Source organism: Schistocerca gregaria, chromosome 2 (genome assembly GCF_023897955.1).
Source record: "Schistocerca gregaria isolate iqSchGreg1 chromosome 2, iqSchGreg1.2, whole genome shotgun sequence".
Lineage (NCBI taxonomy): Eukaryota > Metazoa > Arthropoda > Insecta > Orthoptera > Acrididae > Schistocerca > Schistocerca gregaria.
Genome location: NC_064921.1, coordinates 322940712 through 323517427, shown reverse-complemented (window position 1 = coordinate 323517427; position 576716 = coordinate 322940712). Strand labels below are relative to the sequence as shown.

The 576716-nt window shown below is 43.3% G+C and overlaps 1 protein-coding gene, 1 non-coding gene and 1 pseudogene across 3 annotated transcripts; all 3 read right to left on the bottom strand.

Moving 5' to 3' along the window:
• Positions 1-32054: 32054 nt before the first annotated feature.
• On the bottom strand, positions 32055-32172 carry LOC126337369 (5S ribosomal RNA; annotated as a pseudogene).
• Positions 32173-63255: 31083 nt separating this feature from the next.
• Trnae-cuc (transfer RNA glutamic acid (anticodon CUC)) lies at positions 63256-63329 on the bottom strand. Its single transcript has one exon. It is a non-coding gene; the product is annotated as a tRNA-Glu (tRNA).
• Positions 63330-220940: 157611 nt separating this feature from the next.
• Positions 220941-478956, bottom strand: LOC126336966 (T-box transcription factor TBX20-like). Of its 2 annotated transcripts, none has more exons than XM_050001175.1 (7): positions 478646-478956; positions 388023-388350; positions 303361-303634; positions 298144-298308; positions 235537-235613; positions 226963-227364; positions 220941-224125 (listed from the first exon to the last, which is right to left on the bottom strand). In XM_050001175.1, the coding sequence occupies exons 1-7, from the start codon at positions 478884-478886 to the stop codon at positions 223936-223938; spliced, it is 1677 nt and encodes a 558-aa protein (XP_049857132.1). In that variant the 5' UTR covers positions 478887-478956; the 3' UTR covers positions 220941-223935. The 2 variants fall into 2 exon arrangements, with proteins under 2 accessions (XP_049857132.1, XP_049857131.1); XM_050001174.1 differs by having other exon boundaries at positions 226963-227382; positions 478646-478954.
• Positions 478957-576716: the final 97760 nt, after the last annotated feature.

Here is a 576716-nt window from a genome sequence, read left to right as displayed (position 1 = left end):
TAGCTGTGGAGAGCAGGGGTCTGCGTTTCGGAAACCAGGTTTCCTGAAGGACAATGCAGAAAGCTTAAGAGCTGCCATAGCTCAGACAGGTGGTGGAAAAAAACGCCGTAATTCCACTGGAGGATGACGTTATCGTGAGGCTAGAAAGGTATGAAGCGTGCAAGGAGGCAGGTTATGTCTCAGGGTCACTTGCTGCAACCAATTAAGTATTTGTAGTCATTTCTATGGTGGATGAGGCACCAGTGAGATCCAGGTCCACAGGGGACACTAAGATCTCCACTGCATCCTCAGATGCAGAATTGATAGGGAGTGGTGGTGTTGGGGCCACCAGAGGGTCCTGTTTCTTAGCAGACTTCTTCTAAGTTTGCTTGCTCTCTCGCTTCTTTTAAGGGGATTGCTGGGAAGATTTCTCCGAAGCAGCTTCAGGCATGGAGGAAGACCGTGAAGCACTTTGTCCAGAAGCTTTTGGCTCCTTGAGCCATTGGCGAGTGTCTGCCATGGCATTAGTGGAGACTTTGGGAGAGAGAGCCCCAAGGGATCCCTCCCACATGAGAGGAGCTGGAGGAGGCTGTTGCTTCCCTGTCAGAGGGGAGGGGACTGATGTCCCCTGCATTTCGGGGAGTGTTGCTCCCGAAGTAGGTGCTTTAGGGGCAATGAACGGAGATTTGCTCCCTACCACCAAGGGGATGGATGTATTCTAGTGACCTGGAGGGCCCACTCTTCATGGCACAGAGTGAGGAACCACTGGCACTTGTGTGACGTAGTTGCAGCGTATGTCGATGTCAACCGAATGGGGAGCCATCTTTCAGATTTACGTTTAGCCTCTGTGTACGTCAACTGGCCCAGGGTCTTTACTCCATGATTTTCTGCTCCTTTTGGAGTACTGGGCAGTCTGGCGAGCAGGGGGAGTGGTGCTTTCGACAGTTAATGCAAATGGGAGGTGTTGCACATGGATTATAAGGGTGCAGTGGACGTCTGCAGTCTCGACATGTGACGTTGGAAGTGCAGCGGGAAGACGTGCCCGAACTTCCAGCACTTAAAGCACCGCATAGGGGAAGGTTCAAAATGGTTCAAATGGCCCTGAGCGCTATGCGACTTAACTTCTGAGGTCATCAGTCGCCTAGAACGTAGAGCTAATTAAACCTAACTAACCTAAGGACATCACACACATCCATGTGCGAGACAGGATTCGAACCTGTGACCGTAGCGGCCGCTCGGTTCCAGACTGTAGCGCCTAGAACCGCACGGCCACTCCGACCGGTGCATACGGGAAGTTTCAGGCAATGAATCACCCTCAAAGGCCAATATTAATGCACTGGTAACAACCCTGTTGTTTTTGGGTTCCTTGTAAACGCTCCGAATGAAATGAACACCCTGCCCTTCTAAAATGGCGCGGAGCTCGTCGTCAGAGTGCAAAAGGAGATTGTGATGGAAAATGATCCCCGGGACCATGTTGAGGCCTTTATTGGAAGTGACGGAAACAGGAATATGACTCAGCTTGTCATAGGCGAGTAATGCTCGGGATTGGGCTGGGGATGCGGTTTGAATCAAGACTGCGCCGATTCGCATCTTGGACAGCGCTGTCACTTCTCCAAATTTATCCTCAAAGTGGTCAACGAAAAACTGATGCTTCGTAGGTAGAAAGGAGTCCCCATCAGTTATGCTAAAGACCAAAAACCGAGGTGAATATGCCTCTCTCCGTTCTGTAGCCCTATGTTCCTCCCATGGAGCAGCGAGGGATGTACCTGTTGGCATTGTATTGGATCTTTCCGTTCTTAGTAACTGCTGGGCTGTACGGTCACCAGCAAGAGATGACTTAGTCCGTTTCATTGCAGGTCATCCGCCCCGATGCCACCAACCTAGGGGCTCTCCCCACGGGCGCCACCCACCTGCAGCAAAGGCTAACTGGCATGATGGCTGATGCCGGGAGTCCTGATGCCCCTTGAAGAGAGGCATGTACTCCTTGGCATACGTGGGGAGTTTGCAGTTCAGGCATCGGCAGTGCGTTCCTGTGTTTTCAAGGGGCTACCACCAAATGGGTACTGGCTACCGTGCTGGATATTGGGCGCAGAGAAATCCAGTATTGTCATGGGGGCGAAAGAGGACAGGAGACAACGGAAGAAGATGACATACCACGGAAAGTGTCCTCGCCCAAATAGTTGAATCGGAGGTGGAGATGCAAAGCCGTGACAAGGGATTCAGGAGATCGAATCTAAGGGCACTATGGATAACTCGTGCACCACGTAAGGCGTCCTTCCCCATATGGCCCGCACTTCTGTAGAATTTTTTAAGTGGCATCTCAAACAATAAAATGGGACCTGAACTCATAGGGCCGAAAAGTGTGACACTCCGTTTAGACGCCTCTTACGACAGGTAAAAATACGTTAGGCCTATTCTAACCTCCGGACCCACAGGGGGAGATTAAGAAGTCTTAATTAAAGCTTGTGGAGAGAGTCCTCTAACCACCCGGGGATTTTGACAATGTAGTGCCTCAATTGGACAGAATTTGGCACGATATTCTAATGCGTCAATTGTACAGAATTTGGCACGATATCCGTTAGGTCATGCAACAACTCTGTCAATCAATGCCAAGCCGAATAACAGGTTGCATAAGGGCCAGAGTTGGACCAGCGTGTTTTTAACTCGTTCATTGTCTGAAAATATTTCAAAAAATGGCTCAGGGCACTATGAGACTCAACATCTATGGTCATCAGTCCCCTAGTACTGAGAACTACTTAAACCTAACTAACCTAAGGACAACACACAACACCCAGGTATCACGAGGCAGAGAAAATCCCTGACCCCGCCGGGAATCGAACCCGGGCGCGGGAAGCGAGAACGCTGCCGCACGAGCACGAGATGCTGGCTGAAAATCTTTCTCTTGAATAAATCATCTAGTTTCTTTTTAGATTGTAATCATTTGTTTGTACAGAATTGTACAGAATTGCTACCGATTTCATTCCCATTCGGATAATTCCTTTGCAATGCGTCCTTTTTATTTTCCTTTTCGTCCTTTTTGTTTTCGAGTATAGATTCTTGGTAGACATTGGGTCGTTGGAGAAGATTTTCGTGTAGCTCCCTGCTCAAGACAGCCATGTAAACAGTGCCCTGCGTCGCTTGCAGACGTGACACACGTCGGCCGGTGGCTGAGATCGGTGCGGCGCCGTTAGGAGGCCTTTGGGGGCGGCCGCCGGGCCGGTAGCGGCCTCCGTCGCCATCGCCGCTCTTTTGAAGTGGGTCCCGGCCGACATTCCGCGGCGCCCAAAAACCGCCTGTAATTGATACCGCCGGCCCGTTAATTAAAACCCCTGCCCTGGCCTGGCGGAATGGGACGCACTGCTCCGAGCAGAGGCGCAGCGCGCTCGATGAAAGGTTTTTTCTTTACGACCGTTTCCACCGGAATCCGGTGGCTCGAATAGCTCCATCGGCGGCCCCTCTAACCTTCTACGGCCGCCGCTAGTAGGTCCGCTTAGTCGCGGAGGCTTCGCCTGCCAGGAATGTCAAGCGGGGCATGTGGCGGGCGTGCTGGTACTCTGTGGCGAGGGCACCCGCCGGCAAGCACGCGTCCGGGCTTCGGTTCTTGGGGCCATGGCTTATTACTCTCTCGCCCTTCCTGCCCCGCAAATACAAGTTTCATTCACCATTACTATTAACGTGCTACAGATGCCTGTGACTTTATGTGGACGTGCTGGAAAGCAATGCCTCCGAATTTTTTATTATATTCTCAACATCGGTTGAGGTAGCCTATTACAAGTCATCATATTACTCGGCCGACTTCCTTGTTTCGCTGACGCAAGTTGTAGCGCTCTGCCGCTAGAACTCTCCGAACTGTAGTACGTAATACGGCTGTGTGTAACGACACTACTTCGCTGCGTGAAAAACGGTTTGGTTTTATCGAGCTGCAAACCGCAGTATGCGTGCCTCCACTTGATATCCAAATAAGAACGAAAACTGTGTGCGCTGATGATTCTGTCCACATCAGTAATGTGCGACCTTGGGTTGTTCGTGCTGGAAACGTTGGTGCTAACCTCATAGAACTGTGACGGAATACGGAATAGACGATTGTGCATGGTAACCGACACGACTCATCGGAATCGGGTTAGTGAACCTATAAGTAGGGTGTTTAGGTTTTTATGTTGGTAAAGCCACGTACCGTTCTGTATGAAAATCACTGACTGTGCTATGTGAAGTCTGTGGCTGGTTTGCATTGTTTAAATATTTGCTACTGTAGTGTAGCGCAGTTGGAAGTTGGATGTGAGCAGCGCGTTGCGTTGCGCAGTTGGAGGTGAGCCGCCAGCAGTGGTGGATGCGGGGACAGGGATGGCGGAGTTTTGAGAGCGGATGATCTGGACGTGTGTCCATCAGAAAGAGTAAATTTGTAATACTGGATATCATGAACTGATATATATATATATATATATATATATATATATCGCGCTGTTCACATCCAACTTCCAACTGCCCAACACTACTATATATATATATATATATATATATATATATATATATATATATATATATATATATATATATAGTAGTGTTGGGCAGTTGGAAGTTGCGTTGCGCAGTTGGAGGTGAGCCGCCAGCAGTGGTGGATGCGGGGAGAGGGATGGCGGAGTTTTGAGAGCGGATGATCTGGACGTGTGTCCATCAGAAAGAGTAAATTTGTAATACTGGATATCATGAACTGATATATATATATATATATATATATATATATATATATATATATATATATATATATATATAAGGTTAGGTGACTCACCATATATATATATATATATATATATCGCGCTGTTCACATCCAACTTCCAACTGCCCAACACTACTATATATATATATATGGTGAGTCACGTAACGTTAGTTACCGCTCGATATATTTCGTAAACCACATCAAATAGTGACGAACCGATTTCATAGACCGAACGTAAGGAGAGGGGCTAGTGTAATTGTTTAATACAAACCATACAAAAATGCACGGAAGTATGTTTTTTAACACAAACCTACGTTTTTTTAAAATGGAACCACGTTAGTTTTGTTAGCACATCTGAACATATAAACAAATGCGTAATCAGTGCTGTTTGTTGCATTGTAAAATGTTAATTACATCCGGAGATATTGTAACCTAAAGTTGACGCTTGAGTACCACGCCTCCGCTGTTCGATCGTGTGTATCGGAGAGCACTGCAACATACATCGTGTTTCTACAGAATGATCTGCCAACGTTGCTCGAAAACGTCCCACTGGAAACGCGTCGACGTATGTGGTATCAGCATGATGGTGCACCTGCACATACCGCAATTAACACTAGGCTGACCCTTGACAGGATGTTCGACGGGCGTTTCATAGGACGTGGAGGACGTATAAATTGGCCAGGCCGTTCTCCTGATCTTACACCTCTGGACTTCTTTCTGTGGGGTTCGTTAAAGGAGAATGTGTACCGTGATGTGCCTACAACCCCAGAGGATATGAAACAACGTATTGTGGCAGCCTGCGGCGACATTACACCAGATGTACTGCGCCGTATACGACATTCATTAGTCCAGAGATTGCAATTGTGTGCAGCAAATGATGGCCACCACATTGAACATCTATTGGCCTGACATGTCTGAAGACACTCTATTCCACTCCGTAATTGAAAAAGGAAACCACGTAAACCACCTGTGTACTTGTACCTCACCCCTCATGGTAATGTACATGTGCGTCAGTGAAAAAGACCAATAAAAATGTTTTAGCATGTGGACGTAATGTGCTTTTCCAGTCTCTTCTGTACCTAATGTCGGTCACAGTTCCCTTTGGATCCCTACGTAATTCGGTGCTCTCCGATACACACGATCGAACAGCGGAGGAGTGGTACTCAAGCGTCAACTTTAGATTACAATATCTCCAGATGTAATTAACATTTTACAGTGCAACAAACGGCACTGATTACGCATTTGTTTATATGTTCAGATGTGCCAACAAAACTAACGTGGTTCCATTTTTAAAGAAAACGTAGGTTTGTGTTACAAAACATACTTCCGTGCATTTTTGTGTGGTTTGTATTAAACAATTACACTAGCCCCTCTCCTTACGTTCGGTCTATGCAATCGGTTCGTCAGTATTTGATGTGGTTTACGAAATATATCGAGCGGTATATATATATATATATATATATATATATATATATATATATATATATATATATATGACTTTTGAACATTATTAAGGTAAATAAATTGTTTGTTCTCTATCAAAATCTTTCATTTGCTGACTATACCTGACAGTAGTTAGTGCCTTCAGTAGTTAGAATCTTTTGTTTAGCTAGCAGTAGTGGCGCTCGCTGTATTGCAGTAGTTCGAGTAACGAAGATTTTTGTGAGGTTAGTGATTCATGGAAGGTACAGGTTATTGTTAGTCAGGGCCATTCTTTTGTAAGAATTTCTGAAAGTCAGATTGCGTTGCGCTAAAAATATTGTGTGTCAGTTTAGTGTCGATCAGAATAAGTAAAGGGAATAATGTCTGAGTACGTTCAGTTTTGCTCAGCTGTTTGACAATTAAATAACGCAGAGGTTTATCAGCACAGTAATTCATTAATTTTTCGAAGGGGATGTTACAGACCCATCAGAAAAAAATCGTCGGATAACACAGGCAGAGCTCTCAGAATTGTGGTTCAGGAGAGTTTTAAGCGTAATGGTGATGGCTTCCTTAACAACATGGTGACAAGTGGTGAGAGCTGGGTTCACCATTTTGACCCCTTAGACAAGAAAGCTTCAATGGTGTTCCTCCAAAAAGGATCACTGAAGCCAAAAAGTTCAAGACCATGGCATCAGCAGGAAAAGTCGTGCTCACAGCAATCTGGGATGTTCAACGTGTGATGCATTTGCTATTCATGCATTAAGGCACCGTCATAGGCTCTGCAAGGTACTGTGAGAGAAGATCAGAAAACTGACAGCACGGATTCGAAAATTTCGTCCCCACGTGGAGCAACCTCTCCTTCAGCATTACAACGCCAGAACACACACGACCGCTGCGACATTTGCAACAATCGGAAGCCTCGGGTGCACCGTCATTCATCGTTCTTCATACAGTCCCGACGTGGCCCCATCCGATTTTCATGTTTCCAAAACTTTCAAGAACAACTTCGAGTATTTCTCTTTGATAGTGAAGAATCGGTGCAAGCAGAGCTAACGTTGTGGCTCCCTCGACAAAGCCAAATATTCTACAGTGACTGTATCAACAAATTGGTCTGTCGTTGGCAGAAATGGATTCGTCACCAGTATGGCTATGTTCTGAAATAAATTTGTAGACATGAAGAAGAAAGACACAGAATGTTAACAACGTTTGTTTTATTTAATAACTGATAAGAGTTTTCTAATCCAAAATTCGGAGACATTAATTATCAGTACTCGCTCGCAATAATAATAGAAATGCATCCAAAAAATTAAGTGAGACAGAAAAGAAAGAAATGAAAAAGTCAGAAAAATATTACGTTCAAAAATTACGTAACAAATGGAAAATAGAAAGTAATAAAGAGGTTTATAAAAAAATGAGGAAAGGAAGTGTTGTTTTCCATGGAACAACGAGACAGAAATCGTAAACCTACCTGAGGTGAACGGAAATAACCGAGGAAGAAATAGGAAAAACAGAAAAGTTCACAGAAAAATTAAAAAGTTTCAAGGGCTCTCAGGAGAAAACAAAGAAAAAGACGGGGGCAATATGGACAGAAGAAAAAAGAGGACATCATAGGGCAAAGAATGATAAACTACTGAATGGCGAGTGAAGAGGTTGAAGACTTAAGTTATTTCACTTGGTCCTCAGCAGGCCAAATCGATAATAATCTTAAGTAACAGAATCTAGTATGTCGTCTTTATCAGAGACAAGGCTATCGTCAGGAGTACTCCAGGTAAATATAATATGACTACTATTATTCTCTATATACATAAATGATCTGGTGGAAGGGGTAAGCAGCAATCTGTGCCTGTTTACTGATGATGAAGTTGTTGTCGTTGAATGACTGTAGGTGGATGCAAGATTAATTATACACATTTTCTAGTTGTTGTGATGAACAGCAGCTAGCTCTAAGTGTACAAAAATGTAAATTAAACCAGATAAGCTGGAAAAACAAACACGAAATTATGGGTACAACATTAGTAGCGTCCTACTTGACACAGTTTCGTCGCTTAATTATCTGGACGTAGCGCTACAAAGCTATATGAAATGGAACGAGCATGTGAGGATTGTGGTAAGGAAGCCGAATAGTGGACTTCAGTTTACTGGAAGAATTCTGGGAAAGTGTGGTTCACCTGTAAAGGAGACCACATGTAGGACGCCAATGCGACCTATTCTTGAGTACTATTCGAGTGTTTGGGGCCCGTACCCGGTCGTATTACAGGAAGACATCGAAGCAACTCAGAGGCGGGCTGCTAGTATTGTTACTGGTAGGTTCGAACAGCACGCAAGTGTTAGAATGTTTCGGTAAGTCAACTGGGAATCTCTGGACGTAAGGCAATATTCTTTTCGAGAAACGCTGTTGACAAAATTCAGAGAAGTGGGATTTGAAACTGACTGCAGAACGATTCTACTGCCTCCAACATACATTGCGCGTAAGGACTACGAAGATAAGATATGAGAAAGTAGGACTCATACGAAGACATATAGTCAGTCGTTTTCCTTCGTTCTTTTTACGAGTGGAACAGGAAAGGGAATGACCAGCAGTGGTACGGGGCGCCTTGTGCCACGCACGATGCGGTAGATTGAGTATTGTGGTTGTTGATGTAGATGTAGAATGACATTAATAATAGTAATAACAATAATAATAAAATATAAGCACACTGGACCGATGGACAGTCATAACCAAGGAGACATCACTCTGATACCGCATAACACGGCAACTTGTTTAGATAATGACCTGAATTTGCCGAGAAGTAGAGCCCACAAGCTTCTTTAGGTATACTACATCCAGACGAAGCCACGCACTGGTGCAAAAAAATGGCTCTGAGCACTATGGGACTTAACATCTGAGGTCATCAGTCTCCTAGAACTTAGAACTACTTCAACCTAACTAACCTAAGGACGTCACACACATCCATGCCGAGGCAGGATTCGAACCTGCAACCGTAGAGGTCACGCGGTTCCAGACTGAAGTGTCTAGAAGCGCACGGCCACACCGGCCGGCTCTCGCACTGGTGATGAGTTCCCAAAGGGCGACAGATTTTCAAGAATTCAAGAATGTTCATTGCTACATATCATCCACTGTAAGTACTGAAGCAATTATTTACTTTGTGGTTGACGTAAGGTGATTAGGGGACCAATGTCAGGTGGGCTAGGGTGCCTGTGTCTTCGTTAAACTACTAATATATTCGTGCAGCCTTTTCAACACAGGTGTTGACATCTTGTCCAAGAAGACTGATTTCATTCTTTGCGTACAAGAGACGCCTGCGCAGTAACTGCGGTGGCAACATGAACTAACAACTCTAAAAAATAGACATGCAGTCCTCCAGTTAATTGCAATAAGCCAGTGTTATGAAGGGGACATCCGGCCGTAGTGTGTTAGCGATGTTGTGTCACAAATCGCAGTCGAGCAACATCTTTCAATTAAGTGTTCATGACATACTTCGGAACATTATGAAGAACAAAAAAGTGTGCAAAATTTCTCCCGGACATCTTAACTGTCTAACAAAAATAACGGTGCTTGGACGTCTGCTGCGACATATTGAAAGACAAAATACAGACGGTTCATTTCTGGAAAAAGCCGTCATGGGTCACAAGACCGTGTTACCAAACGAAACTACAACGCAACGAGTTAGGTGCAAGGTCTCCTCCGAATAGAAACGCGTCCGGTCGCGTCTCTTGTCCGTACCAAAGGGGGCACATATGTTTACCTTCCCTGCATCTTGTGTGGCTTTTGCCAACCCTCAGGCTTCGTCAATCTCTGTGCTATCTCGCACCAGTATGGCCGTACCGCTGCCGGTGTCATCAACAGGCAGGACGTGCGAAGTATAATCCGAGAAGTCTGGAAATGCCTCCAAACGAATTTCTTGCATGAACGCAATGTCCATATCTGACATTCGTAGGATATCGCACAGTGATTGAAGATTCACTTTCGAACCGATGGATTTGAGATTGGTGGAAACAATTCGGTAGGCCTGGCACAGGTTTGCAGGCGCAGGAACACATATTGCAACAGATAAATGTCGTGGTTCGACAACTTCTTCAGTATCCATGCACTCGACTTCCTCCAATTCACAGAAATGTAGTAATTATGTGTCGCTGAGGCGTTGGGCGCCAGCACAACCTCAGTTGCAGGATCTTAGCCATCATCTGCTCACAGAGATGGGCGAGGAGCGTGTCAGCCATTAGCACCTCCGAGGAGGTCAACGTCGGCATTGGCGCTGCAGTGGCAGGAGAGCCTTATTCACCTCAGCGACTATCGTCAGCTTGTGCCACTTTTGACACAGACGTAACAGCTGTAAGATGGCCACGTAATTTTTATTTTTGTACGTCATAGATGTGCACGTCAGAGAGAGAGAGAGAGCAAGTTACGTTACTGTTAAACAAACTTTGGTCTTCTCGTGGCACAGTCTTTGTTTCTGCGCAGTCTGATACGTTCTTAATTGAAATGTGGAAGGTGAAGGACGTGTTTAGAGGTGTTGTATTTACTTGTAATGCTATCCGTTAGGTGAAGAAAGGACAAGGATGATGATATGACGTGTACAATGCAAAATGAAAGAAATATAAATTTTAAATATAACTGTTTTTGAAGAGAAGAAGTTTGAGACACGACTGCCTCACTACGCATCTAATTTGTCGGAATGATTATTGTCAGCTAGTTAACTTGCTCAGAGCTGAGAGAAATACCACCCCATTTCCCAGAATCATGAAGTAACATATCAATCGATTAAGCTGTTTGATTTTTATAGAAATTCTCTGTTAAACCATTCTTCACTTCGTTAAGCACAGCATTGTTCATACTAATGTTATCTGTGAAGATCACCCGAAGTTTTACTGCGCCTTTTTGGATATGTATTTCATTCTAAAATCGTGGTCTTGTAATATTATTTCATAGGAACAGTCGTTCTCCTCGCTCCACTGTTTGTCATTACGAATTACAATATGCAACAGTTTGAATATGTATTCAGAAACAGAAATCTAGCTTAGCTGCTGCCTGCTTGCTGTTTGCTGTTGTGCTTTCGAGATTTCTGCAACAGTGTTGCCAAAACGCGAGGTAAGTGCAAGTTTTGATTAAGAGCAGATTCTTGTTTTACTTCAGTTGCGCTTTTAACATAATGAAAGTTGCATTCAGGTCAGTTACAGTTCAGTTCAAATTAGGTTCTCTTTAGTCAAAGGTTAGCATACGAGTTTAAGTAGAATAACAGTTTATAGGGATATACTTCTGGTAATACCTAGATTTTGTAGAGTGGGAGGTAAAGTTGCACTAAATTCTATAAAGAAACAACTATAGAGAGCATCTTCCACAGTGTCCAGTGTAGTGTATGGGCATAGGTCGCGTGGTTCAGTGGCTTCTATCAGCGTTTTATCGTCCTTCATCTGCCTGCGACTGTGTCATGCGGTCATCAGGTAGTGTCCTCCCTCTCCTCTTGCGCTTCTATGGTGATCGGTTTTTACGTGAGTGCCCCACCGTGTCGGGCTACGGCAAAGAGATCCGATGGTGTGACACGAACCCTGACGCGGTCACTATCATGGTGTGTCAACATTTGTGCCTCTATCGGCATTTTCATCACCCGTCGTCATTACTGTTGGGTTGGTTCAAATGGCTCTGAGCACTATGGGACTTAATAGCTGAGGTCATCAGTCCCCTAGAACTTAGAACTACTTAAACCTAACTAACCTAAGGACATCACATACATCCATACCCGCGGCAGGATTCTAACCTGCGACCGTATCGGTCGCTTGGCTCCAGACTGCAAAGCCTAGAACCGCACGACCACTCCGACCGGCGATAAAAAACATCACATGGCATCACTCCTAAAACTGAATTTCAGTGCCAATTTTCTGTAAGAGTTGGCCATTCTAACCGATGAAAACATTAGGATATGCGAAATAACCTAAGTAAGTAGAGAAACAATGATCATGCGCTCCGCGGCAGGACGTAAACGGCACGACCACGCCTCACGACTCCTCAAGCCAAACTGGTCTTCTTCAGACCACTAACATATTCACGCAGCCCTGGTAACATGCGTGTTGTCACCTTCGAAGTTAGGGTCGTAGACAGAGTGCTCATCATGAGCATGTACAAGGTGTACAACTTTGCTTCCGCCGTTTTTTCCCCAACATTTGAAGCTTTAACGAAACGAATTGGTTACACATGTATGTTCTTCCTCCCATCTTTTGGGCAGTGTACGAATCCCGCGTCGAAAAAATTGTTAATGTGTCGAAGCGATCTATTCGATCTACGAATCGACACAATTTGTGACTTCTTCATGAGATCGGTCAGCCAGGCCATGCGCCATTGATCTAAACAGGTGATAGTAAGAGGTAACAATCTCTGGAGAGTACGGCGGGTGGAGTAGGACTTCCCGTTTTCACGTTTCAGAGTACGTTTTTTACCTCTTTTGCAACGCGGGGCCGAGCGTTGTCGTGCTGCAAAATCACTTTATCGTGCCTCTGACTATATTGCGGCCATTTGTCTTTTAATGCTCTGCTCAAACGTAAAAATTCCGTTCAATAACGAGCGCCTGTGACTGTTTCACTTGGTTTTAACACCTCATAGTACACGACGCCGAGCTTGTTTCACCAAATGCAGAGCACGATCTCGGAGCCGTGAATATTCGGTTTGGCCGTCGACTTGGAAGCATAGCCGGGATATCCCCATTATTTTTTGCGTTTGAGGTTATCGTAATGAACCCATTTTTCGTCCCCGTTCACAATGCCATGCAGGAATCCCTTCCGTCCTTGCCTCTGAAACAACTGTTCACCAACACACAAACGCCGTTCAACGTCTCTTGCTTTCAGCTCACACGGGACCCAAAGTCCTTCCTGCTGGATCATGTCCATAGCCTTGAGACGTTTTGAAATGGCTTGCTGTGTCACTCCCATTAATCGTGCCAATGCGAGTCTTCACTCAGCAATGTCTGCATCTTCGGAAACATTATCTCTTCCAAAACTATGCTGGTCTACGACGTTAAAATCACCGTTCTTGAAGTTTTGAAACCAGTCAAGACACGTTCTTTCACTGATAACCATACGTTCTTGGCAGCATTCGATAAGAGTCAGCTGCTCTTTTCTTCATACTGAAACAAAACAGTAACACCTCCCGCAAATGACGAGAATTAGGCTCGTAAACTGACATTTTCAATCAAAAACAACTTTATGAAGCAGATACAAATCTACTAATGTTTGAATGAGGTTGTGTTGACCGAGATCCAAGCTAACTGCCTAACGTCTGCGATCTGTTTCTTTCGACCGCTACTTACCGTTGTCGCCACGTATCGGCAAACGGAGGAAGCAAAGTTGGACACCTTGTACAATACACCATCCGTCCAAAAAGTATCGAGGCTGATTTCATTCCTGGCATGAAAGCGACGTCAGCGCAGTAACTACGGTGCCAGCTTGTACTAGCAACTGTAAAAGCCAGATGTGGATTCGTCCAGTCAGTTGTGAACAGGATGTGATAGGCAGGGGACATGTGGCGGTAGTATGTCAACGTTTTTCTGTCACAAATCACAATGGAGCAACATCTGTCAGTCAAGTGATCGAGACATTCTCCGGAATATTTTGAAGGGGCGAAAAGTGTATCCAAAGTTTTTGCCGGACACCTTGACTCCCGAACAAAAACAACCATGCCTGCCGCAACCTTGTGGAAAGGCATACCGTGGATAATCCATTTCTAGAAAATAGCATCGTAGGTGACAAAACTTCGCCTATCAGGACGAATCTATCACGAAAGAACAAGGTACGAGAATTCACATCAAGGATCTACGCTATGACGACATAACAGGCATTCAAGCCAATGTGGTGCGCAAGTTGAACACATCCCAAAGGACTTTTCTGACAGTTTCACATAGCTGTATGAAAGTTCAGTGCGTTGTAGGAAAGGGGAGGTGGGGAGGGGTGGCTGTGGGGGGGGGGGGGGGAGGCTATGTAGAACAGTTGAAGGACGAAACTCACCTTTTCAGTGTTTCTCTATTTCTCGTAATTCCAGTGTCAGTGTCGAATCTTCTGGAACTGACAACATTAGTCACCGAGAATTTTAAAGTAAATATCATCGCTCATGTCTCCCGTAACTTGAATACGTCATGCAGGAAACACTCCCAAAACATCGCAGAATGACTTTCATCAAAGGACCACCTGCACCTCCGCACACCGCAGCTTAATTTCCGCATTGAGCCACCGGTGAACTTGACTCTTCGCAGAATTTAAAAAGACGGAAGTCGCAATTTATCGACCACACTTCGTGCCTGCTATTTCAGTGCTGCCTGGCCCACTGAAGAGGTGCGGCTTCATCAGCCGCTGCGAGCAATGGCCTTTGGTGAGGTATTCGACTTCAAATATGGTTACCTTCGCAATTTTCGCTCGGAAAGTGATTGCGGTATTCCTTTATTCCCTGACTGCAGCAAATCTTGTCTGGATTGAAACCGATTGTCACTGACAAGATGTTGCCCTCGTCTGGTAGTTACGATCTTTTTACGACATCAACCGATTGGATAAAAGGAGCAGGTCATATCCGAAAGGACTTCGGAGGGATGTACGAAGTTACAGGCCTATATCAATGACGTCGGTGTGTTCTAAAGAAGACGATTATGAACTTGGGAAACGAAAATATCTTCTATGTGATTTAGCATGGATTCCGCAAACATAGGTCACGGCTTGCTCTGTTCGTCCGTGAGGTACAGAGCACCTTTGGTAACGGCGTCCAGATTGACGTAATGATCCTTGGATTCCAGGCGACATACGGTACAAGTCAGCACTGTCTTCAGTGAACAAACTACTGGCTTACTGAGTATTAGACCAGATTTGTGACTGAATTTCGGAACTTCGTAGTAGACATAACTCAACCCGTTATTCTGAACGGGACAAAAATAACCAATGTGTAGGTAATTTCCTGAGTACACCTAGTGAAAGTTATAGGGCCACTAACATTTACAGTTTATAAAACCGATCCAGAGTGTAACGTCGGAAATTCCTTAAAGCCCTTTGCCGACGATGTTTACGTCTATAAGAAGACTGCAACGCCGGAAGACCGTAGTGGAATGCAGGAAGACCTATAGAATAGAAATAAATAAAATGAAAGTGCGTTGTATTTAGCCGCCTTTGTGTTACATTAATGCTCTACTACACACTTTCTTTCCTCGTTTGCTTTCAGATTCTGACGGTTTTATAGAGGCGCTCCTCATGTACCTCACAAAATCCTTTATTTCAAGGTAAGCTTTTAACTCACTTATTTCTTGTTTACTCCATTATGAAGAAATACAGCAACTGATTTCCAACAAATTTACACATATTTTGTGTGCCTTTATAGGGTCACAATGGTTCCTCCAAGACAATCGCTTCTTCCTGTCTCGTAGAGATCTCAAATATTACCCACTCTGAATACTAATTTTGATTTTGAGACTCAAACTGTACACCATTTAAATGTAATTCTTTACTGAACTACTACGAGGGTCGTTCAATAAGTGATGCAAAGCTTATTTATGTAAGCAAGTTGGTTGTATTCAGGATTCCAATACGCCATGCTGTTCTCCAGTCTTTTGGCTACAAACCCCTATTTTTCAACATAATCTCCGTTCAAATCGGCAGCCTTATGCCACCTCACTGGGACGGTCCATATTCCCTCATGGTACCCCTCTGCGGGTTGTCGTCGGAGCCAACTTCTTGCTGCATCAATAATCTCCACATCATCCACGCAGTGCTTCTAGCAAAGTGAATCCTTCGTTGGGCCAAACAGATGGAAGTCGGAAAGTGCAACATCCGGACTGTAGGGTGGATGAGGAAGAACACTCCAGTAAAGTTTTGTGAGCTCCTCTCGAGTGCGCAGACTTCTGTGAGGCCTAGCGTTGTGATAGAGAAGGAGAAGTCCGTTTGCATTTTTGTGCCAACGAACACGCTGAAGTCGTTTCTTCGATTTCTTGAGGGTACCACAACGCACTTCAGAGCTCATCGTTGCACCACGAGGGAGGACATCAAACCGAATAACCCCCTCAGAGTCCCAGAAGACCGTCGCCATGACTTTGCTGGCTGAGGGTGCAACTTCGGAGGACAGGTGTTGCGCCGCCACTGCATAGACCGAGGCTTCGTTTCCGGTTCGAAGTGACGTACCCGTGTTTCATCGTCTGTGACCATGTTAGAAAGAAAAATTGACGTGATCAACCTCATAACACACAAGCAATTGCTCATAGATGGTCCTACGTTGCTCTTCTCTTGATCGATTGAGAGTGTCCGCACGTTCCAATATGGCAGGAGGTCACAGATGTGTGGGGCCGATCAGCACACGGAAGATCGGACAGTTTTGCATGACCTCGTTTCGTTGGTGACAGACGCCTCGCCCAACGACTCACCGTGGTTTTGTTCACTGCCTGGTCTCCGTGTAGATTCTGCATTACAGACATTTTGAAAGCTGCGTATAGCATCGCCACTTATTGGAACTGCCTGGAACTACAGTGGCTGAACCAGGAATGTTGCACTATGTCCAACAACAAATTACGTCTTTTCTAAACCGAAATTGGCCGAGAAAAGAATGAGTCCAATTACTTATAGAACGCCCCTGGTAGAATTGGAGCGTGTCGTACCTAGAGGAGAGTGTATTTAAGGACTCATTATGTTCCTTGGTCGGTACTTGGGTGTAGAAACTGAGTTTAGAACCACATGAAGGAATGTGCCACAGATAATGCCATAAGCACTTTCCGATATTTTATACAGTTTTTGTGGTTAGACACGAGATTGTGTTTTGTGCATAATTTGTAAATATTTGAAGATGAACACATTTAAGTGCTGTATAATGTATTAAAACTATCTGAAAGACATTGTTAATTTTTCAGTTACAGGTTTCTATGGGCGGGTCAAATTACATTTAGTTTTAACACTAGTTGTGTATGTATGGTCGGTTCAGTCATACTTTGTGGCCCATGCACCATCCCCTACCTTGAAACACGGACATTTGACGTTTGCAGATGAGCTACGTTTTATGTCTTAACAATTTTATCTTTTTATGCTGAAAAAGGAAATTTGTGTTAGTTTTGAACAGCTTCAATTACAATGGTTCGAATTGCTCTGAGCACTATGGGACTTAACTGCTGAGGACATCAGTCCCCTAGAACTTAGAACTAGTTAAACCTAACTAACCTAAGGACATCACACACATCCATGCCCGAGGCAGGATTCGAACCTGCGACCGTAGCGTTCAATTACAATTTGTGTTTCACTTGTAACTGTTTTTTTATAGTACTTCTGCATTATTTGACATTACTTACTATTGGGACATAGGTAGATAAAGCAGAAAATAATTTCAAAAAAATGTTTTACACAACTGTAGTTTTAGGTATTTGCAGATTGCCCCCCTGATTTTGCAACATAGATATGTGAAATTCCTTGTTCCGTGACGTCGGCAACTCAGTAGCATTTCGAGCAAACGTAGGAGTGCCTAGTGTGTGGTGTCATTGACCAAAGGTTCCTATAAAAGCTGGTGAGAGTCGATGACTCCTGCTGTACATGACAATGTTTTGGTGGCTAACAACCGCAAAATAAGTAGCAAATGGTTAATTGTGGAAAGTGCTCTTATGTTGTCTTTGCTCTTTCAGTTGAACCTGGCCTTTTTTAAAAATTTGATATCATGTTCTGCAGACACAACTGCAGCGTTAATTTCCCTAGTTCAAATGGTTCAAATGGCTCTGAACACTATGGGAGTTAACATCTATGGTCATAAGTCCCCTAGAACTTAGAACTAGTTAAACCTAACTAACCTAAGGACATCACACAACACCCAGTCATCACGAGGCAGAGAAAATCCCTGACCCCGCCGGGAATCGAACCCGGGCGCGGGAAGCGAGAACGCTACCGCACGACCACGAGCTGCGGACGAATTTCCGTAGTTGTAACAAGCTACATAAAGCTTATATACAATCTGACGTTAAAATGGTTATTAATAGTATGATTTGTATTTGATCCCCCAAGTAAATGTTCACAAAAGATTAGAAATGAATAAAATGATGGCGCATTGTATTACCGAGTTTCAAAGTTGCTGCGGGTTTGTGTCAGTTATGAAATGAGTGAACAGGAGATTGCATCATTACCACATATTATTCACCTGTGAAGGACGATTACATACGTACACCGGTAATGATTTCGGTACTACCATATTTGAACACACGCATGAGTCATAACATGATGACCAGTGCTCGCCGATAAACAACAAAAAAATGGTTCAAATGGCTCTGAGCACTGTGTGACTTAACTTCTGAGGTCATCAGTGACCTAGAACTTAGAACTAATTAAACCTAAGTAACCTAAGGATATCACACACATCCATGCCCGAGGCAGGATTCGAACCTGCGACCGTATCGGTCGCTCGGCTCCAGACTGTAGCGCCTAGAACCACACGACCACTCCGGCCGGCGATAAAAAACATCACATGGCAGTGCGAGCACTTGACGCGATACAGAAAATAAGAAAGGGGAGCCAGGGCGATTGGAGAATCATTCTAGCGACAACCCGGATTGGAAATGGGGATATTCACTGATATAAGCGACTCTGAATAAGAGTAGGTTATTATGGTCCGGCAACTGGAAATGATCATCTCAGAAGGGGATGTTCGGGTGCTAGTGCTGTGAGCCTCTCTGAAAAGTTGTTGAAGCACGGTGAAACCACGTTTTGGTGACTGGATGTTGGACGTGCACACTTCGTCACAGAACGTGGACTTCAGAGACATGCCCGGTAAGTAAGGAGGATAGCGGAGATCTGTGGCAGATCGAACGACAGGGCACAGTTCTGGTGCGGGCACGAATATTTCGGAGCACAAAGTTCAGCAGACAATCTCTATGTGTTCCCACGTTAACCCAACGACATCGACAAGTCGATCTGCAGTGGGCACGAGATTGGGCCGTTGATCGTTGGAATCATCTCATATGAATCACGATTCTTGTTACACGAGCTCGATGGTCGTGTAGACATTCGTCGTCATGCAGGCTCATCAGTGTATTTGACACATGGTGATACCTGCTCAGTCCTTAATTATACTGTTGTTCCCAAACCGTAGGATAAAAATTATTTGTCCAACTAGATAAAGTTATTGTGCTTGACTATCTGTAAACGATTTCAAGGCACCCAGTAACATCGCAAATCTCAAACAGTTAAAAATAATAAATACAGCTGGCTGAATATAAAACTGAAAGTAAAAGAATATACATCTTTAGTTTCTACTGTAAGATGTTTAGCAGCATACGTTCGAAACCCTTGCAGCAAGAAGACTGTAATTTTTCACGAGCTATTAATTGCCATACTTTTAAACATTTTACTCGTCATTATAAGGCGAAACGAAGTGCGGCAATCAATTTCGTTCGACGTATTATTTACTAAGGCAGTCAACCATGGCGATGGAGATTTTACCGGAACAGAGGCACTCACGGTAAGTGGCGTATAAAAAGGAAAGTGTCACAGCTTCGGAGGCAAGTATCTCATGTATCTGCCATAATTACCCGATGACACTTGTCTATATGGAATCACTATGATCAGGAGACCCACGCTCAGCGACATACAGGATCTCAACGGATCCGGCGACTGACACCAAGAAGACAGACACTCGATGATTAAAAATGATTAATTTATAACTATACGAGGCGTAGAATTGGAAGGAGAATCAGCATTGGCCATATTTTTTGTTTTATTGTCGGCAAAATCGATTTTCGGTCACTTGGTGACCATTCTTAGTGCTGTAATATACAATTAAAATTGGTAGGCACTGGTATAAAGCTACAACCACAAGCTTCAGCTCTAAGCTTGTGGTTGTAGCTTTTCCTGACAATAAAACAACAATTCTATCCACTATTTGGTCGTGGTGCACACAACACGCCATTGAGTCGCCAATCAACATACGAGGCATATTCCGAAAGTAAAGTCCGATAGGTCGCGAAATGGAAATCACAATGAAAATCGGGAGAAGATTTCCATAGGTGTGTTCGAATGTGTCTCTTGTATGCCCGTCGATCGCGACACGTTTGTCTTTTCAATTCTGAGCGCACATGGCGCACGTAAAGATGCCTAGAAAACAGTCTCCCGCAGAGTATGAGTGCCCATAAGAGATTTCGCCTGATTTGATGGATCCCACACAACTGTCATGCATTTCCGTCCTCATTACAGTTCTCAGTAGCACTCTGCAAGGGCAACGAGGACGCCCCTGCAGCGTTTTCGATGGAAAGCGTTTGCTTCCTCTGATTTTCATCTCTACTGACATGAATCGCTGGCTATGAAGGCAACGCTCTGGCACAGATAACGAACTGCAGAAGAGCGTGAAGACTCTGCGAAAAGTGGAGGCGGCTGACTTCTATGACGAGGGTACTGGAAAGTTAGTACAACGTTACGACACATGTCTCAGGCGGAGCGGCGACTATTTAGAGACGTTGCTGGAAGATGTGGCTAACTATTGCAAATGAAATACTTTTGGTTTTCACTGCGGTTTCCACTTCGGAGCTTACTTTCGGAATACGCCTCGCAGTACATACGATGACGAGGTACAACACCCAGAAAATTTTAATCGTCATGACAACAGTTGCAGACGCCTACGTAGTTTTGACAGACATGATTCGCTCGGACGTACGCGATCCTGTAGCAGAGCCAGGTACCTTGAATCAGGATTTGGTCTTGTCTGCTGACAGTTCAGTGGTTACAAGGACAGCGCGACGTCTTCTGGACGCGCGGCAACAGAAAGAGAGAGCGCAGCGCTGATTGTTGTGGGCACAATGTCAACACTTTACTCAGAAGTGGCATCTCGTCGTTTTTCCAGGCAAGTCCTGGCTCTCCACAGAACGTCGTGATGGTCGTATTCGTATGTGGAACGAACGATCGTTGGCAAACCGCATTCGTCATCGTCCTAGGAACTAGGACATAGAGTGACAGCGTGAAATGCCACTGGCTACAGAAAACGATAACCTCTCGTTAGCATAGCAATTTAGACAGCAGCTGTTACTTATCACATGTTTTAAAGTCAGAATTTCTTCGTCATTTTCTAGGACCTCGTGACGTCTTTCAAAATCACGCAAGTCCTCATGGTGCACATGCTGTCCTGACCCAGATCGGTAAAGAAAATGTTGGTTGTTGGCCGGCCAGCACATTTTTCACCCAATGCTGAAATAATGGCAAGCTGTCACTTTCCAGCAACTACGGCTGACGAACGGCACAGAGTTGAAACAGGATGGAAAAACATCCACATAATCTTCCATCCAAGCTCAGTTCGACTAGATAACCTGCTGCGTTAGAACCCTTGTTTGTGCCAGAGATGGCAGAAAGAACCGGGAGTAATGCAAGGGATTTTTTCTTGGTGTGGGAGGAGACTGGAACGGGTTGCACTCAGCCTCATAATTCCAGTTGACGAGCGAGTAGTAGGGGCTTCAGGTCAAGAAAACTGACAACGGCAGGGAGAATGGCGTTCAGGCCCCAGGCGCCTCCATAGCGCATTTAACGGTGCCAGTGGCGAAGGATGACCTGCCTGCCGGTCGGTGCCAATAGGCCCGCGAGGGCCTGTAGGCGGGGTTGCGTTATATAAAAATTTATGTGTTCTTCCCATCATAATGTACGAACACCATTAGCGAAATTTCGTTCTTAACTATCCTTCCTTGTGTTACAGTTGTATTAGCAAACAGTGTATTTCATTTCTAAGGGCCACGACAGCTAAGTCTGCCGCAAGATGCAATGTATACTGAAGCGCCAAAGCAACTTACTTAGGCATGCATATTAAAATAAAGAGATACGTTTCAGCCAGAATGTGGCGTTGCCGTCGACAACGCCTATATAAGTTGTTAGATTGGTTACTCCTCCTAAAAAGGCAGGTTATCAAGATGTAAGTGAGTTTGAACGTAGTGTTGTAGTCGGCGCACAAGCATCTCCGAGGTAGTGGTGAAGTGCAGATTTTCCCGTATGACCATTTCGCGAGTGCACCTTGAATATCAGGAATTCGGTAAAACATCAAATCTCCAACATCGCTGCGGTCAGAAAAAGATCCTCCAAGAACGAGACCAACGACGACTGTAGAGGATCGTTCAACGTGACAGAAGTGCAACCCTCTCGCTAATTGCTACAGATTTCAATGCTGGGCCATCAATAAGTGTCAGCGTGCGAACCATTCAAAGAATCATCATTGATATGGGCTTTAGGAGCCGAAGGCCCACTCGTTTATCCTAGATGACTGCACGATACAAAGCTTTACGCCTTTCCCTCGTCAACATCGACTTTGGACTGTTAATGACTGCACACATGTTGCCTGGTCGGACGAGTCTCGTTTCAATTTGTTTCCGGCGGATGGACGTGAATGTGTATGGAGACATCCTCACGAATCCATGGACGCTGCACGTCATCAGGGGCTTTTCAAGCTGGTGGCGGCTTTGTAATGGTGTGGAGCGTGTGCCGTAGGACTGATATGCGACCCCTGATTAGTCTATATACGAATCTGGGAGGTAAAACGTTCGTAAGCATCCTGTCTGATCATCTGCGTCCATTCAATGTCATTGTGCATACCAACGCACTTGGGCAATTCCAGCAGGACAATGCGAAACCCCACACGTCCAGAATTGCTAGAGTGGCTCCAGGAACACTCTTCTGAGTTTAAACACTTCCGCTGGTCACCAAACTCCCCAGACATGAATTTTATTGAGCGGATGCGGGATGCCTTGCAACGTGCTATTCGGAAGAGATCTCCACCGCTGCACAGCCCTGCAGGATTCATAGTTTCATTTCCCTCCAGCACTATTTCAGACATTAATCACGTCAATGCCACGTCATGTTGCGGCACTTCTGCGTGTCCGCGGGGCCCTGCACGATATAACGCTGGTGTACTAGTTTCTTTGGCTTTTCCGTGTATATCTACGAATGGAAGTCAGAGGAAAGAAGAATGTGGTACGCCTAAAAGCAAAAACTTTTGACATATGTTTTGAATAGCGATGAAGTTATGAGTGCTAATATCGGTGAGCTGAATCTATCTCTGTTGGTGGAGGCAGCATGTTGCCCCAGTGCAAGCGCTTGAGCCGGGTCGCGACCACCTGCGCTGCTATCTAGCCGCCCATCGCCATGTTCTCGTAAACAATGCCATCAACAGGCGGCCCCACGGCGGCCGTCGTTCGTAACTAGATTACCCACCTCATCGACTACCTGTTTCCTGCCCTTCAGTGAGCTACAGGAGACGTACGGAGTCGATGATCAGCTGGCGCGATTACAACAGCATGATTTCACCGAAGTCACACGATACCCTAATGGGCGGTTCTTTGCTCTTCACCACCTGGCGCTGTTCATTATGTTAAACGATAATGCAGGATATTAACGTTCAAAAATACACTGCAGGGGGATAGCTTGTTTTAGCTGCCTGTAGGGCGTACTAGCTATATCTTCGGAACTACAAGTTCAAACTTCACAAATGTTCCCACGTTGGCTGTCAGTCAGTTATATAAAAATCAATGACGATGTCTATCGAGAACGTCACCAAAGATCGCTCTAATCGTTAACTATATGATTTATCACGATTGTTGACTTCGAGCCAGCTAGTTGCGGCAGCAAGAAAGTGGCACATTCTAATTGATCCAAGACTCACTCCTTTGTGCACAAAAGCTTCGGAAGATAATGATATTCTGCTGGGTATCAGGCTGCGTAAGAATTCTTTACCATGATGTGGCTCACGGAGCAACAGACTTACAGGTACGTAACACCAGCAGTGGAATTAAACATGTATGAATGAAGCGCTCGAGCTTGGCAGTATGGTAAAACGTAGTAGCTGACTGAACGAGATACTTCATCGCTCCATCACCAATCACTTGAATCAGTGCAGGTAAAAATAACAGACGCTGTTTCACTTCAAGACTTCCCGTCATAGTAAAAGCAGGCTTACTCTTATATTAATGATTAATGAAAACAACCACAGATTTATTTATAAACATTCATTGTGTCACGACGGGTTTCGTTCTTTAGGACGTCATCAGTTTGCTAAGTTGTTCCAAAACCATTACGCAAATGGTCTGGTTCTCACATGTGAAGTTAGAGACAAAATCCGGAAACCACGATCACAATAAACCTTCTGCCGATCGTCTAGACGAAGCATGGCCAGCAGACGTGGCATGCAGCGTACACACTTCACATACTTCATGAAGTTCTGTATGAAATCCCATGCACTGCAGTAGCTTAAAAAGACATGCTCAGTTGTCGTACATGGGCTCGTTTTAACCAGCTAAGAGTGACTAATTTCCCGTACTTGATTTTGATAGGATTTTTACATCTCCTCTGATTTTGATGTTATTCACTGAATCAACTCATTTTTACTTTCTGTTCGTTGTCTGGTGGAGGGAAGTTAATGGGAAGCCACCATGGATCTAATCAAAACAATTACATTTTCAAGTTCTAAGTGACATTATTCTGTACCTCATACTTAAAACTGAAAGAATGAAGGTCGGTTGGAGCTGTAGTCCAATATGAATTCCACGTAAGTATAGTGTAGCTCGTAGCAAGCGGAAATGAAATGGGTGTGGAACAATTAGGATCAGCTTGTATCCAACCACATACAGATGTTATATAAATCTAGAAAGTAAATGGAATGTAATATTTTGTTTATTTCCATTGTGTAACAAAGGAATTGTTTCTCTGTAGCTGTGAAGCAAAGAAATCAAAGGTGTATGTAGTGCTTTTTTAACCAGAAAACTCAGCAATTCTTGCGTGTACTTGAAATTGAATCGGTAGTTTAAATAAAGGAAAAGCCAACAAAAATCGTTTTTTTGGTCATTTTCTTACCAAAAGTGTGTTAGCATATAGAAACACATTGTGAATTATAAAAAGGAAACGGTAACCACTCATGTGAAAGTTTAGTCATGTTGTTGTTGTTGTTGTTGTTGTTGTTGTGGTCTTCAGTCCTGAGACTGGTTTGATGCAGCTCTCCATGCTACTCTATCCTGTGCAAGCTTCCTCATCTCCCAGTACCTACTGCAACCTACATCCTTCAGAATCTGCTTAGTGTATTCATCTCTTTGTCTCCCTCAACGATTTTTACGCTCCACGCTGCCCCCCCTCCCCCCCACCAAAAATGCTAAATTTTTGATGCCCTGATGCCTCAGAACATGTCCTACCAACCGGTCCCTTCTTCTTGTCAAGTTTTGCACCAAACTCCTCCCCAATTCTATTCAATACCTCCTCATTAATTATGTGATCTACCCATCTAATCTTCAGCATTCTTCTGTAGCACCACATTTCGAAAGCATCTATTCCCTTCTTGTGTAAACTATTTATCGTCCATATTTCACTTCCATACATGGCTACACTCCATACAAATACTTTCAGAAATGACTTCCTGACACTTAAATCTATACTCGATGTTAACAAATTTCTCTTATTCAGAAACGCTTCCCTTACCATTGCCAGTCTACGTTTTATATCCTCTCTACTTCGACCATCATCAGTTATTTTGCTCCTCAAATAGCAAATCTCCTTTACTACTTTAAGTGTCTCATTTCTTAATGTAATTCCCTCAGCATCACCCGACTTAATTCGACTACATTCCATTATCCTCGTTTTGCTTTTGTTGATGTTCATCTGATATCCTCCTTTCAAGACAATGTCCATTCCATTCAGCTAATATTCCAAGTCCTTTGCTGTCTCTGACAGTATTACAATATCATCGGCGAACCTCAAAGTTTTTATTTCTTCTCCGTGGATTTTAATACCTACACCGAATTTTTATTTTGTTTTCTTTACTGCTTGCTCAATATACAGATTGAATAACATCGGGGATAGGCTACAACCCTTGAAAAGTCCCCTTAGAAACTTTGTACAAGGCTGTGCTTAAACTGACACACAATATTTTAGCACAACGCAATCTGACTTTCAAAAACCCCTACAAGAGAATGGCCCTGACTAACATTAACCTATACCTTTCACAAATCACTTACCTCACCAAAACTCTTCGTTACTCGAACTACTGCAATACAGCGAACGCCACTACTGCCAGCTAAATAAAAGATTCAAACTACGCAAGGCACTAACTACTGATAGGCATAGTTAGCAAATGAAAGATTTTAATAGAGAACAAACAATGTACTTACACCCTGTCTCACTCCCTTCCCAACCACTGCTTCCCTTTCGTGCGCCTCGACTCTTATAACTGCCATCTGGTTTCTGCACAAATTGAAAATAGCCTTTCGCTCCCTGTATTTTACCCCTGCCACCTTAAGAGTTTGAGAGAAGAGTATTCCAGGCAACATTGTCAAAAGCTTTCTCTAAGTCTACAAGTGCTAGATATTTGGGTTTGCCTTTCCTTAATCTTTCTTCTAAGATAAATCTTAAGGTCAGTATTGCCTCACGTGTTCCAACATTTCTACGGAATCCAAACTGATCGTCCCCGAGGTCAGTTTTACCAGTTTTTCCATTCGTCTGTAAAGAATTCGCGTTAGTATTTTGCAGCTGTGACTTATTAAACTGATAGTTCGGTAATTTTCATATCTGTCAACACCTGCCTTCTTTGGGATTTAAATTATTATATTCTTCTTGAAGTCTGAGGGTATTTCTTCTGTCTCATACATGTTGTCAGCAGATGGTAGAGTTTTGTCAGAACTGGCTCTGCCAAGGCCGTCAGTAGTTCTAATGGAATTTTGTTGTGGTGTGCGTACTGGAAGACTTTCGGTACACACCCCATCAGATTATTGTACTTGTCGCTCTAACGAAGTAGGCGAGAGTCAGCAATATGTCTCGTGGTCTTATCGTGGTGTGCTTATCTTCTGCCGTTAGGTCAGACGACAGAAAGGCCACTTGAACGCTTAGAGTAGCTGATTGACGGTGAAAAACTTTAAACATAACTTGATTAATTTTCACACACATTTATTAAAATAATAAAAATCAATAGATATTACGTAACTTGATTCTGGATGCTGTTTACAGTTGACAATCTTAAGTCCTTTGGTCTTGGTACGTTAACCTTATTCTCACATATCTCTGATATTTGACAATGTGTCTATACATTTATCTTCATGGCTGTGTACAGGAATATGGTAATATTATTAGGCGCAGAGTGAAACTTAACTGCACACTAATGCAGACTGACTAATCGGAGGTCTGTACACTCGTTATAATACCTCGCGCGTTCAGGTACCACTGCGCGAGTGTTATCCGCGAGGACAAAAGGTTCTACGTCAGCAGCATTCTCATTGGCTGCGTTACATATTAATACGCGGATCGGCGGAAGCAGAATTAGGTCCGTCTTTATGGCAGCGCCATCTCGTAGAGCGGAGACGGACGAGTGCTGCGCCTGCGCTGTTGTGCTTAGCGGGGCGCGCCCAATTGGGAAAGTAGTGTACGCGCTGAATACGCGGAACTGTGAACACAACAATTGTGTACTCCGGGGGCCTTGTTTCGACTCAGGTCTTTCAGTGCTCTGTCAAACTCTTCACGCTGTATCGTATCTCCCGTTTCATCTTCATCTACATTCTCTTTTATTTCCATAATATTGTCCTCAAGTAGATCCCCCTTGTATAGACCCACTATATGCACCTTCCACCTTTCTGCTTTCCCTTCTTTGCTTAGAACTGGGTTTCCATATGAGCTCTTGATATTCATACAAGTGGTTCTCTTTTCTCCAAAGGTCTCTTTAATTTTCCTGTAGGCGGTATCTATCTTGCCCCTAGTGGGATAAGCCTCTACATCCTTACATTTGTCCTCTAGCCATCCCTGCTTAGCCAATTTGCACTTCCTGTCGATTTCATTTTTGAGACGTTTGTATTCCTTTTTGCCTGCTTCATTTACTGCATTTCTATATTTTCTCCTTTCATCAATTAAATTCAATATTTCTTCTGTTACCCAAGGATTTCTATTCGCCCTCGTCTTTTTACCTACTTTGTCCTCTGCTGCCTTCACTGCCTCTGGTTTAGTCAGTTTATCCAGATCCCATCTCCTTAAATTCCCACCTTCTTGCAGTTTTTTCAGTTTCAATCTACAGTTCATAACCAATAGATTGTGGTCAGAGTCCATATCTGCCCCTGGAAATGTCTTACAATTTAAAACCTCGTTCCTAAATCCCTGTCTTACCATTATATAATCTATTTGATCCCTTCTAGTATCTCCAGCATTTCTACATGTATACAACCTTGTTTTATGATTCTTGAACCAAGTGTTAGCTATGATTAAGTTATGCTCCGTGTAAAATTCTTCCACGTGGCTTCCTCTTTCATTTCTTACCACAAGTCCATATTCACCTACTATGTTTCCTTCTCTCCCTTTTCCTACTCTCGAATTCTAGTTACCCATGACTATTAAATTTTCGTCTCCTTTCACTACCTGAATAATTTCGTTTATCTCATCATATTTTCATCAATTTCTTCATCATCTGCAGAGCTAGTTGGCATATAAACTAGTACTACCGTAATAGGGCCGGGCTTCGTGTTTATCTTGGCCACAATAATGCGTTCACTATGCTGTTTGTAGTGGCTTACCCGCATTCCTATTTTCCTATTCATTGTTAAACCTGCTCCTGCATTACACCTATTTGATTTTGTATTTATAACCCTGTATTCACCTGACCAGAAGTCTTGTTCCTCCTGCCACCGAACTTCACTAATTCCCACTATATCTAACTATAACCTATCCATTTTCCTTTTTAAATTTTCTAACCTACCTGCCCGAATAAGGGATCTGACATTCCACGCTCCGATCCGTAGAACGCCAGTTTTCTTCCTCCTTATAACGACGTCCTCTTGAGTAGTCCCCGCCCAGAGATCCGAATGGGGGTCTATTTTACCTCCGGAATATTTTACCCAAGAGAACGCCATCATCATTTAACTATACAGTAAAGGTGCATGCCCTCGGGAAAAATTACGGCCGTAGTTTCCCCTTGCTTTGAACCGTTCGCAGTACCAGCACAGCAAGGCCGTTTTAGTTATTGTTACAAGGCCAGATCAGTCAATCATCCAGACTGTTGCCCCTGCAACTACTGAAAAGGCTGCTGCCCCTCTTCAGTAACCACACGTTTGTCTGGCCTCTCAAGAGATACGCCTCCATTGTGGATGCACCTGCCGTACGGCTATCTGTATCGCTGAGGCACGCAAGCCTCCTCACCAACGGCAAGGTCCATGGTTCATAGGGGGGAGTTGAATCATATTTGGAAATATTCGTTGGTCTGAAGAAAGTAACATATCCCAGTACCGAGTTTATCCACCCTCAGCACTGTGGTCTTGCTAATAACTGGTGTTCGTATTTGCTGTTCAGTTACTTAAAACATCTTGTTTGCAATGCATCAGAGTATTGTTTTGTCATGTCTGATGCCAATATTCTTCATTGATGGGAAATGGATAATAAGTATCAGTGCCTGCAAATGGTATGAGGAGTGATCTATGATCATGGAACCTGTAGTCTGTATGCCACCAATCCCTCCAGCTGTTATTGTCTGGTGATGAATCCCGATGATACCGTTGCGTCTTTACTCAAGGAGCTCCTCATTTGGGCTCACGACGTAGAGCGAACCCCGTTACAGATCTCCCAACTTCAGAAAAATCCAAGGAGGTACCGCTAATCAAACCAGAATCATGTTTTATCGAACGTAGCAATGCTAACCATTCGGCTAGAGAAGAAATCTTAGATTATCATTTGTAGACGAAATGTTTAATATATATTTTTGTAAGTGTTCATAATTGTCATGTTCTTCGTCTTCATAGAAAGACTGTTAGGAGTATAAGTGCAGAGGTGTATATTTGTGCCTGAGGACAGGATAGTCAGCAAGATTACATTAGTATTTACTTCATTTGCGGATTAATAATCATAGCTATTAGGAGATAGTAAGTTTTTAGGGCAGTTAATACCTCCTAGTAAATGTGGCAAGAGCCAACCGGTCAGATGTTTAAGTGTGTACATGTGAATGCAAAACGGTTAGTCTGTACTGACTGGTGTAGGCCACTTAGTGGTGCAGTTACGAAAATGCAAAAAATACCAGCTAGTAACTTATATGACGTGTTTAAGGAAAGACTGACAGACAAAAAGGGAAAAAAAGCAACTGGCACAATGGAATGGGTACATATTGGGGTACCAATGATCACACTGTCTGCACTTATACCCCTAAGGCCCTGTACAAAGCCGACGCTCTGACTTGAAAGTTACCTAATTTTAAACTTGTGTTTGCAGAAACCTCATGCCGCAAGGCATAGAAGTCGGTATTGATAGATTTTTGTCTTAAATTATACAGGGTCCAGCTCTGAAATGGCTCGAATATGTTATGAGACCTGTTATGTTTTAGAAACTAGTGCAACAAAGAACGTAATACTGGCTTAGCTGTTGAAGAATTACACGATTTCGTTCATGTCTACCTTTTGTTAAGCAGTAACTGAGATGGCAAGTCACTACCAGACTCAGCAGCAGAATATTGTCGTCACAGCTTGCACAGTGACGGTTTGTTATGAAACACGCAAATGAAACTATGCAGTGAGTTCTACAGAAGATCAGCAAAAACAGAACTCGACGGTCACAACGGCAGAGCTCAAATAGGTCTGCAACACTTTCTGGCACACAAGCAACACATAAACGTAAAAACACAAAAACATCAACACAGCAGGAAAGCTTGAAATCAGAGGCATACCCATTTTGTTTTGTGTATGTGCTTATTTCCTTCTTAAAATGCTTCTTCTGGAGATCCGTAAGCTGGTATTCTATACATATGAAGTTTGCTTTTATCACAAATCCCTAATAACAATAAAATACTAAGAGCTACAACTAATAGAATGCAGAAACAAAATCACCAATTTCCGGTATGGAAACTGGGAGTCTTTAGAATGAAATTAACTGTCAACTAACAACGTAGTGTCTTAACTTAAAGTAGACTGCAATCTACGCTACTTATCAGTCTGTCACCACAACGAATCTTTGGAACTCACGGTCGTCGACTCTGCTAACGTGCAAAGCAGCTGTGATCTTCCGTACCTCAATCAAAATACGAAAGTGATTAACAGTTGATCATTGGAGGGAACGATGAAGTCTGTTCACACGATGTGGATCCTGTGGCATCCATGTGTGTATACATTCACACACTGCCTATTAACGTGGAGTACTAGGTTTTCTTAGCAGGGTGATAGTAGTCTTAAAAAATTTATGCCCACTTTCGCATTTACTTTAGGGCCTTAAGTTGTGCGAAATACACACGCCGCACAGTGACAATGCATATATCGAAAATGAATCACGATTGATGTAACCGACGGCTGTTTGTGACTACTGACATCTGAGGTCGCAAATCAACACGATAGCAGTGAACAGAATAGAAGGCTTGAACAAGCACATTGTAGGTAAACGTACTGTGCACGAACTGCTATCAGTCAGTTGTTATTCTTATTTCTGTATAACTAAAAGATCTTGGGTACGCTACAGCTGTTTGTCATCACATCTCTGCCTTTCTAATCGCAGTCGATTTCATATACGCGTACGTTATCATCGCCAACTCACAAGCAAACACTTTGCAACTTAAAAGGTCTCGGTTTAGGAGGCAGATTACTTCATTCCTACAACCAGTATTTCGAATTTTATGCGAAATGATTAATAACTGTTTCATCGATATTACTTACGTCAAGGTGACCGGACGTCCCATATTAGCCGGGACAGTTTATTTTTTTGGGTCTCTGTCTCGTCTATTTTCAGGTACAACGGGACGCCAAAATGTCCCTTTTTTGTGGAAGTGACTTATCGGCATAAAACACCATTTAACTATCCTCTCCTCCCGGATAGGCCATCAAGGTCCAACGGTACCGACCGACTGCCGTGTCATCCTCATCCACAGATGTCAGTGGATGCGGATATGGACGGGCATGTGTTCAGCACACCGCTCTCCCGGCCGTATGTCAGTTTCCGAAATCGGAGCCGCTACTCCTCAATCAAGTAACTCCTCAGTTTGCCTCACAAGGGCTGAGTGCACCCCTCTTGCCAACAGCTCTCGGCAGACCGGATGGTCACCCATCCAAGTGCTAGCCCAGCCCGATAGCGCTTAACTTCGGTGATCTGACGGGAACCGGTGTTACAACCGTGGCATGGCCGGCGGCCCGTTTAACTAAAGTTCTCAAAAATTCAAAATGACCCGTTTTGCATCCTCTGATGAAAAATTTAAAGATACAGGGTGGGGCAAATTAAAGTGATCAGGAGAACAGTGTTCCAGAGTACAAAGAAGCACAGGAAAGGAAAGGAAAATGCAGTACTAACCTGGCTATAGCAGCTGTTTGAAGTGACCACCATTCATCTCTCGGCAAGTTGCTGAAGGTCTATCAAAGCTGGATTACTGGAATTGCTCCAGTCTCATTCAAAATGCTGCTCCAATTCTCTAAGACAAAGAGGGTAGTCGCGATACACCTTAGACTCTAGGGCTCTCCAGACAAAATAATCACCCACTGACAGATTAGGTGACCTGTGTGACCAGCTTGGACCGCGACCAGACCGACCGCTGTCAGGCACGACGATTGTGTAAATATGCTCTAAGGTTCGGCCAGCTGTGTGGGCAGTTGCTCCGTTCTGTTGAAATAACTGTAGGTCGTTTCCTCCTCCGTTAACGCTGCCACAAATGGTTTCAAAATGTTGGCAATGTAATGCGCCAAAGTCGGTATCTGATGAAAGAAGATGGGACAAATAACGCGGCTTGCAGACATTGCACACCAAACCCCAACCTACTGATCATGCAATGGTGTTTCGTGGAAGTTATGCGGATTCTCTGCTGCCCACAACCTGTGATTCTGTGAACTGACATAACCGCTCAGGTGAAACCAAGCTTTATCAGACATAAAGAACAGATCCGTGTCCAAGGTAACCAATGTTGTCAGTGAATAGCCACTCACCAAACTGGAGGCGCTGAGGAGCTTGTTCGACGTGATATGCCGGCTCTTGAGAAGGGTGTCGGTTCGATTTAGTAGGACTCTGAAGCATTTTATGGTGAACTGCAACACATTGTCTGGTGCGGCCACGTTTCGGAACGTTTTGCACTTGTTCAAAACATATTCTGTCTGAGGCCATTTTCGGACTGAGCGTTGCATGGCACTCTTTCCTGGCACTTTGATTCCATTAAATATCTCATCAAACAACTGGCAACACCATTTCTACGACTTTGGTGTCACTAAACTTTCCACAACGAACACCCACTGCTCCACCGTGAGCCCCTTTGCACTGCTCCACTCATACCAAACAGCCGTGAACATGTTTGGACCACATGGCGGGTGTACACGCTGTCTGCGCCCCACCGGTTGTGGTTATGTGCATACTTTTACGTCTAATCGTGTCTAACTTTCCGGACCACTTTTATCTGCGCCACCCTATACTAACAACTGACAAAGCAAACCGCTTCTTATGAAAACCAAAAAAAAAAAAAAAAAAACAATTTACGACTAGATGTTCGATGCAGTAAGTTTGCATCTACTTTCAGTACAACCGATCAAATGTATCACAACATACAAAGAACGAAAAACGTGAAAGAATGGTGCGTGAAAGTGCTCCATCTATCTCCATATTGAATAATTAAAAAACCCGTAAGTTTTGGCTATAAAGATATGAAATTGGAGCGTTCGCTTATCATACTGTCGATCACAACCTATCATTTAGACCAGTGGACTGTATGGCTGAAATTATCCAGTGTACTTCTACATCAAAATTTTCTTGTGGCCGTAGGAAAACTGAGGCAATAATAATAAATGTTTTAACCCCATTGGCCATGTCTCAACTAGAATGTGATTTGCAGAAAGCCAATTTTATTTCAGTAATGACGGATGCATCATACAATAAGAACGCAAAATTATTTCAGTTGGTTGTTTGGTATTTCAATCCTATTGAGGGCACTCCAGTTAGAATATTGGATCTGAAACCTTTGCTTGGAGAAACTTCATAAATCATTGTTGCACTTTTGAGTAAGAGTTTTAAAAGTAATGACTTAAAAGAAAGACAATCGCTCTTTGTGCAGGTAAAACGAACTGCAATTTTGGGAGTGTATAGAAAACTGGCGTCAACAGCGTCTTCACAAGTCTGAAAGGAATTTTAGAGTATATCTTACTTGGGATTGGTTTTTCTCCTCAAATAACCCACATTACTATCCAGAAGTCTGGTGATGCCATTCCTACTGATACTGAGGGTATTGTTTCTAAAATACGTACTTATTTCTGTATGTATACTGAAGGTCTGAAAATGTTAAGGAATTTTGTAAATTTATACACCAGGAGTACAACCAAGTTTTAGGCTGTAGCAAAAAAAGGAGGCTTGCTTTACTCACTGCAGCCGAAAGTTTTCTATGTGTGTTCCTCTGAAACCATATTTCTAATGCCAAAATAAATGTCAATTTGTTATCAAATAATTATGTCTTTAATTCATACCCAAGCATCAACTTTTCATACTTCAGTTCAAAGAGTACAGAGTGAAAAAATTACCGTTTTCGAAGTAATTTCTGAATTAAATGGTTTAAAGGCTAATTTAGTTTTCAAGGATGAAGACTGCTTCATAACATCAGCTGTATGAACGGTTCTTGATAAATTGTAAAACTAGGGTTTATGATCACAGATAGCAAAATTTGAATAATGTGTCCGTACATTTTATCAAGCTGCAGCTAAATATTTAAGCGAGTTTGTGGGAATGCAGTTGGGGAGCACTTCAGGGAGGAGTAGCTCAATTGAAGTAGATACAAATGAGACAAGATTTAATACAGTGAATTATCTCCTTCAACTAGAATACGGGCCTGTATGATGAGGGTGTGCGTACAAAACAGTATATATCACCGAATATGTATTATACAAATAGAAACAGGAAAAAAATCGCCTAGCGACTGTTGGGTAGGAATTATTTCGCATTGTAATAAGAACAATGTACCTTATACCAATTTTCATAACCTACTAGTATTTCTTCTTTGTTTTTACGAAACTAACGCCCCCACAGAACGAGTGTTTTCTCGTATGAACGATTAGTGGACAAATAACAATATCACATTTTAAGTTGAAACGTTGAAAGCTGTGTGGATTAATAGATGTAAGGTGAACTTTAATCGTGACAACATAACGTTGTGTGGTAACGTGGGCTTCTGAAGAAGATCCGGTCATCAGGAAAATACCAGTGGTGTCTGTCTTTTGCACTAATAACTTTGAACAGTTGTTTGGCTGGAGTGAATTCAGAGTTACTATATAATGTAAGTTATACATTACTTATTTATTATTAGTTTATAAATCTTCGTCTTTATGACGAAGCCATTTTACGCATTCGCTTTTGTCCCTCGTTTAGGTGAGAAAAAAATTTAAATGTGCCATTTTCTTGTTTCAAAAATATCGTCACCCTAAAGTAAGTGCTAAAATACACTCCTGGAAATTGAAATAAGAACACCGTGAATTCATTGTCCCAGGAAGGGAAAACTTTATTGACACATTCCTGGGGTCAGATACATCACATGATCACACTGACAGAACCACAGGCACATAGACACAGCCAACAGAGCATGCACAATGTCGGCACTAGTACAGTGTATATCAGCCTTTCGCAGCAATGCAGGCTGCTATTCTCCCATGGAGACGATCGTAGAGATGCTGGATGTAGTCCTGTGGAACGGCTTGCCATGCCATTTCCACCTGGCGCCTCAGATGGACCAGCGTTCGTGCTGGACGTGCAGACCGCGTGAGACGACGCTTCATCCAGTCCCAAACATGCTCAATGGGGGACAAATCCGGAGATCTTGCTGGCCAGGGTAGTTGACTTACACCTTCTAGAGCACGTTGGGTGGCACGGGATACATGCGGACGTGAATTGTCCTGTTGGAACAGCAAGTTCCCTTACCGGTCTAGGAATGGTAGAACGATGAGTTCGATGACTGTTTGGATGTACCGTGCACTATTCAGTGTCTCCTCGACGATCACCAGAGGTGTACGGCCAGTGTAGGAGATCGCTCCCCACACCATGATGCCGGGTGTTGGCCCTGTGTACCTCGGTCGTATGCAGTCCTGATTGTGGCGCTCACCTGCACGGCGCCAAACACGCATACGACCATCATTGGCACCAAAGCAGAAGCGACTCTCATCGCTGAAGACGACACGTCTCCATTCGTCCCTCCATTCGCGCCTGTCGCGACACCACTGGAGGCGGGCTGCACGATGTTGGGGCGTGAGCGGAAGACGGCCTAACTGTGTGCGGGACCGTAGCCCAGCTTCATGGAGACGATTGCGAATGGTCCTCGCCGATACCCCAGGAGCAACAGTGTCCCTAATTTGCTGGGAAGTGGCGGTGCGGTCCCCTACGGCACTGCGTAGGATCCTACGGTATTGGCGTGCATCCGTGCGTCGCTGCGGTCCGGTCCCAGGTCGACGGGCACGTGCACCTTCCGCCGACCACTGGCGACAACATCGATGTACTGTGGAGACCTCACGCCCCACGTATTGAGCAATTCGACGGTACGTCAACCCGGCCTCCCGCATGCCCACTATACGCCCTCGCTCAAAGTCCGTCAACTGCACATACGGTTCACGTCCACGCTGTCGCGGCATGCTACTAGTGTTGAAGACTGCGATGGAGCTCCGTATGCCACGGCAAACTGGCTGACACTGACGGCGGCGGTGCACAAATGCTGCGCAGCTAGCGCCATTCGACGGCCAACACCGCGGTTCCTGGTGTGTCCGCTGTGCCGTGCATGTGATCATTGCTTGTACAGCCCTCTCGCAGTGTCCGGAGCAAGTATGGTGGGTCTGACACACCGGTGTCAATGTGTTCTTTTTTCCATTTCCAGGAGTGTACAGCGAAAACAATGCGCTGTAAACTCAAAAACGTTCAATAAAGTGAAGCCTGCACTCTGCGAGCTACTCGTTATTTTCCTGCATACGGATATCATTAGTTAGCAGGTTTTTAATGATCATCCCATTGCCTATTTCTAACCGGCCGTAATAACGCATTGCCATTATGTGACCCATTCTATGAATCACTCTTCGTCATCTACAGAAAATTACTCAGTTCAGTTGTCGTAGATACAACCGTGCGGAACTGACAAGCTAAGCAATATGTTTGGTACAAGAACGTATAGATATTTTGTTATTTATTTTAATAAGCGTTTCACTTCTAACAACTACGTAAATTATGTTTAACAGGAGGTACGCTGAAATCAAGCTTTGGCACGTTTCAGTTTGTCAAGAACAGAGAGAGGTATTCGTAGAAGCTATTACAGTAATCGCCACTGCCTTTGTTACATTGTTATTAGTACTTTATTTTGCCTTCGGTTTATCGGAACAATGGTTCAGCCTCAACGAAGTATTTTTAAACTGCTATATCTGCTTCATCGGCTAGGAATTTTTCGCTAAATAGCAACAAGGTCAAGAGTTCTGATTGAATACAGTCATAATTATTTATTTTTACACAAATACGTTGTCGAAAACTACTTACCTTTATTTGTCCTGTGGCAACGCTATCTTCCAACTGGAACCACATCTGTTTTGTTTTGTTTCGTAAATTCGTCTGTTCCATGCTGCCGCTTCAGCCTAAAAATTCGTTCTGTTGCGGTATGTCTAATTACATTATTAGTGCGAAATTTTATAATGTAGCTTCCACTGAACTGAAGAAACCAAAGATATGTTATTGCCGACAGAGAACTCCAAAGACACACTTTTACCCGGTTCCATAGCACCATAGAGTAATAGCACCTTACACAGACTGTACGCATAGAGTGGAAATGTCTGTGGACTGAGCACTCGGTTGCGCAAAACAGATTTTGTGCTGTAACATACAATGCCAGCTCGGCCACGTGATATCGGGACGCCGTAGGTCTGCCCGTAAAGCACCCTGTACGTTTAGCATGTCATTACATTGCTAGTATGAACATATTCGCTTCCTAGGTGCTGTGGTCTCTGTATAAACGTTTCATAAACATCGTAACAATTTGTATTTGATACCTGGAATAAACAGGACTCTTAGCTCAGAGCTTCTTTGCGACAAGAGTCACAGCACATATGCACCCACTTGTTGGTATCTGGGTAAGCCGCCGCTATTTTACGATATTATACGGCAGTTAATTGTATTGCTGAGTCTGTTGTAGTACATTTTTGCTGTGACTGTTCTGCAGAACGACTTTATAGATAGTCAGTAACTTTGGAAGTGTCCGTAAAATTCCGAATATGCCACATTTTTAGTGATTGTACATCTGCTCCTTCGTCGTTTTTTCTCCAGTTTTTGTGTATTTATTTTCCTCTTTCTTGTAGACCAGCGCACCAGTTGAATTACCGGTAACAGTTTAACATTTTCAAATATTTATTTAGCCGCATTTTGTGCATTCTTGCACCACAGTGCACAGAAGAAGTGTAAAAAATTCGATCGCTTTTTGAATGTAGGCACTACAAAGCTAGACGTATTCGAAATATTGAAAGTATGCGGTATATGACACATTACGCTTCCCTCTTTCGGCCCCGTCTCCTCAACACAGGAGATTGCATGAACTTACACCACAGTTACACCTGTAACATTTATTTTAGCTCTTCAGTGTTATCTGTTGAGGAATAGACTATGTAAAACTATCAAGTGACGAAGACACCTGATGGCATCTATGAACTAATACTTTATTCTCGTCGATCAAATGATAAAGACAGTATATTGAAGGTATCGTTAAAGAAAGTAGCTGAATCTGTAGTTCCATTACACTTTGAGTGTGTGTGTTTTTTTGTCTGACTTTTCTTCCCCGTTATTTTGATTCACAGTCAGTCTGTTGATTTCTTACTGACTTACCTGAAAACCAGAACATACAACCGGGTGCGAGGATGCCAGTGTTGTGATAAAAATAAATGAAGGAAGTGTTCTGCACCAGACTTATGCAGGAAATGCATTTAAGAGAAATGTCAGATGCAAAATGTCATATTTTCCAGATTTAATGTACTTTACAGATAATTTCACCTCTCTCTCTCTCTCTCTCTCTCTCTCTCTCTCTCTCTCACACACACACACACACACACACACATACACACAGTTTTTCATCTATATTCTCAAAACTTCCAATACAACAAAGAATGGAATATTTAGAGAACAATTTCCTTTTTGAATAAAACGCGAAACTGTTTCTTTATGTTACATAATAGCATATGGGAGATACAGGGTAGCACAGTTAAAAGTAGCTCGTCTGCCCCTTTTAAATACAGTAAACAGTTACAACAATGGACAGTTGTATGCAATAATCGATTGTTAGCAATCTTCTACAGGCGTTTAAGTTTATTTCCTTGGTGAAGTTAGATGTTCCTTTTTGCGGTCTGCAAAATGACTTTCTCGATAGAAGAAAGAATTGAAATTGTTGAAGCATATGTGAAAACTGGTTCGAAAATGAAACTCGCACAATTGTCGGCGTCAAGTATCCAGACAGTGGACTACCAGCAAAGACAGAAATACAGAGTCTGTATAAAAATAGCCGAAGAATTATTCAGAGACCCAAAGGCGTATTTAAGTAGGAGCGTATTGAAAAGTCTTAATTTGAAGCCATGTCGTGTAACGGTTGTGTAGCTGTTAAGAGAAGATGACAGTCAAAAACGTGTATATTAAAGAACTTGGCTTTTCAATAACATCAATGATGCTTGGTTAGACCCTTTTCTTATGAAGCATGGTTTATCTTTCTAGCCAGGTTAATTCAAAGAAAAAGAGATACTTAGCAGTGGAGAACCGGAGCGTTGTGGTCAGCAGCCATTCCATGATGAAGAAATAGACGTTTGGTGCGATGTAACACGGACGCGCATCATTGCACCTATATTTTTTGACACTACCCTCAACACAGTTGCATATACGGATTTTTTTTTTTTTAAATTTTGTGCTCAACTCGCTGAAAATGGAAGAGAATACTGCTTTTCCCAGCAAGATGGGGCGACGTGCCACACATCTAAGGTATCTGTGCAACAAGTACATGATGTGTTCAGTAAGGAATGAACTGCCAATAAACATTTGTGGCCATCACGTTCGCCAGATGTAATAACATGTGATTATTTCCTGTGGGGACACTTAAAGGTAAGGTATATGAAACTAATCCACACACAATACAGGAACTGAAAGGCGACGTCAGCAAATCCGAACTTTACGCTGGGTGTATCTGAATATGCTTAGATGCCCGTAGCTATGTATTGATGTTGCAGCCGGTTACTTTCAACATCTTCTATAAATGTATTTTTTACTCTATTTTTATTATAAATAAATTGTAAGTCAATTTCAGCTCTTCGTTTCTGTAATTTCACTACATTACCTTTATACTTACACAGGCTACTTTTATCTGTGCTAGCCGGCCGGTGTGGCCGTGCGGTTCTAGGCGCTTCAGCCTGGAACCGCGTGACCGTTACGGTCGCAGGTTCGATTCCTGCCTCGGGCATGGATGTGTGTGATGTCCTTAGGTTAGTTAGGTTTAGTAGTTCTATATTTTAGGGGACTGATGACCACATATGTTAAGTCCCATAGTGCTCAGAGCCATTTTTTTTTATCTGTGCCAACCTGTGTATTTCAGTTTAAAACAAGCAAACTGACCATAAATTACGCAGATGTGGGCTATCAGCAATGAATAAAGAGGAAAAAAACTAACTCCTACAGGTCTATTTTGAGGTTCATCGTTGTGAAAAGAAACAACCAGTTTTTCAGTAATGGATGTCAATGACCTTTTATGTGTATGAAATCCAAGAAACTACTGTTGCAGATAACCAAAGACTTTGCTCAACAATCCTACATATAATGCACTCGTAACAACGGATTTAAACATTTATTCCAAAGTTAACCAAAAGAGCACATTACATCAAAGGTCTCATACAACATAGAACACTAAGTTTTTCTCCTTCTGTGCGTTTCTCTTTGCACATGTAGCAACAGCTGGAGTTCACCATTGCTGTTACGAATACACGGATGGTGAAAATGCAACAAATACTTCCAATAAGTTTCGAGCTCTGAAGAAACCATAAGAAACGGCAGCATTCCAAGGTCAAGGGGCAATCCCAGTTTAATGTTAACAACATGCACAAAACACAATGTTCTCATCATCCCACTATTGTAAATTTCTTTAAAACAGGAAATATCTGGAAGTGGCCTGCTCTCCAATGGCGTTACGAATAAAAAAGTAGAAAAGTTACTTGAGGAAGTTGGTTCATATCGCTCGTTGTAAATAATAAAAGCTACGACATATCACCTGGTTTATTAAGAGAGGGTCCATAGCCTTCGTACGATGTAACAGCATAAGACCCATTAACTGCATCTAACCATTTCCATGAAATGAGTCCACGAAAAAGTATGTAGATCCTAGTGTCTTTTTTGTCCCTAAACGATCTAAGTGCATCTTTTGCAAATGTTTCTGAAAAATTATTGTTATCGCAACTGAAGGTGCTCTACTTATGGCTTTGATCAATGTAAGTAAATGAAAATTATTAATATACGGTATAAGGGAAATCAAATGAAAACAAGAAAGCTGAAAAAAGTAAACTATTTATTACTCCAAGAGTACGTGCCAAAACTGTTAATGCTTTTCCCCCCCCTGTGAGACAAGACGGTCAATGCCCTCATGGAAAAATGTTTCGGTTGCCTATGGAACCATGAACGTACGTAGGTGTGAACATCTTCCTCAGAAACAAATCGACTGCCTTGAATGTCCTTCTTCGGGTCTCCAAAACTATGAAAATCGTTTGGGGAGAGATTGGGACTGTACATGGAAGATGTGTAATGAATGGCTTCCCAGTGAAACTTCTGCATCGTAATCCAAACAATATTTGCAGCACGCCTGGGTGGAATCATGGATCGGTAGCCATGTCTCACAGTGGAACAAATGAAATAACAGTTATGTCCATTATAAAGTTTACTTAGTTTTCTCAACAGTCACGTTTTCATTTGACTGCTCTTAAGTAAACAGCCGCCTGCAGACGGCCGGCCATAGTGGCCGAGCGGTTCTAGGCGCTACAGTCCGGAACCGCGTGACCGCTACGGTCGCAGGTTAGAATCCTGCCTCGGGCATGGATGTGTGTGATGTCCTTAGGTTAGTTAGGTTTAAGTACTTCTAAGTTCTAGGGGACTGATGACCTCAGCAGTTAAGTCCCATAGCGCTCAGAGCCATTTGAACCATTTTTTCGAGCCTGCGGAAGTGCCATTGTTAACAACCTCTGGAAAGTAGAATGGAAGATACTCAATATTTGTTTACACAACAGAAAATGTGCCGCAGTGTAACCAGGCGACCACCATTAGCGTTACATAGTACTAGTAATTCCAATTGTAATTTTAGGAAATCATTAGCAGACCATTGTCGGATTTTCAGACATGCCACAACAGCGATATTTATCAGTACAGAAGGAAGCCCAGTTTCAAATCATAATTACGTGCGTCAAGTGTATACCTGTGTTAAGCACTAAACAATAATCAATTTTCCTAATTAAAATTACAACGAATGTATTATACCAAGCCTGATATCATTACAACAGTTGCGAATATCTACATCTAAATATTTCACCATTTAACACTAACTGAAGTATAACACTTTTTCGACACAGAGCCTAAGTTTACAGACGCATTTCCTACACGAGAAACAAATACTTAGCTGTAGATAGTTCGTCATGTTTAGACGACAGGTGTTATCAGTTTGTCAGTAATGAAACGTCTAAAGGTAAGTACATACCTGTATACAAAGTCGAGAGACTATGCATAGATATTTTATGGGGGCTGTCTATAGACATGTAGCTAGACAGTGTGTGTAGAGAGTCTAGATACTTTGTCTCGTGTACACACTTGAATGTCGTGTTCCTCAATATTTACGAATTATGGCTGATTGTATTGAGATCGCGGCTCGTGCAGTGATATAATAGCGGATAAAGAAAGAAATCGAAAGAGGAGACGTTGGTGGAAACGTGAACTATTTGCGGAGAGGCCCGCTTTGGCTGCAGTTTACTTTCGACTCTGGAAGTAGTGACAGCGGGATTATTTCCACATTATTGCCAGATACTTGATTTTTTTTTTGCCTGCACTTCGATAAGTAGCTTCTTGTTGTTGCTATCTGTGTTTTAGGAATCACTAACTTTCCTCAAATATGACGCTGCGTGAAAATCTTCAGTCAGCTGCAGCACTTTCATCTGCTGGCCAAATTTTAATAAAGTGATATTTAACAATAAGAAAAATGAAAATAATAAAAATCGATGAAGCTTTTTCCACGCTGCAAAGAGAATAACAAATAACTGGAGGTCACATCCACCAACACTTCCACACTAAGAAATGTCGCGCAGCATTCTCTAATAATTGTCTCATGTCTCTCATTTCAAAAGAGAGTCAAAAGTTCTACAAATTCATTGCAAAGACGCGTCTATAGACAAAAAATGTCTCTCAGTTGCCTATATACAAAATCGCTCGACTGTCAGTAGATACTGTCTAGATACAAAAAAGCTCGACTTCGTACAGTAGTTTGCACAAGGCGTAATATGCGTTTTGTGTCTGTAAATTCACTTAGAGCTAATGAGATTGCACAAAATTAATTTCATGTGATATCGCTGTAGTGAGTTAGTGCAGCTTCCAAATGTTGCCATAGCATATCACATTCAGTAACAGAATGTACCCTCACAGATTTGAAACTGCAAATTTCCTAACACATGATAATTGCAGGTACGATATTTACTATTATTTTCATTCACTACGAGAAATATGTTACATAATACACATGTCATCAAGTGTTGCAGTATTAAGATAAGTCTTGCATCTGACATACGCTTTGGCTTCCACTGACTGATTTTCTATGTCTCTACAGAACCTTAATAAACGATATGCGTCTCTCTAAACTATAAGTGAAGTATCGCATAACCCTATGCTAAATATTCCCTGCCTAAATTATAATTACACCCGTACCAATAAACATAATGTTTTTCAAATACGCTTGTAAGGAGATTAGTGTAATAAGTGCAGATTAATTACAATTACTGCTTCACGTGGTGGTTACGAATTAACAACAACGTATCGTATTGTTGGATTTATTCGTTATTCACTCCGAAATGCGTATTTTTGTTCCCTGACATCAACAAAGGTCTGTAACGTGACATATCGTGCTTTTTAAATTCGATTGTCAGAACGCAGAGCTCAGGGGCGTTCTGCAATGTTCACAGAGAGGCCCGTAAGTTCCCGGGCTACAGGCGGTAACCAACTCAAAATCAAAGACGGGCAAATTTTGACTCTGTGTATTTTCATTATAGAAACCATCACATATAATACATTGTAAGAAAATGAAGCCCTACGGCCGTCCTTATGGTGTCATTTATTGACATTACCAATTCCGGAGCTTCAGTGCACCATCTTCAGGTCATAGATGATGCTGAAGGGTTTAACACCACCCGTATACACGATGTATCAGTGGCCAACATAACTGGTTTGCGCAGACTACCTGTCACTGCGCAGGCTACCTGTCACTGTGACGTTCTCTCCCGTAATCAACTGTCAGTTGATATTGTTCTACAATAGTATTTTTATTGCTAACCGGTTTTCGGCTTACAAAGCCATCTTCGAAGAACAAAAGCAAACTGGTGCTTTTCATTTATTATTATGTTGTTCTACCAAGAACCGACAGAAGATTCTGTTCATATGTCAGTTGATAGTTGATGCGCTTCAGCATCAGCTAAGGCCTGAAGGTGGTGCTCTGAGGCGCCAAAACTGATAGCCGTACATTAAATGACATTATAGCGAAGGCTGTAGGTGTCTCATTTTCTTACAATAGTAAACGGCCGTAGTCCCCCAGACTTCCACCCACAAGGATGGACGTACAAAACATATGATACAGTCCTCAGCACGTGAGTTCTCAGTCGGTGCCCACTTTACGTTGGACAATCCGCAAAAAAACAGATAAGAGGATATCTTAGTGACGACTGTCTCCGTAACAGTTTGCGCCTGACAACGTCACGCACATTTATTCCAGAAAGCATAATATCGTTCACAAAAAGAGTGCAATTTAACCAGACAGTTAAGCAGCGGACTGCACAGTATAAAATACAGAATACTGTCTTAAAAATGGGCTAAGAAAAGCTGCATATCCTCTACTTATCTATGATGTGTTTAGACCATTTGATTTCATCTATGTTTCCACTAAACTGTTCTACTGCGTTTCAGCTCAATTTCAAAATATCACTAAATTCTCGAAGATAGAGTTGTATGTCCAATATTAAAGGTAACAGATGTGTGTTGATTTCTATGAGCGTTGATTTTCCTGCTGTACAGCCTTGATCCTGTCGTATGAATAAAAGACATCCAACGAGTAGAAACATAGATAGGATTGCCATCCGTTCCGATATATCGAGACCTTCTTGTCCTAACATCCGTACAAGACCCAATCTTGTCCCGATTTTGCAAAACACTGTTGCGGGCTTGACTCTACGTCCATACTCTGTAAACGACGTGTGGTGCATGCCAGAGCGTACGTCCCATTGTACCAGCTATTAGGATTTTTTCCTGTTCCATTGACGTATGGATAGTGGGAAAAAATGATTATGCCTCTGTGCGTGGAGTAATTATTCTCATCTTATCCTCACGATTTCTGTGTGAGCTCTACGTAGGGGAGAGTAATCATTTAAAACCGGTTCTTTAAACTATTCATAAAGCTTCAGGAACACTTCACATCTGTCTTTAAGAGCCTGCCAGTCAGTTCCTACAGTAAATCTGTGACACTCTCTAATGGATTAAACAAACCTGTGACCATTCGTGGTGCTCTTCTCTGTATACGTTCAATATTCCCTGCTAGTTCTATCTGGTACGGGTCCCACACACTTGAGCAATATTCTAGCTTGGGTCGCACGAGTGATTTGTAAGCAACCTCTTTTGTAGACTAACTTCCCCAGTACCCTACCAATAAACCGAAGCCTGCCACCTGCATTACCCACGACTGAACCCATGTGAGCATTCCATATCTTATCAATACGAAGTGTTACACGCAGGTAATAGTGACTCATTGATATTTTAGTTATAGGATACTACGTTTTTTCGTTTTTGACATGCAAAATTTAACATTTCTGAGCATTTAGAGCAAGTTGTCAATCTCTGCAACATGTTGAAATCTTATCAAGATCTGACTGAATATTTGTGCAGCTTGACTTCATTATGGATAACTGCATCATCTGCAAAAAGTCTGATTTTACTGTTAATATTTTCTGCAAGGTCATTAACATGAACAGAAAGGGTTGTAACACACTCCCCTGGAACACACTCGAAATTAGTTCTACATTTGACGATGATTCTCCGTCCAAGATAACATGCTGTATTCCTTTATCGAGTCACGAACTTCACTTGATACCCCATATGATCGTATCCTTGACAATAAACTTAGGTGCTGTACTGAGTCAAATGCTTTTCGGAAATCAAGAAACACTGCATCTATCTGGTTGCCTTGATCCAAAGCTGTCAATAAATTATGTCAGAAAAGTGCGAGTTGGGTTTCACATGATCGATGTTTTCGAAATCCATGCTGAGTGCCATTGAGGAGGTCATTCTGTTCAAGATACCTCAAAGTGTTTGAGCTCAGAATGTGTTCTAAGATGATACCATGATTCGATTTCAAGGATATTGGACGGTAGTTTTGAGGATCACTTCTTCTACCCTTCTTGTAGAGTGGTGTGATCTGTTCCTTTTTCCAAGAGCTGGGCACGGTTTTTTGCTGGCGCGATATACGATAGATTATAGTTCAAATGTTCAAATGTATGTGAATTCCTAAGGGAGCAAACTGCTGAGGTCATCGGTCCCTAGACTTATCCACTACTTAAACTAACTTATGCTAAGAACAACACACACATCTATGCCCGAGGGAGGACTCGAACCTCCGGAGGGAGGCCGATTATAGTTAAAAGAGGGGTAACCTAGTAGCAAACTCAATATTCCATCGGAGCCTGGAGCTATGTTCAGTTTTAACGATTCCAGCTGCTTCTCAGCACCACTGACACTAATTTTTTGTTGATTCATCTTTTCAGTGGTACGACGATTAAATTGGGACAATTCTCCTGGGTTTTTATTTCGTATAGAAACATTTGAAAACGGAGTTTATTATTTGAGCTTTTGTTTTGCTATCCGCAGTTTCAGTTTCTATCTCATTCCCTAGGCTGGACACTAACTTTGGTGTCACTAACAGCCTTTACATACGAACAGAATTTCTTTGGATTTTGTGAAACGTCGTTTGACAATATTCTGTTACGATTGTCATTGAAGGCATTGCTCTCTTGACAGCCAAACGCGTTTCATTCAGCATCTCTCTATCTATAGCCCTTTGCTTTGTTTTGCATCTGTTATGCAGCAATCTTTTCTTTAAAAGTTTCTTTATAGTGACTGTATACCATGGAGGTTCACTCGCATTATGAATTGTTCTACTGCGTACATATCTATCCAGTGCGTGGCCAACAATTTTTATAAACTTGAGCCAGAGATCCTCTACATGCTCGTGACCTGTGCTGAAAGTTACATGTTTCTCGTTGAGACATGACCTTACTGATTTTTTATATACTTTAGGGAAGGTACATATCTTACTGCTTGTTTTAGCTGTCCTTTGTACTTCGGTAATCATTGTTGCCACAGGCGCCTCATGGCCACTGATACCAGTTTCGACGTGGACATCCTGGAAGAGCTCAGTTCTATTTGTTGCCATTAGATGCCATACATTTCCATCATGAGTGGGGTTCCTAACTTCAACGTAGTTTTCAGAGAAAGCATTTAGTACAGTTTCACTGGATGTAACAAAATTTTAATTTTACCAAGTAATTGTTGGATGATTAAAGACTCCATCGATAGTTACAGAACGACTGGGGAACTTAATACAAGTGAACTGAGGTTTTCTCTGAAGTTTTCGGTTACGTCACGAGATGAGGCTGCGGGGGGGAGGGGGGGGCGACAGAAGGATCCAATTATCATTTTATGTTCACCGCTGATACTGAGCATGCAACTCCACTTTCTGTCTCTAGGGATCTCTGTTTTTTTGTCTACTGCTACATACGATTATAATAATAATAATACGAGTAGTTTATCGCGGGATTTTCGAATGTTCGAAATTTCACAGTATATCACAATACGAACAGATATTGGTACAGTTAATGAAAGATTACGCAGAAGAAACGACGCGAACAGTAAAATATCCGAAAACAGAACTTCAATTCGACACACGGTCTTGTAGAAGCGGTCTCACACAAGATAAAATTCCTAAGTTACCTTTTACATATAAATAAACTTGCGTGTTGCAGTGATTTTTCACTTAGCGGGTTGTGTGCACACTTCTACATTGGCGTGCCGAAGAATAACACTGCAGAGTAAGTTTATTTCGAGCAAAATCGCAGCATCAACAAAGCACGTCTTCTACCTGTTGTAGCTAATAATGCTCGAGTATTGAAGTAACACCATCTTTTTAGAAACTAAACATGAAGAACAGGAGTCTAAAGAAATCCGTGGAATAAAGGTGGATTTACTTTCTTACGAAAACGAAAATCTTGAACGAAAGTGCCAACTGCTAAAATTATACGTGTGTTTATTTTCTATTCCCGCACACAATGCCACTGTGCGAAGAGCATTTTCGTTCATTTCGGCCCAGTGGACAGATGAAAGCCAACGACTGCTGGCAGGGACTGTGTAACCAGTCTTACAATGTCAGTTTAACTACAAACTGACTTGCTTGGAGTGTTATAAATATGTGAAAGGAAAAAATAATTGCTGAAAAAGGTGAAATCTTCCGCAAAATTAGTAAATAAATTTTTAATTCTTTTCTATACCCAATCTCAGAGTGTCCCGACGAGAACCCAGCTAGACATGGCAACCCCAGGCATGGAAAGCATCTATCGAGTTCCAGAGCGCATTCAGCAAGAGTTTCTGTTTTTAAAACATAGAAAGAGAATGTGTTTGTGTTGTGGAACCATCTGTCTGCCGATGCATAAAGCATTGAAACTAGCACCTTAACAACGTTCGCAAACAGGAAAAGAAATGAACGCGGAGTCTCTTGTTATTAACTTCAGCATTTCAGAATACGACTTGGCAACAACTACAAGAGACGCGGTGTAGTGACACACATCGGTAGGCAAAGAATGTTCCCACGTTTTAAACACTCTCCACACTTTTTTGAAAGGTGTTCTCTCTGCATTACAGTCCGACAACAATGCAATTCTCGGTTCTTCCGTTACACATTGTAATGTATCATGACGGCCATGAGGAGCTGCATTTACGATAACTCATACTACTTGTACGAAATCGAGTGGCATTGAAATCATCAACCCATGATCTCTGAGATAAACCTATCAAAAAGTTTCGCAAGAGATCATATAACGCAGCTGCGGAGGCCACTGAAGAAAAAGTGTGTCACGATGGCTTTTTCATTTTCTCTTTTATGGCTACTAATGTTGTTGTTGTTGTTGTTGTTGTGGTCCTCAGTCCTGAGACTGGTTTGATGCAGCTCTCCATGCTACTCTTATGCTGCGCAAGGTTCTTCATCTCCCAGTACCTACTGCGACCTAGATCCTTCTGAATCTGCTTAGTGTATTCATCTCTTGGTCTCCCTCTACGATTTTTCCCTCCACGCTGCTCTCCAATACTAAATTGGTGATCCCTTGATGCCTCAGAACATGTCCTACCAACCGATCCCTTCTTCTGGTCAAGTTGTCCCACAAACTTCTGTTCTCCCCAATCCTATTTAATACTTCCTCATTAGTTATGTGATCTACCCATCTAATCTTCAGCATTCTTCTGTAGCACCACATTTCGAAAGCTTCTTTTCCCTTCTTGTCCAAACTATTTATCGTCCATGTTTCACTTCCATACATGGCTACACTCCATACAAATACTTTCAGAAAAGACTTGGTTCAAATGGCTCTGAGCACTATGGGACTTAACTACTGTGGTCATCAGTCCCCTAGAACTTAGAACTACTTAAACCTAACTAACCTACGGACATCACACACATTCATGCCCGAGGCAGGATTCGAACCTGCGACCGTAGCAGTCGCGCGGTTCCGGACTGCGCGCCTAGAACCGCTAGACCACCGCGGCCGGCCAGAAAAGACTTCCTGACACTTAAATCTATACTCGATGTTAACAAATTTCTCTTCTTCAGAAACGGTTTCCTTGCCATTGCCAGTCTACATTTTATATCCTCTCCACTTCGACCATCATCAGTTATTTTGCTCCCCAAATAGCAAAACTCCTTTACTACTTTAAGTGTCTCATTTCCTAATCTAATTCCCTCAGCATCACCTGACTTAATTCGACTACATTCCATTATCCTCGTTTTGCTTTTGTTGATGTTCATCTTATATACTCCTCTCAAGACACTGTCCATTCCGTTCAACTGCTCTTCCAAGTCCTTTGCTGTCTCTGACAGAATTACAATGTCATCGGCGAACCTCAAAGTTTTTATTTCTTCTCCATGGATTTTAATACCTACTCCGAATATTTCTTTTGTTTTCTTTTCTGCTTGCTCAATATACAGATTGAATAACATTGGGGAGAGGGTACAACCCTGTCCTACTCCCTTCCCAAGCACTGCTTCAAAAGAAAAATACACAAACAGTAGCCGGCCGGTGTGGCTGCGCCGTTCTCGGCGCTGCAGTCTGGTACCGCGCGACCGCTACGGTCCCAGGTTCGAATCCTGCCTCGGGCATGGGTGTGTGTTGTGTCCTTAGGCTTAAGTAGTTCTAAGTTCTAGGGGACTGATGACCTTAGAAGTTAAGTCCCATAGTGCTCAGAGCCGTTTGAGCCACAAACAGTATATAAAACTGACGGTAGTATTCAATGAAACTTTCCGCTTTTACGAGAATGAGGTCGTGTGTTGTTATAGGCATACGTTTCGCACACTCAACCAAGTGGCCCCGGTCAGGGTGGAGCATTTGCTTTGCCGTTAGAGAACGACACGAACCTTACAGAGGTCACTTGCAGCGATTGCCGAATTATTGGTCTACAAAACAAACCTGCCAACGTGGTTATACACTCAAATACGTTTCGTTAAATATAGTAACAACTGCAGAAGCCTAGGCCCACGCAAATAGTAATACTTTGGAATTAAGCCAGATGCCACGTGCTGTAATAATTACTAACAACACATCACTCTCGTTTCTGTTTTTCGAACTAATAGGACAGAGGATGACTCTACAATTTGCAATTTAAATTTCAGATTAGTAGCAAAAAGTACAAAATCATAGTCCAATTTAATTTCCCTTTCATTTTGCTATTGTAGAGGGGTCAGTCTGAAAATAGATCAGGCCGTTAACGAAACTGTACCGTTGCTCATATTCGACTGTGGCTTTCTCCTTGATACATCTGTAAACGACTATCGTATTAAAAGGCAACCTTCGGGATGTTAATGTTCTGTGAAAGATCATTAGAACACTACATTTACTCTACGAGGTGCTACCCACAAGTTCCAGGATTTTGTTTGACCCGCTCATACAGCCGATAGATCAACCGAACGCCGCTAGGAGCAGCGTAACATACGTTTCATGCATTAGTAAGCCTAGCTGCTTTCGATCTAAGCAGATTTGTTTATTGTTTGTACTTGTGATTTTGCAGTGATCGACCGGAGAGAACAGCGTTGCTGTATCAGATTACATTTAAACGTGGTAAAACTACCGCAGAAAGTCATAGAATATTTAATGCGTGCCTTTAGTTATGACACTTCGCTTCCGATACAAAACTATGACTTTTTTAAACGTTTTAAAAATGACCGGACATCTGTTGATGATTATGAACGTTCGGGATGACTACCGGCATAACACCACAAAATATCAGCGCTATTCGGAATGCGATTGTGACACATCGTAGGCAGAACATACATGACATTTGTAACATCGTGAGATTATAATACGCCACGTGTCAGCGAATTTTGTCAGAAAAGTTCAACATGAGAAGGGTTAATGCGAAGTTAGTGCCACGACTGCTGTGTGACGATCAGTAAGAGCATCGCATGAATGTCTGCAGGGAAATGAAATAACTGCTTAGAACTGAGTCCGAATTTCTTTCTAAGACCATTACAGATGACGGTAGTTGGATTTATAGATACGACTCAGAAACGAAACAACTCATCCCAGTGGAAGAGCCCATCTTGACCTCGATCAAAGAAAGCCCGTCAAGTTCAGAACAACGTCATATCATTATTGATTGGTTTCTTCGATACTCATGGGATTATGCACAGGCAGTTCGTGCCTCGAGGTCAGACGCTTAATGGAAAGTCATATCGTGATGTCCTAAGGCGTCTAAGGGAGGATGTGAAAAGAAACATTCACAGAAGTGGCGCAGGAATGATTGGCTCCCTCACCACATCAACGCCAGACCACATAGAGCTTTCATCGTGCAACAGTTTTTGGTAGAAAAATGCTATACCTCTGTTCTTCATCAGCCACCTATTTCACACGACTTAGCTCCGTGCGATTTATTTCTGTTTCCCAAGGTGAAAATGAAGCTGTAGGTACGAAGATTTGAAATGATGAAGGAGACTCGAGATTCAAGCGGCATCGCAATTGACGCTGAACACACTGACTAAAAAGGACTTTCAGGATGCGTTCAGTTCCTGACAGAAGCGCTGGGTTCGGTGTCTGAACCAACAAGGACACTTCTCTGAGGGCAACCGTGATTAATAAAAATCTTATACGATGTGATGGTCTTTGGTGTCAAATTTCAGGAACTTTTGGCTAACACCTCTTATAATCGTAGCCTAGTGTTTTGATTAACTTAGTGATTTAAGCAAAATAATATGAAATGGAAAAGCGACATTCAGAGTAATATTTGCTTTGAAATATTAAAAAATGTGTCGGCCTGTCAGTGTTTTATTTGTCTGGGGCGGCCTATCACTGGACAAGAGACTGGATGTTGTATTTTGTTACCGACCGGCTTCACACCTGTCACTATATTTCGTGGAGGTAATGCTGTAAAATGCAAGATATTAGGGTCAGAGCAACCGACATCCACGGATCGCTTCCAAACATGGCAAGGGCGCTGAAAACCGCTTGTTAAGAGGTAATTACGCTGTAAGTTCGGGGCAGTGTATTGCGTCAATGTAATATTCTTCGGCGTTTCTTCGGGCTTCACATAAATTCAGCGAACTTTCACAAGTCTTAATATGGACGCTGGTTGCTTTTGGAAAACCTTCTCGTTATACGCCAAACCGTCGCTGGAAGGGCCTACAAATGTCCTGGCACGTTTACGCAAAAGAAAGAGATGAAATAGCATGTATTTCAATATCTTTCCCCTCTAGCACATTGAACACGCCTTAACAATTAGTAAATTAAACTCATTTTCAATATTTCGTGAACACAATGTTAATTGACAACTACTTTCGGACATACGTTTCAAATGGCTCTGAGCTCTATGGGACTTAACATCTGAGCTCATCAGTCCCCTAGAACTTAGAACTACTAAAACCTAACTAACCTACGGACATCACACACATCCATGCCCGAGGCAGGATTCGACCCTGCGACCGTAGCGTTTCGGGCATAATACGATGTCTGTTTTATTATAGTCAATATAAAGATAACGCATTGTCACTATCTGGGCCGTCTTCTTATCTTCTTGAAAAGTTCTGTCTACGCAATTCTAAATGTCAGTATAGGCCCTGTGCCGTTTAGCCTCACATATTGCGGATCCATATTTACAGAACGTGGACGATAATAGATTCGTTAAACGTTATCATGTCGAATGAGAATGGTATTGTGCCTTAAACTAATCGTTAGTCTTATATTCACAGATGAAGGTCTTGTTTTACTGAACTGTAGTCCTGCAGCACTGTCTAAAAAAGAAAGTCTACTGTTAAAGTTTGATCGACGTTTATACTCAGCAATATCCCCCACACTTTGTTAACATTGGGTTTAGTGTACGAGCATCCACCTCTGATATAAACCAGCTACTGAACATTATCACTAACGTAAATTTTCAGTGGTATTTTGGAACATAAACTGTGTTCGGACATTATGAAATACCCCGAAGAAAACGATTTATTGACAAATAGCCAGCGCGAATTCTGAAAATATCCTACATGTGAAACACAACTAGCCCTTTATTCTCACGAAGTAAGGAGTGCTATCGACAAGAGACGTCAAATTGATTCCTTATCTTTGTATTTCCAGAAGACTTTCGACACCGTTCCTCACAATTGTCTTCTAATGAAATTGCGTGCCTATGGAGTATTGCCTCAATTGTGTGACAGGATTTATGATTTCCTGTGAGAGAGGTCACAGTTCGTAGTAACCAACGGAAAGCCATTGAGTAAAACAGAAATAATATCTGGCGTTCCCAAACGAATGTGTTATAGGCCCTCTGTTGTTCCTGATCTACATAAAAGACGCAGGAGGCGATCTGAGCAACACTCTTACATTGTTTGCACATATACAGTTATTTACATCTTGTAAAGTCGTTGGTTGATCAAAACTAATTGCAAAATGATTTAGACACGGTATCTGTATATTGGTAAAGTGGAAACTGACTTTATATTGTGAAAAGTATGAAATCATCTACATGGATACTTAAAGAAATCCGACGATTTTCGTTTACACGATAAATCACACAAATCTAAAGGCAAATCTAAAGGCTGTATATTCAACTAAATACTTAGGGACTGCAGTTGCAAATAAGCTTATATTGAAACAATCTCATAGATAATGTTGTGGGAAAAGCAAACCAAGGAGTGCGATTTATTGGCAGAACACTTAGCAAGTGTAACAGGTGTACTAAAGAGACTGCTTGAACCACGCTTGTCCGGTCTCTGCAGGAGTATTGCTGTGCCGTGTGGGATCCGCGTCAGATGGCACTGACGGAGAACTTTGCAGAAGTTCAAAGAAGGGCACCTCGTTTTGTGTTATCGCGAAATAGTATGTATGTGTGTGCGTGTGAGGGGGTGCCACAGACATGATACGTGAATTGGGGTGGTAGCAATCATTAAAACAAAGGCGTTTTTCGTTTTCGCTGTCGCAGAATCTTCTTGCGAAATTTCAATGAGCACCTTTCTCCTCTGATTAAGACAATATTCTTTTGGCACCAAGCTACATAGGGAGAAATGATCATCCTGATAAAATAAGAGAAATCAAAGATGGCCCAGAAGGATTTAAGTGCTCGTTTTTGCTGCGCGCAGTTCGATGTTGGAACGGTAGAGAAACAGTTTGAAAGCGGTTCGATCAACCCTCTACCAGGTACTTAATTATGAGCTGCAGAGTAATCATATAGATGTAGTTGTAAACCAATTACTGATCATCGGAGTTCAGATACAGTACATAATTACTTCGCAAGTATCGAAGTACAGTCAACCTAAAATTTCTTAATAGGTAACGTGTGTCGTTTGTCACAACATCATTGCATCTGTGTCCGACAATGATGTGGTCAGTGATATTTAAAGAGATAATGTGCTAAACAGTGCGGCGGCAGCTGCACGTTATTCGGAACATTGCAAGTGAAGATTTAATGGCGTTAACTAATTGATGGTGGATTTTTGGATATGGGGATGTATGTCATATCTTATTCCAAGTATCTATCTTTTCTCATAAACGCATATTGTAAAAAGGGGAACTTCTATTTAACGGCTATATCCTGGGAGAGTCGTAAGATTAGAAGTAGTACCAGCAGGGATTCATGTGAGATTGTTCTGAATGTCTTGTAGGAAAATTCCTTCTAGTAGCTAGAGAACTGACTCATGACACCTGAGACCACTTTGTAACTAACAGACTCGAATTATCCTAATCATTTAAGGTCGAGGAGGCAATTGGTGATAGTAAGACTGTGGTAGCTTTAATGTCTGCAATTGTCACAAGTGAAGATTGAAATACACAGGAAAATAATATTGTATAGAAAGACTGAAAGAATATGAATTGCGGAGGCAGATAAGAAATCGTCTTCAAGTATTCAATTCTAAGGACTAAAATGTGGAGTACAAATGAATAAAAGTCTAAAACTTTGTACAGTATGCCTCAGACAATAATGTGACGAGTAAGAAGCGCTTCATACTGAGGCAGTATGATATACGACACGTTGCAATGAATGTCACGCGACGCGATTCCCATCGGTAAGACACTGGCGTGCACACTGGCACGGTAGGATATGCGATTCGATATGTAAGACGATTCGCCATACGACAAGCAACAAGACAGCACGATTCACGTTCCGGTTTCAGATTCAGTTGCAGTCTTGAGCACTTCTGAAGTGGACGCCGTTATTGTGCCTCGAAAACCTGAGAGAGAAAAGGAAGTAACGGTACACCCTTGTAATGCTCCAAATATCAAAGGGGGAACTACGGCCGTAATTTTTCCCGAGGGAATGCAGCTTTACTATATGATTAAATGATGATGGCGTCCTCTTGGGTAAAATATTCCGGAGGTAAAATAGTCCCCCATTCGGATCTCCGGGCGGGGACTACTCAAGAGGATGTCGTTATCAGGAGAAAGAAAACTGGCGTGCTACGGATCGGAGCGTGGAATGTCATATCCCTTAATCGGGCAGGTAGGTTAGAAAATTTAAAAGGGAAATGGATAGGTTAAAGTTAGATATAGTGGGAATTAGTGAAGTTCGGTGGCAGGAGGAACAAGTCTTCTGGTCAGGTGACTACAGGGTTATAAACATAGGGGTAATGCAGGAGTAGGTTTAATGATGAATAGGAAAATAGGAATGCGGGTAAGCTACTACAAACAGCATAGTGAACACATTATTGTGTACAAGATAGATACGAATCCCACACCTACTACAGTAGTACAAGTTTATATGTCAACTAGCTCTGCAGATGACGAAAAAATGTATGATGAGATAAAAGAAATTGTTCAGGTAGTGAGGGGAGACGAAAATTTAATAGTCATGGATGACTGGAATTCGAGAGTAGGAAAAAGGAGAGAAGGAAACGTAGTAGGTGAATATGGGCTGGGGCAAAGAAATGAAAGAGGAAGCCGCCTGGTAGAATTTTGCACAGAGCACAACTTAATCATAGTTAACACTTGGTACAAGAATCATAAAAGAAGGCTGTATACATGGAAGAAGCCTGGAGATACTGACAGGTTTCAGATAGATTACATAATGGTACGACAGAGATTTAGGAACCAGGTTTTAAATTGTAAGACATTTCCAGGGGCAGATGTGGACTTTGACCACAATCTATCTGTAGATTAAAACTGAAGAAACTACAAAAGGTGGGAATTTAAGGAGATGGGACCTGGATAAACTAACAGAACCAGAGGTTGTACAGAGTTTCAGGGAGAGCATAAGGGAGCAATTGACAGGAATGGGGGAAAAAATACAGTAGAAGAAGAATGGGTAGCTTTGAGGGATGAAGTAGTGAAGGCAGCAGAGGATCAAGTAGGTAAAAAGACGAGGGCTAGTAGAAATCCTTGGGTAACAGAAGAAATATTGAATTTAATTGATGAAAGGAGAAAATATAAAAATATAGTAAATGAAGCAGGCAAAAAGGAATACAAACGTCTCAAAAATGAGATCGACAGGAAGTGCAAAATGGCTAAGTAGGGATGGCTAGAGGACAAATGTAAGGATATAGAGGCTTATCTCACTAGGGGTAAGATAGATACTGCCTACAGGAAATTAAAGAGAACTTTGGAGAAAAGAGGACCATTTGTACGAATATTAAGAGCTCAGATGGAAACCCGGTTCTAAGCAAAGAAGGGAAAGCAGAAAGGTGGAAGGAGTATATAGAGGGTCTATACAAGGGCGATGTACTAGAGGACAATATTATGGAAATGGAAGAGGATGTAGATGAAGATGAAATGGGAGACTCGATACTGCGTGAAGAGTTTGACAGAGCACTGAAAGACCTGAGTCGAAACAAGGCCCCCGGAGTAGACAACATTCCATTGGAACTACTGACGGCCTTGGGAGAGCCAGTCCTGACAAAACTTTACCATCTGGTGAGCAAGATGTATGAAACAGGCGAAAAACCCTCTGACTTTAAGAAGAATATAATAATTCCAATCCCAAAGAAAGCAGGTGTCGACATATGTGAAAATTACCGAAGTATCAGTTTAATAAGTCACAGCTACAAAATACTAACGCGAATTCTTTACAGACGAATGGAAACACTGGTAGAAGCGGGGAGGATCAGTTTGGATTCCGTCGAAATGTTGGAACACGTGAGGCAATACTGACCTTACGACTTATCTTAGAAGAAAGATTAAGGAAAGGCAAACCCACATATCTAGCACTTGTAGACGTAGAGAAAGCTTTTGACAATGTTGCCTGGAATACTCTTCTTTCAAACTCTTAAGGTGGCAGGGGTAAAATACAGGGAGGGAAGGCTATTTACAATTTGTACAGAAACCAGATGGCAGTTATAAGAGTCGAGGGGCATGAAAGGGAAGCAGTGGTTGGGAAGGGAGTAAGACGGGGTTGTAGTCTCTCCTCGATGTTGTTCAACCTGTATATTGAACAAGCAGTGAAGGAAACAAAAAAAAAATTCGGAATAGGTATTAAAATCCATGGAGAAGAAATAAAGACTTTGAGGTTCGCCGATGACATCGTAATTCTGTCAGAGTCAGCAAAGGACTTGGAAGAGCAGTTGAACGGAATGGACAGTGTCTTGAAAGGAGGGTATAAGATGAACATCAACAAAAGCAAAACGAGGATAATGGAATGAAGTCGAATTAAGTCGGGTGATGCTGATGGAATTAGATTAGTAAATGAGACACTTAAAGTAGTAAAGGAGTTTTGCTATTTGGGGAGCAAAATAACAGATGATGGTCGAAGTAGAGAGGATATAAAAGGTAGACTCGCAATGGCAAGGAAAGCGTTTCTGAAGAAGAGAAATTTGTTAACATCGAGTATAGATTTAAGTGTCAGGAAGCCTTTTCTGAAAGTATTTGTATGGAGTGTAGCCATGTATGGAAGTAATCATCGACGATAAATACACTCCTGGAAATGGAAAAAAGAACACATTGACACCGGTGTGTCAGACCCACCATACTTGCTCCGGACACTGCGAGAGGGCTGTACAAGCAATGATCACACGCACGGCACAGCGGACACACCAGGAAGCGCGATATTGGCCGTCGAATGGCGCTAGCTGCGCAGCATTTGTGCACCGCTGCCGTCAGTGTCAGCCAGTTTGCCGTGGCATACGGAGCTCCATCGCAGTCTTTAACACTGGTAGCATGCCGCGACAGCGTGGACGTGAACCGTATGTGCAGTTGACGGACTTTGAGCAAGGGCGTTTAGTGGGCATGCGGGAGGCCGGGTGGACGTACCGCCGAATTGCTCAATTGGGGCGTCGATGTTGTCGCCAGTGGTCGGCGGAAGGTGCACGTGCCCGTCGACCTGGGACCGGACCGCAGCGACGCACGGATGCACGCCAAGACCGTAGGATCCTACGCAGTGCCGTAGGGGACCGCACCGCCACTTCCCAGCAAATTAGGGACACTGTTGCTCCTGGGGTATCGGCGAGGATCATTCGCAACCGTCTCCATGAAGCTGGGCTACGGTCCCGCACACCGTTAGGCCGTCTTCCGCTCACGCCCCAACATCGTGCAGCCCGCCTCCAGTGGTGTCGCGACAGCGTGAATGGAGGGACGAATGGAGGCGTGTCGTCTTCAGCGATGAGAGTCGCTTCTGCCTTGGTGCCAATGATGGTCGTAAGCGTGTTTGGCGCCGTGCAGGTTAGCGCCACAATCAGGACTGCATACGACCAAGGCACACAGGGCCAACACCCGGCATCATGGTGTGGGGAGCGATCTCCTACACTGGCCGTACACCTCTGGTGATCGTCGAGGGGACACTGAATAGTGCACGGTACATCCAAACCGTCATCGAACCCATCGTTCTACCATTCCTAGACCGGCAAGGGAACTTGCTGTTCCAACAGGACAATGCACGTCAGCATGTATCCCGTGCCACCCAACGTGCTCTAGAAGGTGTAAGTCAACTACCCTGGCCAGCAAGATCTCCGGATCTGTCCCCCATTGAGCATGTTAGGGACTGGATGAAGCGTCGTCTCACGCGGTCTGCACGTCCAGCACGAACGCTGGTCCAACTGAGGCGCCAGGTGGAAATGGCATGGCAAGCCGTTCCACAGGACTACATCCAGCATCTCTACGATCGTCTCCATGGGAGAATAGCAGCCTGCATTGCTGCGAAAGGTGGATGTACACTGTACTAGTGCCGACATTGTGCATGCTCTGTTGCCTGTGTCTATGTGCCTGTGGTTGTGTCAGTGTGATCATGTGATGTATCTGACCCCAGGAATGTGTCAATAAAGTTTCCCCTTCCTGGGACAATGAATTCACGGTGTTCTTATTTCAATTTCCAGGAGTGTAGTTTAGACAAGAAGAGAATAGAAGCTTTTGAAATGTGGTGCTACAGAAGAATGCTGAATATTAGATTGGTAGATCACATAACTAATGAGGAAGTATTAAATCGGATTGGCGAGAAGAGAAGCTTGTGGCACAACTTGACTAGAAGAAAGGATCAGTTGGTAGGACATGTCCTGAGACATCGAGAGATCACCAATTTAGTATTGTAGGGCAGCGTGGAGGGTTAAAATCGTAGAGGGAGACCAAGAGATGAATACACTAAGCAGATTCAGAAGGATGTAGGTTGCAGTAGGTACTGGGAGATGAAGAATCTTGCACAGGATAGAGTAGCATGGAGAGCTGCATCAAACCAGACTCAGGACTGAAGACCACAACAACAACAACAGTTCGGCTGTGGTTTCTCGAGAGGTCCGAGAGGTCTCTCAACACAAAAAAATTCCACGAATTCTACAGAATGAGTTCAAACAGTGTCCACTTTCAGGACATCTAGTATAAGCTACTCTGACAAAGCAGGACACAAATTTTCGATTTGCTGAGGATTTACTCATTACAATAAGTTTGCGTAAGTGTGTGAATGACACTACAAATTACAAATCGTTAAGTTCATTTTTTAAGACCACGTAATATGGTACTGTATTCAATGTGGTACATATATAAATAAAGATTAAGAATTAATAAACCTAGGATACATTTCTACAACTGTTCCGTTTCGCGAAGTTCTTTATGATACAGCTTGTAAAGTATTCAGAATAATTTTTGCTGAATTCGATGGTGTAGCAGTGGGATGTGAACCCAGCGTACGAGCAGACAGTATTTTTGAGAAACTGAAGGGGCCCACAATAATAAGAAAAATTCTAATGTGACTCCTCGGCTTCCTGCAGATGCTCAATCATAAATTTAACTTTCAGTTCTCTTTTACATGTGTCACAAAGTTTCCTGAAATAAGGGAGAACAGACTGAAAAACATCGAATCGGCATTATAAGCTGGTGGCTCTCAGTGTCTTTTCATTTTAAAAGTTTTTCATTCCCAGTTTCAGCTTGCATAGGCAGCGTACCAAAAAGGGAGAGACAACGCAACTTCGAACTCTGCATATCAGCCGGCAATACCGTTGCATGTGGTGTATACCTGACAATCTCGTCGCGGGCAGCCTTCATTATACCTCACGCATTTTCTCGAGCTTAAAAACATTTTCGATATGCTAGCTAGATTTTGTACTCAGAATTCTATCACCTGAAACCCACCAAACAGCTTCATTCTGTGCTGCAAACTTTTCAAAATACGCCCTGTGGTTTTTCAGTATCAATGTGTGATGTCAGACTGTGGGGAGCGTTTAAAAAAGATTGAATACTTTCCTCAAAATCGAATGAGGAAACCTGCATAGCAGAGAACAAGCACGAATACCAAAACAGTGTTTTATAAATTCTTAAAACGAAAAGTAATAATTTTACTTACCAACTAACTATAGAGGCTGATGTAATTTTGCTTAATCTACAATTTTTTTTTAGGAACATCGGATTACTTGAAGTTTCCCTTGGCATGTACTGAACGACGCAAGTTGCGTGGAGCGACAAGCATTCTGCGTTGCGCTGGGTGACACAGCAGAGATACATGTCAGCGTCATACAGCTGCCGTTCGAATGTGAACAAGTTAAGTCGCTTCAGCTATATTCCTATACGTTCTGCTTATGCAGGTTGCTTCTGGGTCTTATCGCAACTTGCATCACGTATGGTAGCGCTTATCGTCTGCTTAACCAAAGTCAAAAGCTAATTAGCAAATAAAGAAAGAGAAAGAAATACAAAAAGAAAAGAAAAAGGCTGAGCAACTCCAAAAGAAGGGTGTGGAAAGCAATGCGAAAGGTATTCAATGGATCTGAAGGCAGTGTATTGCCAAACGATCTGACTAAAAATCGTAAATTCTGGTCTCACCTAAAGTCAGCTAATCGAAGTCAACTATTCAGTCGCTCAGGTGACTGTATCAGTCCCGAAAAAAATGCTGACAGAGAATTATCAAATTCGATCTTCCCAAACTGTTTCATCGAGGAAATTCCTAATACTGTTACTACTTTCAAATCATAGTACGAACACCGAAATGGCACGTACTGAGCCAAGCGATTGCGGCGGAGCAAATCAGCCAACACTGCTAAAAAGTGGAAAGGCAATCGGACGAATTCGGTTGCCTGCGAACTTCTGTATAATTTATGCTGAAGGTATTGCGCCCTTTCTAGAAGCAATTTGTCTTAGGTCGCAGCCGTGGGTACCTACCGATAGGAAAAGTTGCACGTCTTTTTCATTTTCTATGATGGCTCGTCGGACAGATGTTCATAGTTGTAGTCGTATAGCTCTGACATCAGTCTGTCGAAGAACTATAGTATTTCACGCTCCCGCACCATGACATTTTTAAAAAAATCTTGTCCTTAACAATCAATAAGGACCTAGCAGAAAGAGGCCTTGCGAAGAGACTCGATCCATTCCTTCACGAACTCTCGAGTGCCACAATTAAAGGTGCTCAGATTGATGTCGGGTTCCTTGACTTTTGGAAGGCATCTTTCGGAAGGCATTCTATATCATTCTGCACTCTCATTTAGTGATCAAACTACGAGCTTAATGAGTATGGACTAGATTGGTAACTGTATTCAGGATTTCCTCGCATGTTGGGCTCAATATGTCTTTCTTAACGGATTAAAGTTGACAGACGAAAAGGTAATTTCCGAAATACCTCATGGGAACCTTGATGCACCTCTGTAATGTAATGCAAGAAACATGATTCCCTTCACAACTTCATTCACTGTGGTTTGTCAAGATGGCTAATGTAACTGTAAATGTCCTGTGACTAGGGCCTCCCGTCGGGTGCAAGTCGTTCGATTTGACGCCATTTCGGTGACTTGATCGTCGATGGGGATGAAATGGTGATGATTAGGACAACTCAACACCCGGTCCCTGAGCGGAGAAGATCTTCGACCCAGCCGGGAATCGAACCCGGGCCCTAAGGATTGAGATTCCTTCGCTCTGACCACTCAGCTACCGAAGGCGGACAAGATGGCTAATGAACCAAAAAGAATTATTAAGCAAATGTTGCAGTGGAATAGACAGTTGACAGCTAGAAATATAGGATGATTGTTTAATTATTACGAATGATATCTAATAGCAAAACACACTTTCCCTAAATACGCCAGCCGAAAGGCCTTTAATCACTTCATCAGTGTGATCAATGGTAGTCACCTCACTCGCTCTCAGTTCTCTGATTATGTTTCGGTAACGATTTGCGCATGATCGTTCCAGTTATTCGGTACATATTCACTACTTATTGGACGAGAAGCACTACATCTTTGTGGGCTGTCAGGAGTCATCTTCAGGACTGGAACAACAACTGCCACAGATGAGCCACTCAGGAGATTGTCACCGTGAGGCCGAGCTGGGGTACGACTTGCTCTAACATCTCAGCCTCTGATCCAGCATGCTGAAGTTAGGTCGGGATCAGCGAACAGCATGACATCAGAAGAATACAGTTAACTGATGGACAGCAGAATCAGTTATCACGACAGCCAACACCATAGCAACTTGCAGTACCTGCTAAGGCAACACCGTCAGTCATCATGGCGTTTGACAACTCCACAATGAAATGTGGGAAGTCAGTAGGAGCCGCAGGAGTAATTGAGCATTTCTGTGTCTTCTGAGATGTCCAGTCAGAGGACCAAAACAGACATAAGTGGGGGTCGTCCGCCAGGACCTAGCAGAGAACGGGAGATGCTGTCTGGATTGTAAAATTACTAAATAAACATGTCCTACAATTGATCCTTCAGTTACAGCGTCTGCCAAAGCGTCAATCAACATGTCACAACCATCATGAACACCCAGTTGGTTGTGGTGGCTCCCGTAATTTGGTATCAGAAGTGCTGACATAAGGGCTGTTGCGAGTTTCAGTGAACTTCGTTTTCAGCAGCCCACCAGCAGCCAACACCTGTAGCAGTTGTGGGGTGAATGGACAGCAAACACTAGTGCTTATTGGGGGTGTGTTGGTGTACCACGTCCAGAATAAGGCTCAGTGACTGGAAAGTTTCATTTGAGAAACCTACTGAGGCTGTAGACCTGCCTCATTTTAGGGGGAATGATTCTCACAATTATTTGTAATTTCATGGGTCATACCACACCTTGTGATAAGTTCATACCCGTAACATGTGCCACCTACAGATGATATCGTCATGAAGCAAAAGACTGTTCAGAGTGTTGCTGAGTTATGATTAGCTGCTGTAATTGAGTTAGATCTTAGTTGGGATTTGCTGTTTACAGGTAACTGCATGGGAGAATACCAGAAATACAGTTAACCGCAACTAGTGACGCAGTAAGAGTCTTGACAGAACAAATTAACAAACTAATAGCAGCAAATGAGCAGCAGAAAGCATATATTTCACGTGGTCGTACAGCACTGCAGTCGTTACAACAATCCAGCTCAAAAGTCGATGACTGAAAACTGAGGTAACTGTTTCTTGTATTTCTCTGGATCCCTCTACCATAAACGTGATAACTCTTTTCTCCAGTAAAGTACCAAAGGATATGAATGTGTTTACAAGTGCTGTCCAGGTCACAGCCAAGTTTCCTAATTGGTTGGAGGAGGGGAGTTTGCGGATGGCCAAGCTGAGTGATGCTTTGTGTTATGATGCTTTAAGCAGTGTACACATTTTCGAAATTAGCTGAGAGGTTACAGAAGAGGTTCAGGGAACATAATAGTGCCTGAATCTTAAGGGATAAGTTGAACACATAGACACAGGAAGCAAATTAAACAGTGGAGTATTGCGACGGGATTCAGAAGATAAACGTACAGATATACAATTTAAACCGAAGTCTAGGGGCATATAGAGTGCTAGTTAAGGAGACAGAGGGTAAGGCTTTGGATGTGTTCGTGCAGGGAGTTACTCCTGATTTTACGCGAAGGTTGTGAATGGAGAACCCTGAGGATCTTCCCACAGCACTTTGGGCTGTGACACATCTACAAAAAATAGGTGTGACTGGGACACCTGTGGATGAAAAAATATTCACGTCAGGTAAGGAGTGTTACAGACTTTGAAAGCAGTGGCATCTAAAGTAACACTGTCGCCAACACAATGTTTAACTGCCAGCGTTTTGCGCATAAGGCTTGGGAGCGTAAAGCCAAAAGACAGGACGAAAAGATAGATGGGAAGAAACTGTTAAACATGTAAATAATAGATTTCAGCTATCAGTCGTCCTTTTGAAATTTTATTGGCAGATCTAGATTTCAGCTGGACACTAGCCATCTTCAATGCACTACCATTTTTGATCAATGGATGTAATGCCTATTGGTCAGGCTTCGTTCACAGTTCAAAGAGTATTCAATGAACTTTGAACGAGGCCCGACCAACAGACATTACATGCATTGATATAAAATGGTAGCACATTGAAGCTGGCTAGTTTCTAGCTGAAATCTAGATCTGCCAATAAGATTTAAAAACGACGACTGATAGCTGAAATTTATTATTTACAAGTCCATAACAGTCGCTGCGTGCCACAGCCTCTGAATGGAGGGTAACCTGATGAACTGTTAAACAGCAAAGGGAATGTTCCTGCCATCGAGAAGCATTCCCCGCAAACAATGGTGCTGAGGCAGTGCACACAGTGGTGGATTGTTGCTTGTTGATTTGGATGAAAAACAATAAGTACAGATATATAGTAGAAATGGGGCACATGTTAGCCTGAGACTCGTGGACAATAGAGGACTGGAAACTCTGAGGTCCAGATTGCACACAGTAGTGAATAATAAGATAGATTCAGTAAGGAGAACACTGCTCGAGTTTGAGTTAGTTAATGTATTGTTTAGTGACCACAAGGAAGTGTTGCTAACTTTGGGGCAAGGATTTTCTGCAGTACTTGGGAGAGTACAGGTTAGGCACCATCCTAAGACTGACCTTTCGCAGCACAAGCTTGAACTCGTTCACGAAGGGTATAACAGTTGCAAAGGTTTCTAAGTCGCAAGGTACACCTATTGCTAAGGCAGTGCCAATTAAACTGCATACAAGTACATTAAAGGTGGTTTTGCATGACAGAGTACTGCCGGATACAGGTGGCTATTGATGTGCCGCAGCAGGATTTGTGCTTGGTAGAGATACTACCAAGTAACGTTGTGTTAAACGAGAAACGTTACATTATGTTAAGGGAGGTGGCAAATGGAAGAAATTTAAACTGGCAAGCTATGGTACCGATACGCTTAAATATCTTCAGACAAGTGGAAATGGATCTCCTGACGGGATTGGTAGTTGCCAAGGTAGAGGTTATCGAGTGTAGATTACGAAGTCAAACAAAACATCAGTGCATCCTCATTGTGGAATAAGTGTGGTCATTGAAAAGGGGCCTTACCCAGTGGTAGGAAGGACGTTCCCCGTGAATGGCATGTTGCACTTGACTAGTAAGATTTCTGTGGTCCGCATCACTCATATGAAACCTTTTCGGCGTGTAGTTGATGCTATAATACAACCATCTTCTTCTATGCGAAGAGAGGAGGAGCTACCACATAAAGCCGGAGAAAGGCGTAAAACGCTATATAATTCTAGGTCTAGGAATGAGTAAGGTAGATGTGTGCATACGGATTCTCTAGATTAATGTTATGTTATTTCCTTTCTTGTTCATAGAGGAAAATGAGGACTCACTGGCAATTCCTTTCTCCCAGGTGATGCCGACAATAATGCTGAGATAGGTTATCATGGTCATAATTTTCTAGCAGGCATTTCGGGATAGTGGAATACAAAATCTACCACTGGGAACTGGAGTCTTGTTCTCGAGGCAACTGGATGTACTCCTTAGAAGCCTTAAGTGATCACTGAGGCTTATACTTGGAATATTTGAAGTAAGAAACAAAGTATGTCAGTTGCAAGATGTGTTTTTAAATTTGATCATTGAAGCGACTAAGAATCAGTTGTTATCAGATGTGTGGGGTAAGTATCAAGAGCTATAATTTCGTAGCAGGGGTTAAGAGGTCAGGTGCAGCAACTGACGGAAGTCATTCCGAAGACACAGGTAGGGATAGAGAGAGGTTGGTTGGACGCAGGAGGTAAACTGCTCATCACTGTGTCTGAGACAAGTGACAGGGAAGATGTGGAAAATTTGAATTAGAATGACGTCTAATAGCAATACCCCTTCTCCAACAGTAAGAAATATGCCAGCCAACAGGTCAGTAGTCACTCGATTAGAAGGATCGATGGCATTCACCTTGTTCAGACTCGATTCTCTGATTACTGTTAGGTAATACCATGTGCAAGATTGCGTCAGTTCTCCAGTACATCTCCGCTCTAATGGCCGAGGATGACAACATCTTAATAAGCTGCCATAACCTACCTTCGAGACTGGAATGGCAGTTACCACTGATGAGCTATTCAGGAGACTGTCGCCATGACACTGAGCTGTGCCACGAATTTCTCTAACTTTGCAGCCTCCGATCCACGACCAGCTTGCTGAAGATCGGGTCAGGTTCAGCGAACAGCACGACACCACGACACGTAAGAGGCAACAGAATTGCTCATCACGAGAGCCGACAACACAGCAACACGCAATTCCTCTAGGGCAATAGCATCCGGCACTCCAAAACGTGGTGTGGGAAGCTGAGAGGAGCCGCAGGAGAGCCAAGCACTCCCGCATCCTCTCAGAGGTCCAGGCAGAGAAGCACAGTACCAGACTTAGGTGTCCACAGCTCATGGTCGTGCAGTAGCGTTCTCGCTTCCCACGCCCGGGTTCCCGGGTTCGATTCCCGGCGGGGTCAGGGATTTTCTCTGCCTCGTGATGACTGGGTGTTGTGTGATGTCCTTAGGTTAGTTAGGTTTTAGTAGTTCTAAGTTCTAGGGGACTGATGACCATAGATGTTAAGTCCCATAGTGCTCAGAGCCACTTAAGTGATGTTCCGCCCCAGGACCTGTTAGAGAACGGAGGACTCCGTCTGGATTGTAAATTTACTGAATAAACCTATCTTACAATTGATCCCCCTTTTACTGGATTCACCAACGTGTTTATGAATCTACCACGACCATCCTGAGTACAGCAAAGGCGTGCTGGCCCCTACATTTGCTTGGCCAACAGAATTAGCGAAAAGAAGAAAGACCTACACAGGATCATCGGTTGATGCAGGGACTGGCAGTTAACCATAAACGTAAGTAAATGTAAAGTATTGTGCCCAAATAGTCGAAGAGATCCACATCTGTTCGTAACACTAATGGTAATGAATCACTGAATACAGCACCTACCATAAAATACCTTCGAGTAACCATCCAAAGTGAAATGTTCACATAAAAAATGGTAGGAAACGCAGATCACAGCTTGATATTCATTGATTAACTCCTAAGGAAACGTTATTCATACACAAAAGAAGTGGCTTAGGAAACAAGAGACGCTCAACAAACTACAGTGGCAGTCGCTTCAAGAAAGGGGTGTGCATCAAGGTATGTTTTACTGTTGAAATTGGCAACTTATTACTTTCTTTCACATACTTCTTGCGAAATGTACACTACGGGAAGATAAAAAACTAGAACTCATACAGAGCTCTACCAATAATCGTTATTTGTATGCGCAACGTGCGAATGGAGCAGGAAAGAGGGGGAAAGATTAGTGGTCCGGAGTACTCCCCACCACAGACCATAATGTGGCTTGTAGAGCATAGATGGAGATGTATATATAGAGTCTTCCAAATTTGTCTCATTCTAGGACTAAAGGTAAAAAAAGGAAGCGTCGGATGCGACAGGATGTAGGCGCATAAAATAGTTAATGTAATCATATAATGGTTATGCGTGGATTGCGCTCTTTTATAATAAACGGGCAGGGAGTATTGTACCTTGGAATACTCCTCAGACATTCCCCTCTATAAAGGAAGTTTGATATATTTTCTTATTCCATTCTAACATGATAACAGTCACGGTATACGGGCTGGTTCAGATGGCTCTGAGCACTATGGGACTTAACTTCTGAGGTCATCAGTCCCCTATGGCTTAGAACTACTTAAACCTAACTAACTTAAGGACATCACACACATCCGTAGCGGTCTCGCGGTTCCAGACTCTAGCGCCTAGAACGGCTTGCCCACTCAGGCCGGCTACGTGCTGGTGTCTTTTTCTGAAATTACAGGCATTGTTCCGAGAAAGTAAGGTTTTTCCAAATCTGAGAAACTGTTTCAAGGTAACAAATTCATTAAAGTATGTTGTTGTAGTAGTGGTCTTCAGTCCTGAGACTGGTTCCCTGCAGCTCTCCATGCTACTCTATCCTGTGCAAGCTTCTTCATCTTTCAGTAGCTACTGCAGCCTACTTCCTTCTGAACCTGCTTAGTGTATTCATCTCTTGGTCTCCCTCTACGACTTTTACCCTCCATGCTGCCCTCCAATACTAAATTGGTGATCCCTTGATGTCTCAGGGCATGTCCTACCAACTGATCCTTTCTTCTAGTCAAGTTGTGCCACAAGGTCCTCTTCTCCGCAATTCTATTCAATACCTCCTCATTGGTTATGTGATCTACCCATCTAATCTTCAGCATTCTTCTGTAGCACCACATTTCGAAAGCTGCTATTCTCTTCTTGTCTAAACTATTTATCGTCCACGTTTCACTTCCATAAATATAAAAAACTGATATTATAACATTGCAAAAAAGACACAGGCGCTCCTGCTGATCTAACTTACAGCCTTAACGAGAATTAGCAAAGCAATAATGTCATTCCCACGTCTGAATGAATCAAAAACTCGTCTCTAAAACCGATATCAATCAGCCAAACATTATAGTAACCCTTACAAGAGTATTAACTTTGTATCTCCGTTCGAAACATATGTCATCTTCAGCTGTCACCGAGTGGAAACAACGTGACAAATCGATTGCATACCATATTGAACACTAGTAACAAATTTTGGTTTAGATTTAAATAAGGGTTGTGATGCGTTCTAAGTCACCAAAACTTTATACTGACTCCATACCAGGATATTACCTTCATCTTGCAAAGCAAACTATTTGCCTTCTTCTACTGATTTCAGATAATGTAGTAACCCAAATGCTTCACTTTATTTTGCAGTACAAAAAATTTGTCCGTAGATCATCACATTAGAGCAAAATGCAGCTATGGGACTTTAAAAATGGTAACAAAATGGATCAAAATGTCATTCACACATGTAGTTAACACAGAATAGTATGAACTGGAACAGAGTGGATTCCAGTGTAACAAAACGTAATGGGTCAGCGTGGAATGAAACGTGTCAGAACAGAATGATTCATAATGCAGTGGGTCGGAATGGTTTGGGTTGTATAGAAAAGATCAGAATGGATTGAAGCATATCATATCAGAATGAAACACAGTGGTTTGGAATAGAATGGAAGTGAATAGATTAAAGGAGAATGATTGGAATGGAATGGAATGGATAAGAATGGAAAGGATTGGAATGAAGTTGATCAAAAAGGATTGGAAAAGAACATAATGGAACAGAACAGATCAAAACAGAATGAACTGATTCTCAATGGAATGCAACAGAATGGATCAGAGTAGTATGGAATGGAATATAAGGGATCTGAAGGGAACAGCTGATCATCGTTTCCCTACCCAATGTTTTCTTTCAAGAGGTCTGTGTGAATGACATTCCAGCCAGTTCTGTTTTTTAAATGGTCTATGTGAAAAAAAATTGATGCATTCCTTTCCAAATCATTTTATTCTTAACAGTTCCCCTCTGTTCCATTCTGTTCCAAACCACTCAAATCCATTCCGTTTTTATCTGTCCTGATCTGTTTGGGTCCAGTCTGACTCATTCTGTTCCATTCCTTTCTGGTCCATTTTGGTTAGTTCCAACTCAAATTGTTCCATCCCTTTCTATATGAAACCATTCTGTTGCAACTCATTCCATTCTTAACCATTCCATTCCAAACTATACATTTCAGTCTCCTTTGACATATTCCATTAAATTATGTTCCGACCTGTTGAATTATGTTCCAATCCATTCCACATTAATAGGCTGTGTAAATGAAATTCCAATCACTTTTATTCCAAATTTCATGATACAGTTCCTAAATTTTACTGTAACATGATAATGTATTGACAAATGAACTGCAAGATAAAGTTAAGCATGAGTGTCACTGTAATGAATTATCAGCAGAATATGGAAAATATTGTACAATGAAAGATGAAATCAGGACTATAGTAATGAATCGGTATTATGTCTTGGTGCCTCTGAAAACTTCAAAATCCTCTTTTCTTACCTATACAAAATTGTATTACTACTGTCCAGTATACTATTCTATTAATGTGCCATGCAGTTTCCACTGTGTGATACTTGAAGATGACAAATGTTTTGAACTGAAATATGAAGTTATTATCCCAGTATGGGTCGATATAATGTTTGGCTGACCTAGATATCGATTCTAGAGGAGTATTTTTGATCAATTTAGATGTGGAATAGCATTGTTTACTTTGGTAATTCTCATCAACAAGCGCACTTTAAGCAGTCAAGTGGATCACCAGTAGTGCTTTGTCTGTTTTTAATGTTATAGACCTAATTGTTATGTATTTTTATGAATTTGGTGTAATAGTGGATAGTTTTAATTTGTGGTATAGGGATCGAACTTCACTCATCTAGTAATCAAGCTACATGTATTTTAATAAATAATGCGGACAATTTAAACGTGGAACTATTTAATTTGAAAGTCCACTGTGCTTGCCAAGTGTGGTACATCAATTGAACTTTAGTCGACAATAAATGTTGCTTAGCCTATCAATTTTATCAGTAGTGCGAATACACAAACCGTATATAACACCAAGACCTTATAGAACAACTGTCAACGGCCTTGCTACCGTGGTAACACCGGTTCGCATCAGATCACCGAAGTTAAGCGCTGTCAGACTGGGCTAGCACTTGGGTGGGTGACCATCTGGTCTGCTTAGCACTATTGGCATGGTGGCTGCTCTCAGCCCCTGTGAGGCAAACTGGGAAGGTACTTGATTGAGAAGTAGCAGCTACGGTCTCTTAAACTGACATACGGCCGGGAGAGCGGTGCGCTGACTACACGCCCCTCAATATCCGCATTATGTGACGCCTGTGGTCTGAGGATGACACAGCAGCTGGTCGGCACCATTGGGCCTCCCAAGGCCTGTTCGTGTGGATCAGTTATAGAACAATTAATTTACTGCAGGAGTGCCACATGTGTTTTGTTGCAAAGTACATCTGGATTAGGTCCACCATACTGGATTTTTAATTTAAAAAATTGTCAATTTTTTTAAAGGTTTAAATCTGTTTTTCACATGGAATTTCCAGCCAGTCTCATTTTGTATTTTGAAATTTTCTGCCAGTGATAACTCGAAATTTTGAATTTCCCACTATCTACCCTCTAGGAATTTTTAATTTCCTACCACCGTCAGAGCTGCAGTGCCATGACAACAGTGGTAACTAATGGCGGAAACTTGAACTATGGGTTAGAAAATACCTTGACATACTGCTGACTATGTTATACACAAAGATTAGAATTGCTGAAATTTTACCTTCGTATCATTATTAACTGAAATGCCATAAAATGCCTGACAGAAAGAATGATGCACCTTGAAGACATGGTCGTATGCTAATGTAACTTCGTACACTTGCACATCATTAATGGGCATGTAAATGGTAAGAGTAGCAATTCTCTGTAACAGATAGAACTATCATCAGAGTGTATTATTGTTGTTCATGTTTAGTGCTGTTTCCAGGCAAGATAGCATATTTAAAGGGCATGCAAAGTGTCAGATGCTAGGTGATCGCTATGGAGGACATGGCGATACCACGCTATCAGCACCTGACAAGTTTGAAAACTGCCTTGTAGTGTGTACCCATTTGGCCGACTGGTCGAATCGTGCTGTATCCAGATTTTTGGAATATTTGGATATGACAGCGTCCTGATGTTCGACTGCATGGGAAAGTGACAGTAGGAACTGGCCATGTATGAACGCCACAAGGGACGATCATTATGTTGTTCACTGAGCACACTCTAATCTATTCAAATCTGTACCTGCAACATGATATTAAGTAATGTTTTCCCCAACATTGTGTGTCGCTCCACAGAATTGGTCGCGTCCACAGCTCGTGGTCTAGCGGCTAGCTACATCTGAATCATGGGATCCCAGGTTGGGGGTTTTACCCTGCCCAGGGACTGGGTATTTGTGTTTTTCTCATCATTTCATCATCATACTTATAATTCTTGACAGTGGCCAGAATGTACAGTGAAAAAACTGAACTGTGAAAAAATGCGGACTTCGTATGGGCGCTGATAAGCACGTAGTTGAGCGCCCCACAAACTAAACATCATCACCATAAGACAGCATTGGTTGTAGACTACAGCAACTCACTAGTCAATTATTATCCCATGCCTAGTCTACCATTAACGCCACAACATAAATACTATGTTTGGAGTGATGCCATGACTGGGAAGCATTAGTGACATCATTTTGTTTTAGCAATGAAGTGTGATTCTGCCCTACCACATACAACCAACGTTGGTAAGCATGTCCCATTTTGCCAGTATGATGGACAGACAGAGTGGTGTATGCTTGGTCACATAGTGTGAGGAGTTGTCCAGTACGTCTTCAGTTCTTAGATAGTAAGGATTCAGGGAACTGGGACACCACAATGGTATGTCACGGTCTTGCTGTGTCTTCAAGTGTTACCTCTCATGTGGATATATCCTCGTGCTATTTATCAGCAGGAAATGTCTCATCCACACACGGCTTGTATCTCTGTGAACTATCTGTGTGATTTTTAGGCACTCCTCTGGCCAGCAAGGTCCTCAGATCTCTGATAGAACGTGTGCGAGACCAGTTCATGCATCAACTTCGTCCTAGTGCCACTGTCGAGGATATCAGAACCAGTTATAACAGTTGTGAGCCAGCTTGCCAAAGGAGAGAATACAACGGCCTTTTGGAAAGACACAAAGGTGTTACTCCTTGTCATAGTGTGGGGAGCCATCAGGCATGATGTCAGTTGAAAGTTGGTAGTGATTGAAGGAATTGTGACAGCGGAAAGATATGCCACCTACATCTTAATGTGTTATCTCTCCTGTGAAAGTCTTGCAGCCATTTTCAGTAGGACAGAATTGCCTCTAAGATTTACATGCGCGATTCTGAGGTACTCAAGATCCCAAAATCTGTCTCCAATAGAACATGTGTAGGACCAGTTGAGATGTCAACACCATAGCAGTGACACATTCCAATTTTAACTATGACGGGCCAGCTTGAACCAGGAAATGATACAATGGCTTTATAACAGTCTTACTAACCGAATCAGGGCGTTCAGAGAGGCCGGAAGGAGGTGGAACGTCATACTTATAAGTGGGCTCTTACTGCTTTTTTTTTAATTTGAGTCTGTTATGTAATCACTGAAATAATTTCACACACCATCTCAGACCATGAAGGTTCATTTCGTTTCCTCCTCCCTTTATGGTAGCTTCATCCACACTGACGACCTAAAATACTATGTCCCCTGACCATTATGAGAGTGAACGCCGCCTGGTGGCGGTAAGAGTGAGATGTGCACTAAAGAAAGCGTATGAGTGAAGCAAAGGCAAATAAGGATCATTTCAGCTACGATAAGGGCTGTAAGGGCTGCTCTGACCTAACTGACTGTTACGAAGCACAGATTGTAACAGCTTAGTGACAGGAAACAAACACATTTGAAAAAAGCAAAGAAATCTGATTGTTCACGTGCTACTGTTGTGAGCAGCTATGAAAAGCAGTTGGAAGACAGTGAAACCACGAGAAGGCGTAATGGTCGAAATGCATCAGGTTGGCTCCAGCTGTCGTTTCACTCTGATTATCATTAATTATTCATCAACCATGTGGCAATAACATTTTTTCCCTTCCTCTTTGATTACTTCAAATTTTGATAGCAGAATGTGTGATAGAGACAACCGCAGATAGCAAGCTAAACCTCTACAAAGTTAATCTGATTGACTTGGAGAATTTAGTTTAGATGTAGCACACGGCTGGGTAATTTGGTTCAATCTTGGAGAGCCATCTGACTAGAGACCACTTGCTAGCCAGGGGCTGGAGAGGTGCTCCAAGCTGACAAGTGAATCTGTGATCTGAAGATCCTGTCCGCATGGTGTAGGACAGCGCCCTGTAGTGACCAGTCATTTACGCAGGCGGTTGCGGACCAGTGCTACTGTGTATTTTGCGCCAAGGTAGCGTGTCAAGCTGACTTTTCGGGGAAACTGCTAAAGCAGCCAGCGAACAGATATCGCCTAATACCCCAGGACAATGCGCACTAAAGAAAGAGCTGGGAGTTTCAGGAAGACATATTCTGTTAAAATGGTATCATTCTATGCTTGCGGGCTGCATGCCAGACGCGGGTCGTGGACGAATAGAGTGAGGGTGGTCAGAAAGGTAAATAAGATCGCATTTGGATTGTAAGGCGACAAAACCCGTGTCAGCCGCAATTCGTTGACAAGCCACGAACTTTGTTGGCCCAATAATTTCAGAAAATAGCAAGAAGAACGATAATCAGGCAGTGCTAAAAGAAGGAGCTCCAGTAGGGAATCGGGTGCCATTTACCGAGTAAAGACACCGCAGCTGATGCTCGGATTGGTTAGTCCAGTAGCTCTTCTCAAGCGTGAGAGATTATAACTATATAGTTAAGACTCTGCCAAATTGGAGAAACAAGAGATTGGACATATTTTCGGAGGAGAGGGGCCACGTTTTGTGTCGAAGTTTCCCATTTGGACGTGAGTTTGCTTTGGTGGGGTTTCTATGGAGATCATGGAGCAGGGAGGATTTCTCAGACACTTAGCACTTGGTTTTTTAGACTTGCAAAGAGGCAATTGTTAGAGATACTTCTGCTTCGACTGGCTATTTGGCTCGGGCTCAAGCGTTGGAGGTATCGAGACGGTGGGAAAACGACAGGCGGCGCATGCAGTCAACGATGCAGTGGAAAAGAGCTGTCGTAAGGGCTTGCTGCCGAGTTGAATGGGAGATCAGAGCGTCTGTTACTGAACTATCTCAGGCATTCTGCGTCTTCATTATTCATAATTTCTCACTGGTAAGAAATGAAACACGAATAAAACTACGAAAAGTGGTTGAAATCTATAAAAGAGGCGCCACATGTGCAGGCATAATTTCTTGAGAACAAACCCTTCAGCTCACAATATTGAACTTGGGTCTATGCAATTGTCGTCCTCTAGGTTCCCTTGTTGACCCAACGACATCGACAGTGACGACCGTCATGGACCCAAGTTCATTGAGACAGCGTTGTGGATGTATGGAAGCTGGTCGTTTCTTGAGACATCATGTTGCTGGTCGTGCCCGGGGACGCTGCCACCCAGGCGATTTACTGCTCGAAACATGCAGCACGCCAGGAGCTCGGGCTGATGGGGGCAGAAGGATCATTCATATGGGCTTCTTTAGGATGTGGTAGTAGCTTAAAGTACCACGCAGTGAAATACGTGATTGTTATTGTAGGCGTCCCTGCGAGTGTGATACCTTTGCCGACAGCAACGGCGATGACATCCAGCAGGATAATTCCTCATGTCAAAGAAACCAGAATAGTGCAACAGCAGTTTAAAGAACACCAGGTCCGCACTCACAGACCACAGGGCCGTAATTTAGGAAATAATTTAAGGAAATAGCATGACCCTTGTGTAGGCATATCGTGCCAGGTACACTATGTGATCAAAAATATACGGACACACGAAAAACACACATTTTTACTATGACAGTTAGGTGGGAGGTGAGAAAACGGATTTCGTGGTCGACCGACTGCTCATAAGCCACACATCACGCCGGTAAATGCCAAACGCCACCTCGCTTGGTGTAAGGAGCGTACACATTCGACGACTGAACAGTGGAAAAGCTTTGCGTGCAGTGATGAATCACGGTACACAATGTGGCGATCCTATGGCAGGGTGTGGGTATGGGCGATTCTTTAGAAAACCCCCAGGAAAAGCATTTAAAAAAAAATTCCATAATAAAACAGACCCGCGGATTCCCAGCCGCACATACATAACAAATGGCTGAAATTTATCCTAAGATCCAGATTTCAAGCATCCTCGAAAATTTTATTGATATATTTCTCCGTTTCCGAGATACAGAGGTTCAGAGTTTCTTTCCATGTACACGTAAAATACGCACATAAAATCCTGTGTGAAGCGAAACCGCAGTTTATAAACTGATGCAGCACGGACAAATAAGTTGTAAAGTGTCTCCGTTATCATCAGAAGCATTCTGGGAACCACTTCTTTTTTGATGGGGAGAGCGGCGGGGAAATAAAATACTGGGATAGTCGACAGCATTCTGGTTGGAAGCATGTTGTTTTGCATTGTCTGTTAACACGGCTATTTTTTCCTTCCGCTCATCACTTATAAATCTAGCGAAGTTAGTTTCAATCAGTCTCCCTGGACTATGAAAACATTTTCTACTACGGTATCGCCTTCCACGCTTACACTACGAGCTTACAACACGCGCCGCTCTCAACGGAATCGTTGCGTTATCTAGCCATTGATCAACTTAGTTTCCATTAAGATTGACGCAATAGTACGAGATCTGCCCAAAAAATTCCACCACATGGTGTGTTGGAGAGAAATGCCGTTGGTATTCCTGTTAGATACTGTTCAGTGTTGTATTCACTATAGCTTTGTGGCGCACAGTTTGCGAATTTCGAGATGACAGAGTGAGAGGAGCAATGCATAGGCATTAACTTTTGCGTGAAACTCAAGACATTCTATACTGAGACACACCATATGATGCAGAAAGCCTACAGGGAATGAGTGTCGTCCGCAGCTCGTGGTCGTGCGGTAGCGTTCTCGCTTCCCACGACGGGTTCCCAGGTTCAATTCCCGGCGGTGTCAGGGATTTTCTCTGATGACTGGGTGTCGTGTGATGTCCTTAGGTTAGTTAGGTTTAAGTATTTCTAAGTTCTAGGGGACTGATGAACATAGATGTTAAGTCCCATAGTGCTCAGAGCCATTTAAACAATTTTTTTAATGAGTGCTTAAGAGGTACTCGGTGTTACAAGTAGTTCCACAGTTTAAAAATGGCTTGACGGAACTTAACTATGATCCTCGTTCACAACGCCCTTCGACCTATACCTATGATGCTCGTGCCAGGAAAGTCAACGAAATTGTGAGTGCCAATTTCATTTGCAACATGTCTTGAAATCCTGACATACCATCTTGGAATGCTTCGTGTTGCCTCCAAGTTCGTTCCACGGCTCGTGAGTCAAGACCAGAAAGATCTTCGCCTCGCAATCTGTGAAGAGCTTTAATGTCGCGCAAATGAGAACGAGATGTTCCTGAAGAGAATCATAGCTGGTGATGAGACGTAACTCTGCAGTTATGATGCTGAGACCAAGGTTCAATCTTCACAATAGGTCGGGAAAGGTTCTCAAAGACCAAAAAAGCTATTTGTCTTTGAAGGATTAGTTCATCATGAATTTGTGCCACATGGACAAACTGTTTATCGATGGTACTATCGGGACGTGTTGCGACGCCTGCGAGAAAATCTGTGAGGGATACGGCCTGAAATGTTGCGAGACAATTCCTTGCTCTTACATCACGATGACGCATCCGCACATTCATGCCTGATGTAGCGTGACTATTGCATAGAAAACGAAATCATTGTGCTCCCTCGTCCTCCTTATTCTCCATGCCTGGCCACTGCGGACTTCTTTTTATTTCCGAGGTTGAAAAACCCGCTGAATGAAGAAGACTGGAAACGATAGATGAGATGAAAGAAAATTCGCAGCAAGAAGCATACCAAGGCTAATCCCAGAAGTGGAAGTGGGATTGGGAGCGGTGTATCAATTGTGGAGGAGAGTATTTCGAAGGAGGCCCTGCGCAAGAAGCAAGAGGTAAGCGTGGAATACTTTTGTGGACGTAATTTTTTTATTATTTTATTTTTTATTTTTATTTATTTGTATTTATTTTTGCTGCCGGATTTCCTTGTGTCGGCCCTGGAGTGGAAGTCGTATGCACCATCCGTCTGTGTATCGCATTTTCTAAGCGGGAATAACGATTGATTTTAAGCCTCTAGACAAGCTCGAATCGTTAGCGACTACTAAAAGAACGAGTAAGTAAACGCACTGTTCGATTTATCTTCTCTGTTTCCCTCTATCATTCTTACATGGTAAGAGTCGCAGACTGAGGAGCAATTTTCAAGTATCAGTGAAATTTTTTGAGTCTAACCAGGGTTTTGTAGCTTCCATACTTTCTGAGGATTTGTCCAGTGTAGGTCGGGCATATTACTTCCCTATGATTAGTTTTAAGTAGTCCCTCCAGCTTAAAGCTCTTTGTGCCCACGCTGCCAGATATTTACGAGCAATCAATGTGACTGTTTTCAATAAATTTTCGTCATTGTGTAATAACATAACACTGAGTTTTTCCATCTATTAGTGCGAAGAACGTTAAGTTTCATTATATTCGTACACCAAGGGACTCTTTACAAGTCTTCCTGCATTTCTCCTCCAGGCTAGCTGTCCGCAGCTCGTGGTCTAGTTGCTAGCGTTGCTGCCTCTGGATCACAGGGTCCCGGGTTCGATTACCGGCCGCCTTGGCGATATTCTTCGCTCGGGGACTCGGTGTTCGTGTTGTCCTCATCATTACATAACCTTCCATGAAAGTGGTGAGATTGGACTGAGTAAACCTGGGGAATTTGTACGGGAGCTGATAACCGTGGAGTTGAGCGCCCCACAAACCAAACATCATCATCACCATTTAGGTTAACTACTGAAAACATCATCATCACCATTTAGGTTAACTACTGAAACTTAAGTGCATTATTCTACAAACCGGCTTCTTTTAGGCGAAACATCTCTGTAAGAAGATCCTTTTACATATGAGTTAGTTCCTACTGACATGTCGTTTGCGAGTAAGAGAAAAGCAGTAATAGCTCCATAAAAATTGATTTGCTTGAAAACGATACATGACTTTTCAATTCCTTTCTTCATTGTCTGTTCGTCGTCTGATATCAGTTGTAATGTGAAGTAAGGAGGTAGTGTTGAAGATGGTCTTGGGTGCGATGAAGGAATGAAAATAAGGAGGGGGGGGGGGGGGGTAGGGGAGATGGTGGAGGGGGATGGTCAAACTGTGTTTAAAATGCGTATACAATTTGAATCGGTAGATAAAAGATAGCTTCGGGTGAATTATTCTCACACTTGGCTATTTTTTCCCCTTGGGATTAGGACTTTCTTCCTACGAGAGCATGCTGAGTTTTTATTCTATCTCAATATCAGGTAGGTGTAACATGTCATGCACGTTTCTCGGTCGGCTTTGCCGCCTCGCTGGTGCAAGTTGCAACCCTCTGCCCCTAGAAGGCTCCGAATTGTAGTGTGTAAAGCGGCGGTGTTGTAACGTAACTATGTCGATGCCTGAGAGACCCTCATAAAAATGAAAGCAAGAATTCGAATAGTTTGTCCACACACAGAGCACTATCTCCTTCAGCACGACAATGTCAGAAGGCACACAAGTGCTGCGACACCTGCAACAATATGAAGCCTTGGGTTCACCGTACTCGATTGTTCTCCATAGGGTCCCGACTATGCTCTATCCGATTTTCATCCGTCGACAGAATTTAAAGAACGTCCTCGAGGACTTCAATTTGATAGTAATGAAGCAGTGCAAGTAGAGATGAGGTTGTGGCTCCGTCAACAGAACAAAACATTCTAGAGTGATGGTATCAACAAACCGATCTCTCGTTAGGAGAAACGTGTAGGCGCCAGGGTGACTGCGTTGAGAAATAAATATGTAGACGTGAAGTATAAAGACGTAGACTATTAATGAAGTTTGTTTTATTTTAAAAGCTGTAAGAGTTTTCGCGTAAAAAAATTTGGAGGCATTACTTTACTGGGCGCCCTCATAGTTGATTTCGGAATGTTATGCTATATAACACTGATTGGAAGTATGCAACATATTTCAAGATATTGTTTTTAGATCTATAAATAATGCAAACAGCAAAATTTTATGAACTTACGTTTCAGTAACTATTGATATGTTCTTTCCAGTTTAAAAAATGGTTCAAATGGCTCTGAGCACTATGGGAATTAACATCTGAGGTCATCAGTCCCCTAGAACTTGGAACTACTTAAACGTAACTAACTTAAGGACATCACACACATCCATGCCCGAGGCAGGATTCGAACCTGCGACCGTAGCGGTCGCGCGGTTCCAGACTGAAGCGCCTAGAACCGCTCGTCTTTCCAGTTCAGATTTTCATCGCTATGTATCCTAAATTGCTAAATATACCGCGGTTTTCACAGATTCCACTCCACATATTGTTAGTCAATTTGTTGTAGAAAAATGAATACATTACTTTTTATGTTTAGTAATTAATGCTGAGTCAGTTTTCAGATACCAACTTATTTGACGAGCATTAATGACAAATAGTTCTGCTGCCCTCTGTCTTTAACATTTCTAGTATGACTGTAACAAAGGTCTCTTGCCATAACGAGATGCAAGAGAAGGTATACACACTTTGCTAAAGGCACTGCAGGTTCATTTCGGGAAGCCATTCAGGAAGCAGGTCTGAAAGACTCGATCCAAGGCTTGTTGTTGTCATGTAGCCTGGCTATAATGTGCCTGGTGACAAAAAAGCATATGGTTCGACAGCGGACGGAATTTTGCTGATATAGCAAAGTGAATGCTGCTAAAGATTAAGCAGCAAAGCTTCTAAAGTGGTTCATTCTTAGGGTATGTGTGTAACTTTTAAAAGGGGCATTGTCCAAGTCTTAGCTAATGGGCTAGTTTCCTCTGAGATGAGCATAGCTTCAGGTCGTTACTCAATGCTTTGAACGTGCTCTTGTAGCTGTCACTGGACTGTTCTTCTTTTTATAACGTTTTCAGCTATGATAGCACCGTAACTCTATTAGATACAGCCTCTTCCTTGAAAATCAAAGTTCGATCGCTAGCACTCGATCCGTATTTTACCAGTTGCTTCATATGTTAGGATCTTTGTACATCACAGACTAAAAGTTGGTTAGAATGTACCGGAAAATGCACTTTTGGCTGCAACATAAAACTGCTTGATATTATCTGTCTCTTTTCATGTTAATCTTTTAGCTTGTGTTTGCTTCAATATCTTTCTTCTTGTAACTCAAAACTTCATATTTGATTCTGTTTTTAACGTCTGTCTTCATCATTCATAATATTTATTGTAACTCAGAACCACTTCTTATTTACAGTTACAGAATAGGTTTTGCGACGGACAGCTTACCTGAACTAACTCCGAAAAGCTTCATACGACAACTCTGATCAGCTTACTTTCCGAAAGTTTATTTAAAAAACATCAGAAGGAACTAAGAGGAAACTGATGTATAACAGTCGACATGCGAGGTCAAAATACCGTACAACAGGTAGTTAATTCACTTGAAATAGGGTATCTCACTTACATAAAACATCGATAAAAATGCATCGGTAACGTTCGAAACAATTTGCCGTGTAAAAATCCATTTACAGATCTATGAAAGAAATGCAATGTTTTGATACAAAAGCTGTTACAGGAAGAATCCCATATTCTGATCGCTAGTAGTACGATGCAGAAAAAAAGTTCGGTAAACATGGACTTTAAAATTCATAACTTAAGAGCTATGAGCACTTGTTCGCCTTCACTACTGTGAAACATACGAGTATCTCTTCCACTGGAGGCTCTTTGTTTTACAAAATACCTACAGAATACAACAAACAAATAAGCAAAGGAGAACACACTATTCTGTGACTGTGAAACAGCACAGAGTCTAATGTAATCTGCTTGATAATATATTCGACCTACACTTCAGAGTTATCGCTAAGGAAACTGCTCAGTATGGTGTTGATTCGCAGTAAGGCATGATTCTGATATTTTAGGGAATCACATACTCTGTGAAAGACTCCAGTTGGGCACGAATGCGCTTGCAGGCATTGTTGCCATGTTCCTGTAGTGTCTGTACGTCATTAACACCGCTTGCACACATTAAAGATTTCAAGTACCTTCACAACCAAAAATCCAAGTGATGAAGATCTTGGGAACGAGATAGACAACGTACAGGACCTTCCAGCCAAGTCGTTACCCATTACACATGTGTGTGAGGTGTTCTTGGAATTTCAGAGAAAATGGATGCTGCTCCATTATGAGTGAACCACGTCACCAGCCATTTGTTGCAATCGTACTTCCTCTAGCAGAAAAGGAAGTCGTTTGATAGGAAGTGAAGACACATTGCACCAGTCGAACTGCTCATTAGTATGTAAGGCCCTACTAGTGTACGCCATTAATTATTGTCCATTCACTAACGAAAACAAACAAGTGATCACACCTCTTAAGGTATTCATTTTAGAGCCAACGTTTAGCAGACGTTTTTGTCTTGTTTTGGTCCATATTATCACCTCTCAAAATACGGAATACTCTCTTTTAGCACCCTGCAGATAACAACCACAATCCGGATAACTTTGTATTTTGAAATTTTTGACTGCTTTCAGCAGTTCCTTCACTATGTCAGCCCGGTTCAGTTAACTTACTACTGATATTATTTGAACAGGACCGGAAACCTATGAACGTGGCCGGATAGAATTTCGGTCCACAGATCCAGATTAAAAATAGGTCTTCAGTCTCGTCTGAAACGGTGCAAAGTACAACTTGATCAGTAAAGCACTTTTTAGACCCACCACAGGACTTGGTTGAGGCAAAAGGAATGACGTCACAAGCTGTTGTAATAAAAAAACAACAATCTCGACTGAAGGGGGTCAGTCTCGGATGGTATTTTAGTGAGTTCGGACATCTACGGGGTGGCCTAAGCAACCTGCTGTGGTTTGGTGTGACGGCTTCAGACGACAGCGCGCAGCTTCTGGTCAGTAGTATGGCGGCTATAGTGACGATGCTTATATTGAAATTGTGCAAAATGCTTTTAATTTGTGTTGAATAATAATAAACAAACATTATAAAAAGTTTCTGTTTTTCACTGAAGTCATTCAAATCTCCTCATATGGCGCGGCAAGCTTGCAATCTTCGACAAAGGGACAACAAAAACGTACTCGAAGTAGATGTAGAACTAATATGTATGTTTGTGAATGAGGTAAAAGGCAGACAAGCAATTACTACAAGGCGAATCCAAATTAAATCGAGAGGAGCTTTCCGTAGGTAACTGTCTACGGCCACTAGATAATTTGAAAAAAGCCAATTTGTATCGTGAGCTGTACAATTGTGAGCTTATTGTATCGGCTTAATAACTTTCCTTAGAAGTACTTTTGTTAGAAACAGCGCTCCCTGAGGTTGTGTGTAACATTATTTTTCTTTTGTTTCAGTTGGGAAATACCACCTGCGTTGTTGGCAAAGAATGGGCCAAAATAGCAGCTCGTTATGAGGTCTGGTGATCTGGGTTGCGAGTACAAAGATGGTGGAAGGCTGAAAGAGGGAATCATGCAACACTGGATGCAAAAGCAGGTAAAAATTGCCATTCCAAGTTACTAACAACAGGGAGTGTCGCCTATGCAAGAAGAGCAGGAAAATCACCAACTTCGAGGATGCTAGAGAATCTTGACAGAGTTCGTGAAATGTTCAAGAGGAGCCAACATAAATAATTGTGCCAAGGATTTCGTGAAAGTGGTCTTTCGCGTTACGCAGTTGGAATGATTCTTATGAAAGAGCTCGCTTTTACGCAGAGGAAGCCACGTAATGTGCGACAATTGTTTCATGATGACTGTGATAGAAGAACGGAGTTTGGAGCAATTTTCTTGAGTTGGAATAACCATTGGCCTGAAGTTTTTGAGAACATTCCGTGGACTGAGGAAACAGTATTCTACATTAGAGGGTTTGTAAACAAGCATATCTACCAATATTAGACAGCCAAAAACCAACACGAATGTCATAGTATGGTGAGCTATCACATCATCCGAAGTTGTTGTTCCTTTCTTTCTGCGGAACGCAACGAATAGCGAAAGACACCTGGAAAAGCTGCAAGTTCGTGTATACCCAGTAACTTCACACTGGAACGACCAACAACTTCACTTCGTGCAGTACGAAGCTCTTGCACATTTTGTAAATGATGTCCACTAATGACTATATGATCATTTTCCAGGTCGTTAGATTGGCAGATGTGGTGCACATGAATGGGCTTCCCGCATCACAGATTTAACGCCTAGTTATTTTTTCTCTGCTATGGGCTGGGTAGGAGGTTTACAAGAGAAAACCATGAAACTTGAGTGAATTGGAAGCAGTAATATCTGATGTGTTGGCGAATGTTCCACGTAATATGTTGCAGGCAGCAGTATCGGGCGCAGTAGTTCGTTTAGAAACATGTGTAGAGAATGCTGGAGCATATGTGGAGGTTAAAAATGATGTTAAACAGAATCTCACGGAGTGCTGTTTCTAACAAAAGTAGTTACAAGAAAATTAGTTCATAAATAAAGCAATTGTGAATGTTTAAAACTAGGGAGTGGCTTAACAGATACCCTGTAAATTGTCTTTTTTTTTTTTTTTTTTTTTTTTTTTTTTTTTTTTGTAGCTTTCAGTTTTCTCCTGTGAAGATGAATGTAACAATCTAAAGCGTTAGAGAATATACAAGAGTACAGCTGGTGGCACAAATATGCGTTTTCGAAAAAATGAAACGAGAGGTCTTGTAATGGTACTTGAATTACGTAGCCATTACGGCACCTCACCTCAACCTCTCGATACCAGCAATATTTTACTGTGTTTCTTCGAAATAGTTAACATATTTCTGTGACAACATTCAGATTTGATTTTATTAATGTAGAGGTACTTTGATACATCGATATGTTTATATTGCAATGATATTATTCTTATGTGTATTCTTTGTTTTGTCACTATGATCTTTGACGTACTTGTGACTCTGATTTTTGGGCGCGTTAGCGGTTATTAGAGAGTCAAGTCTTGGTCGTCATGTTGAAAAGATGCAAATTGTAGTCAGTTTATGAAATGTCAACAGTGAGGAATATATTTTCAAGTATGTTTTATATTGAAAAGTGATGTTGCAATAATAGTAATTAAACAGAAGTGTAACTTTAATCCGGAGCGCTGATTACTTTTTTTACATCACCATTGTCTTAACTTGCAAAAGTTTATTCTTCAAGAATGGTTTATGAAACACATCTATAAAACTTTTGAACATCGCAGAATAACACCTAGGCCTCTTTGCACCCGAGCTGGGAATCATCGCCACCTAGATTTTCGGCGATTGAGCCATGAGTTCACAACGAGACAAGCATAGGAAACACGAAAAGATGAGTGCCTAGTTTATCCATTATTTCATGAAATGACTTTATTAACTGTGCTCTAATGACACATGCCACATAATATAACTTTGCTGTCGCCCAAAATGCAATATTTAACAGCATGAGCAACACTACAATCATAATTAATTTTGGACCTTTGTTGTGGTAGGATTGTTAGAGGCTTCAGTGAGTGACTTCATTCCAGACGTAGCGGCAGTTAAGCCAAGAGCGACACTGAATAAATCTGCTACACACCGCCGTCTACCACGGAAGTGCACGTGTGGCGTAGGCGAGATACGATCCCAGACTGGCCCGCAGGCGGTCGGCCGCTGCCTCACGCAGCCGGCGGGCGACGAGGTGGTGTCGACGGCCGCGATGGCAGCGCCGCGGCGGCGGCGGCGCGAACCTGGCGGCCTGCGCCAGCGCCGCCGCCGCCGCCTTTGATATTGAAATGTGCTCAAATTGTGGTCCAGGCGGCAGCGCCCGCGGCGGCCGCCACAGTAGCCGTTCCCACAGCCAATTAGCCTATCATCTGAATATCAAAGTCCGCCGGCCGCTCCAATTACGTCCGTCTCCGCTCTAATGGATTTTCAATCTCCTTAACTCACGTGTAAATGCTACATAAAACACCGTGTTTAGGCCGTTCTCTCGACTGGTTACAGAATAAATTGAATTTCTAAAAAATGAAGAAAGAAGGAGGGAAAGCGGGAAAAGCTTATGCGAGGGAACAGTATGTGGATATCCGTTGCGTGGCACTTTATTTTTTTTTTTTTCGCTCTGTGGCTGATAGACGCGTAGTTTTAGTGATACTGGTTCCCGCTCCCTCTTCTTTTACCGGCTCGGTGAGTTGCTTTACTGGCAGCTAAACATTTTCTAAATATGTCTCTCTCGGGCCGCGTGTGTCACGACGTTTTCGTACGAGTTATACGAGCGCTACTTAGCGACCCTTAACTTTAATATTCTAGCTGCATCTTTTTTGGAATGAAAACTTTCATAGCTGTCGTTTGGCATAAAATAAAAATATGGATCGCGTCCTGGCGTGATTCTGTCAGTGACTACATTAAGGCGGCTATAATGCAGCGAAGCATTAGAGGCCGCTACTGTGGGAAGACGCGCTGCTTTTCTTCTCGTTTCCTTTTTAGTTCCACTTCCCACAGACGCAGAGTACATTACAGTCCCATCAGTCCATAAACGACGACGCGCGACGATAAATATTAAAAGGACTTCATCCACTTAGCGTATCTCCGACAACAGGCGGAGCACGAATTATATCAGCGTGATGTTTGAGGCCTTCATTACGATAATGATATTTCACATCTTCAGCCTAATTTGACGCTTAGAATCAAGCACTCATAGCACATTAGTTCTAGCTTTCCGTTAGAATATATTTTCCAATAGTTTATGCGGCTGTGAACAGTACTTCAGAAATTCTACGCTGATTCATCACGATGGTGTTCCCGTTTTCAAGCAAGTTCGCCGAACAAGCACACATAACTATATCGCTGCCAGGTTTTTAATGGTCGCGTATTACGATCTGTCTCTTCGACGAAAATCTCGTCTGTAGGAATCAGCGGATATTCCGCAGACAACTATCGCTTGAAATTAGCCGGCCAGATTGGCCGAGCGATTCTAGGCGCTACAGTCTCGAACAGCGCGACCGCTACGGTCGCAGGTTCGAATCGTGCCTCCGGCATGGATGTGTTTGAAGTCCGTAGGTTAGTTAAGTTTAAGTAGTTCTAAGTTCTATGAGACTGATGACCTCAGAAGTTAAGCCCCATAGTGCTCAGAGCCATTTGAGCTATTTTTGAGCTTGAAATCAAACTCACGCTGTTCGTCTACGAGACCCAGAAGTGAGTACATCTCTCTACGTACGAATGTGCTATTTTCCATGACTCCCTGAATGTGTTCGGTCCCCGCTGTCGCCTAATGAAGAAAGTACTAGCGTACGTAACATTAGACCAGCTGTGTGACTGATTTGAGTAATTCCTAGCAGAACTAACTTGTAAGGCTTGTGGAGAGGAATTAGTACACAAAATTTTGAGTAGAAAACGATGTCCGGAAACGTACCATTTCCGTTCTGCAATGGTTTCAGTTCAGATGTTTAACACACCTAATTTTGCTTGAGGTATGGAATTAGGCGTGATGCAGTACAGTTATTAGGCAACAATTTGAAAGAAAACATAACGCAACACCCGTTTATCACTTAAGGACATTTGTTTCTATTAACACTTCAGCATTACGCGTTTTCATGTTTCCAAAACAAAACAAAAGAACCCAGCATACTGTGCGTACAGGACAGCATTGATGAATTACAACAGCAGCTCGATATGGCGACCACCAACGGTGTTACAGACATTGAACACGTCTCCTGTCTACCCCGTTGCACACCAGGACAAGCAACTCTGAGACTTTTCTCTTTCCCTCAGCAGTGGGTTCCTATTCAGAACGTTACGTACTCACTCACTTCTACAGGTCCTAGAAGTTCGTAACGGGAACTTCTGAAAACCCTGTGCAGAGAAATCAGAAGGTGAAGAAACCGTAGCGAAATACGGGAATAGCTGCAGAGGATCGGCGATTGGTGCCTGGATTGGAAGCTGACCCTCAACATTAGCAAATGTAACTTAATGCTTTAAATAGGCAGATATCACTCTTACAATTTGGTTACACGATTACCAAATAGTCAGTGAAGCTAACCGCATACGTTAAATGTCTGGAAGTATCCATACGGAATTGTTTAAAATGGAACGACGAGATAAAGCTAATCGTAGATGCCAGACTGAGAATCATTGCAAAAAAAGTGCAGTACACCTACAAAGAAGGTACCGTACTAAACTCTCATCCGACCGCTTATGTTTGGAAATTTAATATTTTCCGTGACCCGACCGCTTAAATGTTTAACACTTTTAACAAGGATTGACTACCACTTGCCATCATTAAGGAAATGAAAGCTGCTTTAGGATGAAAGTCTGTCCTGATGGTTTAGTTGTTCTGAGGATCCACTCATATTCTTCTAGGACATTTTCTTCACTCATCAGTTAACAGCACAAAAAATTAAAAACTCGACAGCGAAATAACAATCTCAAGTATGGTTAATTCACGAATGCCATGTAGGTTTCTACCTAACTTACTGAGCAGCCACGCACTTACATTTCACTAAATTCGCTCTCTTATGACATATTTGGTTGGTACTATGAACTTGTTGAAATGGAACAGCAGCATATATTAAGGGATACTATGAGCAGTGTATTGAGTCTTTATTGTCCATGACTGTCACAAAAATGTGGCTCTATATCTTTAGCCACAACCAGTCACATTTCATGATCGATTGCGGTAATGGAGACATATGCGTTCAGGAAACCCAAGGTAGTAGAACACCTCGTATGTCACAAGGATATCCTTACTATTCGAAAATAAATTGTGTAACTCTTGGCGATGTTAACTATTCGTTATACTGCTGCAAGAGCTAAAATCTTGATTAACAGAAAGCATATTTTCAAACCGAAGTGACGGTTTCCCTCGTTGGAAACTCCTCCTTCCCATTCAGGTTTAATTAACTGAAACCTAAGGAAAATCATCTTAGGTGTGATTGCGTATGGTATGGTAATTGCAGCTCCGTAATGAAAATGAAGTACAAGTAAAATCTGTTCAGTCTTGTGTGTTCCATCAACCGATTCCTATTGGGATATCCATGGTTTTTCCAAATCGCTTCAGGCAAATGCCATGTAGTTTCCTACCGAAAGACAAAAGTCGACCGCATTTATTGTCCGTTATTAAGCTTCTAACACTGAAACTATGCTTACGTTAAATGTTTAGTACCAATTCTTCATTTGCAGCTACAAAAATGGCTTTTTTTTCTCTATTTTTCCCCTGACGTGTTTCGCTTTATTGAGGTTAACCATCATCAGTGGTCTGTAAATAAGTTACTTACATTTTGATTTGCTTTGAGATCGAGAAACAGTTCGTTATCAATATTTTGGTCTGTACTTAGTGTGATTTTCGCTTGATTTCTCGCTTACATCGGGAAATTCCGTTTACTAGAACATCTTTGAGGTTTTCCTTCTTTAGAGACTGATAGTTATTGTTTAATTTTTAGTTGTTCTGTAGCACTATGCATTTCCTATATTTTTCAAGCCACACTTTTTCGCACACCACTGTTTTCTGTTTGTTTTTGTACTTCTAAGTGTGTGTCGTAGTTTGTGTGCTAGCAGACGGCATTTTCGTTTCGAGGCACAGAAAATCAAACTATAAAATAAAATAAGTAACTAAAAGAAAACTTTGTCTGACCCATGCTTGTTCCTTTTCTAGAAAGGTATTGGGGATGTGAATGCTACAGAAATTCACCAGTATTCTCCTACCGGTTCTAATTTTTTAAATCTCTGCTTAAAAATCATGTTGTAATCCAGGATCATACCACTATTTGGGCTATTTGGGAATTGTGAATTGTCAGTGCTAAAGGGGGAAAACCAATGGCTACAAGCAGATAAAGGCAAAGACAGCAGATTTGCTACTTGCTATTTTTCGTAAACTTGAATGTATTCTTATGATTTTGATTTATTGCTGTTTCTCTTTTGTTATTTAATGGTCATGAAAGATATTTCATAAGCCTTTGGGTAAAGTCTGCAACGTTCTTTTTGTTTAATTATTTCGAAAGAAGAAATCTGTTTATTGGTCAAATATATCTCTTTGCTTTATAATGGGAATTTGAATAAACTGATTTTTTATTGACAAAACCTAAGTAGCAGGGAGACGGCGGCTCCACTCAAATTTCGATTTCAAATTGATATGCAAATTAATTGAATTGATTAGTTATGTCCCCCTCCACGACTACACCCATCCCCACCCCCTGGACGACGGCATTTGTTTTTTTTAGCCTGCACGTGGGCCTGAGCCCTCTAACCCCTTTCCATCCTTCTCCTCACCTCCCCCCCACCTACTATGTTAGCCATAATTTCGAATTTTGGCGCGAATTTCGGAAGTTGGTGGGAATTTCATGTTTAGGTGGGAGTTTCCTTGTCAAAGGACTGTGCTGACGTCCCCCTCTCCCCCACCCAGAAATTGGCGCGAAACTAAAATTAGCACGGTCGTTTCTGGGACTCGAAACCTACCCCTCTGGGTGGAAAGCCCAAGTGCACCTCGCTAACATGATTATACCACCAGAGGCGCATGGAACTGACAGGAAATTAAAAATTGTGGTGCCCTTTCTGGGACTCAAACGCTGGTTCTACTGGATGGAAAGCCCAAGTGCATCCCCAACACACGGAAACTATACAGATGCAGGAGAGGAAGGTTAGTTTAGTGTACTTTATTTATTTTGGCCAGGAATATGAAGTAAAGATAGGACCTAATTACGTAATTAATCATAAATGTCAGGCTTAATTGCACAACTGTATGCTTAGAGCTACATACAGATGGTCTAAAATGGCAATACAGCTCAAAAATTAACGATACCACACAATTGGTGTTGCGTTTCTGCATCTACCGCCGTGCTGGTGGGGGTTGGTGCCTCTTCAGGTGTCATGTGAGATATAAGGGCCAGATCTACCCTCCAACTGTGTCACCTTGCTACACATCTCGTCCAGTTCCACCCTCAGGACCGCACTCTCCTCCACCACGGCGGGATTGAGTGCGCCAACTGTGTCGCCGGTGGCTTTCTGCAACGTTTTACGGAACCCACCATCGTCGCTTCACAGTGGCATGGCCCACTTTTCCTCCTTGAATGGCATCCATCTTGCCTTCTTGGGCCACCTCTTCATGTGTGGCGACCCCTTTCTGCCGCCATCAAAACTCGTTCCTATAGCATTCACTCAACTCACTCTGTTTCTACACAGGTTGCAGAATGTGGTAGATACAGCTCTCTCCGACTTCTGCTCAGTTCCGACTTAAATGGGGATGATCACATGCGCAAAACTGCAGGAACGGCGGGGCGCCGGCCGCGGTGGCCGTGCGGTTCTGGCGCTGCAGTCCGGAACCGCGGGACTGCTACGGTCGCAGGTTCGAATCCTGCCTCGGGCATGGGTGTGTGTGATGTCCTTAGGTTAGTTAGGTTTAAGTAGTTCTAAGTTCTAGGGGACTTATGACCTAAGATGTTGAGTCCCATAGTGCTCAGAGCCATTTGAACCATTTGAACGGCGGGGCAGAGTCTAAGGAACAGTTAGAAGATGCATAGGGGCTATCTAAAACCATGTTGGAATTTTACTGTAACAAATAGTTTTTTGGAGAAAGGTGTCAAGTTTCGAGTGCGCGAATGTGATTCACTAGTGGGTGTAATCATTAAAAAACTTCTGCATTAGAGCCAATGCAGATATGTGGTTGAATGGGAAGACTTGATTCCAAACTGCAGACAGAATTTATACTGGAGATTAACACTAGAGATCTGAAAAGCAAGTGTACATTTCTTACGACCTCAGTCAGCAAAACATCTACTGTACGTCATCATTCTCGATCAACAATCGCCTATAGCCCAGTGGATATATCGCAGAACCTCTGACGTGTCATCGAGACAGAATGTATTACAAATACTAGAGAAATATCTATCGTTGGCATGAGGGAGTTGCAAATACCAGCTTCATACCACGTTCCTTAGCTGAATCACTTTCTAAATTTGAGCTTACACTATCAGCAACGTGTAACGGAACTGTCGGTCTATTAATAAACACTCGACGATCACCGTCTATATTAATTGTGTGGGTAAACCACTTCATTCGAGATAATTCCATACCACGATTTATAAGGCTTGTATAGGTTTTAATACAGATATCGTTAGCGGTACTTGTGAGCACCTGTAGAACCAAGACCGTATGCGATAGTAACATGGCCGCTGCCATCGTGTTTCCAACATCTGGCGGCTTCTAGGACGATTCCGGACCGAGCGAGGTGGCGCAGTGCTTAGCACACTGGACTCGCATTCGGGAGGACGACGGTTCAATCCCGAGTCCGGCCATCCTGATTTAGGTTTTCCGGGATTTCCCTAAATCGCTCCAGTCAAATGCCGGGATGGTTCCTTTGAACGGTCACGGCTGACTTCCTTCCCCATCCTTCACTAATCCGATGAGACTGATGACCTCGCTGTTTGGTCTCTTCCCCCAAACAACCCAACCTAACCCAGAGATTACGCCTCTCTTTCTAAGACCATTGGTACCATGCGCAAAGAAGAAACTTATGAGGCATGTCCATCCATCGCAGATTTTCCTCAGTATTGTTTCGTATCGCCAGCAATCAGTTATTGGTGAAGTATTATACATAGTAATAGGGGAAGAGTGATAGATTCGCCTTGAGCAGCAGGCTTACAATGTATGTGGACGTTCCAACATGGGCCAAGAAAACGACTATATCCTTTCGCATGGGACGCTATGGATTTGACGTGGAAAACTGTAACAGCCGTAAGCGGAGTGTAAGATTCTTTTTTACACTACTTGTGAAGGAACACTAGAGGAGCCCTCTCGTATGATTAATAGTTTGCTGGATATTGTCTTCCTCCAGTACAGACGACGAAATATTGTGTAGATCTGCGCAAAGGACTTCGAGCATTGGGCTCCAGCTCCAATGGAGCAATACGGTATTTGTAATATGCTCTTTGACAACACCCAGACGGTAACTACCGAGTGAGGTGGCGCAGTGGTTAGCACACTGGACTCGCATTCCTGAGGACGACGGTTCAATCCCATCTCCGGCCATCCTGATTTCGGTTTTCCGTGATTTCCCTAAATCGTTTCAGGCTAATGCCGGCATGGTTCCTTTGAAAGGGCACGGCTGATTTCCTTCCCAATCCTTCCCTAACCCGAGCTTGCGCTCCGTCTCCAATGACTTCGTTGTCGACGGGACGTTGAACACTAACCACCACCACCAGACGGTAACTGTTTGTCGATATCTTGGAAGAGAGAGTCGAGGTGTATTCTTGTACGAGATTCTATTACAAGGAGTGCTATAAATGGTTAAAGTTTGGGTGCAGATAGTTCTCTCAAGACTACATCGATTTGACTCATGATACTAATAGGAATCGGCTGCCTCTATTCTCGATGACTCCTGACTGTTTCTTTTATTATTATCGTCACGATTGCGTGTTTAAAAAATAGGCCTTATTTCATACTTCATAACGTCTCTTTATAAAGTAGACATCACTTGATTTATAGCTCATCGTGGAATCTAGAAATGATAGTGTTTTTTTCAGACATATGAATAGAATATGTGAAACAGGATTACTGATCAAATTGATTATAAAAATAAATCGAAATAATCTGCTACTGTATGACAGAAACTTCACAGACATGTTGGTAGAGGTGAGTTGTGCATCAAAAATGTCAAATTTAAGCATGCAGCTGGTAATTGGTTTCGATGTAATGGAAGAAACGCATGGTAAAATCTTATAGGAGGTTCCATTACAAGACCGAGTCTCACGACTTGTTTCGTAAACGTCTGTATGATATAGCATTTCATGGTGAAACGAGACCTTCCACAGTGTAGAAAACAGCTTCGTCCTCTTCAATTATAGCTTCTTGTTGTCGAACGTAAAATGATTGTGTTTTTTCCCGTCATGTGAGCTAATGGAGTGAAAGATTGTATCCTTTGATGTTATTTGACGTGCCCGGAATGTTTGAAATCCACACGTAATCATCTGTTCTCGGCGGTGGTGCACTTCACTGGATGTCGCAATATAATCAAATGCGAATTGTACCCTCCAGTTGAACGTAAAAACTACACCGATTTCGCTCATAAAACTGTGCTTATTTTCGTGGAAAGTGGACACTTACTATCGTCGTGATTGGGTTTTTCTTTTTACAAGGTAGCTTTATTATAAGAGTCACGTGGTTGTAAAATACAAATGTTACAATCCAGTGCTCAGAGCAGCCTGGTGCACCCCCCTAGCACAATTGTGTTAGAAGGGGGTGGGGTGCACATGGGCCTTCCGTTCAGGACGACCATGGTTCGAGTCCCGAAAAGGGCATTGCCAATTTTATTTTCCCATCAATTCCAAGGGCTTCTGATGGTATAATTGTGTTAGGGTGGTGCACTTGGGCTTTCTGTCCAGAAGGACCAGGGTTCAAGTCCCAGAAGGGGCACCACCAGTTTCAATTTCACGCCAATTCCTGAGTGGGGTGGGATGTCAGCATAGCCTTGGGACAAAGCAATTCCCACCAAAATTCGAAATTCCCGTCAAAATTGTAAATTCCAGTCAATCCGGTAGGTGGGGACGACGGGGAGGAGCGTCGGGGGGGGGGGGGGGGGGGGAATGTGGAGAGGGTTAGGGGGCTGGGGCCGAGATGCAGGCTGAGAAAACACCTGTCGTGATCCGGTGGTGGGAGTGGGCGTGGTCTAGGTGGGAGTAGTCAGGGGGAGGGGGAACTAATTAATCAGTTTCATTAATTTGCATATCAATTTGATGTTGAGTTGGTGCTGCCATCTCCCTAATTCTAGCCTTAAACGCCGTTTCAAAAATTCAAATGAACAATTTAGATAGTAGACAAAATATGACATTTACCAGGAACAATTACATGACAGTACCTAAATTTTCAATAATAAATTGCACAATTGGTCGATATTTATTGTCTAATCTGTTCATAAATACTCATTCTATAATGTCCCGATCTATAAGTTGACTCCTTCCATCAGTGTCATTCAAAGACGATACTAGACTTACAGATCACTCCGAACTTCTTACCAAACTCGTTTTTAAAAAAAGTTAAACATAAAAATCTAATATTTTAGCATCATTGCTACAGAAAATTCCTGGTTGGGGAGTGGGGTAGGATTTCAGCACAGCCATGGGACAAGGCTACCAAAATTTGTACCCAGTTATCAGTAAAAAATAAAAATACCTGTTGTAGCCCCCCCGCCCATGAACCATGGATCTTGCTGTTGGTCGGGAGGCTTGCGTGCCTCAGCGATACAACGGCCAGCGATACAACCACAACGGAGAGGGATCTGTTGAGCGGTCAGACAAACGTGTGGTTCCTGAAGAGGGGCAGCAGCCTTTTCAGTAGATGCAGGGGCAACAGTGTACTGCGAACAACTGAGAGCGAAGGCAAACTACAAGCCGTAATATGTCTCGAGGGCATGCAGCTTTACTGTATGGATAAATTATGAGGCGTCCTCTTGGGTAAAATATTCCGGAGGTAAAATAGTCCCCCATTCGGATCTCCGGGGGGGGGGGGGGGGGGGGGACTACTCAAGAGGATGTCGTTTTCAGGAGAAAGAAAACTGGCGTTCTACGGATCGGAGCGTGGAATGTCAGATCCCTTAATCGGGCAGATAGGTTAGAAAATTTAAAAAGGGAAATGGATAGGTTAAAGTTAGATATAGTGGGAATTAGTGAAGTTCGGTAGCAGGAGGAACAAGACTTTTGGTCAGGTGACTACAGGGTTATAAACACAGAATCAAATAGGGGTAATGCAGGAGTAGGTTTAATAATGAATAGGAACATTGGAGTGCGGGTAAGCTACTACAAACAGCATAGTGAACACATTATTGTGGCCAAGATAGATACGAAGCCCACACCTACTACAGTAGTACAAGTTTATATGACAATTTGCTCTGCAGATGATGAAGAAATTGATGAGGTAAAATAGTCCCCCATTCGGATCTCCGGGCGCTGACTACTCAGGACGATGTTGTTATCAGGAGAAAGACAACTGGCGTTCTACGAGTCGGGGCGTGGAATGTCATATCCCTTAATCGGGCAGGTAGATTAGAAAATTTAAAAAGGTAATTGGATAGGTTAAAGTTAGATATAGTGGGAATTAATGAAGTTCAGTGGCAGGAGGAACGACTTCTGGTCAGGTGAGTACAGGGTTATAAACACAAAATCAAATAAGGGGATTCCAGGAGTAGGTTTAATAATGAATAAAAGATAGGAATGCGGGTAAGCTACTAAAAACAGCATAGTGAAAGCATTATTGTGGTAAAGATAGATGCGAAGCCTACGCGTATCACAGTAGTGCAAGTTTATACGCCAACTAGCTCCGCAGATGACGAAGGGATTTATGAAATGTATGATGAGATTAAAAAAATGGCTCTGAGCACTATGGGACTTAACATCTGAGGTCATCAGTCCCCTAGAATTTAGAACTACTGAAACCTAAATAACCTAAGGACATCACACACATCCATACCCGAGGCAGGATTCGAACCTGCGACCGTAGCAGCAGCGCGGTTCCGTGCTGCAGCGCCTAGACCCACATGGCCACCGGCGATAAAAGAAACACACACTGTAGTGAGACAGTGTGTGATTCGGAAGTTAACAGAAGCCACGAACCCCCTTGAAGATGTCCTCCGCAGATGGGGACGAAACGTCGGGTTACAATGCGAAATCCATCAGACCACGGCATAATAGCCCGGAAAAGAATTTTATTAATCATGACAGTTCCGGCCGTGAAAGTTTACATTTTGCAATGGTAAGACAGTGATTTAGGAACCAGATTTTAAATTGTGAGACATTTCTAGGGGAAAATGTGGACTCTGACCACAGTCTATTGGTTATGAACGGTAGATTAAAACTGAAGAAACTGCGAAAAGGTGGGAATTTAAGGAGATGGGAGCTGGATAAACTGACAGATCCAGAGGTTGTAGAGTGTTTCAGAAAGAGCATTAGGGAACGACTGACACGATTGGGGGAAAGAAATATAGCAGAAGAAGAATGAAGAATGGGTAGCTTTGAGAGATGAAATAGTGAAGGCAGCTGAGGATTAAGTAGTTAAAAAGAGGAGGACTAATAGAAATCCTTAGGTTAAGCAAGAGATACTGAATTTAGTCGATGAAAAGAGAAAGTACAAAAATGCAGTAAATGAAGCAAACAAAAAGGAATACAAACGTCTCAAAAATGAGATCGACAGGAAGTGCAAAACGGCTAAGCAAGGATGGCTAGAGGAAAAATGTAAGGATGTAGAGGCACATAGGGATAAGATAGATACTGTCCACAGGAAAATTAAAGAGACCTATGGAGTAAAGAGAACCACTTGCATGAATATCAAGAACTCAGATGAAAACTTAGTCGTAAGCAAAGAAGGGAAAGCAGAAAGGTGGAAGGAGTATATAGAGGGTCTATAAAAGGGCGACATTCCAGCAGAACTACTGATAGCCTTGGGAGACCCAGCTCTGACAAAACTCTACCATCTTGAGAGGAAGATGTATGAGCAGGCGAAATATCCTCAGACATCAAGAAGAATATAATAATTCCAATCCCAAATAAAGCAGGTGTGGACGTATGTGAAAATTACCGAACTATCAGTTTAATAAGCCACGGCTGCAAAATACTAACACGAATTCTTTACAGGCGAATGAAAACACTGGTTTCCGTAGAAACGTTGGAAAACGTGAGAAAATACTGACCCAACGACTTACCTCAGAAAACAGATTAAGGAAAGGGAAACCTACGTTTCTAACATTTGTAGACTTACAGAAAGCTTTCGACAATGTTGACTGGAATAGTCTCTTTTAAATTCTGAAGGAGGCAGGGCTAATACACAGGGAGCGAAAGGCTATTTACAATTTGTACATAAACCAGATGGCAGTTATAAGAGTCAAAGGGTATGAAAGGGAAGCAGTGGTTGAGAAGAGAGTGAGACAGGGTTGTAGCCTATCCCCAATGTTATTTAATCTGTATATTGAGCAAGCAGTAAAGGAAACAAAAGAAAAATTCGGAATAGGAATTAAAATTCATGGAGAAGAAATATAAACTTTGAGGTTCGCCGATGACACTGTAATTCAGTCAGAGACAGCAAAGGACCTGGAAGGGCGGCTGAACGGAGTGGACAGTGTCTTGAAAGGAAGTTATAAGATGAAGATCAACAAAAGCAACACTAGGATAATGGAAAGTAGTCGAATTAAGTCGGGTGATGCTGAGGGAATTAGATTAGAAAATGAGGTGCCCTAAGTAGTAAAGGGGTTTTGCTATTTGGGGAGCAAAATAATGATGATGGTCGAAGTAGAGAGGATATAAAATGCACACTAGCAATGGCAAGGAAATCGTTTCTGCAGAAGATAAATTTATTAACATTGAGTATATATTTAAGTGCAAGGAAGTCGATTCTGAAACTACACTCCTGGAAATGGAAAAAAGAACACATTGACACCGGTGTGTCAGACCCACCATACTTACTCCGGACACTGCGAGAGGGCTGTACAAGCAATGATCACACGTACGGCACAGCGGACACACCAGGAACCGCGGTGTTGGCCGTCGAATGGCGCTAGCTGCGCAGCATTTGTGCACCGCCGCCGTCACTGTCAGCCAGTTTGCCGTGGCATACGGAGCTCCATCGCAGTCTTTAACACTGGTAGCATGCCGCGACAGTGTGGACGTGAACCGTATAAGCAGTTGACGGACTTCGAGCGAGGGCGTATAGTGGGCATGCGGGAGGCCGGGTGGACGTACCGCCGAATTGCTCAACACGTGGGGCGTGAGGTCTCCACAGTACATCGATGTTGTCGTCAGTGGTCGGCGGAAGGTGCACGTGCCCGTCGACCTGGGACCGGACCGCAGCGACGCACGGATGCACGCCAAGACCGTAGGATCCTACGCAGTGCTGTAGGGGACCGCACCGCCACTTCCCAGCAAATTAGGGACACTGTTGCTCCTGGGGTATCGGCGAGGGCCATTCGCAACCGTCTCCATGAAGCTGTGCTACGGTCCCGCACACCGTTAGGCCGTCTTCCGCTCACGCCCCAACATCGTGCAGCCCGCCTCCAGTGGTGTCGCGACAGGCGTGAATGGAGGGACGAATGGACACGTGTCGTCTTCAGCGATGAGAGTCGCTTCTGCCTTGGTGCCAATGATGGTCGTATGCGTGTTTGCCGTCGTGCAGGTGAGCGCCACAATCAGGACTGCATAAGACCGAGGCACACAGGGCCAACACCCAGCATCATGGTGTGGGGAGCGATCTCCTACACTGGCCGTACACCTCTGGTGATCGTCGAGGGGACACTGAATAGTGCATGGTACATCCTAACCGTCATCGAACCCATCGTTCTACCATTCCTAGACCGGCAAGGGAACTTGCTGTTACAACAGGACAATGCACGTCCGCATGTATCCCGTGCCACCCAACGTGCTCTAGAAGGTGTAAGTCAACTACCCTGGCCAGCAAGATCTCCGGATCTGTCCCCCATTGAGCATGTTTGGGACTGGATGAAGCGTCGTCTCACGCGGTCTGCACGTCCAGCACGAACGCTGGTCCAACTGAGGCGCCAGGTGGAAATGGCAGGGCAAGCCGTTCCACAGGCCTACATCCAGCATCTCTACGATCGTCTCCATGGGAGAATAGCAGCCTGCATTGCTGCGAAAGGTGGATATACACTGTACTAGTGCCTACATTGTGCATGCTCTGTTGCCTGTGTCTATGTGCCTGTGGTTCTGTCAGTGTGTTCATGTGATGTATCTGACCCCAGGAATGTGTCAATGAAGTTTCCCCTTCCTGGGAGAATGAATTCACGGTGTTCTTATTTCAATTTCCAGGAGTGTATTTGTATGGAGTGTAGCCATGTATGAAGTGAAACGTGGACAATAAATGGTTTAGACAAGAAGAGAATAGAAACTTTCGAAATATGGTGCTACAGAAGAATCCTGAAGATTAGATTGGTAGATCATACATGAGGAGGTATTGAATAGAATTGGGGAGAAGAGAAATTTGTGGCACAACTTGACTAGAAGAAGGGATCGCTTGGTAGGACATATTCTGAGTGATCACCAATTTAGTGTTGGAGGGCAGCGTGGAGTGTAAAAATCGCAGAGGGAGACCTAGAAATGAATACACTAAACAGATTCAGAAGGGTGTAGGTTGTAGTAGGTACTGGGAGATGAAGAAGCTTGCATAGGATTGAGTAGCATGGAGAGCTGCATCAAACCAGTCTCTAGACCGAAGACCACAACAACACAGCCGAGACCAAACAAATTCTGAAAAATTTCGTTAATTCAGAACTAAAATAGTGGTATCGGGTTTAACTGATCAGCTTTTCCCATCCCTAGCCAGAGGTTTTCTGTTTTTAATCAAGTAACGATTTTACTCACCGATAAGAATACTTCATGGTGGTTTCTCCCGTAGCGGAGGATAAAAAATAATTCATGAAATTAGGCTTTAGACAACACCACAGACGTCTTGTTGTGAGAAATTAAGATTCTGGTCGCCAATACTTCGCTACATAGTAGGCAACTATCAGCAGGTCGCTCTGAAATGAGAGGCCTTACCAGAGTTCTTGGAAGGTTATGAAACGTCCCCTTAGAAAAATCAATGAATTACCGTGCTGATAAACCTCTTACATTATTTGACTTTCAACCAGCTGAGCAGAAATGAACGTACTCAGACATTTCCTCTTTACCTATTCTGATCAACAGTAAACTGACACACAATATTTTTAGCGCAACGCAATCTGACTTTCAATAATCCCTAGAAAATAATGGCCCTGACTAACATTAACCTATACCTTTCACAAATCACTTACCTCACAAAAATCTTCGTTACTCGAACTACTGCAATGCAGAGAGCGCCACTACTGCCAGCTTAATAGTGTTCAAAGGGCATAATATATATATAGCAGCTCATGACATCCAGACTTACACATTTACTGTCTCTGATGGACACACGTCCAGATCATCCACTCTCAAAACTTCACCATTTCTCTCCCCACATCCATCACTGCTGGCGTCTCACCTCCAACTGCGCAACGCTACGTGCCGTTTACATCCAACTGTCCACTACAATAGAGAATTTTTAAACAATGCCAACCAGACACAGATTGCACACAGCACAGCCAGTGATTTTCATACAGAGCGCTACGTGGCCTTACCAATATAATAACCTAAACAGCCTACTTACATAGCTCCCATGCTCCCCACAAAAAAATTTACAAATTGCTTTGGGCAGTGACCGATACAGATCTGAAAAAAAATTCATAATTACAATAACAAAGAATGGTTCTAATGGCTCTGAGCACTATGGGACTCCACATCTTAGGTCATAAGTCCCCTAGAACTTAGAACTATTTAAACCCAACTAACCTAAGGACATCACACCAGAACCGCACGGCCACCGCGGCCGGCAACAAACAAATCAAATGCACACACTTATTGATGCACTGTTGGTCAAAAGCAAAGATTTTCTCACAGTCCATAAAGACAGTCTTGATCATTCATCACAGTATTAATTACAGTTTTATGCACAAAGTCTGAGCACTAAAAGAAAATGCACACGGCTCTCAAAATTCCGCATCTCTCTCCCCACATCCACCACTGCTGGCGGCTCATCTCCAACTGCGCAACGCTACGCACTGTTAACAGCCAACTGTCCAACACTACAATAGCATATACTCCAACAATGCAAACCAACCACAGACTTCACACAGCAGAGCCAGTGATTTTCATACAGAGCGCTACGTGGCGTTACCAATATAAAAACCTAAACAGCCTGCTTACAAGGTATGTGGCAAAAGCAAAGTGTACAGATTGCCTAGCATGAGTTAAGAGACTCTTATGTATTATTGCAATATTCATATCTCTCACACAATATCTGCTGTTTATACGGATTTAAAATAGCTTCGGGAGGCAGTTGAACGATGCAGTAGTGCATGAAAGGAAAAAAAAAAAAAGTGAAGGAAAGAATATACATGCAGAATTCCTTGTGTCCAGAATGCGCAACATCAAAGCAAGTCGTATTAATATGTTTATCTAATTTTAATCAGGTGCATCAGCAGTTGTGCCTCTTCTGTACAATGGAACTCCAAAAACCATGGCGTTTTATGTGTGGCTATCCGATGTACGGCTATGGTTAGAGTACTTCCTATTACCGGAAAGCTAACGCATTGTATGCAGGGTGTTACAAGAAGGTACGGCCAAACTTCCAGGAAACATTCCTCACACACAAATAAAGAAAAGATGTTACGTGGACATGTGTCCAGAAACTCTTAATTTCCATGTTAGAGCTCATTTTAGTTTCGTCAGTATGTACTGTACTTCCTCGATTCACCGCCAGTTGGCCCAGTTGAAGGAAGGTAATATTGACTTCGGTGCTTGTGTTGACATGCGACTGATTGCTCTACAGTACGAGCATCAAGCACATCAGTAAGTAGCATCGACAAGTTAGTGTTCACCACGAATGTGGTTTTGCAATCCGTGCAATGTTTACAAATGCGGAGTTGGCAGATGCCCATTTGATGTATGGATTGGCACGGGGGAATAGCCGTGGCGCGGTACGTTTGTATCGAAACAGATTTCCAGAACGAAGGTGTCCCGACAGGAAGACGTTCGAAGCAATTGATCGGCGTCTTATGGAGCACGGAACATTCCAGCCTATGACTCGCGACTGGGGAAGACCTAGAACGACGAGGACACCTGCAATGGACGAGGTAATTGTTCGTGCAGTTGACGACAACCTTAATGTCAGCGTCAGAGAAGTTGCTGCTGTACAAAGTAACGTTGACCACGTCACTGTATGGAGAGTGCTACGAGAGAACCAGTTGTTTCCGTACCATGTACAGCGTGTGCAGGCACTATCAGCAGCTGATTGGCCTCCAAGGGTACACTTCTGCGAATGGTTCATCCAACAATGTGTCAATCCTCATTTCAGTGCAAATGTTCTCTTTACGGATGAGGCTTCATTCCAACGTGATCAAATTGCAAATTTTCACAATCAACATGTGTGGGCTGACGAGAATCCGCACGCAATTGTGCGATCACGTCATCAACACAGATTTTCTGTGAACGTTTGGGCAGGCATTGTTGGTGATGTCTTGATTGTGCCTCATGTTCTTCCACCTACGCTCAATGGAGCACGTTATCATGATTTCATACGGGATACTCTACCTGTGCTGCTAGAACATGTGCCCTTACAAGTACGACACAACATGTGGTTCATGCACGATGGAGCTCCTGCACATTTCAGTCGAAGTGTTCGTACGCTTCTCAACAACAGACTCGGTGACCGATGTATTCGTAGAGGCGAACCAATTCCATGGCGTTCACACTCTCCTGACCTCAGCCCTCTTGACTTTAATTTATGGGGGCATTTGAAATCTCTTGTCTACGCAACCCCGGTACCAAATGTAGAGACTCTTCGTGCTCGTTTTGTGGACGGCTGTGATACAATACGCCATTCTCCAGGGCTGCATCAGCGCATCAGTGATTCCATGCGACGGAGGGTGGATGCATATATCCTCGCTAACGGAGGACGTTTTGAACATTTCCTGTAACAAAGTGCTTGAAGTGACGCTGGTAACTTCTGTTGCTGTGTGTTTCCATTCCATGATTAATGTGATTTGAAGAGAAGTAATAAAATGAGCTCTAACACAGAAAGTAAGCGTTTCCGGACACATGTCCACACGACATATTTTCTTTCATTGTGTGTGAGGAATGTTTCCTGAAAGTTTGGCCGTACCTTTTTGTAACACCCTGTATATCAGTAAGATTCTGCTGTGAGCGACGAACAGCGTGTGTGCACTAGGCAGTGGTGTCAGGCGGCTGTGGAGGTGCGAGGAAGTGCGCGCTAAGTGAGCCGTCACAGCTTTATCAGGCGTCACCCTCGCGCACTTAACGTGCGACCTTATCTGTGACGTCACCAGAGGCACCACACTGGCGGGGCGAGCCATGGAAATATGGCACAGCTTGCTGACGACGCTGCCGCTGTGGGGCATTTTGACAAACTGAAATTGTGTGGAAACCCGGGTTTCGAAAATCGATTTGTGCATTTCAGTAGCATCGTCTAACTAAATGAACTTTCAGACCACAAAACTCTGTCGACTCGAAGACATAATCTGCCATTACTTCTGTCCCACACTTAAAGCTTTCGTTTCTGTCCTAGTTCAACCTTCATACACAGCCCCACGAAGCTCCATTACAGCCATTACTCCCCAGTGAACTGAACATTTCTTTCAGCAAGTGTATTCTCTCGACAAGTGACAGCCGTGACGCCGAACTGGGCAAGAGTACTTTATTCAGGTTAAACAAATGCTCTGTAGGGTTACAAGTTAAATAAACATAATAAATGCATATACATTGACATAAAAGGATAAAAATTATTTCCATTCAATGTTTCGCTCTAAAGATAGGACAGGAAAACAGAGAATTAAGAGGAAAAGTTCTGCACTGGGCTTGCTTAAGGACAGATGGATGATCGCTGCTGTGGGAACCAGTTTTTGCAGACTGCTACCAGTTCGACTGATTCAGTATGTTGTGTGTCGTTGTAGTCTACAGTCGAGAGACTGGTGTGATGCAACTCTCCAGGCTACTCCACCCTGAGCTCTATCTCTGAGCAACTACTGCAACCTACATCATTCTGAATTTGCTAAGAGTGTTCATCTCTTGGTTTCCCTCTACGATTTTACCCTCCACGCTTCTCTACAGTACTAATTTGGGGTTCCCTTGATGCCTCAGAACGTGTCCTACCAATCAATCCTTCCTTATAGTCAACTTGTATCACACATTCCTCTTCTCCCCGGTTCTAATCAGTAACTCCTTATTAACTAAGTGATCTACTCATCTAATCTTCAGCATTCTTCTGTAGCACCACATTTCGAAAGCTTCTATTCTCGTCTTGTCTAAGCTCTTTATCGTCCATTTTTCACTTCCATACGTTGCTGCACTTCATACAAATACTTTCAGAAAGCGCTCCCTGACATTTAAATCTGTACTCGATGTTAAAAAATTTCCCTTCTTCAGAAATCTTTCATCGCCATAGCCTATCCACATTTTATATCCGCCCTACATTGAACATCATCAGTTATTTTGCATCCCAACTTCCCAAATGACAAATCTCATCTATTACTTTAAGTATCTAATTTCCTAATCTAATTCTCTCCGCAGCACCTGATTTAATTTGACTACATTCCATTATCCTCGTTTTTGCTTTGGTTGATGTTCATCTTGTATCCTCCTTTCAAGACACTGACCATTCCGTTCAGCTTCTCTTCCAGGTCCTTTGCTGTCTGTGCAAAAATTGCAGTATCATGGGCAAATATGAAAGTTTTCTATAACTTCTTTCTGGTTTCTGTACAAACTGTAAATATCCTTTCCCTCCCTGTACTTTGCTCCTGCCACCTTCAATATGAAGAGATGGTGAATTGTTGACATGTTGATATTGCTGGAAGATGAGGAAAATAACCTTGTTGGATAATAAGAAGTAGCTTGAGTTGTATTTTTATTTATTGTCGTATCAATCCCTTGCCTCTCCTGAACAAAGATGAACTGATAGGAGTCCATTGCTACTTCTCAACCAAAAATAAAAGAATTAAAAAATCTCCATTTAAAATACTTCAGAAGCATTAAGTTCCTCTTCGTGTTTAGAATTTTTAAATATATTTTATACTCGTCATCTTAAAACAACAAACGGTAGCTTCATTAATGAAGAAGTTGAAGAAAGCACTGATGAATGGTATGAACCTGGACTGGAAAATGACAGAAGGTAGTTGGTTCTGTGCAGCGCACCGTAGTATCCAGAGGGTTAACGGTGTAAGTGTGAAGACCTGCCGTTTAAGGCAGGCCATAGTGTATTCGAATGTGTGTCAATAGAAAGAAAGTCGGGCCAGCGTAATAAAGAAGAGAATCGAAGAGTGAAGGGGAACCCTGCTGTGGGAAACGGTAGAAAGGTGACAGGAAGATCTGATGACGGGTATAAATATTGGGATGAATTTTATAATTTTTGTTTGCAAGTTTATTGGAAATTAATTGGGAGAAAATATGCAGTGAGTATAGATGCTTGGTGCGGCTGATGTGTTTAGGTGTGGTAGCGCACGAGGATTTGATGTTGGAAAAGAAACGGGGAAGGTGAGGGGAGCATTGGAGTGGAGAGGACACAATATAAGTAGTCTAGCTTCCCAGCTCATACAGGTTGCACGTTAATGTTCTGTGCGTTTGAGGATAAAGAAAAATATAACTAACGCTGGAGGTTACATGTTTTCTCGTACTCCCTATCTGCCATGTTCCATGAAAGATACTTTCTCTGACTGAATCTTGCTCTTTAATCTTTTCTGGTTGTTGTTCCTACTGGGACTTAACCTGTGATCAGGTGTCTCTACATTATACCTGCAACGCATGTTTGTGCTACAAAGGTGCGCAGTAGATAACACAGGCACACTTACATGAATGGAGAACATGGCGTTATAGCCAGAACCACACTGCTTAAGTACAGAACTTCCTTTGAATTGGTACCTCTTACTAAAGACAAACCATTATTAATAATGTGGCATAAATCCCCCAGAACAGCAGAGTATATGGCTGGGTCTCCCAATTTAAGGAGAGTTGTTAACTCTAATATGATTAATGAAAACCATCACAACTGTATTATTATGCGTTTATTGTGTCACGATCGGTTTCGTCCTTAGAACGGCCTCAGGTTGCCGAAATGTGCTGTTATCATGATGTAAGTGGTTTAGGTGACACGTGTAACAAAATCTGGAATCAGTTATCAAAAAATTCTTCTGACCGCCTGGTGGGAGCAGATATGATGTGCTACGTACGCTCGCTCGACTCAGCACATGCAGTGTACATACACAGCATAACAGTAACATTCTAACCATATCTGGTAACCACACACCTCATAGTAAGCATGCTAAGGGGAGTGTGTTCTCGTTCCAAGGGCAACCACGAGTTCACAAAACAACATGGGGGAAATTATATAGGCATTTAGAAATGCATTCAGTGTGGAAGGTTGCAGATTATGCGCCGAATGAGCAGGTTAATTATGCGTTGGTGAAACTCAAGCATTTGCTCCGGTTTTTACATAGACTACTCCACCGAAGGGGGTAGTTGTAGTACCAAAACTCACAGAAGCCCTTTTACTTTTTCTTGATTTACAGAAGAAGGTCTTCCACTTTGTCTTGATGTACTGTAGGGGAAAGGAAAACATGTAGTAATTCTGTCCTAGAGGAAAGTGTTGTGGTTGGCAGGAGAGCCAACCCGTCGAACTAAAGGAGGCCGAAATGCACGCGTTCTAGCTCACGCATGCTGGCGTGAGGTCTGGAACATGACAAGGGAACTAGAAGTGAGAAAAACGGACGTAGCTGGTGGAATACTTAACTTTAATCCATTAATGGTGAACGTCGCTATTGACGGTACATGAATTACAATCAATAATAACTGATAATGGCGCCTTGCTAGGTCGTAGCAAAAAACGTAGCTGAAGGCTATGCTAACTATCGTCTCGGCAAATGAGAGCGTAGAAGTCAGTGAACCATCGCTAGCAAAGTCGGCTGTACAACTGGGGCGATTGCTAGGAAGTCTCTCTAGACCTGCCGTGTGGCAGCGCGCGGTCTGCAATCATTGATAGTGGCGACACGCGGGTCCGACGTATACTACCGGACCGCGGCCGATTTAAAGGCTACCACCTAGCAAGTGCGGTGTCTGGCGGTGACACCACAGAAAGCAAGTCTGTTCGTCTCAGAATAATGCGTGGCGGTCGCTGAAGCCGAAAAAAAAAATCTGCCTTTCACAAAGAATTTTAGAGGGTCGATTGAAATTGGGGTCTTAAAATGGGGATGTTAAACAAGCACAGAAGGCACGTGCATTTGACTTTACGAGACAACGGTTGTGTTATATCCCATTCGTTACCACTGCATCTTGCGTGGGTGACGTCCTTGGATTTCAGTTATCGATAGTATCTGCCCCGTGTATGTCTCTGTTCCGTTGCCGGGCAACTGTAGGACGCCAGCAGCAGTGTGGAGAGGTGGAGGTCCAGGTCCGGCTTTCCCTAGGACGTGTGAGTCTCCGTTGGACCGAACATAGCTGGAAGCTGGAGGCCTAGCCTGTGGAGAATTACTGTCGCCATCACAGAGGTTATAGTTTAACAGTCAGCTAATCTACCCTTGGAGGAAGCAAGCCTGCTCAGGAAACTGTTGGGTACTACTGTTGTGGACTTTAAAGTGTGCCCTTCCCTGTGATTGCCAGTAATTTTGTTCTAAACTGAAGTGTGAAACAATGCATTGTGGTTCCTTTCGAATTTAGCTGGCAGTTGTGGTCGTTCCTCCAATATTCTGTTGTCAGCGAAGGCTCTTGTTTGTGTTTTTCTACGAGGTTCCGTGTGGTCAATTTTCTGGACTACACTTAACGTTCAATTTTTTCTGTAAGCTACTTGCCTGGCGTATTACCTATTCAGTGCTTGCCAGACTTGTTTTATTTATTTATTTTGTATTTTATTAGAACAGAGTTTAATTTTGCTTACGCGTGTGTATTACAGGATGGATTCAATAGTGAACCCGGAACAGGGCCTCAGTAAATGCGTTAGTTACTCTTGTGGCTTCCATCAAATCATTTCTGGTAATGTAAAGTCATCGTACATCTGCGGAGAATGTTTGCTGCACACTTTATGTTCTAGGCAATTCGCCGAGACGGTCTCCCAAACTTCAGGCCTTGTACCTGGTTTTGATCGGCCATGTCTGGTAGCCTGTATGCCCAAGGAGGCGTGTATGGAGTACTCTTAAGTTTCCCGAAAATAATTACCAGTACTTATCCTACATTCATAACCAAATTTCGTGTGAATCCCAAAGCAACTTCGTCCATTGTAAAAGTTGTTTGCGATCTCACTGGAGGTTGATGCTTTTATCTTGTATCTGTCCTAAAAGTCATTAAAGTTTTTTGAGTAGTAACATTTTGTTCCCTTAAGAACGGTCAGTATTGGCGTAAGGTGATCTTTAGGATCTGTTAACGAGTAACGCCGTTTTGGTAATTGCTAATTCTTGCTAGAATTGCTCAGTACTTTAAATCATTTTCTTCTGCAAAGAAAGGTGACTTTATTTTGGGTTCACCAACCTGCTGCGATCTTTGTGTTTTTATTTATTTTTCATTTGTATTTATTCTTCTTTTTAAATTGTAACTTTGTATCAATTCATTGTAAGAACTGTATTTGTGGCGAATCTTAGGTTTAACCGGCTTTACTGTCAGTCATCAGTGCTCCCGCTATTAAATTGTGTATTTTGCTAGTTGTAAAGTGTTCGTCTATATTCTGTTAATAAACTACTGTTTAAGTAAATATATTTTATTAACCCAGCACCTTACCACTCACGAACCAGCTCCATCCTACCTCAACCACGTGGAGAGCCACTGAACAAATATCATGACACATCACGAGTCAAATTTTCGGAAGAACGACGGTTCAAACCCGCGTCCGGCCGTCCTTATTGAGGTTTTCCATGATTTACCTGAATTGTTTAAGGAACATGTCGGGATGGTTCCTCCGAAAGTGCTTGGCCGCTTTCCTTCTGCATCCTTTCCTAATCTGGGGTAGGGCTTCATCTCTATGGATTCGTTGTCAAAAGGCCGTTAAAGACTAATTTCCCCGTCGAATCAGATGATAAGGAGGTAAACCAACGTTGTGCAAACCTCTGAGAGTCACAGGAATTTATTCTCGGGATCAGTTTAGGTAAGGATGACAACAGTGACCCAGTATTTAAAAGAAGGGCATCTCGTTTTGTATTATCGCCAAATAGGGGAGACTGTCACGCATATGAGACAGGAGTTCGGGTGGCAATCATTAAGACAAAGGCTATTATCGTTGAGGCGAGGTCTTTTCATGAAATGTCAGTCAGCATCTTGCTCCTACGAACGCAAAATTATTTTTTTCACGCCATTCTACATGGGGAGAAATGATCATTATACTTAAATAACAAAAATCAAAGATTGCAGAAAAGATTTAAATGTTCGATTTTTCCATGAGCTTTTCGAGAATGGAACGGTAGAGAAATAGTCTGAACGTGGTTCGATAAACCCTCTGCGACACACTTAGGTCTGAAATGCAAGGTAGTTATGTAGATGTAGTGAACGCATTTATTTCACACAAGATAAAAGGCGAAATTATAGAAACAATGTGCTGAATAAGAAGTAAGAAGTAGGACACATTTATATTTACTGAAAGCACAGTTTTGCAATCTTAGCTGCCTCATCTGGGAAAGGTACCGGCAACCGCAGTGAATTAACTGTAATCTGTCATATCTGTTTGTAATAAAACCTGCTTGCGCTATCGTAAAAGAAGTACGCTTTGACCACTTTTGTGGGTGTCGTTGATCATATCGTGTATGTGTAGCTACGACCCATATTTTACACCATAAAGCTGTCACATTTAGCAGAATTTCAACTAATTGCCTCCGACTGATAGTTCTTACCAGTCGGATCTTGTTTAGGCCAGCAGACGGGAATTGGCTGCGAATTTAATGAGTCAGTTTGAAAGGAGCAGAGTATCAGCAGAAGAATGTTGTTCTGTATCATCCTGCCATAAATGACATTCAATCACTTTGAGAGCCACATGGTATAATATGTGGCCACATACCAAGTGTTTCGTGTTGTATTTTTTAGAAATATGGCACACTGCAGCATCTTTATATTCTAAGAAGGTTTTCGCACTATCTCTTCTGAAAGAGTGCTATCCGGTTATCGCACTTGACACTTAAAGTTCCTGTTAAATAGCCACCTTATCCTGGAGAAATGTACGCTGCACGATACCAACTCCACAAGAGGAAAGTTCGTGCCGAAAGCTTCCTCGCGTGAGTAGAGAGCAAAACCATAATTTATCGTATTTTGCATTCCGCTTTTACTATCGTTGATAGCAGTTCTTCGCGTGCAACTGTATCCCGAAGTAGGGATCTAACATACAATCTACTTCTTCGGGCGCTGTTCGTATGAATGAACTTAAGACGCAGTAAAGCGGTGAATGAGGCAGAGAACGCAGTGTTAAACTCCGGTACAGTTTCTTTTAGTTTAAACTTTTTTTAATCTCACCATAAACTATGTCAAGCCATTTCGGAATGTAGTTACTATCGCTGTCAGTGACAGTTTTATTTTATCAGAACCTGAAAGTAAATCCTACAAGCAGTCAGTAAGCTTTGGGATCAGTTGAAGGATCTCTAATTGCTGCCCTGGCCCAGACTTGTGGAGGTGCGAGGATCTTTCAGTAAATAACGCACCACATCTTTTCTTTTAGAATATATTTAGTCTCAAGAGTTCGAACATGGAGTGCCGCACGGTGTAGCCGCGCGGTCTAGGGCGACTTGCAAAGGTCAGGGCGGCTCCCCCCATCGGAGGTCCGAGACCTCCCTCGGGTATGGGTGTGAATGTTGTCCTTAGTGTAAGTTAGTTTAAGTTAGATTAAGTGGTGTGTAAACCTAAGGACCGATGACCTCAGCAGTTTAGTCCTATAGGACCTTACCACAAATTTCCAAAAATTCGAACTTAGTAACGGTGAATGGCTTTTTCTCCATGTACGAGGGCATGCTAAGAAGTAATGCCTCCGAATTTTTTATGTGAAAATTATTAAAGCTTTTCATATAAGGGTAACGTTATTAAAATTCCTCATCTTTATTCTTCGTGCCTTTCTCGACGCAGTCACCCTGGCGACGAACACGTTTCTCCCAAAGAGAGACCAGTTTGTTGATACAAGCACTGTAGAATGTTTGACTTTGTTGACGGAGCCACAGCCTCACCTCTGCCTGCATTGCCTCATCACTATCAAACTGAGGCGCTCCGAAGTGTTCTTTAAGTTCTGCAAACAGACAAAAAACGAATGGGGCCAATTGTGGACTATCTGGAGTTAGCGATCCTAAGGCGTCTGATTGTTGCAGATGTCACAGCGCTCGTGTTTGGCGTGGCAGCGTCATGCTGAAGGAGAGCGTACTCCGTGTCCGAACGAACTCTTCGAATTCGCAACTTGATTACAGCACGCTGTTTGTCACACCGCAACACAGTTACATTCCAACGCCATGCTACACGTGGCACAGTTCGGTGTCCTCTAGCGGATGCGGGCAGACTAAAGATGTAGAATATTAATAACATTAGTTTTAGTTTAGAAGCTGTAAGAGTTTTCACATAAAAAATTCGGAGGCAATACTTTTCAGCACACCCTCACACAATTTTCCCACATGGGCTCCGTCAGCTTCTTAGGGCCTTACAACATGTATTCGTAGTTGGTAAAAGCGCTTTTCCTGTGCTCGTTGGCATATTTACCCTGTATGAATTACGCTCTCACCATTTTCAAAATGTGTCCCAAGTAGAGAATTCTGATGCGTCCCCAAGAGTGGTAGCGCCAAGTCAAGGTTACATGGAAGATGAGGCTATTGGCGATGGGTTTTCAGGTTTCGAAACATGTGGGCAAGGCACAATCGAACACGCTGGAAACGATTCTTGAGTTTGTTTGGAGTCTTCACCAATGCCTCTGAATTAAAGATTGGCCCTTTTCGGAATACATCCACAAGAATGACAACATCATTATTCCAAATGAATGTCATCACGACTTTGTGGGATATGCCCAGAATTTCTACTTTTTTGTTCATAGCGGGTGCTGCCACTACAGTGACTGCCTTTTTTTGTTTCCGGCTCAAAATGAGGAATCCAATTTTGTGACCTGTATTGACAGCTGACCTCAAACTGCTACAACCGTTCTGATGAAATGGCTTTTTTTTAAATTTTGTGCGCTTTTCTGAGCTTTCGTGTAACCAGCCTTGAACACACCCTTAAGTATCCAATAGTCACAGTGACTTCACATTCATTTCCAGTGCTCATCAGTAGCTGTAGAGACAGTTGTCGAATTGCGGTGCGCTAGTTTGCACGAATAATGGCATCCGCGCGATTCACCATGTTCGGAGCATATGTTATTACAAGACGACCAGAAACTGGCCGATCATTGAGCTCAGTTCCTGCTTTTCGCTTTAACTCTTTATTCCCATCGCCCAATACTTCTATCAACTGTATCATTAGCGTGCACTGTGCAAAAACATTCGTAGATGTTCACTATTTTTTTTCACCTAAGAATTCAATTACAGCACGTTGCTTGTAACAAGTGTCTCGCGTAGTCGCCATTTTGATGGTTCACTGCGGCTCTGTAATTTTTCAGAATTACTCGAAATTTCGCACATGTGCTGATGAAACTTCAGATTTAGGTCGTTTTCCTGCAATTTTCCAGTTTCAAAACGCTGCAGAAAAAAAGAACCACTGCGCACAACGATATCAAAATTGAACACCAAGTTACAGGGGAAATGTCACGAAAAAAGTTAACGAAACTTTGTCCAATAATGGGCGCTGTAAGAGTCAGAATACGCACACAAACAGACGGACGGCACACGGCTGTCCCTCAGTTTGGGCCCGAGAAGCCCAACGTGACTATCTCCACGAAGGATCGTGAATTGCTGGTAAAGCTCTTTTCAAAGAATCGCCAGTAGCTCTACAAAAGTTCCAGGCGGTCACGGGTATAAAAAGAGCCATTGGTCCTATGTCTGCTAAGGGTCTCGTCAAAATGATTACTAAATTCCAAAATACAGGTTCATCTGAAGAGCAGTGTGGCAGAGGGAGGAAATCAGTTGATCCGGAGTCTGTCGAACATATGACCACAGCACTGCAGGAGGGGTCAAGCGGTCGTGTGCAGACATGGAGTGCTCACGGAATTGCCCGAACGTTGGACATGCCTGCTAGTACGGTGCATACATTTCTACGAAATATCCTTCATTGCTGTCCGTGCAAAATTACCCATGTTCAGGAGTTGCTTCATGTTGACCTGCCAGCAAAACAAAGATTCGTTCTAGGATTTCTTGCTCACATGGATCTGCGTAATTAATGGCGATGGAACATTCTGTGAACAGACCAAGCCCATTTCAATCTTCATAGGCATGTGAATACGCAGAATTGCAGAATATGGGCAACGGATCAATAGGTACCACCTCGTTCTGGAAGGGTGACCGTGCGATGCACGGCTAACGAAATAGTTCATCATAAGGGCTTGTTCTTTCGAGGAGATTCGTCTTGCAGGTCCTGTTACCTGTACCATCGTCATCTTCGTTTCCCCTCTATCCAACTTGTGGTCGGGTTGGGGTATCAGTGGTACTTCGCGACTTTACTCGGTCTTTGCACCATTGTTCAGGTTTCTCCTCCTTAAACTCATCTTTATTGTATCAGTCCATCTTGTTTCCGGTCTTCCTCTTGGTATTCTTCACTCTCTCATCCTCTTCACATGCTCAAAACATTTTAATCTGTTCTTTTCAATTTTCTCAGTCAACTTCTCCACTCCAATTTCCTTCCTAACATCATTTTTCACTCTGTCTGTCCTCGTCTTCCATAGCATACTTCTCAGAAACTTCATTTCACTGAATTGCATCCTCCTCTCCTCTCTTCTATTCATAGTCCAAGTCTCTGAGCCGTAAATTAGTATGGGTGTGAAGTAAGTCTTGTATAGCACCAGCTTGCAATTGATTGGCACTGTACCTATATTGTCATTGGTAAACGCTATGAAAGTCTTCTACGCACCGACGTCACTCCAACAATTAACAGCGTGGATGTGTAAGTAGGATAATGTTTATGCAAGGCGGTGCTCCTCCGCACATTACATAGTCAATGAAGTGGCTGTTCCAGAGGAATTTCTGAAGTGAGAGAATTATCAGCCGCCATTTCCCTATGGCCTGATCGTCCAGTTTATCTGATCTTATTCCGTGTGGCTTTTGCTTTAGGTTTGACTGAAAGACGTTGTGTTCAGCGCTCCAATTAAACTTATCTGAACTTTCTGAACGTGACCCCCTTGACACTTCTATCTGCTGCGTAACATACTGTTTCCCGATTACCACTTGTGGCAGAAAAAAGTGGATAGCATATTGAACTTTCCTCGCGCCAGCCTCGCGACAGTTAGAAATCAATGTCATTTTGCTTTTTATGCCCTTTTTGCCCCCAGGATAATTCAGAACCGATATCGTTTGTTTGTTGTATGTCGGTTTTCGCCAGAGGACAATTAAAAACAAGTGCCATTATTTTTTGTGCACTTTTGGCCTCAGAACTATTAGATTGTTCCCTTCCGTACTGTTCAACTTTGCCATGGTGAAAAGGCTTACCTAACTAAAACTGCCCCAACTGTTGACTTCGGAGCTTGCGTAGCCATGCACATTCAACGTCCGCAGCTTGTGGTCGTGCGGTAGCGTTCTCGCTTCCCACGCCCGGGTTCCCGAGTTCGATTCCCGGTGGGGTCAGGTATTTTCTCTGCCTCGTGATGACTGGGTGTTGTGGGATGTCCTTAGGTTAATTAGGTTTAAGTAGTTTTAATTTCTAGGGGACTGATGACCGTAGATGTTAAGTCCCATAGTGTTCAGAGCCATTTGAACCATGCACGTTGAACAATACGGATGGTACAATGTGATACTGGAACCATAGCCGTCTACTACGATCCACATGTGATATGTAGCCGAACCCAATTTACTTTAAGACCGTTACAGCGCCATCTATAGGTAAAATCTTCCTTAATTATTTCTGTTAAATGACATTCCTCACTGTGTAAATAATAAGTTGTTCAAATTTGACGTCATTCGGAGCAGTGGTTCTTTTTCTACAGTGTTTCGAAAACGGAAAATTAATTATGGTCACTATACATTGTATACTGAAGAGCCAAAGAAACTGGTTGTTGTTGTTGTCTTCAGTCCTGAGACTGGTTTGATGCAGCTCTCCATGCTACTCTATCCTGTGCAAGCTGCTTCATCTCCCAGTACCTACTGCAACCTACATCCTTCTGAATCTGCTTAGTGTATTCATCTCTTGGTCTCCCTCTACGATTTTTACCCTCCACGCTGCCCTCCAATGCTAAATTTGTGATCCCTTGATGCCTCAGAACATGTCCTACCAACCGATCCCTTCTTCTAGTCAAGTTGTGCCACAAACTTCTCTTTTCCCCAATCCTATTCAATACCTCCTCATTAGTTACGTGATCTACCCATCTAATCTTCAGCATTCTTCTGTAGCACCACATTTCGAAAGCTTCTATTCTCTTCTTGTCCAAACTAGTTATCGTCCATGTTTCACTTCCATACATGGCTACACTCCAAACAAATACTTTCAGAAACGACTTCCTGATACATAAATCTATATTCGATGTTAAGAAATTTCTCTTCTTCAGAAACGCTTTCCTTGCCATTGCCAGTCTACATTTTACATCCTCTCTACTTCGACCATCATCAGTTATTTTACTTCCTAAATAGCAAAACTCCTTTACTACTTTAAGTGTCTCATTTCCTAATCTAATTCCCCCAGCATCACCCGATTTAATTTGACTACATTCCATTATCCTCGTTTTGCTTTTGTTGATGTTCATCCTATATCCTCTTTTCAAGACACTGTCCATTCCGTTCAACTGCTCTTCCAAGTCCTTTGCCGTCTCTGACAGAATTACAATGTCATCGGCGAACCTCAAAGTTTTTATTTCTTCTCCATGGACTTTAATACCTACTCCCAATTTTTCTTTTGTTTCCTTTACTGCTTGCTCAATATACAGATTGAATAACATCGGGGAGAGGCTACAACCCTGTCTCACTCCTTTCCCAACCAGTTTCCCAAGAAACTGGTACACATGCCTAATATCGTGTAGCGTCCCCGCGAGCACGCAGAAGTGCTGCAAAACGACGTCACATGTATTCGATTAATGTCTGAAGTAGTGCTGAAAGGAATTGACACCATGAATCTTGCAGGACTGTCCATAAATCCGTAAGAGTAGGAAGGGGTGGTTGCAAGGCATCCCAGATGTGCTCAATAATGTTCATGTCTGGGGAATATGGTGGCAAGCGGAAGTGTTTAAACTCAGAAGAGTGTTTCTTGAGCCACCCTTTAGCAATTCTGGTCGTGCAGGGTGTCGCATGGTCCTGCTGGAATTGCCCAAGTCCGTCGGAATGTACAATGGACACGAATGGGCCCGAGGTGATCAGATACAGTAGAATGCTTATGTACGTGTCACCTGTCGGAGTCGTACCCCGACGTATCAGGTGTCCCATACCACTGGAACTGCACTCGCCCCACACCATTATAGAGCCTCCACCAGCTTGAACAGTCCACTGCTGATATGCAGGGCCCATGAGTTCGCTAGGATGTATCCATACCCGTACACGTCCGTCCGCACAACACAATTCGAAACGAGACTCGATCGACCAGGTAACATGTTTCTAGTCACCAACAATTCAGTGTCAGAGTTGACGGACCCAGGCAAGGCGTAAGGCTCTGTGTCGTGCAGTTATTAATGATACACGAGTGGGCCTTTGGGTCCGAAAGCCCATATCGATGATGTTTCGTTGAATGGTTCGCACGCTGACACTTGTTGATGGCCCAGCTTTGAAGTCTGCACTAATCTTCGGAAGGTACACTTCTGTCACGTTGAACGGCTCTTTTCTGTCGTCGTTGGTCCCATTCTCGCAGGATCTTTTCCTGGCCTTTAAAATGTCAGAGATTTGATGTTTTACCGGATTAATGTTGTTCACGGTATACACGTGAAATAGTCGTACGAGAAAATCCCAACTTCACCGCTACCTCGGACATGCTGTGTCCCATCGCACGTGCGCCGATTATAACACTGTGCTCTAACTCAAATATTGATAGCTCGCCATTGTAACAGCAGTAACCGATCTAAGAAGTGTGCCAGACACTTGTGTTACATTAGCGTTGCCGACCGCAGTGTCATATTTTACCAACAATAAAGTTGACCTTGAAACTGATTTTTATACTCTTATAAGTGAATAAAAAATCTGTTTCAAGGTCAACTTTATTAGTTAACAGTAGTGGTATTAACGTACCACTGCAATGCTTCGTCAACGTTATTATCGTCGTCGCCTTCGGCGGTATGTTCCTGTGTATAGGTCATTGAAAGCAATAAACATTGACCTTCCTGGGCAATTTAATAAGCAGCAGCTTTTTGGTGTCCCAGTGTTTTTCGTGGACTTAAAATGCAGTTCACGTATGATGTATGAGCAGTGTTTGGAGACAGTACATGCTTGACCTTGGCTTTTGTATGGGGCCGTCATGCAGACTATGGTGGCCTTGAAGTTTTCCCTGATGCAAATATTCTGGCTTGGAAGACTTGGAGTATAACGGAGAGAACGGGACAACTGGCTAAGATACAGTATGGTTCCTTGGTTCCAGACAAGCAGTTTTCGCTGTCAACTAGAAGAAAGAAGCTTCTTAACTCTGACGAGTATTTGTTTATTTGGGCCAAAGTAGGCAATAACAATTGTAAGATTAAGATTGTAGGTGACTGTATGCTGAATTATAGACAGTAAAGTTGACCTTGAAACTGAGTTTTTATTCATATCTGAATTGAATGTAGATAATGAGAGGGCTGTTAGAGTGGGCCATAACAAGGATATTTCAGGTAACAACGAATGTCCGCATTCCATAGTGTACAGCGCCAGGCGTCATTGAACAGCGACGCACACCGCCAAGAGGATAGGCACGCAACATGCTATCTGAGCCGTCATGGTAGCAGATGTGCAGGGCAACGATTTCAGTGTATTTGTTGCATCGACCAAAAAGAGACGTCAGACTTCAGTTTTATGATCTTTAGTTGCAAACGCTGTAGTCGACATTATTGCGGATATTCCAGACGGGACAAAAATACTCGTTTTCCGCCTCTTACTGGGACCTGAAGGTGTTGTTCTAGGCCGTGCAAATGCCTGTTTGACAGGCATTGCGTAGAGAGCAGCACCTGTCCATACTGTGGAGTCTGGTTTGCCCTGCGTCAGTGTATCATCAAACGGGGACACTCTTGTGTTTGTTACTTGTGCAGCGGATAGGAAATAGAGCGCTATTCGTGGGAGAGAAAAGGAGACATGCACTGTTACGGGGTGGCGGATGAAAATACTGACGCTGCCCAACGTTTGTGTGTTCGGAAGGTTCCGAATCGTAGAATGCCACATCCACACACATTCACTGCCAAGCACATGTCCTTACGACGGACTGGTTCACTCGACGTACGTTTTCCGTTGGCACGTTTTCGCAGTAGCACATATACATTTAAGGCCTACTTCGAAACCTGTTGTACCCTTTTTGTGTTACAGGTGCGAAGGCCTGACGGACGCGGTCGTCGAAGCACAAGCGTACACCAGGGCTTGAAGAGAAGCGTTGGCACGGCTAGGAAACACACCCTCAACAAGCTCGCGGTGTGTTGTACGGGAAAAGGGTGTTAGCCATTCCAGAATTTAGCGTATGTGGCATGAAGACGATTTACACCCCTACCACCTTCACCTAGACGATATTCCACGTAGAACTGAATTTCGTCAGTGGATTTTGCAGAAGTGTGCCATTTAATAAGACTTTCCTCACCGTGTACTTTTCACGGATGAGGCACCATTCGGACGAGAGGATATGTTCAAGAGCCACAATAAACCTGTGTAGGCAAGGGGAAAATCGGCACGCCACTTTTGATCGCGGTCACCAAGATAGCTTCTCTGTTAACATTTAGGTCGGCTTGGTAGGCGATAATGTGATCGGTCCGTACATGTTCCCCCGGCAGCTTAACGCCAACAGATACTTAATCCTTTTACGAGAAACTCTCCCGAAGTTGTTGGAACATGTTCTACCCAACATGCGATAGCGAATGTGCTAGCATCACGATGGTACACCTGCGCTCTTCAAACATGCAGTGTCAATGAACTTGGGTGAAACCTTTGGTGAGAACTGGATAGGGCGCGGTGGGCATAGCCTGCACGTTCCCCCGACGTGTCGCCCATGATTTTTTCTTCTGGAGCCACCTGAAATCTGTGGCCTACGAAACATCCACTGAGAATGATGAATAGCTGGTAGCCAACATAATGGCAGCCTCCGATGTAATTTCCACTTTGCCAGGAATGTCTGAAAGTGTGTGACAGTCAGTTCAGTGCCGTTGCAGGGCGTACATTCGAGCAAGAGGGCGTAATTTCGCGCAGATTTTGTAACTGTTTTCAAGTAAAGGTTATAAAACGTCACTGGGACTTCAAATTTACCTTGATGCCACAAATGCGCTGAAGACGTTACCGTGCAGACGAGCTACCACGACGACTCGAATGGCATGTTGTGTGCCTACCCTCTTGGCGGCGCGCGACGCTGTTCAACGGCGCCTAGAGTCGAACGCTAAGGGAGGCGGACGTGGGTTGCCATGTGGAATGTGCTTGTTGTGACGCACTCTACCAGCCCCATAATCTTCTACGCTCATATCAGATACATCATATATACAGGGTGGGCCATTGATCGTGACCGGGCCAAATATCTCACGAAATTAGCGTCAAAGGAAAAAACTGCAAAGAACGAAACTTGTCGAGCTTGAAGGGGGAAACGAGATAGCGCTATGGTTGGCCCGATAGATGGCTCTTCCATACGTCAAACGGATATCAACTGGGTTTCTTTAAATAGGAACCCCCAATTTTGGTTACATATTCGTGTAGTACGTAAAGAAACATGAATGTTTTAGTTGGACCAAATTTTTCGCTTTGTGATAGATGGCGCTGTAATAGTCACAATCATATGTTTCACTATTTTAGACGAACAGTTGGTAACTGGTAGGTTTTTTAAATTAAAATACAGAACGTAGGTACGTTTCAAACTTTTTATGTCGGTTGTTCCAGTGTGATACATTTGTCAACTTATCATTTCTAGGAACGCATGCTGTTACAGCGTGATTACCTGTAAATACCACATTAATGCAATAAATGTTAAAAATGATGTCCGCATTAGGCAATACGTGTAACGACATTCCTCTCAACAACGACTAGTTCTCCTTCCGTAATGTTCGCACATGAATTGACAGTGCGCTGACGCTTGTTGTCTGACGTTGTCGGTGGATCAGTATAGCAAATATCCTTCAACTTTCCCCAAAGAAAGGAACCCGGGGACGTCAGATCCGGTGAACGTGCGAGCCATGGTTCGACGACCGATCCACCTGTCATTAAACATGCTATTCAATACCACTTCAACCGCACGCGAGCCATGTGCCGGACATCCATCATGTTGGAAGTACATCGCCATTCTGTCATACAGTGAAACATCTTGTAGTAGCATCGGTAGAACATTACAAGGAAATCTGCATACATTGCACCATTTAGAATGGCATCGATAAAATGGGGGCCAATTATCCTTCCTCCCACAATACCGCACATACATTAACCAGCCAAAATCGCTGATATTTCACTTGTCACAGCCATCGTGGATTTTCCGTTGCCCAGTAGTGCATATTATGCCGGTTTACGTTACCGTCGTCGCTAAATAGAACGCGTGCCAAAAATCTGTCACCGTCCCGTAATTTCTCTTGTGCCCAGTGGCAGAACTGTACACGACGTTCAAAGTCGTCGCCATGCAATTCCTGGTACATAAAATATGGTACGGGTGCAATCGATGTTGATGTAGCATTCTCAACACCGACGTTTTTGAGATTCACAATTCTCGCGCAATTTGTCTGCTACTGATGTGCGGATTAGCCGTGACAGCAGCTAATCTTGGACTTACTTGTTCATAATCATTTGTTGCAGGTCGTGGTTGACGTTTCACATGTGGCTGAACACTTTCCGTTTCCTTAAATAACGTAACTATCCGGCGAACGGTCCGGATACTTGGATGATGTCGTCCAGGATACCGAGCAGCATACATAGCACACGCCCGTCGGGCATTTTGATCACAATAGCCATACATCAACACGATATCGAACTTTTCCGCAATTGGTAAACGGTTCATTTTAACACGGGTAAATTATGACGAAGCAAATACCGTCCGCACTGGCGGACTTTTACATGATACCCCGTACTTATACGTTTGTTACTATTACAGCGCCAAATATTAGGAAGCGAAAAAAGTGGTCCAACTAAAACATTCATATTTCTTTACGTATTACACAAATATGAAATAAAAATGGGGGTTACGATTTTTAAAAAATGCTGTTGATATTTGGCCCGGTCACTATCAGTGGACTACCCTGTATATAACACGCTCCACAAAGGAATTATCTGAATGCCACGGAAATCGGTACATATACAAACGTACAAATAATTACAATTTGAAAAAAATTATGATTTTTTCTAAAGAAATACCCCTTGGCATTGATTGGTAGAGTTTTTGGATGTCCTACTGAGGGATGTCATGCAAAACTATGTCCAATAGGCTGGTTAGATCCTTAAAATCCCGAGCAGGTTGGAGGACCCTGACCGTAATACTCCAAACTTTATCAAAGGTAGAGAGATCGTGCGACCTTTCTATCCAAGGTACGGTTTGACAACGACGAATCTCATTTAATAAGTACAGTTGTCTTCGGTGATGGGTGCCGCTTCCAATGGAGCCTCGATGACCAGCGAAGACATGCCTGGAGACTCCTCCGACAGATTTAGGTTACCAGCATGTTCTCACTCGCTATACGGACCAACAACCAGGAGTGATGATCTGGTTGCCACTTCATTTTATTAGCCGGAGGCCTTTGGTTTTTATCCGCGGCACCCTTGCCGTACAGCGGTACGTCGAAGATATTGTTTTGCACTTCATTGGCTACATTCAACAAGATAATGCCCGACCGCACTCGGGCAGAGTTTGTTCTGCTTCTATTGGTTGTGAAACCCTACATTGGCCCTCAAGGTCACCGGATCTCTCCGTAGTTGAGAATGTTTGGGGCATTACGGGCATGGCCCCTCCAGCCATCTCCAGATGTTGACGATCTAACGCGCCAATTAGAATTTGGCACCATATCTCTCAGGATATCCAACAACGCGTTATTGACTTACTCGATTTGTGAAGCTCTTTCTCTAGAATATATTTGTGTGGGAGGGTCGGTGTGTGAGTCGGTGTCAGATCTGTGTCTTTACCGTGTGAATGGCACTTACGAATAATTTGCGAATGCTTGTGGAATGTCGAGTCCCGTTTGTATTATTACGGGAGAGTGTGAAAGGAAAGGAAGAAAGAGGATAGGCGGTACCGACGAAAAATCCAATCAATGAATCACCATCGATAGTGGGCGTTCAATTGACGAGACGTTTCTAGATTCCGTCAGTACAGAGACAATTACTATACTAGCCTTGGTGTCCAAAGTCTGGTTTGGTCTCTTACCAAAGTTCGAGCAAAATTCTTTACGTTTAGTGACTTTCGGATTGCTGTATGACGGTTTAGTTTCTCTAATGTGTAGGATGGAGCTTTCTATCAGTATCTGTGGGAGTAGAAGGAAAACGAGTACGAATATGAAGTGACACAAATAGCATGCGTACAGTGGCGACAAAAGTTTGAGTAACTATTTCTGTTTTCAAAAGAATCTATGCTTCAATACCATTTCATCTAAGAAAGTCGTCATTCCTCTTCAAGTCACTGAGTGATCGAATATGCGTCTTGGCTGTGTCGTACTACTGTTGTTGGTCTTCAGTCGGAATTCTGATTTGATACAGCTGTCCAAGCTAGTCTACACTGTGCAGGCCTCTTCAGCTTCTAATAACCAATGCAACTGAAATGCATTTGAAGTTGAGTACTGTATTCAAGTCTTTGTCTCCCTTCACAATTCCCCTCTCCCCTTCGTTCCCATTTGTTTCCCCCCACGCTCCCTTCGATTACCAAACTGACAATTTCTTGATGCCTCAGATGGGTCCTACCAACTGATCCTTGCTTTTAGTCGCATTTTGCCGTGAAATGAGAGCACTTCTGTCTTCTCGTGCAAGCTCTGATACCTCCCTATGTACGAGAAAGTGTTGAAAAGTAATGCCTCCAAATTTTGTAAGCGAAAACTATTAAAGTTTTTTAAACAAAACAGACGCTAGTAACATTAAACATCTTTAATCTTCATATCCAAGTAACTGCAGCCCTCTGCCGCTAGAGGACTCCGAACTGTAGGTTGTAATATGGCGGTGTGTAACGTACCCATGTCAGTGTGTGATAAACAGCGTGCTGCATCCAAGTTTCGAATTCGAAGAGTTCCTCTACACACCGAGCACTTTCTACTTTATCATGACAATGCTAGACGACAAATGGATGCAGCGACATTTGCACCGATCCGACGCCTTGGCTTCACTGTAATGGACCATCCTCCATAAAGTCACGACTTTGCGCCATTCGATTTTCATGTGTTTAAAAAACTTACAGAACATCTTCGAAGATTTCAGTTTGATAGCATGAAACGGTTCAAGCAGAGATGAGTTGTGGTTCCATCAATAAACGATTCTCCGTGACCATATCAATACACTGCTCTCTCGTTGAGGGAAATAGATTTGTCGCCAGGGTGACTGTGTTTAGTGATAAAAATCTAGACTTGAAAAATAAAAGTGTAGACTGTCAGTAACGTGCATTTTATTTAAAAAGCTTTAACAAATTCACATAAAAAGTTCGAAGGCGTTACTTTTCACTACTCTCTCGTAACTTGACACCATCAAAACATTTTCTCATTCGAAGAGGAAAGTTGGTGATTAATATTTCGTGAAAATATCTCTTTACGACGAAAGTATCTTTTGTTTTAATGATTGCCATAGCATCTCACGTATCATATCAATGAAATTCTCTCCCCTATTTCGCGATAATACAAAACAAGTTGCCCTTCTTTGAACTATTTGTATGTCCTCTATCAATCATAAATGGTATGTATACCATACCGCGCAGCAATAATCCAGAAGAGAAGATACAATCGTAGGGTAGACAGTCTCTTTAGCAGTCCTGTTTTGTCTTCTAACAGTTTTTGGTTCGCGTTACCTACAGAACTGTGTGGGCGTTCAAATTTAAATTGTTCGTAATTGTAATCCTTGGTATTTTGTTGAACTGACAGCCTTTAGATTCGTGCTATTTGACATGAAACCGAAATTTAACAGATTCCTTTTAGTACTCATGTGGATGTCCTCACACTTTTTTGTTATTTAGTGTCAATTGCCACTTTTTGCCCCATATGGATAGACTATCTTGTCTAAACTGTTTTGTAATTGGTTTTAATCTTCTAATGAATACAAGAAATCTCAGAGGTTTGCTCAGATTGTCTCCTAAGTCATTTATATAGATTAGGAACGGCAGAGCGTCCTTAACTCTTCCTTGGGGAACGCCAGATACACTATATGATCAAAAGTTTCCGTTCACACCACAAACATACGTTTTTCATATTAGATGCATTGTGCTGCCACCTACTGCCAGGTACTCCATTTCAGCGGCCTCAGTAGTCATTAGACATCGTGAGATGGCAGAATGAGGCGTTCCGTGGAACTCAAGAAATTCGAACGTGTTCAGGTGATTGGGACCCACTTGCGTCATACGTACGTACGCGAGATTTCCACACTCCTAAACATCCCTAGGTCCACTGTTTCCGATGTGATGCTGAGTGGAAACATGAAGGGACACGTACAGCACAAAACCATACAGGCCGACCTCGACTCTTGACTGACAGGGAGCGTCGATAGTTGAAGAGGGTCGTAATATGTAATAGGCAGACATCTATCCAGAACATCACACAGAAAATCCAAACTGCATCAGAATCCACTGCAAATACTATGATAGTTAGGTTGGAGGTGAGAAAACTTGGATTTCATGATCGAGCGGCTGCTCATAAGCCACACATCACACCGGTAAATGCCAAACGACGCCTCGCTTGGTGTAAGGACCGTAAACATTGGACGATTGTACAATGGAAAAACTTTGTGTGGAGTGACGAATCACGGTACACAATTTGGCGATCCGATAGCAGGGTGTGGGTATCACGAATGCCCGGTGATCGTCCCCTGCCTGCGTGTGTAGTGCCAACAGTCAAATTCGGAGGCGGTAGTGTTATGGTGTGGTCGTGTTTTTCATGGAGGGGTTTTTTCAGCCCTTGTTGTCTTGCTTTGCGCTATCACAGCACAGGCCTAAATTGATGTTCTAAGCAACTTCTTGCTCTCCACTGTTGAAGAGCAATTCGGGGATGGCGACTGCGTTTTCAACACGATCGAGCACCTGTTCATAATGCACGGCCTGTGGCGGAATGGTTACACAGCAATAACAACCCTTCAATGGACTGGCGCGCACAGAGTCCTGACCTGAATCCTATAGAACACCTTTGGGATGTTTCGGAACGCCTACTTCGTGCCAAGCCTCACCGGCCGACATCGATACCGCTCCTCAGTACAGCACTCCGTGAAGAATGGGCTGACGTTCCCCAATAAACTTCCAGCACTTGACGGAACGAATGCCTGCGAGAGTGGAAGCTGTCATCAAGGCTCAGGGTGGGCCAATGCCATATTTAATTCCAGCTTTACCGTTGGAAGGCGCCACAAACTTGTAAGTCATTTTCAGCCAGGTGTTCGGATACCTCTGATCACATAGTGTACGATGTCTTTTTCACCCGATGACTGTCCGTCAATTACTACGAACTCTGAAAGAAAGTCACGAATCCAGAGCACAACTGAAATATTGTTCTATGGGCACGTAAGTTTTAGTACAGTGCTTATTTATGTATTTTCAGTGTTCATTGTGTAACATAATGCATGAAATTTTTCTTTTTAACTATTGGTTTGCAAACAGCTATTTCACTTAAATTGAAATATAAATAAAAAGCGATTTGCATATCAACTGCTGCCGCTCCATATACACCACGCCCTAAAATTATTCAATAGGCAAATACTACAGTTGATACTCTATAAGCACTGTATGTTTTCTGACAGAAAGGATGTATCTGGTTTACAAGAAAATGAGCAATTTTTCAAAATTAGACGCCAACCGATGGTCGGTTACCATTTGTAGCCCCATTAGTGTGTGTACACAGTGCAAGTAAACGTTACTTTCTCTTTTCATAACACCGCCGGAAAACACTGTTTGTATTCAGTCCATGCGCCAGACACGCAATAGGCCCTGTCTGCTGCCCTACTTTTCTGAAATTAAAATGAACTTGTGAAATGGCTCCTCGTAGCGACAAGTGCTAATACGGCGTTTAACGGCAGGTGGTTCGCCATTTTTCGGGCTGCTACCGCCGCCGATCAGGGTCTCCTGACAAGCTGTCGAGTATAAATTCACTTTCTAACCGTTTTTAATGAGAGCCGGCGCCTCCTCTGTCGGTGATCGGAGCCCCCGCCGACAAACAGCGCACACCGCCCGCTCCACTGCTGTCGATCAGCTGGTTGCAAAAGCGTCGACACCAGGCACGGACAGAGGACCGGCGAGGAAACACACGTGCGACACTCAGCGACGTGGAGTGGGGAACAGGCAGGGGCAGGATGTGGCCGACAACTCTTATTCTGTCATTATCGTCGCATTAGCGCAATTACTTTGGAAACGTCCACTTAGCGTCTTCGCTGGCTGTTCTCCGCGTGTGAAAACAGATTACATCTGTACCTGAATTTACATCTAAATTAAAACGGATATCTGCATCTAAATTACCGGGGTATTAACATTTACAGAACACGTGTCGTCTGTCAATCTTCTCGATAACATTCATCCTCCATCTTAAACGGTAACAACTGAATTAGCTATTTCCATTCTCGGTGACTGGGCGTTATTTCCTTATGAGGCTATTATCTAGTCTAAACTCTGACATTACTTACGGTCTGTACAGTGCAACATTGCTATTTTTTTTTTTTTTTACAACTAATACGGTCGCTGCGATTTGCTTCTGCAGTTACTTATGAAATCTGAAACAGTTTATTTCATAAAATGCATATCTCGTCACGTTTTGGTTTTTGCGTGTGATAAAAAGTGTTCTATGACGAAGATTTCAATTTTTTTTAAGTTAAAGGTTTCATGCTAAGTAGCAACTAATATTTACGATTATTTCACTTTCACGCATCTATTCCACTGGTAGAAACATTTCAAAATTAAGGGAGAAAAAACCGAGCTGTGATCGTCTGCTCCTTTTTGTTCAGCAAGACGATAGCGGGGATAGCCATCGAAAGATTGAGGGTTCTATTCGAATTGATTCTGCTTGAAAACAGAAAACATTTTATTAAAGTAATGGCCGTAAAGAAGAGGATGATCAGATAGCATCGTTTTACACCATTAGTAGAAATTACATTATTTGAATACCTAGAGAAAAAAATGGAGAAGCGATATGAGATGATATGAAGACCTGCAATCTATATCAGGGAAGAGAAAACTTAGAAATATCAGGAATAGTTTAGGAAAGTTTAGTTGATCCATTTACGAAACGGCGTATAAAAATCTAGTACACTGTTTGGGGCCCGTATTGCCCTATATAAGTCGTTGGAGGACGCAATAGACATGCTGTTAAATTCGTAAAGGATCACTACAGCCCTGAGAAAGTGAAACCGAGGTCCCCAGGGTATTTAACCGGAGTAAGAAGAATACCATGATGTTCTCGTCACACCCTCTTGGATAAATACAGAATTGCTATTCGAAGTAGCCTGTACAATGGTTTTACTGACTCCACTTGGATGAATGATGGATGGCTATGGTGTTATGGGAGCTCAACAGTGGACTCCACTTAATGTGGGTACATGAGGATAAAATAAGGAACTGCGGGAGGGATTATACCAGGTAGTGGATAAAATCCATACCACGTTCTCACCCCCAAACGATGTACAATGAGTTGTAGATTGTACTCTATGGTGTTAATACGGTAGCTTCACCTTCTAATCTAGAGTTGTTGAATATACAATGTAACTTCTTCTGTCAATGATTCCCTACCGACTTCGTTCTTTATCATTACTACGCAGCTCCACGATTCAATCACTTCCAGTTTTTTTCACTCTGAACTTCTACTGTCCACTACTGTGCTCCAGAATCATAAACTAAGTCCTCCTTTCTCAGGTTTAAGCCAAATTGTAGAGGAGATAGTTTGTTGAACATTCTTTACCCCGGCCATCGAACGAGAGATGGGTAACAGTGGTAAGACAGTGGACTTGTAATCGAAAAGTCTATGTCCGGATTTAGTTTTTCCTTGAATTCCCGTCTTTCGCTTCAGGATATGACCGGGACGATTCCTTTGAAAAGTTAGCCGATTTTCTCTCTCACGTTTCCAAATCAGACATCGTGCTCTATCTCTAATGACAAACTTCCACAAGACTCTAAACCCTCATATTCCTTCTCTCCTTCATTCGCACCATGCTGCTATATCTCAGCTAGTAGTTAACAGAATTTTACAACTGCTGTTCAGAAGAGATCTACACCCCCTCGTATTCTTAAGGATTTATGCACTGTCCTGCAGGATTCATGGTGTTAATTCCCTCCAGCATTACTTCAGACATTACTCGAGTCCATGCCACGTCGTGTTGCGGCACTTCCGAGTGCTCGCTGGGGCTGTACACGATATTAGGCAGGTGTACCAGTTTCTTTGGCTCTCCATTGTATGTTCGTTTAAATGTCTCTTGTTGACCATAAGATTCCTAATTAGCAATGTCATTTTGTTTTCATGTTTGTAAGGACCAGCAATAGAGATTCAAAGTTGAGCTCTGTATGACATCGCCTTCTCTATGTTGTGTTGTTAATGCTGAGGACATCCTTTAGATGAAATCAGGCTTCCAGTTTTTGGTTTTTAGGGTAATTTAATGTAGCATATTTTGTTGTATCTGCTGTTAGTTTTCGTGAACATCAGACTTATGAGCATTTCTTTCTCTCTTTGTAGTTAGGCTATCTATAGAACGAGAATTTACTTCTGTGTTTCCTTTTCCATAGTGAGTTGTACATTATGTGGATTGTGTGTACGTCTACGCGATGCTGGTTTATTTTTTCTGGTGTTACATCTATCAACACACGTCCAACAGGCGAAAGCTGAACTGTACATGTGAAACGTCCCTTTTGAAAAATTTATACACGACTGTGCTTAAACTGAAACAATATTTTTAGCGCAACGCAATCTGACTTTTAAAAATCTCTACGAAAGAATGGCCCTGACTAACATTAACCTCTGCCTTTCACAAATCACTTACCTCACCAAAAATCTTCGTTACTCGAACTAATGCAATACAGCGAGCGCCACTACTGCCAGCTAAATAAAGGATTCAAACTACGGAAGTCACTAACTACTGATAGGTATAGTTAGCAAATGAAAGATTCTAATAGAGAACAAACAATGTATTTACCTTAGTAGTCATTATATATATATATATATATATATCAGTTCATGACATCCATTCTTACAAATTTCAAAACTCCGCCATCTCTCTCCCCAAGTCCACCACTGCTGGCGGCTCACCTCCAACTGCGCAACGCTACGCGCTGTTAGCTTCCAGCTGCCCAACACTACAATGGCAGACAACAATGCAAACCAGCCACAGACTGCACACAGCACAGCCAGTGATTTTCAAACAGAGCGCTACGTGGTGGCGGCGTTACCAATAAAAATACCTGTACAGCCTACTTACACATGCCACCATAACAAGCAGAAAATGATAGTTTGGCTTACTGCAGCAGATGACAATACTACAGGCAGTAAAAGCACGTTTAAAAATGTACTATGGAAAGGCGAATGCAGAACTGTTTTGAAATATGCACATTTATGGTCGTGATATGACATAATGAATTGCACAGCACAGCAAAATAGCTTCCACCACGACACAGATTTGAAGAAGGTTACATAATATCCCAAGTGTGGCGCCGTATACACGGTGTCTTGGCCATTTTAGCTACAAACGAAAAGAGCGAGAAGAGGGCGATGAAACAAGCCAATATATGTCCGGAAAGCGATGCTTCCCGCGATGTAACGTATGAACAGGTAGAATCATGTCAGTGTTACGGCACGTTGATTTCTACAGCTACATTTGCATTCCTCATGGCGATATGGTGCCCACGTGATACATGTACAATTGTGTACACAGCGAACTACCATGTTGCTGTCCGGGAATACGTAGTACAAATCTTGGTCAACAAATGTGTAGGTCACGGCTTGCTTCTGGCGTCCCCCAGACTCGAACCCGTTGGATCTGTCTTTTTTTGTGTGGGTGAGCCCTGCCGTTTCGTTTCATCTTTTCTGCCCCCTTAAAATGCTGGCACTTCGCTAGATGGCGGGAATTTCACATAGTTTCCTATGTGTTACCGCTGGCGCAGGGTCTTGAAAACACGTCGGAGCGTGTCGAGAGGGGCGTGTCTCGGTAGGTGACACGGACTGTGGTCGGTCCGTCGAATGTGTGGGCCGTTGGGTCTTTTTGGACGCCGACCGGTTAGTTGTGAGTGTACCGTTAGTGTCTGAATCGAAGTTTTCACCACGCCCTTCAGTGTGGTTCTGCTGAATTGTCTTCCCTTATATCCATGCTGTGCGCTTTTGGATGGTGGATGACATCCGAAGTTCACTGAGGCTTTTTGCAGATGATGCTGTGGTGTATCGAGAGGTTGCAACAATGGAAAATTGTACTGAAATGCAGGAGGATCTGCAGCAAATTGACGCATGGTGCACGGAATGGCAATTGAATCTCAATATAGACAAGTGTAATGTGATGCGAATACATAGAAAGATAGGTCCCTTATCATTTAGCTACAAAACAGCAGGTCAGCAACTGGAAGCAGTTAATTCCATAAATTATCTGGGAGTACTCATTAGCAGTGATTTAAAATGGAATAATCATATAAAGTTGATCGTCGGTAAAGCAGATGCCAGACTGAGATTCATTGGAAGAATCATAAGGAAATGCAATCCGACAACAAAGGAAGTAGGTTACAGTACGCTTGTTCGCCCAATGCTTGAATACTGCTCAGCAGTGTGGGATCCGCACCAGGTAGGGTTGATAGAAGAGATAGAGAAGATCCAACGGAGAGCAGCGCGCTTCGTTACAGGATCATTTAGTAATTGCGAAAGCGTTACGGAGATGATAGATAAATTCCAGTGGAAGACTCAGCAGGAGAGACGCTCAGTAGCTCGGTACGGGCTTTTGTTAAAGTTTCGAGAACATACCTTCACCGAAGAGTCAACTAGTATATTGCTCCCTCCTACGTATATCTCGCGAAGAGACCATGAGGATAAAATCAGAGAGATTAGAGCTCACACAGAAGCATACCGACAATCCTTCTTTCCACGTACAATACGACTGGAATAGAAGGGAGAACCGACAGAGGTACTCAGGGTACCCTCCGCCACGCACCGTCAGGTGGCTTGCGGAGTATGGATGTAGATGTAGATGGATGCTGGCGTTTTGCACCGGCCTGAAATTATGTAACAACGACTTCATGGTGTATCAATGGTTGGTATTTCTCGCGCTAAGATATGCCCGCTTCTGTGATTCTAACTTTAGGGATCTCAAAAGAACTTTTTGCCCGTTTAATGATTGCTAACCACAACTGATCAAAAGGTGTGTGCTTGCCATTGTAAGTTTTGCCTTACTGTTTGTTTGCGCCACAAGCTGAATGGCACCTTAGACCGGGTGGTTTTCAAATCAGTGTTATTTTCCTGTGAGCTAGCAGAGAAATTGTCGTTACTCTAGTGTTTAGTGAAATCGTGTATTCTGTGCTGTTAAATTGTTCATAAGCTCTGTGATAAACCTGGTTTATTATGTGGTGGTTTTTAAGGCCTTGGTATATTTTCTTGGATTTATTGTTTAATCTTTTATTTAAATTTGTCGAACTAATAAATGCCGTTCAAAACGTGTTTTAGATCGTTTAGATCCAAGAAAGAGAGCCTCACTTATAAAGGCAAGGAATTAAGTACCACCTTCTGTTTCTCATAGAAATTTTATCTTGGTGCAGACAAACCTCTGGCTGTGCAGCCTAGGAGACTTAGTCACTGTTGATCTTCTTGAATTAGCTTCCTGGGATTAATGATTTCACCGTGTTCAGTCAAGTTGTTTTGGAGGAGACGTTTACTACGCCATCATTTTACCGTTCTATATTATTAGGCGGTGTTTACTCTGTGTAGTTTTGAGTAACTCTACTGTTTGCGTCTGATGGCAGATTTGAACGTGTTATGTCATTAAGTTATTAAGACGTGGACGAATTGCATTTTGTTAACTTGTATCTTTTACCTTATGTTTCACCTGTTTGTTAACAGCTCTTAGATTTACGAGTTTTCGGTGTGTTGTTCGGAGTGGCTCTCGGCTGCGAGGACCCCTCGCTGTTGTGCACCGGCATGGTGCTTTCTGAGAGTGTTTGTGGCTGCGCAGCATGAACTTAGTGGAGCTGTTCCTCCTAGCAGTGTATTTCTTACGTTTGTTTCGACTAAAGTGTTATTTACAAACTCATCTCTTAATATTTTTCGCCATACATTTTACATTCTCCTGAAATGGGTAACATCATCCGATGTACGATTAACCTTCAAATTTTCTCAATCAGACTATTTCAGACTGTGCGTATTGTGCTAATACACTCCTGGAAATGGAAAAAAGAACACATTGACACCGGTGTGTCAGACCCACCATACTTGCCCCGGACACTGCGAGAGGGCTGTACAAGAAATGATCACACGCACGGCACAGCGGACACACCAGGAACAGCGGTGTTGGCCGTCGAATGGCGCTAGCTGCGCAGCATTTGTGCACCGCCGCCGTCAGTGTCAGCCAGTTTGCCGTGGCATACGGAGCTCCATCGCAGTCTTTAACACTGGTAGCATGCCGCGACAGCGTGGACGTGAACCGTATGTGCAGTTGACGGACTTTGAGCGAGGGCGTATAGTGGGTATGCGGGAGGCCGGGTGGACGTACCGCCGAATTGCTCAACACGTGGGGCTTGAGGTCTCAACAGTACATCGATGTTGTCGCCAGTGGTCGGCGGAAGGTGCACGTGCCCGTCGACCTGGGACCGGACCGCAGCGACGCACGGATGCACGCCAAGACCGTAGGATCCTACGCAGTGCCGTAGGGGACCGCACCGCCACTTCCCAGCAAATTAGGGACACTGTTGCTCCTGGGGTATCAGCGAGGACCATTCGCAACCGTCTCCATGAAGCTGGGCTACGGTCCCGCACACCGTTAGGCCGTCTTCCGCTCACGCCCCAACATCGTGCAGCCCGCCTCCAGTGGTGTCGCGACAGGCGTGAATGGAGGGACGAATGGAGACGTGTCGTCTTCAGCGATGAGAGTCGCTTCTGCCTTTGTGCCAATGATGGTCGTATGCGTGTTTGGCACCGTGCAGGTGAGCGCCACAATCAGGACTGTATACGACCGAGGCACACAGGGCCAACACCCGGCATCATGGTATGGGGAGCGATCTCCTACACTGGCCGTACACGTCTGGTGATCGTCGAGGGGACACTGAGTAGTGCACGGTACATCCAAACCGTCATCGAACCCATCGTCCTACCATTCCTAGACCGGCAAGGGAACTTGCTGTTCCAACAGGACAATGCACGTCCGCATGTATCCCGTGCCACCCTACGTGCTCTAGAAGGTGTAAGTCAACTACCCTGGCCAGCAAGGTCTCCGGATCTGTCCCCCATTGAGCATGTTTGGGACTGGATGAAGCGTCGTCTCACGCGGTCTGCACGTCTAGCACGAACGCTGGTCCAACTGAGGCGCCAGGTGGAAATGGCATGGCAAGCCGTTCCACAGGACTACATCCAGCATCTCTACGATCGTCTCCATGGGAGAATAGCAGCCTGTATTGCTGCGAAAGGTGGATATACACTGTACTAGTGCCGACATTGTGCATGCTCTGTTGCCTGTGTCTATGTGCCTGTGGTTCTGTCAGTGTGATCATGTGATGTATCTGACCCCAGGAATGTGTCAATAAGTTTCCCCTCCCTGGGACAATGAATTCACGGTGTTCTTATTTCAATTTCCAGGAGTGTATTTGGAAACTTTGAGCATACTGTCTCTAGTGGTCAGTGCTTGAGATGTTTTTCTAATTATTTGATGTCACTTCCATATTGTATTCAGTCCATGCATGTAACAGAAAATCTTGCTGGATCGTAACTCTTGGCACTTAACTTTCATGGCTGGTCTGTTCTTAAGACTGAATGTTTGGACTTGTGATTTAGTAACAGCATCTGCAGATGTTCATTTTAAAGGCTAGTCTGATTAAGATTGAAATTGATTCAAATTTGTTTTTTTAAAAGTGGCGATTTGCTCTTAAGATTTTGGGACAGTAATTATTTTCACTGTTCATGCGACCAAATTGCCTTAATTAAGAAATGTCTTACTTATTATCTTATCCTGTTGTTCAGTCTTTGACATGGCTAATATTGTGTTCCGTTGATTAGTGTAGTGTGTAGTGTAAATAAATGTGAACTGTCAAAGGAAAAATGATGCGATTATCGTGGGTCTGCCCTACCTAATGTGCTTTTCTTTTCTCATTTTATGTAAGTGGATTTCAGTTGGGTCATTTAAAAGCTTTGGTCTATTCCAGGTATGTTGATTGGGTCAATGAAGCCCAGGAACGTATTGAGGCTGGCTATCAGAGCATTCAGAGCACGCCTCGGATTTCTGAACACGTACAAGCATCGATGAGGAGACGCACTAAAGTCTCGCTTAAAATGTTCAAATGTGTGTGAATTCATAAAGGACCGAACTGATGAGGTCATCGGTCCCTAGACTCACACACTAGTTAAACTAACATACTCTACGGACAACACACACACACACTCATTCCCGAGGGAGGACTCGAACCTCCGGCGGGAGGGGCCGCACAATCCGTTACATGGTGCCTCAAACAGCGCTGCCACTCTGGTCTTCTGGAATGCTTATAATGTGTTTGTCCTCAACTACGTATGTAAGTTTCGGTACTCCCTTATAAGGCGGTGATGTACTCAGTCGCAATACATTATATCGGAGAACCCACTGCTTCGTACACATGTGTTTATTAGAACTATTTGCTTGTTGTCATTTACTCGTTTGTATATGTAACAGTGAAACAGCCTTTATATTGTACTGTGACTGAACTACATCGCTCGGCGCCGCCAACAGTGGAATTCACGAACACGGTACTAGGAAAGACCTCCAGTCCTGCTTAAGCCTCTGGACGGTGAAAGCCACTAGCCAAAAGCCAATTAACTAACGAAATGGCGGCCTGTTGAAGGTACCTGAGGGTGAGTTTTAAGTACGAAGACACTGTCTGGACATGACTTAATAAATGTTCAGAGAATGCAACTATATTCGAAAGTCAGTATAACAAAAGGCAGCTAAGTTCTACATTTTGACAGCTCCAATTCTGTCCTGCTATTGAATCTGCAACATAACCGTTGACTGGGCTTTAAAGCAGTTTAGACAACCAGTGGTTCTGAATATCCTCATAACGATCCCAGTTACTATTTGTGCTCATTTATATAAACGTATTGCTTGTTTAGCCTTAGCAGATTTGGTCCTTGAGGCCCGCTCTTGTGGGGAGAGGGACAGACGAGAATCAGATGCAAAGAACGTGAAAGGGATGGCTATTGTGATAGGTGGTGGACTACAACCAATCTTCTGAAGTTTGAAAGGAATTTAATTAATCTGATATTTTGATGAAGATTATTCGAAAGTAGGGTTCCATACACAGAAAATAATTTAGGGAATATGGCAGTGTTAAGAGATGGTACAGACAGAATTTTACTTTGTCGAGAAAGAGTGTTTCTGCCGTGGTGTTCAGATATAAGTGCACAGTTTGAAGAGAAATAAGAGGGAGTGCAGTGACTGTGAAGATTATAGAGCAAACAGGGAATGATAGTCTCTACGCTTTTTGGCACGTACCCGTGATAATTATTGTGATGTAGATAAAACATACGTCACAAATGTATTGCATACAAGCATTCATCTCCTGTTCCGGCCTTAGTGAGCTTTCGTGCGAAATTCCTCGCAGGATGGCATCACCATAGTCAAGTATGGGAAGTATTTGTGTCTCGACGAAGTTTTTTTTTAAGCTCGAAAGTAAATACTTTTTCATCTCTCTGTAATGAGTGAAGTGACCCTGACAGCTTCTTACAGACTGCAGCTCTGAGTTCAGCCCAGTCTAAGTGATATTTCACAATTATCCCCAGGTTCTTTTTAGAAGTGAAGCTTCTGTGCCGTTTAGGATTCATGGCGGAAGAGATTCTCGGAACAAGGGATAACAACTCCAATGCGAGCAACTAAGGCGACTCACGTAATTTTCACACCTAGATATGCTCAGTGCCCAATCTAACAGGGCAAGCAAATCGGTATCTACATGCTGGATGACTGTGCACGGGTTTGTTAGACTTGCACTTAGATATAACTGAATGTCGTAAGCGAACAGTTGATTTTTGCTATGAAAGAGAGTAGCTGACAAATTTTTGACGTACAATGAGAAGAGTAATGGACCCAATACTGATCCTTCCAGGCTGCTGATACTACAAAGCTCTGTTTTCACTTTTTTGTACAAGCATTACACACTGTTTGCGAGATGTAAAGCACGATTGCAATCAGTGTAGAGCAGCTGATGAGAAGTGTTGAATTGTGTGTTTAGCAAGCAGAATATCGAAGTCGACAGTGTCCAAAGCTTTGCTCACACCCGAAAACCATATAACAGTCAATTTAATATTTTTGTCTTACGACTCAACAGCTGTTATGAGATTGGTTGTACTTACAGTACTTGTTGTTACTTGCTTTTAACGAGAATGTTCACATCTGGTGTGTGTTTTGATTGTGATAGCATTTTGCACACGTGCGTACTTTTATTTTGATACTTAAGTTAGCTGACTATTTTAGATTATAGTTTAGAATTCGTTTGTTTTGATTGGCAAGCAACTTTAATTTTACTATTTGACGTAACAGTCACGATAGATGCTATGTGCTTAGCATTAACTGATTTTCATTCACGTGTCAGTGTTACCTATCGTCTCTATTTTATTTGATAAAATTTTTCGTCATATCTGTTCATATCTGTGTACGTGTTCATAAAAGTATGACATCGACTCTGGTTGACAAGCGTCATTGCGCTCTCGGGTTTATGTTCGTAGTATGTCAGATCTATGTCATTTTTCCGCCATTTGTGTTTCTTCCACCACGGTTCTTACATGGGTCTTGACTTAAGTGTTTATCGTGATTTCAAGTGTTTGTCACTTTTTAACCTGCGGTAATAGGTGTTTTAGTGTAGTTTTCCAAAGAGTGGACGGATTTATACCAACATAACTTTTTGGTTTTGTAATGTAGGTAGGGTACAGTACTGCCCGACATTGAAAATAGGTACAACATTCTTCGTTATTCTTGTCAGAACAACATATTTTTTGTAATAATAACTCAATTTCAATTAATACACCAAAGCCAGATACCAATGTAGGAAAGAATGACAATTTATTTATTTAATTGATCACATGTGCACTCCCACAAAATAAATCCCTACATCCAATTTGGTGAGATCTGCGAAACGAATGAATGTATGGTCGTCTGCTAACCACAGATGGTGAATGTGCAATATGTGATCATCTTTGAGACGGTCCTTTGGTCTCCTTTGGTGGAACCAAAGAGACGAAATTTACCTGTGCTTTGAGCGCCTGAAATGTGGCTGACCAATACGGTAACAAGGTGTTCCCCCACCTCGACGGAGGTGCGAGATGACCTGAAGAACGGCCATGTTTCAGCACTCTGCCGCTGGATCTTGTGTTGGTAAGACCTGTCTTAGGTGTGCTCCGTGAAGACAAAAGAGTGGATAGAATGGTATGCATGTGGAATACTTAAGAGTAGTTTGGAATAAAAATTTCTCTGTTTCAGGAACTTTTGTGGGGAGAATTAAATGTCAGGCAGGGGATCGTAGTAATCTTCGGAAGTGACCAACGGCCACAATGAAAACACGTGTAGCAATAAGTTGAAATACTTCCGAGTGCTAAGTAAAGCTGAATTACTGTTGTGTGTACTGTAAGTTGGAAATATTTAAGAAATGGCGTGTGCAGGACTTGAAATTAGAGACGAGTACTTCCACATGGTGAGTACTGTGTGAGTCTCAATCTGTGTGTGAGACAAAGGATAAAGTGAAGTACTCGTCCATGGTATCAGTTAAGGACTCGCGTGTGTGATGAATATGTTCTTAAATATTACTTTGCGTGTTATGTTTCCGTGTGACGCTTGATTCAAACTATAATACTCAGAGAGAAGCAAGGTGAGTCAGCCGTCTATCCAGCAACGCCACTTGGCTTTCATTGTGCAGAAAGACGTGCATACGTGCATGTATCCTCCAGAGTTCGTAGTAGGAGAGAAAAGTTACGAAGTGGGGCAGTGTCGTGTGAAACTGGGATGAATACTAATTGAAGTGGGAAAGCTGAAAGTGAAGTGATTATGACGTTGTGACTATTCTTTGTATTGTATGTTGCTAGTGTGATGTATTTCATGAAATTAAAGTATGTGTGGTTGGCATGGGAGAGTAACAAGATAGTTTCAGAGGCAGTGGGTTATGCATGTTCCTTTTTGTACCACTCGGTCTGGAGGAAATTACGTGATGATTGGTGTGTGAGTCGAAGTGTGAGATATAGAAAAAAAAAGATCCACCATCTTATCCAGAAAGTGGACTGTAGTATTAGATAATTACGAGACCATTAGATAAAGAATCACCAATGTAAAGCCATACCCACTGGTCGGAGTTTCCCATATGCTTTTCCTTCGAACAGTATGCTGTCATGATATCCAGAATTTATAATGTGTGCGCCATTCATATTCAGTGCGATGGCCACGTGTTGACCAAAGCCGTTGGGTAAGAAAGAAATTGTGATATTGCCAGTGCGTGGTGAACAGTAAGAGTTGTGTAAATTACTAATAGTCAGATGTGCGTTAGGCGTTATCCGTTGCGTAATATTCAAACAGAAGAATAATTTGTAACTTAATTGTGAGTACTAGAGCTCATGTTACTTGATAAATAAGAATGAATCCACTCGCTTGGCAGACCGCTCATCTTGCAGGCCTGACTGCTTGATGCCACAGTATGAGCAAGGCATGTGGGTGCCTCTCATGTGAACTTAATGTTGTTAAATGATAACCATTGTCCCACATAAGTAATTCTACATTCTTATCTTTCTGTATGATCTAATTTGTAAACTTTGTGTAATTTATTGGGGACAGATTGTTTCCAACATCTGACGATGACAGAATGTCGAAATTACAATCGTAATACATATAGACAATAAAAGTTTTTGGTATAACGTAAGCAGAATGACAACTTTCTGTCAACTGTTGTTTGTCCATAGTTTGTCCCACTCCTTCAGTCACTTTTATAACAGCAGTCGTCATGCGGCGTGTCGTGTAAGAGGTGTAGTTCTGTTATTAATTATTGCCACCAAAAAATTAAGTGAAGCAATTAAAATTTTTTACTCGTATATGTGTACAGTCTCATTGCATATCGAATTCCACGGTATCACGCTGCTAGAGGAGCCAGACGAAATGGCACTTCATCAAGTTTTAGGAATGACACCAACTGCTAAGTTTATGTACTAGGTGGTGAATAAATAAATTCAGCAACATTAAGGGCTGAAATTGTTGTCATTTCCAGGATACTGCAGGACTGTGGACAGAAGTAAACATATAATAACATATCAAATTTCTGCCGTACTTACTGCAGAGCGACCAAGTATCACTCACCAGGTGAGTATGATACTGTCTCGTGGAACCATCACCGCACACGAGAGACCAGTATTTTCCTTCCATTCACAGGCGTGTCTTCGATCTCTGAACTGCCTCGACAGTGTGGTGGTCCATACACTGAGATCCTCACACAGGGGCGCTCAGGGCAGCGCCGGTCCCGCCTCCCTCCACAGTTCGGCCAGCCACATGATTTACTCGTACGCTAGACCAGATTTTCACCAGGTGAAACTTAATAGCCACGTACGCGGCGTAACGGCTATCATTAAGTCGTTACACTGTTCTAAATTAAGGAAGACGTTTTGTTTTTCTCGACAAAACGGCTTTTTAAAAGCACAATTATTGCTTGTCAGCGTCGCGGCGGCGGGCTACCAGCAGACAATTCCGGCGCGGCGCGCGCTTTTTCTACGGCCGCGCTCAGGAATTAATGACTCGAATCGCTTCTTAAGGTATTTCTTGTAACTGTCCGGCTCCACGGTTACGGCCCGCTATAAAGCGAAGCGCCACGCAGAGTCTCGGTGGATGCCGGCTGGAGGTACGTGAAACGTGTCCCGACTTGGCGAGCAGACCTCTGCTACTGGCATTGCCTTCAGACAACGTAGCTGGCAATAGATACATAAGTCGCGAAAAAGTGTTGGCTATATAAAGATATCGTATAACTTGGCCACTTAGTGACTGGGTTTTACATGCAGACAACAGACCGCTCTGGCTTTTTATTCTTAAACACTGTACCTGTATTCAACATCCAACATGCACGTCCGCTGTAGTGCGTTCTAGCGTAGTACTGCCGTAAGTAGTGGAAGCCACAAGTACGTGCATCACACATGAGCTGATCACAAAGTTATTTTGACAGCAGATGGAAAATTTTCTTGTAGATTTATTTTAAACCTCCCGCTAATGCCGATAACTCTGAATAGTTGACTGTCTGCAGGGAAGTTGACACAAATAGGTTATACGTGCAGACGGCTGGGTATAAGAATAAAGATTAAAAAAATTTGTTTCAACTCTCTCACGAGGTCGCTGATATGGAGTACCTTGCAGTAGGTACTGCAAGACGTTTGTTTTTGGGGATGTCCTGATTCTTTTGATTACATTGTGTTTAAGAGGACATGTGAAAATGCCATGGCAAATGGACAGATAGCAATATAGCAAACAGAGCTTGGTGTGCCGTGATTCTACTGCTCGGTCAGCACACACTTCTTACCGGTCATCGAGTACACAAAGGCTAACCTTTCATCCTGATCGCCTACTCGATGATAAATGGTTCAAATGGCTCTGAGCACTATGGGACTTAACTTCTAAGGTCATCAGTCCCCTAGAACGGAGAACTACTTAAACCAAACTAACCTAAGGACATCACACACATCCATACCCGAGGCAGGACTCGAACCTCCGACCGCAGCGGTCGCGCGGTTCCAGACTGTAGCGCCTAGAACCGCCCGGCCACTCCTAGAATACCAAGTCATATAACATTCATTATTCCTTCTGGAATATCTTGGCCCATTCGAGTCGTCGGTAGAGATTTACGATAAATATTAAGACAATGGATTTTATTTGACACATAAAGTAAAATCTTTAAAAATCTATAGTATCCTTTTATGAATCATAATCTTTGAACTGACGGACTAGATATATGACTAGAAGTATTGATTGATATGCGGTACAGTGCAAGAAATCATATAACAACTGCTGTAAGCTATCAAACACATATCAACAGGATGAGAGTCCCTCCGTGACCACTGATGGACAAGAATGCCGTTGCCGGTTTAGGTGGAGCTAAATTAAAATCGGTGCCTCTGTCTTAAGTCCAGTCAGTCGTCAATGTCTGATTATGACGCCAATAAGGATAGGAGATTACGACGAATTTTGTAACTTGAAACATAGGATAAATTATCAGTACAGGATCCAAATTAAGTGCATCTTGTGTCTCATCATCGTAATCATCATCAACAACAACCAATTCGATCAGCTGATGATTTGGCCTCTTTGAGTCGGCGTGCAGTGTAGAATTCCTGCAGGTCCTTCTATTTCTGTTGATCTTGAGCTTCTCGCTGCCAATTCAGTCAGGCGGTCTTTTGTAAGTCTCTGTACCATCTGTCCAGTGGTCTTCACCTTTGTCTTTATTTTTTTGGTAAGCTCCACTCCAATCTAGTACCTGCTTTGACCACCTGCCATCTCTTCTTCCAGCAACGTGAATAGCCCACTGCCATTTCAAGGTATTCACTGTTCCCATTATGTCACTGACCTTAGTTGTCAGCCCGATATCATCTGCTTGTTGTCTGTCTATCTTCGTGCAGCCCAACATTGATGTTCCCACTCCGCTTTGGGCTGCTATTAGTTTTCTGACAACGAACTCATTTGAAGCCCATGTCATAGCCATAAGTTGTTATTGGCATTATACATAGCTCAAAAACTGTTTTCTTCAGCTAACCCGAAGTCTTGGACCTCAAAACTGAGAAGCATCTTTCACAAGCTTGCCAGCCTAATTCTATACGTCGATATATTTATGATTTTGGATCTTCTTTCGTATTTATCAGATGACCCAGATACAATTATTCTGTGACCCTCTGAAATTGCGTAGGTCCAACAGACATATTTCCATCCAGTGTCCATTCATTCATCACGATCTTGATTTTATCATGGTTCACTTTTAGACCAGCTTCAGAGGATCGGTTCTGTATTATGTTCAAATAGTGCAATATCACCCTCGAACCTCAGTATATTTAAACTCTTTCCCAGAATTAGGATTCCATTGTTTTCCAATCTAATTTAGAGATTTATTTTTCTTAGAGAGCTGAAAATATGTTTGGAGACGTAGGATCACATTGTTTTATACCATTTTTGATAGGAAGTTCATTGCTTTCGACGACTACATTCATAAACACTTTAATACAGGTCTGCTCTATTCCTTGCTCTGTTAGTGCCTCAAGTGCATCTTATTGACTGGTCGAATCGAATGCTCTCCAAAATCTGTGAATGTAAGACAAAGGAGGTACACATTTGTTCTACTAATTGTTTCGTATATTGTGAGGATATGATCGATTGTACTAAACCCTGCTCGGAATCCTGTATGTTCAATGGGTTGAGCCAGGTGGAGTGCAGTGTTCAATCTGGTAGTCAAAATTCTAGAAAAACTTTGAGGAGTATGGACAGGAGGCTCATAGAGCGATGTTTCTTTACATTTTTAGTATTAGCTTTCTTATTTACTAGGATTATTTTGGGTTTATTCCAGTACCTTGATGATTTTGCACTTCGCAAACAATCTGAAAATATTTTTGCTAAATGCTTTATAGATTCGTCATCCATCAGCTTTAATATCGACTAAGAGGTCATCACTACCTGGAGCGGTTCCTTTTTTCATCCTGTATATAGCATGTTTGATTTCTGAGAGGAATATTTCTACAAATGCGAAACAGAAGCGTTCAGTTCGTCTAGGTTTAAGATCTCATCATTGACTTTACTGTAAGGGTACTATTAAAGTGCTCAGTATATTGGTGTATTTCTTTCTTATCTGTAATTCAGCCCTGGTCTGTGTCTAACGCTATTAGCTGGTTGTTTCCAGTCATAAGCTTCCGCTTGTTTATTTTTAAATCAGATTTATTTTCAAAACGGGCTTTTAGCGTATCTTCTTCGTACTTCTTGATGTCATCTTTCATCCTCTTTCTCAGAGCCTTGTACAGTTATGAATATTCTGTCTTATCTTTGTCTGTTTCTACTTTCAGTTTTGTTCTCGTCTGCCAAACTTATCATTTTATTTGTCAGTTTCTTTGGTTGATTTCGAGATTTACACAAGCCACGCACTGTTCACTTGTTGAGATTGATATCTTTATTACTGCTTCTGCTTCCTCTTTCCTTATTTTGTGATTATTGATTTTTTTTCTTTCTCTCGTCATTAGTTTGTCTTTCATGTTTTGTATTAAATTCAAATCCTGCACTCTTAATCAGTAATCATTGTTTGTGTTCAATCTGTTCAGCACAGAGATATCTTGAACGTCTTGAGGCCTGTTGGTTAGAAAGAAGTCTCTTTCACTTTTCATTTTAAAGCTGGGACCCCTTTAAGTTCGTTTGCGACTGGGATGCTTCTTGAAGAAAGTATTCATAACAGGTGTTTTTATGTATTGTGCAAACTGAACTAGTCTCTCACCTCTGTCATTTATTTCAGCTATTCCAAGTTTGCCAATAACTGAATCACTTTCTGTGTACGTTAGAACTTTGGCATTAAAATCACCAATTATTTATAAAAATAGTCCCTCCCTTTTCCGCGTGTTTCTTTCACGCACTAACAAACGGTTCCTGTCTCATCATCCGAGTGACTAGAAGTAAGTGCAAATGCTAGAAGTGTTTGGATTTTATGCTTTTCTGATGTTTTGAGGACCAAACGTGCAATTCTGCTATACTTTACCCCTGGAAAACATCATAACTCACAGATGAGAAGCACAATCCGCCACGCTTGCTTAGAACTAATGGCGATCTGATTTTAATGCCACACATAACGTGGAATACAGACGCCACCCATGTTGCTAGTTTGTTCTACCCTAGGTATTTCATTTCCGATGAACCAGCAGTATGTGATAGGCTTTCCCCGATGCGTCACCTGCGTTGGCGCCTGATGGGGAATTAGCAACCCCAACAAGTAAAAAATAGATCACACCAACAAAGTTATTCCTTGGCAAAAGCCTAAATTTGCGTATCCAGCGATGTGGTCCAGAATTAAAAGATGAAAACTGACAATATACTGTTAAGCAGATGTCACTATTTTAGTTACTACAAAAATCGAAACTTATCATCAAGTGACATCAACGCACCCATTCCACAAGTAATAACCTGGACGTGCAGACTTGAGTACTTAACACGATCTACTTCGTAGGATAGAATGAAAATGTCTAGCCGTTACTCCAAAACCAACATACAGGAAGTAACTGTTGTAAGTTGGGGAACAAACGAGATAATATAACAAGAAAGATATGATTGGATGCTGTATTCGAAATTTTTATTAATAATTAAGAACTAACAGAAATGCTACCAGTGCTTTAAGGCACATTTTATTAAACTTCCTGGCAGATTAAAACTGTGTGCCGGACCGAGACTCGAACTCGGGACCCACTGTCGGAAGTAAAGCTGTAAGGGTGGAGCGTGAGTCATGCTTGTGTAGCTCATATGGTATAACACTGGCCAACGAAAGGCAAAGGTCCCGAGTTGGGGTCTCGGTCCGGCACACACTTTTAATCTGCCAGGAATTTTCATATCAGCGCACACTCTGCTGCAGAGTGAAAATCTCATTCTGGCACATGTTATTAATTTCTAGAGAATGAAACTCAAAGACAGGTTAAACACGTGTTATCGACAGGGATTCGAGTCTGACACTTTGACTTCCGCAGACAACATTGTAGCAAACTGAGTAATCAAGTCCCACGCTCAAAGCTTCAGTCTGCCAGCAGCTTTCTTGTCTTATTTCACAAACTCCCCGTATCTCTCAAAAATGGTTCAAATGGCTCTGAGCACTATGGGACTCAACATCTGTGGTCATAAGTCCCCTAGAACTACTTAAACCTATCTAACCTAAGGACATCACACACATCCATGCCCGAGGCAGGATTCAAACCTGCCACCGTAGCAGTCGCGCGGTTCCTGACTGAGCGCCTCGAACCGCTAGACCACCGCGGCCGGCCCCGGATCTCTCCTGACTACATTGGTGACCAACTACCTTCTGAAAACGTATATCACACCACATCCTAAGCTACAAACATTTTGAGTGAGTTGTGATGTGTTACTGGATATTACTATAAGAGTGGCCTTGGGCAACTCACAATTTAAACAGTCTTTAAGTTGCATTAATATTAGTCAGCAGAGTGCATGATTCATCCCTGTGGTAAAATTTGTTGTGATTATTAGTGAAATATTTTAAAAACCTCGCATTCTGTTACATGGACTGTGGAAAAACTGGAACACAAGAGAACCTAAGCATCCGAAATGTCTGCTGCAAAAGGAATGTTAAAAATTAGGTTGACTGATAACATGAGGAATGAGGAGGCTATGCGCAGAATCTGCGAGGAAAAGAGTACATAGAAAACACTGTCAAGAGGAAGGGACAGGATAGTACATCTGTTAAGACATCAGGCAATAACTGACTGAAATTCATCGATCAAATAATTGATTATGTATGTTACAAATACTACTCTGAAATGAAGAGGTTTTGCAAAAGAGAGGAATTGGTGGTGGGCCGCATCTAACCAGTCAGAAAATAAAAACTGTAATAGACGGCCGCCTTTTACTGATTTATCGTACTGTACTTGGCTATAGAACAAATACAAATACAAATACATTGATAAATAAGAATAGAATTGCGAAACACTTATAAAATGACGTGATGAACATCACATAATAAACACACAGAATTAAGGTATGTAGCATGTGAGAATAGTTGTTGACCGCACATCGATGTCGAGATATGGTATCTACTTTATAGAATAAGGTGTGTCTTCTACAAAGTTCTCAGCTGATCCACCAGTTTTTTTACACTTGGATGATATGGTCGAGTCTGCTCAGGTGCTCCATTGCCACAATTCGGGCTGTCCAAAAGTCTCTATTTATAAGGCACGGCCTTGCGTCGTAGTGGTCGCTTCAAATGCAGTTGAGTATAGTTCAGTCCTCTTTTGGGCAGTTGAATCTTTGAGTGCTTTTAAGAGAGCTGTTATGAAATGATGATTTCTGATTTCTCCCTGTTCTTTCTGAACGTGTCTATTAGGCTAAAGACGTTCTGTTCTCACATGCAGCCCTAGTTCCATATTGGCTTCGGTGATTTCAAATATGTATTTGGCAAATTAATAATTACTACAGCTTTAATTGGTGCATTCCTTTTGTGGTCTGTCCGTAGAAATTTTCCGCACTCTATGTGGGGAGAATAGACTGTTACGTTTACGTTTTATCAACGTCATTTGAAACAGCCAGGTACCAGCTAACTGTACCTAGGCCACAACGACAACGTAAGGAAGAGTCCTTAGTTCCATTCGAATATCCGTCAAAACAGAAAATAGTTACGAACGAAGCATACGTTACGACAAGAAAAATATACTATGCGTCAGAACAAAGAAGCTTTTCCAAAATTAAAACGATCTGTAGAATAACTGCAAGAAACTGCGAGGAAATTTACACAATTTGGAAGCAGGAAGTAATATTCATAGAACGAAATCCACCCGTACCCATAACCCTAATGTACCCGTCATCTTCGTTTACGGTGTAATAATCAGACATTTGTCTTGTGAGTAAATTTAAATTTTTCAGAAGATCAAGAAGAAAAATCTCGATCATAACATCAGAAGAAACAGACTCGCAAGACTGCAACACAATTATGGTAAGCTATTCAGCTAAACTAAAGGACCAGGAAAAGGTCATGAGGCATGTTGACAAAGGAGAAAAATGAACTACAGAATAATTATTTTACCTGATTGAAAACAGCAGTCTCGAGGTACTGAGAGGGATTTCTGCAACAGAAAATCAGAAAAATACAAGCAGCTTTATAAAATGGGGAGCTACAGTCCTTGAAATTCGTGATAAATTGAATTTGAACAAAACGGCCAATAGCTATTAATTAATAATTTGTTCACACTTTTCGTTTCTCTGTGTTAAAGCACCAGCTTCACATGTTACCACATAGAAAGGAAAACACACTTATAATTTAAATAATTAAAAAATTTAAAGACAGGCAATGAAAGTGAATCTCAATGAGAAGTTACAGTAGTGTGACATATATTAGCAAGCGGAGACGTCTCCAATGATCGTAGTTACAGAATACAGCCCAACGAAGAGGGATTTCAAACTACCTTCGCGCCTATCACGTGTTGTGGTCTTCCATGGTTCACAGACGCCTGCAGTCATTTGTCGATCTCCGCCAGTTTAGTATACAGATGACCGTCTCCAGCCCTATACCCTAGATAGTATCTAAAATTCATGTATTGATATATTCGGACATTCAGGATACGTTAGACGGTTTATTAATCTGTTCTTCTGGTTTCCTAGTTTTTCCATAATAAATGGGGCGTCCGACTACCTGATATATTCATTGTTGTTCCTGACTAGTTTGTTGTTGTTGAATTTTTGTAATAAGGCTTGTAACTTTATAAGGTTTTTTAATATTTTTAGTCCTTAGTCTTTACACAATTGACACATGGATGCACGTGTAGGACCAATAGGTTAATTAACTTGTTGCTTCCCGATTCTTGATCTTGTATAGCTTTTGCCTTCTGGGAATTATTTCGCTTTGTAATATTGGTACTGCTTAATGTATTACGTTACTCAAACAGACGGTCTACTGGTGGTTTCTTAAACTATGCTTCTCGTATTACATTTTAATAATATCTATTACATTTAACAGTGATTCTTTGTGCCATAATGCCTCATCACCTACAGTATTTGCCCCAATGTTATGTGCTAGATTTATCTACGATTCTTTGTCTCATAGTGCTTCATCTTGTTTACTGTTTACCCATAAGCTGTGCGTCTTGCTATTTGACTACTTCCCATCCTCACGGGGTTCGATTCTATGACTGCGAAAGTTAAGGACAGCTCTGTGTGGTAATGTATGTGGCCCTACTGTAAGTACTTTTTATTTAGATTTATTTATATTATCTGTACTTAATTTTTAATTATATATTTGTAAAGATGCTTTGCTTCTATCTAGTATCACTGGAAGATGCTGCTTCTCGCAGTGAAACCTATCGTGCGAATAGATCATCAATTAACGACTGTGTGCGCTTCTAATGAAGTTCAGTTTCTCAGAAACATACATTTTGATTACTTGTGTTTCTCCCACCAGTGACGGTTCACCTCTTACGCGCAAAGTCTGTTAGCACTCCACCATAGCATACCAAAAACCTCACTCGGCACCACTTTTGGTGGTGATGGTTGGGTCTTCGCCTTTTTTGGTTTTGGTGAATCCACACATATCCATTGGTTGTTTTGGTTCTTTGTCTCGTATTCATAGCCGTACACCCAGCACTCAACCATGGTGATCGGACACCTAAAGAGGTCATCTAGATCGGTCTGAGAGAGATGTAACGTTTTCACTACAGCTTCAGTGCGGCGGGCTTTTCCATTAGGCGTGAACAGTCTCAGAACCCAGCGGGCGGAGACCTCTGTCGTACTCTAAATGTCGTCCAGTATGTTGAAAAAACTTATCCGTGAACGATTTTCACTATCGTATCGACTGAAAACAGCAGAACGTGAAGTACCAGGGCTCTCATTATTCTTGAGATTCTCGGTTCCTGCGACTTCGTTCATCGTCGTTCGGTTTTGTTTGACCGCAATGGGAACGTCTGCGAAAGCTAACCACTGTGCCATACTATAGTGCGTTTTTTTGTACAGTCCGTAATTTCTACGTGGATTGTTGCTGTATTGTTACGGTTCGAATTGCTGCAAGATACTCTACTTTTTTGGTTTTGACTCCTCTAGTGACAGGATAACGGTGTTGGTTCGCTGATTTCGGTGTGCAGCTGGATTGCAGACATGTAATGGTAAACAAATGGTTCAAATGGCTCTATGGGACTCAACTTCTGAGGTCATCAGTCCCCTACAGCCTAGAATGGCTTAAACCTAACTATCCTAAGTATATTGCACACATCCATGCCCGAGGCAGGATTCGAACCTGCGACCGTAGCGGTCGAGCGGTTCCAGACTGTAGCGCCTAGAACCGCTCGACCACTTCGACCGGCTGGTAAACAAACAAAGACTTATATTTTCGCTGGTATTTAGCATCGCATTTAAATTACTTAGCCTTGTGTAAGTCTGCGATGAAGCGGTATTCACGTGGGCGCCATAGAATCACTCGCAGAGTGCGGCAAGTGCAGAGGCAGCAGCGGGAGCGGCGGGCAAGTTGGGTGGCAGCGTGGCGGAGGCGCGTGTCCACCCCTGCGGTCCCCAGGGCGGCCGAGTGATTCCGGCAGTAAATCTTGCCGCCCTCTCGCCGGCCGCGCGCCGCCCCAAATTGGATTCTGATTGCCGCCAGGGAGCGACTCAACTGCCTGTGTGCAGATTGTGAGGGTGGCGGGATCACTCCATTTAGGGGTTAAGCTCGCTTATGTGGCACTGGAGCAGGCGGCACCGACGCCGACGCACTTGCGGAGGGCGCCGCGTTGCAGGCGTCGCGCGACTGTTCCGGTCTCAGCAACCTCTCCCGTGATTTACGTGCTTCACAGAAACACCGTCACAGAATCCGCACAGGAGATCGCACTGTACACGAAATGTAGGTGTTAGGTGTCTTCATCATTTGTTTTAAAGTAAGTTTACCGGAGAAAATATTAAAACGCCCTCAGTACATGCCTCGAAAGGCCCAACGATACCGACAGACCACCGAGTCAGCCTCAACTTATAGGCGCCGCTAAGATGCAGATATGGAGGGGCAAGTGTTCAGCAAACCACCCCCTCCCCCCACCTCTCGTTGTCAGTTTTCGTGACCAGAACCAATTCTCCTCAACCAAGTAGCTCCTCAACTGGCCTCACAGGGACTGAGAGCACCCCGCCTGCCAACAGCGGTCGGCATACCCGGACGGTCACCCATCCAAGTGCCAGCCAAGCCCGACAGCTCATAACTTCGACGATCTTATGGGAACCGGTGTTACCCCTGCGGCAAGGCTGGGCAAAATATTAGCCAACTTTTGCAGAGAACGCTTTGGAACGTTACAGATAATTTATAACTGGTACGTAGCGGTCATGTGTTCCCCTCCGCCACGTCTCCCCGCGGGTAAAATAAGGCACCGCAGTGAGGTGTGTGTGTGTGTGTGTGTGTGTGAATCGGTCCAGTGAATCAGTGATGTTATAGGGCTCGAGGTGGAGACGCATGGGAATTGCAGAAAGCAGATATCGTGTTTGAATGCACCCTTGACTACACTGCAAATCAAATTGTCCAGTTTGTTGATGCATTATCTACATCTACATCCATACTCTGCAATTTTACTGGTAAGCTCCGATGCGGGATCAAAGCCCTCTACTTTTATCTTCATGGTACTCTCGGGAAATACACGTAGAAAGAATCAATATACTCTGTGACTCTTCCAAGAACGTACACTCCAGAAACTTTAAGAGTGAGGCACACCATGATGCACAACACGTCTCTACGAACGTCTGCCATTGGAGTTGGTTTGTTATCAGTAGGGGAACAACGCTGGTATCACTGTACATTGCGGGTTGCCCACATCAGGGGAAAGTGTACCTTCAGGGGTAAACCTATTGTTCTCTTTTGATTGACGGGTCATACGTATTCTTCAGTTAAGATGTTTTCCATGAAATCCTCAGCTATCCTCCTATCCCTCCTTCTCCCCCTCACCCTCATTCATCCCCTTCCCTTGGGAACTGTCCTCACCGATAGAAAAACACTTTTCCGCCGATAAAATACGAGGGTTGTCCAGAAAGTAAGTTTCGATCGGTCGCGAAATGGAAACCACCGGGAAAATCCGGTAAAGCTTTAAACAGATGTGTTCGAAATTGTCTTCAGTATGCGCGTCGATCGTGTCGTGTCACTCTTTTCAGTTTTGAGTGAACTGTGAGCACGTAAAAATGCGTAGGGAATAGTGTCTTCCGCCAAGTATGAGAGCCCGGCTAGAGTTTTCGCCTGTGTCATGCAGCCCGCATAACACAACTGTCGAGCAGCTCCTTCTTCATGCCGGTTCTCGTCCGCACACAGTAGGGGCAATGAAGAAGCTCCTGCAGCGTTTCCTATGACAAGTGTTTCATCACCCACAACTCAGTCCGTAATTGGCTCCCCCAGAGTCTCATCTCTGCTCACAAGAACCGCTGACTATGAAGTCAAAATTCTTCCACAGGCAACGAGCTGCAGACCAGTGCAGATAACTGGCCGAAAGCACAGGCGGCTGCTTACTATGACGAGGATATTGGAAAGTTCATACAACAGTACAACACTCGAAGTTGGAGCGACGACTATGTAAAGAAGTAGGTGGAAGGTTTACCTAACTGTTGCGAATAAAACGTTTCTGGTTTTCACTGTGGTTTCCATTTCGCGACCGATCGTAACTTACTTTCTGGACAACCCTCGTAAGTCACAGCAGTGAGATTGTGTGTGTGTGTGTGTGTGTGTGTGTCTGTCTGTCTGTCTGTAAGAACCGGTCCAGTGAATCAGCGATGTTATAGGGCTCAAGGTGGAGATGCGTGGGAAATTTCAGAAAGCAGATATCATGTTTGACTGCACCCAATTTGTTGATACATTATCTACATCTACATCCATACTCCGCAAGACACCTTGTGGTGTGTGGCGGAAGGTACCAGTGTCACTTCCCTTCTGTTCCCGTTCCAGTGGTTCACGGGCATAACGATTACTGGGAAGCTTCTATGTGGGATCAAATCCCTCTACTTTTATCTTCATGGTCCTCTCGCAAGATATACTTAGAAAGAAGCAATGGAAAGAAGCAATATACTCTGTTACTCTTCCAAGAATGCAAACTCTAGAAACTTTAAGAGTGAAGCCCACCATGGTGCACAACGCGTCTCTACGAACGTCTACCATTGGAGTTGATTCCTCACCAGTAGTGGAACAATGCTGGTATCAGTGCACATTGCGGGTTGCGTGCATCAGGGGAAAGTGTACATTCAGGGGTAGACCTATTGTTCTCTTTTGACTGACAGGCACTACCTATCGTTCAGTTAAGTTGTTTTCGATGACATCCTCACCTATCCTCCTATGCCTCATTCTCTTACTCACTCTCCTCCATCCCTTCCCTCGGGGGACTGCCCTCACCGATAGAAACACACATTTGATAACAATTTGATTGAATTATTAGTTAAATCAATCGATTAATTAACTCCTCCCCCTCTGTGAAACCCCAAATACTCTCCCTTCCCTCCCCCACCTGGAAATTGATGAAAAAAAGACTCAGTTGATTGGCCATTTTGTGGTAAATCGATTACAGTGTATGGATTATTGTTCAAACAATTTAGGGAATGTGTAGAATATTGTTTATTTAAACGATTTATATGATACAAGGCGATGTTTGAAATATAGTTTATCATTTCCTTAAAGAATTTGTCAGAAAATTGACTGTAGTGTATGCAATACTGTTTATTTAAACGACTTACAGGATACAAGGTTTTGTATGGAATAAAGTTTGGATAAAGAAGTTGTCAGGAAATGGATTTAAAGAATGCAGCGCTTTTTTATTCTGATCGATCATGGAAACGTTGAGTAGGCTTAGTTTATATTCGCTTCTGGAATCAGGAATGTTAAAGGTCTTATTTTTTATTTTCCTCACTTTTCGAAGCATACTGCTGTCTAAGGACAGACGGGAAAATCAGAACAACTATGTATTTAAAAGTTCATGACGTATTTCGAAACCCACCGCCACTTTATGCAGATGGACAAATTACTAGAACCTCAGCGACAAACTGTTTTGTGCAGATCGAGAAAATATACAGCAATCATACCGTACTGACAGTGAAGCCTTGCAAAAGGGGTCTACTGATCATGAATGGAATTAAGTGCGATGTAGTAGCCACCGTTTGGGGTCTCTCGTGTGTGTGTCTGTCGTCAGGTCCCAGCAAAAAAGGTCAAAACCGACCAATGTCCTAATTATATATCATGTTACTTAATACTTCCGACCGCGAACCGCATATCGTCCTCCTTTGATCTCGTGTCTCCCAAACAAAGCCTCAAGTGACGGCATTCTGTTGACTGGGAAATTCCAGGCTCACTTCCTGTCTCTGTCTTTCCCAAGAGGCCACTCCTTGTTCGTCTGTATGAACCAACGTCCCAAAACAAGCAGACAGACGTTTGCATCTCTCTTCAGAATACAGTGCTCCTATTGGCTAATGTTGGAGACAAAGGGACAACTGACGTAATTTCAATATCAAAAATAGAGTGAAGTAAGCCATTTTTATTACCCTATCAAATTAACTGTTTAACAATTTACAGGAGTCAAATAGATCGCTTAAAACACTCACCTCAACCTTACGATGATCCTTCTTTCTAATAATACATATTTTCAACGTTCGAGTGTCACACACAAACATTATGCAAATCAAATAATGAAATTCCTATCACAAATTGATAGTAGCACTAAATATATCCGAGGTCTTGTATGCACCAACGTTTGAGAGAACAAACATCCTTCTCCAGCACAACGTTCCACTAAACACATATAGTGAAAAAAAAAACCTACCGACCGCGCAAACTAGGAATCACAAAGCGCGCTATTCCCCATCTACAGGGTAGCCCCCGTCCCTGCCTACTGGGAGAGAGGTCCACACGCTTGCATTCCATGCCTGCCGTTACCGAAGGCATGCGTGCACGCAATACAGCTATGGGAAACAATAAATTGATCAATCGGGGATTTGACGTCGGTACTGGGTTTTTAGAAGTACTATAGAATTCCTAAATTGGTTCTCTGCATTTCATTTGGAAGGAGAGAGGAAGTTTCTACTGTGTGACAGAACAGAGACAACAGCAAACACCACTGCAAGACAAAGTCCACAGGTGATGTATTGAGAAGCAATAAACATGACACACTTAAAACGTGGTCTAGTCTGTAGCAATAAGTTGTCGAAGCTGAATACCAGAGATCGCTATCAATCGGGAATCTGACATCACGCTTGGGTTTTTAAAGAACTGTATAACCTCTAAGATGGTTCTCTCTGCTACATTTGGAGGAAGGCGGAGGAGGTGGAAAGTTCTACTGCATGACAGAATAGAGAAAAGAAGGAAAATACAACAGACAGACAGAGTCCACTGTGATATATTTAGGAGCACTAAACATGACACACTTAATCCACGATCCGGACCGGAGCAATAGTTGCCGTGGGTAGATACCTAAGATCGTTGAAAGACTCGAACATGCCGCACAAACTTCCCAGACGTCCAAACGCACCTCGCCCGTCCTGGTACACAGCTGGCACCGACATTCAGAGGTCGGTGAAAACTACCGCCATGATCACAGCCACAGTAGTGGCTCACACGCGTGTGTAAGCCAGAGTGCGCCACGCCTGGCCATGGAGGGCACCCGGGGAGGATTGGAGTGCTAGGAATTCAGATGTTCATTAATACATTCATCCATCATTTTGGATCTTCTTTCACACAACACATGATCGTCTGCTTTTGTAAAGCTCAACCAACGTACTGTTAACTTTGCCAGCCCTCGCTGCCATGGGCAAGATGAGACAGGTCGGCGCATTCTTTGTAACTGGTACCCGTCAAGGGCTGAGTGAATCCATTATTTCCTGTTGCTGACTGCTCGTCACCACTGCTGCAGCCAGCCATAGTGCACTGCGAAACAAGCAGCTACAGCCTGGACGTATACAATAGTCCTAAACACTTCCACCCTGACATAGATCCCCGGTTTAAAAAATCCATTTTACCCAATATGAGGCATCTAAGTTGTTCCCATGCACCTTGGATTTCTTAGGTCCCATTTTTTTAAAGTCATTGTCGTAGAAAGAAGAAATCGAGGCATACACGCTTTTTCACATTGCTGAAGTATCGTTACTTCTTGTGAAAATTATGTAACACTATGGCATAGGCCACATTTCCTCTAAGTATTATCTTATCAGGTAGGAAAAAATCTTTTTTTACCTGTTATGTCGTGCATCATAGGACTAGAGTATTAAACTCAGTTTTGTCTCATGATGGAGTGCTAAGATCTACTACCTACCACTGTCACAGGACGCCTCCTCACTTTTGGACTCTCTCTTAAGATAACCAAATGCCTCGTAACTTACGAAGTCTCCTAAGGTAACAGCAGAGAGAAGTTGGAAGTATAAGGTTTATGCTGCATATCACTTTATAAATTCGATAATACATCTTTTTTTATTACGATTGTCGTCTCTCCCTTTGTAGACAAGAGATTCTAATATCGTTAAAAGATATTACGGGAACGGAAAGAACGCCAAGTCAAGAATCACATCCGTGGTGCCCTAGCCATCGCCTCCACAAGCCAGGTGGCATGTCAGTGATATCAAATTGATAGGCTAATTAATTAAATTGATCATGAGAGTCACTTTGAATGGCGAGTAATTTTTATTTTTCACTAGTCAGATTATATTCACCAGATAGTTCACATGGGAATCCCTGAAGGGAAGATGATGTTCTTCCCGAGGGACACTACTGAGAACCGACACTTGAAGCTGACCACAAAAGGACTCTACCAGTGGCGACATATTTCACTTAATGACCGTGGTATTAAGCACAATACAGTGACTATGTTAATGTCACTCTGCATAAAATGCATCTTGGTTCCACAGGCACACACAGGAGTCGCTGACTGCATTTCACTTTCTGGTAGAAATGCTGGCTGTGATTTGGAATCAAGTCTCTCCATTCAACCACATACTTGAATTGGATCCTATGGACACATCTTTTAAAGATTTACAGCCACTTGGGAATGATACTCATGTCACCCTCATATCTCGATGCGAGTCACCTTTTTTGAACCTATTTCCTACCTCAGAATTCCTACATAACTTTAAATACTCGCTCTGCATCTTGCAACTGTTCCTCAGTTTCTGCCCATTCCGGCCGTGCAGCTTCATCCATGTGATTGTCCCAATTTCAGTCGGAAATGAGCCGAAGTCACAGAGAACTATATCTACCACTTTTTGCACCCCGTGAGAAACAGCCTTAGCTAATGTGACGGGATCGTCTTTTTTGACCACTTCGTGGAAATGGTGACATTTTGTCATAGCTCCGCCAATGGTGTACGATGCGTAAGGACAGCACCAAAACGAAGCTTTCTCCAGCAACACGAGGTAGTACAAAAGACAGTATGAGAAATGGAAGAAGGACTGGAAGAAAGACAAGGATTTTGCTCCTGCATTGCTCTTTTTCCAAACTACATACAGGTACTGTGGTCTGAAGAAGATATGCGTCCCTCACGGTGCATTCAAATCTGTCTACCAAACATTGTATCATCATAATTTTGTACCATCCAACAGAGAAAATCTAAGAACTATAGAAGCCCTGCCAACTTCATCTGACAGAGAACTTGATAAGATTTTACCGCATGTCTCTCGTCTGATATGTCGGAAACAATCACCATTTGTGTGCTGGCATCCAGCACATGTTGTGATCCTATGAAATATACAGGTATTGATCCACTGGAGCAGAAGGTCAGTGATCGAAGCCGTTTGCACAGACCAGTGTAAAATTTCTTCATCTGTACTGTCGGAGGACCACATCCCACAGACTATCAGTTGCATGGGAGGGTCCCTGTTTTGTTGTTTGATACATTGTTTTTTCTGCTTAACACTTCAAAACAGTGTATTCCTACAGCTTTGTACACCGCCATAAATTTTGTTTTTTGCACCAAGACTTTGAGGTCTGTGTCATGATGTGAACTGTCATTAACATGTTTTGATCCACTGGCTCCCACTGAAAACTGGACATTGCACAATGTAAATCACTATGCTGCTGCTCCCACAACACACACACACTGCATTATTGAAATGAAAGACAGTCTCAATATAAGGAAATTGGAAGAGTTTCATGGCATTGCAGAGCGTTTCCAAACATGTATCCGAGAGTGATTGATGACCACTACATTTAAACTCAACTTTCACGGTGGCCGTGTAGCAGATGGCTTAGTGTTCCATTTCGATTGATCCCTCACATTGCAGTCATGTAATCGATCACTGTTTAAGTGCTACCCATCTTGCCCCTCCACCAAGACTCTCTCTTCACCTCAAATAAGTAATGTCAGTCAGTCATTATGCTTTCCAATTCCATCGCTAAACCTCCCCTCCATTACTTTTCGAATACCATATCATTGCGAATGTAGATAGAAGACTGAACAGTGTGTCCATTCATTGTTAATTCTCTAACACATACACCAAAGTACACCAGACAGTGATCTAGCCCTTTGGTCATAGGGCGTAATTTACGATTATCATTGCCTAACTTTCCCTATGAAGATTGGAGACGCAGAGCATTCTTGCATTCTTAGGATAAAGCTAGAAATTGAAAGATCTCCTCACATCGTTTTTGAGAAACGCACCAAACGTCGATCATTTGCTCGTCTTCTTCCATTTCGCTACAGTTTTCTTGCGTTGCACTTTCTCTCTATATGGCACCATCATTTGCGAGAAGTTTCATGAATCTGAGACTTTATGTGGTAGGGCATTATGTATATAGCGAAAATTAATGGTCCCATATCAATCGTTTGAGCCTGCCGGAAGTTAGTTTTACTTCAGAAGACTTCGCTCCATTGAGAATGGCATGCTCTGTTCTGTTTGCTAGAAACTCTTCAGTCCAACCACTTAGTTCGTCTGATATTCCTTACGCTCGACTTTTGCTTACAAGGCAGCAGTGCGGAACTTTATCGATGTTAAGAGACACAGCATCTACGTGATAGCCGGTCTCTACTGCCTCGTGGGTCTCGTGCGCGAAAACAGTAATATCATAAAATGTGCCGATAAAACATGTTCCAAAGTTCCACAACAGATCGACATCCGAGATATGGGCCTATAGTTCTGTGTCGGTTCGACGCAATTCATCAACGATACTTGTAATGAAACCTATCTGATTAGCTAACGATTTAAAATACGAGCAAAAATATAACGTTATATTACCATGTTGAATACACAGCCTAAAACATTATAATAATTCTGTGTGACTTATTGGTTCACTGGCCTGGTGCTGGTCTTTCTACTGGACGCCACATCGGTGACTTGGGTGTCCCTAAACTACCCCAGATCTTCAACTGCGGAAAGGTGACCTACAGTTTAACGTGGAATCCAAACCACTTGTCGTTTCTAGAGACTCTTCCCGTCGTTAATAGATGAAGGCTGGGTTGGAATGCAGACTGAAAAGTCCAAGGCCCGACCGAGATTTGATCCCACGGTTTTTAGTTTCCGGTCAAACATACTGTGAAGCAATGTATTGGGACGATATCTACGGCAATGCTCGAAGTAGTATAAGAGCAAGGTCAGAGAGAGCGTAGATGGCAGCAGAGGCGGACAGAACACAGACGAAGACAAAAGGGAGGCGAGAAGGGTGATGTCGAATTACATGAAGAAATAGCGAGATTATTAACAGTGTTATGACAGAACATGGAAAGTGCAAGAAAGTGCGGAATACTGAATATTAAGGTACATGTTTAATTTTGACGGTATGCAACATAATGAGTAAAGGTGGTGCAAGAGATAAATTACCTCCAGAAAGGATCAACGCAGCGCGGTCACGTCTCAAGACAACAAAGAACCAAATGTTACTGCACGAGTGCAGAACTCTTCTTCAGAAGAAGAAGTCGACTTTGGAATGCCAGTCGTTTGCATGTCGCACAATCTTTACATAAGTGTCCTTGTAGTCATAATCCATTAATAAGCAGAGTCTGATGCAATAATAGGTAGAGGCAGATAAATTATTCATTATACATGACTTTGTATGCCAGGATAACTAGTGATGTAATGATATATGCATTATACATGTCTAAGTCATCAACAATACATTCTCCTTCACTATTCACAACCGTCTCTCAGCGCTAGGATAACGTTTCGAATCCGCTTCGATAGAGATTACGTGGTTTTGTGGCGAAAAGTTCGGAGCGCATTTTCATCCGGGAAGAAAGTTCCTTGAAGAGCGAAAAACGTGAAAATCCGAGGGCAATAAGATGGGTGCGGAATGACTTCCCCACCCAACTCCTCTACAGTGTTTCTTAAAGTCTAGCACGACGCATGCGAGTGTTATCGTGGAGTAGCTTCACTTCACGCAGTCTTTCTGGTCGTTATTTTTGGACTGCGTCTGCAAGACGTCTCAGTTGCTGACAATAAATGCCAGCAGTGATGGTTACACCTGGGGGAAGCAAGTCGTAGTACACTACACCGTCGGTGTCCCACCAGATTGCATGAAAATACCTTTTATGGAATCACGCAGGTCTTTGAAGGAGGGAACTGCTGCTTTATTTAGGCTCAAACATTCCTTTATTTTCCTCATGTTAGCATAAAGACACCATTTTGCGTCACTAGCAACTATACGTGATAGGAATGGTAGGAGCTATTTACGAGCCAATTGATGGCAAGTAAGCACAGATGCACATCTTGGTAATTTTTGTGATCTGGGATTAGAACATGCGGTACCCATACACCGCATATAAATGTCGCACAATGGTGGAATGATCACTGTTCATTACATTTGGCCGTTCTCGAGTGCACTTACGTGAGTTAATGCGGTTACACGATCTTCATCAAAACCCGAAGTTCTTCTTGAACATGGAAAGACGCTAATTTCACAACGATTCTCCTTAAAACGAGAAAGCTGTTTTGTTGCTGTACACTGTCCCATAGCATTATACCTATACACGTCGCAAATGTTTCTAGCTGGCTCAGCTGCTTTCACTCCTCTACTGAAGTGAAGCAAAAGAAGTGTTCCGATTTCTCCACTTGGCACTCCATTTTCTAGCGTCCACAGCTGCACTCCCTGTCTCCAGATGACAAAATGACACTATGTAAACTCAGGTAGTAGCAGAGAACTACAAATGAAACACGAGAATCGATAAATAAACCTATAGCACTCGGAATACCGACATGCGAAACAAAAACGCTACGAACTTATGCACCAACCTATCATTATTAATATTAATGTAGAAATAGAGCGGAATGTTGAGGATATAGTCAAATTAAAAAAAAACATAAAATAAAAGGAATAAAATAACGTAACCACATCATACGCAAGACCTTGACAATAGTCTCAGTTCTACTTTTACATCTACATCTACAATCTGCGAAGCATTATGAATTGCATACCATAGGCTACGTCCTATTGTACCATTCACGTATGGAGCGATGAAATCCAGCGAGTTAGTCAGTCCATGCCACCTCAAGTTGCCGCACTACGGCGTGCAAAAGAATGCCCTACACGAGATTAGAAGGTATCTCAAAATTTTTTTTTCTACCTCAGTGTAAGAATTGTCAATGATGGGAATGTATGCTCCAGTCGGACGAATGGAATCGGCGCATAAAAATAGGGAGACCTGTGAGAGATTCGCAGAAAGGAGCTGTCGTGTTTGAACGTATCCATAACCACACAGTGAACGATGACGCCCGATTTGTTGGTGTATCACCGTGGAATATCCAACGTGTCTACAAGGAATAGTATAGTACTCGCAGCCATGAAACATACTAAGAATAGCGGTCGTAAAGGATTCCTAACCGACAGGGACCGTAAACGTGTGACTCGCCTTGTGAACGACAATCACTTTCTAACCGGACAGGAATTGCCGCTGCCAGTAAATCCAAGTCTATCTCTAACAGTCTCCGAGCGACCACTGAAAAGCAACTGCAGACGGTGGACGTTTGGAGCCGGATGCCTCGCAAGAGGGCGATTGCTCACAGAGGTACATAAAAGCTGCACGGTTACAAAGGTCCAGCCAACACATGAACAAGACACCAGTTGACTCGAGGCGTGCTGTGTGGTCCGAAGGGTCGCGATGTTTCCTCTTCCTCCGTGTAAATGGAGAAGGCGTCGAGCGCAACGGTGGTCCTGTGATCGAGGGTTTAGCCTGCCGTGTGTGTGGAGGGCGTAGTTCGGGCCTCAGGTAATCATGTGAAATTTTGTGGGTGTGCCACGGGCCCACTCAGTCAGGCTACTGTGAAGCTCAACCGGTTTTCAGCATTATGGCGACAAAGTGTTGTTTTTTCCTCTGCCTCTTCATGGCGAACATTATGCGTACATTTCCATCTTCGAAGATGAAAACAACCTTCTTCACAAAGCTGTACGCAGTCCTGATGGTTCCAGTCACCAAAGTGTTACTTCACTTGAGTATATCACACAACAAGAAACTTGTTAATTGTCGTCCTCCCCGAACTGAGGCTGTTATCTGGGGTATGGATTGGTAAACGAGACACTAAATGTAGCAGACGAGTTTTGCCATTTTTGGAGTAAAGTAACTGAAGATAGCAGAAGTGTAGACGATACATAATGTAGAGTGGCACTGCCAAAGAAAGCGTTCCTGAAGAAGATAAATTCGACATCAAATATAGGCTTATTTGTTACGAAGTATTGTTGGAAGGTATTTGTCTGGCATGCACCCCTATATGGATGTGAAACACGGACTATAAACAGTTTAAACAATAAGAGAATAAAGGCTTTTGAAATGTTGTGCTACAGAAGAATGCCGAACATTAGGTGGTTAGATAGCGTAAGTAATGGGGAGATACTGAATAGAAATGGTGAGACAAGAAATTTGTGTCGGAAAAAAGAATAAAAGAAGGGATTGGTTGTGGGGGGTAAAAATCATAGAGGAAGCCCAAGAGACCAAAGCACTAAGCAGCTTCGGAAGGACACAGGTTCCAGTAATTATTTGGTCATGAAGGGGCTTGCGCAGGATAGAGTAGCATGTAGAGCTGCATCAAACCAGCCTTTGGACTAAAGGCAACACCACCTTCCAGGTTAGAGGTGGTGTTATGCGGTACTGGTGTGACGCCCTCTGAAAGTGACAAATTTTTTGTCCACTGTAGACGGGTGTGTATACAAGCGATACAACAATTCTTACCACACAACGGACAGCAGAATATGAGGGGCTATCAAAAGGCTGCCGTTCGAGGGCCGTATAGTTCAGAATCGATATGAAAAACCGCCGTGAGCGTTGAGACAAACATCCTTATTATGCACCGTGTTGAACATACCAGTTTGGTAAAGCATCGTGTCCTGCTGCGTTAAGAAGTGCCTAACTGTCTGCTGCACGTCTTCGTCGGAGTAGAATCGTCGACTCTTCAAGGCCTTTTTCTAAGGACCGAAGGCGGGATAATCGCATGGGAAGAGATCAGGACTCTGGAGTGATTGCTCTAGTGTCTACCACTTGAATTGGCGTAACTTCAGAGTTACGAAATTAGCGATATGAGGACGTGCGTTATCATGAAGCAGCAGCACTCCCTGGCACACCCCTTCCACAGTGATGGTTTTCAACAGGCACGCTGCACCATACATATTCTTCATTCTCCGATGGATGTCTAACGGTGTTTGTCCTTCAGTAGTCAAGAAAAGAATAACAGCATGTTATTTTGGATGCTTGTGGTAATAATATCAACATACCTCACGTTTCCGCATTTGCAGCACGCACTTGTAACAGACAAGAAAGCGTAGATGTCTGTGCTTATCTATTTGCATCGGAGTCGGCTAAGTTTCGTATTGTATATACTGCGACAACGCCCTCAAACGGAAATTTTTTGATCGCCACTCATACTATACACGGGCGGGGCCGAGAATGGATATTGCACCAGGTGTACTGTCGTAGATCAGACAATACCGTGTTTCGGAATGCTATAAGTAACCTTTTGAAATGGTTACTACGGCGGCAGAGCTAGTAAAACATTTTAGCAGTACTTAACTACGCAGGAAATTGTATTTAGGATAAAATTATTACCTTAACAGAGCTGCAGTCTTGATCTTGAAAATCTATTTTATACAGCGACACAACAACGCAATCGTTTATGGAATTTCGTACGAAAATCAGCAGAAGTAATCACATTAATCAGGGTCATAAGCGTCATACGCGGCTACGGACAGGCCGACAAGTAGCTTAATAAGGCCCTGCTTCCGGAACACTATGTCACATATAAGTACCAAAAAAATTTTGAATGAATGATCCGCAGTTGTGTAAAATACTATTATTCAAAGTCACGACTGATTTCGTATCAGCTGAAGACGCATTCTCAGGTGACAGAGAACCTGTTTAAATCATAGCGGGAAGTTAACTGCCTTAGAGCGACTCTCCATCATTCATGTCAAGTTATAAACACATAACGCGCTGAAAGCTATGAGCCTTAGTTAAAATGAAGAAGGGTATAGCACAACAGCCACTTAAAAGTGCGATGCGAATGACGAGTGGAATGAGGAATGGAATAGAAGAAAAAACGACAAAGGGGACATTATAGAGCGATACCCTCTGTGATGCAGGTAAGTAACTGGCATACGAAGCAAACGATGTGAAGACGATGTTATACAACTACTCCCCGAACAAAATTCAATCACGGTCATTTTAAAAAACAGTTTCATCACTTGGGACTGATTGACAACCGTCTACGTACGTGTGCAGAAGGAGAAGACATGAACCATACAATATCAGGATGTCCCGAAAAGAATGACATGACAGATGAAACACTAAATTAACTGAGCACTATGGATTACATAGCTTCCCACTGCGACACTACTCGTTTGGGAGCAAGACACATTAGGACTGACAGCGTATCACTACTTTATATTTTCACCTGAGAGTTTTTAAAGTCTGTAAAAGTGATGTATCTTCCTTGATTATATTCTCTGAGTGTTTGTGTTGCCTGCTGTAAAATATCGTCGAGCGTTCCTTCCTAAAATATATTTCTTCGTCACGGAGTACTACTTCCGTTACGTGCTCGAGTCTTGCCATTAAATCTTAGCGTGTATCTTGTATGCAGAGTGCAAAAACTTATTCCTATACTGCTTTTCTATTTTTTTTTAGGTTTCTATCTCCTTTTTTTTTAAAAAAAAGCTGTTATCACTCTAGCACTATTACAGTCTTTGGGGATACTCTTGCTCAACCAACATTAAGTTGACGTAGATGTAACATCGTTCCTTTATATTTCAGCAATTCAGCATTAATACCGTTTCTTCCGGTCACTTTTCTGTTCTTAGGCAAAGTGAAAGCAGATATTATTTCGTCAGACTCTATTTCATTTTCTTCTAAATTATCTTTAGTTTGAATGTTTGCTAGCACTTTACTTAGTCAAATGGTTCAAATGGCTCTGAGGACTTAACATTTGTGGTCATCTGTCCCCTAGAACTTAGAATTACTGTCCAATTGTGCTCAGAGCCATTTTAACCATTTTCCTCACACCTTTACTTCCGCCACTACCTCATCTCCTATCGTCCAAGCTTCGCAATTCTCCTTGCGACTAGCACTCGTGTAAGATAGATTATTGAGGAGGTACGGCTTAGCCACAGCTTGTGGGGTGTTTCCAAAATAAATTTTTCCTGTGCAGCGGAGTGCATGTGGATAATAATCTTCCTAGTAGATGAAAACTGTGTTCCAAATTAAACCTAGAACTTGCAATCTTCGGTTTCCGCAGGCAAGTGCTCTCCCAAAAGAGCTACCCAAAAATAGTAACTATAAGTCCTCATAGCTTTACTTCTGCCAGTACCTAGTCTCCTATCTTCCCTAATCCAAAGCATGGAATGATTGAAAAGGTCTACAAACCCTGTAATGGTGCAGCTGAAACGCCTCCCCTCTACGTGGTTGTGGAGAGGAGGAAGATCCAAACCATGTGTACCCACAATGTCCTCGGAACACGTTACACATAAATGTGTTAGTAAGTAATCTGGCTTTTGGTCTTCAGTTTACAAGTAGTCTCCAAACATTGTTAGCATACAACGATACAGCAAGGTATAAAATACAGTGCGAGTTTGTCAACAGTGCCATCATCCCCATATAGCTGTCTGATCTGCTAAACTAATGCTCTTAGCAGTTAGAGCGCCAGGAGAAGATCAAATCACAGTTAACTAACTATATTTCCATGTTCTACTCAGCAGAATATGTAACGGTCAAGCTATAAATGCATGTCACTATGCAACTCCTAGATGCATGTGTCTGAATACTGATGTATGTATACATACGGCTGTAATACCCAAACCTGCTTCTTGTATACTGTTCTCATGTTCTGTCTAGATGGTATTTATAGGCCTGCAAAAATATTCAATTCTCTTTCCACAGCTTTTGAATTCTTGCAGGGCATACAAAGGAATATTTTAGTGTTAGTGTTACCAATTAGATTTTTATAGCATACTACCTCTGTGTATCGTGTGTTACATTTTCGTCTCGTTTACACATCCCAGTTCACTGTGCATGTAAAATATGTTTAATATAGAAATCTTTGCTCTGTTATGTCTATGCAGTTTCGTGTCAGGGTACAGCTTACACTAACGTATACTCTGAATTCTCAAAACAAACTGTAATATAATATTTCCAGTCTTGGGATGGCTGTATGGGCTGAACGCATTTCGAAAGCCAATAAATTAAAACAAACAAACAAACAAGTTCCACCTTTAAACTTGCAGGACCGCAATAGAACGTAATGTAATTGCCTACATATTTATGAGTTGTTGCTCATGCAAAGGCTATTCGGAAACTAAGGTCCGATAGGACGCGAAATGGAAATGACATTGAATATGTGATAAAGCTTTCCGAGAAGTGTCTCAAGTGTGCCTATTCATCACGTCACATCGCTCTTCTCAGTTCCGAACACACAGTGAACACGTAAAGATATCTAATACAATAGCGTCTCCCACCAGATATAGCTGCCCACTGAGAGATTTCGCCTGATTTGCAACCCTGCGTAATATACCTGCCATGCATTTCCTTTTCAATTCTCGGCCGCACACTGCAGGGTCAGTGAGTATGCCCCTGCAGCATTTCCGATGGGAAGTGTTTGTTCACCCACCATACTTGGCTTGCCCTGATGTTCATCTCTGCTCCCATAAACTGCTGATTATGAAAACTACAATTTTGCACAGACAACAAATGCAGACCAGTGTAGAGAAGTGGTGGAAAGCACAGGCATCTGCCATGTATGATGAGGGTACTGGAAATGTAGTGAAACGCTACGACAAATTTCTAAGTGGGAACGGCCACTACGTAGAGAAGTAGCTGGAAGGTGTAGCAAACTGCAAGTAACACAGTTTTCATTTTCAGTGTGGTTTCCATTTCGCGATTTTACTTTCCAAACGTATAAAATCAAGGATAGCTGTACAGTTATCGAAAAAGCTGTCTATTGAAAAAATATATACGCTATTGCGTTTAGTTTCTGTATGCTGCGCCGGCCGGGGTGGCCGAGCGGTTCTAGGCGCTACAGTCTGGAACCGAGCAACCGCTACGGTCGCAGCTTCGAATCCTGCCTGGGGCATGGATGTGCGTGATGTTCTTTGGTTAGTTCGGTTTAAGTAGTTCTAAGTTCTCGGGGACATGACCTCAGAAGTTAAGTCGCATAGTGCTCAGAGCCATTTGAACCATTTTTTTCTGTATATTGTGAAACAGTCCTGCCCCGAAACGAGGTGAATAGTGGTCTTTAAGGACAATTCTGAAGCGATGTATTTGGCTCATTATTAGTGCTGGAGCCTAGATTCATCTCGACAAAGCTCCAGAAGGCAACAGAAGACCGCCGTGGCTGCAGAGCCCTGTCTCGGCAGCAGCCTAATGTATTCAATATTCTTCCCTGCGGCGGTTATGATTCTATCCCATTAAACATATCCCAGGGGGCGGGCGGGGCGGCAGGCTATCGGCTGTGGGGTGTGGCGGCGCGGATTACGAGGCAGCAGGCTCTCGCAATACGTGCGCCCCTCCTCCACACACCCACACCCACCCTCACACATACACAAACGCGCGCGCGCTCACACACACACACACGGCGGCGGAGGCGGCGGCGGCGGCGGCGGCGGCGGCGGCGGCGTGGTAATTTGTCGGAGTGGGCGGCGAGCCGGGGGCAGCCAATTTGTCGTGCGCCGCTCCCGCCGCCCCCGCATTGTTCTCGGGCGTCGGCGCAGCCCTTTGCAGCCTCGCCGGCGCTGCCGCTCTCCACCGAGGGCGGTTCACCAGGAGCAGCACCATAAAAGCCGCTTTTCCCGGAGGCGGCGGCGGCGGCCGCAGTGCCGATTCGCCAGCGCGCCGCGGAGAGGGAGGGCGGGAAGATTGCAGCCGCCCGGCCCCGCAGACGCCATTATTTTATGCGTATTTCGGAAGCCGGCGATAGAGTGCAAAGTTGAAACCATTAGCGTCTTATCGCGCCGGAATTGCCCCCATATTTCTCGGCCTATCTTAATAATGCATCGGCCCCCGGAGTGGCCGGCGCTCGGCGCTCGGCGCTGGCTCTCGGCTGGCGGCAGAGTGGCCATCATTCGCTATCTCGCGATTGAGGGCGGCCGGCCGAGGAGAAGGAATGGGTTTCGCGCTCGCGGTGTGAAGGATTCCTCGCGGGAGGCATTAGTGGGGGCGGCGAAGGGAGGGCGGCCTGCGTTGCCAGGCAACCCCGGCCAGGTAGCGCCGGCTGCAACACTGTTGCCACGGCGGCGCCGTCGGCGGCAACGCCGCGCGCCTACCGCCGCCTCGCCAGCTTTCGACGCTCCCCGTCACTGGCGTCGTCCACGCGGCGTCGTCCTACGGTGCCACTGCTGCAAGCAGAAGCTCTGCACGAATGCGTCTAGATGAGTAACAGAAAATTTTGAAAGTGAAGAAAAGGCAACAAAGGCAGGAAGAAAAAAAAGCAGTTTGGTTTTGTATGGAATGCGTGATGCACAACTGTCTGTACATTGCCTGATCAAAAGCATCGAGATGGCTCATAGTGGACTGCTTGAACTCTGGTGAGAGTGTCTGTGGAGGAATGACAGCCTATTCTTCCTCGCCGGCCCTTGTGGCCGAGTGGTTATAGGCGCTTCAGTCCGGAACCGCGCTGCTGCTATGGTCGCAGGTTCGAATCCTGCATCGGGCGTGGATGTGTGTGCTGTCCTTAGGTTAGTCAGGTTTAAGTAGTTCTAAGTTTAGGGGACTGATGACCTCAGATGTTGAGTCCCATACTACTCAGAGCCATTTTGAGCCCATTTTTCCTCAAGAGCTGAAACCAGAGAAGGTTGTAATGTTGGTCAATGGGGGAAAGATAACGATCTAACTCATTGCAAAGATCTTCCGTTTGATTCAGATGGAGATTGTCGCCAGGCAAGTCAATTACAGGAATGTTATTGCCCACAGACCGTAGCCTCATAGATGCTGCCTTATTAAAGGGTACATTGTCAAACTGATACAATCATTGTGTTCAAAGGGAGTCTCTACAGGGTGTTTCCGAAAGGGCGTGCAAAAAATTAGCCAGAGATAGGGAATGGTTCAAATGGCTCTCTGAGAACTTTGGGACTGAGGTCATCAGTCCCCTAGAACTTAGAACTACTTAAACCTAACTAACCTAAGGACATCACACACATCCATAGCCGAGGCAGGATTCGAACCCGCGACCGTAGCGGTCGAGCGGTTCCAGACTGTAGCGCCTAGAACCGCTCGGTCACCCGGCCGGCAGATAGGGAATGATCCACTGAAAAATTTTGGGTAGGGAATCTGAGGTCGAAGATGCCAGCTTAAGAAGATAATAGGAATAAAAACACATTACTGAGTACTTTTTTTACATTACTTAAGTTAACTGCAAATTCTGTAGTTGACCCAATGAACGTACCATTTATATTGTGCCTTACAAAATGTGCTGAAACAGACGGCCATTATCCTCAATGCTAGCATGACATCGACGAACAACATTCTGACGCACCCTGAGAAAAATCCCTCGTGTGTTTCGGATCACACCAGAGGCAGCTACACTTCTGGCAACTAATTCCAAAAGGTAGGAGACTAGATACTGGTAGAAGTAAAATTCGGAGGACGAGTCGTAAGTCGTACTTGGGTAGTTCAGTTGGTAGAGCACATGCTCGCGAATGGCAAAAGTCCCGAGTTCGACTCTCGGTCTGGCACAGAGTTTTAATCTGCCAGGAAGTTTCAAATCAGCGCACACTCCGCTGCAGAGTGAAAATTTTATTCTGTAATTCCATCTCCATACCCACTGGGGTCTCATGAACAAGAGACTTTAGATACCTAGATAGAAAACAATCAAGGGGATTCAGCTGAGGTGACCTCGCAGGCCATGGAAAGGTCTCCCCCCTTCTAGTCCAGCGAGCATGATATACAGCGTTGAGATGGTTGCGGACATTTACAATGCAGTGATGCGGTGCAACGAGATGTTGTATCCACATTCTTTCATGAACAACCAAGGGTACGTTCCTCAACAACTCAGGTAGATCTCTGCACGAAACTCAAGTACACGTGGCCATTCAGACGGCCTACTTGCTAGTAATCAGTCTCGTCCTCCTAGTTTCCTTGCAGGAAATAAACAATGTACATGTAAATGAACGGCACAGTACATGTAAACTCTTGCACATGTTAGGTGTTAATAAGTTGGACAACACTAATGCTACACAAAGCGCTAGACAAATTTACTCCCGTATCTCCGTGAGTTGACTTCTCCGATCCCGGATTCCCTACCTCAAATTGTTCAGTGGAGCATTCTCTATGTCCTGTTACATTTTTTCACACTCTTACGGAAACACTGCGCATAGTAAGAAGTATAAAATGCTATAAAATGAGGTCATATTCTCCTGCAATTAGCGCTTCTTAAGCACAGTAAGGGTACCACACCTTAACCACAAAATCAGTCACAAAGCATTACACCATCTCCTGACTGTTGGCAGTACACGTGATAGTAGGTAAGATTCTCCAGGCATTCGCCAAACCTAAATCTCCCCATCGGACTGCCACAGGGTATAACGTGACTCAACCGTTTCCAGTCATCCACTGTCCAGTCTTTCCGCCACCTCGAGCGTCGCTTAGCACTGGCCATAGAAATGTGTGGCCTATGAAGAGCTGCTCGACCGTTGCATCCCATTCCTTTTGACTCCCTATGCAAAGTTATTGTGGTGACTGGATGCATGGGAGAACTTGGAAACTCACTGGTGATTCCTTCTGCTGCTCCCCTGCTATTTTTACGTCCTCCATGTCAATCAGTACAAGAGATCTGCTCGACCTTGGTTTAGTTGCGGTTGTTTCTTCCCGTTTCCGTTTCACAATGACATAACCAACGGCCGAAATGGGGTGCATTAGAAGGACTGCAGTCCTCATGTTGTATATATTATTCAGATGACATAAAGTGACTAGTCTACGTTCGAAGGCATTGAATTGTCGTGTCCGGCCCATGCGGCGTTCACGGCTTCTTTACTGACATAATAATACTCCCCTTTCCTTTTTAGTGGAGGATCCGTCCCTTGTAGTATGTAGTGGTCAACTCCGCATCGATAGCGTGTCCGGATACGTTTGGTCACATAGTGTACGTGTCATTATTGTAGAGCATCATTAAAAGCTTTTCTTTAAAACAAAGCATTCAGTACAGATGCAAGAAAAAGTAAGCATATTACGCTGTGTTTGTGTGAACCAATCGGAATATATAATCAGTGCTTGAAATACTTTAGTAGCGTAGAGAGTACCGTCCTCTGCTGCCACAAGCTGCTGTAATTTGACATGATGGACTGAACAATGTATGAAATTTTTACTACTGTTCTGGTGCTCTCTGTATATTAGATATCGCAAGCATTTTAGTTCTCATTAAATCAGTGGTGAAAGGTTGTTATTGTTTCCTGCTTCTTTGGGAACTCCCGACACCGATACTCTGGTAATGCATACGATACTACGAATTCATCGAATATTTGGCACTGAATCGATATCGTATGTACCAAAGCAAAAAATCAATAGCCGGCCTCTGTGACCCAGCGTTTTTAGATGCTTCAGTCCGGAACCATGCTGAAGCTACGGTCGCAGGTTCGAATCCTGCCCCGGGCATGGATGTGTGTGATGTCCTTAGGTTAGTTAGGTTTAAGTACTTCTAAAGTTCTAGGGGACAGATGACCTCAGATGTTAAGTCCCATAGTGCTTAGAGCCATTTGAACCATTTGAAAATATCAATACTGACACATATCAGTAATACTGGATCGCTCCAGATTATGCGAGCAATAATGGTAAGGGATTTAACACAGATCAGTTAACATCTGTATAAAAACATAAATGGCATGGGAAACACAATGTTTTCTAAACAAGCAGTAACTTACTGCTGGTAAGTGGAACACGTATGGGGAAGTCTAATAAGACCGGTTTCAGTCTATTTACAGCTATCTTCAGACGATTCTCCAATGGTGCAGGCAGAGGTGATATACAGAGCAGGAACCATTTGTTGAGAGACGAGCGGCGACTGATTACGAGATAATTTGGTAAGGTAGGAGAGATTTAAAGCTTATTCCATAAAGCACAGAAGAAACATTTGGAAAGAAGCAAAACTGCGACTCAACGGATCGCACTTCTAGCCTCCAGTCAGCCTCTGTCCAGTTTTTTCGTTGTTTCAGGTTTTCCTTTACTTGCTCACCGACGATATACCGCTCTATTAACCACTGTGGGAAATGGCCTTTTACGAAGTACCCTACTCCAAATCCTTTCGTAATGTTCGCACAAAAGCTGGTTGAGATGGACCTACGTTCAGTAACAGCAGCAATTCCTTTCGAGTTTGCAACTCATTCTCATTGGCAAGGCGTGACACTCGCGCCAGTCCCTGCTGGTTGCCATCTTTTTATGACCATCGTTCTTACGCCGTGTTACATAGCTGCAAATAGCGCACCATTGCTTGTACACATCCCTTACGCTAATAGAGGCATGTAACGAATGTACTTGGACCAGGCTTCACCATTTCCCTGCTTTTTATAACGATAACAACATTAAGTATGCCAGTGCATAAGATTACATTCACACCGTGCGGATACACACTTCATGCCATGCCCCTTTCAGACCCACTGGCTACAACTTTTTACATTAGATTTTACTGTCTTTCATTTGGAACAGAATTTTTCCTAGTGGAAACCTCATGCCCATATTTCTAAATGTTCAATCTTTTTACCATGTACAAGTGCTGCCAGCTGTTTACGCTTCACTAAATAAATATCAACAAGTTCAATGTAGCAATACGCAGCAGCTCGTGGCCGCCAGAATATTCGGAAGTGGTTAGTTAGTTAGATTTCACTGTGTATATGATCATTACTATTATTTTTATATTGCATGGTAATTATTGAATCGCTATTTCATTTATTACAACAGTGAATATTTCAAAATTAGTTTTTAGTCCATGAAAAGGAGCCAAGTTTACAAAGTATGTTTTGAAAACGGATGCACATCGCCACAACAGCCACCGCCCGGGACAGGGAACAAGAATTGCAGTGAATTACTAATTCATGGTACAAGCGGTAAATTGCTCAAAAGGCACTGTAGAACTGAAATATTCAAAAATCACCCTCAAAATCTTCATATCCAGTCATCCACAAGAACGTGAATTTCTTCAACAACCCTTCATTATGTTCAACATTGCCGTATACCACGTGTGGTGCACAACATTCCTAACTCTAGACAAATTTCTAAGTTAAGCAAACAGATAACTCAGTGAGACAAATTGTAAGTGGCTTAGCGTATTTAACATCCACGAATTATGTGGGAACTCTTCCCAAAACGTGCTTGCCTGGTGTCTCTGTGGCTAACTGTAGTTTTCTCCATCATGTACTGAACAGTAATAGTACCAAGAATCAAACAACAACCTCCCCAGACAACAAACCGACCAAAATTTTTCGCATGTCTATCTCCCCTCACAAAAATGAGCGGAATCCACAATATCTCCAGCTGATCCAAAGTCCTTCAATTAGCTATGTAGTATCAGTCTTTTATACACGTCGCTCGAGAAGGGGAAGTTGGAAGGCAGCTATGGTTTTCTTAGTTCACTGTTTCAAAACAGATACAGCGATCTTCCAAGATAAAATACTCTCCAAATGAGTCTCCTACTATCAGTCTCTATATTCAGATCATCGATTCTCAGATATGAATTTCTGTAAAATTATTTTGCGACTGCAACCTAATGAAGTACACAACAAGCCCTAACTCTTCCTCAGTCATCACTACATATATCTCATTCACCTGTACAAAAGTATGGAAGTACATATCATGGATGACATTAAACATAAAAGAAATAGCATTACCAATTCGGAATAAATCATATTTTAACAGTATAAGTTAATGTTACCGTAGGACAGAACATAAAATGCGCATTACTGAAAAGACAAATTAAAGACAGTGTATCACATCACTTTCAAAAAACTTAAATTATGCCCTCCTGTACATCAGGAACAGTATATTCCGGAAATGGACTGTAACTTTGCACAAGGAAGCACGTTTTGGGTACAGTTCCCATATAATTCAAGGATGTTAATAGACTAATCCACTCATAATTTGTGTTATTGAGTTATTTGTTTGCTGATTTCAAAAAATTTTATTTCAAAATGTTAATTTTGACCATTCTGTCATCAAATCCTGGTAACTTCCCTCAATGCATTAATTTAATTGTTACTCCAGTTCAGAAATTAAATGCAATAAACTCCATTTATCATTATATCGGAATACTTAGGTCCATTGAACCATCACTGAAATATTGTCACCATAATGTCAGCAAACTGTTTAAATGTTGTATTCCTCAAAAGCAAATGATATATAAAAGGGTAATACTGTAATTGCATAAAGCCATGTGTGTATACAAAGTAATCTGAACCCACAAGAAGAAGTACTGTACAGATAGTCTAGAATTCTGATCGACAATACTGGTTTGGAACTGATAAAAGAGTAAATATGTGGCCAATAATTTTACAGACAGATGCAAAATTTTATCAAGACACTGTGACTCTGCACGAGACTCATTAAACTGAACTTTTAATAGCAGTTGAGCAGAAGTATTCCAAGAAACAAATATCCTTTGACGCTACACCGATAATGAAAGATGTTCGTTTGTCTGGAAATGCTTCAGCCACTCTTATAGACAGGAAATTTTAGTGATATGGAAACTGAAATATCTAATGCGCATGGAAACATTTCTAACGCTATCTGACTCGAATAATTCCCCTAAAATAATCAGCCTCTATGCACTTTCATATAAATGAATACAACAGTATTATAAGGGTCTGCTTATCTTAGAATAGCGTCAGTACCTAAGTAAGTAACTCCGTTCCAAAATAAAGTAGTATCCAAATGACTCCTTAATACTTGTATTAACACAAGTAATGGCCTCACATAACTTCATGTAATAACATTTTTCTGCTGGAACCTAATGAAGCACATAAGTAAATAAGTTCTTGAAACCAACGAGTGGTACTAGTACGTTTTCGCTTTTCGCTTAAAATGTCCCTGCTCTGGGGTTATTTACCCAAACATGTACTCATCAGATGACGCTGAATTCATTAGCGAAAAAAAATCATTCAAGAGAGCGAGAGCAACAACATACCTCGTACATGACACAATAATAATTCAGTGACACAGTATTACGGCACATATCCCATCAGTAAACAGCAGCACAGTGACGTACATCAACGTACCTTACTCAGTTCCTGAAAAAGTAACTAGTATGCAAGAGATTGTGCTAAATTCTACCGTTTATTTCCAACGTTGCCTCGTAGTACATAACTTAATCGTCAGAATGGCTTTCGTCTCGCTGCTGCTTCCTCTCAACTCACACCATCAACCTGTTTTAATCACATTGAAATAAAGGGTTTATTTACTTATCTTAGAGCAACAGCAGCAAACATTGACAAGTATATAAAGTTTAATTTTAGTGTATGTCTAGTTAAGTATTTACATATACTTTAGTTTTAATTTTTGGCACTAATTATTACTTTGACTGATATAATAGCAAGTTAAAAAAGACAGATACATTTAATCATAGTTCAATATCTAATGATTGAAGCCAACTAACAGCTGAGGGAGTAGCATTAATGAAGTCACTATATGGTCTAGGGTACTTCCCCTGAGGACAGTCTCTAATAATATGTTGAACAGTTTTTTCTTGGGCCCCACAGGCTGGGGAATCTCGGAGTCCCCATGTGCATCATAGCGTTGCACCTGGCGTGGCCAACTCTTATTCTGTTCAGCCTTGTTTACTCACTTCTCTGCAGAAGAAGTCCTGGTGGGATGGTGCTTGGCTCTTGGATACCTTGATTTGCTATTGCTGCAGCGTTTCACCTCTTGCGCCACTCTTCTTTAATGTCGAACTTCTTATCGTTTCTTCCATTACGCCACAGTATATTGCGAGACTTTAAGCGGTCTGGGGGAGAGTTGCTTAAGACTGTATGAATTGGGAGGTCTTGTGGGTAGTCGGGGTGGTGTAGTTTCCTCCATTCTCGATCGATTGCTTCTTGGCGTCGTAATTCAGGTGGTGGGATGTTGCTGATGGTGAGCAGCCAGGAGATTGGGGTGGATTTTAATATGCCCGTAATAATCCTCATCGACTCGTTCAGATGTACGTACAGCTTTCTCGTGTGGGCACTTTGTTGCCACACTGGAGCACAGTATTCGGCAACTGGGTACACCACAGCAAGTACTGCAGTACGTAGAGTCGATGCGGTGCATTTAGGCTGGAAATTATGTCTAACCTTCTGTTGGAAGTAGCACCCTTTCAACTGCTGGCTTATAATTGTGTTGTTTAGATGGAATGAGCTAACTACCGCCTTTGCTGCATTTGGATAGAGTCTCCACGCCTTGTAGTATGTGTTGAGAGTTTCTAAGTCTCTAGATAAAATAGCTTCTCCTTCTTCAAGTGTGCTGGTTTGTACTTCAATGGCAAGGTCGTCGGCACAACAAAACTTTGCGCTAGCAATGTTTGGCATGTCAATGGTGTACAGGTTGAAGAGTAGGGGTGCTAGGATGGATCCTTAGGGGAGCCCATTTTTCAAGATAAATAACTTGGCCTGTTTTTGCCCAACGCTAACTTTGAAGTAGTGGTTGATTAACATATTTCCCACAAGTGTCGTCAGTTTCTTACTTGGGACATGCTTTTTAACTTCAGCAGGAGTCCATCTAGCCACATAGTGTCATATGCCACCGACAGATCAACAAAGGCCACTGCTGACTTTAGTTTCTTTTGGAATCCAGCCCCCCGGCTTTTCTCATTTTCGTTGTTTTGATGGACTTCTGCCCATTCCACTAATTTTTCTCCATTTATGTTACGTTTGTATAACCGCAAGTTGTGTGGTGGCTATTGAAATCACCTAGATACATGCACGGCTGGGGTACACATCGCAAGACTGGGGTGGGCCACTGGACGTTCTGTGGTTTTTAGACTGAGACAACAGTTAAGCTACGCAGCTGCAGGGTTATCACTTCTGTGTCACTGATCAATTGGCAGCACACTCCTTCAATATCAGAAACCCAGTTTTTGGTGTACATGATGGAGCCATGTGTAAATGATGGCAGGTATCCCATCATTTCGTAACTTGTAACATTTCTCAATAGTTCCAACGGCTCTGAGCACTATGGCACTTAACTTCTGAGGTCATCAGTCCCCTAGAACTTAGAACTACTTAAACCTAACTAACCTAAGGACATCACACACATCCATACCCGAGGCAGGATTAGAATCTGTTACCGTAGCGGTCTCGCGGTTCCAGACTGTATACATTTCCCTTTGCTATATTGTCTTCGTTTATATGGGGTTCCTGGAGGGCTATAATATCAGTGCCACGGACTGTGGCCAGTTTGCTCAAGTAGTCACATTTTTGTTTTGTCAATCCTTGTACACTGATTTCTAAAATACTAATACTTTGTACAAAATTCTTCATAAGCTTAGTCTGGCTCTGAGGAGAGCCTTTGTTGTAGTGTGTTTTCTTGTGCTGTTGTCTTGAGTAGCCATGAGAGATGGATCTACACTCACGCTAATATATTAAGGATAATGCTGATACATGGTGAAACAACTTTCTGGTGTGTGGTTTGCGGGTTTAAATCACCTCTGGGTATGACCATGCGGTGCATTTGATCTGCGGTCGTTGCAGGGTGGCGGTGGCAGCAGTCCACATAAGCAGAGGTTTGTTGGTGCATGTCAGAGTATGGTGCAGCGACTGCGTGTGCAGACGTTTTCAGACGTGCTAATGGTGACAGTGTGTTGAAAATGGCTGAAAGAACACGTATTGATGACGTTATGAGCGGTAGAATACAAGGGCGACTGGAGGCTGGTCAAACACAGCAGGTCATAGCAAGGACGCTCCGCGTGTCACAAAACGTTATCTCACGATTATGGCAACGACTCCAGCAGACAGGAAACGTGTCCAGGCGCTACAGTACGGGGCGTCCACAGTGTACAACACCACAAGAAGACCGATATCTCACCATCAGTGCCTGCAAACAGCCACGGATTACTGCAGGTAGCCTTGCTCAGGACCTTACTGCAGCCACTGGAACAGTTGTCTCCAGACGCACAGGCTACAGACAGTTGAACAGACATGGTTTATTCGCCTGGAGACCTGCAAGGTGCATTCCACTGACCCCTGGTCACAGGAGAACTCATAAAGCCTGGTGTCAAGAACACAGGGTCATTGGAACAGTGGTCCCAGTTTACGTTCACGGACGAGTCCAGGTATGGTCTAAACAGCGATTCTCGCCGGGTTTTAGTCTGGCATGAACCAGGAACCAGATAAAAATCACTTAATGTCCTTGAAAGGGACCTGTATCCAGATCGTGGTTTGATGGTGTGGGGTGGGATTATGATTGGTGCACGTACACCCCTGCATGTCTTTGACACAAAAAATGTAACAAGTCAGGTGTATCGGGACGTCATTTTGCACCAATATGTCTGCCTTTTGAGGGGTGCATTGGGTCCCACATTCCTCCTGATGGATGATAACGCACGGCGCCACCGAGCTGCCATCGTGGAGGAGTACCTTGAAACAGAAGATATCAGGCGAATGGAGTGGCCTGCCTGTTGTCCAGACCTAAACCCCATCGAGCACATCTGGGATGCTCTCGGTCGACGTATCGCTGCACATCTTCAAACCCCTACGACACTTCAGGAGCTCCGACAGGCACTGGTGCAAGAATGGGAGACTATACCCCAGCACCTGCTCGACCACCTGATCCAGGGTATGCCAACCCGTTGTGCAGTCTGTTTACATGTGGATGCTGATCATATCACATATTGATGTCGTGGTACATGCGCATGAAACAGTGGCGTTTTGTAGCACATGTGTTTCGGGAAGGTTTCCTCAACTTATCACCAATACTTACAGATCTGTGTCGTGTGTGTTCTCTATGTGCCTGTGCTGTTAGCGCCAGTTTTGTGTAGTGCCACGTTGTGTGGCACCACATTTCGCAGTTATCCTGAATTTATGAGCATGAGTGTAGTACGGCGGCCGCTAGTGTAGACTTTTCGCCGTCCTGCCTTAGCAGTCCATCTTGGACTGGATCTGCCTAGTAAATCACTATTCAACATGTGTTGTTATTAAGCATTTCTGAATAGGACGTACCCCAGATTCTGACAGGACGATTCAAGAATGGTACCAGATTGTGTATACACAGATATATCGCTCTGCTTGAAAAGGGCTTTATCCCACTCATGGTAAATGTGTTTTTGGGATTTCGTTAGAGCGACGTCATTTTTGAAAGGGCTTTACTCATGGAATTACTCCCTTTCAATGGCGACTGTCTTCGCATTTTCTCTGTCGAACATCTAATGCACCGTGTGTTAAACTTCGCGTTTCGTAGTTCAACTGTTGTTATTTATGAGCGTGTTGTGAGATGTAAAATTGCCTCAGTTATAGTCTTGGAATGTAGTGAAAGTACCATGAATCTTTTCTTTCCAGGGATGTCCGTTGTTTTTAATTCTGAAAAAGCTTTTAGTGGACCAGTTCCTATTAACAGAAACAAAATGCAAGACATACAGCGTTAAGATGATTATATTCAGCTTGAATGTAGATATTTCTATGATGATTTGATGAAATGGCTTGTAAATGACAGTGCAGCTGCTGATGACGATCACTGATACCATTCTGCTTTGATTAGAGATACAATATCATGAAAATGCTCGAGTAAAAAAGAAACAATTAAAAACACTACTGAAAAATAATTTGACCATGCGATTGAGTTACTTCCTCAAGAAAAGGAAGTTATTTAAAAATTTTCTACTTATTTTTCTCAAGGAGACAGCAAAACTTAGCACTTGCCGTAACGGGGAAATAGCCATTTCATTCAGTTCTTCAAACATTGGAAAACCCATCCTATTACATTCCATATACTCATCCGCAGAATGTTTTCCTGAGTTCGTAAAAACTTAAGACTTTAGAATAAGGTCCTTTCAAATATGACTGTATCAGTTGTATTATTCGTCATAAACTACAACGTAAATTACAATCTCACAGTGTGAATCCTATTCATACAACAGTTTCCAAACTCAAGCTTTTATTTTCGGAAATATAATCCAACACCATCCAAACAAGCTGACCTTACACTTCTCGGGGAATTAAATGAAGATGATGGATGACCCGTTAAACACTTCCATCGTACGTCAAATGTTGAACGAAGTTTCGCACATGCGAAAGTTTTGTGCCAAAACGATGTCGAAAAACCTCACAACTGAGCACAAGGAAAAGCGAAGAAACGTGTGCGTTGATCGTCTTGGGAGGATCACCACTGATCACTTGTGGTTATATCGCGTGATCATAGATGATGAACCCTGAATTTTTCGTACGATCCTGAGACAAAGCGGAAAAATGAAGTGTGGCACGCTGAGACACCTCCTCGACCGAAAAAAAGATCGAATGAGCAAATTAAGATCAAAACAATGCTGATTTGCTTTTTTGTCAGTGGCGGTATCGTGCATTAAGAATTTGTTCCTCCACGACAAAAAGTCAACCATTAGGTTTATAGATATGTCCTTGAAAGGCTCATGAAAAGCGAAAATCGAGTGAGATTGGAAATTGCAGACTAGAGGATGCTGCATCATGACAAGTCCCCATGTCACACGGCCACTTCCATCACCGAATTTTTGACCTCAAAAGGCATTCCTGTTGATCCACAGCCCCCTTATTCCCTTGATGTGAACCCTTGTGACATTTTTCTTTCCAGCAATTGAAAAATGTCTCGAAAGGACGTCTTTTTCGGGCTCTAGAAGACATCTAAAAGAATGTGACTGACATGTAAAAGCCCTACCAGTCGAATCCTTTCAACGCTTATACCAAGATCCGAAGGTAACTGTTTTCAAAGGGACAGTGTTGTTGTTTGAAAAAAATTAAATCTTTTCTACATAAAAAGTCAGTCTAATTACTTTTCTCACGGACCTCGTGAGTACCTTAATTAAATTAGAGAGTTATTTTCAAGTTTGTTCTCCTGTGATTAATTGTACAAGTTCAATTTTGCTCTGCCCGTGGTGAGGGGCAGATATTGTAACTATTATTGTAAGCTATTTTATATTCCGGGCAAACGCGGCTGTTGGAAGGCATGATATTGGGAAGAATAGTAAATGTTTGTCTGAATAGTACATTTTGACTAGGAGCTATTGGCATTACTATGATCTTTCGACATTGTTTACCTGACGATGCGGCGTAAAGGCGCAAAACCGGTCGTGTTTTAATAAACAACAATTTTACCACCTGTCAGCGGAGTTCTTCCTAACATCATATTATTGTAAGCTAACCAGTTCTGTATATTCTGGATTGAAATTGGTCTGAATGATCGTTTCATTATGTTAAAGGATTTTATGTTGATATTCATTTGTTAGGCGCTGCCTTCCAGAACTGCACTGGGCGTTAAATGAAGTTCTATTGTCAAGAAGAAAATTTTATCTTTAATAAATTCTTTGTAAATTTTGGCCTACATCTGCACAAAAACCACACTCCACCAGAATTCTACGCTACTACTCTTCTGGCAATACGTATTTATCGATTGATTGTCCGATCTGGATGGTCACTGATCTCAGTGAAAGGAAGTTTTAAGCATTAACCTTCATTGTTGATATAGTCAAGTGTTTTGTACATGATTCTTCTCTTTTCTGTGAGAGGAGCTAAACTGGGGAAATATTTTGGCCAACTTGCCGGTGGAGGTCATTTGAGGTGGTTGTTTCGTTCTTAGAGGTACTGGCATTCAGTATGTGATGGAGAAAACTGCAGTTAGTCAGAGAGAGGCTACGCAAGCACGTTTTGCGAAGGGAAAGAGGAGGAGAATCGAGGTCTAGAGAAAAATTTGATTCAGAAGTCTTGTCAACTGCTGCCACTTAAAAGACTGATAATGCGTTGAGCAGTGGTTCAGATGGTATGTATAGAGACAGATCAATGTGTAGCAGCCAGTGAACTTAATTCTAAGATTTATAAAACCAGCAGTGTTTTCATGTATGTGTATGAAGATGGTTCTGGTGTGGTTCATCCACATGAAGCTGCTAGTAGTTGGGGCATATCATCAGATCCTGCTACAACTTCTACAGCTTGCTCAACTCAAGTCTTGTTGCAAACCTTGTTCACCCAAGTACGAGCAGCCCTTAGCGGCTCGCCATCTTATTTACATCTATTCATGACGTCGCCTTTCCTGCTTATATTTTTTAAAATGTGACTTGTAATTACTGCATCTCTTTCCAGTCAGTACAAACTTTAATTTTATTAATGTATTATATACCTAATATGTTTTAGAACAGTTAGTTTAATTCTGAAGACACCGCTCATAGTAGCGTCGAAACCTGGCCAATTTTGACTTAATATTAGTGATCGAGGGCTTATTTGTTCTAATATAAAACACATGTCTGCAAGTTGCCTAGTGACATTTTGGTTTGAGTCGCATGTCAGATGTGGTGGTCAAGTTCTGTAGACTCCTACCTTCAGAGGGTTAATCTGTTCTAACTACAGTATAGATCCATATATCCGACATCATTTGATGATTTATGTGATACAACTTAAGTCTAGTGGAGCAAAGCAAATTCCGGTTAGCGCACGGTTCACCCCACTCTGTGTGCAGCGATGTGACGCCGTTTACAATCTGCTGCATGTTGGCAGTTGATGACTGGGATAGGTTCTGAAAATAATTTAAGCATTTTGGAGAAGACACTCTAGTGCACTCATAAAATGAGCGTCGCATGTGTTCGATGCATCAGTATATTGATGGTAAAACTGAAGGGCTATATCTTTTGCAGAACCAGATTCTACAAAATACAGTTGTTGCAAGTATAGATATTTTCTCGTTTTAAAGCATCATTTATACTGTCATGATTTTTCTTGTAAGTAGTGATAAGGAACTGCAGTTATATGTAAACAGGTATTGCGGAGTCACCAGCCTTTACGCTACCTATTAGCGATCCTTGTTGTACTAATGAAAGAAGAAAAAATTTATGAAACAGGTCTTACGCTAAACTGTGTGCGTTATCTGATCAGTTAAAGTGTTACTAGTCTTGTTATAAATGTATTTAACATTTCTTATGCAGCATTAGAATGGTTTTAATACTTGCAGATACATTAAAAAGAAATTACTTTACTGCTTTGATACTCACTCGGTTTTTAAGTAGTTGATTTAGTGTAAGGATTACTTTTGCTCCATGGTCGCTTTCATTAATAAGTTCTATCTTGAGACTCTTTTCCAGTATAAATTTATCTCTGTTCTGGTTATATTACGGTACTGTATCTAACCATGACCAGAGGCGGCTATTGAACTGGCTACCGAACCGCTAAAATGAATGTCTTGAAAACAATTCATTGAAGTTTGGCGACCTTTACTGTTACTTGCGAAGTTTGCTAAATTAAAAATTGAAATAAAAGTTTGTGGAAAAATTTTAATCAAACTGTTTTGTGGCCTGGTACCTTACGCTCACCCAAATCCTCGCTACTAGTTTCACATTTGATGAGCTATGTATGGCAGATGCGTTGTCTTGTAAGTTAAGTGTGACATGACCGCATCGTCTTACTATTTACAGATACATTTGAAGGTGGGCTGAGTTCTTCAAACCTGGTAGTGTAAACACATTGGTGAATAAATAACTATACAATAATCCTCATTTGCTGATGTAACCCCTTAAAGAATCTCTACCAATGGTTTATGTTTCATGTTTACATGTGTTGTAGGCAATATAGCGTAGTTACATTCCATTTATTAGGGAATTTTAATGCACTCAAGGACCTTGATTCGGTATCGCTGTAATGTCAGGTTCGAGCTGTTGCATGAGATGCTGATGGCGTTCTCCTAAATACGGCTGTTGGATTACATTATACATCTCATAAAAATATTGCGTAATAGGTTGAGTGTCTGACAAAATCTAGAACGCGCCTACAGTTATTTGTGGCCATCAAAATGATCTTTACTTCTATGAATATTGTGGAATACATTCTCTGCCGAGTTGAGCTGTACGTTGGCATGTGTCCTAAAGTAAAATTGTATATTACTGTTTCCTGTTGGTAACTGCAACATAATAAAGTAGTTCAGGAACAGTGTTATCACTTACCAAGTAGGAGTAGAACTTCTAAAATGCTCAACACCTGTGCCGGAGAAATAGGCAACAAAGCATCATATAAGGTTCTTGGCCTACATTTATGATTGGTTACATGCTTCATTCGAATGTACTTGTTTTATACGATCTTATTCAACTGTGTTACAATTTCAGTCTGTGTGATGTCCTTATTTCTTGTAATATCGTATAGAGGAAAAAAGTAGTGCCCTTCTCTTCTCGTACTTCACTTTAAAGAAAGTGAATGCCTTACTAGAAGTAAACAGCTTCTATAAGGTGCTAATATATGCAGCATTAAACTTTGACTAGTACTAATGAGACTTTTGTTTGTGGTATCAATCAAGGTCGACAACGTGTTTATTGAAAGCGATGTCGCAATAGGCAAATGGTGTTTACGGCAATCGATGCCCCACATATTGTCTACCATACAACCACAAATCCCGTCTCCAGAGGAACGTAGTAAAGGACTTTCGGTGTTCAAGGAACGGGCACTAAAGATAACTACGTGAATGGAAGTTCATCCGCAGCATAGTAAAAAAAAAAAAAAAAAAAAAGATTATGAATACATTTCGAATAAGTCCGCGGCCATATGACAGTGAAGCGCATAGTAAAAACTATTGATATTCAAGAAAGGACAAGGCGCACTTGTTACAGAAGATGGAGTTTTCGTGTTTTATGAAAGCTCTATACTATTTCCAAAAAGAGGTTCAAATGGCTCTGAGCATTATGGGACTTAACTTCTGAGGTCATTAGTCTCCTACAACTTAGAACTACTTAAACCTAACTAACCTAAGGACATCACACACATCCATGCCCGAGGCAGGATTCGAACCTGCGACCGTGGCGGTCGCGCGGTTCCAGACTGTAGCGCCTAGAACCGCTGGGCCACTCCGGCCAGCGATACGATTTACAGAGAGGGCATTGTAGTAACCTAGTACGTTATGCACATCAGACTGCGAGCAACAAAGATTACTGTGATTTCAATCGGAGCAGTGGTTGGTTGCATAACTTAGAACAGCGCTACAGAATTGGAAGGCCTTAAGATAACGAAATTACAAACAGAGCGTCTACTTGACGATAGTCAGAAAACTGCAGAATCGGCTGGAAAATTTGCAGATCAGATAAACAAAGTTACCCCACCGTTCATAAGGAATTTGTTTTAAAATCCGACCAATCAGGATTTGAAAAAGAAATGCATATAAAAGGAACCCTGAAAATTAGAGGTATCAAGGGTGTTGTATCATGACCAGCTAACATTAATGCCTTAATGTATTCGTAAACATTTGTGTCGACTGTTAATGTAGATGGTAAAGTGGCAGGAATGTTATTTATTGTGCTACGAGAAGTTGGTGTGCTCTGCTCCCTACGATTCTTTCTCGTGTGCGTGACGTCGCAAGGGAAATAGGGAATATTTACGTTAATGCAAGCAAGAGTGGGAAAATGGGGGTAGGAGAACTATAACTATGGTATAGTACTAATTTTGGCCAACAACTGGTCAAAGGAACTTGCTTTTGCTTGATTCCTGGACTGGATGTAAAAATCGTACTGCCTTAGAGCAAACTATCCCTCCTGAAAAGTGTGCGAATTGGAGTTCATACCATCTGGAACTAATGCTCAGATTCCACATTTGGATATTTGTTTTTTCCGTGGTATAAATCATATTATCGCAATATCTGCAACTACACCCTAAAGGATAGCCAGTTTACCGAAAAGCTCCACGACAGACTGTTTCGTATTCTGATGCATGCCATCAAATTCCATCAGTTCTCATCGACCTGTTACGTCACTGTGACTGTATATGCGTTTGTTAAGAGTGGATTCTAAGCTGAACGTCTTGCACGGTTCATGGCTCCCAAGCAGTTCGCCTTCGATCCTGTTGGGGCAAATCTTTGTGATCCCTGTGGCGCGCTGTTTTTCATCCGGACTTCACGGTGTAAGCTAATGGATCCTTTTGAACATTTCTGGATATAGACGATGTCCATTTTGGGAAGTTTAATACATACATTCAGCAGAAGAATGGTCTCTACACTTACCGACCACTCGTTTCCTGTCGCCCTCCTGATGCAAATGATGTCATAATTGTTAACACAACACTTTTAAATGAGCCTTACTAAAGATTGAATTTGCGACCTCGCACTCAAGGGGTTCCTTATTGATGAAATTCAAGATTAGTATGCTGGTTGCAAGGGGCAGGTTTTATCCCGCCACCCTTCAATTTCTCTATCTTACTTTATTTTTCTCTCTCTGTATATACAGGGTGAGTCACCTAACAGTACCGCTGGATACATTTCGTAAACCACATCAAATACTGACGAATCGATTCCACAGACCGAACGTGAGGAGAGGGGCTAGTGCAATTGGTTAATACAAACCATAAAAAAATGCACGGAAATATGTTATTTAACACAAACCTACATTTTTTTAAAGGAACCCCGTTACTTTTGTTAGCACATCTGAACATATAAACGAATGCGCAATCAGTGCCGTTTGTTGCATTGTAAAATATTAATTACATCCGGAGATATTGTAACCTAAGGTTGACGCTTGAGTACCACTCCTCCGCTGTTCGATCGTGTGTATCGGAGAGCACCGAATTACGTAGGGATCCAAAGGGAACGGTGATGGACCTTAGGTACAGAAGAGACTGGAACAGCACATTACGTCCACATGCTAACACCTTTTTATTGGTCTTTTTCACTAACGCACATGTACATTACCATGAGGGGTGAGGTACACGTACACACGTGGTTTCCGTTTTCAATTACGGAATGGAATAGAGTGTGTCCCGACATGTCAGGCCAATAGATGTTCAATGTGTTGGCTATCATTCGCTGCACACAATTGCAATCTCTGGCGTAATGAATGTCGTACACGCCGCAGTACATCTGGTGTAATGTCGCCGCAGGCTGCCACAATACGTTGTTTCATATCCTCTGGGGTTGTAGGCACATCACGGTACACATTCTCCTTTAACGTACAACACAGAAAGAAGTCCAGAGGTGTAAGATCAGGAGAACGGGCTGGCCAATTTATGCGTCCTCCACGTCCTATGAAACGCCCGTTGAACATCCTGTCAAGGTTCAGTCTAGAGTTAATTGCGGAATGTGCAGGTGCACCATCATGCTGGTACCACATACGTCGACGCGTTTGCAGTGGGACATTTTCGAGTAACGTCGGCAGATCATTCTGTAGAAAGTCGATGTATGTTGCAGCTGTTTGGGCCCCTGGAATGAAGTGAGGACCAATGAGGTGGTCGCCAATGATTCCGCACCATACATTTACAGTCCACGGTCGCTGTCGCTCTACCTGTCTGAGCCAGCGAGGATTGTCCACGGACCAGTAATGCATGTTCCGTAGATTCATTGCCCCGTGGTTTGTGAAACCCGATTCATCGGTAAACAGGTAGAACTGCAACGCATTCTCTGTTAATGCCCATTGAGAGAATTGCACTCGATGTTTAAAGTCATCACCATGTAATTGCTGATGTAGCGACACATGAAACGGGTGAAAGCGGTGACGAAGCAGTATGCGCATGACACTACTTTGATTCACAAGGGGAGGCCGCCAATTGTGAAATTCAGACTCGATTCATACTGCGCATAGTAAAAGCTCATGGCCAGAGGTGTAATGTTGCAAAGCACCAAGATGCACTTCTCAGCCGTTGTCGAGAAAATCGACAGTTAAAAGACACCGTTGCGGTGAAATACTTTCTACGATTAATAGTTTTGTACAGCGTCGTGGCGCAGCGGTTAGCGCTTGGGTTCTAATCCGAAGGTCGCCGGATCGAATCTTGTGTCATGCAACTTTTTTTTTATTATTTGTTTTTTATATATATAATTCCCGGCAATCAGTTGCGCAACATTTATGCATATAGTAATTTGTTGAAAGTCGTTTGTCGCGGAAAAATAAAACTTGAAATAAAACACAATATCGCAAATAATATTCAAGTGGATACAATTTATTGAAAAGTTCGGTATACACTCGCACATAATTAACAATTAGTGACCAGATGTAGCTGGAGTATCGGACGAACCAGAGTGATAGTTATCATAGAAACATGGAAAGCAGAAAACAGCACGACATCTAGCACGTCTGATAAACGATGCGTTTTTACAAGAACAATTGTTTTTTAAATTATCTGTTGGGAAACACACCTGATTGACATTCTGAAAAATTGTTCTATCGTTCGTCCGGTTTGATGCATACCACGCGTATCGTATCATATCGGCAAAAATCGGAGAAGACAATTGGTGGTGGACGATGGATTTGATGTATCTCAAATATGTGTACATTTGAATTACAAAAAATACAAATAATAAAAAAAAGTTGAATGGCGCGAGATTCGAACCGGCGATTTTTTATTTTTTATTTTTTTTTTTATTTTTTTTTTTTTTTAAAGTTCAGGCACTCACACATGATCAACTTCGCTATCCAAAATTCCAGGAAATGTTCAGATCTGCTTGGACATATGCAGGATTATTTTTTTTTTTTTTTAATCTTACTCTAAACAGAATATACAAGCATTTAGAACAATTATACACAGTAGTAGTTTTGTAGAGTATTCATCATTCATCTGGCGTCGAAAACAACTAATCTTTTTGTTCTCTTCTTGTACATAATTCTGTAGCCACATTCTCGACATCGAATTGGGTCGCGTGCTCTTATTTCATTTTCATGATGACATTCTCCACATGTGTATACCATCGGGATTTTAACTTGTTCCTTTGGCTGGTCCATGGCCACCTGCACAAAATGTCAGAAATCTTGATCCCAAATTCCATGACATTGTTGAATGAAAATAAGCAAAGTATACTGTGCAACTGAAAGACCTCCGTTTCTCTCTCACAGCGTGGCCAAGGTGTAGGAAAAAAATTAAGACAGAAGCAACAAAAATCTTCCTTAGTTGATGAAGTGCATTTACGTTATACTCTACACGCGGATCCTTATTGAAAGTTTCTTTGTTGCTACACTGTATCGCTGTAAGTACAATTGTTGGTAGAACTGTTCTACCTTAGATCGCTGTGACAAACCTGTTGAACACAAGTTAGATCTTCTTCGCACCACTACTAACAGTAAGCAGCATAATGTTGGCCGTCACACCTCGTTGTGGATCGACTCAGTTAAGCATTCAAAATCTTCAATTAACTAACAACAATCATTTGTTTGGTCATAAAATTCATGCCCGTGAGAGTATTAGCTGTAATAGCTGTAATCATCCTAGGTACATAGAACATATTTTTTTAAAAAAACAATGTAACGCCAGATTTATTATAGCCCTACACTGAGCGTGAAGAATGAATAAGTAACTAAAAATAAAAATGTTTGACCCCGACGTGATTTTTTTTTTTTTTTTGAGAACAAAGTTTATTTACCACAACATAACAGTATGACAGTGGTATCAACACATGTATTCAGACAACAAAAACAAGTTCCTAGGCAATAGCCTTGATTTAAATAAAATTAAACAGTAAAATGAACTAGAATAGTACAATGAATTTATAGATTGGAGCGACTGGTGATTACCCTGTGAAATTTTGTCAATAAAGCATTTTTATAAGTTTTTTTTAAATGTTTAAAGGGAATTATAGGAATTAAAGAAAACGCCCTCCTGGCAGAACAGACAAAGCAGCATCCGCGTCCCGCCAACTTGTGGGTAGACGCACACCGAATCCCAAGGCAGTCAAGCATGTTCCAGGCACGTCTTCACGAAGAATATTGCATTTTCCGGTACATGGGACTGAGTCCTGGTATTACACACTCTCATTGAAGTCATCTTCTCATACCTGGGACACCCCAGCTGCAGGGGGGATCGAAGAAGGCACTACCCAAAAAGTTGGCATAGTACTGACGGTATCGCGGATGGTGCATGAGAAAAGTAAAGCGATCTTGCAGGAATGTCCAAAAATCAAGAACACTCTTATCACCTTCATGGAACAAATAAGAGATCGAGAGACCTTTTATCCAGATCACAGCGTTGGTCTTCGTACTTGGGAAGTATGTCTCATCTGGGAACAGAAGAGATTTCGGTGTAATGGCATGGGGAGCCGTACGTAGAAGAAAGGCAAGCATCTTCTGAATCAGCTGCCACACCTCTGCAGAAGATCCACACATCAGTCGATGTTCGTCCGTATCAAGCGTTTGACAGCGAGGACACAGCGGCGAATCTGTCATTTTTATGGCATGTAGACGAAGTTGTGTCATGTATTTTCCATTAACGACCAAATACCAGGTCGCACGTGCGCTCGTGTCTAGGTATATATGGTGTACAGAACGCCATACCACGGGCCATGCGATCGTAGGATATCGCCTTTCCACAACATTCCGAGTGTGATTTCTCATCATGATTCGGTAAACATCACGTGCCATAGGGGGTCTGGTACTAGGCAAGTCGGCATGGACATAACTGTATTCGATGAAAAAGGTCCGGATATGTGAGAGAGGGGAAGAAATATGGGCTACTGCAACGGGTGCCACTCGAGAGGGAGGGGCCACTTCATCAATCAGGCTTCCCGATAATCCGTTTCGGCGGCGGATCCACGATTTAACCATCGTACTTACATAAAGGGCAGCTGCTCTCGCTCGGACGTTGACAAGGCCGAGGCCGCCATCTCGAGGAGGAAGTGTCAGCGTGTCGTAGCGGACTTTGAAGATAAGACCCGCGCTAACAAAGTAGCCGAACGCCGCCTGAAGTCTGTGTGCCATTGCCTTTGGCATCGGTAAAATCTGTGCTAAATGGGGTAGTCGCGAGACTAGATGAGTGTTAACAAAATCCACCCTTTGTAACATGTCCAATGCTCTCAGGAGGTTGCCACGAACGTTCGTGCGGATAGCTTGAAGCAGGCGTTTGTAGTTAAATGAGATCGTGCGCTGTATATCACGCGTGAAGGTGATCCCCAAACATTTGAGCTTGTCCACTAATGGCAATGGTGCCACACTCTCAGCTGGAAGGCCTCTACCGACGGACATAGCACTAGATTTCGTCAGGTTCACACGACTGCCCGCAGCAGCCCCGTACTGGTTGATCCACGCCAGTGCCTCTCGCACTTCATCCTCCGATAGAACCAAGAACACCAAGTCATCTGCATAGGCGCGGCAGATGAAAGAAGTCCCCCTCATTGTTATGCCTGTCAACCGGCTCCTCAAACCGTGTAATAGTGGCTCAAGGGCAATGGCGAAAAGCAGCATCGACAGCGGACATCCTTGACGGACCGACCGCATGACGTTAATAGGGCCCGCCACACGGCCATTGACCAGCACCCGCGACGTGGCACCTCGGAGAAGCCGCAAGACGAGGTGTATAAACCTGTGGGGAAAGGCCATCCGTCGAAGTACGTTTTCGAGAAAGTCATGACTCACTCTATCAAAGGCGTGGTCGAAGTCCAGTGTCACTAAGGCACCACGACTGCGACAGGTCATGGTCAGGGCTATAACGTCACGGTAATCGCTGAGTGCCGTCTGAATGTTACTATCACCTCCAAAGCACGTTTGATCCAGAGAGATAACTTGAGGGACGACGCGCCTAATGCGAGCGCCAAGAATCCGGGTAAAAATCTTGAAGTCACAATTTAACATGGTCAGCGGCCGATAATGTTCCACTCCTCGACCTCCCGATGGCTTGGGGATCGGGATAAGCAAGCCTTCTACGAATTCGGGTGGGAGAGGAAAGTCAGGGTTCATCAGTTCTTCATACATCGCAGTCCAGCGTGAGCCCATGATGTCATGAAATGTGCGGTAAAACTCCAGCGGGAACCCATCTGGACCTGGGGCTTTGTTTGCCGCACCCTTATGAAGAGCATCGGCGACGTCATCAGCCGTAATTGTCGCCGTGAGAATCTCCGCAGCAGACTCGTCCAGGGTATCTGTCAAGGAACGGAGGACATCAGACATTACCGCCACGTTCCGGTCCTCTGCTGCATAGAACTCGTTGTAGTGACCCACAAAGGCTCTTACGATATCATTCTGGGACGTCAATCGACGACCATCTGGCATGTCGAGGGCGTTGATCAACTTTCTACGACACCGCTGCTTCTCTCGGATAACATGATGCATGGACGGGAGCTCTCCTGGTACACATTCGTGACATCTTGCGCGTACTACTGTGCCTTCAAGGCGGTGACGCATAAGAGAAATTATCTTCGCCTTAATACGTTGAATTTCAACCTGTCGTTGAACTGAGGGGGCAAGGTTTGAGAGTTCCCGGAGAATTGTGAAATAGTATTCCATGGTATGTCGGTGCCATAACATTTTATCGCGACCGTAATTCATCATAGAACGACGTAAAGCAGGCTTGGCGCAGTCGATCCACCACCGAAGTGTTGAAGGATACGCTGGAAGGCGTCTCACACAGTTGTTCCACGTCGTCTCTACGACCTGCCTAAATTCCGGATCCTTGAGATGGGCCACATTCAGCTTCCACAGGCCTCGACCGCGCCACACCTTCTGCCTCTGGAGCGAAACAGTGCAAATGTAGGCGATATGGTCGGAAAAGGCGGTAGGCCATAACTCAGCGTCAAGCGTGGCAGTTACGAGTCCTGGGGACACGTAGACACGGTCAAGACGACTTGCTGAATGGCTGGTGACGTACGTATATCCAGGCCGATCGCCATGCACGCGGTCCCAAGTATCGGTGAGTTTCAGTTCATGCACAAGCAGCTTGAGTTCCTGGCATGTGGTGAAATGGGGATGTTGGTCCTTTTGGGATAACACACAATTGAAGTCGCCGCCAAGAACAATATGGTCGTAGTGTCCGACAAACAAAGGAGCGATCTGTTCTGAATAGAATCGCGACCGCTCCCGTCGCTTGGCCGTGCCAGAGGGAGCGTAAACATTGATGACTCGAACACCGTGGAAAGTCACAGCAAGACCCCTAGCCGATGGTAGGTAAATCACGTCATCTACATCAATGCCTTCCTTTAAAAGAATAGCTGTCCCACTGCCACCGTCGGCACACGGCGTGAGGTAGGAAACATAGCCATAGACATTAGGAAACGTCGCCAGGCGAACTTCCTGCAAAAGGGCAACATCTAGGTCCGACGCCCTCAACATATCACGGAGCAATTGTAGTTTGACAGGGGTGCCAATGGTGTTGACATTGATGGAGCCAATCCTGTAAGCTTGTTGTAGAATTGGGACTACAGGGACGCTCATGGAGGCACGAAGAGCAGCAGCGAACAAGAATGTTGTCCCAGTAGGCTGCACATCCCCATCCTGTAACCCTGTCGATTAGGAGTCGTGGGCTGGAGCAGCGGCATTCGCGGCTGTCTCACTAGTTGGTGTTTCGTCGGCTACATCGTCAGACCACGCAAGGGTGCGTGGATGGTGTGCGTCCAGTGGAGTACCAGCAGAGTCCGAAGGCAGTGTCACGTCGGTGGTGGAAGAGTTGTCCTGGCTCAGCTGATGTTCAACGTCCATAGGTACAGCGCCTGGTGCATGCAAGGATGGTTGTACGTCCGACGGAGTGCAAGTTGGTGCTTCCACCATAGATTCGTCCTTCGGAGGAACAACTTGATAATTTTGATCTTCATCGTCTTGAGACTGCGTCCTGCAGGTGTCAGACGGGGCGATCCGCCGTTTCCGACGTCTCTTCGGCGACCGTTGCTTGCGCACGTGATCTTCAGTGTCCGAAGACGCCTGGGGATCCGGATGTTCAGACACAAAAGCATCGGTAGGCACAATCATGGAGTCAAGGGCCATCCTCTGTCCTTGAGATTGCTCACCACTGCACACGTCGGGAGGAGGAGGCAAGGGCGTTGGTCCGTCCGCAACAGCCTGAGGCAGTACCGGAGACGACGATGTACCAGTAGTAGGAGCCAGTGGTGTTCGCGGTCGGGGGTCGCTATGGAGAGCTTCGACAAACGTCAGCGGTAGCGACGTCGGAGCGGTCGTCGCCGGCAGGTCCCCAGGCGGTAACTGTGTGATTCTGCGCTGCAGACAGCTGGAACGGAGGTGTCCTTCTTTGCCACATCCCGAGCATGTCTTCGGCTGTCCATCATAAATAATAATTGCACGGCAGCCACCAATATATAAGTAGGACGGCACATGTTTGGTTAGTTCTATGCGGATCTGCCGTACTCCATTGAGAACCGGGTATGTAGTGAACTGAACCCACTTCTCAGCTGTGTGGCTAATCACTTTTCCATATGGATGGAATGCAGATACCACTACCTCTGAAGGCACCTCGAAAGGGAGTTCAAAAACACGTATCGTGCGCAGTCCAAGTCCCGCATGTTCCACAGTTACGTCACCGATGTGTCCATCAGAGTGACGGAACTTAAGACCACTTCGAGTTGCATCTAGAATTTTTTCACATATGTCTTCGTTGACCAATTTCACGTATACCACACTGCTCACTATAGAAAGGTGGATGCCAACAAGATCGTTGCAGTCAATCTTGACTTCATCTCTGATAAACTGTTCGATTTCCAGTGCTTTTGGTCGGGCATATTCAGGTGCAAAGCTAATCTTCAGTGTCGATTTTCGGTGGGCATAAGCCATTCTCTGTCGAATGAAATATAGCGCGCTAAGACGGCAGAATCACGTAAACAACTCCGCGAGCGAGCTGCGCGGCGAGGACGTAAACAAGACGTCCGTGCCGCTAGCGTGCCGAAAGGCGACTGCGACCTTCGGATTACGAACCCGAGCGCTTTCCGCTGCGCCACGACGCTGCACAAAGTTAGTAAGCGTAGAGAGTATTTCACCGCGACGGTTTCTTTTAACTGTCGATTTTCTCGACAACGACTGAGAAGTGCATCTTGGTGCTTTGCCACATTACACCTCTGGCCATGAGCTTCTATTGTGCACAGTATGAATCGAATCTGAATTTCACAATTGGCGGCCTCCCCTTGTCAGTCCACCGCCTCTCGCAATGTCCCGTGTACTCGTGTGTTCATGGCAACAGCAGCTAACACACCAACTGCACCCGCTTCTCCTGTGATGGGCCTGTTACCGACCCGTTTGCGTGCTATGACCATACCTGTTGCATACAGTTGGCGGTAGATGTTTTGCAATGTGCGGCACGTTGGATGCTCTCGGTCCGGGTACCGTTCTGCATACACCCTGCAGGCTTCAGATGCATTTCGTCGACACTCGCCATAGATGAGTATCATCTCCGCCTTTTCAGAGTTCGAATACACCATGGTCACAGTTCGTACAACACTACACTATCACAGACGTCTGGTAGCACGATGTACTACAGTTGGTCTGCGTGCGGAGACGAATGCAGAATAACAATAGCAGCAAGCGCTACATGCGGACACTGCGACAGCTAGACCAAACCACAACAGTGCACTACAGCCACACTCGTAAACACGGTCGTCATCGTAAACATGTCCCTGCAGATACTGCTCGCCGACCGTGGCCCGTTTTTGTTACAACACGCAACTGAACGTCGGAGGTTTCAAGCGTCAACTTTAGGTTACAATATATCTGGATGTAATTAACATTTTACAATGCAACAAACGGCACTGATTACGTATTTGTTTAAATGTTCAGATGTGCTAACAAAACTAACGTGATTCTATTTAAAAAACGTGGGTTTGTGTTAAAAAAACATACTTCCGTGTATTTTTGCATGGTTTGTATTAAACGATTACACTAGCCCCTCTCCTCACGTTCAGTCTGTGGAATTGGTTCGTCAGTACCTGATGTGGTTTACGAAATACACTCCTGGAAATGGAAAAAAGAACACATTGACACCAGTGTGTCAGACCCACCAAACTTGCTCCGCACACTGCGAGAGGGCTGTACAAGCAATGATCACACGCACGGCACAGCGGACACACCAGGAACCGCGGTGTTGGCCGTCGAATGGCGCTAGCTGGGCAGCATTTGTGCACCGCCACCGTCAGTGTCAGCCAGTTTGCCGTGGCATACGGAGCTCCATCGCAGTCTTTAACACTGGTAGCATGCCGCGACAGCGTGGACGTGAACCGTATGTGCAGTTGACGGACTTTGAGCGAGGGCGTATAGTGGGCATGCGGGAGGCCGGGTGGACGTACCGCCGAACTGCTCAACACGTGGGGCGTGAGGTCTCCACAGTACGTCGATGTTGTCGCCAGTGGTCGGCGGAAGGTGGACGTGCCCGTCGACCTGGGACCGGACCGCAGCGACGCACGGATGCACGCCAAGACCGTAGGATCCTACGCAGTGCCGTAGGGGACTGCACCGGCACTTCCCAGCAAATTAGGGACACTGTTGCTCCTGGGGTATCGGCGAGGACCATTCGCAACCGTCTCCATGAAGCTGGGCTATGGTCCCGCACACCGTCTTCCGCTCACGCCCCAACATCGTGCAGCCCGCCTCCAGTGGTGTCGCGACAGGCGTGAATGGAGGGACGAACGGAGACGTGTCGTCTTCAGCGATGAGAGTCGCTTCTGCCTTGGTGCCAATGATGGTCGTATGCGTGTTTGGCGCCGTGCAGGTGAGCGCCACAATCAGGACTGCATACGACCGAGGCACACAGGGCCAACACCAGGCATCATGGTGTAGGGAGCGATCTCCTACACTGGCCGTACACCTCTGGTGATCGTCGAGGGGACACTGAATAGTGCACGGTACATCCAAACCGTCATCGAACCCATCCTTCTACCATTCCTAGACCGGCAAGGGAACTTGCTGTTCCAACAGGACAATGCACGTCCGGTGTTCTTATTTCAATTTCCAGGAGTGTATATCCAGCGGTAACGTTAGGTGACTCACCCTGTATATAGGGTGGTCAGAGAGGGTCTGTAAAGCTTGTGAAGGTGTTGCAGGTGAGATGTTTCACAGGAATAATTGTTAAGAAAAAGATTCGGTATGTGCGACACATCAGAATTAGTTAACGTTTAAGTTAGCTAACCGGTTGTTGTGCGCTCGAGTTCAAGCGCTTGCACGCTCTAAAATGCACGGACATCTCTGGGTCCGTGAGGTAACACTTGTTGACATGCTCGTTACCAGTTAAAATGTGGCTTTTCGGAAGCGATGGATTTAAGTTAGGTAAGCGACAGCTACATTTGTTCGTTTTGAGGGAACCAAACAAAGTACTCGTACATGTTTGGCCATATCGCCTTTGCAGGCTGTTTGAAATGTGCCTCCAGCGATATGACTGGTTAACTTCAATGCTGAATAAGTCGAAAACAGCGCAAAGAATTTTTTTTAAAGTAATTTTGAGCAAACATCCTTACCAGCTTTTCATGCTGTTTCTGACCACCCTATGTGTTTTATCAATGGTACAGTCACAATACTATGCGCAAAACACACCCACCCACCCACCCACATACACACACACACACACACACACACACACACACACAATCGTGTCAAGGTCACTTACGCTAATCTGTTGAACTTAAAAACACGATGCAAACTTTCTGATGCTGAAATGAGTGAAAACTTAGGAGCCTGAATCCAAACCTTGGATTTGCCCAGCCGAAAGCGCCATGCAACTAAACCATTGTTTAAAGTGTTAATAGTTTAATGTCACACTATTTCAGAAGAAGATGTATTGTTTTTCGTTACATTGTCTACAATGGGGCGTACAGTAATATAAAGCGATTTTGGGACACTGTTATGTGTCACACAGTAAGGTAAGGATTTTAACTGGATTGTGTGGGTAAAGTGCAGGGACAGTAAACTGAAATGAAATGTGATACTGTGTCCAGCAAATATGTCATTAATTAATGTGTACACATATTTACATAACTATTTTTACGATTTCTCGTGATGAGGGTGTGGTGAAAAACAGTTCCTGACAATTTTTTATGAGAGAGGTCTTAAGGCTTTTCAAATGAAACGTTCTACATCATGAAACGTTCTGCATCGTTATTGTTCGTGTCTAAGTATTTATTTCTCAACATAGTCATCCTGGGGAGAAACACATTTCTGCCATAAAAAGACCATATTGTTGAAACTGTCACTGTAGAATGTTTGGCTTCACATTTGCTTGCACCGCTGCATCCCTATCAAAGTGAAGTTCTCGAAGGTGTTCTTTAGGTTTTGGAAACAGATGAAGACAGGATAGGGCTAAATCGGTACTGTATGGAGGATGATAAACGATAATCAATCCAAGGCGTGGGATTATTTCAGATGTTGCAGACTCATACGTGGTCCGTCATTGTCATGCTGAAAGAGAGAGGGCTCCATGTGTGGACGAACTCCTTGAATTCGAAACTCGATTATAGCGCGCTGTTTCTCACACACACGCGTAGTTAGCGTAGTTACGTTACACACCTCGACGTTGCACGTTACAATTCAAAGCCCTCTACGACAGAGGACTGCAAATATATAGACATGAAAAATGTTGTTGTTCTTGTGGTCTTCAGTCCGCACAAAAAGCAAGCTCCCAACATACAGAGTACACCATGAGGAATAAAAAACAAATTATCACAGACTGATTTGAATAAAACATTATATATGTTCCAGTTTGAGCCGTGATACCCATTTTCTGGCACACACATCAACTATCGGGGTAAACTGAGGAAGTGGTACAACCCTTCGGCCGGCCAGAGTGGCTGAGCGGTTCTAGGCGCTACAGTCTGGAACTGCGCGACCGCTAATGTCACAGGTTCGAATCCTGCCTCGGGCATGGATGTATGTGATGTCTTTAGGTTTGTTAGGTTTAAGTAGTTCTAAGTTCTAGGGAACTGATGGCCTTAGAAGTTAAGTCCCGTAGTGCTCAGAGCCACAACCCTTCGGCTTTGAGCAATGACATCACGGATGTTGTTGTTGTTCTTGTGGTCTTCAGTCCTGAGACAGGTTTGATGTAGCTCCCCATGCTACTCTATCCTGTGCAAGCTTCTTCATCTCCCAGTACCTACCGCAACCTACATCCTTCTGAATCTGCTTAGTTTATTCATCTCTTCGTCTCCCTCTACGATTTTTACCCTCCATGCTGCCCTCCAATACTAAATTGGTGATCCATTGATGCCTCATAATATATCCTACCAGGCGATCCCTTCTTCTAGTCAAGTTGTGCCACAAACTCCTCTTCTCCCCAATTCTATTCAATACCTCCTCATATGTGATCTACCAATCTAATCTTCAGCATTCTTCTGTAGCACCATATTTCGAAAGCTTCTATTCTCTTCTTGTCAAACTATTTATCGTCCATGTTTCACTTCCATACGTGACTACACTCCATACAATTACTTTCAAAAATGACTTCCTTGCACTTAAATCTATACTCGATGTTAACAAATTTCTCTTCTTCAGAAACACTTTCCTTGCCATTGCCAGTCTACATTTTATATCTTCTCTACTTCGACCATCATCAGTTATTTTGCTCCCCAAATAGCAAAACTCCTTTACTACTTTAAGTGTCTCATTTCCTAATCTAATTCCCTCAGCATCACCTGACGTAATTCGACTACATTCCATTATCCTCGTTTTGCTTTTATTGATGTTCATCTTATATCCTCCTTTCAAGACACTATCCATTCCGTTCAACTACTCCTCCAAGTCCTTTGCTGTCTCTGACAGAATTACAATGTCATCGGCGAACCTCAAACTTTTTATTTCTTCTCCATGGATTTTAATACCTACTCCGAATTTTTCTTTTGTTTCCTTCACTGGTTGCTCAGTATACAGATTGAATAACATCGGTGAGAGGCTACAACCCTGTCTCACTCCCTTCCCAACCACTGCTTCCCTTTCATGTCCCTCGACTCTTATAACTGCCATCTGCATTCTGTACAAATTGTAAATAGCCTTTCACTCCCTGTATTTGACCCCTACCAGCTTCAGAATTTGAAAGAGAGTATTCCAATCAACATTGTCAAAAGCTTTCTCTAAGTCTACAAATGCTAGAAACGTAGGTTTGCCTTTCCTTAATCTTTCTTCTAAGATAAGTCGTAGGGTCAGTATTGCCTCACGTGTTTCTACAATTCTACGGAATCCAAACTGATCTTCCCCGATGTCGGCTTCAAGTGGTTTTACCATTCGTCTGTAAAGAATTCGCGTTAGTATTTTGCAGCTGTGGCTTATTAAACTGATAGTTCGGTAATTTTCACATCTGTCAACACCTGCTTTCTTTGGGATTGGAATTATTATATTCTTCTTGAAGTCTGAGGGTATTTCCCCTGTTTCATATACTCCTTCCACCTTTCTGCTTTCCCTTTCTTGCTTAGAACTGGGTTTCCATCTGATCTCTTGATGTTCATATAAGTGGTTCTCTTATCTCCAAAGGTCTCTTTAATTTTCCTGTAGGCAGTATCTATCTTACCCCTAGTGAGATAAGCCTCTACATCCTTAAATTTGTCCTCTAGCCATCCCTGCTTAGCCATTTTGTACTACCCGTCGATCTCATTGTTGAGACGTTTGTATTCCTTTTTGCCCCTTCATTTGCTACATTTTTGTATTTTCTCTTTTTATCAATTACATTCAATATTTCTTCTGTTACCCAAGGATTTCTACTAGCCCTCGTCTTTTTACCTACTTGATCCTCTGCTGCCTTCACTACTTCATCCCTCAAAGCTACCCATTCTTCTTCTACTGTATTTCTTTCCCCCATTCGTGTCAATTGCTCCCTTATGCTCTCCCTGAAACTCTGTACAACCTCTTGTTCTGTTAGTTTATCCAGGTCCCATCTCCTTAAATTCCCACCTTTTGTAGTTTCTTCAGTTTTAATCTACAGATAGATTGTGGTCAAAGTCCACATCTGCCCCTGGAAATGTCTTACAATTTAAAACCTGGTTCCTAAATCTCTGTCGTACCATTATGTAATCTATCTGAAACCTGTCAGTATCTCCAGGCTTCTTCCATGTATACAACCTTCTCTTATGATTCTTGAACCAAGTGTTAGCTATGATTAAGTTGGGCTCTGTGCAAAATTCTACAAGGCGGCTTCCTCTTTAATGGCTTACCCCCAATCCATATTCACCTACTACGTTTCCTTCTCTCCCGTTTCCTACTGTCGAATTCCAGTCACCCATGACTATTAAATTTTCGTCTCCCTTCACTACCTGAATAATTTCTTTTATCTCATCATACATTTCTTCAATTTCTTCGTCATCTGCAGAGCTAGTTGACATATAAACTTGTACTACTGTAGTAGGCGTGGTCTTCGTACCTATCTTTGCCACAATAATGCGTTCAATATGCTGTTTGTAGTAGCTTACCCGCATGCCTATTTTCCTATTCATTATTAATCCAACTCCTGTATTACCCCTATTTGATTTTGTGTTTATAACCCTGTAGTCACCTGACCAAGAGTCTTGTTCCTCCTGCCACCGAACTTCACTAATTCCCACGATATCTAACTTTAACCTATCCATTTCCCTTTTTAAATTTTCTAACCTACCTGCCCTATTAAGTGATCTTACATTCCATGCTCCGATCCGTAGAACACCAGTTTTCATTCTCCTGATAACGACGTCCTCCTGAGTAGACCCCGCCCGGAGATCCGAATGGGGGACTATTTTACCTCCAGAATGTTTCACCGAAGAGGACGCCATCATCATTTAACCATACAGTAAAGCTGCATGCCCTCGGGAAAAATTACGGCCGTAGTTTTCCCTTGCTTTCAGCCGTTCGCAGTACCAGCACAGCAAGGCCGTTTTGGTTAGAGTTACAAGGCCAGATCAGTCAATCATCCAGACTGTTGCCCCTCCAACTACTGAAAAGGCTGCTGCCCCTCTTCGGGAACCACACGTTTGTCTGGCCTCTCAACAGATACCCCTCCGTTGTGGTTGCACCTACGGTACGGCTATCTCTATCGCTGAGGGACGCATGCCTCCCCGCCAACGGCAAGGTCCATGGTTCATGGAGGGGAGGGGGGGGACATGAAAAATAAAGATGTAAAATGTTAATAACATTTGTTCTATTTTAAAAGTCTTACAGTTTTCACGTAAAAAGCCACCAGATCTGTCGAATTACACTAGAACTCGCTTGTTTTGTAAGAAACTCTAATCTCTCAGCCACTTTCGTGTGCTGTTTTCTTGCTGGTACATAGTCTAGATGACGCAGCCTCTCTTTTATTGCTGGTGTTTGACTACGTTTAGCAGTAAACGTCCATCATGCAGTAAACGTCCATCATGGTGGACTGGGGCTAGTTTCAACGGTCGCGAAATTGTTCAGACAGGGTAACACGGCGTCATGTTGCACTGCCACTTCACTATTGCTCACATATCTCTGTCCAGCTTGTCTTAGCCCTATAATAAATTCTTAAATATCAGAAGACATTTATTTTTAACCCCTTTTTGAATTTGATGTTTGTGGTAACCAGTAGCAGGGCACTGTTTTCCTCCGATTATAGTGCTTTTTTGACGGACATGTAAATGTTTGTTGGAAATTATAATTCGTTTCTGTTATAGACTAGAATGTGGCCCCTTCTGTTCATTCACAGTCCCACGTTCAACTTTTATTGGTCGATTTAGCAACTGACTGCTTGGTTCATGCCTATAAGTAGGATTAGTCATATGCTTCTGAGGCCACACGGAATGGAATATCTTTCTATGGGATCCACTTACTGAAGCAGCTATTTGACAGGGTGGATGTAACATATAGGCAGCTTTCCATGAAACGCTAATTCTTCCCAAAGACGTTCCATGCTATTCATATTAAAGCCTTGAGCAACATTTTCCAGCGAAACAGCATAACTTTGAACGTACCATGATACAACTAAAATACTTCTCGTAGAAACTCCTATGTTAATTTATAATTAATTGACAGAACCATCACTGGAAAAAGGCAGCACCAGACATCACAGGACGGACACTGAATGTCACTATCACCACAACACTCAATGTCAACACTGTTCTCTCAGCAGTCTCCAGGTCCATATTTTCCCATCAGAGTGACACCGTGTACTGAGATCAGGACTCGATTAAACATTATTTCATTACCATACTAAAAATGACGGTGTTGACCCTACTTCTATACGCGACACCAAACATGTGATCAGTGGATTATGAAAGCAAAATACTTATAAAAGCAGTCATGAACCTTTCTGGCAGATTACAAATGTGTTCTGGACCAGGAACTTGTTTTGGGGAGAATGCTCTAATCAGCTGAGTATCCGGACCCGACTGACGCGCGGCCCTCACAGTTTGTTTGAAGATTTAAAAGACGGAGAGAGGTGCTGGTGAAAGTAAAGTAGATGAGAGCTTTATCCACGAAATGCAAGGTACTGAATTCGCGTCGTGGTTAGGAGCACATTTTTAATGTGCTAAAAAGTTTCAAAACAGCACACATTCCACTGCGGAGTGAATTTCATTCTAGAAACAGTCCTCTAGTCTGTGGCTAAATCATTTCTATGCTTACCCTTCCTCCAAGCAGTCCAACAAGGGAACCCCAGAGCGTCTGTATGGTCTCGACTTTAGGAGATAAGTATGTGGAAATAAAGCTGTGAGATCGGGTCATGTGTCCTACACGGGTAGTTCAGTCAATAATAGCGCTGGTAAGATTCTACGTCCAATTCCCAGTCCAGCACACTTTTTTTAATCTTCTAAAAAAAGTCTTTGATGGAAAATAACATTGTGAGTTTGACATGCACACTGTATTTTTCGTATTGTTAACGTGTTTTGGAGCACACTTTAGACATTGAATAAATCAAGTGAAACGTGACAAACATCATGTCATAGAACAATTTCGATGTCGAAATAGGTGCCTTACACCACATATGGTAAGGAATTCGACTTTCGTAGATTCACTAGTGCTGTTTAAGATGTACGTTCATGGTACAAACATTGTGTGTGTATTTGTGTGTGTGTGTGTGTGTGTGTGTGTGTGTGTGTGTGTGTGTGTGTGTGTGTGTGTATGTGTTTCGCTAACATATGTAGAAATTCTGCTAGTTGCACACTTCATGTAATTTTTTGGGTAAATATCTTCGAATATGACAAAAACATTCATGTTGTTTGGATATTTTTGAGTACAGCTACGATGGCTCCTCTGGGGCTATTTTGTGATTGACTCTTTAGTATTAATGGCTCCTAAACCACTAGGCTCTAATTGTAGGAGAGCAGAGGGGAGAGGGAAGGTGATGATGATAATGATGTTTGGTTTGTGGGGCGATTAGCTGCGCAGTCATCAGCGCCCGTACAAAGTTCCAATCTTGACCCTGTCCATTCTAGCCACTTTCACGAATGATGAGGACAACACAAACGTCCAGTCCCGAGGCAGAGAAAATCCCCAACCCGGCCACGAATCGAACCCGGGACCCCATTATCGACAGGTAGCAACGCTAGCCACTAGACCACGAGCTGCGGACGTAGAGGGAAGAGACTGGATGACAGAGGCTTAGCCTGTCTCCTGACGATGACGTCATTGCTGAAGGTGATGATGCAATGACGATGGTATTGTAGTTAACATGGTGTAGCTTATGACGCCATAAATGTACACAAATTAGAACTGTCTGGATAGGTGCGCTGGTGAGTAGGTAGTTATACTAATAGAACAGCGAGCACTTTACTGCACTTTGTTCTGTAAACGGATCATCACCTCCTGATGGGTGTTTGTGTCACCCATCTCCATACCTCAGACGTAACGGTAGTCTTCTGAAATGTTTGATCCAGATTTTTATGCTGAGGTTTCTCGTTTCTTTTGCGGTATACGCTGCGTGTCGGTTACGTATATCAAGAAAATAGTGTTAGCCAGACTATGTCGCGAACCCACAAACGTGCCTTCTGCATCTAGTGCATTATGGCTTGCACTACCCGAATACGCCTCTGTTCTCAACGAACGAAACGGTGCAGTGGTTAAGAAACAGAACCACTATCTGGGAGATGGTGGATTTGGGCCTAAATCGCTTAAGAAAAGATGCCGAAATGGTTCATCTGAAAGAGAAAAATCACTTTTCTTCCTGTCTTGCAACACCCGGTTTTGCGCACCATCTTTCATTACCCCATTGTCAACGGTACATTAAACCCGATCTTTCTCTTTTTTGTGTGGTGTCAGAGCTACTACCTCTTCAGCACTAGCAACGAACTTGTATAGCCAATTCCTGATCGAACTAACGCAGTTACTTTCGTTGACGCATTCTGGAAAAAATCACCGCCATGATATTAACAGAAAGTGTCTGCACTTCTTTAGCACACTCAGAGTGCCCGGAGAGGGGGAAATGAATACATTTTTGGCACCATAGTATTATTTTCAGAAGTAATCATAAATAACATTGGCGACTTTTTTATTTTCTGAGAATTCTTGGCTTTGCATTAGAAACGGAACACAACTCTGAAGTCATGGTGAGGATAAAAGCTCGATGTAAAATTACTCTTGTGTTTCGTGCTGCGTGATACATAAGTATCAGATGATCCGAAAAAGACCTTTTTATTCCGTAAATACCATCAAAGAATAACAGAGATAGTGTTGGAACACAAATGTGCCAGTATCCCTGAAGCGGTTATTCAACTTAGTTCGGCAAAGGAATTTACACACTGTTAGCCACCCGCCCAGTCGTCGCAAGGGTAGCACTAAGTATGTAATAGGTTTCTTTATTCTCAACTCAAAAATGAGAATTCAGATCAGTGTGTAAGAGTTTAAAGGTGGAAAGAGATATTTTAATGTAATATTAATATCGAAATGGAAGGGACAGATCAAGATAAGATTGTAAGTAGGCTGTTTAGGTTTTTTTTATTGGTAACGCCGCCGCCACGTAGCGCTCTGTATGAAAATCACTGGCTGTACCGTGTGCAGTCAGTGGCTGGTTGGCATTGTTGTAATACTCGCCATTGTAGTGTTGGGCAGCGGCAGCTGGATGTGAACAGCGCGTAGCGTTGCGCAGTTGGAGGTGAGCCGCCAGCGGTGGTGGACGGGGGAAAGAGATGGCGGAGTTTTGAAATTTGTAAGAATTGGTGTCATGAACTGATATATATATTATGACTATTAAGGTAAATACATTGTTTGTTCTCAATTAAAATCTTTCATTTGCTAACTATGCCTATCAGTAGTTAGTGCCTTCCGTAGTTTGAATCTTTTATTTAGCTGGCAGTAGTGGCGCTCGCTGTATTGCAGTAGTTCGAGTAACCAAGATTTTTGTGAAGTAAGTGATATGTGAAACGTATAGGTTAATGTTAGTCAGGGCCATCCTCTTGTAGGGATTATTGAAAGTCAGATTGCGTTGCGCTAAAAATACTGTGTGTCAGTTTAAGCACAGTCTTGTATAAATTTTTCTAAGGCGACGTTTCAAGATGGATAGTTCTTATGAGGCACTCAGTGATGTAGTTGTTAGAGTAAAGAACAAGGACAGTGTTCTGCTCATGGGTGATTTTAACGCCAGGTTTGGAAATCGAACAGAAGGGTATCAAAAGGTTATGGGTAAATTTGGAGAGGATATGGAGGCCAACAGGAATGGGAAACAACTCTTGGATTTCTGTGCCAGTATGGGCTTAGTAATCAAAAACTCCTTTTTTAAACATAAGAACATTCACCGGTATACTTGGGAAGGCAGGGGAACCAGATCTGTCATTGACTATAAAATAAGAGATCAGTAATTCATGAAGGCTGTGAGGGACACACGTGTATTCAGGGGATTCTTTGATGACACTGATCATTATTTAGTCTGCAGTGAAATTGGGATTGTGAGGCCGAAAGTTCAGGAGGTCAGGTCCATATGTAGGAGGATAAGAGTGGAGAAACTTCAGGATAAGGAAATCAGGCACAATTACATAACAGCGATCTCAGAAAGGGCAGTTAGTTGAATGTAGTCAATTACAGTCACTGGAAAAGGAATGGACAAGGTACAGGGACACAGTACTAGAAGTGGCTAAAGAATGTCTTGGAACAGTAGTGTGTAAAGGTAGGATGAAGCAAACAGCTTGGTGGAATGACACAGTCAAGGCAGCCAGTAAAAGGGAAAAGAAGGCGTATCAAAAATGGCTACGTACTAGAACTCAGGTAGACAGAGAAAGTTATGTTGAAGAAAGAAACAAAGCCAAACAGATAATTGCAGCATCCAAGAAGAAATGTTGGGAAGACTTTGGAAACAGATTGGAGACTATGGGTCAAGCCGCTGGAAAACCACTCTGGAGTGTAATTACCAGTCTTCGAAAGGGAGGTAAGAATGAAATGACAAGTATTTTGGACAGGTCAGGAAAACTGCTGGTGAATGTTGTGGATGCCTTGGGCAGATGGAGGGAATGTTTTGAAGAGTTGCTCAATGTAGGTGAAAATACGATCAGTAATGTTTCTGATTTCGAGGTAGAATGGGATAGCAATGATGATGGAAATAGGATCACATTTGAGGAAGTGGGGAAAATGGTCAATAGATTGCAGTGCAATAAAGCAGCTGGGGTGGATGAAATTAAGTCGGAACTTATAAAATACAGTGGAATGTCAGGTCTTAAATGGCTACACAGAATAATTGAAATGGCCTGGGAGTCGGGAGAGGTTCCATCAGCCTGGAAAAAAGCAGTAATCACACCAATCTTTAAACATGGAAACAGAAAAGATTGTAACAACTACAGAGGTATCTCTTTAATCAGCGTTGTGGGTAATATCTTCTCAGGTATTGTTGAAAGGAAAGTGAGAGTATTAGTTGAGGACCAATTGGATGAAAATCAGTGTGGGTTTAGGCCTCTTAGAGGTTGTCAGGACCAGATCTTTAGCTTAGGGCAAATTATGGAGAACTGTTATGAGTGGAACAGGGAATTGTATCTATGCTTTATAGATGTAGAAAAGGCACATGAGCGGGTGCCTAGGAGGAAGTTATTGTCTATTCTACGAGATTATGGAATAGGAGGCAATCTTTTGCAAGCAATTATAGGTCTTTACATGGATAGTCAGGCAGCAGTTAGAGTTGACGGTAAATTGAGTTCATGGTTCAGAGTAGTTTCAGGGGTAAGACAAGGCTGCAACCTTTCTCCACTGTTGTTCATATTATTTATGGTTCATATGTTGAAAACAATAGACTGGCTGGATGAGATTAAGATATGTGAACACAAAATAAACAGTCTTGCATATGCGGATGACTTAGTTGTGATGGCAGATTCGATTGAAAGTTTGCAAAGTAATATTTCAGAGCTATATCAGAAATGTAAGGACTATGGTACGGCATTTCCAAAACGAAAGTAATGTCAGTGGTAAAGAAATATAAACGGATTGAGTGCCAAATAGGAGGAACAAAGTTAGAATAGGTGGACGGTTTCAAGTACTTAGGATGCATATTCTCACAGGATGGCAACATAGTGAAAGAACTGGAATCGAGGTGTAGCAAAGCTAACGCAGATCTATTCTCTTCTGCAAGAAGGAAGTCAGCACCAAGACTAAGTTATCTGTGCACCGTTCAATCTTTCGACCAACTTTGTTGTATGGGAGCGAAAGCTGGGTGGATTTAGGTTACCTTATCAACAAGGTTGAGGTTACGGATATGAAAGTAGCTAGGATGATTGCAGGTACTAGTAGATGGGAACAATGGCAGGAGGGTGTCCACAATGAGGAAATCAAAGAAAAACTGGGAATGAACTCTATAGATGTAGCAGTCAGGGCGAACAGGCTTAGATGGTGGGGTCATGTTACACGCATGGGAGAAGCAAGGTTACCCAAGAGACTCATGGGTTCAGCAGTAGACGGTAGGAGGAGTCGGGACAGACCAAGGAGAAGGTACCTGGATTCGGTTAAGAATGATTTTGAAGTAGTAGGTTTAACATCAGAAGAGGCACTAATGTTAGCACTGAATAGGGGAACATGGAGAAATTTTATAAGGGGGGCTATGCTCCAGACTGAACGCTGAAAGGCATAATCAGTCTTAAATGATGATGATGATGATGATGATGGAAGAAATTGTGTAAAAAGAAAGCTACTTCCTCAGAGGAAGTACTCAAACTGTATTTATTGCAGAACGGAAGTAATAGATAATTTTACCAACACAAATTACTGCAGTATCTATTAACCAATTCAGCAGTTGATGATAGAGAGACTGAGTTAAATATCATTAAAGGCTGTGCACAAAAAACAGCTCTCGAAGCTTTGGGAAGAAAGAAAAGAAAAGTGAGTTGAGGATATACAACTCTGAGACAGGGCAAGCCGTGGAAGAAAAATAAAAAGCATATGAACTTCTTTTACTAAACAGAACACCTGAAACATTGCATCAACATAAAAATAAGCGAAACCAAAATTAAAAAGTAATAAGAAAAGCACAGCAAGATTCTTTGATTACAAAATTGAACTTAAAAAAACATGGGAGGAAAAACATGGGAGGCAGAATTTTGACTACAAAACGTTGAAAAACTTCAAAGAATTGCTAGTAGCAATGTAATCAATGAAACATTACAAAAATACTATGGTATAATGAAAGGTAGGAGGCAGTTGTTTCTCGGGAGTAGTAGGAGTAGCGCGCCAGAAGCTGGGAGTTTCTGTTGCGATGCTCCGGAGTTGGCAGTCGCTTGGTATTAAATATTCAGTGTAATAACGTCAGTGTTGTGTATTAATGATTTATGGAAGAAATAAAATTAGAAGTAAAATTAATTAAGGAAATGCTCCAAATATTATTGTGGAATTTGGATGTAAAGTCTTTCTACATATTTTTACATCAATCTACAATAAGATAATCAATATTCATTTATTTATGCGCTTTGGCTGTAGATCGTGTTTGAATGAGGCCAGCTTTGTACATAACCGCAATTTTTTTATAGTTTTTATGTGCAAGGATCATTTGTTTGCGTAAATGTAATTTTTATGATATGATAACAATTGCATGTCAGTTTCACGTTATAGTAATATTTTCAAGTAAGATATTACAGTCATTGTCCTCTGTCATGTTCAGCCCCCCCCCCCCCCATTCGAAGTCGTCGTCATTTAAACAAATTTTAAATGTGACTCATTCAAATATCTTGCATTTTGTCTTTTGCAACTGTAGTTAGTTTAGTAGTGGTGAGAGTAGAACAACGCGTTGTCCAAGACCATATCGAAGACAACATCAGTACGAGATAAGAAATTTATTTCACACATTTTATGCATTTTCGCACAGATACGACTTTTGTACTTACTCAGATTTACAGGGCCGTAGTATGATCGGGTGTATTTGAATGTACTTACATCTAATTTGTCATTATTGCGCACAGGTTGTAATCAGTTTGGGTTCACTGGTATTGCTTTCTTGCTAGTAAACAGATTGTTTAAAACAGGGTGAGGTAAATATACAGATACACATAATCAGATACGCAGTCAGCACACCACTTGATATACCTGTTCCTTGTTTGTTATAAGCATCAGGCCTTACTTTAGACTTAAACATTACAACCTGACTCAGCGAAATAAGAAGAGTTTGGCCGGCCTTTGGTGGCCGAGCGGTTCTAGGCGCTTCAGTCTGCAACCGCGCGACCGCTACGGTTGCAGGTTTGAATCCTGCCTCGGACATGGATGTGTGTGATGTCCTTAGGTTAGCTAGGTTTAAGTAGTTGTGAGTTCTAGGGGACTCATGACCTCAGAAATTAAGTCCCATAGTGTTCAGAGCCATTTGAACCATTTGAACACATTATTTTCATTCTTTTTCTCTCCTTATAAAGTGTACTGCAGGTTGACGAGCTCATTCATCAGAAGCACTTCGCTTTTAATAACAAAGCTTTAGCAACAGTCATATCATAAGCATTACAAGTAGATTATATTTTGCGTTTTTGCAATTATTGTGGATTGACAGGTAGTTGTCCCTATTGAAAACATATTCTACACAATACTGTCAGTGTTTTGTGTTCTTTTTGCGTGTTCTGATGACAATTACTTCTCCATTCACGTTAACGGAGGCTAGAATAGGATTTGCACTACACAAAGTCTTGTCAAGGTTTCGAGCTCACTTCATCTTAATGAAATCATTCCTGACAACAACTGTTTTTAAACCCTTAATGGTCAAAGGAACAAAAAGTGTTGCCAACAATGTTTACAGTATAGATACTGATGGTACTAGGAAATTATAAATAAGTGACTTGTGTCTGGCGAATGTGTTTTCCATTTGAAGTGTGCTTAAGACCGAAAAAAGAAAATAATTGTGACACCTGTAGAAGAGGACAGCTACTCAGTTGTCTCACTCTGCTCATAATTTATGGTGTTTAGCAAGCAGCGGATGCATCTGAGTATTATTCGTAACAACGCTTTAGATCCGACACCTCTTTACACAAATATAACTCACTGACGTGATTGTTTGGTCAACTCTATGGCTGCCTATACCGCTTCTTCGAAGCACAACAAACAGCTGAGGAGCGAAATTGAGTTCTGTCTGCACCTAGGGTGACTGATATGTGACAAGGCTCCGTAATTTGTTTAGCGACTCAGTGATTCGGCTTACTTCCTGGAGTGGGTGACAATTATCCTTCCATATTCACTTGTCATTTTTTTCTTCTCATTTTGATTGAATATTATCAATAATTATCACTTAAAAGCCAACATTGAGTTAATAAATTTATGGTTTTGAGTCGGACGCTCGTTCCAAGCAGGAACTACAATCAGTTTTGTCTTTTAATTTGTGAATTAACAGTCTTAGCCATTACTGTGGCAATGAAGAAGTACTATCTGCAGCAGGTGTTCGGTAGTCATACAGTAACGTGGTTGCGCTGTAAAGCAAAAACTATGTTAGCTCTCGTTCCAGTCTGACTGCAGAAATTTTTTCTTCTTGCGTGATACTGCTACAAGCCAGATTTACATTCAGTAATAAAAGCGTAAAATACTTCTCCCTCCTAAGTATTATTACTACCTTGATTCAGTATCCAGGGCAGATCTGAATGTGAAACTCGTGCACACTTGTTTAAGTCTGAAGTTTTCTGCTTCTCCATCCCACTGCCACATGTCCATACTTTCGTCGTAGTCCTTTACTGCTACTACAATATGACTGCGGACTGCACGTTGACACAAAACATTTATAGTCAAGAGTGTGAAATATCTTCCTAAATTGTGACGATTTGTGCAGGCTGGTGTTCCGGATTCCTGGTTTTATAAAAATCAACTTTCGTCATAAAGTTATAACGATAAGTTGTTATTCATTTATATTAGATGCTTATAGGGGTTATTCATTAGTTTATTGAACTCAGCAGATAAACATAAGAGAGAAGTGATACATAATCAACATATTCTCTCTCATTTTCTAAAACAGACTGACAGTACTCTGAGAGGTTTTCGATTTCACGCCTGTAGAAACATATTAACTGCAGTTAAAGATTTCGGCAAGCCAAGTTTGAAGCTCGTTTTCCTGATAATTTCTTGATAAGGAGTATTAAAGGTAGACATTTGAGGGTGTAAGACCAGAGGAATAATCTAGCTTCAGGATAGTTTCTTTTTCGAAATTGGACAGGCTTTATAGTGCAGTAACAAAATTTGATGCAGTATTTTCGGTATGTTTTTCCTTATATTGCGACTGCAAAGTGTCAATTCTTGACAACAAATGCCGACGGCAATGGACATATTTCTGGAGTCAGTCTAGAGTACTCAGCACCGTCTTTGTGCCACGGGATACATAACATTACTTCTGTCTAGTCAATTAGAGCTTTGTTTGAGGTAATTTTTTGTTAAAATAACTTCTTTGAATTTAGTTAACATAAAAACATCAAATCTCGCCACCACTGAAGATATTCTATAGGTGTGCCCGATGAAGCAGCTAATAACGTTCAGACAAAACTGCATACACTACCATCCACTGATTTTCTTCGGTTACAGCACGCAGTACATCTACACACAAGTACCACCATCTGGCCATCTTGTTTTAGATTTACCGTAAAATAAATAAAATGCTTAAGGCAAATACTGGGACGTTTTTGTTGAAAAGAAGACGTTCAACTTCCTTCCCCATCCTACCTGACCCCATTCTAATAACCTCGTTTTCAACAGGAAAGTAAACCTGTCTGCGTAGCTTCTTTTATCCTCAACTTTCAAACCTTGCCCTTAGGATACGACAATAATTCACATCAACACGATCTGTTTAAAACAATGGAAATATTTAAAACTGCACGAGCCTTCTGTCACACCACTCCCCCCCCTCCAAGCCCCCTATCAGACAAAATAAAGGTTGGTACCCAAAGCGAGCGAAAGGTCGCAAAGTTAGACTTTTCTGTTTTTCTAATGTTGAGATATGCAACCCTATAATGTCACTAGAAGTAAAACACTAAAACCTCAATTAAGAAACATCAATTGAAATATGCAGCCCTAAAACAACCTGCCAGACTACACGCCGACCAGAAGCGCCAGGAATGTAAGCACCTACCTTTTTTTACAAGTAAAATTTTTTGGCACTGGTGGATTACATATTTTGATATTCCTCACGGCCATGCTGAATGAGCAGTGGTCGGACCATTGTTGTTACTGCACAGTGTTCACTCGATTTACCGAAGATACTTCGCGAGGAAACTCAGACGACATTGATAAATAATCCTATGCTTGTCTATGAGAATGCAGCAACGTGCGCTGTAGATCATTGGCACAACGTGCGAAGAGTCGCGATCACATGGGCGGACAATGGCTGGCGTCCGGTAGCCAGTGGTTTCTAATGTTGCATCCAGAGAAGATTCTGTGCAGGTGCTACAATGCGTAAAGGAATTGGAAGGTCACTTTTTGAAGCCCCGCCTGTTCTCCCACCAAGACGCAGGAGTTTGTAATTTGGTTCAAAGGTGCCTACAACCTTTCTCTGTAATGATGGAAAAGCACGGCAACCTGCGACATAACCATCGGGCTCGCTGACGCTTCAAACAGAAAGGCGCCGACTCACGCGGGGAGAAAACGGCCAGAGCCCAGTAGTTCATGTGAGGTGTAACGCGTCTTAAGGACGTCACAGTGGCACCAAATTTCTCCACAATTCCGTCCAACGCTATCGTGGACGTGTCACACGATGGAGGGCTCCACAGACCAGCTTACCCACATTTCAGCCGTTCACTTGACGCCTCTGTGCTGGAGGTCAGGACCACGACGCCCGGCGCTGAAATCACGCGGTTTCCTTATGCGTGGCCGTCGGAAACATTTCAGACACACCGTTCTTAGAAACTTACACGTCAGGATGCGGCATTAAGGACGCAATGAATCCACCCATTCCCTTGGGGCGTTCATTTACACACAGCTCACGATCGAAAACGACAATTTTCAGTGCTGTCTGCATCAGAACGACACCTTTGGCAACTTGTTGACACCCCTAGAAAGATTATATTTTTCTTCAAGGGCATCACGGGCTGCAACCTCATTGAATGTGGTTTGAAGTGTAGCGTGACTCCAATTTTTGATCTAGTGTACAAGATGGAACCACTAGGAACCGATCAAAACGATTCGACGACATCTGAAAGTGATACGACGCAGCGAAGCGTGTTTATACTTTTTCGGCAGACCTGTTTCGCGCCATCCTCGAGAGTAATCAAGGGGCAGACGGAGTGAGGAGTGAGGAAGGGTCAGGGTGCGACATTGACATGGCATAACTTGAATACAACAGAAAAGAGTCCAACTACCTCCAGTTCGACGACACCCTTAGTGTCACCCACGTACATTTCTTGAGCGCTTTAAAAATGTACCTGCACTGGGACAACTATGCAACGATTCCTGTTGCCTACGGGATAGGCAACCTCACTGTCACCCTTCAGCTGAGTGGCGCTACGCCGTTGCTCTAGCGTCTGCTTGCGCGCATGCGAAATCTGGGGAGTGTCGAAGGGGTTGTATGCCCCTGGGCACATAGGACTCGGGCAAGGGTTGTCTCTCGACCTGTACATTTCTGAAGTGGTCAACAAAGGTGGGCGAGTGGCACAAAGGGTGTTGCCGAACCAGGGGACCTTAGAGGGACCCTTTGCGATTTTATTCTTGCATATATCTATGTTACCTCTCATCCTCCCTCCCTCCACACTCACACCACCCTCCACAGCTACCCCTTTATCCCAGAGCAAAAACTGCGGTCGCGCTACACTACAAATCACGTTCAGTGGGGTTGCACCCGCACTATGTCCTTACAGAAGGATTTTAATCTTTCACGGATGTTAGCAACGGCGAAGGGTGTCAAGAACGTAGTTCTGTTACACACCTCACCGAAATCTGTCGTTTTCGACTGCTAACTGTGTGTAAATAAACACCCCAAGGGAAGAGGTGGTTTCATTTACGCCCCTTATGTCACTTCCTGAGGCCTTTTCATGTCGATTCTGAGCGGCGGTGGGTCCTCAGCCACCCATAAGGAAACTGCGTGATTTCAGTGATGAGCGTCACGATTCTGACCTTCACTGCAGAGGCATCGAGAGATGGGATGAGATTTGGCTGAAATGGTGGGAGGGAGGTGATAACTCTTCCATCGTGTGATACGCCTGCGGTGGCGTTGGGCAGAATTGTGGTGACATTTGATACCATGTGACATCATTAACCTTCCTGAAACATCACATGAACTTCTGAGTTCTGGCATTTTCTCAGTACGTGTCAACACCTTTCTGTTTGAGCCGTCGCTCAACCCGAGGATGATGTCACAGGGCTCCGCAGTTTTGCACCATTACAGCGGAGGGCTGTAGGCGCCTTCGCATCATATATCGAAGTTCTGTGTCGTAATGGGGAAGAGTGAAGAGGTTTCAAAAAACTTAGCCTTCAATTATTTTGCTTAGTGGATTATAATTACCACACGTAGCCGCGAGTACATTCGTGGGAACCTTTTTGGAAGGGTTTTTCTATTACTGACATGCTACAAAAAGAGGTAAATTATCTTTGCGGTTCTATCAGACTGATATATATAACAGACGAAATGTGGTTCAAAATACACTCCTGGAAATTGAAATAAGAACACCGTGAATTCATTGTCCCAGGAAGGGGAAACTTTATTGACACATTCCTGGGGTCAGATACATCACATGATCACACTGACAGAGACACATGCACATAGACACAGGCAACAGAGCTTGCACAATGTCGGCACTAGTACAGTGTATATCCACCTTTCGCAGCAATGCAGGCTGCTATTCTTCCATGGAGACGATCGTAGAGATGCTGGATGTAGTCCTGTGGAACGGCTTGCCATGCCATTTCCACCTGGCGCCTCAGTTGGACCAGAGTTCGTGCTGGACGTGCAGACCGCGTGAGACGACGCTTCATCCAGTCCCAAACATGCTCAATGGGGGACAGGTCCGGAGATCTTGCTGGCCAGGGTAGTTGACTTACACCTTCTAGAGCACGTTGGGTGGCACGGGATACATGCGGACGTGCATTGTCCTGTTGGGACAGCAAGTTCCCTTGCCGGTCTAGGAATGGTAGAACGATGGGAGCGATGACGGTTTGGATGTACCGTGCACTATTCAGTGTCCCCTCGACGATCACCAGAGGTGTACGGCCAGTGTAGGAGATCGCTCCCCACAACATGATGCCGGGTGTTGGCCCTGTGTGCCTCGGTCGTATGCAGTCCTGATTGTGGCGCTCACCTGCACGGCGCCAAACACGCATACGACCATCATTGGCACCAAGGCAGAAGCGACTCTCATCGCTGAAGACGACACGTCTCCATTCGTCCCTCCATTCACGCCTGTCGCGACACCACTGGAGGCGGGCTGCACGATGTTGGGGCGTGAGCGGAAGACGGCCTAACGGTGTGCGGGACCGTAGCCCAGCTTCATGGAGACGGTTGCGAATGGTCCTCGCCGATACCCCAGGAGCAACAGTGTCCCTAATTTGCTGGGAAGTGGCGGTGCGGTCTCCTACGGCACTGCGTAGGATCCTACGGTCTTGGCGTGCATCCGTGCGTCGCTGCGGTCCGGTCCCAGGTCGACGGGCACGTGCACCTTCCGCCGACCACTGGCGACAACATCGATGTACTGTGGAGAACTCACGCCCCACGTGTTGAGCAATTCGGCGGTACGTCCACCCGGCCTCCCGCATGCCTACTGTACGCCCTCGCTCAAAGTCCGTCAACTGCACATACGGTTCACGTCCACGCTGTCGCGGCATGCTACCAGTGTTAAAGACTGCGTTGGAGCTCCGTATGCGACGGCAAACTGGCTGACACTGACGGCGGCGGTGCACAAATGCTGCGCAGCTAGCGCCATTCGACGGCCAACACCGCGGTTCCTGGTGTGTCCGCTGTGCCGTGCGTGTGATCATTGCTTGTACAGCTCTCTCGCAGTGTCCGGAGTAAGTATGGTGGGTCTGACACACCGGTGTCAATGTGTTCTTTTTTCCATTTCCAGGAGTGTAATTTCAGTGTAATACGATAGCCGACAAACCTGTTTTTCTCCACGTCTTGTTTGCAAATTCGGGTGATCTGATGTATTGGTTCTCAACAGCATTCCGAGGGTCTCATGTTCGAGTGTAGCCTGAATCCAAAATTTGTCCATAGTGGTGGCTGTCCTTCAGTATTTTTAAAACTACGTATACCGTTATTTTTTAATGGCAAAATCGTAGTGAACAATGCACGAGTTACCAATGTTTGTGTCTGTTGACGAGTTCTGCGTCAAGTGGAAAAATTTAACAAACAGGTTTCTCTTTTCAGTGCTTTAATTCTTGGAGTCGTCATTTTTAAAAAAATCGTATATTAGACCCTAATATGTTGTCAGATGATCATAGTTAATTACATGAATTAAATGCTGATTTTGTATCAGTTAGCTGAGTCAGTAGAGGTTCACATTCTATTATTAACATTTTTAGCTGTGGGTATTAATCTACGAGAATTACAAACAAGAAGCAGGCTTAAATTTGGCTCCCCGTTTCAAAAGTTAAACAACTCGTTTCTCTAGGTGTTCACTCTCTAGATGTGCTACTGGTAACACTAACAACCACTGTAATCTGCTACTTCTTACATTACTTCGGGCTACTTTAGAGTCATCAGTTCAACATACATCGATCCGTGGCGCTCTGTAGGTTACTGTAATATTAATGTATCGATACAGGAGACTTTTGCAGGTCACCTGCTTGAAAGAGGACACAGTTGCCACGTGCAACACGAAACCTTACATAACATCCACAAATTGAGAGAGATGAACTTTCTTGAAATAATGGAAATTGTTTAACATGTGTCCACTTGCCCAAGCTTCTCTTACCAACTGCAGACGCTGCTAATAATCTCATCCAGACCACTTTGTAAATTACCCTTCGTACTCATATGCCTTATTTTTCCTTTACTTCATTTATTTTGTCCATTGTTTCACTTACCTGGTCAATCTCTCTCGCAATATTTTATACCTGTTAAATATAAAGACTTTTTAAGGACAAGATTGCCTTGTTAATTCAGTCCCTTATAACACTTCACCGAAGTTTACTGAATATTGTTCAACTAATTTTTCTTCTGAGGACAATTGCTGTAATTTGTCATGTAGATCTTTACTTAATGTGTCACATATTTTTATCTGAGATAAATGGTTTTATATCTCATTTTTAGTCCACAACGAACATTAGCAGTTACCATCTTTCAAAACTAACTGTGATATGCTGCAGATGCAGTATTTTAAAATCTCTGATCCCACAAAAATTTCTCAGCCCGCACCTGACGGTATCTTCACAGCCAAAAGTCAGTTCGTAAAATAAGAAATATTGTAGAATATTACACCAGAGTAGGATGTCTTTTTCATTCATAATAAAATTGTCTCAGTTAGATTACAGCTAACTCATGTTTGTCTTAGATTCAAATCAATATTTTAATTGCTAAACCTACAGCAAGTTTAAAAAGTGGTGGATAGCACAATTAGAATGAACTATTTTCTTTCGAGTAAAAACACCCAGCAACCGTCCGCACCAAACAATATATTAAATGTATTCGCACTTGCGAATAGGGAGAACCATCAGCTGTAGAATGGAGTCACGGCAATGAAAATTTGTGCCTCTCCTGATTCATTACACAGTACGTAAAGGATTCCTCTGGTTCATCCAATGAAAAAGTGCTGTTAGCGCCGGTCCATAAAGCGTACCAGAGTGACATAAGTTAATTAACTGGCTATTTTGTGAGAAGTGTTGCGATAGTTCAGACGGGGTAAATCGATCTTTATTGTTAGATACTCTTCTTAAATTGTTAGTCTTCTTAAATGTTCAAAAACCATAAAAATGGTCTGTATTCTACCAAACGGAAAGCCTTACATGGCGGGCAATCAATGTGTTAAAATGATATGGGAAATATAAAGTTGCAAATCAGTTAGTAAAACCGTTTACTGACATGTTATACAAAAAAAGGCGCATCATGAGAAAAGTTGTTATTACTGACTGTGGTGATCGTAGATGACAATTATCCTTCGGCATTACGGCAGAGGAAACTGGAGTTTTTGTTAAATAGTATATTGGTAACACTGAGTATTCTAACTTGTTACGCTGCTCAACAGGCAGTTAAACGTGCAGTTCAGTATAAGAAAATGGCGAGGATCTCGCGAATTCTGTCCCCGACTGTACTTGACATCGTTCTAAATCATGTGAATGCACTTCCCCTTATTTTAACCATCTTACCGATTTCTGCAGCTACCTATGAGGACCTGGACAAATTCTGTGTTTCTGCTTTTGATCCAAATTCGAACGACTTAGCGTATTTTAGTCAATAAAATTAACCTAACGATCTTTATACAAAGAGAACGATAGGTGCTGTCATCAATAAGTCAGTAATAATTGAAAATAAGAGAAGTATGCGCAACTACCAGCTTTTCAACTCTTTTTTCTTATTTGCGTATGACTTTATGGCTTAGTCCTGTGCTAAGCATCACAGTTGATGGAATCAGCGGACATATATTTTAATTGTGTTATCCTTTTTAATGTTGACTGGAGATTTCTCGTAGTTTGTCGGTGAATTATCTTGTCGTTGAGTAGAAGATCATAATATGGCGTCATCACTGGAATTCATATTGGAAACAAAACACAGTGACAGAATAAAGACCATTTTGTATTTGCATCTCAGTATTTACATAAAATACAATCACAGAAACTCAATAAAGAATCCGTCAGCGCTGCAGAGGGGTTCTTCACATTTCTAATGCATTTTATTCGTTACCAATGCAAGATATGTTTCACAGAGCTTACATATAAATAGATATCAACAGTGATTTACATATAAGGTACTGCAGCACGACGTGCAATAAGTGTTAGTGTGTGTGTGTGTGTGTGTGTGTGTGTGTGTGTGTGTGTGTGTGTGTATGTGTGTGTTTGTGTGTGATGTTATCCTGTAACTTCAGCGACGGATAAACTATAATCCAAGATACGTAGGAGGCTCCTAATAGTGAAGCAGTATGGTGGGAAACATTCCAGCCGCATATCACATGTGTCACTCCGACTATTAAGGAAAAGTTTTGTGAGGGTTCCAACTGATTCATAAAACCCAAATAAAAAGAAGTTCTGCATCAGTTAAAATCCATTACATTCTCTACTAGTTTGGATGGTCCTATCACCAACATCAGCTAGAATTTATCGTGTTTAGAATTTAGTTCTGGATTTATTGCTAGAGTTAGCAATTCATTTTTGGTTACAATACCGATACTCCAAAAAAAGACGTATTTGGGTCCCAGAAACAAACTATATATAAATCACACAAAAGACAAATTCTAATGTAAAACACTTAATAATATTCCTCGCTATTGCGGCATGATCGTTTAAACACTTAGTGGATGAATTAAAGTATGACTGATACAGTACGCTTATGTTGTTCGTGCATAATCATCAAATGTGTTCGCTAGGAAGCGTAACAAATACACTCTGTACGATTATGAACATGTGTTTAAAGAAATTTCTTTACTATACCAGCCTTACATCTCAAGGAGATTAAAAGGAAAAGCTCTTGTTCCAAAGACGGGGAGGGGGGCTTAATAAAATTTAACGCTGTAGAGAGTGCCATAAACTCATGATACATACACTCAGTCAATTTAGGGTTTTACATTTGTATCGTATGTTATACTCCCGTTGGGGCATGTTGTATACAAAGACGATAATGGTTTGTGATGTCTGTTTAGCATCCTTCTGATACAGTGGTGCAAATACTGCCTCCATAGTCTTAACTGTACCTTGCGTATTACATTTCATATCAAGAAGTGAATGTCTCCTACTATCTTATTTTTTTCCGAGTGCCTGCTCCATACACATGTTTCCGACAGATCTGATTCGTGTATGTTAGTCTAGAGATGTGAAAGTTAAGAGTCAAGCTCTCATCACATTTATCTAAAATCTGCTGGAATGATTCCCGTCATACCGTTCTGGAAAGGGAACGAACGGAGAACAACCTTAACCAACCGAACAATGGTCCTGAAGCGCATCTTTGGCGTAGAAGGTTTCTTTCAAAAATTTTAAGCTATTGGCACAGATATAATTTCTACAATAACAGCCTAGGAACTATTTTATAAAATCTTAAATTTTACGGTACAAATAGTAATTCTTGTGGAATTCTATCTCATTGATATATATCTGAATAGTTTCCATTTCACTTCCTTTACATGCACACAGCGTCTGTTAGGACAAGTGAGTGTTCTGATCGATTAATACATAACAATATTACTCTCACAAAATAAATAATTTGTTTTACTGCCTCCGTATTTGCTCTGGGTAATCAACAATGTTCTTGGAAGAAAGTAGTATAAATCTATTACCTTGTTTACTTTCCTATCGTAAAATTATTTTCCAGATTTGGAACTTGTTCAATTTCTTAAAATTTTGTGCACAGGAATCATCACACTTTGCTTATACTGCGACGCAACACGTTTTTTTCTTCATCGCCTTACTGGAAAGTACTGACGAGCACAGCGATTACTATGTCTTGCTTCAGGCTCGTTTAATTTTGTTTCCAGAAAGGTGACGTTTAAATGTTCGTGTTTCTAACTTCGTCTGTAAAACAATATATTGAAATAAATAATTCGAAATACACATGTCACTGGGGTCCAGTACACTTTATAGAGTTTTTCTACTTCAAATATTGCACTCCACATGAAACAATAGGTAGTATCGCCACATATTTTTGTACAAGTGGTAACTAAAAACTAAGTAATCCACAAACGGTTTTGTAGTCACTTGCACTATGCACTGTCTTGCATAAATTTTATTTTATTTATATTTTTGTTTTAATACGCCGAAATTATCGGATCACGCTCGTAAATATGGATTTAAGTGAACAGTCACAAGGTTCACAGTTTACTCGATATAATGTGTTAACTGCACTTTCGGCCTCACAGAACTTCTTCGGTATTATCGATACCTCTTTACTGTCACTTTTATTTCTCAGAGAACAGGAGGAATAACTTGGCTACAGGAGTCCCTGTACAACTTCTCCAATACAGCACTTCATTTGTTTGACGTTGTTTCTCGATTCTTGTACCAGTTGCTTCACTCTTCTGAGAATGTCGCTAATTACAAATGAAACTGAAAATAATTTCAAGTGATCCTTGAGTGCATTCCAGGCTGAGGGGCTTTCAGAGGGAATGTTGCAAACATGAATTTTCCGCGTCATATTAACCACTTCAAAGTAGTTATCAATAAGACAGTCAGTCGTGAAGAAACGTTTTCTAGTTTAGTGAAGAACTAACGTCTCACAATCGGAGAACTTTTGTTCGAGGGAGGCACAGAAATCAAATGCCTAGATTTGTACTGCTCCATTCATATGCATTGCAACACATCGTTATTGTGATCCTGAGAAGTATCTTCGGACACTGCGCACCGGTGTACAGCTGAGTCACAATAGCAGTAAGATCATAGCGCCCCAGGTTGCAGTCGGAGAAGAACAGCTCTTCCGGGAAGTCCGTTCTTCGGGATGATGGATTGGGAGCTCGAAGACACGGCCAAGTTTAATGTCCTCTGTGGCCGTCCAGACGCGAGCCAACGGCCTGCGGCTTCACGGAAAGCGCAGAGCTGGATGACGAGTGGTAGAGGTATCGCCGACACTAGGACAACTGCTGGGCGGGGCTGTGCGGGGGCGGCGGGTGGAGGTCAGCGTCCTGTAGGCTGTCGGGCGAAGAGGAGACGGGCGACAGTGCCTGGCGCTGGGGGCGGGACGCAGCGGCGGCGGCGGCGGCGGCTGCAGCGGCTGCGGCGGCGGCGGCCGAGGGCAGTGGCGGCGGGTACGGCGAGAACCTGAGGGCAGAGCAGCCGCTGTTCAGGTGGTGAAACACTGCATGCCATCTCGCGCTATCAGCTGGACACTTCATGACGATATCCAGTACGATAATATCATAATACTACACTGTTCAAAGTAATTAGAACAACACGTGTAGCAACGTCAGGTATGTTAAAACTTCAGATCTTCGCTTTCAATGTAGACAGCAGTTAAAATCATTCGTCACACTTTTCTCTTCAGGGGACATCCACACCTGTTGTTCAATATAGCATAAACCAATTATACATGTTGGCCACTAATGCATCGTGTATACGGATGGTGTTAAACCCTTGAGCTTCAGCTAAGGCCTGAAGATGGTGTACTGAAGCATCATAAGGACGGCTGTAGGTATTCCATTTTCTTACTTAAGTGAACGGCCGAAGTCCCCCAGTCACAAGAATGGATATGCAAAAACTGTTTTTCATTGTCAATGATAAACTCCGATGATTCATTTATAAAAAGGAAGTACTAGCCGGTTTCAGAACATACGTCGCGTCTTCAGGTGCATATTAAAATGTGAGTCCACGAAGGACGTGTAACTAAGTCTAAAACAGGTTAAAATATATAAAAACAGTGAATCACTGGTACATGTCCGCTCAGAATGTGAATCCTAAGGGTCCGTGTTCGATTCCCGGCTGGGTCGGAAATTTTCTCCGCTCAGGGACTGGATGCTGTGTTGTGCAAGTCGCCGAAGTGGCGTCACATTGAAACGGCGAACGGTCTGCCCGACGGGATGCCCTAGTCAGACGACATATTTTTTATTTACTGGTACATGACATGCAATAGAATATACTCTTCAATCCTGGGTCTACCAGAAATCTTTTCGCAGTGGAGGACAATGATCCACACATGGATCCTCAAAAAGACAAATGGGCGGTCTTTAGAACACAGTGCTTCATAGCACCCATTAGATCTGTGACTAGTGTGAAGACCCTTGTGATTCTGTTATGCAAACCTCGTCTGTTTGTCCTACATATGACTATCCTATTTTGCACTCGCTTTACAAAACATTTGCTTGCCTGCCTGCATCTATTGCTACAATAGAAAGAAGTTTTTCAACATTGCGGCGTACACAGACATGGCTGAGGTCGACAATGAGGAGGATCGACTTGATGGCTTAGTTCTGTTGAACACTCTCCCTGACATTCATTGTCCTATTGACGATGTAATTAACCAATTTGTCAGGAAGATTAGACGCATACAATTCATCACTTAAGGGAGAGAACCACAATTGTAACTTTTTATATCATAAGATGGTATTGTCTTGTATATGTGTATAATCAGTTTAAATAAAACTTTCTTACACTTTGCATTTGACTTGATTATTTTTTATCACTGTAAAAGTAAAGGCATCTGAAGATATCCTTAGCGCCCCCTACTTGAGGATTTTCTGGATCCGTCACTGACTCTTACTTATGACAGTCTACTACAGCCTACCGTAGTTTTACAATTCTAGTCATGATCAAGAGAAAGCATGGGATGGGATGGAAAGGGAGGAGGGGGAAGGCGAAAATACACTACTGGCCATTAAAATTGCTACACCACGAATATGACTTGCTACAGAAGCTAAATTTAACCGACAGGAAGAAGATGCTGTGATATGCAAATGATTAGCTTTCCAGGGCATTCACACAAGGATGGCGCCGGTGTCGACACCTACAACTTGCTGAGATGCGGAAACTTTCCAACCGATTTCTCATACATAAACAACAGTTGACCGGCGTTGCCTGGTGAAACGTTGTTGTGATTCCTCGTGTAAGGAGGAGAAATGCGTACGATCACGTTTCCGACTTTGATAAAGGTCGGGTTGTAGGCTATCACGATTGCCGTTTATCGTATCGCGACATTGCTGCTCGCGTTGGTCGAGATCCAATGACTGTTACCAGAATATGGAATCGGTGGGTTCAGGAGGGTGAACGCCATGCTGGATCCCAAAGGCCTCATATCACTAGCAGTCGAGATGACAGGCATCTGATCCGCATGGCTGTAACGGATCGTTCAGACACGTCTAGATCCCTGAGTCAACAGATGGGGACGTTTGCAAGACAACAACTATGTGCAAGAACAGTTCGACGACGTTTGCAGTAGCATGGACTATCAGCTCGGAGACAATGGCTGCGGTTACACTTGACGCTGCATCACAGACAGGAGCGCATGCGATGGTGTCAACGACGAACCTGGGTCCACGAATGGCAAAATGTCATATTTTCGGATGAATCCATGTTCTGTTTACAGCATCGTGATGGTCGCATCCGTGTTTGGCGACATCGCGGTGAACGCACATTGGAAGCGTGTATTCGTCATCGCCATACTGGCGTATCACCCCGCGTGATGCTATGGGGTGCCATTGGTTACACGTCTCGGTCACCTCTTGTTCGCATCGACTGCTGCACTGGCCAGCACATTCTCCAGAATTCTCACCAATTGAAAACGTCTGGTCAATGGAGGCCGAGCAACTGGCTCGTCATAATACGCCAGTCACTATTCTTGATAAACTGTGGTATCGTGTGGAAGCTGCATGGGCAGCTGTACCTGTACACGCCATCCAAGCTCTGTTTGGCTCAATACCCAGGCGTATCAATGCCGTTATTATGGCCACGGGTGGTTGTTCTGGGTACTGATTTCTCAGGATCTATGCTCCCAAATTGCGTGAAAATGTAATCACATATCATTTCTGGTATAATGTATTTGTCCAGTGAATACCCGTTTATCATCTGCATTTCTTCTTGGTGCAGCAATTTTAATGGCCAGTAGTGTACTTCACGAACACAGCGTACGGTGGATTACGGAGTAGAATTTAGAGCGCGGGCATTACCTGTGCTGCTGCGCGATGCCCGGGTAGAGGGGCCGCGGCAGCGCCGGCAGCTGCTGGCCGGCGGCGGAGGAGACGGAGGCGGAGGCGGCGGCGGCGGCGAGCTGGTGCGCGTGCAGCAGCTGGGGGCCGAGGCACGCCCACTGCCCCCAGAGTGGGCCGGCGCCATACACGGCGGGCCCCAGTGGGCCGTACGGCCCCACGGCGGCGGCGGCGCCCGCGCCTCCGGAGGCGGCGGCGGAGGCGGCGGCGGCGGCGGCCGCGCGCAGGAAGAGCTGGCTGCGCGCCGCCAGCAGCGCCTTCTCCTCCAGCGTCAGGTTGTTGTTGTGCGTGTCCAGCTCGCAGAAGGGCCGCAGCGGCGCGCGCAGGTACTGCTGCTCCGCCAGCATCGACTCCATCGTCTCCCTGCCACACCAGCCTACGCTGTGGTCCGCCCTCTCCAGTTGGACTTACATGCTCATCTACGTCTGTACATTTATTTCATACACAACTCTGCTCCCCCTCAAAACAATGCAATCGTAAGCGGTATGCCACTCATACGTAAAACTCAACTCTACCGTAAATTTCGAGGGGATGTAGGTGGTTCCTTGAGGAAACATTTGAAGATAAGAACCCATGATCGGCAACGTCATCCAGTGACGCTACAGAGGAGGATAATTTTAGTGATCAACGCCATTCTTTCAGTAACAAACCTAAGTTTGAAAGTTGCTTGCCACATACGTCATTTTTCAGCTTTTATCTGCTATTTCCCCCGTTTGCAAACATATTCTGCGTTTTGCAATCGATATCTTAGATGAAGACATTCTTTTCTCAGTCAAGATGGGTAGTTTGAGTGACGTTCTTTGCCGCGCAGTGTCGCGGCTATTAAGACATCAGAGCTGCCTCAGTAGGTAGGGCGTTGTCTGAGTTCGAACGGGGTCAAAACAGCCCAAATTTGGCCTTACATGAGGAAGAAGTCGTAGGTTGGAAGTCAGAAGAAAGAGTCTGGCTTATGGTTGCAGCTTGGGCGTGAAAAATGCAAGCTTTATGGTGGCACGTTTCTTGTGGAGAAGACTGTCGTGCAAACCTGCAATTAGAATGGCTTCCTCCGTTCTCTTGGTACCTGCTACAAGTGAGATAACACACCGGACAGCGCAACTAAGCGTGTTATTTTTGTGCATAGAATTCACGCTTGTTCTGAGCCATTAAGGCTGAGAAGATTCAACATTCGTTGTACCGTGAGGTAATCAGTCTTGATTCATGTGGGCCAGAAACAGGTTTCTCTACACAACATAAGAATCTTATGCCATCTATATACATCACTTTCTCATTCACGTAATGATTTTCGATATTTTCTCAAGTTTCTCGAATATTTGTGGGTAAAATCTTTGTTAGGCAGTGTTTTAGAACGCCACATGGTTCATTCATAAATGTGTTTTTCCACGTACTGGGAGCGCTGTTTTGAGCTGAAATAATCAGCATTTTCAACACTTTGTTTATGAATTTATTTACGTTTTTTCCTCTACTAAACTGATACCTAAAATTTAATCATTCTATTTAGTATGATATCTGCCCATCCACAACGCAAATTAAGCTGCAGTAGTGATTCTGCCATGATCATTAGCCTGCAGCAAACTTTTTTATTCACTAAGAGCTGCTTGCACAGCCGCCACTGACTGATCAGCAAAAATATTATTATTAGGGACTTTGTATGAGCTTTCAGGTTTCGAAGGTGAGTAGCATCGCGATTTTCGCAGCAGCCACAGATAAATTGCTTGAGAATCCATTCATTTTTTATTCTACTATCTAATACTTTAAGGCTTTGTGTGTAAAAGTATTTAGATGACGATTGGGAGCCACATCTGGTTTTTGCACATGCTTTGCCTGTATGATTGGGCATTTACACATTCTCTAAGCCAGGTGATTAAATCGTTGGTAGGGAACTTGACAGTTAAAGTACGTTCAGTACTGCTCACAGATTAACCGTTGTACAAAATAGGTGCTCCCCTTGTTGACCTGTAGGTAGCGTTTAATCAAACTTCGATGGGTTCGTATTTTCTGATTCTAATAGGCCATGTTAATCAGATCACTTTTCTAAGACATACTTATATATATATATATATATATATATATATATATATATTCAGAACTAAAAAGTAACGCAAGGGCATTGACAAGCTGTAACACTGACGCCTCTACCATCTAATGTCTTGAATGTTGTCAGGCCCATTAAGAAGACTTCCGCTTGTGATCGGACTGCAGATCAACGAAGTTTTGCTGGTGGAGTGGTGTACCAGCAGCAGGCGTTCTTTCCTATAATTTCAATGGTGACGTCTCCGACCACGATTTCTTATTCTCATTTTGTTGCTCAAGACACACTACATAACCCCTCGATGTTAGTCAGTAGATTTCCCCTTTATACATATTAGAAAATACATATAACGCACGAAAATTTCTAGGAGTCTCTATCCAGTATAGGATGTCGAATGAATTCTTATGATGCTATGGTTTGCCATTTATTTGTCACATTTGGCAGTACTCCAACTCCATCCACCATACTGGACGAAAACAAAAACAAAACTCACGCCTTGAAAGTGAAAATTATGGACTTTCCTAAGTTACTTGTACTTTATTCAACATAACGTAGCTTTTAATATTGGATACGTGAATGGAAACAGCAACATAGTGGAAAAATTAGTACCATTTCTCTCACTGTACCATCTTCTCTCTTTTCACTCACACACTCACTCAAACACGCACGCACGCACACACATACACACACCCTCGCACACACACACACACACACACAGCATACAAGCAACAATACAGCACACGACAGTATGCTATATCTCACTCCCGACTGTTGGTTGCATCCTTTTATTATAAGGTCTTCCAAAGTGTTGTTTTCCACTACACTATTTCCGTAGTGTCAGTTATGAAAAATGAATTTTGAATGAACTCTTTTTTGCAAAGATCCTCTGAGTTATGAAAAATATTCACATGGGCATCTGCAGTAATTTATGTAGGTGGTTTGGGGACGACTCTTAAATTCCCATTTTTTATAAATACACATCAAAAAACGTTTTGCATCGCCCCCGATACGTCGTGCAGGTTTGTTGCTATTGTGATTGTTCCTGTACTGGTCAAAACGTAGCCCCTGACGTTGTTTGTAAATATACGCGTAGTTACCATGAGCTTTACCTACGGGTAGAGCGCCACACTCGAATGGATTACACCATTTGCAAAAAATGGCTCTGAGCACTATGCGACTTAACTTCTGAGGTCATCAGTCCCCTAGAACTTAGAACTAATTAAACCTAAATAACCTAAGGACATCCCACACATCCATGCCCGAGGCAGGATTAGAACCTGAGACCGTAGCGGGAGCTCGGTTCCAGACTGTAGCGCCTAGAACCGCACAGCCACTCCGGCCGGCGATTGCAGCATTTCAATTGGAACTAAAGCTGCATTAGGGACGCATTAGAGACGTCTGTGGAATAGTAGAGTGAACCTCCATCACACTACCAAGGACAAGCCGAACCACTGATCGCATCCGCATAATTACATCACGCGCAGAAAGCTTGTCAATCAGGCAAATTGCTCCACATGTGCAATGAACACGAACTCATTCGGTTCCATTTGACAGGTAGTGTTTAGGACTTAACGCCACGCAGGCCATCCACATCCAAAACGTAGTGACCCCTTTGAATCACTCCCCTACCTGATAAAAGCTGGTAAAAACAACACACAGCTACCGAAATGAGATTCTTAAGAACAGTAAAGGCTGTACTCATTCACGGCTAGGGAGTGACTCTAGTTGGAGTGAACAGTTAATAGTAGCCTTGGAAGGTAGGTGAGAGGTACTGCCGTAAGTAATGATGTGAGGGGAGGGATAGGGTCGTGCTTGGTTAGCTCAGTCGATAGAGTAATAGCCTGCGGAAGGCAAAGGTCCCAGTTTCGAGTTCCGACACATAGGGTTAGTCATTCAGGCAGTTGCGAATCAGCACAAACTTCGCTGCGGAGTGAAAATTCATTCTGGAATTAGTAGAGAGAAATTTTCGTTAATATTCATTGCTGTCACGGTTAGGTCCAACTGAAAATATTCGCTTTCAGTTCACATGAAACACAGCAGTGCAAAATTATAGGTTTCGTGTGTTCTGGCAGAATTGAAAGAGTGATTATGCGCAGTGATCACAAACAATGGTAGCTCATTTCGTAAAGTGCCGCCGTGGAAGCGTGCGTGTCCGCCCGTGACGCTGCCTGAACACGGATTTGGAAGCCTCCGGCGGCGCAGGAAGCGACAATTAGGCGGGCGCAGTTCTCACTGCGGTGTGCTCGGTACTGTACGGTACCGGCCGGAGATGCGGGAGAAGTCGTTAGCCGAGGCAACCATCGGTTGCCGTGGAACAGGCGATCCGGCCGCGTTGCGAAATCCAGACATCCGTCCCGCCATTGTTCTCGCCAACAATTAGACGGGCGGTGCGAGCGCGGGCGGCGCTGGGTGGCCACAGGCGCTGCCGCGGCAGGAAGGAAACGCCACGCCGTTCCGGCCAGCAATCTCAATTTCAAATCGACCGGCAGCTCGCGCGCAGGAAGACTCGCGTCTGGGACCGCGAGGGGCAGGAGGCGCGGAAAGCGTGGCCCATCTGACAGGCGGCCGGGCTGGCGGATGCAGTCGCTATAGAGGGCGCCTGGGCAGCGGTACCGCGGACAGGGACTGCTAACCAGAAACAGACATAATGTCTGATGGGACAGCAGCAATCAGTGATTGTATAATGTTACTTATAATCCGTCTTGATTGCATTTTTTTTATTCATGTGACCGGTTTCGGTTCATTCAGAACCATCTTCAGATCTGATATTTCAGTTACAGGAGTAACCCGTCCAAATCCAGCAACTTTCACATGCTGCGTCACATTTTGAGATGTGGATTTGGATTGGATTGGTGGATTTGGACGGGTTACTCCTGTAACTGAAATATCAGATCTGAAGATGGTTCCGAATGAACCGAAACCGGTAATACGAATAAAAAAAAAGTTGCAATTAAGACGGAATATAAGTAACATTAACAGGGACTGCTAAGGCAGGCTTCAAGAGGTAACACTGGTAACAACGTAACTGGAGTGAAAGAGGAGTTCGACGTCCTAAACTTTATAGCTCATGCTGTATCGCAAAAAGCAAAATGTAGCTGCGGGGGGCTGACATCGAAATAAGTGTCCAAGGAATAGAAAAGCAACTGAAATCACTCAACAGAGGAAAGTGCACTGGACCTGACGGAATACCAGTTCGATTCTACGCAGAGTACACGAAAGAACTTGCCCCCCTTCTAACAGCCGTGTACCGCAAGTCTCTAGAGCAACGGAAGGTTCCAAATGATAGGAAAAGAGCACAGGTAGTCCTAGTTTTCAAGAAGGGTCGTCGAGCAGATGCGCAAAACTATAGGCCTATATCTCTGTCATCGATCTGTTGCAGAATTTTAGAACATGTTTTTTGCTCGCGTGTCATGTCATTTCTGGAAACCCAGAATCTTATCAGTAGAAATCAACATGGACTCCGGAATAGAAAAGCAACTGAAATTACTCAACAGCTTTTGTGATTTATTTTTGAGAGAATCGTGCGTTCTCGCTACCCACCTCCGTTATCGTTACCTGATCTTGCCAATCTTTCGCAGACATAACGCTATAAGAATCCCTTGAAAGCTACACAGGAGCACCATTCATCAATTCTGAGACGACTGGAGGCTCTTTTGCATTCCGACGGTTTTCCTACAACGTATTCAGCTGTGTGTCTAGTATTTCCATATTTTTGTTTCACCTCTGTATAGCCAAGGCACCGCAACAAGGACGCTTAAGTCCTGCAGACTACCCCTGGGAACGATCGCTTGACCCAGAAACATAAGAGTATAGGGAAGTGGCTACAAGCATAACCAAGAAGAACGAGAAGCGTCAGTGAAAACTAACCGATGCTCTCTAACCCTCCGGCATGCTCTCTGGAGACAGTACGACATTTCTCCATCCGACAGCGTGACCAACCCGGTGCAGATCGCACAGAGAAAAAAATGGTTCAAATGGATGTGAGCACTATGGGACTTAACATATGAGGTCATCAGTCCCTAGAACTTAGAACTACTTAAACCTAACTAACCTAAGGACATCACACACATCCATGCACGAGGCAGGATTCGAACCTGCGATCGTATCGGTCGCGCGGTTCCAGACTGTAGCGCCTAGAACCACTTGGCCACTCCGGCCGGCCTGCACAGAGAACCTAGACATATTCAGACAGTAGTAAACTGCGTGCTCGTGTCTGTCTGTGTGTATATTTGTTTGTGTGTGTGTGTGTGTGTGTGTGTGTGTGTGTGTGTGTGTGTGTGTGTGTGAGAGAGAGAGAGAGTGAGAGAGAGAGTGGGTGTTTTAGGAACAGTGAAGCAACACAAGACAACAGGCTACCAAAGTGTTAACTGATGAACCTAAGAGTATCATCAGTAGTCGTAGTAGAAGAATTAGCACCGTATTGTAGTTGAGGTTAGTAACCTAGGTAGTCGTAGTAAAAGTAGTAGTAAAAGTTTTATCGTTTATTGATTTAGCAGTAGAATATGCCGTTGTAATAGTACTAGCAACAGAAGATGATAGGTAAGCTGTAAAATTAGGCAAAAGTCTTGAAAAAACGAAAACCTGTGGCTCTTTTGTTGTCACACCAAAATGATACAAGACAGAGAGTAGAAAGGAAGATGCCATATGAAAACTATGCTTAGGGTACCACTTAGGTAGCCCTCTAATGTTAGAGCGATAGTAGTAGAAACAGGTACGATGAGGAAAATTAGTAGGACAGACACTGGAGGAAAAATAGTAGGACAGACACTGTAAACTTTGTTCAATATTTAAAACAAAAAATAATAGGGAAGAAATAGATGATAGTAAAGTTCACATAAATGTGACGTTTCATGTAGCGGTCCACTGCTGTCATCCAGAAAATTGATTATAATGAATACACTAGTAAATAAATATGGATCTCGCGTCTTCCACGTCGCACTGGCTGGAGTACTCCTTTTGATTTGCTTTTGAAATCTCATAATATATCGTATCATTACGTAAGTGCTCAAAAGTTTAGCATGGTTTTTAAAAGAGGAACATGGAAAGAAGTTGTATTAATTATATCTGTAAGTGACTGACAAGATTTCCTGCAAGAACAAGAAACGTACAACGTGTACAGGGAAGAATTACTATCTACTCCGATGAGGTACGTGATTCGAAGGAAAAGCTGCGAGTTTTAGCCATAACCTTTGCATCTAGTCAAAAATTTCGTCGAGAATACAAACGTTCGAGAAGAAGGTTGAAATTCAGATGATGAAAACTGGTCACTTATTTCAAAGAAACAGCGGTTTGGTAAGAAGTCCACCCAACGGAACACTACAGACCATGACAGTCCAAGTCAATCATTTAAGATTTAAGTTAATAATTTGCTTGAATTACATGCTGAAGTGAAGATGGTTGTTAGTTTAAAACTGCAAATAACGTTCACTAATAAATCTCAAAAATAAGGAACAAATTACTCGAAGAGTTTCACCAGTATTTTTACGGCATTTGCTCGTTGGGGACGTTACTGTAGGAAGTATAGGTCAGTTACCATCACAAGCGGTAGCCGTACTTATATGAAATTAACGCTTCTCAAGTAGTGACGCTACACAAGTACAAATTTCAACCGTACCGGATTAATCAAAATAAGAAGATGTCTTTCATTCCAGAAATGTGACACATGCCCCTTCCAAATTCCTTACACACCGAATCATTTACCAGACCATTGCATTCGTGCTCACAAATCCTAATTTTCAGACTGTCCATTAACATATGAGGTGGAGCAGCTGATTCTCTGACAGTATGTAACCTCGTGGTGTTACATCTGTCAAATATTGCCTGAGATATACATTGTGGAGAACAGTTTCAATCATAATGACTCTTGGAACAAACAACCGATCTGAATGAAAGAAGTTTGCGTGCTCAATGCAGCGACAAGTCTTACAAAATGAAGGTGTAATTTTCTCGTATCTGTATTTCCTTTTTATCCTGCAATCGGATTATGTAGAGCGCTCTAATCAAAGGTGAATGTATGCAATTGATAACCAAAGATGAATGGTTACAGTTGCCAGTAATCGTTTTTTCATGTGGCATTTATTTAAGATATGCCGTTACTGATTTGCTGTAGTCTATCACTTCACTCGTCTGTCACTCCGGAAATGTTTTCCAAAATGGTAATAATAAATGCTACGAACTCAGACACGCCGTTTTCCTCGGATCGTTAATTTGCAGTTAAAGCGCAATTACGGGTCAAAAGAACTAGGTGACCTCTAAAGCTATCTCACCCATTGTCTGTCTGCGCAATTATTCTGTCATAATAACTTGGTAATACTATCCCTCACCGTGTCATTACAACACACACACACATACACACACACACACACACACACACACACACACACACACACACACACACGAACATGCAGAGAGAGAGAGAGAGAGAGAGAGAGAGAGAGAGAGAGAGAGAGAGAGAGAGAAATAGACAAATACAAAGATAGAAGATAAAAATCTTTCATAAATATTACCTTTCGAATTCCGTCAGTCGCGACGAATCCCGGAAGCCTTTGGCAAAAGGATTGCTGTCAATCTTCAGCTTCGTAATCTGAAACACAAAAACAAAATGACGTCACAACACTGCCTGTACTTTTTGCTATATACTCATTCTTTAGATAACAGCTAAAACTGCTATAGTTGTTCTTAGCCTTTATGCCATAACATAGGAAACCAAACATCATAAATGTACTGTTGATGCTTTCTAAGCTGTGCAGCTTTCAAGATGACATCCACTGACTGAAAAAAACGTTAGTGTAATTATCTATTCGTGGGAGTGAATTTCAATTAATGAGATAGTAAGCGAACAACTTTTGAACAGTATTAGAAATATTACGATGCACTTAATGTAGCTTTCACATTAGAAAAGTGGATTCTGTTGTTGAATTACGCTAATAGGTTGTCAGCGATACAGTTTATCACTCTCAGAACCCGTACATTCCAGAAGGACATGTATGCTGTGTCGCTGCATTTCCATAGAAATAGCTATTCACCAACTCCTAACAAATGTTTTGGTAATATGAAATTTTATATATTTTCTGTACAGCCTGATACAACTTTAAGGCGAAATCTCTTCGTGTTACACAGTTTCTGTCTTGTGATACCTCTCACTCGAACTCTCTTACGTCATCCTTTCTATGATTCCACTAAATAATTTCCGGCGATGGCCAGGGTGGTTTCCTATACAAGCTACCGCCGTCAAAAGGTCCTTAAATGTTGATCTTCGTTTTTCATCCGTTCTTCATGTAACCACGGCTCTCATTTGGAACATTATCCTCCAGCTGAACTAGTATTCCGTCTCAAATGAGTTCACTTTCTTCTTCTGTACCGAGCGAGGTGACGTAGTGGTTAACACACTGGACTCGCATTCGGGAGGACGACGCTTCAAACCAGCGTCGGGCCATCCTGATTTAGGTTTTCTGTGATTTACCTAAGGCCGGCCGGGGTGGCCGTGCGGTTCTAGGCGCTACAGTCTGGAACAGCGTGACCGCTACGGTCGCAGGTTCGAATCCTACCTCGGGCATAGATGTGTGTGATGTCCTTAGGTTAGTTAGGTTTAAGTAGTTCTAAGTTCTAGGGGACTGATGACCTTAGAAGTTAACTCACATAGTGCTCAGAGCCATTTGAACCATTTACTGATTTCCATAAATCGCTTCAGGCAAATGCCGGGATGGTTCCTTTGAAAGGCCACGGCAGATTTCCTTCCCGATCTTTCCTCAATCCGATTGGACCGATGACCTAGCTGTTTGGTCTCCTTCCCCAAATCAATCAACCAACCAACCAACCTTCTTCTGTCAATGCGATTCCGTAAGTATTTCAGGGGCTCGAACAATACTCAGGAAATGATCAGATGAGTTTTTCATAAGCGATACATTGCTTGCATCAACAACATATCCCTTAAACAATGAGAAAGAGGAGCTGATAGCAAGAAAGACAGAGATACAGTTAGTCTACTGTGTCCTGTCCGAAGGAACAGGCACCACGCAGTATCCGGAGCTCTGATATGTATTACGTGACTGAAGATGGAGGAGGGAGAAACGAAATGAAAGGGAAGGAACTCATTAGCTACATCGGAACTTTGTGCGGAATCAGCTGTGATTAGTAAAATTGTATGCTGAACAGGGACTTGAGCCGGGCTCTCCTGCTTACTAGGCAGTTGTGTTAACCGCAAATGCACGCTCTTTGGCCGACTTACTTTCCCATCTAGCGGCACCACTTATTCGCAATCCCTGTTCATGCCCTCCGTACTCACTAATTTTATATTCCCTTTGGAGTTCGAACGTAAATCTGCATCTGCACAGATGATTCTGGATTCATAGCCCTGCGAGGCGTATCGATTGTGTCAATGTGTGATGTCTGAAAGAACAGACTCAACTCATTCATGTAACTTGAAACGTCCCCTTAGAAAAATTTATGAATAAGTGTGCTGAATAACCTCTTACATTATTTGATTTTCAAACAGCTGAGCAGAACTGAATGTACTCATACATTTCTCTCTTTACTTATTCTGATAAACGCTAAACTGACACAATATTTTTAGCGCAACGCAGTCTGACTTTCAATACTCTCTACAGAAAAATGGCCCTGACTAAAAATAACCTATACCTTACATGAATCACATACCTCACAAAAATCTTCGTTACTCGTACTACTGCAGTCCAACCCAAAACTTCATTCGATAGATCTTTCCTCTTATTTCAACATTTGTTTGCACCAAAAAAAAACCTATCCAAGCATGCTTTCTGTATTTATATGTTCACATATTTCTTACCTCATTATTTATTTTCCATTATATTACCTAATCATTTATTTCCAAGTAAATCCTACCTAAACATGTTGTCCCTAAACCCTACTTTTTTGTTCATATCCTCTTTCAAAATCCTTTTTTGGCCAAACCATTTTCTTATAGCTTCTCAATGCATTTCTTCCAATTCATCACAACTCGTTCTCTTATAAACTGAAACGTCTCGATCGGCTATGAAGCTATGAAAGCGTAACTGTCCGAAAGAACAGACGCCAGGCATTCATACAACTGATATGCTTCCATGTGCTATGATTCCATAACTATCATGCACATGCAAATTTATGTTCGACCTCCAGCAAGAATCTAAAACTAGCGAGCAAGCAGGACATGGACTGGGGCAGCGTATAAGTGGTGACGCTAGGTGGGAATGTGGGTGTGCCCACATAGACCGCACAGTTGTAGTAAAAACTGTGTACGGGTGAAGCTGTGTTTTATGCAACTGCTTAAGAAGCAGAAGATCCCTGGGTCAAGTCCCGATCTGGTATACACTTCCATTCGTTACCACCGATTCCACTGAAGTCCCGATGCAGCTGATATTATAAGTGCCTTCCCTTTTCTTTCCTTTCCTTTCTGCCTCCTCCACCTTCTGTTTACATAATATTGGACAGAAATGAAAAATTTGCATTTTCTTAGAATTGTCTACATTTGAAACGTCCCCTTAGAAAAATTAGTGAATTACTGTTCTGGTAAACCGCTTACGTTATTTGATTTTCAAACAGCTGAGCAAAACTGAACGTACTCAGACATTTCTCTCTTTACTTATTCTGATCATCACTAAACTGACACACAATATTTTTAGCACAACACAATCTGACTTTTAATAATCCCTACAAAAGAATGATCCTGACTAACAATAACCTATACCTTTCATGAATCACTCACCTCACAAAAATCTTCATTACTCGAACTACTGCAATACAGCGAGCGCCAGTACTGACAACTAAATAAAAAATTCTAACTAGTGAAGTCACTAACTACTGATAGGCATAGTTAGCAAATGAAAGATTTTGATAAAGAACAAACAATGTATTTACCTTAATAGTGTTCAAAAGTCATAATAGATATATATATCAGCTCCAGTCTTACAAATTTACTGTCTCTGATGGACACACGTCCAGATCATCCGCTCTCAAAACTCCGCCATCCCTCTCCCCACATCCACCACTGTTGGCTGCTCACCTCCAACTGCGCAACGCTACGCGCTGTTAACAGCCAACTGCCCAACACTACAATGGCGAATTCCAACCATGCCAACCAGCCACAGATTGCACTCAGCGCAGCCAGTGGTTTGCATATAGAGTGCTACATGGCGTTAACAACATAAAAACCTAAACAGCCTGCTTACACATTGTGTGGGTTTTTATATTAAAATAAATAAAATAAAAGTGAATCCTATTTAAATGGTAACGGCTGTTAGGACAATCCTTAATTATTCTTCCGAAACGATGAAGATCTCAGGTTCTAATTACCAGTACCAACAGATACGGAACACTTGCAGTTTGCAAGTGTTGCATAACAAGTAGAAGTGTCTCTTCCAAATGACAGATCGCTGTATCCTGAATGAGGTGAACACCGGCGCCGCTGTGGGCGGCGTGTCGGGACGGCGTCAGACAGCGGAACAAAGCAGCGGCTCCGTGGGGCATTTCCCGTTAGTCCTATTTGCGGCGGGCCCGGGCAGCGCTGCTATATCACTCCATCGGCGGGAGCAAAGCAATATCGACCGCGCCGGGGAAAGGGGCCGCGCTCCTAACTGTTATGTCTGATTGCTTTAAATGTATTGCGCACGCAGGATGTTAATTTCACGCCTGAGAACGTATTGCTGGGGGCCGCGGGAAAAAGCCGACCGTCTGGCGGGCAGCGCGGCGTCGCCGGGGGCGGAAGATGCGATGAGGGACTCTCGGTGCCCAGGAGCTGTGGCTGGCGTGTGCCGGGCGCATTCCCGGCGATCTCAGGCGCTCCTCCCACATGGCGGTGGTTCTCTCGGCCTCACACTGACACACGCTATGACTCACTCGATGGCCGGAGTAGTAGCTACGAGAGCAAACTTGGAGGTGGTATTTGCACCTATTTACCAGTATTATTCTGAGTATTATCTTCTTGCATTATCGTAAGTACATTGACAATTACCGAGCGAGGTGGCGCAGTGGTTAGCACACTGGACTCGCAATCCCGTCTCCAGCCATTCTGATTTAGGTTTTCCGTGATTTCCCTAAATCGTTTCAGGCAAATGCCGGGATGGTTCCTTTGAAAGGGCACGGCCGATGTTCTTCCCAATCCTTCCCTAACCCGAGCTTGCGCTCCGCCTCTAAAGACCCCGTTGTCGACGGGACGTTAAACACTAACCACCGCCACCACATTGACAATTATTACAAACAAGAAATACAGACAACCAGTGAAATAAAGAAAAGGAGAAATTTACAGATCAGTTTCCTGGTTTTCTAGCCGCTTGATTTCTTCTGAACTATACTGATACAGTTCTTCAATGCTAAAGTTCGGAGAATGAAACAGCATGATAACTAGGAGTTATGATATGTCAACAACACCAGTCGGCAGCTGAGCACTCCGTCTTCAGGCCACAAGTGGCCTACCGGGTCCATCCGACCGCCGTGTCATCCTCAAGGAGGATGCGGATAGGAGGGGCATGGGTTCAGCACACCGCTCTCCCAGTCGTTATGATGGTATTCTTCACCGGAGCCGCTACTAGTCGGTCGAATAGCTCATCAATTGGCATCATGAGGCTGAGTGCACCCCGAAAAATGACAACAGCGCATGGCGGCCTGGATGGTCACCACTCCAATTGCCGACCACGCCCGACAGCGCTTAACTTCAGTGATCTCACGGGAACCGGTGTATCCACGGCGGCGAGGCCGTTGCCTAGTCGGCAGCTGAGGGTTTGAATTGATTATCATTTATTCTAGAGAAGCTGCACTGTCATGAATGGTATCTGTTCTATCGACAACAGCTACTATCTTCATACATGTTAATGTCATCTACATCTACATCCATACTCCGCAAGCCACCTGACGGTGTGTGTCGGAGGGTACCCTGAGTACCTCTATCGGTTCTCCCTTCTATTCCAGTCTCGTATTGTACGTGGAAAGAAGGATTGTCGGTATGCTTCTGTGTGGGCTCTAATCTCTCTGATTTTATCCTCACGGTCTCTTCGCGAGATATACGTAGGAGGGAGCAATATACTGCTTGACTCTTCGGTGAAGGTATGTTCTCGAAACTTTAACAAAAGCCCGTACCGAGCTACTGAGCGTCTCTCCTGCAGAGTCTTCCACTGGAGTTTATCTATCATCTCCGTAACGCTTTCGCAATTACTAAATGATCCTGTAACGAAGCGCGCTGCTCTCCGTTGGATCCTCTCTATCTCTTCTATCAACCCTACCTGGTGCGGATCCCACACTGCTGAGCAGTATTCAAGCATTGGGCGAACAAGCGTACTGTAACCTACTTCCTTTGTTGACGAATTGCATTTCCTTAGGATTCTTCCAATGAATCTCAGTCTGGCATCTGCTTTACCGACGATCAACTTTATATGATCATTCCATTTTAAATCACTCCTCATGAGTACTCCCAGATAATTTATGGAATTAACTGCTTCCAGTTGCTGACCTGCTATTTTGTAGCTAAACGATAAGGGACCTATCTTTCTATGTATTCGCATCACATTACACTTGTCTATATTGAGATTCAATTGCCATTCCGTGCACCATGCGTCAATTCGCTGCAGATCCTCCTGCATTTCAGTACAATTTCCCATTGTTGCAACCTCTCGATAACCCACAGCATCATCTGCAAAAAGCCTCAGTGAACTTCCGATGTCATCCACCAGGTCATTTATGTATATTGTGAATAGCGACGGTCCTATGACACTCCCCTGCGGCACACCTGAAATCACTCTTACTTCGGAAGACTTCTCTCCATTGAGAATGACATGCTGCGTTCTGTTATCTAGAAACTCGTCAATCCAATCACACAATTGATCTGATAGTCCGTATGCTCTTACTTTGTTCATTAAACGACTGTGGGGAACTGTGTCAAACGCCTTGCGGAAGTCAAGAAACACGGCATCTACCTGTGAACCCGTGTCTAAGGCCCTCTGAGTCTCGTGGACGAATAGCGCGAGCTGGGTTTCACACGACAGTCTTTTTCGAAACCCATGCTGATTCCTACAGAGTAGATTTCTAGTCTCCAGAAAAGACATTATACTCGAACATACTTATTTCAGCTAAAAGCGCTATCCGTATGTAACCTGTACGCAGTTAAAAAAAAAAATGGTTCAAATGCCTCTGAGTACTATGGGACTTAACATCTCAGGTCATCAGTCCCCTAGAACTTACAACTACTTAAACTTAACTAACGTAAGGACATCACACCCATCCATGCCCGAAGCAGGATTCGAACCTGCGACCGTAGCAGTCTCGCGGTTCCAGACTGAAGCGCCTAGAACCGCATGGCCACAACGGGCGGCTGCGCGCAGTTTCTGAAGATCCAGTGCGCTACAAGAACTGCGTCGGGGGGGGGGGGGGGGGGGGGACAACGTCTACTAAAGATTCGCAGAAACCAGGTAGGAGGAAATCCCATTCGCCAATTCGTTAAGACAATCCACGAAAGAGTAAGATTAACTAACGCAGTATCGGGTGGGAAGGTATGACCAATTACTGTACGCTATGTACACCAGTTTATACAGAATCACGGCTAAACTGGTGATCTTTTACGTCACTTTAGATCAGCGAGACGATTTTGTAGCCTTTCTCTCGTAGGATTGCTAGAGTAGGGTAGTGATACTTGAATCTTCAAAGTGCCTTCCAATTGCACCAGAACACTGATCCTGCTCGTCGCTAGGAGCAAGTGGATTCTCGCAACGCAGCCGTGTGATACTTCGCATGGCTATTACATATGAATGCGGAAGTGACCGAAATAACAGGCACTACGCATTGATAAATAACTGATGGCCTATGAATCCACAACAATCAGCTCTACAACGTTCGACTTCCACTGGAAATCTAAAATTAGCAAGCATGCTGGACATGGACGGAGACTGTGGATAAGTGGTGGCGGTAGGTGGGAACGTGATTCGGCCGGGTAGCGTGCTGAGATAGGCCGCACATTTGCGATTAACAAAGTGTCCAGGTCGTGGAGTGGTTAACGCAACAGCCTAGCAAGAGATCCCAGGTTCGAATCCGGGCCCGGCACAAATTTTCACTCGTCGACGCTGATTCCGCATTAAGTTCCGATGCAGCTGATACCATCAGTTCCTTCCCCTTCTCCCCCCTCCTCCTTCAATTAACATAAGTTGGCGTGACATCACACCTCTGAGGATCAGAGCTAGGACTTCTTCGCTGTAATTCTGCGGCGCGACTAAGCTCCAGTGTGGTGGTCTCAATTGAACCAGCACTCCCGGCGTGTGATTAGCGGACGTGCCAGTCGCCGCACTTCTGCCGTGCGACATTTCCTTTCCGGGGCCGGGTCAGAGGGCCCGCACCGCGCCAGCAGCAGCAGCCGCAGCCGCAGCCGCAGGTCGCTAACGAGCCGTCAGGCGCGCCCGCGGGGTGCCGGCCGCTCCCCGCTCTGCCAATTAGCGCCCGCTGGGTGGCCCCGTCTCGCCGCCTCTGCTGCAGCCTTTATTTACGCTTCCTGTGGCGTCAGATTCTTCACCCGGGCCGTTTCGCAAACCAACAGCCCACCCGGGTGCACGCTGACAACACGATACGGGCCACGACGAGCGTGTGAATTCCACTGGCCTATCACACGAATCAGAAGACAGAGATATTCACGACTCAGAGACAGCTGGAAGAAACAGGTAACAAGATCGGCTTTCGTGTTTGTTGCCCAAGACAAATAATCTCTTAGTTGTTGTCTTGCGCGACTGCTTCGGTCGCAGGTTCGAATCCTGACTCGGGCATGGATGTGTGTGATGTTCTTAGGTTAGTTAGGTTTAAGTAGTTCTAAGTTCTAGGGGACTGATGACCACAGATGTTAAGTCCCATAGTGTCAGAGCCATTTTTTGTTGTTGTCTTGACCGATTCGTGCCTGTAGAAGACATCGCACAGTTCTTGGGCTCCCTTTGATGCAGAACACTGATTACACTGAAACTTCGTGGCAGGTTAAAATAATATCGGCCCAGGCCTCTAAATCATCCATAGGCGAAGTTCTTAGACCGGTACGGCTTACGATTTGCCCTCACAGTGCCAGATTTGCCAATACCGGTATCGGTATCCTCTCTGGCTGCAGCGAATCAGTTCCATCAGTTTCTCCGCCTTGTTTTTTCCTTCCAGTATAACTAGTCCTGCAAGATACACAAGTTAGGTTCAGTGAAATTTGCGAGTTGCGTGGAGTGGCCGCGCGGTTTGAGGCGTCATGCCACGGACTACGCGGCCACTCCCGCCGAAGGTTCGAGTCCTCCCTCGGGCATGGATGTTTGTGTTGTTCTTAGCATAAATTAGTTCAAGTAAGTTTAAATAGTGTGTAAGTCTAGGGACCGATTACCTAAGCAGTTTGGTCCCATAGGAATTCACACACATTTGAACATATGAAATTTGTGAAGTAGGACAGGTGTACTGGCAGAGTCGGAGCTGTAAGTGGGAGTCACGAGTCGTGTCGGACGACTCAGTCCGTAAGACGACTGCCCGCGAAAGACCAAGGTGAAATCTGCCACGGAGACAAGAGTGGGAGGTTCATTCTAGAAACCGCTGTTAATGTTTGACCAAAACGTGTAAGTTTTAAGTTACAAATGTGTTCTTAAAGTGCGGAACCACCGACTTCCCGAAAAGAAATAACAGTGCTGACTGTTTAAGGTGTTTGTGGCAACTTACGGCTGAAATTTCTTGAAGACAGAACTATAATGATGTAAATTCGTTAATTTATGGTCTAGTTTGGATTGTCAAAGTAACCATTTGTTGAAGCGTACTCATGTCTATCACTATGTAAAAAAAGAAGAGTTTATTTACGCAATTACTAATTTGTTTCATCATACATTAAAAAAGAAAGCTACACAAGAGAACTCCTCATAAATGTCATTTATGTCTGGAGCTATTAAAGAAAACTGCCTTCTATGAGATGAACGACTGACCCGAACACCTTAACCCAATGAAAAAATGCTGTCCGGCAGTCCGACTGGAGTAAACATTTAGTTCTGCAGGAAAGCATGTTCATATTTTATACTCATTTTATTCAAAATGGCTCTGAGTACTATGGGACTTACCATCAGTGGTCATCAGTCCCGTGGAACGTAGAACTACTTAAACCTAACTAACCTAAGGACATCACACACATCCATGGCCGGGGCAGGACTCGAACCTACGACCGTAGCAGTCACACGGCTCCGGACTGATCGCCTAGAGCCGCTCGGCCACCACGGCCGGCTGATTTTATTCTTGAGGATTGTTATTGACCATTAGGCGATGGCAGGTTAATTTATAGTTTGCTAGAGACAACTATCCACACTTCAACGATTGTACAGTGTATCTGTTACTGAATGAAATACTTTTCATACAGTGGCCGGATGGCTGATCTCACACTCCGAGCTGAAAAACCATGAGATGCTAATCATAAATTACTTCACTGCCTGCAACGCAGGAGAACCTACAATGAAACCTGGCAGATCTTCGGAGGGCGCAGCAAATATCGTCCACAGGGGCAGAGATGTCAACAACCGACACTCCTGGATAACTGCACCTGTCTTTCACTTTAAATATTTCATAGACTTTCGTTTCTACACTGGTGCCCAATGTGCTGTGTTTCGAATTTGTAACGAACGTGTGGGGGAAGGTCGGGGAAGGAGCAATTCCTATGGTCAAATCCCTATGCTACATCGTTACAAGATCATGGCGAATGGACTACTTCCGCTTCAGACGTACAATAAAGTAACACCTAAAAGACGCAAATAGAAGAAATTCACACGATTCGCAGGCAGATGAGGAAAGTGATGTGGGGCTAGGTACAGCATTCTGTCACATAATCACAGCAATTCTAAGTCTAGGATTGGGATATACTCACGACATGTGGGTTGCAAAGTTACGAGAGAAAAACTGGAGAAATAACTAAAACAGATGAACATTTCTGGCTGTGACATTTTCAAGTTTTATAGTCCTGTCTTCCTCAGTTGCGTGTAATAATACGGTATATTGATAATTTTTACTTATGGACCGTCTGACACACTCGAAAGTTTGGCAATAACATTCGATCTTTGGCAAAAACATTTGACAGTCGACAACAGAAACCAAAACATTGCACTGAAACAAGCGTTCAGTTCATAGTGCTGTGGAATGTGGGAAAAAAACCGAAAATTGGCATTCATAAGAAGAAGGACAACACCAAAAACGCAACTGGAGCGTAATATGTAAGAAATTGTCCACGCAACCTGTTCAAAAATGGATCAAATGGCTCTGAGCACTATAGGACTAAACTGCTGAGGTCATCAGTCCCCTAGAACTTAAAACTACTTAAACCTAACTAACCTAAGGACATCACACACATCCATGCCCGAGGCAGGATTCGAACCTGCGATCGTAGCGGTCGCGCGGTTCCAAACTGTAGCGCCTAGAACCTCTCGGCCACTTCGGCCGGCTACGCAGCCTGTAAGTACAGTTCAAAACATTACTACTTAAAAGGAAATACCAACCACCAGAACTGTTTGTAATCTATAGGCTCATTGAGAAAAATGTAAATTAAATAGCTAACATATGTACATGTTCCAGACCACTGATGATGCCGTGCAGAAAATAAAGGTGAAACGCGTATGGCACTAAAATTGTGTTTTATTCAGTTGCTGTCAGACGGTCCATAAGTAAAAATTATCAATATACCGTAATATTACTGGTCGTGCTTTAGCTCTCGGGAAATAGGGATCTAGCAGGTGGGTAAGTACTCTTATTACCTACAGCTCCGAAATGCATATAATTAAGGCGTTATTATTTGTGTAGGCGTTCTATTAGGACGCCCCGCACTGCACTCGAGTATTCCGTGCCCCACCTAAGCCCTCTTTTTGCCGACAGTAACGCAAGAGGCCGTCTGCCACCACGCAGACGCGTTTTTCTCCGTCCGTTTTCTCTTCCACCCTCGGCGGAGCGGGCAAGAAGAACAGTGGGAGCTGCCACGGCAGGAACACGGAGGCGCGGACGCAGCTGTATCCAGGAAACGAGGACACATGGAGAAAAAGAAACGAGAGGAAGTCGGCCCGCGGAGGGGAGCGAGCGGCGAAGACGGACGGCTGCGCAATGTTTTGTTGCCGCTCGTTATTGCTGTTTTGCTGGCTCGCGCCTGCGAGCGATGTGCACGATGAAGCGCCGAAAGTAAAACAACAAATACCGCGAGGCGGGAGCTGGCGGAGCCACTGATTAAGCAGGCGGTAAATCTCTGGGTGGCGGCGGGGGGGGGGGGGGGGGGGGGGGGGCGCCAGCACTGCCGGCCGGTCGCCAACTCGTGCGGCCTGCTGACCCCCGCCAAGTCACGGCGTCTGGGGTGCTGAGCTCCGCGACGTTGTGTGTATATCGCGACTCGTACGTACACGTTCACAAATTATACTTCAAGCAAAGTGTAAATCGTGAAAGCGTATCTTGCGAATAAACTCAGCAGGCAAAATTCAAACGAAAATTTGTTCCATTTGTGACGCCCGAATGTCTAGCATATCATTCACTTCGCCTGCTGGTGTGGTTGGGAAGCGTGCCATTGCCTTGGGTAAGCTGTCCCACAACTGCGGTATGTGGTCCTTGACATCGCGGATACTGGGTTGGAAAAGAGTAGGCGTCTAAGCTAATCCTGCAGGGGCAGAACTGGGGGATCTTACTGCCCACGTGAGTACCTCAGCATCACGCGCAGTTCACACTGACAAGTGCGATGTATGCACGACCATTGTCCTATTGAAAAATGGCACCAAGATGCTGTAATATGAGAGATAACGCATACCTTCGTGCAGTCAGAGCTACCTCAGTCACTACCAGACGATGACGTGAAGTCCGCCCGATGACTCCCCATACCATACTGCTGTGCCTCTCCAAAATACTGGAAGAATGAAACCTCTCCGCACGTTGTCGCCATTCTCGTCGACGATGGCAACCCGGCGTAATGCAAAACCTCTGTTCATCGCTGAATACTACATGATACTTTCAGGTGGCCAAATGGAGACCCACAACGAGGCTCCTTTCAAACTCTGTCCACTGCTGATAACGGTGTCTCAGACGAGTACGTGGGATCTCCGTGTTTTTCACAATGATCACTGAACATCTCATCATGTTCATGTCATTTGTGTACCCCTCGAGGCCTAGTAGCGTCACTGGACACTACTGGTGAGCGTTCTCCGCGTCACAGAGAAATGCAACTGTTATCGCTGACTTACCCGCCGATGATGCGTACGTGTATGAAGTCATACTGACAGTCGATGTGGTCTTGTGGATTCTTCACTTTTTTTGTCAGGCATTACATAAATCCTGACCAAGAGGGAAAAACCCTTTATTAGCAATATACAGAATAAGGAAATGTCCACAAAAGTGGTGCACGAACGTCTGGATCCTCAGCCACTACCGGCTACGGTCTACTTTATTCATGAAGTTTTGACTAGAATCTGAGTGACAGTTAACTGCAGGTAAAATCTTCTGGGTTGATAGCCCACGTCTTATTTTTTTTCTATACGATCGACGTTTCTACTCCTCTGTTGGGATCTTCTTCAGGATCTTGTACTGTCCACAGTTCAATGAACTCGCCAATGAAAGCCTGCAGGCTTACACCAAATACAGTTATTCCCCACTAGCCTTACTCAACAGACTTGGCCGCATTTGAGTTCTTCCTCGTCAAGACGAAAGTCAAAGGATGAAGATTTGATACGGTGAAATGAGAGTCAAGTGAACTAAATACCTTAACAAAGAAAGATTCCCAGGACACATTTCAAAAATGGCAGAAACGTTGAGAATGGTGTACGCTCCAGCAAGGGAACTACTTTGATGAAGATGGTGCAGAATTAGTTCCGAGCATGACTTTGTGATTTTAATTAATGGTATTCGCGAACTTTTGAAAACCACATCGTAGTTAAACAGCCCGCCACTGTAACCATCGCGACTACGCAGTCTGATGGCATTAAAAACAGTGGGAAAGTGAAAGAATCCCCGAGTGTCAGTTGGGCTGAAGCTGGCGTCAAGGAAGTTATCAGACGTGAGCTCAAATCTTACATGTTACCTGTGCCATCGTCCTGAAATTTTCAGAAAAATTTGCATGAAAATTAGTTTTTAACAGCGAGGTTGTTTGAGATAGGTAACAAGCTCGGATTTGAGAAGCACTGGAAAGGAAACGAACGTCCCTATTTGAAAAGAATATTCCCAGGATTTGGCTAACGCGACTTAAGGAAACCAGTGTAAGCCTAAATCTGGATGGTTGGGCAGTGGTGTGATTGACCGAGCGCTACTGGACACCGGCCGATGGTTTGCTGGCGATACGTCACCAGGTGCCGTGGTCCCTGTACTGGCGGCTATACTTGGCCGCGGGTGCTGAGCAGGTCCTAAATCACGGCGGCGCGCGACAAAGTCTGTACGCCGCGACGCTGGCGCCATTAGTGCCGGCCCGGTGGGCAGCCAGTGGCCCGCGCCGTGCAGCCACGTCAAATCCGTCTCCGTGACGGACCCCCGACACAACAAGTGCTCATTTCTCCCTCTTTCTGCGCGCGCCTCCATTCGTTCTCGAGAGCCGCCGACTCCTGACTGAGTGAAATACTGGCTGATAGGTCTACTGCTGCATAACTGTATTTTCGACCCACTCTTCGTTCTTCTCTTTGTTCCTACAGTGATAGTTTCATCGAGTTGCCATGGAGAAATTCCAGAATCCACTTCTTTACGATTATCGAGGATTTTGCGGAGAGTTTCGGCAGCGCAATGCACAAGCATCATCAGCATGTTGAATACAGCGTATTGATAACTTTTTGTCCAGAAGAAAAAAAATGTTATAACAAATGTCTTTAGCTACCAATGGGACAGAAAGTAGCATGACTGGCTTTCTTGAAATTTTATTCGTTACCAAGATATGAAGAGGAGTTGGTCCTTTTTAAATGGCAGTATGTATTTTCTAGTCGTTAAGTCACTTCGTCTCCTCAGGGCCTGTTCATGCATGGTGTTCTGGATATACCGATAGAATAACTATTATGTGTTGAGTGGCAGCATATTAACTGGAAACGGTCAAACCAGCAACAGTAAAAGACCTCTTAGGGGAGGAAATTCGGACCCTGAGAGATTTCACACGCTGGAGAGTATATTCATGGCAAAGGGAGTGGGGCAACTGTCAAAATTTTGGCCGTCGGTTGTATGCATCGTTCCTCAATACCAGGGAGCGACTGAGGATGAAACATGTTAACTCCAGACAGGCATGGTTCATTTCTTCATCTACTGCGTGTAAATCTCGGTCAGGAGGTTGATTGTGCCTGTGGAGAGAAACTACCACAGAACACATACTCCTGTACTATGACCGTTGTTCGCACGGCAGCCGACTAGTGCACTCACACGACGACTTCACATAGAGAACAGACGTTGTGGCCCGATCTCAACGACTGTGTAGACAGAATATTTAGAGCACTCCATAAAGAGTACTTACAACGAAGGAATACGAGCAGCAATGAGCAAAGGCAACAAATTATTCCAAAGACAGCACCAGTGAGACAGGTGACAGTAGTAGTGGTAGCACAGTAGTGACAGCACAATCAACCTCGGCACAAGCGAAACAGACAACATGGACTCGTGCATGTGATGTTATTTATGTGTATTTGACTATGCTGGTGCATTTAACAGTTCATGATGACACTATGGCTGCAGTACGTTATGACTTTGTCTTTATGCAACAGATCTGATGATGGTCATTAAAGGCCGAAACCGTTAATCTGTTAACTAAAAGTTTGTGACCATAGACGTAAATTAAAGGAAACTTATAACATAGAATAAGTGCCCGAAGTGTCACGAAATCAATTGTTCTTAAGACTTTAATACAGACTGTAAGAGAGAAGCGGGCCTGGGGCACAGCATATACTGCTATGTAATGTAACCCAACGTAGATGTAGAACCACGCCATCTGAGGGCGAGAGGCCCTAATTATTCCTGTGGTCCTCTCTCTCGGTTGACGATTAATAGTAGATCGGGCAGAGGCTGCCCCGGAGCGAGAGGCTCGATATCCTCCTGAGACCCCCCTCCCCTCCTCCCAACTGGACAGCATCTGTGGTGGCGTTCTATACATATAAACTCATTTCTATCTTTCTAATTTTATATCTTCTTAATACATAAACTGTGTAATTGCAATATTTCCCTTTCCTAATCAGTTTTAAATTTACAACTACTTAGAGTTGCAAGATTGTTAAACTTAGTTAAAATGAGAATAAATCAAATAAGCTTTCTGTACATGTACAGTTTCGTATTGTGAAAACACGACCTGCCTTAGTAACTAGGTTGCAGGTAGTTTGTAAATAACAGCAAATAAAATAAAAATAATCAACATTACATTTTGAAAAAACGGGACTTCTGCCGGATGTTCGCATCGTTTTCGCACGATATTTCGACGGCGTAACTCGCTGTCTTCTTCAGGTGCTCCCCGAGAATGTTCCTTGGGCGGATCGAGTCCAGTGTTAATGCCTGTAAGGTGCTGGGTGCTCCCTAATCGGTCCGCGCCGCATCGGGTGTTCCCTCGGTGGTTTGCGCCCGCCAGACGCGGCTCCTATGATCCTCTCTGGTCGCTGGTGTTCCCACTGCCATCCGCGACCGGCTCTCCCGGTCTCTGGAGTCGTGGTCGTCATGTGAGGTCTGTCAAAACTGGTCTGTAATGTCTGGTGTTCTATCTCATTGCTGCTTCTTCGGTTTCCACTTCCGTCTCTAGTTGAGCGCTCCGTAATCGGAACGCGCTGGGTTGAGTGTTCCGTCTATGGTCGACGCCCGCCAGGCGCGGCTCTAATGGTTCCCTCTGATCGTTGGTGTTCCGACTGATGTCCGCGCCCGATTTGGAAGTCCTCTAGGTCGTGGTCGTCACCTCAGGAGTGTCAGGACAAATCTGTAGTGTCTGGTGCTGTGTCCCGTGGCTGTTTTCTCGATCCCCACTCCTGTTTCTTGTGATATCTCGGTGTGTTTTGCGTTGAGTCTTCATACGTTCAAGATCCAGCTCCTAGGCCGTGCTGAGCTGATATTCAGTGTCACAGCTGATGAGATTCTCCGTGATCTTGATCTCGATGGACTCTTTTATGACACTGTCTCAATGTCTAGTGGTCTGTGTGACAATCTTGGTGGCACTGCAGTTCATCGAGTGACCGAGCTCTGGGCAGTGTTCTGCTAGCGCTGATGTGGTTGCCTTCAGACTCTGGTGTTCCTCTGGTGTTCTTTGGACCTGATGTCCACCGTGCTGGTGGTCTGGCCGATGTATGAAATCCCAAACTCGCATGGTATGTAGTAAATATCTGGCTTCTGTAACCCCAGGTCAGCCTTTGCATTCCACAACACTGTCCCAATCTTAGTGGGTGGGCAAAATACGCTCTTGATGTCATGTTTCATGAGAATTCTGCTGATGTTAGCAGAGATCTGTCCAACATATGGCAAGTATGTCACCCTCTTCGCTTCTTGTGGTTCTTCTTACTGGATCCTGTGGTTGAATGGCTTGTCGAAGTGCCTCCTGGATGTCTCTGTATGAGAATCCATTCTTTTTGAACACCAACTGTAAGTGTTCTACTTCCATCGCCAAACTGTTGAGGTCTGACAGAGTACGTGCTCTTTGGACTAGAGTTTTGAGCACTCCGTTCTTCTGTGCTGGATGTGCTGCTACGGATTAAGAGTACCGCACATGGCAAAATGGCGCTATACAAAACCGGCACTGAGACAACTGTGCTGCACCATGGGCCACAGATGGCAGGTTTGAAAGACAGCTTTGAATGGACGTGCAACCACTGAGCAAACTGACTGCCGAAATGAACCACGTGGTTACCAACAATGTCTCCTCCAGAACAGTTCAGCGAATGTTGCTGCGAATGGGCTGCAACAGCAGGCACCTTCTTCACGCACCCATGCTGACTGCTGTTAATCGGCTCCAAAGGCTGGAACTTGCAAGCCAGTACCGCAACTGGAAGTCCACTGAGTGGCGACATGTGTCCTTTTCAGATGAATCGCTTATTATGCACCATTGGAATACATCTACATCTACATACATACTCCGCAATCCACCATACGGTGCGTGGCGGAGGATACCTTCTACCACAACTAGCATCTTCTCTCCCTGTTCCACTCCCAAACAGAAAGAGGGAAAAATGACTGCCTATATGCCTCTGTACGAGCCCTAATCTCTCTTATCTTATCTTTGTGGTCTTTCCGCGAAATGTAAGTTGGCCGCAGAAAAATTGCACTGCAGTCAGCCTCAAATGCTGGTTCTCTAAATTTCCTCAGTAGCGATTGACGAAAAGAACGCCTACTTTCCTCTAAAGACTCCCACCCGAGTTCCTGAAGCATTTCCATAACACTCGCGTGATGACCTAACCTACCAGTAACAAATCTAGCCCGCCTCTGAATTGCTTCTATGTCCTCCCTCAATCCAAACTGATAGGGATCCCAAACGCTCGAGCAACACTCAAGAATAGGTCGTATTAGTGTTTTATAAGTGGTCTCCTTTACAGATGAACCACATCTTTCTAAAATTCTACGACTACCCACCTTTCCCACAACTGCCATTACATGCTTGTCCCACTTCATATCGCTCTGCAATGTTACGCCCAAATATTTAATCGAAGTCACTGTGAAAAGCGTTCCACTACTAATGGTGTATTCAAACATTACAGGATTCTTTTTCCTATTCATCTGCATTAGTTTACATTTATCTATATTTAGAGCTAGCTGCCATTCTTTACACCAATCACAAATCCTGTCCCAGTCATCTTGTATCCTCCTACAGTCACTCAACGACGACACCTTCCCGTACACCACAGCATCATCAGCAAACAACCGCACATCGCTATCCACCCTATCCAAAAGATCATTTATGTAGATAGAAAACAACAGCGGACCTACCACACTTCCCTGGGGCACTCTAGGTGATACCCTCACCTCCGATGAACACTCACCATCGAGGACAACGTACTGTGTTCTATTACTTAAGAAGTCTTCGAGCACTCACATACTTGGGAACCAATCCCATATGCTCGCACCTTAGTTAGGAGTCTGCAGTGGAGCAACGAATCAAACGCTTTCCGGAGGTCAAGGAATATGGCATCCGTCTGATACCCTTCATCCATGGTTCACAAGATACCATATGAATAAAGGGCGAGATGTGTTTCGCAGGAGCGAGGCTTTCTAAAACCGTGCTGTTGCATGGACAGCAACTTCTCTGCCTCAAGGAAATTCATTATATTCGAACTGAGAATATGTTCGAGAATCCTGCAACAAAACAATGTTAAGGATATTGGTCCGTTGGGCATTGATATGTACGGCGTGAAATATCTGTGATTAAACATCCTACGATAATCGTCGGAAGAGTCAACGGCAGAGAAAGGAGCGTTATGGTCTGCTGAATATTTGCTGGGTGGTCTCGTCACTCTGGAAGGCACAATGGGTCAACGCAAGTATGCATCTATCTTTGAGGTCCATATTTAGGTCTTCCAGGGCTGGTCACGTTAATGTACGTAAGTAATCCAGTGTTCAGTATACTGTTCTGACCCAGTGATACCGAGACTTCCCGGCGCACTTTACATGACGGTAGTGTAGTGACTCGTCGCTGCCTGTGAAGGAGCCGGCAGCACGGTGTAGCAGCGGTCGGCGGCGACGCGGGCGACGCTGCCACCCAAGTAGAGATTCTGCGGGTGTCGGGGCGGCGACCCGCGTGCGTCGCGGCGCCGTATGGCTGTCAGCGCTCGGCGGTGATTTAGCGCCACCCGGCCGGCCGCGAAGACAACTTGTTTGAACGGGCAGCGCGCCCGCCGCAGGTAATTGGGCGTCCCGTGCCAGCGCCCAGCGGCACACCGCGCCTCATTACGGCCGCGCGCTGACAGTGTTTATGCGTCCGGTTCGACGACGCGCCGGTGCACCGTCTGTCGCCGACGCCGACGCCGAAATCGACACTCCCCCGCAGTGGTGAGTCTTTCGACACTACTCTGTTGAGCTCAGCACTCTGTATCCGACTAATAATGTCCTTATCTGCCTCCGATGGCAATGTAGGATTATCAAAGGCACACTACATAATTTCCTGGCTGCCCCATATGTGCTGGCAATTTTCAGTTTCGAAATCGCCTCAGCCACTTTCCAGCTGTAGGTGGAGACGTTTCTCTTCGTAGTCCTTCACAATGGGCATAGATAGAGGACCAACAGGTTCTTCCCAAGGAGAGTACTTCGCGTGATAGTTGGCGTTTCTAACAAACGCAGGGAAAGCTCTAAAACAAAATGTATTCACAGTTGCGAATATGAACCACCTCCGGCTGTATTTTGGAATGACGCCAATCAAACTTTGTGCCAGACCGGGACTCGAACGCAAATTTCTTGCTTCATGAGCGCAGTAATCTTAACTGTTTTGACCACTCGAGCATGAAACCTGTGGTATGTGTACTGTAAGACCTTCGGTACACACACCATCAGATTATTTGACTTGTCGTTCTAACGAAGTCGGCGAGTGTCAGCAATATGTCTCGTGGTCTTATCGTGGCGTGTTTATCTTCTGCCGTTAGGTCAGACGATAGAAATGCCACTTGCACGCTTAGAGTAGCAGATTGACGGTGACCAACTTTAAACAGAACTTCATTAATTTTCACACACACTTATTAAAATAATAAAAATCATAAACCTTACTTAACTTGATTCTGGATGCTATTTACAATTGACAATCTGAAGTTCCTTTGGTACGTTAATCTTATTCTCACATATCTCTGATACTTGACAAAGTGTATATTCATTTATCTTCATGGCTATGTACAGGAATATGGTAATCTTATTACGCGCAGACTGAAACTTGTCTATAGATTAGTACAGACAAACCCAGACTAATGCAGACTGGTACAGACTGGTGCAGACCAATGCAGACTGAGTAATAGCAGGTCTGAACACTCATTATAATACCTCGCGCGTTCAGGTACCACTGCGCGAGTGTGATTCGCGAGGAGAAAAGGTTCTAAGTTAACAGCAATCTCATTGGCTGCGTTACGTATTAATACGCGGATCGGCGTAAGCAGAATTTGGTCCGTCTCTAAGACAGCGCCATCTCGTAGTGCGGAGACGGACGAGCGCTGCGCCTGCGCTGTTGTGCTTAGCGGTGCGCGCTCTAGTGGGGAAGTTGTGTATGCGCTGACTACGCGGAACTACGTACACAACAAAACCACAGCTCTCTAAGACTGCAGACGTGTGTGCAATTTGCGTTTGCTTGAGTGTGTGTCTGCGTGTGTGTATGTGTGTCTGCTGCTGACAAAGACTGAATGGCCGAAAGCTATAAGTGTGTGAATCTTTTTACTGTGCCTATCGCGACTCAGTATCTCCGCTATATGGTGAGTAGCAACTTGCCTCATCTGGTATTGTTACATTCCATCCTGGATTTTTCATTGTTGGATATGAGTAGATATCACTGGCAGATAGTACGGCTGAAGTGGTGGCCAGTCAAAAACCATTAACACACAGTATGGCGTATTTAACAGCCAGTATATTCCTGTGACTTCATTCGTTACTTCTGTTTATCAACTGACGTTAATATATGTCAAAACAGTGGCAGAGATCGTAACAAAGCTGCACCACCATGTTAGACACATGATCTTTACCTTACCTGAGCTACTATCAGGAAAGAGGAGGTGGATATTTATGTAGCTAAGTGTTTATCATGTCCTTGTAAAATCTTGATCTCACAACGATTGCGTGGCTGCAACATTATAAAATCGCAATTCACTGATTCATGGTGACGTATACAAAAGTTGTTGCACGCGTTAACGTCAGCTGTTGAACAGAAGTGACGAATGCAAGTCACAAGAATATACTGGCTGTTGAATGCGTCATACTGTGTATCAATGGTTTTTCACTGTGCACGATGTCAGTCATGTTATCTATCTTCTTATCTACTCATATCTAGTAATACGACTAATGGTCTGTAAGACAAGAAATATCTTTTTTCGACGATGACATCTCACAGACAGGTCAGACTAAGTTAAACATGTAAGTAATGTTTTCAAATGCGTAATAACTGCTTGTTCCTATGCTTTCTACTGTACGGTTTGCACACTTTATTAATTTTCAGTTCAGCATGCACTTGAGAATGCCGAATTTATGATTGTGTGAAATAAATGAAAAGCTAACACATTTCTTTGAAAAAATTCTATATGACACTGTTCCCCCACGAAGGAAAGATCATCATAGTATTGCTGTAGGCCAAAAATCACGAACCACCAACGAAATGTAAGCAGTGGCAAATGACACGAATCGTTTCTCCACAAACCCGGGATTTTTTTTTCTTACTGCTTTACGCAAACTGAGTTGAATGTGTAACAAATATTCCTTATTCATCGTACGACATTGTTGCAAGAACGCACACTACACTATCCGGTTAAAATCGAAGAACACAGTAAGCATAACCTTCACATCTGACCACATTTGTCGAGTTGAACCTACTTTGGTCGTTGCGATACAGACTGCTTCACTGGGACAACTCGATCTTAATTTCGTTGTAATATCCGTAAAAACATGTTTCACTACCTGTTATGACACGCTTCACTAGCCCTGCATGCTGTTAGCTTCATCTAGCTACTCCTGAGCAACACGCATTCGCTCACGTTTTTATTCCAAAGTCAACAAGTTTGGAAAAATTTTCCTGTTTCACGCTTAATCCTGAAAACAACCAAATATATCATGGTATCAGCCAACCGATATACCACCATGATCGGCGACTTCAGTGATTGTGATTCGACGAGCATTTAAGTTCATTTCTCTCACTTTTCACACCTTTTCATATGTTGATTATGTGCTGGGATGTCCATGGCACTCGTCGCAATCAGCACACACAAGGTCTTCTCCGATAACGCTTATACCACTGGTAAATCTTTGTTAAACTCATAGCTGACTCGCCAAAACCAACACTTAATATTTCGAAAAATTTGCTACTTTTCATTTGCGTCTTATAGAAAATTTAATAGACATTCTCTGATCAATTTTACACAAAATTAATAAACGACAGTACTATCGGTATCAAAATATATGCAAATCTAATGATTTTTCCTAGTGAGAGAACCACAGTAGCAATATACTGAACTTTTTGAATGAAATCATTACCATCATTTCATTGCAAGGTCTGTTATAAATCTATTATACTAAAAAAACGTTTTTCCGACTGTAGAGGCAATTTAAAATGAAATGGTGAAAAAAGCCAGTAAATTTCAAACATGTCTGAACGGCATGTAACTGTCCAAATGTTGACATAAACTGGGTTTTTCAAAATCCTTGCATTAAATGTCTAGGGGTAGTAGATCATGTAAGTGGGAACAACTTTTGTTAGAGACAAACTGGTCGCTGATGATTACCGACTACGCTGGACTGCCTTTCCCGACTCATCGATCCCGGGACGACGAGATTTCAAAGAATTAGAAAGGTGTACTGGCTAGGTGTGCTGCATTCTATCTACCCCAGTAAATTGATAGAGTGATTTTACACAAGAAAACCTTAAGAATGAATGTGTCTAAGTGGAGAAAGCTGCTGTAGAAGTGAATGAGCGGCGTTAATTGTCTCGACATATCTCCTTTTACATGGAGCAAATGACTGGATTATAGGCAACACACGTTGCATACGCATACTGCAGAGTGCCTGCACCACACCGTCTCTTAGGGATACAACAAATGAAAGGTCGCCCAGCGTCTCCAGGAGGCCTCATCGAACATTTTGAATCCAACAGCAGTTGTTTCCGATAACTGACCTGTTACCCCCAGACATTTGGCGCAAAGACTTTGAAATGCCCTGTTTATGACAAAGAAAGCTGTAGAAGCGGCCAGACAGAGTTCCAGTAGAAGAATCCTAAGTAAAAGTATTTCATCCTCAAGCAGGCTGCCGACAGTATATTCACACGGCTGATTCTCGAATACCAGTCATCTAATCATAAAATCGCGAATAAGCGATTACCAGTGACGTTACCCACGGAGACACACTATAATGTAGAGTGCTGTGATAGTACTGGCCAACACCGTTCTGTAGTAAGCCCGAACGAATATCTTCTGTAATATTTCTGCGACAACATGTCATTCCGAAGTGTCTGATATTTACGGATCTTTTTCTCACCACTGCACTTGAAAAAGGCTCTACAGCCGAAATCACGATAGTGAGATAAATACGTAATAAAATCTAAAGTCAAATGGCAGCAATTATTTCCCTCACATGTATAGCTACTGAGAGCTGACAACACAGTAAATTCTTGGTGGTCACAATGTCTCTACTTGTACAATGTCTAGATATATTTCCACACTGCTTCTTTAAGACATGCTCTCCCTGTGCAGGAATCACGAAATATGACACCGTAAGAGTTGTGGACTTCATGATATGTGCAAATTTGGGTGGGTCCCGCACATTCTCCTGTAGCAAAAGTTTTTAAGGCGACTAGTCGCAATGAGCCAGAAATCCGGGTTCGAGACCCGATCCGGCACAAATTTTCATGTGACGCAAACAGCTGACGTCGACTGGGTTTCGCAAAATGCGAAACCGTTTATTACAACAGGGTAAATATCCAACAACGCTAACATTGTACATTTGAGCTCAGGTGACAAATGTCACGGGGTATCGATATGCACACATAGACATGACGGTAGTATCGGATACTAAAGCTACAAAAGAGAAACGCATTGGTGGATCTTTCATTTGTACTCAGTTGATTCATGCGAAAGGATTTCCAACGTGATTATGGCGGCACGGGGGAATTAATAGACTATGAACGCCGAATGGTTATTGGAACCATTTCGGAAATCGTTAGAGAATTCAGTATTCTGAGATCCACAAAAGCTGTGCGGAGAGTACTGTATTTCAGACATTGCCTCTCGCCACGGACAACGCAGCCTTCACTTAACGACCTAGAGCAGTGGCGTTTGCGTAGAGTAGTCAGCGCTAACAGACAAGCAACCCTGCGTGAAATAAACGCAAAAATTAATGTTGGATGTACGACGAACGCATCCGTTAGGACAGTGCGGCGAAATTTACCGTTATGGGCTGTGGCAGCAAAAGACCGATGCGAGTGCCTTTGCTAACAGCACAACATCATACGCAGCGTCTCTGTTGGGCTCGTGACCCTGTCGATTGGACTTTAGTTGACTGGAAAACTGTAGCCTAGTCAGATGAGTCACAATTTCAGTTTTTAAGAGCTGATGGTGCGCTTCGAGTGTGATACAGACCTCACCAAGCCATGGAACGAAATTGTCAACAAGGCACAGTGCAAGTTGGTGGTGGCTCCATAATGAAGTGGGCTCTGTTGACGTGGAATGGACAGCGTGCTCTGGATGTTCGGCTACTTGGAGACCATTTGCAACCATTCATGGATGTCATGCTCCCAAACAACGATGGAATGTTTATGGGTGACAGTGTGCCAAGTCATTGATGGGCCACAATTTTTCGCAGTTGTTGTGAAGAACATTTCGGGCATTTCGAGCAAATTATTTGGCCATCCGGATCGCCCGATATGAACCACATAGTAACATTTATGGGACATAATCGAGAGGGCAGTTAATGCCCAGGATTCTCCAACAGCAATCCCGGACGTCTATAGGGGGAGCTTCGATTGGACCTTAGTTTAGAAGTTGCAGCATTAGAAAATTGTAGCGAAATGCAGGAAAATCCGCAGCGGATAGGCACTTGGTGCAGGGAGTGGCAACTGACCCTTAACATAGACAAATGTAATGTATGGTGAATACATAGAAAGAAGGATCCTTTATTGTATGATTATATGATAGCGGAACAAACACTGGTAGTAGTTACTTCTGTAAAATATCTGGGAGTATGCGTGCCGAACGATTTGAAGTGGAATGATCTTATAAAATTAATTGTTGTAAGGCGGGTACCAGGTTGAGATTCATTGGGAGAGTCCTTAAAAAATGTAGTTCATCAACAAAGGATGTGGCTTACAAAACACTCGTTCGACCTATACTTGAGTATTGTTCATCAGTGTGGAATTCGTACCAGATCGGGTTGACGGAGGAGATAGAGAAGATCCAAAGAAGAACGGCGCGTTTCGTCACAGGGTTATTTGGTAAGCATGACAGCGTTACGGAGATGTTTAGCACACTCAAGTGGCAGACTCTGCAAGAGAGGCGCTCTGCAACGCGGTGTAGCTTGCTCGCCAGGTTTCGAGAGGGTGCGTTTCTGGATGAGGTATCGAATATATTGCTTCCCACTACTTATACCTCCCGAGGAGATCACGAAGGGAAAATTAGAGAGATTCGAGTGCGCACGGAGGCTTTCAGACAGTGCCCTCCGCCACACACCGTTGGGTGGCTTGCGGAGTATAAATGTCGATGTAGATGAAGCTTGGCTCAATATTTCTGCAGGGGACTTCCAACGACGTGTTGAGTGCGCGCGACGTCGAGATGGCACACTACGCCGGGCGAAAGGAGATCGCAGGCGATATTAGGGGGTATCACGTGATTTTTGTCACCTCAGTGTATGTTACATTTCAGACAGTTTCATCAGCACAACAAAAGTGAATCGGACTACGCAATCATAACATTGACGCTGCTATTTGGGCTCACCTCGTGGAATACCGCCAGACCGGTACCGCTGCCAGTGAGGAGAGTTTCTCCCATTCCGTGTGAGGACAGACGGCCAGACGGCTGGGCTGACAGAGGGCGGCGCCGCGTCCCCGCGCCGTGGGCGACGGCGCGATGTGTTCATTAGGAGCGGCCGTAAAGCGCCGTCAGTATTTATGGGGCGTGTTGGGCGCCCAGAAGCGCCGCCCAGCGCGAGAAGCGGCCATTAAGGTTAAGTTTAATGGACTGCGCCCGCCGGTGCGTAATTTCCACGCGCGCCACGCCCGCGCGATTGTTGAAAATTTAATGACGGCCGGGGCAAAAATTTGTTCCGGCTCACCGATTGTGCGGCTCGGACGGAGAAATGCGGGGAGAGCCGAGAATGGTGCACGGGGTTAGCGAAGATCAGCAAACGCCGCCAGCAAGCTGGCGTCAGGAGCAGACAGCCTAGACGTGCGTACTTGTTCTGGAGGGAAAGCGGGTCGTGTTTTAAGGGCTGCAGTTCAATGCGGTGCTCTCTGTACCGACACCCACGCTAAACGATTCGGCCTGGGTGGCACACCTGCTATGCATGTCGCCGTGGGCATTGACCGTGAGATACAATTTCGCTATAGGAATTATCTCTTACATATTTGAAGCAGAGTGTGTGTGTTTATGTCTCGCATATCCTCCTTAACCCCTGAACCGATTTCAACAAAATTTGGCACGGAAAGAGTAGGCCTAACGGGTATCATCACTGTAACTTTCTAGCTTCATAACTACGAGAGGAGCAGATATAAGGGCAAAAACGTGCTTAGTTCCTAGCATGTAGGCTGCCCTGAACGTCAGGCGTGTGGAAACAGTTCAGCCTGCCAAATCAACCTGCTTTTCGGGGCAGCCTAAATGTCAAGGATCCCAAATGCGGGCTTCCCTGTGTGACAGTCATGTTCTGTTGAAGTAGTATCTATCTGATTTAACGACCTGCTTTGCATGACAGTCGGCACATCGGGAGCAAATTAATGATTTTTCAACTCGCTGATGTTTAGCTTTCCCTGCATCACAGTTGTGTTGTGGGAATAGTATCGGCCTGACTTATTGAATGTTTCAGGGGCTGAAGGTTACGGATGGAGATATGCTGAGTTGAGTAGAGGAGGAGATGGACAGAATGATGGAGAGGCAGAAATGTATAGGGAGAAGGGAAGATGAGTTGCATGAGGTAGGTTGAAGGTGTAGAGACATAGTGGCCAGGTGGCACAGATGAAAAGAGAGAAGGGCAGTAGGATACGATCAAAGGAAATGGGGAAGAAGATATTGCCAGAAGGGATGGAAGAAATGGACAAAGAGAGTAGAAGGATGAGATGGAGAGAGAGAGAGAGAGAGAGAGAGAGAGAGAGAGAGAGAGAGAGAGAGAGAGAGAGTAGGTAGTAGATACAGGTGAGAAGATGAAGCGGGCAGAGGGAGGGAGGAAGAGGTGGACATAGAGGGGGAAAAAATGGTTCAAACGGCTCTGAGCACTATGGCACTCGACTGCTGTGGTCATTAGTCCCCTAGAACTTAGAACTACTTAAACCTAACTAACCTAATGACCTCACACACATCCATGACCGAGGCAGGATTCGAACCTGCGACCGTAGCAGTCGCACGGTTCCGGACTGCGCGCCTAGAACCGCGAGACCACCGCGGCCGGCATAGAGGGGAACAGGAGGAAAGTGTGTTCAATATTTGTGTTGAATGCACACATCGCCGAAGCTGTGGGGAAAAGGCTAGTTCATAATGTTTGTAGAAAGGTTGGAAAACTACAATCAGTCGCCAAGTTTTCCTCTCCTGACACAAAGTACTCCATGATCGTAATTGGGTAGTGGCACTGGGACAGAGTTGTCATCAGATTGTCCGACACATGTTCCATTGGGGAGAGATCTGGCGGGCTTTGCTGGCCACATGAGTACCTCAAGGTCGGGCAGACAGTTCATAGAGTTACGTACCACCTGTTGACTAGCATTATGCTGTTGAGAAAAGGGGACACAGTACTGTTGCTATAGTGGTAACACAGAAGGACGTTGGGCGTCACTGACGACCCGCTTCTTCAGTCACTACCAGTTCTTGTTTTAAGTCCGGTATCCAACCTGTCTAGTGTTCTCTCCCATTGCGCATAAGATTTTGGAAACCAGTGGCTTGTGAAATTATATTTGCTAATTATCTCCACTGGAACAGGACTGTGAATTTGCTCATAACGTATTCTTTAAGCCACTCACCGTCTCTAAAATGTTGTAGTACAGTTATATTCTTCCAGTCACCGCTTCATGATTTCCTTCCACAAAGCGCATGTCTTGGTGGGTATAGTTGAGCAGTTTCCTTTGTGTCAATCTCCACGAACAAGATCTGTAAACATTTCTTCTTAAATAATATCCCCTTTTCTTATGGTTCACTGTCATCGTTAAAGAAATCATATTTTCTGTCGTTATGAAAAACATTGAGAAAGTACTGCTTTCACTATACTGTGCTAACGAAATCGGAGCGTCTGATTTACAGAACCATTCGCGCAATACAACTGTCAGGAATTTGTTCGGGCTAGCAAACTAATGTGGAGATCCTCTTTTAGCGCTGAATCCAGTAGTAGGCTGCTTGACAGCACATTACCTGTCTTCACGTCTTCCTACCTTCTCCATTCCTGGTATACGACCTGCAGTGAACATATTTCAGAATTTTAGCTGTGTACTACAGCTGTGACACTTCTCTACTTCTTTTTTCATTGGCATATAACTATGTTATAGTTCATTGCAACACATCATGTCGCATTAGATGACCAATAAACTGAACTTTTCCCTTTCACAGTAGCGGTCCATAAACTTCTCTTTTTTTCCACTCTTTAAAGGAGTTCGCCATTACTGATCCCATCAGTCGATTTTATCTTCAGGATGCATCCCTGACACCACATCTCAAAAATAATTTGGTATTTTCCTTTTCTCCGTCTCCCTCCAAAAAATACCACACTCCAAACGTATGCCTTGATACCCCTTCCACTGATTTGTAGGCTATTGCGTTTTCCGTCAGCATGGCAGCAGATCATCTTCAGTTTACTAAAGGTACTTTTTGACACATAAAAGCGAAAGTAAGTTTCTTGAATTCGATATTCCTCTTCCACGGGCGCCAATCGGATGAACAGAAGCTCCACGTTACAGAGACAAGAATAAGATGCTAGTCTGGAGTAGTGCCACTTGAGTATAGAGTGAGAAACGACCACTTACGAGGCCCGTTTACGGTAATAAATTTAGCAGAAAAGCTTCTTGACAATCGCCTGCACTGATTGTTTGACGGACATGTCACGCATCGTGAATCTAATCGTATGGCAAAAACAGTTCTTGGTATAAAAGAAGGGAAAAGTGACCCGAGATGCCCAGCGAATACGTGAACCCCAAAGAACGACCCTGAAATGGTGCAAACACATGCAGATTCGTGCAATAAGATCTGGAGGGCCGACCCCAATAGATGTGGGGAATAAAGCACGGAAGAAGAAGACAAAGAAGACGCTATTCGTCTTGCACGCGAACGTGATAGTTGGCGAGGCGTCCGAGTACCAGTAGGTGCAAGTTGAGGATGGCAGCGGTTTCCCAGCGGAAGTTCCTTATTAGGCGGGAGGCGGCGGCTCGCGTGACCGGGTCCCGGCGTCGAGGAAGCGGCCGTCCGTACCTGTCACGTCACGCCACGTCACGATGCAGCAACGTCACGCGCCATTGCGCGCGATGCTCCGCCGACGCCCGTCCGGGCACGGAGAGCACCTTACTCCCTGGCAACGAGACCCGGGCACAGCCGCGCTCACCGGAACGGCCGTGCGAATCTTCTCACCGCCGCACACCGCCCTCCCCCTTCCCCAACCCTCTTCCGCTCCTATTTCTCCTCTGAGGGGCACGATCAGAGAGGCGTCGAGCTTGTTCCAGTCGACAGAACTGCTGTCATCGCCGAGGATTGGTTCAAATGGCCCTGAGCACTATGGGGCTAAACTTCTGAGGTCATCAGTCCCCTAGGACTTAGAACTGCTTAAACCTAACTAACCTAAGGACACCACACACATCCATGCCCGAGGCAGGATTCGAACCTGCGACCGTAGCGGTCGAGTGGTTCCAGAGTTAATCGCCTAGAACCTCTCGGCCAAACGGCCGGCCATCATCGAGGACCTCCCACCTCGTACCCGAAGTGATTTAAGCCACAACCGGTATTTATAGCGGCACCCTCGAGCACTTTTCTCCCTATAGTTCAAGCAGAGTATATCCGGATAAAAAGTTCTAGGGTTTCCAGCCGTGTCAATTAATTAAAATTACGCGAGGTTTCGGCCAAGTACTCCTTGGCCATTATCAAAGGGTATAACTGCCAGTGGACTGCTGAAATTTCCCTTATATACACTAGTTGCCGGCTGTGACGTCACTGGTGCCCGCGGCATCGCCATATACAGGCATACGTTGACTCGGAGTTCGATGGGCCCGCTCGAACCCGCGATCGCTGGACTCCACGCCGTGCTGTGCTGAAGGCCACCGTCTCTGTTTAGGGTTTTGTTGGAAACTGTTACTTCTGTGGCTTCTTTAATTACACAGCCCCAGAATCCGCTAGTGTTTCGTCAAACTGTATCCGGTGTCCGTTTACTAAAGCAGATTTCTTGGGGTATCGTAGCCGACAAAACGTCTCATGTTTCTTCCTGCATGCCACAGGCGTGCTGTTTGTCCGACGTAAGACTGGCCTCACTCGCAAGGTACCTTGTAGACCTCAGGTGTTCTGACACCTGCTGTGCTTGCCCTCGGTAAGCGACGAATTTTTATCGAATGCCTGAAGATCGATTTGATCTTGTGTCGTTTCAGTAGGCGACTTATCTTGCCAGACTGGAGCCATAGGACGGCAAAAAAAGCAGATTTCTGTTCCTTCTCCTCATCGGTGGTCTTATTGTGAGTCTTCCTTGAAATCACTTCATTTATATGATTCCTGAAGACCTTGCTTACGTGCCTCAACTCAAGGGGCAGGTTATCAACGTCTGATATCATTCTTGCACGATGTATCATTTTTTGTAAAACAGTGCGCTTCTGTGCCGGGTAATGACGGCTGAAGGCGTACAAGTACACATCGGTGTGGGAGGGTTTTCTATATATCATATGAACAAGGCACCCATTTCATTTGCGCTGGTAAAGTGGATGTTCGTCAATTTTGTCACGTCCTTGGAGCCAAATGACGAACGTGTCGTCATCATATCGATAGAAACAACTAGACTTTAATGGCGCTGTGTCTAAGGCAATATCAACAAAATATTCCATGAAGAGGTTTGTAACAGCTGGAGCTAATGGGCTATCCACTGCAACGCCTTCCGTCTAATCATAAAGAGGGGCATTGTACGGGAAATAGGAAAACGTAAGTGTGTGCCTAAATGGCTCGATCACTTCACTTACAATGAACAGGAATACTAAGTCCAAATAGTCTTTGACAGGCACATTCGTAAACAGCGCCACCACATCAAAACTATCCAAAATGTCACTCTCATTACGTCTAAGACTGTTAATTCGGTATATAAAATCTGCTGAATTTTTGATATGATGTTCGCAGTGTCCCACACGTGGAGCATGGCAATTGGCCAAGTACTTGGCCAGCTTGTATGTTGTTGGACTAATTGTGGATACCATGAAGCAGAATGACGTCCTGCCCTTGTGGATCTTCCGTAAAGCATAAGAAGTAGAAGGATTATTTAGGTGGAACCGAATCTTCATCGCACTGTCTTCCACCGGAGAACGCTTGAGAAGTTCAGTTGTCTTTCTTATTATTCTCCATGTTGGATTGTGCGGGAGTGTTTGATAAGTATTTTCGTCCAGTAGGGCACAGATCTTCGTACCATAGTACGTGTATTTCATAACTACGGCTGTATTCCCCCTGTCAGCAGAAAAGACCACAATGCTTTCATTATTACGTAATCCTCGCACGCCATTGCGCTCAGTCCTGCTCATATTGGATGCTGGTAACTATTTTCGTAATAATATGGCTTCTTTCACGCGGTATTTCATCCGCTGTTTCATTTGGGAGCTTCCGGACTACCTGTTCGACGCCACCTATTATATCACAGACTGGAACGTCTCGCGGCAAAGATGTGAAATTAATTCCTTTCTTAAGTACCGACATTGCATCCGTATCTATATCTCTCGCCGTCAAGTTGATGACTGCGCGTTCTGAGGATCTGTGGACCGCTCCGTGTGTTGTTGCGAATGGTGGCTGAACTTTTCTTCCTGCCTCACTGAAGTTCGTTTCTGTGACGACGTTTGTTGGGAAACCATATCTTAGACCCATTCCAAGCCCAAAGCTGTGAGTGTCCTTGATAGTGGTAGATGCAAAGCCAAAAGAGCACGTCCATTCGAACCAGCTGTTGCCTGGTGTTTTGTCTCCTTTCTCGTAGTATTGCGAAGCTGTCACGACGAAATATCCTCCTGGAGGCGGCGCTGTTGATATGATGGGATACCATCGCAAATAGTGGAATAGTCTTCTCGTCACGTCATCAGTTTATACAGAGTGATTCAAAGGTAACTGTACTCGCTTTGTGGGTGTGACGTATGCATCAAATAAGAGTAAAACTTCTAATAAAGTTTTGCCTGACATTGATTTATTTCAGAGTTACACAGTAGAGTAGCGATCACAAGCGCAACACAAACAACGCAAAATTAATTCGTCTCGGGATGTAACGACACGAAAGGACCCGAAATTCAACCGAAGGAGATGTTCAAAATGATGTTCGTGTAGACGAAGAGAGTGACGCGCTCGCCGTTATCTGAATGTTGCAGGTTCCGTTCATCTCATTCTGCACAGTTGCACAGCTGTTTTCATTTTTCTGTTGTAGTTGTGCTACAATCTCTGTTGCAACGCCGTACACGAGCTCCTCGAGACGGCCCCAAAAGTAGAAGTCCAGTGTCTGGCGGCCCAAGCAGCTGGTCCTGAAAGAGCGTGTCTGAATAAGCAGCATTGAGATTCTCTCTTGCCCTCCGAATTAAATGTGTAGGGGAAGACAAGGACTCAATGTGCCCACCAAATAAGGCCACTGGGTACTAGTGATAGCTTGAGCTGAAGATTTTGGCGCAGGAGAGAAAGTCGAAGCGGGTCACATGAAAGCGATCAGAATACTAAAGTACGCCCCCCCCCCCCCCCTCCCACAAACACACACAAAAAAGTGTGATGTAAGACGATACTGCGATTTCCGGAGAATCTGTTACGTCAGGAGCGAAAGTCTGTACAGTACGAGCTCCGGCAGCCAGCTGGAGTGTTTCACCGCCGCCACAGCTAATATAGGCGCTAATCTCCTTAAAAATGAATGTGCGGCGCGCGCTTTGTAACGCGAATTACGGAGAATGAAATATTAGGATCGCAAAGCGGGCGCCGGCGCGGCGCGGCGCTTAATTGTCAGGTAGGAGAGCTGCGCGCGGCGCCGCATTAATCAAAATTTCGTTGATGGCGGCGGCGCGCGTGAAACAACAATGAGCGGCTTGATTTAAGGCGGAGAGGGTGGGCGTGGCCGGCCCGGCTGAGCCACCATTACCGCCAGAATGGCCCGTAATGAATTGAACAACCCGTATTTTGTTCGCCGGTCGGCGGAAATAAACCGCTACGTAATCGCCGGTCGCCATGTAAGTGCGCTTCTCCTTCTGTCGTCAGAAGAAGAACCGCTTGTTAGAAGAGTTCCGTGCCCGTGTCACTAAAGACAGTACGTCCGGTGAAAAGATTCCTCCATCAATCTTAGAAGTTACATATCTCAACGTTGTCGTAACAGTCCTAGACTGGCTGTATATTTTTGGTTTTTAATTATTTTTAATTCTGTACGGGTGACGTAACACTGGCGTTCGATCGAAGAACATTTCAATATACTACCTGTGTATGAAAAGAGTGGCCGTGGTGGGTTAGCGGTCAGAGCGCTAGATTCCGGCCAAGGAGTTCTGTAAATCTTAGTGTTCCACCCTCTACAGGACGGGTCAAAGTTCCCTCAGCCTGTTATCAGATGAGTACTGGGGATATTTTCTGGGAATTAAAGGCGGCCGGGTTGATGGACGCACCCCTTCTTCCTCCTAGCGCCGCGGCAGAGAAAGACTGTGTACTCTACATATATTCAGGTCAGCTGTCCGGCAGCACAGAATTTTACATGAAAAGTAGATAACAACACTAATAAAGATATGAAGTAAAAAGAGTCGTACTCCCGATTCGGTGAAAGATGCTGATGAAACAAATCCTTATTCACAACTGTTTGGATAATCTAATCGTCGTCAGCACTCGACAAACTTCAAATGGTTTAAATGGCTCTGAGCACTATGGGACTAAACATCTATGGTCATCAGTCCCCTAGAACTTAGAACTACTTAAACCTAACTAACCTAAGGACATGACACAGCACCCAGTGATCACGAGGCAGAGAAAATCCTTGACCCCGCCGGGAATCGAACCCGGGAACCCGGGCGCGGGAAGCGAGAACGCTACCGCACGACCGCGAGCTGCAGACTCTCGACAAACTATTTCTTAATGACTGCGGCTTGCGGGTTCTCCCGGTTTCACCATCAGTGTATGGTGCCAAAATATGGCGTGGTAGTTAACATAATTTGTTCATAATACCGTTGTGGCCGAACGGTTCTAGGCCCTTCAGTCCGGAACCACGATGCTGCTTCGGTCCAGGTTCGAATCCTGCCTCGAGCGTGGATGTGTGTGATGTCCTTAGGTTAGTTACGTATAAGTAGTTCTAAGTCTAGGGGGCTGATGTCCTCAGATGTTAAGTCCCATAGTGCTCAGAGCCATTTGAACCATTTGAAACTGTTTTAGCAGTAAACATATGTATTTGTCTCAAAGTTATCTTTGAGTGTTGGAGGCCAGGTACCCCCATGATCGCACGTTCTTGATGTCTTTGGAACAGAAGTATAACAACGAACTTTTCAAATTCTCTGTTTAATCAAATAATGTTTCAGTGTCATATTTTTGCTGCGATTCCAGTCACTCTCCCCACCATGCTAAAACAAAAAATTTCCTTACAATGTTATGTACGCCAAGGCCTTATTACATCAATGTTGGTACAGGTTGCCAATAGATTTGTCTATATTTTTTTCGAATAATACGCTTAGGTGACGGAAGTCATGTGACATCTCCTAATATCGTGCCGAGCCTTCTTATGCTCGTCGTAGTGAGGCAGCTTGACGTGGCATGGACTCAACAAGTCGGTGGAAGTCCCCTCCAGAAATATTGAGTCATGCGTCCTCTATAGCCGTCCGTATCAGCGGAAGTGTTGCCGGTGCAGGACTTTGTGCACGTACTGACCTCTCGATTACGTCCCATATCCCATGTTCAATGAGAATCCAAGTCATTCGTTTCTATTATGCAGAATGTTCGTCAAAACCAAACGGGAACAATTGTGGCCGAGAGGCATGAGGCTTTGTCATCCAAATAAAATGACATCGTTGTTCGGGAACATGAAGTCCATAAATGGCTCCAAATAGTCTCCAAGGTGCCAAACATAAAAATTTCCAGTCAATGGTCGTTTCAGTTCGACCAGAGCATCCAGTCCATTACTTGTAAACAGAGGCCATACCATTATGGAGGATCGAAAGCTTGCACAGTGTCTTGGTGACAAACTGAGTCCATGCCTTCGTGTCCATGCGCCACACTCCAACCCTGCCATCAGCTCTTGTCAAGTGAAATCGGGACTCATCTGAGCAAGCCACGCTTTTCCAGTCGTCAAGGGTCAAACCAAAACGGTCACGAGTCCACCGAATACGCTGGAGGTGATGTCGTGCTGTTAGCAAAGGAACTGGCGGCGGTAGTCTGCTGCCATAGCCCATTAAATGCAAATTTCCCAGCATTGTCCTAACGGATTCATTCGCCGTAAGTTCTACATTGATGTCTGCGCTCGCGATCGTTTAAGTACAGGCAGGCGTCGACTGAGTTATCCGTCGTCAGAGATAATGACTGAAGGTTGGTATTCTCGGCACACTCTTGGCGCTGTGGATCGCGGAATACCGAATTCCCTAACGATTTCTTAAATGGAATATCCGGTGTGCCTAATTCCATCATTCTCCTTTGAAAGTCTGTTAATTCCCGTCGTGAGGCCATAATCACGTCGGACACTTTCTCACTCGAATCGCCTGAGTATAAATGATAGCTCCACCAATGCACTGCTCTTCTACAAAAAATGGCTCAATTGGCTCTGAGCACTATGGGACTTAACTGTTGAGGTCATCAGTCCCCTAGAACTTAGAACTACTTAAACTTAACTAACCTAAGGACATGACACACATCCATGTCCGAGGCAGGATTCGGACCTGCGACTGTAGCGACTAGAACCGCTCGGCCACACCGGCCGGCTGCTCTTCTACACGTTGTGTACGCGATGCTACTGCCATCTGCATATGTACGTATCGCTATCCCATGACTTTTGTCACTTGATTGTATTAATGACGCGACGGGTTACCAACTGCTTATCAACAATTTTACTGGGACAAATCAAAGTGACTGTAAATCTTGTTCATTTGGTAGTCACACATTCACTCGTCATTTTATCTTGGAAGGTACACTCGCATTTTATGGCGACGTCTCCCTGGATTCCAATGCACTATCCTGGAGCCTCAAATTACAGACTTGAGAACGTTCCTGAGCAGTTCTCTTCCAATTTGTGCACGTATGACACCGCACCCCACAATGATCATTACGTCACGGGTCGAAACTGACGTTCGGTATCGGTAGGTTCACTTGACACCAGCCAGGCAGCTGCCTCGGGGTAACCCGCGGGCTTACGGCTGAGCAGACGTGTTAAGCTAATGGAGCCGGCGACGTGTGGCGAAACAACGGCGGGCGCGCCGGAAGGCCGCTTGTCATCGGTCACTCGCCATCAGGCGGCCGAGCGCGTCATATTTATTGACACGCTGGCGTGGCGGTCCTCCAGGCGATCAGCGCGGCTAATTCCGGCGGCAGCTGTGATAGAGCGGCGTATCGGCCGCGACGCGACCCGCCGCGTGGGCGGAGCGTGCTGCACGGCGCGGCGTGGCGTGGCGCGCCGGCTAATGGCTGCCCGGCGTCGCTTCGCACCTCATCAAGTGGCCCACACACGCGCGCTCACTCATCTGTCAATTAACAGCCGGCGCGCCGCGCGGGCAAGTCGCCCACAAAACACAGCAGCGGGCCCTGCCGCCGGAAATACGGCGGCTGCCGTACTGTACCACTATGCGTCGGCGTCTGGCTTCCCAGCCGTACAGAAACTCGATTATAACATAGCACCTGACTGTATGCGCCGTGGAGACGAAAATTAAAAAGTTAAAACAGGAATCATCCCACCCCATGAATAGCCTAATGAAATAAGGTGTCGTGGTATCCATCCTTCAGCCCTCCTTCCCTCGCCCCAGCGCCAAGTAGGGCAGTCCCCGCCTGAGATTGATAGCCCATGGCTCCACTGATTAATTGGACTGTTGTGTCTCCCACATGGCTCGTTGAAATGTACGAGGCGATCACAAGGTTTCCGTTTAAGGGCGTTGCTGCAGCGTATATGCAACGAAGCGCGACGCTGATGCGGTGAGTGTGACCATCGAACGGAAACATTTTGATCTCCTCTTATAATTGAATAAAACACTGTCGCCAGATTACCACTACTACTACTCCTGTGAAAGATTGTTCCTTCACATACACCGAAATCCACTGGAGAGCCTAATATCGTGTAGGTTCCCAGCGATCTCGCAGAAGTGCCACAATACGACGTGGCATGGACTCGATTAATGTCTGAAACAGTGCTGAAGAGAACTGACACCATTATGCAGGGCTGTCCATATACCCTTAAGAGTACGAGGAAGTGGAGATCTCTTCGGAACAGCACGTTGCAAAGTATTCCAGATATGCTCAATAATGTTCATTTCTGGGCAGTTTTGTGGCGAGTGGAAATGCTTAAACTCATAAGAGTGTTCCTGGAGCCACTCTGTAGCTATTACGAATGTGTGGAGTGTCATATTGTCCTGCTGGAATTGCCCAAGTCCGTCGGAATAGCCAGCCGGAGTGGCTGTGCGGTTCTAGGCGCTACGGTCGCATGTTCGAATGCTGCCTCGAGCATGTAAGTGTGTGCTGTCCTTAGGTTAGTTAGGTTCATGTAGTTCTAAGTTCTAGGCGACTGATGACCGCAGAAGTTAAGTCGCATAGTGCTCAGAGCCATTTGAACCATTTTCAAACCGTCGGAATACACAGTGGACATGAATGGATGCAAGTGATCAGACATGATGCTTACGTACGTGTCACCTGTCAGAGTCGCATCCAGACGTAAAAGGGGTCCCGTATCACTCCAACTGCACACGCCCCACACCATTACAGAGCCTCAATAATCTTGAACAGTCCCCTGCTGACATGCAGGGTCCATGGATTCATGATGTTGTCTCCATACACGTACATACCCATCCACTCGACAAAATTTTAAACGAGATTCGTCTCTCCAGGCAACGTGTTTCCAGTCATCAACAATCCATTGTCAGTGTCGACGGGCCCAGGTGAGGCGTAAAGCCTTGTGTCGTCTAGTCATCAAGAGTATACAAGTGGGCCTTCGTTTCCGAAGGCCCATATCAATGATGTTTCGTCGATCGGTTCGCACGCTCACGCATGTTGACGGCCCAGAATTGAAATCTGCAGCAATTTGCGGAATGGTTATACTTCTGTCTCGTTGAACAGTTCTCTTCAGTCGTCGTTGGACCCGTTCTAGTAGGATCTTTTTCCGGCCGCACTGATGTAGATTTGATGTTTTACCGGATTGCTGATATTCATGTACACTCATTAAATGGTCGTACGCGAAAATCCCCAGTTCATCGCTACTTCGGAGATAATGTATTCCATCGCTCGCACGCCGACTTAGCACCACGTTCAAACTCATTTAAATCTCGATAACCTGCCATTGCAGCAGAAGTAACCGATCTAACAACTTGTTGTCTTAGGCGTTGCCGACCGCAGCGACGTATTCTGCCTGTTTACATGACTCTGTATTTGAATACACATGCCTATACCAGTTTCTTGGCGCTTCATTGTAGTATACACAAAATTTATCTGGATCAAACGGCAAATGAGCGATCTTACTGAAACCGTGCTAGACCGGTACTGTGGCCATGGACTGATGGAAGGTCTGCAAGATGAAGAGGGACAGCAATATACAGCGTGTAATAAACAGAGGGAGCCTGGTAAAAACTACACACAATCAGTGGTCTAACGTACCAGGACACCTACTAGCGAATGGTGGGGGTGTCCACCCTTCGTCTTCATGATGGGTTGAATTTTGCTGGGGACAAGTGCGATGTGTCTGAATGTCAATGAAGCAATGGCAGCCCTTTCTTCCTCAAGAGCCGAAACCAGAGATATGGTAACGTTGAACGCTGAGGTTTGTAGGTAAGTCGACAATATATCTGAATCAAACGGCATTTGTCCGATCTTACTGAACCTCATGCGGAATGTGCCTCATGAGTTCAGGTCTTCGAGTGGTCTAAGGCGCTACAATCATGGACTGTGCGGCTGGTCCCTGCGGAGGTTCGAGTCCTCCCTCGGGCATGGGTGTGTGTGTTTGTCATTAGGGTAATTTAGGTTAAGTAGTGTGTAAGCTGATGACCTTAGCGATTAAGTCCCATAAGATTTCACACACATTTGAACATTTTTGAATTTGGTTCAGGTATGGGCCGAGTCCGTTTCAGTTATGTTATTGTCCATAAACCTTTGCTTCACATCTGCTCTATTATAATGGGGCGCATCGCCTCCTAACTGTTCCTCTTCCGTATGCAGTACACAATGTTGTAAAATATGTTCATATACTTCCGCATTTAGCGTTTTCTTAAGTACAGTAAAAGGGTCGCAACCTAAGTACGAAAACCACGCCCAGAACGTAGTACCACCTCCTTCGTACTTCAGTGTTGCGCTACGTGTGGTGGCAGGTAATACTCTTGAGCCATTTGCCAAATCCAAACCCTTTCCGTCGGACAGCCACAGTGCATAGCGTAGCTCATCGTTACTTGTTTCTAGTCATCCATTCTCTAGTGGTGTCGTCTTAACACCACCTTATGCGTCGGGTGGAACTGACTGTTGTTATGTGTTGCTTAAGGGGAGCCGCTCAAACATCGTACTCCATTCTTTCTAACTCACTGCGCACAGTCATTGTGCTAGTTGGACTCCTGGCAGCACTCTGAAACTCAAGAGTGATTCCTTGCGTTTATATTACACAAAGTTTTTCACCGACCCTCAGCAATGCTCGACAGTGCTTTTCTGCCAGTACAAGAGGTCGTAGCTGTAGTTGTTTCTTAGTCTTTCGACTGTACAATCACATCACTAACAGTCGATTTAGGCAGCTTTAGGAGGGTAGAAACGCCCGTGAAGAATGACTGGTCCTCGTCCGAAGAGAATGAGCTGTCCTGACAGAGCCATTCTGCTGCTGCTGTTTCTTTACTGACATTGTAATACACCAGGTCTCCTTATAGAGCGGCGGGTCCACCTCTCGTGATTTTCAGTTGTCATTTCTGCATTACACAGAGGTGTCCGGATAATCTGGATAAAATAGAATATGTTCTTGCTGATCTCCAGTGCACAAAACCGCACAGAATTCCGTTGAGCGTGAGAGATCTACGCCAGTGTTTTTCTACCTGCACACTGCAACATGTTTTACTGCCGCGACATTTACCTCATTGGTGTACGGACTTAGCGTCGGAAGCACCGGATCATCACTCAAGGTGAGGCCACACTACACATCTCCTCTGTAACACCGACAGTCCAGAAGAACCCCCTTTTTTTTTTCTTTCCACGGTTGGCTTCCGAGAATCTCTTGCAATGACTACTTCCATGCTGACAACCCAATTCGTCTTGTGGGCAAGCTCTTTTCTCAGCAAAGACAGGAGAATTTGTCTACTTTACTTTTCCTGACAAAGTCATTTTGCAGAAGGCCTGTAGCTGACGTCACCTTTGTCTCATTAGTTCCAAGTTAGCGGCCTCACTCCCACCTACTCTCCCAAGAAACGGCCATTGCGCAAAGCCATCCCGATGAGTAACCAAGGTCCGTGTGTCGGTAAATGTCCGCCTCAGTTTTCCTTCGATATCTCCCACCTCATCATCGTCATCGATTTCCCACTCCAGTTTGTCGGGTGTGGTTTACGAGCGCTCCCTCCAGTGTGTGTCCATGTACCGTACTTCTCTCAGGCCTCTATCCCGGCTGGCTCTTCTTATTGCTATGTCGTCTTTCACTCGGTCTGGCTTTCTCTTCCATGGTCTTCCTACCGGTATCTCACCAATCACATCTCTGTGTATCCATTGGTTTGCTGCCCCTCTCTCGTCCATTTGCCTGACGTAGGCAAACCATCTCGAAGGGCTCCTGGCACTTTCATTTTCAATAATGAGCGCACTCTTCCTTTTTGCCTAATTTTTTTCGTTTCTTACCTTATTCTTCCTAGTTTTATGGACCATAGTACATAACAATTTAAATTCTGCAGCTTGCAGTTTTTGTATACCTCTTTGGATGTTGTGCAGGTTTCTTGGTCATATGTTATTACGGGGATAAAATGTGACTGTTTTGATCTTAAGGGTCCTAGTTCATTCCAGAGTAGATTCCGAACTTGATGGAAAAACTGATTTGATTTCTAAATTCAGTTCTTGATCTCAAGCTGTATCCTTTTATTGCTTGTAAGGATGCACTCGAAATATTTTCAATGGTCTACGTTTCCAGCTGTGTATCTCCCAGCCGTATTTTTCCTTTCTTGTACGGCCTATTGATTGACGTTGCAACCGCTTTTCATTTATTTATTGTTATTCCGTATGCTTTTGGATGCTCATGCCTGGTGGCTGCGCCCTCCTGGCCTTTTTTCCCTGTATTACTCCACATTACTACTTGATCTGAAACTGCAACTGCGTTGATGTCCTTATTGTGTTCTCCTCCATTCCTTCCATAGCTCCGTCTGAAACAGTGAGGAAATGGTAACGGGAAAACGGCACAGCCTTGTTGAATTCGTTTAGGTGTTCGGAACCAATCAGGGTTTCTACTTGCTGTCTGCACGCAGGTGCAGCAGCCTTCGTAAAGCATTTTAATTTTGTGAATTAGCCTTGCGGGTGCATTATTCTTTGCTAGGCTTTCCTGTGTGGTCTTCCGTTTTAAAGATCTAAAAACGCAAGTAATAAGTCTCTGTTCTTCTCCGTTTTCTAACAGCATTTCGAGTTCAAATACGATAACTCTGTAATTACGTAGGGTTCCGTAGACAGAGTCAGTTAGCATGAAAGTTTTCTGGGTATGGTACCGCGTCATATTTTGTCATGAGTGCTCTACTGAGCTTAATATCACGTCATAATTTTAAAAAAACGTTGATGTAACTGGTCGCTTATAGGGGAAGGAGTGAGAAACTTTATTGTAATATGAATGAGATTTTCACTCTGCAGCGGATTGTGCGCTGATATGAAACTTCCTGGCAGATTAAAACTGTGTGCCGGACCGAGACTTGAACTCAGGACCGTTGCCGCGAAAGGCATAGGACCAGAGTTCGAGTCTCGGTCCGGCACACAGTTTTAATCTGCCAGAAACTTTTATTCTAATGTATTATTGTGATGGATGGAGTGCGGATATGCTACATTCTATTGCTTCTTGTACCAGTCATGGCACACTCTGTACAAAGGAATAAAAACGGCAGATCCACGCTCGCTCCACCACAGTAACCTGTTCAATAAAGTTTCTCGCTCCTTCTACCAGTTTTCAACACTACGTCGGTAAATCATGACAATAGTATAAGTGACTCCGAGAGGTAAAAAATACACCAGCAGACCCCGAAAAGGGTCACTGTATCCGTGGCCGAAACGTTGGTTTCATCAATAATAGCTTCTTTACAATATGACATCGTACTGCGTGCCAGATGAGATCTATAGTCGCACGGTGTTGTTTGAATCAGTACTGCTTTTCCTGGAGAAACTGACTGTTTTATGGGTTCAGAAATGGTTCAAATAGCTCTGAGCACTATGGGACTTAACATCTGAGGTCATCAGTCCCCTAGAACTTAGAACTACTTAAACCTAACTAACCTAAGGACATCACACACATCCATGCCCGAGGCAAGATTCGAACCTGCGACCGTAGCGGTCGCGCGTTTCCAGACTGAAACGCCTAGAACCGCTCGGCCACACCGGCCGGCTGTTTTATAGGTGCATCTGTAAATATGTAATATAGCCTCATTAGCGCACGTCCGGCTGTGTGGTATCAAAACGTTCGTATCACTACGATGTGAGAGTTCTACAGGTTACTAAGGAATACAGCCTACAACAAGGTGTAGCTTGATTGAATATACCGCAGTATGTAACGAATCTCGGTAAGTAAAGAAATTGTATCTTTATATTTGCAAAGCGTGCGGTGCTATTTAGTGTCGTAATAATATTTCGGAAAGCCCGTGGCAGGCTCTGGCAGCCTGCCTGTCCGCTGGCGCTCCTCCAGACACTGACAAAGCTGTCCCGGCTTTGGCAACGGCCGACGACTAACGACGTCCAGTGATCAAAAGAGCGTGCGGACAGCGCAGAACGACACCATTACGGAACTGCAGCGGAGGCGAATGACAAATGCAAAGCAGTAACCCGACACCGCGTAGACGGAGACACTTGCCACTGTTGGCGCGGCGTGTCCGGAGAAGCGCGCGCTAGCTGACAGGCGCCCCGGTGTCACCGTGTGAGCCGCTCTGTCGTCGTCGTCACCTGCGAGGGAAGCCGAGCTCCCTCCCCCTACACTTGTCTCGACCCACCGTGTATCACAAGCGAAGTCAATGTCAGTATCAAGTCGCGGCTCCTCCTGTGCTTCACAAAATACACTGAAGAGCCAAACCAACTGATACATCTGCCTAAATCGTGTAGTGCCCTCGCGAGCACGCAGAAGTGCTGCAACACGACGTGTCATGGACTCGACTTATGTCTGAAGTATAAAATTACTATGAAATCCAGACCTTTAGGTGCTTACAGGAGTTAATATATATCAACGGGAACAGTTGAAAATGTGTGCCCCGACCGGGACTCGAACCCGCGATCTCCTACTTACATGGGAGACGCTATATCCATCTATTTTCTTTATCTCATTTTGTTCCATATTATTCGTTGAATTTGTCAGAGGCGGATGTCCGACGACACACATTTAGGTCCCTTCGTCGATCCATTAACACAGGTGTTTTTTTTTTTTTTTTTTTTTTTTTTTTGTCAGGGGGTAGCTAACCCTCAGACCGAACACGCTGAACTACAGTGCCGGCGTCAATCTGAGCCACCGATGACACAGAGGATAGTGCGACTGCAGGGACTTATCACTCCCCCCCTCCCCCCCGTGAGACCTACATTTCCAACTTACTGTCCACGCACTACATTTGTAGTGGCCCACAATACTCATTACTCGTGGCAGACAACCTACAGATTCCCATAAGAGTTTGAGCAATGTGAGTGCATCCCACTGAAGAAGATAACTGGTCGGTAAGCCTAATCTATATGAAGATGGTATCTGTTCTTTCGGACATGTCCATGTTCGGTCAGAGGGTTAGCTAGCCTCTGTAACAAAAAACTGAGTGAACGGATAAACGAAGAACCTGTATTTTTTACGTGACTGGTACGACTTTCTCGTGCGCAATCAAACGCCTGAAGATGGGATTCACATCCTGAAACCCGGGTCGTGTGTACGATTTTATCCAAACAGAGGGCTATTCAAGTGCAATTGGAGCGGATATGTTCACCCTGAAAAAAAGAGTATCTCTTTTTGTAGACATCTGTGTCCAGAAAATTGAGAAGATATTCTGAATACCACTAATCAACTCAACGCTACAAATAAACAAAAATTTAAAAACCGAAAAATTACTTTAAAATGTATTCTTTTGTAAGTTCCAGCTTAGAAGAAATGTTTCTTGTATCTCGAGCCAGATAACACAAAAATTACTAATAATATATAACGGAGAACAATAACGTAAACTTTGAGTCACAACACACCACGGATATCAGATGTAACGTAGTAAGTCAGATAATAATGGAGCAGTAGATTTCTTTTAGGGGCATGGTAAATGTAGAGTATAATACACTTTGCTTAGAACTGATAAAGCACACAAGAATAAAGCGACGAAATGATAAATGCAGACTTGAAACGATCGAAAATTCAAGTTACAGAGAGTATCCAACTCCTAGCTCTTAAAAATTGAATTATGAAACACTAACTTTTTTAAAAAATTATTATGCATTGCGTGTCTCCGGAATATATGATTTGCCCAAACTGCACACTTGTCTAAAACAAATATTATTCTACTTAAGTTTTCTCACACGTGTGTCACAACATCGACACATCTAAGCTATCAATATAGAGAATGTTTTTATTGTTGTCTTAACTACTACTTGGTTAGGCTTCGTAGAACTCTCATTACCTGGAGAGATAGCTAGACGCAGTTTGGATTATTGTCCTTTTTATAGTGCACATTTTTCTCTCTTGCTGACAGAGGTGCAAAAGCACTTCAACTGTTATTTGTTAGTGACAGCATTTACAAGTTTAACCATTGAACTTAAAAAAAAATCCACAATGTTTCTATTAGTACTGTATACTATACGCATCGGTTGGCACGAACTCCACAAATCTTAATTGCTCCATACCCGAATTCCGCGAACTTACCCAAAACTGCAATTGCAGGGAGTTCTGAAGTCTGCAACTAGCACTGAATACATGATTTTTTCCTTGGGCACTGCCCCCAACACGTCAGTAATACATACGTTAGGAATATACCAATGTTAAGATAAAACGTATTGCTACATTCCACTAAAAATATCTTTAAAAAAATTATTATCGTAAATAGCGTAACTGATAGGAAGACGAAGATATGTTTAAAGAAAGTAAAGAGTATAATAACAAATTTCGAGATGAAGTATGTTTCTTCAGAAAATATCTTTAACCTAATGACAACAGTGAAGCTTTGAACGAAGCTACTTCAGTACATGCGGTCTGCCCATTTCACAATTTTGCCTATACACAAGTTAGTTCTGGTTTAATGCTTGCCTTTCTTTGCTTTTCTTGTCAGTTTTGATTGGGAAACAGTGCCGACATTAATTAGCCGAATGTATGAATGTCTTTCTACTCTTCTCAAGTTACAAAATAGTGAATGTTATGGAGAACCGATTCGGACAAAAAACCAGAACAGAAATGAACATTATCGCAAGCAGTTGTCATTCTTCAAAGCACAGAGGTTTCGTTCGCCTGAATGTATGATCGCGCTGCTCAAGGAGGGACGTTCAATAAGTAATGCAACACATTTATTTCTCAGCCAATTGCGGTTGAAAACATTCGGAACTTTTTTGTGGGGCATCATGGAGTGTTCCTGCTTCTGTCCCTAAATTTCACGACCTTCCGAAAGGTGGTGGCGCAATACGTAGCCTTCAAAATGTCATCTCACATCTGTAACGGAGGTACGTTCCACGCAGAGAGCTGTCATTGATCATCTATTGACGGAAGCAGATGTTCATAAAAGCTTCAGAATGTTTGCGGAGATCTGACTGTGAACAAAAGCACGGTGAGTCATTGGGGTAGGCGTCTGCCGTCATCGCAACAAAGTCACGCAAACATGCCCGATCTCCCGCGTGCCGCCTAGGCTCACACAGTTGTGAAATTGAAGAAACGACTTCAATGTGTTCGTTAACGCAAAAATGCAAACAAACTTGTCCTACTCAAGGATAGCGCCAGGCCTCAGGCAAGTCTGCGCAGCCGAGCGAAGCTCACAAATCTTCATTTGACTGTTCTTCCTCATCCAACCTACAGCCCGGATCTCGCTCCTTCCAACTTCCATCTGTTGAGTCAAACAAAGGACACACTTTGCGGGAAGCAGTAAGTGGATGATGGGGAGGTTATTGGTGCGACAAGACGTTGGTTCCGACGTTGAACAACACATTGGTATAAGGAGACATATAGTCACTACCCGTAAGGTGGCCTAAGACCGTTGCTTTGAGCGGAGATTATTTTGAAGAACAGGGTTTTATAGCCAAAGAAGTGAGGGATATTATGGTGTGTTTTAATCCTGAATGGAACCGACCTGTTTCCTGAAAAAATGTGTTGCATTACTTATTAAACGACCTTCGTAATTTCCAAATATGTAAAATTCGTGCCCGCTCGTATCTTTGTACGTAGAGGACCGGTTATAATCAGTTACGTTCGAAGAAATTTATGTTTGTACTCGTGGTGCCAGAGGAACATCTGCATCAAGATAAGAAAAAAATGGGATTTACCGAAAGTGCCAACAACAGATTCTCATAATTTATTGCAACGTTGTCGACGGAGTAGGACTTTTCGGACGTGGTGTAGAATGAAGGTAGCTTGCGATGACGTGCCCCTTAGTTGGTGTCAAGTATTGTACGAAAGCGGAGCTGCGAGTGCGGCTGGCAGCGCACCAGACGACGCTGCGCGCGACGCGGGCGGACTTCGCGCCTGCGCAGAACGCCTCCCCCACCGCCCCCGCCACCACCGCCGCCGCCACCGCCCCCGCTGGCCCCGCCGCCGCCCACGCAACGGGCCCTGCTGCTGACAGCCGCCGCGCGACGGCGGTCGATAAACTGTCGCCATGCAGCCGCCAAGATGGCGACACTCACGGCCGCTTCAGATTGCTTGCGCTCTCCTCCTCTTCCTCTTTCTCCTCCTCTTCCTTCTTCTCCTCTTCTTCTTCTCCTCCCCCCTGCCTCGGCGTCTCCGCCGCCCCGACGCCCGCTTATCTGTGCCGCCCCACTCCCCCACCGCTACGCCCAGCGCCAGCCGCACCGGCGTCTTCTGAACTCTGGGCTCGCCCGTAACGCCGTCTGTATCTTGATGCGTAGGGCGTGCAAACAGCTTCTCAGGCCTTATTTACATCCCGCGTTATCGGCCGGGCGCTGAATTTGAGGAATGGCGGCACCTCACCCTAAACTTCGGCAAAACGGAATCGTATCTGCATAATAAACGCGCCGGTCGTCGGAATATAAATTGTCGTAGTTGCGGGGAATTAATTTTGTTCTTGTCCCTGCGCCTCTGCTCGCACATCCTTCTCTCTTTTACCGATGACGTGCCAGCTACGACTGAAGTACCAGAACGCTAAGCGGCGTTCCCTTTCTGAAAATCCCAGTTCTACCTAATAATATATTGCACTTTGTTACCCCCGATAGTGCTCATCCTTTTTATTCAGCGATCATCAAATACCACCTTCACTGCAAAAAAAAGCTTTTTTTTAGAATAGAAAACTTCTAAACTTACAAATCTTCCCAAATCTTTAAAAAGGAGCTGTAAAGGGAAATAGATATTCTTAGTAGTTAAGTCAGCCAACGTGGATTGCGCAAAGTCTAATGCCTGCAATGGCGGATGCCCCAATTTTGTGTTTCTATCACTCCCTCTCTCTCTTTCTCTCTGTGAGTGTGTGTATGTGTGTGCGTGTGTGTGTGTGTGTGTGTGTGTGTGTGTGTGTGTGTGTGTGTGTGTGTGTGTGTGTGTGTGTCCGCAAAGGTTACAAAAAACACAGAAAAACTGTATCTCCAACTGTTATTTTAAATTTATTTCATGAACTTTCGAAGTGAATGTAAACAGTAATCTCGTTCTCTGCCCGAAATGGGCAAAGCAGCTGTCAAGACCAGGCGTAAAAAATAAATGTAAGCAGCACATGAAGATGAGCTCTGGTGTTCGAGATGCGTTACGGACAGCAATAAAAAAAATATTTTTCGGACTAATGAGTTCAAAGATTCGGTTACCTACATCTACCTTACATATACATCAACAATTACGTGACTACTCTGCCATTCACAATTATTCGCTTGATAGGGATTTCGTAGAACTAAGAGGGCTATTCAGAAAGTAAGCTCCGACAGGTCGCAAAATGGAACCGACATTGGAAATCCGATGAAGCTTTGCACAGATGTGTTGGGCAGTATCGTTAGTATGCCTGTCGATTGCGTCACGTCGCTCTTTTCAGTCCTGAGAAAACAATGGGTACGTAAAGATGCCTAACACAATAGTGCCTCCCTCCAAGTATGGGTGCCCGCTGCATGGTTTCGCCTGATTTCACACAACCTTACATAATGTACCTGTCGTACATTTCCTTCTTCATGACAATTGTCATCAGTACACTGCAGGAGCAATTACGAACCCCTCTGCAGCCTTTTCGATGGGAAGGTTTCACCACCCACCATGCAGCCCGGACTTGGCTCCTTCGATGTTCATCTTTGCTTACATGAAGTGCTGCCTACGAAGACAACATTTTGGCATTTACGCGCTGACAACGAATTGCAGGACGGCTAAGAGAAGTGTTGAAAAGCACAGGCAGCTGCCTTTCATGACGAGGATATTGGAAAGTTGGTACAACGCTACGACCAATGTCTAAGTCGGAGCGACGCCTATATAGAGAAGTAGCTGGAAGGTGTAGCAAATTGTTGCAAATAAATAATTTTTGATTTTCACTGATGTTTCCATTTCGCGACCGATCGGATCTTACTTTCTGAATAGACCTTACACCTTTAGACTGTTTCTCTGCCGTTTAACGCCCGAACAGCGCGCAGGAGAAACGAACATTTAACTGCTTCCATGAGAACTATAATTTTTCTTATTTTATTACTATGATCATTTCTCTCTTTGTGGGTTGGCGGTAGTAAAGTATTTTCGTACTCGGAGGAGAAACTTGGTGATTAAAATTTCGTTAAAAGATCCCGCGAAACGAAAACCGCTTTTGTTTCAAAGATTGCCACCCGATCCTGTGTACCATATCCGTCACACTCTCTCCGCTATTTTGCGACAGTACAAAACGAGCTGCCATTCTTTTTCGATCTCCTCCCTCAAGCCTATCTGCTACGGTTCCCATACCGCACGGTGGTATTCTAGCAAACGACAGGCAAGCGTAATACAGGCAGCTCTTTAGTGGATTTTTTGCATCTTCGAAGTGTTCTACACAGTCTTTGGTTCAATTTCTCCACAAAATGATTTGGTAATGGCTAAAATGAGTACTGAAGCTAGCACATAAATCACCGTACATATCTACGAAGAGAAAAAGAAATACTGTTGTAGTATTTATTTATTTATTTATTCGTGTCAGAAGCATTTACAATATATAAAATAATGTACAATATTTACATGTTGTTTGTAGATACGTTTACAAGATAATTATTTACACTTTTGCCGCCCTGAAGTTAGTGACCTCTATTGCGTTTGGCGTTGCATGTATCAGGTCTTCAGTTGTGCATGTTGCTGGACATTGGGTACACTGGAGCAGGCGGAAGGTCGTCTGCGTTGCTCCACACTGGCAGAGTGGCGGCTCCTCTAGGAAACCCCATTTGGTCAGATTGCTCTTATATTTCGTGACACCCGAGCGTAGTAAATGCAGTAGTTCAACACGAAGTTCGTAGGAGAGGTTAACGAAAACCGGAGGAACCGAGCGAGGTGGCACGGTGTGACTCAGTGGTTATCGCATTGGACTGGCAATATGCAGGATTACAGTACAAATCGCCCTTCAGCCAGCCTGATTTAGGTTCTCCTTCATTTCCCTCAATCGTGTAAGGCAAATGCTGGGATGGCACGGCCGATTTCCTTCGTCATCCTTTCCTAATCCGAGCTTATGTTCCGCGTCTAATTATCTCGTCGTCAACGGAATATTAAACTCTAATCTTCCTCCCTCACTTGTTCCTTAAAGGAGGAAATATTTTGTTCGTAAAGAAGGACATCAACATTTTTATGTTTTGTAATTGTAATAATCTTTGAAGTATCGAATTTCTATTAAAGAACTTAACTGCAGGCTACTGTAACAGAAACCGAATGATTGAACACCAAAAGTGTAGATATCAATAATGAAGTTGTGATTATTTACATAGAAGACATTATTAAACGTTTTAAAGTAGTACTGCACCGTGGACATACAGTATCAGTGCTATACATTTAGAATCTTCTCCTTTTTGTAAAAAAAGAAAAGAATCTCAAGCAGTAAGTAAAAGAGAAAACTTATATATTTTATTTATTTTTCGCTATCAAGAGATTTAACAGTCTCATAGAACAGAATAAATATGACACTTGTGGCAGGAACAGATGTGTTGCAACGCACTGAATGTAGCTCGTCGGCTTGAACAACAATACCTTTCAGGTAATTTTCTATTTTTTTCCATTTTAGTCGGTTTTTGAATACCTGAAAAGTCGCTACATTCGTCTAGGGCAACACAACAAATCCGCAGTGGCAGAACATCAGCAAGACTGCGGAAAAGAAATAAAATTCAGCGAAGCCTGTGTGTTTGCCAAGCAGCCAGTTATGACGAAACGCAAAATCAGAGAGGCCATCGAAATACTGAAACACCCTAATAACCTGAACAGGGAGGATGGACTCAGGCTTGCCCCATGTTGGCTGCCAGCAATCAGAGCCCAACCGACCGCACTGTCTACACGAGGCACAAGCTCTACCGGAGAGTAACCGCCGCCGCGTGGCCGACGTCCGGCAGTTGGTAAAGAGCAACAAACTTCTCATTCGACGGTGACCACCAATCGTGGCACATAACACAAGGGCCAATAGACAGCAGAGGTCACGTTCTCCCTCCAACGCAATAACTTATTAAAATAAAGTTCCCTCTCCTTCTTCCTTAAGTGACCAATGAAACTAACTACCTTTTTAAAATTATGACGTAATGGCATGCACAGTGAACAGTAACAACAAAATATAAAGGACACTGCATTGTTAGAACGCACTATTAGACCCAGAAGAAGGCCGCTGCAACCTTGGCCGAAACGTTGGTTTTTCTCCAGCAGCAGTAGTTTTTTTACATTATGACGCTGTACCATACCCGGAAAACTTTTATGTCGAAGTTCTCCTTCTCCATGACAACGCAACGCCTCGCAAAAGTCTGCGCACCCCACCGAAGCTCACAAAACTTCATCGGAATGTTCTTCTCATCGACCCTGCAGCCCGGATCGCACACCTCCAGACTTCCATCTGTGTAGCCCTACGAGGGATGCACTCAGCGAAAAGCAGTAAGTTGATAATGGGGAGGTTATTGATACAGTAAGACGTTGGCTTTGACGCCGACCAGTAGAGTGAAATCATGCGGGCGTACAGGCCCTTCCAATAAACTGGTACAGCGCCGTCGCATTGAAAAGAGATTATGTTGAAAAAAAGGGTTTTGTAGCCAAAAGAGTTGGGAATAATATTGTGTAACGGAAAACCGAGTAGAACCAACCTGCTTTCAGAAAAAAAGGGAAAGGAAAGTGTTTCGTTAGTTATTGAACGCCCCTCGTAAATATTTACATTTACTCATGACACTCCCTGTACAAGTCCTACAATTGTCACAGTGAGCTAGACGACGTTATCTATAAACAGCGTTTTGCAGCTTTACAAGTATTTATTTTTATATTTGATTTAATCGACAGACCTGACATCGGACGGCGGGTAGCGGCGTGACCCGCAGGCAGCCGCAGCCTGTCGAGACCGTTGTAGGCAACCCGCGCGACGCGGTTTCGCGACTCTCCAACGTGCCGCGTACAAGAGATAAATATGCGGCAACTCTTACCTACTCTGACACGAAGTAACCTAAACTTTCATATGTGTCTTAGTGACAATTACGACGTTTGCTTTTCGTCTGTGGATTCAAGAACAGATGACTGCGAGTGTATAATCGGAATGCAAGCTGCCCACACCAGACAGTAACTCGAACTAATAGTCTTCTGCTGTATTTTGAGAATACAAAAATTTAATGTAACTCAGGCTACCGCAGATTACAATGTTCCAGAAATCATTATGTAACGGCTTTAATATCAATTAAAGTGGAAAGCAATAGATACAACTATTTGAATATAGAATTAAAGAGGGAACAAGAAGTATTTTCTTTCGCCATGTAAAAGTTTACATCTGACGTCACCACTTATTCCATCACTATAAAAGCTACAAGATCAAAAGATCTACACTCTCAGCGACAACACTGAATGCAGAAATTTGTTGTAATCAGTTTACTGGTGAGAATCAGTGCCACTAATCATAGGGCCAGTTTAATTTTTAGAATGAAGTAAAGTAATAGGTATGACAATGTGTGGAATGCGTACGGCACTCTCGAAGTAAATAGTATTGATGTTTCTCTCTGTTAATCAAATGCAAGGAACGTAGTCAACCTATGATAGCTTACTCCACTTACAAAGGAAAATTATCTGATGCTCATGTCAAAGAAGCGAACTCTGGGGTACCGCTTGACTTGGTTTACCAGCTGTCTGCAGGTAGATGCTTGGAGACTAAACATTGTCACCAAAGTAAGCATAATTCTTTAATATAATTCACGAACTTAATTAATGATGGTGCCTCGATCACTGAATATATATTTTTTCTAACCGCATTTAAGCTATCATGTTTTGGTTACTTTCATCATCGCAATCTAACTTGCAACTTGCAAAATATCCTGTGTCATTATACAGTAAATACTTTCTCGGAAGTTTTACATTTAGCGCCGGAGATGGCAGTAACCGAAACGTGGCACATGAGATAATTTAGAAAAGAATCATTAATGGTTCCAAGCAGCGTAATTCTTAAAATTCATAATTATCATGCCGTCACTGTAGGAATTTATGTACTCTGGTAATAACAACTTTAACGAGAGTCAATGGAAAGTGTTAGACAAAAAAAAATACTTTCCCTGGGTCGTTTAACACCAGTCGCCCGAAACCAAGCTCAGTAGTCGACTTTTTCATTGTTACAACGATGAAACACATAGGTCGCAAATCTGGCAGGTAGAGAAGAACCTGAGTAGCCTCCTTGTCATCAGGATCTTGTCCCAGTACGAGACAGCTTGGAGACATAGTCATGAAGTATTAACTATCAGCAAGGAACCACAACAATATGATGCAACGATGAAGGAGAGTTGCTCCAGAATTCAATTTTAAGACTTGTGTCGTGTAGTTCTGAACTTTCATGTCTCGCCCTCCAAATTTTATTACCACATACTTCCGTCCAGTACCAGACTGACTATTCATTGATGTATCAGGATGCCTGCTATCAACGAGTCCTTTATTTTAGTCAATTTCGACTCCGTGCATCCACATTACTTATTTGATCTACCCATCTAATCATCATCATCCTTCTGTAGCACCACATTTCAAATACTTCTGTTTTCTTCTTGCATGGACTGTTTACCGTCACTTCCGCACTGGGCTACAACAAGACAAATGGTTTCGCAAAACATTCCTAAGACTCATATTTACATTAGATGTTAATAAGTTTCTCTCTGTTTTTAGAAATTATTTTCTTTTTTTTCCAGTCCTCATTTTATATCCATTCTACGTCAGCCACCATTAGTTATTTTGCTGCTCGAGTAGCAAAACTCGTCAACTGCTTCCAATGTCACATTTCCTAATCTGATTTACTCCGCATAGCTTGATTTAAATCGACTGTGTCCCATTACTCTTGTTTCTCTTATGCTTATGTTCATCTTGTAATGTTTTTTTTTTTCCAAGGCGCCAACCATTACGTTCAACTGCTCTTCCAAATCCTTGTATGTCTGTGACAAAATTACAATGCCACCAGGAAACCACAAAAGTTTTATTTCTTCTCCCTGAACTTTAATTCACTTTCCAAATTTCTCCTGGGTTTCCTTTACTGGTGGTGTGTGCACTGACCATCAGTAAAGGAAACCAATGAGAAATTTGGAAAGAGAATTAAAGTTCAGGGAGAAGAAATAAAAATTTTGAGGTTTACCGGTGGCATTGTAAGACTAAGAAACATTGGCGATAGGTTACAACCCTTTGTCAACCCATTTTCAAACACTTCTCCTCTTTAAAGTACTTCGATTCTTGTAACTGGAGTCTGACATCTGCCAGGAAGGAAGATTGCGTGGTTAACGTCCCGCCGACAAAGGTGTCATTAGAAACGGAGCACAAGCTCGGGTGTAGCAAGAATGAGGAAGGAAATCGGCAGTGATTTCGGGCAGTCACCAGATATCTAAATTCGGATGCGAATCTGAACCGTCGTCCTTCCGATTGCGAGTCCAGTGTGCTAACCACTGCGCTACCTCGCTCGGCAGTCCGGTTTCTGTACAAGCTATAGAAAACATTTCGCTCCCTGCTCTTTATCCCTGATACCTTCGAATTTTTGAAAATTGTAGTCTGTCAACATTCTAAAAAGTTCTGTTTAAATCTAGGGAAGCTACAAACTAAGGTTTGCCTTTCTTCAACCCATTTTCTGAAATAAATATTACGGTCGGTACTGTCTCACGTGATCATACATTTCTAATGCTAATGCTGCTTAAGTGTTTAAGGAGACCCAGCAGCAATGGCAATCAGTCTTCTCTCACCACCCAGGACAGAAGCAGTGTACACAATCTGCCTGCGTATAGCATAAATTCTATGTGCAACTGTGAGAATGTGTTCTAAATGTTCGCGTAGCGTGTATCTGAGGTCTAACACGGTGTTGGCCTATTGTGATGTGGGAAACCGCCTAAAAACGTCAATGCTGACCCCTCACCGTTAATTTACGTAGCGGATTCGATTCGAAACTGGTACGCCTTAGTTTTCCGAAAGCTGTCGCGTTAATACGCAAGGTTACTCGGGCGCTTCCACCTGACGTAATTCATTTTCTGCGTTAGCAGGAATGTTATAACTGTACAGACGACAAAAGAAGTCATCTATTACCGAAAACGAAGCATCACATGATGTACCGCGTTATCAGTGAGTTGTGGGATTTTGTTCTTCCTCCTTCAGCGACGAGCTGCGGCTCTGCGGCCATTTCAATGTGTACCCGGCCCGCAGACATTTACTTATAAATAAATAAGAATAATTAAGGTACGCAACATTATTTTTTCGAGGTGCTAGTTAAAATCCAATGACACCCTTCATATTTTCTGCGGATGGAGAACATCTGCAGCCGGGTCGTGATGAATGACCAAGATTGAGAGAAAACTCTTGGGAACGAAAAGGTTTGAGTGAAATTCTCTTCAAGAATCCAGAACTGCGCGCAAACTCTCTTTGTACCGTTGTCTCAGTGGCACGATCTCGAGGCAGCGAACCGTATTCTTCTTCCCTCTGCATTTCCACACTAGCAGTGCCTGCCGGTAATATAAAAAGGGAAGAAGCCACGTTTTGTTTGCCTCAGTCGAAGCGGCGGCGATGCAGGAGGCAGCGTGTAATTTTTGAGCGCGCGCATGCGGTTTGCCTGCCGACTGCGGACGGGCCGGCAGCAGCAGCCGCCACAGCAATGCGGGATAATGAAGCATCCCGAATGCGCGAGTTGAAAACAGCGGCGGCGCGCGATAGCGGCCCGATAAGGGCGGGCGCTCAGTGTGCTAAACGTTACACGCGCTGCTGGCTTTAACGCGCCGGGCATGCCGCTGCCATAAACCTGTTTATTCAAGCGGACACAGTTGGCAGCGCGGGGAGAGAGGTAGTTAGGGCCGGCAGTCGCTGCGGAGAGCAGCTCTCGCACGTGTAAACCTCCCGAGACGCGTCCGAGCGGACGAGGCGAGGCCGCACATGCCGCTAACTGGCGGCGTGGGGAAGAAGACGGAAAGGTGGAAACGGGAAAAAAGCCGGACGGGGGTGGCAAAAGCAGGACGGAGGGAGGCGGAACAGAGTGGAACGGGGGAGGAGGCGCCGGCGGAATCGGCTGCGGGCGCTTAATGCGGGCATTAAATCGTATTAAGATAAGGCCGGTAGCGGCCGCGAGATAGGCGGCGCGCGGGCGCAGGACAATTGTCTTCTCGTCACGACTATCATCGCAGATGGAGCGTAAAGATAGCGGCTTATACGGCCGGCCGCCACTATGTGCCGGTGTGTGCGGCTGATACCGCGCAGCCGGTACCCCGCCCATAAGCGTTCCAGGTACGCCCGCCACCGACGCGGTAAATTCGTTCTGTGGGCCTCGCAATCACCACCGTGTGAAACGGCCGCGGCCTGGCGGATACGGCAAGTACACCGTCAACACAGGAGGCGTTACCGAATCAGATTTTTCCCTGACTGCTTGGTGTTACGCACACTGTCGCACGTTCTAAAACTCTGGTTACTAAAACTTGCGTTTCCAGAAAGATCCGTTTCAGTCGTCAGAGACAGTGTATGTTAGCAAGAACTATCAACCAAGAAATAAAAATCAGCAACTGTACTTAACGAGTCCTCTGTACAAAGAGATTGTACTCACTACTTGTGTTAAATGTAAAACGCGAACATCACACAGGGTTAGGCCTTAGGTCTGTTTCAAAGGGCCCATTCCTAGCTACAAAGCAGTACGAGAAATGATCTACGATTGTAGGACGTGTGATCAACATGCCGCCAATCCCTCCAACCGTTATTGGCTGTAGATGAACACTTATGATGTCCCTGACTTTATATTCAATCAACTCTCAGTGAGCGGACGTTATTCCAGACCTCGTCACCTTAGATAAATACTATGTAGGCGGTCTTGTATGTATACCAGATTCTTAAGCCGTCCTCTGTCCGTTCCCCGCACGCCATTATACGAGAGCGTGCTGAAAAGTAATGCCTCCGAATTTTTTTATGTGAAAACCCTTAAAACTTATTAGATATAAGTACACTACTTGCCATTAAAATTGCTACACCACGAAGACGACGTGCTACAGATGCAAAATTTAACCGATAGGAAGAAGGTGCTGTGATATGCAAATGATTAGCTTCTCAGAGCATTCACACAAGGTTGGCGCCGGTGACGACACCTACAACGTGCTGACATGAGGAACGTTTCCAACCGATTTCTCAAACACAAACAGCAGTTGACCGGCGTTCCCTGGTGAAACGTTGTTGTGATGCCTCGTGTAAGGTGGAGAAATGGGTACGATCACGTTTCAGACTTTGATAAAGGTCGGATTGTAGCCTTTCGCGATTGTTGTTTATCGTATCACAACATTGCTGCTCGCGTTGGTCGAGATACAGTGACTGTTAGCATAATATGGACTCGGTGGGTTCAGGAGGGTAATACGAAACGCCGTGCTGGATCCCAACGGCCCTGTATCACTAGCAGTCGAGATGACAGGCATCTTATCCGCATGGCTGTAACGGATCGTGCAGCCACGTCTCGATCCCTGAGTCAACAGATGGGGACGTTTGCAAGACAACAACCATCTGCACGAACAGTTCGACGACGTTTGCAGCAGCATGGACTATCAGCCCGGAGACCATGGCTGCGGTTACCCTTGACGCTGCATCACAGACAGGAGCGCCTGCGATGGTGTACTCAATAAACGAACCGTGGTGCACGAATGGCAAAACGTCATTTTTCGGATGAATGCAAGTTCTGTTTACAGCATCATGATGGTCGCATCCGTGTTTGGCGACATCGCGGTGAACGCACATTGGAAGTGTGTATTCGTCATCGCCATACTGCAGTATCACCCGGCGAGATGGTATGGGGTGCCATTGGTTACAGGTCTCGGTCACCTCTTGTTCGCATTGACAACACTTTTAACAGTGGACGTTACATTTCAGACGTGTTACGATCCGTGGCTCTACCCTTCATTCGATCCCTACGAAACCCTACATTTCAGCAGGATAATGCACGACCGCATGTTGCAAGTCCAGTACGGGCCTTTCTGGGTACAGAAAATGTTCGACTGCTGCACTGGCCAGCACATTATCCAGAATTTTCACCAATTGAAAACGTCTGGTCAATGGTGGCCGAGCAACTGGTTTGTCAAAATACGCTAGTCACTACTCTTGATGAACTGTGGTATCGTGTTGAAGCTGCATGGCCAGCTATACCTATACACACCATCCAAGCTCTGTTTGACCCATTGCCCAGGCGTATCAAGGCCGTTATTACGGCCAGAGACGGTTGTTCTGGGTACTGATTTCTCAGGATCTATGCATCCAAATTGCGTGAAAATGGAATCAAATATCAGTTCTAGTATAGTATATTTGTCCAATGAATACCCGTTTATCATCTGCGTTTCTTCTTTGTGTAGCAGTTTTAATGGACAGTAGTGTAACATTTTACGTCTTCATTCTTCATGACTACATATCTGTTTCTCAATACAGACACACTGTCGACGAATATATTCCTCCCAGCGCGAGACCAGGTTGTTGATAGCGTCACTATAGAATGTTTGACTCTGATGTCAGAGCCAGAACCTCATCTCTGTTTGCACCATTTCATCACTATCAAACTGAACTCACCGAAGGTCTCCTTTAAGTTTTGGAAACAGGTGAAAATCGGATGGTGCCAAGTCGGGACTGCATGGAGGATGATCGATGACAATGAACCCAATGCGTCGGATTGTTGGACGCGTCGCAGCTCTCGTGTGTGGAAAGCATTGTCACGCTGAATGAGAGAGCTCTCCAAGGGTGGCCGAACTCTTCGAATTCGTGGTTTTAGTTTTCTGAGAATTTCACAGAAACTTCCAGAGTTTATGCTGGTTGCTTTAGGCATGAATTCCAAATGCACCACATCTTGCACAGTGAGCATGACTTTGCTTGCTGGTGGCGCGATCTTGGAGTTCTTTGTCGTCAGTGATCCCCTGTGTCGATACGCCATTGATGCTTTCTTGTTTTCGGGATCAAAATGGCGAACCAGCTTTCTTGACCTGTCACAGTCTTGTTAAGCAACTCATCAGTCTCATGTAGACAACGCAAAATAAGTTGATAAAGATGTCTAGTCTCCTGTGCTTCAATTAGAGTCACGTTTTCTGCGGTTATAAAGCTCGATTACAGCACGCTGTTTCTCTCTCACCAGCATACTCAAGCTACAGAACACCACGATACACGCTACAGTTTAGAGACGTCTAGCGAAGCGGGAAGGTCGACCAAGTATTTTATGCATGGCATATAAAGCCTCAACCGATACTGAGAACAGAATAAAAAATTCGGAGGTATTGCTTTTCAGCACGCCCTCGATCTGGCTGCCGACAGTACATTCATCCTTTCGATTCTCGAGTACTGTTCGTCAGTCTGTAGATGTTACCAGGTAGCAATTGGTACAGGAACTACAAAATTAGGGGAGGTTCAACGAAGAGTTCCGTGTTTTGTTCAGTTAGTGCGAAAGCGTCATGAGCATTCCTAACCAACTCCAATAGTAGACTTAATAGAGAGGAGTAGTATGTCACAGACTTACTCTTAAAGTATCTAAAACGCCCCATAAATCGAATAACATACTGAAACTTACTTGTACATTAAAAAAGTGTGCTAGATCGAGATTCAAATCTGAGACATTTCTCTTGTGCGGACAAGTGCTCTACTGAGCCATCCAAGCATTACTCACGTCCAGGCATCGCAGAGGTTTCCAATCAGTGCACACTGCGTGCAAAGTGAGAATTCATTCTGAAAACAATCACCCAGTCTGTGGCTAAGGTATTTTGCCGCAGGACCATTTCTTCCAGGAAGGCTAGTCCCCTGAGGTTCGCAAGAACGTGTGTTAAGTTTGGCAGGTAGGAGATGAGATAATGGCAGGAATAACGCTGCTAGAAATAATCGAGTGGCTGGAGGAAGGGTTTACATCCACGTAGCATCTTCTTATACGCATCGGAAGTGGATAATTACAAATGGAAAAACTATCATGGTACGTTGTTGCGAATTCCATAGCAAGTTAGAAAGGACGTAACTTTGTGTATTCAGTTTGCTAGAGCCTACAGTTGTGTGTCTTGAAACTGTATTTATTCCTATTTAATCGAGTTCTGATTATCTTAAAACTCTTTCTCAGGTACCTTCTGTGACACTGTATTTCAGTGCCTTCAAATGAACAGGCAAGAGAAACTACATATCTAAAACCATTTCACATCGTACTGCGCAGTCAACTTACAACAAAAGCACAGTGTACATTTTAGATAGAAAACACATGTTCGTAATACGAAACAACTTAGCTAAAATGAAACCATAGTCCTAATAATCCAAGAATAGATGGAAAATAAATAAGATATAAAAGAAGTAAACTTTTAATATTGTGAAGCCAAAGACTCACTTACCCTTTACATACCCTTTTAACAGTTTAGTACAATACGTATGGAGAAACTCCAATAAAAAACTAAAATATAGAATATATTTGAAGTTCACCGTTTTCTATCTTTGGGACATTTATTCTCTCAGAAATGTACGTCAACAATACACTTATTAAATGTAATGTGGAAATCATAAGCAAATGAGAATGTACAGAAAGAAAACCATCGTCCAGGTAACTTTTTTATTTTAATCGGATAATTCGTTTCAAGTGATTCTTTGCCTACTGACTACCTGCACTTCGCAATAGTTCGTAATTAATGGAACTGAAAATGGTCTAGAAAAGATTGGAAAACGGTTAACAGAAAAATTAAGGAAGTACCCTGATCGATTTCTTTCTTATTATACACTGTATACACTGGAAATTGTCACGGTACCTTGGGGACTGAATTTTTGTTCTATGTGTTGACCATTTAATAGGATACATCAATGTCTCTGTTTGAGTGTGTTGTTATGGTATGTTCCTTTGTAGACACTGAAAGAGTTCCTTTTACTTGCAAGTGTCTGAGGATGGAATGTAAGTGTCCCAAAAACGACAATATAAGAGTAAAAAAAGAATCGAAGAATACTCATTTATGGGCAAACGAATTGAATTATCATGTGCTTTTTACTGAAAACTCTTAGTCAATGCCGTGTTTTCTTTCTTGTTGCAAACCGAAATGTATGTCCATGTAACATACATCAACAGAAAGGTGTTCCCCACTTCTCAGTTCTGAGAGTGTAGCGCAGTATACCGCCGAAGAACGTTATCGTTTGACTAATTCCTTTGAAAGGAACTCTTCATATTACATCCTTACTAAATCAGAGATAGTCGTTCGGTTTTTTTGAAACCATAATTCTTATTACATTGTGATATATTTTATGCACTTTCAGGTATGCAGTTTCTTGCCTAGACTATTGTTACTAAAGACACTATCTTCACTCAACAGAAATCTTGAATGCAAAGGAAAAGCATGAAACTAGTACATCAAGCTGTTATTTGAAAACATTTCATTAGTATCAGTTGTGCTACATTTTCTCTGCACTAGAATGAGTAAACTTAGAAACAAGTGACTTTCAGAATTTCCTGCAAGAGTGTTTAATTTTTCCTGCATATGCTTAAAAACGTTGTCGCCGTCATCACTCAGGACAACGTATTGCAGTAGCAGGTGGCCTCCACCTCTGTCGACCTTGCGTCCGTCTGCTGAAAAGCCCATCCCGCACAACGTAGTTATACTGTTGTCACCTGAAGCTATCTCGTCCGCCCTTGGCATCCCTTGACAAATTTTAGAACCGACGGCATATGCAACTCCGGACGTTTCTCGTGTCAAAAGGAGCGACGGATGTAGTAGCGTGTGTCAGCACGCCGTCTTGGCGCGGCGGAGTTCGTGTCAAAGCGAGTATCACAGCTGCGAGGCGTCGGGTTCCGTAGCAGCTGCGGCGGTACCGGGCACAGCAGAGGTGCTGACGAAAGGCATCAGAGCACGATGTTGTTCTCTTAATTATACTTTTTTTTATCTCAGTTCATTTTGAAGAACTACAAAAACCTTCGATTCAGATGTTCACTGCGTTTCCACGTAACACGACCATACCTGGTCCTAATAGTTTTCTGTAGGCCATTCCGTGGTTTCCTATCAGGCTCAGTCACGACGTTACAGTAACGAATGCGAAAAACAGTTAACATTGAACGTAAATCTCAACTGCCGCTACAGAGCAGAGTGTTGTCAAAAGTGCAGCTGCCTTCGGTGAGGGCCACTTACCAGCTGGTTCTGGTAGGCAGTGACAGCGGTGAAGACGGACTCTGGGAAGATGAAGGTCTTGAACTCCTCCCTGTCGAGGTCGGTGATGGGCGTCGAGGCGTTGGCTTCGCTGCGCTTCACCAGGTGGATGCGCGGCTGGTACTTGTGCATCGAGTTCAGCACCAGCTGCCAACAGCACCACGCACTTCCTCACATCGAACACAAGCAATATGAACCCGCAGCTTCATAACAGCGAAATACACTCATCAGCGAGAACATTTTGACTATGCAACAGAGGCACACGAAAGAGCTGCAAGCATTTTTACAAGTCATTAATCTGTATCACAACATATTCACAGCGTCTACTCTGTGCGGAGCCACATTGACAGGCTCTTTTATTGTCCTTAAAAAAGATGGGGCGTGAACAGAGCAGGGTGTAGGGTGCTCTTCGACTAGGTGATCACTGTGTAATTCACACTTAACGTTTTGGCAGGCGGTTCATACAAGTACTATCAGACTATTTCTCAAACGTTCCACTCTTAAATATCGTGTGGGAAGAATGAACACCTAAATCTTGCTATACGAACGCTGTTATTTCATATTACGACGATCGTTTCTTCCTATTTAGATGGGAGTCAACAAAATATTTCGGCATTCGCAGGGCAAAGTATGGGATTTAAATTTCATGAGCAGCCCTGCACACAACGAGAAATGCCTTTGTTTTACTGATTGACCCCAATTTCCTTATCATACCCGTGTCACTGTCTCCCCTACTTTGCGATAATACAAAATATGATGCCCTTTTTTGTTCTTCTTCGATGTCCTCCGTCGGTCCTGTTTGGCAAATACCACATAATCCCCAGCAATACTCTAATACCTGACGGATAAGTTAATGAAGCCAGTCTCTTTAGTAGTTTTATTCCATCTTACGAAGTGTGCTGCCAATAACACACAGCCTTTGGTTCACCTTCCCTACAACATTTCGTTCCGTGATGGTTCTGGTTTAAGTTGTTTGTAACTGCAATCCCTAGGTATTTAATATAAAATATTTAAAATTCATTATTTCTCATGGAACCTATATTTAACGAAATGTTTGTCGTACTCACGTAAAGGACTTCACACTTTTTATTGTTTAGTCAACAGATTCCATCCTTACGTTAGGTGCAGAGAGGCCAGCAGGGATGGGGGCGAGGGAATAGTCGATAGATTGAGGCTGGCTTGATACATTCGTTAGTCAGGTAGACCCGTTAACTGAGGGCTGCCTCAGCATGCTTAGCGTGGAATGATGCGATCCACACGAGAACAGCGGATTTGGTTAAAAAGAACGAAAGCAGCGAGCATGAAGTACTCGGCGATGAGGCGTCTCAGATTTTGTGAGTTGCGTCCCAATGGATGTGGTTCAGCTATACACCATGCTTCTTCTCTTGAGATAGTTCTATCTTAATTCCATAGATTTTTTTATTTAGAACACCACCTGTGTTGCAGGATACTATGTGAAGATGTATTACCTCATAGGTCTTCCTTGTCTTTATGCACAGGAGGACTTGACTTATAGATGTGATTATGCACACTTCTTCCCCGTTTTCTCGAGACCCCTCCTCAGCTGCATTGGTGCGCTTTCATATTTTGCAACACGGATGTGAGGATGTGAGTTCATTGATTTCCAGACATACGTAAATTACACTATGTGATCAAAAGTATCCGGACACTCCCAAAAACATACTTTTTTCATATTAGATGCATTGTGCTGCCACCTACTGCCAGGTACTCCATATCTGCGACCTCAGTAGTCATTAGACATCGTGAGAGAGCAGAATGGTTCGCCCCGCGGGTGTCACTTGTGTCATACGTCTGTACACGAGATTTCCACAGTCCTAAACATACATAGGTCCACTGTTTCCGATGTGATAGTGAAGTGGAACCGTGAAAGCACAAGTACAGCACAAAAGCGTACAGGCCGACCTCATCTGTTGACTGACAAGACCGCCGACTTTTAAAGAGGGTCGTAATTTGTAATAGGCAGACACCTATTCAGACCATCACATAGGAATTCCAAACGGCATCAGGATCCATTGCAGGTACCATGACAGTTAGGCGGGAGTTAAGAAAACTTCGATTTCATGGTAAATGCCAAACGACTTCTCGCTTGGTGTGAAGTGCGTAAACGTTGGACGAGTGAACAATGGACAAACGTTGTGTGAAGTGGCAAATCACGTACACAATGTGGCGATCCGATGGCAGGGTGTGGGTATGGCGAATTCCCGATGAACGTCATCCGCATGTATAGTGCCTACAGCTAAATTTTGAGGCGGTGTTGTTATGGTGTGGTCGTGTTTTCCATGGAGGGAGCTTGCACCCGTTGTTGTTTTGTATGGCTCTATCGCAGCACAGACCTACATTGATGTTGTAAGCACCTTCTTGCTTACCTCTGTTGAAGAGCGTTTCAGGGATGGTAATTTCATCTTTCAACACGATCGAGCAACTTCTCATAACGCTCGGCCTGTGGCGGAGTGGTTACACGACAAGAGCATTCCCGTAATGGACTGGCCTGCACAGAGTCCTGAACTGAAACTTACAGAACACCTTTGCGATGTTTTGGATCGCCGACTTCGTGCCAGGCCCCCCGACCGATATCGATATTTCCCCTCTGTGCAGCACTCCGTGACGAATGGGCTGCCATTCCCCAAGAAACCTTCGAACACCTGACTGAACGTCTGCCTGCGAGAGTAGAAGCTGTGATCAAGCCTAAGGGTGGGCCAACACGATATTGAATTCCAGCATTACCGATGGAGGGGGCCATGAACTTGTAAGTCGTTTTCAGCGGGGTGTCCGGATGCTTTTGATCACATGGTGTATGTAACTATATGTAAATGTTGACACAAATGAGATTTTATATATCGACTTTATATTTCTTACTGTATATACGGGAACGTGTTAAAAAGTAAGGTATCCGAATTTTTATGTAAAAACTCTTAAAGATTTTTAAATAGAACAAACGTTAATAACGCTCTAGACCTTCATTCTTCGCGTGTACATATTCATTTCTCAACATAGTCACTCTGGACATGAATACAATTCTGCTACTGAGATACCTGTTTGTTGATACAGTCACTGTACAATTTTTTTGACGGAATCATAACCTCACCTAAGCTTGAACCGCTTCATCACTACCAAAGTGAAGTCCTTGAAGGCGTTCACGAAGTTTTGGAACGGATGAAAATCGGACGGGACCAAGTCGGGACTGTATGGAAGACAGTCGACCCAAGTCGTAGGATTGTTGCAGATGTCGCAGCACTCGTATTGTCGTACTGAAAGTGCTCCATGTGTGGACTAACTCATCGAATTCGAAATTCGATTACAGCATGCTGATTCTCAGGCACCGACATAGTTACATTACACACCGTCATGTTACTCGACAGAATTCGTAGCCCTCCAGCGGCAAAGAACTGCAAATATGTTGACATGTATATAACGTTTGCTTTATTTACGAATCTTTAAGAGTTTTCGCGTAAAATTTGGAGGTACGCCGTCGTAAAACACAGCTGTAGGCTCTGATTATGTTCACTTACCTGATTTTGTAACCACATGTGGGCTTGTAAATTCATTTGCATGCTATATTTGTTTGTACGAGTTACACAGAGATTATTTGAATGTACGTACTAGGCTGTATACTATGTTAACTTTACATGTCTGCCATTTATACTTCCGTATAAGTTCTTTTACGCCCACTAAATATTTTATTCTGTCTGGACGTTGGTGTATTTACAGGGTGCCTAATAATAACTAAAAAGTCGATATTGGTCAACAGAAAATAAAATTCTACGGCCCGTAATGGATTTATTCAGCATCCTATCTCTTGTATCTTGTCGGAAAGAGACGTCGATACCGCCAACGAAAATGTCGACGTTAGAGGCGCAAAGATTTCTGACTGCTCTAAGGACTACGAGAACTTGTCAGCAAAGTCTGAAACTGACTTTTCTCCGTAGCTTCCTTGATAGTTTCCTACCTGTACCACAAATATTTGAAAAGAGACGGCAGCACTCTCCTATCGGTAGGTTGATAGTAATGCTGTACTTTGTAGACGCTCTTTGAATTTGGCATACCAAACAATGGTACTGACGCCAGAGAAGCAGTACGGCACAATAAAGTTCTGTTCCCGTTTAAACCATACAGCCAATGAAACTTGCGAAATGCTGCAGCAAGCGTACGGTGAAGATGCACAACCTATTCCAATAGTGTTAGGATGTTCAAGGAGTTCAAAGAAGGCTGACTTGTCTGTGTTAGGTAATGTGGGCCAGGTCTTTCGGCTCCTGCTGTGACTGAAATCAACATCAACATAGTTGCTGTGATTGTGCGTGAGGATAGGCGGAAAACATTAAGTAAGCTCAGTGAATTGTTGAGAATTTCACGTGGCATTATCTTTACGATTATGCATGGTCATCCCAATGTGACCCGTGTTCGTTCCGGTTGGACGCCACGTCTGTTGGCTCCCAAACAAAAGGTTATGCCAATGGGGATAAGCCGTGCAATGCTGCGCCTCTTTGCCGATGGAGGGAAAACTATCACCGATGGGGTGTCATGGCTGTATCATTATGATCCTGAAGGAAAACGAACCTGTACAGTGTGGTAATCGCCAGATTCTCCTACACCAAAACAGGCTGAAGTCCTTCCCTCTACAAGGAAACTGATGGTGATTACTTTTTTTACTGTCACGGATTGGTTTCCAAGCATGCAGCTCCCCCTCACACTACTGTTACAGCAGCATACTACACGGCTAAATTGAGCAAGCACAGTGCCGGGAAATGGCCAGAACTTGCTCGGTATCGGTGGCTGCTTCATCATGACAATGCATGGCCTCACCTGGCAAATCAAGTCATGCAGTTTATGGCGCAATACACCGTTACCTGTGTACCGCATCCGCCTTGTAGCTCCGATCTTTCTCCCTGTGGTTTTTCTTTCTTTTTTATTCCCATCATTAAAGGAAAAGCTTCGAGGCTTTGAGACGACTGCGCGAGCTGCCTCTTTGCAGCTGACAACTGACAGTCGCTTTACACAGAAACTCGCATTTCAGACGACATCGCCGATTGTTAATTTATAGCCAGTGCTTTCACAGATGAGGGGATCTTCGAGAAAATCTGGTTGGGAACCCCTGTTCTAGAGACATAACAGTTATTCGCCCAGGAGCCCACGACTCTGTTAGTGCAGTAGAGATGAACACTCTTGAACGAGGAGACTTACGTGTCCGTGCTTGTCCATCTCGTTGTTGGTGAGCTTGACCTTCTCGAAGGAGACGACCTGCTTGCGCAGCTGCTCGCCGGTGAAGGGCGAGTCGGGGTGCATGTAGAGGCGGCAGGGCGCGGGCGGGTCCGCCTTGCCGGCCACCAGCCACGACGAGCGGTGGTAGGCGTAGCGGTAGCGCTTGTTGTCCACCGGGACGATGTCCATCAGCACCGCGTACCGCTGCTCGGCGCGCACGCCCGTGAACGACACGCGGCACGTCGGGAACATGCGCCTGCAACAGCGCACGCCGCAACCCTTACGTACAAAGTAAGTTACACCTTAAGCGAATTTACGGAGAGTAACTAAAACAAGGAGGGGATTTCTTGAAAAACAAATTGATGACAGTAACTACACAGAGGCGCCCAACAAACTGATGGAGGCACATGTATTCAAATACAGAGATATGTTAACAGGCAGAATACGGCGCTGCGGTCGGCAATGTTTATAAAACACAACAAGTGTCTGGTGCCGTTGTTAGATCGGTTACTGCTGCTACAATGGCAGGTTATCAAGATACAAGGGACTTTGAACGATGTATTATAGTCGGCGCACGAGCGATGGGAGCCAACATCGCCAATGTAGCGATGGGTCAAATGGCTCTGAGCACTATGGGACTTAACATCTATGGTCATCAGTCCCCTAGAACTCAGAACTACTTAAACCTAACTAACCTAAGGACATCACACGACACCCAACCATCACGAGGCAGAGAAAATCCCTGACCCCGCCGGGAATCGAACCCGGGAACTCGGGCGTGGGAAGCGAGAACGCTACCGCACGACCACGAGATGCGGGCAATGTAGCAATGAAATGGGGATTTTCCCATACGGCCATTTCACGAGCGTACTGTGAATATCAGAAATCCGGTAAGACATCAAATCTCCGACATCGGTGGGCCGAAAAAAGTTCCTGCAAGAACGGGACCAATGAAAACTGAAGATAATAGTTCAGCGTGACAGAAGTGCAACCCTTCCGCAAATTGCTGCAGGTTTCAATGCTGGACCATTGACAAGTGTCAACCAGTCAACGAAACATCATCGATATAGGCTTTCGGAGCCGTAGAGCCACTCGTCTACCCTTGACGACTGCACGACACAAAGCTTTACGTCTCGCCTGGGCCCGTCAAGACCGACACTGGACTGTTGGTGACTGGAATCTTGTTGCCTGGTCGGACGAGTCTTGTTTCAAATTGTACCGAGCGGATGGACGTGTACGGGTATGGAGACAACCTCATGAATCCATGGACCCTGCATGTCAGCAGGGGATTGTTCAAGCTGGTGGAGGTTCTGTAATGGTATGGAGTGTTTGCAGTTGGAGTCATGAGGGACTCCTGATACAATTAGATACGGCTCTGACATATGACACGTACGTAAGCATCCTGTCTCATCACCTGCATCCATTCATGTCCATTGTGCATTCGGACGGATTTGGGGCTATTCCAGTAGGACGATGCGACACCCCATACGTCCAGAATTGCTACTGAGTGGCTCCAGGATGACTCCTCTGAGTTTAAACACTTCCGATAGCCGCCAAACGCCCCAGACATGAACATTATTGAGCACATCTGGAAAGCCTTGCAACGTGCTGTTCCGAAAAGATCTCCACCCCCTCGTACTCTTACGGATTTGTGGACATCTCAGGATTCATGGTGCCAGTTTCCTCCGGCACTACTTCACACATTAGTCGAGTGCACGCCACGTCGAGCTGCAACATACTGCGTGCTCGCGGGGGCGCTTCACGACATTAGGCAGGTGTGCCAGTTTCTTTGGATTTTCAGTGTATATTGTACGGAAATGACATGAAACGACAAAACACGGCGTCGAAATTATGTGGGATCAAATCTGCTGCTAGGCAACTCTTTCGCCACCAGATGTTACTTTCAAAACGTGTAAGACAAACGTAATTTGACCCTGGGTGTACACTGAGGTGATAAAAATCATGGTATAACTTCTAATATCGTGTCGTACCACCTTTATCCAAGCGTAGTGGGGCAACTCGACGTCGCACGCAGTCAATAAGTCGCCGGAAGTCCCCTGCAGAAATGTTCATAATTGCGAAAGTATTGGCGGTCCAGGATTTTGTGCGTGAAATGACCTCTCGAGTACATCTACATCTACATGGATACTCTGCAAATCACATTTAAGTTCCATAAAAATTCAATGGGATTCATGTTGGGCGATCTGAGAGGCCAAAACACCCGCGCGAATTGTACAGAATGGTCTTCGTTTGGCAATATGAAGTCCATGAATGGCTGCAAATGGCCTCCAAGTAGTCGGACATGACCATTTCCAGTCAATGATCGGTTCATACGGACCAGATGACCCAGTCCTTTCCATGTGATCACAGCCCACACCGTTATGGGGCCACCACCAGATTCCACAATACGTTATTGACAACCTGGATCCGTGACTTCTTGGGGTATGGTCACACTTGAATACTACCATCAGCTCTTACCAAACGAAATCGGGAATGATTTGACCAAGCCACTATTTTCCAATCGCCTAGAGTCCAACCGATATAGTAACGGCCGGCCAGTGTGGCCAAGCAGTTCTGGGCGCTACAGTCTGGAACCGCGCGACCGCTACGGTTGCAGGTTCGAATCCTGCCTCGGGCATGGATGTGTGTGATGTCCTTAGGTTAGTCAGGTTTAAGTAGTTCTACGTTCTAGGGGACTGATGACCTCAGAAATTAAGTCCCATAGTGCTCAGAGCCATTTGATATGGTAACGACCCCAGGAGAGGCGCTGCTGGGGATGTCCTGCTGTTAGAAAATGCATTCACATCGGTCGTCTGCTACCATACCCCATTAACGCCAAATTTCGCCACACATTCCTAACGGATTCGTTCGTCGTACTTCCTACATTTATTTCTGCGATTACTTCAAGCAGTGATGCTTGTCTGCTGGCACTTTACGCAATAACACCTACTCTTGGTCGTGAAGTGATGGCCGTGGACCACTGCGTTGTCCGTGGTGAGGGATAACGCCTGAAATTTGATAATCTCGGCACGCTCTTGACACTGTCGATCTCAGAATATTCAATTTCCGTAACGATTTCCGAAATGGAATGTCCCATGCGTCAAGCTCCAACTACCATCTACTTTCAGAGTCTGTTAATTCCGGTCATGCTGCTGTAATCACAACCTTTTCACATGAATCACCAAAGTACAAATGACAGCTCCGTCAATGCAATGTGATTTTGTATCTTGTATACGCGTTATTACTGCCACCTGCATATGTGTATATCGCTAGCCTATGACTTTTTTGTCACCTCAGTGTATAAGACGCGATCAAAATGTTTCCGTCTGAGGGAGTTGCTGCAGAGTGTATGCCACGTTGCGCATTGCGTGAATACAGGGTGTTACAAAAAGGTACGGCCAAACTTTCAGGAAACATCCCTCACACACAATGAAAGAAAATATGTTATGTGGACATGTGTCCGGAAATGGTTACTTTCCATGTTAGAGCTCATTTTATTACTTCTTTTCAAATCACATTAATCATGGAATGGAAACACACGGCAACAAAACGTACCAGCGTGACTTCAAACACTTTGTTACAGGAAATGTTCAAAACGTCTCCCGTTAGCGAGGATACATGCATCCACCCTCCGTCGCATGGAATCCCTGATGCGCTGATGCAGCCCTGGAGAATGGCGTATTGTATCACAGCCGTCCACAATACGGGCACGAAGAGTCTCTACATTTGGTACCGGGGTTGCGTAGACAAGAGCTTTCAAATGCCCCCATAAATGAAAACCAAGAGGGTTGAGGTCAGGAGAGCGTGGAGGCCATGGAATTGGTGCGCCTCTACCAATCCATTGGTCACCGAGTCTGTTGTTGAGAAGCGTACGAACACTTCGACTGAAATGTGCAGGAGCTCCATCGTGCATGAACTACATTTTGTGTCGTACTTGTAAAGGCACATGTTCTAGCAGCACAGGTAGAGTATCCCGTATGAAATCGTGATAACATGCTCCACTGAGGTAGGACCCAATCAAGACATCACCAACAATGCCTGCCCAAACGTTCACAGAAAATCTTCTCTGACGCTGACATCAGGGTTTTCGTCAACTGCACGAAGAATTGCCTCGTCCATTGCAGGTGTCCTCGTCGTTTTAGCTCTTCCCCAGTCACGAGTCATAGGCTGGAATGTTCCGTGTTCCTTAAGACGCCGATCAATTGCTTCGAACGTCTTCCTGTCGGGACACCTTCGTTCTGGAAATCTGTGTCGATACAAACGTACTGCGCCACGGCTATTGCCCCGTGCTAATCCACACATCAAATGGGCATCTGCCAACTCCGCATTCGTAAACATTGCACTGACTGCAAAACCACGTTCGTGATGAACACTAACCTGTTGATGCTACGTACTGATGTGCTTGATGCTCGTACTGTAGAGCAATGAGCATGTCAACACAAGCAGCGAAGTCAACATTACCTTCCTTCAACTGGGCCAACTGGCGGTGAATCGAGGAAGTACAGTACATACTGACGAAACTAAAACGAGCTCTAACATGGAAATTAAGCGTTTCCGGACACATGTCCACATAACATCTTTTCTTTTTCTGTGTGTGAGGAATGTTTCCTGTAAGTTTGGCCGTACCTTTTTGTAACACCCTGTATAAGCACCGATATGTAAGCAAGGGGTTAGTGTGACATTCGTGTCTTTGCGACGTCTTTGAGGCAAATGCAGGAAACGTGAATTATGGAGTTCTTTCACCGAGGAAAAATCAGTTAACATATATTGTTATTCCTAATGTTTAATTCATTATCTACTCACATCATAAATTTCAAATTTCTGTCATTAACATGGGCTATTAACGTTTTGTGGTCACAAATCTTTACTTCCCAGAATTACTGCTGTGTACCAAACACTGCAAATGTATGACATTTATACTGCTTAAATACAATATGAATGGTGTCTTAGCCAACGCTCAGTAAGATATTCGATGGACGGCCACACGTGTTATTTGGTCTTTCACGCACAATGTGTCGACGACAATACTTTGAAAGTCCTCCTTTCCCCGTCCATGATAGTATGTCTCACCGGGCATTAGGGTCCAATTTAGGCCTGGAGGCGACACTTTGCCGTCTGGCGCAGCGCGCTAATGGATGCACGGCCAGCGACGTCGCGAGCCGTCTAATAACACACATTAGCCGGCCCGTAACGCCGCCGCAGCCGCCGCTGCCGCCTCACACGACGCACAGCTCACGTGCTGACCATCAAGTGGCCCGCCGTTTCTTCCAACAACGCCTCTGCTGTTTCGTCACACGGATCTCGCGACGAATAGAGAATTCTCACATAGGTACGTCATCCTAGGTATCATCGTCATGACACCGCATTCCAATCTTCAATTAGTCCATCTCCTCCTTCGCCTCTATCAATCTCCTCCTCCCCCCTCTCTAAGCCCATTCCTTCCTCCACCCCCCCCCTCCTTCTGTCTATCCATCATCCCTCGCCCTCTCTCTGTCCATCTCCCCCTTGTCTCTTTCTGTCCATTGCCCTCTCTCTCTCTGTACATCTCTTCCTGCTTCCTATCTTTGTGCGTCTCCTTCTCCCTCCTCTCAGTTCATTCATTTCCTCCTACTCTCTCACACTTCCACGCTATCACCCCTATCCCAGTATGAGGTTGCTGATTCTTACCCCCACATATCTCTTTCCAGATACTAAGCAGAAGGTGTATCAGCTTTGGTTGAAATCGATCCTGTGACTTTGCCCACGTACGTGCATGTCACATTTATTTAACATATTTGCACAGACTTGAACCCATAGTTGAGCTGTAACTCCAGCGAATTCGCCCTGCAGTTTCGTTTACACGCGGCCCAATGTTTATGACGTCATATCTCTTGCACTATGTGTCGTGCATGGATATAATTTTGCAGCTACATTCAGTGGTATACGTGAATACCGCCTGCAAAATGAGTCACAGTTAGTATTGAAGAGATAATAAATGAAAACGTCTTGTCTGATGTAAAAGTTTTATTGTACTAAAATCATTTTCTGGCCTTTCCCAGCGAAAAGACATTAAGGTTTGAAATTATGTTTAAAGTTTGTTGCAAACTTAGTAGTACTGTCACTCTCAAATACTGGGTGTAAAAAGTCTGAAAACTCGCGTGTCGCTGGTTACACTTCTTTTTCATCTCTGGGCTGCTCCGTATGACAGAAAGGTGGTTCTTAACCCCACTGGGATTCTTCCCGGACGGTAAATGGCATGTGTATCAAGTTTAATTGAAATCGGTATCCTTTTGAAACTTCTTACTGTATCCATTTCTTGGCCTACTTCTAAAATTTTGACCATGGCCTCCTCTTCCCCCCCCCCCCCTCTCTTTTCCATACGTCCCTCCAATGCTTAGTTGGTTCAGATGGCTCTGAGCACTATGGGACTTAACATCTTTGGTCATCAGTCCCCTAGAACTTAGAACTACTTAAACCTAAGGACATCACACACATCCATGCCCGAGGCAGGATTCGAACCTGCGACCGTAGCAGTCACGCGGTTCCGCACTGAGCGCCTTAGCCGCGAGACCACCACGGCCGGCAATGCTTAGTTGGTGAAAACTTGACGGCTCAGAATTTGTCCTATCCACCAACCCCTACTTTTTTGTCAAGTTACAGCATAATTTCTTTTGGCTCTGAGCACTATGGAACTTAACTTCTGAGGTCAGCAGTCCCTTAGAACTTAGAACTACTTAAAACTAACTAACCTAAGGACATCACACACATCCATGCCCGAGGCAGGATTCGAACCTACGTCCGAAGTGGTCGCGCGGTTCCAGACTGTAGGGCCTAGAACCTCTCGGCCACCCCACAGTTTCTTTTCTTACCAGTTCTATTTAGTACCTTCTCATTGGCTACATGTTCCAGCCACATTATCTTCAGAATTCTTTTATAGCATCACATTTCAAAAGCCTTTATTCTCTTCTTGTCTGAATTGTTTATTGTACAAGTTTCACTTCCGCACAAGGCTACACTCCACACAATCACATTCAGTAAAGACTTTCTTAATTTCTATTTCTATTCAATGTTAGCAAATTCCTCTTTTTCAGAAACTCTTTTCTTGTCATTGCCAATCTACATTTTACGTCCTCTCTCCTTCAGCCATCATCAGCTGTTTTACTACCCAAAGAGCAAAACTCATCTACTACTTTCTTAATCTAATTCCCTCAACATCGCCCGATTTAATTTGACTACATTCCATTACACATGTCTTGATTTTGTCGATGCTCATCTTATATCTACTATCCATTCAGTTCAAGTGCGTTTCCAAGTTATTTGCTGTCTCTGACAAAATTACAGTGTCATCGGCAAATCTCAAAGTTTTATTTCTTCTCCCTGAGCTTCAATTCCTTATCCTAATTTTTGTTCGGTTTCTTAACTGCTTGCTCAATGTATATATTGAATAACATCAGGGACTGGCTTCACCGTGTCTCATTTCTTTCTCAAAACGCTTCCCTTTCGTGCCCCTCGAAATTTACTGCTTCAGTCTGGTTTCTGTACTAGTTGTATATAACCTTTCGTTCCTTCTCTTTTGCCCCTGCTACTATCAGAATTTCAAGGAGTACATCCCAGTCAGGCTTATCAACTCTAACAAAATGGTTTTCTGCGGGCTGTATCCTATAGTACCTTTTATTGTTTATTTATATATTACTGTTTACATCCAGTTCCACGCTCTACATCCTCAGCCCGATTTCTTCTTGTAGGCACTAATTTAAAAAATTGTGTAACATCATTAGTGAATCATCCTTAAGAAATTTGGGTATGAGAGAAATACGATGGTCAAGAGTACTTATGATCGATTCTGAGATGTTTGAAGGTTTTAAGTTTCCCACTCGGTAAATTTATCGTGCATTATGACTTAAGGCTGAATACCTCGAATGTGACTCACGGAACAATGGCATGAAAAAGCAGAGAAAGATCACTCGTACGGAGATACAGACACGTGGGAGGTCAACAGAATAGTGGATCGACAACATAAAGTGTGATTTAAAACACGAAGATGTCAACAAACGAACGACATTAGGGCGATATAGCACAGCAACGGATCCCGGATGTGCGTAAAAAACGGTAACAAAGAGAGAGAAGAGCAGGTAGGATATAATTGACTGATGTCTGTTTCTATGATAAAGAGCACTTAATATAAAGAAATTTGTTTCATTCTCTTTAAAATAAATGCACCATTTCTGGAAGAGACCGACGCTGAAGTGGTTTATTAGTTGATAAGTAAACCGCAACGTGAAAATAAAGTTTGTAAATTGGTAATGCTACTATGAACTTTAACAGTCTCTATATCTCATAGTGTTATCGTATTTCGTCGGAATTCTGCATATTTCTTCCCTGGGGGAGTCTTTCTCTCCGATTTTAAAAAAATCTATTTTTCTTGTTTTAGGCTTAAAATGTTATTGTAGTGTCCATCTAGAGTTCGCTAGAAACTCTGTCATCGAGTTACAAGGTGGCTTGTGAAGAATTGTCTCTGAAAACCATTCGCGGCGGGAAAAATAATCGACATATCACTTCAACGAGAGCCTAATTTGCGCTATGGATATGACGAACGTGCTCGAACTTTAAAGCTGAGCATCCTGCTACAACGTCTGCACCAAAACGGACGAAAAGCGTGTCGAGCGAGCAGAGCGAGGCAAAAAGGCCCGCAGGACCACCATGGCCACGAAGAATATAGAGGAGGATCATTTTTTGTATCTGGAAGGACTACTGTATGGTCCAGGGATCGTCAACTAGAAGTATTTTTAACTCAACTACAAAAAATATAAACGTAAAGTTTAAAAGTGTCTTTTTCAAAACGGTGTTTTTCAAATTGCCGGGAAAGATAGCCTGAGGACAGGGCGTTCGATTTTGATCTGAATTTGATGCTGGTACTCTAAATTGAATTCAATATTACCAAACTTAGCCTACTCTAAATTGAATTCTATATAGCGTACTTAACCGTTTTGCATTATCTTCAAAAGTCTATTTTCGATACACACTTTTGTCTCGATTATGTGGGCGAAGGAAATGATATTTGTTTCAACAGATCACCATTTATTAGAACTTAACATTTTACAATTATCCTATGGAAGCTAATATAAAATATGTATTGAAAACTACTGTAACAAGATTATTTTGTTACAGGTTCAATAGGAGGTCTTCGGGAACTGCCGTAGTTAATCAGTGTTCCGGTTGCAAAGGTTCCTTCCCTCTGGTGCAGCGGTTACAGGGAGCGTCTCATGGGGACACAAGAACGATTTCTTAAAGACAAAAGTGTATGAAATAACACTATATTATCAGATTTAGCATTAGATTTTATTTTATTTGAAAAAGGTCACGGAAATCGCGAGGGCTTAACCCTAAACTATTTCTCTTTCGTTAAACGCTTTCTTATTTGCGACTGCATGAGAAACAATAAATTAACGAGTTATTTAACCGGAATTTGCTATGTTTTTTGCCTTGTGCTAGCTTCCAGGATCCTTGGTGCTTCTCATTATGGCGAAATATAGTGTCGGAAGGAACTCATTCTCAGTGATTGAAAACATTTTTGCAATTGCAACTGTTCTCTCTCTGTCTTTCTGTCTCTGACTCTCTCTTTCTCCCCCCCCCCCCTCTCTCTCTCTAAAGCTATAACTGGGACAGCATACTAAATGGTAATGGAAAAAAAACACTACACACACGCGCGCGCGCGCGTGTCCACATACACCAACACATATAGCACAAAATTTTGAATTTTGTCAGTGACACTGTGCAGCATTCACCGAGAAATAACTTTAACTAGCTTCATTTCCCCAGGCCGACCAATGCAGAAACTGGATAACGTCTCCCAAACATTCCTAGTTCAATCAGTTATTATTCTCAGTTCTGATTCTCTCTGCACGCAGTCTTACCGTCCGGGATATCCGGCTGATATGAACGTAGTTCTAGAGCATTTTGAGCAATTATACCTTCATGATACCTTCTGAAAGCTATTGTTGAAAATTTTTCTCCTTGTCCGTTGAATTTTGCGAAATTTGCCAATGTCAGGCCCACCAGTTGTTATTGTTGTGGTCTTCAGTCCAAAGACTGGTTTGATGCAGCTCTCCATGCTACTCAATCCTGTGCGAGCCTCTTCATCACCGAATTACTACTGAAACTTACATACTTCTGAATCTGCTTAGTGTATTCATCTCTTGGTTTCCCTTTACAATATTTACCATCCACACTTTCCTCCAACAGTAAATTGGTGATCCCTTGATGATTCAGAGCGTGTCCTACGAGACGATAGCTTCTGTTAGTCAGATTGTGCCACAAATTCCAATTCTCCCCATTTCTGTTCAGTAACTCCTCATCAGTTACGTGATCTACCCATCTGATCTTCAGCATTATTCCGTAGCACCACATTCAAAGAGCTTCTATTCTCTTCTCTACCTGCTACATACTTTCAGTTGTTCAGTAAAACTTATAAAACTCCAGGCAGCTACGCTTACAAACATCTCGCTACTGCAGACGAGATGCTCTGTTGCAACAGACGTGAGCTAATAGCTTGTTAAGACAAAGACCTGGAAACACGGATACAGTTTACCAGGTCAGTCCACAGGGCAAAGCCGTCTCGGTGCTCACCACGCACCGTTTCGTACTTCTCAAGACCTCCATAAACAGGTGAGGTGACTAAATTAATAGGTCAATAATCACGAGAGCGCCGGCCTTAATCTCGTCGTAAGTCTTATCGGCGCGGCATTAATAGCGCGTTACGGTGCCTGGTCCGCGGACAGTAAAGATCGCGAACCCATTGGCGGCAGGTGCATGCCGCACCTCGGCCCCAGCAGTTGTTTTTACGGCCTCCGCATTATGCGCGCACTGAGCACTAAATAACGCCTTGCAGTAATATTCGCGTCCGCGAAAGGGCAACACCATCCCAAGACAATGGCATCTTATCTCGCGTCCGCTTAGGTGTCAAAATCAGGCAGTAATCTCGCATTGGCGCGGTTTCACGTACAAACCAGCCGCCTTCTTTACATAGTAGAGTAGCGGTAGCGATTGAAATCTCTGTGCAAGAAACCTTCCTACTTTCAATATAGTAAAAAAATAATACATACTGAATGAGGACAAGAAATTTCTAGGTACATTATGAATGGATCTGGATCAAGTCTTTTGCCAGTGTTTTTACAGCGTCCCGGGCTGTCTGAGTTTTATAAGCCAAGCTGCTCGAGACTTGTTGGACTAAACTCACAGTAAAAAAATTGTAATTAAATACACTCTTAGAAGATGAACAATTCCTGCAAAGATTCACAGCTGTCTTATACGTAAATACGACGGTGTACAGAAAAGTAATGCCTTCTCGTTTTCTATGTGAAAACTCTTAAAGCTTTTTAAGTAAAACAAATTCTTGTTAACATTCTACACTTTCATTCTTTGTTTATATCTTTCTTTCTAAACGTAGCGTCGTTGTTTTTGTGATCGGAACCAGTTTCGAATACAGTTTCCCCTCCTTCAAAACACACCGGAGAAAGTCTTGAACGCTTGATTTAAAGATTGCAATTTGCGACACAAAAATGCTGACACCCTACGAACGCACGTCCACTACTTGCTCACAACTGACTGGTCGAATGAAGATCTCTTGTTTACAGTTGATATTTCAAGTTGCCACTTTACAGCGCTGACGTAGCTTATACGCCAGGAATAAAATTAGTCTAGGAACTTTTTCAATGAGCGGTGTTTGTCTTTCATAATAAGCACTACAGTAAAATTAAAGAAATTAAAATTTTTGAAGAGGGTCAGAGACAATATGTTATTGTGAGGCTTTCTGAATCATGAGGCTCTGTGGATATAAATAAAGTAATATTCTACTGCTACGCCCGTGTACGCAACTCGGACGCCATCATGCTGCAGGACCGTTGGTACACAAGTTGTGCAAAAGCTATAAGAAGCCTTTTCCAAATATATAGGTTTGGTGCCTAAGTTCGTAGCGTTTTTCTTCCATATGCTTTAATAAAAACACAACAGATACATATAGCAGAGATTTTAGTCATAAATAATATATTTTCGCGCGGTGTAGCCGCCCGGTCTAGGGAGCCTTGTCACAGTCCACGCGGCTACTCCCGTCGGAGGTTCGAGTCCTCCCTCGGGCATCGGTGTATGTGTTGTCCATGGCGTAAGTTAGTTTAAGTTTGGTTAAGTAGTGTGTAAGCTTTGGGCCCGATGAACTCCGCAGTTTGGTCCCAAAAGATCTTACCACAAATTTCCAATACATTCTCCTTCACTATTTACAAAAATCTACCATCGCTGTGGTACTTTTGGATTTCGCGACTGTATAAATCGCATAGTTTTCAGGCAAAATGCTCGTCGAGTTAAGTTAAATGGTTCAAATGGCTCTGAGCACTATGGAACTTAACATCTGATATCAGGTCCCCTATAACAACTACTTGAACCTAACTAAACTAAGGACATCACACACATCCATACCAGAGGCAGGATTCGAACCTGCGATCGTAGCGGTCGCGCGGTTCGAGACTGTAGCGCCTAGAACCGCTCGGGCGAAAATTGCATTTAGAAAAGTTAACGAAAGAAATACAAGGGTTGCAAAGTAGCGCTAGATGTTCAAAACAAATCTTCAAATCCGAAGGAACATTCTTCATCACCTGAAGCTGTGTAGGACGAAGAAAACGTACCTCGTGGTTTTTGCAAACACCAAGCATTATGGCCCCAGAACTGTTAAGGAAGGGGAGTGGATCAGACGTGACACGATACGTGCTAGGGGTTGTTTCACGACATCTATGTGGCAGTTGCTAGACGTAAACATTTCTGCTGTGGGAAATGCATGTAACGATTACTGTAACTGCTAAAAAGCGTAATCTTCCATACTGTGTTTAACTGTGTAACAGCTTACAATGAATCACTTAGCCCCCGTTTTCGATTCAAATAGGCTAACAATTTTTTAATTTTTGAGTCGTCCCGACATTTAAAATTTTGTTGTTTAGCGTGAAGAGGAGTAGATCTCGAAGCAATATAAGTTTATCATATAAAACTTTTAACTCTCAACTACTCATCATTACAATTTTATATACGTAGTAAAATATTTGCTACCATTTTGGCGCACAAAAAGTGGAAATGATTCATCTAGCCTCACCTCGCCCGTTAATCAGCGAATACAGGAGGATAAGGGGGAAACTAATTGTCCTTTGCACGCCATGTAGAAATGTGGTTTATTTTCTGGACTACTACTCGGATAGTTTGAGATGGTCCGCCGCATTGCGGGCAAGTGGGAGTTGCACGGTCCCGGAGGCGTTGGCCTGCCCCAGGCGGCGTCCGCACCGCAGGCTCGTTTTAATTGCGGCCGACGAGGGCCTTTGTGCCGGCGTCCGGCCATTAGAGCAATTTGCCCGCGCCGTTCACCAGCCGGCAAATGGTGCGTGGCGTGGCGCGGCAAGCGCCGCGACGTTGACGACGCTGCCGACGCCGACGCCGACGTCTGCCAAGAGGGCTGCTGCAGCCGGGCTGCACGGCCGAGGGCGGGTGCGAGGCCGCCGTCATTAGCGCCCTGGCCTCTGACTAAATATAGCGGTCGTCTGCGAGCACCAGCATGCGCCGCGCGGGATAAAAATAACGGGCAGCCACTTGCGTCTACGCCACCCTTTCCTATCATCCCAACTTTTACTAACGCTTCAACGCTAACCGCTCTACATGGGATACGAATGAATGACGTTTCACAGTATTTGCTACATCTACGGGAGATACGCTACTGGCCATTAAAACTGCTGCACCAAGAAGAAATGCACATGATAAACGGGTATTCATTGGACAAATAAATTACACTTAAACTGACATGTGATTACATTTTCACGCAATTCGTATGCAAAGATTCTGAGAAATCAGTGCCCAGAACAACCGCCTCTAGCTGTAATAACAGCTTTCATACGCCTGGCCATTGAATCAAACAGAGGTCGGATGGCGTGTACAGGTACAGCTGCCCATACAGCTTCAACACGATACAACAGTTCATCCAGAGTAGTGACAGGCGTATTGTTACGAGCCAGTTGCTCGGCCACCAATGGCCAGACATTTCAATTGGTGAGAGTTCTGGAGAATGTGCTGGCTAGGGCAGCAGTCGAACATTTTCTGTATCCAGAAAGGCCCGTACAGAACCTGCGTCATTTTGTCGTGCATTATCCTGCTGAAATGTAGGGTTTTGCTTGGATCGAATGAAGGATAGACCCACCGGTCGTAACACATCTGAAATGTAACGTCCACTGTTCAAACTGGCGTCAATGAGAGCAAGAGATGACCGAGACGTGTAACCAATGGCACCCCATACAATCACGCCATCAGTACGGCGATGACGAATACACGCTTCCGATGTCGTCAAACAGGGATGACCATCATGATGCTGTAAACAGAACCTGGATTCATCCTAAAAAATGACGTTTTGCCATTCGTGCGGCCAGGTTCGTCGCTGAGTACACCATCGCAGGCGCTCCCGTCTGTGATGTAGCGTCAAGGGTAGCCGCAGCCATTGTCGAACTGTTCGTGCAGATGGTTGTTATCTTGCAAACGTTCCCATCTGTTGACTCAGGGATCGAGACGTGGCTGCACGATCCATAACAGCCATACGGATAAGATGCCTGTCATCTCGACTGAGGCCGTTGGGAGTCAGCACAGCGTTCCGTATCGCCCTCCTGAACCCACCGATTCCATATTCTGGTAACAGTCATTGGATCTCGACCAACGTGAGCAGCAATGTCACGATCGATAAACTTCAGTCGCGATAGGCTACAATTCGACCTTTATCAAAGTCGGAAACGTGATGGTACGCATTTCTCCTCCTTACACGAGGCATCACAACAACGTTTCACCAGGCAACGCAGGTCAACTGCTGTTTGTGTCTGAGAAATCGGTTGGAAACTTTCCTCATGTCAGCACGTTGTAGGTGTCGCAACCGGCGCCAATCTTGTGCGAATTCTCTGAAAAGCTAAACATTTGCATATCCCAGCACCTTCTTCCTTTCGGTGAAATTTCGCTTCTGTTGCGTGTCATCTTCGTGGTGTAGCAATTTTAATGGTCAGTAGTGTACATGTGGCATGAGCGTCATTAAGACATCGTGTGCTAAGCAGTGCCCCTCGTCACCAGTAGTGGCAAACTTATTCACGGGCGGATTCGAACATATGTTCATGGAGCATTTGTGGTTTGGCTAGACGGGCGTAAATGCTTCAACATTTCTTAAAACATCTGAATTCTCTGCACCCCAGTATCATATCCACTATGGACTTGGAAGACAATGGCGAAATCGTGTTTTTGGACGTCCTAGCCAAGCACGAAGTGGACGGCACTATGGTGCGCAGTGTGTACAAGAAAACCACACACATGGAGCTGTACCTGCACACCTGCAGCTGCCTACATTCCTCACAGCGTGAGGGAGTCGTGCGCGCACTGGTTCACAGGGCTAGTAGAAAACTGAGCGAAGAAAACCCACCAAGAGACCTCAACTGCCTGAAGGATGCATTCAAGAAGAACGAATACGGCGCGCTGTCAAACAGAAGGTTAAAACACAGCAAATAGAACGCGACGAGGAGAACAAGATAATGGCGTTTCTGTTTCACTCTTGCAAAAAGAATCGAATACAATTGGCAGAACCTTGACTCAGCATAAAATTAAATGCTTTTTCTGTCCCCCTACAAAAAAGCGTACACTATTAGATATGGTGAAACAGAGACCTCGTTGATTGTGTTGTAAAGGAGGCTGCCTGCTCAAGAGCGATAGTGGCTTCACTCTCAGTAAATGCGATACCTACTGCTGAGCCTGTTGGGCTCGCAACATCGACCCAGAGCAACTTTCAAGCACGATGGGAACGGCAGAAGTGGATGAGGGACGAGAGTTCGCGCGCGTATTTGGCGATCGCGTCCTCCCCAACATCCCACCCGAAACGGCGTATGGTAGGGTGCTGAGAGAAGGGTTGGAGTGGCATAAGAGTATAATGGAGAATCAATGTACCAAGATCCTCGTTCTACAGGTACCATTTAAAAATTACGGCATGGGACGCTACAGAAATATTGTGTTTGCAAACGATTGCATCCTGGTGCAGCCCAGGAACAACACATACACTAAGTGATCAAACGTACCCGGACACCTGTCTGAAAATGACTTACAAGTTCGTGACGTTCTCCATCTGGAATTCAACATGGTGTTGGCTCACCCTTAGCCTTGATGAAAGCTTCCACTCTCGCAGCCATACGTTCAATCAGGTGCTGCAAGGTTTCTTGGGAGTGCTGCACTGAGTAGAGGTATCGATGTCGGTTGGTGAGGCCTGACACGAAGTCCGTGTTCCAAAACACCCCAAAGGTGTTCTATAGGATTAAATTCAGGACTCTGCAGGGATGTTATTGTTGTGTAACCACTCCACCACGGTCCGTGCATTATGAACAGGGGCTCGATCGTGCTGGAAGATACAATCGCCATCTCCGAATTACTCTTCAATAGTGGGAAGCAAGAAGGTTTTTAAAACATCAGTGTAGGCCTGTGCTGTGATAGTGCCACGCAAAACAAGGGGTGCAGGCCCTTCCATGAAAAACACGACCATACCATAACACTACCAACTCCGAATATTATTGTTCACACTACACACAACCTTCCACCAGGCATTCGCCATACTCACAGCCTGCCATCGCATCTCTACATTTTGTACCGCTGTTCGTCACTCCACACAACGTTTTTCTACTGTTAAATCGTCCTATGTTTATGCTCTTTCCTCCCAACGAGACGTCATTTGGCGTTTACCGGCGTGATGCGTGCCATATGAGCAGCCGCCCGACCATGAAATCAATGTTTTCTCACCTCCCGTCTAACTGTCATAGTACTTGCAGTGGATCCTGATGCAATTTGGAATTTCACCCGGGTTGACTGTCGACCTCCAAGTGTGTATTAATGACGTCAGCTACAGATAGCGACTGCTCAAACAGCTGCCGAGATATTCCTATTGGAAGCAGGAAGTGTCTCCTCAAGATGTTGCTCACTACTGTTTTCGGAAAACCACGATCTTTGCAACCAGGTCAGATTGCCAGAAAAGCAAGCAGGACAACTGAAAAGAAAAAAGTATCCGTAAAAACATATCAACACTAACGTACTCAGTGTTGTATGTGCAATATGAATCGCCTAAATGTTCCATCCCAGGTTGATCTGAAGCAGAAGATGCTGCTGCTGTGCTATTGTCACAGAAATGATGTGCAACCATAACCCACAATTTATCCCATATACGGGATTTTAATGACCACTGGAATATGTATTTAGTTCAGAAGGCCATATTTTTAAACGAAAAAATACCCATTGACATACACGAATGCATAGTTTCGCCGCGATATATACTGATAAAATTTTCTCGGGCTTCCAGTGGTTTTAAAACCAATGGACGCGGGTGGAAGCCCGAGAAAATTTGAACAGTAGCGACTGACGTTAACAAAATGATGCGAGTGTAAATAACAAACTGAATGGTGATTTATTTCCCTGAATTCTAATACGAGTGGTCCACGATCAATCGCAGTTTGAAGATTCCAAATCCCGGCTGTTGTTTCGTAACATGTGTCACCACTAACTGCTTTGAATTTTGTGGAGTACTGACCTTCAAAGACGATGTTTGAAATGCCAATCACCTGATTCTATGCAAGCACCCAGTCTGATACATAGAAACTGATGCCCACGTTCTAGTTTTTCATCTGAAATTTCAGCGCAGGTGGCAGTTATACGTCGTTCTATATCATCTGGTGGAGTCGATATGCCTTTGTAAACGGTGTCTTTTAGCTTTCTCCCAGACAAAAAAACAGTGTGGGTATCAAATGTTCAAATGTGGTGACCGGGCCAACAAGGATACAGGTCCTCTTCGTACAGTACAACGATTTCGACACGTTCAGTGAATATGCATATATTAATAATCGTCTCTACGAGAGGGTAGACTACAGGTAAGCTACTCCTCATCACTTTGTACTACTATTCTGCCACAAAGAACAGTGATAAATTGAAAAATGTGTCGTGTTTCGCTCTTCTTTGTTGTCAAAAATATGGAAATGAACATAACGATAAGAAATTTCGTAACTGACAATAATTATTGAGGGACGTATGTTTGACAATTGTAACTGCTTAAGAATCGTAACAAGAATAGCAACGAGTTTATATATAGATTTTTTTTAATTTTTCAAGTTTTTAACAATAAAGGAGAACGAATCGTGGCACATTCCCACTTTCTTATGTTTCTTTCCCAGAACATAATATTTCAAATCAGATCCAAGACCGTCCTAATGTTTTATTTGACTGCATCGTCTTCCAAACTGCATTTCGGTTTCCCGATTGTGACTGATGAAATTTACATCCTACGCAGTGACGATGCCTCCTTGTAGGTCGGTAACGCCGCAGCCCGCTGCTGCCTTGCGCCGGCTTGGATGCGTTTCGCGGTACAGGCTACGCGGCAGGGGCGGCGCCAGCCGAGAGTAGGGCTGCGGCGCGGAGCAGTAAAGCGATTGGCGACGCGTAATGGCCGCCATTACGGCTGCCCCCAGCCACGGCCACCAGCATGGTCGCCATTTTTACGGTGGTGTGCGACGCCGGGTATTATCGGGGCTGCGCGGCCTAACGACTCATAAACGGCGTGCGGGGGCAGCCGCCAGGTGGCGGGGGCGGCAGGGGCCGTGGCGGCGGCGGCGGCAGCGGTCCTGGAGCCGGAGCTGGAACCAGAGCAGCGCGGCGAGGTGCCGGAGCACGCAGTGCAGCGCTTCATATCCGCTTCCTGGCGAGATTGAAGGCCGAGTTCGGAGCTGTCGAGGTAGAGAGAGCTGTCTGAGGCAGTTGGAAGATCACATGCGTTGTTCTAGGTCTTACAAATCCCCTCAACGGCGTTGCTTATCCAGTATGAACTAGTTGTACCATGGTTTACTGTTACAGTGACCAGTTGCACTACCTCCACTTCATTAATTTAATTTGTTGGTGATCTTACTTTACTGTAAGCCAAAATTGTCTTCAATTGGCTAAATCGGATTCCAGTTTTGCTTGTCATCACACCACTTGCAGGAAAAGAAATAAAATTTCTTACCGCACTGTTAGCTGTGAAACCTCAAACTTTAGGTTCAGCTGCGTAATCGGAAAAGTTTTTATTTTATTTTATCTTATTTATTTATTTATTTTTAGGTGAATGTAATGCATGTGTTCACGTCGGCACTGTATGAAGTTGAGAGAAGTGAAACGTTGAAACCCGGTGCTTTCACATAGACTCAAACAGTGTCAAGGCGGCGACCGAAATTACCGTCCAAACGCGACTGTCAAATCACCAACAACAGTGTCGCATTCGCTGAATCCACGAGACGCTCCTGAGAAGTTCGTAATTTAGTCTAGGACTCTGGCTCAGAGTTTGATGATGAGGAACTTTACAGTACCGTCTCCACTGCGCATGGTAGCCGTGCGGTCTCAGGCGCCTTGCCAAAGTTCCCGGCTACCCCCACCCCCTCCCCGTCGGAGGTTCGAGTCCTCCCTCGTTCATGGGTGTGTATGTTGTCCTTAGCGTAAGTTAGTTTGAGATAGATCAAGTAGTGTGTAAGCCTAGGGACCGATGACCTCAGCAGTTTGGTCCCATAGGAACTTACCACAAATTTAGAAAGTACAGTCTCCCTTCTCTTGCCGGCTAAATATTGTTGGTGAAAAGAACAGCGTAATTCTCTGCCGATGAAATAGGGTAGGTACAATGTACATACTGAGCAAGTGAAGGCCTTCCTTACATACGCAAACATGCATTGTAATAAGAAAAGTCCACAACTGGAAACCTGCTCCCAAATAATACCAACTGAGACTCCCTCGCGCAATCTGCCAACTCGCCTGCCAGTTGACGGAAAGGAAATGGCCTCTTGAATGAGATATCGTACAGACCGCTCTACCACGCGTGCTACATAACAAAACGAACTAAAAAAACCAAAAATGGTGTTTATGCAACTGACATACTGCTTCTTTTGTAATGACGCCAAGTCATTGGAAGATAAATCCTAACTTTCTCTTCATTTCTTATTATTAAAACCATTAGTCTATTATACTAACAAATAAAAATGTAAATGTTCATTTGTTCAAAATCGTGTATGGCTGAAACTTCTTCACCGGTTACTTTAATATTTCGACATAATGTTGCTTTCGAATTTTCTATACCGACTGGAGCGCCATATTATTTGCATACAAATTTATGATCTTTTGTTCAAAATCTTAAATCTCCCGAAGTTCTTCACCGATTGCTTTTATAGTCTGACGCGATGCTGCATTCGAATACGGACGTGTATTTATATACCTATTAGAGCGTCACATATATATAATTCGAGGACCAGTCAGTAAAATATAAATGTTTGTTTGTACCAAACGGTAAATGCCCGGAAGTTTTTACACCGATTGCTTTGAAAGTTTGACACAACGTTGCATACGAATACGTATGTATTTGTATATATCTATTTTTAATATATGTAATGTACTAAAGATATGTAATACAGAAAGGGGAAACGTTATTACCAAAAATCTTGGAAAGTTACTGACCGATTTATTTTAAATTGTTACACAGTTCTCTAATTGTCTGATGAACATTTGCACAGACACTGGCTATATAAATAAAACAGTGAAAAGTTGTCAGCAAGTTGTATATAAGGCTTATTGGTTTATGATTAGAATACTACTACAGAATCTGAATAAGCAATAAAGATATACAATACTCAAGATCAGAGAGAGGAGGATAGGAGATGGACAGAGGGATGGGAGGAAATGGAAATAGCGGAAAAGACGAAGTGGATAGAGTGAGTGGGCAGGAGAACATATAGAGAGAGGGGTGAGGAGAAAATAGACAGAGAAAGAGGAAGGAGGTGATGGACAAAAAGAGGGTATAGAAAGGGGCAGGAGGAGATGGAGATAGATGGAGGAGGAGAAGATGGACAGGTGGGGGGTGGGGTGGGGGGGGGGTAGGAGCTGATGAACAGAGTGGTAGCGAGTGGGAGATGGACGAAAAGAGTGGGAGGAGGAGATGGACAGAGACAGGGGAGATAATATTAGAAACGTATGCTCTCTCCTTTCTTTATTTTTTGTTTAACCAGACAGAGCCACAGCAGCATGTGGCAGGGAACAGCTAATACATTATAATTGCGGTCCGCCCCATGTTATGGGCTGCTGCATTCGCAATGATTACTCTGCGCTAAACTTGGGCGTACGCTCCGCACACCTCCCGAAATGAATGTCTGGTGGAAAATACACTTCCACAAGAAAGTGGGCTGAGAGTAGCTTCATCGAACTGGAGCGTCAGAGGCTGCTGTTCGTTCATTCTGGTCAGCTGTACTGTCTGCCTCTCCGACCCGTCAATGTAAGACTATGCTTCAGATGAGGCCTTCTGCTCGCGGCGCCGGAAGGCGAGCCGCCCGCGGCCAGCGCGCGGGCTTAGGCGCTCGGCCTGGGAAACAGGCAGCTCGCACTGCTGCCGACAGTACGCAGTTTGTAACTGCCGTCTCCGTTTCTCAAAACGTGGCCAGAAGCTCGTGATAATTGGAAACGTGATATGACAAATTATGTACCGCGTTTGCTGACAGTTTTCCTCTGTGCGCGAAATTATACGTCTCTTTCGAAAGACAAGGCCTTATGTTACGACAGCTTGTTACGCAACTGTCTTCCTCGAAATCGTGCCCGTTAATTAAACGGGCAGTGCGAGATAACGTCTCCATGACAAATACAGTATCGACACCAAGTATACACGTGAAGGTACCAGCTCCGCTATTTCTGCTACCGGCTACACTGAGATACGTTGACTGTATCAGAGAGAAATCTATATGAATGGAGTGGTTGTGACTGTCGTAGGGGATATCTCAATAAAGGACAATGCTTTACGAAATCCACCATAAGAGCTTAATAGATCGAAAGGGAAGATAATAATCAAATCCGCTACCTCTACTGCTCTAAATCGTTAGGTCAGTAATTCGCTAAAGTGTCTCTGCCACATTTATGCGTTCTGACTCTGAAATATCGTCACAATACTGAGAATCGTCAAGTAGGAGAGGATAGGAGGGGAGGAGGGGATGCACACTATAGCAACAGATCAATGACTTCCGAAACTTATTATGTGAAGCAAATATCTGTAAAGCGGAAACCAAGAACAGCGACAGTCCTGAGGAAGGAATGGGGTCTTTGTGCTCTGCACGTAAAACCAGCGTATGTGAAGGAGTTATTTTCATCTGTAAACATTACATGGATTTAGTTTACTTAATTTTTCTGTATTTTTTTACATTTATCAAACAATATTTCCATTCGTTATGGATCCCAGTTCATAGTTCAAGAGCCACATAGTAGAGTTTTCATTCCTGATTCAATCGACTTCCGAACAAATTTTGTGTTGTGTAAATTAATTGTTTTAGCAATTAGTAACTAAAATACACTGATATTATTGTGAAAACGACAAAGGATGTCTCCCCAAAGTATGACAGTGAATATATTACAAAGATCGCTGAAAATATGTGATTCAGTTTCTACAATAAAGATTGACTGGAGTTCTACCATTTTCGACTACATAGGTTTTAGACTCCACACAGCGTCTACCTCTGCCACAGCGTCTCACACAGTGAAAGCCAAACAAACTCCTGTACGAGATTCTCTGTCTTGGCGCACTCGACATCCTGAATGTGGCTTCGATGTTTCGTTTAATGACACAACTAATGTAATGCTTCACGTACGGACCATCCGGGTCTGCCATATCTGGCAGGCTCGGGTGCACTCTGGATGTCGTTCCACTCATTATCGACTGTGATGCGAAAAATACTTGGTTCGCATGATGAAGAGAGAGAGAGAGAGAGAGAGAGAGAGAGAGAGAGAGACAGATAAACAGAGACAACGAGAGAGGGAGAGAGAGAAGGAAAGAGGCAGGGAGGGGGGAGGGAGGGAAAGACTGAACAGGGTGACCTAAAAGTCGGTTAGTTTGGAAGTGCAACATTTCATGGAATAAATTAGGTAGACGGGGTACAAAATTGACACACATGCTTCACATCACATGTGGTCATATTGACACCAAAAAATTGCACACAATTACCAAGAGATGGCGCTTCATAATCAATAATTAGCATAATATATGATTTTTAGCAAAGACGATATTCTTTATAACAAATGTTCAGCATGTCGGCCGTCATTCATCAACAATAGCTGTAGTTGTGGAACAACATTGTGAACAGCAGTATACAGCACATCAGTAGGTATGGTGAGAAACTGTCGCCGGATGATATCTTTTAAGATTTCGAATGAGATCGGATGATCGTGGTAGACTTGTGACGTCATATAAAACCACAACCAGTAAGCACAGGGACTGAGGTCTGCGGATTCGCGAGGCCACGTATGACGGAAGTGGCGGTTCAGTACTCGATCCTTACGGAACGACGTGCGCAAGAGATGTTTCACACGTTTAAAATAAGAGGTGGAGCGCCATTCTGCATAGAAATCATACCATTCAGTAGGTGTTTACCAGCTAGGCCAGGTATGATGCGATTCTGTTAACATATCGGCCTACCTCGGTCCGTCATGCTGATGCATCCCGTTGTCTATCGCCATCTGTTGGCCGGTTTTTGCACTCGTTTTTGGTTTCAATAAAATCTAATATCATTTCAGGCAAGTGTGCCAAGTTCTACCCCTCTTCCTATTTTCATATGTTAATTGACTTTTGGGTTACCCCGTAAAATGCATACTTTTGGGTTTCTACGCGGCAGTATTAATCGATTTACACTACGTGTCTTTTTCTCTTGATTCCAAGCGCATCATTCGTCCAATGGCCACGCTCCTTACTTAAAGATACTAGACAACTGGAAGGTGTACTTTAAAAAAGTGTCTCACCTCGTCAGTATGTTAAACAGTCTTGCACCTCATCGCTTTAAGGGCACGTCGCATACGATTGTAAACGGGCTTCTCACTGGATCATCCTCTTATGTCAGTCCCGTTTACGAGCTTCCAGCCTGGCAGACTATTTCATATCCCGCTTTTGTCTTCTCTTGCTGGAGACGTGATTTCGAGCGTTGAAAAAGAAGCTTCGAGTCTTGAACACCGCTGTTAAACAGAGTTATGTGTCGGATAAGCTCATCCATTTGACTAATTACATTTTTTAAACTGCGTTAAAGTAGTAAGTTATGAGACAAGATCTCTCTTCCTACCTTTTACGGTTGTACGTGTTATTTCTAAAGAAACCAACACAGTGGCCATAAGAGCTCTCGTAAAGACAGTCATAACACAACTACTATATGAGCCCTGAAGCTCCTCCGATGGAAATTGTGTATAATTTACTGAAAACTACTGTCTTGTAGAGAGTGATGCCGATCCCATGCTGAACAACGAGTTATCAGCGTAAATCTGTGATCTTCATTGACGGTAATTCTACTATAAAATATTTCAGAAAGTTGTTGCTATTCAAACTGTAGCCAGAAGGAAGCAGCATAAGTGATTTGCGCTTATGATGTCACTGTATTATGTCCTTAGAGAGACTCCATAAATTTCTCAAATACCACATTAACGACGTTTGTTTCTAGTTCTTTAACATCCGTAAATTTATTTCTAGTTTCATTGTGTATATGATACGACAGAAGTAACATTTTCTCACATCGTAGGTAAGCGAAATTCTTTTAACATGACGTAAATATTCGGAAATCATTATGTATATCCCAATATGGTGAGAGCCAAATCGTATCGTTATTGTGTTTCTCTTTACTTTAATTGTAACACCATCTTCCTCTCCCAGTTACGTAAATATGGAGAGTTTACTTAAGGCGGAGTTTTACTTGCCCATTTGATAGAGTGCTCCCGAATTATTCTAATCCGATATTCGTTTTATCGATATGTATTAACAGAGACAGTAAAATAGGAATAATAAACAGAAATCTAACAATGACTAATTGCTGCTGAATGCTTGGCACGGGCCAGGACAGTTTTGCCGCATCTAGAGTACTGATTATTCTTCGAGTTTTACTGTCCCTGTCAATATGTATCGATAAAACGAATATCGCCCTAGACTATTCTGGGACCGCTTTATCGAATGGGGACTTCGGGAGAGCTTCTGTAAATTACGGAAGGTAGGAGACGAGGTACGTTTGTCCTGTTTGGCCGCATTTTGCAGTGACGTCACCATAGCTCACCTTTCCGCATTTACCGCACGCACGTCAGAAAGACACGAACAGCACACTAATACTTCGTCTACGTATTTTATACACGCATCGGAGTCGCGATACGCTGGATTCACACTGCAGAAACGCCCTCAAACAGGAACTTTTTGATCGCCCTTTATATTTATGTACGGTGAGAAAATTAGTTATCGAGGACAGTACCTTGGGGCTCACATGATTTTACTTTCGTTTCTGTTGGACAGTCGCCGCACTTTATAACGTTCTGGGATCTGTTGGTTCTCTTATCCAACGACATATCTGCGAAGATACTCCGTATCTTGGCATCTTCGTTAGCAGTCGATGTGGTACGTGGGACTCCCGAAGTAATCAACAAGCTGTACAGAGACGTGAGATGAAATTCAGTGTAGTAAAAACGGCAGCAGAGTAATTTTCTGTTTCCGCGGATAATTCGCTTGCAGACATGTTTCTCGAGCCTCAGTATGTCGTCGTAGTGACGTAAGGGAGGAAGGAACACTACCGGAGATGACGTGCATGCTCCCGTGCCAGCAGCACAGCGGAAAGCTCTGGTTAATCCGTACGTTACACATGCGCGCACACACACACACACACACACACACACACACACAAATGGGATTTGGGACCATCAGCCTTACGGTGGCGCCTGCGCCTGCGGCTACGGCTGCATCCTTATCTCCGCTGTATGTAAATAGCGGTCCATCTGCTGCCGAACGGCCACTCAAGGCCACCATTAGCGGCGAGGCGTGCTGCGGCGCCTAGGCACTGCCAGACCGCCTAGCCAGCCTGCGATAAGCCGCCTACCTGACGTATCTCCAACCCGCCGTCGCTCGCCTCTCCGCTCGACACTTTGCATTAGCGGTCTGACGGTGGACATCGCTGGTCGCTCTCTGCTGTGCTACTGACGTAAGGCGAGACAAATGAAGTCTCGCGTCGCGCTCTCTCTCACTCACTCCCTCTTCTTCTACCTCTTCTTCTTCTGCTTCCTCTTGTTCTCCTTCATTCTTCAATTTCTCTCGGCAGTTATACCACAGTAGTTCTCCCGAAACATTAAGAATTAACTCCTAACTAAATATAAGGCAAAACGATGAACAAGTGAGCAAAGTGACCAGCGACAACAAAATAGCGCCTCTCAATGAGATTGGAGACAAAAATTTCTGCTAAAATCAAGCTTTGCGGAAAATACGTCGGAAGTAAACGTGAGAGTGACATTAGCTTTTAAAAAAAGTGAAAAATAAACCTTGTGGAAATATTGCTTTCAATAGCAGTAGAAAGAAACAGCCACCAGCGATACACAAGACGGAAAACGTAAGTAAGGCCACACAACCAACTAAATAGTACTTTAAAAATGCACATTTTTTTCATGAATACTTTGCAGTTTATATGCTGCCAAAACCACGAAAACGGCACAAAATATCGATCTGTAGAAAATGCATTTTCACTAACAATAAGATTTTCAGGTCAGCAATGAACACAGATCAAACGGAATAATTTTTAGGCCTACTACAGATAAACTATTATAAAACTTTGCATTACAAAAAAAATGGCTCTGAGCACTATGGGACTTAACATTCGTGGTCATCAGTCCCCTAGAACTTAGAACTACTTAAACCTGACTAGCCTAAGGACATCACACACATCCATGCCCGAGGCAGGATTCGAACCTGCGACCGTAGCAGTCGCGCGGTTCCGGACTGAATGCCTAGAACCGTTAGACGACCGCCGCCAGCCTTTGCATTACACTTTACAGAAATACATTTGACGCGCAGAAGATGACACGTAAGTGTCAAAAATGTCTGCGTAAATAAAACTAAATATATAGTGTTTTATGTAAGGCGAATTTCAAAAAACTACAAAACCTTTAGAGAAAAGAATATAACGTACAACACACACACACACACACACACACACACACACACACACACACACACACACACACAAAATCACATTCCTCTCCATAAAACTACTTCTTATAATGCTAGTTGTTTAATGACGCTGCCTGACTTAAATAAACGAAACTGTGGCCGACAGGCGGCGCCAGTGCATTATCTTTTCATTTTAAGTTCGATTTTTTTTCTGTTTTAGACAGAATGCTCAGTGGCGGTAGGACATAATTGTAGGTAATAATACAATATTGCAAGCAGGTGATTTTGTTAACTTGTCGTTTATTTACAGTCTTCAACTAATTCCGATTAGGTAACCACTCATCTTCAGACGCTCCAAGCGTCGGACTACCGATGAGTGTTTGCTCTAGAGCGCGTGATTATGGCCATCCGTATAGCACTGTTTGGTGCATCTACACAGACAATCCCCCCCATGAATCATGGACCTTGCCGTTGGTGGGGAGGCTTGCGTGCCTCAGCGATACAGATGGCCGTACCGTAGGTGCAACCAACACGGAGGGGTATCTGTTAAGAGGCCAGACAAACGTGTGGTACCTGAAAATGGGCAGCAGCCTTTTCAGTAGTTGCAGGTGCAACAGTCTGGATGATTGACTGATCTGGCCTTGTAACATTAACCAAAACGGCCTTGCTGTGCTGGTACTGAGAACGGATGAAAGCAAGGGGAAACTACAGCCGTAATTTTTCCCGAGGGTATACAGCTTTACTGTATGATTAAATGATGATGGCGTCCTCTTGGGTAAAATATTCCGGAGGTGAAATAGTCCCCCATTCAGATCTCCGGGCGGGGCCTACTCAAGAGGACGTCGTTATCAGGAGAAAGAAAACAGGCGTTCTACGGATCGGAGAGTGGAATGCCAGATCCCTTAATAGGGCAGGTAGGTTAGAAAATTTAAAAAGGGGAATGGGTAGGTTAAAGTTACATATAGTGGGAATTAGTGAAGTTCGGTGGCGGGAGGAACAAGACCTCTGGTCAGGTGACTATAGGGTTATAAACACAAAATCAAATAAGGGTAATGCAGGAGTAGGTTTAATGATGAATAGGAAAATTGGAATGCGGGTAAGCTACTACAGACAGCATAGTGAACCCATTATTGTGGACAAGATAGATACGAAGCCCACACCTACTACAGTAGTACAAGTTTATATGCCAACTACCTCTGCAGATGATGAAGAAATTGATGAAATGTATGATGAGATAAAAGAAATTATTCAGGTAGTGAAGGGAGACGAAAATTTAATAGTCATGTTGGTTCAAGAATCATAAAAGAAGGTTGTATACATGGAAGAACCCTGAAGATACTAAAAGATATCAGATAGATTACATAATGGTAAGACAGAGATTTAGGAATCAAGTTTTAAATTGTAAGACATTTCCAGGGGCAGATGTGGACTCTGACCACTATCTATTGGTTATGAACTTTAGATTAAAACTGAAGAAACTACGAAAAGGTGCTAAATTAAGGAGATGGGACCTGGATAGAATGAAAGAACCAGAGGTTGTAGAGTGTTTCAGGGAGAGCATAAGGGAACAATTGACAGGAATGGGGGAAAGAAATACAGTAGAAGAAGAATGGGTAGCTTTGAGGGATGAAGTAGTGAAGGCAGCAGACGATCAAGTAGGTGAAAAGACGAGGGCTAATAGAAATCCTTGGGTAACAGAAGAAATATTGAATTTAATTGATGAAAGGAGAAAATATAAAAACGCAGTAAACGAAGCAGACAAAAACGAATACAAACGTCTCAAAAATGAGATCGACAGGAAGTGCAAAATGGCTAAGCAGGGATGGCTAGAGGACAAATGTAAGGACGTAGAGGCTTATCTCACTAGGGGTAAGATAGATACAGCCTACAGGAAAATTAAAGAGACCTTTGGAGAGAAGAGAATCACTTGTATGAATATCAAGAGCTCAGATGGAAACCCAGTTCTAAGCAAAGAAGGCAAGCCGGAAAGGTGGAAGGAGTATATAGAGGGTTTATACATGGGCGATGTACTTGAGGACAATATTATGAAATGGAAGAGGGTGTACATGAAGACGAAATGGGAGATAAGATACTGCGTGAAGAGTTTGACCGGGCATTGAAAAACCTAAGTCGAAACAAGGCCCCGGGAGTAGACAACATTCCATTAGAACTACTGACGGCCTTGGGAGAGCCAGTCATGACAAAACTCTACCATCTGGTGATATGAGACAGGCGAAATACCCTCAAACTTCAGGAAGAATATAATAATTCCAATCCCAAAGAAATCAGGTGTTGACAGATGTGAAAATTACCGAACTATCAGTTTAATAAGTCACAGCTGCAAAATACTAACGCGAATTCTTTACAGACGAATGGAAAAACTGGTAGACGCGGACCTTGGGGAAGATCAGTTTGGATTCCGTAGAAATGTTGGAACACGTGAGGCAATACTAACCTTACGACTTATCTTAGAAGAAAGATTAAGAAAAGGCAAACCTACGTTTCTAGCATTTGTAGACTTAGAGAAAGCTTTTGACAATGTTAACTGGAACACTCTTTCAAATTCTGAAGGTGGCAGGGGTAAAATACAGGGAGCGTAAGGCTATTTAGAATTTTTATTGAAACCAGATGACAGTTATAAGAGTCGAGGGCCATGAAAGGGAAGCAGTGGTTGGGAAGGGAGTGAGACAGGGTTGTAGCCTCTCCCCGATGTTATTCAATCTGTATGTTGAACAAGCAGTAAAGGAAAGAAAACAAAAATTCGGAGTAGGTATTAAAATTCATGGAGAAGAAGTAAAAACTTTGAGGTTCGCCGATGACATTGTAATTCTGTCAGAGACAGCGAAGGACTTAGCAGTTGAACGGAATAGACAGTGTCCTGAAAGGAGGATATAGGATGAACATCAACAAAAGCAAAACGAGGATAATGGAATGCAGTCAAATTAAATCGGGTGATGCTGAGGGAATTAGATTAGGAAATGAGACACTTAAAGTGGTAAAGGAGTTTTGCTATTTAGGGAGTAAAATAACTGATGATGGTCGAAGTAGAGAGGATATAAAATGTAGACTGGTAACGGCAAGGAAATCGTTTCTGAAGAAGAGAAATTTGTTAATATCGAGTATAGATTTAAGTGTCAGGAAGTCGTTTCTGAAAGTAGTTGTATGGAGTGTAGCCTTGTATGGAAGCGAAACATGGACGATAACTAGTTTGGACAAGAAGAGAATAGAAGCTTTCGAAATGTGGTGCTACAGAAGAATGCTGAAGATTAGGTGGGTAGATCACATAACTAATGAGGAGGTATTGAATAGAATTGGGGAGAAGAGTAATTTGTGGCACAACTTGACAAAAAGAAGGGACCAGTTGGTAGGACATGTTTTGAGGCATCAAGGGATCACAAATTTAGCATTGCAGGGAAGCGTGGAGGGTAAAAATCGTAGAGGGAGGCCAAGAGATGAATACACTAAGCAGATTCAGAAGGATGTAGGTTGCAGTAAGTACTGGGAGATGAAGAAGCTTGCAGAGGATGGAGTAGCATGGAGAGATGCATCAAACCAGTCTCAGGACTGAAGACCACAAAACAACAACAACAACACAGACAATAGAAGACTGATGCCTTGAAACTTCACGACACAGCTCACGGATGCAATAAACGAAAATTTCCACTGTACAGATACATCAGATGTGTGTCCTAAGAGTCGTCAGGCGTATTTTCTCAGTTGTTCCAGCAAATATTTGCAATCCTGTTTTTTACAATGTGCATCTAGAATCAGCCCAAACGACAACTGCCCATGGCGTCTTTCAAGAAACGCGCAGTGTCCATGGAAAACTTCGGTTTGTTTCCCCTTACAAAGAAAATTATTTTAAAGCGGAATTTCACGTGCCAGTTATACCGGTCCTGTGTGATGTTTGTTTGCTCGATATGTACTAACAGGGATAGTAAAACATGAAAAACAACCATCATTGCAGCTGCATGGCGGCAGCAGTCAGCGTGCACCAGGGCAAAGCTATTGCTGCTGGAGTATTGGCTATTCATGGTATTTTACTGTCCCCGTTAATTCATATCGATATTACGAATATGGCGCTAGACCAGTCTGGAACCGCTCTATCGCATGGGCACGTCAATTTCCGCTTTAAAGTCATTTTGTTTGTAATGGGAAACAACCCACGATTTCTGTTGATACTGGACACCTCTTTGAAGTCGAGATGATCAATATTTGTTCCGAGTGTCTCCAGCTACACATTGGAAAAACGATACTGCAAAAATCTGCAGGAACGACAGAGAAAATGCACCCGGGCGACGCCCTGTATACGTATGGCTCGCGTTTCTATAACAAGAACTACAGTTCGATTAGGTGAAACCAAATAAAAATGACGTTAAAATTTGGAGTTGTGTCTGTTCTACTACACATCAGGCTCATTTACCTGCCTTTTTTGCACGGTTGATGTCTGTTCGTTAATGAATCTAAATACTTAAAAAGCTCAAGGAGCTGAAGAAACAATACAAAATAAGACAGTTATTGCCAGCAGATACACAAGACTCATAAACCAGGTTACATTTGCCAAAAGCCTAACAACTGCAAGAAAAAATATACCTGTTATTAGGTGTAAAGAATATGCGACCAGTCAGGAACTTCCGTTTTCGGCAATATGGCTTTGTCAGTACTGGACGTTTTCAAGAAAGTGTTTACTTTTCGGCAAATAATACCTCTTTTATTACTCATGTATATTGATGGTACAATTGGTAGTATTGTTTCTATAGCAACTTGTGTTTCACTAGTCTTTTAGATTCGTTAAGGGACCGAAGGCGTGGTAATTGCATGGTATGAGAACAGAGTATAGGGCAGGTCCCTCGGGTTCCCTGATCGACAGGCGTCTTTTGTAGAATCGCGATCGTCGCTGAATTTACCGAACCATTCCACAACGGTCGTCTTTGAAAGACGTGCTGCCCGGTAGACGTTGTCCATTCTCCTGTGGGTGTCTACCGGTGTTTGCCCTTCGGCAGCCAAGAAAAGAATAACAGCACGTTCGTCCTGTTTGGACGCATTTGGTAATAACATCGCCATAGTTCACACTGCGGCGTTTACTGCCCATACGTCGGAAAGACACGAACGGCACACTAATCCCTTGCCTACATGTCAGTGCTTATATACCCGCGTCGGAGTCGCTCTACGTTGATTATACGCTGGAACAACGCCCGCAAAAGGAAAATTCACCCCTTCCGAAGTGAACAGAGAAATTTTGTGCCGGCTGTGAGGCACTGAAATCTATGAAGTAGCTTCGTAACAGAGTCAACACGCGGCATAGCGATGTGCTATGCAAATGTGATATGCGGTGCGCACAGCCGTACATAATCCACAGCGACGTGGTCCCCATCGCTATATGTCCATTTTTTCCTGCCTCTGACTCCCTTTCAAAATGAGAGGGAAACAGAGACAGAAATAGAGATAGAGACAAGGTGGGAGGATACAGAGAGAGAGAGAGAGAGAGAGAGAGAGAGAGAGAGAGCGTACCTGCGGGTGCAGAAGCGCGAGTAGCGACAAGTCTGAATGAGCGGTGGTCGGAGCGCTCGCCAGCGACTGCGTGCAATATACAGGGCCTGATAAATATTGATGCCGCGGCGTGGCGGTGAAATCTCCCCCGACCCTCGGCTCCCGGCAGTGGCAGCTAACGGCCGCCATATACTGCCGCCGAGCTGAGCTGCGCCGCGTGCTCGGCGCCATCCCCAGGCCAGCAGCGGGCTGTGAGTGTAGTACTGCGCTACACGAATAGCTGAGTACCTCTGCCGCTCTTCCTTTGTACCTCATTCGAGCATCGCTCACGTCTGACACCACGTGAAATAGCTTCTAGAAAATTCTTAATTACTGTTTCGTCTCAGTTGCATATTTTTAATTATACTACACGTTTCGATCACTCAGGATCATCTTCAGATCTAAGTAGAGCGTCAGATATAAGTATAGCGTCTGCGAACTATCTTGTCTATTCAAAACCATACATCAGAGTAGATAATACATGTGATACTGAGTAGACAAGACAAGTTGCTGACGCAACTACTTAGATCTGAAGATAATCCTGAACGCTAGAAACATGTAATCTAACTAAAAATATGCTGTTGAGGGGAAACGAAAAATGAGAATTATCTTAAGTATCAATAGTGTTACTGTTTCTCACTGGACGAATAAGCCGGCTACAGTGAAATTCCTTCTTTGTCGTTGCTACAGAAATTAGACAGGAGACTCTAAGAAAATTGTTACAAAATGTCTATAGGGCTTGAATCTTTGTTCAGCCATTATTCAATAGCCTTGGCGTGAAACCTCAAGTGAATTCTATTGCACACTCCTGCAGCTGCATACGTATTCTCTGCGCCACCGTACAGTACATGTGGATGATACATTTATTATTAAATGCAAAAACTGACATTATGTCCTCCGAGAACAAATCCTCCATTACTGGCATTCAGATACATTAATAATTTCCCGCGAGTGCATTATATTTTTTAAAAAAGATGACCAGTTTCGGTCCAACATGAATCATCCTCGAATCTGAACATACGGGTTACAAGAGTAGCCCATCCAACTATCAACAAATTTTCGTGTTACGTCACGTAATAAAATTTCCCCAGTTACTGTTGAATCGAAACATGTTATCTAAAATAAAATTAATGCAGTGTTCACATTTTGTGATGCATTTCTGTAGGCTTGATCCCGATTTTGGCGTCTTTTGGTCTGCACCATATACTCTGCAAGGGCATTGCGCGAAGTCTTCTTAAAACTCGACGAGGGCGACTACCTACTGACGTCTTTTATGTATTTTAAACATGACTTCCCATGTACTCAACACTATTTTATATCAGGGCAGCTTAATATATTGGAAATGGTGTTTGCTTGCTAAGACACTTGCACGGACGGCAGCTTATGTGTTTAACACCTCTTATGTCAACCAATCAGAATGTGCCTTAAACAAGGCGAAACGTGTTACTGGTAAAATATAGAATAATAAAGCCTGTTTTGCAGCCAAGGCTGATTATCTCTTCAAAATAATGCAATCAAGACGGATAATAAATCAGTCTGAGTTGTTAAATGGTTCCCTGAACGTGAACGCCCTCTTGACTTGCGAAAACACACATTATTTTCAGTGCTGTACAACAAATATTAACACCGAAAATTTTTTAGCGTGTGAACGGGTGCCAGCGTTTATATGATGATGAAAACTTGGATTGGAAGAAACATGTTACCTAGTTGCTCAAAGCAATACATTCAGCAATTGCTTTTCGTATAATTGTTAACCCTGAAAACAAAGGAATAAACATCATAACATATTTTGAATATTTCCAATCATTAATGTTTTATAAAATAAATGGGGTAACTCATCACTTAAAAAGAGGGTATGACTATACAGAGGCGAGCAGTAAAAATAATACGTGCTGTTAGCGCGCAAAATAATACTTGGTGTTAGCACGCAGACATATACTACAATGTAAGACTGAGTGGTGTATTTCGAAGACTAGCAATTATACGAAGAGCAAAAGTATCTGAACATAATTGTTTGAGCAATTCTGTAATATTTTCGAATTTTAACCGCCCTTCCACAGTATATACGCATTCATAAATGAAATTCATCATAAATAAACCATCCAATTTAAAAAGTACAACAATGTCCGTACCTTCACGTTTAGAAAAAAAAATTACCTCCCTTAGTCATTACTAAAGCTGTCAGTGTTTTAGAAAGGAGTACGATATGTAGCAACAAAACTTTTTGATCATTTTCTCAATAACGTAAAACTGTGACAAGTGGAAAAGCAAGTTTTAAATCTAAAGTAATATTAATAATAATAATTTCCTTTGGACAATTCCTTTTACTCCACAGAGCAATTTTTATTTAAAATCTGGTAGCCTGTAAAAAAGTGAGAAAAAGGCATTGTTTTACGTGTAGTTGCATGAACTGGACGGATAAGTATTATCTTCATTTATGTTACACTGAGGCCAGTGTGCTGCATAGGAAATGATCAGCATGTAGCCATCTACTGAAACTAAACGTACGTAGGAGGGAGTACTGAAAAGTAATGACTCCGAGTTTATGTGAAAACTCTTAAAGCTCTTTAAGTAAACGTTGTTAACATTCTGTATTTTTATTCTTCATGTCTACTTATTTGCAGCGTTTGCCGTTAGAGAGCTCCGAATGGCAGTGCTTGACATGTCCGTGTGTAACGTAGCTACATCGATGCGTGAGAAACAGCGTGCTGTAATCGAGTTTAGAATTCGAAGAGTTCTCCCACAAGTGAAGCACCTTCTTCTTCAGCACGACACTGCCAGAGCACACATGAGGTCTGCGACATCTGCGACAATCCTACGCCTTTGGGTCACTTTCATCGCTCATCCTCCACACACTCCCAACTTGGACCCACCCGTTTTTCACATGTCTCCATAACTTACAGAACACTTTCCAGGATTTCAATTTGATAGTGTTGAAGTCGTGAAAGTCAACAAAGTGAAACATTCTACAGTGACAGTATCATCATACTAGCCTCCCGTTGGAAGAAATGCGTTCGTTACCAGGGTGACTGTTGAGAAATAAATATGTACACATGAGGAATAAAGATGTAGGATGTTAATAAAGAGGTTTATCTGAAAAAGATTTAAGTGTGGGGTCTTGCCCTCTCATCGCTAATAGGGTGCCTAAGGGATGCAACGTTCTCGGAATGCTATACAATATTTCAAACAAATAACATTAGTAGTTTTATGTCTATAAAGCAAATTGACAATACTTAAATCTGACATTCCAGGCAAATGCCGGGATGGTTCCTCTGAAAGGGCACGGCCGCCTTCCTTCCCCATCCTTCCCTAATACGATGAGACCGTTGACCACGCTGTCTGGTCTCCTTCCCCAAAACAACCAACCAACTTAAATCTGATTACAGCAAATGTCGCTAGCGAGAGGCGATGGTTACGCCAGAACATTCACAATTTTTATATAAAAATTACGGAGGCATTACTTTTCGTGTTCCTAGCGGAAAGATCAATCTCAACGAAAAAGGAAGCGAGACAGTGGTACTATAGCACTACTAAAACGAACTGTACTTGTTTGGAGGGCTGAAGGGATATTCATGTAGCCCTTTGAGGGAAACTTGGAACGAGATTACGTAAGCAAACAATGTGAAATTAATAATCGCAGTATAATTCAATTTGATCGTGAAGGCTATCTTCTGAACAATAATATGGCAGGACATTCAGTCGACGGTCATCGATTTAGCCTCCGTTAAATTCAGTTATCACGCCACAGGAGGGAGTGGCTTCGATTATTAATTAAGTTAATCTTTATAAGGACTGAAGAAATGTGACGCAACATTTCTTGGCGTGAAGCAGAATACAAGGCGATCTGGGGCTGGCACGGAGTCATGACGTGTCAGCATGCAGAACGCTTGGTCTGAGGGATATTTCTGCTGAGTTAAACGCAATGCGTAGAAAATGTGAGGGAATTCCACTCGTGGAAGAATAGATTAGGCAAGACTAATCCGTCATAGGTTAGGCAAGAAAATATTGCGTGCCTCTAAAACAACTCCGACTTCGATAGCAGATTAAAATTTGGCTGAGCTGAGAAACAACAACACTTGACTAACTGGTTCCAGTCCTACATGGCACATTTCAGTGGCGCAGGAATGTAAATATGACAAGTGCCCCATATGGGTTGGGAATGCGTAACTAAGTATCTCAGTGCTTTCGCAAACTTCTCTTATACCTCTTCTTTAGTAAGTTTTTTCGCGGTCTTCGTCTGACAATAGCGTTCGTTCACAACTGTTTTTCCTTCTACTTGTTTTTACTTGACACTGAATTCTTCTATTTTATGAATGCCCTTTCTGCTACCTCACCATGTGGCGGTTCTCTTTCCGGAAGTCGTAAACTCTCAGAAAGACGAGCTGAGTACATGAGACTGCCCTAAGGAACATCTGTTCAGCGTATTTCACCCTACGTTAGAGCTGCACCTTACAGGCCGAAGGAGGGTTTCCTGCAGCTGAAGTTTCCTTCCGTCAGAGGATGACACAACTGCTGCTGAGAAACAAGTACAAAGCAAAGAGGTCGAGTGCAAAGAAGTCGCACATTTATTTTTCGCCGCCTGGGAGACAGCGCCGCCAAAGCGAATTTCCCGAAATACCTTCGCAGTAAACAGTGCAGGGCCGTTGTGTGGCGCGCTATGGCGAACTATGCACGGCGTTGTTTGTTCGCTGCGCCGCCCCGTACTGGCGTACTGCGCACTCTAGCGGCAGCCCTTCGCGAAGGCCGGAAGCCGAAAACCCGTGCGGCCACAACACGGCACAGCCGCTAACTGCAGCAAGCGTCGCCGCTCGCCGGCTTATCACACCCGTCGACGGACTGTCAACAACACTGCAGTTCCAAACATGTATTTCTGCTGTAATATATTTTTTGTCACACTACCGATGATCTTGTTATGCCGTAAACTGGTTAAAAAACTGTAGAAAATTCACAGTTTGTGTTTTTCTTCCGTGAACAAGTGACTTTCCTACTAGACAACGAAAAAGGAATTAATCAATAGGATAAGTTATACCATAACAGCAGAATTACTACTCGCCTTCTGTGGCTAACATAGGGGCCCAAGCCGGCCAGTGTGGCCGAGCGGTTCTAGGCGTTACAGTCGGGAGCCGCGCGACCGCTACAGTCGCAGGTTCGAATCCTGCCTCGGGCATGGATGTGTGTGATGTCCTTTGGTTAGTTAGGTTTAAGTAGTTCTAAGTTCTAGGGGACTGATGACCTCAGAAGTTACGTCCCATAGTGCTCAGAGCCAGTATTTTGCGGGTACATTGAGCTATTCCCGGATGTGATTCATTACCCCACAACAAAAACTAATGCCGTGAATTGGATACGCGGTCATACAGTCCGCTACCTTTTTGGGCCCGATGAGAAATCAGAACTAGGTTATTGGACGTACCTTAACGATCGACATTGTGCACTTGTTCGCAACCCCAGATACAAGCAGTTCTTTTCCAATTTTCTACGGAGCGCCTTTCATGACCCGCCTTCCAGCTGGAACGTCCAAGCCATGAGATGCTGATGCTTTTTTGCCGATATGATGTTCTGAACGTACTACACACGGAATCCCCACTAAAATTTCGAGAAGACACGTTTGGATGTTCCGCCAGTAAGACGGCGCAAGCGACTCCTAGAATTCTGGTGCAACGACTGCCATAATACAAAAAAAATGAATAAATAAAAACATACATACAAAAAAAAAACAAAGAAAAATAAAGAAAACAAAAATGCAATACAATAAACTAAAAAAAAACAAAAAAGTTCCTGTTCACAACAAATTTCATTTTTTTATCGCTACTCTCTATGTTTCTTCCCCCCTACTTTCTTCCTTTCCTACACCTTTGCAGTAATAGGTTAGTTGTTTTGGAATAGGTGTAGATAGGTGCCAACGCCTGAAGAGGTGCATTTAATTTTATTTTTTTGTTAGAATACAAGTGGCGGTGGCAAATAGACATTTTTTTTGTAGTTTTTCCTTTCCTGTCCAGATAAAAAAAAAAGGGGTAGCGTCTTATTAGAAATTTAAAAGAAAAAAAAAAGTCGGTAGAGCATGGAAGAAAAAAAAAAGAAAAAAAATGAAAAAAAAAAACAAAAAAAAAAAAAAAAAAAAAAAAAAGGCGTTACAGTCGGGAGCCGCGCGACCGCTACAGTCGCAGGTTCGAATCCTGCCTCGGGCATGGATGTGTGTGATGTCCTTTGGTTAGTTAGGTTTAAGTAGTTCTAAGTTCTAGGGGACTGATGACCTCAGAAGTTACGTCCCATAGTGCTCAGAGCCAGTATTTTGCGGGTACATTGAGCAGAAAATGCTGATACTGTCTGCTCAATGTGTTGCGAACAGAGTTAGTAGCAAAGAAGAAATAAGTAACCGTGTGCAAGTTGTGGCAGTTTTTCATTCACCTCAGTCTTCATAACGTCATATCTCCTGAACTAGCGTGTCGTACAATAATATAATTTTGCTCTTACATTCAGTTGTATGAGGAAATGTAAACTGCGTCGTGAATAAAGTTAATAATAAAGAAGTAATACATTAAAACGTCATGCCTCTTGCTGCAGTTTTACTGCATGAGAGCGGAGATGTAGTAAGTGATACTTTTTTTTCTTTTATCATTTATTGGGGATAATCAGCGATAAAAAGTTTCGTAAGGGTTTGAAACTGTGTGTGAAGTTTGTTGCAAGTCACTACGTTCTTACATTTTCAAATTGTGGATGACTAAACTGAGGGAATTCGCGCGTCATGGACTGCACTGATTTTTCATCCCCATTCCATCCTTTTGGTGGGCAGCTCGTTCGTACCCCCACGGCGATTCTCTCCAGATTGTAACTCATTAGTGTATCACGTTTGGTTGAAGTCGGCCTCTGGTGAAACAAATGCTCTATCACTGTGAGAAATACGGGGGCGAGCGAGTGTGCCAGGACTTGAATCAGTTCACTGTTACTATCGGCACGTCATCAAAACGCTCCTGTGTATGGCATACAAACTGTTGCGCCAAAACCCAAGAGTGGAATTAAAAGTTGAAATAGCTTTTTCAAACCTTTTCAATATATGCTTCACTATATTAACGTTAAAAAAAAATGGCTCTGAGCACAATGGGACTCAACTGCTGTAGTCATCAATCCCCTAGAACTTAGAACTACTTAAACCTAACTAACCTAAGGACATCACACACATCCATGCCCGAGGCAGGATTCGAACCTGCGACCGTAGCAGTCCCGCGGTTCCGGACTGCGCGCCTAGAACCGCTAGACCACCGCGGCCGGCTAACATTAAAATTGTTAACTGTCAGAATGATCAGATCAGTAAGTTTTTCTAACTACATTACTTTAAGAAAGAAATACGTGACGTTAAATAATGCAGCTAGACAGCTAAAAATAGTTCAGAATGTGCAAACGTATGTCACGATCAAAAGCTACAAGTCTCAACTTGTTCGGTACAATATTGTAGTCAAAGTCGCGATTTTTAAGAAAATTTTAGGGTGCTATTTATCAGACCTAGAAAGACGAAAATTCCGATGTAGCCTCAGTTTGACATAAAAACATGAACTATGTGACTCCATTTAGCTACCCCCAATGGTCTTCAAGAAATTTACAAAAACTAAATTTAGAATAGAAACGTCCTCATTCGTAATAGATTATCATCTGTATTTATCATAGAAAGTTCCAATTATAGTATTCGATTATATTAAGGAAATAATACATCTGTACCAAGTTTCAAGATTTTAGTGTAAATAACAGCTAATACTAGGACTCTTAAAGTGGTAGTTCAGAGGTCATGTTCTACTATCGGTTCAGTTCCAAAAATTCTAGCCGGCAAAATTTAAATGCAGTCGAGCTGAAACTTTTGCTGTAACTGAAGCCAACTTAACTTCGTTCATATAAAAATATGAAGATTATGAACTGTTGCACAACAGCTGCTGAATGTGTCTGGAGCGGTTGACAGCAAATGATCCGATAGACCGTCCTCTGCACCCGTTTATAAATACGACCAGAGACGCAGTGAGGAGACGCTTCGCACCGAGCTACCAAGCTGTCCGCATCAGTCAAACGTCGGCATACGCTCTACCTCGTATGACGTCACAGCCAGGCAACTATCAAACGCGTTTTCGGTAATAGTAGGAAGTGAACTCGCGAGGACTCTGCGCCGTGCCGGCCGCGGTGGTCTAGCGGTTTAGGCGCTCAGTCCGCAACCGCGCGACTGCTACGGTCGCAGGTTCGAATCCTGCCTCGGGCTTGGATGTGTGTGATGCCCTTAGGTTAGTTAGGTTTATATAGTTCTAAGTTCTAGGCGACTGATGACCACAGATGTTAAGTTCCATAGTGCTCAGAGCCATTTGAACCATTTTGAACTCTGCGCCGTCCTGGGTCACTTAGACTTCACGGAAGTAACTGTTCGTGTGTCGCTCATAATGTTGACAGAATTGGGTGGCAAGTGATGCTTTCCACTATTGTGGCGAGCACTCAACTTTGATGATTATAAATCAGGACGACTGACCATTTTACTTGGAACTTAGAATAGAGGTCGTCTCTGAACTATTAATAATGCTGTTTCTGATAATTTATAGTTATTATTATCACGAATATTGTTATTTTTTGCGCGGGAACTTTTACTGAATATGCGAGTGTTGCCCAGAAAGTTTCCTCAGCCGAAAACAGTGCTACGAATGCGAAAAACAATTACGTTATGTATTATCTGAAGTCTCCTGAGTGAACCCGCAATGTTTCCGTCACTTCCGATCGATAGCGTAGCTGCAGGACAGTTTCAAAATGGCTTCTGTAGATGATGGACGTTACAAGCAACGGGCCGTCATTGAATTTCTGACTGCAGAGAAAGAAACTGTGGGAAATATTCACAAACGCTTGTGTAAAGTCTCTGGAGCATTTGCTGTCTAGAGTAGTACAGTTAGTCACTGGGCACGGAGGGTGACGTCATCAGAAGCCGATTCAGCGGAGCTTCATGGTCGGGAGAACCATCCACGGCACCTGACATGTTGCAGCTAGCTGATGTCAGTCGCGAGGACAGGCGCATTACGACTCAGCAGTTGGCGCTGCATCCGTCAGTCAGCAAAGGAAGTTCACAATGTGAAACACTGCCTCCGCTACCAAGACAAGGATTGTTACCGACATGGCATACACGCCCTTGTTTCACCCTGGAGGGAGGCCATAGAACTGGATGGAGATTACGTACAGAAATAGGGTGTGTAGAAAGAACACCAACTTTTCGTGTGTGTAATTGTCATCATGTTCAATACAGAATTGTTAAAGAAAACATGCGGTGCATTCCTTTCTGGGCACCACACGTATTAACCAGTTAGAACTCAAAACTTTTATTCGGAAGGACGCCGGTTCAAACCCGTCTCCAGCCATCCTGATTTAGGTCTTCCGTGATTTCCCTAAATGGTTTTTTGCCAATTCTGGGATGGTTGCTTTCAAAGGGCACGGCCGATTTTCTGCCCAATCCTTCCCTAATCCGAGCCTGTGCCCCGTCTCTAATGACCTCCTTGTCGACGAGACGTTAAACGCTAGTTTCCTCCTCCTCCTCCTCCTTCTCCTCAAAACTCTTGCTTATTGTCATAATCCCCGATTCCGCTGTGTAAACGGTTAGAATGAACGTTTTCTTTCAACGAGCGCAACAAGAATGTGGACTTGCAGACTGAAAATTATGGTCAGTATGTTCTACAGCGCTTTCTGTCTGACCGCAAAAATAGTTTTCAGCCTCTTGTAAGGCGAAGAAAATAATTAACCCGCTGCCCCAGAGGCCTACTGACTTTGCATGAGATGTGGAACATCAATAGATACACACATCCACTTTTACAATGTGTATGGACTAGGGCACATGTGAAGGCCTGTAGGCAGTCGTGGTCCCTCGCTCCTCTTGCGAGTGGCACAAGAAGGGGAATGACTAGTCATGATACACGGTATCCTCTGCCATATAATGTACAGTGACTAGCGAATTATGTTGATGTATAAAAAGACACTCCTACAGTGGCCATGTTGTGTTGGCTTCCCGTTGATTATCTATCGCGTTACGCCTTATCGTACTGCTGCGTTTAGCAGGTAATGACGTTCCTCTGTCGGATGCGCTGGCACGAAGGGGGAGCCCTCCCCCGCGCGGCGTAGTCCGATTCCTCGGCCGGGCGGCGTCCGCGCGCGGAATCCCGACGCGTGGTATCGACCGCTGCAGAGGCGTCGCCCGCTGATAGACCGTAACTATGGCTACACGCGCCACCCCACGTCGCGGGGTTACTCCGGCAGGCGAGCCGCGAGCTTCAATATTTCAGCCGCGCTGATACGCGGAACGCGGGCCGCCGTCGCCTCCCCTGCCACTTGCCGCGGCCGCGTCGAAAGAGCGCCGAGTCCGTCGCAGCTCCTGAAGCACTCGCCAGCCCCTCTCATTACCTAATGGAGAGACTGCTGAACGCCCACGGGAACGGACGGCTTTTGCAGAGGCTCCCGATCGCGGCTGTCCTGCTATTTTCGGCTTCCGTGCCGCGTAACCGTATATCGTTGGCGAATATTGCTAAGGGCCGACTCTCCGATGCGAAACATTCATTTTCACAAATGGCCCATTGATTCCGAAGGTGGGAAATAAACTGTTTTCATATTTCATTCGTAACGAATAAATGTGCTTCAGTCGGTGAAAAAAGAGATATTAAAACAGAAACTGGGGGACAAACAGGAACGAAATAATAAATCACCGACCATATTTAAAATTTAAATTAGAAATTCTGCGGAAACTACACAATTTCAGAGCATTAGTTATTCTCTGCGGTTCTTTTTTTGTAATCATCTCAACTTTTAGCGCAAAATTTGAAAGTTAATTATGAATGCCACTAAATACATTCACGAATGTAAGGAAAAAAAAACTGTTTCCGAATACACCCTCCATTTCGACGTAAAATACAACGACCAGAAATCATTGTGTCAGTCACTATATAACTGGAAAGACATCGTGTATAAACGGTTATTAATATTACAAGTCCAGCTTCAATTTTCTGTACTCCACATCCAAGATCACATTTTTTTTTTTTTTTTTTTTTTTTTTTGTAATGAGACTACCGGTTTCGGTCTATAATGACCACCTTCACATCTGTTTTATAAAAACATGTCCTGATTTACTGGTGCTGGTATCGTCAAATGCTGAACAGAAAATCAGCGACGACATCGTCAAATGTATATAAATAACTATTGTTTATGTATATTTGACAATGCCGGCGCTGATTTTGTGTTTAGCATTTGACGATGCCACTATGAGGCTCCGGTGTATTAGGACATGCTTTTATAAAACAGATCTGAAGGTGGTCATTATAGACCGAAACCAGTAGTCTAATGACAAAAATTTGTGACCATAGCCGTGAAATAAAGGAAATTTATTCTATATTCGGGACACTGTTAAATTCGCGACCATGTCACAGCTTGTGAAACAAGTGTAGCTAATATCTATCAGTTTTTGTTCTTTTTTTTTGTTTTTTTTTTACTTATGAAGCCACTACGATTTCATTGCTTCCGCAATGTAGAGGGTGAAACGATAGGATTGTTGGAGTCAAGTTTGAGGATGGTGTAGATTGTTCGAAAGTGTTGAGAGGAGATGCAGTAGGTTAATTAATTGGTAAAGGATACTTTTAGAGGAAGGTAAATGGATGCGGAAAACGAGGCAGAGTGTATGGCATTCCAGTACCTGGAAGAACTGATGGGGCTTGGGTGGGGCGATGCTGAGAAAGTGACCGTGAAATTAAAATCAAAGTAATTTCAGGTTATAGGATGAATATAAACAGTATTGCTTCGCATGTACCATTTTTGAAGTGCTGCGGAAGGGAGGAAAATGTAGATGCTGACGACGGTTAATGCGTAAAAAGTATTAAATCCTCATGCGGCAGCGACTACGGTGCTGAAATGTTTCATCTACCGCCTGGATATCGATATGAGTGACATAGGAGAGGCAGAGACCAACAGAAGTCTCGTTCAGCGCTACAGGCCGCTGGCCACACCCTCTATCCTGTAAAGACAGCCCTCTCTCGCTGTGTGTACATGTATTTTGATGTGACCTTCTCCCCGGGCGGCACGTTCTGTGCTGCTCACGGACTTTGCTGTGTTCACGGAACGGTTGGCTCGAAACTTCTGTGAAGTCATTCACTACGCCCCTTCCCCAAAAAATGGTTCAAATGTCTCTGAGCACTATGGGACTCAACAGCTGAGGTCATCAGTCCCCTAGAACTTAGAACTACTTAAACGTAGCTAACCTAAGGACATCACACACATCCATGCCCGAGGGAGGATTCGAACCTGCGACCGTAGCGTTCGCGCGGTTCCAGACTGAAGTATCTAGAACCGCTCGGTCACACCGGCCGGAGCCCCTACCCCGGCCATCTCCTTTCCGGGCAGGTACTAAACACTGAATGCAACTCCAGCTGCTCCATCGGTATTCAGTGGTTTTCGACGTCAACCCGAGCACCGTTGGCGGGACTCTGGTTTGGCATATGTGACGGACAGAATACAAAAATAAGTATCTCAGTGGCGTAGGAGCAGTGTTACACAGAGCGGCATCTTGAAGAGGACTGCCGCCGCTTTGCTCCACACCCGCTAGTGACTGCTGATGGCGCTCGATGCATCGCTGCTGCCGCCGCCTGGAGGGCTGCCAGCGGCCGCTGGTAAAAGAAAAAGACGACGGCGGTGGGCCAACGTCATCGCGGCTCTCGCCAAGTCGGCGGCCGGCGAGCGCTCATAACGGGCGCGCCGTCCATCACGGCAGGGAGCGTCGCGACGCCAGCGCCGGCCACTAAATAAGTCTGCGCGCGCCCCGCCGCCGTGACAGATGGCGCCGCGACGCGCCGCCGCCTGCCGTCTTCATCAAACACGGCTCATCGCCGGATGATTCGGTGCGAGCGACCGCCTCATTAGTGGCAGCGGCGCGTGGCGGACCCCTCAATTAAACGTGTGGCGCCGCCTCTGGAACCGCCCCGGCGTGCTTCTTCCCGCTGCCACTGCGCCTCCCGGAATGAGAAGAGCCGCTATGAACGTCTCCAGGTTGTCTACCGTCGTGGCAGCAGGCTACCATGACCACGAACAAGCCTTGCTCACAAGGGAACCTCCCCATCGCACCCCCCGCAGATTTAGTTATAAGTTGGCACAGTGGATAGGCCTCGAAGAACTGAACACAGATCAATCGAGAAAACAGGAAGATTTTGTGTGGAACTATGAAAAAAATAAGCAAAATAGACAAACTGAGTAGTCCATGCGAAAGACAGGCAACATCAAGTATAATGTGAGCTCAGGAGTGCCGTGGTCCAGCGGTGATTTCCCATATTTCCCCTGATATATAGGCAGCTCTCTGGGGTGGGTTTACTCACGAGCCAACGCCTGAAGTGGATCAGATTTTTTGTTATAGGATGAAAAGTGGCGGTGGCACTTAGGGTTTTTTTAGTTCCATTTTCCTAAGGGGCTTTTTAATGGAAAAACCCATTATAAAAAAAGCAAAAAATATAAAAAAGATGGATAGAGCGTATGCAAAAAAAAAAGTGGTTAGCGTCCGCCCTAGGTAAGGGGTCGTGGACGACATAAAGGCTCGAAGCCTGTCAACATTTACTTTTTTTAATCTAAATTTTTCAGTACTTGTCACATTATTTAACTGATATGACATTGGAGCGGTAAGATAATGGAAAAAAATCGAGCGCATTTTCATGAAATTGCAGTGAATTTCATGTGTTATTTGACTATTTACTATTTTTAATTAAATTTTGAAGGTTATGAGGTACGCTTAGAAAGCCCGAGTCAAAACTAGATAAATAATGTAAAAAAAAAGCGAAAAGAAAGCGGTTAGCGTGAGCAGCTGGGAAAGGAGAGGTCCTTGGTTCAACTCTTCCCTCGAGTGAGAAGCTTTAATTTTTTATTTTCACGCAATTTTCAGTTCAGGCACTCACACATAATCAACTTTCCTCTCCAAAATTCTAGGACATGTTCGGATTTGCTTGGATATATGCAGGATCTGACGGTCTACACAAGGAAAAATTTGAAAGCGTTGAAAACATATGTTATGACAGAGCATAGGGAAAACTGTGCGATTGTGAAACTGTTGCATTCTTTTATTGCAGGTTATGTGACAAACTCTTATATTTTCATCACGTTTTTGGGAGTGATTATCACATCCATAAGAAAACGTAAATCGGACAAGGTAGAAGAATCTTTTTACCCATTCGCCAAGTGTACAAATTAGGTGGGTCGACAACATATTCCTGTCATGTGACGCATATGCCGTCACCAGTGTCAGATACAATATATCAGACGTGTTTTCCTGAGGAAGAATCGGTTGACCTATGACCTTACGATCAAATGTTTGCAGTTTCCATTGGAGAGACACGTCCTTCGTCTACTAATCGCACGGTTTTGCGGTACGGTCGCACAACACAGACACTAAACTTATTACAGTGAACAGAGACGTCCGTGAACGAACGGACAGATCATAACTTTGCGAAAATAAAAAATGAAACTTTTCGCTCGAGGGAAGACTTGATCCAAGGGCTTCTCGTTCTACAGCTGCTCACGCTAACCACGCGACCACGGCATTCCTGAGCTAACACTATCCTTGTTGTTGCCTATCTTGCGCAAGGACTACTCAATTTGTATATTTTGCTTATTTTTTTCATAGTTCCACACAACTTCTTCTTGTTTTCTCGATTGATCTGTGTTCAGTTTTTCAAGGCCTATCCACTGTGCCAACTTATAACTAAATCTGAAGGGGGTGCGATGGGGAGGTTTCCTTGTCAGTATGGACACTGAGGTGACAAAAGTCTTGGGATGTCTCCTGATACCGTGTCGGACCTCCTTTTGCCTGGCGTAGCGCAGAAATTCGACGTCGCATGAACTCAAGTCGCTGGAAGTCCTTTGCAGAAATATTGAGCCATTCTACCCCTATAACCGTCCGTAGTGCAAAAGTGTTAGTAGTACAGGATTTTGTACATGAACTGACCTCTCGATTATGCACCATAAATGTTCGATGGGATTCATGTCGGGCGATCTGAGCGGCCAGTACATTCGCTCGAATAGTGCAGAATATTCTTCAAACCAATCACGAACAATTGTGGCCCCGTGACATAACGCATCGTCATCCATAAAAACTCCATCGTTGTCTGGGAACACAAAGTACATGAAGGCTCCAAATGGTCTCCAAGTAGCCGAACATAACCGTTTTCAGTTAATGATCGGTTCAGTTGGACCAGACGACCCAGCCCACATCATTATGGAGCCACCATCAGCTTGCACATGCCTTGTTGACAACTTGGGCCCGTGGCTTCATGGGATCTGCTCCGAGTCGATCCTTGCTAACACTTATCAACTGATATCGGGACTCATGTGGCCACGCCACGGTTTTTCAGTCGTCTAGGTCCAACAGATATAGTCGAAACTCCAGCAGAGGGGTTGCAGGCGATGTCGTGCTGTTAGCAAAGGCACCCGCGTAGGTTGTCTGCTGCCACAGCTCATTAAAGCCAAATTTCGTCTCACTGTCCTAATGGAAACGTTAATAATTGGCAACTAATGCTGTACAATCGCAATAAACTCATAAGATGTTCAATTGACTCTTTTATTAGAACATGTTACGCGTTTCGGGATTACACCCGTCTTCAGACGTCACAAATTTCAACTCCTTCCTAACCAACCAGGCGTACAGCCTTGACAACTCAAAGAAAGTGTCGAATAACAAATGACTATAACTGCGACACAAGCAGTCTTGAAGCAGACCAACACAAAATAAAAATTTCCATTAAACATGCGCTCTAAAATGCGCAACGTCATTCTGTGATAATGTTAAAAGCTTCCAGGAACGATGGAGAATGGTAAATGTATCAGTATGAGGTGAAGAATCTTCATCGCGAAACGAACGCGTCGAATGTTACAAGCGAAAAGCGTTCTGATACCACTGAAAGAGCATCTCTTCTACTGAAAGCAGGTAGTACGGTAAACATGAGAAAATTTTGTCCGGTAAACATGGGCTCTTGCTATCTTAAGAGCTACGGGCACTTGTTTAAAAGATAAACGTGTTTCAGAGCAGGGAAGATGAACAAGTGCACATACCGCGTGAGGTACCCATTTCACATCCCTTGTATGCGGGATATGTTCTTGTTGGTGCGGTCCGTACTACCTCCTCCCAAAACACAGAAGGGAAGGAACTTACAGTAGAAGAGGTCCACTGTCAGAGGTATAAGAACGACTTTCTCCTGTAACTTTCGACTCGGTCGTTTTAGAACCAGGGTCCCTTAACTCGTATTGATGCATTCTTCATCGTAACTGACAGTTTGTAACACCATCATGAAATCACCTTATACACCGTAAGAGCTATGAGCACGAGTTCATCTTCGCTACTGTGAAATACATTTCTTCTGCTTCAAGTTCTTTGCTATTACGAACGAACTACAAAATGTATTAAACAAATGAGAACTCATTGCTCAGATACGCTCCATAGATACAACGTGCTGTAATACATTAGTTCAGATGAAACCAGCCTGTGTTTTGGTAAGTCTGTGAAATGCTTTTACATTTCAGTTTTTTTTTTTTTTTTCACTTGTGTACAGTGTAATGGAAGCCTACCATTATTGTACTGCGCGGTTACTTTCATTTTCCAGGCGATAACAGAAGGTCATGTCCGCCACTTACCATGTTGAATAATACTCTTCCATTATGCTATTAACTGCAAAGATAAAATTAGTATGTAAAAGCATTTTACAAACTTATCAAAACGCAAACTAGTTCCATTAGAGGTAATGTCTGTGCTGCACTTACGGCGAACTGCGAATACGGTTTACAGTAGTAATGGGAACAGACGTTTACTGCACAGCAAAATGTAACAGAGGGAGTGTGTCTCCATTTACTTAATTCATTCTGTAGGTCATTCGTAACAGTAGACTGCTTGCAAGAGATGTGTTTCAGAGTAGTGTAGATGAACAAGTACTCACATCTCTTAAGGCATTTGTTTTACAGCCTGTGTTTCTGAACATTGTTTTCCTTATTTTGGTCCATACCACCACCTCACAAAGTACTTTTATTTGAACACCCTGCTTGTGTTCAATATGTTCTGCCTGGTACAGGCCCAAAGAGTCGATCAGTATTTTAGGATAAGAAGCATGAGTTTTCTGTTTCCTATCTCTTTCGTGGACCGCTTGCATTTTCCAGTTCCCTGCCAATGAACTGAAGTCTGCCCCTTGCATGTCCTACAGCTGACACGTGCTCGTTATTTGGCACAATGCACAGGGATTTGGAACATAACCCAGGACAATGATACAGCCTCTATTAGTGTTGCGTTTTCTGCGCATAATTAGACTCGCACAAGTTTCAGTGTTAGTCCATTGTGTATTTTATATCCTTACAGAACATAAATTGCAATTTATAAGTAATAAAAATTAGTTGAACGCATAACTTCTTTATTTTTATGCGACCAAAGCAATTACTTTCGACGAAAGTACAGTTAAGCAGAAACGTAAACTATATGTGTAATTATTATTGTTGTTTTGTACTCAATAGAATGTTCTTCACCATGAACAACGGCAAGAGTTTGCTGTTATTACTGATAAATGTGAAAGTTATGTATGATTAACAGTAACATGTTTTATTCAACGAATTATTGAAGCGATGTCTGTTATAGTTTTGTTTTACAGTTTCTTTTATTTTACCTTATTGTTGAGGAAACTGCATTTTCTAGCGCTATGTGGTAAAGCTGTATTGTTTTCTTTACTTTTGCTGCAACATCCCTCTGTTTCACGTTACAAATCGACATTTTCCGAATAAAACCTTTATTTAACACTGAAAATATCAGTTTTGCTGTAAATACTGTTTATCCTTAAATAAGAGACAGTATAGAACAGAAATGTTCAACAGGTTATCTGGCCGTTTATATACAATCACCAGTTTCTAAACGGTTCACTGCTTCCGGGTTTTAGGGAAATATAGTAAGACACTGATCGCGTATGTTAAGAAAGCTATCGTTATAATCTAACGCCTGATAGGTGTGCAACACACCCAATGAGCATGTAATGCTGATACAACCTTGGCTGACCAACGTTCCAGGAAAACTACTGTAGTCTACATTTACATATCGTAGTCTATGGTAGTCTATGGTAGCTTTACAACTCCAGCCTGTGATATTCAGAAACACCTTTCTTCCTTATCCTTAAGTGTTTATTTATTTATTTGTTTGCTGTTTTCTTTCATTCTGATACCTGTGTAAACGAACAGACCGAATGTTGCACAGTAATTGTCATGAATATAGCATATAACATTTTGACATAATTTCAAATGTGATAGCAATAACTAAGCATTATGATTTTTGAGGAGTGGAGGGAAACTACATAGAATATCAGTATAAAAAGAAAAAATATCTAAAGAAAATTATTTCATTCCATTTCTTCGTGGTGGCACAGCATCCTTCTGTTGCTATTATTAAAAAACGTTTCTACGTTGCGCAATATTCTTTATTAACTTGAGAACAACACATTTTGCAAAGTGTATCAATAGGGTATCTGAAAATATATGAGGACGACGACATTACAATAAATCCGGCGTTGTCCATCCTGGACTACCATAAAAGCAATATAAGTTTCAGAAACCGACCGAATAAAATTATATGGAGAAACGTAACGTAACTTACACTAAAAATCAGAAGAAGCATCTGCCAAGAAGGCAAGATACCGAATACAACGTACTAAAATGCCACCTATAAGGAAAAAATATGAAAAATTAATGAAATAAAATCTCCGGGATCAATTATGAGTAGAGAACGAAGGAGAACCGAAAAAGGAATATTACCTCATGGAGGTGACGATAGGCTTAACAGGGCAGAAGCCGCGCGGAGTGGCCGTGCGGTTTGAGGCGCCATGTCACAGATCGCGCGACCCCTCCCGCCGGAGGTTCGAGTCCTCCCTCGGGCATGGGTGTGTGTGTGTTGTTCTTAACATAAGTTATTTTAAGTAGTGTGTAAGTCTAGGGACCGATGACCTTAACAGTTTGGTCCCTTAGGAATTCACACACATCTGAACAGGGCAGAACAGGAGCCCCCGCTCAAACTGTAAACACAGCCGCACACGAGAAGGGCTCTAGAGACCCATCCGTATTCATGTAGTGTGTACACATGCGAAACATTGGGCTAGTAGTAATGATAGTAAACATGCGGCGCTGCCGTCGTGTGTACAGTGTGATATTGGTAGATGTAAATTTCAGATAGTAACGGATAAATTAAGAAATAAGTAAAAACATAATAGAGCATATAGGAATATACACAATATAGGACTTTCCAGATGGAAAGCTATGCAGAGTGGCATAGAAAACCATTATTTTCAAAAGCAGTGTACAAGTATAAGGCACTCCGTCTTCAGGCCACGAGTGGCCCACCGGGACCGTCCGACCACCGTATCATCCTCAGTGGAGGATGTGGAGAGGAGGGGCGTGGGATCAGCACACCGCTCTCCTGGTCGATATGATGGTGTTCTTGACCGAAGCCACAACTAGTCGGTCGAGTAGCTCCTCAATGGCATCACGAGGCCGAGCGCATCCCGAAAAATGGTAACAGCGCATGGCGGCCTTGATGGTCACCCATCCAAGTGCCGACCACGACCGACAGCGCTTTTCGGTGATCTCACGGGAACCGGTGTATCCACTGCGGCAAGGCCGTTAGTGTACAAGTATGAAGTAAAATACGCAGAGCAGTAAAATAACGGCTAGACTAAAAATATGTGGATAAAAGCTAACAAAGTTTAAAAAATACAACTGCATAAAACAGTATGCATAGTTCAATTTGGCCATCTGGAACACAGATATCTCTTCATCCAGAATCCAGAAGACATACGCTACTGGTCTATTACATTATGCAGCTTTGGTAGATCACACTTTTCATAATTTATAATTCTGAATTACACTACTATACAACACTACACCGCACTACACTATACTTGATACCAGAACTAAACCGGATTTCTTATTTGTCTGGATGGTTAGCCGCCGGCCGTGTGACCGAGTGGTTCTAGGCGCTTCAGTCTGGAACCGCGTTGCTGCTATGGTCGCAGGTTCGAATCCTGCCTCGGGCATGGATGTGTGTGATGTTCTTAGGTTAGTTAGGTTTAAGTAGTTCTACGTCTAGGGGACTGATGACCTCAGATGTTAAGTCCCATAGTGCTCAGAGCCATTTGGACCATTTTTTTTATGGTTAGCCACCAGCGCACAAAGGCGCACAGGGCTGCGCTGCAACGCCACTCAATGCCAGGCGATAGCTGCCAGGGATAAAGGAAATCCTTCCTACACCTCGCCGAGGCTCGTCTCCTCACTGCTTCTGGAAGGCGCGATTCGTTATCGTGATATACGGCCTCTACTTGGTTGTCTCTCGCTCTTGTAGACTTGCTGTTCATAAGCTGAATATCTAAGCTGTCAGCGAATTCAGCAGGTCCCAGACGGTCCTGAAGTGTTGTAAATTGTTCCAAAACCACTATTCCTGCCCTGGTCGAGCGTCACCACACGAAATGGAGATACGGAAGTGAGTCAGCTGCTCGGGCGCGTCACGGAAACGAGAGAAGCTGTCAGGTTGGGCAACGCGCAACACACTCAGTTCGCGGGTTGCCGCCGGAGCTCCTCCGGCTATTTGGGTCGACTTTACGGCGCGGACAGTGAGCCAGCGAGCCGAGATTTGCGGCGGGTGGCGCGGAATTTGTGCGCGCTTTGACGCGTCTTTGTCAACAGGGCAGCCTAATGGACAGCGCGGCTTGTAAACAGGCTCCATCGGCGGCGCGCATTAACGTCCGCCAGGCGGTGATTTACGCGCCGTTGTTTTTGCCCGGGCTGCCACTCCCGCGCACTGGATGGCACCGAGGCGGAGCGAATATTTCACGAGGCGGGCCGCGCGGCCCACCGGCAGCTGCGCTTCTTGCGGCCGCCTTATCGCGGCCGGGGGAGGAGCCGCCGGGCACTCTGCGCGCGCAGCGCTCCCCTTTTTGTGCAGGCGTCAGCCTTTCAGCGTGCTCCGCCACTTCTGCATCGCCGGTTTACGAGAGCAGGTGTGTACCACATTTATACACCAATAAACCGCAGCACAAACACTGTCATTATACACTCACTACTCTACATACACCCATATAACTTGTAGCGAAATGTTCCCATCATCATAAGTCTGATATTTCGAAAGTTTACCGTAAATTTTAGTGGCTTGCGTCAGAAAATCTGCTAGTGTCTACGTTATATCTAGCTTCAAAATGCCTCTGAGCACTATGGGACTTAACTTCTGAGCTCATCAGTTTCCTACAACTTAGAACTACTTAAACCTAACTAACCTAAGGACATCGCACACACCCAGGCCCGAGGCAGGATTCGAACTTGCGACCGTAGCGGTCGCGCGGTCCCAGACTGTAGCGCCTAGAACCGCTCGGCCACCCCGGCCGGCAATGAGATATCACATAATTTGTTACTGATTTACTGTAAAACTATTTTATATGATAACTGATTGTTTTAAAAATAAAAAAAATCAATATATTAAAATAGCAGCCTAGGGCGGTTGAACACTACAACCGCCCCAAGGAGACAAACGAGAAAAGCAGCGCCGAGATACGAAATTGTTTTGGAAATGTGTAGTAAGTTCCTATGGGACCAGAGTGCTGAGGTCATCGGCAGCTAGGCTTACACACTACCTAATCGATCTTAAACTAACTTACGCTAAGGACAACACACACATCCATGCCCCTCGAATCTCCGACGGGGTGAGCCGCTAAAATCGTGGCAAGGCGTCCCACACCGCACGGCTATCCCGCACTGCACCGCCATATGAAGGAAAGCATGAATACGTGCACTGTGAGACACAGAACTTCCATTTCCGACCTGAACGTGTTAATGAATTTTATTTGTCGCCTGAAAGGATTCTATCGTGCACCATTCAGTTAACACATAGCCCTGTTGCTTTGGTTGCGCTGCAAAATGGGTCGTCAGTTATTAAATATTTCGCTATGGGGAAAAGTAGTTATTGCTTAATACTACTTTTTTTACTCTTAGCTATGTTCACTTGCAATAGATTTCGAAGCATCTACGACTTCATCTTTTGGCAAAGGTGTGATAAAGCACCGCAAATACATCTCGTTAACATCCCTCAACATCCTTTAATGCGTGGCTGCAAGACTGTCATCTTCTCATTTTTAGGTGAATTTGAGAGTCTTCCTGATATCACGCTAGAGCTTGTCCTTGTGGTGCTACATCACACCTCTGCCGGAAGATAGAGCTGTTGTTCCTCCGAAATTGACTGCAGATAAACACAGCTCAGTGAAAAAATAATATTAAGAGAACACTCTGTTCTACATTGGTGTAATTTTTGAACAGGTTTAGACTGCATACGATCAAAACAATAACAACTAGCGATGCTTTCTGTAATTTATTTTTTATCCCTGGCTACACAGGCTTGTCAGACCAAATGATGAACTACATTAAATGTATTCACCACTGCAAATATGGACAACCATCAGCTGTGTAATGGAATGACGGCAATGAAAATTCGTGCCGGACGGGGACTCGAATCCGGATTCCTCGCTTATTGCGAGCTGTCGCCTTACCATTGGGCTATCCGAACACGACTCAATACCAGGGGCGAACTTCAATATGTCGTCAACCATGTGTCTACAACCTGTACTCGTACATCCTTTACGTATATTCCCGTACAGACGAGACGTTTTGCTTGAAAGTCGCTTGCCCGATATCGGCGGATAGGTACGATATTGCAGTGCCTATGTCATTGCGAATTACGGCGCATGCACGTCCAAAGGAACATCGCATCGTAATTCGGAATAACATAGGCACTGGAATATCATAAACTGGGAACTTTCACATAGCCTCGCGAGACGAAATGAGAAGAATGTGTTGTGTGGTGGTCAAGTGACAATTATTTATACAGTGCTAAACAAAATGGGAAGGAATTTGGTGTAGTTTTTCCGAGTTGTAGGTTGCATTTACGAACGTCAGTTTTGAAATTTACAAAATGGTTCAAATGGCTCTGAGCACCATGGGACTTAGCATCTATGGTCATCAGTCCCCTAGAACTTAGAACTACTTAAACCTAACTAACCTAAGGACATCACACAACACCCAGCCATCACGAGACAGAGAAAATCCCTGACCCCGCCGGGAATCGAACCCGGGAGGCCGGGCGCGGGAAGCGAGAACGCTACCGCACGACCACGAGATGCGGGCTGAAATTTACAACGCAAGTCGCATTTTGTTGTTGACATTCGCGTTGTTACGTGAGAGCTGAGTGGCTGGATTCTTGTGTTTGGTGGTCCTCGGCAGCAGCCGCGCTTCCCAGGCAGCTGTCAGAAGCGGCCCCCACCGAGTGCTCCTCCTGCCGCGTCCTGCTGACTGTTGCCAGTGCCGTCGCTGAGACACGACCGACCCACCCCTGCCGTCTCGGAGACCTCCCGAAGCCTACCGGGGTCCGTTTGCAAAGTTGCGGCGCGCCGGCCGGGAAGTGATTAAAACTTGCCCCTGCGGCGATAATGCCGCCGCCTTCGCCTTCCTCGAGGCCCCAACTTGCCGCCAACTCAATTAAACTGGCGCCGCGGCCCGCGAGCCAGTCTCCGGCAAGAAGAACAACTCCCGAGGACCGCTCTAGTTCTGGGGCCGCGCCGCGCAGAGTCCGGACAAGTGCCGGAGGGCGAGCTGCGAGCGAAAATTGCCGCCAAGTAATATTCAGTCGCAACTGCGAAGCGGGGGCTTCCTCAACCCTCTGCCGCTTCGTATTCTAGAGTCGTTCGCAATCGCGTCCATTCCAATGCTTATCACAAGCTGGTCGACTTATTACACTTACAGCTCCCCACAGCCACCTACCGTTTATTTATTTGCTTCTAGCCATTAAAATTTCTATACCATGAAGACAGCAAGCTGCAAACGTCAGTGGAGTATATTTAATTCTTGTATATGCAAATAATTAACATTTCAGAGCAGCCACACAGAATGGGTACGATCAATGCCTTGTGTAAGGGGCACTCAAATAAAGCCTAGACATATGGGAAGCCAGTAAGTAAACTGTTTATTATTGCAAAAGTAATAGCCCTAACTGTTTATAGTGTTATCCTACTGTGACATAAGATGATCAAAGCCTTCCTGGAAACATGTTTGCGGTTCTCTACGGAACTGCGATTGTACGCAGGCGTGCGCCTCTTCGTTCGAAGCAAATCGACGACCATGAATGTCTTTCTCCAAAAATATGGAAACCGCACGGGGAGAGAGGAGGAGTGTGTGGAGGGTGTGTACGGGGTTCCCAGCGAGAAGTCTGCAGCGTAGTCGAAACAACCTTGGCAACATATGGGCGGGCCCACGCCGGGGTACAATCATGGCTCCGTAGGCAACCGCACACATTTTTCTGCGGATGGACTGAACGTCTTCTCTCACAGTAGCATAAAAAATAGCAGTTACGGCAATTACTTTTGAAATAAGGAACTGTTTAGTTATTTTCTCCATCTGTCTCGTTTTCCTTTGACTGCGCTTACACATCTAACCTGTGAGGAAAGATTATGCAGCGGGTTTATCATTAAAAACTCGCATTTTAACGGTGGGTGATTCTGACGAGGTCGTGCAAGAAGCAGGAATTTCTACCAGCTCGTGTCTGAATTCGACAGCGCCAGGATTCTTGTCTATCCAGACTGTAGTTCATAGTTCCGCGATATAGGTGCTGACGTTCGGCCTCCTACAACTGTCATGATAATATGGAACGTGCGGTTCAGTACGGCCATAACATCGTGCAGGATCTCAAACGCCTCACGCTACTGGCACCCGAGAGGACATACATATTATTCAAAAAATGGTTCAAATGGCACTGAGCACACTATGGGACTTAACATCTGTGGTCATCAGTCCCCTAGAACTTAGAACTACTTAAACCTAACTAACCTAAGGACATCACACATATCCATGCCCGAGGCAGGATTCGAACCTGCGACCGTAGCAGTCGCGCAGTTCCGGACTGAGCCATATTATTCGCTTGCCCGTACAAGATCATACATCCACGTGACGTACCATCAGTTAGGCTTGTTTATACGAACGAAAGTACCCACACGGACAATGTGATGACGTTTGGAGCACCATGGAGTGTCAGCTCGGCGGCCATTGTTTCGGTTTCGCTCTACTTGTGGAGCAGAGAGGGGGACGCCGACCGTGAGCACCCAACAACACTATACCCAGGAGTGGCATCATGTTTTTTTCCCCGCTAGTCCCGGTTTTGAGTACTGCATCTTGATGGACATAGTCATGTACAGAAACTCCGAGTAGAACGAACATCGCCAGATTGCTTTCCTTATCATCATACTGCTCCAGGACCTGAAATTATTGTGTCGGCTAATATTGGGCAGATTACGCGATCAACTTTGGTTGATATAACCGGTAATTTAGACACCCGCCGTTACATCTCTGATGTTGTAAGGTAGATGGCTGTGGCCTTTCCTCCAAGTCTCCGTGACGTTATCTGTCAACAGGATAATGCAAGATCGCAAGTTCCCCTTGCTGCCTTGAACTACCTCGACACAGAGGGTCTTCCACTGATTCTCTCGGCCAGCATGTTCTCCAGATCTCCTGCTCACAATAAACAACTGGTCGTAGGTGGCCAGGATACTGGCCATTATAATTGATGGACTCTGGCATAGAGTTGAAGCCACGTGGAATCACGTACATATATGTAAAGAATGACACCATGGGACCAAGAATGCTGCTGTTTACACACAAACAACAAGTTGCACTCTAGCTACCATCTTCATGTCATAGACTGAGGTCACACGAGATTAAAGGAAAGTTCTGTGGCGTATCTGTGTTCCATTCAATGCCGCTGTAGCTGTACCATTTATTTTCAGCTTGCTTCTTTCGTTTGTCCTGTAGTCACTTTGATTTTGCTTTCATGTTTTTGCAGAGTCCAGTTTTGTCATTCGCATGTAATGACAAGAACGAGATACGAAATACGTGTGACAAGAAAAGAGGGTTTTTCCATTTTAATTCTTAATATAGCAGTATGTCCAGTATGCAATGGGTTTAATCTTATCTCGTCGTATAATTCATTACGAATGGATAAGTAGGTGAGGGGGAGGGGGGGGGGGGGAGAGATTAATCTAGGTCTTGTGCAGTGGACCAATCGAATTCGACTGAAATGACTGACCCAAATCACAGGACATCGAACTAAGTATACCTGAATCAGGAGTCATGTAAAGTTTACATAGATGGAAAACAAGTTATCGAGAGGAGCCAGTGACTATTTGAAACCTTACGTCTGTCTCAGAGGCGAATTCGTTTGGTTTAGAAATGGAAAAGCCTTTCCCATGACCGGTATGTGCAATGGATTCGACACAATTGTCCGGCAGGATTTACCTTATCGCTAGTCATCAACTCTGTTTCTGAGAGAGAGAGAGAGAGAGAGAGAGAGAGAGAGAGAGAGAGAGAGAGAGAAAGAGAGAGAGAGACAGAGATGCAGATAGCCCATAGTGGTACATAGCAGGAAACTCTTCTTAGCAATAATACCTTAACTGCCAATAAGTGGCATTGTTCTTCCCATGTACGCTCTACTGCATCCCATTCTCTTCTCCTTATGCACATTTCTTGCCGCTTACGTATTTTCTTCACAACATAAAGGGCGATCAAAAACTTTCTGTTACAGGACCGTACATTTCAAAACCGGTACGCCAATCAATCATTGAGTCAATCATCCCACTAATGCTCCAGGTTGAAGACACCCGTTTCGTAATACACCACGTCCTGTCCTGCTGCGTGAAGAAGTTCGTAATTGCCTGCTGCACTTCTTTGACCGTCAAGGACCGTCGACCATTCGAGACAGTTTTTTAAGGGACCGAACGCTTGATAATCGCATGGGGAGAGACCAGGACAATTCCATAACAGTGGTTCTCGACAGATGTCCTGTCCCATATTTTTTTATGTCTCATATTATTTATCCTCCGAGGGAGGCCCATCGATAAACATGGGAAGGAATTAGGTGCAGTTTTTCCGAGTTCGACGTTGCATTTACAAAGGTCAGTTTTGAAATTTACGAGTGGCATTTTATTGTTGACATTCGTGTTGTTATGTAAGTACTGCGTGGATGGATTCCTTCGGCAGTTCAAATGTTCAAATGTGTGTGAAGTCTTATGGGACTTAACTACTAAGGACATCAGTCCCTAAGCTTACACACTACTTAAACTAAATTATCCTAAGGACGAACACACATATCCATGCTCGAGGAGGACTCGAACCTCCTCCGGGACCGGCCGCACATCCTTCGGCAGCCAGGAAATGAATAACAGGTGGCTGGTCCTGTTCGGACGCATTTGGTGCTAATGTCACCACAGTACACATTACTGTATTTGCCGCACACACGCCGGAAAGACACGAATGCCCCACTAATCGCTTGCCCACATGTCGGCGCTTATATACGCGCATCGGAGTCACGCTTCGTTGCGTAGACGCTGTAGCAACGCACTCGAACCTAATTTTTTTGAACGCCGCTTGTATAATTTCTGCAGTTACGGCTGTGAAACTGTTACAATTTTTCGTACATGCCAGGGAGTGATCAAGAGTATTACTCTGTCTTAAAGAATAAAGACGTGATCATAACATTAAATGCACACATCGGCGGAGGGAAACAGGAATAAAACATCATTCAATGTAGTATTTTTATTTGATATAAAAGAGCGGCGTCATGTTGTAAAAACTGACCTTGGTGGAGCAAATCAACGCACTCAAATTTATACGTAGTTTAAACAATTAGCTTCAGTCAGTGAACGTCGATAGTAACTTTAATCACGAAATTTCCTCAGTTAGTTTCACATTTCAGTCAAAAATGAATTAATATTAACCATACGTTCTATTAAAATACTACATTCACAACTGCACTGTTTTCGAACAAGGAAAACGGTGCCGGCCAACATTATGCGTAAAAGGCCCTCCATTATTCTTCACTGTGGCACAGTGATTTTTCGGAGTCACATCGAAGAACCCGAATAGAAATTCCCAGAATATCCTATGCACGTTATAGGAAAACGCTTCCCATTTCATCTGTCTATTCGCCGTTGGATGTATTTGTATGCACGATGAAGGGCTTATTGGCTGACTACTTTAGCACACAGCACTGATGGAGCTCCGGTCATAAATATTACGCTGCACTGCCACTGCCGCCTTGCAGTAAATCACACAAACATAAATTTTTCTTGACAACGGATGCTTCACCTATAAAATCGTTAACGCTTTAACACGTTGAATGTTGGCTTTTTTCCGATTTTATTTTCGCTCCGTAACAGTAGCTCGTTACCTAGATTTATACGATCTGCTGCCGTTGAAAAGAATTTCACTCCTGCATTTATTTTCGCCGAAAGGATCGGCAGCCATTTTGAAGGGATTTCAAGTATTTTTATGTTGGTCCATTAAATGAAATTATAGTCGGGAATTCTTCGAGAAAGGAGCTTTACGGTTAGCTTATTTGTGGGACGTAAAATGGGCTGCTCGCCTGATAAACTTGTTCGTAACTTCGAACATAGTAAAACCCAGATCCCGTCCGTCGACTGGAGACTAATATCGGAGGATTTTCGGAGATTTAAAACGGACCACAAATGCAGCTCCAAGAACGTAGCAGGCCTCGGCCCAAATTGAAACGTCACGTGCTGAGATTTCTATTGTCCAGCAGCCAGTTCTCTTTAAGTTAACGTTTAATCTAAAACTGTGGAGAACGCAATTGTAACAAGAAAAAGGCATAACTAGTGTGCATGCCGCCTTTAAAAAGGTTATCTCTATAAAAAATAAAATGATAGGTAGCTTCAGAAATTTTTAAGAAGTCTGCCCAAAATTTGTATCGGTTTCCAGATAGCTCTTTTGTGATTACATCGAAGTTTAATTTTCTGTTGGAAGTCTCATAATGATTATCATAATTTCGAAGAAGAATTTATGAAACTCCGTTAGTGCGGAAAAAATTACCGCTGCCGATCTGTGACAAAGACTGGTCCGCCTTCTTAACATCAGCAATAATACAAAAAGCAGAAGACGAATAACCAGAAGTGCATCCTGGAGCTAAGATATGTAGTTACTAGTATTGTTTTTTCTCTAACATACTTCCTCTTTGGCCACTGCCTCAGCCGTCAATTAAAGAATGTTATTTCCTCACTTCAGTCTTTCCCTGAAATTCTAGCTCTCGCATCCTTATAAGCATTACACTCCTATATACCTTACATTTGTACGTCAGTCCCAGTTTAAAATTGGTTGTTTAACTTCCGCAGGCAATATTCTATCGTCTGAGTCATCCGAACACGCCGCATGAACCAAGACATTGTATTAATTGGCCAATGTGCTCCTCCTTAGTTACACAGAGATTCATGAAAGACATAACTGTTTGCAACATAAGCTGCTGTCAAAAACTTTATTAAATTGTTACTAGTTTCGGTCATATACATGGACTATTGTCTGGCACTTGTCAAAGAATCCGTGGAAGCGACGTGCTATTTGATACTTATAAACTGTTGCCTTATTATTAAGTTAAATAGGTGAGCAGCACTCTCGTTGCAATATGCGACCAATATATTTTTGTTGTCTGGATAGGTGTGCTCTTTCGTTGCGCAACATGGCAAATACGTCTGTTTTAAGATATGCCTAATTTAGTCCTAATCGGTTCTCGTGACAACCTTGGCCAAAAGTTCGTTCCAGCTTTCATGAAGAGCGTATTCAGCTTGTGTACAGGCTATTGTCATGCAGAATCACCACATGTAAATATCTCCATCTGGAAAAGAATAGCCCCCATACAAGTGAAAATGTAAGCCGATGAACATTTACGTAAGTAGGTTCCTGCATAGATGAAAATCTTACTCACATTTTAGTTTAGGCTAGATTCCCCTTGTAACTCCCTCTGCAAAACAATAGTGAACAGACAAGATAGCATGCGATTTTGCCGAAAACCGACGTTTTGAGACCGTTACCTTGTAGAAAATAGAAGAAGCGAACAGCCTCTACTTATAACGTTATCTGTTTGTCGTAAATATAGCCGCAACCGGTTTCAAATGGCTCTGAGCACTATGGGACTTAACATCTAAGGCCATCAGCCCCCTAGACTTAGAATTACGTAAACCTAACTAACCTAAGGACATGACACACATCCATGCCCGAGGCAGGATTCGAGCCTGCGACCGTAGAAGCAACGCGGTTCCAGACTGAAGGGCCTAGAACCGCTCGGCCATACGGCCGGCGACAACCGGTTACGAACGGACAGCCTCATCCTCAGACGGCTGTTCATATAAAGATGCACATTTATTGAAGGTGACATTAGTTTTTGGCTCTTTGTTCCCCTTGTGTTGAAAGACTGCTGGGATAGCGGTTCCGTCCAAAATCCCGTGAAATTTTGTCGGAACGTTGTTTGGTTGTATTCGTGATATACCGTAGAGTAAATGCAGTACTTATATAGCTTATATATAAAGACTTTGCTTAACGCAGCACTCACACGCACGCGCACCAAACGGTTTCTGCTACTGAAGAACTGTAAATTTACGGAATATCTGAGCTAAATTAAAGTTATTGCAGTCCGTTATTTTCTTATCTCTTCTTCATTGTAACAGTTGTTTGCCTACGGACAGCATGAAGAGGTACAGAATGATTTTCAGGTGTTGTCACGGTGTGTCTGTGGAAGAGAATGGGGAAGAAAGACGACTACTGTGTTCTTGGTGCTATAAGGTTTTTCTGCTTTTAATGGAAAAGTAAGAGAAAATGAAACCTGAGGAATTTCATATGACGAGTTTGAAATATCAACAAACGTTTCTGTAAGCGCAGTTTGTAGTGGTGAACACAAACAAAATTTAAACAAAACGGTATGAATTCAGGCACAATTTTTATTTTTTTACGATATTCCTTATTTCGTGTCACTGATTTCTCTGCAGCACACCCTCTTCGTAAGGAACCGTTGACTATTCCAGGCCGTTTTCAGGGGACCGTAGACGTGATAACCGCATGGAGAGATATCACGACTATAGTTCGGCTTCACGAGTGTCTCCTACTTCGTTTGGTGTAGCTTCTGGGTTACACTTGCGATGTGGCTACGTGTGTTATCATGAGGCAGCAGTACCCCATGCAGCAATATTTTCCGGACGTTTCGCTTTAATTGCACGCCATAATTTCTTCAGCTTGCCAATTACCGTTCCTTAGTGAGGAAGACACTAGGACGAGGATGACCCACCAGATCGACCGCGGATTTGCGTCGAACGCAAGTAGCACGGAACTTGGGGCATGACTCCATAACGGAAGATTTCGACAGACATTCTGCCCCACACACGTTCTTTATTCTGCAGTGGATGTCTTCTGTCGTTTCAGCTTCGGTAGCCAAGAAAACAAAATAGCACGTCGGAGGTGTTTGGATGCCAATGGCCTTACCGCAGTGGTAACACCGGTTCCCTTCAGATCATCGAAGTTAAGCGCTGTCGGGCTGGGCTAGCTCTTTGAGGGGTGACATCCGGTCTGCCGAGTGCTGTTGGCAAGCGGGGTACACTCATCCCTTGTAAGGCAAACTGAGGAGCTACTTGACTGAAAAGTAGCGGCTCCGGTCTCGGAAACTGACATAGGCTGGGAGAGCGGTGTGCTGACCACATGCTCCTCCATTTCCGCATCCCGTGACGCCTGTGGGCTGAGGATGACACGGCGGCCAGTCGGTACTTTTGGGTCTTCATGACCTGTGCGGGAGGAGGAGTTGTGTTTGGACACATTTGGTAACAACATCGCCATATTACACTTTTCGTATTTACCGCAAGCGCTTCGACAAGATACGACGCCACACTAACCACCTGTCTACATGTCGGTGCTTATATACCCACATCGGAGTTGGGCTACGTTGCACATACGCTGGAGAAAAACTATGAAACGGAAATTTTTTGATCGCTCATCATATACCCAATTAGTACATTTCCCTATATGGTTTCTTGACCAAATTTTTTTTTTTTTACTAAGTCTCTCAGAAGCTTGTACCAGGAGTTGTGATACGCCCTATACATAGACCTCGCGGCACTATTTGAAACAGCTAGTATTTTTGTCCTTCATCTTTTCGGTATTTTTTCACAATGGTTTCCCACGCACGTGAATTCCCGCTCCTTCCTCCTGATAATCTTCGTTATTCACTGACATGTTGGAGAGATCGTGTTGTAACTAATTATGTAACGCGGTTCTTTCTCTTTGAAGATTTGCATTTTATCGTATTTCCCAGGCTGTGTTTTAGTTATGGGACAACGCCATCTTTGGAATCTGAAACCTTCTTTGTTTCTTCCTTCGTCGCCCAAGCGCTGCCATTTCTAGATGCAGAACAATCCCTTTGATTCTGTCCTACTAAAAGCAGCAGTACGGGTTACGTGCCTGCAGCGAATTCTGCACCTACTCTCAGGCTGACACGAGCTGCAGTGGCGAGTGAGCCGGGATGCGAACGCGGGCGTCTCAAAATGTCCGAATCCACTCACATCTCTTAAAGTAAATTTCAACCTGGGCAGTAGCGCTCGGCGGTGAAATGCACTAGTAGAAGCCAGAGGTAGCGAGTGAATTGTAGTAGCGGTTGTTGGGGCTGGCAGCGGTGTCGGGGTGGTCCGGACAGACATCATCACCTGTTGGGTCGGCGACCAGGCCTCCGGCGGCGCCGTCGTCGCCTCGGTAGAAAGGTCGCGCGTTCTGCACGCACCTGGCGCCGCGCTCCGCTTTGTGCTGCGAGGCATCCCCAGCCAGGCACCTCCGTCACTATGCCCGAGTGCCGCCGCTGTTGCTAAAGAGGCTGTCTCTGAACTTGACCTCCATCCCACTACACGACGAACACGGTATGTGTAACTAATGACTGCCGTCATGCTGAAGAGAGCTGTTATTTTTCTGTTTTGTTTAAAGTCTACATTCTTTTATGTTCTCTACTCACATTTTTACATCTGCGAAGGTACTTCGCTCAACGTCCTTGACAGTCTTTTCTTTTTTACATGTTCTAAACTTTGCTTGTTCCTGCAATATATCCCTCCTCTCCTTTCCACCTCGCCCCCTTCCTTCCCTCACCAACCCTACCACGCAACTGAGCCTTACCTACTTTTTTTCTTTTTGCTTGCGCCTTTGTCCCGCAGTTTTCGCAGGGTCGGCGTGGTTACAACGGATTTGGCATGGTTAATTTAAAGGGGCGGCCACCCCATACCCCCCGGGGACGGTCAGTGTACTCCAGCTGTCTGCGTCTACTGTAAACTATCATACAGCTGTAAGGGGTCCGTAGGCCCTTACTATAACTTTGCACACGACACAGGTCGATATGGCGAACAATCGACTGTGACGTGTTGCGAGAGCAATAGTCGAGATGCGCCAGAGTGGTTGGCGGGAATGGTGTGTGTGTGTGGAGGCCATTATTGGAATGCAGGTATTTTAACCGACAAGGGTGTCACCATCGCCGAGGTTAGACCCCTAAATAATAAATAAATACCGGGAAAGTGATGAAGTATCTTTATAAAAGTGATTAGTGACGTTACTAGCGCCGATATTTAATTTCGCGTCTACCGCGCCGGCCTTACCTTGGATTGCAGTGCTGGATGCAGTGATGGATTAGCGTGTGACGATAATGGCAAATTACAAAACCTGCGCTGAGATTAGCCGTAATTAGATATGTATGACGAAGGCAGTGGCTGTCTCCTTTTTGTGTTTTGAGAAGAATATAAGTTCGTAATTAGTGAAACTGTGTTGGTGTTCCTTATTACCATACATTCAGTATTATAGTATTGAACAGGACGAACTGGAAAGTAACAATTTCCGCAGCAGTCAATTCCGATTACCAGCCCCATTAGGTTCACGGTCATCTTAATAATAAATACTGGGCTGCTATTCGATCAGATCAGGTCCGGATAAAAACGGAAGTGTTACACAGTGCTAATATATTTCAAATTTCTGCGAGTTCTGTAAGTGAGGTGGGATGGGACCAACCCGGTATTCACCTAGGGGGATGTAGAAAACCGCCTAAAAACCACATCCTGGCTATCCTGCACACCTACCCACGTTCGTAATCCGCCGAGCGCATTCGATCTGGGGCCGGTGCGTCTACCCGAGTCCAGGAAGCACCACATTAGCGCTCTCGGCTAACCTAGCGGGTCAACTGATTCTTTCCAACTGTAGCTACTTATTCGTGAATGCCTCTACACATGTTGCACTAACACCTACTTTGTAATGGTAAGAGATATTATGGACGAATAAATCTAAACGTTCTTTCGAACCTTCGCTGCAAGCAGGTAAAGCGAAAAATTTACTTTCTACAAGATTCAACAGATTTAATCGTGGGTCAATACCAAGTATACCCGTTTCATTCCGTCCTTCATTATTCTTAATCGACGAATGACTTTTGTTCAAAATGCAGAGAAAAATACGTGACGATAAACGTTTTTCGAAGTACATCCAAAGATGTAAAATCCGCGACAACTTTAAATTTCTCTTAGAGCGAAGTGAAAATGATGAGGACTTATCCAAAAAGACTGAGATTGTTTCTTTCACTCTATTTCAATGTTTATATAATATTTTTCAAAGTACGCCCTCGTAATTCAATGCACTTTTGCACAGCGTCTCTTCCAGTCCTCGAATACTTGGTGCAGGCCATTCTTTGTCAGGGCTTTGAGAACCGCCTCACTTTTCCAGAACTGCTTCAGACTTCACAAATCGTATACCCCGAAGCTTTGCCTTTAGTGATGTAAATTTTAAAAAAAGTCACAGGGTGTGAAATCGGGGCTGTAAGGCGGATGCGGTACACATATGGTGTTGAACTGAGCCAAAAACTGCAAGACTCGATTTGCGACGTGAGGCCGCGCATTGTCGTGATGAAATCGCCACCCAGTCCGAGCAAATTCTGCTCGTTTCCTTGAAATGTGCTTTCTCAGTTTAGCCAAGTAACAGTAGTGTGAGGGGGAACTACATACTGGCAAAATAATCCAACACTGTCAAAAAATGTGACCGCCATCACTTTCCCTGCAAATAGAACAACTTTCGCCTTCCAGACTGTAGTGGCTCGATTTCCTTCAGTATCATAATGATGCAACCATAACTCATTACCGTTGATAATCGATTTCAGAAACACGTCCCCTCTATCAGCATAGAGACGCAGCACCTCACGGCGTTTCTCCATTCGCACAATCTTTTGTTCGGGAGTCAGCGAACGTGGCATGCAACGGGCACAAACACGAGTCATATGTAGTTGTTTATACATAAACGTAAAGACATCGCGATATGAAACTATCAGCCTTTCATCGAGGTTACGTGATGTTATCCACCTTCACGGACAATCACAGTAGCTGTGTTGATGTTGTCTTCAGTGTCATCAGAAACCGATACATGATGCCCACCTTGCTTGACAAAGAAAGTTCCGCCTTCTTTGAAGTCCTTGAACCACCTAAGCACTGTTGGACAAGGTAGTGCATCTTCACCGTACGCTTCCTGTACAATATCGTAAGTTGCATTAGCTGTGTCGTTTAAACGAACACAGAGTTTTATTGCATCGTACTGCTTCTCTGGCATCACCTCCATTGTTTGGTATGCGAAATGCAAAGAGTGTGTACAAAACATAGTATTACCACCACCATACTCATACGACAAACCTGCCGCCTGTGGACATTATACATAAGAACCCGCTCTTTCCAAATATTCATGTTACAGATAGGAAGCTACAGTAAATTCAGTCTCATTCCTTTTGTTGTAATTTCTTTTTTTCATAACTTTGCTGTTTCCTAAATAAACTGCAGTTCGTGATGTTCCAAAAAGACCCATCCGCTGTTACAAGAATATATCTTCTACATGAATAAAGATATAACTTGGTGTGGATTTTGACTTACGCGTCGAAACTAAAAAATAAAAGTTCTCCCTGACGTCAGCTGTAAATTGCCGATTGGTGTTGTTGTCTGTATCTTGCTCGGTGACTCGTTCTCTGGTTAATTATCTAATGAGTGGAACCTGGCTACGACACTGCAACAAAAGGTGTTTCATTTTTCAGCACCCTTTCTTAAGAAAGGGCTGCATCGGCGATGGATCTGTCATAACGGGCGAACGGATCTCCCATTGCACCATCTGACCTCCGGGGTCACATGTTCTCAAGGTATGTGATTTCTTGTGTGGATTTGAGAACGACTCCGTTTACGCGCCTCCCGTTCCAACAGCTTTGAGCGACATGCAACGCCGCACAGCAATAGAAATGAAGGCCGTAACGCAAGACACGTTCGGAAAAGTATGGGGCGAGCTCAACTGCAGTCTCGATGTTTTGCGACTCGTCCAGTGAAGAGCACACTGAATATTTGTGAAAGGCAAAGAAAAACTTTAATCTTAAACGTAATTGTAAAAAGTACATCAAGGTTGTATGCGTGTGCATGTAGAAGATTTACCATTCTACAATCGGAAGGTGCTTTTGAAAATAAAACTTTTTTTTAGTCCGATGTGCAATTTAAAATTTATGGAATGCTTCTATCATCGTTCATGTAAAAGACACAGGCACGTGTAACGGATTAATATTTTTAATTCTGCTCTTATTTTTCACTGATGTGTTTAGTCGTCCTAAATGGATGGTATGTAGATGTGTATAGAATAACTGATAACTATTAACAGTGTCTTTTTACATAATGTTCTATGATAACCTTCTGATTAACTTGAAGTAGAAACTTGATTTTTGACTCGCCTCATTTACAGTTCCTTTCACTTCCGTACAACTTTGTAATGGAAATATTTTCCTCGAAGTCATTTAAATGTTTTCTACAGACGGCCAAGATCTTTGACAAAAAGCTTACTTCGTCTTGCTCTATCTTTCTGATGCCACATTTTCTTTCGTCATAATATCTGACATCGTTTCCTGTCTAGAAACTCAAAGCTTGTCTCGTCTCTAATAATACAACTTGGTATTGGTCCCAGACCATCTAACATTATTCAATATCTTTCTGAAAGACGGCACTGTAATTCATCTGTTTCGGTTGTGAATTATATTTCTTTACAATTCGTCTAACTAATACGCACACAGCATTTGTCTTCCCATTTCACTCTAAGTCTGTGTGTTTGAATAAGGAATTCAGTCTCGTTTCTTCTGAATGCGACTCAAGAATGTTAACCATTGTGTCACCTCGCTCAGAAAAATTAAATACAGGAAACACGTTGAAGTAGTACCTGGAGTAACATTGACATAATGTGTTTTGCGTTTTTAGGTGTGCAGTGTGTCTCAAAAGCTATCTTACGTTTTGATATTAGTTATAAAATTACACTTGGAAGACTGTGTGATGATTAGCTTCGATTTATGTACGTTTGGCTGCCTAAAATAAGATGCTCATTGTAAATGCCATAAGTATATCTGTCTAAAGTGGAGTTCATATACGGTACAATGCGATACGCAGAATATGTATTGCTAAGCTACAGAATAAAGTGTTTCATGAAGATTTTGAAACTACACAAGGAACAGGTGCGATGCTGCGACAGTAGAACTCAAGAAAGAATCTTACTAGTGTGGATGTGTGTTCATAATCGAGAAATGAGTACCAATCAGAGTGAACGTAGCAAATAAACATCCTGCTCGCCTTGGCAGTTGTACGTGGTCAAATAAATCCGAAATGAATCGAAGCAGTGAAGTCGGCACCTGCGCATGGTAATCGTAATTTGTCGGCAGTACTATGCAGAAACCCTGCTAGGTGCCAAGACGTGGATGTAATACCTGATATGGAAGATGGAGCGAAAATGATTAAGAAGATTAGGTGCGTCGTAAATGAGGTGCCTGTATAGCGTACAAGTCAGTGGACAAAGTTGGAGAATTTATTGCTGTGACGTGTGAATTAATTGAAGCTTCGGAGCGTGCGCGTAAGCGGGCAAGTAAGCAGACGAGGAGGGGCGATGCCTGGGAAGAGTAAACGTACTCCAAACGTGTAACTCATGTTTCCTGGCCCCTGGCCCGCGATGTAATTAGAAAGCTGACACTTGATGAAGCTTAAATGCGACATGGTGTGGCCCTAGCCAGACATTAGTACCTGCCACGGATCCCCTTCCTCATCAGATAGCATATACTTCACCTTCGCAACGCACATAGTACGGGACTTGCAGCTCTTAGTCACGTGCCTGTATTGCCATCCTAAATCAACAAACCACAATCCAATAGTTCCTTCCCCTTTACTCTGACTTAATCCAACTTGTCCGTTGTCCGTCTCCGTAGATGCGGGGCCAGCACGACAGATTACTAACAGAAAGGGCTCGGGTTCGATTCCTAGCGAGGTCGGAGGATTTTCTCCCCTCACAGATTGGTGTTCAATTGTCCATATCTTTGCACAGTCATGAATGACTCGAAAATCGCCTACATGGCCTCACACGACAAGTCTAAGCCTATGTAACTAACGAATGTTCTGAATTATCGAAACACACTGTCGTTTCATCCGCTGCTTACGTGTGCTTGTGCATATAAAATAGTGATAGACAAGTTCCTTGTACATAATTCACGATTTATAGTGCATGTACTGCAGTGTTTCGTCTGCTGTATTTAATTGTATGGTACATCGTTATTTCTCGAGTAGTTCCTATGACAGTTTATCTTACCCCAGTAGGTGACACTCCCTTCCTCCATGTGCCTCCAACTGAACCTGTGCTCTGTCTCCAATGACATCGACGTATATCATTCTTTAAAATCTGCTTCTGCGATTATTATTCTCGAACGTTTTAATCGATGAAAATATAGCAATGGCTGCTGGAGTTTATTTAATAAGATCTTTGTCTTTCTCCACATAAGATCTATATCTAATGGAGACGACAGAGATTTTGTAGAAAGGTAAGATCCATCCAGCGGAATATGAAGGTGCTAAGCTCCAACTACAAGTTCATTCTCCTTATAAATAATAATTACACTTTCATTTGCAGTAACAGGAGGAAGATCTGTATGGGGCACTAGGGAAAAAGTTTATCCATTAACTTCCGATTGGCGCTGGCACCACAAACATCAGAACACGTGCACAGTTTTATAGTAATTTATTATCTCTTAGTGTTATCGGTGTTTTCTTAATCTTCATCTAGAAAAATAAAATTTATTTAAAATCTAGATTTTTTAGTATATATATATATATATATATATATATATATATATATATATATATATATATATAAAAGGGGCAAAAGATGGAAAAGGGGGGGGGGCAGGGGACAGGAGTGAAAGTGGAGTGATGGAGATTTTGAGAAGGAAGGGAAAACATGGAAGACGCAGGACGGTATGTCATGAGCATGGCGGATTTACATTACGTAAAACGTTACAGTAACTTGCGTAAAAAAAGAGAGCAAAATTATGTGAAAATATATCATTACAAAGAAAAGTATAACCTTTCTATTTTTTGTAAAATAATTGAAAGCGCATGTTTAGTTTTACTCTGTTTCTAGATCGAAGATGGTCCAAGGACCTCGAAACTCGTCATACTGTAAAAATGGTGCAACTGGGACCGGAAAATAAACGATACATCAAAAATTAAAGAAAAAGCAAATTTATAAATTCCATAATTTGCATGAAATTTAATCACGGATCGTTCCCCAGTCGTCCACATGTAATACACGGACTAAACATTTCTTATTGTAAATGTGGTAATAGGAAACATACGGTCTAAGGCGCTGCAGTCATAGACTGTGCTTCTGGTCCCGGCGGAGGTTCGAGTCCTCCCTCGGGCATGGGTGTGTGTTTTTGTCCTTATGATAATTTAGGTTAAGTAGTGTGTAAGCTTAGGGACTGATGACCTTAGCAGTTCAGTCTCATAAAATTTCACACACACACAATAGGAAACATAAATAAAACTTCCCTCACTTGTAGTATGTATATAAACAAGCCTGAAATCCTGCTCATTACGTTTCTCATACGACGCCCAGCGCGGTTTGTTTTCCATTGCAAACAAAATGTTTTTTAAAGTGAAATTCTATACGACCATTCGACAGCGTGGTCCCAAATTAGTCGAATGTGTTATTCTTTTTACCGATATGTGTTAACAGAAACAGTAAAACAGCAAGAATAATCACCTCTCCAGCAGCAACTGAGCGGCGCTTCTACATGGCGGTAGCAGTCAGTCGAATGAGCGCATAAAACTGAACTATAGAAATCATTTTGTTCGAAACGGGAAACAAACCGATGCTTTCCTTCGAACTGCTAATGTCTAACGAAACATCTAAGAAAATAAATAAATAAATATTTCTCTTGTGATGAACATGTCGGCTATAGATCTAAATTTGCTATGCACTTTAAGGATGTGAACTAGGGTTCGAAGATATTTTCGATTTTTGCTGCAGTGCTAGCTTTTCGATAAACGATATTCCTCTCCCCATTGGCGTATTGTTATTTTATGTAAAGTAAATATTTCAAAGTGCGCTCTTAGCTCCTTCGTGAAAAAATAAATTATGTCATTATATTTAATTTTAGCGTGTCCATAGATTTTTGTTCCCAGTGATGGCTAGGAAGAAGCTATGATGGAAATAAAAGAAAGGTTCGGAAGTAGGATTAAAATTCAGGGTGAAAGGATATCAACGATAACATTGCTATTACAATATCTGCCGAATGGAAATTCAGGAAATTTGTGGTAAGGTCTCACGGGACCAAACTGCTGAGGTCATCGGTCCTTAAGCTTACACACTACTTAATCTAATTTAAACCACCTTACGCTAAGGACGACACACCCACCCATGCCCAATGGAGGACTCGAACCTCCGACGGGAGGAGTTGCGCGTACCGTGACAAGGCGCCTGAGACCGAGCGCCTACCCCGCGCGGCCGCTCTATTGAGTACAGAGACTGAGAATAAAGCGGTAAAAGATAAAAGTAGTGAGCAGTTCTCGACGCTGAATACAAAGGAAAACTTTGCATCAAAAGGCAATCAAAAAGTAGATGAAGTTAAGGTATTGTGGTAATTTGGAAGAAAAATAGGTACGACGAACGAAGGAAGCAGAAGAGGAAAAGCAGACTACCACAGTCGTGAGGGCATTCCTGGCCAAAATAAGTCGACTAGTATCAAACATAGACCTTAATTTCGGGAAGAAATTTGTGAGAACGTACATTTGGAGTACAGCATTGTATGCCAGTGAATAATGGACAATAGGAAGTCGAAGGGAGAAGAGAATTAAAGCGCTTGAGATTTGGTGCTACAGACAGATGCCGAGAATTTGGTGGACTGAAAATATAAGAAAGAAGGAGGTTCCTTTCAGAACCGACGAAGAAAAGAACATATGGAAAACACTGACAAGAAGAAGGGACAGGATGACAGGACATGTATCAAGGCACCAGGGGAAAACTCCACGTTGCAATTGTTGCTAAGGCGGGTGCCAGGTTGGGATTCATTGGGAGAGTCCTTGGAAAGTGTAGTCTATCAATAAAGGAGGTGGCCTACAAAACACTCGTTCGGCCTATACTTGAGTATTGCTCATCAGTGTGGGAACCGTACCAGGTCGGGTTGACAGAAGAGATAGAGAAGATCTAAAGAAGAGCGGCGCGTTTCGCCACAGGTTTATTTGGTAAGCATGATAGCGTTACGGAGATGTTTAGCAAACTCAAGTGGTAGACTCTGCAAGAGAGGCGCTCTGCATCGCGGTGTAGCTTGCTATCCAGGTTTCGAGAGGGTGCGTTTCTAGATGAGGTTTCGAATATATTGCTTCCCCCTACTTATACCTCCCGAGGAGATCACGAATGTAAAATTAGAGAGATTCGAGCGCGCACGGAGGCTTTCCGGCAGTCGATCTTCCCTCGAACCTTACGCGAGTGGAACAGAAAAGGGAGGTAATGACAGTGGCAGGTAAAGTGCCCTCCGCCACACACCGTTGGGTGGCTTGCGGAGTATAAATGTAGACGTATATGTAGATGTAGGTGAAAACAGACTGGAATACATCCAAAGAATAACTGAGGACGATTGACTGTTTGACGTGAACGAGAAAAAGACATTTCAGTCTTTTATTGAAGGTTGGCGAATGCAATGAAAGGTCAGCCAAGAGGGGCAACTTAAACCTGCCGCACTTATTTTGCGAACCAACTGCAGCGCCTCTGTCAACAGGTCAGCGATTCCGCGTCGCAGCGTGCAGTTTGTGAGAGTTTCCAGCAGATGTTCCCACGGTGGGGGCTGCGACTTTGACAAAGCGGTCGCTTTGTGTGGCACGAGCCGCGTCGGCGCAGATCAATATTGTGGCCACGACGCCGCCAAACAAACGCGCCGCCACGCCGACAGGTGGGGCCAGCCCGCCGCCCGCTGCGACACGCGCTCTGTTCGCCCTGTGCCGACCGAAGCGCGCACTTGCTGCGCACAGTACCGGCAAGTGTCGTCGAGAATCGCGACGCTTCAAAGCGGCTGACGGAAATCACGTTGCTTTCCCGATGTCGTCATCGTGGATACTTAGATTGCATATTAAACGCAGTTTTCCGAAATTCCTTCACCAAAGAAGACGAAGTGAATATTCTAGAATTCGGCTCGAGAACTTAATGGTTCAAATGGGTCTGAGCACTATGGGACTTAACTTCTGAGGCCATAAGTTCCCTAGAACTTAGAGCTACTTAAACCTAACGAACCTAAGGACATCATATACATCCATGCCCGAGGCAAGATTCGAACCTGCGACCACAGCAGTCGCACGGTTCCAGACTGTAGCGCAAGTATCGCTCGGTCACATCTGCCGGCGCCTCGAGAACAACTGCCAACATGAGTGACTTGGAAATAGATGTTCTCGGTGTACCGAAGCAGCTCAAAACACTTAATAAAGGCAAGTCTTCCGGTCCAGATGGAATACCAATTAGCTTCCTTTCACAGTATGCTGATACAGTCACCCCATACTTAGCAATCGTGTGCAACCGCTCGCTCGACAGAAGATACGTACCTGAAGACTGAAAAACTGACAGAACACACACAAACTCCAGAAAGGAAATAGGAGTAATTCGCTTAATTACAGACCCATATCACTGACGTCGATTTGCAGTAGGATTTGGGAACACATACTGTGGTCAATCATTATGCATTATCTCGAAGGTAACGATCTATTGACACACCGCGAGGACGGATTCAGCTCTGTATTCGCACGAAGTAATGAGTGCCGTCGACAGGGGATCTCAAATTGATTCCATAATCGCCGCGTGCGATTAGCCGAGCGGTGTAAGGCGCTGCAGTCGTGGACTGTACGACTGGTCTTGGCGGAGGTTCGAGTCCTCCCTCGGGCATGAGTGTGTGTTTGTCCTTAGGATAGTTTAGGTTAAGTAGTGTGTAAGCTTAGGGGCTGATGACCTTAGCAGTTAAGTCCCATAAGATTTCACACACACTTGATTTTTTTTTTTTTTTTTTGGATTCCTTAATTCAAGACCCCTAGAAGGCTTTTGACACAATGTCTCACAAGGAACTACTCAACAATTGGCGTGCCTATGGAGTATCGATTCAGTTGTGCGAGTGGATCCGGTGAATTCCCCCTCAGGAAGGTCACAGTACGTAGTAATCGACGGAAAATCGTCGAGTAAATCAGAGGCGATATCCAGCGTTCTCCAAGGAAGTGTTTTAGGTCCTCTGCTGTTCCTAATCTACATAAATGATTTAGGAGGTTGTCTGCAGATGATGCTGTCATTTACTGTCCAATGAAGTCGTCAGAAGATCAAAACTATTTGCAAAATGGCTTAGCCGTGATACCAGAATGGCGCGAAAATATGCAACTGTCTCTCAATTGGAAAAAGTGTGAGGTCATCCACGTGAATAGGCTACAATAAGAAATACGTTAAATTTCGATTACTAGTTAAATCACACAGATTTAAAGACCGTCAAATAAATTAAATACCTAGGAATTTTAATAACGATAACTTTAATTTGAACGATCACACAGATAATTTTGTGAGAAAGGCTGCGTTTTATTGGAAGATGCAACAGGTCTACTAAAGAGACCATCTACACTGCACTTGCTCGTCCTCTGGTAGAGTACTGCTCAGCTGTGAGGGAACCTTATCAGATAGGGCTCACGAAGGACATCGGAAAGGTTCGAAGAAGGGCAGTTCGTTTTGTATTATCGTGAAATAGGGGAAAGAGTGTCACAGATATGATGAGTAAGTTAGGACGGGGATTATTAAAACAAAGGCGTTTTTCGTTGCGGCGAGATCTTCTCACGAAATTTCCTTAACCAACTTTCTCCTCTGAATGTGAGAGTATTTTATTATCGCCAGCTTACGTAGGGAGAAATGATAATCATAATAAAATAAGAGCCGGCCGGAGTGGCCGAGCGGTTCTAGACGCTTCAGTCTGGAAACGCGCGACCGCTACTGTCGCAGGTTCAAATCGTGCATTGGGCAAGGATGTGTGTGATGTCCTTAGGTTAGTTAGGTTTAAGTAGTTCTAAGTTGCACGGGACTGATTACCTCAGATGTAAAGTCCCATAGTGCTAAGAGCCATTTGAACCATCTGAATAAAATAAGAGGAACCAGATCTCGCACAGAAAGATTTAAGTCTTTATTTCTCCCACGTGCTGTTAGAGAGTGGAACAATAAATAAATAGTCTCAAGGTGGTTCAAAGAAAACACTGCCAGGCACTGAAGTGTGAATTGTAGAGTAGTCGTGTAGTTGTAGAACGCCAAGGGGATACATGTGCTTTAACTACGCGGTGCTGTAAAATTTCTCGCTGTGGACGAATCTATGTTAACAGAGGCCACCACAAAATTTCTCAGGGTCTTATTAGAGAACGCGGCTGTTTCGAAATATACTTTTTATGCATAATGCTCTAGATTGCATTGGATGAATTTACAGCAGTTTACCGATTTCAGTTCTATGAATCCATTAGATACAGTATTTTGTTGGAAAGTCAACGCTTCGAACGGTCACCTAGCGCTCAGCCTGGACACTTGGATGTCAGCAGAGTTGTCAGGTGTGGAAATTGGGCACTAGTTGGCTGTTCGACGTTTTATTGTTTGCAACAAGACACTGCTTCTGATAATGACTCATTGCATTCGAAAGTAGTAAACTGTTCCCAGAATGATTTTTCAGTCTGCAACGCCGAATACACTGATTTGAAACTTTCTGGCAAATTAAAATTCCTTGGTGGATCGGATTCGAACCTATGAACCTTGCCTTTGGCGGGCAGCTTATAAGTTGCCAGCCAGAGGTACTTGGGAACCATTGAGGGAGACGCCGAGCTGTACTACAGATACATCCATGTTAATATCAATGTAAACACTGAATGAATGAAAACTTCACTGACCTCGATACTTCAATAAAAGTACACATCACTGACTCAGTCAGTCCTGGAAGCATTCTCGTGATATCCAGGATATCCGGTTTCGAATGGCGCTCTTCTATGAATTTTCCATTGTCACGGTACATTATCCATATTGCTGCAACTGTGGCATATTGCTGGCTAATGTGACCTTGAGAAGTTTGCCAAGATTGTGATAATGACGTTTCAAGTGTTTACAAAGGGAAATTAAGAATAAGTAAATTACAACTAGGTCAGTATTTGCTTGTGACCTCTTGGTGAACTCGATCCGGAGACGTGCTGCGCTCTAGCATGTGTGGACAACATTCTTCAGTCTCGTCGGGACCTGGCTGTTAACTGCAGAACACTGAAGGGACATCGAAATGGTATGGCCTTTCGGCAAGGAAACGCCTGGCACCGCTCAGGTATGCGAATGTGTGCAACTTCTACAAGCCGAAATTACACAGCAGATCAAACGAACTCTTGAGACGCGTTCTTGATTAGCAGCCATCCAGTTCCGCGAACATCAAAGGATCGCGCGAATCCTCATCGGTCTGACGTGAAAGGGAGACGACGTTTACGACTGAAAAGTGCGTGGCGAATTTGCGACAGCCTTTGCACCAGAGCGATCTCATTTCGGCGCTTTATTCCGCCGCTTCTGTTGGCATTCTTGCGCAAGACAGTCAAAAATATAAAAGGAGAGGGCGGAAAGAAAAATACTTGCTCATTTGTCGCTTGTTCCACTGCGCAAAGGAAGAGGAATCCTAAGAGCATCAAATCCGTTAAAAATTAGTGTGATAGATAGTAAAGATAATTTGCAGCGAATCTAGGCACAATATTGATCAATCTGTAGAGCCTAGAACCGCTCGGCCACTCTGGCCGGCCACAAATAATAAAAGCTTATGCTGTTGCCTGCACATCTCCTGCGGACACTGTCGTCATAACTATAAACATGAAATTATACACATAGACCTTGCTCCGGAATCCGTCTGTCTATTGGTGGAAACGTATGAATGTCGCTTCTGTAGCGTCTGAGATAAGCGACAACTAACAGAGAGGAAATATGTATAGATTTATTCCGAACCAGATTTATTTTGTCCATGCTGTTTGACCACACTCTGCTGACCGATCAGTTGAAAACTTTACTGTAAACGTTTCTAACCATGTCTAATGTAGATTCTAACGTGTGAGATACCGCAGTAACCTTTCAAGCGTCAATAACTTCAGCAGACAAATCATTGTGTACCATTTGTTGCCGACTGGCGAGTGTACGTTTGCCGAGCCGAGGACGGATGCAATAAAGGAAAATTGCCCGCATCGCAGTCTACGACGGTTCGCTATCGACCGACGCGGGAAGCTAATGCTCGCGCGAGAAGGCGGTGCGATGTGTGCGCGAGGCGAGGTGCGAGCGCAGCTATCGATTGCCCGTGAATCAGTAAGACGCGATTCGGCGCGAGGTGTGGGCTCCCACGCCGTCAGGAGCGGAGCGGCCGCGCTGCTCATTCCGGCTGACAGGGCGCGCGCCACCTGTACCGAGTAGCGCAGTAATTGGCTGCGTGTCTGCTGCCGCTGGAGAGGCGCGCTCTTCCAGGCGCTGCGCCGCGGACTGCGCCAAATGGAACAACCGTCGCTCCGCTACACTGACAGCTCCAGCCCCATTTGTCGGGGCGGGGATCGTGGCACTTGCTCTCCCATCACGCAATAATTTATCCCCCATTACGTTCCCCAACTGGAAGGAGCACTTCTTGTCATTTAGTTCACAAGCTCCCTAATAACATACGCTTACGTTCCTGAAAATCTGAGGATCCATAAAGAATAATAATAAACCCGAAGAATATTAGCAACAAATTGTTAATTCAACTATACGGGGTGTCTTTCCTGAGAGTCGCCAGGCGCATTTTCTCTGGTCTGCAGCTGGCGTCAGGCCAGACGAAATACTGTCATCAAGTCTTGGTGCGACATCCAGTGTGGGCGGAAAGCGTTGGTTCACCTCCCGTCACAAAAAAAAAATTATTTTTAAAGCTGAATTTTACGTGCCGATTCAACAGAGCAGTTCCAAGTAAGTCTAGTGCGATATTCGTGTTATCGATATATACACTACTGGCCATTAAAATTGCTACACCAAGAAGAAATGCAGATGATGAACGTTTATTCATTGGACAAATGTACTAGAACTGAGATGTGATTACATTTTCACGCAATTTGGGTGCGTAGATCCTGAGAAATCAGTACCCAGAACAGAAAACTCTGGCCGTAATAACGGCCTTGATACACCTGGGCATTGAGTCAAACAGAGCTTGGATAGCGTGTACAGGTACAGCTGCCCATACAGCTTCAACACGATACCACAGTTCATCAAGAGTAATGAGTGACGTATTGTGACGAGCCAGTTGCTCGGCCACCATTGACCAGACATTTTCAGTTGGTGAGAGATCTGGAGAATGTGCTGGCCAGGGCAGCAGTCGAACATTTTCTGTATCCAGAAAGGCCCGTACAGAACCTGCAACATGCGGTCGTGCATTATCCTGCTGAAATATAGGGTTTTGTAGGGATCGAATGAAGGGTAGGGCCACGGGTCGTAACACGTCTGAAATGTAACGTCCACTCTTCAAAGTGCTGTCAATGCGAACAAGAGGTGACCGAGACGTGTAACCAATGGCACCCCATACCAAAACGCCTGGCGTATCGCCAGTATGGCGATGACGAATACACGCTTCCAATGTGCGTTCACTGCGATGTCGCCATACACGGATGCGACCATCATGATGCTGTAAACAGAACCTTGATTCATCCGAAATAATGAGGTTTTGCCATTCGTGCACCCAGGTTCGTCGTTGAGTACACCTTCGCAGGCGCCCCTGTCTGTGACGCAGCGTCAAATGTAACCGCAGTCATGGTCTCCGAGCTGATAGTCCATGCTGCTGCAAACGTCATCGAAGTGTTCGTGCAGATGGTTGTTGTCTTGCAAACGTCCCCATCTGTTGACTCAGGGATCGAGACGTGTCTGCACGACCCGTTACAGCCATGCGGATAATGTGCATGTCATCTCGACTGCTAGTGATACAAGGCCGTTGGGATCCAGCACGGCGTTCCATATTACCCTCCTGAACCCACCGATTCCATATTCTGCTAACAGTCATTGTATCTCAACCAGCGGGATCAGCAAAGTCGCGATACGATTAACCACAATCGCGATAAGCTACAATCCGACCTTTATCAAAGTCGGAAACGTGATGGTATGCATTTCTCTTCCTTACACGAGGCATCACAACAACGTTTCACCAGGCAACGCCGATCAACTGCTGTTTGTGTATGAGAAATCGGTTGGAAACTTCCCTCATGTCAGCACGTTGTAGGTGTCACCACCGTCGCCGACCTTGTGTGAAGGTTCTGGAAAGCTAAATTTTTGCATCTTCTTCCTGTCGGTTAATTTTCGCGTCTGTAGCACGTCATCTTCGTGCTATAGCAATTTTAACGGCCAGTAGTGTATTAAGATGGGCAGTAAAGCACGATGAATATCTAGTACTTTAGCGTCGACAGCACTGCCCTGGCTCGCGCTGACTGTTGCCGCCATGCAGTAGCAGCGCTGCTCGGTCGCTGCTGGAATATTGGATATTCTTGCGTATTTTACTGCCCCTATTAAGTTGGGACGGCTTTGTCGAATGGGCAGGTAAAATTTCGCTTTAAAATGATTTTGTTTGTAACGGGAGACGAACCTATGCTTTCCGTCCACACTGGACGTCGCATAAAAGATGTTATGAGCAGTTTTTGTTTGGGAGGGCTCCATCTGCAGATTGGGAAACGAAATTGTAAATATCTGCCGAAACACCAGAGAAGAAACACCTATGACTCTTAGAGAAACACCCATGATCGACTTACTTGAAGTATTTGATGATCGGCTTATCCAGTGTTACTATCATTATTCAAGAAAAATTGGTATGACGTAGCTGATTCGAGCATTTGAAAGAATTCATGAGCTTCATTTGAAAATTTGTACCGGAGCAGGGAGCGAACCTGGATGCTCTTTTTCTCTATAACGGTTGCCTTAGCTGCCTTGGAAAATGCAGTTAGGCTGCAAGCAACCTGGAAAACGAGTGGGGTCACAGTATCAGTGATGAGCAGCACTTGGGAATTTCGGTCGGACATGAAGTGCATCCGGTTGGTCGAGCCGGTTAAGGCAAGCGTTCTAGAGAAGCAGGTTCTTGGCCCTGTACAAATATTCAAGTGCAGCGGCTGAATTCTCTCAACGCCCGAAACAGCTAAGTGACACCTATTTCTTTTACACTATTAATGTTTCAGGCAGATAGCTCATGTCGAGGCCTAGCATCTATGTCTTTGTGACAAGGAAGATCGGCGTTATTCCAAGCTCATTGAGTGACGAGCCGTCAGACAACGTCACACACAAAAGCATGACTCAGAGAGTACATCGAATGTTTCATCAGCACGAGAGTGAGTTCGAATGGTGTATGTTCGAGCTCAGATGACTTCATGGTGTTGCGGTTTGTGAAGTTCATACTGGGAGAGTTTGTACACAACTACTTGGCCGCTAGTGGTGCAGACGGTACCGCAGGGAAGGGGACAACGACAGCAGTGGGGATTCCCTTGCCGAGGGACACAGCGCTGTGGAACACATGTAGCGCTACAGCTGAAGCCTTCACAGAGGCCGGCCGCGGTGGTCGTGCGGTTCTAGGCGCTCCGTCCGGAGCCGCGCTGCTGCTGCGGTCGCAGGTTCGAATCCTGCCTCGGGCATGGATGTGTGTGATGTCCGTAGGTTAGTTAGGTTTAATTAGTTCTAAGTTCTAGGGGACTGATGACCACAGCAGTTGAGTCCCATAGTGCTCAGAGCCATTTGAACCATTTTTGAACCTTCACAGAGACACTTAGTTCTCATAACTTCTAAGCTAGAGCTAGGGACTCTCCAAAAGATCATATTACGAGGTTGTGCCAGGACGACCACTAATTCGACAAGTCAACTGTATACTATTGAAGGTACAGCCGGTTACAGGATTACACTGAAACTGCAACAGAAGGAGCGATTTATTTTCGCCTGACTGATAAACAGTTTTTCCTTTCTCTTGTCTCTATGCTAAAATCAGCTTCTTTTGACTAAACACAGTGAGTTGTACACAATTCCACCTTACTAAGACTCTAACGCAGTTGCAAGGGTGACAGAATTCTGAGACAGTCTTCTCTCACTATTAAATAAACAACTGAGAACAAGTCAGCTCAGTAGGTTACGGAATGGTCACGCACACTATGAAAACAAATGTGAAATTTCTTCACCTACGTTGTTGCAAAACCCATACTAATTCTCATTCTACCAACTGACGATGGCCCTTCAGATGATTACATTATTTCATTGATAAAAATCTGTAACTACTCTTATGTCACGATAGATAGGAGAGTGTCGCTTGCTAAACGTGTGGCAATCCTCCTTGCATGCTATCATTTGCTAAAAACACGTTTCGATATCTCGAACCTTTGCGACTTACAAGAGATGATGTGAGTATTTCAGTTTCGTTCTATCATTTGCATGCACGTGTGAAAGGGAGCGCAGTAGATGCAATCTGTTTTCTCGAAATTCGAGACAGATGTAGTTCTCAAGTCTAAGGAAAAATTTAATGTGTTAGCTACATTTTGTATACATACTGTATGACCTAATATGCAACAAATGTAAACTAATAGTGACCCCTATTTTTCATCTAAAAGTATACGAATTCCGCGCACTACCTTACTTAATGTCGAAATATCCCGATAACTAACTATTAACCCAATAACTAAATGGCAGGCTGTTCATCATGAAGTTGACGAATGAGGCAGAGATCTTCAAGACAATCAAATTTTTCAGCTAACTGTTCCATTTAAACAATATGCATCATATTTTAGGCGTCTTCCTTTATCTGCCAAATGAAATTAGTTAGCGTTCCCGTTATTATCATCCCTAGTTCTACGAGTAAACAGCGCAGCAAGAATTTTTGCTCATCTACTTTGTATATGGTCGCTGTTTCCTACTAGGGCTACATGATGTAGATTTCAAACACTGCATTAATATCACACTGTAGACTGTACATCTGCTGAAACCAGGCTCCTTCTCAGACTGTGTCCTCTCTGAATGACCATTAACCCTACATACAACTTAGCCTATGTAATCGTTTAGGTCCATATCTTCACGCATTGTTTTCCCAAGTGTTTACATGACTCGAAAGACTGCAGTTGCTATTCATGAATCATGCAATCAAAGGTTACTGAAGTTTTTTTAAAGTTTTGTGAAGGGCAAGGATGAATAGTCTTGTACTGATTTTTTGTTCACTTTTGAGTAATATACTATCATGATTATCGGATAGCATTTCAGCAGAGGTAATCGCATCAATCGGGAGAGATCTGAAGTCGCAAATAGTAGTGTCTGTTGCGTCTCATGAATGGCACATCCTTGGGACACAATCTAAAACACGGAAACTGCAATTGCCAGGAAATTTTACTGAACCTAGATACATCGAACACACCTCGTTACATCTGTTATGTCGAGTCTGGTGGTCTAGTGGTGAAGTGGGATCGAATCCCAGTCGAATCAAAGACATTTTTCAGTCCACCGTTAATCTAAACTGAACCTCACAATGACGTGAAGATTCGTCCCGAACGAGTCATAGTTCGAGTTGCACACCAAACTGCAGTGCCTGTTCCGCTGGTAGGATTATTGTGATAGGTTAGGGACACGCAAGGCGCTAAAGTGGTGTGCAATTGAAAGACTTGGATCAGGTCGTTGAGCGACGTGAAATTATTATTATTATCATTACCTCTACCGTTAACTTCTTGGAAAGCTTGCATCAATAGCGGGAGCTCAATTAAGTCTGGTCGGTTTTTCTGGAATCGATGGTAGTTTCCCACAAAAAGGTCATTTTGTTCGAAATGGATACATTTTGTTACGAGCCAGAATATGTAGCAACCAAGCAGAGTTAAGTGAGAGGCCGGCTCACCTGCCGGACTTGGTGATGATCATCTCGGTGCCCAGCTCATTGAACTTGTCCCACAGCTCCTTGGTCTCGAGGTGGCAGACGACGTGCCGCAGCTCCTCGCTGTTGCAGCGCTCCTGCAGCAGCGGGTTGCGCGTGGGCGGCGGCGACGAGCTCTTGCTGCCGCCGCTGCCGCCCCCGCCGCCGCCGCCGCCGCCCCCGCTGCCGGTGGGCGTGCACACGCCGCCGTCCGTCGTCGACGACGAGATCTCGGGCGGCGTCTCGCGGCCCTCCGCGTCGCTGCTGCCCACCGACGATGGCGTCGGCGTCGTCGTCGTCTCCACCAGCTTCTCTGCAACGCGAGAGCCACGTCGTCAAACGCCGGGCAAGAGAGGGGTCAAAGTGTCGGAATAATTGTAAACAGAAACGCCCACTGAGTGAGTAAATGATTGCTTAATGTTTGAACATAATCTTCTAGGGTAAGTAATCGCGTCAACCTTGAGGGCGTCCGCGACATTACGAGAAACATTCTCCGCTCTCCGTCTACGCTTCCTCAATCCTACAGGAAGATACATTTAGTAGCTGGAGAGGATTTTGTTGAACCAACACACTGCGGAAACGTTCACATACTTAATACCCATTTAATGAATAATTAAAAAGAGTATAAGCGAGTGATGTACATAAGAACACTTACGACACTTTCTGTCGCATCAAAGACTATTCTTCCTGTATCTGCTTACGAAAAACAGATGCCCGATCCAGGTTTGTGTGGTGGAGAAGTCACGTAAAGGGTAATCGCAGTACTGGCTGGAGCCAGCGGCATTTACGGTTTAGCTCAATCTGTGAGTTTTAAGTACTTGTCCCTGTTAGAGGATGTATGGTAATTAATAGCGAAATGTGACACAGTGCGATTAGAATGAGGTGAAAATAGACATGGAATACCTCCTAATATCGTGTCGTACCTCCTTTTGCCCGGTGTAGTTCAGCAACTCGACGTGGCATGGACTCAACAAGTCGCTGGATGCATCCGAAGAAATATTTAGCCTCGCAGCCTTCGAAGCTGCCCATAACAGCGACAGTATTGCCAGTGCAGGATTTTATGCACGAACTGACCTCTTGATTATGTCCCATAAATGTTCGATGGGATTCATGTCTGGTGATCTGAGAGAAGACATCATTCGCTCGGGTTGCGAACAGTTGTGACCTACTGACACGGCGTATTGCCATCCAAAAAAATTGCATCGTTGTTTCGGACCATGAAGTCCATCAATGGCTGCAGGTGGTCTCCAGGTAGCCGATCATAACCATTTACAGTGAACTATGGGTTCATTTAGAGCAGCGGATCCAGTCCATTGCATGTAAACAAATCCCACACTATTATGGAACCACCACCAGCCTGCGCAGTACTCTGTTGGAAACTTGGATCTATGACTTAGTGGGATGTGCGCCACACTCGAACGCTACCATCAGTTCTTATCAATTGAAACTGGGACTCATCTGACGAGCCCACGGTTTTCTATTCGTCGAGCACTACTTAACAGGATGATTACAGTGATGACACAATCTTATTAGCGGTTGCCCATCGACAAAAGAAATTCGCTGACTAGCAAACTGGCTGACAAGGTTTATGCGCTGTAGAGCACTACTTATATTATGAATGTCATACTGATTTTCTACCCTATCCCCGTCTGACCTATTATTAGCCAGCACTACAACCCAATACTGCTTTTGTAGCCGCAGGCACCAAGCTGCTACTGACAACCTTGCAATGAGTCAACATTCCACAACAAGACAGGTAAATATCATTTTGAAGTTTTCCACCTCGCACGATTGGCCACTTTCTGTTTTACAGGCCATTTTAAAGCGAAGTGTGGAATGTTGACTCTTTGCAAAGTTGTCAGTAGCAGCTTGGTGCCTGCGGCTACAAAAGCAGTATTGGGTTGTAGTGCTGGCTAATAATAGGTCAGACGGGGATAGGGTAGAAAATCAGTATGACATTCATAATATAAGTAGTGCTCTACAGCGCATAAATCTTGTCAGCCAGTTTGCTAGTCAGCGAATTTCTTTTGTCGATGGGCGACCGCTAATAAGATTGTGTCATCACTGTAATCATCCTGTTAATAAAATGGCTTTCAGATCGCCTGCACTGCCGTTTAGTAAAAGGGTAACTGTACACACCCACTGCACTTTAAAACGTCCTGTAAAGGGGAAATTGGCCAAACGCGCAAGATGTAATAAACTGAATACTTGCGAAAAACAGCTGAGGTGGAAAACTTCAAAATGACCTTCAAAAATATACGGCTACGGTGCCATACTTGACGAAACTGGTCAAGACCAACACTACTGCGACAATATTAATGAGGTTTGGCCCAATGGCAAGGGATGATGCGTGATGTAGCTACTTTTTAATTGTGACTAGGTACCTAGGTCGTGTCCCAAAAGAGCTTATTAGTGTGCTTTCCACGGTATGAATAACCTGAAGACATCTATATCAATTATTCACTTGGAGAAATAATTGTTAAGTGAATAAAAGGGAAGAATGAAAGTGAGCACTTCTCGCGGATGGCAGCTTACGAATGCGTACACGGTACATGAATTTAAAAAAATTAAAAAAAAAAGACATGCACTGAGAAGAGTAAGGAATAGCCGTTGGTATGATCCTCCTCTCTGTTTCGTTCAATCTGGTGTTCAATGCGTATGACTACCACTGCAAAAAAATAAGGATTGAGAAATATACTCCAAGTTTCATAGCTGATCGTCGTCTTCAGCGATCAAATTAATCACTTATACTTAGGAGTGTGCTTGTAGGTTAATTTGTGGTAACTGTTGCCGGAAATGGATGTTATTCAGTTTCAAATGGCTTGAAAATAGTTGTTCCAGTCGTGGAAGGTGTGGTGAACTCAAAGAGTAGGACTCGTTAAGATCCCTCTGGAACAGATTCATTCCTCTCACCCTTATGTGACGATAAAAAATAATCATAATTTGAAATAGTAACTTGATCCTTGACCATTAAGATTAATCACCTGGGATATTTTCCAGTTTTTCCTAGCAATGGAAAAATCTTAAAAGCAGAAATAAATGGTGTTTCAAAATGAATATACGGGGTATAAGGCTTTGTAACACATACTACATTCACCTTACAATTATAAATAATACACCAAACGAAAGAGAAACACTAACAGATTTTCATACAATTATTCAGTGTGAACACCGATCACACATCGAACAGACAGACGAATTGTTCCGAAACCTTGATCAATGTGTCAGGGGTAACTGTTGCAGTAGCACTGTTTCTGAAGTGTGACAGATCAGCTGGTATCGGAGACAGATACGCATCATCGTGTCAGATCGAGTGTGAACGTGGTGTTCATGCATAAAATGCTGTGTCAACCTGCCCCTTGCGCCCAATCCACTGGTCGGATACAGCGTCGTTTAACCAGTCACGTACTGATTTACGCCAGCGAGGCGGCGCAACATATTGCTCCCAAATAAAGATGTGTTGTTCAGCTTCTTCCCATTGAGGCACGGGCCATAGCTGTAGCACATCAAGATAAGAAACATCACTTATATTTGACCTACCGAAAAAGAAAGGCCCATAAACTTTCTGCGGGGATATTTCCTGGGAATAAGCGTACAAGACTCGCACTCGTTCAACACGTTTTTCAGTCACTCTTTGTCATTCCATACTCTTCCCAATGCGCACAGGTATACAAACAAAACTGTTTGGGTTGCTCCTTCATTTGGTGTATTATTTACAATTGCAAGTTGAACGTAATAAACGCTACAACGCCTTAAAGCCGGTATGTTCATTTTGAAACACGCTGTATAATGACAGACCTCTGGAGTTCCATCGATGTTACATGTTAAATAAGCAATCACGCTCAGGTATGGTGGCAATTGGGTTGAAGAGCTTTATTGCTTCATGGTTTTAAGCAATTACCTACCAGTGATTTAATAACAAGCAATCAACTGTGATAAGTCTTTGATCTCGTTACCGAAGCTGAAACGCAAGATACCGACACAAGCTAAAACTCAGCGGCTACATGTTGCGTGTTTCTCAGAACTGCAATTTTGTCGCATTACCCGCCATTGTCTGAGAAGCAGAGAAAAAGCTCCTAGCGAACAAAGGTCGAGCGTGTGAAACAGTAGTTCAGAAACCTAAATAGATGCTCACAGTCACTGCACATGAAGCTAAACGATAGTAGTCTTTCAATGTAAAGTGTATCACTAGGCACTGTTTTCTACGTTAGACGCTATAAAATGACAACTAAACGTCAGTTTCCGCTCCACTTCTGATCTCTACCAGGATGGCAGGCGGTGTACGCATTCCTTCCTACCCTCCTCCTAGAGTGTCCGTAGAGACGAAGCGGTTCGCGCATATCTTGTCTAAGTTCTGGCGTGTTCTCCATGTATGTAAGAGTAAGCGGTACTCTCGGCTACCGACTAATTACATTCCATTGTTTCATGCGATGTTCGCCTTGGGTATCCTAGGTTGCAAATAAAGTGTGGGGGGGGGGGGGGGGGGGGTTCAGCTCCCGTTAACAACGTGTCGATATAATACATCCTCAGAATGAATAAAGACGGGGAAGGAGTTCGACTCCTCTGTAGAGGAACCATCTCGGCTTGTATCTGCTTGGATGTGGATTCCCAGTCTGTTCTTCCCTAATGCGAAACCGTAGTACTACCTATTCGGATGGTTGAGCGCAGATAATATATCCTTTCCTTTTCGTACGTCAGTGACTTTTCCCTTAACCAACGCTTGGGAATAATTGAAATTGCCAAATGTTATAGCACAACTGTACAGACATAGTCAAATGGTGAACGGTATGCAAAGAGGCAATATGTTGCTAGTTCTGGACAGGCATTTCATCGTGTGTCGTGAGGTGGCTAACACGTAGCCACTATACAAGAATTGCCAGAGAGCGAACGCAAAAGAACGATAACTTTTTTTCGGATGGCCAGTATCAAGGAATACAATATAGCCAACAAAGAGATCATAGAGTGTACATCCATTACTGGTAGAGTCTTTTCACGAAAATAAAAATCAGCTCCACTTCTCCACTTTACCTGTTTCAACAAATTAATCTGTCATATGAAATGTGATACGGGCTTAAGGAACAGGTAAGCCAATGTTAAAGAGTAATAAACTGTGTCACATCCAAAAAGTATACGATACGTACGGTGTTTATTGCTGTTCACAGCATGTATTACGTTCTTATTGCGTATAACATAGTTTATAGTTCCTTGACGAAGGACGTCCATATCGTCCGACTTTTACTTGTTACCTATCAGTTAAGTTTGTATCAAACTTCTGAAAATGATGTGTTAATTCGTTGAATCCGGTGAAGTGAAATTAAAACAAAAAAAGGCTGTGCAGTCATTTTTATTTGATCTTTTGTAGTTTTGTCGTGTCATAATCATCATAATGAGTTTTCTGCTATATTAGCAGGTCCTTTGCCTCTCCATTTTCTGCGATGCATTGCTTCCTTCTTAAGGCTGCTGTATGTTGTGCCGTCCATCACGTCATCCAGTATCTGGAATCTCTTCCTTCTTCGCTTTCTTTTCCCTTCTACATAACATTCTTAAAATGTTTTTATCAGTCCGTCATTCTTTCTTAATATACGCCCAATCCAATTTCTTTTCTTCCTTTTATTACATCTAGCAACTGTCTTTTCTCTCCCACTCTTCTCAGTACCTCTTCATTTTTTACTCTGTCCATCCAAATTATTCTTTCCATCCTCCGCCATGTCTACATCTCAAAAGCCTCCAGCCTTGCTCTGTCTTTCTTCCTCAAAGTCCATGTTTCAGCGCCATACAGAAGAACACTCCATTCAAAACATTTTATGAGTCTTTTCCTCAGTTCTCTGTCCAGACTACTGCAGAAAATTCTCCTTTTCTTATAAAATGCCTCCTTTTGCCATTGCTATCCTTGTTTTAATGTATGTGCTGCCCTTCCAGTCAGTGTCTATCCTGCTTCCAAGATACTTAAATTTTGCAACTGTTCTAATATTTCTCCATTCAGCAAAATTTTTATTTCTTTATTTCCTCCTAGTGACAATACTTTTGTTTTCTTTGTGTTAATTTCCATTCCATATTTTTTTCCGTTAACTACAATGGTATTCACTAAATCCTGTATTCCTTTTTCTCCTGTGGCTAGAAGGACGATGTCACCAGCAAACTTCAAACACCCTACTCTTCTTCCTACAATTTCTACTCCTTTGTCGTCTAATGAGCATTGGTCAATCATGTTTTCCAAGTAGAGGTTGAAAAGGGTAGGTGACAGACAGCATCCTTGTCTTACTCCTTTTCCTAGTCCGATCCAGTTTGTACTTTCTCCTCTCACTTGAAATGAGGCTTTTTGATTCGGATATAATGAGTTTACAAGTTTTCTGGTTTACCAGTCCACTCTGTTTCCCTCATTATAGCCGCCAGCTTGTCCCAAGCCACATTGTCAAATGCCTTTTCTAGATCGATGAAGCACATCTAGAGGTCTCTTTCGTTTTCAATAAACCTTTCTCCCAAGTTTCGTAGGAGCCCAATTGCATCTCTGGTGCCCGTATTCCGTCTGAAGCCAAACTGCTCCTTGGTAAGATTCTCCTCAATTACTTTTTCAAGTCTCTTATTAATTATTCTTAACATCACTCGGGCTGCATGTGAAATGAGGCTAATTGTCCTGTGCTCACTGCATTTCTTGGCTCCTTATTTTTTTCGGTAATGGAATCATTACTGTTGTCAGGAAGTCCTCAGACTGTTCACCACTGTTATATATTTTATTACATGACCTCAATATTTCTCTTATTCCATCTTGGTTCAAGCATTGTTTTATTTCTCTCGGTATCGTATCTGTGCCTACTGCTTTACCATTTTCCATTGCAGCTATGGCAGACTTTATTTCTTCAATTATCATGGTTGGTCCTTTCTCGTCATCATTTAAACTGTTGAGTGATCCAAGTTCCAGAGTTTCTGGTTTGCGATCTGTGTGATATAGCTCTTTTAGGTATTCTTCCCATCTCTGGAGGACATCGTCACGATCTTTCTACACTACCTCTTCGTCTTTACTCAAAATTTCCATAGTAACACATCCTGCTCTGTTTTGATCCCATGTCTTAGTCTTTACTCGGTTGTATAGGAAGCCGTATCTTCCCTTCCTGTCTAGTTCTTCTATTGCATCACATTCCTCTTTTAGCCATTTTTTCCTAGCCTGCTGTGTTTCTCTTCGCAGTTCATTATTCAATATTTGGTACATCTTTCTTGCACCTTCAGTGTTCTTGTTCTTAAATTTTCTTCTCTCCTCCATCTTGGAAATAATTTCTTATGTGACCCACAGTTTTTTCCCTTTTCCCTTTTACATATCTTACATTTTGCTGTCCTGCTTTCAGCATATTTCAGTACTCGTTGACATTATCAGGTGGTTCTTTGTCTCGTAGTTCTTTGTTGGATCTTATCTTCTCTAGATCCCACTTCTTTCCCATTGTTGCCTTCTTCAGTTTTTCCATTTTATTTCTATTTCTGCCATAAGTAAGTTGTGGTCGTATTAATATCTGCACCTGATAATTTGTACACCTTCTTGATTCCATTCCTGTATCTTTCTTTTACCAATATAAAATCGGTTTGGTTTCCGTATTTACCCCCTGGTAATTTCCAAGTGTAGAGCCTCCTCTTGAGGTTCTTGAAGCATGTATTTGCCACTATCAGCTGCCTTTCCATGCAGAAGTCAATTAGCAATTCACCTCAATCATTTCTCTTTCCAAGGCGATGACTGTCTAGTATGTTTCCCTCTTTCCCTTTTCCCGCAATGGCATTCCAGTCTCCCATTACTATTTTGCAGCATTTTTTATTTTCGTCCATTATTCTGTCTGTTACACTCTACGTTTCGTCTACAATCTGGTCATCATGTTCTGAAGTTGAACAATCAGTAGCCGGCCGCGGTGGTCTCGCGGTTCTAGGCGCGCAGTCCGGAACCGTGCGACTGCTACGGTCGCAGGTTCGAATCCTGCTTCGGGCATGGATGTGTGTGATGTCCTTAGGTTAGTTAGATTAAGTAGTTCTAAGTTCTAGGGGACTGATGACCACAGCAGTTGAGTCCCATAGTGCTCAGAGCCATTTGAACCATTTTTTGAACAATCAGCAAATGTTTTTGTGTTCCTTGCAGCCTTACACCAATAACTCGGTCATTTGCATAGTCCACATATTCCACACATTTAGCCAATTCCTTTTACTTTCGTCGTGTATTTCGTCAATAATTCCGATTTAAAGGTCCTTCGGCAGAGTCTGAATCTATGCTCAGACCTTAATACCAAATCATTGGAAGTTACCATTGCACGCGAAAGAAGAAACGTTTTGCCGTTAGGTTGTTTCTCCCACTCGATAGTCCCACGAGACATTATTTTTATAATACCTCTGCCTAGGTTCGATAGACAAAGTCATCACTATATCCTTTCTCGGTAATGCCCTACATTCGACAGTAATATTTTATTTATCAAAGACCCCTGTATTTGCCTCTACGTTATACACTGAAAATAATCTTCGTCTTGAAGAGGCAAAGAAGACATCATATCTGCAGACGACGATTCATTTAGGGGCCACTACTGGAAAAGTGATACCGATGGCAACTACATAACATTGTCGCGCTTTAAAAAAAATGAAATAAAAGCAGCTAAGCATAAGACTCACAAGGAAAGGCACACGGCAATAAATGTCGCTAGTAACTTGCTCTCACATTTTTTCCCCCTCTGTGCTAGCGTGACGCAAACTCCCGGCCGCCTGCTCCACCACGTGGCACGTAAACCCCGCACTGAATAGATTCCTATTTAAAGTTCCTAAAACCCACAATAAAATGCGGTGTTAAGTTCGCCCGAACCATATAACTGCCCTGGTATCTGTTCGCGCTAAAGAGTTATGCGCTGTAATCACAAAGTATTGCGCGGCGAAACGCCAAATTCTGTGGCAACAGAGTGGCATGTGACCGGTTAATTCTGATAAAGTGAGCCACGTTCCGTGTATCCTGTACCTGCGCTGCGAGCGAGCGCCGGCGGTCGGCGGGAATTGAGACACAGAGCCGGCCGTCACGCACGCTGTATGCTGCAGCGGGCGGACCGTTCTTCTCCCTGATGACGAATTCTCGGGGACAGCCCGAAACGTCGGACACCGCGGAACGAAATTTCCTATGTCGCTGCATGTTTCGTTGGCTGTCTCTCGTGAACAGATGGGAAATTTCAATGCGTGGGAAGCTTTTCTTGTTACGTGGACATCTAGGGACACAATGTCAAAACCTTCACCTAAGATTTCACTGTGTATGAGGCTTGGGGAAGTCTGCATGCCATCTTCTGTACGATCTGTTAGGATTTGATGAACAGGCCGGCACCGCGTTGTTGAACAATGCTTTTTCGAAGATTATTGCCTAGGTAGAGCAGTCAGTACCAGAGCTCGGCTTCCGTGTGGAACATAAAGGGAGCAAAGTTACTGATAGTTTATTCCACAGGTAATTAAGGGACAACATTGCGTGGCAGTGTTTAAAGTGATATGTGGGAACACTTGCAGCATTTAGAGTATCTACATTTCACAGCATCGTTAGTCGATCGGTCGCGACAACATTTTCATTCATTTACGTTACGCTGGTTTTACATGGATTAGTAGTGTCAAACACTTTCATCCATTAACAGAAGCAACATTTTATAATGACTTGCAGTAAACTCAAAACGATTCTGACTGAGTCGATGAGGTATGTAAAATATTGCTATGCTCATAAATGAGTGATAATACAACAAAGTGTGTTTTTAGTGGCACCATTTTGCTAAAGAGTCAATTACTAACAGGAACCACGATTCTGTTACTCTAGTTTCACGACTTGTTTGAGGAACTGATTTAAGGTACCCGATATCTTACGGTATACACCAACGGGACAACATTGGAATGCTCGTCACTGAGTAAATACAAAATAATGGAATGTGTTTCCAGTGGCACCTATTATCTAATTATACAGTTTCGAATATAAATTTTTTGCATGTAACTGAAAATTTTCAGACGGATTATTTTAGAGGTAAGCTTGGTATACTTTCTGTCAAGCTATTACGAAGTGAGGCACTTGTTCACGTAAGATGTTCAGCTGCAGTTATAGCCCGACTGACTGAAGTCTATTCGTTAAATGTGAGCGATGCATATTGGATTTACCAGCGACCAATGCTTGATTTGTGACTGCACGGACTGTACCGCTGACGAATAAAAACCAGAACCGCAGATTTTGAGATGTAATACGACAGAACTTTATGGTAAAACGGTGCTGAGTCACTTTCTGTTCGCTTGCAGTTGAACAAACGAGATAAGATTAAATCATTTTGTCATTATGTCTTGACAAAACAAAGCATCCCACAGATTAGTTTCCGTTGACAAAGACCATCAAGATAATTCTAGTGCCATCTAGTGAACGTGAAAAAGGGTTCTCCCTAATTAATCTATTACTCACTGTAGAGAGTCTCTCTTAACAAAGACTGTTTCTTCACTACTTTTTCCGAAGTTGTATGGCCCACCAGCACACCTTTCAAAATAAATGGAATTCTGGCTGCTTCGTGGACGCCACTCTGCTATGAACACCAACAGCAAGCATACAGAGAGAAGAGGGACGTGCAACGAAAACCTTTCAAAGCTTTGGACAGTTTTATAAACTGAAAGTAAAAACATTTAAGTTTTCCCCCCTTCTCCAGCATCTTATAGTTTAAATTTACATGTGTTTGCGCTTCAGTAATTTCTTTTTGTAGCAAATCGTAAATTGAGACATGATTTTTAACCAATAGTGATAAAAGATAGTTGATGATGCACATTGAAGTTCTAATTTTACCAGTACAAATTCACACTGTCAGAATGTTCAGGGAAAGCACTAAAGTAAATGTCTAAATCTAAAAAAAAAATCCCCTTCCTCGTTGAAGGTCACCGTACCGGAATTTTTTTTTCCAAATCAAGCCCTGCTAGTAACCATATACCCACGAAATCTGCGTTCCTCGCTTTTAGGTATGCCATATCGGAAAGTAATGCGTGGCTATTTTCTGCTTCTGAGTCACTTCGGTGATGGATAGAAATGGTAATTTCAGCGACTGGAGAACTGTATCCTTGCGCACTAAAAATAATTGAGGTCCTCGGGGGTCTATTTATCGAGCCTGCGTGCATAATGTGCGACTTCATCTGGTGTGCCTCAAAGGAAAATAGTTTTCTCTAAATAAAGGAAAGTTGCAGCCTTTTTCAAAGATAGTTTTTCGGAAGATTATTTATTTTATGTGTGTAAACAAAAAATCCACAGTTTTTGCCTTCTTAGCTATGCAGTCTTTCTCAAGAGATTTTAAGGAAGCTTTCGGTAAAAAAAAAAAAAAAAAAAAAAAACTGATTCTTCCGCTTATTGTGAACTGTGTACAAACCAAACCAACATTGTTATTTTAAGTACATCTTTCAATGTTGCAGATGAACAAGCGAAAGTTATTTTCCGAATTCGATTAGTAAGCGGAACCTGGAAACAGGCAGAAATAGTCATCCGAGAACCGAGAACTTTTGCGAGAACAGCCAACAGGTATTCTCGTCTTCGAGTCTCGAATGCCAAAACGTGAAACGGAAGGTTTCATTTTACGTTTGGGTCATATATTCCTAAATCCTTGTATCCTCATTTATTTTGGAGCTTGTCTTGTGAATGCCTTCACTCTTCTTAGAAACTTCACTTTTTGAGCCTTTATTTTACTTTCTTGATGTCTACTTGTCATCCATGCTTCATTTCCATAATTGCGGGATGGTACTGCTATGCTTTTATAAAAACTTCAGCTGGGTTTCTTTGCTGCCTTTATTCTTTGAATTTTTTACTGTCGTCCGACACATGGAAGCAAATTTATTTAATTTTTGGTCCACATCATCGTTGTATTCATTTGTGATGTCGCATCCTATAATATTTAAACTGTTTAACTTGCTCCATTATTCCATTCATGAAGAGTACTTTTGATTTTACTGGTTGAATGCCCTGAAATAACAAAACTTTCGTCGTATCAAAAGACAATTTTAGGATGAATTCTGAGGTCATCTGCAGCAGCGTATAGACTGGCATCTGAAGGTCATCTTCGTTATCTGCGGTCAATGTTAGGCCATCTGCACACAGAATCACATTTAGTCTAGTATCACGATGTCAAGCTACTGCATCTAGTCATCATTTTCCATTTACTGATCACTTGATCTATGTATTTATTAAAGAGTATCGGGGAAATACAGCTTCCTTGTCTTAAACCTACGGTTGTGTTCAGTCGTTTTGTGATTATGTTTCCAATATGTCTAACAAATTAGGTGTTAGTGTATTGACTTCTAGCAGCATTTATGAGATGATATGAATAAAAGAATGCAGCCATTACATTCAGTAGCACTTCTCTGTTCAAATTTTCAAGTACCTTTTAGAAATCTGTAAAAGCAAGATGAGCTTTCCTGTTGAATTCTTTTGTAACTTGTAGTATGAAAACATTATCAATAGTTGATCGTGCATTTCTAAAACCTAATTGTTCTTCGGATGAATTAGTTTTTCCATGATATTATTTAGTCCTGCTTTCAGAACTTTAGCATATAATTTATAAATTGAATCAAGGTTATTTTTATCACCCTTTTTAGATATTGATATTACTTTGGGTTTTAGCCTGTCTTTTGGTACCTTATTACTTCCCAACTATTTATCAAAAATGTGAGTAAGTTTTATATGTAGGATAACACTCCATCTTTCCACAGTTCCATACTAATTCCATCTAAATAGCTTTCCTACTCTTTGTAGCTTTTAGAGTTTCCGTATCCATATCAAAGGAATGGGTAGAGCATTATAAAAAGTTGGTATGATGATAGTGTATTCAGACATTAGTTTAACTAAATGACGCAAAAGGTGTGGACGATACCGATAAGGGAGAACTGATGGAATGTTAGCTACTTTTCTGTCCTATTCCATTTTGCATGTTGAGCGTGGGGAAAGTAATTGCGTATATTACACCGTACACACCCCAATCTCTCATATTATCGCGTTCACTACGGAAGATATACGATTATTGCTGAAAGCAGGTGATCACACAGCGTTTTTCGAATATATGCTCCCTAAATTTATCCAACAGGCTTTTATAAGAACTACGTCTTCTTTCAAGAATTCCCAATTAAGTTCCCCGTGCATTTCTGTCATACTTCAGCACAATCTATTCTGCCCTGTTACGAACCTAGAAGCGAGTCTCTCAATTCGTTCGACTTCTGTCGTCATACTTATTCTACTCAGATTTCGGAAACACCGAGTTCTCAGATATCGGATTGCCCAATACTAGCCAATAGCATGAAGAAACACAAAACACGCCATCTAGCGCTCTGTAAAATTGGCACAATACTGCGTAGCTCCTCCCAGATTTGGGAACACAGATGACATAAACGTTCTTACAACCACCAGTGCAGCGGTGGTGCAACCATCTGGTTATCTGGAGGCGGGGCCGTCCTCCGGCAGGGGGGCGCCGCCGCTGTATTGATCACGTAATCTGGCCGGACGGCAGCACTAAGCCGGGAACAGCCCCCCTAAATAGAACACGAAATGGTGCCGCCGCTCCTGCCGCTTTCCCCTTTCTTTCCTTCCGTCTCCTCGTCCATCGGCCCGCCTCTCTTCTTTCGATTTCACTGTGCGGCGTCTCCTGCCGAAAGAGCGAGAAGGCGATGAATCGGCTGTGAGGGGCACACAGGCTGGAGTGTGATTCGTGTCCGTAAGTCAGCCGGCTCCACCCTCGCAGCCCGTGAGGGGTGACAGACGAGAGACCGTGGAAAGACGCTCAGCACCTAGCGGCTGTAGCTGTACCACCGCTGTCACCTCCAGTACTCCTCTCTGTACTCCAAAGTGTGGGGTGCGCCTGAAGAGAAAGTTTAGTATGTCCTCCTCCCTCATTCCTTCAGGTTCTTCATTAGTATAAATCACTGTGAGCGTCTTTGAGTTTACGTGCAATATATCCAGTCAATTAGATTTCAGTGCTCGTGAATAATGCACTTCGCAACAGTGTGGTAAGGGATCTCTTACTCAATTTTGCTGCCAATTACTTCGATGAAAACAGTCTGCTGAAACACAGTCAGCATGAAGTCAGTAAACATCCTTCTTACGAAATACAACTGTTTCCTTATTCACACGAATTAACGAGTACTATCGACAGGGGATCTCCGACTGCTTCCATACTTCCAGATTTCCAAAAGGCTCTTAGCACCGTTCTTCACAAGCAATTTCTAAACAAGTTGCGTGCTTGTTAAGTATTGTTTCGGTTGTGCTACTAGGTACGTTATTTCTTGTCAGAAAGGTCACAGTTTGTAGTAACCGAGGGAAAGTCATCGAGCAAAACAGAAGTAATATCTGGTGTTTCCGAAGGAAGCGTTAATAACCGTCTGCTGTTCCTGATCCATACAAATGATTTAGGAGGGAGTCTGTGCAGCCTTCTTAGATTTTTTAAGGATAAGGCTGTCATTTACCGTTTAGTAAACTCATAAGATCTAAAAGACATGCAGAATGATTTAGTTAAGATATCCGTATGGTGCGAAAAATAACGAAAAGTGTGAAGTTATCCGCGTGAGAGCTAAAAGGAATATGTTAGATTTCAGTAACGCTATAGATAGCACAAATATAAATGCTGTCAGTTCCAAATAATTACAGTTACGAACAGCGTAAATTGGATCGGTCACACAGAAAATGTTGTGGGAAAGGCGAACGAAAGTTTTCATTTTATTGGCAGAACGCTTGCAAGATGCAACGGGTGTTCTAAAGGGACTGGCTATATTACACTTGTCCGTTCTCTTCTGGAATATTGCTGCGTGGTAGCCAAGCCATACCAGGAAGGTTTGACGGAGGAAAAATTTACAGGAAGGGCAGTTCGTTTTGTATTACCGTGAAATAAGGGAAGAGTGTCAAAGATAAGATACGCGAGTTGGGGCGGAAATCAGAAAACAAAAGCGTTCCCGTTGCGCGAGATCTTTTCACGAAATTTCAGTCATCAGCTGTCTCCTCTGAATGCGAAAATATTTTGTTGACGGCGCAATAAAATAAGATAAATTACAGCTTATACAGAAAGATTTAGGAGTTCAGATTTAGGTGTTCATTCTTCCCGCGCGTATACGCGAATGGTACGACTCACAAATAAATAGCCTGAAAGTGGTTCGATGACCCCTCTGCCAGGCACTTAAGTGTGAAACGCAGGGTAGACATATAGATGTAGATGAATCCGTAAATGAGATTTCTCCACCTCCGCTCCGCCCCTTTTCCCGCTTCTGGGACTAATAACGCTTACTGAAGTTACACTATTAGGCCTATCATGTGTATCCGTGCAGCAAAGCTGGATCATTATATTATACTGTCTTCTATTAAGGACTGTCACTCTTCGTCATCTACATCAAAGCGTATATGTCATGCCACGGTTTTCCACCACAATCATAGAGAGTAGCCCGCCCGGATTACTGCACGCTTTAGCACGCCACTACCGGGATTCGGGGAGGCGCGCCAGCCCTGGAACCAACTGCGCCGTAAGGATTATGGCCGGTGGCTGGGAAATACCGAAAACTGGCCCTGTTGAAAATATACGATTCTAGGAGTAAAATCATACTATCAAATATGGTCCCGCAAACACAAGGAAGATGGGAAACTAGGATTTAAGCTCTAATCCACATCGACGTCATTAGAGAAGGAGCACATGCTCGCATGTTTTCAAGGATTGGGAAGGAAATCGGTAGTGCCGTTTCACAGGAGCGATCCCATATTTTGCCTTAAGTGATTTAGAGAAACCACGAAAATCTAAATCTGGGTGGCGAGAGGGAGATTTGAACCATCGTCCTCCGAAAAGCGAGTACAGAGTGCTAACCACTGTGCGTCTTCGTTCGTGCCAGCAATCAGCCGCTTGTGACTGAATGCGTCACTGTCTTCAGTATTGTATTTTGTCTTAGTTAATTGTCTAATGAAACGTTTTTTTCTATTATCATATACTTCCACCCACGTCAGTTTTAGATATCAAATTATTATACACCTTTTGTTCGAATAAAGTATCTATCAGTTAGATTTTAAATCTTGCTTAAATTCTTCATTTCGGAGAACACCTTGTATTACACAGATGAATTTCGAACTAAAATTGGTTAGCTAAGAAAATGTAAATAAAGGATGGTCAGGAACAGTCCGATAAGCGTGTAAGGGCGTTGCAGGATAGGTTTTGCTGAGAAATAACGGTTAACAAGTTGTACCTTTTCAGATTTAATTAACATTGAAGTTAGGCAGTCAGGTAGCAGCGTGCACAAATTCAAGCAGCCTGTTATAGACAGTGTCGCCAAACGTGTTCTTCGTTTGGCTTCCTCAGATCGAACAAACAAGCTTTCGCTCTACTAGCTAAAAATTTATTACCTCTGAAAAAGGAACATTTTCACAGGTAATGACCATCTGAGCAAGTATTATATCATCGGCCCTGTCCGTGCGTTACCGCATTTGAGCGCGTACAACTTCTTGTCTTTTTGCACGCAACGACTTGAATGGCTAACTTCTTAATACTTATTTCTCAGCATTACCTACCCTGCAACACCCGTACAAGATTTTCAGACTGTTTCTTACCACTCCGTATACGTGTATCACTAGTAACATAAGTAATATTAAAAAATAGTACCTTAAGTATTACTACATTTTAATCACCCTGACAGCAATCGGTAAATGGCCACCATAAGCCAAACTTACAAACAAATTAAGTATATGTAGCTTGTATAGTGACTCGTTCCTCATTACTCTGTCAAATATCGTATAAATAACGTAGGGATCATGTAACTAATTAACCACCTGTCGTCTCTTTTCTGACCTGTTCATCTTCCATCTTCCTTGTTTTGGTTTCTCTCATAACACATAGTTTGAGAAACGAGGTTCCTCATATTGCTTAATGTGCTCCATTAGTCTTCACAGACCCAATCCTACTACTTCGACTCAGTTACCCTCGAACTGCATATACTCAGTTTTGCAGGCAATAAATTGATCTTGCAGTAACTTGAAGTACCTTTCAATGTTATATCCACGTCCCTTTCGAGGAGCTGTGCTGTAGTAGCTGACATTACTTGGACAAAGGTGGCCAGAGACATCAGCAACAATTTGCATTTAACAACAACTGACTTGGTTTCATGTTTACGTGTCAAATGTAGGATCACAAATTTCAATTACACGAGAATCTTCAGATCTGCCTTCCCTATTGTAACGGATAACTCGGATAAGTCTGTGTAATGACTACAGGTCATGTAACTGCGGGTCTACCATGTCGGAAAATAAACTGTTACTACACTAAAATTTACTTTTTTCTTCATTAGATGACATGCCATTTCTATCAAAATCGATTCTTAACAACTGTAGCACTTTCACGTAAAAATCTTTCTCAACGTGTGATGTTCTGATATCACGTACTGTTTATTCTCAAGTTCATAAGCACCATTTCTGTTAGTCAAGTTGTACTTAAATGTCTTTTCCCTTCGGTTCGACTTTTGAGAAACTGTGACTTAAGAAAGTAATCTGTATAACCTGTTAGCATGAACTGGAAAATATCGGTCTGCTTATCGTTTCGAATAATATGCAGTAGCAATGATTCATTTTTAAAAAAAAACACTGGAAGCAGTAACAAAATGACGAAATATGCTTTTGATGCGTGTTACTACACACGAAAAATACCTAACTGAATTAAATGTCAAGAAACAAACAAGGTATTCCGTTTTAGATAGTCTCCTTCATAAATTAAATCTTCCTTCGTTAACTACATTGCTTAAGGAGCGTGGTAATTAGTCCTCCTTAATATCTGCCGAACAGCGAATCTTGATGAGGAAAGTTTCTTGAAGTTATAAAGGAAAACCAACAAAAGAAGGATCTGCACAGTAAACGAGTTTGCTCCGGTATTCCACACTCTTTCAAGCGGCGGTATTTAGCAAGTTAACACTTCTCGACAGCGATGACTGTGGGTATGTTCACGCTGGACGTTACTATCACAATGTGCAACGCGCAGAGGCAACGGTTGACAAAGCGGAAGTTCCTAGTACAATGTGCCACGGCCTTGCCGCAGTGGTAACTCCGGTTCCCGTCAGATCACCGATGTTAAGCGCTGTCGGGCTGGGCTAGCAGTTGAATGGGTGACCACCCAGTCTGCCGAGCGCTGTTGGCAAGCAGGGTGCACTCAATCCTTATAAAACAAACTGAGGAGCTACTTGGCTGAGAAGTAGCGGCTACGGTCTCGTAAACTGACATAGGGCTGGGAGAGCGGTGATCTTGAGGATGACATGGCGGCTGGTCGGTATCGTGGGGGCCTTCCATGGCCTGTTCGGAGGAGTTTTTACGGTACAATCTACGTTACTATATTCATACTAGCAGCCTAACACTGTTTCCTCTTTATTCCACCGACCGCTTGGGACCAATCGGGAAATTATCTGGAAGAAAATGAACGGAACCAACGTTGGAAAGCGCACTGTTAAAAGTTTTAATTTTACGGAGAATAGAAAAATTTCGAGCCACAAATGGGTAGGAGTGTTTCAACTGTTCACAGAATGAAATTAAAAGGCGTAAGGTCCTCACAGATAGATAATTATAGAGTAAACATATCAGCTAACGACGCAACTGAATTAATTATATTATAAAGATCAAAGAACAGAATGAACCGATACGATGGTACTGTTAGACTATTTGTAGATACTTTTTCTTTGCACTGAAACGAGACTGCGTATCTAAGAACTAAATGCAAGGGGGATTCCGTAACTAATGCAATACATTTGTTTTCCTGAAAGCAGATTTGTTTTATTCAGGATTCCACTAGACCATGTTATTCCCCAGTCCTTTGGCTACAAAACGGTATTTTTCAACGTAGTCTCCGTACAGTGCGAGGTTCTTTCGCGATCTTACTGGGAAGGCCCATATGTTCGCGTGGTAGCACTACACTGGTCGACGTCGGAGGCAACGTCGTGCTGCATCAATAACCTCCCATTATCTACGTACTGCTTCCAGCCGAGTGCACCCTTCGTTGGGTCAAACAGACGGAAGTCGGAAGGTGCGAGATCCGTGCTTTAGGGTGGATGTGAAAGAACACTAAAATGAAGTTTTGTGAGCTCCTCTCTGGTGCGCAGACTTGTGTGAGGCCTTTCGCTGTCGTGCACAAGGAGAAGTTGGTTTGCATTTTTGTGGCGCCGAACACGCTGAAGTCGTTTTCTCAGTGCCACAGCTGTGAGCAGCCGGCCCGCGTGCGGGAGATCGGACAGGTTTGCGCGAGCTTGTTGCGATCATAACAGACGCCTTGCCCAACGGTTTACCGTGCTTTTGTTCACTGTCCGGTCCCCGTACACATTCTGCAAGCGTCTATGCATGTCTGCCATGTTCTGGTTTTAAGCCAAAAGAAACTCAGTGACAGCTCTCTGCTTGGAACTTACCTCCGTTACAGGCGCCATTTTGAAGGCTACGAATAGCGCCGCGACCTGTCGGACCATCATGAAACTATGGGGGCTGAAGCGGGTGTATTCCGCGATGTTCCACAGCAAGTTCAGCGTGTTTGCAACCAAAACGGACCGAGAAAAATAATGTTGTATTACTTATTAAATGCCCACGTACAACTAATCGTCATTACACAGTAAGCGGTAGGTGATGTTTATCTATTTAAAATGCCTAAAGATATTAAATAATTTATTAAATGCTTAAAATTACTGAAAATTCTGAGATGTATACAATAGGAGGGAAGGGAAAGACAGCCAGTGTTATCGAAGAATTCATGCCAAGATAACGGATTAAGACACCAGATCGATACACAGAGTTTGAGGAAGAGTTACACTATATAGGTCTCTGTCATTTACTAATATCACACCCATGGACTGCTATGATGTGTCTCACTCCGAGTTTGTTAACCAATGCTTGTAGAGAGATTTCTACCAAATATAAACCACAAGAAATTATTCCTTAGTGGCCAGTCTGAATGTTCCTTTTCTAATCGTTTGGTCTGAGTATATAGATGTATCACATAGATGACTGCAAGAGTGCTTGTACAGCGTAGTCTTATATGGATAGTGGACTGGGGAGTGATGAAGAGGTTTCAGCACATGACCTATTACTTCTGAATATCGCTATGTGTCACACAACCTTAACAACCACAGCCGAAGACCTCAGGTCGCCACCAGTCTCCAATTTTCGTCGTACGACGTTGTGTAACTTCTACTCCTGGCTGAGACAGAGCGAGAAGAATGGCAGAATTAAGACTTGTTCTCCCAAATTTCCAAGAATAGCCCATGACAGTATTCATAAATCAGGAAGTCTAGAAGTATGGTAACAAATACTTACTGAACTAGTTTCTCGTGCAGTTCACACGACATGAAATCCACAATTCCGCAACTAACTGAAACTCTTTACGATCACGTACTGACGTCGGAATGTTCAGTGGCTACTTCTACGCAGTATGAAGCCAGAGTAGGTTACATTACAAAACCCGATTATCGTGTAGTCTACATTATATTGTTGTCGACACTAGAGCAGCGAAGTGCTTCTCTGAGCACGCTACCCAACCACCGAATGCTTTTTCTCTCAAAAATGGTTCAAATGGCTTTGAGCACTATGGGACTTAACTGCTGTGGTCATCAGTCCCCTAGAACTTAGAACTACTTAAACCTAACTAACCTAAGGACATCACACACATTCATGCCCGAGGCAGGATTCGAACCTGCGACCGCAGCGGCCGCGCGGCTCCAGACTGTAGCGCCTAGAACCGCTCGGCCACTCCGACCGGCTTTTTTCTCTCAAGCATACGATATTATTTATTGCCGAATTGTGGTCTTCAGTCTGAAGGTTGGTCTGATGCAGCTCTTCACGTTAGTCTATCTTGTAAAGGCTCGTCATTTCTACGTAGCTACTGCAACAATCGTTCTAAACACGCATTGATCTTCCTGAACAATTTTTAACGGCCACCCGTTTCCCATTTCAATTCGCTTTGAAATTGGCTGTTTCTTAATGCATCATGGTGCGTCTTCAACCAGTCCCTGTTTCAAGTGGTTCCGTAAATTGTTTACTCCACGTCGATTCAGTACATCCTTATTACTTCTCCTATCTACTCATCTAATCCTGCACATTCTTATTTAAATTTTCGCGCCTTAAAGATAGCTCGAGGTCCACGTTCTTTAGAAGAGGCTTCGAATTTACCTCTCTACAGTGGCATACAGACTGGTGGATATGAACTCCATCTTGCCACTGTCCTCACATTGCCGTGAAAATACCGTTGCCACAAATTTCTTTCATCGTTGGGATTCGAGAGTCTCCGCACCAGCGCACGCTTGGAGACCTCAACTAGAGCCGTCCTCACACGGGTCGCGTTTCTCGTAGGAAAGCACGCAAGACGCGGTGCCCGTCGTGCTTGCTGCGATGACCTGCTACGTCTTACGGAACGTGCTCGTCATCGTGGTTTCCGACCGCCTTGCTCTCCAGCGGTAGTTCTTGGCCGCATCTGGCAGACAAATCACACAGTCGGAGAAGAGTAGAGGAAATCGCGGAAAAGATTCTAAATTCGTCTATAGCTTGAACAGCGAATTGCTAGTATAATGCTTCAGGATCTTAGATACACACTAGTTAAAGTTATTCTTTAACCCAACTGAATCTCCACCTCATTTTCGGTTTTAAATTCAATATAGTTAAAGTATAGTATCTAATATTAATTTGCTCCTTTGTCTCTAATCGCCCATCTTATGTCATTGTTACCAACACCAATTCCTATACCTTCCACAACACTGCAGCAGTGCTCCCAAGTTACATTCTCTCCCCTCTTCTTTACCTCATTTAGACTTCCGATATGCCCAAACCGCCTCTTCTCATCCACCTTCTTCAGTATGCTCATGACACCGCTTTCCTCGCAAACGATTCTCCGAATCCACCTCAGACTGTTTTCGTCCTGGTGTAACCAATGGTTCCCTCCAAAACCGAGGCACTAACTGTAGGACGCACCACCCGCACATTCTGTCTCAATGATTTCTACCTCACCATTTACAACCGTTCCATCCTGCCAACTAGCACATTAAAATATCTTGGACCATCCTTTGCTGTGCAAATTTTGCATGGATATCCACCCTCCTAAGTTCTGTAAGTCCTTCCATATCCACGGACGCCCTACTCTCCTCCTCGCTTTCCGCGTCCGCTTACCTTCCGCCACAAGGATTCTTCACCAACTCACATAATTCACACATCTTCTTACTCACATTGAACACCTCCAAATAACCTGTACCGACCGTAAACTCGACTCCAACAATCCTAATGTGTCCCTTCTCCCTTCCAGTCCAAGTGCGCTGTCCCCTCCTCTACCTACAGATCCCTCCTACCCTTTACCTGCACACCCTCCACGTCCTCTCCCAAAGAAATTTCAAACGTCTGCCTCTCCCGGACCACAAACTCCGACCTGACATCTACCCGTCCTATCAGCTCTGAATCCACCCTACCCTAACCACCAACCCAACCGCTCCCTTCTCGTCCTCTCCACTTTCTTGACGTCCCTTTCAACCCCTTTTTCTCTCCAATCTACAGATCCAAATATTAGTTACCGGTTTCTCCTTGACTCCCACAGCCCCCACTTAGTCTTCACCACCTCTTACCAGTCCTCAGCCCTCATCACCACCATTCCATCTACGTCCGTGACTACCCCTCTTTTCATATGTATACTGTCTCCAGTTTTAGGGAAGGTGCAGGATTCTCCATATTGAATGGTCAGCCTATCTTCTGTCGTGCTCAGTGTTTTTCAAGTGTAGTTTTTCAGGTATTTAGTGTTCTTTTGATATTTCTCGTCCACATGCGGTGAAGAGGGATGAAATAACAACAAAGAAAAAAATCAGTTTGCACATGCATAATATCCTTGTTCTCGGATGTTGTACTGACTACAATTGCCGGCCGCGGCGGTCTCGCGGTTCTAGGCGTGCAGTCCGGAACCGTGCAACTGCTACGGTCGCAGGTTCGAATCCTGCCTCGGGCATGGATGTGTGTGATGTGCTTAGGTTAGTTAGGTTTAAGTAGTTCTAAGTTCTAGGGGACTAATGACCACAGCAGTTGAGTCCCATAGTGCTCAGAGCCATTTGAACCATTTGCCTACAATCACTCTAAAGGGTTCGTAGTTCACGCAGGTATCAAGGTCGGGATTCATTTTGTCTTTTCATTCGAATGGGAGAGCAGATGTTTCCGAAACTGGTCACCGTCATTGAGAAAGATATTTACTGGCAAGATACAAACATGGGGTAGTCCATAAAACTAAGAGATACCTGTATACAGGGTGTTTGGGTAGGAAAGTTCAGTATTTTAAAAAGTGATAGTATAAGTAATTCTGAACAAACAATGCTTCCTTAAGACGGTATGAGTATTGAAAGGAACTTTAATTCTGCAAAACTGACGTGGACAACGTGAACGTATACGCAATACAACTGGACCGTAACGCCATTTCCTTGCAAACGATATACGGGTACATGCCACATACTATGGTCAGGTGACGTACGTAGCACGTAGTACAATCAACCGTTGTTTTAGCAGTTGTGCGTGTAAGCAGCATTGTGTAGTGTACCGGCAACGGATCGGTTAGCTGTGTAGTGTATGGTGTTAACTGTGTTCGTACAAGCGCTGGTAAAAATGCCGCACGTCTGCAGTAATGAAGAATACGCAGATATGGTGTATATTTATGGCTTCTGCGACGGTAGTGCTACCGCTGCAAGAGAAGAATACCACAGGGGCTTGCCGACTCTACGACTACCTGATCGCAGGGTGTTCCTCAAAGTGCAACTTTGCGTGCAACAGGCTCTCTTCCAGGTAGACATTTTTCGTCCAAGCGTGCACGTGAACAAACTTTGCAAGAACAGGAAGAAAGTGTCGAGCGAAGTCCCGGTACGAGCATACGAAGAATGTCCCTGCGTATGCGTGTCCCACAGATACGTGTATGGGAAGCATTACATGCGGAAAATCTGTATTCATTTCTCATACACTATGTCCAAAGCCTCTACGTTGGCGACAATGCCCAATGCTCAACGACTTCAATTCAGTCACTAGGTGAGAAAAGTCATTTGCTTCCATACATACTATTCACTCATGAAGCCTAGTTCTCACGACATGGAATAAACAACGCACGCAATAGTTATCGATGGTCACGGGAAAATACGCGCTTCAGTGGATAACAATTTCAAAATTCAGTTTTGCCATAAATATTTCGTGCGGCATGGTCGGTAACCTTTTGATAGGTCCATTTATTATCAAGCAGCGATTGACGGGAGAGAGGTGCCTGCATTTTTTGGAAAATTCATTTGCGAAAGTATTTCTCTTTCAAAAAACAGAAGGTGAAGAAAATGAATTGGAAGTAGCTAAACGCAAACTTGCTATCTTGCTCTTTACTGTTCTCGGCCCTATCAGCAACTCCACAGCTTTGACATGGCTGGATTGTCTCAGTTACGTGGTATACAGTTTGTGAAACATGTGTCTAAAAATGTCATTATTTGATATTTATATGCGACAAATGTTGGCTAAAATGACACCGTTTGCATAGATGATTGTTCCGTAGCATCGAATAGATATAGTTTCATGGCACACGTTATAGCACTAAAAGCATCAAACACGGGAAGGTTTTAACTACTGATATGTAGTTTACTTTCATTTTGCTATAGCAAATTGTACGCAGAAAGACTCATTTTCGAGAGATTCTTAATGTACTGATACGTTGAAACATTCACACCAAGTACTCTGTATCAAAAGAAGAAACCAAATACTGAGTTTATCTTCATACACTATTGCGGCTCCTGGTTCTGCTAGTGAGGTAAAACCGACGCCGCATTTAATTGGCCACGTTCGTCTCCACGAAACAAAAATCTGACGTGCTAGATTCCACGTTTCACGCTCCGCGAGGTGGTGAAACGTGGAATAGCACTCTGTGACGTGACCCGCTTCTCGTCCACGTACGTTTTCACGTCCCGTGAGAGGACGGCTTAAGCCAGAGGACGTCTTGCTCGTTTACCCAGCTATGTCCGACCATCAGTGTGGGAACGTCTGTAAGAATGGCAGGAACTGCCGGGCTCTGGACTCGCAGTGCGACATGTCCCCTTTCCACGGACAGTAACCTGCCAGCACTAATAAGCGCGGCAAACCACCCGCTACCATTGCCTCGTAATGCGGCGTCGCGGCCGGATGCGGCGAGCGCGCCTTTCCTCGTCTTGCACTCCTCTCCCGCAGTTAACGAACTCCACAATATTAATTCGCGGGGCACCGTAAAACACGGCCTAGAGCTCGCCACGTCTGTGTCATTACGGCCACGCTACAGCGGCTCCACGGCTGGCCGGTAGGCGGTCAGCGCCGCGGCGCGGCAGCCTCGGTGGGACGCCGAGCTGGAGTTAAGGGTGACGGCTCGGCTCCTAATTGCGAGCGATGGGCCGGCGCCGAGAAGCGCCGCTCGCTTTATCGACGCCGACGCCTTCACCGCGGCACGCAACCACAGCCGTATCGCGTCGGATGTCACTCTTCTCACGCTCAACACTACCACTATCTGCATTTCAGGTGCGGATTTTGTCCCACCGAATGTTGTACCAAGAACAAAAAAATCATTGATAGTATGCTGTTAGACATTAGAACTGCAACGCCAGGAAGGCTAGCAAGTAATGAAATTTTACAGTTTTTGCGTATACAGGGTGTTACAAAAGGTACGGCCAAACTTTCAGGAAACATTCCTCACACACAAAGAAAGAAAGTATGTAATGTGGACATGTGTCCGGAAACGCTTACTTTCCATGTTAGAGCTCATTTTATTACTTGTCTTCAAAATCACATTAATCATGGAATGGAAACACACAGCAACAGAACGTACCAGCGTGACTTCAAACACTTTGTTACACGAAATGTTCAAAATGTCCTCCGTTAGCGAGGATATATGCATCCACCCTCCGTCACATGGAATCCGTGATGCGCTGATGCAGACCTGGTGAATGGCGTATTGTATCACAGCCGTCCACAACACGAGCAAGAAGAGTCTCTACATTTGGTACCGGGGTTGCGTAAACAAGAGCTTTCAAATGCCTCCATAAATGAAAGTCAAGAGGGTTGAGGTCAGGAGAGCGTGGAAGCCACGGAATTGGTCCGCCTCTACCAATCCATCGGTCACCGAATCTGTTGTCGAGATGCGTAAGAACACTTCGACGGAAACGTGCAGGAGCTCCATCGTGCATGAACCACATGTTGTGTCGTACTTGTAAAGGCACATGTTCTAGCAGCACACGTAGAGTATCCCGTATGAAATCATGATAACGTGCTCCATTGAGCGTAGGTGGAAGAACACGGGGCCCAAGCAAGACAGCACCAACAATGCCTGCCCAAACGTCCACAGGAAATCTGTGTTGATGACGTGATTGCACAATTACGTGCGGATTCTCGTCAGCCCACACATGTTGATTGTGAAAAATTACAATTTTATCACATTGGAATGAAGCCTCATCCGTAAAGAGAACATTTGCACTGAAATGAGGATTGACACATTGTTGGATGAACCATTCGCAGAAGTGTACCCATGGAGGCCAATCAGCTGCTGATAGTGCCTGCATACACTGTACATGGTACGGAAACAACTGGTTCTCCCGTAGCACTCGCCATACAGTGACGTGGTCAACGTGACCTTGTACAGCAGCAACTTCTCTGACGCTGACATTAGGGTTATCGTCAACTGCAAGAAGAATTGCCTCGTCCGTTGCAGGTGTCCTCGTCGTTCTAGGTCTTCCCCAGTCGCGAGTCATAGACTGGAATGTTCCGTGCTCCCTAAGTCGCCGATCAATTGCTTCGACCGTCTTCCTGTTGCAACACCTTCGTTCTGGAAACCGGTCTCGATTCAAACGTACCGCGCCACGGCTAATGCCCCGTGCTAATCCATACATCAAATGGGCACCTGCCAACTCCGCATTTGTAAACATTGCACTGACTGCAAAACCACGTTCGTGATGAACACTAACCTGTTGATGCTACGTACTGATGTGCTTGGTGATAGTACTGTAGAGCAATGAGTCGCATGTCAACACAAGCACCGAAGTCAACATTACCTTCCTTCAATTGGGCCAACTGGCGGTGAATCGAGGAAGTACAGTACATACTGACGAAACTAAAATGAGCTCTAACATTGAAATTAAGCGTTTCTGGACACATGTCCAAATAACATCTTTTCTTTATTTGTGTGTGAGGAATGTTTTCTGAAAGTTTGGCCGTACCTTTTTGTAACACCCTGTATAGTAGGGAGGGTACATAATTAAATTTCTAGCTGATTTGGGAGTGTGTGATGTCATTCTCTCGAGATGTGGTGATAATACACTGTGCAGCACAGTTAAAGACTCACTTGTTTGAAACCCCGTAATTGTCCCCCATTGCGACGCAGAACGTGAAATTTGGTTCAAAAGTCCCTACACTCTTCCTCTGTAATGGCGTTGCGCCCTGCGATCTCACGCTCACGCTCGGCGACGCTCCAAACACTGAGGCGTCGACACTTCCGAAAGAGAGGCCAGAGCCCGTCTTTTAACGCCTCTGCGATGGAGGTCAGAACAGCGACGCCCAGCTTTTGAAGCACGAGGGTCTTGTGTGGCAACCAAGGAAAACATTTCAGACACACCGCCACTCAGAATCGATAGGAAAAGGCAGAAGGGCGTGGCATAAATGTTGTCAATGAGTCGATCCGTGTCCTTGGGTCGTTAAATTCCATAATTTTCTCGGGCAGAAAAGACAGTTTGCAGTGAGATGAGCAATAGGATGACGTTTTTGACAACTTCCGGCACTACTGACGCACACCGGATGGTTCAACCCATAAGGACACCGTGAGCCAGCAATCCCACTGAACATGATCGTTCTCCTTTGGAGTAGAGTGTTATCGCAATTTTTGCTCTGATTTACAGCATGGAACCGTAGGGATCGTTCAAAACTATTCGACGAAATTTGAATGTGAACCTATTTCAGTCCTCCTGTGGCGTAATAACGGAGGGGTAAGACATTCACACATGCATGAATAAAACAGTCGCTCGAAGACCACTGTGTTGTGCAGGGTGACACAGAAAAACGGGAACATTTCCACAATCCAATAAAACGAGAAATGGTGAAGGAAAGAAATTGCATTCATAGTGATTGAAACCTCACAACTTTGCCATTTACGGAACGTTGATGGCATTTATAATTTTTGAAAAATTACGACCTTAGGTGGCGTCCTCCTGTACGAATACATTCCTGAAATCTGCTGTTGAGATTTCTCATTGACCGCTGCAGCATCTCAGGTGGGATACTGTGAATTTCATCCAGAATTCTCTGTTTTAATTCATCCAGGGTTCTTGGTCGCGTCGTGTAGACTTTGTTGTTTAGGTAGCCCCACAAGGAAAAACACATACGGATAAATCTGGCGATATAGGGTGCCAGGGAATGATAGCGAATCGTCATATCACACGCTTGCCAAACAGTTCTCGCATGCCACTGACTGCCGTGCAGTGTGTGATGTCGCTCCGTCCTGTTGAAACCAGGCTTCGCGAAAGTTTGGAAAGTTGTTCCATGCAGGTGTCACGCAATTTCGTAACGTCTCGACGTAACGGTCGGCATTGACAGTTATGTTTACCTGTTCATTTGCACAAAAATACGGTCCGATAATCCCATCTGATGAGGCGTCACACCATAATCTCATTTTAATAGCGTGTAAAGAAGGTCATTAGGATTTTTTTTTTGCCCAGTAACGGTAGTTCTGTTTATTCACATAACCTGAGAGATGAAATTATGCCTCATCTGACATCCACAACTTGTTTAGAAATTCATCGTCATTGTTTACTTTTGTTATCGGTTGTTGACTGAATCCTAATCGTAACCGCTAATTCCTTCAATTCTGAGACCATCTGTATTTTGTACGGATGGAATTTCAAATCAAGATGAAGAATTATGCGAACACCCCCCAGGACAATTCAACCACTGCTGCTTACTTACGAATTGGACACTGTGGGCAACGTAAAACAGACTTGCGTTGGCCGGCCTCAGTGGACCGTCGGTTCTAGGCGCTGCAGTCTGGAGAGGCGCGACCGCTATGGTCGCAGGTTCGAAACCTGCATCGGGCATGGATGTGTGTGATGTCCTTACGTTAGTTAGGTTTAAGTAGTTCTAAGTTCTAGGGGATGATGACCTCAGAAGTTAAGTCCCATAGTGCTGTTCAAGGGGACTGATGACCTCCGATGTTAAGTCACATAGTGCTCAGAGCCATTTGAACCATTTGAAGGCACTCACATATCGGGAAACGTTTGCCGTATGTCCGTATCTCTGTTAACAAGCTGCAGTGCGATACTGTGTCAAATGCTTTTCGGAAATCTAGAAATATCGAATCTGCCTATTACCTTGCATCCATAGTATACCACGTGAGAAAAGGGCAAGCACTCTTCCCGGACCAGTCGGAGATTTTTTTTCTGTGGGAAACTGGCTGTTTGAGTTGCCCTCATCATTTCTACTCATCTTCGTCGATGGGCAAGTCGGCTGAAGTGGCGTCTAAAAGGAAGACCAGCGCCAGACTATCGAACAACCCTAGAAGCGGTCTCCCGGCCACCAGCCAATAATAGCAAACGATCATTTCGTTTTCTAGGTTTTCCTGCCCTATCGCTCAAGATGGCACACTATAGTGATACTGGGAGAGTGTGGGCTGGTTTAGGGCTCGCGGTTGGAAGTGTTGAGAGAATGAATAGGAGACGGCGGCAGCTGACGCGGCGTGTCGACCGGTGGCGGCAGCTGCGGTTGGTCCCGGTTGCCGCAACTCCTCTTCTCCTCTGCTCACCGCGGGTTTTTGCCGCCTACAGGCCTCCCGCGGGCCGCCGCCCGCCCATCAATCATAACTCGTAGCGGCGTGTAAACAAAGGAGCCGGGCCCGCTAGACCTAATGAAATCGCACTGGCCGGCGCTTCCTGCCCGCTAATGACATTATCCGCCGATGACGGACCTGCGCCACTGCCGACTGAAAAAAAAAAAAAAAAACACCGAGGAGGAAGTGCTGAGGGAACTCACAGAAAAACAACAGGGGCAGGGACCTACCCCACGGAGAACTCTTGTCGTCGGCACCCAGGCAACCGCAACGAAAAGAAAGGAAGCCTAGACTTAAAAGACGTGTCGACGTCGAACTCATTAATGGCAAACACTACACCAAAACGAACAGGACATGGCGCTCCTTGAACGGATTTGGAGAAATTGTGGCAAACATGAAACAAGAAATCGGAAAGATGGATTTGAACCTAGTGTGTCAGAGTTACCATACAAAATTGATAGGTTACCAGATGTCTGAAAATTTAATATTCGTGATTACCAGAACATGGTTTATGAACTCTGGATTGAAGTTCGATGGTTTCCCACGTGTCCTTCATATGGCTGAATTGTGGCATTACTACTGATACCAAAACTGTCGCAGCAATGAGATCAGCAAAAATCACTTCGCACGTTTCTGGTCTACTAACATTCGCCAATCTGGAAGCGTAAAAAAATGAAAAAAAATTCTAATCAAAGACATCTATTAACAGCAAAACAGCATACGAGTGCAATGTATTCAGTGAAACATGGTCACAGAGATACGTTTTAGGACAATGCGAGAATATCCCACTACGTTTGCCTAGCGGAGAAAGTGTCTCTGTCTTAAAGAAACGCTGTTTGAAGCGACATTACGAGTGTTTGCAAATGAACAAGTATTTTTTCTTACACTACTGCCACTCTTTCTTAGCGCCGCGAAGGATTAGCCGAGCGGTCTAAGCCGCAGTCATGGACTGTGCGGCTGGTCCCGGAGGAGGTTCGAGTCCTCCCTCGGGCATGGGTGTGTGTGTTTGTCCTTAGGATAATTTAGGTTAAGTAGTCTGTAAGCTTAGGGACTGATGACCTTAGCAGTTAAGTGCCATAAGATTTCACACAGATTTGAACTTTTTTTTTTCTTAGCGTTTATTCCGACGTTAAGGGTACTTTGTTTATCATGACTTGACAAATTTATCTTAATTTTGTGAGCATATGCTAATCCTATCGCCACAAGCGACAGTTAACCTAAGGGCAGGAAATCTGTAAGCAGTATTTCTGTGTAAACTATATTGTGTGTGTTATCGTATTTTAACTATTTTTTTTATTGCACCTCCTCATCTGGAGATAGAAGACCAGCCCAGCATTTGTCTAAACCAGAGTGAAAAATCGCATAAAAACTACGTTCATGCTGCTCAGTGGACCACAACACGGTCGTTCGATGGGAATCTGGCTTACATCCTTGTCACACAAGCTAGCGAGATGAGGACTCTGCTACAGAACAGAGTAGATGTGATACTGAATGGTAAACGTAGATTACGTGTTCTGCAAGGTTATAAAAATTATTTTGTTCTAATTTTTTCTCAAATAATATTACGTTGTAGAAACGAGGTCGTATACTGCGCAATCCTTCATCTACCTCTTTGTGGTGCAGTAGACGACTGTTCGCAGGTATGCTGCACACATTATTATTAACTTCACATGTGGCTCGCAAAACTATATTTCTTAAACGATTTACGAATACCGATTCAGTAGTGTTAAGAAAACACTCCAAAATAGATTCTGGAAATCCGGTTCTTGTTGTCGAGCTCCCACGTACACAATCGATTTTTCGCTCGATTACTGCTCTTCAGTATGTGAGCCGTAACGTACAAGACTGACTCAGGAAAAATAGTGAAGACTGAAAGAAGAGCGGCGCGTTTCGCTACAAAGTTCACGCAGTAGGCACGAAAGCGTCACAGAGATGGTCAACCAGCTCCAGTGGCAGACACTGCAAGAGAGGCGTTCTGCATCGAGATGTGGTTTACTGTTAACGTTTCCAGTGCGTACGTTCCTACAAGAGTCCACAAATACAATGAGGTGACAAAACTCATGATATACCTCCTGAATGGTGTCGGACCTCCTTTTGCCAGGAGTAATGCAGCAGCTCGACGTGGCATGGACTCAACAATTCGTTGGAAGACCACTGCAAAAATGTTGAGCCATGCTGAATCTATAGCCGTCCGTAATTACCAAAGTGTTGCCCGTGCAGGGTTTTGTGCACGAAATGACCTCTCGATTATGCCTCATAACGTTCGATGGGACACACTTCGGGCGAGCTGGGTAGCCAAATAATTCGTTCGGATTGTCTAAAAAGTTTTGCACACCACTCGTGAAAAATTGTGGTTCAGTGAAATGGCGCAATGTCATCCACAAAAATTCCACCTCTGAGAGGGAACAAGTAGTTTATGAATGGTTGCAAATCGTTTCCAAGTAGACGAATAAAACCATTGGCAGCCGATGGTCTAATTTCAGCCAACACCAGCTTGCACAGTGCCTTGTTGACAACTTGGTCCCATGCCATCGTGGGGTTTGCACCACACTCGAACGCTACCTGCCGGCCGCGGTGGCCGTGCGGTTCTGGCGCTTCAGTCCGGACCTGCGGGACTGCTACGGTCGCAGATTCGAATCCTGCCTCGGGCATGGATGTGTGTGATGTCCTTAGGTTAGTTAGGTTTAAGTAGTTCTGAGTTCTAGGGGACTGATGACCTCAGATGTTAAGTCCCATAGTGCTCAGAGCCATTTGCTGCAATAAACGCCCAATTTCGCCGTATTGTCCTAACGGATACGTTCGTTGCGCGTAGCACATTAATTTCTACTGCTATTTAAAGCAGGGTTGGATGTCTGTTAGCACCGACAACACTACGCAAACGCCAGTGTTCTCATCCGTTAAGCGAAGGCCATCGGCTGCTGTTTTGTCCGTGGTGAGAGGTCTGTCTGAAATTCGGCATTCTCGACACACTCTTGACACTGTGGATCACGGAATGTTGAATTCCCTAACGATTTCCGAAATGGAATCTCTCATGCGTCTATATCCAACTGCCATTCTGCGTTGACAGTCTGTTAATTCCCATCGTGCGGCCTCAATCATGTCGGAAACCGTTACACGTAAATCACCTGACCACAAATGACAGCTTCGCCAATGCACTGCCCTTTTATCACCTGTGTATGCGATAGTACTGCCATCTATACATATACATATCGTTGTGCAGTGACTTCATCACCTTTGTGTATATCACCTCCCGATGGAACCATGAAGATAGAATTAGAGATGTTGTGGCCCACACGGAAGCTTAGCGGCAATCTTTGTTCCCGCTAACTTTTCGTGACTGGAAGAAAGGGTGACACGCAATGCAAGATGTGTCGCGGAATGTAGATAGCACACCTGTAGGGGTGTCGTAAGCGACATAAAGAGTCAGTAACGGATAGCGTTGTGCGGCCGCCCCTGTATTAGACTTGGGTCCGCCGCCGTTCGTCACCCTTCGTCATGCGCGCCGGCCCCGTGGATATCAATTTCGGTCCGCGGAAGACGCGCCGCGCTGTTCTGTTCTCCGCACGGTAGTAAAACAGTGGGCGCCCGCGTTCCGCCGGTAATGAAGCCCTAAAGCACCTGCGGGCGTAATTAGACAGCCGAAACGCGGCACGATCTGCGTGCGCGTGAAATCCGCTTCCGCCGCGGAAGTGGCGTGTTGGCAGGCCAGCCAGCGACGCCCGCGGCTCGTCTCGCGCGGCCATCGCCGGGCCGACGCTACAAGCGGCAGCCGCTACCGCGCTTGACTGGAACTAATGGCTACACGTCTGCTCCGCGCCGCTCGTGCCTACCACCTGCCACGGCACCTGCTGCAGCCGCCCGCTTTGGGAAACAAGGAGCCATCTCCCAGGACCGCACAGCTGCGGGAAGACGACGCGAAAAGGCTTCAGCTGTCATAAACACTCACTAACTCTCCGATGAAGAGAACACTGTCTCCCTACTCAATGCCAGAAAACCTCAGGCGCGGCGTATCCCAAACTAGGCCAGATCATGCGTTGTGTACTGCGTGATGCACTACGCTAATGTGAAAGGTTTTTGTCCTGGCTGAGAGATTACGTTACATTAGCACTTGTTTCGTAGATCACGAATACGACTTAATGATGTTGAACTTGTCAGTTTAACACACGTTTTCTTTGCAAGATATAATCTTTTTTTCCTACAACTACTATTTCATAGTAAAAATTCATCGATTGAATAGAAGGAGTTGTCATTAAGCAATTGTTTTAATAAGTTTTTAAATGCTGGGTGGCTATGTGCAAGACTTTCTAATGCTGAGACTTCCTGGTAAGTTAAAACTGTGTATCGCACCGAGACTGGAACTCGGGACCTTTGCTTTTCGAGCACGACTTACGACCTGTCCTGATAGCTTTAATTCCGCCAGTACCTCGTCTCCTCTCTCCCAAATTTCAAATTGTTCAAATGGCTCTGAGCAAGATGGGGCTTAACTTATGTGGTCATCAGTCCCCTAAACTACCTAAACCTAACTAATCTAAGGACATCACACACATTAATGCCCGAGGCAGGATTCGAACCTGCGACCGTAGCAGTCGCCATGTTCCGAACTGAAGGGCCACCGCGGCCGGCCCCAAATTTCACAGAAGCTCTCCTGCGAATCTTGCTGAACTAGCATTCCTGGAAGAAAGGACACTGCGGAGATGTGGTTTAGCCACTGTCTGGGGGATGTTTCCACAATGGAATTTTGACTCTGCAGCGGAGTGTGCGCTGATGTTAAACGATAGGAGACGAGGTATTGGTGGAATTAAAGCTTTGAAGACGAGTCGTGAGTCTTGCCCATGAAAAGAAAAGGCCCGAGTTCAAGTCTCTGTCTACCACACAGTTTTAGTCCGCCAGGAAGTTTCATGTCAGCGCTGCAGAGTGAAAATTTCTATCTGGACTTTTAATGCTATTTGGTAAATGAGCGAAGATTTTTGTGGCACCATAATTCACTCCTTTCTGTGTGAAAGTCAGATTTAACCCAGAACAGTGAAGATCTTACTTTCTTCCAATGTTGATACTATGCACTATGCTGTTATTTTTTAACCAGGATGGGTTATTAATAACAAATTTCGTAAGTGAATACATGTATTGCGAACATAATGCGAATATCCAGAGTTCCTTAAATAAATGTCTGCAAGATGATCTTGGGTGGGTTCCAGCTAGCATTCCGAATAAACACGCTTTTGTACAATGAATATTTTTCTGTTAATAATGAATAACCCCATAAATATGATGTCATGTGAAGCAGTGAATGAAAATAGTCGTAGGAAGCTAATTTACTGTTATGTTTATCACAAAAATTTGCAACAACTCTTATACCGTAATTGGTGAACCTGAATGTTTCAGCCGCTCGGTTTTGAGGCGCCATGCCCCTACCGCCGGAGGTTCGAGTCTTGCCTCGGGCGTGGGTGTGTTTGCTGTTCTTAACATAAGTTAGCTTAAGTCTAGGGACGGGTGACCTCAACAGTTTGGTGCCATAGGAATTCACACACATTTGAACATTTTCTAAATGTTTCAGCAGATAGTCAATGTGTTTGTTTCTCATCAATGCATACACTCAGATATTTTGGATATTCTGCCTTAGCAACAGATTTCTGTTCAAAATCTATATTTATCAATGGCCTTAGCCATTTTTTGTACAGAAATGTATATACCATGGTTTCTCAAAATTTAGTGAGACTCCGTTAGCAGAAACCACTTCATAATTATCTGAAAGATACTATTTAAAATTTACTCAATTAATTCTTCTTCGTTGGGTGTAATTACTATATTTGCATCATCAGCAAATGGAACTAGCTTTGCATCTTCATGAATATAGAGCGGCAAGTTCGTGTACTACGCATACATAAATTCATATATACGCATAATAGTAATTATAATAGCTATTAAAGTATTTCTTGTCATATGTAAGAGAGGGCCTGAAGACCCTAATATTGTCAGATGAAATACGTGTATAAATAAACGAATTTATGCATAAACCTGACCCCACTAACAGTTTACTGTGTGCTACCATTTACAGCAGTCATGTTGTGTGATTTTCGTTCGAACTGATAAACAAGACTATCTCACCACAAAAAAAGTTATTTATTTAAAAAAAATGGCTCTGAGCACTATGGGACTCAACTGCTGTGGTTATCAGTCTCCTAGAACTTAGAACTACTTAAACCTAACTAACCTAAGGACATCAAACACATCCATGCCCGAGGCAGGATTCGAACCTACGAGCGTAGCAGTCGCACGGTTCCGGACTGCGCGCCTAGAACCGCGAGACCACCGCGGCCGGATATTTATTCAGGGGCGCTATCGGCAACGAAAAATTGATCCTAATTTGGTGAGGATTTATAACGAGTATCATCCTACAATTATGGTAGTTAAGGAATGGGTGGCTAAATTCAACCTTGGTCGTCATTCACTTGAAAAAAGATCCATTCGGAGGACTTTCCAAATACGTACACACAAATTGAAACTTTGTGAAAGAACACCACACAGGTTCAAATGAGATCCAATTAAAAGTACGTGCAATAGATAATTTCAGGTGCATTTTACAAGAAAACATCAGCTGTGCCAAACGTATCTGCAAGTTTGGTGGTGCCAAAAGCAAATGCAAAATTGCAGATGTGAATACGCAATTGTCAGACGTAGAAGTCGCAATCTTGCTCTAGTTTAAATTTATTTTATTCATTTACGTACTTGAACAGATTTCGGCTATTCAACCATCAGATCCCATAAAGGCAGGGTGACAGACGTCGAGTGATTCTGAAGGACTGCTGCCTTTATATGATCTGATGACAGCTATAAAGCCGATACAGTTAATCTGTTCAAGAAATCAAAAGGTGTCCATGGCCACGAGCTCAACATTTTATTTAGATATCATAATCAAAGATCGTCTCCAAAGGGGACCACATTTCCTTAACTGTCAGCATTGCTTGGTGAATTTTGTAAAGAATCTGACTCATTTCGTGCACTATTTTTTTCTGTAGACGAAAACTGATCCACTCTTTTCACTCCAAACACAGAAGAACGCCGTTACATGCTGGCGCTACACAAGAAAGAGTAGAAACATTTCCATATACCTTAAGGATTTCCATATACCTTGTTGATTACTATGCAAGAGTAAAACAATAACACAAATGACCCTTCAGTATCAACTAGATGAGTAAAATACCTGAGACCTGAGTGCAAAAGAGAGATAATTATCTTCCATCAGGAATTGTGAAACTAAGGTGTTTCAAGTACGGACAGAGCGAACATTAGTTCCACAGGCTAGATTTGGCACATTCACACACACATATATTCCCTCTAATAAATAAATTTATAGCTACAAAAAATGAAATGATCGTGTGGTATTGTTGGCCGGAAGGCCCCATTCGGGGAAGTTCGGCCGCCGAGAGCAAGTTTACTTCAGGCGGCGCCACATTGGGTGACTTGCGTGTCGGTGATGACAACACAATACCCATTAAATGAGCGGAGAAAATCTCCAACGCGGTCGGGAATCGAACTTGGGCCCGCCGCTTGGGAGGCAAACGCTTTACCACTCAGCTCAGCAGGAGGACTATAGATTCAAAACATATTGTGGCAAATGAAAAGAATATGCTAACGATATATGTATTTTTGGGAGAAAAATGTCGAATATAGTGGACTAAATATGTCCAGAAATAGATGAATTTTTAACAGTTTTTCACCGTCAAGCGGAGAAATTTCTTGGGGCGCTCGTACTCAAAATACAGCAGAAGTGCGATATAAATGCAAAAATAGCCATTAAACAATGAGTCGGCAATAAAATTCATGTGACGTCCTGATATTTTATTAAGACGGAGTAGACAATGATAAAAGTTCAAAGTACTGATCCAGGTACACAGAAGCTCGAAAGTTAGAATAATGCCAGATACCGATAGAGTCGAATTTAATAGGATATCACATGCTGAGGAGCTTATGTGTTGGCAGTACGATGTTACAGAGCGGGAAGTACCTTAGTGGTGTCTAAACATGTTGTGTTAGAGTAGAGTAAAAATTGTAAAACAGACCAAAGTTCACGACTTGTTTAAGAGAGCATTCTTTACTAACGATCGACTGAAAAAGAGAGTAAGCCAAACACTCTTTTTAATAGCATTAACAAACCTTTTCACGCTAATGGGATTAGTATTACTTGAAATCGTTAACTGCCTGACATGAACAATAGCGTGTTTGTTACGTAAGGCGTTCGCTTCAACCCGTTAATTGCTGCAAATGCAGTCCATTACGATCGACAACTATTGGAATTCGGGAAAAATTTTCAAAACAGTTCGAATGTAGGGAAAAATGCTTCAGGAGACAGAAGAAACGAGATGTGCATACCATTCTCGATGCTATTTTATGCGTTTATCAGCCGCTCAGCTACTTCTAGGATCCGTTAGCGCTCGTCACACTGATTACCACACTATATGCTTCAGAACACGAGCTGTTTGGAATAAAAGATTTTCTGGTTTCGAGCCGTGCCAAGTGATTAAAATTACACGAGCTTTTGGCCAAGCACTCCTTGGCCATTGTCAAGTAGTATACTTTTTTATTAAATGTCACCGCATTGAGACTCAGCATTCTTACGTGGTGTTGACATTTGCATATCTCTGTCTTACTTTTCACGACTACTCGCTAATGTGGACGAGTAGTGCCGCTGGTTACAAGCATTGCATAACAACACAAGAATAGAGGTCCTACACAAGCAGCGCAATCTGCATATTTCTTCCAACCAACTGTGAAGTCACTGCAAGAAGGGAAAAAGTACTCGTATAGAATGATGCGTGATGACGTGTTATGTGTAACAAAAAGAACAGCACTTGCTTTACAAATGAGTTTTTATTTTTATCACCATTGTGGCCTTTACTGTTGGTTTCTTGTTTACTAGTGAAAACTTGAGCAGTAAAAACGCGATTATTCGCAAAGAAAAAGCTGTCTTAGATATTGGGATATGGAAATTATTATGGATTCTTTCACTTCCTAAACAGGAAAACGGTTATTATGTGTCAGTTCCGCCTTATTTGCAAGCTATGTACTCAAACCTTCAGAGCACATGGCTCAGATTATGGCATTAATTTTTAATTTGTACCTGGCTTACTACATAAACATAAGCAGGGAAGAGTGTAAACCGAAATGTTTTGAGTTTCAGAAGAATGGTGACCGGGAACAGGTCACCAAATCCGTATGGTAAAAGGTCAAGCTGTGCTGCGGATTTTCCTTAGTAACAACAGTACATAACCAATCGAAACGTTTCATGGATGTTATTATCCCTTGATTGACGTAAATGATTGTTCTGTTTGCTTTTACATAGTAGCGTAGGCGTTTCATTACGTGTGTCCACCACAACTTCAACGATTCTTTTTATTTATTCATCTGTTTTTAAATGTACCTTGAATTTTGCTAAATTTTAAGTACCATCTACGGCTAAGTTACCAGACTCAACATGTAGCTGTCACTTATAACTACGTAAACCAGCTCTTACTGGAACTGGAAATATTGTTCCACACTTTGGGACGGCTTTCCTTCATAAGGCGGCCCCGCACGTGGTAGCCGCACGGTTTAGGGCGCCATGTCTCGGATTACGCGGCTCCTCCCACTGGAGGTTCGATACGTCCCTCGGGCATGGGTGTGTGTGTTGTTCTTAGCATAAGTTAAAGTTAGTTTAAGTAGTGTGCAAGTCTAGCGACCGATGACCTCAGCAGTTTGGTCCGTTAGAAATTCACACACATTTGAACATCTTACTTAAATCTTTGGACTTTGTTGAGACGCAAGACATGCGTTTACGTACAGAACAGCCGATACGGAAATTGGACACCACCAAAGCAATCGACAAATAGGAACTTCCAAATTTCTCTGCCGTTGTATGGAGACATCGGCCATCCAAGGCATAATCCCGTAGTTATTTCGAAATTTCCATAACATTACATTAATTTATTCCTGATTAAGTGTGTTCATTATATGACAGAGTAATATTTTACGTTTTTTATTTAAAACCCTTGGTAGAGATTAGATCATTATTGCATATGTAATTTTCATTCCACCAAAAACTGTAGCTTCCAGAGTATTCGACAACATACTCTTCTGGGGTTGTGATTCTTTAGAAAATGGTAATTAAAAGTCTTTACGTTTGTTTAATTGTTGATTTAACTGACGTCTTAAGCGAAATGCTTCAAGCAGCGGTAATGTAACAGCAGAAACTTTAATTATTGTCGTAACTATTGAGATAACAACTGTGGGGGATATTCCCCGCATAATTTAAAAATAATTTTTTCTTCAAGTAGACTGAATTAATGTCTATCAGATGTCACTCATATGATGTGGTCAGTTTTCATTGGATAAGAATTCTCATACCAGTTTTTGCAGAAAATATAATTACACGCTAGATTCACAAACGCATTCAGCCTTCCAACAATACATGAAAGTAAGGAAGTAAATAAGAAACTAATGAAAATAATTTCGTCTGGTCCCTCTTATTAGCACGAGACTGATGACCATGTGGTTGCTTTTATTAGTCAGGCAACTGAAATTTTCCTCAGTCCTATCAATTTTTTTATCAGCTGTACGTTTTCCATCTCGGTTCACAGCTTTGAAAACTGCTTAGCGTTAACCTATAATCAAAATTAAATTAGCTGCTATAAGTTGGTAATAATTTTTTCCAGCAAACAAAATTCACGAATAAAATAAATAAAACTTCTTAATCCAGATCTTCTACTCTTTAATCAAGTGTCATATATTATATTTTAACTTACTGTTACCACTCAATACATACATAAAATGGTATCCTTGTAAATTTCATGCTATCTGTATCAAGGGATATACCTGTCCGTCTATGAGTAATATTTTTATGAACTAATATTTTATTTATTACTTATACAGAAAGCTGCTACCAATAGTATCCATTATAAGGTACTATCTGCTAGTCAAGTGTAGTTCTTCTGTTAACTTTTTCCACTTCCCCGGCTTTCATTCTTTTTCTTTATTTCCCATTCTCCTGGACCATCTGTGGATAACAAACAACAAGCGTTATGTTTCCATGCGATGGATAAGAAACGAAGTTACTAAATTATTTACGCTGATACTAACCCAAAGATGCGAACGCAGGGGCCAAATTCTCCAATATTTTATGCGCATATATCAGTGTGTCGGAAAAATGACATTTCTATAAAATGTTCTGCAGGAAATTTCTATATCATACGTCTTTCCTTAGGCAGAATTAATCTGACCAAGATGCCATATTTGTTTACGTAAAAGACATATCTTCAGAAGACATCTGTATGAATAAATATTCGCAATATCGCTTGTTGTAGCACGTCTCAAATAGTGCTTCTTCTCGCTATACTGCTTCTATTCATTTGTTAAAAAATGTTCAAATGTGTGTGAAATCTTATGGAATTTAATTGCTAAGGTCATCAGTCCCTATTATTTGTTAACATCAAATTACATTCACTCGTTTCCTATCTTACTGAAGTTCCCAGAATAAAACTTTCGGGTATATTAAAACTTTGTGTCGTGCTGGAATTGAAATCTGGACAAAGGCATAAGATGAGTATTCGACTATCAGTGAGAAACGGAATTTTTATTTGCGAGGACCGTTGATTCAATTGTCTTTAACGTTTCAGGCATTGCATTATGTCTCATAACTGCACACTACACGCATTATAAGTAAAAGAACCGAATACCGAGTTACAGTGTCTAGAAATAAACGCTAAAATAAGAGGGATGTTAAACGTAGCGACAAAAGGCAGAAGATAAATTACCGGTAACGTTAGTGGAACATTGTAGTGTAGCATTATCTATATTTCAGTGGTTTATATGAAGATTATCATAATCGATTGAAGGATGTTACCATTTTAACAAATATTTAATAATGCGATGAAGACTGTTTTAATTTCTTTTTTTAATCGTTTCTTTCTGTTGGAGAAAAGATTAACAGTTCGTCATGAGAATGTGTCATCTACGTCCACACGTTGGTAGATTTACAGTTCACATAAGTGCATGATTTGAGAAACTGTTAGAGGAGCTTAATTTCTTATCTTCACTAATTTCAGCGTACTGGCTACACAAGTAGATAATATTCAGCCCTGCTTTAAATGTCCAGAAACAGAAATTGTTCACTTCACAAATCGAAAAACCGTTAGTATCCTATGAATACAATATGAATGACTTACAGTTGGAATCGGTCAGGTCATACAAATACCTGGATGTAACAGTTTGTAGGGATATGAAATGGAACGATTCTATAGACTCGGTCGTACATAAAGCAGGCGGCAGATTACGGTTTCTTGGTAGAATACAGAAACACAGTCCATCTACTGAGGAGATTGCCTACAAAAGACGTACACCCCACTGCTCAAGTGTGTAGAGTCCATACTAAGCAGCGGTAACAAGGGATACTTAGCGGATACTAAGAAGGGCAGCACGAATGGTGACAAGTGTGTGGTGCATGGGAAACTGCAACAAAGACACTAAAATGATGAGCAAGCAGACGCTTGAAGATAGGCAGAGACGGTGCTGTGAAAGCCCGATTAGAAATTTACTAGAACCAGAGTTCAGTGATAATTTAAGGAATATACGACAACCCCCCGTGTATCGCTCCCATAGGGATCATAAATACAGATTAGACTATCTACAGGGCGCAAATGGTTCAAGTGGCTCTGAGCTCTATGGGACTTAACATCTGAGGTCATCAGTCCCCTAGAACTTAGAACTACTTAAAGCTAACTAACCTAAGGACATCACACACATCCATGCCCGAGCGGTCGCGCGCTTCCAGACTGAAGCGCCTAGAGCCGCTCGGTCACACCGGCCGGCTACAGGGCGCAAATAGGCCTTTGATCGATCATTGTTTCCGCGCTCCAAACATGAATAGAACGGAAAAGAGCCCTAATAATTGGTCCAATGGGGCGTACCCTCTGCCATCGACTTCATAGAGGTTTGCAGAGTATACATATAGATGCAGAATCCACGCGCGTAAATTAGATATTAAAAATGTGAGGAGTTCGAATTCAAAGTTTGCACTTTTGCACTTTTACTTATTTTACTGAATAGCTGATTTCTCTGAGTTTCGGCTAGTAACAATAAATTACGCGTCTTAGAAAAATGATGTACGTATTTCCCTAGCTTTAGATCTAGATCTACTCACAGCGTTTCACCTCTACCAGAGGTGAAAGAACGAGCGGACAGCACTGTCAGTTGGTCACGGACCGCACTCAATTACTTCTCAGCCATTAGCGAAACATTCCTGATAAATTATATCTTACTGCGCTGACGTCGTGCGAGCGGTGTTCATCAGAAAGGGCAACCGACAAAACGAACCGGACGCGCCGATTTACATTTATCAGCGCCGTGCTCCGGAAACGACCATTTCGGTCTCCCCCTGCCGTTCTTTTAAAAATAGGAAGAGTGGCAGCAGATCATCAGAAACTGCAGCATGCAAATCCCACCGATGTTTGCGTTTAGAGTGCCGTAATCCCTCAGCGGCGGCGCCCCCTGGACGGCAGTCGCTTTAATGGGCTGAAAACGCCATTAGAATGACAATGCGGGCCGGCGCAGATTAGCGGCCGTCGCCGTATTAATTGATACGAGGCGGCGGGCGGCCGGATCACGGGGGCGGATCTCGGCCCAAATTGGATCGCATCTGGCGGCACCTCACACCCTCCCCCGGTGTCCGCCGCCACCCCTCGCCGAGGAGAGAGCAGTCGCGTCCAAGTGACTTCCATCGGTCCACGTGGCGTCACCTCTGCCTCACCAATGTGCGCCGTCTCGCGAACGAAATTGTTCCCATTATGTGGGAGGGTTGTTTGTTTTCTATCATCAGCCGAGCCGTTCTGAAGTGATCATGAGCTCCTGGCAGAAATATCTGATTTGTTTCCCTCCGTCTCCCCCACCCCTTTCCATATAGTCTCCCCCATCCATCGTCCTTTTCACAGTACATCTACATCTACCCGATTACTGTGCTATTCACAATAAAGTGCCTGGCAGACGGTTCAACGAACCACCTTCATGCTGTCTCTCTCCCTTTCCACTCTCTAACGGCACGCGGGAAAAACGAGCACTTCAATTTTTCTGTGCGAGCCCCGATTTATTTTATCGTGGTGATCATTTCTCCCTATGTAGGTGGGTGCCAACAGAATGTTTTCGCAATCGGAGGAGAAAACTGGTGATTGAAATTTCATGAGAAGACCCCGTCGCAACGAAAAACGCCTTTGTTTTAATTATTGCCACTCCAATTCACGTATCATGTCTGTGGCAGTATCTCCCCTATTTCGCGATAATACAAAACGAGCTGCCCTTCTTTGTACTTTTCCGATGTCATCCGTCTGTCTCACCTGATGCGGATCCCACACCGCACAGCAATACTCCAGAACAGGGCGGACAAGCGTAGAGTAAGCAGTCTCTTTGGTAGACCTGTGGCACCTTCTAACTGTTCTGCCAGTGAATCGCAGTCTTTGGTTTGCTCTACCCACAATATTATCCATGTGATCTTTCCAGTTTAGGTTATTTGTAATTGCAATCCCTAAGTATTTAGTTGAATTTACAGCCCTCATATTTGTGTGACTTATCGCGCAATCGAAATTTAGCTGATTTCTTTTAGTACTCATGTGAATAAGTTCACACTTTTCTTTATTCATGGTCAATTGCCACTTTTCGCACCATACAGATATCTTATCTAAATCATTTTGCAAGTCGTTTTGATCATCTGATGACTTTACAAGACGGTAAATGACAGCATCATTAGCAAACAATCTAAGATTGATACTCAGATTGTCTCCTAAGTCGTTAATATAGATCAGGAACAATAGAGGGCCTATAACACTTTCTTGGGGAACGCCGGATATTACTTCTGTTTTACTCGATGACTTTCCGTCTATTACTACGAACTGTGACCTTTCTGACAGGAAATCACGAATCCAGTCGCACAACTGAGGCGATACTATGTAGGCACGCAGTTTGCTTAGAAGACGCTTCTGAGGAACGGTGACAATGCCTTCTGGAAATATAAAAATATAGAATCAATTTGACATCCGCTGTCGATAGCACGTATAAAGAGTTAGTTGTGTTTCACATTTGTGTTTCATATTTTTTGAATCCGTGCTGACTATATGTCAATAAATCGTTTTCTTCGAGGTACTTCATAATGTTCGAATACAGTGTATGTTCTGAAACCCTACTGCAAATCGACGTTAGTGATACAGGCCTGTAATTCAGCGGATTACTCCTACTTCCATTTCTGGGTATTGTTGTGACTTGAGCAATTTTCCAGTCTTTAGGTACGGATCTTTCAGTGAGCGAGTGGTTGTATGTAATTGCTAAATATGGAGATATTTTACAGAAAGACGAATTCCGTCGCAAGGCAAATAACAGTGATCTTACAAATAAACTTACAGGTAGGGTAATCACAGCTAAAGAACTTGTACCTAATCTGAAGGGCAATCAAACAATTTAAAATCGAGGATGGTAAAATAGTCTATATTAAAATGAGTCCAAATCCGCAATAGCTGTTTATTGCGTTTTTCCCTGTGTGACGACGGGCTTCGTAAATGTGCACCATGAAAACATGCCCCTCTTCGCTAAAACCATGGGTGAACCGGCAGATTGTCTCAGATCCGAACCGTGCATTATAAGTAAAACAGATCTAAACCTCTGTCAAAAGACGATCCCGGACAGCACATGACAATCCACGTCTCACAGGATCAAAATCAGCATTTAGGATCGTATGCCGGTTTATCCATGGTTTTACCGAGAAATGTTTTTATGCGCTCTTACATCTTGAAAGTCGTGGCACACGAAATACTAGTTTTGTATGACCTGAAGATATACCTCCAGGGTATGTAACCGGTCGTCACACAGGAAAAAACACAATAAACAGCTATTGCGGATTTGGATTTCACTCAGTTTAATATAGAATATTTTACCATCTTTGATTCTGAATTGTTTGATTGTCCTTCACATTAGGGACAGTGATCTTGTTCTATAAAATTTCGGGAAAACTGCCGAATACCTGTAATTTGCTGGTACGACATTTTGGGGCAGCGGCTTCTGCCCGTCTTCAGGGGAATACTGTCAAGCAGTACACTAAGCTTCACTATTTAAGATTCCGCCGACATTTGTGTTGTGTCCTAGTTGTTATCTTGCACGCGTTGCTTGAGCGCACGCTCTTCTGCTGTAAGTCTGTGCGCTGCTCTGCCCGCCCTCCGTGGTGAAAACTCGCCTCTTCAGTATCGAAACGGTTGTCTTCACTCGGTAAGATCGCAGGACGATTACGCAGAGCACGAAGTTCTTCTACAATCGGGTTACATGCAGAATTTAACTGGAAACCGCCGTCTCGATTCGTAAAGAGTTCAGACAGTCTTGTGTCCACTGATTCATTGACGACTGAGCTCCAGATGTTTGTAATATGGGCCACAGTTTTTGTTTCATTATATTTCTTTGAATGATCAGCACAAACACAGTGTTCACCGACAGCGGATTTATTTGCCTGGACAAGGCAAGTATGCTGTTGGTGTCCTACGATCCTATTAAGTGCGCGTCGTTTGCCCCGTAAAGGATTTGCCGCATTCAGACGAAGTCGTGTAAACACCTGCTTTGTGTAGCTCTAAGTCGTCTTTAACAGATCCCAAAATTGTTGATAACTTTGGAAAGAGACCGAAATATTACTTTAAATTTATGTCTTTTTAAAATTCTAATTTACCTGAAACATTTCCCATATATATGCCGGCCGGAGTGGCCGACCGGTTCTAGGCGCTTCACCGTGGAACCACGCGATCGCTAAGGTCGCATGTTCGAATCCTGATGTGTGTGATGTCCTTAGATTAGTTAGGTTTAAGTAGGTCTAAGTTATAGGGGACTGATGACCTCCGCTGTTAAGTCCCTTAGTGCTCAGAGCCATTTGAACCAATATATATGCTTTTCACCTCCTTCCAAAGTATCAGTGCTTTTAGGATCTGTTAAAAACGACTTAGAGTTGGGCAAGGCAGGTGTTTACACGATTCCGTGTGAATGCGGCAAATATTATGTAGGGCAAACGATGAGCACTTGAAGGATCGCTATATAGACCGTCAGCGGCATACTCGTCTTCTCCAAGCACATACGTCCGTTATTGCTGGGTACTGTATTTCCGCTAGTCATCTGATGAAATGTAATGAAACAAACTGTGGCCCTTAAGTCAAACTTCTGGAGCTCAGTCATCGGTGACTCAATGGAAATATGACTATATATTATAGGAAAACTTCGTGCTGTGTGTAATTGGCGTCGTCCTGCGATCTCACCGTGTTAAGGCAATCATGTAGATATTGAAAAGACGAGCTTTCACCACGGAAAGCGCGAAGAGCAGCGCACAGATTTACAGCAGAAACGCATGCGCTCAAGCGACGCATGCGCACTGCCAGCTAGGAAAACCATGCGTGTGCGGGCGGGATCTTAAATAGAGGAGCTTAGTGTACTGCTCGTCGCTGTTCACCTCAAGATGGACAGAGGACTTTGAGCCGAAATAACGTACCATCAAGTTACAGACATCGGGCAGTTTTCCCGAAATTTTATAGAACAATCTGCACGCCGGAAAAGTTTTAAATGTTACCACAGTGATCTTGTTCTATAATTTTACTATCGATTCCCCCCGCATTCGGATAGGCAACGCTAAATGCAGGCAGGTAAACGGCTTATCTGGGTTAACAGTAATAAATTATATACACGTTTCTCGTGAATCAGTCGATATATAAGTGAAAACTGTATCAAAATTTTTCCAGTAGTGGCTAACGTAAGCCTTCACATACACATAAAAAAAATCGCGGCGGAGGACTTTTATTTATGTATAGAAGATGAAGATACGTACAGATGTATAGATGGTAATAATAATTTCGTTGGTTAAATGACAAGACGCCACTTCAGCTACTTCCTTGTTCCTAACCGAACCCGCTTATCCATCTGTGGAAATGGGACATATAGTTTGCCCCGGTGAGGTTAATGAGACACATATGTTTACTATAGTAAAACGCAGTTTTGAGTGTTGGGAAAATACTAAGAAACACGAGATGGATATATAGAAGGCTGTGAATGATCAAATGGGGCGGCATTTGTTTATACGTGGTACAGTGCGTCTGCTTCACGCGAATAAGATAAAATCACATCTCCTCCATTCCATAAATGTCTGAAGTAAATAACTGTGTTTTCTCATACGCCATAGATATTGTTTTTAAATACTACTACACACCTCAGTAATTATGCTGGTTTGTACATAATTTGTATCTAGTGCGGCGTATATACACCAGAAAATTTCGAAGGATGTAGAAGAAATTGGTGTGTGGTATGTCAAAGCTATCTTCTAATGTTACGTTGAAAAATTGTATGCGATATTTTATGATTTCACTGTCAGGCGAATAAATGTGTTTCGATACTATTTCGTATACTTCTTTTTCATGTTTGCCGTCATGACAGAATCATTCTAAAATTGAACCCCAAAAATCCTAGGTTCATGTGAAAACATGTGTCTAATTACGTTCGTGCGACACATATGACCCACATCACCGATTTTCAAAATCGGCCATCTTAAAATTTGTTGGTAGTGAAAGTGTATTATTTATCACAAAGGAGGACAGTATTTGACCTAATTTTTCAAATATATGTAATATGGATTTTACCATGAAAAGATGAACGTGGAATGCGAACCATGTGTTGTTTCTGCTGAATATCCCCATCAGTGAGAGATGAATATTAAGGAAAAAAAAAAAGAACTGAGACCCTGCCCGTATTCTATCACGCTCTTTATCTCAAAACCACCACTTTCGACGAAGATTCTCGTCAAACTTCACTACTCTCTGGATTTGCGGAAGCTGTTACTAATTACTGCTTTTAGCACCAGATACCGCCTCGTCTTTACGTGACTAGCTCGTGACTAATTAGTAAATGTGCACTTGCTTCGAAACGTGACTTCAGATACTAATTAAATTCGGAACAGAAAAAAATACAAATAATAAACAATCATAATTACTTAGAGGGAATACATTGTACACACAAATCTTTCTCATGGATCAGTCTATATATTAGTGATATAATATTAAAGTCCCTACAGTAGTTCCTGATGTAAGCCCGAAAAAACAGAAAGAAACTGTGCCGAAGGACTTTAATTTGTAATATGTGTAGCTATACAAGATACATAGAAGATAAAGACTGTACTTGTACCGTAGCGACAAGTTTTGGGGGAATGAGCCTATATTCAGATACAAAATGTGCAATTATGAAATCTACCACGACATTGGCTTTTGCAAGTCGTCAAAGCTTTCCTCTCCATATTTCAGATCTGGAGATGGCCTAATTCAGTCGAAACCGATCAATACAATGAAAATCCTGACTTGGATTTGTTCATAATACTTTAAGTTTTATTAATATTTCATTCTCTATACTAGTTACTAGTTCGCCCGCCCACTCCTACTTCCTTGCCCCCGCCCTCCCCCTTCCCAGCGACACCTTTTACTCCTCAGCAGGATATATGTAAGTATATAAGTGATGTTAAAAAGGAATACGTTAATGAACAGTACTAGTGGTAAATATTGTACACACGAAATTAACTGGTTCACTGTAGCAAACAGATTTCAGACTGCAAATGTTTTCTAAAAGATTGAAAATAAAACAATTCTTTGTTCTCACTGTGTGCCTGTGCCCTCAGCAGAGATGAATCTTGTCACCCCATTGGTACTGCTCTGTGTCCCAGGACCCACTTCGACGCGAGTGTGGAAGCATGATTTGAAGACCGACAGAGAAGAGAAAGCAAAGATTACACAAAGATTACTCATTGAATAGGTGAACCAAAGCCTAGCCACAAAATGCAGAAAACAAAGACAGTGCACTCATCCATAAACTTCAGTATTCACAGCGTCTTAAAAACGTACTGTAAAAGATACAAATAAAAAGAAGAAAAATTTGTCTTCTTCTACAGTATTCATAAGCACAGCTCATAACACTTGCATATAGTAGTTATGGCGCACCTTGCTAGTATTTATATCACAAAGTCTCTACTACCATTATTTTTTGTGAAAATTACCTGTGTTTCATTTGGTCTGTTGAAGGAAGGTTATGAGATGATAACGCAAAAAATTTACATAGTTTGACCTGGAACGTCTGCATTTGCTTCCTCAAAATTTGTTGCATGTGTTGGACACAGCTATATGACAAGAATTTACACAGTGCAACAGCTATTATCAAGCTTTATCTGTTAATTTTAGCTACATACCATCGTCATCTACCTTATGAAATTTAATGTGAAAACAATCTTTGTACTGGTGTCCTGCCGAAATTAAATTGCAACTCCTTTAAAAGAGAGAATGGAGCATGGTGTTTTCATCACCCATCTGCTTGCGTCTGAGGAGATTTGTCACTACCGAATAAAACGTAATTCCACAAATTCTATTCAAACTCCTTATAGCCGTCATAAAAAAATCTTGTTTCACACTATCGAAACACGAGAAGCAAATAACTGGCAAAATACTTGATCAGACATTCTGTTAGTTAAATGTAATACCACCCAATAAAGATCTGTATTCAAATATTACTAGAAGGAACATTTTCCTGTTAGAGAGCAAATATCATTAAAGAAGAGAACCATAGAAGGGGGGCTAAGTGACGTTTGTGCGTATGTCACTGCATAGATATATAACTGTTGTACAATGTGAGGTGTGGATATATAAAAAAACATTTTTTTATCTTCGAGATCTGTTTCCAGTGATCGTATTCAAAGATCGGAGATGGAATAAATTACACGAGGGTCCGGGTTCGATTCGCAGCCGGGTCGGATGTTTTCTCCACTCGGGAACTGGGTGTTGTGTTGTCTTCATCTTCATTTCATCATCATCAACACGCGATTCGGTGGCCGGATTTCCCCATGTGGGGTCTCCCGGTCATCAACGCTATACGATCATTTTTTTCCTGTGCGTATTCTTTGTTTCTTCTCATTTCATTCCTGCCTGTTCAGTCCAGTCATAAGAGAGTAATTACAAATGTTCTTGTCACCACGAAAGATAAACCCGTTGGTCACTTTTCTCTGATAAGTGCTTTACAAACTCGTACTTATCTTAGCAGCTCTTAGCCACATGGGTAGTTCATTGCTAAAACAGTGCCCGCTAACAAAACGGCTCCCGGCATTCTGTCTTTTCTGCAAGAACAATTTAACTTTCCTTGCAATTTTTAAGAATCGGAAAACAGTGGGAGCGCTTAAGGCGCAACACCAGTCGTATTCAGGCAGGTGAACAACGCGTACTGGGAAAAATAAGTAGCGAAATCGTGGAAAATACGGATAAGAATTGTTTGACTACATTGGAACCCGATTTCATTCCATCAACTCCAGTACTCTGCGCAGTATAACGTCACTCGTCCGAATTCCTTCTCCAGATCTACAGCAAGTTCGTGTCAGTTGCTGACGTTTCTCGTTGCTGAGATCTAGTTGTGGCAAATGTGGATGAATATTTAATGCTGCATGATCGTTACCAGTTAAGAAATATTATACGTGACTAGCATTTTTTTGTGTTTGCAACCGCATTTTATGGAAAAAAATATGCCAACATTTCGGTAAATTTTGGATTTAGTACGTTTACTATATTATGAGGGCAGATTTTCATTAATTCCGAGTCACTAAACGATGTGTAATTACAACAATTGGCTCGTATTTGGTAGGAGCACAGTGGGACCATCCGGACGTACATTTTACTTGTTTCCCCTGAAATCAGTAAGATCATGCAACGATAATTTCTTTGAAAAAGGCACAGCCGATTTGCTTCTACAAGCTTACATCTCTAATGATCTTGTCGCGGACAGTGCCTTAAACCATTATGTTTCTTTCTCACCTTTTCATCCAAAGCGGTGGCGTCGTACACACAGGATAACCATACTGCCAATGACGGCTGCTGTGGAAGCCAGCGCTTATACAAAATATTTGTTTACGTCCAGTACTTGGAAGGAAAAAGATCCACAGAGCTTCATCTTCTACATTATGTTTCGAGTTCAAGACGTTTCTACGCAAGAGGAGATAGATTAGTTTCACACAGGGAAGTAGTTTCGGACAACATTCCTTTAATAAAAGAGAAATACAGCGAAATTCGTCTTCATATTAATCAGTGTAACAGTTTATTTCGTTAGCTGCTTCGCTAAAATCGCTGATAAATCCGCAGAAGCCGTGGGGCTACTTTCTCGGTCCTCCCGAGGAGGCAGGGCGTTTCCCGCAGTCTCTCTCTCACCTGACCAAACAGCGAAGTGAAAGCGGGAAATCTTGTCATCAACACTTCTGCGCAGAGCGATATAATCTGAAACGGGCAGCATTACGCAACATGTGGTTCTCGCTACCTCGCCGACATTTCTATCAACGCGCAACAGATACACGTCCATTTGATGTTTCTCGTATAATCTAGTGCCTAGTAAGGTTTGTCGAAGATGCAACCGTGAATTCTAATTGGATAACCATGCTTGGTAAACCTGTTGTTCTTTCACTCACTGAAGGAAGTAAACCTTTATCGGAATATATTTTTCTTTCCCTTAACGTTCATTCTGCCTAGTACGGCGTGTGCTTTTCCAAGATTTGTCAAATTCTATTGTTACGAAATTTTGTGGAAACTACGAATGTTTTTGACAGCAGCTACATGAAGCATGTACGCATCAGAATTTGTGTCGGACCAGGACTCGAACCCCGGATTTCCCTCTTATCGCGAGCAATCGCCTGAACCATCTCGACTATCTGCGCATGCTGCCAGGACAGGTCTAAACTTCTATACTCCACAGTGTCTACGTCTTGCAGGACTGAGAGAGAAGAGATGGGAAATACAGAGAGGGAGAATCTGTAACATGGTGCTATAGTGTGAAACATTATTTGATCAAAGGATGAAATGAAGATATGCTAGACGAGATTAGCCGTGAAATTATAAATTATGCTAGCGGAAGGTAGACGTCAACGGCGTATTAGTTGTGGCATCTGACAGTCGCCGATTTGGCGGTAAGGAGGAATTAGAGGGTAAACTTTTAGAAGAGAGAAAAACTAAACACGTATTTATGACATATTTTTGATTACCTAAAACATTACATTACAGTAACGAGGAGCTTTATAAAACCCTAAAGCCAGTTGACTGCTTGATTACAGAAATAATAAAGAAGAAAAAAACATATTAGTGCTTTCAATGCTCAGCGCAATACTGCATCAGTTTTATCACAGCTATGTGCGACCGTAGCTTAATGATTTTGCTTTCGTAGTACAACTGTCTGTTCTAAATCCACAAAAATACATTTTAATATGTTGGATTGGTGCAGAACTTCCTAGAATTTTTCTGTAAGTTTAATAAACAAAACAGGTACACATAACAGAGATTTTAGTAATCAATCATATATTTTCTTTCACTATTTACAAAAGTCTGACGACGCTGGGTTAACTTTTCGATTCAACGACTGTAGAAATCACGTCGTTTTGAGGTGAAGAACTCGTCGAGCTACGTTCGGAACGCATTTCCACCTGGAAAGAAACTTCCTTGACGGTTATTCGATAGAGAACGCTAAAGGTGAAAATCTGAGGGCGCAAGATGAGGTGAATAAGGTGGGTGCGGGATGGCATCTAGCCTAACTCCTGCATATTGTTTTTTGTGAGCCTAGCAGGGCAGGAGTTATCGTGGAGCAATCACTTCACGTAATCTTCCTGATCGTTGCTCTTGGATTCCGTTTGTAAGACGTCTCAGTTGTTCAATAAATGACGGCAGTAATGGTTAAACCACGGTGAAGCAGATCGATGTGCACCATACAGTCGCTGCCCCACCAGGTGGATAACTTTATTGTGTTTCGCGCAGGTCTTTGACTGGAGAGTTGCTGCTTTGTTTGAGTTCAACCACTCCTTGCTCGTCAACAGTAACGTTACAGGATGAGTATCGTCGGTGTTGTTATGAGCCAATTGATGACGAACATGCAGAAATGCACATACAGCCACCAGCTGATTTTTGCGCTTTTGATTTAGAGCAAGCGGTACACATATACCCGATTTCTGAAACTTTCCCATTGCTCACAAATGTCGCAAGATCGTGGAATGATCACAGTGCATCACATTTGCCAGTTCTCTAGTACACTGCTGTGGATCATCGGCGGTTAATGCGTTTATACGACATTCATAAATCCCGAAAGGCTTCCTGAAGTTGGGAATCACTAATGTCAATACGATCCTCCTTAAGACAAGAAAACCATGTTCTTGTCGTGCTCTATCCAATGGCGTTATCCCCATACATGGTGCAAAAGCTTCTGGTTGCCTCCGCTGCTGTCACCCTTCTATTGAACTGAAACAGAAGAATATGTCAAGAATATTCCGATTTCTCCACTTGGCACTTCATTTTCTAGCGTCCACAGCTCCACTCACTATCTCCAAACGACAAAATTACATTATGTTAAACTCAGCCGGCCGGAGTGGCCATGCGGTTCTGGGCGCTACAGTCTGGAACAGAGCGACCGCTACGGTCGCAGGTTCGAATCGTGCCTCGGGTATGGATGTGTGTGATGTCCTTAGGTTAGTTAGGTTTAATTAGTTCTAAGTTCTAGGTGACTGGTGACCTCAGTAGTTAAGTCGCATAGTGCTCAGAGCCATTTGAACCATTTGTTAAACTCAGATAGTAAGGGTGAATTACAAATAAAAAATGACAATCGATAAATATATCTACAAAAAGGCTAAGAACTTATGCACAAACCTAAATTTTATCCGTGTTCTTACAGATGACAGAATTATTTCTGTTCACTCTGGCATTACTTCAAAAAAATGGTTCAAACGGCTCTGAGCACTGTGGGACTTAACATCTTAGGTCATCATTCCCCTAGAACTTAGAACTACTTAAACCTAACTAACCTAAGGACGTCACACAACACCCTGCCATCACGAGGCAGAGAAAATACCCGACCCCGCCGGGAATCGAACCCGGGAACCCGGGCGTGGGAAGCGAGAACGCTACCGTACGACCACGAGATGCGGTCAACAACATTACTTCGACAGCATATTTATCCATTGAGTCAAATGTCAGCACACAAATGAGACAAGTATGTGGACATCGTGGTAACCTGACTTTCTCTTACTAATAATCTGTTTCGTATTTATTACACCCCAAAGCGTTTACTCTGTCCTTTCTATCTAAAAACATTCAACAGCCAAAATCGCATAGATATTTCTTTGTTTAAAACAACCGGTTCCGACAGATTTTGGTGTCGCCTTCGGGTCTTAAAAATATTTTTGTTATGAAACGTGTTCGTTTTACGTTGAACCTCACGCCAAGTTGTCGTGCGGATAAAAATATGCACATTATGAAAAGTTTGTCATAATCTTTATCCCCGCGAAAACTCTGCTTGAGGTCCAACGTAAAATGAACACATTTCATAAAAATATTTTTAAGACCTGAAGGTGACAGAAAAGTCTGTCGGAACCGATTGTTTTAAACAAAGAAATATGTATGCGATCTTGGCTGTTGAAAGTTTTCACCAAGTAAAACAGATCGCTCCTTCACAAAACGAGAAAATTTTTTCCTTTCTTATTTGTGGTCTTAATAGACATATTTTTATTGCCATAAAGCATGATTACGTGCGGTCTTCCAAAAGAAAAAGAAAAAAAAATTGCTGCTAGGGGAAATAGATTTCCTCAGTCGTGTATTAGGCGACCACAATATTATTGGGCCTGGGAGTGAGAGCGTTTCGATCAGCTTATCGTGATACTTCACGAGGAGCACTTGATAGTATGTGCACAACTGTCTTGAAATCACAGTGAGATGAGTTTTCCTTAGTCACCACTGTGCTTGTTTACTGTAAAGTCACCGCCTGTCCCCGGTAACGTCCACGGGGGGAGGGGGGCGGGGGGCAAGTGCAATAATATCGTGGTCGGGCAATAGCCAGTCAGAGCACAGTCAGCTCACGAGGCGGTCGGCCGTTGCAGCCCGCCGCACCACTGCTCGTATTTCCCCGGCCCCTCAACAGCCCCTCCGTTTACGTATCCTACAACACCCGTGTTGCAGCGACTAGAAAAACAAATTCGTATCCATCGACTGTCATTAACCGCTTCAGCGGGCGTTTCCGCGCTCTGTCGGCGGATGAAGTATTTGGAACCGCTATGCATGGAAAATCTCCCGCAACTTCACATCGCCAAGTGTTGACAGTGTGATTATTTAGCTGTACACCGCCATTTGCTTGCTCTGTAGTCCAATGTTTACGTCCCTGTGTTCCTGTTTCATCACGGACTGCATCTGAAAAGCTGTTCCGATTCTCATGCATAAACCACACAAATGGAAACCAACAACAGAAAAAGATTTTCGGATGATTATTTACTTACGAGTCACTGAAGTTAGTGAGTATATTGTGTTGGTTTTAGGCCTTTGTTGCTACAGGCACTCTGATTTCTGAGTAAACCACAACTCATATCGTTTGAATGTGTAACAACAACTTTTATTTTCATAGCGTCATGTCCATAATAAATAGATTAGGTTGATGTATAAGTTCATAGCGTTTTCATTTTGCAAGCTGGTATTCCGATTGCTATGAGTTTATTTCTAGATTTACGTTTTTATTTGTAGTTCACTGTGAAACGTCCCCTTAGAAAAATTGTACATGACTGTGCTTAAACTGACACACAATATTTTTAGCGCAACGCAATCTGACTTTCAAAAATCCCTACAAAGGGATGGCCATGACTAACATTAACCTATACGTTTCACAAATCGCTTACCTCACAAAAATCTTGGTTACTCGAACTACTGCAATACAGCGAGTGCCACTACTGCCAGCTAAATAAAAATTCAAACTACGGAAGGCACTAACTACTGATAGCGATTAGTTAGCAAATGAAAGATTTTAATAGAGAACAAACAATGTATTTACCTTAATATCATCAAAAGTCATAATATATACAGCAGTTCATGACATCCAGTCTCACAAATTTCAAAACTCCGCCATCTCTCTCCCCACATCCACCACTGCTGGCGGCTCACCTCCAACTGCGCAACGCTACGTGCTGTTCACATCCAGCTGCCCAACACTACAAAGGCAGACAACAATGCAAACTAGCGACAGACTGCACACAGCACAGCCAGTGATTTTCGTACAGAGCGCTACGTGACGTTACCAATAAAAAAAAACCTAAACAGCCTACTTACAACTGTTGCTATTTGAACTTTCATCTGGAGATACTGAGTGGAGCTGTTGACGCTAGAAAATGGAGAGCTATGTGGAGAAATCGGAACATTTCCGACGGGTTCTCTTATTGGTGTTCGACAGACGCGTGACAGCAACGGATGCAACCAAAAACTTTTGTGCCGTGTACGGGGATAATGCCACTGGACAGAGCACGGCAAGGAAACGGTTTTCTCGTTTTGAGCAGGGTAGTGTTGAGATTAGCGACTCTTCACGTTCACGAAGCCCTTTGGGATTTAATGAAGATCCTATAAACGTATTAATCGACGATGATCCAAAACAGTGTACTGAAGAACTAGCATATGTGATGAACTGTGATCATTCCACCATCGTGCGACATTAGTGATCAATGGGTAACGTTCAAAAATCGGGAGTATGGATACCGCTTGCTCTAAGCTAAAGCCGAAAAAATAAGCGGGTGGTTATATGTGCATTTCTGCTTGCTCGTCGTCAACTGCTTAGTCAACAACACCGACCATTCCCAACCCAAACAAAGAAGGAACTTCCCGCTCAAAGACCTGCGCGCATCCACAAAAATAATGTTATACACCTGATGCAACAGCGACTGTGTGTTGTGCTACAAATTGCTTCCCCGAGGTAACCCTTACTGCAGACATTTACTGTCGACAAATTGGATGTCTTGCAGACGTAATCCAAGAAAAACGACAAGGAAAACTGCGTGAAGCGATGCTAATCCACGATAACACCCGCCCGCATTCTGCTACGCTGACAAAAAGCACTATACAAGAGTTGGGTGGGAAGTCATTCCGCGCCCACCTTATTCACCTGATCTTGCGCCCTCAGATTTTCACTTTTAGCGATCTCTATAGAATAACCTTCAAGGAGCTTCCCATCCTGATGAAAATGCATTCCGAAAATGGTTCGACGAGTTCTTCACCTCAAAACAACGTGATGTCTACAGTCGCGGAATCGAGAAGTTACCCCAGTGTTGTCAGACTTTAGTAAATACTGAAGGAGAATATATGACTGTTGACTTAAGTCTCTGTTATATGTATTTGCTATTTTTATTAAACGCTTATGGTTCAAATGGCTCTGAGCACTATGGGACTAACACCTGTGGTCATCAGTCCCCTAGAACTTAGAACTACTTAAACCTAAGCAACCTAAGGACCTCACACACATCCATGCCCGAGGCAGGATTCGAACGTGAGACCGTAGCGGTGGCGCGGTTCCAGACTGAAGCGCCTAGAACCGCTCGTCCACACCGGGCGGCAAACGCTTATGAATAAACGCTACGAACGTATGCAGCAACCAACTATTTATAATTAAAGTTTTACGGTACTGATATATACGGATCATTGTATGGGAGATACAACGAAAACTGGTTGTTAATTTCGCAAAAAGTAATTACTGCTATCTGAAAAATTAATTTTATGATCACGCAACTGCACCCTTTTTAAATCGAGTTTTATAATTTTACTTAAAATATTTGTTATATTTTGACTAAAGATCAGACTTGATCACAACACTTATGTCTCAATAACATAGGTGACCGGTTTCGGTTATATTTATATAACCATCTTCAGACCCATGGCTTCCTTGGAGGATGGTTGGCGGAGCTCTCCTCCGGTGCTACGAAGTCAATGGCACCCCACACCATCACGCCGGGTGATACACCAAGTATGGTGATGACGAATACACGTTTCCAATGTGCGTTCACGGCGATGTCGGCAAACACGGATGCGACCATCGTGATGCTGTAAACAGAACCTGGATTCATCCGAAAAAAAAATTACGTTTTGCCATTCGTGCACCCAGGTTCGTAATTGAGTACACCATCGCAGGCGCTCCTGTCTGTGATGCAGCGTCAAAGGTAACCGCAGTCTTGGTCTCTTTGCTGATAGTACATGCTGCTGCGAACGTCGTCGAACTGTTCGTTGCCTTGCTAACGTCCCCATCTGTTGACTCAAGGAACGAGACGTGGTTGCACGATCCGTTACAGCCATGCGGGTAAGATGCCCACCAATTCCATATTCTGCTAACGGTCATTGGAACTCGACCAACGCGAGCAGCAATGTCGCGATACGATGAACCGCAATCACGATAGGCTACAATCCGACCTTTATCAAAGTCGGAAACGTGATGGTACCCATTTCTCCTCCTTCCACGGGGCATGACAACAACGATTGACCACGCAACGCCGGCCAACTGCTGTTTGTGTATGAGAAATCGGTTGAAACGTACCCATTTCAGCACGTTCTAGGTGTCGCCATCGGCGGCAACCTTATGTGAATGCTCTGAAAGGCTTATGATTTGCACATAACAGCATCTTCTTCCTGTCGGTTAAATTTCGCCTCTGTAGCACGTCATCTTCGTGGTGTAGCAATTTTAATGGCCAGTAGTGTATCACGCCTGCTTATCTTCGTTCGGAAAGTCTCTTGGGGTCATTGCACTTTTGTCCATTTGCTCTCACGCCATCATTCCCTGTGGTTCTGCATTAGCACTGCGAAGCGCGTTTGCATGATGTTGGAGAAGCTGTGAATAAGAGTTAGAGAGAAAGAGCGAAGTGAGAGCAGTATGAGCGTGGGTTAACCGAAATAAATACGCAAACAAAGTGCAGGGGTGGGAGAGAGGCAGGGCGGCTCGTTAACGCGGCTGGCCGCAGAGCGGCGCTCGCGGCGACAAATGAGAGCGCAAGGCGGGCCCGGTGGCGCAGCTGCGCCGCCGCGGCTTCTGCTCGGCTATTCATGCCGCGATGGCTAATTATGAGCGCCGCCGTTGCTCGCCGCTGCGAACGCCGGCCTGAAAGGAAAACGTTCAATTACCAGTCGCGCGCGGGATTCCTCCGCGAGGGCCGGCCAGCCAGCCGCGTGCGTGCAGATGCCGCAGCCGCAGGCGCAGCTCGCGGCCCGTCCGCAAATGTCGCCGCCGCAATTATCCCCCTGCGGCCGCAGGCGTCCACTACGGATGACATTAGTTACAGGTGTCGAGGTTTTCTGACAGATTACCCTCCGTGATGATATGACGTCTCTTTACAACCGGCATCCGATGCCTTTCTTTGCTCAGAACCGGATGAACCTTCCTAACTGGTCAATACTGGCCAGTATTGCTTCCACAACATCGACTATACTTTGCCCCGGTCGCACTTTCGTCTGAACTATATTGAAGACCATCCCAGTTCAGTACGCTCTTTGTTAATGAAACAATGACGTTATTTACAGTTCAAACCCTAACGCTGATTATAGAAGCAGTATGACTTACACCTCCTGACGGTATGTAAACGTTGTCACACCTATCCCATAACTATTCCCCTAAGGGTGTCATTTCCTTCTTTTACTTCCTTGGATTTTCTCTGGGTGTTGAGTGATGTCCTTAGGTTAGTTAGGTTTAAGTAGTTCTAAGTTCCAGGGGACTGATGACCTCAGATGTTAAGTCCCATAGTGCTAAGAGCCATTTGAACCATTTGTTTTTACTTCCTTCTTTCAGCTTGCTGACAGCGGCTTATAATAATATTCTTAATATTTGCAGCCATTTTCCCGTAGTTGCAACTTCATTTATGTTCTTACATAAGAACATATATTGTCGTTTCTTTCTCCAGGAAGAGTGCGTAATCTTTAGTCATAGATTTTATAAAGGAATTGACGAAAAGTCATTAAGTAAAACAGAAGTTATGTCTGACGTTACCAAAGGAAGTGTTATAGACCCTCTGCTGATCCTGACCTAGACGGCCTCGGTGACCGAGCGGTTCTAGGCGCTACAGTCTGGAACCGCGCGACCGCTGCGGTCGCAGGTTCGAATCCTGCCTCGGGCATGGATGTGTGTGATGTCCTTACGTTAGTTACGTTTAAGTAGTTCTATGGGACTGATGACCTCAGCAGTTAAGTCCTATAGTGCTCAGAGCCATTTCGAACCATTTGATCTTGACCTACTTAAACAACAAACGAGGAAGCCCTCTTATAAAGTTTGCAAATGATACAGTCATTTACCTCCATGTAAAAGCATCAGGTGATGGTTTAGACAAGGTATATTTATGGTGCGAAAAGTGGCAATTGATTCTAAATAATGAAAAATATGAGGTCTACCCACAGGAGTACTGAAGGAAATTCGCTAAATTTCTGTTTTACCCGCTAAATCACCCGATTTTTAAAGGCTGCCAATTTCACTAAACACTTAGCGACACAAAGATAATGTTATGGGTAGAGCAAACTAAATAACTACAATTTATTGGCAGAACACAGTGAAAGTCCAACAGATCTACCAAACAGACTGCTCACACGAGGCTTGTCCACCATCTTCTGGAGTACTGGTGTACGATGTGGACTTCTCATCAGATGGGACTGACGAAGGCCATCGAAAAACTTCAAAGAAGGGGTAAATCGTTTCGCTTTATTGCGAAATAGGAGAGCGAGCGCAACGGACATGATATATGAATTGGGCTCACATTCATTAAAACAAAGGCATTTTTTATTGCAGAAGGATTATGAATCACCTCGAAGGGAACGATCTATTGACACGTAATCAGCACGGCTTCAGAAAACATCGCTCTTGTGCAACACAGCTAGCTCTTTATTCGCACGAAGTAATGGCCGCTATCGACAGGGGATCTCAAGTTGATTCCGTATTTCTAGATTTCCGGAAAGCTTTTGACACCGTTCCTCACAAGCGACTTCTAATCAAGCTGCGGAGCTATGGGGTATCGTCTCAGTTGTGCGACTGGATTCGTGATTTCCTGTCAGGAAGGTCGCAGTTCGTAGTAATAGACGGCAAATCATCGAGTAAAACTGAAGTGATATCAGGTGTTCCCCAGGGAAGCGTCCTGGGACCTCTACTGTTCCTGATCTATATAAATGACCTGGGTGACAATCTGAGCAGTTCTGTTAGGTTGTTCGCAGATGATGCTGTAATTTACCGTCTAGTAAGGTCATCCGAAGACCAGTATCAGCTGCAAAGCGATTTAGAAAAGATTGCTGTATGGTGTGTCAGGTGGCAGTTGACGCTAAATAACGAAAAGTGTGAGATGATCCACATGAGTTCCAAAAGAAATCCGTTGGAATTCGATTACTCGATAAATAGTACAATTCTCAAGGCTGTCAATTCAACTAAGTACCTGGGTGTTAAAATTACAAACAACTTCAGTTGGAAGGACCACATAGATAATATTGTCGGGAAGGCGAGCCAAAGGTTGCGTTTCATTGGCAGGACACTTAGAAGATGCAACAAGTCCACTAAAGAGACAGCTTACACTACACTCGTTCGTCCTCTGTTAGAATATTGCTGCGCGGTGTGGGATCCTTACCAGGTGGGATTGACGGAGGACATCGAGAGGGTGCAAAGAAGGGCAGCTCGTTTTGTATTATCGCGTTATAGGGGAGAGAGTGTGGCAGATATGATACACGAGTTGGGATGGAAGTCATTACAGCATAGACGTTTTTCGTCGCGGCGAGACCTTTTTACGAAATTTCAGTCACCAACTTTCTCTTCCGAATGCGAAAATATTTTGTTGAGCCCAACCTACATAGGTAGGAATGATCATCAAAATAAAATAAGAGAAATCAGAGCTCGAACAGAAAGGTTTAGGTGTTCGTTTTTCCCGCTCGCTGTTCGGGAGTGGAATAGTAGAGAGATAGTATGATTGTGGTTCGATGAACCCTCTGCCAAGCACTTAAATGTGAATTGCAGAGTAGTCATGTAGATGTAGATGTAGACCTTCCCATGAAATTTCAGTCACCAAATTTCTCATCCGACTGTGAAAAATCTTCTTCTGACGCCCACCTGCATAGGGAGAAACGACCATCATGATGAAATAAGAGAAACCAGAGCTCGCACAGAAAGATTTAACTACCCGTTTCTCCCGAGCACCGTTCGTGAGTGGAACGATAGACAAATAGCTTGATGATGATTCGATAAATCGTCTACCAGGCACTTACTTGTGAACTGCAGAGTAATCATGTGGATGAAGATGTAGTTGAAGATGAGCGAGTCGCTAAGTATTAATATCTGTGTAAGGAAAGCCAGAATAGTCGCCTTAACGTTCTGCCACCGATCTGTCTTTCCAACGATTCTCTGTGTACAGAGAGAAGTAGAAAATAATTTATTTGTTTGTGGATGTCAGTTTTTCGTTTTTCGACGCGTAGACCGCTAGAGACTGATGACCGCTTCAAATTTACGTTGACGATGAATGTTCACTCTTGAGGATGGTCTCGTTGAACCAACCATATCAACACACCGCTCACAAAGTACGTAAACCATAGAGAACACATTTCAGCTGTGTTAATGGGAAACCGATCTTATCCACATTCATTCTGTGTAGTTTCTTAAATAATGCGACGACTCACGGATACTTGAGAAAGCTGGAAGGAAACCAGTTCCTTCAGGTATAAACAGAGTAGCAACAGCGACATAAAACTGTATAATCGCTTGATGAGAAAGTTGGCACAAGAAGTCTGCCACTAACATTACACTGATTGGAAGCTCTCTTTTTTCGTTAGAGAGGATTCACGCAAAGCTGTTGACTCGTTACCGTGGCAGGGTTTAGAACAGTCAATAAAGTAATCATGGAACGAGTTACCCCACTTGTCTGACGTAGTTAGTAAAAAGAAAAGTATCCATAAATATTTCTTATGGCCTGGAATGCTTGTAAACAGAAACTGAGCCATTTTACAGACCTCAAAATTTTCAGAAGTAGAAACTAAAAGTGCTGCAAACATCGACCAATCAGTGAAACTGATGTACGATGAGAAACTCTGAAGGATGCAGCGAAGATTCTTCAGAAAATACCAAACGGTTTCTCTTGGTACTGACTATTTAATTTATTCTCTCCAGACGTTCTAATACGACAGTTAACGACTGCGTGTTGTGTGGCATCAGCACAATGAAAGGTCGTTAAGACGAATCGAAATGTGAAGTCCATATTTAATGCAGAGAAGTCATACTCAGAACTGGCTAAAATGTTGCACATTTGAAATAACAGTTTAAAACAGTTGGGTGCAAGATGGTATTTAAGATGTCCACTGTGACAGAAAAGTCACGCAAGAAGAAGCTCAAAGAAAGGCAGATCGTTTTGTTTTATTGCGAAATAGGGGGGAGAGTGCCACGGATATGATATGCGAATTGCGTTGGCAATCATTGAAGCAAAGGTGATTTTCGTTGCGGCAGGATCTTCTCAAGAAACATGAACCACCTACTTTGTCCTCAAAATGTGAAAATGTTTTGCTGGTGCCCACCTACGTATGGAGAGATGATCATCATAATGAAATAGGAGAAATTAGAGGTGGCTCAGAAAGATTTAGGTGCTCGTTTCCCCCCGTGCCGTTCGAGAGTAAAACGGTGGAGAAATAGCTTGAATGTGGTTCGATGAACGCTCTGCCTGGCACTTACTTTTGAACAGCCGGAATGACTGGACGATCGATTAACACCAGGATCAAAGAGCATAAGCGACATTGCAGGTTGGGGCAGGTGGAGAAATCGGCCGTGGCAGAACACGCACTGAATGAGACCGACCACGTAATAAAATTCGCGGACACGGAAGTTCTGGCTTTAGAGAAGCACTATCACACACGCTTTTTCAGGGAAGCTGTAGAAATACAAAAACACGCGAACAGTTTCAACAAGAAAGAGGAAAGTCTTAAGGTAAATGGATCCTGGCTTCCTGTACTGCAGCGAACGACCGTCGCAGGTAGCAAGAGGAGAACCGCACCGGAAATGACCGCGGAGAAGCCCTCGGACGTTGGTGCGCCAGGTACATACAGTCTGCGGCCGCGAGCTCGGCTCCAGTTTACCACCACCAATGAAGGGTGAAGCTTTGACAATGCCAGCCACTCGTACTGGCGAAACGTCATCATTAGATGAATGTCGGCCGAAGAACCCGAGACAGAAGCCAATAGGCAGTTTGTCAATTTTGAACTGCAGAGTAATCAAATCGGTGTACATGTAGAGTAAAAGAAAAGTGTCAACACACGCGTCAATAAGCACAAGAGCAGTTGCCGTCCAGTACAAGTAAAGCCCCGGAAGCCAGACCGTACACGATGAAGATAATATGAAGCATCAAAATTAACTATGAAAGATCAAAACTGTGTGCACGTGTGGTTGTTACTGTGAAACATCACAATATTTCCCGCTTAATACTATTGCTGCCTTGAAATATACGCAGAGGTTATGGAAATTCACAAATTAAGAGAGCAACTTCTACAGGAAAGAAAAGCTGAGACAACTTAGGCATAATGGAATTAAATAAATTAAGATAGTGGCCCCAGGAGATGGTCATAATCTAACTGACGATCTCTGGTATTAGAACGTTATCATGTTGCCACTTTACATATCAACAATAACTCTGTTGTTGCAATCGCCATCCATGAAGTTGTTCAGTTTCCGCTTCTCGAAACAGTTACGGTCGGGGGACTTTAAAGACATCTCCCGCAGTAGAAATCGAAATACTAGGCAGAAAATTATGAACAAGACCACGATTTATGTATCAGAACCTTAACATCGCCGTAACTGTAAACATCGACCATAAAAACTCATATTGTACGATCAGTTACATTTAACGCACTAGAAGAAAAGGCGACAAAGCACGCGAAGAGATGTAAGTTTCCCAGTTAGACGGCTGTAGTTTAGCCGGTTAACCGTTAAAGATCTCGTCAGTTGCCCTGCTTGTCTATTTTTTTTTTTCAGAATGAAGTAGGAAAACAAAAAAAGAAGAAGCTGTCTAGAAAAATAATTCCAGATGTACTTTACAATTGTTGAGCGAGTGAATTATTTATTACAGAGACTCTCTAGTCTATGCCTCCACAGACAATCTGATGAACAGTTAATCACGATAAGGCACTCACAGCTGGAAGTGCTTATAAAACCCTTCCAGACAGAACGGACACGCGGCTGAACCGCGGATGTAAACAGTCAGCAGGCAGCGACGGAGTGCCTTCCGTACGGCGGCGAGCGCTTGCACGCTGTGCGCCGCGGCCCGGAAGTGGACAGTTATTGCGCCCCAGTGGCCAATAAACACCGCATTAGGGCACGCGTGCTGTTTGCTTGACGAGCCGAGCCTCGCGAACAGAACAACCAAACAAACACGCGGCCTGCCCGCACCAGATAGTATCGCATCCACCGCGCCGCGCCGACACATCGACCGCCGCCATCGACCACGGCCGTCGGACGCCTCAGGCAGAACCACCACGCCATGGCGTGCTTTCTCAGTTTTAGCCACCGGCAGAGGTGACGCGCTGGCTACGGACCTCGTCTCACATACGGGAGAAGAGGGTTCTCTCCGGCTGCCTGCATTTTAAAAACAGAAGAAGGGAGCAAGCGTGCAGGGCGGGGGGCCGCACTATCCCATCGACGTGTGTGTCATTAAGCTTGTTTCGCACAGGAGCCGTACATTCAAAAAGTTCCGCGTCTGATCTTATTCCTGGCGTGTAAGTGACAGCGCAGTGAGTACGGTGGAAGCTTGCATTAACAACTGCAAACAACAGATGTGCACTTGACCAGTCAGTTGAGAGCAGGCAGCGATAAGTAATGGACGTGTAGATGCAGTGTGGCAATGGTGTTTTGACACAAATCGCAATGGAGCAACATCTCTAAATCTAGTACTGAAGACATTTTCTAAAGTATTTTGGAAAAGAGAAAAGTGTGTGCAAAGCTTGTGCCGCACACCCTGAATTCCGAACAAACACGACGTCGCGTGGACACCTGCTGCGACTTGACTAAAATGCAAACCGCTGACAGTTTTTTTCTGCAAAAAAATCATCGCGGGTGACGAGACTTGGTGTTACCAATACAAACCTACCACAAAACGTCTAAATTCATAAATTCATATGATGGGTCAACGTTTTGACGATGTAACCGACATTCAATCCAAAGTGAGACGCGAGTTGAATAATATCTCAAACAGTTTCACATGGTTGTATGAAAGTTCTGTCCGTTACACTCGGGCGAGGAAAGGGGTAGAGACTACCCCTTCGAAACCATCATCTTCACTTTTCTCTAGTTTTCATTAATCCAGTCTCGAAACATACTAGACCGAAGGGGTATTCCGACTTTTTGTAAATTTGGTCCCACATCACTTTCACAGCAGACATAAGAACAAGCGCAGTTTCGCTCCCGACGTGCAAATTCAGACGAGTATTTGTGAAAAATGAGCCTCAGTGCAGGTGAGCTGACAGGGGACTCATTTCCTGCGAGTAGTTTGTTGAGACAAGAAGGTGGCACTTGTTGGAATTTGAAACGAGAGGGGTATTAACTAGTTTGTGGTCTTTCCGAACGAATCACCCGGTATTCGGCTTAACTGAGAGTGTTGATAATTTGAAGTACAATGGCCAGACGGGGATCTGAACCCCAATATAACCAAATCGGATTCCAATGCCATAATCACTACTCCATCCTGTTCGGTTATTCTGATTTGCTTTATCTAACGTTAACGCTATGTTACGATATTAGCTATTTAGATCCGTATTGAGTTACCATAAGCATAGCTATTGCTTACAAGTACGTCTACGAATGTAGATCATTATTAGCAGTAATAGAATGAAAGGAAGAACTGGTTTTAACGTCTCATCGACGACGAGATTATCGGAGTCCCGACACAAGCTTGGCCTGGATGAGGATTGGGCCCGAAACTGCAGTGTTCTTCTCAAAAGGAGCGTCGCAGCATTCGTCTTTATTTATTTAGGAAAAAACATAAAAAAGAACTAGACGGCTGGAAGAGGATTTGAAGCAAATTACAATAGCTTAACCACTGTGCGGCTTCACTCCAGTTCCGACAAAAGGATTGTAGTAATAAACAGATGAGATGATAATTACTGGTACGTGTAACATGATACCGGAGATGCAGGTACGTGGGCACTACAGAGGCAGTTGCGCTGTTCCGGCGGATGTGGCCGCAGGGATGTGTGTTGGGCCTTACAGTGCGCATGCTATTTACTGCAGTTGTTCCATGGCATACGTGGCTACGGCTGGTGCTGTGTGCCACACGTGGGCCCAGCGAGATGCCGCCTTGGTCAAGAGCATGGAATCAGATTCAGTTTTGCAACTGTTAGCTACAAGTGAAACAAAGTTCCGCATTAACGCATTAGCATGTCTACCAAGTTTTGCTGCCATGCGATGATTACAGCTAACCCTCGTGAGCATCTGCTATATAATTATAACCACCCGGTACGTATATATGTCTCAACCGATTTGGAGGTTCGGCAGAAAACTGAAATCTCGATGTCCGTCTAATGATTTGAATGTTGGCTCTTCTATGGAGTGACGAGGCACATTTTATACTCGAGACCTTGTTCTATAGTGTGTGAATCCCGCTTTCGAAGAGCGCAAATATGTGGAAAAACCACTGCTTTAATGCAAGACAGGGCAACACTTCATGCCGGTAGCCCCCAGTGAAAGATCTGCTTAACGCCACCTTCCACGCGAGTGTTATCTCCAGAGGTTTTCCAGATGCATGGCTTTTGTAGATGCGTGGCCTGCAAGACCACCTGCTCTGAATCCATATGACTTTTGGCTCTTGGGACGTCTAAAAGTGTGCGTTTACCAGGGAAACTTTGGGTCTCTAGTTGACGTGGTGGCCAGTATACAGGAACACGTCGCTCAGATTCCACCGGAACTGCTGCGACCAACTGCTGATCACTGTCGTTCCACCGATGCAGCATCTCGTCAACGTATCTGGTGCTCAAACTGAACAAACTGTGTAAGCGGCGGTTAATAGTAAAAGCAACATCAAATTTTTCTCACTTGTTTGACCTTTTCCTCCCATGTCCCGTCCCTCATCCATCAGGTATAGAAAAATTTCTAAACGTCTTTCTTGCACTCACAGCGGTTCCCCAATTTGAATTATGCCGTTAATGACTTCAAGTACGCTGGAATACCGTTAGACGTCTTACGATGTATTCTTTTTGAAGCATACTGGCAAATGGCTGCGAGCTGAGGGGTTTGGCTAGATTCTAGTTATCATAGTTTGGGAGGAGGCTGTTGAGGTTTTTATGTTGGTAAAGCCACGTAGCGCTCTGTATGAAAATCACTGACTGTGCTGTGTGCAGTCTGTGGCTGGTTGGTATTGTTGGAATATTCGTTATTGGAGTGTTGGGTAGCTGGATGTGAAGATAGCGTAGCGTTGTGCAGTTGGAGGTGAGCCGCCAGCTGTGGTGGATGTGGGGAGAGAGATGCCACAGTTTTGAACGGACGATCTGGACGTGGCAGTATTGGCGCTCGCTGTATTGCAGTAGTTCGAGCAACGAAGATTTTTCTGAGGTAACTGATTCATGAAAGGTATAGATTATTGTTAGTCAGGGCCATTCTTTTGTAGGAATTATTGAATGTCAGATTGCGTTGCGCTAAAAAATATTGTGCGTCAGTTTAGTGATGATCAGAAATAAATAAGGAGAGAACTGTCTGAGTACGTTCAGTTTTACTCAGCTGTCTTTGTATCAAATAATGCACATGTTTACTAGCACAGTCATTCATAATTTTTCTAAGGGGACGTTTCAAGTTCTTACTGATTTGCTTCCGCGACTTTGCGTTTGTGTAACGGTTAGATTGAAAGGACAGCGTGTCTGTATAAAGATTTGTTTTAAATCTGGGAAAGCCACTGCAAGAACGCACCAGTTGTTCAACATTTCAGGCAACGATTTAGATGGGACATAAGCTGACGACTGGTATAAGCGTTTCGAAACTGGTGAACGTATTCAGAAGATGTCGACCGTTACGGCCGGCCGTCAAATGGCATCATACCAAAAAATTGGGGATCTGATCCTACGAGATCGTAGACAGACCATCTAAGAACTCGGTAATAAGTTATGATACATGTAAAAGTATTCTGTCAGAAGAACTGAACATGAGAAAGATGGCGGCGACGTTTATGCCACGACCACTTCATGACGTGCAGAAGCAACAACGCGTTGAAGTCTGTAGAGAGCTAAACTGCCGCAAGACGATCAGAAAGTTTTTTCAAAGATTGCCGCTGGTGACTAAAGCTGGATTCATGGCATGACTCTGAAACAAAGTGGCAACTGTCCCCCTGCAAGATTCGTTCTTCATCACGGGCACAATATGATTTGCTAGCCAAGCCTTGAGCATGCGCTGTTGTATTCGATCACGAACGACACCTTTGCTGTGTCCTCAACACTTTGCAAGTATCAGTCGTGATGAGTTCTGTGTAGATGTGAGTTGAATTCCAACGTGGGCTGGTTGTTGGTGTGGGTACGTCTGTAACCAAAACAGCCAAAGCGTTTGGTGTTTCAAGTGGCACCGCATCGAAGACTTATACCGATACAGGGGTGGCGGAGAAACGTGATACACTGAGTCAGAACCCGTGCGAACGTGTGGACGGACGATAATTCAAGTAGATTGGGACGAAAAATAAGAGTCCGACAGTTGCAAAAGTCACTGCAGAATTGAATGTCGCTCTCTGAACCCCGTCGGCACCATGCACGAAGGGAACTCCGTAAGCTTGGAATTACAGAGCGAACTGAAATTGAAAAACCACACACCGGTGACGCAAATGCCCGTAATGGTAAAACGTGATGCCCAATAAAACCTGGGCCATAGAGAAATAGAAGAAAGTAATTTAGTCGAATGAGGCTTGCTTGATACTGTTTGTAATTTCTGGCTTAGTTTACGTCTCAACAGTGAAACTTGGCGGCGATTCGGTGACGATTTGGGCAGCCATATCGTGGTATTCCATGGGCGCTAAGGAAGCAATATTTACTGGGACTATGTGACCATTTTGGCTGACGAGGTCCTTCCCTTGAAAGTCGTACAGTTAATGTCAGGACTCCCAGACTGTTGACCAGGGGTCAATAATAAGTTCGTAAGCATACGCCACACATTGTTCGAACTGCCCGTTTTGAACCAAATATACCCTTTGTGAATAATGCCATATGTCGTAAGCGAATGAAAATAAGCAAAGTAGATTAATTTTAGTGTTGGACCATCATTCACTGCAGATGCTGTTCTAATGGTCAGTATAGGAGCATTGAGTTTTTGTACAAGATACTGAACATGGGCTTTCCATGATACATTTCCATCTATCTGAACAGCTAGGAATTTTGATTATTCAGACTCACTAAACGTATATCCATTCTTTGTAGGCAAAAATGTCAGTTTTAACCGAATTCGTTCATAAGAGCAAAAACTGAGCGTTTTGTGATTTCTCTTCTTCTCCGTCTTCTTTTTTTCAGCCTGTAGGATCCACTGCTGAACATAGATCTCTTCGAAATATTTCCATGTGGATCTCTGCTGTCTGGGCTGGATCCAGTTTTTCCCACGTGTCGTTGGGTCGTTGGATCTTGTCTGAGAAAGCGCGACAGTTCACTTTGACCCACTTCATTAGTGTTTTCGTCCATTTGTAATCGTTTCTGGCTACATTCTCTGCTGAATACCATTTCAGTTTCGGGGTCCATTCGACAACTTCTTAAATTTCTTCTCCTGATCTTTTCATTCTTGTTCCTGTCTGTCAGAACTCACCCCAGACACTGCTGTGTCTATTGCCGTCTGGCAAACCCATAGTCGATTTGTGCTGCTTGCTGTGTTATTGTTTCGAGACATACGTTCTTACTGACAGGATGCATGTGTCATAAAACTTCCTTTTTAAATTTTCAGAGACGGTTGGTTTACGGTAAATGTAATAAAGTTTCCCGAATAGCATCCAGTTGAGGCCAATTCCCGGTATTATTGTGATTAGCATCAATTTACTTTCTATAAAACCATAAATTTACGCCTCGAATTGAAAAATTTGACATACCATCTATGTCGCACTCAATATCTCTTACTACCAAGCTAGTGTCATCAGCAAACAGAAACATTGAAGAATCGCTTGTCATACCTGTACATGTAAGAAACGGTAGTGGTGTCAGTACCCTTAGAGCCCCCCCCCCCCCCCCCCCCCCCACCTCCCACCTTTGATCTTGTTTCGGTCAGATGCCACCTCTCAGCCGTTTTCATTTTTGAGGAGAATGATCTTCTGCTGTTTGTTCTCCGTGTGAGAGGATAAAGTTACAAGCTACTCCTCTTCTTCCGTAATGGCCAAACCTCCGTAGCACGTGTGTCTCGGCATGATGTTTTATTCCGGCGTAAAATGTGTTCAGGAATTATGAGAAAACTACGTTGGAAGGCTGTGTATCAAGAACAAATTGCCACTGGAACTGGATTGTGCAGGGCCCATGAGGTAACCACAATAAATTCGTCGGCTGAGGCTAGTCCAAATTCACGTGGCCCTAATTGGGTCCCTGCAAGCGATGGACTTGGCCTACTAGGGGACTCCACATCACCACGAACGTCTCTCCATTTGACAGCTTTTAGTAACCTATCGTACACACGGAGGACGGGAGTAACCGGAAAGAGGAACCATTCTTCATCCCAAGAGGAACTACCATGAGTTATTTCTTAATGAACAAGAAAACTCTTTGGAAAAAAAATAATTGTAGATACTGCTATTTTGTCGAAAATTAATGTGACGACGTCGTGTCTGTGTAAAAATTTCAATTACTTCATAGAATAAAATAAAATCATGAACCAGCCCGCGTTATTAATACTGTTTACTATGAGTAAATAGCGCTTTTACCGGTTTTGAGCTGACAAGTTCACCATCAGACGTCTGTTCACGTTTAATCTGTGCCATGTTAGCAGATTTTTATTCTGGCGGAAATTCTACAAAAAGAGATAGCTTTAGTGTAAATGGACTTAACAGAGATCTAAAAACAACACAAATATCTTAATTCATTACTACGTCCATTTGCAGAAAAGTAGTCACTTTTAATAAACAGTCTTTTGCTCATGGTACCACAAACCGAAGAAACTTGAGCCACAACGAAAATTCCATAACATCGCAAGAACAGCAAGAGCAACATGCAGTTTTAAAAATAAACAGTCGTGTGATGGTGAACCTGTAAGTAATGGTGCTATTTATTCTTAATAAGTAGTATTATTAACAGTAACAGCTTTCTATTTTTTACTTCATTATTAGAATTAACCTGTACTCCAGATATTGTTCCACACAGGTGCTAGGAATTCACATAAGATCGGTTATCGTCAAGTTCATTCTATGGCCTGGGAAATTAGCCGTGCTGTGACAGGAAAAGAGAGAGAGGGAGAGAGGGGAGAGAGAGAGAGAAGAGAGAAAGACGGACCCAGAATGATCTTTCCGAAGGAACCATCCCTGGATTCATGCCCAACTTACTTACAAAAACTACGGTAAACTTCAGTGAGTATGTCTTAACGAGGATGTGAACTTCAGTGTCTCAATCTATGTCATTTTTTCCAGGTGTATCTGCAGACATGCTGTGGAAATTTTCAATTCTTATTCTTTTCGTGTTCTGGACTAGTGATTATTCATTGCATTTATGCACATGGACCAATATAAAAAATAGTAACAAAAGACGACGGAGAGTGCAAATATCACAAGCCAGCGATGACAAAACTGTTTTTAAAGAAAGTGCCTTACTCTTGTGGTAGAACTGCAGGATAGCAACAGAATAGCCGTATGAGCCTAACTGTTACATAAATTACACTCTTTTTTTTAAGAAAATCTCCTTTTATGGTTCCAATGACTATTCCAGAATACTTGTGGTGCTTTTATGTTTAAGATACATCAGAGGGACATAACAGAATTCGTAAAGAAAGTACACTCATATCTTCGATTTAAACATGCCGATAAGGGTAGGTCATAAGCTACGTTACGTGCGTGAAGACGATATCAGAAAATGACCAAACATCTTTATGTCTGGTATTCCAGTCGCATACACAATATTTCAAATATCTCTGCGAGCAGTTTCCTCTTCCATCAAAAGTGAACTCCAAAGGAGATGTGTTTGATGGACTTGACATTTGAAAAATGACGTTCGATTCCAGCTCTGAATGAAAAATAATATTGAGCCATGCTTGTACTATGTGGCAATCAAAATTCTCAGGCAGCAGTAGTTATTTTGCTGTCGTAGTTAACATAGTGAGAAATTTCAAGAAGGTAGCCTGGTTGCTGAGCCTTAAGTTTTGCATTTTTAACTGTCAGCTTCGTTTCCCTATCATGGTCGCCCGAATACCGATATGATAGGCCATCACTGTTGGCAGCTTCACCGAGACACAAAATAGGCATTTCGTCGGAGAAATATCTACATAAGATGGTTTAAGACAAAGCCAGAAACAAAATACAATCCAACGGGCAAGTAATTTCTACGTAATGAGTAGGTGCTTTATGATTGGATTTCAATTAAACTTTTGCTCGTGTCGAATAACTATTTTTCACTCCAATTATACGCGTTTTTCTTAATTTATAGTTCATAATAGAGTCACATTGCGACAAAACCATATAGAAGAAACTGAAGTCAAGGTTGAAATCAATGTTCAAAGCACCATGTGACTGAGCTATTACGTAACAAAAATTAAGGTAAAAATTCAGTTTTTCGTTGGCCTCTGTCGGCTTTTCCCCAGATCGCCCATAGCACCCAGTAGCTAGCTCCTTCCTTAACATCTCGAACTCACTTTCAGGTACATCTCTACAGCTGTATTCTGTGGGACCTACGAGATGACTGGGTAGGTTTCGTCTTTCTATTGTGTTTGATCCGTTCGGTTTCATATGATAGCTTGATTCGTTAACCAGTACCCTCTACGTACAGATGAACACTTTTCTCTCAGCCGGTATTCGCGAGGCTGTTACCGTTGACACATACGTTAGATAAGCCCCGCTAATTTCATCTAGAATTTTTCTTCGAAGTGCCAGAATGAAATGCAAATACATATCAATAAGCTAGTGAGCGATGACCTGACCTTTCCGTCAGTTCACACCAACGGTATTTTCACCACTCGAGAACTGCTTACATTACTAAAATGTGAACTGTTTCCTCGACTGTCGATGCCAGTTATCGTCATCTCCACATAGGAGCTAGGTTCTTTGACACTTTGGTATTATTTATTACCATTATTTATTCACTGCTGAAATGTAACTAAAATTGGATAACGTAAGCATTATCTAGTAGAAATTCTTTTAAGACGACAGGAAACGTAGCACTGAGGCTAGTTGGAAGTCAGTCACACAGCATTCGGAAATACTACTGCCATAATGTACCGAGACAGGATAGTAGCCCCATTGTTTTAACATTATTTACTCTTGGGCATTATTTACCGTTTGCATTCTGCTAGCAACCTTGGCTCATTTAACTCACAATCTTCCCGCCGACAAGGAATATCCATGCCTGTTTGAAGAATTGAGTTTATATTACATAAATCACGAACGGAATGAGTACATAATAAATGCACTTACATGTTGTTCACAAGAAGCAGTTAATATTTTCGTACATTAATTTTTCTAAAGGAGTATTGCTGTCTTTATACGAAAGTGAAATGACACCTCTAACAGCCTTAAGCGTGGTTGTCGACGATGAATCAACAAGAACTTGAAACAAATACGACGCATAAAAATACTACCACTTCCTTATATTACAGCTCTATCGATCTGAAGTGCTCTCTGTGAAACAGGGAAGACCTGGATTTTCAGCTACCTAATTATCAAGATAGGTATTTCTGCTTGAGAAATACCAAAATGCCGATATGTCACAGATCTGTCATTACAAATCAAGACGAAAGCATTTATATCGTCTTTAGTTTTCCGGAAATGAACCTGTTTTACATCAGACTTTCCAGGAACAGAATTAGTGCTGAGTGTTAGTCTCCAATGCTCTGCAGGTATTCCGTTGCCATGATGACTGCCCGCTAGCTCAAGAATCTGAAATGGGTGTGGTGTATTCATAAAGGCAAGTACAGTGTCTAACGTAAATTAAATTTGCAAGGCATTAAATTAATAAGACCATTACACTGTTTTTGTTTTTATCGACAAAGATGTTCTCTATATATACCAGAATGCTTAGGGAATGCAATGATTAGTATCGGCTGTTCGACTAGAAATTATTTTAGACCAACGCATGGAAAAACAAAATTAATTTTCATTCATATGCCTCCAAAATACCGTAATTTATGAGCAATCTCAGCGTAAACCATTGTCTTTTTTTACCACGAGCTTCGGGGCCATAAAGACAGAGGTGAAAATCTAGATGAGACCAACCAACCAAATTTAGACTCTGAGTCAATATTTAGTACCAGTTTAGACGGGAAACTGTAACTCTCGCTAAGGCAACCCTCCTTTCAACTACAGCTACATCGTACTTGAACGCACATTTTATAGAGCTCTGTGGAAGACGGAACTCGGAACAGTGTTCACCAGCTAAAATATAATTTAATGCGTAGAGTGTACGAGAATTCAAGTTTTGCCGCGCGGGGTAGCTGAGCGGTCTTAGGCGTCTTGTCACGGTCCGCGCGGCTCCCCCCATCGGAGGTTCGAGTCCTCCCTTGGGCATGGGTGTGTGTGTCGTTCTTAGCGTAAGTTAGTTTAAGTTAGATTAAGTAGTGTGTAAGCTTAAGGACCGATGACCTTACCACAAATTTCCAATTCAAGTTTTCGAAATATTTCCACAATAACTAATTAATAAATTATTCCATGTTTTTCCTTAATCGGTCGATATTATTAACTGTGAGTATGAAGAAATTCAGCTTGAAGGGCAATCAATCAGTACCGTAATCCAGTTAAGACTTAGTTAAAAACTCATTTAATCACTGCATATTATTAAGAACCAGAATTGTTAGTATCCTTCGTATTGTCTAGAACACGACCTCAGAAATTTTTCCTGTGCTACGACTCTATACTTGCGAGTTCTCAAAGAAAATGGGCAACATGGGAACTACAGTTTAAAAAAAAAAATCTTCGTTGCAGGGCGTGCTCTGGAAATGCAACGCCTTATCGCGGCCCCCGTAAGTGATGCAGTTTCCTGTTGCAATTATGCGCCTTTGTTCTGAGTCTGCTTGAAGATACGGTACCACCTCACGGGGATCAGCATATGCGATTAGACGTTCCACTGGCTGAATCATCCGGTAGCTTCCCTCGTCAAAGGTGTGCTTATTGTTGCGGAATTGTTACTTTGATTTTCTTCACCCTCCTTCTTTTCGGTGGATGCTTGCACTAAACACTTGTCAGTCCTCTGTGGCTTAACAATTTACCAGAACTTTAGCGTTTCGGTTAAAACAGATGTGAGTGTAGAATCAAACAGAATACCTCAAACAGAGATAACATACAGTGTGCGAATTAATGAGACGATCCTTGAAATATTTACGTGGAAACGGAGGGGGAATGATTGCATGACATCTGTTCTCTTACACTTTTCGTTTTAATAGTGATTTATCTAAATCTGAAACCGAAAGATTAGTCTATGAACTAATTATTCATGGCGTTCTCTTCGGTGCGAAAAGTAAAGGAAGGGAATAAAGCAGTGTAAATAATATGTGTGCCATTAAAGAGAAAACAGAAGCTATGAAGATGAATAAATTGTCTAACAAACTGACTGAATGTTACACTTCATAAATTTCTTATTAAGATACGTAGGTTTTACTGGCAGAAAATTTATAAAATAAGTGTGTCGTTGTAAGCCCGGTAGTTGAAAACGCATAGAAGTACAAAGGAACAGTTACTTTATTTTACTCTCCGGCACACTAAAAACTATTTTTATAGATGGCAAATGTTCAAATGTGTTTGAAATCTTATGGGACGTAACTGCTAAGGTCATCAGTCCCTAAGCTTACACACTACTTAACGTAAATTATCCTAAGGACAAGCACACACACCCATGCCCGAGGGAGGACTCGAACCTCCGCCGGGACAAGCCGCACAGTCTATGACTGCAGCGCCTTAAACCGCTCGGCTAATCCCGCGCGACTTGACGGTATCAAACAGCCTTCTTCGGATGTAGTTGCTGTACGGGAGCATCGTTCATGAGTGTCAACGCAGGTTCGCCCTGCATCTGAAGATGGCCGTTTGAGAACGCCGAAAGCTTACACCCGTACAAATAATTGTAACTGTGTCTGAAAATCAAAAAATAATTAAAAACGCTTTAATTACTTATAATCACTACAGTCTGCAGACGATATAAAAAAAGGGCAATATCGTACTTGGTAGAACAGAAATAAAAACTCGCATGGCATAAATGGTATGCAGTTCGTGAAAACATGAGCTGTTGCCGAGTAATCGTTCTATCGCAGCCAGTGTGTTCGCATTTTTCGCCAAAATTAGCTAAACTAAGATGTTTCCCAGAGCACAGTGTACTTTTGGTTCGAATGAAGATTACCACGGCTGCTACACGGTAGAAAGACAGGTAGATCAGCTCTGTAACAATGCTGTCATCAGCTCTGTAACAATTTCGGCATGCAAGCACTATTAACTAAAACCCGAAGACTCATCCACTCAAGCCGCTGAATTGATAGCGCCATGGACCCAAATAATGCGCTCGGAAATTCGAGTATTTCATCAGTTATTTCAGTAATTTTTCCTCGGTTTAATAAATAATGAATATCGTCCTACAGAACACAAATCAGTTGCAAAAATGTAGGTATGTTTGATTCACGCTGGGAACTCTTCCGTATTTAGGAGCAAATGTCAATTCTGAGGATTTCGTACACTCTAACGATTATGCGGAAAGCAGAAGAGGAAACAGAGCTGATTCCAGTCGTGACTCCAGACCAGGGAAAATCGTCATTGGAATGTTGCGCAAATACATCTTCAGAACCAACGTGAACGATTTTCTTCCCTGGCTTTGGCCATAATAGAACATACGCTTCGCTAAGCACGTTGGAAGTCACTGAAGCAGGCAAAATTCATCTGTTTCGAATTTTGTTCTTTATACCCTCATCAGTCAGGCTTTTGTTAAATAGAATTCTCAATTACTAGAACCGTTTCTGAGGTCCCTTGAACAATGAATTATCGAGAGTCCACTGTACGACAACACTGACTACAAGTAGGGATAGTGTTATACGATACGTGTAAGACATCACTGAAAAACTTCCACAATAAGAGAGAGATGTGTAGGGTAAATGCTGTAGGGGAAAACAGAGGATGGAATACATCCAACAGTGCCGTCGGTGTGTCTGGAAGCGCGCGACCGCTACGGTCGCTGGTGTGTGTGATGTCCTTAGGTTAGTTCGGTTTAAGTAGTTCTAACTTCTAGGGGACTGAAGACCTCAGATATTAAGTCCCATAGCGCTCAGAGCCATTTGAACATCCAACAAATTATTGATGATGCTGTGTGCTCGTGCTACTCAGAGATGAAGGGGTTGGCACAGGAAGTCGTCTAGTGCCACACTACATCAAACCAGTCAGACGGCTGATGACAAGGAAAAAAGAATGTGTTCAGACGCAACCGCCAATCCAAAACACTATGGACGTACTCAACAAAGAGCTTCAAATTCTTGTGGGTGAAGCATTCGGCTCGAAACTCGTATAAGTAGTAACAGTCAGTTTATCTCAAAAAGTTCTTTCCGTATCGTCTGTATACGTTTCTCGAACACACAACAAAGGCTTTTAGAGTACCGACGTGGTGGCAGAAAAATCTTTGGGGAGTTGAGAGATTGTCGGAATGTCCACGGGTGGTGCGCGGGTTGCCTGCCGGCAGGGGTAGCGAGAACTCTCTCGGTGGCGATATCCGCTTTAATCGGGGTAGCACTGCGGAGCCACAGATGTTCGCCAAGGTGCGTGACACCACACAGTCATCGTTACCAATCTGTCGGTATATAACATCAACTCACATACACTTCGAATTCGCTGGAATAAATTTCTGATATTACTCTGACTTTCTTAGCAAACTCAGGTCACTCACTGCCACAAAAGAGCTTTCTCGTCTGGTATCGCTTCATCGTCCTTTTCTTACCGGAACCATGTTTTGAAACAAGCTATCGAACACGTTACTTTCTGCGAAGAGTACAGCCCTGACCTGAACGACAATGCCCTAAGCGAATTCAAAATACTTAAAATTATACTCTTTTTGTGCAGTGATGAACAGGAGCCGTTAGCTCAATAGCACATTTTTCAATATGTGAGAAAAATTCCAGAAATTATTGTTAGAAGATAAAACCTTCCAATTACAGTTACACATATGATAACCTAGGGAAGGCACAAAGCTAATGCACGCTGTGTTGATCGTGTTTTGATAGAACCATTTTTATGATATATGACGATGTGCTCTCCAAACAGCTCAGGATGTCAGAAAGATAACTTAAGTGGGAATATTAGAAACCAATAATAAAATGAAACAGCATGTCATATTAGAATCAAATAAAATAGTTTCAGTTTTTCCCCATGTTACATTTTCATCGATATCTCAATTTAATCGTGTACGTTAAAATGCAATAATTGTATTGCTCAGATAAACTTTATTTCAGGCAATGTAGCATTTTCTTTTAAATTAGCATTACTTCTAGTTTTACTTAAGTTTATACTACAGTAAATCTTAATGATGCGTCATGTTTTTTTTTCGGATGTGATTCTGTCTCCAAAATTCGAAACTTTTTACAGTGCACAGCGCCAGCTAAAATAATAATTCGGTTGCACGGATAACTCCGTGTTATAAGTTGTTAACCTCTATTCCAATTTTAAAATGTAATCTTTTCATCTTCTATAGAAGTTCTGGAAGTTTCCGTTCGAACATACTTCCCAAGCATACGAGACTTACAGTTCCTTGCCCTTTCTTTGGTTTTATTTCGTGAACGTTGCAGGTAGGAGAGCTATAATTACAGTACAAGTTATCTATGGTTACAAAATGCAATAAATAAGATTTAATTTATATAGTACAGTTCTTGCGTTGTGCGTTAACACTCTTGCGAAGCGGCTTTTGAACTGGGAAGCATGCCAATGGAAGTAGTTCCGTTTAAAATTTACTTCACAAAGAAAGTTTTATCTAATGCTTATAATTTAGGAGAAACTGCATTTAAAATGCACATTTTATTACGTTTAATGTGTCTGCTTGTCAAAACTCTTGTTTTAGATTAAGAAGCAGGAAATTAAATGTTAGAGAATTTAGAGTACTAAAAGATTTGCAAATCAAAGAAACATTCAGAAAAGTCAAAAAATATTTTACTTGAAAAGGTAGCATTCCTAATATACTGTTTTACAGTGATGTGAAAATTATAGTTAACAGAGCTTTATTTTAAGGGCAAGGAAGCTTATATCGTTTTGTTATATGGTATCTGTCGTATATGGCGGAAGTTAAGTGAATCATAAAATAAAGTATAAATATCGTCACAGATATAATTTTTAAGAAGCTATGACTTTGAAAGAAATTGTCTATAGGCCAGTAACACTCTGAGATATATTTCTGTTTGAAAGTAGTTTGACCAGAATTCGTTAAATCAGTGAAACGAATAAATATTCTGAAAGTCAAGCAATTACATCAGAAAAAAATTGTAAAGAAGTAACGACGTTTCTCAGGAAGAAATGTCTGAGGAAATACAATTTCCTTATTTATAAAGAAAATACAGATAAAACTGTCATTTTATAACATATCTTCCTTATAGTACCTTTGTGTGTTTTCGTTCTGCGTATTATATGCAGTTGTAGTGGAGTTGGAATAGACTATAGCAAGGAAATTATACTTAGGAGTACGCCAGATACCATATAACAAAACGATATAAGCTCCCTTGCCCTTAAAATAAAGCTCTGTTAAGTATAATTTTCACATCACTGTAAAATAGTATATTAGGAATGCTACCTTTTCAAGTAAAAGATTTTTTGACTTTTCTGAAAGTTGACTACTAACACTGATGCTATTGCATTAACGTCTCGTATATTTTCAGAATTATCCAGTGAACACACAAGATTTGAAATTTGCTTATCTTAATTACAAAATTCGAGTAATTTTGCAGCTTACAAACTACATTCTATGTGGCCCTAACCCTTGAAGCATACGTATGGTGTTTTAAGGTTGCTGAATAAGAAAATATACGATAGACTTTCGTGAATAAAAGGTGCAAAAACATACTTTAGGCAAGGCAAATGGTTGCACGTCGAGGTCGTGAGGCCTTTACTAACAGGAACTTTCTCTGAAGCGTGCTTTAAAATAAATTTCACAATAGTCATAAGCACCTTCAGATACAAACATTAACGCCAAGTCAAATAATATTATGAAATAAAGCAACACTCGTTTCATCACTACAACACAGTTGCTAACAAGTTACATTCATTCCAGTCATGACATATCGCAAATTCGTTTTCGACGCTAGGTTTTTGTAATCGCTAAAGTTTGTGATATATTTATCTTTCCCTTTCTGTTATTCAGTACTTGAACGTTATAACAATGAATGGAATGCGAGGACAATATTTTCCGAATGTAACAAGAGTTAGAAATGTCGAGCCGAAGTATAACAGTTAGTTTCCATTAGCGAATAAAGATAGTTTCGTTAATCACGCATAATATTTCTACTCCGGTAGTTTTCAGCCATAAACTGCTTGTACAGTTTAAAACACAGTATGTCAGCTTACGGCAAGGCGCGAATTGATTCTGCGCGCCACTGCAAGAATCGCTGCTTTGGCAGCCTCAGTGTGGTTTTACGTGCTTTTCACGCTTGTATAGCTAAATACCGGATTGTTCCCGCTTTCCATCTCATAAGTACAACACGCCAACTGTTATAATACTCACATTAGTCAGTTTACACGATTAGTAAGACAGATGAATGTCGCGTTTTTCCTGCCTTGTGGTACTAACGAATGAGCTGAGAGGAAAGTTAGCCGGGTACAGAACTAAAATAGGAAACAGTTATCAAATCACAAGCAGGACACTTCACATTGATGGCGGGCCGTACTACGGTCGGACAGATGCCAAATAAATAAAAAAGACTCACAATCAGTCATATTCCACCGAACGGGAAGAAACAGGAAATCGGTAATCAAGGGATTAATTTTTAGACCCAAAATGTGTTAACTTCATTACATTATCTACTGCATAGAGTGAAAATAAAAAGCTAAATAAATCCAAAAAAGTACGAATGAATACATTATGGAGACCATGAATTCAGGAATGCATCTTATAAAATCGCTAACACTTGAGTAGTTAGCTTTCCAAGGTGCCTACGCTCTTTTAATTCTCTAAGTCTGTTCAAACGTCCGTGCTTACAAATCGTGAACGACTGTATATACGAGACATGTATAACCAAGCCGTGTAGATAGCTTAACATATTTCTTCATTTATAATTTTGGTTAGTGCCATCATCAGATCAAAACTTAGAACAAGTAAAACCACTTTCAGTGTTGCAATAACATTTATGTCTGAGCACGGCGTTGTTATAGCTTCCATGAAAACACATGTTCTAAGTGTTGATCTGATGATGGCAGAACGTCGTTGTAGGTAAATATGTTAAGCTGTCTACAAGACTTTATGCAACGAAACCCATAATGATCACGGACTTGTTCACGAAATTTATTTCCTTTATTAGTAACTTAACACTACATACTAACGTTTCATCTCCGTCCGTAGAGAATATTTTTAGGGACGAAACTCCGAAATGTCTGAAGATGTCCGCTGCAGTCGGGGATGAAACAAGTGTTTTGTTTCGATGCTTCGACCACAGCCTCTCACCCCGTGTGGCTAAACAGACGGAACAGTTGGCCATGAAAGCTTCAACTATATAACTTTAGGCTATAGTTCTCGTTTTTTATTTTTTTTTTAAAAAAAGGGGTAACGAATTTATTCTACAGTCTGGTGACTACGTTGAAGTTGGATTTGTCGCGGATCGTCATTAGTCGGGAAATCCTAAAATGAGTACTCTCCTTAATTACTAGGACTGTTACAGCGCTACTAGTACTTTATTGCATTAATGAAAGGTCTGTATAGAAAAGAAGAGCAACTGGTGCTAGCGGACGCCCACATGTCGGCGTGTGTGGGCGGCAGTGCGGTCCCACGTGTGTTTCGGAGCGCGTGGTCACGCCTCCCTGGGCTACCCCTGGGCCACGCCCTCGCCACGTGGCCGGACACGCCGAGGAACGCCTGTTTACCAACGTCTCACTCCCAACTCTCCCGTCGGCCTCCCTCACATCAATCACTTCCATTATCTTTTGTACGGCGAATACTTCGACACCTAATTTTTTTCTAGCAGAATATGTCTGCACCACTATTAGGTTAGTATGGTGAAGACCATGCGAGACAATGACAAAACTGAAATCTATTTCTCATTGAGCTTTTATCACTATTTTTTTGCGAGTACCGCCTATGGTGCCAAGAATAAGTACATTTTAACAACTGAAATCAGTCTCAGTTTTTTTATTTAATTTCTTGCTATATCGCTTTCCGAGACACGGGTCACGTCAAGTCAAGTCACGGCAACAGCACTCATACACAAAATAATTTTAAACGGAAAATACATTCCCAATGGCAAACGTGTAGTATATTGTAACTGGCTACAGATTAATGCATTGGTGCTATCAGTGTACCTGAAACAGGATTAACGAAATACTGTGAAAAAATGTATCAAACACGTACCCCTTGAATGTGTTTTGAATTATGAACCCTACTCACTTTTTGCTTTTCAAAATCTACAATAACTTTCTTAATTTTTATGCGTAATTTGTAATAATAATAATAATAATAATAATAATAATAAAAAGGAAATAGCTGTATAATTCGCGGATTCATGGACAAAGCAAGGGATCCCAGTGCATCAACGCCGTGAAAATTTCGGTAGAGAAAAAAACAGGCAGCGTATAAACTGATTTAGCAAATAATCAGACATCCAGATACCATCTCTGTGTTGTACTGTTTCTCACCAAATAGCAAAGGTTCATAACGAAAGACATAGAAAACAAATTTCTCTTGCTTGACTCGAGACGAAAAATATTCCTCCACCGAAGGAAGCTCTTCATTAACAAATAGCTAGTAAAGAACAGCGATTTATACCGTTTTTATGTAAGAAGCTACTTAAGGAAAGGAGAGAGGGAGAAAAATTGAGTCAGAAAAGAAATATGAAAACATATCCATATATATCCATATCCAAACAGCGAGAAACTATATGGTCTTTATTAGAAGACATGGTGGACGTTCTCTGTTGAGTCTACATCTCATGGGATACGACGAGTAACTGGATACCAAAACATCATGTAAGTCTGTAGCGAACATAGCAGACATCTTACGATACGTGCGACTTAACAGAATTAAAAATTCATAGCGTTCACAAACAGAATCAACAGTATAAAAATGAACTTTCGTGACAAAAACTTCTCGAACGTCTTGACACACTGCATAGCAACTTACTTGGTGGCACTCTACTGTACATTATACTATGCCGGAAGATTCTTTTTAAATTTTCCTTACTATGACGTAAGATACGTACCGGCTCAGTTACTTGAATCCCTCATGGAGCTTCATGGAAACAAAAGTTAACTTGGACGGTTTACGGAGGAAGACAGCGCATTGCAAATCAAGTTATTTCGGTTTCCTGAAATGTGCACTAGTTTGCTTTTGTCGTGTTGCTATAGTAACGATTATTGTCACACTAGGTAAATAAATTAAAATTATTATTTCTTGATAATTAGACATGAAATGAATATTATGTTTGCGTATAAAATAGTGTGTCCTTCTAAATGCTTTATTTTCTTCGGTCATGTCACTAAACCAGGGACTCTACTCCCTCAGAAGCAAAATTTAATAGGCCTACTAAAAAAATTTTAATGCATTCACATTATATTCTCTGAGTTTCTAAGCAAGGAGGAAAATCACTATCAGTTCATTCACAGTTATGTTTTCTTTGGCAGGGTACGCAAGACATTGAATAAAAATAGTTACTATGGAAACTCAGGCTTAATATTAACATTCCTAGCCTACATCAATGTTTCCGGTCTCTTACATCCTAAATTAGGGCTTAACTGTATTCCAACTATTGCTGAAATGAATGAAAGATATAAAATGACTACCACAGATGCAAAAAAGTGAATTCTGTAATAAACTATTTCGCCATGTTATTTTGAAAAATGGTGAAAATACCCAATCTCCAGTCCAGATTATTTCGACCGGTTGCCATCTTAATAAGCTCACGGCGTAACGACTCTGTTAGGGACTGTATCACGCCTCGTTGCCGACGAGTCGCTATCCACATCGGGAGTTCCCATCTCGCGCAATAAACTTCGCAAAAATTAAGTTGTTCCAGGCAGCTATGGCGTGTGAAAGGGAACACCACGCGACAGTGATATTGAGATTAAGAAACACCGCTAGCTATGGAAATTACTTCTGTCTGAGTCATTTAGAGCAAATGAACAGGCCTATAAACTGTTACACAGTATGAACTACGCTTCTTTCCTGTAAACTGCCAGTTAGACAATATCATATTACGATGGAGTAACATACAATTACTTAATACTTAATTAACTGAATTTTACGTATAAATAAGGCGACAAAACAAGCAGTAACTCTTTGTCATGCCCGCTATTATGCAGACCAACAGAATTTTTATGCTGATATTAGCTGATACGTAAGTCTGATTTGTTTATTTAAGAACTCGTATAATATAGCTATTTAATATGACAAAAGACATGACTCCAAATCAATAGGCTCTCGAAGTAAAGTTATAAAAGTGTTACCTCCGACTGTAAGAGCATACCTGTTGTAGGCTACAATGTTAGTGCATTTCATACCGTATTTACGTTATTTTCGAGACTTCAGAGCAGCACTGAAGTGTTTTTTCCCTGCGTGTACTCGAATGCGCGCATATGTAGACCCTTATTTTCTTGTCTTAGTATAGATGTTAGTTTGTAAGATTGTAATAAGGAGAGAATGAAGTCCTAGTGGGCTACATACTGTGAGTAAACATACCTCACAACCTCATCGCTTATCTCCTTCAACTCCGAAGACTTCAACGCACGTTTTTAATGACTGCTTTTTGCACTACAGCTACCATAATAAACTTTTAGATGTTTCTTGCAAGCTGTAGTAATGCTCTCTGCATTACAACAACTGCAATAATAAACACTCAGATATTTCTTGCAAGTCGGAGCAAGCAAATGAACAGGGAAAGCGCCGATACAACGAAAACGAGTGTCCCCCTCTCCCTTCCTCCCCTAAATTTCATTTGTTATTCACAATAATCTATAATCTCCCATTTTGTTCGACATAAAAGGTCTATAGCCAATTAAAAGTTGTCAGTCATCTAGTTTGATAGTTTTCGCCAAAACCAATATCTATCATCACTCTAGCATCTAAAGTACCAGATAAGGTATATTTTCACGTCTGTGCAATGAAAGAAATCTTACAATAATGTAAGCTGATGACGATCGAATACATGCATCGAGTAGGGAAGCTACATTGTCCAAAATGGTTCAAATGGCTCTGAGCACTATGGGACTCAACTGCTGTGGTCATTAGTCCCCTAGAACTTAGAACTACTTAAACCTAACTAACCTAAGGACATCACACACATCCATGCCCGAGGCAGGATTCGAACCTGCGACCGTAGCAGTCGCACGGTTCCGGACTGCGCGCCTAGAACCGCGAGACCACCGCGGCCGGCTACATTGTCCAAACTGCCTATCTGCTACTATATTAAATTTAACAGCCGACGAAAGTACTGAAGTTTCGAAACAAATAAATATTTTCGTGAACGAATGGCTTGGGTGTTGTCCTATTTTTACAGATTTCTTTTCAGTTATTTATTTACAGTCGACAGGCTTTACCATTACATAACGTCTCTACATTATCGACGTGATGCACTCGAACAATAAGCAGTTTTAGTATTAGCAGACGTCACCATTCCACTGATACCGCAGAAGCTGACGGGGGTACCCGCTTGATGACATTCCTATTCCGGTAGCGCGGTCGGGTTAACATGCGTACTGCGTTCTCAGACGCACTCCCAACAAGGCAGATGGCTAGTACGGAATTTCAGGACACGGGAATGTCAACTACGTGGCGCCGCCGCCACGCGACCTCAGCAACCGCAATGCAGACCGAGAGAAAAATAGTCCCGAGACGTTCTCGTCGCGACACAGGCGGGAGTCCCGGCGGTTCCCAGGCCGGTATTCACTGGCTGCCGGCCAGGTATGGCATTGTCCCGACTAAAGGGCTGACGTTCTCACATCCGAAAAATCTACCCTGCAGCATTTACACGCCCAAATGATGTCGCACACCGCTAAACACGACGGCAACACAGCTATTCAGCATTGTGCACGTATGATGACAGCATTACGATCAGAGTTATATACCAGTAACGTTCCGTTCACGCTACTTGTTCGTTTGAATGCTACCACGTGAACACGTAAATGAACATTGTGGTACTTTTTCTAAATAATCAGTAAATATTCTTCTAGTTACTAAGAGAAGAAAAATCACTTTCACGATTCTGCAGTAATGTAGCTTTTCCGGTTGACAACGTAAATATGTTTTTGATTCTTATAAAAAATTCTCAGTCCTTTCAGCTGTTGTGATTGACACTCCGCGGGATCTCTGTACCTGGCTGATATTGCTTCCTAGCTACAACGCAGACACTTACGCATGACACCATATTTTCACCACAACTAAAACGTTAATCCACAAAGTCAATATTTTATTTTGCTAAACAGCATTATTTCTAACTAACTACGTATATCTACAAATCAGATGGCTCGATATGGTATCATTTATTGGAGCTACAAGCTTGACATCAGCAACTAGAAACAGATGTCTGGCTCGGCTACACCCACAGACAGAGACTCAACTATCAGGCTTCATAAATTTCCTATTCCGTCTATAGACTGTGATGGACGGTTCGGCTCAGTTTCGTTACGACCTAGTGTTGTGTGCTACACTGTGCCTCAGATTCAAAATAAATATGCCATTGTGGCAAAACAATATTGAGGAAACTGAAACAATTTACAGCTCGCTGTGCAAAATATCGCTTACAATATGGAAGTAAACGCAGCAGGAGTGAAACAACGACCGATTTCGGAAACAACAATAAAAGATAAGCGTAGAATTCCACGTCGTAACTCAGAAAAAATAGACTGTATGAGTTATATATAATTTAGAAAACCATACTGTAAGGGAGAATATTCATTTCGCATATCTGCAAAAGGCAACTAGATCATTTGTACGCATCACACTTCACACTTCTTATGTGCCTATAAGGGAACCTCTACAGACTTATCGTTCTTTCTGCCCTGAAATAGCATTAGGCTTATGAGTGCACTGATAACACACATAAATTTGCAGTTCACGGTCAACACAGAACTGTTAAGATGTGATAACTCTCACACAGCGTCATAAATATTCGTGTCGTAAAGAAACGTTAACATGAAAAAGATTGATGATGTTGTAACATTAGCACAGAAACATTTTAGTGAGTTGTATCTCAATTAGAATGATACAACTTTGGGATTACAAGCTAAATCATTATTGGGTAATTATACCTAAGCAAGCCTATGTGAATTCACCAAGACGCTCGTGGACTCACTCTACACTATCATTGTATGTAGACTCAGCATTTAAGTATTCAATATAAATTTTCCATATATAAGCCACTTTCATTGATCGCCTACAAACTTTATTATACTTCATTCTGTAGCGCTTTTCAGAATACCTCCGTTGTCAGTCACTAATTTCAATACAAAGTGCTTTTTGTGGAAGTAAGTTCTTCACTGTCGGTAATCACTGTATATTCAATAGTTTGTTTAGGTCTAATTATGGTGATGTTTAGTTGCTGCTTTACAACTCACGGTTGGATAAATTCCGCTCCCATTCACAAAATATCATTTGTATTGTATTTAAAACTATGTAGACCCATCTTCAGCTGCTGCTTGTAATTAAATTAGCTACCGCCATTCTACGTCACTTCTTAGCTGTTTACTGTTTAGACAGAAGCCAAATATTTACTGGGAAAAAAGTTCAAAAAAATCAGCTAAGTAGTAGGCCTACATATGTTAGCACGTTCTCGCGGTAACTAGCATCTGATGGTGGATAAGCAGAGTTCGAAATGCATTCTGCAGCAAAAAATGATTTTCTTATGAAGGTAGTTCCTGTTTATAATTGAAATGACTGTGAGTCACGTTGCAAAGGTTTTAATTACTTCAAGGTAAAATGAGCTGTCTAAGTCCGCCTGATAAGGACAGAAAACGTCATTTACTAATGATAAGAAATGGTTTTCTTGTATTTCTTTTACATCTTATCATGTAAATGTCTTCGTACTCGATAAGCTGCCTCCTTTTCTTTCGTTACACAGGTTTCCGGGAGCACTAAAGAGTAATTTGCTAGATGCCGTGAAGCACTGTTCAGCTACCGCTCGTGTAATTTTAATTCAGCGAATCTAACCACAACAGCTGCAGAGATGGCCCGCACATGTGTACGATCTCACACTGTGTTTACAAAAGCAGACGTTGCGTGACTAATGCTTGTTGTGGCAGAGCGGAAGGTTAATGTTTCAAGTTAGTGAATAAGTTATACCATCCAGGTACGAGTCAGACTATCAGTTAATAAAGGTAATAAGTTTTGTCTTCGTCAAGCGATTATTACCTTTATATCTTTCAAATCGTAGGTTTCCGGAAACACTACAGGATTTTATTTTTTTTATTTATTTTTTTTTTTTTTTAGTCAGAAGATGACGTCTGTGGAGCACTGTTTAAGTACTGCCGGTCTAAGAGCATCTGGGTTGCCCGTGAACTGCATTTTTATAGCCAGCGACTACAACCTCGACAGACGCCAGGATGTCCCACACACGTGTACGACCTCACACTGTCTTTGCTCAACCACACGTGGCGTGCCACATGCGCGTGCGGCAGAGCGGCGTAACTGTTGATCGGCCGGAGTGAGGCGTGCGATGCACGTGGCCGCGGGCGCGTTCACAACAGCACGACAGCACGACAGCACGACAGCCAGTGTTTACCTAGCGGCGAGATGGAGCCCGGCGCGGCCACGGCGACGGCTACGGCGGCTGCAGGCGAGACGTCCAGCAGCGCCTGCTGATGCTGCTGCTGCTTGGCCTGTTGCCGCTGCTGGTGGCGGCGGTCGCGCCTCGCCATGATGGCGGCGATCGAGAAGTCGGTGGCCGCCGAGGCGGAGGCGGTGGCGGTCGCGGTCGCGGGGCACGGCCGCAGCGGGCACTGGTCCTCCATAACGAGTCTCATCCACGGCGCGGGAGCGGGCCCTGTCCAGCCTCACATGACAGTCGCCGCCGGATTTCCTTTGAACGACTGGCGGCGAGGGGAGGCTGCGCGCCCAGCGCTCGCCGGCCCCGGCTCCTCCTACCGTCCCTTCTTTTCCTTTCCTTTTCCCCGCCAGCCGGATCCCGAAGGCGTGGCGAGGGCCGCCGGCGACCTGTTCCCGCGGCTCGTCGTCGCCGGAGCAGGCAGGCAGGGTGCGCTGGCGCTGCCAGACTGACGGCCGGCGCGCCGCCGACACGCCATTTTTTTCACGGCCCGCCCGACGCCGCCGCCGCCGCCGTCGCTGGCGGTGACACGCGACTCGTCCCCACCCATTGTTACCGTACGCTTTCCCTCGAAGGGGCGGGCAACGTCGGGAGGACTGGTGGCGGGGAGGGGTGGCGATCGCCGCCGCAGCACGATGAGGGGCTGGTGGGGGAAGGGCTGAGAGGGGGAGGGGGGAGGGATAAGATCGCGCCGCTGACAGCGACCGAGCAACAATCCCCGTCACGCTGTAACCGCGCCAGGGAGGAGCGGCGCTCAGATGCGCGCACCTTTTGTGTTTTTTGAACGGCTACCGTCGCCGTGCAGCAGGGGTGGGGGTAAGCGGGCCGGAGGGGAATTCCGGCAGCCAGCCCGACCGAGGTGCCGCGCAGTGGCGGTGGCGGGAACCACGGCGCTCTCTGCGTGGGGGGAAGTGGAGTCAGAGGTAAGTTTACAGTATTTCTCGCAGCAATCAGGGATCTGCAATCAGTCACTTTGAAAACATTCTTTAGTAGTACTGTACTGGTGCTGTGTAGGTCAAATCAAAAATTTCATATAGCCGGTGAAAATTACTTTATTACTCAGATTGCTCACTTGACACATGTTTTTCATATTCCATACACAAATTTGTCCTCTTACCATTTTGATATCTGATGATGGAAATAAATCCGAAACGCGTCTAGTGGGCAATTTAAGCAATAAAGCCATTTTCATTGGCAGTGTGGCTTCTTTCAAGCGACATTTTCAGCTCTGTTATAATATAACCATGGTCCAAGTGCATGGAGAGGGTGGTGAGGGGGGGGGGGGGGAGAGATGGCCGCAGCCCCCGTTGCTCTGCAGGAAAGGAAAAAATAATTTGTTGTTAGGTGTTTTTCTGTCAACAAAATGATTTGAAAGCCGATATTACTCAAGAGTTACAACATGGTCGGAATTGGAACGTTTTTATAGTCACTTACAAGTCGCTATCCTCATTCCAAAACATCAAAAATACTCCATATCCCCAGGTCTACCGCCCCCACCCTAAAAACTACCGTTTGAACGCTCTCACCTCGTGGAAAAGTCAGGAACTAACAGTGTTAGACGGGAATAAAATTTGAAGATATACTGCATTCAGTAATATATAAAATATTTCTGTAAGTCATTTACCCTTTTCACAGTTAAAGGTTACTTTCATGTAACTAATTTATAAACACCTTTATTTAAAAATTACGGAAATGTGACAAACACCATTTTGAAAGTCTCATGTCTGCCAAAAGTAAAACACTATCAACCACAGTGCTCAACTAGGAACGGTCCCGTTCGATGTTGTATTCGCTTCGAACTGACTTATCTAGCCATTTATAGGACGACATACAATATTTCGTAGTCTTCGAACCACAGTTCACCACGGCTATTTCCACATAATCAAACATTGCCAGAGGTAAAAGAGGTGATTCGTGACAGATTAAAATTCTACGACTAGGTACAGATTTGAGCCCGGGACATTTACCCAGACGGTAACATAGAGTCGAAACTCGTTGCGGAATAGTAAACAATTTAGCAGCTTTATGGTGATGTAGGCTACATAAAACTGTCTAATACAGTGGTAATTATACTCTAATATTTCGTTAGATCTGTCTGCAACTCTTTTATTACAGGACTCTCACTTATCATATTTGCAATCCGTCTGATGATCAAATACGATGCAACCCATTATTAGTCGGGCTTTGTGGTCCATTGATAAAATGCGACCTAGGGCGGGTGCTCGAATCCTGGTCAGACACCCGAATTTTCCAGTCTGCGTTTAAGTTAGCCTTTACCTCTCAACAAAGATACACTAAAAACGACAGGTGGTTCGAACTGCTCGTTAAACTGTAGGTTTTCGTTCGCTCGTAGGTTTATCGAGGCATGTTAAGGTATCCTGTCAAAAGAACCTCCAAACAAACGGCTAATCATCACTCTTGAGCGACTCCCAGCCAATCATGCCATACGACTTTACTTTTTTAATATAATATCAATAAAAATATGAGTGCGTAGCTTCATTCTCACTTTGAGTGAGAATCCTCATCGTCACTGAAGTATTTTTTGTCTGTGGGTAAGCATACGACCTATGTGTTCCATTGCGAAGCGCAGTTCTCCCCATTTCGGTCAGTGCCAACGAATTTTCTCGTATCTTACCACATGCTTCCCTGATTTTTTTCTACTTTTCATTCGTTTCTGTTTCTCACGATTTCAAATGATAAACGCTTAACCGTACAACAGTTATGCACCAACTCACGAGCTAAATACTGCAATAGAAATATTTTTTGGAAATGAACAAAAATTACATAGTTTGAGACATTAAAAGGCCAATATTTTCTACTAATAGCTGTGTAGCCTGTGTTTAGCTCAAGTGACTTGTCAGTATATGTTTGGACAGAAGAACCAGAATCACCTTTGGACACGGGACTGCGACACAACGTCATTATTACAGAGCGTGCGACTTTGCACATAAATTTCTCCAGTTATAATGTCGGTGGTGTCTGTTAACCTAAGTTGTTATGCTTCTCAACTCTTGCTTGCGACAGCAGAATCATAGAATGAACGCAACTATTCATCACCAGCGTACAGTTATTACGTTTTAAATCTATTTCGGTATCTTCACTTTGTTAGACACCCAGACTATTTCATAAACGGTCGTGGGTCTCTAAACGAAGAAAACGTTAGCAGCAAAAGCGTCAAGTAATAGTAACGCGTGGACCTTCTCTACCGACCGAAGCCAAAATGAAATAATCTTCATGTAGAATAAGCGATTAACTGATTGTATTCTTTTTTAGCACTATGTAAATAGTTACTTGGCTGATTTTATAGCTTCTATAATGATCGTTTGTCTAATCTCTTCATCTGCTCACAGTCGGGAAATGAGCACAGGCTACTCGAAACCGGTTACGGTATTATGAAACGCTTATGTGGTAGCCCGGTATACAACATAAAAATGTGTTTGTTTTAACGAATCTCTTAGAAGAAAGAAGGTCAATGTTATAACGTTGGCTAACGTTGCAAAAACAGCTGCGTATTTCCAGTGCGAACTCTAGCCGCAGAATGCAGTCTCCCCTGCGTGACGCATCATTTCCCGCATCGGGGGGTACTCCATTCAGCGGCGTCAACGCATTGAACGCTACACCATATTTTCGACTGCTTTCCTCTCTGAATTTATAAAACGACGTCGACATTTTTACGAAAATTTCGCTGAAAACCTCAAGAAACTGACATAGAACTCTTAAGAGATATCTATCGCGTTAAAAAAATATATCATTCAGTTAAAAGAATCATAGTTTGATTCACAGTCTTATTAGATACAATGAATTCGAGTCACGATCGCAACAGATAAAAAGATATCGATATAACAAATGGCTTGCCCTTTTGCTAAATATCATTTGCTATAAAATTCGTTTCGATTCCTAAAGGCGAATACGAAATATTTGGGTTGTCCAAGTAACATCAAAGGCATATAGCCAGTCATTCATCACACCTTAGATCCGTGAATGAATCAGGAAGAAACATGACTTCTGTGATTCACAGTTGATAAATGTCGGTCTAGATTACTTGGTTCACCTTGTATACTTACACTCGACCTCATGCATTACAGACCACGCGATACTGTTCTGTCGTACAAAGACACTTTTTGACAGCCCTGGCTGTAATAAATCATAAACTAATTGTCAATTTGCTTTCGATATTTAATTAAGGAAATACCATCGCCAGTTTCGGGATGCGAAAAACTATCGCACAGCTGTTCCATTTCTATAGCGACACCTTATGGCCGTCTGTTAGAGGTGTTTACTGTGGAACCTCGTTAAAAACGACAAAAATTCGTCACACGAAGATCCCACCGTCGCCAAGCAGGCGGAAATAATGTTTTGTTTCAGTGGGTTGCACATTTCATGCTATAACCCTGTGGCAGCCATTTCAAGATGAATTTGTAAGCCGAAAACCGTTGGGCTTCTTTCAATGAAAAGCGTAAAATTAATTTTTGGCGGGTTGCTTCTTTTAAAGTGTAGCTTTTTTACACTTCATATTGCCTATGAAGTAAGTTTAGCTCCACAGAAACCGTGGCAGTGAAAAGAGCAGCCGTCGAATTCGAATTCCGTCTAGAGCCTTGGCGGTTTAAAGTGCGCCGTTACCAAGTGTGTACCATACACACGAGAAATCAGCTATACATAGTTCTGTAAAAGCGAATAATGCTTTAAGGCTAAATCAAGAATTTTTGTGTGGATACTTGGAAATTGAACTTACACCATGGAAGATCACGGAAAGGACGATGACAGAGAACACATTTCAGAAAGAAGAAAAAATATCTACATTTTAACCGGCTGATTCGTCGGACTTGTCCCGCCGTTTCCTTCACTCTCTTCACGCCCGTCAATGCTGACTTGTCGAACGACAATGCAGTTTACTGCCTTTTTCTACTCTGTAAAGAAGGTAGGTTCGTCGTGGTCACCAGTGATAACTGATCAAATCATATCTGTATCACAACAAGACATGTAAGCGTTGGCACCCAGAAGTAATTTTTATTTTTTGTTCCTAAGTTTCTTACGTGATTGCAACATGCCGCTTTTCCTTCTGTCAGATACGTGATCTCCTGTCTACTCGTCCTAGTTTTCTACCACGTTTTCCTCTGCCACGTGGCTCGGTATTTATTTGGATATGTGTCATACAACAAGCACTAAGATTCTACATTCTGTCCTAGGTTATTCCACGGGTTTCGCTGACATCTAACGTAATTGCTATCTCGGACTCCGAAAGACCATTTTCACCTTTCTCTCGATTCCACATTAATTTGAAGATCTCCATACAACTAGATGATTCCACCAATTTTCATGTTGGCTGAATGCGTGCTGATATACGAAGATCGAGCCTATTAAAGTATGATGGTACTAATACCTACTTTCAGATAGATGACGATTTTACTGTAGCCGTTTGACAGTTAAGTTTCTCTGCCCATTATGTACAAACGTGGAAAGTTGTAGATTTCAACCCAGTGACCACCTTTCTACGACTATTTTCAGAAATAAGATAATTCCCATAGTCTAATTTACATTACCGCAGAACAGTAGCAGAAGTGAGGAACAATTAATTTTTTTACAGAATAAGCGTGATGCTGAGTTTGCTCAGAATTGGAAAGAGTCTAACAGTTGTTGATACTTGAGTCAGTCCCTGAGATGTGTTTGGATAGCGCAAATATTAGTTCGCTGCATCCGAATATCACGTATTGGAGTACGAGTCTCTATATGGCACACATACTTTTCAGGCATTATCAGGGTCTAACATCTTCGTCTAAAGACTAAAGTAGTCAAAAATGCAATTCTTTATGCCTCTGCAATGTTGTGAACGTCCCTTTGCATCTAAACTATTTCCTTTCGTATCCGTTGAGCTGCTCTCACGGAAGCTCCACTTGCATTAAATCTCCTGTCAAACACAGGAAGAACATGCGGTTTGACGAAGATCAAGAAACAGGCGGCGGAGCCACTTCCCTCCCCGCTGCGCTGAGAGTCCTGTGGGCGGGGCTACGAGACAGCGTGGCGAGGGCGGAGCGCAGCGCCAGGCCCCGTGGTGGGGGGAGAGCGGGCCTTCAGGGAGGGGCCAGGCCACGCCACGCTACGCGCTCGACAACAACAGGACAAACCGGGGCTGCTGCGGCGACACCGTGCTTGCGGAGCCCTTAACAACCTGTGGGCGTAAAACACGCTGCTCTGGTTGCTGGCAGTCTGTTCAAAGAAAATTTATGTAGAAGAGAATGTCCACCGATCGAAAATGAAAATGCAGGGAGAATATTTTCACTTGCAAGCACGGCGAACTATTCTGTTACTCATCTCCTAACTATTCCTTACACTAAAATTTCTTTTTTTCTATTTCTAACGAAAAAAGCTTTGACGCTTGCTGGCGACATTGTAATGTTGTCAGAGACGGCAAAGGACTTGGAAGATAAGTAGATCGGAAAGATCAATGTCTGGGAAAACAGGTTACAAGGTGCACATTATCAAAAATAAAATGGGGATAACAGAACGGACTCGCATTAAACCAGGTGATTCTGAGGAATTACATTACGACATGAGACACGAAAATTAGCAGATAATTTTTGAGCAAACTGACGATTGTCTTAATAGAGATGATAGCAAGTGCACACTGGTAATAGTGGTTTCTGGTCAACAAAAGAAATGGTTAACATCTAATGTAAGTTTTGCTTTTAGTTAGTATTACCTTGAGTGTAACCTTGTACGGAAACGAACAGAAGCCTTTGAAATGCGGTACTACATAAGGATACAAAAGATTAGATAGGTAGAGCGAGTATCTATTGATGTACTGTATTGATTGAGGAGTACAGAAATTAATGGCCTGACAATATTGGAGGAAGAGATCGCCTACATTTTGAAGTACTGATCATCATGTACCAAGGGATACAACAATAAAAGAGTACTGGAGTACATAAAACTAGCACAATAGTTATTATACGGCGCTTAAAATATTGTTCTAATGTGAGCGCTCGAAAACGTTATCGAAGTTTTCTAAGACTACGACGAACAGTTAATTTGCTGATAACGGGAAGTGTGGCGGGTAACAGTTGCAGAGTGAGATAAGCTTGACTGCAATAAGAAGGTTCAAATGGATATACGTTGCAGAAATTATGGAAGGCTGAAGAGACTTGCACATGGCAGACTAACGTCCAGTTTTGCGTCTTCAAACTGAAAACCACAACAACAATACTTCTAAAGAAAAATTAGAAATATAAACGTACACGTACGAATTATTTGCTGTTAGAAAGAGATAATAGACAGAAAGATATTTAAATGACTAAAAATTCGTCAAAACTACATGGATATTTACTTTTTTACTATTGGCCCAATTCCAGCGTTATACTACTTTTAAGTGGGCACTAGAATGTACGTAAGAAAGACACAATAAGTGTGTAACAGGGCAGAAACTATGCACCGATATGGCTCAGGAAAAGTTGATATTATTAAATGCGTAACGGTCACACAACGAATTAATAATATAGTTGGATGATATAAATTACCTTATTACTTGTGAGAGATGTGTTCAGTATATAGCTATAGCACGTTATCGATTCCATTAGATTTCGAGTAAGTTATATGCGGAAGTTTAGATTCTAGAACATTAAAATAATATCAGCTGTTCATGCAAAGATGATAAATATGGCGTGCTAATTTGATCGATGTAAGCAGTTTTATCTCTGATTAAGAAAAAATAATTATAAGAGTTTTAGAAATAACTATTACCAAATAGGGGTAAAACAATAAGAAAAAGAGTAAGAGAATACTCCTTAGATCAGAAAATTAGCGCAGTTGATATTAGCCTGCACTGCGCTTAATATTGCTTTGACGTGAACACTCGAAAATTGTATTAAAAGTTTCAAGGAACTTCCAATTATACAAGTTATTTTGTTCGTTCAAAATCACTTCAGGGCTACATTTTAGGTGCTACTGCACTTTCTTCTCATACGTTCATTATTTTCCATTTCTTAGAAATTTGTGGAATTTGTGGACTGCGTTTCTACCATTAAATCCCAAATAGCGAAGCGATCATTTTCCGTCAGTAGAGTCGCACTCCGCCATGCTTACGTGCCGCTTCAAAGGTGTGCCGAACGATCTTTTGGTCTGAACTGTATAATAACAACTCGTGGTACAAGTAGAGCAATTGATTTTATAAATAGCGGATTTAGAGTGTGAAATCTGTCGCGAAGTGTCTCGTTACGTGTGTCAAAGTTGTTCGTAGCCTGAAACTGTCGACCAGTTTTATCGTACACAATTCCTAGATTTTTAATTAACTCGTAATTTTTATAAGGGATAATCTCCATTTCAGTCAGTGCATTTGGTCTCGTTTCTCAAAATTATCCAGATCTGTAAGAGGAACGTACCAGCAGCTGTTTTCACTTTATCATTAAATCTAAGTTTCTATGTTGTTACGGTTACTGAAATTCTCTGAGCTGCTGTGCCACAGATGAACTTTTTTTTTGTCAGTAACTCGTTAATATTTTTTGTCTCTTTAGCATCTGAGAAAATTTTCCGTTCGGCCAGGCACTTTTCCTCCTCCTTACGAGAAAGAAATCACCGACGGCGGATGAGGTACAATTTCGTGTTTCCTACGGCTAAATTGTCCATTTAAAACTTCTGACCTGATGCCGTTTCTTTCCTTTTCATTAAGTATGGTCTACCTTTTTCTCGCTCAAATAATGCCGTCACCAGGAGCGGGATATTGTTCTCTAATTATAATGTAATATTTCAGAGCAACAAATAACAAATGACATGAAAAATTTCGACACTTGATGATTCACTACTGCACAGTGGACGTAGTTGGTTCCTTGGCGGTTGTTGGTTCATCGCAGTAAACTGTTCCGCTTAATATGTTCGCAAATTGTCGCACTAACACAAAGAGCAACAATGAATTTCATTTTGCCTGAAACAATAAGACATGATGACAAGCTACATCAAATAACTGCTGGAAAATTGTGTTTGCTTTTTATTCTTGTGAATGTTTGATCTTCCACTTGACTAATGCTTTCGCGCTCGCTAGCGATGACAGCGCAAAACAAAAGTAAGAGGAAGAAAAAAATTCCTTGCACTCCAGCGTCATTTTGATATTTTAACAAGTTAATGTAAATATTTTTGAAGTTTATCGAACTAAACTGTACACCACTGTAAGAAGTTGGAAAAGCCAAAAGTGATTTCAAAATGAAGTCAAGAATGGAACATAATGCTTAAAAATCTATGCAATTTTTGTAGCTAAAACGAAGTTTGGAACATCACGCAGTCAAGCAAACATAGATAACGGCGTAGTAGAGCAGAATTCAGAATTACTTACCAATGACTCATATGAAGAAAAAAGCTGATATCCAGAAATTTGAACTACAAAATATGCATGCAATATTTGTGACGCTTTTTGGATCGTCTGCAAATAGTCTATCATGAGGGAGCATGCTACCTGTGAATAAATAGTAGCACTTTTATGGTAAAATTAATGAATATATTGCGGTAGTGAGACAAGGACAAAGGTAGAGTGGGTGGTTATATACGTAACACGACATTTTCAGATGTACGCACTGTAAACAAATTCAGTAAGTCTTTTTCTTCACTAACAGCCGTTCATTATACACCAATGATTGTATGATAGTAGAAAAATGAAGCAACGTTGTGAAAGGATGACAAATTAATTAACGGGGACATCACAGTGAAAAGAACATGTACGACGAATGCCTGGCTGTTGGAATTACATTATGGTCCACTAACGACATTTCAGAATTAGAAACACGTGTTCTCCTCGTGTTATTCCCTGTGTGTGGCTCTAGAACGGTGTCGTACTTATTAATGGTGAAGCTGGGAAGACCAGTTTGTATGTAAATTAGAAAGCTAATTTTACAACGTGTAATGGAAGAAGGACTTATTCTAAACTCTTACACATTACAGGTAATTTAATATTCAAGCATTAACTGGCATTCGCTACTCATAAAGCTGAAATAATAAACCAAGCAACACAAAAAACAGGTGGAAGCCATTGGTAATCGTGTGGAATGATCCAAATATGGGAATCGCTTTAGACTATATTAAATTGTTTTCACTTTTTACTTTATTGTTTCCTCGAGAGAGCAAACGCGATCTAGTACCAAGAAAACTACTTTTGTAGCTTAAGCATTAACATTTTTCTCGGAGTGGATTCATTTAAATTTTGGGGCTTTCACATTCTTACACAAATCACTTTTCAATACGATTTGAAATACAGATTTTCGCAAGTTGCGGAATTCGCTCTTCGTATCGTTCAAACCACGATTATCTCATACGCCGAAGACAGCCATAAATCACCTTGAACTGAGTTACTGGCGAATGAATGTAATTCTTGAAAAAACAATAACGAGTCAAGATCTGTCAATAATCAATTTCTGTTTAAACCCCGACTCTAGAGTTTAACCGCTACACCAAGAACAACAATAACAGTTGTTCAAATTCATTCAAACACTGATACCCAGTAACTCACACAGGTCTCCCCCTACAAGGGCGTCGGAACACCAAATGGGGAGCTCGAGTTTCTTGAAAGGAAAAAAAAAAAAAAAGAATTCAGGAACTGATCAGTTTATCGAAAGAAAAAGAAAAATACATTCTGACTTAATAAAAAATTATATTTCACATTTGCATTTATATAGACTAATGCACTTACAAGTAGGATTGACTGTATAAATACTGAAGACTGCATTTGATAATCAGCTTTTCAGTACTACTAAACTGAAAGCAAGTTTTGTAAATGTTGCTGACTCCCTTGGGCCTAGCTTGCAGAGCATTTTTTTTCGAAGGACGGTTTAATACCAGAAACAGACATTCGAGGTTCTATTTCTGTGTTGAGATTTATATTCTAAGCAGCCATCGCAGAAAGTCCGCTTTCGCATAGGCAGAAGGTTGAAAATGGTAATAATATATGAAACGCTCTTGTTTTCAGTGCAGAAAACTCGACAATCCACTCTGCCAAAATTCTTGATTTTCCCACTTGCCGAGAAAACCGTGAGCACTTCCTTTTGGTAGTTAAGTGACCTTCTGGAGTATTTTCGCACGCTGCCCTAAGCCAGAGAACAATAGATGGCTATCGAATCTGATTTTTTCAGTGTAGCCCGCTCGGTGTTGCGAAATAACAAACAATTTACTCATTATTGGTAATATGTAAGGTTTGTAACTTTGTAGCCTTAGCGTCAAAATAATATACAGCTATACAGTTGTATTACGGCTGAGTACATCAACACCCCAGACAACAGATATGCACTTGCGCACAAACGGGTTAATACAAGTATGTGAAGGTAAGCTTCAGTACGTCCCTTCAGTGATGCCCGTACACGCTAAAAGAATTCCAGGCGCGTTCCGCAGACCCCTGAGACTACAAAAATGGCTGGAGCGCACCAGAGCTTGAAGATATACCGACACAAAAAAGATGTTCAACGGGTTCAAACAGGGGGATCTGGGATGCTGCGGCGTTGGCGAGCCACGACCGGTGTCGAAGATTCAAGCTACGTGTTCCCAAACAGCCACATGAAAATGTGCTAGTGCGCCACCTACGCACCCTTTCACCATAAGCAATATCTCCCAAAGAATAGATTAGCTTGTGCTGCTGAAAACGGTACACACGATCACTTAGCCAGCCAGGTAGGAAATGTGAACGTGTTGGGAAGAATCACTCTTTTTCGGACCTATGCTTTTAGAATTATTTGCTTGTTGCATTGTCCTCTACTTTCTCCTTTCATTTGTACCTTAATCAAACACCTTGCATAAAAAATGTACGTCAACACCTGTCACAGACACAACGCAGGCAAAAGTCCCCACCCAATACAGTGAATGTCCTCTCTGTTACCACCGGTGTCGCAAACAGTAAACAGTATCATATAGAACTGAGTCATGCAGCATTGGAAATCGGTAATTTAGAAGCTGGAAGTATTTTGGTGCTGCGTCTGAGTGTAATGAAAGAAATAAGAGGACCGAAAACATACGTAACGAAACAGTGCTGAAAAGAAGAGACGAATGAATGGTATGCAAGACACGTACCAGGAAAAGGGACGAGTTAGTGGGACATCCAGGAATAGTTAACCTGGTAATGGAAGGAGCAGTAGGGAGAAATAATAGTAGTAGAGAAACTGTAGAATATCCAGAAGGGCTTATAGAGGATATTGGGCATAAGAATTAACGCAAATATGAAAATATTCCCACAACGTAAGAAAACATGGAGGACAGCGTCAAACTTGCCGAATTATCGTGTGACCAAAAAAAAACTACAAGTAACATAATGATCATGGTTTGTGTCAGAATGAGCCAACGGAAAGGACAGGAAGCTTTTGAACGGGGAATATCGGCGGGAGAGAAAGACTTTCCCTAAATTACCTGTTCCCAAGCCCGTTGTTAATGAACGAGGTGTGTTCAAAAAACGATGGAAATTTTTGTTTTTAGGAACGAGTTTTATTTATTCGTCTACATCAGTGTTGTCCTCTTCAAAGTATCTACATTAGATTTTATACAATTTCGCCAGTGATTTTTCCAGCATCAGGATCACATTTGGAACACCGATCTTTGGGCTACCTAGTTTTCTCACGATGCTGTTTCAGTTTTATCTGTGTTCTTAAAACGATCGTCCTTCCAGGGTTTACTTATTTTTGGGAACAGAAAAAACGCACACAAAGCGATGATTGGCGAATATTGGGGCTAGAACGTGATTACGGTATTGCTGTTGGTCAGCAATTTAAAAAAAAACGGAGGTGTATTATACTAATGCAAAAGCCCGAATTGTTTCGCTCAACATCTAGCCCTCCTTTCGGTTTTCTTCTCGCGCACGTCGGTGATCTTCGGGCAAAATCGCAGTACACAGTGAGCATATCCTTCACATTTGACCGCACTTTTCGAATCTTTTTTCGGTCTTTGCGATCCATCACACTTCCACTGGAACGATTGAGATCTAGTTTCAACGTCACATCAGTAAATATATGTTTTTCACTTGTTCAGTAGTTTTGCATAGTTGTTGACTCCATGTAGAGCCTGCTGGCCGATTTTCATTCACCGCTGTTCGAAATTCAGTATTTAAGGAACAACTTTTTGTTGTCACACATGTAATACCCAAAACATGCTAAAAAATTTTATGCCATGAGCCAACTGACAAATCAGCGTAGTTCAGCGACTTCTCAGGCTTTGATTCTGCGATCGTTCTTTATCTTTTATTTCACTTTTTCCATATTTCATCAGTTGGTGATATGCTGGAGCCCCTAGTAGACTCGTCAACGCTCTTACAGCCTTCTTCGAAACGCTTACATCAGTCGTAAACCGTTTTCTTACTCACAGTAAACTCACCAAAAGCAGTATTTAACACCTGTACAACTCTCCTACACTACTTTACACCGTTCTTATACCAAAGTTTTATACAAATTCTCTGATACAGTTTATACAAAGAATGTAATTTCCGATACTTCAAAGAGAAACCTTTAACCCACCTGACCATTTTCCAGACCGGTTTAGCAATGCAAAAATGGTTTAAATGCCTCTGAGCACTAAGGGACTTAACTTCCGAGGTCATTAGTCCCGTAGAACTTAGAACTGCTTAAACCTAACTGACTTAAGGACATTACACACACTCATGCACGAGGTAGGATTCGAACCTGCGACCGTAGCGGTTGCGCGGTTCCAGACTGTAGCGCCTAGAACCGCTCGGCCACCCCGGATGACGGTTTACCAATACAGCAATGAAAAAACAGAGCGAATCGGAACAGTACAACACACGAAATTACACAATTCCCGTTACTTTTTGAACACTTGTCGTGAAGTGAATAGGCATATGTCAAGGAATCCTTAGCATCCCTCTCTGTTCTACAGGAATGAAGGAGCAAAGACCGCTATGCCTATAGGTATCAGATGCCAGATATCCTCAATCTACGCAGAGGATTTCTGTTGCTATTCAGGCGCAGACATTGGCGCACTGGTCACTACATTCCACTCGTATTCGGGAGAAGCGGGGTTCAAGTACCTACGCGCATATCCTGATCTAGCTCTTCCGCAGTTTCTCTAAATCCACTAAGTAGAAACCATTTCGGTTCCTCCTCAAAAGCATAGACTGTTTTCTTTATTATCTATCCAAGTTCGTGCTCCGTCTCTAATGACCTTGTAGCTTGGATATTAAATCCCTGTCTGACTTTGTATACAGGTCATTAAGATACATCGCGCGGGGACAAAACTTGGATTTTGATGGTCGGTTGTTTCTCCAAAAGCCACCGATCATCAGAATGAACTCGCTACACCCTACGGTACAAATAAATGTCACCATTCGTATGCGGACCAGTGGAAGAACTTTGTATGGAACAATAAATGACGACACGTGAACTGCTACTTTAATGGGCGATAGAGGTTCGCGATATTTAAATGACTTATTTCATGACAGTGGAATTCCATTTATCAGGTACAATGGTCTGGCCTCACTTTTTTGATTTAGGGTCTGGTTGTAGTCTTGGTTGAACACAAAATCAAATGAAAAGAATTTAGACGATTGCATGCTTCCCACTTTCTGGGAATACTTTTGGAACTGAGCGTATCCTGTGTTAGCGTTTTAATACCCCTTCCCTCAAAGCAAGTGCATCTGTGCTAGAAGAGAAGACGATAAATGCAATCCTTCTAAGAAATCCGTCAATTATGATTAAGGATGGACGAGAACGTTGATGGCGTTTCAGGTAAATGTCTCATAAACTCTGTAACAACTTTTCATCGTCCATTAAGAAAACTGGAAACAAATTCCGCCTTCTGCTTATTGTAATTTAATGCCCATACTAGACGATTAAACCATGTAACAGAAGCTAATGCATTCCCCATACACTTGGTTGACCTCTTGAGAATGAAAAGTAAGGGATGTTCAAAGACTTTTCAAGATATAGTGGCTGGAGGGCTCAGTAGCATGACTTAGTTTTGTATGCAAAAGCTCGACCGAATGGTTATCACCACAATGTCTGAACCTACCAGAGTATACATTTCAAGTCAATGACGTTCTAAACTGGAACAGACTACATTACATGGAATACAGCAGTAAGATGGACCGGATATTTATTATTAGGCTTGTTTGACTATGGTAGTCTTGATGACAATAATGGACCGTTACACATCAAAGTGCGTGAATATAATTGTTTTCTCAAGGTCAGATCGGTCACTAAATGAAAACCCTATAGAAAATCAAAAAGTTTTATTGGCAACATTTAACTAGGCCTACACTGTCCAGGTCGTCTCTCCGTTGCGACTTTCAGACATCTGTCGTAGTGTTTTAACAACTTTCCAGTACCCTCGTCATAGAAGTTACCTGCCTCTGCACATTGTCTACGCTGGTCTGCAGCTCGTTGTCTGTGACAAAATGCTATTTTCATAGTCAGCGGTTCATGTTACCAAGAGATGAAAATCAGAGGGCTCCTAGTCCGGCTGAATGATGGCTGATCAAACACTTCCAATAGAAAACACTGCAGGAGTGTCTTGAAGCTGCGATGTGCGGCCGAGCGTTGTCATGAAATGCCTGATGATAACATTCCCCTTCGCTTGTAATGAATTTCCCTTCGTAGACGGTTTTCTCGAATCGCCTGATCCACTCGCTGAACAAAGTGGTCGAAACTCGCTTCCTTTCCTTGACCGCCTGCATCAGGAACGTCTGCACGTCCTGCTTCTGAGTCGCTGCATCATTGCCGCACGTTTCTGGCACACACGTCGTTCAGTTATACGGGATGCTTGAAATCAAGTGGATCCCCTCGGCATGGAGAAATTGAATGACAGCATGTACTTCACACATGGATGGATGGGGGATTCTACTGTTCTTGGCACCATTATGTGCGGACTATGTGCTCAGGACTGAAAACACCAATGTATGCTAGAGACACTGCGTAAAGCTTTATTGTATTCTCACTCTAGTTTTAATTTCGAGACCGATCGCACCTTGGAAAAAAATACAAAAAACAGAGACTTCGTTTTTATTTTTCTTTCCCTTAATGGATTGGATAGGTCAGAAAGCTGCCACAAAACCTGCATAAAGAGTTGCACAACAAATCGGAACAGGATGAAAATGCAATATGGACAAATATATCCAACAGACACGTGACTCTTCAAGTACAATGAACTTGGTATCAGGTAGTGAATGAAACGGTAGCAACAAATGAATAGCTTAACGCGGTTAAAACTTTGGAAACTAGTAACTTTTTACTCTGGAGAAAACAACAGATTTCTGTGCACCAAATACGAGCAGATAGGGGACATAAACTTGCTTTAACGACTAGAAGACATATATGGATAACGAAAGTTTTAATGCCACAGAAGAGACACTGTCCACCAACAAAACGGTATACAATGCTATGGCTGATGGGGAATAATGTTTACTACGTGAATAACAAAGAACTGTACAGTTTTAAGTTTAGAATAATAGAATGTCAAATACTAACACAACTAAAAAATTACAAAGCCATGTATCGAAGGTACTTAAAAGTTATCTTACAATAAGAGGCGTTTTCAAGTATGAAGGTATTTTCTTACTTTTTAGGTTTATCTTTAACAAAACAGCGTAAAAAGGAATAAAGCACTGTGGTGTTAAAACCAACATTCAGGCTGCTGATGGCATCATCTTCGTTTAGTGTGTGTATTCGGGGATATGCTAAGAAATTCATGTAGGTATAAGTATGGCACAGATTGTGTACTCTTGGGCATTAGCATTCCAAACTCAGCCTTGTTGCTATCTGGCAGCGTAACTGGTGTATATTGAACAAGACAAATAGGCTATCGCACCTTGTAGAATGCAGTCACCTGCAAATATCTATAATAAAAGACAAGAAGGAGTAACATATAAAATTACAAAGACTTATTCAGAAGCAAAAATATCCCCTTGGTTATCTTCTTTGGGTAATGCGTACTAAAATAATATGTTGAAGAATGAAGCGTGAAATGCAGCAACTTGGTTTGAGCACAACATTGCTTCTATACATGTAGTATATGTTTTGGCTTCCTCTTACCTGTGAATCAAAATGGTTCAAATGGCTCTGAGCGCTATGGCACTTAACGTCTGAGGTCATCAGTCCCCTAGAATTTAGAACTACTTAAACCTAACTAACCTAAGAACATCACTCACATCCATACCCGAAGCAGGATTCGAACCTGCGACCGTAGCGGTCTCGCGGTTCTAGACTGAAGCGCCTAGAACCACTCGGCCACCTGTGAATCTTATGCTGTTAGGATAGAGGAGAGCCATAAGTCGTGAACAATGGTTTCGTCTTTCATTCTCAGTCTCACCTGGCATAGCCCTTGGTGAATGTTACATTAACTGATAGACAAATCTTCCGACCTGCAGGGTGTCGTACATCAGAGTTATTTTACACCCTTTTCACCACCTGATACACAGAGAATCTTGTGCTCGTAGCAGTATTAAAGCATAAAACGTCCTTGAGTTCTCGGGTGCAATAATCGTGTCGACAACAGTCGACAGTAGCGCACATTGATAAACTATTAGACAGCAAAACTCTGAACGAGTAGCGCCTGGGGTTCGGTTCTATGCTCGGTACTGTCACGTCACATTCTTCACACGTTCAGGTACGTGAAGGAATGTTGAGTTTATCGTCTCGTCTGCGGGGAGGTCACCCGCGATGCTGTACTACCAGCAGTGTCATAAGGTTTCAACTGTCGCCTCAAAAGAAATTAAGTTGATAATATTTTTATTTGTATGGCTATTTACCTCTAAATCTCTTGTATGTCGGATATTATTGGCTACTCCGTCCCGCTTTTTTTTTAATTTTAAAGCACTTTCTGTAGTTATTTTGCCAGCGGCCTTGCGGCAGGGGTAACAGCGGTCCCCACTGGGTCATCGAAGCTAAGTGCTGTTGGGATGAGCCAGCACTTGGATGGGTTACCGTCCGGGTTACAGAGTACTGTTGGCAAGCGAGGTGCACTCAGCCCTTCTGAGGCAAACTGGGGAGCTGCTGGATTGAGAAGTAGTGGCTCCGGTCACGAAAACTGAGAACGAATGGGAGAGCGGCGTGCTGATCACATGCCCCTCCATATCCGCATCCAGTGACGCCTATCGGTTGAGGATGACACGGCGGTCAATCGGCACCTTTGGGCCTTCTGAGTCCTATTCGAACAGACAGAGTTTTATAAAATTACCTTACGATTTACTTACGGTGTTTACCCCTCTTGTTTGTTCTGAAGTCTATTGCTTTTTTCTTTCGTTGTAAGCAGAAGTAGAAAAAGAACTGGTTGTACATTCACTTTTCGCAATTCTTGTCCTGTTATACACGTGTTTTTTCTTAAGCAGCATTTGTGTTTATTTTGACTTCACCTTATTTCTATAAACTGTTGCTCTTCTGAACTTGCAAAACTGAGTTTCATGAAAGGATAGACACTGCAAAAAGTTAATATGCAAGCTATCAAAGAAATAATTCGCAGTGGACTTCCGAGCAAGTACAAAAGAGGTAAAAACATCGTAAATAAATTGAATGGCAATTTTATAGAGAAATATTGTTTTCAGTCTATAAATACGTAGATGTAGATGTACAGACATACTCATGTTGCCACTTGGATCATTTATAGCTTCTCTTATCCCACTGTGAAACAGTAGTATTCGCTTTCCGTATGCTGTGGTCTTATTCTGAAATTACAAAAATCACTCCTGGAAAGTATGGTTCTTCGAAAGCGAAAAACTGTTCTAAGGTGCATCATGTACCCAGCAACAAGTGTTTTATTCAAAATTAAAAGCGTTGCAATGGAGAAACTCTTGTCATTACTGTATTTAATAGTCTGTACGTTACATATTTGCTCTACTAGACGCCAATAACCAGTAAGTGAAATCAAATTAAAAAGTATTATCAAAAACCTGCTACAAAATAAAAAAAAATTATACAGGCGCAACTGGTAATTAAAATAATTTCCATTTTTAAGACAGGATAAATGTTAAGAAATCAAGCATGCTTCGTTCATTTACAAATACCACATGTTCCATGGTAGGTCACCTTCCGTTTCAAGGTACCGAACGGTATACCACCGACGAAGTTTGGCTTCACCGTTCACACGTTGTGTAAATAGTTTTAAAAATTTACACAGTTTTACTCTCTCTAGAACTCTGGAACTGAAGAATTAACAATAACCTCCAAACAGCTTTAACATATTATTCAGTACATAAATGTGTAGAACTATTAACATATACAAATTCTATATAAAGCATAATCTTAAGCTGCACAATAACAAGAAAAGTGGAAAAATCCGGAAAATGCGTACTGCGGCCTCTAATGGGCGTTCCTCCATGTCATTCTAATATCGGTCACTAGACTAGAATTCCAATCAGGAAACATCAGCTGTTCCTAGGTAGTCTGTCCTCCAGATACAACACTGCCCCTCTACCATATTTCCAGAATGACCATAGAAGACCCGTTATAAATAAAAGCAAAACGCGTCTGATGAAAAAATACATTCTTACTTAAGGTAAGCTTAATACAAAACTACAATAACTGCTATGCAATCAATGTCTGCACGATTTTCTGTTGGCTTCTGTAGTAAAATGCTGCAGTATTGTGGAACGTGTATTTCATCGTGTCCCAGGGCTGCAGACGTGTAACTGCTAACACGAATTTAAAAAATCAATTACGTCTGTTTATTTTTTCGAAATGGTAAAAACTTTAAGGGTACCTCTCGTAGCTCATATGGACCAGACTAAGGGAGGAAATCGACCTTGAGTTCTGTTAAATTTATCATCCTAGTATCAGCCAAAAGCAAATTAGAGAACCAGAGAAAAATACAAGTAGCGGGACAGGAATTCAGACACCCGATCATTCAGAATTAGACTCCAGTGTTGCAAACACTGCACCGCCTTACTCGGTCCCTCGGATTTACCAAACAAATGACGACAGAGCGCTAAGGAACCAGAGGTGTTTTGAATAATTCGGCAAGTTAGCAATACATCTACACGAAAATATATAAGGTCGGCAGTAATTTTTCAACTCACATTGTTTAAAGCACAATTTATAATAACAGTAAAGTGCGAAACATATCCAAAAATCCAATACTGGTTGTTATTAGCAAAACGCAAGGCAAAGGTTTTGTGTGTAAGAAATGGCATACGAATTCAAAATGATTAGCGACGTTTGCAAATATCGCGTATCCGGTATATACGCCTACCTCGTGAAATGCCACATCTATTAACACACACTGCTGCACAAAATTTATGGACGAAAGTACTTTTCGCATGGTGTGTCACTGTTAAGTAACATAGCTCAATAAATCTTGCACCAAACATAGAAAGAACTGCTACAGTTTAGCACAGAAGGAGGTAATTGAAAAAAATACCCAGTGAGACAAGCGGAAATGACACTTTTACTCAAAGACCACAGTTACAATGAAGTCACCGTGATTTGTGATGTTCCCCTGAGCATTACAAAAGAAGAGACATGTTCTTAATAGAGTGGGGTCAGTCCTTTCACCGAATGTCCTCTCGTTTCACCTGCGCTGTTCGATGAGGTCGGGCATTGTCATCCATAAAAATGAAGTCAGGGCCGAATGCGCCGCTTAAAAGACAAACTTGGGAAAGGAGTACGGTGTCACAGTAACACTGACCGGTGACTGTACTGTGTTCCAAGATTTGGAGGTCAGTACGCCCAAGCAACCAACCAACATTATGCCTCCTTACACCATAGTACTGCGATCACCAAAACCATCATATTCGAAAATGTTCCTGGGTGCATTACGTATTCCCACCTCTCGCCATATCAATGACTTCAGTGTAATTACTGCCATTGAATAAAAATATCACTTCTGTTACTTCTGTACTACATTGACCCATTCTTTCTGTGTATGGTCCAAGATTTACCGAGCTATGTTACTTGGGAGTGACACATCTTACGAAAATTACTTTCGTCCTGAAGTGTTGCACATCGGTGTAGATGCATAGCTATTTATAAGCTTGTTGGCAAAGATTTGGTACCAACTGCACAAAACATTTCGGTGTCTGCCCTGGGCAGCAATATTTAAGCAGTTTATGTCTTTATTATTTATTTCAAGTTTCCGCTACCAGTCACTTTTTATTTAATGCTTAATTGAACATAATGCAACGCGTTTCGAACATGTTCTGTTCATCTTCAGGCGTTTATAAATATGTACATACACAGAGAAATGTTACTTAAAAATAAAAAGTCTTATACTAGATTAATCTAGAACACTTGGTCGATTATTTTTTACTGTAGCTGCTGGCGTGGCATTTGGGGAGAAGGAGGGGGGCAGTGTATGGCTAGAAATCTAAATCAGTGATTTCTAGCGATACACTGACCCGCCTCCTACCCCCCCAAATGCCACACCAGCAGCTACAGTAAAAAACAATGGACAAAGTGTTCTAGATTAATCTAGCTTAAGACTGTTTATTTTTAAGTAACATTTCTTTATGTATGTATATTTGTATGTATAAACGCCTGAAGATGAACAGAACATGTTCGAAATTCGTTGAATTATGTCAAATTAAGCATAAAATAAAAAGTGACTGGTAGCAGAAACTTGAAATAAATAATTACCCCATACAGTCATGGTTCACAAACATAGCATTATGGCTGAAAATAGTTTATGTCTTATTATAGAGGTTCTAGTGGTGTCTAAACCACTGTACTGAAATTCACTTCGTAAAAAATAGATTTTCTGTTGGAGTATTTTCTTGTGTAGTTTTACCCCACTGAAGATAATATGAAATAATGTTGATGGGAGTTATGCATTTTTCTTATAACAAGCAAGCTACCATCGTCGTTGACTATAACAGAAGATCAGTACTTGATTGATAGTTTTGGGTTTAGTGGTAGGTAACTGGAATACAAATGTAGTAACAATGAGTAAAACCGTACAAATTCAAGGCGAGTTGCATACACTGTTAAAGTAAAATATTTCTGAACTATTGAAGACATCACAACAAGAAAGTCGATTAACATAGCAAGGAAAGAGGTGAGTAGGGGAAAAGCTGTAAATATGAGCACCCTCTTTTGAATTTGACTGAAAGGTATTTGGATGGGAAAATCCTAGTTATTTACTTTCACTGACAACTATAATAAGTGTATTAAATGATAGGGGGCAAGACAATGATTAATAATATTTATTTGTATTCGAAAACGCAGCTACTTTTTTATTTAAATGAACATCGAATCAAAAATTATTTACAGAAGTCGCAAACTTAAATGACTCCTTCAGGCCCAGCGCCAGCTAAGAGTATTCACATTTTACACGCGGCACATTTAACCCACATTCCTCGGCAAGTGTCTTGAAAGCAATTACGATCACAAAATATGCAGGTTGCATCGTTCAAGTCTGGTGTATACCCAGCGTTGACATCCAGGTCATCATCGCTGTTCACAAGGAGAGGGTCGCAGGAATGTGATGAACGATCTTTTCTTGGGTGTAATTTTCTTTTTATGAGGGCCTTTTGACTTCCATCCCCTGCCCACTAGCTAGCCTCCATGCCATACCTGTTCTTGACAGCACTTATTGTCAAGTGATTTGGTCAACTGATGTCCAGTGAAAAGGCTGGTGTTTGAAGCTTTGCGTCCCCTTGTGGTGGTCTTTTTTCAAGTATTGTAGCAGGAGATATGTCGAATAGAGAAACTGCATTTGAAGTGCCTATGGAATATTACGGTGTTTAAATAAGGAGCCACATTTACATTAACTCTCATCTAAGCAAGACGGCCACTATCAAATCGTTACCTAAATACGTGCGTGACTAATGACATATTTATAAAAGTAGCTTAGGATTTTGCTTTTCGGGATATCACTGAGAAATGAAAATAACCGTATCGACTTGACAACAAAACGTTTTCACATACCTGCCAAACGTTTGTTGTCTAGAACAAAAATCAGTACGCACAATAGCCGACGTTGCATCCGCACTACGAGAAAGAAAGTTTGCAACTGCTTATTGGTATTTTATATCAATAAATGGTACCATTTACAGTCCTGGCCACCAGTTTGCAGCACCACCCACACTCCTTTGGGAGGGATGCCTTGCTTTACACCTGTGCCCGTTCTTTGCGCCATCTCCTCTACTATGCTAATTGCTCACTGTTGTTAACACTAAACTGAATTTTTTTGAAAAGTGTACTTCATTTACTGCAACAGGGGCTGGTTCATTATTTCGATTTATAAAGGAATTACGGTCACTGACATTACACGAAATACTCGCCGCCTTTCAGTAATATCACACACGTACATATGTACTATGTATCTCCATCGATTTTTGAACTGCGTGAATGTAACACCCTAGCTGACTATTTCACTTAATTTTTTGTTTTTTCTTTCCTACCAAATTACATTCTCTCTGTTGCCATTGCAGTTTCTGTTTGAAATAGGATGTATCCACTCCAAACTGAAACCAACCCCGACTTTTTCCCTTCGGCGTTCATATTTCAGAGCATGATAAAGTTTTGTATCAGCTGGTGTCTGATTTTCCCTCAGATCTTCCGCACGCACTTAATTATTACTTGTACATATTTCATAATACATCTGAAACTCCAACTAGATTTGCTTCCTGCCCTCTACTGTTAATATCATTTGCCTAGTACTTCATTGTTTACGTTTCTTTCCGCGCCTCATCTTGTCCGCCTAAAGGCCGTCCGCCACGTATGTGTAAGGTCTGTGTTACAGCACAGTACAAGGCTACGCTCCATACGGAACACTTCGCACTAATCTTTTCCTGCTTTCTTATTCAAAATATCAGTGAAAATTTTTTTCGTGTCACAAGCTTCCTTTTAATCAGTATTCATGTTTCTCGTCCTTCGTCATATATTGAGGCACAATTGTTGTACTCCCCATAATTGCTGTGCTGATTTTCAATACTTTCCCAATCAACGATCTTTTTCTTCGATTAAAAAAAAATTCGTTTCTACAATCATCAGTTTTAAAAAGTTCACTTTCTACTGTTTTTTAACAGTTGTTCTTTAACTTCTCGAACTGTTACTAATACAGGCCTAAAGTCACACACAGTTTAATTCAGTACGTACTGTTGCACCATATTTTCTTTAGTATATCAGCATTCTTATCACCCATGCTTCGGTTTTAATTCGTTTTTTTTTCAGGGAAATGAAGCTCGATTTCGTACAGAGATTTAAGTTTCCTCTTTTTCTTTCTAACTTCTTCATCCAGCCAACTGGAATAATGTTCCGTCCCTAAGTATCTCGCTACCGAAGGGACGCTAACACTCTTATTTGTTTCATAGTTTTTAATTTTACTTGATACTCTATATACCTTTAGTAACGAGACTAACTTCCAAAGCAAGTTTATCCGTAAGTTTTATCCCAAACAGTATTTTTAAAGCCGTACTATAATGGTATCAGCGTTCTCTTTAGCGAATAACAAAATGAAGAGCAAAAATTAAATCTCATTTTAATTCTAACTGCTTTCTTGTAAATTTACCTACTGGTTATGGTTGTGAATTACACAAAAGGATGACGTCTGCTCGGACCATTAAGGGACTATTTTCTTTGGCGTGTTTGTGTGTAATTGTTTTTCGTACTGACGACGTAATAATTATCGTCAAAGCAGGTCTGCACAGTGGTAGTAGATCAAAATTGTGCTACGCACGTAATGAAGAACGTTTTCCAACATTGAATTTTAGGTTATAACGGATTATCCGACTTACAGAATGGTGGTATTAAGACTCTATATTAAGGAACTAGCAAATGGTAGTGGCTATATTTATTGATCGAGAAGGCAAAGTTCACAATGGTTATTTTTAACGAAACTTTTCGATTAAAACCGAAGAGAAAGAAAAGTACCCAATTATTTTAACAAGTACCCTATAAACCTCCATTTTTCCATAAAGTATTTGGAATTTTACAGAAAAGAATGATATTTAGAAACTATGTTACGTCGACCTATTGATATATTAACAATTTACTTTTAGGTTATTAAATAATCCCATCACTGCTCTACTTATTTTTCCTCTACTTTTCTGTGACGTTTGCACGTTTGAGACCATTCCAAGAACCACACTCAATTTTATTACTTGTGTCTCAAGCAAATATTTGCGTCGATTGTGTAAAAGCAAAACTGAATAAAATTTTTTTACAGTATTTCTCTTTTGTATATCTCATTATCTTGCATGCAGAAACGCTCGAAAAAAAGCCGGTAACTATTAGTTCAGTCATCAATACCATGAGAAAAGTATTCATGACTTCATGACAGTCGGCGTCGTCGTTTTTGTTCTCGTTACCATCATCAGCAGTTTCAAGAATTTGACTTATTGGCCCGTTCAGCTTTAAAAATGGTCATGCCATCTTTTTAAAGAACGTCCTACATCTCGATTTTCTTTGAGGCTATCGTGTAGAATCATTTTTAGTAATCCTGCAGCCTATCATGTATTAAACGTAATCTGTCCGGTTTATGTTTTATTTTGTGTTTTTCATGATTTCTACAACATAGTATAACTAAATATACTTATTCTTGTTTGAAGTTAGTTTTGTTCTGGTTGATATGTGAGTACCCTGTTATGCAAAGGAAAAATCTCGTATCAGTTATTCATTCGTCAAATGTTACTGTCCAGCAGTCACATTCATGCAGTAGTAACTGGAAGCAACTTCCGTTTCAAGGGTTACACTTCAAAGAGATCATCGTATTACGCCGCAATAAGTCTGAATTTTATGGAACGTGTTTTACATATCGATAAAATGATGTCCAAAATATTTCAAAACACACTCGTTTATCTAATGATTCGTTTTTTCCTTTTGAAAAAAGCAAAATAATAAAAATTAACAAGCAACATAATCGAGAAATAAACTAACACAAGTAAACTCGGTGGAGAAAAATAATTACCAGATCGAGGAAGACAAGCAGGCTGTGCCCTATCAGACGACCACGTGACGTCAGCGTCACGTCTAAACATTCCCGCTGAGAATGCTTAGAGTTCCGCGACGTTTCTTTGGCAGTTAGTGTGAATGCCGTCGTTTAAATTACAGTGGAGAACGTTTGCGTCACTTAGCATGACGTTATAGTCAATCACTTTTTAAGGATGATTAATACATAAAATATTACACTTCTACTCAGACTACGTGTTAAATTAAGCCACCTGTGTATTGAATAAATTTCTCTTGGTGTTCATTATCTGGTAATTACATCCAGTATGATACAGATATGAATCGAAAGAATTCTTGTTGCTGTACCTAAATAATTAGTAGATAAATATGAACATCTAAAAGATAATATTACCTTAATTACTGTATCATGTGGGTAGATCTTGAAGTTAACGGATTAATCGAAGCAAACAGATTTCGGCTTTTTCGTTACAACTACTTTAAATGGCATACTCAGCATTATCAAACCGACCATAATGGGCTATCCAATGAGACGTGACATTGTATGAGTACATCATTGTTGACTAATCACTGCACTGATACACAAAAAAGCCTGTGGTCACTAAATCTTATAAATTCACAGTGGAACCACACCATCTACTTGTGGGGAATATGGGGTGTTTGGGGTATTTGAAGGAAATGTAAGGAAACAAAGTAACTGTTTAACGTCTCGACACAATAGGAATTTGATAATGATAGACAAAACTTTTACAATAAAACTTTTACGGCGTTATGAAAACGTTCTGGCGCTCCTTATGGCAAAGTATGAAATTACAGTTTCAGGCGTTTAATATGATAACAACAGTCCTATATCAGTTATATTAAGTAATAAAGAATAAGTGATTAAAGTATAATATAGAATTTTCGTGAGTAAAACAGTTATTGTTTTTTCCGAGTTCTAAAGTGTATCCGCTGTTTGTTGATGGTTAGTTACGAATCTATTTAACAGATCGACAATTTTCTTCCCGTGCCATTCGGGTATGGAAGAAGTCAACAATGATTGCTTAAATATCTCTCCGGGCTTGTCTTCGCGATTCCCATGCGAGCAATAGTTAAGTGGCTGTATCCCATTCCTAGATTCATTCCTTAATCTTAGTTCTTGAAATTCTGTAAGCAGGTTTTCGATGACTTATTGCTGATATTTGGTTCTTGGGCATGTGGCCGTTGTCCAAGTCGTAATTTTCTGCCTAACGTTTCGTCTTCCAAAGCTGATTATCAGTTCCATAGCATACATCAGCGCGAAATCGCGACCTTAGAGAGCGACCTGATGACGTCACGAACTGACCGTTGCGTGGATGCAATATAAACAATACAGATTGCAGAGCTTGTTCGAGGCTGTTAACTACTTCCTGATTTCGTTAAAGCCCCTGATGATGTATCGAACATTGGAAGACGAAACGTTAGAGAGTGAGGCGTTGGACAGCGGCCTTATGCCCATAAAACAAGTATCAGCAATTACACAAACACCAACCGTGCAAGTCTGCATTCTGTGAGTTCGATGAACATCTCGAGCGTCTGCCAGGCCAGGGCTTAGCATTTCCATGACACTCTCCCGTGAGTCAAACAAACCTGGTATCTTATTCACAGAAATTTTCACCATTCGAGTGTACATTAATATTAATTTATTCCACACAATCATGATTTAGGCTTTATAGCCATTCTCACGTGCATGTTGAAATGTTACGGTACATCTGAACTGTCTACGTGACATGTCATCGTCGAAAAAACATGTTTCTAATCATATAAAGCAGTTGTGGTATCACAGGATGTGGATACATATCGAAGATACGTAATGTGGCTGATATTGTGCGCAGTGAATAACCATTAACACACAGTGTGGAGTATTTAACAGCCAATACGTTGCTGAGATCTGCATTCATCACATCCATGCGTCCACCTGAGTCACAGAAATGTATTGGCTGCTAAACATGCCATACAATATGTTAATGGTTATTCGCTGTGCATGTTGTCAGCCATATTACTTACCTTTGATATGTACTCCTGTCCTGTAATATGACAATTGGTTCATAAGACCAGAAATACGTTTCTTCAACGATGGCAATGTCACGCAGACAGGTCAGAACGTTTGTATCGTAACATTTCAACATTCATATAAGAATAGCTGTAAAGCTGAAATTATGATTGTGCGGAATAAGTGAATACTAACGTACATTCAAATGGCTCCAATTTCTTTCAAAAAGGTCTACACGACTGTAGTCCTCCACAAAGCAAAAATCATAAACATCGCACCATTAATGTTACGCTTCTTTGTATACCTACATATCCCAAGTTAGTCCAAATTTGCATTATTCGAATATTCTAAGACGAGTCGCACATGTGTTTTGTACACTCACTGCATTTTCACAGTATGCTCCAAATGTACCAAAGTCTGACACATACATTTTACCTACGCTTGACCTTGTCTGATGATTTCATTTCGTACCTCAACAACTTTTCATGCCCAAATGCTTCTACAAGTTGAATGGTTAACAATTGCTACTTATTAATACTGCAGTAATACGATACAACTTTTCGGCGTTTGTGGAGTGCGCAGCTTTGCTTTTCTGAAAATATAAAGCAAATTGTGAGTCATGTAAAGGGGCATTCATCGTAGAGGACAGTTTGAGCAGCAGCTTAACTGGGTAGCACTTTGATGGAGGCTGTATGAAGTTGCCTTGCTTCTCCTTTTTAGAGCGACCCACCATGAACTTTACGTACATAATAAAATGCACTTGGATTTTAACATGCCCACACTGATCTTATCTGGATAAAACTTTCACTAACTAACAGATATTCTAGAACTGTAGTATGGTCATATTGCATTTCAAATACCAGCAGGACATTTACCATCTTGAAAGAAAGGTTTTTGGGCTTAAAATACACTTTATCGACTTATTGTAAGGTTTTATTCAGTGAGTATACTGTAGATTGTGTCTCTGAAGTGGAGTTATTGTCATAAACGAAATACTTTTCTACTTTTGCCTCTGCATTTGTATCAAAACGTTTTCGTATCACAAATTATTTCAGGTTAATAGAGGAGTAAAGTTGTCAAATGTGGTGTTTAAAGCGGATGTTCCAGTAATTTGTACTTAACATTCCTCAGGTTTCCCATAGCATCAGTAACTTTGTGAGTAACGGAATTTTCAGTGAGTATGATTATTTCCCGAATCAGCCCTCTTATGAGGTAGTTTTTCGTGTAGGTAGCCCAGAATATTTGCGTAGTATTCGGCGGTTATTGCTTCACCCTTTGCAAGTACTCAGTAGGAAGAATTCCTTTTGTATTCTATAAAACAACAGTAATGTCTTCATTTATCCTGTGTATACCTATTACCCCACTACAAATTAATACCCTTTTTCCCGAGCATACCTTCCCCACTTCTCAAAGCCTTTAGCTGATGTACCTCAGAACTTGATACGCCAGAAAATATCACTTCTGTAGTACAAAATTCATGTGTTGTCATCGTTATTATTATTATTATTATTAGGTCGTTTATTATTGATGTATAGATGCAGGCTGAAGCGACAAATGAAACCAAGGCCAGTAGTATTCGAACACAGGTCGGCTGGTTAATAGGTAGATGCGGTAGCCACTGCTTCACCATGCACAGTAGCTTTGCACAACTAGACCGACCACCCTAGTGCGCCTCCCCTCTCAGTCAAAATCCCATTCTCGCCTCAGCCCACTTTGTATTCCTCCTAAACTCGAACAGCGTCGCAGAGACCCTCCGACTGTATTAGAATAGCACCTCAGTATCGATTGAAACGGGGGATCCTACCTGAAACACACACATACGTGCTTTAGTCAAATGAAATGTGCAAAACTACTGTTTCAGGGTGGTGTAGTGGTTATCACATCTGCGTAGTGAGCGGTAGACACCGGTTCGATTCCCAATCTTGGTATAAATCTTCATTCGTCGCTTCAGTGTGCATCTACACATCATAGATATTTGAGACTTGTAAAGGTCTCTCGGACTACATAATTTCATTTTATTACTATTGCCAGCAGCAGTAGTTGTAATACAGTTAGTGTTAATGTCATTACTTCTTAGCCCGCACTGTTACATTCAAATCTTATTTCAAATTAGCTTTAATAATATTACCTCTATTTATTACTGTTTTCCATATTGATATTATTGTCACTTTTAAGCAACTATGACGCAAGAAGAACTGCACGCGTAAAAAAGAAAGGTTCTGATCACTATGAGACTTAACATCTGAGGTCATCAGTCCCCTAGAACTTAGAACTACTTAAACCTAACTAACCTAAGAACGTCACATACATCCATGCCCGAGGCAGGATTCGAACCTGCGATCGTAGCGGTCGCGTGGTTCCAGACTGAAGCGCCTAGGACCGCTCGGTCACACCGGCCGGCGTAAAATATCATTTTGGCATCAACAAAAGGCCTGAGGACCGTAACCTGATTGGGTTAAATAAATACATAAATAAATAAAATAAGAACATTGGCCATACCCTTCCTGGGAAATGAATTCGGCTTCACTTATTTAGAACGGGCCCACGGCCCTGACTGCTGTTTCGATTCTGAGAACTCTGGTGCCAATATGCACCACCGTGTAAGCTCCGGGCAAAATTTAGTCACCCCTGGCGCACTGGTCGCGTCGGAACTCTGTAGATGGTGGAAAACTGGTTCCAGGCGGCCAGGTCACCCTTCACTGCTGACTTAAGCCATGCCAATGGAATGGCGTATGTGTGCTAGTTGGCTAGTACGTAGTAAGCTGGGTCGACGTGGATTCATAAAAAAGTGGACTCGCCCATCACCACACCGTGCGTGAAGTTACCCTTTTGTGGCGTGTCAACGAGTACAGTGCACCACTCGCAGCTATGTTGCACGGCGTAAGAACAGTGGTAGTAAAGAAATTCTAGCCGACACGGACCAGCGACGAGTGTCACGGCTTGTCAATGACGCCCACTTTCAAACGCGACAGGTATTGCTGCTGTCACTAAATGCAGCAGGTCTGTCTCTGCCAGTTTGCTACGGAACATTGCGGCGTGCAGTGGAATTTCAAGGCGAATGCTCGCAGAAGGCCATTTCTGCTGAGTTGACGAAAGTCATGGGATAGCGATGCGGACGCATACGATGACAATAGTATCACGTACATGATGATGATGCTGATGATGAGTCCCATAGTCCTTTACAGAGCGTAGGGGAGCGACGCGGGAGACCCGCGCCGCCTTACTAGGCAAGGTCCTAGTGGAGGTGCTTTGCCATTGCCTTCCTCCGACCGTAATGGGGATGAATGATGGTGATGAAGTCATCGCGAGGCAGGAAAAATCCCTGACCCCGCCGGGAATCGAACCTGGGACCCCGTACTCGGGAAGCGAGAACGCTACCGCGAGTCCACGAGAAGGTACAAAAAAAGGCAGTCTTTGGTGGAGCTGTCCTTTGTACTCAGGTGATCCACGTGAAAAAGATTCCACACGACTGGAATTAACAGACTTTGAATGTGGAATGATAGTTGCAACTAGACGCATGGGGCATTCCATTTCAGAAATCGTTAGGGTGTTCAGTATTCCGAGATCAACCGTGTCAGGAGTGTGCCGAGAATATTACGTTTCAGGCATTACCTCTCACCTCGGACAACGTAGTGAACCACCGCCTTCAATTAAAGACTGGGAGCAGCGGCGTATGCGTAGAGTTGTCAGTGCCAACAGACAACCAACGCTGCGTGAAGTAACCGCAGAAGTCAATGTGGGACGTTCAACGAACGCATCCGTTCGGACAGTCAGCTGAAATTTGGCGTTAGTGAGCTATGTCAGCAGATAACGGACGCGAGTACCTTTGCTGAAAGCACGACATCGCCTGAAGCGTCTCTCCTGCGCTCGTGACCATATCGGTTGGAGACTAGACGACTGGAAAACAGTGGCCTTGTCAGACGTGTCCCGATTTAAATTGGTAGGAGTTCATAGTAGATTCCGAGTGTGGCGCAGGCTCCACGAAGCCATGGACCCAGATTGTCAGGAAGGCACTTTGCAAGATAGTGGTGGCTCCATAATGGTGTGGGCTTGATTTACATGCTCCAACTGAACGGATCATTGATCGGAAATAGTTATGTTCGGCTACTTGGAGACCATTCGCAGCCATTCGTGGACTTCATGTTCCCTAACAACTATGAAATATTTATCGCTGATAATGCGCCATGTCACCCGTCCACAGTTGTTCACGAATGCTTCGAAGAACATTCTAGACAATTTGAGCGCATGATTTGGCTGCCCATATCACCCGACATGAATCCCATCGAACATTTATTGGACTTATTCGAGAGATCACTTCGTGCACAAAATTCTGCTCCGGCAACACTTTCGCAATTACGGACGGCTATAGAGGCAGCGCGCTCAGTATTTCTGCAGGGGTGTTCCAGCGACGGTTTCAGTCCATGCCACGTCGAGTTGCTGCACTACGCCGCAAAAAAAGTATGTTCGACACGATATTAGGAGTTAACCAACGACTTTTGTCAGTGTAAAGCTACATGTTTTCAATGGGCCAAACAGTACAGAATATGGCCTGTAACTGACTAGAGGCGTGTAGTCTGGTCCCATGAAACGCGAATTCGTTTTTCAAATGACGCAAGCTGTCGAGCGTACAGCAGACCCAATGAACCGTTTAATCTACAGTGCGTTGAGGGTACAAATCAGGACGGAATATATTTCATGCTACGACTTACTTGGCCCCAATCGTTCGTCTTACCACTAACTAAACTACGATTTTGTTGTTGACTAAGTGTTGCTGTTTCTTCCAAATCACGATGAGCATTCTGGGGTCTCCCAAGTGTTCCAAGATGACAACAGGTGCGTTCACAGGGCTGCACACTTACGTTACTACACTACTGGTCATTAAAATTGCTATATCACGAAGATGACGTGCTATAGACGAGAAATTTAACCCACAGGAAGAAGACTCTATGATATGCAAATGATTAGCTTTTCAGAGCATTCACACAATGTTGGCACCGGTGGCGACACCTACAACGTGCTGACATGAGGAAAGTTTCCAACCGATTTGTCATACACAAACAGCAGTTGACCGGCGTTGCCTGGTCAAACGTTGTTGTCATGCCCCGTGGAAGGAGGAGAAATGCGTACCATCACGTTTCCGACTTTGATAAAGGTCCGATTATAGCCTATCGCCATTGCGGTTTACCGTAGCGAGACATTGCTGCTCGCGTTGGTCGAGATCCAAGGACTGTTAGCAGAATATGGAATCGGTGGGTAATACGGAACGCCGTACTGGATCCCGAAGGCCTCGTATCACTAACAGTCGAGATGACAGGCATCTTATCCGAATGGCTGTAACGGATCGTGCAGCCACGTCTCGATCCCTGAGTCAACAGATGGGGAAGTTTGCAAGACAACAACCATCTGCACGAAGAGTTCGACGACGTTTGCAGCAGCATGGACTATCAGCTTGGAGACCATGGCTGAGGTTACCCTTGACGCCGCATCACAGACAGGAGCGCCTGCGATGGTGTACTCAACAACAACCCTGGGTGCACGAATGGCGAACCGTCATTTTTTCGGATGAATCCAGGTTCTGTTTACAGCATCATGATGGTCGCATCCGTGTTTGGTGACATCGCGGTGAACGCACATTGGAAGCGTGTGTTCGTCATCGCCATACTGGCGTATCACCCGTCGTGATGGTATCGGGTGCCATTGGTTACACGTCTCGGTCACTTCTTGTTCGCATTGACGGCCCTTTGAACAGTGGACGTTACGTTTCAGAAATGTTACGACCCGTGGCTCTACCCTTCTTTCGATCCCTGCAAAACCCTACATTTCAGCAGGATAATGCATGACCGCATGTTGACCGCACGTTGCAGGTCCTGTACGGGCCTTTCTGGATACAGAAAACGTTCGACTGCTGCCCTGGCCAGCACATTCTCCAGGTCTCTCACCAATTGAAAACGTCTGGTCAATGGAGGCCGAGCAACTAGCTCGTCACAATACGCCAAACACTACTCTTGATGAATTGTGGCATCGTGTTGTAGCTGCATGGGCAGCTGTACTTGTACAAGCCATCCAAGCTCTGTTTGACTCAATGCCCAGACGTATCCAAACCGTTTTTTACGGACAGAGTTGGTTGTGGTTCAAGTGGCTCTGAGCACTATGAGATTTAACTTCTGAGATCATCAGTCCCCTAGAACTGACCGTAGCGGTCGCGCGGTTACAGACTGAAGCGCCCAGAACCGCTCGGTCACACCGACCGCCACGTGGCACCTGTGAAATGTGATGCTGGCAGGTATGGCCCAATCAAGCGTCCACCCAGAAACCCTGCAAAAATGATCAAAACCATATTGTTCATGAAACTCATAAGGGCGCGTATCGAGCTAGTTTTCATGAGCCCACGCACGACTATCGTGGGAATTGAGAACTCCTTCTCTGGTGAATTTGGACTCATCCGTGAAAAGGATCTGCCGTAAAAAGTCGGACTCGTCGATACAACGGTGCACTTGCAGAAGTGAGGAAAACTCCTGAGGTTGCATTGCCTGCACCTTCTGTGTTTGGTACGGGTGTAGCAGCTTACACAGAGCATGCGCGGCAGTCTGGTGATCCACATTCCGTCTCCCTGCTACGTTTCTCGTGTTCGTCGTCACGTCCTCTTCCACTAGATGGTGTACAGCCACTTAAAAAATCGGGTGTGCGACGCCGCAGAGAAGCACCACAGCCGGTCCTGCTGGTGGTGAATGTACCCGTCTCCCAGACCGCTGGTACATAGTAGCAAAGGGAGAGTGTGAGTGAAGGCGTCTGGCGATGTGGGAAACGTATACAGGCGACTAGTAGGCCTCCCACTGCGTCGAGTTCCGACGGCAGTAACATCATGCTGTCGTATTCGCCAACGTATAGTTCACCATGGTCAACAGCAACACATTAAAAGTGAAATGTACATATACTTCACTGCAGTGAATAATTACTACAGTACAGTAGTACAGCACGAACAAGACGACGACCGCAATGGCGGGTACAAACCTTTCTGGGCAGATCACAGACTCAATTGAATAGCATGTAACCAAACCTATAGTGGGCATTGGGTGATAGGTAAACGACGTACTCAGTACCTAGTCAGTGTCGCCAAAAGTGCTGGAGATCTGAACGTGTGTTCTGGTATCTTGCTTGTAGCGGGAAAACGATGTTTTTCCTGACATGAGTTCGGACCACCACAAATCCATGTTTGTGACCTTTCAAAATCGAGGTCGAACCCTCAAACTTTATGCATCCTTAATGTTTTTTAGTGGTGGCTGCTTGGAGAAAAATTACACTAAACTTCCTTCGGTCAGTTCATGTGCGAAAGCGTGCTGAAAATTGTAGCGTGTAACACTGTGTTTTGTAACGTATCTGTGTCGGTGCGCTAGAAACTGAAAGCATCAATTCGAATAATGATCCACACATCGAGCACCCAGCTTGACATGTCAGACAACATACAGCGCTGCATTGTATGTAACAATCTGACCTCTTTGGTTCACTATCGTCAGTCATCCAGTATACACTCCCGACTTGGCACTTTCCGAATTTCATCTGTTCCTAGAACTCAAAGAACAACTTCGAGGACTTCATTTTGTTTGATAGTGATGAAGCGGTGCAAGCAGAGGTGAGGCTGTGGCTCCATCTACAAAGTCAAAGGTTCTGCGCCGGCCAGGATGGCCGAGAGGTTCTAGGCGCTTCCGTCTGACCGCGCTGCTGCTACGTACGCAGATTCGCATCCTGCCTTGGGCATGGATCTGTGTGATGTCCTTAGTTTAGTTAGCTTTAAGTCGTTCTAAGTTTTAGGGGACTGATGACCTCAGAAGTTAAGTCCCACACTGCTCAGAGCCAATTGAACCATTTTTTGTGGGTAATTTCCGTGTCACTAAAATTACTAAAGAAAAATAGTCGCTAGATATTCGACTGCTACATTATTCTGTCGAAGTGAAACCCAAGATTCTAACCTAAAAATGAAACTAACGATCCGAAATGTGTCATGGCTAAGGGACATAAATTTAGGGACTGCACACGGACTGCTTTTGCTGCTGTTGATAGTTTCTTCTTCTTCCTCAGTGTTTGCCCCAATACACACTACTCCTTTTGGCTCTCTGTCTCCAGTTAGCGCGGTCTTGTACCTTTTAGGAATGCAGTCACACTATCTTGACCTCTTTAAGGAGGTTATGTAATCAACTTCATCACGTTCTCCTAACAGATCGTTTACCATCGGCTTCCAAGGAAAACTCCCGTCTTGCTATTGTTTCTGAATCTGCTCGAAGTACGTATTCGTAAAGACGTAGAGCGTTTTCCCTCCTATTTACAAAGATTGGAGACACTCTGCACAGCTTGCAAATTTCATCATTTGTCACATGGTCCTGAAGTGTCAGGCCAGATATTTCCATTACAGCAAATCATTGCTCTGCTGCTGTTGTTTCGGTTTGAATCGTTTGAATCGTTCCGGGATCTTATCACGAGGCACACCATTGTCTGCCATTCAAGCTACGCATTGCTATAGCGATTTTTGAGACTGTGCAGACAAACTGAAATACGAAGGCAAAAGGAGCACCTCTACCACTTTTGTGTTGGATAAAAGTTCTGCACGGTTTAAGACGCCTGGGATGCGTCTACCCCGAACCATGCGCGCGCGCGCGCGCGACTCAGAGACGCACTTCCGTGTGCCGCGCCGTTTCACAGCGGCCAAGTAAGGTAGCTCGTTCGTCATGCCGAATATTTGCTTATTTGTCTTCTCGCAATTAGCGTTAACAGCGAGCATGATGACGAAGACCAGTAAGTGCACCTAGGCGGACTTCCCCCGGTAACCACCGCCTCCGTAAATGGGAGGTCTCGGCGGCGGCGGGGTTGCGGTTCCGCGTCGTGCGCCGTATTGATGTTAAGTACCTCTATGCAACAGCCACATAAAGCATTCGCTGCGGTAATCCTGTTCTTTAATTCAATATATGAATGGATACTCGTTAAGCGGTGAAACACTCCACACATTTGACCCCCGCGAAGTAAATTTCTCAGTTGGTGAATTGTGCGCTCGCGTGGAACTAATCTCACACACACACATACACACACACAGTCAGAAAGAAATTATTTTATCTCCAATTAATTTAAGTATGCAAGGTGTTCTAGAAGAACAAGATGATGTAAGATTCCATTACACTCGCTATGTACCGACATGCCGGCCGCGGTAGTCTCGCGGTTCTAGGTGCGCAGTCCGGAACCGTGCGACTGCTACGGTCGCAGGTTCGAATCCTGCCTCGGGCATGGATGTGTGTGATGTCCTTAGGTTAGTTAGGTTTAAGTAGTTCTAAGTTCTAGGGGACTGATGACCACAGATGTTAAGTCCCATAGTGCTCAAAGCCATTTGAGCCATTTTTTTGTAGCATTGCGCCTGAGCCAGATCGCTGGTCGGTCATCAGCGATCGGCTTGTTATCTTTGGGGCGTTCCCGAGCATGAGCATCTTTGCGTTTTCGGCTGGGGCACGCGGGACGGCGAGAGGCAGTCGGTTTGGGGCGGCCGGTGAGACTGGCGGAATTGTGGCTCGGGCGTAAGCACATGTGTGAGGTCTGTTACGCTGGGGCTGTTTGCTGATCGTGAAACTCCTGCGGCGGTTACTGGTTGCCTGGAAGGCATTTCATATAAACTGTGCCAAGCCTCGCAGTGAGAGGGGAGTCCGGAGTTGGTGTTGGCCTAGGTGTTTGCACAAACTGAGGTGCCTGTGTGAGAAGCACGGCGTGGGCCTGTTTGTTGCTTCGTCCTTCTGGCAGCCACCGTAAGCGGATGTTCGGCCAGAATGTCTTCAGTTTGTGGTGAGCATAGTGTGAACAAGTTCTCGTAGCATGTGCTCCCAACCTGACTCCTAGCCTGTGTTATTTGTGGGTGCCGACCCCTTTCTGTACTGCTTCCAGGTGTCCTGTAAGATTTCACAGCAAAACTGTGTTTTTGTGGCATTCTGCGTTTCTGGCTCAGCCTCCGCCTAGAAAGGGATTGGACGTCTTTTGGAATTCCTTAAGACTCTAATTTAAACATATAAAAAATTGTTCTTTAAGAATAAGCGCCTGTTTCTTTGAGACACTGCAGTTCAAACAGGAGTGGCGTAATGTTAATGAACCTTTGTGATTCGTCAAATGAAGTGTATTTAATGTCTTGTAGTTTTCTGGGGCACGCAGTTGTGTTATTGAACTCATTTTGAAGTGTTCTGTCGGGTGAATGACTGCTCCCCACTCCAATGTATTCTTCTGAGTAGTACTGTAAGGTTTTTTGGATATTTGTCAGTTTGGTGTATTGATTCAATTTTGTTTTTCTCCTTCTTTGAATTACGGAGAATTGTTTAGTTTATCTGGTTATTGGCTTAACTCGCGCTTCACGGACTAAATCAGCTGATATTGAAATTGTTTTTTATTCCTGTTTAATGTCACTTCATTTATGTTGTTTGAAATAAATGTGTTGGATTGTCCTTAATGAATTATGTGTTATCGAAGCAAGGGACCCAATCCTTCATTTGTGGTTAACAGTGGTTCGGCTTGTGAGCCCCGTGCTCGGACCAGCGCCATCAGAGTTCCTGAATCACTGTCAGCCATGACCCGATGGCTGCCCTCACCATGACGCCCCGAGTAACACCGCTGTGCTTCTCGAGAACACTGCAACAATGGCATCTCTCCTCAGTAGTCCCCATAATCACCGACGATAGTCATCTCGGAAATTCGTCGCTGAACATAAGCAGCAACATTCGTCAGCAGTCCATGTTTCCCAGTGACGGCACCAAGTTAAACGCTTTGGTGGTGTTAATAACTGCCTACCCATGGGACGGTGATTTTCTCGTCCGGCTGCTGCTGTTGTCCTACCGGTAGCGGATGGTGACACAAATTGTCGTACGCATCGTATTACGTGTTCTTGTACGGCAGACGCAGGTGTCTAGGTTTACGATGTGCTTGATGCCTTATACGTCGGTGCTCAGACGAGTAAGGCTGCCCTCACGTTTCCACGCAGTCCAACTTCGGGCCACTGTCACATCTGAAAGCCGCACAAATTGGGGTATTGCACTATTCGACCAGCCGGCCAAGGACAATGAGACTTCTTTCAAACTCTGTCGGTTGCTGATAGCGCTGACTCACATTAGTACAAGGCATCTCCGTGACTCAGCATGTGACGCCGTTGATGCCCCTCATATACCCCATCAGGCCAGGTAACAACACTAAACACGAACAATACTAATGCATTCTGGTGCCCGCTCTACCTGGCGCAGAGAACTGTAACTCTAATCATTTTCTCAATCGACGATGGTATGTACGTGTCGAAGTTACAGTGAAATTCAACTATGTCATTTGGGTACTTCACTTCTTTGTCACGCGGTTTAGATAATAGCTTGGTCTGGTTAGAGAAGTTTTTCTAATTATAGTCACCAATTATTTTCTTCTTCTTTTCAAGTATTAGGCGATATTTTCTGTTTTCATTAGGCATCGTTGCTGGGGTCTTTCTCTGTCTCTTCTTCCTTGGTTCTTATAATTTCTAGCCTTTAAGGGGTGTCATTTACTCTCCATTCTTTCTAGGTGTTACTTAAATTTCCTTCCATAAACTAGAATCTTATCATTTAGAACAAAAATGTTTAGTTCTTCTCCGATATCTTGATTCATTAGTTTTTCTCTTGTGCAACATTTATCTCGTCTCAGAAATTTCATTTCTTGCGCTCGAATACGGCCCTATTACTTTTTGCTTATCTCCCAGGTCTCGCTCCCATAAAGCAGTTTGTGGGCTGCAACTGTTTTGGAGAATTTAATTTGAGTATTTTTCATATTTTGGTTTTAAAGTTTCTGTTAGTTGTTCCACAAACCCGGCTCAATGTACTAAGCTTAATTTCTGCACCTTTGGTGTAGCCATATGCCACCTCATATCCTAGGTAACTGAAATGGTTTACTTGCTCTAAACCCTTCTACTCCACTAATATTTCCGTTCTTATCTTTTCCTTTCCCATGAACGCCATTGTATTAGTTTTTTCTCCTGAGGGCTCCATGCCAAATGCACTTATTTGTTTCAGTAAGTAAATTCCTTTCTGAAGGTCCTCTCTTTTATCTGCTAGGATCACTCCTTCATTAGCATATGACAAGTTGACGAAATAAATCTCGGGTGAATAGAATGTTGTGAGTGTACAAAGGACACAATATTTCGGCAATCGAACTTGCTGCCAACATCAGGTGAGCTCATGTGCTGCCAAGGGGCGGCAGGCGTGAGGTGTATAATCAGGTTCCCCCTCCCTCGGGCGCTCCCTCCGCCGTCCGTGCCGCGGGCCCTCTCTCGGCCGTCCGCGCAAGGGTTCGACGCCCGGTTTGTGTCCCCGCGCCACCCTCGCAAGAACCTGAAGTCCTTCGCCGCTTTCAACACAAAGCCAGAAGATTGTATAAAAAAGCGGGGTCTCAGAAAACCCTCTCATCCGGAACATCGGGACACCTGACGTCCGGGACACCTACCATAGACCTGTAGCACTGCTCAACAGGTAATTCACCTGGCAGTGCCCCACCCCCAGAAGAACAAATCAATTTGAATCAAAAGCCGCAAATAAAGATGACCATTTCCTCCACCTGAAGGTCCTTCTACCGTACACCTGAATTAATAGTAAATGCCTTAGGGTAAACACTACCTTCCCCCAACCCAAGCTAGTAGTTTAGGCGATGCGGAACGGTGCGCATCCCTCGACAGCCGCCTCAGGTGGAAGGCGCATATTCGGGAGGTGCGGGCAAAGGCGCTGGCCAGGATGCGCCTTCTGTACTCTCTGCTCGCTGCTGAACCCAGAGTCGACCGGGACAGAACACTCTATCTAACGCCCATCAGGCCAGTGTTAGAGTACGCTGCCGTTTCTGGGGAAACGCGGCCGCCACTTCAGTGAAAATGCTCCAGACCGTGCAGAACAAAGCCCTAGGGCTTGCTCTGCACCTGCCTCGCGATTCCCCCAGTTTCTCGTAAATAATTACTCGACGTATATACAGCCACTTCTGTTGCACAAAGTTTTGTCAACTGGCCACGGTTTAGATTGCACTAGGGTAATCTTCATCAGAATCAAAAGTTACATGGAATACATGTAATCACATCATGGTTTAAAACCATGGTGTGATTACATGTGACTTTTTATTCTGATGTAGATTGCCCTAGTGCAATCGAAACCATGGTCAGCTGACAAAAGTCTGTGCAACCGAAGTGGCTGTATGCACATCCTGTAATTAAATAGCGTATTGTTGCAGCAAAAATTAGCACCCTAGAAAGGTTCCCAGGAAAATCTGAAGATCAACACAGGAAAGGCGGGGACTCAAGAGAGAAAAACAACCCTGGAAATGAGTGCAGGAGCACTGAACGACAGTTAAAGCCAGGAAAGTTAGTGAGTTTATTGACGTGCTCCTTAGTTGGCAGAAACGACGAAAGAAAAAGGAAAGAAATAATAATGTTATGTATGCAGCTTAAACCCTGTCCCTAAAGGCAGACAAAGGTTTCCTCGATGGACTAAGAAAGAACAGTGCAGAATCATTAGGGCAAGTATTGGTTCCAATTGCAAGAGTGGCATCCACCAAAACAGATCCAACAAGAAATTCTATGGCAAAATAGAAAAAAATACAGACTCAGTCCGCAAGAGACGTGTAAAATTTACGATCTCCTCAAACGAATCTAAGCGAACAGGTTGACGAAGAAGATTTTCCACTTTTTTTTTTTTAAATTCAAATCACAAAACCAGAACGCCCAGGTTTATATATACCAAAGAAGACCTCCAATTCCCAGATCAGACCCGAAGACGTCCGTGACAGGGCTCCCTTCCGTAACAAGTGAGGCGTGTTATTTTGTTTACTACTGGTGTAAGTTGCTACGGCAACCTTCCGCGGGTAGCCGGGGTCGTTAACGCACGGTTGTGTGTTTCAGCTCATTCCAGAGATATTCAGCTCGAATCGTGGTGCTGGATTTAATTTTTACAATGTGATAGCAAGCGGAGATTTGGGAGTGGTAAGGTGCCAGGCCGCTAAAGACATAACACTTCATGCAGAAAGAGACAGTTGTGTCATTAGCCCTCCATACTGTTATTGTGAATTTGCTTTTCGCACGTGCCAGTTGAAAACCTCAAAAAATACAAGAAAATCTCCCATGAACATTAATATATGAAACTTGAACGATCTTCAATTGAAATTTGACATCGTGACGTGGCGTAAAATTTCAGTCTCAAATAATTTCAGACACGACAATTTCAGGCACTAGAATACACAGACAATATTTCAGTAAACACGTATTCCAAAAAAATGTATCAAGCATCATTAAACATCTGATTAACACATGTAGCTATAAAACAATTAAAACACACCGTTTAGGTAGACAAGAGAAATATTATTTGAACTCTTTAAGTAGAATGAACGTAACTCATATTAGTTCTATCAAAAAATGTATAAATAAAATTTAAGTAAATCGCCCATATGGATTCAACTAAAACAGGAGGTAGCAAAATTACACAAAATCAGCACAAATAATGTTCGCTAATTAGGAAGGGGTCCAAATCCTGTAAATAATTTCACCAATATAAGTCAGCTAAGTTGGATATGGTACACACTTGAAATAAAATTGGGATTAATTCAAATCTAAATATTGAAATTCGTTCTTTAGAGTGTCATCTGTAAAGTTATTCATTCTTATGCGGATTCTGAGTCGCACGTCTGTGACAAAGACGTTCTGTATCATTTTATCGACTACTTAATGTATTACACTCTTTGACTAATAGAGTGAATGAATGTCTGCTAGGCTATCCTTTGAGGCAGAGTGTACGACAGAACAAGAGGGCTAGCGCGGGACGCGTCGCTTGTTTGTGAGCCCACAGTGGACTCCGATTCTGTTATAGGTTTCTGGCTAACCTCGCAGCTTCCACGTTTTCCTACTGACGGCTGGCGTAGCACCTAGCTTAAGGATGTTGGTATTTGCACTGAGGTTTACTTTCTGATGCAACGAGCTACGCGTATTGTGGTGAGGAGACGGCTTGCATTGGCTTACACCTGGTCAAAATATACCGACCTGTGGTCTGGAACATGACAAGGAATTAGAATTCAGAAAGAGGACGTAATTAGTTTGATTCTTAACTTTAATCCATTGATGATGAACGTCGCTCTTGACGGTACATGATTCACAATATTATCTGTTCAGAATACATCCTTGACGTAATTATAGTAACTGAATATGGCACCTTGCTAGGTCGTAGCAAATGACGTAGCTTAAGGCTATGCTAAACTGTCGTCTCTGCAAATGAGAGCGTATGTAGACAGTAAACCATCGCTAGCGGCCGGCCGCGATGGTCTCGCGGTTCTAGGCGCGCAGTCCGGAACCGTGACTGCTACGGTCGCAGGTTCGAATCCTGCCTCGGGCATGGATGTGTGTGATGTCCTTAGGTTAGTTAGGTTTAAGCAGTTCTAAGTTCTAGGGGACTAATGACCACAGCAGTTGAGTCCCATAGTGCTCAGAGCCATTTGAACCATCGCTAGCAAAGTCGGCTGTGCAACAGGGGCGAGTGCTATGGAGTCTCTCTAGACTACACCTGCCGTGTGGCGGCGCTCGGTCTGCAATCACTGATAGTGGCGACACGCGGGTCCGACGTATACTAACGGACCGCGGCCGATTTAAAGGCTACCACCCAGCAAGTGTGGTGTCTGCTTCGTTCGTGCTTTCATGCATCGTGGTCCTACGACTTATTTTCCATCCCCATTCACTTAATGAAGCCCGTTGTACAAACTCGATTGCACACGTGCTTGTGTATTCATTCTCGAATACGTATTTAATTTGAGAACGAACTTCGTCAAAGATGCCTTCAGCAAAAGTACTAATCAATGCGAAGCCATAGTGCAATCAGCAGAAGCGTTTCCCAATTCTTTGTCGCATTTCATGTTCTCCTATGGACAGGTCTTTGGCTATCGGACTGAGGTTCATATCTCTACAGAACCTGGTCTACCAACAAGGGAGACGTATTACACTGACGGAGAAACGTAAGTAATGTACAGTAATGAAATTTCGGGAATGCGTTTACTAGGTAACATATTTAAATGATTAACATAGCAAGACTACAAGTCAATTTAAGCGCAAGATAAGCTAAGGCAAAATTGAAATGTTGGTGCATTAATAACAGGTGTAACCGATAGAATGTTGAATACGTGCATGCATTGTGTGGTATCGGTGCCGATGTGGGTTGGAATTCCATGCCAGCTGCACTTAGTCGTTCAATACAGGGAACGGTTAATGTGGTTTGTGGAAGATGCTAGAGCTGTCATGCGACGATGCCCCATGTGTGCTCGACTGGAGACAGATCTGGTGATCGTGCAGGCCTAAGCAACCTGTCGACACTCGGCAAAGGATGATGGTTTGCAACAGAAGCACGTGAGCGAGCGCTCTCTGGTTAGGAAACACCCCCTGGAATGTGGTTCATGAATGGGGCAGTTGAACAGTTCGAATCAACAGACTGACGTACAATTTTGTAGTCAGGTTACGTGGGACAGCCACAAGAGTGCTCTTGCTGTCACACGAAATCGCACCCCTGATGGTAACTTGAGGTTTAGGTCCAGTGTGTCTAGCATGCAGACAGGTTGGTTGCGTGCCCTCAACTGGCCCCCTTCCAACGAACATACGGCATCTCTCGCACGGATGCAGAACCAGCTTTCTTCAGAAAATACAACACTCCTTCACCTCGCCCTCCAATGAGCACTCGCTTGACAGCAGTGAAGTCGCAAATGGCAGTGGTTTGATGGAACGCGCGCTACAGGGTGTTTGGCTCCGAGATGTCCTTGAAATGACCGATTTGTTCGTCACTGTGGTCCTAATTCCTGCTCAAACTGCTGCTGCAGATGCAGTACGACGCGTCACAGCTACACACCTAACACGATGGTCTTCCCTCTCGGTAGTACCACGGGTGGCCCTCCAGAGACCGGACTTCCTGCGATCGTACATTTCTGTGACTACCGTTGCCAGCAATCATGTAGAGTGGCTACACACTTGCCAAGCCTTTTTGCAATATCGCAGAAGCAACATAAAATCATATGTTAGCCCTATTACACGACTGCATTCAAACTCACTAAAGTGTTAACAATGGCATCTTGGTCCCTTTAAAGGGATTCCTAATATTAACTCACCACGTCCAATGTCAAAGGTAACTAACGCTCAAGACCGTTACAGCGTGTATTTAAAGCAAACCTGATTTGCATCTTTGTAGTGACGCCACTAGTGTCACTCTTATGAGACTGCCGCGAAATATGAAGAGACATCATCTTTCAGATGTAGGAACACACCTACCAACTTCTGTTTATGTCGCACAACTCCTTCGTGTTGACGCGATTTTTTTTTTCCCGTCAGTATATATGTTCACTGAACAGGATGAGGCTTCGATAAGTGGTTCTAATCTTAAAATTATTCAGATATTCATCCAAGACCCTCATTTCTTTCTGCTGCGCAATAAAGCCTCCCCTACTCTTGAATAAGTTTATGGTTCAAATGGCTCTGAGCTCTATGGGACTTAACATCTGAGGTCATTAGTCCCCTAGAACTACTTAAACCTAACTAACCTAAGGACATCACACACATTCATGCCCGAGGCAGGATCGAACCTGCGACCGTAGCGGTCGCACGGTTACAGACTGAAGCGCCTAGAACCGCTCGGCCACCCTGGACGGCGAATAAGTTTATGAAACCGTGGTCAGGCAGCGTTATAGCTTACTTGCTGGATCGCAATTTCGTATATAAAGGGCATACGTTCTGGGCATTTAACTGAAGTCACGCATTCTCGTGTATTTAGCACAGTTATGAGAAAAATGCAGGAGGCTTACAATATAAAGAAATAAAGCAGGAACATAAAGTCTAGCCACGGAACTTCCGCTCTCAAAACAAACATTTTATCTGCTACGGAACCACAAATAGAATTTTCCTTCGAAAAGAAGAATTAAAATGTACAGAAAATTTCAGCTCACATGTAAACTAGGAAATGTAGAGACTGGCAGTTTCACAAAGAAAGCTCGCAAATTTACAGTGAGCTAGAAATTAGTCAAACGTTCGCCCGGCTATTCGTTAGGTATTCCGCAGTTCTACATTGTGCTACCCAGTAAGGCGTTGACTAGAAAGAGCATTTACACCGGGTAAACTCACTAGCATCTGCAGCTGGTAAATTAGCCCCCTGACAAGCGTGCATTTCGAAATCGCTCTGGCTCCTTCATAAGCGCACCATGCAAAATATTGTTAATGCTGCGCGAGTTGAAACCTGCGTCGACGGTAGTCAGTGGCGGATCTTGGGCTGCGAAGTGGTGTAGCCGACGACGCAGTAACCAGCAGGTTAACCCGCGCAGACAGCGTGACGTGGCGCCCTGGGTGGCCGGCGCCGCCCACATTCCAGGGGCCCCTCCAGCTTCTATCGCCTCCAGCCAGCCCGTCTGCCCTCCTCCGTGCGACATTTCTGGGGCGTCCGGCTCGGCTGCACGCGATGCGGAACACTCGAGGTTCTTTCTCAAACCATTACCTTGAAAGGCTACCACTATTGTTTCTTTACATTAACTTGTTAGTTCATCAAAGACTATGTCCTAGCTTTCTCTGACCTGAAACGTTATTCCTGCGTGTAAAACCTGACCTTCATGCAAACAAACGCAGTCTGACAACTCAAAGTTTCTTAGTGGCAAGAACTTTCGTAAATCGTAACGCAATAATTAAAAGTAGTTTAACAAGAACTAACCAAGACAAAACTGAAACTATAATCTTTGCAATAGAGATCATGCAACTACTAACTAAACATACATACATACAAAGCGTAACGCAATAATGAGAAGTAGTTTAACAAGAACTAACCAAGGCAAAACTGTAACTGTAATCTTTACAATAGAGATTATGCAGCTACTAACTACACATATATACATATACATAAGAACTGCATCTTATAGATAGGCTAAAATTCGTGCTATGCAAATGGTTTTGGTCTCTGTGTGCTACAACACTCAACAATTTAGAAACCCTAAGCTTATGTGGTAGCAGAAATTATCTTGATGTCTCTGACTTCATTGTCTCGCGTCTTGGAGTTCAACTGCGTCTTAAAGTTACCTGCATAGCTAAAGCCTTCATTTAATAAAACTGTCATCTCGGCGCACGGCAGATTATTCCCCCACTATTTTAAACACGATTAAAATGAATGTAGTACGTTTCGAGAAGATAGTTCTGGATTGAATGCTTGTGGATGTGTGGAGCACGGCAAAAGCTAACTTAAGCACAAACAAGAGCGACGAAAAATAAGGTGAAAAGAAAATTAAAAACACGTTCAAAAATCTGTATTCTGCATGTAATTCAGTTATGGACAATATGCATAAATAAATGACATTCAAAATATAGACGGCTGAAGGTGTTTTTCATTTTATATTTTATACTGAACAGCCGAAATCTCTCAACCATCTTGTACGAAGATCGACTTACAGAGGAAAATAATGTCGTAAAATCCCAAATCTAGTACAATGTTTAATAGTTGAATACGTGATATTTGTTTCATATACAAATGCAATTCAACGGACATTATACCTTTACGTTACCATCCCGACACAGCACACAAAAAAAATCATCAAATATGAGCATTAAAGCTCGAAGTATTATTTGATGAGTGGGAGATCAAAAATGTAATCCATTTGAAATCTTGGATGTCTGAGATAAAATGAATATTGATCCCAGGTGCGTAAAACTGAAGGTGAAACAAAGGCCTATATCTCCCCTGTTAAACTTGATTGCAAAATGTATCGTGGAAAGACATCTAATTCTGTACACGGTGAACCAAAGATCTATGGACAAAGGCTGAGGTGATAGTATCGACCAAACTAAGGGAAAAAATAGTAAACACGGCTCTAAAATGCATGCCTTAAGAACCGTAGTATAAACAGTTGTTCAGTAGAAGAGGTTTTTCACAGTAGGGAACATGAACAAATCATCTGACAAACACGAGACGACACAGTTGGAAAGCGCTGAAAAATTCAGTGAGAATTACGACAGGAATAATTATCTTCTTCTAATCGTCATCACGGCATATGAAATCTGGTGCTACCAATTCGATCCTTAATAGGGTAAGCAGCTGTCTCAATACGCAAATTTCTCCATCAGATTCCGCTGGATACCCCAAGATCGAAGATGTGAGAGTTCAACGCTTCGCTCATTCGAAAGAAGACTTTGTGGATAGCTACAAACAGCTTTTTGATTGGCAAAAGAGCATCACAACCAATGGACGCTACTGTGAAGAGGAATAAAAATATTTTATTAATATCTTCTGTATTCATTGTTTTATGATGACATTCAACGTTTGAGACTTGACTAGTATATTGGTTTTCATAAACTAAAGAAACAGATACTGAAACACACAACAGGACGGAAGATGTAAGTACAGTGAAGTACACAACTACTACCCACGAAAATGTATTTCGAAAAATGCATAATTTTCGTAGATGACATGCTGTCAGAACGACAAAAAATTACACAAAAATAAATCTCTAAAAATTCAGTTTCACTAGCAGTGTAATTTTGAGGTGAGCAATCATAAGAAAACAAACAAAACGTGCATGTTATAATTTTTAGACCTGCAATAGATTAACGACCATAAACATTATATTATGTTTTACGGAAGTAAGTATGACCCACAGAAGATGACACATAGGTGTCGAAATATGTCTTGGTGAATAAAAAGAAACGAATTGTGTTTTGCACAAGATGAAGTTTTAAAAAACCCAAATTTTAAATCGCAAACACAGAAAAAGAATCAATAGGAGCTTCCAACACAAGCAAGGTGTGCTGTGATATTTCCGTGATTACTCATAGGTACATACATCACAAAAATTTTTGTATCACCTCTGTTCTGAGAGTTCTGGAACCTGGACAGAAAATTGGAACAGAGAGCAACATAATCATCACTTCTGCCTTTTTTATTGCTCATGAAAACCACAGATTGCATGTTGTTTCACCATAATGCGAGACCTTCAGCGGTCGTGGTCCAGGCTGCTGTACACACGGGTACGTCTAATACCCAGTAGCACGTCCTCTTGCATTGATGCATGCCTGTATTCTTCGTGGCATACTATACACAAGTTCATAAAGGCACTGTTGGTCCAAATTGTCCCACTCCCCAACTGCGATTGGGCATAGATCCCTCTGAGTGGTTGGTGGATCACGTTGCCCATAAACAGCCCTTTTCAGTCCATCCTAGGCATGCTGATAGGGTTCATGTCTGGAGAACAGACTGGCCACTCTAGTCGAGCGATGCCGTTATCCTGAAGGAAGTCATTCACAAGATGTGTACGATGGGGGCGCGAATTGTCGTCCATGAGAAAGAATACCTCGCCAGTATGCTGCCGATATGATTGCACTGTCGGTCGGAGGATGTCATTTACGTATCGTAATGCCGTTACGGCGCCTTCCATGATCACCAGCGGTGTACGTTGGCCCCACATAATGCCACCACAAAACAGCGGGGAACCTCCTACTTGCTGCACTCGCTGAAGAGTGTGTCTAAGGCGTTCAGCCTGGCCGGGTTGCCTCCAAACACGTCTCCGACGATTGTCTGGTTGAAGGCATGTGCGTCACTCATCGGTGAAGAGAACATGATGCCAACCCTAAGCGGTCAATTCGGCATATTGTTGGGCCCATCTGTACAGCACTGCACGTTGTCGTGGTTGCAAAGATGGACCTCGCCATGGACGCCGGGAGTGAAGTTGCGCATCACACAGCCTATTGCGCACAGTTGGAGTCGTAACACGACGTCCTTTGGCTGTACGAAAAGCATTATTCAACATGGTGGCGTTGCTGTCAGGGTTATTCCGAGCCATAATCCGTACGTAGCGGTCGTCCACTACAGTAGTAGCCCTGGAGCGGCCTGAACGAGGCATGTCATCGACAGTTCCTGTTTCTCTGTATCTCTTCCCACGTCCGAACAACATCGCTTTGGTTCACTCCGAGACGCCAGGACACTTCCCTTGTTGGAAGCCCTTCCTAGCCCAAAGTAACAATGCGGACACGATCTAACCGCCGTTATTGACCGTCTAGGCATGGTTGAACTACATACAACACTAGCCGTGTACCTCCTTCCTGGAAGAATGACTGGAACTGATCTCCGTCTAGTAGGCGCTGCTCATGTATGGTTATTTACATCGTTGGGCGGGTTTAGTGGCGTTTCTGAACAGTCAAAGGGACTGTGTCTGTGATAAAACATCCACGGTCAACGTCTATCTCCACGAATTCTGGGAACCGGTTGATGTAAAACTTTTTTTGATGTGTGCAATTCCTTTCCTTCAGTTTGATTGACGTATCCGATTTTTTCGGATTGTTGCTTTTTACGTCATTTTTGTTTTCATTGGCCCTAGAGGGAACAAGCCATCAGTCAGGACAGAGCTTTTCCTGAGCCGTTACTCTGATGAGCATGTTCCTGTGTTTTAAAGATAGGGTGCTTTTCCCGTGGTTTAACTGTAGTTCGCACTGTGTGGTCAGTGTTTATGAATGTCATCTCCTCTGACTTTGCTTAATCCTTTGTCTGGTCTGTGTTTGCCCTCCTGATCCCTTAGGCTTCCTCTGTAATGTTCAGTATTATCTGTGCATGTGGAGTTCGGGGAAAGATGCAAAACTGTGTGTAACAGATTGTAAGTGCTTGTCACGTTCACGAAAGAACCACCATTCCAAGCTCTCAAAGTACTTCTAAAGCAACAATTACTTCTACTCTGGCTAGTTTGTTGTTAAGAATGACTAGTGGTTTTAACAGCTTGCAATATAGATATTTCAGTAGATGAACATCATCCTCAAATCATTTTTAAATCCGGGACTCATCAACTTTTACATTTAAATTACACCACGAGAAAATTAATTTAACTCAAATTTACTGTTATGTGTTGTTCATGCTGGGTCGCTGATTGTCTCTACATGATTCTTTATTAACTGATCCCTCTGTGGTTAGTTTTCCATTTCGTGATCGTTATCATCCAGGTCCACTGAAAGAGAAGTAGCAAGCAGGTGACAGTGTCAGAGATGATAGGTAAATACACACTGTTTAAACATTTCATTACATAAAAGAGAAAGGCAATTCCTACCTTAGAGTTAGAGAGAACATATGATGGACTACGTCTTATCAACCAGAAAAGTCATTTACCTTATACCTCCCATAAATCATCACTACTTTGGAAACCTTCAAGTAAATAATGAAGGAAATGAAAATTCAAAATTGCTTTATTAATGTTGTGTCTAGACTTAACGGAAACTCACGTAGTACATTCCTGAGTGTTTTTCTAATACTGGATTATAGTTTATTTATGTGTGAGGTCGTGATTCTCTGTTATTCTTTTATCTTCTGCAACAGAAAAAAATAGTTCGAAAACACACTGAGTAATGATTCAGTCAGTACATAACAGCAGGCTATTGTTTTTTACTATTACTGTAATAGTTTTTCCTTTTATTTAGTGTTGAATTAATTCAGTCACTACAGAACAACTGAATATTAGTTTTTAAACATTACTGATACAGGACGGGGCAAATAAAAGTTGCCTGGAGAACAGCGTTCCAGCGTACAAAGCAACAGAACAGAGGAAAGAAAATACAGTGCCAACCTAACTATTAACTATATCAAATGTTGAAAGTGACCACGATTCATCTCTTGGATCTTTCGGTCCCTGGTCAACAAGTAGCTGAAGGCAAATCGAAGCTGGACTGATGGAACTGCTGCATTCTCATCCAAAATGTTTTGCTACAGTTATTGAAACAATGAAGGTTGTTGCGAAGCACCTTAGAGTAGACCCCCCCCCCCACACACACACAACACACACACTCACACAAAGTAACCGCATACTAGCAGATCTGGTGACATGGATGGGCACCTAGGGTTGCGACCAAACTTACCTCTGGTAACAACTTTTTCAGAAGCGAAGATTGTGTAAATAGGCCCAAGATTCGGCGGGAAGTTTCTCCATCCTGTTGGAAGTAGCAGTAGGTTTTTTTCCTCCTCCGTTAATGATGCGTCAAATGGATTCAAAATATTGGCAATGTGAAGCGCCGAAGTCCACGTCTGATGAAAGAAGATGTGACCAGTAATGCGACGTGCAAACACTATACACAAAACCCCAATCTTCTGATCATGCAATGGTGTTTCGTGGAAGTTATACGGATTCTCCGCTGCCCAGAACCTGTGATTCTGTGAGTTGACGTAACCGCTCAGGTGAAATCAAGCTTCCTCTGAAAGAACAGATCCGTTTCCAAGCTATTCATTGTTATCTCAAGAAATAGCCATTCACAAAACTAGAGGGGCTGAGGAGCGTCTGCTGGTTTTAGTACACGAGCAACAGATACTAGGTAGGGATGCATGTGCTGGTCCAGGTGGAGTATTCGTCAGCATGATCGCCGTGGTATGGCGGTCTCTTGCAACAGGCGTCCGGTTGATTTGGTGGGACTCTGAAGCATTTTCTGGTGAACTGTAGCCACAGTATCTTATGTGAAGGCACGTTTCGGAATGTTTTTTGACTTGTTCAAAACAATTCTTGTCTGAAACCATTTCTGGACCAAACGTTGCATGGCACTATTTGCTGGCACTTTGACACTATTAAACTTTTCAGCGAACAACTGATCACACCTTTTCCCCGACTTCGTTGTCACGCAACTTTTTGTTGTCATGTAACTTTCCATGACGAACACTCGCTGCTCCACTGTGAGTATCATCGTCTTCCTCACACTGCTCCACCACACATACTCACTCACCCCGCAATACCCTCTGAACCGAAGTGCATCACATGGTGAGCGTACACGTGATGTAAGCGACGCAGGTTGTGCTTATATGGATACATTCACGTCCAATGGTATTTTCTTGTCCGGGTCAGTGTTATTTGCCCCATCCTGTTTCTTTTGTCCTTTGTTCTCTAATTTACAGCATCTGTGATATACTACTCCGTGATGTACGAGGTAATCCCAAAAGTAAGGTCTCCTATTGTTTTAAAAGTACTTAGACCTGTTTATTTCTACAATCGTTTACATCAGTTTACAGCTTGAAAATTTAGCTATTTTTCGACATAATCACCATTTCTGTCGATGCATTTTTGTAGACGCTATGGCAGTTTTTGTATGCCCATGTCATAACAGCTCGCCGCCATACTGTTCAGAAAGTTATGAACCTCTTCTTCCACCTCGTTGTCGGAGCTGAATCGCTTTCTCGCCAAATGTTCTTGTAACCTAGGGAACAGGTGATAGTCACTGCGCCCCAAGTCAGGCCTGTAGGGTGGCTGAAACTGTTGCACGACAGCAACGATTTGCCGAGCGATGTGTGGGCGAGCGTTATCGGTGGGGAATTCGTACGCCCTTACTCAACATTCCTCTTCTCCGGTTCTGAATTGCCCATTTGAGGTTTTTTCAGAGTCTCACAGTACCTGTAAGCGTTAATTGTGGTCCAAGTGGGCATAAAGTCGACCAACAATACCCATTTCCGATCCCAAAACCCGGTTGTAATGACTTTACCGGCAGACTGTGTTTGTTCGAATTTCCGCAGCTCTGGCGAAGAAGGATGTAACAACTGGCGTGATTGTTGCTTGGTCTCAGTTGTAAAGTGGTATGCCCAGGTTTCGTCACCCGTGAGATTTGAGTCCAGAAAGTTGTCTTGTCCGGCTGCAAGGCGGTGAAGAAATGTGCGGGAAGCGCGAACTCGTTACTGCATGTGGCCCTCAGTCAGCATACGTGGCACCCATCTTGCGCACACCTTGCGGTAGATCATTGTTTCCGTTAAAATTCTGTGAGTGGTGCTTCGGGAATCCTCAGGAACCAACGTGAAGAGATCATCCAGGGTGGCTCAAATGGTTCAAATGGCTTTGAGCACTGTGGGAGCTAACTTCTGAGGTCATCAGTCCCCTAGAACTGAGAACTACTTATACCTAACTAATCTAAGGACATCACACACATCCAAGCCCGAGGCAGGATTCGAACAGCCGACCATACCGGCCGCGCAGTTCCAGGATGTAGCGCCTTGGTCATCCAGGGTGATCCGCCGATCTTCACGCATGGGTTGGGTTGTTTGGGGAAGGAGACCAGACAGCGAGGTCATCGGTCTCATCGGATTAGGGAAGGAAGGGGAAGGAAGTCGGCCGTGCCATTTCAAAGGAACCATCCCGGCATTTGCCAGGAGCGATTTAGGGAAATCACGGAAAAACTAAATCAGTATGGTCGGACGCGGGATTGAACCGTCGTCCTCCCGAATGCAAGTCCAGTGTTCTTCACGCATGCTTCGCTCAACCTTCAACACTGTCTCCTCAGAAACTGACGGTCTCTCGCTCCTTTGTTCGTCGTGAATTTCGGTCCGATCAGCTACAAACTCTCTACACCACTTACGAACATTTTTGACATCCATGCACGACTCACCATACAGTTCCGTCTTCAGTCTGGAACCGCGCTACCGCTACGGTCGCAGGTTCGAATCCTGTCTCGGGCATGGATGTGTGTGATGTCTTTATGTTAGTTAGGTTTAAGTAGTTCTAAGTTCTAGGGGACTGATGACCACAGATGTTAAGTCCCGTAATGCTCAGAGCCATTTGCACACTTCCGTCAATTGGCGATGGATTTCAATCAGCGCAGTGCCCTTTGCGTTCAAAAACCGAATAACTGCGCGCAATTCGTACTTTGCTGTAACATCCAACGGGAGCTCCATTCTCAACGTCTGCCAAGCCAAGGCCGAGCTCCCCAGCGCGGCGTGGTCATGTTTAGACACAGCGCGTGAAGCGCTCTTCGTAACAGTGTGACCAACTGCCACACAGAGTTCTGTACTTATAAAAAAATAGGAGACCTTACTTTTGGAATTACCCTCGTACGTCAGTAACAGTCACGTATTTGCTCTCAAATCGTTTCCAGGTACTTTTTGATGAAGCCACTGATTACCCAGAATAAGAGGGACAATGCTGAAAGTTAGTGGTATGTTAGGTCTTGAAACTACGCTCTTGAGTGTCAGCACTTGGTTCTAGCGCCCCCACCTGTTTCTCGTCCACATTTGCAGACCATATCCTGAAACAGCGGAACACTCCAGTATGTGAGCGCGAGATAGCGGCGAGGGCACGGCTCGGTGTTCGGTGGCGGCAGATCGCTTCGTGGCCGGCACAAGCAGGGCGCGACGCGGAGCAGCGGCACCGCGGTCAGCCAGCTGGACGCTACTTGTCGGGCCAGCCGCCTCGAGCGGCTGCGGTCTGCCGCGATGGTCCGGAGATTTACTTGCGTGTCGAGTGCACGCATCGCCGCCGCCGGCCCCGCCCCCAGACGCCCTCCTAACCGCATGCTGCCCCCAGCCATCTTCAGATCTCGCCGGTGCGCCGGCCGAGCTTGTTGGCGAAATGGCCCGCTTCCTCTTCACGCGCCGGCGCCCACACACCCGTCACGTCTACCGATCACGGCCCCTCCCCCATTCAGCCTGCCTCCACCTTCTGTGATTTGTGGCACAAGCGGTGCTGCTGTCATTTAAGGCCCACTCATCGGCGTCTAGCGTCCCATTGTCGAAAGTTGTCCATCTTTGTGTTGCTCACTGACGAAGTTACGAGTTCATACGCTTCTAAAAGAGTCAACCAAAATTTTGAATACGTCAAATACACCGTCGGAAAATAAAATCATCAAAATTAACAAATAAATAAAATACACTACTGGCCATTAAAATTGCTACACCAAGAAGAAATGCAAATGATAGACGGTATATAACTGACCTGTGATTACATTGCCACGCAATTTGGGTGCATAGATACTGAGAAATCAGTACCCAGAACAACCACCTCTGGCCTAACAACGGCCTTGATACGCCCTGGGCATTGAGTCAAACAGAACGCGGATGGCGTGTACAAGTACAGCTGCCCATGCAGCTTCAACACGATACCACAGTTCATCAAGAGTAGTTACTGGCGTATTGTGATGAGCCAGTTGCTCGGCCACCATTGACCAGACGTTTTCAATTGGTGAGAGATTTGGAGAATGTGCTGGCCAGGGCAGCAGTCGAACATTCTCTGTATCCATAAAGGCCCGTACAGGACATGCATCAATCGGTCGTGCAATATCCTGCTGAAATTTAGGGTTTCGTAGGGAGCGAATGAAGGATTGACCCACACATAGTAACAAATCTGAACTGTAATGTCCACTGTTCAAAGTGCCGTCAATGCCAACAAGAGGTGACGTGTAACCAATGGCACCCCATACCATCACGCCCTTATGGTAATGACGAATACACGCTTCCAATGTGCGTTCACCGCGATCTCGCCAAACACGGATGCGACCATCATGATGCTGTAAACAGGATCTGGATTCATCCGAATAAATGATGTTTTGCAATTCGTGCATCCAGGTTCGCCGTTGAGTACACCATCGCAGGGTAACCACAGCCATGGTCTGCGAGCTGATAGTCCTTGCTGCTGCAAACGTCGTCGAACTGTTCGTGCAGATGGTTGATGTCTTGCAAACTTCCCCATATGTTGACTCAGGGATCAATACGTGGCTGCACGATCCGTTACAGCCATACGGATAAGATGCCTGTCATCTCGACTGCTAGTGATACGAGGCCGTTGGGATCCAGCACGATGTTCCGTATTACCCTCCTGAACCTACCGACTCCATATCCTGCTAGCAGTCATTGGATCTCGTACACCGCGAGCAGCAATGTCGCGTTACGATAAACCGCAATCGCGACAGGCTATAATCCGACCTATGCCAAAGTCGGATACGTGATGGTACGCATTTCTCCTCCTCACACGAGGCATCACAACAACGTTTCACCAGGCAACGCCGGTAAACCGCTGTTTGTGTATGAGAAATCGGTTGGGAACTTTCCTGATGTCTGCACATTGTAGGTGTCGCCACCGGCGCCAATCTTGTGTGAATGCCCTGAAAAGCTAATCATTTGCATATCACAGCATCTTCTTCCTATCAGTTAAATTTTGCGCCTGTAGCACTTCATCTTCGTGGTGTAGCAATTTTAATGGCCAGAAGTGTATTAATGCAGGGTAATGAAAGTTCGGGAATAAATTTGTCTAGGAACATATTTAAGTGATTAACTTTACAAGATCAGAAGTTAATGTAATCGCGAGATACGCCATTGCAGATGGTAAATACTGGTGCATTAATTACAGGTGTAACCGCCAGAATGGTGAATCCCAGACTGCAAACGTGCGTGTATTGTGTTGTACAGGTGCTGATGTCAGTTTGTGGGGTAGAGTTCCATGCCTCTTGCTCTTGGTTGGGCAATACAAGGACGGTTAATGTTGTTTGTGGATGACACTGGAGTTGTCATCCGATGATATCCCATACGTGGTCGATTCGAGACAGATCGAACGGGCCAAGGTAGACATGTCACCACTCCGTATGTGTGGAAAACGCTACCTGGAAATCTGTTGATGAATGGCAGTACAACAAATACTATCACCAGACTGAGATAAAAAATTGGTGGTAAGGATGTGTCGGATAACCATATGAGTTCTCTTTCTGTCTTACGAAACTGTCCAGTGTGACCCCAGACAGACTGCTGCAGTCTCTCAACCGGTCTCTTCTAACCTACAGGTGGCCATTATTGGCAACCCGGCAGAACCAGCTTTCATCAGTAAAAACAACAAATCTCCACCCTGCCGACCAATGAACTCTCTCTTGACACCACTGAAGTCACGAACGGCGGTGGTTTGGGGTCAGTGAAACGACACTATAAAGCGTCACTCTGGTATTAACTGCTGCTAAAATTGCTGCAGCAGATGCAGTACGATGAGTCAGTGCCATACTCCGAACATGATGGTCTTCTCTCTCGATAGTGCCATGTGACCGTCGGGAACCCCAGTCTTCTTGCTACCGAACATTCTCGTGACCACCGCTGCCAGCAGTCATGTACAGTGGTATGCTTCTGCCAAGTCTTTCTCCAGTATCACAGAAGGAACCAAAAAAAAAAAAAAAGCAAATGGTTCTGAGCACTATGGGACTCAACTGCTGAGGTCATAAGTCCCCTAGAACTTAGAACTACTTATACCTAAGTAACTTAAGGACAACACACACATCCATGCCCGAGGCAGGTTTCGAACCTGCGACCGTAGCGGTCGCGCGGTTCCAGACTGAAGTGCCTAGGACCGCTCGGCCACCAGCGGCCCATCACAGAAGGAACATCCAGCTCGTCGTAGCCCTGTTACACGACCTCTTTGAACTCAACGAATTATTGACAATGACCTCTTTGATACGTGAAAAGCAGTTTTGACTTACATCAACTCATGACGTCCAATCTCAAAGGTAACTAACACGAATGTTTACACAACATAGTTGTGTGGAGATAATAGCGACTGATTTACTTATAATCAATTATTCAAAACCCAACGTAACCTATTGACTCGTTGCACGGCTCCACCATTATCATATAGCTCGCAAATGGATCTTTAGAAGAAGGGATATTGTTATACGTACGCCACCTATACAGCAATTTTTTCCTCGTTGTATTCGGGAATGGAAAAAACTGATAAATTTCGTAGAACGTACTGTGACGTGGCTTGTGGAGCATATACGAGGGCGTGTTGAAAAGTAACGCCTCTGAATACTTCATACTTAAACTCTTAAAGCTCTTAAAATAAAAGCCGTGCGGGATTAGCCGAGCGGTCTAAGGCGGCGCAGTCTTGGACTGTGCGGCTGGTCCCGGCGGAGGTTCGAGTCCTCCCTCGGGCATGGATGTGTGTGTTTGTCCTTAGAATAATTTAGGTTAACTACTGTGTAAGCTTAGGGACTGATGGCCTTAGCAGTTAAGTCCCATAAGATTTCACACACATTAAAAAAAAAATAAAACAAACGTTATCAACATTATTCTTCATGTCTAAATATTTGCAGACCTCTTCAGGTAGACGGCTTCGAATTGTAGCTTGTAACTTGGCGGAGTGAAAACTAACTATGTCGGTGCCTAAGAAACTGCGTGTTGTAATGGAGTTTGATAGTTCGTCCATCCAAGGTTCACCCTCTCCTTCAGCGTGATAATGGCAGACCACACACACGACCATTGCGACATAGGCAATAACCCAACGCCTTGGGTTCGCTGCCACTGATCATTCTCCACACGGCCCCGACTTGGCCAAATCCGATTTTGTGATTTAGCAGCAAGTGAAGTTGGCATATTTTATAATCCAGTTGGTGAGGCCGATGTTAGTGGCCAATATTTAGCGCTTCATATAAGAAAGCATTATTTGTTCTTTAAAGCATCTGTCTGTGTTTTCAAATATCGTCAATTGCTACGGCACATCGTTCTTAAGCTCATTTCTTGTTCGGCTGTGTTCACTTAATATCCTCGAAGCTTATTCCTGGCTAAAAGTGGTTCAAATGGCTCTGAGCACTAAGGGATTTGACAGCTGAGGTCATCAGCCCCCTAGTACTTAGAACTATGTGAACCTAACTATCCTAAGGCATCACACACATCCATGACCGAGGCAGGATTCGAACCTCCGACCGTAGCGGTTCCAGACTGAAGCGCCTAGAACCGCTCGGCCACAGTGTCAGGCAGTGCTGGCTAAGAGTTATTTATTTTTAGTTAGGCTATTGGTATAAAATTATTTTGTTTATTACTAGAAAATTTCTTTAAATACCTATGTAACGAAACTTCCTGGCAGATTAAAACTGTGTGCCGTACCGAGACTCGAACTCGGGACCTTTGCCTTTCGCGGGCAAGTGCACACAGTTTTAATCTGCCAGGAATTTTCATATGAGCGCACACTCCGCTGCAGAGTGAAAATCTCAGTCTGTCTATGTAACGGGTGGCCAACTTTTAAGAGAGTTCTTTGATACCATTTTATGGATTCTTGCGTGTTGGTTTTTTAATTATTTATAAAGTATAAGATTAATCTGAAGGTCGTTCTTCCTGGTAAGGACCTTGTATTTTAGATGGTTTTAAGCAAATAAAGAAATTTTAAACCGATACGCACACCTCTATATCCCAGTGCCACAACTCCTAAAACAGTTACCAAATATGTACGCAAATATATGTAAATAAAGCTGAATATATGTGAAATACATGTGCGTAAGTAATCAGAGCGAAGGGAAAATGCCCTCTCAAACCCGTGGATCGATTTCAGTCAAACTTCATACACATATTGCTTAATAACTGAAACGAAATACCATTATAATGAGAACCAGCAACCTACTATTGGGGTAGGTAAGAATAAAGGAGCCTGATATGAACACACAGAGACGGGAAAGGAGGAGAGGAACACAGATAGAAAGGGAAGAGGAGGAGATAGAGAGGGGAGGGAAAGGAAGAAATGGACAAGGGAGGAGATAGAAAGGGGAGGAGGTGACGGAAAGACAGATGGAGGAGGAGGAAATGGGCAGAGAAATGCAAGACCAGGAGATAGACAAAGAAATGAAACAGGAGTAGACGGACAGACAGCGGGAGAGAAGGAGATGGACAGAGAGGAGATGCAAAGAGGAAGGAGATGGACAGAAAGAGGAGGGAGGAGGAGCTGTACAGAAAGAGGAGAGAGGAACTGGTGGACAGAAAGAAGGAGAGACGGACAGAGAGAAAGGGGGGGGGGGGCAATTACATTTGATAACTACCCACTTTCATTCCCGTGCCCACTGCGTGTTGCAGTAGTTGGAGACATTTCAGTTGATCATAAACACCCGGCAAAACGTAGCATGTCGTCATACTAAGCTTTGAAATTTTCGAAGCAGAATTATGAATCCTTCTGCTGTCTCCGTCAACAATTGCTTTGGATAGTCTACACTTGATGTCGAAGGGGAGAAAGAAGAAGAAATTGAGGAAAGAGGTGAGGTCACTACAAGACCCTCGATCACAAAAACGCGGAAAAGAATGTTTAGTAGCAACTACACTGAAGTAACACAACAATCGGGAAATGAAGAGGAGAAACTTTTGAGGGATTCTGAGAGGATTTTCTCACTTTCAGATCACAAAGATTATACAGAAAACAGATCAGTAGCCAAAATTAACGACTACTGACATCGGCTTCGACTCCATCTCTCTCAATCTATTCCCCTTATGAAACGTCCCCTTCGAAAAATTATACACGACTGTGCTTAAACTGACACCCAATATTTTTAACGGAACGCAATCTGACTTCCAAAAATCCCTACGAAAGAATGGCCCTGACTAGCATTAACCTATACGTTTCACATATCACTTACCTCACAAAAATCTTCGTTACTCAATCTACTGCAATATAGCGAGCGCCACTACTGCCAGCTAAATAAAAGATTCAAACTACGGAAGGCACTAACTACTGATAGGTATAGTTAGCAAATGAAAGATTTTAATAGAGAACAAACAATGTATTTACCTTAATAGTCATAATATATATGGTAGTTCATGACATCCAGTCTTACAAATTACAAAACTCCGCCATCTCTCTCCCCACGTCCACCACAGCTGGCGGCTCACCTCCAACTGCGCAACGCTACGCGCTGTTAGCATCCAGCTGCCGCTGCCCAACACTACAATGGCAGACAACAATGCAAACCAGCCACAGACTGCACACGGCACAGCCAGTGATTTTTATACAGAGCGCTACGTGGCGGCGGCGTTACCAATAAAAAAACCTAAACAGCCTACTTACACCCTGTTCAAAATGGCTCAGATGGCTCTGAGCACTATGGGACTTAACATCTATGGTCATCAGTCCCCTAGAACTTAGAACTACTTAAACCCAACTAACCTAAGGACATAACACAACACCCAGTCATCACGAGGCAGAGAAAATCCCTGACCCCGCCGAGAATCGAACCCGGGAACCCGGCGCGGGAAGCGAGAACGCTATTCCCCTGTTCCATCTACTTATTGTACTACAGCATTTCACTGCCTACTACACGAAATAGCACCAAAATTCACGACTTCTTCTGCTGTTGATTAAGGGACTCAAGAGACTAAGCATCTAAGATCATCGTACTCTTATTCACTCCTTCCCACCAAGGACGTGACCCACTCCATACACCTGTGTGTAATCATTTTTTTAAGCTTGCGAACGTTTTCTACATGTTACCGGAACGTATACTTGAGGGAGGGGGAGGGATATATTTACCGGGGAGGATGTATTTACCTAGTGGGGGTCATATGTACCTAGTGTGATGTAGGAAATCGCCTACCACATCCAGGCTGGCCAGTTCACCAGCCATCGTCGTTAAATCGTGAAACACATTCGAAGATTCGATCCGCTCCCCATCTTCCAGAGCATGGGAAGCGACGGGTTATTTATGGGGGGGGGGGGGGGGGGGGCGTTCACAACGTACTGCATTAGGTACTTTTTGAGTAACAGATTTGGTATCTCTCTTGTTGACCGTCAGCTTGTCTTCCAGTTTTTACTGTTTTCAGCTGCTTAGTTCGCACAAGTAAAGATGTTTCAATAAACTAAGTGTCACCTGTTTTCAACCTTAGCATTGGTGGTCAACTGCTGTTGAGCACCAATGTTAAGACTGAAATCATATTAAGCACCAGATTTTCTGATGAAGGGCTCTGCCCGGAAAAAGTAAATTAAAAAAATATCTGGTCGACTATTGTTAATAACGACTACATAAAGAGATCAAGAAGACGTGCTCAGTATTTCAGCTGCCATATTGCTCACGGGCAGTAATCGAATAAAAGGGGAAATAAGGCTACTAAGTGGCATAATGGGAAGTCCCTCTGCCATTCACTTCACGACAGGACCCCCTCATATACATACCGCATTAGACGATACCACGAAACGCACGTAAATGTGTACACGCACTACGATAAGGGAGCAGGTCCAGTACACGAACGCGTTATCAGAGACCGAGCAGTCTTAGAAGGCGCAGAAAGAGACGGTCCCGCCGTTGCAGCAGGTCGGAATAGAAGGTGGTCGTCCCTGACAAAGGGGCGTGTCCAGTGCTGTCCGGCCCTGAAATCTTGGCCAATCGCTCTGATTGCTCTTCGACCGGAAGAGGGCGGGCGGAGACGGCGAGCGGTGCGGCGCCATCGAGAGCTTGTTTATATATTTAGGGGCGAGCGCCTCCGTAAAGCCCGGCGGAGTTTACAGTTTGTCGTCCCGCGGGGCGGGCCCGCCAACCTGCCGCACGGCTGGGGTTGCACGGGGCTGGACGGGGGCCGGCCGGATGACGCGCACGTGACTGCGGCGGGACGGCGTCGTAAAGGAGCGACGCGGCAGAGCTGGCAGCCGGGCGACGCCCTGTCCCCGGCAGCGGTCTGCCGCTCCGCTGCAGCCCAGGAAGACTGGCAGGCTGGGCACAGTAGTACCTGAGCTCAGATCGTGCTCACCTACAGTGATGAGCCTAAACATTATGACCATTGTCCACCGCGAGATTAAATGCTGCCTGGTGACGCTGAGGACACCAGACTCGCCAAAGAAAGTATATAAGCAGACCAGCGCTGACTCGGACTGCAGACGGGTAAATCCGCTGACATAAACAACTTTGACAAAGTGGCAGATTGTTGTGGACCGATGTCTGGGAAAGAGCATCTAATAAACGGCGAAGCTTGTATATTATCCCTTCCTTTCTGTGGCTATTAATTATTATTAAGTGAAACAGAAGAAAAGGATAATACAAGTAATATATATATATATATATATATATATATATATATATATATATATATATATATATATATATATATAGTAATCTGTAGTTGAATGCTTTCGGAGAAATGTAATGCAGGCTAGGTTCCCTGTGTGGTGTCACAAAGCTTAGGCCTGTCCCATCCCTCATTAAATCGACCAAGACTTACACGAATAATTGTAAGAACAGTTATTATTATTATGTTCTTTAAGTTTGTTTTTGGGTTTTCAGAAATACTGTGGGAAGAAAGTTTATTTATGTTGCACATAACGTGGAAGACGTTGCCCAACGATCACCACGAAAGTTCGACGTAGCGGCAAGTGGGTAAGGAGTAAAACGAATGCTGCAAACTACCGCGAGCCATGGAAGAGCCTGGGCCGCTAGGGCGTCGAGCTTCCAAGGTCGTTCTTGGACAACGTCAAAGGAAGACATATCGTGCTTTCTCTTTGTAAACAGATCGATCGAGTCTTGAAAGGCTCATATAAAACGTGTAGGCGGGTGACACATTAGGTGGGACCCGATGCCTGTAATACTTCCACAGTTATTAAAAATTTGTAAACGTCAAATGCAATAGTTCATCATTTATATAGATAAAAAGTAGTAGAGGTATAGGAAAGGAAGAGTTGCGGTGTGAGAACGAAAAGTGATACTCGCTCAGCAACGAAGAAGGACGCCGGCCGCGGTGGTCTCGCGGTTCTAGGCGCGCAGTGCGTAATCGTGCGACTGCTACGGTCGCAGGTTCGAATCCTGCCTCGGCCATGGATGTGTGCGATGTCCTTAGGTTAGTTAGGTTTAATTAGTTCTAAGTTCCAGGCGACTGATGACCTCAGAAGTTAAGTCGCATAGTGCTCAGAGCCATTTGAATCACTTTTTTTAAACACATTTGGGACGCTACTGGCAGCCTGATCCGTGCCTACAAGCCGCCGGACCTTAAATTAGGGGAACTGTGTTACCTCAGTGTTGACACTGGCAGCACAGGAAACTTTCGAACGACTTGTCGAATCCGTCACACATGTCCCTCGTTCCGAAGGTGCAATAACACGCTGTCATGCAAGTGGTCGTAATGTTTTGGCTCATCGATGTACATCTGTATATATTCTCGGAGGTTCATCACGTTATGCCTGGGAAAAAATACTTTGTACCACTGCTATTCATTTCCTTTCTTTTTCAACTCGCGGAAGGAGCAAGGGAAAAACGACTGTCTGTCTACTTCTGTAGAAATCCTCAATTATCTTATCTTAGCAGTCCTTAAGTCGAGGTATAAGTTGATGGCAGGAGAATTTACTGCAGTGTTGCAATCCCCGGTTCCTTAAATTTTACAAAATTATTCAGGCTTTCATGGCTTCTGGCTCCAGCTACCAACATCAGTAACGTGGAAGTAGATATCCTCGGAGTAGTAAAGCAACTTAAATCACTTAATAAAGGCAAGTCTTCTGGTTCAGACGCTATAACAATTAGGTTCCTTTCAGAGCATGCTGATGCAATAGCTCCATGCTTAACAATCATATAGAACCGTTCGCTCGACGAAAGATCCGTACCCAAAGACTAGAAAGTTGCACAGATCACACCAATATTCAAGAAAAATAGTAGAAGAATTCCATTAAATCACAGGCCCATATCATTAACGTCGATATACAGCAGGATTTTAGAAAATATATTTTGTTCCAACATTATGAATTACCTCGAGGAAAACGGTGCATTGACGTACAGTTGATACGGATTTAGAATACATCTTTCTTGTGAAACATAACTAGCCCTTTACTCGCATGAAATGTTGAGTGCTGTTGACACGGGCTTTCAAATTGATTCCGTATTGCTGGATTTCCGGAAGACTTAACACTGTACCACACAAGCGGCTTGTAGTTAAATTGCGTACTTACAGAATATCGTCCCAGTTATGCGACTGGATTTGTGATTTCCTGTCAGAGAGGTCAAAGTTTGTAGTATTGACGGAAAATCATCGAGTAAAACACAAGTGATTTCTGGCATTCCACAGGGTAGTCTTATAGGCCCCCTGCTGTTCCTTATCTGTTCAAATAGTTCAAACGGCTCTGAACACAATGGGACTTAACATCTGAAATCATCAGTCTCCTAGACTTAGAACTGCTTAAACCTAACTAACGTAAGGACATCACACACATCCACGCCCGAGGCAGGATTCGAACCTGCGACTGTAGCAGCAGCGCGGCTCCGGACTGAAGCGCCTAGAACCGTGCGGCAACAACGGACGGCTGTTCCTTATCTGCATAAATGATTTAGGAGGCATTCTGAGCAGGTGTTTTAGGGTATTTGCAGGTGGTGCTGTCGTTTATCGTGTAGTAAAGTCATCAGAAGATCAAAACAAATTGCAAAACTATTTAGAAAAGATATCTGTATGGTGCGAAAGTTGACAAGTGATCCTAAATAATGCAAAGTGTGATGACATCCACATGCTGTAACGAATCCGTTAAACCTCGTTTACACAATAGATCATTAACCTTCCGGTGGGCGCGCATGTGAAACTCCCACGAGCGGGCACTTGAAGCACTGACTCCTGCCTCCAGAAAATTGGCTTTTCCGATCATGAAGCAGCCCTTTTTTCGATGTAAGTTAGGTAAAATAATTTAGAAACAAATCGCGATATCGAACTGAATTATATATTTGGTTCATGAGCATAATACAACCTTTCAATATAATGTATTTTTTCAATGTAAACTAGAAATCGTTCCTCAATAAACTATAAAATAGCAAACACAAGTCACTAAAGCGAAAATACGAGAGTTGTAACTTTAAAAGTGGCACTATTTATTTACAGCTCGTACAAAATAGATATGTGTTTCAAAGTTTTACTGACCTTCAAAGTAGCCACCAGCATTGTGTATAAACCGTTGCCAGCGATCTGGAAGTCGTAGGATACTCATAGCAGTGCCTGATGTGTTGACAGTTCGAGCGGCGCGGTCTGATGCCCGACAAAGTTTTACTAGTTCAAATGGCTCTGAGCACTATGGGACTTAACTTCTGAGGTCATCAGCCCCCTGGAACTTAGAACTTCTTAAACCTAACTAACCTAAGGACATCGCACACATCCATGCCCGAGGCAGGATTCGAACCTGCGACCGTTTCGGTCGCGTGGCTCCAGACGGTAGCACCTAGAACCGCTCGGCCACGGCAACCGTCTTGTAACAGTTCTGAAGCGAATGCCCTGAAGTGTTTTCTTCAGTTGTGTGTGATGTCCTTAAGTTAGTCAGGTTCAAGTAGTTATAAGTGCAGGGGACTAACGACATCAGATGTGAAGTCCCATAGTGTTTAGAGCCATTTGAACCATTTTTGTGTTTGGCGCTACCCAGTGCTTGGCTGTTGGTTTTAGTATTTTAGTGAACTGTGAATTAATACTGGGTTTTTGTGTTCGAGATGCCGTTATTCCTGTGTGCAGGCCCTCCTACCTGTTGTTGTCACTAGAGCTCTCTAGCAGAGAATTCAGACGCGCGGCCGATGTGAATGCGAAACGTCGAGAATTTGCTGATTTCTGTGTAGTCCTTTGAGGTTATCATAACATCATATTGCCGAGTGGTTTCCATAATAGTTAATTCACGTATTTATGAGATCTTGCTGTTTGAGTCTTTTCTAAAAGCTAATAGCTTTTACAAAATGTTATTTTTCATATTCTCAAGGCTTGATAATTGACTAGTGAACTCAGATCTGTAATTACGTTAAAGTAATATTTGTGTAAAGTAATTTTTTCATGAGTTTAAAGTTCGGGCCATTTAGCTATTTTTCTTTTAAATTTCTTTGAATTATTCTCGTTGCTTTTATGCAACTGAATAATCGATGTATATCACTACATTTTGCAAATACTAATTAATCCTTGTGTTGTTACCAATGGTCTGTTTTAATTAACGTGGTGAAAATAAATCTTGGTATCCTTAAATGGCTTTAGCATTCCACTCCAGCAGCCCATGTGCCCTGCTTATCAGTCCTATATCCTTCCAGGTTTGATGAACCCTCTACCAGGCACTTGAGTGTTATTTTCGGAGTATCCAACTACATGTAGAACTAATTACTCACAGCACCGTCTGCATTCTCTGAATCCTACCTTGTTGCTCTGGCTTATGGACGACATGAATCTATTGTATTTGCACTCTCTTTCCAGCTTCTCTGCACAGATGATGTCAGAATATTTATTCACGTTTCTCTGTGGTTGTGTAAGTTGCCAGAAAAATCTGATTCTGACTGGTTGTGGTTGTATCCTTTTTCTCTGTACTTTCCGGCTTTACAAACTATCCGTAATGCACAGTTTCGACCGACTGTGTCTGTATGGCCAGCTGAAAGAACTGCATGAAATGCGGTCGCCAGATTGATGCGAAGTTACGATTCCCCTGAAACAGTAACCGGCAACTTTGCTCTAAACAGAAATTTTCTGAATCCTAGGGCATCAATTCAATCTTCCTGGCCGGCCGGATGACCGTGCGGTTCTAGGCGCTACAGTCTGGAACCGCGTGACCGCTACGGTCGCAGGTTCGAATCCTATCTCGGGAATGGATGTATGTGATGTCCTTAGGTTCGTTAGCTTTAAGTAGTTCTATGTTCTAGGGGACTGATGACCACAGCAGTTAAGTCCCATAGTGCTCAGAGCCATTTGAACCATCAATCTTCCTTTCAATACTGCGACCATAGGTCGATTACAAAGCTGCAAGATGAGTGGGGGTAGCAACATGCAAACTATTGTTTGGACTGGTTGTGTAAAGACTTCTATTGTAAGAAAGGCTATATGAGTCGAGGGGCATGAAAGGCAAGCAGTGGTTGAAAAGGGAATGAGACAGCTTTGTAGCCTATTCCTGATGTTATTCAGTCAGTACATTGAGCAAGGAGTAAAGGAAAGCAAAGAAAAATTTGGATTGGAAATCAAGGTTCAGGGAGAAGGAATAAAAGCGTTGAGTTTTGCAAATGACAGGGTAATTCTACCAGAGACAGAAAAAGACTTGGAAGAGCAGCTGAACGGAACGGACAGTATCTTGAAAGGAGGATATAAGATGAACATGAACAAATTCAAAACAAGGTTAACGAAATGTAGACGAATTAAGTGACGTGGTGTTGATGGAGTTGGATTACGAAACGAGACACGAATTAGCAGGTGAAGTTTGATGTCTGGGCAGCAAAATAACTGATGATGGCCAAAGTAGAGGGGACATAAAATGTAGACTAGCAACGGCAAGGATAGTATTCCTGAACAAGAGAAATTTGTTAAATCGAATATAGACTTGTGTTGGGAAGTGTTTTCTGAATGTATTTCTCTGAAGTGTAGCCATTTATGGAAGTGAAACATGGACGATAAACAGTGTAGACAAAAAGAGATTAGAAACTTGTGAGATGTGCTAAAGAAGAATGCTGAAGATTAGATGGGTAGATCACGTATCTAATGAGGAGGTAGTTAACAAAATGGGGGAGAAAAGAAGTGTGGCATAACCTGACTAGGGATCGGTATCTCCAGTTTAGTGTTAGAGAGAAGTGTTGGGAGTAAAACTCGTAAACTCGTATAGGGGAATCAAGAGATGAATACAGTAAGTAGATTAATAGGGATGTAAGTTGCAGTAGTTGTTCGGAGATGAAGAGGCTTGCACAGGATAAAGTAGCACGGAGAGCTGGGTAAAAAATTGTATGTATTCTTAATACATTACAGTATACAAGTTAAAATGAGAAAAACGCTTAGAAAACCGATTAGCGTGGGAGCAATCAGAGGAACGATTACGCCAGGTATTCGTTACGCGTGAAGAGTTTCGCTGCGCGTTGGTACAAGGGTGGTTGTGGGTACCGTGGTTTGAGAGGCTCATGTATCCGGCACCCGGAGCACTGGCTAAACTTTCATTGTCCGTCTACAGTTGACCTGTTCTTCAAATTCAGTCTGTTGGCCATTCTTCGGCTTCAGGTAACCTGCTGCAATGGCTCCTCCAGGTTGCTAATCCAAATGGTGTTGCAGGTATACTCCTCCTATAGATACGACAGAAGAATTTGTGTCCATTAAGTTTTCTGGTATGATGTAACTTCGTTGCATTAATTTGAGGTGTAAGCGGTGCTGATATTCAAGACGATAAAAGTGGATTAAAAGCTGTGAGCTGTCTGGGGAAGTTAACCTTGCATTACTGAGCAACTGTTTCACCAGGTATCCAGCCAAGCTTACCAAATTCCCAACCAGACTAACATTAATTATAATCTTTTTATAGTCATACGACAACCGGTGATATATACATAAAAGAGAATTTAAATAAGAAGAAATAAATCAGTTTATATTTGGAGATTTATTTTAACATTGATCATTGAAATTTCAGCATGTTAAACTTGATTCATAACTAAACTGGTGCCTTATTTAGGATTGTGAAAATGTGAGTTTGTAATCTTATGGAACACATCAAATATGGAGCCAAGATTGGGAGACTGCATACAACACTGCATTCGAAAAATTACACACAAAGAACGTTGAAACATACGCAAGAGGAAATTAACCACAACCAACCGATTCAATTTTCACCCAAAGAAGTTACGTTCGTAGCGCAATCCTGTCCGTCATGAAATTACCTACATCGAAACGAAATTACCTAAAGAAAAACCTCAAACTGGGTACTATCATCTTATTATTAACCTGTTGGGTCAAACAATTGTATAAGCACGTTGTACTGGTCTCACAAAGTACACCCCACGTAGGTTGAACATAAAGAAAAGTTGCTATATTGAAAAATATTGTCAAGACGAGACGTTATAATCTCACGCACATTCGCATTTAAGATTGATGATCTTAGTTAGAGTTACTGATCAACACGTGGTTCCACTTTACTCACAAAGTAGTGACAAAGCAACTACTGGAAGATATTCTGAACTTCACACTCGAAATACACTGCGTTGCAATTCAAGATAACATTAGATATTTTAGATCCAAACCTGAAATAAAGGTGATTAAATTTTCAGTTAGGCTGAACTTAAGAAATCCATTGTCCTACGGACTTAGCAGACACGCGCTTAGTCGGAGATCTTACCACTTCAGACGCTCGCCACGGACAGACTGACCTGGGTTCCTACCAAGGGTGCTTCTGTATACAAAACGGAAGTGACCAGAGAGGCAGCTTCGTTTACGAACATGACAAGGGACGGAGAGGACCATACTAAGGATAGAAACCTCTTTACTTTTAGAAAGCGTAGCTACCTGTGCCGACGTTGGTCCTACTGTTCTCTAGCAGACAGGCTTGTCTGCTACCATCCAGCATGCAACTAGAAATACATTTGCTCATTCATTCTTTCACACAGAAGGGAAGGGGGATGACAGTACCTTATCATATACTGTATATAAAAGAAAGTGGATGTAGGTTCCGTATGAGACTGTGTGACATGAATTACATATAAACTGTGTTTTAAAGTGTAGTAGTGTGACAGATCGTTCTTGTTTATGTGTAAAAGTAACACGTTTCACTGCTCAGTCTCCTCCCAGATAGTCAGAAACACCACAGTAAATTTAGAAGAGGAATTTATGCCGTAAATGACAACAGATTTCAGGAATTGACATGAAGGGAATCCAACAGAGACCTTTCAATGTGTTTTGCACGATTCCTGAGATTGACATTATATCTGTCTTCTTCACTTAACGGCCTCTTTCTTCCTTTTTGTCCTAAGAAACGACCATTGTATAGCAACCCCCCTCTCCCTCAAATACTTTGCTCTGTCATCTCTCTCACTTGAGTGATTGACGGTTTGTTATAAAAACTGTATTAATACATAAATTTCGCTTAAAATCACACGTCCGACTTCATAGTCACAAATCAGAATATTAGTCCAGAATGAGATTTTCACTCTGCAGCGGAGTGTGCGCTGATATGAAACTTCCTGGCAGATTAAAACTGTGTGCCCGACCGAGACTCGAACTCGGGACCTTTGCCTTTCGCGGGCAAGTGCTCTACCATCTGAGCTACCGAAGCACGACTCACGCCCGGTACTCACAGCTTTACTTCTGCCAGTATCCGTCTCCTACCTTCCAAACTTTACAGAAGCTCTCCTGCGAAACTTGCAGAACTAGCACTCCTGAAAGAAAGGATATTGCGGAGACATGGCTTAGCCACAGCCTGGGGGATGTTTCCAGAATGAGATTTTCACTCTGCAGCGGAGTGTGCGCTGATATGAAACTTCCTGGCAGATTAAAACTGTGTGCCCGACCGAGTTCTAGTTCTGCAAGTTTCGCAGGAGAGCTTCTGTAAAGTTTGGAAGGTAGGAGACGGATATTGGCAGAAGTAAAGCTGTGAGTGCCGGGCGTGAGTCGTGCTTCGGTAGCTCAGATGGTAGAGCACTTGCCCGCGAAAGGCAAAGGTCCCGAGTTCGAGTCTCGGTCGGGCACACAGTTTTAATCTGCCAGGAAGTTTCAGAATATTAGTATCGCCAGAGGCTCTTGCGCCGTACGTCAGAACACCATGTATTACAATTTGTTCTCCAACTTCTGGGAGGGATTTTCACAGCAGCTCGACAAGTGCGAGGAAGTCAGCCGGCGCTGTGTCCGGTGCTGGTGAGCCCCGTATGACGACCGGAGAAGGACAGGCGCGTGGCGTGCTGTGTCCTCCGGAGCCGGCCGGCGGCCGGCAGCGCGGGCCGTGCATCACCGTGTACTCGGGCCGCCCGCCTCTGTCCCTGTCCAGGGCGGCGCGGCGTGGCGCGGACGAAGAGTTGTGGCTGCCGGGGCTGCGATAATTACCGCCGCCGCGCGTAAATCTGCAGCCCTCCCGCTGCCCCTCCCCATCCCTCACCGTTCCCCTCTCAGCCCTCCCACAGCACGCCGCTGTATTTCAATTCTAAGCTTCCGTCACGTGGCTGACGCTCGTTTGTAACACTGTATTGCCTGTTACGGCCACATCACAGTTACGACTTCTCTGAATCTTTTTTTTAAAAAAAGGAGGTAGTCTCCCTGTTCCTGTTTACACTCACGTTTACATAAAACTGCTGCATCCAGAAAGCATATTAGCTAAGAAAGTACCTCGAAAAAAATTAAATTATATTAATATCTCTGGAGCCCTGGTACACATTGTAATCCCTGCTAGGGGAGCGGAAAATAAAAATTGTCCAGCCTATCTCCACTTAATCAATATTCTGCGCCATATTGTTCTGGCTTCTATAGTGAAATGATACAGTGCTTTTAGGCTGGCTGGCTCTGAGCACTATGGGACTCAACTGCTGTGGTCATTAGTCCCCTAGAACTTACAACTACTTAAACCTAACTAATCTAAGGACATCACACATATCCATGCCCGAAGCAGGATTCGAACCCGCGACAGTAGCAGTCGCACGGTTCCGGACTGCGCGCCTAGAACCGCGAGAGACAGTGCTTTTAGGGTGTGGAGGTGTATCAGTATGTACCGCGGGAATCTATGAAAACTCTTCCCAGTGAAATTTGCACCCAACCGTAAATCTGTGAAAACTGTGTCCAGTACCTGCTCCCTCTGTGTCACGGCTTACCTGCACCCGGACCGCCGCAATTACTCAAACTACTCGCTCTCCAGACAGGGCCGAACTGCGCCCTGATAGACCTCCTCTACCCTCAGTAGCCGACTGTCTGAAGAAACAGCCTTATTACCGATGTAGCTGCCGTAGAGATGACATCGTCGACTTGCGTATTTCTGTCACAATAGTTCCGATATGGAAGTTTCAACGACCATTCAGACTGACGGTCCACAGTGGTGTAGAGCTACATAGTTTGGTACCTAGTGTAGCGTCCCCCCCCCCCCCCCCCAACTGCCAACCTCACAAAAGTATAAAATACAACATCTGCGTGTAAGAGTTTTTTCATTAGCACGACTAAGTAATTGAAATATAATGTTAAGTGTAATGTTAACTACGTTGCAAACAGTTTTTAGGGGTGAAAACAAATAAGTAAAACGCATTTAAAAAAACGCACGGTTTAATTGATTATTACGGAAGCAGAACAAGCCACCGAAGATCTCCTAAGTGATAGGTGACTTGCTCGCAGCTTAGAATTTCTTCCGCCTTTTTCGGTTGCAAATTTAGAATTTGCCTAATCAATGTCGCTATCCCATTTTTATTGAATAACTGATAAATTAAGACAGTCGTGTTTGACACATAATGGACCCAAGATAATTCATAACTTATCTGACTTCTGAAAAAAAAAGGAATTCTCATAAAGAACGCTATCGAAACATAAATCTTTGCGCCAAAGTAAAGTTGGAATAGTTAAGACAAAAAATTCTTACTAGTCGCGGAATCTGTACAGGGATACAGTCTTCAGGAAGCTCATGATAATTTTCAACTGATTTTTGCGTAATTTTGGGAAGTTTCGTTTCTGGATTTTGAATCAAGTCTGGTTCTGAAACAGCATCTGGCGTAAGCTCCATGGTTTGGAAACATGTATTCGTTTCTGGTAGAAAGCTGTCGATGCACTGTTAACAATGACCACCTCTGTTCGCAGCGTTCTGTATAGTATGGCTTGAAAATGCGAGTTCGGAAACCTCTAGGCAGCGTCCTTCAGCCCTTATACCTGCGGGACAAGAGGTCAATGGATCCTTCCTCGACCCTTTCTCGGCGCAGATTTCAATGGGAGCAAATTTCAGAGAGCGTAGTTTTCAGTACACCGTACCACGGCTGTAGAAGTATATCTGTATATAAACAAACCATCGATTACGTAAGTTTATGTTTTGAGGTTATAATTAAAACAGACACACATGTACAAAAATTAGAAATATAAAAACTATTTAAAATATTTGTTACAAACAAAAACAATTAAGCATTTGATATTTTAGTTGACTAAATTCAACAATAAAATCGACAGTAATGATAGAAACTGAAGAAATGAATTAAAGTTAGTACCACAGCTGGGACTTGAACTCGGGTCTCCTGCTTATGAGGCAGCTGTGAACAGCAATGCCATACAGGGAACACACTTGCACAGTCTACCCTAGTCAAATCCCTCGTAACACAGACTTCAATTCACGGCTTCAGCCTTTTTTCCCCTTCTTAAATCATCAGATGCAAACACATCTGCCTAGTAAATAGGAGGCGTGGGTTCAGGCCCCGGCTGTGGCACAATTTTTAATCCATTTCTTCAACTTCTGTCATTATCATGGATAAAGACGTGAGTGATATGTCTCAAGAAAAATTTCATTATATAAGATCAATAACAAATAATAAGAAAATAAACCTGTGATACCTAAAAAGATTTGAAATTACTTGCACTACAATTTTGAAGTTAATAAACTATTTGGATATATTTCCATTTCAATGCTTATTTCAGACTAATCTGAAATACAGCCGGCCGCGGTGGCCGTGCGGTTGTAGGCGCTGCAGTGCGGAACCGTGGGGCTGCTACGGTCGCAGGTTCGAATCCTGCCTCGGGCACGGATGTGTGTGATGTCCTTAGGTTAGTTCGGTTTAAGTAGCTCTAAGTTCTAGGGGACTGATGACCTAAGATGTTAAGTCCCATACTGCTCAGAGCCATTTGAACCATTTTTTGAATCTGAAATACAAAGACTTGAATATTTAAAAAAAGTGGAGAGCATTTTTCACAAACCTTTATTTTGTTTTGTCTGTTCTAGAGCGCATTGACGTTTTCCGCTGTAGCAAGGCTTGATCTGACGGTGGGTTGTATCACCAGAAGCCAGTCCCCTATCAACTATATTACACTGCAACTGCAACTGCGACTTCCTTTTCACTTGCTACTCGATGTCAGCATATAATTCTTGATGGTGGATCGTTTAGGTCTCATAGTCTTTGCGTCTGTCCGCCAAGCTTGGAGGCGCTATCCCCCCCCCCCCCTTCCCCCAATCCCAGCATGCACTCACTCATATCGTTACCCATGTCCGCCACAAGGAGGCTGGTCATTTCTTCTATTATTCTTCATTTTTTTCGAAGCTGATCTTAACATAGTTAAAATAACTTTCGTGAAATGGAAATCTAAATAAACTTTTCAATAATTGGAAGAAAAAAAGAAAAACACAGAAGATAGGTGATACATGTTAGAGCGCCACCTTGATATCTGCCGTGACCCACAGACACACTACTTGATGTGTTACTGGTGGGAAACTTCGATCATGCTGTATCTAACTTATATTAGGTCGCATATAAAGCCATACAGCAGGTGAAGAATTACTTTATTGATCACAAAGTACATATGACGCTTTTCGGAATTATGATTTATTTTTAGAAAAGGTAGCACAAGTATAAGAGCCTTACAGTAATGTACGTTTTATGAGTTCTAGCCAGCATGATTATAAATCTACGAATACTTACTACAATGGTCGCTTGACTCCTACGTGACTTCACATCACACCTCTATTATATCTAACTTGTTGGGTATAATATACATAATACTATGTTTATGTACAGGTTTTGGTACCTTAAGCAACAGTATGCCGGCACAGTTAAAAATATTAGCTGACACTTATGTACAGTTTTAAAGTGACCTTTCCGTAACAATAACAGTTGATGGTTTAGCCTAGTGTATCTATGTAAAACATATCTCTTATCGGAATATCTAGAGTTCATAATTACGTCATATTTGAGACAGAGAGAGCAGGCACCACACGTATAATAGCAATACTTGAATGTGTTCTCCTTCTTCCAGCCCTTGAATTCTCTCGTTCTGCTGCGTATTGACTTGCCCTTTGTGTGCACTAATGTGTAGGTATTCTTTGTAAGTTGTTTTAGAAATTTTGGCTGCTAATCTGTTTGGATCCCGTCGCCACTGATGAACGTTCCTAATGTCTTCGTATATATGGCGTACAGTGGTTGGGATGTCACAGTAAATATATCCACAAATGTTATAATGAGGTTTGTGTGTGTGTAAAACGAAACGTGACACACATAACATTTACTGTCTGGAAAGAAACACTGTGCGGGTAAGAACTACTTACCTATTAGTTAAAGAGATATGACGTCATAAACAATGAGATGCATAACGTTTAAATGTATTACTTGTGTGCTACTAACACTGTTCGCAATAAATTTCGCAGACAATATCCAGAGATACCTCTGGATTTACCTACAAAACTGTATCGAAGTAGTGTGGCACACATTGTTCAGGAGGTATGACTTCATAAACCCCGAGCTGCGTGAAAAATTGCCGAATTGTGCATGAAAATTAAATTTATTACTTGTTTTCTTCTAATTCTAATTGGAACATATTTCGCTGACAATATCAGCATATGTCGCTGAATGTACATCCAAAATTATGCCATTGTAGAACACGTAGATCAGCAGATAAGTCAAACAGTGAGACGCGTGAAAAAAATCCCGCCTCATAAATGAAGTTTTAATGTATTTGTTCTTAACTGATAAGACACTCTTCAGGCGAGTCAGCTTCAGGAAATCTCTGACATTTGGTAGCACTTTGGACGGCTTTCAACAGCGATGCTCAAACGGCTGTACAGGAAAACTACAGCTGTTTTTACAGTTGCGAAGAATCGTTGCCAAAGAGGCGTTTACAATGTTGCATTGTGGGCATGCGTAGCAGCTTCGCTCAGTGTGCTGAGTTCGACCGTGGTCATGTATCTTAGTCTGGATACTGTATTTATACATTTGTACATTATGCATAAATCTTTGTACAACTGTTTTATAATTTCAACGGTGTTGTCACGAACACATTGAAATAAGTTTTCAGCAAGTACACGAAGTTCTTTCATCCATACATAAATTTTTTCATCATTACTAGCTTTACTACATGAACTGGTATACAATGTAAAAGGCATCTTACTATAATCATAGCTAGGTCTAATTTGCGTCTTCGTGTCGATACCACAATGCCAGGTCTTGTAGGCGATGACATCTCGGTCGGCAAACGATTCCAGTCCAGGACTGAAAGCAAAAATGTTCAAAAGTGTGTGAAATCTTATGGGACTTAACTGCTAAGGTCGTCAGTCCCTAAGCACACTATTTAACCTAAATTATCCTAAGGACAAACACACACACCCATGCCCGAGGGAGGACTCGAACCTCCGCCGGGACCAGCCGCACAGTCCATGACTGCGGCGCCCCAGTCCGCTCGGCTAACGCCGCGCGGCCGGAAGGGAAGCGTTTTCACAACGATCGATGGCTAGGGTAAACCATCCACTACCAGAACTTCCAGTAGCGACATCCAGGGCGAAATTAACCCTGCAGCCACGAAAGGATATAGGTCCATTTAATATAACAGCTTGGGCGGCTCCATTGCCTCCAAATTTATTCTGCAGAGTCTAAGTCCCTTATCAGCGCGTTATGTAACCAAGGTCACCCGCTGTCTATATAAGCGGGCAGTGGACGCCAGCGGAACCACTCCGCTGTGAGCTCTATCTGCAACAGCATTGAAGTAGTATGCCTCGTCGAGGTATGTATCGTCAACGCCGCCACCGCATGCCCGTCTGCAAACACATAATTAGTCTCCATAATAAACTTGGAGGCAATTAAATGGGTTTGTCAGGTAGCAAATTTTGAAAGTTGTGAGCTCTATCTTCTTATCTCATGTTTTCTACTGAAAATCTCGTGCTTACACTCTTGTTAACTTTACTATCACGGAGATCGCTTAAACTCTATTACATTTTTTTAAAAAAATTGGTCCTGTGCGCAACAGATAACTTACTTGATCTTTCTGTTGACCCTGCTTGATCTGCTGCATTCCGTAATTTTTTAAAAAAAACATTAAAAAACAATTATTAATGCTGAGTGCAATGCATGTTCTGTATGGCGGCTCCTGCTGTTGCTGCGGCTGCTGATACTTACTGCAACTACATATAATTCAAGAGAAAGGGTTTGGTAGAATCTAAAGTCGAAAATGATAACCCAAACAAGTAATTCCTTTTTTTCAAAAACTATATTCTGAAAGCGATTCTTTCTCATTCAATTAACAAAACGCTAGAAGCTCTTTGAATAATAACTTCGTATGTAAATCTGCCCCCAATAGCATTAAAGCAATATTACAAATTACTCAAACTCTTGAGACACACTGAAATACTTCTGTATTAAATAGACAGTGAAACAATTCCCTGACAATTACAAAAGAAATCAATGACAAAAATCAATACTTAATCTATTCACCTAACAATGGATTCACTTAAGAATTTAACTCCTATCATTATAAAAATTACCGTCTGCTGCTACGCACATACAGAAATCCTTTTCTTTAAATTAATAAGCGCGCTGCAAATTATAAAAAATATCAACTCAGTAACAAATTCTGTGTCACTGCTGGTTGACACGGCAGTACGGCAGCTCGGCGACGACCCCTCGCCCAACACACGTGCGCACCACAGCAGGCGGGCTCCTACACCGGCTTCAAAACTGCCACTAGTTAATCCGTGCGCTGCGAAGCGCAACAACAATATCTTGGATTCCAGAGCTTGTGTATGCGCGCTGGAGCCAACCTTTAAATCCTAAGAGAGTATTGCCAACTCTCAGTTTGTAAATTTTCAAACGTTGCTGTGTCTCTCAACAGACTACGTGCCTGTATGGTAAACGTAAGACATCTGTTGTAAGCATAAGACAGTTTGTCAACGTGTACAGGATACAAGAAGCTCGGGTGGGAGACGCGCACTACAGGCAAAGATTCCTCGCCTCCTGTGCCCCGTGCGAGTCGCAGGTGGCGCCGCGACAGCCCCGGATGCCGGCCGAGGCGTCAGTACGGAACAGAACAGAAGGGAACCCAGCGCCTCCCTCGCCCCTCCCCCCAGTGCTCCCGCCACCGCCCTTCGGGCTGACCCGTCGTGGGTGGCGCGTATCGATTGGGTCGCGCCCGGCCCCGAGACAATGGATAAAAGAAGCGGCCCAGATTGGCTGTAACCTCCCCCGCAGCCGCGCGTGTCCGGCCGCCTTCAATCCGAGGGGCCCACGGCGGGTCCGCGGCTGGGGGACGTGATTTGGCCGCTAATCACTGCGGCCCTGGGGCCTCCTAATTGAGCGGCGGCCCGGGGTGGGGAGGGATTTCTTTTAGTGCCCCCGCGCGCGCGGCTCAAGTCCCCGCTGCCAGCCACTCGAGTGATTTTCTTGAGGCGTCTCTAATTGGATCAGGGCGACGCTACGGCTGGTGTCCATCAGCGGACGGACAGACGTCTCCGGCCGGGGCCTTCGAGGTCCGCTCCGCCCCCACCACAAACTGCCAACTCGCTACCGGCCGGCCGGACCCGAACGTGGCTGCGTAGATGCCTTTTGAGGCCGTTTCGGTGCAGTCATCGTTTACTGCCGCGATACGCTTTGCCATTTATTTTACATTTTCAACAGGCTTTTCGCGTTAGCCAGCAAGAACAATAAAACACCGAGCTTATACAAGTTGTCTCTCATAAGGGTCTTAATGCGCATTCTCTCCGGTGTTTCGGCGGATATTAGTAATTTGGTTTTTGCAGCGTGTAACTGTAGTCAAGCCGGCCGCGGTGGTCTCGCGGTTCTAGGCGCGCAGTCCGGAACCGTGTGACTGCTACGGTCGCAGGTTCGAATCCTACCTCGGGCATGGATGTGTGTGATGTCCTTAGGTTAGTTAGGTTTAAGTAGTTCTAAGTTCTAGGGGACTAATGACCACAGCAGTTGAGTCCCATAGTGCTCAGAGCCATTTGAACCATTTTGAACTGTAGTCAACCGAAACAAATCCTACCCATCATACGAGGGACACTCGAAAAGAAACGCACACTATTTTTGGAAAAAATGCAGTTTTCATTCTGCATCTGTTAAAGTTTTACAGTGTAGATACATCCTTCCCATTTGTTTTCAAACTTGTTCAACATGTTCCATTAGTGGCGCCGTCACAGCATGTCTTCAAGATTGCTGCTACACTTGACGTTCGTCAGAAGCAACGTGCTGTCATAGAATTCCAGTGCTGTGAAAACGAGACAGTGGGAAACGTCCACAAGAGGTTGAAAAAGGTTTATGGAGATGCTGCTGTCGATCGCAGTACAGTTAGTCGGTGGGCTAGTAGGTTACCTGATGAAAGCGACACGGCAATATTGAGGATTGTTCTCGCAGCGGCAGGCCTCGTACTGCACACACTCCAGACAATGTGCAGAGAGTTAACGAATTGGTGACTGCTGACAGAAGCATCACAGTGAACGAATTGTCACGCTATGTTGGGACAGGAGAAGAAAGTGTTTGTAGAATACTGAAAGTATTGGGGGTTAAAAAAGATTTGTGCCAGGTGGGTTCCCAGGATGTTGACAGTGGATCACAAAGAAACAAGAAAAACGGTGTGCAGGGAACTCCTGGAGCAGTACGAGAATGGTGGAGATCAATTTCTTGGAAGAATTCTGACAGCTGATAAAACATGGCTCCATCATTTTTCACCAGAGACGAAGAAGCTATCAATGGAGTGGCTTCATGCAAATTCACCCAAGAAAAAAATTCAAAACCATACCTTCTGCTGGAAAAGTTTTGGCTACGGTGTTTTTCGATCCCGAAGGACTGTTGCTTATGGACATCATGCCAAGTGGAACCACCATAAATTCTGATGCGTATGTGACGCACTGAAGAAACTTCAAGCTCGACTCAGTCGCCTTCGACCACATCGGCAAAAGCAGGATGTTTTGCTGTTGCTCGACAATGCACGGCCACATGTTATGCAAAAAACCATGGAAGCGATCACAAAACTCAGATGGACAACACTGAAACACCTACCTTACAGTCCTGACCTGGCTCCACGTGACTGTCATCTCTTTGGGAAACTGAAATACTCTTCGTGGAACTAGGTTTGAAGATGATGACTACCATGTGCACGCTCCCAAACAGTGGCCCCAACAGGTTGGTCCAGAATTTTACCGTTCGGGTACGCAGACGCTGGTTCCAAGATGGCGTAACGCAGTTGAGAGGGATGGAAATTATGTGGAGAAATGAAAATATTGTTCCTAAAGGATGTATCTACACACTGTAAGACTTTCAAACATGTAGAATAAAAGATGGATTTAAAAAATAGTGTGCATTTCTTTTGGAGTGACCCTCATACTTTTCATACAACGCCCAGCGTCAAAGGAAAGCCTCGGTCTGTTTCCCATGAAAGAAGAAAAAAGGAGAAAAGAAATTAATTGGAGATTTTACGTGCACATTCGACAGAGCGATTCCAGATCAGTCTAGTGAGTCACTCGTTTTATCGGTGTGTACCAACAGGAACTGTGAAACACGAGGAATGACTGTTACACCAGCAGCGACCGAGCAGCGCTTGTATATGGTGGTAGCGATCACCGCGGACCAGGGCGACGATGCCGCTACTGCAGTACTGGTTATCCTTCGTTTTCAGTCCCTGTTAGCACATATCGATGAAACGAATACCGCATCAGACTAATTTTGGACTGCAGTGTCAAGTGGGCAACTGAAATTCCATCTTTTTTTTTCTAACGGGAAAAATACCGACGCTTTCCGTAGACACTGGGTGTCACGTGAATGACGTTATGAGCAGATTTATTTTTGGCTTTTGCTACACGTTGCTAAAATTAAATTGCAAATATATTTCGAAACACCAAAGACAATGCACCTGACGACTTTTAAGAGAGACACGCTGTGTATCTTTTGTCGCCCCTTACTTGCGAAACGTAAGGCTGGGATCTTCTGAAGATACATATTGCTTCTCTACGACTAAATGAAAGGCTTTTCGTCTGCCTGCCAATATATTTCATTTATTTTATTATACAGTCATCATCATTGGCCTGTAATACATACTTATTTTCTTATCCAATTTTAATATTAGATAATCATTATGTGGTCGGAGCTCCTTTTTCTTGCCCAAGTTTGCTCCCTAACACGTAATAAGAAAATATGATTCAACCTCGAGCAAACACAACACACAGAGAATACATCCATTGTGATATTCATCTCTCTTTAGATTATGGTATTTACTTTAAGAAAAGTAGTGACAGCAATATTAACAGGAAAAATGAATATATACCTTAGTATTACAGCAATACTAAGCTATGTATTTAAAAAAATACAGTAAAACTAAGCTATATATTTGTGTTTCCTGTTAATGTTTCTACCACTATTTAAATAATACAAAGGCATATACTTATTTTTCCTGTAAATGGTTTCGCCAGTACCTTTCTTAATGTAAATACTATAATCTCAAAGACACGCAGATATTACAACACATATTTTTGTATGTTTAACAGAGAATAAATTGAAACTCACTGGAAGTGGATAAACTTCTCCAAAAATGTGTAGGTGCTAAAAGAAGAAAAATTGTGTTTGCTCAAGGCAGAACCACGACCTTTATTAAATTTCGTAATACGTATTTGGTGAAAATATTCAGAAATCGTTCCTACATTACAGATTTATGCCTATTTTTGAGTTACAAAGCGTTTTTGGTGCACATGTTGCCGTAGATTTAAAAGGCAGGCTTGTAACGTTAAAACAACAGTAACTTGTGCATCTGAAAATCTTATAATCTATTAATACTCCAAGTAACTGTAATGTAGGAATAAATTCAGAACTATGTCATAAAACATTTAATATGAAAATGAACTAAGCAACAAAGTATGGTAATCCTTTGGAAATAAAAGAAACAAAATGCATATAGTAAATGAAACCTTTTTTTGTGATGCGGTACACTACAGCCTCACCAGCCTTCCGAGGTTAACTGTGTTGGTGAGCCAGTAAATATAAACCATAGGGCAGTGACACTGCGTCACTGCAGTACAATTTCGAGGTGTGGCGGTGGAGTCCCATACCACCCAGCAACGGGAACAGTACTCTTCTGTCCGGCATAAAAATTTAATCCAACATGGGCAGGTAGGATTGGAAAGTAGTGGACGTAGAATGGAGGGCTAGTCCTGCCATACAGCCGTGGTGGACGTGTAAATGAAACCAACAGTTCATTCGTAGAAATGAAATTTATCCCCAAAGAAGATACCAGGAACAATTGGGGTTGGTATTAGCTTTCTAAACTTATAAATTGCTACCACCTTTGTTACAGGACAAATGGTAAACACTGGTTGAACGTTAATAAAACCGACAAACTGCAGGGATGGATTCCTGTCTTGAAATGGAAGAAAAAAAATTTCCTACGAGCATGTGTCAGGAAACGCATCGATGGCGCGGTAGATGGCACTGACGAATGAAAGTTCCTCTGACCACGTGCCTTGTGTTACTTGTGTTTTGCAGGCTGCGTGATTGACGCAGCGTACTGTTCTCAGCTGAATGGTCCGATATTCATTCCGGGAGCAAGCTGAGGTGCTGTCAGTATACAGACAAGCAAATGGACAGGCACCACATCTGTACCAAAACACAAGTAGTCTCACAGACGCCAACCATATCACAAAACATTTCCGTCCCTTTTTGGACGCTTACATGATCATGGGTCCTTTCAGAAAGACGAACGTGTGGGGAGGTGGAGGATTGTGCGTACACCAAATTTGAAGGACCGGATTCAACAGAACATTTAGAGGAAACCTAACAATCTAAAGGCAAATGGTCCATCAACATGATGTAAACTAAAATGCGATTATGTGTATCCTGCATGTCAAACGCTGCTACCCCTATCACCTGTAACAAGTGCAAGGATTATCGGCAGCGGATTTCGCTCCACAGGAAGGATTTTGTTGATGGTTTTTGCACCAGACCATAAGAATTATGAGGTTTCTTTCATCAGTCCTTTTTACCGACGAAGAAACCTTTACCAGAACTAGCAACATCAATATGCACAATCGTCAGCTGTGGGCTGCAGATAATTCTCGGGGAATAGTTGAGGCGTCCTATCAACATTTGTTCAACAATCAGTGTGCGGGCAGGGAATCTTGGCGAGCATATCGGCTTGTTCCCGACATGAGTACTGGAAAATTCTGCTATTTACAGTACGCTCCATCAATCATACACGGCACGTGTTCATACGAACTTTCAATCGCCATCTATCGCGGCAGCGATGCATTTCCTGACGCATTTTTGAAGGACATATTCCTCCATTTCCAGTCAGTAGTCCGATTCTGCAGTTCGTCGGTTTTATTAATATTCACCCCGTACTGGCACTTTCTTCTCTTTTGACTTGCAGTCGCTTTCTTTTGGAGAAATTCTAGTGTTTTGTCCTTCGTTAGCAACTACAGCGAGTTTACTACATGAATCAGGCAAGCGATGATCAATATCATTTGTACATCCATTCGATAACGAAAGAACAAAAAATAAATAGCACTCAAAAATGATTAGACATACGGGGCCTCCCAAAAACTCTCACAAAACCTATTAAAATGGTTTAATAAAACCAGATAAAACAAAAACAGTAGCTTAGTCTACAAAGAGCAACATGTGCATTTAAGCATTTTAAATTAGCATCAGATAAAAAATTATTTACAGACATTGCCCTGGTACGGTATGTGTGAGCCCACATTTGGGACATAATACATATTCTGAAGCGCCAAAGAGGCTGGAATAGACACGAGTATTCAAATACAGAAATATATAAACGGGCAGAATACGGCGCTATGGTCGGCGACACCTATGTATAGCGACAAGTGTCTGGCGCAGTTGTTTAGTTTGGTTACTGTTGCGGCAATGGCAGGTTATCAAGATTTAAGGGAGTTTGAACATAGTACTATAGTCGGCGCACGAGCGATGGGACACGGCATCTACGAGGTAGCAATGAAGTGGGGATTTTCCCTTACGACCATTTCACGAGTGCACCATGAATGTCAGGAATCTGGTAACACATAAGATCTCCGACATAACTGCAGTCGGAAAAAGGACCTGTAAGAACAGGACCAATGATGACTGAATAGAATCATTCAACGTGACAGAACCTTTCTGCAAACTGCTGCAGCTTTCAATGCCGGGCCATTAACAAGTGTGAACGTGCGTGTCATTCAACAAAACATCATTTATATGGCCTTCCGGAGCCGAAGGTGTACCCTTGATGAATGCAAGACACAAAGCTTTATGCCTCGCCTGCGTCCATCAACACAGACACTGGAGTATTGATGACTGGAAACATGTTGCATGATTGGACGAGTCTCGTTTCAAATCTTATCAAGCTAATGGACGTGAGTAGGGAAAGGGGGGCATCAGTGCATTTTGTTAATCCTGGTTGCTTACATCAGGGGCAGGTATGTAATCAAAGGAGAACAATAGGTTTGCCCCTGATGTATGGAATGCGCACAAACGAAATTCTCTGATGCACCTTTTGCCCTACTACTGATGTGTACGGGCATGGAGACAACCTTACGAATCCATGGACCCTGCATGTCAGCATGGGACTGTTCAAGCTGTGGAGGCTCTATAATGGTGAGGGCGTGTGCAGTTGGAGCATATAGGACCCCTGACACGTCTAGATACAACTCTGACAGCTGACATATATGGAAGCGTCTTGTCTGATCGATCACCTGCATCCATTCACGTCCATTCTGCATCGCGACGGACTTGGTCAATTCCAGCAGGACAATGCCATACCCCACACGTCCAGAGAATTGCTACAGAGTGGCTCCAGGAACACTTCTCTGAATTTAAACGTTTCCATTGTCCACCAAACTCGCCAGATACGAATATTATTGAGCACTTCTGGGATGCCTTGCAACATGCTGTTCAGAAGAGATCTCCACCCCTCGTACTGACACGTATTTATGGACTCCCCTGCAGGATTCATGGTGTCAGTTCCCTCCAGCACTGCTTCAGACGTTAGTGGAGTCCATGCCACGTCATGTTGGGGCACGTCTGTGTGATCGCGGGGGTTCTACACAATATTAGGCAGGTGTACCAGTCTCTTCCGCCCTTCAGTGTATAACCAACACTTGTCCATGAGCGTCTTGAGAGAACATTTTATCAGAAAAGATGCAGGTTGCATCGTTAGTGTCTTCCGTATCTGCATCCTTGATATCCAGGTTATTACCGGTGGCCACAAAGGGAGAGTCGCAAGAATCTTTTGATTTTGAGGAAGATCCGGATCCTTTCGTGGGTATAATTTACTTTTCTGAAGTCCTTTGGTTTTTCACCTGTCCTGGAGCCGACCCCCAACCCCAGAAAAACTCAACGTCCCCTCCTCACAGCACTTTTATTACGTGACTTGATCAACTGGTCCTTGTATGACATTCCAGTGGAAGAAGACGACTTTACGTAGCTGTCAAATGTCCGTAGTCGAGAACAAACGCTAATTCGTGGAATAACCAACGCAGCGTTCGTAATTGAATGAAGAGCTCCAACTCCTCCCTGCTAACTTCTGTCAACAAGCGGTCCTCAGACCCTTGCGGAAGCGTTCTCACATTTACGACCTGTGCCTGTTTTTACACCTTTTTCTATACTAAACTGAGTTATTGAAATATAAATGTCGATATTTCCATGCAGTTATGTCACATTGTTCATATTCAAATCAACCCTAACCAGCTTCAAGAATACACAGTGTCAATATCAGGTACCAGTACCGGAAGTAATACGAGCGTTCGTCTGGGACTGGAGGACGCCATAAAGCCCGTATCACACTGTCAAATTTCGCTGACAAATATCTTTGGTCAAAGCCCTTTGGTCCAATCTTTGACTGTGTACTAGCAAAGTTTCTATCTAAGATTTCTTTGATCGAAAGACTTTGTTCAAAGTTAGAGCATGGGTTTAGCTTTGGACAAAGTTCACCGTACTGTATACTCGTTTGACTCATTTCAGTTGATTCTAACCCGTAAAATTACTTCAGGGTTTACTTGGTGTGTGGCTACCACCACATTGATAACTTCCCGGTATGATGCAATGATGCATACAACATTTTTCACAACACCAAAAAAGTTCATCATAAGCTGTTACACTATCATAAAGAAATAGCTACACCCATCAACTGTATTCGAAGTGTGCGGTTCTGGGCTCTACAGTCTGGAGCCGAGCGACCGCTACGGTTTGAATCCTGCCTCGGGCATGGCTGTGTGTGATGTTCTTAGGTTAGTTAGGTTTAATTAGTTCTACGTTTCAGGCGACTGATGACCTCGGAAATTAAGTCACATAGTGCTCAGAGCCATTTTTTTTTCTATTCGAAGTGGCTGCACTGTAGATGATGTAAGGAAGAAATTAAAAGCACTAAGGTGCCTATGGTGATGTTCAGATAAAAATGTTGTCATTTAAGTGTACATAAGTGAAATACATGTGTTTATCTGTTACGCAAAGTAACATAACTCAGTCTCCATAAAGTCCTACTCAAGTAATTTATGCGTTGGTTCTCATGTTTGTGAAAGAATACCTGAATGGTACACTGTGGGGTGTAAGTACTATATTGCAAGTTTGAATAAGTTTCCCCTGTTGCTGTAAATTTTAACGTAACCATGAGACGATCTTTAATTTTTTTTTAATCGCATTTTTTACATAAGTATTTTGTTGTGGCATAGTTTCATAAGGACAAATTGAAATTTTTGTTCGTCCCTTCTCAAATAATTTTCGTAGCTTTTATATCTTCACACAGTAGCCCACGAAGGAAAATGTGGTGAACATCTTGAACTTCTCTTCTCGGTATCCATGTTTTTACATACTATGCTTTCTGTTTCTTTGTTTTAAGCAATTCACGCACCACCAACATTACAGTCAATGTTGCCACACATTTCACACGATTCACACGATTTTGTCTATCAACAACCTGGAAGTGCTGGTCTTGAAAACTACTGTACATCAAAATAAATTGTGAAAAAAATTTTTTTTGGAAATATTGACATTATTACCAGAATAAATTAGAATGCTGTCTCAGTTCAAGAAGATGGTTGGCTGGAGGCGGGTATCATCACATCTCATTTCAGTGAAGCTCAATGAGAGGCAAATCAGGTGACTGGACGGGTCATTCATGAACCCGTACAGTCTTCAAGAGATTTTTGGTGTGACCTGCAGCGTGGAGTGTTGCGTTGTGTTGCTGGAATATGTCATTTGATATATGGCAATGAAAGATAAGGCAAATGGTTCTATCGTTCTGCAATTCTTACCTCATAATGATGAGAGCCTTGCCCCCCTTCAACAATTAACAAATCAGTTCTATTGATATTCCAGAAGCTCCTGGAGCAGGGCTTGGAGGGCCTTTCACTACCCGTCTGTCTGAGCAGGCAGAATCGAGACTCATCGCCGAATCTCGAAATACGTCATTCAGTGTCCCAATTGACTGCCACTCTACACAATACACCTTTGCTTAGGTCTGTGGTATGGTGTCAGCGTATTTCAAAGCGAGATCTCAACCCAGCATCCAGTTATTTTTCCCCAGTTCGTGATGACACTTCGCCTGTAGCCTCTGCTGGTATTTCAACTGTTGTCGTTCCTCTGTTCGTCTACTCAGTAGAAAAGTTCTACGATCTGTCATGGTGTAGTCCTTCCGAAGGACACTGGCTGCTAGTATTGTCACACTGCACACCTGAGGCCATATCGTCACCGACATTTTTGCAGCCGTTGCACTACAATCGTCTGTGAGATCTGTCGATGTGCCCCACATTGTTAATGTCAATGATTCAACCTCCCCGGGAGATGGCGATAAATTGCATGTGCAAATCCTCTGAAAATACTGTGTTTCGATCTCCATGTGAAAAACCCCAGTAAGCGTAAAACCACTCAATAGATATCGTTTGCTCATAGCATTCTTCATCTGCATAACGGTTTTTTGTACCGAAAATACGTTCGCATAAAGATGAAATTTTAAACAACTATCTCAGAAGCATATAAATATTGGCGTATCATTTTGGCAGTTCATGATGTGAGTGACGTAGCATGTCCATTTCCCTCGGTTTACGTGCTCCAGTATGTCCAATGCGTTCTTCCACTCGAAATGATACATAGCAATAGCTCCCAGCTACTGAAACACACGACAAATAAAATAAAGTATAAAATTACTCCCACCAAAATTTGATCATATCCCTGCCATCTCTGGTGATAGGAGTCTGTCCGTTTATTTTCACGGTTCATTGATAATTAGGCCTAGTTTTTGTACATAACGAAACTTTATGCACAGATTGCTTTGTCTGGAAGAACTCCATTTTGTGGCCAGAAAAATATTATTAGGGATAGACAAAAAACCTAAGTGAGTTACTTACAAACATAGTGAGAGTATTTCACTAGGTCCGCAGCTCGTGATCGTGCGGTAGCGTTCTCGCTTCCCACGCCCGGGTTCCCGGGTTCGATTCCCGGCGGGGTCAGGGATTTTCTCTGCCTCGTGATGACTGGGTGTTGTGTGATGTCCTTAGGTTAGTTAGGTTTAAGTAATTCTAAGTTCTAGGGGACTGATGACCATATATCTTAAGTCCCATAGTGCTCAGAGCCATTTGAACCATTATTTCACTAGTGACACTATTTCATTCAGATCTTACATCGTTCTCATGGCGGATTAATCTCAGTATCCACAGGAGAGAATTGTGAGGTAAGTATGACGAATTTTCTGTGACGTTTCACAAATAAACGACAGTATTCTTAATGCTAACTTGTAAAAACTTGTTATGTTGAGAAACATGGCTGTCTTACAACTACAGAAGATTGAACATTAGCAAACAAACATCTTTTTGACAAAATTCGAAAGTCAATAACTAGAGATATTAGCATCACTAAGAAAAACTGCCACTTGAACCAGTATAAGATGGCTAAATTCACGTCACTGCTTCAGCATATGCATAAAATCCTACTCGTACCTACCGAACAGCAAATAGATATCACCAAAATTAAATAATTTTCTTAGAATAATTGATATGGTGCTCTAACAATAGTTTAGCTCTCTCAGAAAATAAATGCGAAAATTAATAACAAAATGTCTCTGCAACAAACAACATCTAGAGTAACTGCGAACGATACAAAATCAACAAAATATACAGTCATAACGTCTACTGGTCCATTTTCAAGTAAAATTTCCAACCCCTTCAAAAACAAGACTATCACAATAAGCTTTTTCACCAATAACAAACTTGAACAGAGAGTAGTACACACTCTTCGACATTAGTACACGCCCCCACCGCTCCCAAAAAAAAACTAATTTCTTTAATCGAACTGTAACAGCAGTCTCAAATACTACACCTACCAAATAGATAGGACATTTGAAACTGGGCTTAATTCTGTCACCTGTTTTGCACAAAATAATCATGTATTAAAGAACAGAGGGAACAGCCTGCAGATTTTCGCTTCACAGATGACAGTGGCATAATGACTCTTATGGAGGAGATTAAGATTCAGATACATAAGATCTTTCTTGACCTAATTATGAATTAACAAATAGAATTAGTCACCAACTTCCTAAATATCTACTGAGAAGTCTTTTCAACCTTCAAACCAATACTTTATAATATTTCCATAGGACAAAATGGCTGTACTACAGTTACAATTGTGATGCCTGCAATTTTTTCCTACCCCATTTTGTATGAATACAAAGGAAGTTCCTATACCTTTATTGTAATAAAATCACATTTGTGTAATATCCATAGTCTGATATGCAAAAATGGTACAAATTATTTCTTATACTGTAACACGCCAATCAGTAAATGTGTCAAACTATAATTTTAAATATAGAATTCAGCTCTATATTCCAGTTTGAGACTCAGTTTATGACTGCAACATAATATATATCTTTTTGTGCTACTTTACTGTACATAGTATTAATTATCTAATTTCTTGTTCGATTTTGATTCTGTTAGTGTACTAAATTTACAGCAGATATCTTACTTTATGATCTGCTAATCAGTATAAACTAAAAATTATAATACTGTTTGTATTATATTAAGGGCGATTTTTCTTCTCAGTTTCATTCAGTATAACAACAGAAGAAGGAAAGAAAACAAGTTTTACAAATATTGTTCATCTAATGCACATGCTGGAACCATTCAATGTACAAATATCTTATCCGTTCACAACATAACATACATTAGATCTGATTATATAGTTCAGACTTACAAATCTGTCATTGTTGAAATATATAATTTGTTTGTGTAATCTCAGCTATTTAATGGAATGTCATATTCGAATTTACTGCACATTATTTTACATTTGATTTTGACTGCCAACCAATGTCAACGCACTTAAGACATATCTCATTGTTTCCTAACACTATACACTATCTGCAACTTAACATCTCTACTGGTCTAACATCTTTGAAACTGACATTTTTGTTGATCATGTGAAGTTGGGGTACTTTTTTCAAATGCTTAATATATTTTGTGTTATTAAATGTAACACATAGCTGTTAGCAGGGAACTAAATAATATTTACATAGCGCATGTCCAATAATGTGTTGACTTTATAATTCCAGACATTAATACTGGACGAATTCTTTACACAGAAATATCTACCACGTAATTTTTTCCCACTTTTCATGAGGTATTAACTTAAAAATTATTTCATAATTATTTCTGTGAAAAATTGTTGTGGCTTTCGTGGGCACTTGTTGACAAACTGCCTAGTGGCTCCTGTCTCGGGTTCTTCGTCCGACGTTCATCTAATGGTTTTACTAACGTTTCGCCAGCACGAGTGGCTGGCATTGTGAAGGCTTCACCCTCCATTGCCGGTGGTGAACTGGAGCCGTGAAGTTCAAAGTGAAAAAATCTCTCATAACTTCACCGAGTTGTGAACTAAAAACCTGTTGTTTACCTTAGTGTATCACACTAGTAATGAACACTAAACGATAGCATAGTAAGAAAGCTTTGTAATCTGTCACAGAGATCAGAAGATGGATTTTTAATGAATCAAACCATTTATGGCTTGAGTTAAATAAACCTATTTAAGCCAAACTTGACAGTTGCTTCTTAAATGATAAACCTTATGATTATGAAAATTTTCTTCCAACAAAAGTTTTGTGTTAATTGATGTAAGTAAATTTTAATTTAATTCATATTTAACTATTTTCAAAGTAATTAGGAAGATATCCCATCATTGTGATTAATGTAAACTTTCAGCAAGGGGAAAAGTCACTAACTGCATGCTGCAGCGTCCTTTGTTACATATGTTGATATTCTTGTTATTCATTAATGACCTCACATCTTTAGCAGTAGAGTGGAAATATCCCTCTCCGTTGGCAGTATAGACACAATAACGAACAGAAAACTATTGAAAAGGGAATTTTCAAAAAATTATTAACTGATTTTCTGTACATGAGGTGTCAGTTGACTTCGAAAATGAAGCGTTAAACGAGTGGTCACAAGCAAAATGTGACTTAGTTCAGTGGGAACACAGTAGAAGGACAGAAAATATTTAATATGGCGCATCGAACATGTATGTGCATGCATTTCGATAAAAGTTTGATAAAACCCTCTGCCAGGCACTTCATTGTGAACAGCAGAGTAATCACGTACATGTACGTATAGACGTAAATGTTTATTCGACACTACAGTAGTGAAGGCAGTCACATTACATAAATTTTTTCTTTTTTTTTTAAAAAAAAGGTTACATTACCGGTTTCAACGAACAACGTCATTTTCAAACTAAAACATCAGTTGTGTCCATACATTTGACAACAATTATGAAAACTGATGAGACCAGGCAACTGTGATAATGGTGGCACAACCATGTCACTAAAAGTTATGCCCAAGCTTGCCCAACTGTTCATTTTTATGTCCTAACGTAAAGTAGATGATAACCACACCAGGGTAAAATTTGCCAAAGACTCATGCAATGTCTCCTGCTGTGACACATGGCTGACATAAATTCACAAGTCGTAAGTGTATCAAGCACAGCAAGGTTTCATATGGACTGCAGCACTGTCAATTCTGCATGAGAGTATAGCGTGTTCGTGAGATTCTTTTTCGGAACATAGTAAAATTATGTGCTGCATTCCATACGGAAGCTTCCTGTGCTTGATACACTTACGACTTGTGAATTTAAATCAGCCATCCGATCGCTGTGTCATAGCAGGACACATTGCAAGAATCTTTGACAATTTTTGCTCAGGTGTAATTTTTATTCATTCTACATTAGGACATGGAATAAACAGTTGGGCAAACATGGGCATAACTTATAGTCACTTTTGGTTGCCAACACTGCCTCGGTTGCCTGGGCTCATTGTTTCTCGTAATTGTTGTCAGATGTATGGTCATAATTCCCAAAATATATTCTCCAACTGATGTATTACATTTGAAAATGACGACGTAGTTTGTTGAAACCGGTAATGTAACCCCATCTTTTAAACAAAAATTTTATGTACTGTGACTATGGCTTCACTATGTTAGGGTCAAATAAAGAATATAAGGCTATTACATGGAAATTCCTTATGCTGCTTACCGTTACCTTTTGTGTCCAGTCTCGCAATACCTTACTGCTCAAATTACTTGGGTTTTATATCCACACTGGGTACTATATTAATCATCCAGTTATGACTTGAGAGGACATCTAAAGGCAGATGTAGCGTTAATGACATAAAGCACGTTTGTCAATCAATAATTGAGTAAGTTTTCATTGTAACGTTAGGGTTTCAGTGATCCCCTTTCTGATGTGAAAATGGTCCACAGCAAATTCTAATTTAGTGTCATCTGATCCACTATCTAAGAATATATTTGAATCTCTTATGCGTTTATTAACACTAATTTAAATAGTTTTACATGATTTTGTAGCAGACAGGTCTTCTACAGTGATTCTCCTGTGTTCTCCTAACCATTTTCATTCCATACTAAAGATTGGGAAAGATAGGAGTACAGCTGAATTCACCACGATGCACACATGTATATATTTTCCACATGCTATGTTCTGCTATGCTATGTAATATTGAAATTAGCGCTGACTAGGGAAATTACTAACTTTAGCTTATTTCAAGTACACGCTACAGATCTGGGGTATTGTCTCGGGTAACATCCAACGAACAGCAATAACTTACTGAAGAGCTGATAATGGAAAAATTTATTTAGCTTGGTTATAATTTCAGAGAGTCAGGCATCATCAAATTGGTTCTCGCCGATTCACATTTTGATCTCTACTGAAAACGCGACTGACAGCTCGTAACAGCTATCCATAAATTATGTATTCAACTAATTACGTGATCACACTCGCTGATTGTGAAGAATGATTAAACCGAACAAATGAATGTATATGGAAATTTTCCGGTAACAGCAAAAGCTAAAAATGCTGCGGCTGTAATATCGAAGTAATCTATACGTTATTGGACAAAACACAGCAGACCTGCCGAATCACTGCAACTGGAAGGGAAAACGCGTTCTATTCGTGGAAACTCCCGCATAGGGCACAGCCTAATGTGAAATATGAACTAAAGTGCAAATTCGCATCTCTGACCTTATTAGGGTGATGAGAACGTTAAGAACTATGTTAAATGTTGAAATAAGATATTTTTAACTGTTTATTTGTGATTCTAATTCGTTTTGTTAAAACGGGAATTTTTTTGTTCGGTAATGATAAGAGCTTGTTATGTGTGTATATAAGCTGTATCATAGACAGTAAAAAGCCACATTAACCATAATTAATTTCACATTTGTTACAGCTTTATTGACACTTCCTTCTCGCCTTCTTCCAGCTATCCCTTTCTAGTCAAAGATCTCCCTCAGCTTTTGTTCTTCCGTTATTAATGTTATTTGTTCACTCAAATCGTCTTCTACTTCCTCAGTTCCTCTCTTGTGGCTACCTATCCCATACTTTCACTAGTTAACGATTTTGCCTCGTCTCAAATTATGGCCGTATCATTTCAGCCTAAACGCTTCTATTTCTTCGAGAAGATCTACTTCCACTCTCATTACCCTTTTTATTTCTTCAGCAGGCTTGCACTCTTTTTTGAATCCTCATTTTTCATGATTTCTTGAGATACTCATTTTTCATGACGGCTGATCTTCCACGACTTCTCTAGGTCATTCCGTTCTACAAAGTAATAATCTTGACGTCACCACTGTCTTAATTTTTTCTGAGAATAGATGAAATTTTATTTATAATTAATTCGAGTTGGGATTTTCTTGTTGAAATTTGTCTATTCTTATAACATTCTTTTCAAATTAACACCCCTAAAGGTTTATACTTCTTTCAAGAGGAAGACATAGAGAAGGAAGGAACACATAGAAAATGTTGTGGGGAAGGCTAACCACAGAGTGCGTTTTATTCGCAGGACACTTAGAAAATGTCAGAGACCTACTAAAGAGACTGCCTACACTGCACTTGTCCGTCCTCTATTAGAATACTGTTGCGCGGTGTAGGGTTCTTACCAGATAGGGCTCACGGAGTACATCTAAAAAGTTCAAAGAGAGGCGGCACGTTCTGTATTATCGCGAAATATGGGAGAGAGTGTCACAGTGTTTGGGCTGGGCATCATTAAAAAAGGCGTTTTTCGTTGCGACGGAATTTTTTCACGAAATTCCAATCACCAACTTTCTCCCCCAAATACGAAAATACTTTGTTGACACCGACCTACATAGGGAGGAACGATCATCACGATAAAATAAGGGAAATCAGAGCTCGTACGGAATGATATAGGTGTTCGTTCTTTCCGCACGCTATAGGAAATTGGAATAATAGATAAGTGTGAAAGTGGTTCGATGAACCCTCTGTCAGGCACTGAAATGACATTTGCAGAGTATCCATGTAGACGTAGATGTAGATGAAGTGCTGATAGTCTTCCGTTTACCTCAATATACTTGTTTCGTTCTCCCACTGTTAAATATATTATTTCGCTGAAATTTTCCTTGAGCTTCAACGTAATTTCTAGTAATTTACGCATTGTGTGTTGTATCTTGGTACTATCAGTGGCTAACATCCACTGACTGTCTGCACATTACAAAAATCATAAAAAATCATCTCCTATCTTCAGTTAAATGGCACCCCACTTATTTTGCCATTCTTGTAGAGCTTCATAAATTGCATAAACTGAAATCTGCGATAATCAGCAACCGTGGATACTCTCATTGCTGTAGATAGGAGATGAGCTTCACAATCCATTTCTTGATATCAATCAAATATCTGCGAAGACCTGCACAAGCACTCATTACCGCAACCATGCTGCTTGCTGTAACTGGCTGGCACAGTGTTTCATCATTGTGTCAACTGGGTACACCGGCACAACCGTTTGGTCGATGATCAACGAATTACCAAAATACGGGACGCTTTGTTAGCGTTGTGGCAAAGCGTCTGTGAGATGCCTTGAAGACCCGCTTACCAACACACCTGACTAAAGCATGAACAAATATTGGCCGTACAGCTAACAAGAGGCACCTAATCGGTGATTGCTGTGGAGTCGGATGCCACTGTGAGGCCGAGGAGGCATCGTCACTCACCCACCAGTTGCTGTAGCAGCCAGTTCCGTTCGCCATCCTATGGGACTACCTACTTTGGGCATCTAGCATCCACAGCGATGGTCCGAGGGTTGAACTCACTCTCAGTGATCAGTGTACTGGACATCCGTCATGACTCAGAGCGCCTTAGCTATACATCCACGCCGGTTCAAAATAGTTCAAATGGTTCGAAGCACTATGGGACTTAACATCTGAGGTCATCAGTCCCCTAGACTTAGAATAACTTAAACCTAACTAACCTAAGGACATCACACACATACAGGCCCGAGGTTGGATTCGAACCTGTGACCGTAGCAGCAGCTCGGTTACGGACTGAATCGCGTAGAACCGCTTGGCCACAGCGGCATGCCTCGACGCTGGTGTACGTTCCCTTTACGTCTACGCATCCGTCGTTTCCCCCGGCTGGGACAGGTCTTCAGCCCACCTTTCTAGCAGCATGGCGGTTCCTAACTGCAGCGCCAGCAGCTGACGCAGGTAATCATCAGCCTGGAGTGCCTGCGACACAAGGTTGCTCTGCTCTCGAAAGGCAATGAACGTGGAACCTGTAGGCAACTACACACAGATCCTTCACCACTGGGGACCACAGGTTCGAGGCCCAGCCCCTGTTTGCAGATATTGGCATAAGACCTTTGCTGTGGACTGGACTAAGTAAGTACCAAGCTGAATGAGACTGGAAGTCTCCTTGCCAACCCTCTAGATACTCTCGAGTCTCTAAATTTGGGCGAAAAGCTGTGCCAGCTGATACATGATTACAGCGAGCAGTGTGATTACAGCAACAAGTGCTTGCACCAGCCGGAAATGTTGCAGATATTTATTGCTGACTTTTTATGTTCTACTCAGCCAACATTTTCCTGTTATTCCACACATATTTGCAGGAGGGATGCTATCGTATGCGCCACTACCTTCTGAACAGGAATCCCTCTTTTTTTGTGCATCTGTCATATACATTCTCTAATAATAAGCTGAGTATACCCTTGCTTTCTATTTTTTTATCGCCTCTTTTGCTGTGGATATATTATTAATACATGGTCTAATGTAGTGAAAGAGCGCTGTTCTACCCCATTATCTGTATTTTCCTATGATTTCTTTGTGTAGTTCGGCTTCCATATTTTTTCGGTATTCTTCCATTTCTATGGCACCCTTATTAAATGTATTGAACAGATCTCTATAGCTGTATCTTGATATTATTTCATAAAATATACTGTGAAGCATCGAGTACACAGTATTTTTCCTTCTCAGTTTCATCAAGGGTTTCTGTAGCTCATTCTTATTTATTTGTGGTACACTTTGGTACGCCTTAAGCTTTCTCCCTACACGTAGCAATGTGCCGGAAAGCTCTCCATGTGTAACAAATCCCTGGTGTAACTGTTTCTCTGATTTCTCCCAAACTGAGAGGACTTGAAATGCATTAAAAATATTGAAGCGTTACATCTAAATTGAGAGTATTGGTTTTTCTAATGCTGTTGAGGATAATCTGTTGTGGTTGGCAGGAGAGCCAACCGTATAACTAAAGGAGGCCGAAATGCAAGCGTCTCATCTCACGCAGGCTAGCGTGAGGTCTGGAACATGGCAAGGGAATTAGAATTGTGAAAAACGGACGTAGCTGGTGGAATACTTAACTTTAATCCATTAA

What these genes read in the sequence shown, in the direction of transcription:
- LOC126336966 (XM_050001174.1), bottom strand. Translation starts at nt 478,886, where the DNA reads ATGAGACTCGTTATGGAGGACCAGTGCCCGCTGCGGCCGTGCCCCGCG. An exon ending in ATCATCACCAAGTCCGGCAG is followed by an intron (nt 303,635 to 388,022) that starts GTGAGCCGGCCT and finishes GCGCTGTTGCAG; the next exon opens with GCGCATGTTCCCGACGTGCC. An exon ending in AGATGGACAAGCACGGACAC is followed by an intron (nt 298,309 to 303,360) that starts GTAAGTCTCCTC and finishes TGCTGTTGGCAG; the next exon opens with CTGGTGCTGAACTCGATGCA.